Below are 520,854 nucleotides of genomic sequence, written 5' to 3'. Positions count from 1 at the left end.
TTAAAAAAGTAAAGTAGTACTAGAAAATACAACAAAAATCAAGTTACCATTGGCAGGTAACAGGAAGTACCAGATTTGTAAAGTAATTAAAATATAGAAGATCAAGGTCAGAGAATACATCAGAAAAATGTCAAACAAGGTAAGTTAGTGACAACAAGTAATTCAACAAGTTGATGGATCTCTGCACATAAATAGCATGTTTAACAGGCACAAGAGAAACGCTAAGAAAAGTGTGGACTGCTGTCTATAGGACAAGCAGAAAGGGTATGAAGACTACATTTCATAGGAAAAAACAATGCATAGAGTCAGGCTTATTCACAGTGTGACCCATTTAAAACTCTTTGGAAAGTGTCAAGGAATTCATTACCTCTCAAGTTTTTCTGCTAACTGAGAATTTGTTTCTGTAAGTCTGTTCCATATGAGCAGTTGTTATACAGGGTGGTCCATTGATAGTGACTGGGCCAAATAGCTCACGAAATAAGGATCAAACAAAAAAACTACAAAGAACGAAACTCATCTAGCTTGAAGGGGGAAACCCGATGGCGCTATGGTTGGCCCACTAGATGGTGCTGCCATAGGTCAAATGGATATTAACTGCATTTCTGAAACAGGAACCCCCATTTTTTATTACATATTCGTGTAGTACATAAAGAAATATAAATGTTTTACTTGGACCACTTTTTTTGCTTTGTGATAGATGACACTGTAATAGTCACAAACGTATAAGTACATGGTATCACGTAACATTCTGCCAGTGCGGATGGTATTTGCTTTGTGATACATTACCCATGTTAAAATGGACTGTTTACCAATTGCGGACAAGGTCAATATCGTGTTGATGTATGGCTATTGTGATCAAAATGCCCAATGGGCGTGTGCTACGTATGTTGCTCGGTATCCTGGACGACATCATCCAAGTGTCCGGACTGTTCGCCAGATAGTTAGGTTATTTAAAGAAACAGGAAGTGTTCAGCCACATGTGAAACGTCAACCATCACCTGCAACAAATGATGATGCCCAAGTAGGTGTTTTAGCTGCTGTCGCGGCTAATCCGCACATCAGTAGCAGACAAATAGCTCGAGAATCGGGAATCTCAAAAAAGTCGGTGTTGAGAATGCTACATCAACATCGATTGCACCCGTGCCATATTTCTATGTGCCAGGAGTTGCATGGCAATGACTTTGAACGTCGTGTACAGTTCTGCCACTGGGCACAAGAGAAATTGCGGGACGATGACAGGTGGATGACAGGTGGATTGGTCGTCGAAGCACCAACCATGACCAACACGTTCACCGGATCTGACGTCCCCGGATTTCTTTCTGTGGGGAAAGTTGAAGGATATTTACTATCGTGATCCACCGACAATGCCTGACAACATGCGTCAGTGCATTGTCAATGCATGTGCGAACATTACAGAAGGTGAACTACTTGCTGTTGAGAGGAATGTCGTTACACGTATTGCCAAATGCATTGAGGTTGACGGACAGCATTTTGAGCATTTATTGCATTAATGTGGTATTTACAGGTAATCACATTGTAACAGCATGCGTTCTCAGAAATGATAAGTTCACAAAGGTACATGTATCACATTGGAACAACCGAAATAAAATGTTCAAATGTACCTACGTTCTGTATTTTAATCTAAAAAACCTACCTGTTACCAACTGTTCGTCTAAAATTGTGAGCCATATGTTTGTGACTATTACAGCGCCATCTACCACATAATGAAAAAAAAAGTGGTCCATGTAAAACATTCACATTTCTTTACGTACTACACAAATATGTAATAAAAATGGGGTTTCTATTTTAAAAAAAAACGCAGTTGATATCCGTTTGACATATGGCAGCGCCACCTAGCAGGCCAACCATAGCCCATCCGGTTTCTCCCTTCAAGCTAGACAAGTTTCGTTCTTTGTAGTTTTTTCATTTGATGCTTATTTCGTGAGATATTTGGCCCGGTCACGATCAATGGACCGCCCTGTACATGAGCAGCAGACCCAGTGTGTTGACAGTCATAAAGAAAATTCTGACATTGAAGTTGCTGAATAAACTGCTCACCTGGTAGAATGAGGGAAGCAATAAATTCCAACCTTTTCCAGAACTGCCATTACACCGATTTGTTATTTTCTGAGATTGAGCTTTGGATTTATAGATTTCAGTAACAATAGAATAATGGAAGCCATTTTGATGCTTTTTGTCTCAAAATGTCTAGGTATCTGTTTCCTTTACATTCAATCGCAATTTAACTATCCTACTAGTCACAGCTTGAAAAAAGGATTTTTTTGTGCTGCACTGAGTGGCACAAGTTATTACTTATGATGAGGTCAGTTGTGGTAGGTTTGTGCTAGATACAATGTTATGATTTTTATTATCATTAGTGATGTAAAGGTCTACAAAGTTAATTGACATATCTTGCTGATAGTCAACAGCAAATTTATGTTAGGCTGTAGTTTAGTCATGTTTGTAAGTAATGAGTTGATCTAGACTTCAAAGCCTTGATAAAATAGTACAATGTCATCTATGTTCTCTTGTAATAATTATTTTCTGTTCCTCCTGTGAATGTTTGTCAAAGAATTAACTTTCAAGATAATTAAGAAATATATCTGCAATTGAGTTAGCAGGTAGGGAGCTCATTGCTAGTCCTCCTTTTTGTACAAATATCCTAGCGTCGAACACAAAGAAGTTCAGTGTAATGCTTTTGAAGTAATTCAATGAATTCTGCAACTGAAACCTGTGATGAAGTTTTGTGAGTGAGGAAATTGTTTTTTTATTAATTGGCTGGTTTCATCCATTGAGAATTGGTATATAGGTCCCTAATATCAAATGAAGGGTATCTTACATCATGTGGATAATGGTGGGCCTAATTTACACAGTTAGCACATAACCATTTTTCACTAGTAGCTTTCCCAAAAAAAAGTAGTGAGACTGCAATGGCAGATTTAATCTTTCGGAACTTGGATACCCTTGATTATTCATCACATTGATGACTGGTCTGATAGGTACATTTTCTTTGTGCATTTTAAATTGTGTCCTTTGGCTTGGTGCCTGTGGATTTATTATTTCAAAGCATTTCTTCCCATATTTACGGAGCAAGTACTCAAGAGTTTCCAATAGTTTTACTCATTTCTGCTGGAAACTTATATCAGTAGAATTGATGTGATCTTCTCAACATTATTTTTTGGGAATAAAGTGTAGTGTTTTCGAAGTGTATTATTCTTTATATACAATAACAACAGTATTGCCCTTATCTATTTTAGTTATTAACTCTGTCACTGTGGCATCGAGCAAACAGAGACAGAACCTGTGTGCAGCAGTACAAATATAGCATATTAAATTAAAAAATGAACCAGTATAGATATAGCAACTGCCACCCCTATGTACAGAGTGCCCCATTTATCTCAACCACCCTAAATAACTGTTTGTGCAGATGCAAATTACAAAATGTTTCAAGCAAATGTTCTTTAGCTGTCAGGGGGACATAAATCAGCATGATTGCCTTCATTGCAGCTTTGTTTAACTGGCACCCTGTATTTTTTATTCACTAATTCATTTCCTCTCCTATTTAAGACCTATTCAAAAATGTATCACAGCGTACCATTCACTGAAACACATGATTAATTACATAATACAACATTGACATTGATGCTCCTAGCGCTTAGTGCAGGTACTTGGGTAATGGAACACTTCCACATGCTGACATTGACAGAGGACACATGCAAACATATGTAGAATGCACACCTGTCATTCCGTCAACCATCATCAGTCGAAGAGTTGTGTGAGTTGAATGTACACCAATGAAGAGAAAGTAGAAATGTTACTCATCTATGGGGAATGTAACTCAGCAGAACAGTAATTGCAATGCTGTTTTCTTATGTACAGGTACATTTAGTACAGTAGTTTAGTCCTTTTAAATACTGTTGTGTAGAGCAGGCATACAGTAAAGGCTGTCCTTCCTACAAACTGCATCAACGTAACGTTTCTTTTATTGTTGTTGTTGAATTAGGCGAAAAGCTATGCAGGCAGCGGAACTGTACAGAGAGCGATACCCTGACAAGAAACCACCTTCCCAACGGATGTTTTCTCGTCTTGTTGAGATGCTTCAGGAAATGGGAAGTTTCAACCCACGACAATGCAATCATCGTAGCACTCGCACAGACGAAGCTGCCGAAGTTACTGTTTCACTTCCATCACTATGAATTCACATGTCAGCACAAGACAGCTCGAACACAAGATTGGCATTCCTAAAACCAGTGTACATTGTATTCTTACACGTCACCGGTTCCATCCTTACCATGTACACCTACGTCAAGAATTGCATGGGAATGATTTTCAGATTGCATACAGTTCTGTCAGCAGGCACAGCAGCAAATCCTCACCAATGCGAACTTCATCTCCAATGTTCTATTTAGCGATGAATGTTCCTTGTCAAACAAAGGTAGTCTAAATGGCACAGCATATGCCAACTTCTTCAGTCGAATTCTTCCTCCTCTTCTGGATGAAGTGCCACTAAGAACCAGAATACTTATGTGGTATCAACACCATGGATGTCCAGCACATAATGCCTTGCGTGCACATCATGTTCTGAACTGAAGGCATCCTGCCACATGGATTGGTCGAGGAGGAACAGTTACTCGGCCTGCTAGGTCTCCTGATTTAAATCCTCTGGACTTTTTTCTTTGGGGATGCACTAAAGACGTTGTCTATCGCGATACTCCAACAGCTCCAGAGGACATGCAGGAATGTATTGTGCTTGTTTGTAATTCTCTTCAGCAGGCAACACTGGAAGCAGTAAATAATTCTTTCATTCAACAAATGCACCAGTGTATCGGTGTCCAGGGTCACCACTTTGAGCACCTTTAAATTTTCTACTCCTGGGCAATGATACAGGAAAATCAAAGTCAATTTTGTGTTATGTTTTTACTTGGTTTTCATTTGTTTTCTGACAACTACAGCAAGTGGACAAGTTTGTGATACCGGGCTCAAAGTCAATGTTGTTTACGTAATTAATAAGATTGTGTTTCAGTGAATGGCACACCGTGATACATTTTTGAATAGATCTTTAGGAGAGGAAATGAATTACCGAATAAAAAATATAGGGTGCCATTTAAAAAAAGGCATACCACTGTTCATATATCTGTCAAAAACAAAGCTAAAACGAAGGCAATCATGCTGATTGATGTCCCCCTGATGGCTAAAGAACATTTGCTTGAAACATTTTGTAATTTGAATCTGGACAAACAGTTATTTAGGGTGGTCAAGATAAATGGGACACCCTGTACATAAACAGGTGCAGCAATGAAAGGGTTAAGACATTATTGAGAGACAGTTGACACTTAATACTGTTACGTATCATACAGCCATTCTACTCTATCAAAATCATTCTTTACAGTTGTTGATGCCCTGTGTCTTTATGTCAAACATGCTGCACAAGAAAGTGGACCACTTACTTTCTGATGGCTGCGCTGTGCCTGTCTGAATCAGTCTATCGAATTATGTCTTGCCCTTCCCAAGTTTGTTGGGACCAAGGCACTGTGATGGAGCGGAGACAAGAAGGTCTGCTGTAGTTTGTACATGGTGCAGTGTTGAACAGTACAAGGGATCCACTTCAACTGAATTTGTGGTCAATACAAATTCTACTATGAGACGCAAGAGAGGAGGCAATACTGTGACAAAAAACACAATTGGATCACTGTACTGAATCTGCTGGGCAGCTGATCTTATTCAGGTTGTTTAGAACAGGAGGCAACTATGCTACACATCAAGTATGAGGTCGAAGGACTGAAAATCCAGGCCTATAATTGAGTGGGTGACATCAGCAATGATGAAACACAACATGAACGCTCTCTGCAAGCCAAGGCTCAGATTCATGACACCCACCCATAGGTTGCTGCTACGAGATCGAAGTTGTTGCATAGCTTCCCCTGTGACAAAGGTGCCCATGGAAATAAACATGTCTGAGTTTGTGTCAAATAAAAACTGCAGCTTGGTGCTTTGTCTGTCGCCACTAAGTGCACAGCTGTTGGCCAAGTTACTGTTGCTGGTAGGCTCACCCTCTGCCACAGGTGACTGCCACATGCACTTCCCAACCAGAAGCATTGAAATCTCCATCAATGTGCCATCCCCCCTAATCATCTAAGGCAGAAATATTCCTTCACGTCTGTCATGGATGAGGTTTGGGCAATGCTGGATCCATGAGAAGCAGTATGTTACCTTTTCCTGTAGGCTGCTGTAGTTGGACATCCGCATCTCTGGAATGTAAGCTCCTCTAGCCATGATGTTAAGTTTCCTATACTATCCTTATATGACACACGGCATCTGGTAAACCACCCAAAGAGCTGCACCCTCTGAAATTCTGTTCACAGTGTCAGCAAGCCTCTTCAACTCGTGTTCATGTTGCTGATGGTGAACAGCAGAGAGTTTCTGGCAAGCATGGCTTCCATGCAGGTTGCAGGAATTCATTAGGTATTATTGAACCCACCACCAGACAGACACGGCAAAGGTATTGAGACGATCTTCTGTCTCCCAGTTCCTCCTCATACAGCAGCTGCTACAGCCATTGGTTTTGCATGGGTGATAGCTCCCATACATCTTCTATCAACTGCTCTTCGCAGTCTTTTGCTTTTAGTTTCATGATTACATCCCTCACTTTGAAGGAATCAGGCTGTCTAACAGGCACATGATGTGCGTATATTTTGTTTAATCCTGTGTTATGCTAGTGGTATCGAAATAACTGAACCATAAAAGTCAGGCAATCATTTCTGAGGGGTGTGCTCTGAAAGCCACATGATGAAATTCCACATCTGGATGCACAATGCAGCTGCACCTGACTGATTGGCCTTATAACTGCAGGCACAAAGCAGATGAATCTCGCTGTCTACCACTATGGCGACTGGTCTCACACATAGCACACTGCTTTGTTGCTGGCTTACCTATAGCTATATTTGCTGCGGTATAAAAATGTTACCATGATAGTACTCCTCTGATATCTGGAGCAACTCTTAGTACTTCCTGCACAGAGCAGTGACCTCCAGCTGCTGCAGCTGCTCTTGTTCTGGGAGGAATTCTTGCTGCTGGTACAGCTGTTGCTGCTGCTCCTTGTAATATCTCATAAACATTAAGACCCTGGGAGTGAATTCAGAATAGCTATTGTGCAGTCATGATCAGTCAGAGGCACGTGTATCATTACTGCTGCAACTCTTCAATTATCCCACAGATTCTTCTCAAAATGATCAATTTTATAAGGACACTGATTTTGTAGCTGGAGAAGAAAAGCAGCATTGTTAAAAAAAAACTGCCATACTGTATTCACTGATTCAAATATCTTTGTAATAATGATCTTACTAGATATGGCTACTTATTTCACTGTTTCAAGAACAGTTATAAGCTACATGATAGTGGTGCAAACTGGATATCAAAACCATTATTATTTTATACAGAAATCCTAAACATTATAATTATTCATGTTACATGCTGTGGTGAGTAAGCATGGCAAATTAATGGTAAAGTAAGTCAGTGCCACCAATCTTTGGAAAAAAAATATTCATTGCCTACTTACAATACACAAAAATCCATCAGCTTGTCAAGTAAGCTATGCATTACAGCCAGCATGAAACATAACCATCTACAGAGACAAAAACGGTGATAAATCAAGTATATAGTAAAAAACCAAAATATAATAACAGTCTCCATATGTACAAAACTGTACTACCATCTCTGTCATAAAAAAAGAAATTTCTACTGTATATATTGTAGCTGATGATTCTGCAGCTGGCGAACTCACAGTGTCTGTTTATGAAGTTTCCATTCTCACACAAGGAACACATGGCAGCATTCAGTTTTATTGTGTTACTTTATAAACAGAGTAGTACTCACTTAGGCTATCTGGCCCACTCACGAGTTATACATCAGCCTGGACTTCTTACCACATGTAGTCTGTCATCATACTGGACAAATAGTGCCCTGATATTGGATTACGTGTCACCGACACAAACTGGAGTTGAATGTATACACTGAGTACACTTGAGTATTGCTCATCAGTGTGGGATCCGTACCAGATCGGATTGACAGAGGAGATAGAGAAGATCCAAAGAAGAGCGGCGCGTTTCGTCACAGGGTTATTTGGTAACCGTGATAGCGTTACAGAGATGTTTAGCAAACTCAAGTGGCAGACTCCGCAAGAGAGGCGCTCTGCATCGCGGTGTAGCTTGCTCGCCAGGTTTCAAGAGGGTGCGTTTCAAGATGAGGTATCGAATATATTGCTTCCCCCTACTTATACCTCCGGAGGAGATCACGAATGTAAAATTAGAGAGATTCGAGTGCGCACGGAGGCTTTCAGACAGTCGTTCTTCCCGCGAGCCATACGCGACTGGAACAGAAAAGGGAGGTAATGACAGTAGCACGTAAAATGGCCTCCGCCACACACCGTTGGGTGGCTTGCGGAGTATAAATGCAGATAATTTGTGAACAAATCAATGGGTCTTAATTACTGCCAATTAGACTAACACACTGTACTGGCTGAGATGCCACCACAGATAATGTTGCTGCAAACAGACGGAGGTTCAGCTCATTCTGATGCAGATATGCAGCACCATCTGGATGTCAAATACACAAACTGATGAATTGCTAGTGGAGAACCTGTTAGTTTTCTTCATAAATTGTGATATGCTAACCCACCACTATATTCAAAACGTTCTCTAACTGGTGTCCCAGTGACCAAACATGATTTCTCAAACATTGGTTCCTTCTCAAAAATTGAGCAGTTAACCCTCTTGCTTAATACACTACATGCTCTGCAGATGCACTTCATAGGTCCATTTTGCACAGTTGCCTGCTAGGTTACATAACTAACTAGGACAGCAAATACAGTTCAAAGAAAGATTGCTGTCACAGCTCTTGAACTTCAATCACCAACTGTGAATTTCCAGACAGTGGTTAGGGGTTGAAAAATTACCAGTCTGCTGTCTCAAACAATATGCTAAGCTTTTTCCAACATGTTTTATGCACCCAGTGTACAGTGACCCATAGATATATAGAACACAGGGGTATCTGTCAAATTGTTGTTTACTTATAATAATTTTAGTGATTGACAGTTGTGAGAAAAATTGTCACCTCCATTAACACTCTTTGTGGGATTAAATGCTTCTCTGCTCCCTTACCTCTTCTATGAGCCTTAAAAGATGGTGCTGATACTACACTGCAGACAATCTGACTACACTGTTTTTTTCCTTTTCCCAACTCTATCACCAACTTATTTTACCCACTCTTTACTAGTGTGTTTGTAAAAGTAATCTTCCTCAAAAATGTTCAGTCTGCAATGCAAATGTAAAGTTTTGATAGGAATCATCAAAATGCAAGTATCATTACCAGGAGCAAAAGGTACAAGATCGTGGAAATGACCTTCAATGATTTACCTTCAAGACTTGAAAAGATAAGTTTATTTGAACAGTATCAATAAACTTCAATGCTGATGTTAATCTTTTCCAAATTTATACTTCATTTGACAGATGAAGACTCTTAATAACAAAGACATTATCAAAAATATAAATCTATGAACAATACTAGCATCAGAATTAACTAATCGTGTTCTATTAACTACACACGTTTTCACACAGGAGCTCAAACCTGCTACCTTATGACAATGGATATTTCACTAAGATTTTCTGTTTTTTTCCCTAGGGATCTATGCTGCAGCACTGTCTTCTCACCACCATTGTGCTCAACTCTAATTACAATAATGAATATGATAACTTACAACAGATACAGGATACCACATAGGGCTGAAGAGAGTGGGACTCCCCTCCTTTGTTTTGCAAGGCCAAGCACATGAGCTGTCTGACCATGTGTGCAACCAGAGACTGAGCAACAAATTATTTAAAAAATTGTAATATTTAATACGAGGGTGAACTGAATATAAATTGGAAATTTTTTTAAAAGTTTTTTTAAGCTTCAGAGAAATTCTTACGTATGAAGTTACAGCAGAGTCCCGGTAATCCAAATGTTCGGTTAATCCAAACATGAAACATTTTAGTCTAAGTATGGAAAACTGTGCAGTAAACCTGCTGTACATACACACTATTTTAATTTACACAGTACAGTGCATATGTATTAAAAAAATTGGCAAGAAAACATTAGGCTTAAACAATGCATAACAATGAAAGAAAAGCTGTCAAACTTACTATATTACAGCGGACATTCATCCCTACTTTTTAGATGACAAAAACTCGTTGTTTTTTGGTGTAATGAAGACAGCCTGTTATATGATGCATAGTTACGCCATCATCTCATAAACATCAAATCAGCAGGTGTAGCAGTGGACTGTTGCTCCAAATACTGTAGCGTCACTGTATGGCACCAGCTCTCCTTTGCTGCTTTCAGGCTCATTGTCACTTCCGTCACAGCAGTCTACTTCTTCCTGGTCTTGAGTCACAGCAGCAACTAAATCAGCATCAGTAAGGTTCACACATGCCCCATCTGCTGCCATCCTCTCATCTACATCTCCTTCACTGGCTTCTTCACATCCAGGGATTGTCTATATCATTTGTAGTATATTTTCCTCTTCATTTTCAACTGGGTTGTCCTGAAATTCAAGAGATGTCCACAATTTTCTCAGTATATTTTCTGAAATATTCTGCCATGCCTCGGCGGCCCAATAAACAACATCCTTCACATTAGTCTTTTTTATTATGTCCACTAAAGGAATGCTATCATCATGGATCAGTATTCTTAAAAATTGTTTTCTGTAAATCAGTTTTAATGTTTGCAGTATGCCCTGGTCCATCGGCTGTAGAAGTGGTGTAGCATTAGGCAGCAAAAACTTCACCACAATTTCTCCATCACATAATTCCTCAGTACTGGGGTGAGATGGTGTGTTATCAATCAAAAGGATTGCACAGGGAGACAAATGATTTTCCTTAGAAAACCGTTGAACAGAGGGAACAAACTGGACGTGAAACCATTCTTTGAACAGCTTACCATCCATTCATCCTAGCTTTTTACTGGATGCGATAATACATGGGCAGGGACTTCATGTTGCAGTTTTTAAAAGCTCTGGGCCTATCAGATTTGGCAATTGGCATTAAAGGCAGCTTGTGATTACCAGCAGCATTGCTGCACACTAATAAAGTCCACGATCTCTGCACATTTTAAAACCAGGATCATGGGTCTTCTGCTTTTGACACCAGGCTTTTTGTTGGCAATGCCCTAAAATTAAGGCCAATCTCGTCAGCATTATAAATTTGTTGGGGAGAATACTTTCCTCTCTTATCATTTTTTGAAACTCACCCAAGTATTCCTTCACTGCATCACAGTCAGAAGAAAGCTTCTCTCCAGTAATTGTTAGGTGATGGATTCCATCACGTATTTGAATCTGTCCAACCAGCCCGCACTCGCACTAAAAGACTCATCACCATTCATTAACTTGTTCACGTAAATAGCCCTCTCCTGAACCAGTGCCCCAGTCAAAGGAATTCCCCTTTCTCTTTCCTGCTTAAGCAAAGGAAAAGAGCTCCATCCACTTTATCGTACTGGGACTGTTTCAAAGTCTGCCGAATTTTGAGTGGTTTTCCCGAAGACATTGCACAGGACTGTTCAAGCTTCACTCAGTTCTTCTTCCAACCACAAATGGTTGCTTTACCAACACCCAGTTCCGTTGTCACTTTAGATACATTTTCACCATTGTCTATCCACTTCAAAGCATTCAGTTTTTCTTTGAGAGTTAAAGTTGTATGTTCCCGTTTATGACTAAACTACGTACACCACTACACCTGAACGAATACAATACAACTGTTACACGTGCCAGCGATCAATAACTAACATAACCAAGTGCTTTGTGAGCCAACTGGCAGTGCAGTGATCAGACACTACAAAGATCTCCACAATGCACAACAAGGGCAGGGAGTGAGAGTGAGCCATTGTTCCCAGACTTGTTCCCATTTGTTACAATGGTGTACCTACTTATCTGCTTGGTTTACTTCATTCTAGAAACTCATCACCGTAATTCCGTGTAATCTGAACAAATCGGTAATCCGAACAAGGTCCGGTCCCAATTAGTTAGGATTAACGGGACTCTACTGTATTTTTCTATGTAGTCTTTTGAACAGGAAACACATTTACCCAAGTGACAGGCAGTTTCTTAAACCCATTTTGTAAAATGAATGTGGCAGTGACAGCATCTAATTGTGCACGAACACTCCAACAGTGTGCCATCTTTGTCAAATCTGTGTCCTCCAACTGCTTCCGTTAGAGGTCCAAACAAATGAAGATCATATGGCGATAAGTCTAGACTGTACAGAGGAAGTTCCAGTATGATCCAGAACAGTTCTTCAATATTTTGTTGAGTGCGGGCAGCTCTGTAGGGCCAAGTGTTGTCACAAAGCACGACCACATATCAGACCGGAAATGCATGTATTTTCTGACAATATGCACACTTTGTTTGGTCCAAAAGTTGGCAAAAGTATGCAGCCTCACAGTAGGACATTCGTGGAGAATGATGAGAAGAACTCCTTTAAAATCTGAGTAACTGTTACAAGGACCTTTCCCACAGTTAGACCATTTTTGACTCTGATGGGTGCAGATTAACCCTTTTTGTGCCATTCCATGCATTCCATTGCAGGACACAATACGGTGCAAAAACTTTTCTCTGTCAGTTAGTTAGCGTATCAGTAGTCGTTTGCACACCTCGAGACAATGAAATCTGTGCTGTGCAGTGAGAAGACAGGGCACCCATCTTGCAGACATCTCGCAAAATTCAAGGCTGTCAGTACTGGTGGCCTAGGCACTACTATAGCTCATTTCAACCTCTGTAGCAATTTCAGCAACTGTTATTCAGCAACCATCTTCAATAAGCTAGCTAACAATGTGAATACTCTCCTCAGTCTTGCTGGTCCTCCATCAAAGCCTTCTCAGCTGTTTCTCATCCATGTAAAACCCAGTTTGTGCCATGAGTACACTCGAGTTTTCTTCTAGGCACTGTCCCAGAACTGTGACACAAGTCTTTTAAAAATTTTGGATACTTTTATGCCATCTGTTGTGCGAACCTGAATTAAAATGCACTGTACAACAGCCAACAGTACCTCTTGCTCTGTCATTGTGATTCATTTTTAAAAAAACTTGCTACAATAATGTTCTACCTGTGAAGAACAATCGCTGGAAACACAAGAAACAATGAGCGGAGATCGCGCCACTATCCGTTTATAAAAATATGCGTACAACAAAAATTCCATTTTATATTTGACTCATCCTTGTATAATGCAAATTGTAGCTTTAATTATATGTTTGTTTGCATGGCCATCTTCCACAGCTGCTGTTAAAATCAATTATTATTGGTATCTCTATTAATTAATGAGAATTTTGCACCAGATGCATTTTGCTTTTATTTATAAAGCATCTTCTGTGATCATTTTGCAAATTTGAAAACATATTGCCATTTTTTCTGTTTTCCGTCATTCCTTAACTGCTTGAAGATCCTTGGAGGTATGTTCCAGCCATGCAACTAATTGAAGGCAGTTTGTTTATTGCCATACATGTTATGATTCTTTTATTTGTGAAGCACCCTCAGTGTTGATTTGCAGCACTGTTAGCCCAAGTGTTTGATTCTGCAGGTGAGTTTATTAGTCTCCACAGTCTCCATACTTCAATTGACCAATTTCTGGTGTTCTTTCACCCACTTTTGATTCAGCACATCGCACACATCACTTTCACAACACAGTGACAGTTAGCAACACTACACACCGAAAACACAAACATGTTGAACACAAAATGTAAAGTGCAATTGATATATGCGGTGCATTGAATCAAATGTGGGTGAAAGAACACCAGAAATAGACCAACTGGAGCATGGAGACTAATGAAGACACCTGCGGGATCACACAAATGGGCTAACAGTGCTGGAAATCACCACTTAAGATGCTTCACAAATAAAAGAAGCAAAATGTGTATGGCAATAAACAAACTGCCTACAATTAGTTGCATAGACAGAACATACCTCCAAGAATGAAGGCATATGTTTGGATACTTTTTATTTATTTATTTATTTATTTATTTATTTAACCTGGCAAGATTAGGGCCATCAGGCCCTCTCTTACATCTAACCAGGCATTCTACTTATTTTACATTCATATGTTTTAGTAGGCATGTTAAACTACATCTAGTACAAAAAGTGAAATAAACAATTTGAAAGGTACACCTGGAAAAATACATACATATAGAGTTTATATTCTTAGGTCACAAGTACTGTTATAATTAGACATTATTGAAGAGACAGATTTTAGATAGGAGTGCTGGCAGCAGGGAGTATGAGAGAGACTCATGGTGAAGGGAGGAGAAGAATAGACACATGATGAAACATAATTAAGGAAATATAAAGGAAAAGAAGATTGCGTGGCTAATAGAGATAGATGAAGAGGAAGGCATCTCAGGAGCAAGATAGGAGACGCTAGCTTTGCTATTTGACAGATGAGGGGATTGTCCTTGTACATTAATTTTGTGGAGAACTTTGTGAGGATGATAGTAGGAAATGCTTCAACTTCTTCTTAAAAACAGCAGGAGATCGAATTTTGCGCAAGGTAAGGGGCAGTTTGTTCCAGAGGCGGACAACGGCAACTGAGAAGGAGTTTGCAAAAGTTTTTGTTTTGTGAGTGGGCACAGTTAGGATACCAAATAAGAGTGACCTCGTGTTTCAATTATGATGACATGACAGGTTTTTAATCTCTGAAGCAAGGTACTGGGGTGCTTGGGCGACGAGGAGTCGGTGGAGTAGACATAGTGTGTGGTAGTCACGCAATTTGTCCGGCCGCAGCCACCCTAGCTTGGAGTATGAAGCACTAACATGATCATATCGGCGAATGTTGCAGGTGTAACGCACACAGGCATTCATGGTTAGCTCTAGCCGTCTTTTGTTTTCACTACTCATGCCTTGTTGAATCACATCACAATAGTGGAGGTTCGGTAGAACGAGTGCTTGCACGAGCTGGCGTTTCAAGTCCTGTGGAAATATGTTCCGAAACTTTTTGAGAGCATAGAGACAAGCAGACGTCTTTCGGCACACTGCGACTGTATTCTCCGCCCAGTTGAGATGCTCATCCAAAGTTACACCCAAGTTCTTCACTGTTTTCTGATATGGTATTGGAGTACCGTCGAGCAGAATAGGAGGTAGCCGTTCGCGGAAATCTGAACTTATTAATTTCTGATGGGCTATTAAGATTACTTGCGTCTTTTTTGCATTTAGTTTAAGCCCCAGGTTTTTCGCCCATGTCACTACTGAAGACAGATCATCATTCATCTGAGCGATTGCAGTGTTTACATCTTCAGGTCTGACGCTTAGGTAGAGCTGGAGGTCGTCGGCATAGAAATGATATTTACAGGAGGACAGAACCGACGAAATATTGTTGACATATAAAGAAAACAAAAGTGGTCCTAAGACTGATCCTTGTGGCACTCCCGAGGAAACGTGTTTCCAGGAAGATTTTTCATTTACGCAGACAACACATTGCTGTCTGTCTTTTAAGTAGCTTTCAAACCATCTCATTGCACTATCAGAGAAATTAAGCTGTTGCATTTTTCTGAGCAATATGTCAAAGTTAACAGTGTCAAAAGCTTTGCTGAAGTCCAGTAGCGTCAATATTGTTGCCTTTCGATTGTCAATGGCATATTTCAGGTCATCAGTTACTTTAATTAGAGCAGTGTTTGTGCTGTGATGTTTACGGAAACCGGATTGAAATTTGTCATATAGGCTGAATTCATGCAAGTGTTCAGTGATTTGGTCATGAACAATATATTCAAGTGCTTTGGAAACAGCAGGCAGTATGCTAATTGGTCGGTAATCACTAGGCAGTTGCAGGTTTTCGATCTTAGGGATGGGTCGAATTAGGCTTCTTTTCCATGCAGTGGGATATATTCCGTTCACGAGGGAAAAATTAAATATGTCAGTTAAGAAAGGTACTAAGATATCGGCAACATTCTTAATCATGGTTATACCGATACTGTCGTTGCCTATTGCATCAGAAGAGATTCTCATTATTGCTTTTCTTGCCGTATTTGTTGTTACATGTTTTAGATGGAAGGTATCGTTGTTAGTTATCCTGTTTGGGGATTCTTGTGGACGGTAATTATCAGCTGTGCTGGTATTCAGAGGTGCAGAGAAGAATTCATTTAATTCGTAAGCTGACACATGAAAAGTAGTTTCCGGTTTTGCCTTTCCGACACCCAAGCTACGGAGATTCTTCCATAGAGTCGTGGGCGTCAGATCGCTGCATACAAGGGAGCGAGCGTGCCTGATTTTAGCATTGCGAATGCATTGTTTCACTCTGTTCCATAGCTTTCTATATTCTTCGAAACGCTCGGGTTTCAGATCTGCCTTGAAACGCCTATGGGCAGCATCCCTATTAGTCATCATTTGACGTAATTCAGCTGTCAGCCATGGAGCAGGAGATTTTCTTACACGGATTGTGCGCACAGGTGCATGTTTGTCAAAGAGGGCAGTGAGTTTATCACCAAGTTCATTAATTTTCCGGTCGATTGTGGGTTTTCTGATTATTTGATGCCATGAGATTTCTGAGCAATCGGCTGTTAGAGCGTCAAGGTCAACACGTTTCATGTTCCTACAAGTTATGTAACACGATTTGATCCTTGGGGGCTGCACAGAGTAGGTGGTTTTTAATTAAAAACAGTATTTCTTTATCAAGTTGGCATGCAATTTACTTACGGTGTTCCTGCCTCTTATTCACATATTCTGCAAACCACAGCTTCTTCCCACTTTGTTAGCGGAGGTTGATGTCTAAAGAAAATTTGTTACACATATATGAGGTGGAATCCAAAATTTTCGGGACTGGTGCTGCCATCTGGAAAGTAGGAGTAGTAGATCTTTGCACTGCTCGGTGGCGAGAGCTGCATGTCTGATGAGTTAGTGTGCCGAGTGGCACTCAGCTGGGAGGACACGTTGCGTGTCCATAGTGATTTCCGTAATACTCTGTGTCTGATGTGTGGTGATTTTACGATGGATCTGCGAACAGAACAGTGTGTGTGTGTGTATCAAATTCTGAGCGAATCTCGGAAAAAGTGTTACGGAGACCCTAGCAATGATTCGACAAGTGTTTGGGGGTCAGAGCATAAGCCGTATGCGTGTGTTTGAGTGGCATGTCGGTTCAGGGCCGGCCATACAAACATCGAAGATGATGCTCACACTGGAAGGCCCATTAGCCACACAACACCAGACATTGTCGCCAAACTTCAACAATTGGTTTGTGCGGATCGACATCAAACCATTCAAGACCTTGCAAATGAAGTGCGTATTGGTTATGGGACATCTCAACGAATGTTGACCGATGAATTGGGCAGGCATCATGTTGTTGCAAAATTTGTGCAAAGGACCTTGACTGCTGATCAGAAGGCACAGTGTGTTGAATTGTGCATGGACCTTTGTCAGACCGCAACTGATGATCCAACAGTGATAACCCGCGATGAGAGCTGGATTTACGGTTATGACCCAGAGACAAAGCAACAATCATCCTAGGGGAAGAGCCCGGGCTCTCTAAGACACAAAAAAGCGAGACAGGTGAAGAGCATGATCATCGTTTCCTTTGATACCAAGGGAATTGTGCACAAAGAATTCATCCCACCCAACCAAACAGTGAATTCTGCGTACTACGGTGACATTTTGCGATGGCTCCGCGAAAATGTGCGGTGACACTGGCCCAAACTTTGGCGTCATGACAACATGCCGTCACATGTCCTTGCTCACCAGGACCTTTTGGCAAGAAACAACATGGCGCTTGTACCCCACCCACCGTACTCGCCAGATCTGGCACCTTACAACTTCGCGCTATTCCCAAAACTGAAACTCAAGTTGAAAGGCCGACGGTTTGATACTCTAGAGAGGATTCAAGAAGCATCGCTGGCGATGATAAATACGCTCAAAGAAGAGGACTTCCAGAAAACATTTTACCAGTGGCAGAAGCGCTGGGATCGGTGTTTATGTGCGGATGGGAACTACTTCGAGAGTGATGGTGACCACTAGTCAGAAGGTAAGGTTTTCAACAAATAACAGAACCGTCCCAAAAATTTTGGATAGCACCTCATACATTTGGCAAAAAGGCAAAAACAAAGTTTCTTTCGATGTCAACCTCCACTAAAACAGAGGGAAGAAGAAGTGGTTCGCAGAATATATGAACAGGAGGCAGAAACACTGTAAGTAAACTACATGCCAACTTCATAAAGAAATATTGTTTTTAATGCAAAACAAACGAAGATGTAAAAACCTATGTATCCATACATTCAGAAAAGCACAGAACATGTTTTTTAGATAAAAGTGAAATGTGTCTAGAGTAAAATTCCCTTTAATTAATTACAGTAACTTAAGATGGAGAAATCAGTAATAATTGATAGTAGCTTTAGTTGTTCAGATATATATCAAAGTACCAGATCCTGAGTTTTGCAGTAGTTAATATAGTTTCCATAAAAATTGATGTTTTTCACAATTTTTAAAGGCATGGGTTATTAAAAATAGAAATTTAAACTTCTGATAGCAATTATATCATAAAATCAGCACACTGGAGTTATTAGTGCACTTCTTCTATTATTTTTTGAGTTTTTCATGGAAGTGTAAATTTTGGTCCAAAAAAACCAGGAAGTATTATACATTACCTGCACCTAAGAAAGAAGATAGGAAGTAGATATCCAAGCACTGTAGTCTTATTATGAATTAATGAAGTTGTACCAGTTTTCAGGATACTCAGACACATGAAATTATTTACTATTATTTCTGTAATACAGTTTGGGACAGATGTGAGGAACTCACAAGTTCGGAAGAGAAGGTCAATGAATAGCTCCATTAAAAAAATTGTAGAGATCGTTATTTACATAGAGAATCAACATTTTGAAAATATGATCTATAAAAAGTTATCTAATATAGAAAAAATTGTAATCAAACAGAATTCCAACTGGAAAAGATATCCAAGATTTGGTGTTGCACACAGGTGCTTTCTGGGCACACATTTAGGTGTTCCAGCAATAAGGAATCAAATTTTCCTATCGTCATCCACACTGACTGACAAAAACAGCACAGTTACGGGTGGGATCAAACTACTGGAGTTGCTTGGTGTGATCACTTTATAATGCTGCAGGTACATAACCATATTTTTTGTTACAGCCAGTGAGCACAAGCCTTGGATGGCTCTACACAGGGACAGTTTACGTATTCGTAAGACTATGTTAGTATTCCATTTTCATTTCATATAATTGAACTTTTGTGTAAGTTTTATGAAACTCTGAAGAGGTTAAATGTTGTTACTCACTCATTCTTTCAGGTATTCACAAGTTTTTGTGTACCAACTGCATTCAAAATCCCAGTGGCAAACGTAGCATTAGACTTTCCATTTTACAGGCGAGCAAAGCTACCACTCACTGAATCAGCCAATATGCAATTATTATTAAAGGACCTAAAGTAGAATTTTTAATATGAACCTTTCCAGGTGCTGAGGAAAGATTAACAGTTGTGTGAAGCTTTACTGTTACTGTACGTTCATCAAATACAAAGACTTCTTCTTGGAACTGGTTAAATGGCTTTCACTAAAAAATTACATTATTGTCACATGTTGTCATTAGATAAAAGTTTTTCAGCTGGTCAGAGCTGAGATCTCAGCAAGTGGAGTGAAGACTACAGGTAAATCTTTATGACTATTTTCAAGTTACCTATCTGAGTACGATAAAGAGTAGTGTTTACTGTTTGGACAGGCGCTGAAGTGGCATATAGTTATCTACATTTGAGAGTTACAGGACACAAATACCATCTTGATGCATCACATTTTCACTGAAAGTGTACAGTAATTGTAAAACTGGCTTTTTCCACATCACAGATCATAGCAAGAGTCTTAAAATATCTAATCCAAGCTTACCCTTCATTGTTAACTGCATGTGAGTGCTCACCTACTGTTTAGGAGAATCCTAAAATTCCCCATCAAACAGCTCATTTCAAGAAATCTGCAAGTGTGATCACCACAAAAATAACTGAGCCTTTTGTTTTAGTCCCCCACTTAGCTCTAAGTCAGAGGTCTATAAATGATGCTGGGGATTGTGAATTGTGCTTTTATACTGTGAGGATGCTAAGTGTCTGCACCATTTCAGCCAGCTGCGGCTTTCATGATCTGGCTGCCATTTGCCCACAACTTGCAGCCATTTGCTGGCTCCATATCTTGGACAAGACACTCTGGCACGCACTATACATCCTCCCCAACCAAATTGCTATTTCACCACAGGATCCCACTACGTGTCTTAACATTAGAAGTCACAATAATTAGCAATCCTTCCACCTATGTAAGACCACGCATTGCAAGAAGAGAAGGCACTAATTTAGCATGTGAATGGATTAAATGGACTGAAAGTTGTCTGATGGTAGTCTAAGGAGTGGACACACAATAACTATGGCTAAAACTAACTACACTCTTTTGCACTAGCAATACCTGTCATGAAACTCACTATTAAAATACGCAAACAAGTACTAATAAATGTACAACAGAAAAAAAGAAACATTAATGTCAGTTTCTGCACAGCAACTTCTGCTCACTGCTAAAGAGCACAGTACATCACAGATGCTAAACTGTCCTGATACCTGGTGAATGCTATTTTATAGACTTCCACTTCATCTTACTGCTACATATTTTCTTAATTACTTTAAATGATTATGCGGCTTTCTGGAAAAACATTATGCAGACAACAATGGTGGGTGAAGTATAACTCTTCATTCTCCATAACATTTTTTACAATACCCAAATGTGACATTTAAAAAGCACAATGTGTACAATTGAACAAGAGTTTTGTTGAATAGCCACAAGCTTTTCAACAGCTGAATTCAAAGATCCCAATAATTAATCACAGGATTTCTTTTATTTTGTTGATTGTCAAATGAAGATTCTTTCAGAATATAAAGAGGTATAAAATAGAAAAATAATCACCTTCTCTGTATGCTACTTATTTGCAATGAACTGTTAACATTAGTTAAAAGATATTGGTTAATCTCTGTTAGAAATCAGACATAACACATTCCAGTGACAACAATTAAAAATCAAAATACACAGAAAATTATTTTCTTCTCCACACAATACTTTTGTACACTGCACACTTATTCATAAAAACGCATGTATCATTTGCACATTTCATGACTTCATAGAAAAAGTTATAGTATCTGCTTCCAGTTTCCATACATCTGTTTGCTACAATACAGATATATGTCTCTTACTAACTGATATTATCCAAATAACACATTTACCAAAGATCATATATTACACACAGGGATGAGTCTTTTTAATTTTCCTGACAAGAAATACAGCACCATTTCCTTCTTTAACACGAATCTGCACTAGTAGTCACCAACTTTTTCAAGTATGTTGTGTCTGCAGCAAACTCCGAACAAATCTACAAGTAAAGTTTGCAACACATATCATCTCCCTCTTCTTTTCAAAATTCAGTATATATCTGCAACTTGTCAAGATTTTCTCATTACAAATATATGAAATTCATCTCACATCAATCTTACTTTGACTCAGGCACACTTATATATTCATTATCTAGAAAGAATTTCTAAGTTCTTCATCATTTAGTAAAAAATTCGGGTTCTTACCACTAAATGAAGTTGCAAAGTTTTCTCAGCACACAGTAATACATATCAAAAGCAGAGACGTGAACTCAGTCCCTCTCCGTTTACACCAAAAAATCAGATTCTGTATTCACGGAGCGAAACTGAGTATCTGGTCTCTGTAGCTGAAATTTGTGCACAAATCAATTTTGGAACTGGAGCCCGCAATGCACATGACCTGAAGACAAGAGAAAAGGTCAAACATTTACCTAAGTATTTTTTATTTATTAATAGATTACTTAAATATGATTCAAATAAGGAACTCAAGTGATATGCTAAAAAAAGATCATACAGTACATCATCTGCCATTTTAGTTTTTTTATTAATTGCACAGAATCACTGTAACAGCCAAATTATCTTGGAAAAATGAATAATTACACATATTATATGTATATTCATATGTCTGTATAAGGTGTTAGTTTCAAATTATCAACAGAGAATGATGAATGTTATCACCATATCTTGCAGATTTTTTTGGTCCTTTGGGAGTATTGTAGCTATCTCCTGAATTCATATACCTAACAAATAAATTTCAGGATTTATAAAAAACAAGGATGAGAAATTTTTATGTAAAGCAAATAGGAAAATACAGCTACTGTGCTGTGGCATATTACTTCTTGTTCAATAATCACATAACTGTATTCTTCACAACAGATTCAAAACAGCTTTATGTTTCTTGAGGAAGATACCCATGTTTAAAAACATCTGGCTAGTTCCTCCTATAATGTTTGCAAAAATAAGATAAAACAAATTCTCAGTTAATGTCGCTACTAGAAGCCAATTACAAAAAGTAAAGAGCATGATTGGTGCATATAGTAAATATTTTCAAAGTGGTAGAATAAGTGATTCCTACTATTTTTTTATCTTTATACAGCTACAATGCTGACGATTTCACCAATAACAACTGAAAATACACTGACAGAAAAAAAATCACAACACCAAGAAGGAGTTGTACAACATAAATGGAAGTTGGTAGGCATGTTTCCACATCTGGAAGATGACATCTATTCAGATTTGAGCCAGTCACATAAGAATGGCACTAGTAGTGCTACAATGAAGCTGCAAATCAGATTTGCTTTTAATACATGCTGTAATGGTCGTGAGTGTTAGTTACCTATGGGATTGGATGTGATGAGTTGATGTTAGTCAAGAATGCCTTTAAGGCAATGAAGACGACATGAGACAACGTGTAACAGGGTTACGAGAAGCTGGACATTCCTTCTGTGATTCTGCAGAAAGATCTGGCAGAAACATAGCCTCTGTACATGATTGCTGGCAGCGGTGACCACGAGAATGTACATCCCCACAAGAAAACCAGCTCCTGACGGACACTTGGCACTACCGAGAGGATCACCAAGTGTTTGGCATGGGGCTCTAGTTCATCGTAGTGCACCTGCAGCAGCAATTTGACCAGTGGTTGCCATCATAATGACACAACGAACTATTACAAACAGGTTACTTCAAGGACAACTTTGAGCTAGATGCTCTTTAGGGTGCATTCCACTGATCCCAAATGACCACTATTTGCGATTTCAGTTGTGTCAAGCGAGAGCTAATTAAAGGACAGGGTGGATGTTTGTTGCATTTTCTGATGACAGTTGTTTCTGCCTTGGTGCCTGCAACCAACCTGTCTGTGTGCTAGACACACTAGACCTCCACTTAGAGTTATGGTGTAGGGTACAATTTTGTATGACAGCAGCAGCACTCTTGTGGTCATCCCACACACCCTGACTGCAAATCTATAAGTCAACCTAGTGATTCAATCTGTTGTGCTGTCATTCACGAACAGCATTCCAGGAGATGTTTTTACAACTGGATAACGCTCATCCACATACCACTGTTGTAATCCAACATGCTCTGCAGAGTGTCAACATGTTGCCTTGACCTGCTTGATCACCAGATCCGTCTCCAATCAAGCACATATGGGACATCACTGGATGATAACTCCAGTGTCATCCACAACCTGCATTAACGGTCCCTTAATTGACCAATCAAGTGCAACAGGCATGGAACTCCAGCCCACAAACTGACGTCCAGCATTTGCACATCACAATGAATACGTGTTTGCATATTTGCCTTCACCATTCTGGTGGTTAAACTGGTTATTAATACACCAGCATTTGCAAAGGCTTATCTCGTGCTTACGATAATATGTGATTTTGCAATGTTAATCATTTAAATATGTCACCTAGACAAATGTATTCCTGAAATTTCATTACTCTACATTAATTATTTTTTGGTGTTGCGATTTTTTTCTGTCAGTGTATAAGTCCTTGTTTAAAATAATTGCTAATCTAAGAGTCACATACAACCAATGACTCTTGTTAATTACAGTCACAGTCATCATAAGGCATAGTCTTGCTCAGAAAATATTGAAAAACATGGAAGAATGTGGACTTTCATTTTAATCCTTACCTTCAATGGTTCTTCTTGATACACAGCTGAATATACAGTTGTTGAAGATGAAGGTATCTGTGCCAAGATATCACCACTTAAATTCATCTGGTAAAAATAAGGACTTGCACCACCTGCCATCACTCCGTCGTCATAAAACATTGCCACATGGATCCCATAATCTTCTAATTTGAATGTCGTCGTTACTTCCATAGATCTCAAATGCCAAACTCCTAAGCGTGGGCCACCTCCACACAACTAGAAAAATAGTTTGGACAATACTAAACAAAATTTATGTAATCTGATTCCAGTTTTTTTTTTAATATGAAGAAACACTCAAACCAAGATACACACAATACAGGGTGTCCCAAAAAGAATGACCCGATTTTAAGTTGTTATAATATTGAGACAAATGTCGCTAGGTAACTGAAACAGCACTAGATGTAATCAGCATGGTCTAGAGTTTCAGGAAAAATCCGCTAGATGTTGCTACGAGCACTGCCTGTATCCAATCTCGCTCAATATGGCGTCCGCGCAACAGAAGGCGCATTGTGTTATTGAATTTAGTCTTACTCAATCAGTTATCGCATTTCAGCGGCGTTTCATATTCGATTTCATGCTAAATGTTCCTCCCTTACATTGTGACATTGATGAAGTAAAAACCAGAATATCAGCTGCTACAGCTTCAGTGACAGAAGACACCTTACACTCAGTTTGGGATGAATTCGGCTATCGGCTATATGTTGTCCGTGCAGCCAATGGTGGACATATTGAACATTTATGATGGATTTTTATAAACTTCTGTCTTTTCTGAGTAATTTAGTATGCAATTTGTAGGTGTTAAGCCCTTCTTCCGAATAAATAATTCTATTAAAATTGGGTCATTCTTTTTGGGACATCCTGTATTATTTAATAGTTCACTATAAGTACATGTGCTGGAAGAAGCCCAAATAATATTTGGCTACAGGTCATAAAGAGCTATGAACATTTTACAAGTTTCAGAATAGTTACAAACATACAACTTTGATCAAGATGATATCATATAGTGGAACATCAAACAACACACCACAGTATAGCCTACTTTTGGCAAGACTCTGTAAGTTACAATAATAGTTTACTTGTATCTCTTGATTTAATTACTTGCATATCATGAAGGAAAGCAACTACTTCCCCTGTTTTGATGAAAGGCATGTGTTCTGAACACTAAGTGCAATAGATCTGCAGCAGACATCAAGTTGTAAAATTAATGCAATCAACTAATTATCTACTGGAAAATCCACAATGAAATAATGACAATACTATAGTTGCTACTCACCAATAATAGATGACACATACACACACTCTCAAGCAAATGCAACTCACACACATGCACACATGACCACAGTCTCTGGCATTGCATTTGCATGAGTATGTGTGTATATGTTGTCTATTCTGACAAAGGCTTGTTTGGTTGAATGATTTGTTTAACAGACTTTTTGTTGTGCCTTTCTGCAACTCAGCATCTCCACTATATAGTGAGTAGCAAAAATCCTTTTCATAATAATGTCATTAAATTATCTATTGCTATTTTTTCAATTATTTGCATGAAAGTGTTGGTTGATAATTATGTAACTTTGTACAGTTCTGCCCTTATTTGTCCTCAGGGGCAAATTGCAAAAGGAGCAACTACGATTCATGTTACAGCAGTAGCAAGGAAATGGAAATCATTCATAACAAATTTCTGGAATTTGATTGCAACGTTACAGTCACAATCAAATGTATCTTTCAGCAACACCTGAGTGGAATCACAACCTTGGACACTCCTCCATCCTACTCAGATTTGCCAATAAATTCAACTTCTAAGCACTTATTAATTCTGTCTCTTATTAATCCTGAAAATACACAGAGAGATTTCCTCATGTGAATGTGTAAACAGTTATGTAAAGACTAGGAAATTAATAATGATAAAGAGTTCTCTTCATGCCATGCCTCACTTATCTGATGTAACTAGGTACCACATAGTCTGTATGAAGGAACATGGTTGTCTGATAGCTCATAAACCAGGCAAATGGCATCACAGAGACAAATGCAAAAATGTGGTTAAGAAGTTATCAAAAGAAACTCCAAAGAGGTCATCATAGTTGGCACAAATATCAGAAGATCTAAAATAACTACTAAGGACTAAGACCTAGATATTTTTAAGGCCAGAATCAAGAATCCACTCATGTCTGCCACAGATGAGGTCAGAAACAACAATCTATCAGTTTATGTGGTTACTGAGCACTACCATGTTCATGTAGCTGGTTTCCACTGCAGCAAACCTGCATAAAAACAAGTCATTAAATCTTGTCACTGGAAATCATGCACAGTGCTACTGATGATTCGAAACTGAGAGTTGTGACAAGAAAGAGTTGTGTTAAGAACTTTCAGCATATTTCTAGTTTCCACATCTCCTCCACGCCTTGAAGACTCAACAGTCAGTCAGATAATATGGGATGGTGGATTTTGCACTTAAAATAAAAGAAGCAAACCTTTTTTAACTCTCTATTCATTTAATTATTTCCAAAAAGAAAACATTGCTTACTAGATGCTCATCTTTACTTTATAACAACAAATCTCATCTTCAAATAATGAAGGCAACAACTGGAAAGTCCCTCTATCCAATAAATATAGTGCAAGCTTATTAAATAACAAAACAGGCATACACAAAAAAATCCAACTGTCAACCACTTTTATGAATTATTAATTGTAAAATCTTGCCATTTTTGAGGGCTTACGAGTAGAATGTCCAACCATTTCAAATTGCATTTAAAAATTTTTTAAATGTTTGTGTACAACACATAAGAGCCTTCATATAACAAACATATTTCAACCTTTATGAGTCATTTTCTTACAAAAATCTACAAATATGAAAGAATATTAAGATAAACTCTAAGTATCCTTTTTCCCAAATATTACAGGAAAGGGCAATTTGGAAAATGAGAAATTCTGATAGCTCATTGTTACTTTGCCTCTTCCTACAAAAGAAACTCAGATGTGAAAAGTTTTTTGTTATTTGAATAATGCAATTGGAAATACCTGCTGCTGTAGCTACAGATATTTTTCTTAAAGCAGGTACGGATATGTTTCATGAGAACATGTCACAGCCACAGCAGTGCACTAGAATAAGAATAAATAAACCAATCTGATAATGTAATAAAAATATTCTGATGAACTTACTTTTAACCTTTTTCCTGTTTTCAAATTGCCCTTCAGTAACCATATGTTGTTGCTCTCACTCTGAGCACCATGGGACTTAACTTCCGAGGTCGTCAGTCCCCTAGAACTCAGAACTACTTAAACCTAACTAACCTAAGGACATCACACACATCCATGCCCGAGGCAGGATTCGAACCTGCGACCGTAGCGGTCACGCAGTTCCAGACTGTAGCGCTTAGAACCGCTCGGCCACTCCGCCCGGCATATGTTGTTGCTACTGTTGTTTCTGAATGAAGAGAAAAATGAAAATAATAATGCTTATATACTACATATTTAGCAAATCTTACAAGAGTCAGTAGCTTTTCAAGCTTTTTGTAACAGTTCTTTGCTCTAATCATAGAGAAGGTAGATGAATGACAGCTATAGCGGAGTCTCAAATCACTTGTCTTATAGGAACAAAGAATGTGTGTTGTGGAGAGTTCACATGAGAGCAATTCAAAACAGAAAATCAATAGGTTGGATAACTTTTTAAGGGGGCATCTTGAATGTAGATCAGGTTGTTGGAAAGCATTTATTTCAGTCTACAAGACGGGAAACAAGAATTTGGAGTCATAGACCACGAGTATTTAATTGATCCTGACCAAACAATCCTCCCTCCAGACAAAGTCTCCATCACTGTTGTAGTGGACTGCAGAATAACTTCACTACTGCTCTAAAAGATCCAACTACATGCCCTCTGCTGCAGTGGCCCCTTCCTGTTAGTCCTGCGTGACTTCCAGTCCCTCTTCTTAATAATGGACATATTGTGAACAGAAGTATGTGACCTCATAAATATTCATTTAATAATAATAATAATAATAATTTATTATGTCAATATCATCTATTGACTACAAATATTCACATTACCAATTTAAGTATGTTATTCCACCAACAGATGTGATAATCAACCCACAAATAGTTTCACCATGATGTACAAACAATAGTTATATACGTACAGAACATTGTGAATATAGTATAAAACATTATCAATAATACATGCCCCATGGTTGTCAAGCCAGCAGTATTTTATAGTTCACAATGCCTAAGCTGAATAAAAAAGGAGAAATGGTAGAACTAGAGAAGAATAAAAAGAGAAAATTTAACAAAGATCCGCAGACTGCAATAAAGAAACAATGGTACATGCAAGATGAGGAAAACTGAAGATCTGTATAAACTACATAACCAAACTATATGTGACCACAAAATGGGCTGAGGAAATAAGAAGGCACATGGAAGAAGTTGAGATTAGTCAGAATGGCTGTATGTATGAGGCTAATTAATGTTAGATTTAGTTTTATAAAATATGTTCCTTTTACTCTTTTAAGCTTTAAGACACACAAATACTTTTTTAACAAGCAAATCTTGTCTGATTATGGCTTGAGTAAGCCAACACCTATTAGTGGTATTAAAAAAAAGACAATCAGGACTCTCTCCCAATAAAATACACTATTACAATGAATTGCTGTATGTACAGCTTGCAGTATTTCATAGAGTTTAACCACTTCAAACTATGGAAAACCCAGTATGGAATATGACAATATTATGAAAAGAATAGTTGCTCAATCGCAGATAGGCACAACAAAAAGACTGTCGGAAAGTAAGCTTTTGGCCAACAAGACCTTCATCGGAAAACAAAAACACACACACACACACACACACACACACACACACACACACACACACACACACACACACACACGCGCGCACACACACACAAACACAAATGACACGCACATGATCACAGTCTGCTAAGGCCTCAGCAGCCAGAAACTGTGGTCATGTGCGTATGAGTTGTGTGTGCATGAATGTGTGTGTGTCATTTATTTCCACTGAAGAGTTTGATCACTTCCTCTTTTAAACACAGCAAATTAATGCCACTATACAAGGAGTGTTCAGTAAGTAATGCCACACTTTTTTTTCAAAGCAGGTTGGTTTTATTCGAGATTCAAAGACACCATATCATTCCCCACTCTTTAGGCTACAAAATCCTAGTTTTTCAACATAATCTCCATTCAATGCAAAGGCCTTATGCCACCCAACTTGGTGGGGGGGGGGGGGGGCTGTACATTCACATGGTACCGCTCTATTGGTTGACATCAGTGTCAACATCTTGCTGCATCAATAACCTCCCCATCATCCACATACTGTTTGTTGCAGAGTGCATCCTTCATTGGGCCCCACGGATGTAAGTCGGAAGGTGCGAGGTCTCGACTGTAGGGTGGATAAGGAAGAACAGTCCAACAACGTTTTGTGAGCTCTTCTCAGATGCGCAGACTTGTATGAGGCCTTGCACTGTCATAGAGAAGGAGAAGATTGTTTGAATTTTTGTGGCGATGAACACGCTGAAGCAATTTCTTCAGTTCCCTGAGGGTAGCACAATACACTTCAGAGTTTATTGTTGCACCATGAGGGAGGATATCAAACACAATAGCCCCTTCAGAGTTTCAGAAGACTGTCACTATGATTACCAGCTAAGGGAGCAGTTTCGAATCTTTTCTTCAGAGGAGACGTGGTGTGGCGTCACTCCATGCATTGCTGTTTTGTTTCCAGTTCGAAATGATGAATCCATGTTTCATTATCAGTCTCATAACACACAAGCAATTCAGCACAGATGGACAGATGGTCCTACATTGCTCTTTATGGTGCTTTGTTAGGCAGCGAGGAACCCAATGGACATGCAACTCCAACTGGTAGATGAGTGTGTCAGCACTACCAGCAGAGATGTCCAGCTGAGCAGCAAGGTGTCTGATTGTGACCTACCAATCACCTTGAATGAGAGTGTCCACACATTCCAACAATGGAGGAGTCATTGCCGTGTATGGCAAGCCAGCCTGTGGGAGACTGGGCAGATACGCGCGACTTGTGCGATAACAGACACCTCACCAAACAACTCATCTTGCTCTGTTCACTGCCAGATCTCTGCAGACATTCTGCAAGCACCTATGAATATCTTTGATGCTCTGGTTTTCTGCCAAAAGAAACTAAATGCCAGCTCTCTGCTTGGAACACACCTCTATTAGGTTATGTACAGCACCGCCACCTATTGAAACTTCATGAAAATATAGGGCCTGAAGCCAGAATATTTCACTATGTCTCACAAAGAAATTTGACATTTTTTAAATTGAAATTGGCCAGTGAACAAAAGAAAAGAAAAAAGAAGTGTTCATTACTTGTTCAGCAGCCCTTTCCTTTAATGCTAAGAGTTTTTCTGATCCAATATTTTTGGTGTGTGTGTGTGTGTGTGTGTGTGTGTGTGTGTGTGTGTGTGTGTATTCAGTTGGTTGGTTGGTTGGTTTGGGGAAGGAGACCAGACAGCGTGGTCATCGGTCTCATCGGATTAGGGAAGGATGGGGAAGGAAGTCGGCCGTGCCCTTTCAGAGGAACCATCCCGGCATTTGCCTGGAGTGATTTAGGGAAATCACGGAAAACCCAAATCAGGATGGCCGGACGCGGGATTGAACCGTCGTCCTTCCGAATGCGAGTCCAGTGTCTAACCACTGCGCCACCTCGCTCGGTGTGTATTCAGTAGCATTAAAAGATCTCAATACGCTGTAATTTTAATACTTTACAGTATCATGAAAACAGTGATTGTACACTTGATGAATTTGAAGAAGATGGCTTGGCCAGTTTGGGCCAGCAATGGGTTTAATGAACTTCGGATCCTCGAGCAGAGGTGGTCAGTGACGATAGGCCCTTTACCAGGCACGCTACAGCAACCATGCTGATGGAATATTATGCATCACATGAAAAAGAGAGATGTGTACAGAAAATACTGTGTAACACTGTAATCTGTGAAAAGTTTTAGAATTGGAACACCTTTTATGGAACCCACAACCTACTCTCAGACCATAACGCTTTTAAAAGCTAGTGCCTTAAAGTATTCTGATTGTGCTGAAGCTTCGAAACAGGCTGAATTGCAACAAAGATATAACATGCAAGGATGTTATGCACCTTCATAAAGGATGTCACCCAAAAAATACCTAGAAGTTTTAGCAACAGGTTCCATACACCAAACAAGAAAAAAAGTCTAGTAAACATGGGCTCTAAAATGCATACCTTAAAAGCTATGAGCACTCGTTCATCTTTGATACTACGAAACATATCACTTCTACAAAAGGACTTTGTTTTCTATATTTTGGCGTCAGGCATTAGGGATCAAACCCAGAAAAAAAATATCCACTACAAAATGCATACTTTAAGAGCTACGAACACGAGTCTATCTTCAGTCGTGTGAAACACATTTCTTCTACTGAAAAAGTGATCATAGCTCTTAAGGTACACATTTTAGGACCCATGTTTACTAGACTTTTTTTCTTGTTTTAGTCCATACCACCTACTTCCGAAATATGGAAAGTGAAGAGTTTGAAGTAGAAGGAATGTATTTCATAGTATTGAAGATGAACACGTGCTCGTGGCTCTCCAGTTTGAAGTAGAAGGAATGTATTTCATAGTATTGAAGATGAACACGTGCTCGTGGCTCTCCAGATACAAATTTTAGGGCCCATGTTTACTAGACTTTTTTTCCTAAATGGGAAGGGTCAGCTACTTCACCAATGTTAAAAAATATCCTGGAAAAAAGTACATAGCTTGCGAGTTTTGAGTGGTTGCTTGGGTAGACAGCTGTAGATGAGAGGAACACTCTATGGCAACATAGAGAAGGGGGATGCATGGAGCATGGGGAAGGTAAACAGAAGTCTTAGCAGCAGTGACCAAACGAGGATTAATCATCGTAACATAATAAGATATTGATGTGGTGTAGTGTCCATGGCAGAGAAATGAGAGTACAGTTTCAAGATGACTGAGGATTGGTGAGAGAGCAATGGATTGGGAGTAAGGAAGTTGCACTGAGGTGGCTGAAGATGGGAACTATTGGAGGTTGGGGAGAGGGGACTGCAAGAATGGAGGAAGTGCTCAATGTGTATTTCCCATTTCTGTTGTTCAAAGGACCTGCTGTTGCGAGTTCTACAACATAACCAATGCTAAATATCAGCTACATTTCTACAGAGTCAGAAAATAAGAGGGAGAGGGGAAAATTCACTAAAACTATTAAGAAAAGGAAATTATTGACTAATAAGACAACAAAGGGGATAAACATACAAGCCAGTCATCACAAACAGCGGCTGCTCCAATCCATTTCCCCAGGTCTGGCCGAGCTACCTTGTTACTCAGATGTGGCTGAATAACAGCTATTGCTCTCGTCTGTCTTAAATCCCAAATGCGTACAGTTCCATCCTCACTTGCAGATACTATCTGATTATCCCTGAAAATCACATGTATGCATAAGTGACACATAATAGCACTCATAAACGGGTAAGTAACTAGATGCATTACACCAAACATTGCAAGAAACACGTACATTAAGCTTGTACCTTAATTCTTAGTAAATAAAACTCTGTGATGAAGTCATAAAATAGTTGATAAATGAGCTTAATCCCTGAAACAATTTAATCACTGGTCTGAACATTAAATCCAATTCATTAAATTATTGCTCCCATTCTATACTGATATCTTGTCATATATAAGATTCAAAACATTATTGAAATGAGTGATATTATGGTTTTTCACCAATTCAGCATTCTCAGCATGGCATCCTATAAACAAACAGATATGAAAGAGCAGGAATGTGAATAGAATAAACAGTGTGCACTATAAACCTGTTTTGCATTCTTGATTTGTTGCACTCCTCCGGTGCCAACTGAGAGAGAGAGAGAGAGAGAGAGAGAGAGAGAGAGAGAGAGAGAGAGAGAGAGTTGGGGGGGGGGGGGGGGGCGGCATGTGTAGATAAAAAAGGAAGAGTATTAAAATGGAAGACAATTATGACTTTTACTGTCATGCTGTAGTTTGTTCACCCACATTAAATGTATGCTAAATTACTTGAAAAGGGGATGTCAAGAGTTTATTATCATGTCAGGACTAAGGTTGTAAGAACTGTAGCAAGGAACAGATTAAGTGGCTCAGCTGTGATCCATTCAAAGCAACTTACTCAACATCTGCTTGAAGTGACTTAAAGAAAGCACAGAAAATCTAACTCTAAGCTCAATTTCCACCACCTCATCCAGTTAGATGGTCTACTAAAGTCATAGTCTGTATTCTGCAGCTATGAGATAAAATATGAATTCCAGCTGGTAGTATGGTCGATAAAGGACATTTTACACACCATTCTACCTTCACATCTGTAATATTTCTTGGAACCAGTTATTCTTAACTACCTAGGCATAGATCATCATCTACTATGAGCATGGAGAGCAAACACAGCCTCCAAATTTGGTGCAGTTTAGGAAAAAAAATAACTCTTGGAGTTTTCCTTATCCTTCCTCACAGAACATCTGTAGTTGTAAGTGAACAGTATGATAAACAATTTTTTTTAAATAAATTAATCTGTCAAAATGCACTTTGAGTCTATACGATCTTTAAACACAGTACTTCTGCAAAACATAGGAACTCACTGTACATTATTTGTTATTTATTATTCTATATCTACTCTCTGTGATCTACAAACCACTTTTGGGGGTGTGTGATAGAGGGTACTTCTAGTATGTTACCCTTTCCCCTCCTTCCCAGTTCATTTCATGAATAGTGACTGGGGGCGACAAATTTCAATAAATCTCTGTATGAGCTCTAATTTCTCTGATTTTCTCATTTAGGTCACTTCATAAGAGATTTGTGAAAAGAAACAATATGTTTCCTAAATATTCATGGAATATACAGTCCCAAAATTTCAACGGTAAACCTCTATATGATGCACAATGCCCTTCTTGTAGTCTACCACTCTACTTTGTTAAGCATCTAGGCCTATGTGAATCTTTCATGCACACTACACAGCACACCGCTTTTCATTGGATCTTCTCTCTCTCTTCTATTAATCCAGTATTATGAAAAAGATGTAACGCTACTAACCATATAAAGGAGATGTTGAGTTGCAGACACACATATGACACCTGTCTCTGGCTGCTGAAACTGGACTGTGTACAGCAACTGCACCTGAAGGGAGAAGCAGTATGTGGGTGGGTGGGGGTAAGGAGGCAGCTGAGGCGGGTAGTCAGGAATGACAGGGAAAGGGTTGGGGGAAAGTCTAGTGCGGCTTGTGGGAGCATGAAAGGACATGGTGGAGACAGGGTAGCAGTCAGGAGATTTGAGAGGGGAAGGGGCAGTGGAGTGGAAAAGGAGAGAAGTAGACCTTGCCTCTTCCCACCACATACCTGCACGCTCCCACAAGCAGCACTATACCTTTTTCTCCCTAACCCTCCCCTACCCACCCCGTCCCAGCCTCCTCCTTAAACCCACACTCCACAGATTGCTTCACCAACAGGCACAGTTGCCGTATTCAGTTTGGCCTCAGTGGCCCGAGACAGTGGTCGTGTGTTGTGAGTTATGCTTGTGCAAATTGTAACTGCTCTTTAGAGAATGGTTATACAGAAACAAGTATTAAATTAAATTCTGTAATACGAAATGACCTAAGAGCCAAAAAACGGTAGTAGTATTTCGAAGTAATAGTTAGTTGAAATTTTACAAAGAGTAGATATTCGAAATAGAGTAATGCAAAGTAGTACAAAGGGAACCCAAATAAAACATAACAGAGCTGCCTTTTGTTTTGAATATAATATATAAAGCAATGCGCAGCATTGTTAGGTCTCTTGAGTTTTTGTTTTCAGCGGTGGCGAGTGTGTTCGCAGTTCTTCCGGAGAAGTCAGAATTTTGGGATTAGAAGCCTAATTAAATTGCACTCTTAGAACTGGATTAGACATTGGAATGGTGGAGAATACATTATTTTGGGATAAATTCAGAGACAGAGTCAATTAGAGGTGATTGGGTGTACAAACATTGATATTCAAGTGAATGGTGATTGTACATGTCAAACGAACTGCTACGAGCATATACTTACAACTGTAAAGAGATTTATTGACAATACGGAAACTTTCATGTCGAATTGGGATTTTATTCACTATTGGGAACGAAAACAGTTTGGACCTTATCAAACTAGTATTTTCGCCGCTCGTTGTCAAGATGATTCCGATAATAAACGAGAAGTGTAAAATAGTGCCAATTAAATGACTAAACTTGTGCTGAACAGACATTGTAAGGATTCAAACCCATAATTAATATTGTGTCTTGAGAATTGAGAAGCTTAGACATTGTAAGGCCCAGAGGCATATTTATAATTTATCGGACATTAATGGCAAAGGGACATGAAAGGGAAGCAGTGGTTGGGAAGGGAGTAAGACAGGGTTGTAGCCTCTCCCCGATGTTGTTCAATCTGTATATTGAGCAAGCAGTAAAGGAAACAAAAGAAAAATTCGGAGTAGGTATTAAAATTCATGGAGAAGAAATAAAAACTTTGAGGTTCGCCGATGACATTGTAATTCTGTCAGAGACAGCAAAGGACTTGGAAGTGCAGTTGAATGGAATGGACAGTGTCTTGAAAGGAGGATATAAGATGAACATCAACAAAAGCAAAACAAGGATAATGGAACGTAGTCTAATTAAGTCGGGTGATGCTGAGGGAATTAGATTAGGAAATGAGACACTTAAAGTAGTAAAGGAGTTTTGCTATTTGGGGAGCAAAATAACTGATGATGGTCGAAGTAGAGAGGATATAAAATGTAGACTGGCAATGGCAAGGAAAGCGTTTCTGAAGAAGAGAAATTTGTTAACATCGAGTATAGATTTAAGTGTCAGGAAGTCATTTCTGAAAGTATTTGTATGGAGTGTAGCCATGTATGGAAGTGAAACATGGACGATAAATAGTTTGGACAAGAAGAGAATAGAAGCTTTCGAAATGTGGTGCTACAGAAGAATGCTGAAGATTAGATGGGTAGATCACATAACTAATGAGGAAGTATTGAACAGGATTGGGGAGAAGAGAAGTTTGTGGCACAACTTGACCAGAAGACGGGATCGGTTGGTAGGACATGTTCTGAGGCATCAAGGGATCACCAATTTAGTATTGGAGGGCAGCGTGGAGGGTAAAAATCGTAGAGGGAGACCAAGAGATGAATACATTAAGCAGATTCAGAAGGATGTAGGTTGCAGTAGGTACTGGGAGATGAAAAAGCTTGCACAGGATAGAGTAGCATGGAGAGCTGCATCAAACCAGTCTCAGGACTGAAGACCACAACAACAACAACAACGGCAAAGGACAGTTTCGTGGGAAATCATATCTTTGGTGATAGGTACACGAAGGAATGTGGTATTGACTGACTGTTATCAGACCGAAACAATACACACTACAATCAACTCGCCTTTCATTGATCCCCCAGTGCTATCTCTCATTAATTTAAGAACTTAATTGTGTCAATAAAACAGAAATATACGAGACATTCCCAGTGTTTACTAAATTCCTTAATCAGCTAGTACATAGACAATATTATCTGTGAACATTCAAGGGTTATTGAAGGAAGCTGATAAACTTTCTACAGGCATATTTAATAGGATTCAACGAATGCATACAGACTGCTAAAGTAACTAAATCAAATTACTCAGGGAAACAAATTAGTAAAAATAGACTGGAACTCAACTGATATCTTACTCCAAAGTAACAAAAAGCAAAACTGTCTTTGGGTCCATTGTGGTTGAAAGTGTATGAATTGTCTCTGGAAAGATGCGATCAATTTTCAACTGCTAGTTCACATGACTAGGCTCACGACATGATTCAGAGATGTTTTATGCCCGACCCATACAGCAGGGAATGGTTCTTAACTAGCCGGGACAATATATACACAAACTTTTGATATCAGCTCCACTGCCGAGGGGGGAGGGCGTCAAAGCGATATCTGTGCAGTCGCGACAACGGTGGGTGTGCGGGCATAGAATGTGTGTGTTTTTTCTACTTTAGAAGAAAGCCTTTTGGCCAAAAGTTCAAATGTATAACAGACTTCTCAATACTCCTCTATATGGTGAGTAGCAATGTATTCTTTTCATAATATCATCATTATTCCAACCTGGATCTTCTATTAATCCAAAGATCCACGACTGATGAACAATACTCAAGGGCCAGTCAAACAAATTTTTTTTTGCAAGCCACTCCTTTCATCGGTTAGTTATGCTTCCTAAATCTTTCTCAATGGTAGCATTTCAGTGACAGACAAACTGTCACGTCAGTGCGTAGAGTAAAACAACATAAGTTTACAAGACAACGATATATAACACCAAGTACATGGTCAGTCATAGATACTGCAATATCAAAGATCTGTTCACTCCCTAGAAGTTCTGAAAGTATGGTGTCCACTACCACACCATTAAAAAAGTAATGCAAAAGCTAAATTGACAATTCATTTGAAGTATTAATTTTTCCACATACATAAATCAATTATATTGGGTAACAAAAGTCATGGGACACCGCCTAATAGCATGCCGGACCTCCTTTTGGCCAGCTGCCTTTATAGACGTCCACGATTACGAAAGTGTTGCCAGTGCATGATTTTGTGCATGAACTGATGTCTTGATTATGTCCTGTAAATGTTTGATGGGTTTCATGTTAGTCAATGTGGATGGCCAAGTCACTCGCTTGAATTGTCCAGAATGTTCTTCAAACCAGTCACCAACAATTGTGGTCTGATCACATGGTGCATTGTCGTCCAGGACCTAGTCCATTCCATGTAAACACATCCCACACCATTATGGAGCCACCGCCAGCTTGCATAGTGCCTTGTTGACAACATGGGTCCATGGCTTGGCGGAGACTGTGCCACACTTGAAGCCCACCATCAGCTCGTATCAGCTGAAATTGGGACTCATCAGATCAGGTCACTGTTTTCCAGTCGCCTGCGGTGTAACTGACATGGTCACGAGCTCATGAGAGGCACTGCATACAATGTCATACCGTTAGCAAATACACTCAACGTCTGCCGTCTGCTGCTGTAACCAAACAATCCTATCCACACTATCCCAATGGATATGTTTACCATAGGCCCCACACTGGTTCATGTGGTTGTTTCGTGCAGTGCTGCTTGTCTGTTGGCACTGACACTCTACGCAACCACCACTGCCCTCACTCATTAGGTGAAGGCCATCGGCCACTGTGTTGTCCATGATGAGAAGTAGTGCCTGAAATTTGGTACTCTTGGCACACTCTTCATATTGTGGATCTTGGAAAACTGAGTTCCCTAACAATTTCTGAAACAGAATGACCCATGCATCTACCTCCAATTACCACTCCGTGTTCAAAGTCTGTGTGGAGGTTTTATGGAATTGAAGGCTATATACACAGCCGGTTTGAATCATACTTAATTAACAGAAAGCAAAAAGTTGTGCTGAATAGCACAAATAATGTTGGGAGGGTGGTAAATTCTAGTGAATGGGGAGTTATCACAAAGTGAGTCCCACAGGGTTCAATTTTAGGTCCTCTGCTGTTCCTTATTCATGTGAATGACTTCCCACTTAACGTACAGCAAGTGGAAGTAATACTTTTTGCAGATGACACGAGTGCTATAATAAATCCCATTCCGGAAAAAGCAGCTGAAGTACTTTTAAGGATGTCTTTCAAAGAATTAAGTGATTCTCAGAAAATGGACTCTCCCTTAATTTTGAAAAAACTCACTATATCCAGTTCTGTACACCGAATAGAGTCGTACCAACAATTGATGTAGCATATGAACAGGGCTCCGTTAAGAGGGTAGATTTCTCCAAATTTTTGGGTGTTCACATTTATGACAGCTTGAACTGGAAGAAGCATATTACTGAGCTTATCAAACAACTAGGTTCAGCTTCTTTTGCTCTTCGTATAATCGCTAGTCGTGGTAATAAACAGATCCGCCTCCTAATGTACTTTGCATATTTCCAGTCAATAATGTCTTATTGAATAGTTTTCTGGGGTAACTCGCCACTTCGACATAAAGTATTGATTGCACAAAAGAAAGCAGTGAGAATAATTAGTGGTGTTCACCTTTTCAAGGAGTTAGTATTTTAACTGCACCATCAGAGTACATATATTCACTAATGAAATTCGTTACAAATAATCCATCTCAATTCACAAAGAACAGTGATGTTCATACGTACAACACTAGAGGGAAAAATGACCTTTCCTATCCATTATTGAAGCTGTCAGTTGCTCAAAAAGAAGTACATTATTCAGCAACAAAAATCTTTGATCATCTGCCCAACGTCAAGTGTCTGGCAGGTAGCAGATCAAGTTTTAAATCTAGCTTTAAATCATTTCTTTTGGACAACTCCTTCTACTCCATGGACGAGTTTCTGTTTCAGAAATGGTAATAAAAAATTAAAAAATAAAAATTAAAAAAAAATTGTACCTCTGACTGTAGTTGCATGTGTAGAACTAAAAATTTCAATAATATTAACACTATTCATGCACGTATATATATCTTGTAATCTGACTTGTTCCACATCATATCGATAAAATAATCGGGAAAATGATCTACAGAACATGACATAACCAAAACTAAAAACTGATCACAATCATGTCGGAAACCTTTTTACTTGTATTATCTGAGTACAAATAACAGCTCCGCCAATGTGCTGCACTTTTATAGTTGTGCACGCGATACTACAACCATCTGTATATGTGCACGTCACTATCCAATGACTCTTGTCAACTCAGTGCATGTTGATGTAAACATTAATGAGTAAACACTTTCAGTAATGAAACAAATTTTTTTTTCTAATTTATTTAGAAGGAACACTAGCAATTCTTGATTAACCTAAAACTGAGATTTCTACTGGATATTTCATTTAAAGACACAATTATAATCCAGTTCAAACAAAATCACAGTATGTTTTCTGTTTTTTTTTTTGTTTGTTTTTTTTGTTTTAGGGCACAAAAACAACTAGGATCATATGCACCTGTGTAAAAACAAACTGTATAACATGAAGACACAGAAAGGAGTTAAAAACAACTACATGTCAATCCCAATCAGCGTCAAAGAAGACAGATAAAAACCGGGACATGAAGAAAAGTCTATAAAATACACCACAGAGAAACAGAGGGCCAGAACTAAAAATTACGAGGGCAGTTCAATAAGTAATGCAACACATTTTTTTTTCTGAAACAGGGGTTGTTTTATTCAGCATTGAAATACACCAGGTTATTCCCCAATCTTTTAGCTACACAACACTATTTTTCAACGTAATCTCCATTCAATGCTACGGCCTTACGCCACCTTGAAATGAGGGCCTGTATGCCTGCACGGTACCATTCCACTGGTCGATGTCGGAGCCAACGTCGTACTGCATCAATAACTTCTTCATCATCCGCGTAGTGCCTCCCACGGATTGTGTCCTTCATTGGGCCAAACATATGGAAATCCGACAGTGCGAGATCGGGGCTGTAGGGTGCATGAGGAAGAACAGTCCACTGAAGCTTTGTGAGCTCCTCTCGGGTGCGAAGACTTGTGTGAGGTCTTGCGTTGTCATGAAGAAGGAGAAGTTCGTTCAGATTTTTGTGCCTACGAACACGCTGAAGTCGTTTCTTCAATTTCTGAAGAGTAGCACAATACACTTCAGAGTTGATCGTTTGACCATGGGGAAGGACATCGAACAGAATAACCCCTTCAGCGTCCCAGAAGACTGTAACCATGACTTTACCGGCTGAGGGTATGGCTTTAAACTTTTTCTTGGTAGGGGAGTGGGTGTGGCGCCACTCCATTGATTGCCGTTTTGTTTCAGGTTCGAAGTGATGAACCCATGTTTCAGCGCCTGTAACAATCTTTGACAAGAAATTGTCACCCTCAGCCACATGACGAGCAAGCAATTCCGCACAGATGGTTCTCCTTTGCTCTTTATGGTGTTCGGTTAGACAACGAGGGACCCAGCGGGAACAAACCTTTGAATATCCCAACTGGTGAACAATTGTGACAGCACTACCAACAGAGATGTCAAGTTGAGCACTGAGTTGTTTGATGGTGATCCGTCGATCATCTCTAACGAGTGTTCGCACGCTCCGCCATTGCAGGAGTCACAGCTGTGCACGGCCGGCCCGCACGCGGGAGATTAGACAGTCTTGCTTGACCTTGCGGCGATGATGACACACGCTTTGCCCAACGACTCACCGTGCTTTTGTCCACTGCCAGATAACCGTAGACATTCTGCAAGCGCCTATGAATATCTGAGATGCCCTGGTTTTCCGCCAAAAGAAACTCGATCACTGCCCGTTGTTTGCAACGCACATCCGTTACAGACGCCATTTTAACAGTTCCGTACAGCGCTGCCACCTGTCGGAAGTCAATGAAACTATACGAGACGAAGCGGGAATGTTTGAAAATATTCCACAAGAAATTTCCGGTTTTTTCAACCAAAATTGGCCGAGAAAAAAAATGTGTTGCATTACTTATTGAACTGCCCTCGTAAATAGCCTCCAACATATTGCTATGACAGACAAAAAGTAAGCCCAAACGTCGTTCGCTAAAACGGCCGATAACTCAGATGGCAAACTCAAACGAGGACATAAGTGATTAAAAAAGATCAAAAGTTGAGCGTAACGTGCACAAAGTGATGGGGGAGCACCACTTAACAAATGGTGATGGCTAAAAAGATAGTGTCCAACACACAACTTAGTTAAAATTGTCTCCCCGTGGAGAGAGAGCCAAGAGGTGGTCATCCAAGCCACTGGGAGAGGCTCAATAACCCAAAGCTTGTTCCCACGAAAGGAGGAGCAGTGGCGATGCCAAAGTGACACCACCAGCTGACAGACAGCAACACAGAGATCATTGGAGGGAATATAATAACTAACAGGCTGAGGTATGAGGACTGGAGCAGTGACAGCAGCATCAGTGGCCTCATTTGCTGTCGGACCGATGTGACCAGGAACCTACATAAACATCACAGGGGCTCCATCAAGACTGAGCAAGTGACAGCTTTTCTGAACTCGCTGCACTAAGGGATGGACAGTGTACAGCACACAGAGGCTTTAAAGTGCACTGAGAGAATCTGAGCAGACAATGCAATTGAAAAGTCTTTGTCGCTGGATGTACTGTGTGGCCTGATACAGGAGGAAGAGCTCTGCTGTAAATTCTGAGCAGTTTTCCAGAAGCCAATACAGAAAACGTTGGCATCAATGACGAAGGCACACTCAACACCAAGGTCAGTCCAAGAACCATCAGCGTACACAAAGGTACTATCACAAAGTTCCATGTGAAGGTTGTGAAACTGATGGTGATAGAGCAAGGCTGGAGTTGGGAAGTGAATGAAGGTCAAGGTGCATACGGGCCACCACATGAAGCCAAGGTAGTGAAGGGTTCACACCCACTAGAAAAGTTGCAGGTAGCGTGAAGCAAAGCTGCCACAGCACATGAGCCAAAAGCAAACTCCACGAGGCAACAGAGAAGGAGGACATGCCCCATACTGGCAATCAAAGGAGTCATTGAAGAAGGAGGCATAGGATGGGTGGCCACACACGGCACACAAAGGGCATACGTATCTGCTGAGGAGAAAGTCACAGCTGTAGCACAGCGATAGTTCAGCAGCTTCTGCATACAGACTCTCATCTGGGCTAGTGTAAAACGTGGCAGTATCCAAACAGATGCCATGATGGTGGATAATATTGAGACGGTGTAAGAGGGATGGACATGCAGCTGCATACACGAAACACCCATAGTCTGTTTTCAAACGGACTAGGGACTGGTACAAATGGTAGAGGGTGGTTCAATCTGCTCCCCAGGAAGTGCCACTGAGGACACACAGGACACTGAGGGACCGTGTACAGCGAGCTGCCAGGTAAGACACGTGGAAGGATCAAGAAAGTTCCCTATTGAGCATGAGGGGCAGGAATTTTGTAGTTTCACTGAACGGAAGAGCAGCAGCCCCAAGATGTAAAGATGGAGGAAGAAACCAATTGTGCCACCAGAAATTCATACAAACGGTTTTGTCAATGGAAAAACATAAGCCACTGTGATGCTCCATGGGTAAAGGCGATTGAGACATCACTGAAGATCCTGCTCAATGAACAGGTCCATGCAGAACTGCAATAGATGGTAAATTCATCAATGAAAAGGGAGCTGGAGATACCCCGCAGGAGACAGGCCACTATAGGATTTTATTTATTTATCGTATGGCAACAACAACTAACATTGACAAGTACATAAAGGTTAATTTTACACATATATCTAGGTAAGTATTTACATATACTTTAGTTTTACTTTTTGGTACAAACTGTATACACATTTTTAAATTGTGAAAGTTACTTACTTAATATTACTGACTTCGTTGACTGATATAATTGCAAGTTAAAAAAGGCAGATACATTTAATCATAGTTCAATATCTAATGATTGAAGCTAACTAACAGCAGAAGAAGTAGCATTAATAAAGTCACTATATGGTCCAGGATACTATCTCTGAGGAAAGTCTCTAACAATATATTGAACAGTTTATTCTTGGGCCCCACAATCACAGGCTGGAGAATCTCGAAGTCGCCACTTGTGCATCATAGTGTTGCACCTGGCGTGGCCATTTCTTATTCTGTTCAGCCTTGTCCACTCCCTTCTCTGCAGATGAAATTATTTAGTGTGGCACCAAGGTATTTAGGCTGGAAATTACGTCTAACATTTTGTTGGCAGAAGCTGACATTCAACTGCTGGTTTGCAATTCTGTTGTTCAGATGGAATGCGCAGACTTCTGTCTTCTGTATTTGGATGGAGTCTCCATGCTTTGTAGTATGTGTTGAGAGTTTCTAAGTCTCTAGATAATATAGCTTCTCCTTCCTCAAGTGTGCTGGTTTGTACCGTTATGGCAAGGTTGCCGGCATAGCAAAACTTTGTGCTAACAATGTCTGGCATGTCACTGGTGTCCAGATTGAAAAGTAGGGGTGCTAGGACAGACCCTTGAGAGAGCCCATTTTTCAAGGTAAATGACTTGCTCTGTTTTTGTCCAATGCTGACCTTGAAGTAGAGGTTGGTTAACATATTTCCCACAAGTGTCGTCAGTTTCTTACTTGGGACATGCATTTTTAACTTCAGCAGGAGTCAGTCCATTTAGCCACACAGTGTCATATGCTGCTGATAGATCAACAAAGGCCACTGATGTCTTTAGCCGCTATAGGATTAATGGCCATAACAAAGAGGACAATGCTCAGGATGGAACCCTGAGGCACACCGTTTTCCTGGATAAAGGTGTTTGACAAAGCACAACCCAAACGTAACTTGAAAGCCCAGTCTTTTAAAAATTCCTCAAGGAAACTGGGTCGGCAACCACAGATGCCCCACATGTAGAGAGTATGGAGGATATCATTACTCCAGCAGGTGTCGTAGGCCTTTCCCAAATCGAAAAACATGGTCACAGTCTGGGATTTCTGCAGAAAACTACTCATAACGTGGGTGGACAAAGTGACCAAGGGACCAGAACACAGCATGGTAAAGAGGAAGGGCAAGGAATGGAATGTTCTAAAGGTGGTAAGGGTAACATTTGTAAGATATTCCACACGATCATTACAACTGGGAAAATGTTGTTCTTCAAAGATTGTCTGGGAGGAGTAAAGGCTTCAGTCGGTGTTAGTAAGCTCCCATTTGGTTGTGCAAGTACATGGGGTAGGAGTCAGCAAATGGATACCACATGGGAAATGGTCGCTCAAGTATGTGACAGAGAGATTGGTTCAAATGGCACTAACCACTATGGGACTTAAAATCTGCGGTCATCAGTCCCCTAGACTCAGAACTACTTAAACCTAACTAACCTAAGGACATCACACACTTCCATGTCCAATGCAGGATTTGAGCTCGCAATTGTAGCAGCAGCACGGTTCCGGACTGAAGCACCTAGAACTGCTCGGCCACAGCGGCCAGCTGACAGAGAGAACAGACGACTTGAGACGATGAGCAAGCTGGGCAGTGCAGAAGGATAAATCCAAATGAGAATAGGTGTGCATGGAGTCTGAAAGGTACACGAGTGCTCCTGTGTTACAGAAGAAGAGGTTATGAATATAATAGAGGGAAACATTCCATGCGGGAAAAATATATTTAAAAACAAAGATGATGTGACTTACCATACGAAAGCGCTGGCAGGCCGATAGAAACACAAACAAACACATACATACACACACACAAAATTCTTGCTTCATCAGGAAAGAGGGAAGGAGAGGGAAAGACGAAAGGATGTGGGTTTTAAGGGAGAGGGTAAGGAGTCATTCCAATCCCGGGAGCAGAAAGACTTACCTTAGGGGGAAAAAATGGACAGGTATACACTCACACACACACACACACATATCCATCCGCACATACACAGACACAAGCAGACATTTGTAAAGGCAAAGAGTTTGGGCAGAGATGTCAGTCGAGGCGGAAGTACAGAGGCAAAGATGTTGTTGAAAGACAGGTGAGGTATGAGCGTTGGTTGCGAAAGCTAGAATTTTGTGTGTATGTATGTGTTTGTTTGTGTTTCTATCGACCTGCCAGCGCATTCGTATGGTAAGTCACATCATCTTTGTTTTTAGAAGAAGAGGTTATTTTGATTAGAAAGCTCAGATAAAAGGGCGCCTCTCAGACAGGTTCTGGGATGGTGCACTTTAAAGTAGCAAAAGGGGTGAGGTAGCTGCACAATAAGCTGAAGGAAGTCTTCCTTGGTGGCACTGAGTGACGGAGGGATGTAAACAGCTCAAAGAGAAAAGGTCAAGGTCAAAACGAACCGGGAAAAATGCGAGAGCTCAAAGCAGCCGTGATGACGCAATTTCGTTTTCTGAAGGCAGAAAACAAGTGGACACTGCAATTCTAAGAGCAGTCGTAAATCCTCTTTGTTGCATCGAAAGCTGCAAATGTTCCATTGAAGGAGAGTCATGATGAGGATAAAATGAAGGGTTGTCACCTCGGCAGCTGCCAAGTGCCAGCCTTCTTGCCAAGTGCCAGCTTTCTAAAGATTCGCTGGTACAGGGCACAGAGGCAGGAGGATACTGCTCCATGAGGTCTAAGGGTGTCGGCATTCTCCTTCTGTCCACCTGCGGAGGCCAGGGCAGAAAAATTGTTGGTGGTGCGCACTGGTGACATGGCGGTTGGCCAGGCGAGGTTATCATGTGGTGACACTGACGAAGAGAATCTTCGAGTCAATGAAGGAGAAGACCGTTTGCCTTTGACTTCTTTGAGCCTTTCCACTTGGCAGAGGAAGATTCAGATATTGGTTGGCTCGAGGGACATAGAAGTCTTCACGGAAGTACTTCTTCTGTCCTTACCGGTCTGCCGGTTGTGTAGCTGATGACTTCACCCCATGAGGCGAAAGTTTGGTGACGTCTTGCACAGCTGGAGAAGGAGACGGGGACACTACCACGTCGCCATGCAATTTCACAACACAATTGCGATGCTAAATTTGAGGTTCCATGTCTGCATGGTCAAGTCCTCCATGGAGCGAGATGTAGCAAGAACAGTCCATGGAGCGAAATGTAGCAAGAACAGTACTGTAGGTGACAGATGGTAGAATGGAGGGTTTCTGACAGCCAACAACTTGTGAGCAACCAGGTAAAGCACTTTTTCTTTCACCCAGATCCAGTGGGCAGCCCTCTCATCGAGATACATGGGACAATAATGGGATGAGGCAGCATGGTCGCCATAGCAGTTGATGCAGTGGGGATAAGGAGGCAGGCAATCGCCCTCATGAGCATCCCTCCACATGTCACACATTTGGCTGGGTGTTGACAGGACTCTCGAGTGTGGTTGTAATGAGGACTGGTAGCAGCACATCGGGTTCAGAATATACAGTCCGACTGTGATAACTTCATAACCTGCTTTGATCTTTGATGGAAGAACCACTCTATCAAAATTGAGAAATAGAGGGTGTGTGAGTACTAAGGAGCTACCTACTTGTTTCATAACCTGATGGATGGCAATGACACCCTGATCAGAGAGGTACATTTGGATTTCTGCCTCAGTCAGACCATTGAGCAATCCAGTGCAAATAACACCATGGGAACAATTCAGCATTCAATGGACCTCGTATCCAAAACAGCGACATTGCTTCACTTCTTAAAAGTATTTTATGATCCAGCTTACATTTCTCACTACATTCTGTAGTATGTGCAGTCCTACACAATTAGTTGAAGACATACTGTCAAGAACATGTATAATCCAGATTTCATTAACATATGTTATATGTAAGAATTATGTTGGAATCCAAGAACAAAGACCAAAACTTACAGCATAAATGGAATAGCATGGAAATCAGTTGTCTGATGAGTACAAGATAATAGGCAGAAGGGAGAACACTCCAAAGAGATTCTTGGTGGTGACATGAGGCGGGACGAAATACTGTCACATTAAACAGAAGAACTGCAGGCTATTGACGCTACAGAAGTACAAAGAATCTTCTAAAGTTTGAAAAACTGTAAGGTATCTGAAAGTGATAAGACTACAGCAGAGCTCATGAAGAGGAGGAGGAAGTAGTACATTTCATTTCATAAAAGAAGTGTTAAAGTAAAAACTCCCAGAAATATGAACTTGCAGTTATCTAGCCAACATTTAAGAAGCTGATAAGATCTGCTGTTCCAATTACAGAGAGATTACTCTCTGCAGGCAAAATACAAAATTCCATTTGGAGCTTTGAATATTAAGATATTTAAAATACAACATCCCAGTTGGATCTTTAAATAAATAATAGGTTAAGTATCCTATGCAAATGAGATATTGGGAGAGTACCAGCATGGTTTAGGGCTCACAGATCTAAAACAGGTCAGATGTTCAGACTGAGACATATACAAACAAGCATATCAATGCAATATTGACCTCTACAATATCTACATGCAATTTCAGACAAGCCTTTAGTAATATTAAATGGGAATAATATTAAATAACATTGGTGACTGGGCTTACCAGACCAATATTAAGAACTCATTATTAAAGCAACCTCGAACGGTTCCAAGGCAATAGAGTAAATGAGTAAGCCCTCAATTCTCTAAAAAATCGAATTCCATGTATAAAAGCTTAAAACTTCTGATTACACTTTAACATGAGTTAATGTGTTAACCATTCAATGTTAAGCATACAAGCGAGAAAAAGTTTAGAAAAGATTTGAACCTACGAGGGAAGACCCACAAGTAATGGGCTGCGGTGGAGAAGAGGAGTGGGGGAACCCATTGTTCAACCAGATTCCCACTACCGCCACGCCACTTCAGTCGGTGTGTGAAGCTGTGTCGCAGTGGATGCCGGTTCACCCGTGAGAGTTTTTTTTAGTAAAATAACTTTTTCCATTTTGGTAAAAATGTGATGGCAGATCGTTGAGAGCAATGCGCAGCTATGAAATTTTGTTTCCTGTTGGGGAAATCAGCCACAGAAATTACTGCAATGTTTAAGACTGCTTCTGGGGATGCTGCCCTAAGTAAAATCACGCCAAGTCTACGAGTGGTTTCCACATTTTAAATATGGAGAAAAGTCAGCTGAAGACAACCTTGTTCAGGACACCCCTCAATGTCAAGAAGTGACAAAAACGTCAACAAAATCAATGCTCTCGGTCATGAAGACTGTCGCCAAACTGTTGATCAACTCTGTGAGATGTCTGGAATATCACGGAGTTCAATTCAGAGGATTTTATCTTAAGAGTTGCAAATGAGAAGAGTTGCAGCCAAATTTGTCCCTTGCCTTCTCAGAGATGAGGAAAGGGAGTGTCAACATGTTTGGAGTTTCAAAATCAGCTCAAAGACGACCCTGATTTTTTTTCCAAGGTAATTACTGGTGATGAATCGTAGTGCTATGGATATGACACCAAAACAAAGCAGCAATCATGCCAGTGGGAGACAAGTGGCTCTCCTCGTCCCAAAAAAGCTCGCCGAGTGAAGTCAAACATCAAGACAATGCTCATTTGTTTTTTTGATTTCAGAGGTGTTGTGCACGTGGAGTTCATCAGCCAAGCGTTCTAATTGGAGGCTTTGAAAAGACTGAGGGAGAGTATCCGAAAGAAAAGGGCCAATCTCTGGCACATAGGCAACTGGTTCTTCCATCATGACAATGCGCCGGCCCACACCGCCCTCTCCATAAAGCAGTTTTTGACCAAAAACGGCATGACACCAATTGTCCACCACCCCTGCCCCCATCCCCCCACCTCATGGATCTAGCACCCTGTGATTTCTTTTTGTTCCCCAAACTCAAAAGGGACATGAAAGGAAAGCGTTTTGCTACTGTGGAGGAGGTAAAACAAAAATCACTGGAAGGCAAAAGAACATCTAATATGTGAATTTAAAAACTGTTTTCAACAACAGAAGGATTGTTCCAAGAAGTATGTTGTGGTCAATGGAAAGTACTTTGAAGGTGATTAAAATCTGGGGTAAAAATATTGAGAAATAAAGATGTTATGACAATTCCCCCCCCCCCCCAACATTTTTTTGGGGGGGGGGGGCAGTCCCCCCCCCCTCGTATGTGCAAAGTTTGTTGGATCACTAAGTGCCCTCATTATCAAATACTTGATGAATATAGTTTGAGTATTTACACAGTGTGAGGTACACTGCCTCAAAACATATACACAGTTTCTAACTCTAATATTTGTATTACTGTGTCAAACCTTTAACTACTTAAGGAATAGTTTATAACAGCACATTAAAATTTTTAAAATCAGTCCTAATTATATGAAACTAGCAACCAGACCGGCTTCAAATCGGTGTCATTAAGTATCTACACTCAGATGACTGTGGGACAAGGCACAAAGTTATTAAAAAACTTCGGAGAACAACATTAAGTAACTAACTACCATCACTTTCATATAATTTACGTGATCTAAGCAGCGCACAGCAGATAAGTTGTCTGGAGGCATGAATGTTGTGTGTTACATATTGAATTGGCATTAGGAGTGACATCTCATGACAGCAATCAAAGCACATCACAATGTCAGTAATATGTTTATAAACAATGTAAATACTGTATGCGAATCATGGGTGTATGTGCTCGTGATTGATGCAATATGTATAGGATGCTGGCTGAGGTGGAACAAATTTAATAAGTAACACAAATGATGTACATGCTTAGCTTGATTAGTATGCACTGTGATACACTATAGAGACTCATTGCCGCAATTCTTTGTAGTGGACTCTTTATGGCAGACTTCCTTGCCACACCATGAAAAGAATCGAGTTGACATCTAGGTTTAATTCAAGGAAGGCAGAAAACTGAAAGAACATACTCTATGAAAATTAAACAAAATTACTTAAAGCATTAAAATTAAAACACCACATAGTTTGGATTCACATTTTTTCACTGTGTAATTGTTCTCAAATGATTGTAGGGAAACTCTGGGTTAAAACTATTTTATTATTTCTAATAGCAAATCTCTAATCATCACCTGATGATGAGGTTATTGGTTTTCATTACCGGTCATATTTATTATGATACTTCAAAGTTAAGTAGCTCACTGCCTGTTTTTTTGAAGAATTTGTAGTGAATTAAGAGTACAAGTTATGACTGCTAAGATGAGGGAAGACAAAATGGCAGCCTGAAATTGTCGTCATATTTCGAAATGCATATCTCCACATCACTGAGAGGTGAATGCTATGTTAAAAGTCAGAGTTTCCAGATTTGAATCTTGCAATGATATAATGTTTTAATCTGCCAGGAAATTTCAAATCAGCACATACTCAGAGTAACCACACACACACATACTGCCAAATCACTGCCACATGAATCATAATCCTGTGTAATGGCGAGGTGCAAAACCTGCCTGATATATCCAAACAGCACAACCTACTCCAGTTCCATCACAGGTTTATCTTATCCGACAAGATGCATGATCACCTTGCAAATAAATGTGTCACATACCAGCTCTGTCGCAATATCTACAGAAAATTTTATGTAGGCACAACAAACTGTCCACTCAAATGCCTGGAAGCCACCAAACTGTGGCCATGACGAAAACTGAGTACCCAGAGGTGGAATACACTACAGAGCACATGATTTTCCATTTCATTGTCTACTTCAGAAACCTGTGCTAACTGTATCCCAACACCAACTTCTCTTCATTAAGAAGACAGAAATTTTTCTTGCAATGCATCCTTCAATCCCATAATCCTCACAGCCTCGATCTCAATTAATTTCTACTCCATAACCTGAATTACAGATGTCCTAAGCTCCTCCAAGTCAGTGAGCTGCACACAACTCTGCCACCTGCAGCCAGAATGAGCTCACCAGTGACACACTCCTATTCCATGCACTTGCTGTTTCTCCCTCCCAGCCATCAGCCACACTTCCCACCCACTCACTGCCTCTTCTCTGTCCTCATCCACTAAATCCAACATAACCCACATAATGCAGTCAGCCTGGACAATTTAGCTGTGCACGTGCATGTGTGTGCTATAGATCTGAAGGTGGATTCATCCGAAAGCTAATGATGTTCTCAGCCACATTTATGCACATATCGACAACTCAGCATCTAAACTATTCAATGAGTTGTTGCATTTACAATTTATATTATGGATGGATTTTTCCTTTTTACAAAAAACAGAACCACAGGAACAGTGACAAACATATTCCGTCAATGAAGAATCATTTCTTTTACATCCTAAATATTGTCTGTTGCCTTTGATGGCTCTTCACTATCTTAGGAACTGTATCAATAATATTTCTTGCTTGCTTTCCAGACACCTCAAGTTCCTTCTATGGCTATAATTGGCTCAATAAAAATACTAACAACAACATTCAGCCGCTTCACTTTCTTTAACCAGTATGCCTCTTAGGGATGGCAGTTACTGATGAAACAACCAATTTTCAGTTATATCGGTTTTTCCCACGCCAGTTTAACCTGACTGTTGAAACCACTCAAAATAAATGGTTCCTGAAATAACCAATTTTCAGTTTTTTATCCCTATTATTTTCTGTAACAAAAACACAAATCAAAAAGAGATTTAAAAATTGTAACTCCCTCAGTTTCAAGACACCTAGAATCGAAATATTAAATATAAAATAAAACAATATACACTGTTTGCTGCTTTTCTTGAAAAGTGATATGTGGCTGAATATTACAAAAAATCACAAGTATTCTCCTATTGATTCTAATTTTTTGAAACTCTGCTCAAAAATCATGTTTTAATCAGTGGAAACAGAGGTTGAAAACCTTGGTTTTTTTGTAATATAATTGCATATGCCAGTCGACTGGCATAAAAGTTTACTGAGTATATCACATCACATTATAATTCAAAAAAGTATTCTGGAGAAACCAATGTTTCGGCCAAGGTTACAGTAGTCTTCTTCTGGGTCTGCTGAGGATCCAGACCCAGTAGACCCACAAGAAGGCCACTGTAACTGTGGCCGAAACATTGGTTTCTCCAGTATAGTTTTTTTACATTATGATGCGGTACAATGACTTTTATGTCATCTGTTTTTTGTCTTAATTTGTCCTTTTTCAAGGGCTACAAGCACATAATGGCATATTATGTAGGCACAGGCAGCTGATCAGCTACTTTCCATTTTTATTGTACACAATGAATTAATTGTTGTTAAGTTTTTAATTTATTACTGTTACCATAATATCTTTCCTATTTTATTGTTTCATAGAAGTGGCAGACAAATCTTTAATCTCTTAAAGCAAATGAAACATTGTACTTCATTGTCATGTTATATTTTAAAAATATTTTCAGACTAAGGTTGGTGCCATTCTGAATAGATATACAGCAGCAACAGTGAGAAACTACCATACAGATCAGGTGGGAGCAAGTCTTGCACTCTCGACGTACACACGTACCTTAAGCCATGGCTCAATGTAATAGGGACATTATCGTCTTAGCAATGCTGTACCAATTCTTATGTACCATTCTTGTGGCTCATTCCTGTTGCCATTTTTATTGTGGCACTGATCACTTTTTCCATTTTCTATAATAATGCAATATTTCAAAGCAATGTAAAATTTGTGGATAAAAATTTCTCCTTTTTCAAAAAAGGTTTACTTTAGAATAAAAAAATTTAGTGCTGCTGCTATGGCTAATTGATATTTCAGTTTTTTGCTTCATTACTAGTAAAAAATAAAAAAACACCTGTACAACCGAGACCAAACAAATACTGGAAAATATCAGTTATTCAGAAATAAAATAACAGTATCAGTTTTAACTGGTAGGTTTCTCCCAATAAATATTATCAAGCATTAGAATCATCACTGACAGTCATAGAAATTTAATGTTTCAAAGCATCTAACTTATCTGTAATTTCCATTTCTGCTGTAACCTCAGTTTTCAGTTTATCCATAAGGAGACATTGCAAAAACACTGTGTACAACAAGAGAATGAAAAATAACATCAATAAATTCATTTATATTAGATGTACTAAAAAGAAAACCATAGTCTTGGTACTGCTCTCCTTCTTTAATTATCCTTTCCTGAAACCTCAAGACATATAACAACAAATTACACTTCCCAGAACATTTTAAAAGAAGCACAAGTAAAACAATCCAACATTTTTTTCGTACATCCAAATTTTCAAACAGAACTTACGAGCAGCTTTGTACTGAATGAATATAATCTTCATGTCCTTCCAGTGTTCTAACAAGCCTCCCATCTTCTATAGCGAAAATATGAACTTTGTTGTCACCACAACCAGCATATATATATCCAGGCTCCTCTTTAAAATCTAAAGAATTTACATCTGCTTTCTCCAGAATGTCCCTAAAACAGAAGTTATAGCACTAAGTTTAAATCATACGAAAAAAAAAAAAAATGTATCAGTTTAAACATTGACACTTCACATAAAGCACAAGACCATTGGCAGGTCCAATGAAGATGGCTATCAGAGTATCTCTGCTAGTATAAGCAGATAAGCAATTGTTAGTATCCCATTTAAGACAATAAATTGACATCATTTAGTTCCAGTATTATAGAGACAGAAGGATTATGCATAAAATTTAAACAGACTGTAAATGAAGCTCTGGACAAATATGTGCCAACTACGTGGATTAAGGATGAAATTCAGAAAATGCTGAGGAAGCAAAGGCTAATTTCAGCAGGGATTCATGCATATGTAAAAAGATCGACATGTGAAGCACAAGACTATTACCACTGTCACACCTCAGCAAAAACTCTTGCCAAAAAACTTTTAGAAAATTTTGGACCTACATAAAATCACTATGTGGCTCTAAGGCTCCTATTCACTCACAGCATGACAGCAGAAATTTGCATAAGAAAGCCACAGTTTTAAATTTCACTTTTAAGAAATCGTTCACGCAGAAGAATCGTACAAACATACCATCGTCTGACCATCGCACAGACTCCTATACAGGGGACATAGTAACAGGCATCCCTAGCATAGAGAAACAACTTAAAATGTTAAAAACAAGTAACATCCCAGGTCTGGAAGGAAACCGGTTTCAGTTTTATAAAGAGTACTCTGCGGCTTTGGCCCCTTATTTAACTTGCATTTATCTTGAGTATATTGTCCAGTGCAAACTCCTAAGTGACTGGAAAATGCACAGTTGACTCCTGTATATACAATGAAGCGCCAAGGAAACTGGTATAGGCATGCGTACTCAAATACACAGATATGTAAACAGGCAGCAGATGGCACTGCAGTCGGCAACACCTATATAAGGCAACAAGTGTCTGGAGCAGTTCTTAAATTGGTTGCTGTGGCTACAATGGTAGGTTATCAAGATTTAAGTGAGTTTGAATGTGGTGTTATTGTCAGCACACGAGCGATGGGACACAGCATCTCTGAGGTAGCGATGAAGTGGGGATTTTCCTGAACGACCATTCCACAAGCGTACAGTGAATACCAGGAATCCGATAAAACATCAAATTCCCGACATCACTACAGATGGAAAAAGATCCTGCAAGAACAGGACCAACAACGACTTCAAGAGAATCGTTCAACGTGACAGAAGTGCAACCCACCCACAACTGCTGCAGATTTCAATGCTGGGCCATCAACAGGTGTCAGCACGCAAACCATTCAATGAAACATCACCTATACGGGCTTTCAAAGCTAAAGGGCCACTTGTGTACCCTTGATGACTGCACAACACAAAGCTTTATGCCTCAACACCGCCACTGGAAACATGATGCTTGATCAGAAGAGTCTCGTTTCAATTTGTATGGAGTGGATGGATGTGTACAGGTATGGAGACAACCTCATGAATCCATGGACTCTGCATGTCAGCAGGGGACTGTTCAAGCTGTAGAGGCTTTGTAATGGTGTTGGGCGTGTGGAGTCGGAGTGATATGGGAACCCTTGATATGTCTAGAACGACTCTTGACAGGTGACACACATAAACATGCATCCATTCATGTCCATTGTGTATTCCGACAGACTTGGGCAATTCCAGCAGGACAATGTGACACCTCACACGTCCAGAATTGCTACAAAGTGGCTACAGGAACACTTCCGCTGGCCACCGAACTCCCCAGACATGAACATTTTTGAGCATATCTGGGATGCCTTGCAATGTGCTGTTCAGAAGAGATTTCCAGCTCCTTGTATGGACAGCCCTGCAGGATTCATTGTGTCAAGTTTCTCCAGCACTACTTCAGACATCAGTCGAGTCCATGCCTCGTTGTGTTGTGACACTTCTGCATGCTTGCAGGGGCCCTACACGATATTAGGCTTCTTTGCCTCTTCAGTGTATGTTGTTGTTGTCGTGGTCTTCAGTCCTGAGACTGGTTTGATGCAACTCTCCATGCTACTCCATCCTGTGCAAGCTTCTTCATCTCCCAGTACCTACTGCAACCTACATCCTTCTGAATCAGCTTAGTGTATTCATCTCTTGGTCTCCCTCTACAATTTTTACCCTCCACACTGCCCTCCAATACTAAATTGGTGATCCCTTGATGCCTCAGAACATGTCCTACCAACTGATCCCTTCTTCTAGTCAAGTTGTGCCCCAAACTCCTCTTCTCCCCAATTCTATTCAATACCTCCTCATTAGTTATGTGATCTACCCATCAAATCTTCCGCATTCTTCTTTAGCACCACATTTTGAAAGCTTCTATTCTCTTCTTGTCCAAACTATTTATCGTCCATGTTTCACTTCCATACATGGCTACACTCCATACAAATACTTTCAGAAACAACTTCCTGACACTTAAATCTATACTCGATGTTAACAAATTTCTCTTCTTCAGAAACACTTTCCTTGCCACTGCCAGTCTACATTTTATATCCTCTCTACTTTGACCATCATCAGTTATTTTGCTCCCCAAACAGCAAAACTCCTTTACTACTTTAAGTGCTCATTTCCTAATCTAATTCCCTAAGTATCACCCGAATTAATTCGACTACATTCCATTACCCTCATTTTGCTTTTGTTGATGTTCATCTTATATCCTCCTTTCAAGACACTGTCCATTCCGTTCAATTGCTCTTCTAAGTCCTTTGCTGTCTCTGACAGAATAACAATGTCATCGGTGAACCTCAAAGTTTTTATTTCTTCTCCATGGATTTTAATACCTACTCCAAATTTTTATTTTGTTTCCTTTACTGCTTGCTCAAAATACAGATTGAATAACATCGGGGAGAGGCTACAACCCTGTCTCACTCCCTTCCAAACCACTGCTTCCCTTTCATGCCCCTTTACTCTTATAACTGCCATCTGGTTTCTGTACAAATTGTAAATAGCCTTTCGCCCCCGTGTATTTTACCCCTGCCACCTTCAGAATTTGAAAGAGAGTATTCCAGTATTCCAGTTAACATTGTCAAAAGCTTTCTCTAAGTCTACAAAGGCTGGAAACGTAGGTTTGCCTTTCCTTAATTATCTTCTATGATAAATCGTAGGGTCTTCAGTGCATAATTAGTGAAAAAAACGGACCTCAAAATCACGGACCAATTCCTTCACATCGGTTTACTGCAGAATTCTTGAACATATTCTCAGTTCGAATGAGATAAATTTCCTGGAGACGGAAAAGCTTCTGTCCACAAATGTGCAAAGTTTTAAAAAGCGTCACCCATGCAAAACTCAGCTTGCCCTGTCTCACATATTGTGTGAACTATGTACACACATCAAAAAATTTTGCATCACCTCAGTTCCGAGAGTTCCGGAACCTGTACAGAAAATTGGAATAGAGATCAACATTATCATTCTGCCCTTTTTACTGCTCATGAAAACCACACATTGCATGTTGTACCACCATACAGCGAGACCTTTAGAGGTGGTGGTCCAAATTGCTGTACACACCAGTACCTCTAATACCTTGTAGCATGTCCTCTTGCATTGATGCATGCCTCTATTCGTCATGGCATACCATCCACAAGTTCATCAAGGCACTGTTGGTCCAGATCGTCCCACTCCTCAACGGTGATTCGGCGTAGATCCTTCAGAGAGGTTGGTGGGCCATGTCGTCCATAAACGGCCCTTTTCAATCTATCCCAGGCATGTTTGATAGGGTTCTGTCTGGAGAACATGCTGGCCACTCTAATTGAGTGATGTCATTATCCTGAAGGAAATCATTCACAAGATGTGCACGATGAGGGCTGCCAATATGGTTGCACTATCAGTTGGAGGATGGCATTCATGTATCGTACAGACGTTACATTGCCTTCCATGACCACCAGCGGTGTACATTGACCCCCACATAATGCCACCCCAAAACATCAGAGAACCTCAACCTTGCTGCACTTGCTGGACAGTATGTCTAAGGCATTCAGCCTGAACGGGTTGCCTCCAAACACATCTCCAATGATTGTCTGGTTGAAGGCATATGTGACACTCATCGGTGAAGAGAACATGACGCCAATCCTCAACAGTCCATCTGGCATGTTGTTGGGCCCATCTGTACCGCACTGCATGGTGTCGTGGTTGCAAAGTTGGACCTCCCCATGAACGTCGGGCGTGAAGCTGCGCATCATGCAGCCTATTGCGTACAGTTTGAGTCATAACATGGAGTCCTGTAGCTGCACAAAAAGCATTATTCAACATGGTGGTGTTGTTGCCAGGGTTCCTCCGAGCCATAATCCACAGGTAGTGGGCATCCACTGCAGTAGTAGCCCTCAGGCGGCCTGAGCAAGACATGTTATCAACAGTTCCTGTGTCTCTGTATCTCCTCAATGTCTGAACAACATCACTTTGGTTCACTCTGAGACATCTAGACATAATGCGGATGTGGTCGAACTGTGGTATTGACTGTCTGGGCATGGTTGAACTACAGACAACACGAGCCGTGTACCTACTTCCTGGTGGAATGACTGGAACTGATCGGCTGTCGGACCCCCTCTGTCTAATAGGCGCTGCTCATTCATGGTTGTTTCCATCTTTGGGTGGGTTTAGTGACATCTCTGAACAGTCAAAGGGACTGTGTCTGTGATACAATATCCACAGTCAACGTCTATCTTCAGGATTTCTAGGAACAGGGGTGATGCAAAACTTTTTTTGATGTGTGCATGATGGGCAACAGGCAGATTCCATATTCCTTGATTCCTAGAAAATGGTGTCCCACTGCAGACTGTTAATGAAGGTAAAAGCATACGGAGTAGGTTTTCAGATATGCGAGTGGCTTGAAGACTTTAAGTACAAGAACCCAGTATGTAGTCCTCAATGGTGAGAGTTCATCAGAGACAAGGGTATTGTCAGAAGTGCCCCAGGGAAGGGTGATAGAATCACCATTATTTTCTAGTTACATAAATGATCTGATGGACAGGATGAGCAGAAACTTGTAGCTCCTTACTGATGATGCTGTAGTGTACAGGAAGGTGTCATCATTGAGCGAATGCAGGATAATACAAGATGACTTATACAAAATTGCTACTTGGTGTGATGAATGGTACCTAGCTGTAAATGTAGAAAAATGTAAGTTAATGCAGATGAGTAGGAAAAACAAACCTGTAATGTTCAAATACAGCATTAATAGTGTGCTTCTTGACACAGTTAAATACTCATATCAAGGCATAATATTGCAAAATGATATGAAATGGAATGAGCATGTAAGGACTGTAGTAGGGCAGGTGAATGGCCGACTTCAGTTTACTGGGAGAATATTAGGGAAGTGTGGTTCATCTGTAAAGGACACTGCATGTAGAACACTAGTGCGAACCATTCCTGAGTACTGCTCGTATGTTTGGCATCCGCACCAGGTCAGATTAAAGGAATACATCAAAGCAATTCAGAGGTGGACTGCTAGATTTGTTGCCAGGAGGTTTGAAAAATATGGAAGGATTACGAAGGTGCTTTGGGAACTCAAATGGGAATTCAGGAGGTGGGAGGGAGCAGCGTTCTTTTCGAGGAACACAACTGGGGAAATTCAGAGAACAGGCATTTGGAGCTGGCTGCAGAATGATTGTATTGCCACAATGTACATTTTGTGTAAGGACCACAAGAGTAAGTTAAGAGGAATTACAGCTTGCGAGGAGGCATATCGACAGTTGTTTTTTCCCCCCTCACTCCAATTGTGAGCGGAACAGGAAAGGAAATGACTTGTCGTGCTACAGGGTACCACCTGCCACACACTGTACAGTGGCTTGCTAAGTATGTAAAGAAGAATTTTTTTTAAAAAAGATAAATCTAATTTCCTGACTATGCTATTACACGTCTTTGAATTTGTGGCTTCTTTTCTTGTGCATATTTTGCACTTAATAGAAATATCTCAACCCACTAATTCTGGAACACCAAAAGACTCTGACTACAAACATCTGGACCTGGTATCCAGATAATAGGAACATATACAATCAGGATAACTTGTGTTCATCTGAAAATAAACTTTCTTTATCGTGAGATCAGAAATACCTGAAGAAAAAAACTTAATTAAAGTGGCGGAGAAAGTAAATGGCACCTTAAACATTACAGTAAGTGGAAAACTGTGTGCATGCACGAAGTCAAATTCTCTTTAAATGAGAGAAGACATTAAATGTTCTGTCACTCAATAGTAAGTCACCGCAACATATTACAAATGAAAGGATTACTTTTCTCCGAAATTAATGGAATGGACTGGAACACAGTCATTGATGCACTGAGTACTTGCAACCTGAAACTTTCAATACATCTCCCTGTCACTTTAAACCAATGTCACTTGTCAGAAAAATTAAAAGTTATCCTGCAAGCTGGATATACAACACTAACTAGTACAGCAGTGTGCACCAAAGCTGAAATGACAAATTCGCTCACTGAAAAACCTTGGGCTACATCACGCTGCAATATTTAATCTGTGACAAGGGTGTCGCAGGTTGAACCTATTCATTATCTGACGTCGAAGAAGCAATTATTAGCAATGGTACTATCTTGGTTTAAATCTGAAAACATCAAACCAATGGTCTTAGTTTCACCATAAGAAATTATGGTATAACTACTGTCAACGTTTCATACTAAACCAATCTTGGTGTGTGGTTTCCATACAAATAAATGGAAAGCTGGTCATCAACAGTAAGTTCACCAACTGCAACCACTGTGGCTTATTTTTCCATAACTGCAATTGTTCATTTTCCTATTTACAGAAAGTAAAAGTGTCTTGTGGGATGGCATCATGTCTACTACAAGCATCCGTGGCTGCTGTAATACTAAAATGCCTCAACATATTTCTGTGTCCAGTAGTAATACGAAGAAAATGTCATCTGCAGATTTATAGTTTGCTCAGTAATGTAGGACAACTCAGTAAAGAACGGCCACAGTCTCACTTGAGACCATAAGTGTTTGTAACACTCCAAAACAGCCGCAAATGGGTGGTTTCACAGTTACATGCAACTTGAAAATGGATATTTAACATCCAAAACTGGTTGTCAGATGAATTTCACAGTACAAGTGGAACTGTGTACTACTATACGATATTCCAACAGCTTTCTGTTGGTCCATCTCACAATGGGAAAACCTAACTTTTATCATCATTTTCTCTGGTTGAAAAAGTTCTCATGCTAGTTGAGGAAGATTCAGACAACAGGAACGGAAGACGCAGTGTTTGCCATAGTGATATTTTGATGTACATTTGTAGCTTTCATATGTATTTTTGCAATGTCGCAAATTCAACAAGCACATGAAAGCTAAGAGCATCTTCAAAGGAAATTGTTGATCACTGTACAACAATTCCTTTGAACTCTGTAACGTAAATCACAGCCATAATGTCAGTTTTAAAACTGCATTAAACATTTCCAAAAACATATTAATTCTTTGTGGACTAGAGGTATACCAATGATGTCAACTTTGAAGAAGATACGAATAACACACCTCCTGAATGTGAAGCCAAAGTACCACATAACTTGGTTCTTATTTTGTATAAAAATCAAATCATATAATGTGAATAATGTCTGTATTTCACATAAATAGACTTACATAGTTTCTTTTTGTTTTGAGGTCTCTCTTCCACAACTGCAGCTTTACAAGAGATATGGGAGTTAGTCTGTCTTTCATGACCAATAAAGACTTATTTGAATCAGACTTATTTTGCTTTATTTAATACCTCAAGGACTAGGCTACCTGAGACAGTGCCTTCTCATAGTTTTCTAAATGTTATGGAGTAGTTTCTACAGCACAGAAATTATGTCAGTTTATTGCATTTGGAACAAGGATCTATTTTCAATGAAACCATGCAAAGAGACATAGACTTACATCAGTGAACATCCCTTTTGCATTGAAATTAAACTATGTAGTTTTGCAAGAAGGAAAACAACATTGTCCTTTGTTTCCTAAATGCAGTCAGAATTAGATACCTGTTGGCACTAAAATTAAAACTGGTTGAAAATGTAGTTATTTAGCTCCATTTGCATTAGAATTAAAAATTTCAAAGGATTTTAGAAAAAAAAGCCCTACATCGCATTCTTTGCAGTAGTACCTGGTATCTTTCCTTGTCACTTTTCCAGATCTTCCCTTGCTTCATTCTGCACGAACTTCCCATCTCCTTTGAGGCCGCTTTGACATTTCTGTAGCTGGAGTCAATTTAGGAAAAGTCTTCCACCAAGTCTGCTTGCAAGTGAATTATTTTGAGAGGAAGTTGATCCAACCAAGCCATCCTTCTAGGTTTATTAGAGGCACTGCCAATTCAGTAGCGAATTCAACAAGATGTCTGCTAGTAAGCCTCAACTTTTAATGTAAAAACTTGAATATGAGCTTTCTTCTGCCACTTTATTTGCTGCCTCACAAAAGGGTAGTATCAGATAAAGTGGTCCATACCAACCATACTTTTATTATAATCCAAAATGCAGCCAAGTTTCACCTTCTCTGTCATTCCTAATTTTGTTCTGACATAAACATAGGATGCAGCCACCTTGTGTCTGATCCAGTCCCAGGACAAGGGTTCCACGACCGTGGTACTTGATCGTCGGGAGTATGTGGCTGAGGGACTGCGTCAGCTTTCAGACAACACCACATACAAAGTTTGCCAAGGTAATCCCATTCCTGATGTCCAGGCGGAACTTCAAGGAATCCTCAGAACCTTAGGCCCCCTACAAAACCTTTCACCTGACTCCATCAACCTCCTGACCCCACCGACACCCCGCACCCCTACCTTCTTCCTAAAATTCACAAACCCAATCATCCCGGCCGCCCCACTGTAGCTGGTTACCAAGCCCCCATAGAACGTATCTCTGCCTACGTAGATCAACACCTTCAACCCATTACGTGCAGTCTCCCATCCTTCATCAAAGACACCAACCACTTTCTCGAACGCCTGGAATCCTTACCCAATCCGTTACCCCCAGAAACCATCCTTGTAACCATTGATGCCACTTCCTTATACACAAATATCCCGCACGTCCAGGGCCTCGCTGCGATGGAGCACTTCCTTTCACGCCGATCACCTGCCACCCTACCTAAAACCTCTTTCCTCATTACCTTAGCCAGCTTCATCCGGACCCACAACTTCTTCACTTTTGAAGGCCAGACATACCAACAATTAAAGGGAACAGCCATGGGTACCAGGATGGCCCCTTCGTACACCAACCTATTCATGGGTCGCTTAGAGGAAGCCTTCTTGGTTACCCAGGCCTGCCAACCCAAAGTTTGGTACAGATTTATTGTTGACATCTTCATGATCTGGACTCACAGTGAAGAAGAACTCCAGAATTTCCTCTCCAACCTCAACTCCTTTGGTTCCATCAGATTCACCTGGTCGTACTCCAAATCCCATGCCACTTTCCTTGATGTTGACCTCCACCTGTCCAATGGCCAGCTTCACACGTCCATCCACTTCAAACCCACCAACAAGCAACAGTACCTCCATTACGACAGCTGCCACCCATTCCACATCAAACGGTCCCTTTCCTACAGCCTAGGTCTTCGTGGCAAACGAATCTGCTCCAGTCCGGAATCCCTGAAGCATTACACCAACAACCTGACAACAGCTTTCGCATCCCGCAACTACCCTCCCGACTTGGTACAGAAGCAAATAACCAGAGCCACTTCCTCATCCTCTCAAACCCAGAACCTCCCACAGAAGAACCACAAAAGTGCCCCACTTGTGACAGGATACTTTCCGGGACTGGATCAGATTCTGAATGTGGCTCTCCAGCAGGGATACGACTTCCTTAAATCCTGCCTTGAAACGAGATCCATCCTTCATGAAATCCTCCCCACTCCACCAAGAGTGTCTTTCCGCCGTCCACCTAACCTTCGTAACCTCTTAGTTCATCCCTATGAAATCCCCAAACCACCTTCCCTACCTTCTGGCTCCTACCCTTGTAACCGCCCCCGGTGTAAAACCTGTCCCATGCACCCTCTCACCACCACCTACTCCAGTCCTGTAACCCGATCAAAGGCAGAGCCACGTGTGAAAGCACCGACGTGATCTACCAACTGACCTGCCTACACTGTGACGCATTCTATGTGGGAATGACCAGCAACAAACTGTCCATTCGCATGAATGGACACAGGCAAACAGTGTTTGTTGGTAATGAGGATCACCCTGTGGCTAAACATGCCTTGGTGCACGGCCAGCACATCTTGGCACAGTGTTACACCGTCCGGGTTATCTGGATACTTCCCACTAACACCAACCTATCCGAACTCCGGAGATGGGAACTTGCTCTTCAATATATCCTCTCTTCCCATTATCCACCAGGCCTCAATCTCGGCTAATTTCAAGTTGCCGCCACTCATACCTCACCTGTCATTCAACAACATCTTGGCCTCTGCACTTCTGCCTCAACTGACATCTCTGCCCAAGCTCTTTGTCTTTAAATATGTCTGCTTGTGTCTGTATATGTGTGGATGGATGTGTGTGTGTGCGAGTGTATACCCGTCCTTTTTTCCCCCTAAGGTAAGTCTTTCCGCTCCCGGGATTGGAATGACTCCTTACCCTCTCCCTTAAAACCCACTTCCTTTCGTCTTTCCCTCTCCTTCCCTCTTTCCTGATGAGGCAACAGTTTGTTGCGAAAGCTTGAATTTTGTGCGTATGTTTGTGGTTGTTTGTGTGTCTGTTGACCTGCCAGCACTTTCATTTGGTAAGTCAAATCATAATGAGAGAATAAGAAAATCTTTTGCATAGTTTTTGAAGGCCAGATTTAACATTGCGGGCTGCATAAAATGACGTCAGTAAGGGCAGCTGAATCACCCTGAATAGCTGCTGTTTATCTGCTATTAGTAGCTTAATATTTACTTGATTGCAATGGTATATTTCAGAGCAAAAATTTTTACATCATCAATACCAAGTCATATTTATATTATTACATTTGTAGACCTTTATAATAAATGTTTTTACATGCCATCCAGCTAACATACATTTTCAGTCTGTATCTAGGTACTCAGATAATTTGCAGAAACAATGGCCCATGATGCAGGTTTTTTATTTTCTTTTGAACTGATGAGGATTCTCAGCTTCTTGCTTTTACGCCGAACAAGAGTTTGCTGTTTAACTTCCCTCCAGAGTACATAACTTCATTCTGAACCCTGAATAAAGAGGCAAACTCTAATGAAAATTATCTTTGTGGCGTGTATTGTGATTATGTACATCACAGTTCAGTAAAATCCAGTTTATATCATAAGCAACAAAGACTATTGATGAGTGAATGTTTTGGTAAGTCAGTGTAAAAATTCAAAAAATCCATTAATGGGCTTTTGCATGACATACATTTATCTACCTTAAAATATTCTTGCTACTCAACTCTGCTGAACAAGAACTTTGTTTACATTAGGTGCACTGCCCCAGAAGATAATCTATAAGACAACTGGGAGCAAAAATAAGCAAATGAGACAACTCTCTTGCTTTTAGGAGAACACAGTGAGAGAGACTTCTAAGGGCAAAACATGCAGAACTGAGCTTCTAGATTATTTTACCTGTGTGTTGACTCCATCTTATTTTTCCAGCTGGATCCCAATGAATTTTAAACACTTTGCTTTAATCAGTGTATGACCATTACGTTGAGGCTGAAAGGTCATTACCGCTTATCTGGAATTATGTAACATAACTCTTTGTGGGAGTAAGACTTAAACTGTTGGTTGTGAACCACCTGGCTTCTTCGGCTATCATCTGAGCTGTGACAGCTAAGGTTGAGTCTTGCATCTTTTGCTTCTGTTGTGGCACACATTACATTAATAGAATTTTCATGTATCTGCATGTGTCACATCCTAAGTTCTCCATGATATTTCAGCAAACAGGCTTCTTGTCATCTTCAAGTGGTTTCTGATGGCCGCTGCTCTGCTCGTGTCAGCATCCTATATACATGGGCTGTTACCCTCACCATCTCACGGCTTCCATCGCTGTCTGTGAAGCCACCACAGTAAGTGGTGGTGCTGGCGGCGGCGGTGGTGGTGGTGGTGGTGGTGGTGGTGGCGGCAGCGGCAGCAACAGTGACCGGCTGCGTAGTGTGGTCTACAGCGTCTGCACTATTTTCGGCAGCTGTGGACGCAATATACTGGAAGGTTTTGCTTCTTTTTGGTTCACTGCAGGGTTCCACGCCTGACTCAGTTGTAGGGAACTATATTTGTTCAATAGACCATCTCAGAACCTAATTTCAATTGACTCTGTATCTGCATAATCCCAGGAGGAGGAAAACTGCCTTAGAATCTTGGTTTTGCTTTTGCTTCCATGTTTCTCAGATCTACTGCCTGATCTGATCGTCGAAAGTCCTGAACACTGTGCTTTGGTGGACCTTAATATTGGTTCCTATGTCTTGCTCAGTTGGAAGCCAGTGTCCCAGCTGATTAAATATCAGTCCTATGAATTTCAATTGTCAGTTGCTTCTTTGAAAATGCAGTCCCAGAATTTATCATTGTAGCCGGCTCTTTGGTCTATTGGTAATTAATTTTATGTCCATTTTCAACGCAGTGTTTCACTAAGATTTGTTAGGCTGCAGTAAGCGGGTGTGGTGTTCACATTCTATTCATCAGTCTTTAATCGTGCGAATGATTTGTCCATTCACACAGAATTTGGAACACCACTATCTTTGTTGAGATACAGGGCATCTTTCATTGTTTTGAGTGGTGAGTGGAAAATTTGTCTTATGTGGTGTTTTTGCAGTAGTATGCCAAGTTTTGATGATACACAGTCAGCAAATGGCATGAAAGTGGTCTTCTTTTGTTCTTCTTCCACATCGCTTTTGGGGCTCTTGTGTCACAGCGCCATCTAAAGCTGCTGGTTGCTGTATCAATTCTCATGGAAGATGGATTGCAAGTGCCACAGCTCTGCTGTCAGACTTTGTTCATCTGAGATGAAGTATGCGCTGTGTATTACTGTGTTTAGCATGCTCTTCTTCTGCAAGGAATGCTAGCAGCTAGGTACTTGGAGACATAAATCTGCTTTCATTGGCTTACAGCGCCCACTATGGTCAAGTGAGCCATTGGGCTGCTCAATTAGGATGTCAAGAAAAGGAAGTTTGCTAGCTTTTTTTTTTATTTTCATGGTAAAATGGATGCTTTCAAGGATGGAATTCAGATGTTCTATGAAATCCTGTAGCTTTTTGGGCCCATGTGCTCATATGACAAATGTGTTGACAAGATATTGACAGCAAAAAAACAGGTTTCAGTTCATCAGTGCCCAGTGCTCTGTCCTCAAAGCACTTCATGAACAGATTTGTCATCGCCACGAGTCAATTAACAGAAAAAAATTTGTTCACTGGACAAACAGCTTCATCACACGAGCTTTTGTGTGAGGCTACTTTAAGTTTCCCACTTTTTGACAAGGCGTTGGTGGTATTCCTATATTCTGCCACATATTCACCCCCCATTTTTTGAATCCAAGGCCCAAAAGAGGCCATACAGACTGTTGGAAATAATTTTCCAGAAAGGGTTAAAGCATACTATGTTACGAGTGTGTTACTCTGTTCATACTTTAGTTTGCAGTGTAAGTAACATAAAAACTGAAAATAAAAGATGTTTCCACCTGGGGAATCAACCCATGAACCCTGGATTACCATTCTGTGCTCTACCTGCTGTGCCAACCACTGGTTCATGCCTCACCCTGATTCTCCAAATACTTGACCATCTGGTTGATATTGACTATGATTAGTAGGTGCTATCCCCTTGTAAGTGCAACCCCAAAGCAATGTAAATCAAAAATTTATGTTTATTGTTAACTTTCCTAATAGTAAGATCCAGTATTCAATGATCAATGTAAAAATTTTCAAACAAAGTAACATAGATATTATGCACAAAACCACTTTGCCCACTGATTGTTCTAGCTGACTTCTGTCTTTTGCCTTTATAAATTTCAAGCTCTTTCAGCAAAATGGTGAGCTGGCCTTTATGCACCTATGGAGAATAAGTATACTATTCTCAACGCTCCCTATAGTATAGAGCACTGATAATATCTATAAATATAGGTTTTCTGAAAAGCAGTAGTACATGGCTGTAAATGCTGCTTAAACCTTACAGAAACAGCAATCAGTTTGGTCATTATGATACACATTGTTACACTCAATCCAGTATACCCAAGAGCCATCAAATTTATCACATGCGCTTCCCAGCTTATACTTTGCACGATGTTTTAGATTGTTGTTAAATTGGAAACCACATCTAACATTAAATTTTCTAAAACATTTCTCCATTTGCTGGACCATATTGCCATTAAATTCTGTTGGAATGACCCATTCTTTCCTCACTACTTCTGTTTTCCATATAAGTGAGTATTTGCCTAGTTTTTATCTTTTTCTTTAGCATTTTCAGAAAGGCTAAGTATGGACTGTCCGAACAATTTAATTTTGTGTGTCACACTATTCAGCCAGGCTGGTACACAAATTGTAACTCTGCGCACTGTAGAATAATATCTTTATTTAACACAACAAGGAAGCAAAATATCTTATTAGGAAAAGCAGCTCAAGAGAAGCTTATCATGTGAGCAAAACCATCTCTTTAGAACAATAATGTGTAGGTACATACTCTGCTGAAATAAAAGAAAGTTGCACTCAAAAGTCAAAGACTAAACAGACTCTGTCGGTGCTGAAATGCAGCACTTCTAATGCTAGCACATAAACACCTTAACAGCCATGATAAAAATGACACTAAACACAACTACAGCAAACGGCATTGTTGATCGCTACAGCCTATTGCAAGAGCACATAATGAACAAAATGTCATTTGCTGAAAAACCACTGGCTGTTGCAATTTGCTTGAAAATACTAAGTTCTTTATGTTCTTCACTGTTAACCAAAGACAAACAAAAGAGCTGGTGAATCAATGAGACAAGAAATGCTTTTCTATATCACAGTGATTGGCATGAACTGGCACTGATCATAATATCGGTACATGTAGATTTTCTGAAAATCAAAACTTTATGGTTGTTGTAAACTTTCTTGATCATTAGTTCCTTTCTTCTACTTCCAGAGTAAAAGTTATTTTTGGGTGTGTCTTGCCTGTTACTTGGGCAAAAGGGTTAATCTCATAAGTGCCACATTCAATCAGTAATAAAATATTGCTGACATTATGTTTAAGGTAAACAGTTACTTTTTTCTCTTAGTTGCAGAAACTTGGCAAAAAAAATTACATTCTAAATCATTCACAAATATAACCGCAAAAGTACTAGCCAGACTATTATCCATCCCAAAACTATTATTGAATTTGGTGGGTAAATTTTAAGTGTTTCCATTCTGCCAGAGCCATTTTCTGGAGATTCAGTTTCATTTGGATCACTAGTTGTGTTTATTTCTTGTCTACTAATGTTCCAAATCATTTTTGCTTTATTTTTGGAGTGTTTTATGTCTTAAACATAGTACACAAGATTTGCTTTTTTAATGGCGATGTTACAGGTGTTCTTTGAATTACTGGAGCTCTATATTCCCAGTACAAGATAGTTTAATCCCAGGAGTTATTAACCCAGTAGCCTTGCTTTAGCTCAATTTTGCCCTTACCTGTTTTAGGATGAAACAAGATTTAAAATGCTGTAAGAATGTGTTTCAGAAAGAAAGAAATTTTCCACTTGCACTTTAGGTCATTTCTGTTGCCACCATGTTTCCCCAGGTGACAGTATATGTGCAGCCCAACTGTCTGCGTGCTGAGTTACTCATGCAAAAGTGTGAGGGATGTAGGATACTGCATGAAAACCACAACCAGGCACACCGATAATCGTTTTTAACCTGTCAGATGGATTCAATCTGGGTCATGAACACCTCTCCACCCTGGACGTGGCACTTTAAAATGCACAGCTATCCTGGTGGGCAGGTACCTCCCTCTTTTTATTTCTTCAAACTATACAAACAGAGACCTTCCTCTTATTTCTTCAAACAATACAATCAAATTTTGTGAACTTGTCTCATATTTAGGTCACTTCACCATACATGTCTCTGAATACGTACAAATTTCTTGTGGGAACACAATTTGTTAACAAACAACAAATTCAATCAAGCACAGATGTGTGAGGTACAAGTTGTGTAGTGTACCCTCATCCCCAACTGCAATTTTCACTGTATATGTACGACAGTCATATCAAAATACTCATCGGATGCTTGCCCATTATCTAATATGGGATCCGATTTACCAAGTGGTTTTCATTCCCATAGCAACAGGTGTGTTAAATATGGCACCGTGCACAAAGTATGGCTTCAACTTTTATATTCAGGCTGTGTTTCAGATCAGTAAGTTACCACAACCTTTATTTTACATTCACTTTCATTGTCTTTGCCAACTCACCATATTGCCTATCAACTTAATCCAGAATTTGAACTATGCTACTGATCAATCTGTCACTGTAGCCAAGATTTCACAGGAGTCCACTACCACACTCTAGTTGACTACCACACTCTAGTTGGTACGCAAGACATATTAGTATTGACAAAATATGCTGGATACTTACTTGCATGAAGGAAGCTGAAGAGACCATAATGGCTTGGGAGCTTTCCCTGATGTCGAAGTAACAGACTTCCAATCCCAGCCATTTATTTCACCCACGGTACCAGTCAGGAGAAATTTGCTTGTTGTGGCCATGCTACATATTTGTACATCCTTGTTGACCAGAAAGTGATATTCTGGTTTTCTAAATGGAGGAGAAACATCCTCTGAAGGACTTAGTATTTTCTGTAAACTGAAGAAGAAATAATGTCAGTCCATTTACATAACAAATAGACCTATCAGAAAATTCAAACAATTACCCATCTACAATAAATAAATAACTGGAACTACTTGTGGACAGATCCGTGTTCCAGACACTTAAGTAGTGTCCCTGCATCTCAATATATCATGAGCTGAAATATTACAATAATATACTGTATATCCATTTACAAGAAACTATTTTATTCATTTCAAGTCCGCCAAGGAGGCTGAAACTACGGGAAATGTGTACAGGTGGCCTGATGGATTCAGGAAGTTGCTGTGAATCCCATATTGTCTATGATGATACCGTATTTAACACAGACTCAACAGGAATGTCACCGCCAAAAGGCAAAGCTTAAACTTGTTTCGGCAAACGTTCTTTGGTAGCTACACACCCTTCCAAAATTCTTGTAATACTATATTTAACACTTTACAAGTTACACATTGTTGAACACACCCATACAGAACTTCCGTCTCACGAGACCAAATGCAAAATAAATTTTAGAAAACCGTATGACGTTGCTTAGTCATTTCTCTGTATCGCAGGAAAAATGTGTCTGGCAATTCTTAAGACTAAATGTTTCACAGAATTTAAATCCAAATAAATAAATTCGTGTAAGAAAGAAATCAACTTCTAAACAGAAACAAAGGACAACTTACTCGTAAACGGCTACATCACCGTATGTATTGCCAGCACACATGTAATTACCGCATGGCGAGAATGTCTGACACAGCACCGTGTTGTACACCCACTTATCTACCATGATTGTAAATGTAAACAATAAACATAATCACACCGCACGCGGGTAACAGAAGCTAATCACAGATATAACACACTACTTACTCACAGCCGTCTCTATCAGGCGGCTGTGACTTGCTGTACCACACACGCTCGATCGATTTGCCAATTGTAGTACTGATCGGAACGACAACGACTACTCGATTATACCATAAAAAGATTTTTATTGTCCTTTAGGAAAGAACCACAGTCTAACATAATAGTCGCGACAATATGCCTCGATTTTGTTGATACCGCGCCAGCAGAGCCCAAATCGCTCAGTAACTTAAACTGTGAGTTCGGCGCGATCGTGAAAGCGAATAGTGGTTGTTTATTTTGATTTCTACAATGGTTTTTACAAGCGGAAGCGTTTGTAGCGGAATAAATTGCACAACAACAGGAAGAAGACACCACAGCTGTCTATTTTTAGGTTGGTTGGTTGTTTTGGGGAAGCAGACCAGACAGCGAGGTCATCGGATTAGGGAAGGACGGGGAAGGAAGTCGGCCGTGCCCTTCGATAGGAACCCTCCCGGCATTTGCCTGGAGCGATTTAGTGAAATCACGGGAAACCTAAATCAGGATGGCCGGAAGCGGGATAGAACCGTCGTCCTCCCGAATGCGAGTCCAGTGTCTAACCACTGCGCCACCTCGCTAGGTGTATCTATTTTTAGGTTTCCTAAGGATCCTGAAAGGTATATACCATCATGTTACTAAACTGTATCGTCAGGATTCACTTGCAAAATACATGTGTATTAATCATCAATGTTTCGATTTGGGAGCAGAAAATAGCTAGTTAATAGCAGACGAGAAGACCTTATGAAAAAAGACCCAGTTTACCTGTATAATAATATTAGGTTTTGTTCGCTACATTTCGAACAAAACCAGTTCAAGAACGCAGACAATAATAAACTCGTGTGGAATGCAGTACCCACAATGTTTGACATCCCAAATAAGCCACCTCAACTGACGATGAAGAAGAAACTGCCACAAAGATTCGACAATCCATCTAAAGCTGTAAAACAGTCCTATGACACAGAAGCAGCCAGTTCAACTCTCCATGTATCAGTGCCAGATTCGTGTGAATCGTCAACACAGACCTGCTTTGACGATGAAGTGATTAGATTAAGTACAGTTATTCGTGTCTTACAAAAGCGTAATGTTTGGTATGTATTTCATTCATTTCTGTTATTATTCACTTAATTTTCCTCGCTTCCTTCGTGTGGTGACATTATTTTGTTAGCACCTTGTTCATTGACAGATTGTTTGAAAATTATTCAAATATTTGGTTTTGCGTGAAATGTAATCAGCTCATTATAATGAAACTTCCTGGCAGATTAAAACTGTGTGCCGGACTGAAACTCGAACTCGGGACCTTTGCCGTTCGTGGACAAGTGCTCTACTAACTGAGCTACCGAAGCACGACTCACGCCCGGTACTCACAGCTTTACTTCTGCCAGTATCTCGTCTCCTACCTTCCAAACTTTACAGAAGCTCTCCTGCGAAAGTTGCAGAACTAGCACTGCTGAAAGAAAGGATATTGCGAAGACATGGCTTAGCCATCATCAAAGCTGTGAGGACGGGGCGTGAGTCGTGCTTGGGTAGCTCAGTTGGTAGAGCACTTGCCCACGAAAGGCAAAGGTCCCGAGTTCGAGTCTCGGTCCGGCACACAGTTTTAATCTGCCAGGAAGTTTCATATCAGCGTACACTCTGCAGAGTGAAAATCTCATTATGGAGCTCATTATAATGTTTCAACATATTTCTCCCACTATTTGGCAGTTGATTGTCCCACTTAGAATAATATAAAGATGAAGGTCGTACTTCTGGCAACAGGCGACAATGACAAACACAGTAGGCCTACAGAACGATAAATGAGCTGTTGAACGCTTTTCCTTGAAGAGGTACATGTCTGTGCTTCTTACGTGTGAATCCGTGTATTTATATTCTTTTGATATCAACGTGGTAAGCTGCAATTCTATCCAACGTCACAAGTGTTTCTTCACGAATGTGTTGTAGCTTGCCACTCGATTCGTGGTTTTTGTCCATACTTGCACTTAGTTTAGAATCATTCTTAGAAACATATACGCCTTCTGATACTATACAAACCATTGGCGGCAAGAAAATCATTCAAATATTTCGTAAATTACGTAGGAAATGGATGCAAAACAAACATTATGCTTACGACGCGTCTGAATTTCATCTTACTCGCCGCTTGTAGCGTTACTGTCGCCCCCTTTGTCAAATGGTATCCACTTTTACAACAGTGATTGTTGCGACTGTTATATTGAACTGTGAAAGAACATTCTTTAATTTAAATTATTACACAAAATAATGAAATATAAAGCACTAGAATTAATAAATAATTGTAAGTGTACATAGAACAAAGTGTGTGTGTGTGTGTTTTTTTATAACTGTCGACTGCCAAATTCGGAGAACTACCACAATCTAACATAACAGTCGCGATACTCACTGCTGTTAAAGTTGTTACCATTTGACAGCTGGAGCGACACTAGCGTTCCAAGCAGTGAGAGAGGAGAACTTCAGACGCGTCTAAACATAATGTTTGCTTTGTTTCCCTTTCCTACGAGATTTGGGACATATTTGAATTATTTTTTTGGCTCCGAGAGTTTGTGTAAATGTTGTAAGACATAGATGTTTCTAAAATAATTCTAAAATAAGCGCAAGTAGGGATAAAAATAACAAATCCAGTGGCAAGTTACAATACATTCATGAAGAAACACTTGTGACGTTGGACAGAATTGCAGCTTACTGCGTGGATATCAATGTAATATAAACATATAGATTCACACATAAGAAACCGCTCCTGGCCACGACCACATTACTTACCACCATCTCAAACACTGCACTCCCTCCTTCCTTGCAGTCCTTGCCGCCCTCTACAATGTAATCCTTGCCACTGACTTCTACCCCGACCAGTGGAAAACCTCCCATATCTTGATGTTCTCCAAACCCAACAAGCCTCCTTCTGATGCCTCTTCCTGTCACCCTATACGTCTCACCTCAGTGTTCAGCAAGCTCTTGGAATCCAACTTTACCCGGTGCATCCATCACCACCTCCACTAACACCACCTCCTCCCCAAAACCCAATGTTGCTTTCGATCTTCCTTCTCTGCCAATGACCAACTCCTATGTCTTGCTCATCTCCTCTCCCTCCAGCTTAACTCCTGTCGCTCTACCATTTTTGTCTCCCTCGACCTCGAAAAGACCTATGACCGTGTATGGCACCCTGGTCTCCTGTTTAAACTCCAGACCTACACCCTTACTATCAACTATGTCTGTCAGATTGCCTCCTTCCTCTCCCACCACCTCTCCTACATGACCATCCATAGCGCCAATTCCCACATCTTCTACCCCTCCACAGGTGTGCCCCAGGGTTCTGTCTTCTCCCTCTGCTCTACCTTCTGTACATGGCAGATATACCCCAACCCCCCCTCCAGTCCACCTCCTGCAGTATGCCCATGACTTCACCATCCTTGCCTTCGCTCCTACCCTTCAATGGTCCCAATGCCTTCTCCAGAATCACCTTGACCTTTTCGCCACATGGTGTAAGCAGTGGCCCCTTAAAATCAATCCTTCCAAGACCCAGGCAATCATCATAGGTTGTACCACTCACTCCTTCTAGCTCCTTGATTTTTCCCTTACCGTCTGCATCTGTCCTGTCCGTGTCTCCACAACCCTCACCTACCTTGGACACACCATTGAACGTCACCTCACCTGGAAGCCTCATATCTGCTCTATCCAATCCACAGACCACAAGCACCTCCAACTCCTTAAACTCCTCTCTGGCCGGATGTACGGTTTGAACCCCTCTACCATCCTCCATACCTACAAATTCTTAATCCATCCCATCCTCTGTTATGCCAGTGGACCTGGAAATCCGCCACCCCCCAGATTCTATAAGCCCTCCAGATTCTCAAGCGCCATGCACTCTGCCTCACCTTGCGTATATGCCTCCTGTCCCCCATGCGGATCCTCTGTTACCTGATTCCTCCCCCCCCCCCCACCTGCTCCTTTTCCTCAAATGTGTCTGCACCCTCTACACCTCCCACTGACTTGATCCTCCTCATCCCCTGATTGCTTCTCTCCTCTCCATCCCTGTCAGCTGCCGTGCCTTCACCATTGTGTGCCCCCTACCCTCCACCTCTACACCCTTCATCCCCTTTCCCAAGGTGGCTTCCATCAACTCCCCCTCCTGGATGAGGCCCTCTCTCCCTCCATTTATTGCTCCTATCAACTCTGATCCTCACCTCCCCCTCCTTCCCTCTGTCCTTTTCCTGGGTTCCCTCTTCCCCCTTTCCATCCTGTTTTCTTCCTACCTACCCTCTCTCTAAATCCTTTCTCTCCCCCAAGTCCTTTTGCTTTCCCTTCCACTACCTTTCCCACTCCTTCTCACGTCCACCTTGCCCCCCCTTTTTTCTATGTCCTCTCCCTACATCGACTCACCCCGTTTTTTCTTTTCCTCTCCTCCCACCTTTTTCCCTCTCATCAGGCCGGTTCCTCCGCCCACCCCCATCTTCCGCCGTGTCGCCTCTGTAGTGCTGTTTTAAGTAAATGTTCAGTGTTGTGCATCTCCTGTCAGTGTTGCGAACAGCCACCATACTGTCTCGAGTTGTGTTTTTTTTTATCTTGTGGGATCAGAAACCAGACTGTCGCCATGTTTTTTAATTGTTCCTGTCTACTTACTGTGTATCTTCATTCACATTGTTAATGTCATCTTTTTATATTTCAACTTCCACAACTTCCACCATTTTACAGTTTTTTACGTAACCGTTTTATCGCCTTTTTTATTGTTTGTTTACATTCTCATTATGTTTTTCAAACTTTTCTGTAGGTTGTAGAGCGGCCTATTATGCTTGTGCCAACCCCCCAGAGGGGGAGAGGGGGGGGGAGGGGAATCGAAATACAATAAATGAAAAAAATACATAAGAAGCACAGACATGTACCTCTACAAGCAAAAGGGATCGACATCCCATTTGTGGTTCCATAGACCACAGTGTTTCAGTCATTGTCACCTGTTGCCACAAATACAACCTTCATCTTTATATTTTCTAAGTGGGGCTAACAACTGCCAAGCAGTGGGAGAAATATACTGTTAGTGTAAAACTCAAGTCCTCAAAGCCAATAATACCATCAGAAGTGCTGTCACATGTTAAATTTACCATTAGAGACTTTTCGTCCAATGGCATATGCGCTAGTTTATCAGTATCAGAGAAATGCTGTACCTTCTGCATAAAGAGGTAGAACATATTGTCACTCATCCCACATTTAATTTGTATCCCTTCCACATTCCTCTGTAATGTACGCACTGATCGAAACATAAAACAGCAAACAGCTTATTTTTGTCTTTCCATCGTACAGATGGTATGTTAATTTGACTTAACAACAAGTCAAGGGCATCTTTTTTTAAATATCGGGGCCCTATAGTCTTTAAAATTTGTTTGTCCTTCTTCAGTTGATTCTTATGATACAGTTTCTGTTGGTGTCTGTACTTAAGATGAGAGGTAATTTCCTTGTCCTGTAATACATTTGCACGGAGTCTAGTGATCTTCAGATTCTTATACTCCACACCCATTTTCTAGACACAAATAACTACACTTAATTTTACCACTTCATCGTCAAAGCAGGTCTGAGTTGACGATTCAGATGAATCTGGCACTATTTATTTAATTTAATCGTATGACCAGGGCCCCCTGTCAGGCAGACTGTTCGCTGGGTGCCGGTCTTTCAATTTGACTCCATTTCGGCGACCTGCAGTCGATGAGGATGATAGATGATTGTGAGGACAGCACTACATCCAGTCCCTGGGTGAAAAAATTCCCCGACCCAGCCATCAGTTGAACCCGGGCCCAGAGGATTGACAATCCGTCATGCTGACCATTCAGCTACTGGGGGTAGACAATCTGGCCCTGATATATGGAGAGTTGAACTGGCTTCTTCTGTGCCATAGGAGTGTTTTAAAGCTTTAGGCGGATTGTCGTACCTTGAAACAGTTTCCTCTTTATCATCTATTGAGGTGCCCTATTTGGAATGCCAAACAATTTGGTTAACTGCATTCTACATTGTCTGCATTAATGAACTGGTTTTGTTTGACATGTAGCGGACAAGACTTAACATTATTATAAAGGTAAACAGGGTCATTTTTCAAAAGGTGTTCTACTCTGCTATTCATTATCCATTTTCTACTTCTAAAACGAAACAGTAATCATCAATATACATGTAGTTGGCAAGCGAATCCTGACGATACAGTTTAGTAACATGATGGTATATGCCTCTCAGGGTCCTTAGGAAACCTGAAAAAAAGACAGATGTTATCTTCTTCTTGTTGTTGCTGCAATTTATTGCCCTACGCTATGTTCCCATTTGTAAAAACCATTGTACCTGCCAAAATAAACAACTACTATTCGCTCTCGCTTTCACGATCGCGCCGAACACAACAGTTTAACTTACTGGCCGCTTGGCGAGTTACTGGCGCACTAGGCAACAAAACCGATGCGAAGTGCCGCGACTGTTATGTTAGACTGTGGAACTACCGAACCCGACATATAAGCGGATACAGAATAGTCAACTCTACACAAAACAGAGCTTTCAATATAATATCGTGTAGTAGATGGGCGCTTTTCCATAACGATCACCTTAAGAACAAAGATGTTTCACTCCCTAATATCTATATACGCAATTGAACATTAACACAGGCACCAAAGAATGAATTCTTCCCATTTAAATAGCTACAAATTAAATTTTAACAACTAACGAAAATAACAAAACATGAAGACTGAATATTGAGCAGAAGTCTAGCTCATGGCAGGACACATCGCATGCAGATACATAAGCACAATAATTCTATTAACACATGTCGATAGGAACAAATAAGAAATAGTATTTACAGTTACATATCCAAGAATGGAATTTCGACAAATGAAAATTACGGTACACGAAAATTGTGCTACTGTCAAGCATATGGTAGGGCTAATATACACACATACTTAAAGCATCAAAAACATTTTCCATGCTACCAAACATAAAGATGATGATAAATTGCTATTAAGTAATACTTTAATATTCATCAAATGCTTCTTAATGTTATTACACAATCGTTTAATTCAAAGAAATTTCATTGCAGTTTCCTCCATACACATGTACGATACAATGACATGTCTGCTTTGACAAACAATGCACTTTCAGCTGACCTGTTTTGATGAATTCATTCTTGGTGTCTAAATATCCAGATATAATTAGTCAAGCGCGAATGTCATAAACGACAGAATATAGGAAAATTTTGCCATGTGACCACAACATCACTTTCAGTAACTTTTTCTAAGCTTTATGACTGGATAAGGATATGCATGGTGTTGTCTGAAATACATGCATAGATTTTCATTATGCCGTTTCTTAACCAGAAAGACCACCAGTTAAAAACTAAAACCAGATATAAGAGAACAAAGCAAGAGATTACTTGTACAGTATTTATTCAACTTATTTTCAGCTGAAGGGTTTAAGGAAGCAACCATATTATAATCGTCAATGTTTGCAGGGTTACAGTTTTTGGAAAATCTTCTACTGATGACGTACAGAAATACATTAAATCGTTTCTTATAGTAAGCCACTACTTGTCACTTCCTACAATATCTCTACATACGCAAAAAGTCTGTAAAACTTTATATATGGAAGCGACTCTGCATTTATCTTACAAAGATCGCCATTTCGCATAAGTCTACTTTAAGTTTGAACATTTTTAATTTCAGCTTTAGTTAGTGTATCGAAACAATGAGACAGATTGGGGAAAATTCTTTGGAATCGTATCTTCACAGTAACTGTGGGTATGTCTGTTGATTTCCTTTCACGTCTTTCAATATATCAAATGGTATAAAGTCCTCTGCTTGGCAAGTGACCATAGATCTGTTGTTACGTATGCAGCATTTTTCGGAATTGTTCCTATATATCAGCCTCTGTTGGGTGGGAGACCTATGGTATAGCTCTCATCGGCACTATAACAATAACTGCTAGCCCATTCTGGCTCACCAAACACATCTAGCATCCGAAAAATGTTATTTTATTAATAGTAATACACATTTATTATGCTTAACGTAGCACTCTTTACTAACATGCAATTTACCATGTAGATTTAGGCTACCACCTCATCTTTAAACATCATTTCTACAATTACAACAATGTTCTACATCCTGGAGGACCTCCTCACTACAGATCAGTTGTAATGAAAGTAAATCTAATCTAACCCAAGAAAACTCACCTTTAAAGACTAAACAAGTAGTCTTTGAAAGTCTACAGAAACAGTTTTCCATATGTTGCATATCTCACAACGATTTAAGTGAAAATATTCGCAATCTGTATTTCTCTGCACAGAGAATTGCATCAGTAGTAGGCTGTCTTCACGACATCGCCAGTTCTCATAACTACATCTTCTGTAAGGTCCACTGTAATTGTGATGTGACACGATGAGAGGGATACAATTTTAAGGCTTTTGTACTTAGCTATTTGACAGAGGTACCTAATGTAATTTAGGAAATATCATTCCAGCACCTGAATTTCAGGGAACAAAGTAATGCACTGACGGTTTACAAGCAATCTCATCTTAATTATCACCCTATACCTTTAATTTTGAAACATGTTTTGAACACACACACACACACACACACACACACACACACACACACACACACACACACAACGCCGATCCTGTTTTATACTCATGGAAACTGTTTCCAGAATAAAAGTATTCAGACATGTAAGAGCTAAATTTTCTCCAAATTAGTGTCCAGATTAGAGTCTACATTTATTTTACTACATCAACAGCAAGTTGAGTTTTGTCTTCTACAGATAAAATTGGTAGATGGCAAAGCAGTTTTACAACAAACAAAACCTGAAAACTATAGAAGCAAATGATAATTTAGTGTTACATTATTGCTTGGTAGATAAGCAGTATTTATTTATTTAGTGTATAAGACTCTGAAACCTTCATGGTAGCCAGAAAACATGTGGTTCTTGTTGTGGTCTTCCGTCCAAAGACTGCTCTCCTTGCTACTCTATCCTTTGCAAGCCTCTCCATTCTCAAGTAACTACTGCAACCTACATCCCTCTGAATGTGCTTACTGTATTCATCTCTTGGTCTCTCTCTACAATTTTTACCCTCCATGCCTCCCTCCAATACTAAACTGATGATACGTTGATGTTTCAGAATATGTCCTACCAACTGATCCGTTCTTTTAGTCAGGCTGTTCCATAACGTTCCCTTTTCCCCAATACTATTCAGTACATCCTCATTTGTCACGTGATCTATCCATCTAATCTTCAGCATCCTCCTTTAGCACCACATTTTAAAAGCTTCTTTTCTCTTCTTGTCTAAACTGTTTATCGTCCATGTTTCATATCCATACGTGGCAACACTTCAGACAAATACTTTCAGAAAGGACCTCCTCACACTTAGATCTTTACTCGATGTTAATAAATTTCTCTTCTTCAGAAACGCTTTCCTTGCCATTAACAGTCAACATTTAATACCCTGTCTACATCGGCCATCCTCAGTTTTTTGTTTCCCAAGTAGCAAAACTCATCTACTACTTTGTCTCATTTCCTAATATAATTCTTTCAGCATCACCTGATTTAATACGACAACATTCCATTATCATCGTTTTGCTTTTGCTGATGTTCATCTTATATTCTCCTTTCAATACACTGTCCATTCCGTTCAACTGTTCTTCCAAATACTTTGCTGTCAGCAAACCTCAAAGTTTTTATTTCTTCTCCCTGGACTTTAACTCCTGCTCTAAATTTTTCTTTTGTTTCCTTTACTGCTTGTTCAATGTATAGACTCAATAACCTTGGGGATAGGCCAAAACCCTGTTTCACTCCCTTCTAAACCATTGCTTCCCTTTTGTGCCCCTTGGTTTTTGTAACTACCATCTGGTTTTTGTAGAAATTTTATACAGCCTTTTGCTTCCTGTATTTTACTCCTGACTCCTTTAGAATTTGAAAGAGAGTATTCCAGTCAAAACTGTCAAAAACTTTCTCTAAGTCTACAAATGCTATAAATGTAGCTTTGTCTTTCTTTAACATAGCTTCTAAGATAATTCGTGTGTTCATTATTGCCTCGCGTGTTTCTACAGTCCTATGGAATACAAACTGATCTTCACTGAGGTCAGTTTCTACCAGTTTTTCCATTCTTCTGTAAAGGATTCGTGTAAGTATTTTGCAGCCACGACTTATTAAACTGATAGTTCGATAATTTTCACAACTGTCAGCACTTGCTTTCTTTGGAAGTGGAATTATTATATTCTTCTTGAAGTGTGAGAGTATTTCACCTGTCTCATAGATCTTGATTCCCAGATAGAAGAGTTTTGTGACAGCTGGCTCTCCCAAGGCTATCAGTAGTTCTAATAGAATGTTGTTTACTCCAAGGGCCTCGTTTCTACTTATGTGTTTAACTGCTCTGTTAAATTCTTCATGCAGTATCATATCTCTCAACTCATTTATACTTTCTCCTTTCATCGATTACATTCAGTATCTGTTGTGTTGCCCAAGGATTTCTACTAGCCCTCGTCTTTTTACCTACTTGATCCTCTGCTGCCTTCACTATTTCATCTCTCAAAGCTACCCATTCCTCTTCTACCATATTCCTTTCTCCTGTTCTAGTCAATCATTCCCTAAAGCTCCCTCTGAAACCGTCTACAACCTCTGGTTCTTTCAGTTTATCCAGGTCTCAGCTCCTTAAATTCCTGTATTTTTGCAGTTTCTTCAGTTTTAATTGCACTTCATTACCAGTAAATTGTGGTCAGAGTCCACATCAGCTGCCGGAAATATTTTAAAATTTAAAATCTGCTTCCTAACCATTACATAATCAATTTGGAACCTTCAGGTGTCTCCAAGTCTCTTCCACATATACAACCTTTTCTCATGATTCTTAAACCAAGTGTTAGCTATGATTAAATTATACTCTCTGCAAAATTCTGCCAGGCAGCTTCCTCTTTCATTCCTTTCCCACAGTCCATATTCACCTACTACTTTTCCTTCTCTTCCTTTTCCTTATATCGAATTCCAGTAGCCTATCCATGTTCCAATTTTTTACGCATTACTAAACCTATTCCTGCATTTCCCCTACTTGATTTTGTATTTATAACCACGTATACCTTTAATCTATCCATTTCCCTTTTTAAATTTCCTGATCTACTGCCGAATTAAATGATTTGACATTGCATGCTCTGATCCATAGAACACCTTTTTTTTCGTGTTGATGATGTCCTCCTGAGTAGTCCTTGCCCGGAGATCTGAACGGGGGACTATTTCAGCTCCAGAATATGTTACCCAAGATGATGCTATCATCATTTAACTATAGAGTAGATCTACATGCTCTCAGGAAAAATTACGGCTGTAGTTTCGCCTTGCTTTCAGCCATTCGCAGTGCAAGCACAGCAAGGCCGTGTTGTATGATGTTACAAGACATATAGGATATTTATCACATTAAATGTCACCTCTATCATTCTTAACTCTAATAATGTATGGTGTAGATTGCGGTTGTAAGCAGTATAACTCAGTTCTACGCAAAATAAATCAAATTTAAGTAGAAAGAAACTGAGGTTAAATATCGACTGTTGAAAATAAATGTAAAAACCTAAAGTGATGATCTTCTGTTGTATTCTTTGGCCAATTAGGTATCTATGTAAGCCCTTTGCTGTTCAGTTGCCTTTGTATGAACTGCTCTTTAAATGCACCAACTGCCACAATTTTCTCCATATTCTGAATTTATTGACGCTAAAAATACGGAAAGAGATATTGAATGCCTTCAAGGGGTCTGAAATAACAGCAAATCTCAAATAATCAGAGACCGCCAAGAAACAAATTTAATCGCACAGTCATACAGAAACACCTAATTGTATTGGATGTGTTGATTCAAGTTTAAAAGCTATTTTAAAAAATCTGTGGCAAACTATAGGAAACAACTTGAAGTGTCTCTCAGTTTATGTACGAAATCCATAGATTTTTCATAACCGAATAATGTTTGTCCAGTCCCATCTCGTGAACACTGCTGAAAGGAGCGTTTCTTGTCTAACATCAACAACAAAAACGAGGTTTTGAAAAGAGTAGAACAAATTTTGTTAGAATTTCTATCTTGTTGACAAAATTTACTTTCATCTGAGTTCTGAAAAAAGGCAGCAAACTGGACCATCTCTGTGACATAGATGTAGAGGTCGGTTGTAGAACAACATACATAACATTTTGATGCTATAATGACATTATAAATTGTATAGTACGTTTTGTAAAGTTATGTAACTTGCCATCATTCATTCACCTTAATGCTGTGCAGAGGTTTCGTTTTGGATTATATTATGATATCATTTGTAATACAAGGTTTAGGTGTATTTAACATTTTTCCGTGAATTAGTTTCTTTGTAAACAGTATTCAAAGTAACCTATGAATCTGTTCCAGAATTGGCTACACTTTTCTTTAATTATGCATTTGTTCCAGAATTGGCTACAGTTTTATTTAATATTAAGTGTGGTGAGTATGTCTCTCCAATTTGTATTTAACAAATTATTTTTGCATTCTTCAATTCCTTTATCATTTGTTGCCCTAGTAGTTTTGAAATTATTCTTAGTTGCATCATGCACTTGGATATTCAGTGTCAGCAAATGACCATTGTGCTCTCAGACACCATTAATTATACTGGAATTACAATATGACTGTGCAGACTCAATGAATCTCTGAAAATATTAACGATAACAATGTTGCTGGTTGCAACATTATTTTTGCAAACTGTACAAGGGAACGATGTTATATGAAACGAAAGGAACTTTTAGAGTAGCTCCAGCATAGGTACATTCTAAAAAATTAAAATTAAAATGTCCGCTTAACTTTTTGTTGATGAACCAAGATATTTCATAAAATAAAAAATTTCTAGATGGATCTCTATAAATTGTGACTGTTTTTGTTAAATTTCCAAGGAAGGCTAACTGTGCAGCGCAAGCTTCAAAATGGTTATTATTGCAAAATCTATCAATATCAATGTTTTTATTCTTGTGTCTTATATTAATGTAAGCGGCAAAACCTTCTTTTATATTACATTAGATTAGTTTTATTATGTTAGACCCATAGCGACAGGTCTCTAGGCTGTTGAATGAAGTCAAAAATGTCCATTTTATTTTTTAAACCCTCGAGCAGGGTTTTTATAACGTGAGCAGGGATGTGGCATACTTCGTACACATGTAAACAATAGCTGTCTTTATACTAACAAGATAAAAGTGTATGAGAAAAACTACAGTTTAATCTCAGTATAATGAAACAATGATAAACTAGAGTTTCATAATATGAGCTACAAAGGTTGGTAGCTATTTAATTAATCAGTAATAAAATAAACTTTCATTATATCATTCTGTTGCCAGGGATGGGTGTTACCCCGCAGTAATGACTTACTCAATGTATTCAACAGAGCAGCTGCATCAGAGCCCAGGCAATCACTTATTTTATTACTAATAGTTATCTCATAGACAAATGCCTCCTTGGGGGTTATGGTGCTAGCTCAGATGCTGGGTCTTTCCTTACGTGGAATGCAATTTTTTCTCACACAGCTCTCTGTCTATTTCATATTACTCTTCAATAGTTAACACCAATATGTTGTTTTATTAGAGCACTACCTCTAATTATGAAATACCCTAAAGCATTAAATGTTAGAGTGTTTGTGAAGATATTTTCCTATGGTATTGAAGGAGTTGCCCAACAGAAATTTCTTTATTTCAGGCTTAAACTTGATCATATTATCTAGATAACATTTAATGTGGTTGTCAAATACATGTATACTCATGAATCTGTCTCCTGTTTGACTTAACAGTAATGTCTTGACCTAGTTGCTAAGTTGTGCCCATTCATATTTAGCATTCCTATATCAGTAGCCAAATAATATTCAGAAATATGTATTATGTCAACATTATTTGGAGGTTCCAGTTCATTTAAGCATATTAGAAGTAAGTTTACTGTATGTCTTAACTCTCTAATTTTTGATTCAGTACATGTTCTTTGATTTGTTTTTAACTTGATCTAGTTTCAATTATCTAAGTTCTTATAATACTGATCTGGATTTCTCCTAAAAATGTACTACATACATCTCTACCCTTCTAAATCTGTGCAATATCTAGATTGTTTTTGTTGATGTTTTGTGTTTTGTGCCATCTAATGAAGGAAATATATATTTATAACAAACCTCGTCGTTCTTCCTAGAGGACCATCTTTGAAAGGAAGTTCAAAATAGACAATTGGCCACAGCCAGAAAACCAAACTGTAAAATCTACTGATCCATCTAAAGATGAGAGCGTAGGCCTCAAAATTGGTCCTGGAATGAATAAAAGTGACTGAAACAGAAACTGTTTTAATTTATCTTTTATGTCAAAAATAGATGCAGTTTCCTAACTGCAGTCCAACATGGGCGACATAAGTGTATGAAAATGACTTTGCATACACTAAATCACAGAATTGTCGATCAATCAAAATAATGGGATATTTTAATCCAGTCAACTATAAGTAATCCTACAGAGCCTTATCATTCAGAACATAATATCCTTCAGGGCAATTCACATATTATGAGTTACCATTTCTGATACAAACAGTATACAGTTGGAACCGAGGAACTAACAATAATAAAGTTTATTAGTGACCAAAGACAAATTAATAATGTATGTTCTCGATCTGTCCTGTGTGGTAAAATGCTGAGAAGCGAAAAAACATTTCAGAACACCGACATTTATTTGCTGGCGAAAATATATACATTTGAACACATCAAACAATATTTATAATGGTATAAAAAGAGCTTGTTTACCTTATACATTTTATATTTCTTCTTATTTAAGTATAGCTGACTTTTTCACTTAAAACGTTATAGAATGAAAGTTGCTTTATTAACTTATGTTAAAATTTATATATGGTGTAGGGGGCACCTTTGTTCTGTTATTGCAAAACCTAAATGATTTTTTGCTTTCACACCTCACTTGTGGAAGAACACTCAATGGAAAAAAATGTCTGTAGTGTCCAAGATGGTCAGTTACCATTGGCTGCCGTGTTTCACACTCCAGCCACCTGAGGGCTGGATTTTGGTTTGTTTTACGCGTGCAGTGCAATGTTCCATGAATGTTATTTTAGGATGATGATTTCTTGGCAATTATATATAGTCTTGTCAAATTCCTTTCTAGCACTAAAAAGTCCCATGTATTAACAAGTATCTTATTGTGTTTATTAGTTAGTAAATGTTATCAATTCTTGGTACACTGGAGTTCATATTTCGTCATATTGGCTAAGTACCTATAATGTACAACTATAGATGTTTGGATGTCTGACACCTAGTTGCACCACACTGATGACCCCGACATGATCTCAACCTTTATATTCAGTCTGTGTCACCAGAAGAAGCAAGACTAACTTTTAAAAGTGAATGAAAAATTTTCATGAAATGCAAGACACATTGGACGCTGAAGTACCTCAATTTCACAACACACTGTGACATTACCTCATGATTCTATGTTATAGCCCACTCAGTTACATTTCCCGAGAATAATTAAGTATTTGACCAAATTTACCTTAATGGTCAGCTAGCTTGATCATCATAAGCAGCAGAAGTCAAAGATATAGTAACTACACTCCTGAGCGTTGCTCCTATGACAAATACAAGCCCAAATTAATTAACAGGTTTTCTGCCTATCAAGATGAGCGCTTGTGATGAGTCCTAGTGGAAAAAATTTCAGTGACAGGAAGCGTCACAATTTTCAGACATTAACACAGTAAAGTCGACGTGGGCACTGTACCTGATACCTTACTATGTACATTGTGAAGTAGCCCAGGGGAAAGCTATAGTAGCACATCAGACGGAGTGCCATTAGACGCTGTCTTGGATCTGGTCAATAGGATACAAGATGCATTAATGTCAACTTCAAACAATGAAGTGGCAGTGCCATGCAACAGTGCTTTGTCATTAAAGGTGACTTGGACAGATTGTGATTGCCTCGCACATAAGGTCTGACTAAAGATCTCAGTGACCTGTTGTCCCATCACAACTGCAACAATGATGAGGGATGCTAATGCAAGAGACAACATAGCCATTCCTGCATGAAATCCTTGGCCCAAAGTGGCGGAAAGCAGCCACCTTCTGTTTGCTGGTATCACAGGAAGTTCTGAGAGAAGACACACAAGTGCACATTACCTCGTGCTTACCCAAATGCCAGTGGCACCTGCATGTAGGGACATCTGATTGCTAATCACAGTTTCAGCATCTATTTGTCAGTGAAACGAAAATAGTATAAAAATTTCTTTTGGACACTGGTTCAGACTTATGTATTTACCCACTTACCTTACTGCACAACTGACATCCACCAATGTTGTTCTGCCTCTCCGAGGAAAACAATTCATTTATAGTGACTTATGACAATCATCGTATTGAGTTGGACTTGGGTTGGACTTGGCTTCCACTGGAATTTGAACGTCATTGTCACGGAACCCATAGTCAGAGCAAACTTCCTGGTGGATTATCGCCTGCTACCAGATGTGGTGGATGCAAGACTCATCAACAGCATTACAAGCCTTACAAATGCAGGATTCTGGCGTAGTGCAGTGGTGCACAATACCAACCTCTTCCAAAGGCAGATTGTAAATATGCTTAGATACTTGAACTGTTTCCAGCTACAACACAAACTCCAGGCACTCCAAGATAGGTATGTCACAGTACCTTCTATTACTTAAAAACGGCCGACGGCTCACCAGTTTCATGCAAGCACAGGCGATTAACACCTGACCATTTGGTTATCGCAAAGGCAAAATGCGACTCTATGCTCAAAGCAGGTATTATTTGCTCTTCTAGCTGCCTATGGTCATCGCCTCTCCACCTAGTATCCAAGAAGGGTGGTGCTTCTCACATGGGTGGTGATTATGGTGCACTTGCAATGCAAGAACAAGCCAGATAGTCATCCAGTACACCTGTTAAGAGATTACAAACGTGCTCTGCATGGTGCGACCATGTTTAGTGTGCTAGACTTCACAAAGGCCTTTACGCAAATTCCCGTGGCAGAGGAGAATGTTCCGAAAACAGCACTAATTACACCATCTGGAATTATTTGAGTGTATCTTCAAGACATTTGTTTCAAACAATACTGCACAGACTTAGCAAAGGTTTGTTGAGCCTCTGCTGCAAAGACTGTCGTTTTTGTTTTGCCAACCTAGATGGCATCCTTGTCTTTTCAGATACTGAAGAACAGTACCCCAGCAACATTTGGTGGCAATCTTTCAACGTCAGAGCAAGATTGTGTGATATTGAATAGCAGCAGGTGTGTATTCGACGAACCACAGATTATCTTTTTGGGCCATTTGATTTCGTCAGCAGGGTCATACCGCTTCTGAGAAACTATTTCCCATAACGAAGATTTCATAGCCATATACAGCAAGGAACTATATCATTTCCTATGAAGCCAAATTTTTACTATTGTCATCTGTCCTTGTTGGCCGAGTTGCAAGGATCATTGACAGCAGCACTCTCCCGACCTAAAACTAAGGGCATTGCTCACACCTCTAGCTTGGGTGGTAGATGCTAGTCACAGCTAATTTATCGTATCTTCGCCTTTTTTTCATACAAGCACTCTCATTCACAGCATAAGTAGAGTACACACTGTCATGGTCTTCTTGCCATTTGTGAATTAATCATGCACTTACTCCCACACTCCCAGTTTGAAATGCTCACCATGTCAGCATAGTCAATTAGAGTTCATTGCACAATTCAGAACTGACATCTATCAGAATCCAGTTACTGACAATGTCATAGCTGACAGTCTGTCTCAGGTTAGTATCTCAGTAAATGCTATTGATTTTGCACAACTTACAAAGGCACAGGGCTACAACCAGGAATTCCAGAAGGTGCTGAAAGATGTGTTGTTCAGTCTACAGATAAAAGTGATCGACGTACCTGGCACAAACGTGAAGCTACACTGTGATATTTTTAGTGGAAGTCCTCATTCTTTTCTGCCAGCCCCATTCGGCATATGTGCATTTGACTGACTGCACAACCTTTGTCACCCTGGTGTTAGATCATCAACTCGCCTGGTTTCAAAACGTTTCGTATGGTCGTGGATGCTAAAGGATTGTCGCTTGTGTACACGTTTATTGTCAGCATGGCTAGATATCCTTTCATATACACTAGTAACTATTTCAGATATGGTAACACGATTTGTATTTGTACACATGGATACTGTAGTCCGCTATCTCCATCAAATAGTCAGTGCTATTTGTTAAGTGCAATCTATAGTGGCCAGAAGGAATACCAGTTTGGCAGAAACCCTAGACTTCAGTTTTATGTTTGGATTTTGCACTTCGATTGTCTGCTATCTATCACAACAGACTGCAGCTGACAATTTGAACCAGAGCTATCTACTTGATTTACGAAATTCTGTGGCACTATTCGTTGTAGGACAAGAAGCTACCACTCAGTGGTCAACAGTATGTTTGAATGTTGGCACTGCTCGTTGAAAGCTGCCCTCATGTGTCATGACACTAGTGGGACAATAGTCTTTTACATCGTCTTGACTGGTCTTCGCAAAGGATATAAGCTGAACTTGAATTCTTCATTAGCAGGGCTCATGTACAGTGCAGTACTGTGAATCCCTGACGATTCCACGTCCCAAGTTCTGTGTAGCTTCCTGATCACGACCGAACAGACTTCGTTTGTCACTTGAAAGAGACCAATCTATGTGCAGTGTGATTTACAAACATGCACACAAGACATTCTATGCACAGGTGGTATCAAACCAGTGCTACAACTGCCTTACACAGGCTTGCATGGTGTCATTGAAAGAGGAGCATGAAATCTGGACATTCTAGTGAATGGCAAAACTATCACAGTCTTGAATGACAGGGTCAAACCAGCTTATGTGTTCACAAAAGTACCAACAATATATGTAATGCAGAACAAGCTTGAACCTCATCTTGAAGCATAATCGTATCTTCCCAAATCAGACGCGGTACCTGAATGTGGAACACGCTCCAGGCGTCGAGTGCACTTCCATGCAAAATTTTTGGCCGATGCTCCACTTTCCCTGAAAAGGCTGATGTGGTGACAAAGATCGTCAATTATTGTCGGCTGCTGTGATTACATGAACTGTCACGCCAGAGGCACTGCGTTTTGGTTTGTTCTCTTGTGCAGAGCCACGTTTCTTGAATGCTATTTTAGTAACACGGTTAATTGGAAATTATAGGTACCTGTAGTATTGTCAAACTCTTGTCTAGCGCATTTTGGTTTGTTCTCTGTGTGCAGAGTGACATTCCATGAATGTTATTTTAGGATAGTGATTTATTGGCAGTTATAGATAGTCTTGTCAATATTTTGTCTATCACTAACTAGTCTCAAATATTATCGAGTATCTTTTCTGCTTCTATTAGTTAATATATGTAATTTGTTCCTATACAAGGGCTTTCATTTTTCGTGCAATTGGCCTCAGTATCTCAAATGCGCAGCTATAGTTATTTGGATGTCTAACATATATTTGTGCTGATGTATCGAAGACCAAATGTTCTTGGGAAATTTGCAGTTTACCACGAAAACAAAGTGTGATAATAAAATTAAAATTAAGGAGACAAAAAAGCATAAAATCGACCACTATCAATGCGGACTTGAAAATAGATTAATTTCCGATGTTAACAGACGATTATGCTGTCTATACTTTTTTCGCCAGATACCTTGATGTGAAGTGACATGATGGACCATTGACAACTGGTGTAAATGACGTCACCTGAAAAGCATTGTGGAAGGATTTCACATGGTGGTTAGTGTGAAGTGGCCTTTCAGCTTTCATAAACAGCTAAATTTATGAATATGTCTGGGTCAGTGTTACAGCGAATTTCAGTAGTATCCCGTTGTAATGAAGTCTAGACATTTCGCTGCTTACAGGTGTTGATAAATATCAAAGGGACAGTTGAAAAATGTGTGTCCCGATCAGGACTCGCACCTGGGACCTCCTGCTTACATGGGAGATGCTCTGTCCTACTGTATTTTTTCTTTCTCTTTTCTCTTCTTTTTTTTTGTATCTGATTTTGTTCGTTATAGATCGTTGCAATTGTTCGTGGCGGACGCCCGCTGAAGTTCTTTATTTGATCCATTCACTCAGTTATTTTATTACAGAGGGCAGCTGACCCTCTGACTGAACACGCTGAGCTACCTTGCCGGCGCCTGAGCCACCAAGGGCACAGATAATGACTGTCTCTGGCACGCCTGAAGCAGCGAATGGTCTAGATTTCAGTATAACTTGATTCTTCGAGAGCTGCAAGATCACCAATGTTATCTGTACAGATACCAGCTTCACAATAGTATCCAGTGTGCTTGACACTAGAGAAACACAGTAATCACTGAAATATTGTAGCCACATCACTTGGCTGCACTTTGCAGACTGAGATACACTTCACAGGTTGACGTTTAACATGACGAAATATATGCTATCAATAATAATTTGCGGGTATCCTCTGTAATTATGACATCCGTTTCGTTTTCTGAAGGCTAGATCAAATTAAGCTTATCACCCATCTATGTGAACATCCACAAGTTACATTGTATGAAGCTATAACATATACTAGTCGGGCTTAAACTACGTTAAAATTATCTAAATTTGTCACTTTTAACTATTTTCAGTAATTATAAATGTTATAATCAGAAGACAGACATGTAGAAATTTCATACCACCCTCAAAATACTATCTGAGTAACTGTTTTGCATTCATAGAGGTTCAGATTTTCTAGCCATAAGTTACAGACGTGATCGATGTGCATTATATTTGAGAAACAGTAGACATTACTGTAGATCACGCGGAAATAGTTGATTTAGTATGTTCATGTGTTAATCATGTATCTCTGTTTTTCCGTGACTGCGATTGCAACGCTGTTACCGAGAGTGTTGTAAACTACATATTGGTTTTACGTATTAAGATGGCTCTGTGTTGTTGTGGGAAGGTGTAGTTGTTGTTTACGCCGTGTGTGAGAAGTTGTGTGTGTTTGGGATCGTAATATTTTTGAAAGATTCGAACTTGCTAAAAACACAGGTGAGAGCTTACTATGTTGTTTCTTCCAGAAATGCACTCCAAATTGAAATATTAGGTATAAGTAACTGTGTATGTGTGTGTCTGAGAAGTCAGCTGCATTGTACTACGGATGTATCTCTACAGATGTTAGGTACTGTGATTGTGTATTACCGTGTCAAAGCAGAATGAGGAAACAACTGAAGGAAAATATGAACTGAAGACTGGTAAATAACTTACTTGCAGTCTCTATATGTGTAGTTACAACGGCTTCGGCTACAGTGGGTGACGTACGTCAAAACTCGCGGAGTATTTAAAGAAAGCGTAATTTCATCTACATTGAGAGCATTTTTACGCTGGATTCCGAGACAAATGTTTCGATTTTTTCGAGATATCCATTAATACTCAATAATGTACTAGCTATTAATGATACCTTACCACACCAACCGTGTTTGTGACGCCTTTAACAGACCTTCGTTGTGTGTCGATTACTATGAAAACTGAGTGCAGAAGAAAAGTCCAGTGTTTCATATCTGCCGTCCCTGCAGAATTACACCAAATTTTTAAATTAAATAATACTTTTTAGTTACTAGCTTTCACTTTTCTGTGACGAGAATGCGTTGCTCTGTATTCACCTGAATGTGAAAACACTAATCATTGTATTTGTGTGATAGAATTGTGGACTAATAACGTGCTGTACCACATAAAGGATCCTGATGCACATCTACATATGAAAAAACAACAGCTTTGAGTGGATCTTTTATTGAGATTGCCTGCTACAAGCAGAAAGATCATGAATATAATAGCATAATACTACATTTGTACATACTTCAGTTTAGGCCCACATATAAGAAACAAGACTTGTGAACTTACCCACGTAATAGTGTGTATGTTACTGTCTCTGAAAAGCTATTTCGCACTGTTGTTGTTGTTGTGGTCTTCAGTCCTGAGACTGGTTTGATGCAGCTCTCCATGCCACTCTATCCTGTGCAAGCTTTTTCATCTCCCAGTACCTACTGCAACCTACATCCTTCTGAATCTGCTTAGTGTATTCATCTCTTGGTCTCCCTCTACGATTTTTACCCTCCACGCTGCCCTCCAATACTAAATTGGTGATCCCTTGATGCCTCAGAACATGTCCTACCAACCGATCCCTTCTTCTGGTCAAGTTGTGCCACAAACTTCTCTTCTCCCCAATCCTATTCAATACTTCCTCATTAGTTATGTGATCTACCCATCTAATCTTCAGCATTCTTCTGTAGCACCACATTTCGAAAGCTTCTATTCTCTTCTTGTCCAAACTATTTATCGTCCATGTTTCACTTCCATACATGGCTACACTCCATACGAATACTTTCAGAAATGACTGTCTGCTATTATTAGTTTTGTTTGTGAATAGTGTTTTATTTGTCTCGTAACATACAGTTTCTAATCATATGATTAGTGTACAGGAGACATGTCAAAAAATGGATAACACAACTTAGGCCTAATGTGTACAAAGAATTTTAACATTAATATAAACTTTTATTTTTCTTTCCTCCCTTTTCTGAAGGACAGTTATATTTACACACAATACTATATGTAAATTTATCCTGCTCAAATGTTCAGTTCATCCTTCATGAACTCCTCAACAGTATAGTAGCAGTGTTTGACAAGTATATTATATAGCTTTGTTTTCAGTGTCTCTAGGTTCATACTCAGAACATTCTTTCCTTTTAGCTTGTTATGAATTTTCATTGCCATATACTGAGGAGAGTGCACATATAGGTTTAAGCAATGAGTGGGAAGCATAAAATTGTCTTTGTTTCTTGTGTTATATGTGTAATTGAAACAGTTTTTCTCTGATAACTCTAAATTGCTGTGTAGAAAGATGATAATATCATAGATGTATAAGGAGGGAACTGTTAATAACTGTTGTTTTTCAAATAGTGGGCGACATGATGCCCTTGGATGGGCAGTACACATGTTCCTTATTATTCTTTTCTGTAACTTTAGTATGAGCAATCTATTGCTTGAATTTCCCCCAAAAAATAATACCATACCTTACAACTGATTGAAAGTAGCTGTGGTATGCAGTTTTCCTTGTATTCATGTCTATGGCATCAGCTAATATTTGCATAGCAAATGGAAAACTAGATAATTTGTTTAACAGGTAGTCAACATGTTTATTCCAATTTAAATTTTTATCTGGGTTTAACCCTAAAAACTTCACAGAATCCTCTTCTTCTATATCCTGATTTTTATGAGTTATTTTAATTTATTGGGGCTTTGACTGTTTTGTTCTGAATTGAACCATGTGGGTTTTGGGGATGTTCAATCTTAATCCATTCAGTTGGAACCATGTTTCTAGTTTGTTCATTGTGTTTATTATGTAGAGAGGGATGTTTTCTGGCTCCTAGTTTTCAATTAATACAGATGTGTCATCTGCAAATAAAATCGATGGATCATTTATATTGTTCGGTAAATCATTAACATAGAACAAAAACAAAATAGGTCGTAGAATCGATCCTTGAGGGATACCTTACCTACTAGTTAAGGTCCGATAGCACTCAGGGGTAATGGTCTAAGAAAATTAGGGAACCACTGACCTAGGTGGATATAGGAAGCCACCTAAAAGCCACATCCAGGCAGGATGGAACACTAAACCTAGTGCTAATTTGTGCTGCTGTCCAGTTGGGTATGCTTAGAGCTTAGTTTCTGGAAGATGGAAGCCTTTATTAATTTTGGTAAGCTTTGTGAAAACATTTTGTCTTTGGTACTGCAAAAGATCAATCTCAATGTTTCAGCTGGATGATTTAAGTGAAACACACATATGCGAATCTGAAATTTAGGTGAGGAAGTAATTTAACAAATTACAAATTTTTGGCCATTTGAACTCTGGAAAATTAAGGGGAGTAATACAGAAATTCAGCCTTTCTGTAGTTGATTCGGTTGACCTTTTATAGGACTTCATATGGGCAAATATAATTGGTAACGTGTTTGATGGGGGGATCACAATCAGAGCTGCTTTTTCCAGTAAACTCTCTTGCAAAAACTTCTTTGATGTTTTGTAATAAATGTCACTGTTACCTAATGCCAAAGAGAATTATTTATCACCTCCAGTATTCTCTCTCTCTCTCTTTCTCTTTCTTTCCAGTGACTGACTAATCATGTCCCTTTTCAGTCTACATAACCAGAATAGCTGCATTTTCAGCGGCTATGCGTGATTGCATGTCCCCATCCTCATATCTATAATCCACAAAATTTCATTTAGTACATTCTGTGTTTTTTTTTCTTGGTGGTCAATAAATAAGTTCCTTTGTTGGCAGATACTCTAATACACCATGTATAACGGAATTGGTTTACCGACTGCCAGAGGCTCGGGAACTAATGGCTATGTTCAGAGAAACTGGGCATTTGTACGTAAAACGAAGGATAAGGTGACGTACAAGACTGAAGAAGAACTGGAGAAATTAGAATCGACAAGTAACAGGCAACCAAACAGAGAAATATTGGATCATGAAAGGAAGAGGAAAGTCGAGATCAAATGCATGGAACTGGAAGAAATCCTTGAAGATCAAGGGTATGGTTAAAAATAATTTTTTTCTTTTTGAATTAGAGCAGTATACTTTTATAATAAATTGTTTTTCATGTGTAGTTTGTAATAACAAGTAAAATCAATGGATAACAAATGTAGTTGCTTAACTAATTCATAACTAACAGTTACCATTACCCACTGCATGTGAGTTTGCATCCAGTCCCTATCAGTGTGTAAACCAGTTGACTGAAATATAGCATATGTAAGTGCCAGGCACTTAAGTGTGAATTGCAGAGTAACCGTGTAGATGTAGACAATTCATTATGTGTACCATGTTGTTCTTTTCAGTCATATCATGGACACCATTGTCATTCCATCACACATTCATAATCATAATGTGATGTAACAATACATAGGTTTTTGCAGATATTCAAATGAAAACTAAAAATATACAGATATGTGACAGCACATTTCCTCTAATACATGGAGTGAAATCCAGTTAATTCATAATAATGTTTGTATATTCTGAAATGCGTGCTCAGAAGACCAACACTGCCAAGGTTCAAGATGCAACCTTTTATATAATGCTTTCGATTTCAATTCATGTAGGTGTGGAAAAAACCTAACTGATTGCAAAACTGATGAAGTACGTAAATTTTTGCCGTAATTCATATTTTTTTATTTTTTATTTTCCTTACTCCTGTCTTAATAGTTATGGCTGCTGCAAGTGCTGGAACAGCTCTTTATTTTGTGAGAACTATTCAGGGAATGAACTTAAACAAAAATTTGGCCCTATTTCTAACAGATTTGATCAGAAAGCTGTTTATTATTATTATCATTATTTAGTGTATCAGTATATTTTTAGCAGTTGAACTGCAGATTAGGAGAGACAGTAATATAGATATAAATTTTGCAGACAGTGGCTGTCACAAGTATATAGGCCTAATTCTCTTGCTTTCGTGCTATGAATTATAGTGGTTTAAGTTAAATGAGTGACAGAACATCTTGGTAACAGTTACAAGTATATCAGAAGAGAATAAACAGCTGAAATTTGAATCCTATAGTTTTTCGTTACTGTTATGACACTTAAGCTGCCAAGCCACCAAGATCAGTAGGATAGACAGTAGTAACCAAACCATCACAGATAATGCATCATCCTTTTAAGTAACCACAGCTAATTACTGTTTTTTCTGAATGTCTTTTAATCTCAATACAAAATGTAGGTGTAAATATTAGATTTACACGGCCTGACAGAAGAGTGATCACTTAGAAGACATGGTCAAATTCTAGTGTATCTTTGCAAATGTCCATACAGTGTATGTAAATGATTAAAGAGTTGCAAATATATGTGACAGGTAGAATGACTATAAGAGTGCATTAGTGATGTTTCTGTTTTTTGTTGTTGTTGCTAGGTGTGGTAGGGTATATAAGGGGATGTGAACAGGGTCAGATATTGAGTGATCACTGGGAAGAACATGGAGGTGTCACATACTCATCTGAGACAGCATTATCAGGACTTGAAAGACTTCGGAAGGTGGCTCATTATGGGTTTCCATTTGGCTGGCCGGTCAAATGTGCTGTCTCTAGATTTCTGGGGGATTCAGATGTGACTGTGGCCCATTGTTGGACTGTATGGGAATATGAGGGCAGGCGTACTCCTCATCAAGGTTGCTGTTGACCATGTCCGACCACAGCAAGGGGGGAGGATCACCTCATTGTGCACCAAGCACATCATAAACCCCTCACTTCTATGCCTGCTCTCCGTGAACAAGTAATGGGCTCTCTGAAACATTCTATGTCATTCCACATCATTGATTGGAGATTAACAGCAACTGAACCAGGGGATTACTGTACCACGCTCAAGCTTCTATTAACACCACAACACAAGTAGCTGCATGTGGAGTGGTACTTTGACTGTGAAGCATGAACTGCTGATGAATGGTGACACATTTTAGTGAGGAACTATGGTTTTGACACTATCCTTGATGTTTATCACGGCCAAGTTGATGGTGAACTGGGGTGAGGCCCCATTCTTCAAATTTTTTGGCGGGGCACAATAGTGTTGCTTTTGGTGTCACAGTGTGGGGAGCCACTGGTTATGGCTTCAGGTCATGGCTGGTAGTGATTGAGGCAACTCTAATGGGACAGTGGTACATCATGGGCACCTTGCTTTCTCATGTGTTACTTCTCGTGCAACAGTACCGTGGTGCCATTTTCCAGCACTACAATGCTTGGTCTGCAAGATCCATAGATCTGTCTCCAATAGAATGTGTGGGACCAGCTCAGATTTCAACTCGGTCTCAGTGCTAATATCCAGGATACGAAGGACCACTTACAACAATTGTGGGCCAGTTTGTCTCAGGGGAAGGTACTACAGCCTTATGACACTCTTGCCAACTGAATCAGTGTATGCTTCCAGGTCAGAGGGGATGTAGCAAAATATTGCCAAATTCTTTTTAAATTTGACTCTATTTTGTAATCACCAAAATAACATCATGTATCCTCTTTGCCTGAGGAAGTTTCATCTCATTTCCTCCTCCCTTTCTGGATGCTTTATTTTTTTTGGCAGGCAGTGTATTTGCAGTAAATCCATTGCGTTTGCTATGCCACATGTTATTGGCTTTGGACCATAAAGAAGAATTGTGACGTACACTTACACCAGTTTCATTTTATTCCCTGTCCAATGTTGTTATATTTTTCTTCTTCTCTCTGAATGCCGTCAATGAAACCTTGAAGGTGAAGCCTTATGTGTTGTGGTAAGACAATTAACTCACAACAATAATAAAGTAGAGATTGGAAGTGGTTTTCTTGTCTGCTGTTTTTCTGTAGTTTTGTCAATATGTAATAGTGTTCCGTGGAAGGATAAACAATAGACATGTGATTGAGATTTCTGAGAAAGTCCAGTACACCACAATGCCATAGTGCAAACTATGTACTGCAGCAGTAGTTGCAGTGTTTGTCACATAGCAGTCAGAACAGACATAAAAAAAATTAATAATAGATTGGTATAGCCCAGATGAGAGTGACAAACCCTGTTGGGTCAATTACTGAACAGGTATGTGAGGAAGGCTGCTGCCTCCAATTGCATATCTGACATGGAGGCCAAGAAAATAGGATAATAGATATTGTGATTGAATATAGCCAGTCCTTTTTTCTTGCTCCCTCGTGTTAATCGAACAGGGCAGAATGTGGCTGATATTGGTATAAAATACCTAATGTTTTGTGCTTTATGGAGCTTATTTATAGATGGAGAGTAAGATGGAGTAATGGCAGGAATGATTTATATAATGTGTAGCAAGCAGCTTGTTAGATTGGGAAAGGACAACATCTGTAGATTAATTAAAACTGAAGAGAAGAAGAAGGCATACGATAAAAAAAGGGAGAATGACAAAGAGAGAAACATGTCTTTATCAGCACAGAATGAAATGTAGTTATCAGAAGACAACAGGAAAAGTTGTAATCTCAGGAAAAATGATAGCTGGAGAAGAGCAATATGCAGCAGAAAGTGTATTCACAAACAGTTGTATGCCTGTGTGATAAATTAGATATGGAATGTATTCATAACACACCTAATATGTAGGTTCAGTTCAGTTGATGGAAAACAGAGAATATATGTGGAAATGAGTGCACAGTTTTGTGAGATAGTTTTAAAACCATAAATCACACTTCTTGTGTGGTACTTGGCAGTTGAGGGTATGCCACTTTGTTTGTTTCTCATTTTGAATGAGGAAATTAAGATGAGTAGTAGTGTGATCCATATGTTAAGGATTCATATTTGTAGCTCATTTTATCATGTAAGCAAGTGCAGAAGTTTTTACAAGATAACATATCAACTGAAGGGTCCAATTCCACCTGTGTGCTTTACCCTGTGACATAACTGTGTAGTGTTGTGTGATGTCATTGAGGTGAAACATGTTTGAGATGAATTGTTTTTGTAGGAGGTGTGTTGGAGTAAGTGGTGTCACACTCTAGTGTATGATGTTTATGTTTCTAAATCGTTTGTGAGTGATGGTAGTGTGGCATTGGACTTAGTGCTGTACATTAATCAATGTTTTAGGAGTTTGTTTTTGTTGCTTTAGCAGTGAGTTGTTTTAATGTCATTAGCTATTTTTCTCTTGTGTTTGTTTTGGTTTTGAAATTGTTATTTCATTATGTTGTTAATGGTTTGAAAGATTTTTTTTTTGTGTGTTTCATTATGTACTGTGTATGGATCTTGCAATGAAATTTCCTACTCATTTATTGATTGCTGCTATGGGCAACGATATGGCAACTGCAGTTACATTTCTACAGTTATATGACCTCTTGGCAGAATATTTGAAGTGTCAGCAGTGCATGGAATTTATGAAATTCAGCAAAGACCTTGCTTCTCAAGCGAAGGATGAGAGTATGTGGGAGTGTTTCCAGTGGTTTTCAGTAATGGTTGATTTAGCTTTTTGGTCCGGGGGGGGGGGGGGGGGGAGGTAGATTTGTCAGCTAACTTTTGCGGTAAATACATTTTTATATATTATCTTGATTATTACATCTACATCATACTCAGCAAGCACGGTGTGTGGCGGAAGGTACTTCTGGTACCACGAACTGATCCCCCTTCCCTGTTCCGCTCGCTAATGGCTCATGGAAAGAATGATTGTCAGTAAATGTCTGTATTAACTCGAATTTTCTTATCATGGTCATTTTGCAAGTTGCATGTGGGAGGAAGTAAAATGTTGACCGAATATTCCTGAAAATGCCCTTTTGAAGCTTCAGGAGCAAACCTATCCCTGATGCACAGTGCCTGTCTTATAATGTCTGCCACTGGAGTTTTTTGAACACCAATGTATGCTCTTGCACTGGCTAAGCAATCCTGTGACAAAACATATTGCTGTTCGTAGAAACCTCTCTCTCTCTCTCTCTCACACTCTCTCTCTCTCTCTCGTATCAGTCCTACCTGGCAAGGATCTTAAATTGATTAACAGTAATCAGTAAAGGATTGAGCAAGCACCTTCTAAGCCACTTCTTTAGTCGGAGAGCTACATTCCCTTTAGTTTCTTCCTGTGAATCTCAGTCTGGCATATGCTTTTCCTAATATTAGTTTTATGTGGTCATGCCACTTAAGGTCACATTGGATACTTACTCATAGATGTTATATGGTAGATACTGTTTTCAGCAATCTTTCATCATTAGTGTAGTTGCACTGTTGTGGATTTCGTTTTTTCCATGTATGCAGAATATGTTACATTCATTTACGTTCAGCCTGCATTGTTCATCAATCCTCTGTAGGTCATGCTGCTAATCGGTACTGTCTTCTGTCATTGCAATTTCTTCTAGACAACTAACGAGTGAGGTGGTGCAGTGGTTAGCACACTGGACTCTCATTTGGGATGACAACGGTTCAATCCTGTGTCCTGCCATCCCTTCCTCGTCCTTCCCTAATCTGATGAGACCGATGACCTTGCTGTTTGGTCTCTTCCCTCAAACAACCCAACCCAACTCTAGTCAACTGCATCATCTGCAAACCATGTTAAAGTGTTTCTGATGCTTTCTGCTAGTTTATTTATGTACTTTGTAAACAGTAACAGTCTATCGTACTTCCTTGGGGATGCTGCTGAAATTACCTTCTTTAGGAGTGACTCATTGAGTTCTATCTGCAAGCAAGTCTTGAATCCAGTGATAAATCTGGCCCGATACTCAGTAAGCTCATATTTTTTTCGCCAAATAACAGTGCAGGCCAGTGTCAAATGCTTTCCTGGAGTCAAGAAATGTGTAATCAGCCTGAGTGCCATTTTCTACTGTGCCATGAATCTCATGGAGGAACAGAGCAAACTGAGTTTTGAATGATCTCTGTTTGCGGAATCTGTGTTGATTTTTATAGAGGAGATTTTTTCACTCTCTAAAAATGTTATAATTCTTAAGCATAAAATATGTTCCACAATTCTACAACAGACTGATGTGAACAGTATAGGACTATAATTATGTGCATCTGTCCTACGACGCTTCTTGAAGATACACTGGACTCACATTCAGGAGGACGACAGTTCAAACCTACGTCCAGCCATCCAGATTTATGTTTTCTGTGACTTCTCCCAAATCGCACCAGGCAAATGCCGGGCTGGTTCGTTTGAAGGGCTTAGTCAATTTCCTTCCCCATCCTTGACGCAGTCCGAACTTGTGCTCTAAGCCAATGACCCCGATGATGACAGGATGTTAACCCTCATTTCCTTCCTTCCTTTTTGAAAACAGGAATGACCTGCGCTTTTTTACAGTCACTAGGTGCCATTCATTGCTCCAGTGATGTACGATAAAGTGCTGCTAGAAGGGGAACAAGTTCTTTTGCATAATCTTTGTATAGTCTTAGAGATATTTAATCGGGCCAGGATACCTTTCCACTAATAAGTGATTGTAGGTGCTTTTCTATTCCCTGATTGGTTATCACACTATATGCCATTGTAATATTCATATGCTGATTGAAAGGAGGGAGCGTGTCACAATCTTCTGCATTGAAACAATTTTGAAAGACTAAATTCAGCATTTCAACTGTCTCTCAGTAATCTTCCATTTTGATGTCAGTATGGTAACGGAGTAACTACATAGAGGATTTTGAACTGCTTCCTGATTTTATATAAAACCAAAATCTCTTAGGGTTTTGTAGTCAGATCAGTTGACAGTATTGTACTTTCAAAGTCATTGAACACTTCTCACATTGCTCTCCTTATGCTCATTTATTTATTGTAAGAAGTGTAGTGTGTTTCCTTGCATGTAATTTTCTTAGAAATTTGGATATCGAAATTAATCTGGGAGTTGTTTTTTATGATCTTGTGGCTTATGTTGGTAGTTGAAATTTATATTTGGTAGTTCATTGTGGTTGGTATATTGGAGCATGTTGCAGTTACTTTTGACTCACTAGGCTTTGAAAATATACTGGTGTCCAAAATTAAAGCAACAAACTACTATTTCCCCATCCTGTGTCTGATCTATGATGTAGTCATAGTGTCAACCAGATGTCCATACAATTGTGGTCTGCGTGGAAGATAGCATTCCTGTCAACAGATAAACATGCCAACAATGACGTCAGGGCATCTATGAAACTAGATAGTGTTTGCCGGATTGCCACACATCCACAATCACTGTGTACGCAGTCACAGACAGTGCAGGATAGCACAGAGAATATGCCTACCAGACACTCTGCTTTGGAGCACCATAGAAAGAAAGGAAGCAGGACAATCCTAAACTGACTTGGGTTTATGTGAATTGTTCTGTTGTTTTCGGATACAGTTTATAGAGACCAAAACTGACTGGCATGACATTACCGCCCTAGTACTCACTGCAACTGGCATGTGAACTCACAGCACCCACTGAACATGTATCGAGGCTTCATCAGAGTGGTCTTTGTTGTTGGAGACATGCTGCACCTCTACCTCTGTCGCATCTTCCCAGAAGGGCTGAAGATGATAGGGGCCCAAATACTACTGTGGGACATCCTTGAAATATTTTTTCTACTTTTCCCATTTATCTGTACTTATTTTATTTATTTATTATTCATTCATCTGAGGATCATCTTACAATGATACAGGATTTGTCATCAAAACAGAATGAAAACAAGTAGCTCACATATGCAAACACATGGAATGTATGAGTGTATTCTCACGAGGATAGGAAAGATGGTTGGCTGTGGTTTTGGTGAAGAAATATTCCTGGCTTTTGACCGAAATGAGTTAGGAAAACCAGGGAAAACCTAAAACAGTATGGCCAGACAGAGCAAATTCCATCCTCTCAAATTTGGACAATGTGCTTTGATTTATGTAGATTTTTATATTCTGAAACAAAGTTTTGCACTTCATTTCTGTATGCACTAAGGACGCCCAGTGGTGACTCCTGAACAATGAGCTTGCTACTATGCTGCTCCCACTAACTCCAGTCTGTTCGGAGTTGTCTCAGAATCCCAAATGCTTTCCATGCTGTAATATCTCTGTTTGCAAATGCATTCTTAGCATCTTGCTGCAATGCCGAGGTGATTTTATTGACATCATTGATCTTATTTTTCTGTGTACAGGAGGTTGAAGGCAATTACTTTTGAAGTTGCTAGTGCAGGAAATGAACAACAGATTGTTGGAGCTCTGAGTGTATTCAGAGGATATCATTTTGATTTTTCTGTTGTTTTTGGAGCTAGTACCTTGGTGACTGTAGCTAGAGCGAAAGCAGTTATGCACATTTGGGAGGTTTTAAGCATTTTCAGACAGAGAGATTATAGCTTGGAAGACATTTGGGGTAATTGAGACAACAGGCTGTTGTCAGAAGGATCCATATAGAACAGTATTGGCAGATAAACCACTAACTGTAAATTCAAGGAGGAAAAGAAGATTAATGGTGATGAGTACATTGTTGTTTCGTGTAAAGTGTGAAACGATAATTGTAAAATAATTTTGTCAGGCGATGTAATGTTGTATTGTTAGATAACAAGTAAATGTTGGAATTCTACCCTTGTAGTACATCTGTAGCCAATTTCCTGCCCATATATTTGTCTGGGAGCTAAATATCAATAATTTTGTACTCCCATAAAGCTAATGGTAAAGGAAAATGATTCAGGTTTTCTTCTGGAACAGTTCCCTTCACAACTCGTGCTTGGTGTTGATATAAAATGAAAGCATGCTCTCAGATCTCAATACCACCATGGATTTGATTGTTAACCTATATTGCTGCTGCTGTTGTCGAAGTTATAGGCAATTTACTTGTGTTAGGAACATAACAGGTACACACAGACATATTCTAACGGTTGAAAGAGAAATTAAAGTTTATAGATAAGTTGTAAAAAGGCAAAACTGCAATAAAACTTTTTTAGGATTCTGGGATCGGCATATAAACTACGAGACACTTAACGAAAAATTGAAAAAAAAAAACTGTTAAATTTTACAACCAAAGCTGACACTTATGCCCGGCCATCATAATACAAGTGCCTGAAAACTTCAACTTACATGAAACTACATGCAGGAGTGCGCTTGTGGTTCCAGCAGAAGGCCTAGGATAACATGAAGTTAAAAATAATAGCTCGCTCGTGGAGGAAAATTGCAACACCCTTGACTGAATGAGGTTTTGGAGACTGTAGTAGTGAGGAATATGATACTGCTAATTGTCTGACCAGTACTGTGGGGAAAAAATTCTTATTGTGAAGAAGTGGATGATTAAAACCTCCATACCTGGTTAAAAATCAGTCCCTGCAAATTGGGGTCTGAACAACTAAGTGGTGCAGGTATAGTGAACAAAGACTTGTAGATGAAGAGAGTGAATACAAGGCAATTGAGCTATTACCACTGACATTGAGGCACTGACATCCATTGATCTGTTATTAGAGTACACTGTGCAGAATTTGTTTACCTGTACTGATAGTATGATTTTCTGGAAAATGAGAACTGTAATCAGGAAAAAAGTGAATGAAAAACAAAAACACAAAAAAGTGGGTGATAATTTCTTGAAAGTGAACAGGCAGCAGTGTTCTAAGTGTAATTTTGTAAGTAAGCTGCCAATTTCCAGCAAGTAATGTATTGCGCTCTCGAATGTGAAATGTAGAATTTTTTGTAAATATAGTAGATAGCAATTTCTGGTAAAGACATTTGTATTTTGATTTAGCTATGCAGTCTCAGGGTCCACATTAACCCAGTTTTAGGCTTGCAATGACAGTCGCATGCATGTAACTAGATGGCTTCATGTGTAACTAGATGGCTTCATGATGAGTACTGTGAGGAGTAGAGAGCTCTTTGTCATGTCATGAGTTTAGTATTTTTCTGTTCTGCACCACATTATCCTGCTATTCTTATTCTAGTAATTCCTCTGACATGAAACATACTCAGCTTCTGATTTACTCATTGGCCGTCAAGTTTAATTTCTTTATCCAGTAAGTGAATTACTGACAGTGGTTTTTGAGATTTGGGATTTGGCACAGGATAATACTCTACATATTCATAATTTTGAACAAGGGTCATTGGACAAACTGTTTGTGCTCTCTTCCATCCTCCCCCTTAAAACTCGATAACAGTCACTTTGGAGCACTGGAGCCACTGTAGTTGGTGTTTAACTGGTACCAGGTGGTCACTTGGCACTCCCTCTCCCCCCACTCTCACCTACCACCTTCTCTCCTTTCCCTTCCCACTCCTAGAAGTGAAGTGGTGCATATGTGCCAGCTGATTGTATTGTCTCTGTGCAATAAGATGGGTAAGGAGAAGTGACAAAGTAGCTACCATGTTTGGATGTTCCCGTGATCACATCGTGTTTGAAGTTGCCTTAGTTGCTGGTGTATCAGTGTGGACTCTCCAACAAGTCTACAAGAAATGGTGTGCTACTTACAACTATGAAACAACTTAAGTATATTGGTCATAAAAAGATTATAATCAGCATGCACTGGAGAAAAGTGTATGGTTTGTCAATGACAATTAGTTTCATACCCAATAAGAATTAATGTTGTTACTGAATGCAAGTCAATATTTACTATTTTCCCAGCAAAAATTGTGAAGGGGATTGCATGCAGTGAAAATTTGGAATCAGGTATCTTTGCAAGAGGCCATTGTTCACAGCAACACATAAATCTGCATGTCTTCAGTTGCCCTGACAACAAATAAACTGGACAGTACATAACTGGACACATATAGTGTGGTGTGACACAATTTTTCCGCTTTTCAAATCGTGACGTGGGTCAAGTGCACTGATGGCCCAATGAAGCGTTTAACCAGCATTGTGTGAAAGGTCTAGTTCAGGCCGGAGGTAGTTCTGTGATGTTTTGGGGGTGTTTTTTGTACAATGACTTTTTCATCTTGATAATGAATATACTGTACATAATCTCATCCTCCCAAGATGACAACAGATGTCACAGGGTTGAACCTGTGTGTTCCTTGTTGACAAGCACACCGGCATTCACCCTCTCCCTCTCGTAGTACCTCCTCTGACCTGCTAAATCACCCAGTCATCACCCCCATAGAAAGTATCTGGAATTATTTGGAAAATTGGGTGTAGCATAGCTAGCCATCATCATCCCTGCAATTTGGTAGTTCTGTGAGATCTAATAATTAATCAGTGAACGGCTTCAGCTTGGTATGGCGTATGTAAAGAAACTTATTGACTCACCAAATTGAGGCCATAATCAAGATTAGAGGTTATGTTTCATGAAAACTGCATGATGTATCCTGGGAGTGACTAATTTTTTGCCTGGTGTGTCTTATCTGCCACAACTACCTCTTTCTGTGCTGGCCAAAGTGGAATATGCAAACTGACATCTCCAGCATTGTGCATTAATGATTATGTTCATCTTACTTTTATAATGTAGGGTAATATAAATAAAACTGGCCCAGAAAATAATCATTAATTGTACAATAAATAAGCTACCAATTTAATAGACAGGGGAAATACTCTTTGCAGTAGATGTTGGAAATGGCCGTTTTCGATGTCAATGCAGCATTGTGTGCAATATGTCATCAGCTTTAACCAAATCTAAAAATCACAAGCAGAGAGAGCATATGATATTAGAGGCAGGAGATGTTTACGTCCTTGCTGACTGCCTTCTCCCAATCAGGCATTTCAAAAATTTGTGCTACAGTTGCACGTTAGATGAGTGTTGGTACTCCATCTGGGTGAAAACATCTGTACAGTTGTTCATTTAATTATCTCTTAGCACTTTGGATTACATTGTCACAAATACCAAAAACACTTTTTGGGCCACTTTTATTTTCATCATCCTATATGTTGTTACCAATCATAATTATAAACTCCTATTATCTTAAAATTAGTGTGTTCATACTGAAACAAGCGAAGCATTTTGTCGTGCAATTAAAATGCAGTGATGTTAAGATGCATTGTACTGAATATGGGTGGCTGATGATACAGTTGTTACAGTAAAAAATAACTATAGATTTAATGGTCAGTATATTATTACAGATAAAGCTCATTTAGTAGTCTTCAGACTAAAAGAGTGACTAAATCACTTGAACAGATAGGAAGTGAGAGAGACCCCTATGGACCACATAGCTGATTGTTTGCATACAAGAAACAAAAAAATCTCTAAATTGATATGTTAGCAACACTGTATTCTCATTAACTATAGCTTAAAATTCAGCTATAGTGACAAGCACCTCAAGAGTCTGGAGAAATTCAGGAGCAGTATTAGAATTTAAGTACTATCTAGATACGAGTTGTTAGAAATGTATAAGTTCGATCAGACAAGGATAGAGGAAGGAATAGGATTTGACCCTGTGTCTGATAGCTTACATGGATGATTTAGGGGAAATATAAAATAACAAAATCAGGGTGGTGGAATGAAAATTTTAAAGCACCTGACAAAGATCAGCATTTTAACTTTTGCACTATCTCGTTGTCATTTGAGATAGCTGTTTCATGTTTAGGTGAGAGAGAACTTGAAGTGGTGATGAAAGCAGCAAAGGAAAGGTTTTATTGCACTATTTCCATTTGTTGTTCATGTAGTGATATTATTATGTCAAACTTCGTTCTTGTGGTGAATAAAGAAACAGTCTTTACACCTGTTTTACCAGCCTGTACCAATAAATATAAACTTCATACTGGATATGTAAGTGAATAGTGCAATGAATAGTCAGTTATGCCCCTGGAAAATGTGTATGCTACTCTAGATTTCAAAACAGTAAGTTAACTGTAGTAGCAGGGTCCCCCTTTTCTTTGTATGTGTTGCACAGACTGTCAGTTTCCAATTTTTTTATTGTGTATCCAAAAGGCGAATGCCTTATGCTCACTGTAGTGTAAACCACACATATATGTTTGTAATTTGGAACAATTATAGGGGGACACTTTCAGTTTAATGAAGATACCGTTTTTGATTATATTTAGGAAGAGATATTTCACCTAAAATTAATGTGTAATTTTCCCAAGACATATTCCTTTCACTAGGCTGGGTGAAATATATTCATACATACAAACAATGAAAAGTCTGTATTGGAATATCGACAACATTATGAAAGGAATGGATTGCTACTCACCATAAAGAAGACACATTATTTGTGCACCAGAAGTCATTCATCTTCGCATAATGCCTTCATAAATCTGGATAAGGGTTTTCATTTATTCATTGTCTGTATACATCAGTGCTAACCAAATGTGAATTGGAGTGCTAACAGCAGAAAAATAGAATATTTGATTATAAGAATTGACAATGAATAACACATCCTTCCCTTCCTGTTTTGTCATTGGTGGTTACTATTGTTTTTCTTAACGTAGGTCCTTGGCAGCCTAGATCAACAATGGACTAGGTAGTTGACAGTGAATTTGTTACTCCACGATTTAATGCATACTGTTGGAGGACCCACATGGAACATTGTACAGGACAAAAGCACCAATCCTAGAAACAAATTAACTGCATGTCAATCAAACTGGACTTTGTTTGTAATATACCTGTATATTGTACATTGAGAAAACCTCATTAAATTATTACACAGCCATTGTGTTATAATGCTGGCAATTGCACTGTATCTTATTAAATCTGATTTGTACTGTCGCACTGTAATGGGTTTCATTATAGCTTTTGTTTCAGTATGCATTCAGGTCTTTATCTCATGTGGTGTCATTCCAGATTTATTCTATTCATACAGCTAAGAGTTCATTGTTTTATCTGTTCACCACATAACACAGAATGTGTAGGACAGTCTAAGGAAACTACCCATTTCAAGGAGGGGAGGAAACAATTAGATACTGATGAGACCATAGCATACGTATTTTGCCCTGCTATCATAGAGTTCATTAGATCAGTATCAGAAACAGTAAAAGAACCTTCGAAAGTTAATCTCGTGGAGGATGGTCTGTTTCACCAGACCTTGCTATCAGGTTGGTGTTACGTCCGTAGGTAGCCCACATATCACCAATCGAGCTGCATTCTTTTGTCTGTTGATCAGTATGCGGTGGTGAAATGTTTCCAAAAAAGACGAAATCCATGACAGATTTGTCACTTGAATCAGTGAACATAAACACTGCTCAGCTTCTTGGTAGAATTCATAAACGTTATTGACACCATGAAACCTGAAGGGGTGTCCCTAAATCCATAAACATACAAGGGGTGGAGATCTCCTCTGAACAGCACATTGAAGGCAGCCCAGATATGCTCAATAATGTTAATGTCTGGGGAGTTTGGTGGCCAGCAGAAGTGTTTAAACTCAGAAGAGTGTTCCTGAAGCCACTCTGTAGCAATTCTGGACATGGGGGGAGCAGCATTGTCCTGCTGGAATAGCCCACATCCGTCAGAAGGCACAATGGACATGAATGGATGCAAGTGATTAGAGGGTGCTTCTGTACGTGAACCTGTCAGAGTTGTACCTAGATGTATCAGGGGCCCATATCACTACAACTGCACATGTCCCTCGCCATTACAGAGCCTCCACCAGCTTGAACAGCCCCCTGCTGACAGCCAGGATCCATGGATTCATGAGGTTGTCTCCATACCTGTACATATTGATCCGCTTGCTACAATTTGAAATGAGACTCGTCCAACCAGGCAGCATGTTTCCAGTTATCAGCAGTCCAATGTCGGTGTTGACGGGCCCAGTCGAGGTGTAAAGCTTTGTGTTGTCCAGTCATCAAGGGTACACGAGGGGGCCTTCGGCTCTGAAAACCCATATTGATGATGTCTCACTGAATGGTTCACATGCTGCCACTTGTTGATGGCTCAGCATTGAAGTCTGTAGCAATTTGCAGAAGGGCTCCACTGCTGTCACATTGAACGATTCTCGTAAGTCGTGGTTGGTCCCATTCTTGCAGGATCTTTTTCCTGCTGTGATTTGATGTTTTACCAGATTCCTGACATTCACAGTACACTTGTGAATTGGTCGTACAGGAAGATCCCCACTTCATCGCTACCTCGGAGATGCTGTGTCCCATCGCTCGTGTGCCGACTATAACATGTTGAAACTTGATTAAATCTTGATAATTGGCCGTTTTAGCTGCAGTAACTGATCTAATGATTGCACCAGACACTTGTTGTCTTATATATATGTTGCCGACCGCAGTGCTGTCTTCTGCCTGTTTACATAGCTTGTATTTGAATACACATGCCTGTACCAGTTTCTCCGGCACTTAAATGTATAAAATGACATGAAACTAAATTTGGTGCATGGCTACCACCACAGTTATTGCAAAGTGTGAAAATACAAAATTCTTCATATAAAAAAGAATGCTGACAGCAAAAAACTCAGTAAGCATTGGAATCAGATAAGGGAATAGTTGCAGCAGTCAGCTGTATTCAAAGTGATTGCACTGTAGATAATGTAAGGAAGAATTTAATTTAATGAAAGAGTTTATGGAGTTGTGGAATGCTAAGTGTTGCCAATAAAGTTCACATAAATGAAATAAATGTATTTATTTGTACTCTAAATAACCTAACCTAATCTTCATAAATTCCTCACTAAATGATTTATGCCTTGGTTCACATGTTTTTGGAATAATACGTGGACTGGTTCACTGTGGGATTCAAGTACTATTTTCCAAGCTGGAATCACTTTCACCTCTTGCTAAAAATCTTAACCTGACCATGAGGTGATCTTTAGCAGAAATGGCATTCATGATTTAAATAACAATCACAGCAACAGTTATTTATTTATTTTTTTCATTTTTAGCACAATGCCTTTCGTGGATTTATTCTCAATATTATCAACTGCAAATATTTACTTATGTATTGTAACTGGTGCTTCGGAAAGTTGGGCAAAAAAAATCTATCCGATTTTCTGATTGTAGTAAACCATAGACAGCTGCAGGCCATGAGAGGCAAAGCAACACATGTAAATACATCACATAAAATCTACGAGGGTTGGAACTTAAATAGTGTCAACTATTTATTCACAACCGATAAAAAAGAGTTACATGTTTGCACCTGTTACTGTCCTCCAAAGTAGTCACCAGCTTTGTGTAGAACTCGTTACCAGCGATGTGGAAGGCGTAGTATCCCGTTAGCAGAATCTGTTTTGTTGATGGTGCGAATGGAGTGGTCTACTGCCTTTCGAATCTGTGGAACAGTTCTGAAGCGAATGCCATGAAGTAGTTCCTTCATCTTCAGAATCAATGTGGAACAGTTCTGAAGCGAATGCCATGAAGTAGTTCCTTCATCTTCAGAATCAAATCAAAGTCACATGGAGTTAAGTCCGGGGAGTATGGTGGATGGTACAGTACTTCCCAGTCCCGTGAACCGAACAGAGCAGCCACAGCTTGTGCTGTATGTGTCCATGCATTGTTGTGCAAAATGATGAGTGGGCTGCACAGTAAGTGTTACTGCTTCTTTCGCAAAGCTGCTCGCAGGTGATGCTCCAAAAACAAACAGTAATACTGTGCATTGACTATCTGCCGTGGAGGAATGTAATGCTTTAGGATAACACCATCACAGTCGTACACGAGAATCACCGTAACTTTCACCATATTGGGGCTCTGACGCACTTTCGACTTTCGCGGCGACCCATAATGATGCCATTTGTTGGATTGGCATTTCAGTTTTGGCTCGTACGATGTGGCCCATGTCTCATCTAGTGATACGATACAGCGTAAGAAAGCCTCTCCTTCGCACTCGTAGTGCTCCACAGTGGTGTTGCCACTTCTTAAGTTCCAACCTACGTATATGCAAATATTTGCTTTTGGTAATGAGAATAAATTCTCAAAAAATGTCACATTAAGCATGAAAAGATTTGTAAATAGTGCAGCATGTTTCATTACTTAAATTGTGTGACACAGTTACAGACCTTCCGAAAACACTGATTATGATGAATAAAATTAAGGAATGCCACTTCTTAAATGAGTATGTTGGTTGCAGATATGGGGGCTACCTTCAAAAGGACAAATTGAAATTTATGTTGCGCATTCTCAAATAATTCTCACAGTTCTTTTTGTCGTCACACTGTAGCTCAGAAAACAAATTCTGGTGAACACTTTGAGCTTCTCTTCTTGATACCCAGGGTTTCACCCACAGTTGTTTCTATTTCTATTTCTCTTTCTTTTAAGCAGTGCACTCACTACCAACATTACATTAAATGCAGTTGTATAGATAAGTAACTGTTCTGCATCCATTCCCAAGTAACTATGACAAAAAATTTTACACTAGTGTAATAATTCCAGTGAAGAAGTTTGAACAAAGACGTTTGATAAAATGTTTGACAGATATCTTTGTCAAAAATCTTTTATAATGTAATCCAGGGCATGGGGTTGCATCAACTTGGCATACCAGCATCAACCAGTGTGGTGATGCCCATAAACGGCTTTTCTAAGTTTACAACCGTTATCACTGAATTTCAGTATTTGCCTTCTTGAATATATGATTTGTTTTCTCATCATCCTTCACCTTTTGTAAGAACTTGACCAATGAGTCCAGCTGTTTCTCAATATCTTTCAAGTTTTGTAAGAATTTGACCAGCAAGTCCAGCTGTTCCATGAATATTTCTGTATCAGTTTCACCATTAAATAAAGCAGTGGTGATATCTAGTTGTGTGACATGCAAGTCAAATTTGACTGACAGAGCTGTAAGTAGCCTAAACAATTCGATTCTTGCAAGGATAGAAGTTTTGCGCAAAGTCAATTCCAGGCCATTGGTTGAGTCCTCCTGCAACTATTCATGCTATTCACCTCAGCATAGATCCATCACTTCTGTATTTATTCCTCCCGACAGTCATATGGTCAATTTCCCTTTTATTTGTTGGCCCAGCTATCATTTTTCAGCGGTGACCTCATTTCATCATACATAGCCTCAAACCATTCTCAATTATCTCGACCATGCAATGCATCTTTGATGTTGACCTCTGTTGCATTTTCAATAAGTTAATATCATGAACTGAAACATCTGATGAATCTGCACCTGGTGCAGACTGTTGAGCACTGTGACTCATCGAGAATTATTGTCTTCGTCATGTGATAATTCATCATTGGGCTTGAATTCTTTGCCTTTAGTGATTGGAAGCCCATCTTCTTCAAAGCCATATAATGGTTCATTGTCTGACAATGCCTTTGGTTCAGTGGTTGTATCACCATTAAAATCTCCTGCCACATTATTCACGTTGATGATGGTTCATCTCTATATAAGTCCAGATAAATTTGTTTGGGCTTGAAAATGTCATTATCGAGGATGACAACCTCTACAACTTCATTGTGCCCTTTCTTGTTACAAAAGCTGACTTGTATGCTGTTTTATCCCTTTTTTTGCTTTTGTTTTGAATTTTGTTCCAACTCTCAACACTTTTTGACTTGTTCACGAAACATTTGCCTGATTTAACAGTCATCATGGTACTCACACTTTTACTGTCTTTCTGAATCTATGTGTTGTGTTCTTCAAAGATTTTACTTTTAAAGTCTCAACATTTGGTAGATTCTCATGGGATTCGATAGTTCATCTACAATTGCCCTAATTGTTTGGAAGACTATAGAGCAACATTATTGACAATAAACCACCGTTTATGTTGACATCCAATTCTTGTATGTAGTATCAAAGAATTTAGTCAAGTGATGTTTCACATGATCACCTCGTGGCATTTTCCGAAGTGCAAAGCATTTGAGCAGTGTCACTTTGCAAGCTGATTTGTTGGATGTGTAGATTGATCAGAGTTGGAGCCATATCTGATGTGATATAGTGCAGTTCTTTACTTGCTTTGGGTTATTGGGATTGGTGGATAAAATCAAGCCTGCTTTTGCTTTTCTGTCTGCTGCCAGTGGCGAGCATTTCACCTCCACCAGGCACAGCAGGTTGTTGTATGTCTCCAGATACATATACCCATGTGTTGTTTTTGACGAATAGTATGTTGACTTGTATTCTCCATGTGTTATAATTATTGCAAAACAGTGTTTCTAGTGGAACTCTGCCTCCAGCAATCATATGCACCATATCCGTCGTGTTGACAAATTTGTTTATTTATGCACTTTTCTACTTACGAATTTAAGTTTCCTATAGTGCAACCTGGACCCATAACCAGTTTGGATGTGGTTTACAATACATGCCTGACACATAATTACAGCTTTATTCGCAACTCACTGCACAGAGAATAACACAGAACTACCACACTTGAACTATTAAGAAAAGCAGAGAACAGTTGACTTGAAAATTTGTGCATAGTGATGTCCATAGAGACTGAAGATGCTACGAGGCACTACACTTTGGCCCTGGAGGTCCCAGATTCAATCCCAGGCAGCGATGGGGATTTTTCGTCGTTCCAATCTTTCCTGGACAGTGTCAGGTCCACAGAGCTGCTATTGGATGAGTAACTGAGGACTTCCCTGGGTGTAAAAAGCTGCCCAAAAACTGCATCCAAGCTGGTCGGCACACCAACCCTTGTCATTAATATGTCTGGCGGATTGGAATCCGGGATCGGGCATATTCCCCCTCCCGGAAGCGGCACTTTAACTTGCTCGGCTGTTCGGGCAGGTAGGAAGGGTGCGCATCCTCTGTCTTGCTCTGTTGACTGCTTTTGAAGTTGTTTGTATTTCACCCAATTGTAAGCAACACTCAATGCTTCTTGCTTATTATTCAACAAAATACGAACTTCTTCAAAAGCAGTCAACAGGTCAATTAAGTGATGAAAAGCCATCTGACAGTGTAAATGTCAGTCTGAAATACAAACTACGCTACTTAAACTTAATTAGCAGCTTTATTAACATTGGCTGATTGCTGCTTTTACTTCTTTGTAAGATTAAGACTGTAGACGTTTCCTTTATTCGACAACAGCCTTTGTGATTTAGGCGTTATATGTATCTGACCCACAACTATATTTGAGAACTGAAATGACATACACAGTTTCTTATTTCCTGGAATGTTTAACCAAACTACCATGTATTGCTGCTAGAAGTGGAATTAGTTCTTTCGCATAATCTACATAGAATGTGAAATCGATACTCAGTTACCCAAAAGAAGGAACGGCACTAATCATGAAGCCATACCTGTTGTCGTTTCTTTATCTCTATAGATCCATTTTAGAATTTGGAAAATGTCATTTTGTTTCTTTGAGCTGCTGATAAAATACTTTATTTATACAACCAGTTTCAGTTATCTGACCATCATGAGGTTCATAAAAATATTCACAGCATCATTTTAGAATAAATATAAAACCGTTATTGTCTGGTGATACAACTGTGAACAATGCACTGTTATCATATTGTGATGTAAATTACGTCGTCAATCTAAGCAGTGCTCAGCTGTTGAGCCGCCTTTTTGTGGGACGAATGTCTACACAGCATTAATGCCAATTATGGTTTTAACATGAATGCTTACACTCCATAATGTAGTTTTTATAGACTTATAATGTAATTCATGTTGTATGTTTATGATATGATGAAAGTGTATTGTTCATGGTTTTATTACCTGACGATAATGATTTTATATTACAGTCTGCCTAACATAGTGCTGTGAATACTTTTATGAACCTGATAATTGTCAGATGACTGAAACTGCTTGTATAGATTCCAACCACAATTTATTGGTTGTGAACTGTAGATTAAAAGTGAAGAAACTGCAGAGAAGTAGGATTTAAGGAGATGGAGAAAGAACTAGATGTTCTAGAGAGTTTCAGAGGGAGCATTAGGGAACGATTGACAAGAACGGGGGAAAGGAATACAGTAGAAGAAGAATGGGTAACTTTGAGAAATGAAGTAGTGAAGGCAGCAGAGGATCATGTAGGTAAAAAGACGAAGGCTAGTAGAAATCCTTGGGCAACACAACAGATATTGAATTTAATTGATGAAAGGGGAAAGTATAAAAATGCAGTAGATGAAGCATGCGAAAAGGAACACAAACGTTTCAAAAATGAGACAACAGGAAGTGCAAAATGGCTAAGTGGGAATGGCTAGAGGACAAATGTAAGGATGGAGAAGCATCACTAGTGGTAAGATAGATGCCGCCTACAGAAAAATTAAAGAGACCTTTGGAGAAAAGAGAACCACCTGTATGACAACCACCTGTATGACTATCAAGAGCTCAGATTGCAGACCAGTCTTAAGCAGAGAAGTGAAAACTGAAATGTGGAAGGAGTATATAGAGGGTCTGTTCAAGGGCATTGTATATTGGGGCAATATATGCAAATGGAAGAGGACATAGATGAAGATGAGTTGAGAGATATGGTACTGCGTGAAGAATTTAACAGAGCAGTTAAAGACATAAGTAGAAACAAGGCCACGGGGGTAAACAACATTCTGTTAGAACTACTGATAGCCTTGGGAGAGCCAGGCCTGACAAAACTCTTCCATCTGGTGAGCAAGACGTATGAGACAGGTGAAATACCCTCACACTTCAAGAAGAATATAATAATTCCAATTCCAAAGAAAGCAAGTGCTGACAGGTGTGAAAATAATCGAACTATCAGTTTAATAAGTCAGTGCTGCAAAAAATTAACACGAATCCTTTACAAAAGAATAGAAAAACTGGTAGAAGCTGACCTCGGGGCAGATCAGTTTGGATTCCGTAGTAATGCTGGAACACGCGAGGCAGTACTGACCTTACGACTTATCTTAGAAACTTGGTGAAGGGAAGACAAACCTACGTTAATAGCATTTGCAGACTTAGAGAGAAACCTTTTGACAGTGTTGATTGGAGTACTTTCTTTCAAATTCTAAAGGTGTCAGGGGTAAAATACATGGAGCAAAAGGCTATTTACAATTTCTACAAAAACCAGATGGCAGTTATAAGAGCCAAGGGGCATGGAGGGGAAGGAGTGGTTGAGAAGGGACTGAAACAGTGAACAAACAGTAAAGGAAACAAAAGGAAAAAAATGGAGTAGGTATTAAAATCCAGGGAGAAGAAATAAAACTTGATTTGCCAGTGACATTGTAATTCTGTCAGAGACAGCAAAGGATTTGGAAGAATGGACATTGTCTTGAAAGGAGAATATAAGATGAACATCAGCAAGAGCAATGTGATGATAATGGAATGTTGTCGAATTAAATCAGGTGATGCTGACCGAATTAGATGGGGAAATGAGACACTTAATAAAGTAGTAGACAAGTTTTGCTGTTTGGCAGCAAAATAATTGAGGATGGTCGAAGTAGACTGGCAATGGCAAGGAAAGCGTTTCTGAAGAAGAGAGTTTTGTTAACATTGAGTATAGATTTATGTGTCAGGAAGTCATTTCTGAAAGTATTTGTATTATGGCTTGTAGCCATGTATGAATGTGAAACACGGACGATAAACAATTAAGACAAGAAGAGAATAGAAGCTTTTGAAATGTGGTGCTACAGAAGAATGCTCAAGATTAGATGGGTAGATCACGTAACAAATGAGGAGGTATTGAAAAAAATTGGGGAGAAGGAGAATTTGTGGCACAAGTTGACTAGAAGAAGGGATCAGTTGGTAGAACATGTTCAGAGGCATGGAGGGATCGCCAATTTAGTACTGGAGGGAAGCGTGGAGGGTAACAATTGTAGAGGTAGACAAAGAGGTCAGAAGGATGTCAGTTGCAGTAGTTACTCGGAGATGAAGAGGCTTGCAAAGGAAAGAGTAACATGGAGAGCTGCATCAAACCAGTCTTTGGACTGAAGACCACAACAACAACAAATAAATTATTTTACCAGCAGCTCAAGGCGGTAATACGAAACTTTCAAAAAAGAAAAAAAAAGAAAATATGAAACAATGTTGGAAGACGAGTCAATACTTCGTGCTCCTCTGTTATTGCTTTCGCTGTCTGTATGAGCAAAGTTCGAGATGGTAGATGACTTTCATCTGTTGACAGAAATTACGTAACAACAAAACTTTTTAGTTTGTTGGTGGTTTCATCGGGAAGAGACCTATTTAGGAGAAGTAAGGATAAGTTTCTGTAATTTGTTGAAAGAATTTTCGTACTGTTCCCCTTAGAGAACAGCATTCTGAATTCGTAGGAAGTTGGGAGAGTAGGGTCAAAATTGTCCATAAAGAAAATACTGCGGTATTAATGTTCGCAGATCATACGTTCGATAAATGTCTCTGAATGCAAACTCCTTTTGACTGCTATTTAAGCACAATGAATATACCCGCACCGTTGTTTCTTCACTCGTAATCCGCAGCCCCCACCGTGTGTTACAAAACAAGCCGTCATCAAATAGCTCGGTGAGCGTGCGGCAACGCGTCGTGGCTGACCGCCGCCTCGGTACAGGGTTTATTTCTGGCTGAGCCTGCAGCCTATTAGCAGGACCGCCCTCTGGATATATGTGAAGGATCAGCCAGCGCTAATGAGGAGCTCATTTCGGGGACGCTCTGGGGAACTCCTGCAGCGTTAATTATGTCGTGCGTGGCTATGGCGCGGGGGATGGGGTGGACGGGGGGGTGCAGAAGATATGTCCTGCTGTACCTAACCTACTTTACCGCTGATCGTTCTCAAGACACACATGTGGAGTGGATACAGCACCCCCATTTATAAAGACTTTACCGCATTTCAGTTCGCAAGTAGATTGTCGAGGAAAAGAGTATACAGGGTGATTCAAAAAGAATACCACAACTTTAAAAATGTGTATTTAATGAAAGAAACATAATATAACCTTCTGTTATACATCATTACAAAGAGTATTTAAAAAGGTTTTTTTTTTCACTCAAAAACAAGTTCAGAGATGTTCAATATGGCCCCCTCCAGACACACGAGCAATATCAACCCGATACTCCAACTCGTTCCACACTCTCTGTAGCATATCAGGCGTAACAGTTTGGTTAGCTGCTGTTATTTCTCGTTTCAAATCATCAATGGTGGCTGGGAGAGGTGGCCGAAACACCATATCCTTAACACACCCCCATAAGAAAAAATCGCAGGAGGTAAGATCAGGGCTTCTTGGAGGCCAGTGATGAAGTGCTCTGTCACGGGCTGCCTGGCGGCCGATCCATCGCCTCGGGTAGTTGACGTTCAGGTAGTTACGGACAGATAAGTGCCAATGTGGTGGCGCTCCATCCTGCTGAAATATGAATAGTTGTGCTTCTTGTTCGAGCTGAGGGAACAGCCAATTCTCCAACGTCTCCAGATACTGTAGTCCAGTTACAGTAGCACCTTCGAAGAAAAAGGGACCAAAAACTTTATTGGCTGAAATGGCGAACAAATGTACAACTAAATGAAACTTTATAGCTCCCTTAATTCGCCGACAGATAGTGCTTAGCTCTGCCTTTTGTCGTTGCAGAGTTTTAAATTCCTAAAGTTGTGGTATTCTTTTTGAATCACCCTGTATAATTTGGCTCAGCACAATAACAGAACTTTTACGCATGCTGTGTTGAAATTTTGCTACTTATGTAGGAGGTGGGTGCTACGAAGTTTATCGCCACGTCATATGTAGTCGAGTTTGCTGATACAGATGGAAATAGGAAAAAATCTAAATAACAGAATAAGTTAGAAAATTGTGCTGTTGTTCCAGTAACATACATATTTCCTTACAAAGGGAAGCAATATGTAACAACCAGAAAACACACGCTATTTTTTATATTTACACAACGAATTTTCTTAAAAACGATGTTAGTCTTTTTTTTAAGTCAGTGAGGTACTCCTCGATTGCGACAAGCGCTTCGATGACCAGACTAACAGCAAATGAGGTATGCTTTTTTTTCGAAACCCATAACTAGTATAGTGAAGTTTTCGTTGCATTTCTTGTATGAGAAGGTCCATCAGGACCCCAGTTTTTCATTTCAAAATTAGGGGAATGAAAATAAAACGAACTCTTATAATCGGTTTTATTTTTATAGTTATTAATATTTTAAGGTGAACGTACTGAATAATGTGAATTCCAATTACTTTGAAAAATTTTCTTGTTAAATAAATAGTTTAATGTAACAAAAATTCCGTGTGAAAATATTGGTGTGTTTTACCATCGCATAATTGAAAAATGATAGCTCCAAAACTATCTGAAAAAAGGTAACATATTTTTAAGTATTTTACACGACAGTCTTGTTTTGGCTTATTGCAATTATCGAGTGACCTGCGAAAATAACATTGGTGAGATTACCTATACGTAAATAGTGGCTGTTTTATGTTTACAAACACATATACTGCTGGCTTTCCGTACGAATAACGATCTTCTAAAGAAGTTACGTCCAAGCACAACCAAAATCTCAGAATACACCACTTCTGGAATTTACAAAATCACCTGTGAAGATTGTAACAATTTCTATATTGGCCAAAGCGGACGAAATTTTTAACAACAGATTTAAAGACTACACTTTAATCAGTGATAGTAATCCGTCAAACCTTCATTTAAGTCTGAAAAATCAACCACAAAGCCGAAAAAATTGAAACTGCGTTAGAAATGCTACAAAAAATACCGAAGGGACTTGCTATGAACGTTCTCGAAGAACTCTATATTCATACAACATCTACACGGATTTCTAAATGAACACACAGATTTAAAATGTAAATACTATCTCGAAAACTTTACTGACGTAACAGAACACGAAAAGAAATAGTCATATGATAAACAAAACTTAAACAGGCCCTAAATAAAATTTAAAGAAAAATAAAGACGACGAAACGTAGTGTCATCTCTCGTAAGCCGCATATACTTAGTAAACATATAGCGTCGTAGTAAAGAACTGCCACAACTGAACTGACAGACTATCTGACAAAAACGTATTTTTACGTCTCGTAGCAAAAACTTTACTGTCGATGCAATGTGGCCATCAGTTCCAACGAAACGTAAGTAGCAGTATAATTGTAAACATAAAACAGCCACGATTTGCGTGTAGATAATCTAACCCATGTTGTTTTCGCAGGTCACGTGATAATAGCAGTAGCCTAAAAAAATCCCGTTGTGTAAAATACTTAAATATATTACCTTATTGCAGCTGGTTTTTTAGCATTCATTTTCATTATGTCTTTTGCTAAAGCATTCAATGCTGCGGGGCCCAATGGAAGGTAAAAAATCACAAAAGTGTTGACTTTCAGAAATAATTAACGGATTATATCCATAGGAAATTTAGCAGTGAAATAATGTAAACAGTAAACTACTTAACCAGGAAGTGGACAATATCAGGTACAGTATTATACACAGCCATTACAGACACTTTAGCACAGTCACTGCATACTCGTTTTGCGCCGGCTGGTGTGGCCGTGCGGTTCTAGGCGCTTCAGTCAAATCCTGCCTCGGGCATGGATGTGTGTGATGTCGTTAGGTTAGTGAGGTTTAAGTAGTTCTAACTTCTAGGGGACTAATGACTACAGATGTTTTAAGTCCCATAGTGCTCAGGGCCATTTGAACCATTTTGAACTCGTTTTGCTACAACTAACAGAGGAAACTTTCATTTCCTGTCTTTTGATCTAGCTGCTTCTGGTACGTCTTCGTTTTCCACCTCATTTTCCTCTTCCTCGCCTAACTCTGAAACACTATCACGTTTGTTTGCTTCTATAATATTTATCAATATCTGTATTATTGATGCAGCTGAACTCACTCTCTACTTAGTCAAGGATTGGAGGTACCCATTCATCGAGATCAGAGTCACTTCCTTCATTTCATTACAAGAGGATAACCGCATTAAGTTTAGGGTAGTAGAAAATATTCCGTTTTATAAATCTCATACTCGGAATTGAGGATTCAGCTTGACGCCAATTGAAAGAGAAACTGCTGTAGGTTACAAGCATTCTAACTCAACGATAAAAAGTTTCAGGAGTTTGCTTTTCCTCTCCATACCAGTTAGGTAAGACATATATTTGATGTCCTGGGCGTTAAAAAGTCTCCGATCATTTTACAGTAAACAATAAATATTGAAGATAAGTCTCGACGTAGCTAAACAGAAAAGAAACTTACATGTTTATGGTAAGTGCATATGGAAACTGTGGAGAAATATTCGCGTTACGGCAACTTAATAGTACAATTGATAATCCTAACACCTGAACAAAAGAAATGGCTAAATTGTTCGAATGGCCCTGAGCACTATGGGACTTAACTTCTGAGGTCATCAGTCCCCTAGACCTTAGTACTAGTTAAACCTAACTAACCTAAGGACATCACACACATCCATGCCCGAGGCAGGATTCGAACCTGCGACCCTAGGGGTCGCGCGATTCCAGACTGTAGCGCCTAGAACCGCTCGGCCACTGAGGCCGGCACAAAAGAATTTATGGGATAGGTGGAGTTCCTCAATAAACTACTAGAAACTGAAATGAAAGATATTGATGATGAAAAAAATTAAATAAAAATTAAAAAATGGGAAATACAATCTCCGTTCTAGTGGTCTCTGGGGTGTGTGGCATTCCGATATTTGCGGAGTCAAGGATGTTTACATATACGAGGGTTGAATGAAAAGTAATGTCTCCACCTTCGTTAATTCGATTTGGGCGGGAATATTTTAATAAATTAAACGCAGAAATAATCCTTAGAATGTGATCTTTAATTACCAATATTCACTTTTGCACGTAATGACCAGCCAATTGGATACATTTCTGCCAAGGATGAAGATGTTTTCTGAAGGCGTCACGGAAGAAGTCGACACTGCAACCACAATTCACAGTTCTCTCAACATCTTCATCAGAAGCATAATCATGTCCCCGCAAATCGTCTTTCATTGTCGGGGAAAGGTGGAAGTTAGATGGTGCTAAATCTGAACTATATGGAGGATGCTGTACAGTGGTGAGATTCAGTCTCTGAAGTTCTGTTGTGGTGGCACGTGAAGTGTGTGCCCAAGTAAAGCAATAATGTGACCCCTACGTTCTTGTGAAATGCCAATTGTGCTTGCAATTTCTCTCTGAGTGATATGACAATCGTCCTGAATCAATCTGTCAACATTTTGCTTGTGAAACTCGATGGTTGGTGTCACAGGACGTCCAGTTCTTTGTTTGTCACGCAGGTCAGATGTTCCCGTCTGAACATCTTTAAACTTACTCGCCCAACGACGCACGGCACTCACATCAACACAATCGCCATAAACTGCTTTCATTCTCCGATGAATCTCCTTTGGGGTGACACCTTCTGCTGTCAAGTATTCACTGACTGCACGCTGCTTAAATCGCATTGACCGACCGTCTTCGCAGGGTTCCATACTTTACACTGTAACAACACAAAGGTTCAGTGCTAAGGTCTCTCGCCAACTGGAGTTGTAGAGAAGAGGCTACGGAACAAGCCAGTACCTGCCGCATACCCTCGTAATCTATTATAATTGAAGTTGTGTAAACGACATTTTATTTACAAAAAATAGGAATGACGTATTGAAAGTCAGTTCACCTTTAGATAATGAGAAAGAACTTGTCTGCAGTATTTCACCGTTTTTGGAACAATCACTGAAATGCCTCGTTTGGAAATGCGAAATAAATAGCTCAAACTGGTATATGTCGTCGGTTGCCAGCCTTAACGCAGCAGAAAATGTAAAATCTCGTTGTCAACATTCTTCTGAAATTTGCAAACAAAAAGTAGCCGTCCACTTTATATTTCTCCGTTATTTAGATAGTGTTACAGCATTAGTCGCCTTAGTGGTATTTTTTGTAATCTTTGATCATAATAAACGCAACAAAAATTGCCGAGCAAAGAAATGAATGCATAGCGGACTGCTTCAAAATGGGTCAACGTGTGGACATGATAACATGCATGCATATGTGCGTTCTTTCAAGTAATTTTTGTGCATGCGCTTTTGTATCCGTGCATCTGTGATTGTGTACGACGAAAGAGGAATAGCGTGGACATATCATACCTTCAGGGGTGCTTAATTATTAACAACGTACGCTGTTAGGTTCATTTTCATTCATTCATTCATTCATTCATTAACGGTTCAGCCATTTACCTTTATTTGGTGCAGATCAGTATAACATTAAAATTCCGAATCTGAAAACAAAAATGAAATTAATTATTTTAAAATTGTAATATAGTGAAGAATACAGCATTCTATGTACGAGAACACAGCTAAAATTTCTGGGCAAGACAGTGAAATAATGTTTTTAAGTAAAAAACTAATTTTCAACATTATTTCCCATAAGACAAACACACTGCCAGTGGCTTGATTTCACACCTGAAGTGCGATTCTGGAAGATCTGCAAAATCTACAACCCAGGAATTTATTTAACTATGAGATCAGGTGGAAGCCAGAGAATTACACATTTGACGACTCGAATAAATGTTTGTCTATATGTATTTCAACTTCTGGCTTTTTCCATTGTCTCCGCATTTAATGTGGTTATATGCATTTTGTAATTCAGTTTCTCATCATGACTTGTGTAATAGGGAATGTTCACAGGTTTTCGTTTTATCGTTTGCAAGTTAATCAACAGGAAGAGCCACAATGACACCGCTGCAAATGAAATCTGTTAATGAAGGGAAATTCGAGTCTGTCCACTGTTTTAATTGGCGTTTCGTTCCTGGCGAAGACTGGTGGACTCTGGCAACATTCACATCAAGAAATCGACACACAAAATCAATTCATTTGAACAATTTTAATAAACATTTTTGGAACAGTGATCAAATTTTTAAAAAATTTTCCTTTTTAAAATTCAGTCTTGATCACACCACGTATGTTACAAGAACATAGGTGACCGGTTTCGATCATATCGCATGACCATCATCAGACCCATGGCATCCTTCGAAGATGGTAGGTGGAGCACTCTTCTTAGCTGCTGTGATGTCAACTCATCACAGCAGCTGAGAAGAGTGCTCCACCTACCATCTTCGAAGGATGCCATGGGTCTGATGATGGTCATGTGATATGACGAAACCGGTCACCTGTGTTCTTGTAACATACGTGGTGTGATCAAGATTCGACTGATTTGCTTTTAAAATGGCCAAAACATGGCTAAGACATTCGTATTCGCTTTTGCGTTTGGTGGCCATCCTGCACAGCGTTATGAGGGGCAGTTAAATGAAAACCGAACACCCGCCACAACGGGACCATGGCATAGTTCCATTCAAAAGTAATCATACGTGTGAAGACATTTATCCCAAAGGGAAACGAGGCGACTAATTCCAGTTTCATAGAACTCGGTCGACCGCTGACGGATCCACACCCGCACCCGACTCTTGCACTACCTCGTACAACCGAAACCGACGTCCACGCATGTTTTTCTTCAGGTCGCCAAAGATGTGAAAATCATACGGTGAAAGCCCCGGGCTGTACAGAGATTGTTTCTGTGTGTCCCAACCAAATGCTGAAGCGCAACCTTCGTCTCATTAACAGTGGGGGGACGACACTATCGTGTAAGAGGATGATTCCATCTGACAGCTTTCCTAGGCGTTTTGATTTTATGGCACGTCGCAGTTTCTGCAAAGTGTCTTAATAGCCCTGGACATTGATTGTGGTTCCATGCTCGAGAAATTCGACGAGCAGTGTGTCCATGCAGTCGAAGAAGGCAACTATCGCGACCCTACGTTGTGCCGTAGATCACCGTAGTTAAGTATCGTCGAGTGACCATTACTATAGTCCAGTCAGCGAAGAAAAATTAGGGGGAATAAATCGTGCAGTCGCAAAATTTTTGTACAGTGGTCAGGGGTAGTGTAATGATAACATATTAATTATCCTGACCCGTGGTGCGTGAGCGTGAAGTTGGGGGGGGGGGGAGGGGGATCGCAGAGTAGTAAAAGTAGTGTTTCATTGTCAAATGAAGCGGATTATTAACAAATATTAAATGTATGCACCACATCTAAGTCCAGTGGTAAAGGATTAATCGTGTTTTGGCGTGTAACAGTGTTGAAAGCTGGGGACGGGTGGACCTGAGAACCGTGATTTAGGGTAGTCACCGGATTTTGGTTCTGCAAAATGAAGAGTGAGCAAACAATTCCCAATTGTCTATCTTAGTAAGTCACAAAAAGCAACTACAGGCTGTTTCACAAAGGTATACCAACCCTTCTGCAGCTTATCTTATGAACCACTGGCGACCTAATGTGCAGATATGCCCCAGGAATGTTTATTTTCCACAAAATGCAGTAACATTATGTGGAATACAGCTATGAATTGCTAATAATACTAATGCAAGAAGCGCATTTGGACTGAATGTACGTAAATCTCTGCACACTGTTCTGTGTTACTGAAAGGGAAATGCATTGTTAGTCTTCCTGTATGGCAGTTGCAATGTTATTTCTGGAAAAGATTACTTCCCCCATCATGCTGCTAACGTTTCAGAGTTTAGAAAGGCTATACCGCCTCAGCACTTCCTGAGCAATTCTCCCGTGTGATTTGACAAAATAGCTCCACTGTGCTTGTGTTTATATAGTGGAGTAATTTTCAGTTAATTTATTTTCAATTGTTAATTGAGATATTTAGTAAAAAAAATCAACAGATGGAACTGTCAACTGTCTACCACATTGAAGGCTCTTCAATGTTATCAAATGCATCCTCCCTGACTGCTCTCACTTCATGTGAAGAGGTCCAGAGGCTTTAGTTAACTCCCTCTGCAACAGAAGTTACAGATATTTCTACACAATCCAAGCAATGCGTTACACCCATCTTGCAAGTATACTGTGGAGATTTGGTAGGTTGCCCCACTCAGTGCAGCCCACTCTAGAAGAGTCAAAACTTCCTGAATGGAAGACATTTATGCAATCTAGCTGTAACACAATGGTGAGAGAAATGCAGCGACTTTTTGGCAATTCAGTAATTCACCGCTAAGTGAATACAACATTGTTACACTGCATTACAATATGCCAAATTTGCCAATCCAATCCCTTTCCCACCAACATCTCACAGCTCACTGATAACATCACACTTAAGAATTAAGCAGTTGATCAGTCAGTGTTTATAGGAACGTATTTTACATAAAAGCTCACTTAACAAACTGAAAATAACGCCACTATATACACACGAGCTCAGTGAAGTTATTTTACCTTCTTATCTTATGCAAGATAACTGGACAGGAAATGTTCGGAGGTATAGTCTGTCTGTAAACTGAAATGAAAGTAGCAGTCATGATGGAGGAAGCCACCTTTCCCAGAAGAACGCGACAACTGCCTTACAAGATGTTTAAGAACCATTTTCTTCCGTCATAGAATCTGTATTAGTAACCCAGATCTATGTTCAATGTTGGTTACGTATTTTGTGAAAAATAAAATCCCCTCCACTGCGGATGTGTCTGCGCACAGGCTGCTTCCGAAAGATCGGCATAACGTTGTGAGCTACCCTGTAGTTACTTTTTGTGGTGTAGTGCGTTAGATGTAATGGGGGAATTGCCTGCTCACTCTTCATTTTGCAGGCCTGTAAAGGAGGGAAGTGCATGACCATAATCCACCGACTTTGCTTCCCTCAACGGTCCTAACCTCCACACCCATCTTTCCACCCTGCTACACGCCCAGAACATAATTCATCTCTTAATATGACTCTACTGCACTTAGATGTGCTACACACATTTAATATTTGTTAATAACTCACTTCATTTAACAATAAAACGCCATTTTTAATAATCTGCGATTGTTCCATCCTCTGCAGTGCAGAAACTGTTGAGACCTACAGAAAAAAAATGAATGGGAACTTTTTTTGTGGGAAATGTAATGCAGTTTGATGTTATACTACGAAACATTTTCGCTAGAAGCTTCGGTTTTACAGATACTCAAGAAAAATATAAAAAAAATATAACACCCCCCCCCCCCCCCGACACACACACACACACACACACACACACACACACACACACACACACACACACACACACAATCACCACCACCACCACCACCACCTCCACCACCTTGACTCTCGCACCGCACTGGCCAGGATTTTTAGTATGTTGCTCCTGACACTCCCCCTACCGATGCACAAAATTTGCGAGCTCACGAATTTTTTTCCCCCAGGCGATATTTTTTGGTCTTTGTTGACTGGAATATTTGTATGATTGGCCGCCTAGGTGCACCACACGTTGTTGACAATTTTCCCTTTGCCTTTACGGCAGAAGGGACAGGAGGAATGGCTTCGTGAAATTCCTGATCACCAGTCCATGCGCCGATGCGCTGGATTAAACTCCAAACTTCGCCATAGTGTCTCATGAAGTGAGGCTATTCGACATTGTTGTTGGTGATCCATTCGTCAGATGGATACGCTAAGCTTGGGGGCTTCCTTGGTGTTCTTCGAAAGAACACACACACACACACACACACACACACACACACACACACACACACGCTACAGATACCTACCTTTAAAACATGCGCTTACATACATAGCCCTCATACGGGGTGGTTGTAACTAAACTGAAGGTGATCCGAACGCTGCACCGAAAGAGGTAGCGCAGTGGTTAGCACACTGGACTCGCAATAGGGAGGACGACGTATCAAATCCGCGTCAGCCGTACAGATTTAGGTTTCCACGATTTCGCTAAATCGCTTAAGGCAAATGCCGGGATGGTTCTTTTGAAAGGGCACGGTCGATTTCCTTCTCCATACTACCCCAATCCGAGCTTGTGCTCCGTCCTTAATGAGCTCGTTGTCGACGGGACATTAAATACAAAATCTCCACCTCCTGCAGTGCGGGCTGTATACAGTGCAGGACGCTGAAACATCGTACATGTGTTAATTAATCGGTGCGCTTCCTAAATCCATGTGACTACTAATTGCGGGTGATCTGTAAGATCGTGTCCATCAGGGATGTATTCAAACCCTTCCTGGTCTGAAGCGTAGGTTGCAACGACATATCGCTGTCATTACACAGGATACGCTGGAAACAACTGTCGATCATGCCCTGCTACGGATGCAGCACATGCCGAGTCGGCAGATCACATTGGACACATGTTTAAAATTTGTGACCATACGGTAATAAGCGTCCTAGACCATTGTTATCATGTGTTCGATCGTCCCCCTCCCCCTTTTCTGCTACCACGTCACATTCTGACCGGTTATACCGCTATATTTTCACCCGCTGGCAGAACCTGGAATAATTATTCTTTTCAGTATACCCCGTGGGCGCTCAATTTAATGAACATACCTAGGGCGTTTCAGCGTCCTGGTCTGTATACAGAGCGCATTGCAGCACTCGGAACACAGTCAGTTTAATTATAACCACCTGGTGCTTTGCAAAGGACATGTACTTTGCGGACGCAAAGGATAGGGGAAACCTTCCCAATTAGGCGGCTGAACCTGCCCTTCGGGATCTCCCAGTCAATAATTCATACCCTACGACTTCACTTTTATTTTCTTCTGGTGTGCCTATAGCGACAGCTATTTTATACATAATTGCGCAAAGCTGTTTCATATTTATTTCCTCGTACAAAATATACCGTCCTCTTTCTTCCCGTATACCTATAGCGACAGCTATCTACACTGAAGAGCCCAAGAAACTGGTACACCCGCGTAATAACATGTAGGGCCCCCGCGAGCACGCGGAAGTGCCTCAACACGACGTAGCATGAACTCGACTAATGTCTGAAATAGTTCTAGAGGGATTTGGCACCATGAATTCTGCAGGGCTGTCCATAAATCCATAAGAGTACCAGGGGGTGGAGATCTCTTCTGAACAGCACATTCAAGGCAGCCCAGATATGCTCACTTCTGTTTTTTATTCCAGTCTTTGTTCACAATATCAATCTTTTGAGGATGGCCGGTTTCAGCCAGTAATGACCATCCTCAGATCTTTTCTACACCATGTCCTAAAGTGATAAGGCCGTAATGGCATCGTCAAAATCTATAAATATACTTAGCACAGCATTGTCACATACATCTGAAATAAGGTGAAGAATAGGCCACATCGTCCACACAGCGATTTTTGCAGCTGGCTTTTTTTTTGAGTAGCCAGTTGCAAAAATGACTGCGTGGACTATGTGGCCTGTTCTACACCTTATTATAGATCTATGTGACGATGTGAGCTGAGTATATTTAAATGTTTTATGCGCTTCAGTGTATGTTACTGTAACTGCTAATCCCCTTCATGGTTCAGTTGAAGGTTGCGTACATAACGGCTTCCAGAAACAACCAAAAATTTGATCTACAGTATTTTATATAATTATGGACCGAACTTCAAAATTTAAAACGCTGTCATAATCCACGCATTAAGAGGCATAGTCTTATGTTAAACCTGTAACATAGTAAGGCAAGTATTACGGTTACAAACTGGGTATATGATGTGAAACAGTGTAATTCACAGCGAGCAAATTACATATACTTTATTAACCAGTGTTTGAGAGAGAGAGCATTTAGCACTTCCAACAAACTTTACATCTAATTTCAAATCTTGTGAAACTTTTTGTCGTAGAAATCCTTTCCCCCCCCCCCCCCCCCCCCCCCCCCAAAAAAAAGGGAAAAGCTTATCGCTTAGGCCTACTACACTTTCGCTTTTAATGCAGTAAAACAGTGTCAAGACATGACGTTTTAATTCATTACTGCGTTAGCTATTAGCAACAAATTTTGCAGGCAGTATCTACATATGTCACTGAATGTTCCTGCGAAATAATGTTATTGTACCACACACATGTTGAGGAGACATGTAGTTCTTGTAAAACTAGTTTTTGCTTAAAACGAAGCGCGAATTATCGAGACCATAGTCATCAAGTGTTTCATAATGAGAGCACGTAGCAAATTCCAACAAACTTTAAACATAATTTCAAACACATTTCCTCGCTTGCATGCTTAACGTCGAATATTTAACGCATTAAGTCATTTGTAAAGCAAATACACTTGAAGCTGCTTCATACATGGGCATTCGATTGTTTAAAGAATCGCGGGTTTTCTGGTCTATACTTACATTCAAAAGGGGAAACATTAATATAAATCTCGAAAAGTTCTTGACCGATTTACTTTAAATATTCATATGAAACTGTAAAAAAAATTCGGACAAAGGCTTTATGTTTTATTCAACTAAAACGCGCGGTTTCGTTTCCTTTCTCACCTAAACAGTGTGCTGGCTTATTGGCTTATGATTTGAATATTGCTACGTGACATGAATCGTTCAAAACTTCGTAATGCGTCTAAAAGAAAGGATATTATTTTGGAAAAAGTAATTGTAGAATACAGAGTACCAGTCAGTCGATACGGTTGTTCCCACTGAAGATGCAGTTTAATCAGTATCCAAAAGAATTTCTAAGGTCACTGAATCCAAATGGGTTTCCGCCAGACAGTTTGAGACTTACAGTGGCCGTTCCTAAATACTACTACGCAATCTCAATCTTCCGAAACTTTATAATGGTACCCGTTTACAGATTAAAACTATGAGAAGTAATGTATTGAAGCTATATCCTCACAGGTTTAGTAGCTGGAAAGGGCGCTCCCGTGTCCCTTATACCAGTGATCTCAACCGATTTACCCATTTATTTAAGCGACTTATGTTCCGAGTCAAGGTTCTGTTTGCAATAACAATAAACAAAACTCAAGGCCAGTCATTCATATACTTCGGAACTGATTTACGATCAGTGTGTTTTCTTCACGGCCAGTCGTGTGTTGCCTTTTCGCGAAATGGTAGTTCAGAAAACCAGTTCATAGCCGTACCACACAGGACTAAAAAACGAAAAATCTTGTATATTCTGAAGTTTTGTAACCGTGTTGTGTACAAGTAGATTAAAACTGAAGAAACTGCAAAAAGGTGGGAATTTAAGGAGATGGGACCTGGATAAACTGACTAAACCAGAGGTTGTACAGAGTTTCAGGGAGAGTATAAGGGAACAATTGACAAGAATGGGGGAAAGAAATACAGTAGAAGAAGAATGGGTAGCTCTGAGGGATGAAGTAGTGAAGGCGGCAGAGAATCAAGTAGGTAAAAAGACAAGGGCTAGTAGAAATCCTTGGGTAACAGAAGAAATATTGAATTTAATTGATGAAAGGAGAAAATATAAAAACGCAGTAAATGAAGCAGGCAAAAAGGAATAAAAACGTCTCAAAAATGAGATTGATCGGAAGTGCAAAATGGCTAAGCAGGGATGGTTAGAGGACAAATGTAAGCATGTAGAGGCTTATCTCACTAGGGGAAGATAGATACTGCCTACAGGAAAATTAAAAGAGACCTTTGGAGAAAAGAGAGCCACTTTATGAATATCAAGATCAGATGGAAACCCAGTTCTAAGCAAAGATGGGAAAGCAGAAAGGTGGAAGGAGTATATAGAGGGTCTATACAAGGGCTATGTACTTGAGGACAATATTATGGAAGTTGAAGAGGATGTAGATGAAGATGAAATGGGAGAGACGATACTGCGTGAAGAGTTTGACAGAGCACTGAAAGACCTGAGTCGAAACAAGGCCCCGGGAGTAGACAACATTCCATTAGAACTACTGACGGCCTTGGGAGAGCCAGGTGAAATACCCTCAGACTTCAAGAAGAATATAATAATTCCAATCCCAAAGAAAGCTGGTGTTGACAGATGTGAAAATTACCGAACTATCAGTTTAATAAGTCATAGCTGCCAAATACTAAGGCGAATTCTTTACAGACGAATTGAAAAACTGGTAGAAGCCGACCTCGGGGAAGATCAGTTTGGATTCCGTAGAAATGTTGGAACACGTGAGGCAATACTGACCCTACGACTTATCTTAGAAGCTAGATTAAGAAAGGGCAAAACTACGTTTCTAGCATTTGTAGACTTAGAGAAAGCTTTTGACAATGTTGACTGGAATACTCTCTTTCAAATCCTGAAGGTGGCAGGTGTAAAATACAAGGAGCGAAAGGCTATTTACAATTTGTACAGAAACCAGATGGCAGTTACAAGAATCGAGGGGCATGAAAGGGAAGCAGTGGTTGGGAAGGGAGTGAGACAGGGCTGTAGCCTATCCCCGATGTTATTCAATCTGTATATTGAGCAAGCAGTGAAGGAAACAAAAGAAAAATTCGGAGTAGGTATTAAAATCCATGGAGAAGAAATAAAAACTTTGAGGTTCGCCGATGACATTGTAATTCTGTCAGAGACAGCAAAGGACTTGGAAGAGCAGTTGAACGGAATGGATGGTGTCTTGAAAGGAGGATATAAGATGAACATCAACAAAAGCAAAACGAGGATAATGGAATGTAGTCGAATAAATTCGGGTGATGCTGAGGGAATTAGATTAGAAAATGAGACACTTAGTAAAGGAGTTTTGCTATATAGGGAGCAAAATAACTGATGATGGTCGAAGTACAGAGGATATAAAATGTAGACTGGCAATGGCAAGGAAAGCGTTTCAGAAGAAAAGAAATTTGTTAACATCGAGTATAGATTTAAGTGTAAGGAAGTCATTTCTGAAAGTATTTGTATGGAGTGTAGCCGTGTATGGAAGTGAAACATGGATGATAAATAGTTTGGACAAGAAGAGAATAGAAGCTTTTGAAATGTGATGCTACAGAAGAATGCTGAAGATTAGATGGATAGATCACATAACATCTCGTTCTCATTTGCGCCATTCAAAAGCTCTCCACAGATTGCGAGGCGAACGTCTTTCTGAGTTTCACTCAAGAGCTGTGGGACGAACTTCGTGGCAATACGATGCGTTCCAAGATGCTGTGCGAGGATTTCATGACATGATTCAACTGAAATGTTACATTCTTCTGTAATATCTCTGACAGCCAGTCTTCGTAGTCGTTCTTGACATGAGTGTCGTCAGTAGACATCGAAGGGCCATCTTTAAACTTACTTCAGGCCATTTTTAAACCGTGTGAACCATTCGTAACACCGAGTACGGTTCAAGCAGTCATCACCGCAGGTTTCTTGCATAATTTAGTGTCTCTGTAAAGGTTCTGTTGAGTTCCATGCGAAATTTAATGCAGACGCGTTGCTCCTCTAACTCTGCCATCTCGAGATTCGTAAACTGTGCGACACGACGTTCTACTCAATACAGCACTGAACAATATCTAAAGACGTACAACAACGAAACTACCGGCACTTACACATTAAACACAGGCGGGCGCCAACCGCATTTCGTTCGAACGCACCATTGGCGCGAAATTGCGAATGTTCCGGAATTTGTTGAACAGATCTCGTGTGTATCGGAAATGGATATACGAGGGGTGTTCAATAAGTAATTCAACACATTTTCTTATGAAAGCTAGTTAGTAGTATTCAGGATTCCAATACACCATATTAATCCCCACTCTTTTGGCTACGAAACCCTATTTTTCAACATAATCTCCGGTCAATACGACGGCCTTATGAAACCTTACGAGAGGGCCTCTGTATGTCCGCACGGTACCCATGGAGCACAAAACGTTGAGTATCCCAACAGCTGGACGAGCGTGTCAGCTCTACCAACACAGACGTCCAGATGTGCAGCGGCGTGTGTGTTTGTGATCTCTCGATCACCTCGCATGAGAGTGTCCGCACGTTCTAACGTTGCACGAGTCAATACTGCGTGTAGCCGGCCAACACGTGGAAGATCGGACAGGTTTTTGCGACTTTATTGCTATCATGACAGACGCCTAGCCCGACGACTCACCGTGTTTTCGCTCAATGCCAGCTCTCCGTAGACATTCTGCAAGCGTCTGTGAATATCTGCGACGCTCTCGTTTTTCGTCAAATAAAACTCAGTGACAGCTATCTCATTGGAACGCAGCTCCATCACAGACGGCATTTTGAAAACGCCGCAACCTATCGGAACTTCATAAAACTATGGGGGCTGAAGCGGAAATATTCCACGATGTCCCACAACAAATTCCGCAGTTTTTCAACCGGAATTGGCCGAGAAAAAAAATGTTGCATTACTTGAATGCTCCTCAAACGTCCTAATTTGTGTTACTCCTGGGAATTGTACCAGAAAGCAAATTTCGGCTCCTCGTTGCGGCTTCGCCCAGTTTGAAGGTAAATAAACATTATAATAAATCATGCAGACTACGAATAAAAAAAGGATCTTGTTTTCGTTTTCAGTTTTACTGTTTTTAAATTTTTTGTACACAATGTTGTTGTTGTAGTCTTCAGTCCTGAGACTGGTTTGATGCAGCTCTCCATGCTACTCTATCCAGTACAAGCCTCTTCATTTCCCAGTACCTAATGCAACCTACATCCTTCTGAATCTGCTTAGTGTATTCATCTCTTGGTCTCCCTCTACGATTTTTACCCGCCACGCTGCCCTCCAATACTAAATTGGTGATCCCTTGATGCCCCAGAACATGTCCTACCAACCGATCCCTTCTTCTAGTCAAGTTGTGCCACAAACTTCTCCCTAATCCTATAGACGTGGGTCTACGGTTATGATGTTGAGACCAAGGTTCAATCTTCACAATGGCTCGGGACAGGTTCTCCAAGACAAAAAAGCTCGTCAGGTCAGGTCAAATGTCAGAGCCATGCTGATAGTTTTCTTTGACTTTGAAGGATTAGTTCATCACGAATTCGTGCTACAGAGACAAACTGTTAATCGATATTGTTATCAGGACATGTTGCGACGCCTGCGAGAAAATGTGGGAAGGGAACGGCCTAAAATGTGGCTCTTGCGTCACGATAACGCACCCTCACATTAATTCCTGTTGGTGCGTAACTATTGGAAGAAAAAAAAGAAAGAAGGAAAAGAGATCACTGTTCTGCCTCATCCTCCGTACTCTCCAGATCAGGCCCCTGTAGACGTATTTTTCTTTTATTTCCAAAGTTGAAAAACCCCGTTGAAAGGACGAAGATTTGCAACGATAGACGACATACAAGAAAACTTGCAGACGGCATTCACGCGATCCAGCAAGAGGCTTCTGCAAGTGGAAACGGTGATGGAAGCGGTATGTCAGTTGTGGAGGAGAGTATTTTGATGGAGACCATGCACAGTGTGACGCAATGGTTAAGAAGTGGGGCGGACCTAATCCGTTTTTTAACAATCCAGTTTAAGGTTTTCTCGTGATGTTGTTGAGTAGTTGCTTCTAAATCAGATGCCGAGATTATTTCTTTTGAAAACTTCATGGCTGATTTCCTGCCCCAGTCTTGTGTCCCGTCTCTGACGACTCCATTGTCGACAGGACGTTGTAGTCTTTTTATCATTCTTCCCATGTTGCTGCTTTGTTCTTGCACTATATCTCGTTTGAAACTCTACGCGGTGCCAGCCAGTGATTTTTCAATTTGGCGTCAGCGATTTCAGGAAAGGATATGGATGTTATACAGGGCTGACCTTCATATTGAGTAAACAAAGCAAAAACAGAAATTCTAAACTCCGTTTTTCAAATGTTCCTTTTAAAAAGGAAAAATCAGGAGTATTCCCAATTTAATTCTAAACTATTACTACAAAGATGAGTAATGTAGATATTGGTGTTAGTGGTGTTGTCAAACAGCTGAAATGTGTAAAATCGAAGAAAACTCGAGTGCTCGATGGGACACCATTCAGATTCTATATTGAATTTGCGGCTGAGCTAATCCCTATATGAACCACAATTTACCGTAGGTCCATCGAATAGAAAACCATTTCAAGTTGTTGGAAGAAAACACATGTCATACCCATCTGCCAGAAGGCTAGCAGAAATGATCCACAAGCAAAGCTCTAGACAGAACTTTCTTTTGTCTTACAGTATACTGCATCGAATGAATGGAACGGCTTTGTCCAGTAAGAGGAGTCTCTTGTCAGAGATAGTTTAGTACTGTTGCTTACTTTGCTGAAATGTAATAATTGTACATCACTTAAATACCTGAAACGATAGAAATGTGCCTTTGCTATCCTGCAATCGTTTGCCAATCAATAATTGAGATCTTTAACCACAAAGTAATGGCAAACTTTGTGTGTTAAGCTCAAGTTCTGTGGCATCTGAAACGTATGAGAGCAAGTAACGTCAACGAAAATTTAGCCAAAGATGATTAGATGAGTCCTGTTCCCTATTTTCTTCAGTGACTGTAGAGCATACAACATAGAAGGAGAACTGAGCTATCGTTAAAGACTATCATACGACACTTATTACCTAAATTGTTTCACTTTAAAGAAGAGTGATGATGCTAGGGACAGGCAATAGGTATCACATACCACGATCGTGAGTCGTGAGACGCCCATATATCCACATTATCGTGCTTGCAATAGGTTTGTTCTTCTTTTGATTGACATCAGCTACTAGAATCAGAATGCATGTATCCCGATAGAAGATATTCCCCAGGTTAGATCGCCTGTGAACATGGCAGATGTCTGAAAGGCGGATTTCCAAAAACTGTTCAATCCTTTTGTGACAATATTCCAGAACTAGACAGTAGACTACATTGTTGTTTCGAGGACTAGTTTATTATATGATTACTTATTTTCTGTTGCGACGTCCGAGAGGGCAGACATTACTAAGGAACTGTTGAAGCTGCGTAGTGCACGGCGGTTTTTCTACTTTTAACTGTGTCCTGACAGTATGACCACAGAGCAGGAGGCGTGAGACCAACCTGCTCCGCCTGTCACCAACATCTACCCACTATTATCATGTGACTTACGGATATACCAGTTTCTTTACATTTTGAGCTAAGAGTGAAGCTTTAAATTTGTACTTAGTCTTCCTATTTGTACTCATTTATTTATTATGAACAGCAACGGTGAATAATTGTTGCTGCTGCGGTATATGCAAATAGAAATGCACCATTGAGCCCAGACACTATGACCACAACCCATTGTTAGGGCCCCCCTCGTGGGAACGAGCATTTCGGGAACGATGAAGCTGGTCGACGGTTCGCACGCCGCTGTCATCATCATCATCCATGGAAAGTGATTGAAGGACGTGAAACAACGAGTAGGTGGCAAGATGTAGGACCTCCACGCCTCATCACAGAACATCCATCTCGGAGGCATGCCCACTCTGTAAAGCAGGAAACGGTGTGGTCTGTGGCAGTTCTGACGAGAGTGTTGGTTCAGGCACAAGTTTTTTGCAGCACACCTTTCAGCACACACTGTCGAACATACAGTTTTGCAGCTTGCCTCTTCCGATCTTGACCCATGGACATTGTCAGTTACGACTGCCGTGGGCACAGGATCGTCGAGGTTGGACGTAGATCACTAGAAATGTATTGCCTGGTCGAATGAATCCACGTTTCCTGTGTCAAGGTCAGTGGTCGTGTCCAGGTACGCCGTCATCCAGGCGAACAACTGCTCTAAACATACCCCGCACAACTGGCACAGATCGGTGGGGGCAGTATTAGACTATGGAGCACATTCATCTTGACTTACTTGGGACCTGTGGTAGTAATCGAAGCCACCGTGACAGCTGTGGACTAAGTTAACTTTAGTGCGGACCACTTGGGTCCCTTCATGCTCGATGTCTTCCTGGACAGCGATGGCATTGTCCAGCGGGATAACAATCCGTGTTACAACACCAGAATTATGTTGTAGTGGTTTTGAAAACATGGTTGTGATGTGTTGACCACCAAATTCTTCTAATCTGTACCCGATGGAACGGATCTGGGACGCTTTCGGCCGAAAGCAGTGCGCCCAAAAGCCATCGGCCCTTAGTTTACGGGAACTACGTGATCTGATGCGTAGACTGCTGATGTCCTGGAAACCTACCACGGACGTTATGAACCCATGTTATGCTAAATCGCTACTGTATTACATTTCAAAGGTAAACCAACACCGTTTTAAACTCCTGGTCGTGATGTTTTGCCTCATTAGTGTATGACAAAGGAAGAAATGTCTGGTTCAATTTACCGTAAAAGGAAACGCCTCTGAAATACACCGTAACAAAGATGTATTGTTGTAGGACTAATTTACGTGACTGTATAGCCATATAGACTGCCCGAGAAAGAATGTGAAGCATTCAGAAGACGTGGTTGGATGTCACTGTAACCATAACGTGCACACCATCGGGGGCATGTAAATTATTAGAGTTGCAATTTTGCCTGACAGGTAGAATGACCTCAAAAGTACATTAGTATTGTTCGTGTTTAGTATTGACTCTAGGACTAGCAGGGTATACAAGGCGCTTGAATGGCGTCAGATGTTGAGTGATCATTAAAAGACAAGGAGATACCATGTGCGCATGTGATACAGAGTTGTCAGCACACGACAGAGTGAAAGGGGCCTCATTGTGGGTAACAATGTGGCCGACTTGTAGAATTGTGCAATATCCACATTTGTGGTGCGTTCGGGAGTGAAAATGGCCCTCTTCAAGGAGCCGGTCGACCACTTCTGAGCACCACAAGGGAGAATCGCCGTATTGTACACCAAGCGCATCCTAACCTCTTCACATATGCGCGTGCCGTCCAAGAACATGTAATGGACTTCCTGCAACTTCCCTTGCTTTTCCGCACCATTGGTTAGGAATTATCAAAAGCCAGACTAGGGAACTAGCTGCCCTTAACGCCGCGTCACAAATGGCTATATTTTGGAAAGGTGCTGTGACCGGGATGAATGGCGTCACATTGTGTTCAGCGATGAATCGCAGTGCTGCACTACCCCGGATGACTTTCGTTGGCGAATAGGGCGGCGATCTGGGGAGAGGTCCATTCTTCCAATGTTTAGGAGAGGCACAGCCGTGTTACTGCTGGCTTCGTAGTGTGGAGTCGGGTCACCGCTAGTAGTTATTGAGGGAACCCTGATGGCGTAGCATTGTCACGGACATTGTGTGTCATGTGTTATCTGTCATGTCACCGTACATACTACCATTTTCCAATATGATAATGCTCGTCCACACATGGCAAGAGTCTAATGACCTGTCTGTGTGATGGTGAGTTTTCCGGAGGCCAGCAAAACCACCAAATCTGTTCCCAACGTGCGGGACCAGCTCCGACGTGAGCACAGTCCCCGTGCCAGTATCTAGGATGTCTGGCACCAGTTACGACCCTTAGTGACCGAATCAGTGCATTCATCTAGTTTAGAGGGAGAGTAACATTATTCCGGGTGATCAAAAAGTCAGTATAAATTTGAAAACTGAATAAATCACGGAATAATGTAGATAGAGAGGTAAAAATTGACACACATGCTTGGAATGACATGGGGTTTTATTAGAACCAAAACAATACAAACGTTCAAAAAATGTCCGACAGATGGCGCTTCATCTGATCAGAATAGCAATAATTAGCATAACAAAGTAAGACAAAGCAAAGATGATGATATTTACAGGAAATGCTCAATATGTCCACCATCATTCCTCAACAATACCTGTAGTCGAGGAATAATGTTGTGAAAAGCACTGTAAAGCGTATCCGGAGTTATGGTGAGGCATTGGCGTCGGATGTTGTCTTTCAACATCCCTAGAGATGTCGGTCGATCACGATACACTTGCGACTTCAGGTAACCCAAAAGCCAATAATCGCACGGACTGAGGTCTGGGGACTTGGGAGACCAAGCTTGACGAAAATGGCGGCTGAGCGTACGATCATCACCAAACGACCCGCATCTGTCGGACATTTTGTGAACTTTGTTTTATTTTGGTACTAATAAAACCCCATGTCATTCCAAGCATATGTGTCAATTTTTACCTCTCTATCTACATTATTCCATAGTTTATTAAGTTTTTAAATTTATACTGACTTTTTGATCACCCGGTATTGATAAGTGGGCTTATCCTGCCAAGTTCTTTGTAAAGTTGATTGGATTTTGTAGTCATCGAAATAACATCACGTACTCTTTCAACCAGAGAAGTTTAATTTAGTTTCCTCCTCCCCTTCAAAGTACTTCACTTTTCATGTTAACTGAATCTTCCGTCGGTTCTCTGTAGAACAACATTATAATAAATGAAAAGCGCCGGTTTGCTTTTGTTGTACAGCATCTCAACCGTATTACTGTAGAATAAAAGCAAACTAGCGCTTTTCGTTTATTACTTCACTTTCTTCCTCAAGCGGTACAAATGCCTATAAGCACTATGGACTTAACATCTGAGGTCATCAGCCCCCTAGACATAGAACTACTTAAACCTAACTAACGTAAGGACATTACATACATCCATGCCCGAGGCAGGATCCGAACCTGCGACCGGAGCAGCAGCGCGGTTCCGGACTGTAGCGCCTAGAACCGCCAGACCACAGCGGCCGTCTTCTTACTCAGGCAGCGTGTTTATGAGACAAGTGCTAAATAAATTCGGAAGTGTGGCAGTGTGTTCCAGTAAATCCGTTCAAAGTATGCACATTAGAAGCAGTTTTACTCCTACAGGTAAAATGTGTGTAATTATGACAGTGTGAGTAGTTACCTTCAGGTTGAACCGATCTCGAAACAATTATGGTTATTTAAAATGTCACAATAGGAAACTCTTGCACTAGTGGCTGTGTGTTGGAACTATGTACGATTAATAATTTAGTTCCCGATAAATGAACCAGAAAGAAATGTATGGCACCAGAAAGTAAAATCCGGAGGATTTCGTACTTAAAACTAATTGTATGTGGTAAACTGCCAAGCTGATGAACGTCGTAGCTTTATATTCGAATTTTTTCCGAGACACGTCTTCTTAGTCATACTTGGAAGCCATTTCTCAGTGGCAACTTATTAAAACAGATTTGGCAGCACAATGAAGTATAATAGAAAACACAAGAAAAGCTGGGGCAATCCCATCTTTTCCTATAACTAATACCGACGTGTGAGCTGTGATACTTGTCCCCAACAAGCGAAATGCCCTACATTTATTTCTGCAAAGCTTTAGCTTTAAAGCAAGTTCATTCCAGATACCGAATACAAATTGTTAAGATACCTATGAAACATGTTTACAAAATCCACAGTAATTGCGAACGATTCCTGACTGCATTAGCGATCTAATGACAGTAAAATATGCATACTGCTGTTTACGGACAAACCTTACGCCTTATATGTCACGTGACTTTTGGAGGGAATATAATTTGGCGACAAAAATTCTGTTCTGCCCATTTGAAAACTCATTTTATAGATATTCCTATTGTATGTCTTCAAGTTTCACCCTAATCGATCGACTCGGTTGCCGTACACAGCGTACTTTAGACGGCTTCTTGCTGTCCGCAGAAGACAAAAACGGCGGAACTTCTGTGGGGCCTCGCGTTAAACGACTTGGAGAAATGTCTCGAACAGTGAAAGGAACGGATGCTGGCCCAAATGGGCTCTTCTTTGAAGGCCACAACTACTGATTGAACATGTTTCGTAACTACAGTACAGACACTTGCAGTATCCGTTTAGTTTCGTTTGCGCGAGACCTCGTGCATGCTTTTTCTGTTGAAGCGTAACAACGCACACACTCGACTCTTTCTAATTCGCAGCTTAATAAATCTAGTTTCTCAATAAATGAAAGTAATTGCCCTGTCTTTCGAAAAAATGTCGATAAATCGAAGAAACCATGTGTGTTTTGGTGCACTCGATAAATCGTAGTGATTGTCATTACACTCTAGTCAGCAGCGAAAACTTTATAATAGGATATTTGACTGTTTTGTGGAAATCGTCTGAAATGGTTCATTACATCATTTTATGATCAGAACAGGCTTTTCACCTCTTCAATTTTTATAAAAACGGAAATTAAATTCAAATAATTTGAAAGCCCGCTAAAAGCTCCATTCGAGCCATGTGATACCTGTGATGTCACTGGCCAGCTCGCTGCTCCTACTGTCATGAAGGTAGTTCAATGTGATGTCTTTTTTTGGACTTTACCTTTCGGAATACGGATTACAAATGGTTTGCAGTAAGTAGTACCACACTGTACCAATACGTCCATAAAAACTCGGAAAATTGTTTTTGAGTGTTCCGAAGAATGAGAAGTTGCGTAAAAAGCTGTTTCACCGTACCGGCAGAATCTCACCACGTCGACGCACTAGTTCCCTAACTTTGTTAAAAATGTCTTAATAATGATATTCTGCAAGTTCTCTCTGAAGCGCTCTTCAACTACAGATCCTGACCCAGGTGGTCTATGAAAGCATCCGATCACCATTTTTGACCATTCTTTGATACTCAGTTTCACTCAGATTAATTCACTGATCGAGACAGGACGCATTGCTACAGGTTGCTTACGACCTACTCCTGTCAATAAGCTGTACCAAATTATGGGTATAGCACCGCTACGCATTCGAAGGCAAGCTGCAACAGAAGTGGAGAAGAAAAAACAAGAAATCTACCCTAGACATCCTTTGTTCGGACATGACTCTAACAACCAAGACTGATGTCAAGAAAAAGCTTCCTACAGAAAACTATGGCAATTCGTTCATCTCGCAGAACTCGCAGGGAGGAGCTTTGGCGAGACTCCCTAGCTGAAGACAATCACATAACGGTCAAGGAGGAAATAGGCGAAGGTTCGCACCTGTCATACGTGACCTGGAAGACTGAACAAGCTGCGAGTTGGGGTGTTAAGGTGCAAAGCCAACCTCAGGAAGTGGGGCTTCAGTAATGAGGAGGAAACTTGTCAGTGTGGTGACGCACAGGACGAACATCATCTGCTAGTCTGCAGGAACCTACCGGCTGCATGCACTATCTGTGATCCTGCTGCAGCCAGCGAAACTACTGTGATAATCGCCGAATACTGGGCCCGTCAAAAAATATAATCATCTTGCTGCTTGTTTGTATATGTTTTTGAATCTGTGTCATAAATACTACTGTACATATTTAATTTTGCAAATTTGTTATGTGAATCAATACTTATTAGTTTTTGTAATTATTTTATGTCCTGGACTCGAAAAATAAATAGATAAATAAATAAATTAATTCACATGCGGAATCCGTGATAACCTTTTGTCGATTTTCTTACTGCAGTAAACACGCCACCATCATTGGCGATTAACCTAACCTTACGGTCAATATTCCAATCTGAACTTAGGATTTCGTTGTCATTGACTTCCGGTTTCAATCAGCTTTCTGTTCGCAATACTATCTGTGCATTATAACCTTCAGTAAGCGATACTAAATCTGGGACGTTTCCTTGGATGCTCCTGCAGTTTACTAAAATCATATTAATCTTTTCTATCTCTGATCTGCGAGGGCCAAGATTCTCTGATGTTACTGTGGCTGATTTATCAGGCAAATCGCCTGGACCATATCTCATTTAGTTTATATAATACCACTTGTAGTTTATCTTCGCTATCTTGCAAGACAACCTGACCACCTATGAATAACATCGTGTTAATAGGTTTATTCCTCCCAATATTTGTGCCTGTTGGTGTTCCACCTTCTTCCACTCGCTGATAATGTCATCTATATAGATACTGGATAATGTTGGTGACGAGCTGCACCCTTATTTTACCTTGATTTGTTTGTACTTCAGGCTTTATCATTTCATCATGTCAGTTCAAATTCAGGTAAACATATGTAGCCTTTCTGTGACTTGGATTGCTTGTTTAGGGATTCCTCTTTTTTTTCATTATTGCCCATAGCGTATCTCTGTGAATTCTACCAAATTCTTTTTCAGAATCCACAAATGGCAGGTGGGTTTCCCGATTAAATTTTCGTCTCTCTGATATTATACATTTTTATAGTAAATCTCTCTGCGACTACAGTAGTTACGCAGCTTTCGACACTTTTTGTCACAGAGTGAAAGATAAGGCATCATGTTGAAATCCTAAAATGTTAAAAGAAGTTGAACTGATACTGCTAGTCCTGGTAAGGACTTTTGCTGTTAGTATGTACCTGGACGCTGCACATGAAATTAAAGGTTTAAAAAACTGGTTATAACCAGGAGCCTGCGTAACAGTAATAACTATTACTGTTTACAGTAGTAAGCTGAAGCATCCTAGCAAACAAAATTGTAAGAAAAAGCCATATTGTTACAGTGACAACTGAAGGTGCTTTAATTTAAAGCAAAATGCGTTTGGTATTAGTAAGACTTCGATTACAATCGCAAAAACGGTATTTAACCTATGCAACTTGCAAATCTGCGACTGCGGAAAAAAGAGGACAACATAATGCTTGCAAGTAATTTAAAAGTGTTAAGAGGTAGAGAAGGCAATCCTCGTGCTGAGAATTCATAGGGAGGCTCCTAGTTCATTTGTTTATAATTTGTAATAAACTCAATAACGTGCTTAAAAAGATATTCGTTTTTCTTGCAGGTACACAGCGGAGGAGATAGAACTGAGGGTAGCAGAATATCGCACCATGTTGGTCGACAGTGGCGGCAAGGCAACGGCCATACCCAGGGACGAATTCGGACGCTTCGCGTAAGTACTCTTCACATAGCTATCATTTCTTCCTCGGCAGCACGGAAGCGTCAAAGTACTTTCTACAGCCCACACCTGAGCTAGTCTTAGTACTTTGATGCCTCACTGAATAACACCTGCACTAGACTGGTAATTTTCCTCTTTGCAGCTTCCTGAAATTGTTACGGAAATTTCCAGCGGCATTATACTGCTCTGTTTTCGGATTTCATTACCCACGCGACAATAGATAGATAACTGAAAGGATCCACCTGTAGAACGGAATTTTTTTTCACATTTTCGGATTTTTATCTCATTATAAAATTTGCAATTTTCCGAATAAAATTATATATATCATCACTTATAGACTCACATGGGAAGTATTTTATTTTACTTTTTTAAAATATAATATACACCAGTTGAAAACGTTAAAATTTTTACATGCATTACTTCAAGATCTAATAAAATCGGTAATTTTTTATACAGCTGGCTGTGGATTGCTGTGTTATAAAGGTCATGTCCAAATTCCAATGAGTCGTTCAGTAATCTTATATGGACTCACCAAAAAATGTTTTTGTTGGAATGAAGACACTAAAGCGGGGGGGGGGGTGTCAGTGATGCTGTTATTGCTTTTAATGATGGCAGCATTTGTAGGATGAAATTGCTACAGCATATGGGAATTAATCCTGGAGCAAACTGCATCAGAGAACTCCAAAAAGAAGAAAAGAACTTCGAAAAAGATCAAGAGGTGCTTCAGAGTGACTAAAAATAAAAAAAATGAAGCATTTATTGAGTGAGTTACATTCTTTTGCAACTTTAGGGGCCGTTCCTGAAAATTTACATATTCTGTTGCATTTTTGCCTAAATCTCAGAAACCATTTCGAGTAGAGTATTCAAATTTTCAGGGAGTATATCCTGAGTCTACTGAACTAAAAGAAGAACATAATGTTATGCATCATTAAAATTATTTAGGATAACATACTAAAAAGTACACAAAATTTTAACTGTGTAATGAAAAAATTGTATTTCAGAAATCAGTGACTCAAATGCAATTACTGTAATTCAGTAGACACAGAACATACAGTTTAATATCCTGTAAAAGTTTCAATCCAATTGCTACAGTGGTTCCTGAAATGCAGGGAAGCCAAATCACTAAATTTAACATTGTCGGGATAGTGCGTTCCAACTCTCCGTTGTTGTTGTTGTTGTTGTCTTCAGTCCTGAGACTGGTTTGATGCAGCTCTCCATGCTACTCTATCCTGTGCAATCTTCTTCATCTCCCAGTACTTACTGCAACCTACATCCTTCTGAATCTGCTTAGTGTATTCATCTCTTGACCTCCCTCTACGATTTTTACCCTCCACACTGCCCTTCAATGCAAAATTTATGATCCCTTGATGCCTCAGAACATGTCCTACCAACCGGTTCCTTTTTCTTGTCAAATTGTGCCACAAACTCCTCTTCTCCCCAATCCTGTTCAATACTTCCTCATTAGTTATGTGATCTACCCATCTAATCTTCAGCATTCTTCTGTAGCACACCACATTTCGAAAGCTTCTATTCTCTTCTTGTCCAAACTATTTATTGTCCATGTTTCACTTCCATACATGGCTACACTCCATACAAATACTTTCAGAAACGACTTCCTGATACTTAAATCTATACTCGATATTAACCAATTTCTCTTCTTCAGAAACGCTTTCCTTTCCATTGCCAGTCTACATTTTATATTCTCTGTACTTAGACCATCATCAGTTATTTTGCTCCCCAAATAGCAAAACTCCTTTACTACTTTAAGTGTCTCATTTCCTAATCTAATTCCCTCAGCATCACACAACTTAATTCGACTACATTCCATTATCCTCGTTTTGCCTTATTTGATGTTCATCTTATATCGTCCTTTCAAGACACTCCCCTCAATATGGCTATTATTTGTCAGAGGAACATTGCATCGAGCCTTACATATTCTGTCAAATACAGACAATGGCGTAATGTACATCGGATATATACGTGGTAATCAATTGAAAACCAAACACCCGCCACAACGGGACCATGGGATGGTTACTTTAAATGGAATAATCACTACAAGCATTGACATTTATCCCATTGGGAGACGAGACAATTCCTGTTTCGTAGAATGCGGTCGGCCGCTGATGGATGCACAATTGCACCTACTCTTGCACTTCCTCATCCGACTGAAACCGACGTCCACGCGTGTCTTCTTCAGGTCGCCAGAGATATGAAAATCACGCGGTGAAAGCTCCGGAGTGTACGGAGGATGTTGCAGTGCTCCCCAACCAATTGCTGAAGCGCAGCCTCGTCCCATTAACAGTGTGGGGAGGAGGGGCACTATCGTGCAACAGAATGTTTCCATCTGACAGCATTCCTGGGCGTTTTGATTTTATGGCGCATCGCAGTTTCTGTAAAGTGTCTAGCGGTCGACATTGATTGTGGTTCCACACTCGAGGAACTGGACGAGTAGCGGGACCCTGCAAAGGGGGAGGTGATCATGACCTTAGCGAAACTTGCGTGAGCAGCTGTCGATTTCTTGGGCGGCGGAGATGCGTGATGTTGCCGCTATTGGCTTTGCCTTTTGCTCCTGAGCTGTCGGCCGTCATCATCCTGTTGCACGATAACCCAAGGCCACACTGCTAATCGGACGAAGGCTACACTTAGGCGATTTTGTTGGGAAATACTGAAACATCTGTACAGTTTCACCGTGTCACTTCCATAGATTTGGTGACATGCATAGACGTCGGTTTCAGTCGGACCAGGAAGTGTAAGAGTGATTGCGGTTATGCATGAGTCAGCTGCTGACTACATTCTACAAAACAGGAACTGATCATTTCGTCTCCCAGTGGGATAAATGCCTTAATGCGTGTGGTGATCACTTTTCAGAGAAACCATTCCACGGCCCCGTTGTGGTGGGTGTTCGATTTTCATTTGACTTGTCACTCGTACATGGAATCTGAAGACTCAAGACTTTAGTTAGAGTTACGCACTGTCACCTAATCAATACGGAATAGAAGACCAGCCTTATGGGTGGATTGAAGAGTTCCAAGCAACTAGAAGCCAGCATTTTATTCTTAATGGGAATAAATCTTCACACATAAAAGTAAATTCTTCCACACCACAAGTGATTGTTACAGTGCTGACACTGTTCACAGGATATTTAAATCAGTTACTGTAATCATTACTTTCACAGTATATATAAATGGCTTTAATTTTATTCCTGAAACTCGAAATGTCTCTTCTGCCAGGATTTCGTAAAGGGCGATCCTGCATAGAACGGATATGAAACCTAAAAAATAATGAAGTGTAGGAATACCGTGGTGACTTTTGTTGGCTTCAAAGAGGCTTTCTATTCGATGGATAGGCAAACATTGCTGTATACTTCAGAGGAATTAAAAATCTACAGGAAAACAAGGGAAATTATCCAACAGACATTAACCACTACAATCTCGAAAGTTAAACTCGTAGCAGAAACTTCAGAAGCATTTCAAATCCACAGCGGTGTTCGCGATGGAGATGAACTTTACCACTACTATTTAACACAGTTCTCCAAGACATAGGAAAAGGTAATTCAACTTGGCATTGAAAAAGAGCTGAGAATGAACGTGAAGGTGTAGCTTTCACAGACTACCTCGCTATTCTAAGAAACAGTAGACTCACGAAGTCTCACAGAAAACTGGCCTGGAAATCTCCTGAGAGAAAACTATACATGAAAAGGAAGCCTGTGATTAATCTCCCCAAGTTAAAAGTTAAGTACTTTAAGTATGTAGGAGAGGTCATCCAACCACCAGGATTAAACACAAAGTCAGTCAAGCAAGAATTTCAAAACTGAAAAAAAACCTCCTGTGCGGCCAGTACAGTAAAAAACATATTTATGTCATAATGTTTTCATAATGCAGGGCCACAGTCATAATATATTTCTTTAAAGTCAGTACCGCCGTTAGACTTTTTTTTTTTTTTTTTTTACAGTGTTACATTTACATTTACCATCTTGAGTCAAGATTGTTTACTCAGTAATGAAGCAAAGCAGTAGCCCCTGCCAGAAATGTCGACTCTTAGTCAGTGTGTCTAATAGTGTGTTTTAATACGACAGTATGCCATCTTAGGCAATTTATAACACTTAAAACATTTGATAATGACACTCTGAAGCCGAAATCATGATTGTGTAAGTGTAACTGTAACACTGTAAATAAACAAGTCTAATGGCGGTACTGACTTTAGAGAAATATTTCTCTCAGTTGCAAAGCTGAAGCATTACATCACAATAGTTCTACCGGAAGCACTCTGCTCTGTATAAACTGCAGTGATCATGGCCAAACAAAAATAAGATGGAAAAGCAGGAAAGGAAAATCCTTAGGAAATTATTCGGTCCAGTTTTTCGTGAAGGAATTTGGATAAAGGGGGCGCCGAGAGACATCTAAAAACATATACAAACAACAACGAAATCTTTAGAAGCAGAAGAATGAAATTTTATGGACATATCCAGAGGAAAAACAAGAATGGACTCACAAGACAAACCTTCGAGATAGCAGACAGCAGCAAAAAAGAGAAAAAGATCACTGAAATAGAGGAAGATATTAAAGAAGAGGGACTCGCGTAAAATAACATAACTGATTGACATCCGTTCAGAAACATACACGTAAACAACAACGCACGGAAAAGATAACGGGAAGTGAATGTCCGGAACAACGGGACATAGAACACATTGAGCTTATGAAGAGAATTTGGGAACAGCGAAGAAACAAGAAAAAAATCACTACTACTCAAATTCAAAAGATCTCTTAAAAGAGAATATTCGAAAATAATAATCAATGACCTGGTAGATAACGTCGAACTTCCATGAGGCTGTTTGAGGATGATGCTGTCATCAGCCACATATTAATGACTGTTAATTTGGCAAGACCCGCAACCACATTCAGTACTATAAAACCGTCCAATCGTCATTATCATATGCTATTATTTTTACAGTTACGGTGACTATAAAGATTGCCCCGAGAACAAATTGATGCATCAACTAGTAACGGTTATTCCTATGACAGGCTATGAGAAATAGACAATTGCCTGCGTGTCCGAAGAAACATTGTATCGTACTTCTTAATAACACCGGCAGTACCATGTCCTGGACTCCCGATAAACACACTGATGGAAAAAAAGCCGCAACACTAAGGAGGAGTTGTGCGACATAAACGATAGTTGGTAGCCTTTTTTCTATATCTGAAAGAGGTCTATTTCAATTTCGCGCCAGTCTCGTAAGAGGGGCACTGATGTGAGCATTAGTTACCTTTGAGATTGGACATGGCGAGTTGATGCAAGTCAAGAATTCCTGTAAGGTGACGAAGACGCCATTATCAACACCTCACTGAGTTCAAATGAGGTCGTGTAAAGGGGCTGCGAGAAGCTGGATGTTTCTTCTACGATGTTGCAGGAAGACTTGGAGGGAATGTAGCCACTGTAATTGATTACTAACATCAGGGGTCACGAGAATTTACAGGCGCAAGAAGGCCTGTCATCGGATGGCCACGTGGCACTACCGGTAACGAAGACCGTCTTATTCGGCATATGGTTGTGACCCATCGTACTACATCTGCAGCAGCAGTTTGAGCAGCAATTGGCACCACAGTGACACAACGAACTGTTACAAATCGGTTACTTCAAAGACAACTCCTCCGACCGAAACATTGTATCGTACTTCTTAATAACACCTCCGACCGCAAACCACAACCATTTGCGACTTCAGTAGTGTCAAGCGAGAGCTCATTGGAGAGCGAGGTGGAGATCTGTCGTGTTTTCTGATGAAAGCTGCTTTTGCTTCGGTGCCAGTAATGGCCATGTGTTGGTTCGGAGGAGGCAAGTTGAGGGTCTGCAACCAACCAGTTGCGTGCTAGACACATTAGACCTACACTCGGGTTATGGTCGGGAGTGCGATTTGTATGTTGGCAGGAGTACTCTCGCGGTTATCCCACGAACTCTGTCTGCGAATTTGTACGTCAGTATGGTGATTCGACCTGTTGTGTTGCCATTGGACAGCATTCCAGGGAGTGTTTTCCAACAGGATAATGCTTGCCCGTATACCGCTGTTGTAACCCAACACACTCTACAGAGTGTCAGCATGTTGCCCTGGCGTGCTCGATCCCCAGCTCTGTCTCCAGTCGAGCACATGTGGGACATCACTGGACGACAACTCCAGCGTTATTCAAAAACAGCATTAAACGAACCTGTAGTGATTGACCAAGTGCACGAGGTATGGAACTCCATCACACAAACTGACATCCGGCACCTGTACAACACAATGCATGCACGTTTGCATGCTTGCCTGCAACATTCTAGCGGTTACATCAGTTAAAGTACCGGCATTTAACATTTGCAGTGTCTTATATCGCGCGTACATTAACCTGTTATCTTGCATCGTTAATCACTTAAATATGTTATCTAAACAAGTGCATTCCCAAAGTTTCATTACTCTACATTAATTACTTTCTGGTTTTGTGATTTTTGTCCCGTCAGTATATGTCCTTCGTGGACGGGAATATATGCAATGTACGAGCGCAGGTTGTGATACGTGGACGACGACATATGAAAGTTTTGGTCTGGCCGTGATTTGTGCTCGGATTGCAGAATCGCTTAAGACGACTCGAGTAAAGCAGGAAATCAGGTTTCGACTCCCGATTCGGCACGCATTTTCACTGTCGTAATTCAAGTATACGGCCGAAGGTGATACATTTCCTACCAACAGATTAATGGATTGCGCGTTAATAGACGGAAAATCCATTATTGTAAGAGTACACAATTGTCGAATAGTCACTAGATGCAGTCACAACCTTTAAAGTGGAATCACGATGTAAAACTGATCGCAGGAAAGGCAGATGCCAGAACGAGATTAATTGGAAGAATCCTCAGGAAGTGCAGTCCTTCACGAAAGAGGTACTTTAAAAAACCCTTGTTCGACGGATATTTGACTATTTGTCGTAAATCTGGGCCCGTTGCCAAAAATAATTGATAGAAGAGATAGTGAACAGCGCGTTTCTTCACAGGTCAGACGCTGCAAGAGAGACGGTGTTAACCACGGCGTGGTATACCGTAAAACTGAGAACGTCCTCGAATAGTTAACTGATGTTTGCTTCTTCGTAAGTATAACAATTATTCTTCCGCATGTTGACAAGGTTGTTTACACTACGCTGGAGAGGTTTCGCGAGAAGCCCTTACACGTCCTCCATACAGTCCAGAATCTCTCCCTATGCGATTTTCGTACATTTACAGAAAGACGTTCGTGGCCATTGATTTGATTCGGACGAAGGGGGTGCAATTACGTTCTGTTGGCAGCCGCAAACACTTTTCCGCGAAGATCCTGTCGGTCGTGTCTCACCGTAAGATCCATCTGTCCCGTTTTCATTTGACTGCCCCTGATACAAACTACGATATTTGATCCGTCAAAGATTTGCGTCGGTTTATTAAGGAAAATTTGCTATATCATGATTAAACGATAAATGATATTGTTGCGATTCATTACGATTTTTATATTTGTTGCTCACAGAAAATGCATTTCGCTAGGTTTTTCGACTGTTTATCTTTTGGTGCGTGCATCCCAGTATAGTTGTCTTTTGAATGTACAAACTCAGTATTCCGACTTCCTTCACGTTTAAAGAAAATATGCAAACCTTTGATGGAAACGCGCGCCACACTAATAAACCAATGCTACAGCCGTACTAATCGTCCTAACACCGTCCATTATAAGAATAAGGTTAGAGCACGCGTGTTACACTGGACATCTGTACAGGATGGAAGTGACAGGCTCGAAAGCGCTTAACGTCGTCTCTCATATTGTAACGAGGCGATTCTGCTTACAGCTGTTTGAAGTTTAAGAGGGCCCGCTGGATCTAATTATGTATAACATACTGCCGATCATAGGGGACTGGCATTTTATAGCTCCCGTGAGGGTGTCATGACATATGATGAATCCGTCTCCTTTGGGTCGTTTCCATCTTAGTTAGATGCATCTGAGATAATTTGTGGCGTTTCTCGCATTAGAGGGATGAATGCGCACTCAGATTTAGCACCGAGTAAAATTTAAGATATATGCTTGGTTATTTTGCGAGACTTTGAGAAATTATGATGACGTGAATCTTTAGAAGAAATTGTCGTTAAATGTTGTCGACTATAACAAATTTGTGGAACAGTGATGTTACTTGCATTTCTGATACAGTATAGTTACATTTCAGAATCTTCGTGAATTTATTCAGAGAATTCTTTCAGTGAATTAAAGAAATCAAATAATAATCTAGTTCGTACTTCGATGAATTTCGTGATACAGTTAAATGCATCTTAGGCGACTCGTAATGTTTAAATCAAAATTGGAAGAACAACATGTTACCTTGTATTTTTTAAGCTTAAATTTATGGTTCACCTACAATATGACAATCTACATCTATCTTCTACAAGTCACCGTACTTGTGTGGCGGATGGTACTTTCGGTAATACCGCTGTATTCTGCTACCCCCCATCACCCTTTTTTTTTTTTTTTTTTTTCTCTTCCATTCACGAAGGATACGTGGCAAGAACTAACGACTGTCGATATACATCCGTATGAGATCTAATTTCCTTGTCGTGATCATTTGGCGAACGTTGGTGGGAGGCGGTAAAGTATTCACTGAGTCTTCTTGGAACTTACGCTTTCGGAATGGAAAGACGGACACACACGTAACTGCGTGCTTGACGAGCACGCATGCGCAAGCGTGCTTGTCCCAGCATGCATGAGAGATATTTGATAAATTTGCGCAGGCATCAGAATTGTAGAGACCGCTTGTCGCTGGATCCAATTTCGATTGTGCTTGTTCGTGCAAATGTTCAAGCGTGTGCACGATTCAGTGTGTGTACCAAGAATAGGAAGGCTTGCGCAAGCATTCGTCAGTGATTTGATAATTTGTTCAAAGGTTGTATCGTACTGTAGAACAAGTCAAAGAAAACACGTTATCTGGAGAAAGAGAAAAAAACAGCAATGCTGTGAGACAGATTTCGTAGTGTCTCTGCTAAGAATAGTTAATAAGGGAACATTTTTGTTTCTATAACCACTCTTCACTCCACAGATCATTTTCCCTCTGTTGTTTTTTTCGTAACGTAAGGACGATGGCTGCCGAAGCTTGCACATCGTCGTGTGAGATCGAAAATTTCTGCTAAACAAATTGATGAATGTTCAGGCACGCCTGAACCGTGTGGAGGCACTGGAGGCACAATGAATTTGTTTAGACTTAGGCAAACACGCTTGCTCATGCGTGCTTGTCAAGTATGCAGTTACGTGTCTGGCTGCCTTCACGGTAAACCTCTCCGAGACTGTCGCGCCAACTAAAGGATCCTGTGAGGAAACACGTCGCTCTTCGTTGGCTCTTCTCTCTCTCTCTCTCTCTCTCTCTCTCTCTCTCTCTCTCTCTCTCTCTCTCTCTTCTGCTAAACCAAATTGGTAAGGGTCCTAGACTGCTGAACAATCCTCACGAATCAGCCGGGCTAGTGTTTTTTAGCCACTTCTTTCGTGGATGAGTTACAGTTCGGAAGCTTTTCCCAGTGAATGTCCACGTGGTATCTGCTTTTACTGCTATATGTTTTGTGTGGGGATTTCACGTTAGACCGCTCTGGATGATTCCTCGTAGGTATTTTCCACTCGTTACTGTTGCCAGTAGTGGAATCGAACAGTGGTGGATATCTCTGTTTATACGCAGTGCTTTAGCCTACATTGATTTACGTTGAGGGTCAACTGCCAGTCGCCACACCAATCATCGATCCTCCGCAAGTATTCCAGCAATTAGCTACGGTTTCTGATAACTGCTACCTTCTCAAAGACAAATGCGTCGATTCCGAACAATCGCACGGATATTCAAACACTAGATCATTAATACACATTGTAAACAGTAACAGTCCAGTAACACTACCTTGGGATACTCTCGAAATTACTTTTGCGTGTGTCGGTTTTGTTCTGTTAAGTACGGCGCGTTGAGTTCTGTCAGAGAGGAATTTCTGAATCCTGTTACATATATGGGCTGAAATTCGGTAAGCTCGTATTTTGTTCAGTAAAAGACAGTGAGGAATTGTATCGAATATCTTCCGTAAATCAAGGAACTCAGTGCCTTTGTCTGCGTCACTCTTGACCTTATTGACGAACAGAGCGAGCTGAGTTTCGCAAATGTCTGTTTTCGAAATCCATGTTGCTTTTTACCTATTAACGAATTTTCCAATAGCTTTACGCCTATGATAATATGCATCTGTCCGACAACCTGTGTTTGAAAACGGAACGACCTGCTTTCTTTTTTTTCCCAGTCGGTACCCCTCATTGTTCCAGCGATTAGAATTAAGTGCTGCTAGAAGGGGAGCAAGCTCTTTTGCATAATGTCTGAAAAACCACAGAAGTGTCATCTTTTTTAGGTGCTTTACCATTCTTCAGCAATTATACTTGATCAATTATCCGACTATCGTTTGTCTCAGTATCTACCATTTCGGCGTTCGTGTTATGACTGAGAGGAGATACAACCAAGATGTCGTTTACTTGTACGCACTCGAAGCAGATCATTGTCGTTTTAGCAACCCGATGGGTTTGCAATACAGTCCATTCGATTACTAGCAACTGTAAATGTTGCGTATATGGAAGTCAGCAGCAACAGTGAGAGAAGTTAGCAAGTTCACCGAAGCGTTGTAGACGTGTCCATGGACACGGTGGACGGACATGTTAAACATTCAGTTGACGCATCGAAAACTGATTTTTTTGTCCTCTGATCTATACCATTTTGGTGGTAGGGCAAGAAACGGCAATCAGTTTTATAACAAGTATACCTTGAAGTCGTACGTCGTGGCTATTACACGATTTTTTTTATAGTGGTAGGGTACTTCTCGTTTAAAGTGTCACAGTCATTGGACTACTGGTATTGCCTTCTTGCACTCCTTGTTTACTTTGTCTTCTTCCTTCCCACCTGCTCTGTTGATACGCCATTTTCTTATCCAACTGTCCTCCACGTTTTCCTCGTGTGTGTGACCACTTGCGAAGGGATGTTTTCATGACAGCCATCATTGAAAGTAAGGTACCATTAAGGCAGCAAATCTAGTTGTGTCTGTAATTGAATTATATTGGAAAACTGGTACTTTTGTAGTAATAACTTTAATTAGTTTTTTGAAACCGTATGCGAATAAGGACTGAGCAGTAATACCAGGTACCATTTCTGTATCCAACACGTAAATTAGCGGAACACCGATACTTGCACAGCGCTACAACTTGGACTTTGTTATTGTCAGACAGCCTCCACACCAGGGGTGCCCAACACGTCCGCGAGCCGCATGTGTCCTAGTGTGGCCCAAGGAGCGAGCATCTATCACACGATCGGAAAAAATCCATAAGATTCCGTTTGTGTCAAGTTATGAGAAATTGATTATTTTCTGTGTACAGCCCAGAAATACTCGACTTTTTTCTAGTCTGACCCAGATAAGCTAAAAGGTTGGACACCCCCCTGCTCTTTACCATTGTAGGTTTGGTAAATGTCTTCTACACCCCCCCCCCCCCCCCCCTCCGTCTTGCTCGCGTACTCTTGCTAGTGAGCACATGGATCCGATTTTGCACAGGGCTAATACATTGCGAGATTTTAGAAAAGGAATTGTGTTAGAATATTGCGAAACTGGCTGTCGTAATTCAAATGCACATTTCTGTTGCGCCTTGTGACCAACACGTCCTAAAGCAGAACTACGTACGTAAGAATTCTTCGCGAAAGTGTTTCGGCGGTGACACATCACCAAGTTCAACGATCCGCATATCATACGTTCGATTAAACTTCCAGTTGATTCATAGTGACGGCCGTTACGTATATTCTCGTTCGCCTTAAGCGGCTATGTAGCTACTATAGCTTGGTCAAGCGTATGGTGCTGCTTTAGATATCGTCATACGGAGAACGTTAGATTGGATTTATTCAAATGGATGCAGCATCGAATCTGAATTTTTTTTAAATTTAAGCCCTTACAGGACAGTTACAAAACACGATGCAAAAGGCACGATTACCTGACGTGGGATCTGACCATTACACATAACAGTATGTTATTGCGCCATTGCGCCATTCTGTTAGAGAAGTGCAATTGCATGTATTAGGCTTTGAAAGAGCCCCGGAATCGTCATTTTATCCGTCGGGAAGTCAAGTAACAGGTTAAACTCTAAACTACGATAGACGAACTGAGCACTTGGAGGTCATAATAGGGTCACTCGAAAATCACAGTAGTAATGTAATTCAAGCTCTAGATAGGTAAAGGGAAGGGGAGAAATGTATTCGAGGGCAGTTTGTTCGTACCTCGAGCGCTGAAGTATTTCCTGATCAACGGCTTAAACGTTAATTATGTTATTTCCAAAGGCCTCCCTCCCTCCCTCCCCTGCCTCTCACCCTTCATTACTGACTACTGGCTTCCTCCTGCCAATTGCTCTTTTCGGGCAAGTGTAACTCGAATTGCGCAATGAAGAATAGCAGGCCGTCGTCAAGTGGTGCTAGATTTAGTGTTACAGATGTGTGTATCCAGAGCGGCTGGAGTCCAGCCCGTGAGTACACGTAAAAGCAAAACTATTTTTTTTTAAATTACCGCGGCAAAAGAACAAAGTGACCGTTACAAAACATTTTCGTGCAAACATCAGTCCAGCTTCCAAAGTGACATCGCCTCTTACTACTAAGTTTTCTCTTCTTCACAGGATAACCACAGCAAGACTATGTAACATCAGTATAACCTTAATTCTAAAGTTGTTTTTGTAATGCCATTTAGCCTGAAGATGAGGTATTCCCTCGAAAAAATAAATAAGTAGTACAATAAATAGTTGACTAAAGTTTGTGACTGGTAGCTATAATTTAAAAAAAAAAAAACCTTTACATATTACTTGAGACAGTCACGGTCGAAAAATAGTCCAAATGGCTTCAAAAGAAAAACTCGCTGCACTTGAAGAAGACGGCTTGTTCGGTCGTCGAAATATTGTGCGCAAAATGGAAACAACCACTAGGCAGAACACCCGCAAGCATGCCAGACCACGAGAACAACGTTATTTTTGAGCATTATTTAAACTATTTCGGAAACGCAGCCTAAAAACTTGAAAATTGTCTCTGTGAAGGCTATGAGTATGAATGAGCATCATTCATGTCCATTAAATTTGCAGTATCCTCAATTTCCGTGAGTGAGCGTGAAGTGCTTCTGTTCAACGAGTTTACTGCGTACCGCCTGCAATTCTTGATTTCCTGGGTCGTCTGTAATCCTACTTTCTTTAAAGTTGTTTCTCGTTTTATAAAATGTACTATTTACGGAACCAGGTTATTCGAGCTTAGTGGCGGATTTCAAGCTGCACAGTGTTTTCCCGGAAAAAAACCTGTGCAGTGAAAATGGTGTGCGGAAACAGCGTGTTTAGCACGCCACGCTTATGTACCTTCTACTCATAGTATCCTTTCACTCGCCGTAGTAAATAAAAATGTGCTACAACTCTTCATGATCAGAAACTAAAGTTTTGCATGTATAATCTCATCTTTCCAACAAGAGGGAAGCTTATCATGCACGACATATTTGGTTCAGCTCTCTTCCAGGTAGAATTCTGTGTGCCTTCTGTCGTCAGTGGGAGCTGAATAAGGGGTGTGGAATCATCAAGATGTTTCTGAAGATACGGTTCAACGACATGCTTTCTGTGCTCACAACTAAACAGTCCAGTCGTTGCACGGACTTGGTTGCAATCTTATCTGTTGCTGAATTCGGCAAACCAGTATCTTCCCTGCGACGATCCCCTAGAGAAAAATGGTGTGTTGTTGGCCTTTCTGTGCAAGCACTGTCTTAAGATTTGTTTAAACTTAATATTCGTTTGTGTCTGGAGTAAACGGCGCTATCAAATACTGAGGTTAACTGTTTTTGCTGCCGTGTCCTTATCTTTAAAACAAACTCTTGCATGGGTGGACACGAATCGTACAGTATTTAATGAGAAATTCACAAAGCAAGGAACTCGAAGCAGTTGATGAATCCTTACAAATGTCAACAGCATTCACTTAAGACAGGCGCTTCTGATATGCAGCTCCTGATACACTTCTGATCAAAAGTATCCGCACACCTATTAGTGGACATTAATATGAGATGTGTCCACCCTACGCCATCGGTTTGTACTCTGCTGGGGACACTTTCCGTGAGGTATCTGCTGTCTGTGGAGGAATAGTAGCCCATTCTCCCTCGGAAGAGCCGAAACCAGAGAAGATAGTGAAGTTAGACACCGGGTTCTGGAACGAAGTAGACTAATCCCAGAGGTATACTAATGCTCAGGTCGGGACTCTGGGCAGGCCAGTCCATCTCATAAATGTTATCGTACATAAAACATTGCCTCACGGATGCTGATATATGATAGAGTGCGTTTTCGTAGTGATGCAAACAACCGTCGTCTCCGAACTGTTCCTCATACTGTATCCAGTACGCAATGCTGTAAAATGTATTCGTGTCCTTCCACATTTTCCTTTTTCTTAGGCGCAGTAAGAGTACTCCGTCCTAATCAGTAAAGAACCCCATACCGTGACACAACCTTCTCCGTGCTTCACCGTTGGCGCAGTACATGAAGGCAGGTGACGTCCTCCAAGCATTCGTCCAGCGCGAACACTTCCAGCGGATTGCTACGGGGTATAACGCCATTCGTAATTCGAAATAATTTTTTCCCGGTCATCCACTGTCCAGTGGCGTCGCTCTTTACCTCAAGTGTTGCTTAGCATTGGCTAGTCGTCCGAGGAGCCGCTCAGCCATTATATCCTATTGTTTTTTAACCTCCTACGCACAGTCATTGCACTGGCTGAACTGCTGGTATCACTTTGGAACTCACGAGTGATTACTTCTGCTGACTTCACTCGAATTTTTAGAACCATCCTCCTCCTCAGTCAGTACATGAAGTCTCCTCGGTCTTGGTTTAGTTGTGGTTGCTCTATCGCGTTTCCACGTCAGTCACATCACCAAAAGTCGACTTTGGGCAGCTTTAAGAGTGCTGAAATATCCCGGAAGGATTTGTTACTCAGGTTACACCCAACGTCTAGTTCACGTTCCAAAGCCGGCCGGCGTGGCCGAGCGGTTCTAGGCGCTACAGTCTGGAACCGCGCGACCGCTAGGGTCGCAGGTTCGAATCCTGCCTCGGGCATGGGTGTGTGTGATGTCCTTAGGTTAGTTAGGTTTAAGTAGTTCTAAGTTCTAGGGGACTGATGACCGCAGAAGTTAAGTCCCATAGTGCTCAGAGCCTTTTTTCACGTTCCAAGTGACGGAGCTCCCGTGACTGGCCCATTCTGCTATTACTGCTTCTCTACTGGCAACACAGCACTCTTCATCTCCTGTTGTGCTGGCGGGTCCACCCCTCGTGACACGTGGTGGCCAATTCTGCTTACTTAGGATTATCCGGATGCTTTCAGTCTCATAGTGTGTAATAGCTAGTAAATGGCCGTGCGTCTCCATGATCGTTCGCGTAATCGGCCCATGCCTCTATCGTCGTGAAACTTTCCCGGTTGCCTTGACGTCAACCCGACGAGATTTTTCATTTACTCTTGATGCTCATACGGACATTTACTTTGGCTGTCTGCCACGAAAGTAATATACACGTCTTCGTATAGATTTATCCGTGCCCTTTCATCACAGTACCGCAGACTTGAAAGCAGCAGCGTTCAGCTGGTTGAGTCTAATATATTACAGGTGTCGGGCCGTAATATCGCGGATTACGACGGCTGTGAGCACTCGGAGCAAATAAAGCGGAGCAGTGAAGCGGTCGTTATGAATACCTCAACTGCGTTCCCTGCAGTGGGTTACCCGCCCCATCTGCTGGAAACTTTTTCCATCTGCAGCTCGGCAGTGTGGTGACTTTCTGGATATCGGAATATCTTTTTTATTTTACTTTTTTTTTAAGAATGTCATACAGTGTTGCTAGATGAGTAAGCTCTCCATTCTCTAAAAATTACTTTGATTATGTCTGAAATCCAACAGACAATTCTTTTTAATCATCGCAAAATGCTGCACTGACTTAAAGTTCAAGCTGCCCTCTTCAAAAATGCGTTTCTCACGAGTCACATATTCCAATAAGAAATGGAACCAACGGGAATTCCATTTCGCACCAGTTATACATGCAGACTTTGTGCTATACAGGCAAGTACTACTTCCAGGCGAGCCGTGAATGTGGTCTATTGCAGCAGAAAATAACTCTAAGAGACTATCCAACAAACATTAAATATTCCCACGAGTTGCGGCACTTAGTTCACTTCACAGGTAACTGCTGTGGTGACAGGTTACGGTGCTCTAAGCGGAACAACAATAACAGGCGTGCCACAGGAAAACAAGCTCACATGAACTGCAACATTAGCGCTCACTGTCACTGTTCAGTAAACTGTCAGTCAACTATTGTCGGAATTTTTAGCCCCAACTCTTGCGTTAATGGATTTTATGGCGTGGTGACCTCGTTGACGTGGAGACTGTAGTAGTGTAGTGTAAGATTTTGAAAGCGGCTTTCAATCCAATGCCAAGGATACACTGAATCAATGCCAAATGTATTTGTTTAAAATTTAATTATAAACTGTAAATAATTATCGCATGAATAATTCCCTGGGAACACAGTAACGACAGCAACGAGTTATTAATCGTCGCATGTATGGGTTAACATGCTGGAACTTAAGATTGTAGCTCCATAATAATCTGTACATTAATGCAGTTACATACTTGTTGTTTGTACGTATGATGTTTAAGGCCTTGGTAAGGGTGAAAATAGGTGTTTCATTTTAGCGTCAATGTATTGGGATCCTAACGTTCCAGTTAATCGCAAAGTGAAGTGGAAGGCTTCTTATAGAGATTTTACTATTTTTATAATAATTTCTTTGATTGATGCTTGACCTGAAAGTCCGTAAATAATTTTGGTAACGCCTGTCAACGTCCAGTGTGGTGCGTCAAATCCTGTTTTAATGTGACTGCAAGTGTTTGAGATGTTCTTTTCATTTCGTTGACTACAGCTTTGGTAAGATTGGGTTTGGTAAGAGTGGAAATAGATAGGTATTTCATTTGAGTGTCAATATATTGGGATCCTAACGTTTCAGTTAATCGCAGAGTGAAGTGGAAGTCTTCTTATAGAGATTTTATTACCTTTGTAATAATTCCATTGATTGATGCTTGACGTGAAAGGCCGCAAATAATGCCGGTCAACTTCGAGTGTGTTGCGGCAAATCCTGTTTTAATGTGACTGCAATTTTTGAGGTTTTTTTCCGACCCCTTGTATCCGCGCAGCGCTACAGCCTGAATGAGCTGTCTGTATATAAGTAATTTAGCATCTGCTTATGACCCTCCATCTGTCATGAACGGATAAATCACGCACCAAGTAGCGACACTTCAGTTGTTAATAGTAATTGGAAAAGAAAGGCTAAAAGTAAACAATCATCTATCTAGCATAATAGTTACAGAAATGGCAGTCACTGCCTGCCAAGAACTGAGTTTCATACGAGATTTGACATTCAGCGAGTCACCATTTGGAAATGAACATGGCAACACTCATCGGAGTTAATTTTGATTCCTTGAACTTTGCAGCAACTTCTGATAGTGTGTAGTCGTTCATGTACGTAACAACAGAGGTACTCTTGTCCCTATCATCGTAATACAGGAAAATCCCCCAGCCAGTCAACTTTGTATCGTGTGGTGTGTGTACGGAACCTGATGACACCGGTCATAGTACAGGGTGTTTCAAAATGAATATACGGGTTTTAAGGCTTTATAGCACATATTGCGTTCACCTTATAATTATTCAGTGTACACCGATCACACATTGATTAGATAGGCGAGTTGTTCCGAAACCTTGATCAATGTGTCAGGAGTAACTGTTGCAATAACACTTTTTCTAAAGTGGGATAGATCAGCTGGTATCGGAGACACATACACATGACCGCGTCAGTTCATGTGTGAAAGTGGAGGTCATGCATTAAATGCTGTGTCAACCGGCTCCTTACGCCCAATCCACAGGTGGGATACAACGTCGTTTAACCAGTCCCGCGCTGAGTTATGCCAATGAGGCGGCGCACCATCTTGCTCCCAAATGAAGATGTGTTGTTCAGCTTCTTCCCATTGAGGCACAGGCCATAGCTGTAGCACATCAAGATAAGAAATATCAGTTACAGTTCATTCATCGAAAAAGAAAGGCCCAAAAACATTCCGCGGGGGTATTTTTGGGGCTAAGCGTGAAAGACTCGCACTCGTTCAACACGTTTTTCAGTCAGTCTTTGTCATTCTATACTCTTCCCACTGCGCACAGGTATACAAACAAAACTGTTTGAGTTGCTCTTTGATTTGGTGTATTATTTACAATTGTAAGTTGAACGTAATAGGTGCTACAACGCCTTAAAACCGGTATGTTCATTGTGAAACACCCTGTATATTGCGACATGCTTGGTGCATCTCAAACTTCACGGTCTCTGCACCATGTACTGGGGAGTCGTGTGGCGCATGTGATCGCATATGTTCAACTGAAAAATCCTAAACTTCGTAATGCACGCGCTGTGCATGGGCGCAGTCGACGCATCATAACACAAATGCGATTGTAATGGTAACATTCTCGTACTTGCGTTACAAAGTTAACGCGTGCCGTATGATATACAGTGCTGCAGAATAAATTTCTTTTAACACGAAATTTAGGGTAGATCCCCTTCTGTGTCCCTATTACGCCGCTAAAATATGATGTCAAGTGTTGCCCGATATTTTAATCGCTTTTGTCGATGAAAACTATAACGCTAATTGACAATAAAAAAGTGTTTGAGTAGTACTATCCCGAGTGTTGCCATAATACTCTCTCAGATGAAGACCTTCACAGTCCTGCTCTTACAAGGAGACCGCACCTACTCATCCAAATTTATGGTATGTGCAGGGCTTGGCCAGAAATGGAGACAGACGTGGGAGTTCAGATGGCCAACCTTTTAGAAACAATAGCAATTTTGGCAGGGGTCGGGCGAGGGTTAGGTAATTCATGTTAGCGTAGTTGCAAGGCGTGGTGTCGCGAAAGGAATAGAACAGTAATCAAGTGTCATAAGGTCGAGTCCTTATTCGGAATTTTTTTATTTTCAATTTTTGCGTTACGTACATCGCAAATAAAACGAGGTAATGCTCGGTATATCGTATTAATAGTTTCATAAAATACGTGGAAATGAAAGGCAAAGGACAAGTTTAGATTGCAAATATATTTCCAAGGAAGGATTGTGCTTTCAGCATCCACACGGACTCCGTAAATACAGGGCTATTACAAATGATTGAAGCGATTTCATAAATTCACTGTAGCTCCATTCATTGACATATGGTCACGACACACTACAGATACGTAGAAAAACTCAAAGTTTTGTTCGGCTGAAGCCGCACTTCAGGTTTCTGCCGCCAGAGCGCTCGAGAGCGCAGTGAGACAAAATGGCGACAGGAGCCTAGAAAGCGTATGTTGTGCTTGAAATGCACTCACACCAGTCAGTCATAACAGTGCAACGACACTTCACGATGAAGTTCAACAAAGATCCACCAACTGCTAACTCCATTCTGCGATGGCATGCGCAGTTTAAAGCTTCTGGATGCCTCTGTAAGGGGAAATCAACGGGTCGGCCTGCAGTGAGCGAAGAAACGGTTGAACGCGTGCGGGCAAGTTTCACGCGTAGCCCGTGGAAGTCGACGAATAAAGCAAGCAGGAAGCTAAACGTACCACAGCCGACGGTTTGGAAAATCTTACGGAAAAGGCTAAAGCAGAAGCCTGACCGTTTACAATTGCTACAAGCCCTGACACCCGATGACAAAGTCAAACGCTTTGAATTTTCGGCGCGGTTGCAACAGCTCATGGAAAAGGATGCGTTCAGTGCGAAACTTGTTTTCAGTGATGAAGCAACATTTTTTCTTAATGGTGAAGTGAACAGACACAATGTGCGAATCTGGGCGGTAGAGAATCCTCACGCATTCGTGCAGCAAATTCGCAATTCGCCAAAAGTTAACGTGTTTTGTGCAATCTCACGGTTTTAAGTTTACGGCCCCTTTTTCTTCCGCGAAAAAAACGTTACAGGACACGTGTATGTGGACATGTTGGAAAATTGGCTCATGCCACAACTGGAGACCGACAGCGCCGACTTCATCTTTCAACAGGATGGTGCTCCACCGCACTTCCATCATGATGTTCGGCATTTCTTAAACAGGAGATTGGAAAACCGATGGATCGGTCGTGGTGGAGATCATGATCAGCAAATCATGTCATGGCCTCCACGCTCTCCCGTCTTAACCCTATGCGATTTCTTTCTGTGGGGTTATGTGAAAGATTCAGTGTTTAAACCTCCTCTACCAAGAAACGTGCCAGAACTGCGAGCTCGCATCAACGATGCTTTCGAACTCATTGATGGGGACATGCTGCGCCGAGTGTGGGAGGAACTTGATTATCGGCTTGATGTCTGCCGAATCACTAAAGGGGCACATATCGAACTTTTGTGAATGCCTAAAAAAACTTTTTGAGTTTTTGTATGTGTGTGCAAAGCATTGTGAAAATATCTCAGATAATAAAGTTATTGTAGAACTGTGAAATCGCTTCAATCATTTGTAATAACCCTGTAGATTTCCGCGAAGAGATTGTAATTAAAGCGTACAGAACTACTCTTAGCTTCATTTTGGCTTTCGAGCAGCCCTCGGCAGCTGCAAACGAACAACTGATTTCGGGTGCAGGTAGGCCCATAGAGAGAGAAAAAGAAATCACACCCCGAGATAACTGCACCGTAATACATAGCATTGTGCATCGCCAACTATGCTTGCTAGTATATGGCGAAGTGATGCGTTATGCGCTGTTTGCTGCTAAAATGTGCAATGAGCGAGAGCCTTTCATGAATGTAAACCAAGTTTGTTTCCTACAGCACCTTTTAGAGAACTGTGTAATTATAATAATACTGCGTTTATGAAGTGTGCAAGATGCAGAGGCATTTACTGCTCCCCCTGTTTTTACCATGAATGTCACCCTAGCACGTATAAGTCATCAACTGTATGATAATGAAAGTATTTAACTTTTATCCGAAATTCTCGTGTACGGATTACAATCCCTTCCTGGAAATTTATTTGCATTTTAGAATTTTGATGACTGGTGTTGTGTGATGTCCTTAGGTTAGTTAGGTTTAAGTAGTTCTAAGTTCTAGGGGACTGATGACCATAGATGTTAAGTTCCATAGTGCTCAGAGCCATTTTAGAATTTTCTTTGCCTTTCCTTTTCATGCTAATTATGAAATTATTAACGAGTATAATGTATGGAACATTATTACGATTTATTCGCAGTGTAAGTGACGTACAAACTGAAAATATTGTAAAAAAAAAAAAAAAAAAAAAAAAAAAAAAACGTTGCTGCGTTGGGATGACCCCACGACCCTCGGATTGCCATTCTGTACTCTTTCTGCTGCGCCAGCCGCTGCTTGATAACAACGCTAACATAGATGGCTCATGTCTCGCCCTACCGCGTCAGACATACTTTTGACACATTCTTGACCATCTGGGGCTGCCGCTTGTGTCACTTTCATTTTGGCCAAGCCCTGTATATGTCATAAATTTGGACGAAATCGGTGATGACAAGTATGAGCGGTCGCCTTGTTAGTGAAGAATTTCAACCCGTAGTCTCCCCCTTTCTCCCGATACGGAGAATACGTGGTGATTAAAAAAGTTTGTGCTATATTTTCTGAGAAAGTAATGCTCGTTAAACTGCAAAAAAAGCCTTTAAAGATGTGTCTGAAACCAAATGTTTGTGTATGGGCCATTTTACTTGGGTCGAGAATTATCGGAACTCAGCGGCATAGGCTACCTGCAGGTGATTGTTTTGTATCTGTACTTACAAGCACTTACACGGCACTTGGATTTGTGTAATTTTTTATATTTGTGGTGTATGATGTTCAGAACTCAAATATCAGTTTCCCAAAGCAGTTCGACATTACTCTCAAAAATGGTCGACAAAATAGACTTCGAAGATTTCTGAGGAAAATTATCCATACCTATAAAAGATAACACATCTAATCAAAATTTTTGCGAAAAATACACGTCATCTCGTTTCCAATTACGTATCACACACAAAATTTCAGTATTCAATGCGATTATAAATTCCTAACTATCGATATTTATAAAAGATTAACAAATTTTAATGTAATTTTTAATTTAAAACAAGATTTGTTAATGATGCTTTATAAAATGTTGATAGTTAAGAATTTGTTTGATAATTAAGAATTTATATTTGCAAAGAAAACTGGAATTTCGAGTCTAATATGTAATTAACACGTTCGCTGCCACTGTAATTGGCCTTGCGTTGCCACGTAACCAATTATTTTTTTTAATAGAATCTCAAACTGTATTGCTAAAAGTAATATAAAATGTATTTATTATATAAGTAAAAGATAAAATTTACTCTAGCGAATCAAATTTTTTTTGAGGCGCATTAAGGCGTCAGTGGCATATCAGGCCGTATTTTATAGCAGGTGGCCATGGACGCGCTAGTGCGTCTCGTTTATTTTTCCTGAAAATTGTGGCAGTTTAGAGTACTACATTTTTATTTTATATTCATAAATAAAACGAAAAATCCAACTGACAAACGACATATTTATTGAACAAAAATACAGTAGAAACAGCATTCAAAAACAAACACAAGATCTTGAAGAAACTACTAAAATACAATGTATATCAAATCTCAGAGAAGATACAATCAAGAACTTTACCGACTACACTCAAACAAATAAGTATTAGAAGAAAACGATTTCGTGAAATACAATCGGCAATTCCTTTCACGTGAAATAAAGGGTCCTTTTTCCAATAGTCCTGCAACTTCCTCATCCTTACATTTCCAATGTGCAAGAAAACTGGCCGAGCGGTTCCAGGCGCTTCAGTCTGGAACCGCGCGACCGCTACAGTCGCAGGTTCGAATCCTGCCTCGGGCATGGATGTGTGTGATGTACGTAGGTTAGTTAGGTTTAAGTAGTTCTAAGTTCTAGGGGACTGATGACCTCAGATGTTAAGTCCCATAGTGCTCAGAGCCATTTGAGCCTTTTTTTTTATAGGAAAACTCCCAAGAACACTAACAATTCGCCAACCGTCACATCTTTCCAACAATTTATTCGTGATAGTTCTTGGGTTCCCACAGGAAGGAATAATTCAATTGCGTTTCGATTTGTTCCTTCTACAACTTTCAATAGAAATTCGTCCGTCAGCAAAAGACGAAAATAATCTAAGGGAGTGTTTCCCGTTGGTTGAATTAGCAGTCCCTCATTTTTTATAAACGTGCAATTTACCATTCCAACTGGCTCGCATTCCCATGCAACACTTGTATCAGCTGCGTTACCACTTGCTACCACTCCTTCTGCCCTTTCCCTGTCGCTTGGATTCAAGCCATTTCTACAGTCTCATCTAAAGCAAACTCGGCTCCGTCAGACTCTTCATTGGTTCCCCACCGGTCCTCCCCACTGGCCAATTCTGTTTCCGAATCGCTTTCTTCTAATATTCGTAATAATTCCACATCCGTTAGTTTTTGTACGTTTACTGTGTCCCGTATTTTACGTTTCTTAGGTTCTGAAGGGTCCGCCGTGTCACGATTGTTTTCCATTTTCAGTCCCACAACAGAGAAAAACTGAGGGAAAAACGTGAACCGCGCCCGTAAAAATTGAAAACAATACGTTCTTAGAGTGCCTGGGCAATAAGCCACACCGAATGGCTGTGCCGACTAAACCGTGGTGCCTCGAAACAGCTGAGTCTCTCTCCGCGCAGGCGCGTCCACGGCACGTGCACCAGTGTCGGCCGGGCGCGCTGGTGCGCCGATGGCAGCGAACGTGTTAAAAACAGGAAGATGTCTGTTATTCATAAAGAATGATGATGAGATATATTTTAATTAGTATACATTAGATGAACTGCGCGTTTATATGATGCAGGTATTCGATCTGAACGAAAAAATATGAAACAAAAAAACTATGGCGAGATTCAAACCATCGATCCATTGATTACCATCCTCCAACACTATCGTGTCAGCCACACAACCCCGTCGTGAAAATAGCCTAAACTTTAGTGAGTAATAGTTCCTTGAAAATTTCTAAGTCCATTTTCTTTAGAATTATTGAGCGTTGCATTGAACTGCTTTGAAAACTGCGTAAGTTCTTAACCGCATGAAGCATAAACATAAAAAAAATACGAAAATCCAATTGCCTGGTAGTCTCCGTGTTAGACCTCCGACTGTGGTGCTGTTGTTAGACAAGCCCAACTGCCTTTCACAGCGGCCGCTCTGGACGTATAGTTTTATGATTGCGCTGACATCAGAACGAGGTTAATGATTCGGTGAAATGTGGACAACCGAAATAGTATAACTGTAGTCGATTATTGGAAACGGGAAATGGCAGACGTAGTATTCTGCTGTCGTTTAGCTGACAGTAATAATCGACAGCCACGAGTCATGTACTCCGAACGGCATCCTCAGAGCTGCATTCCATATGAAAAGAAACGTAGGGACTCGCCGACACGGGATTGCGGTAGCCCTTGCATAGCTCGCACGTCGGATATGGAGGAGCGAGTGTTGTAACGCATAGGCGATCTTGAAACAAATGCGTGTATAATTGGAGCTGCTGAAAATATAAAACAAGCTCTTACGCGGTCAGTTAGTGTATTCATATCACATACAACGTGTGCAAGCTCTCAGGTCCCAAGAACGCCATGTCAGATTAGACTTCTGCCTGCGGCTACTAAGACGGAGCGCTGATGATCCACAGTTCACATTACAGTTACGTATGAAGAGGGATTCACAAAGGGTGCGATAATAAGCTACCGCAATGATAAGGTTAGGGCAAATGCAAATAATTGAGCGACCATGGAAGCAAAGCATAAGGTTAGGTGTAGTAACAGTGTGAACAATTAATTACGGTAACATACTCATTGGCCGTAACATTACTGGACAAATCGACAGGTTTGTGTGCGTAAAATAACCCATGCTATTGGCGAACGTTACCGTTCCAGAAAGACAGTGGATACGATTTTATGCACGACGGGGCACTACATCATTTGCTGCTTCTTGTACGACAATACCTATCTAACACAGGTGTTCACTGAGCGATGGATTGGTCGAGGAGGTGACCTTCATCCCTTGGTTTCTGCCTATAGCTTCGTTTAAAGACATTGGTGTATTCCAGATCAGTGGGTAACTGGCACACGTTAGAGGACATTATACCCCTTGCAAGTGTCCAACAGCAAGTAGGTGTATCCGCACGAGCTTATAATTCTTTGAGGAGGGCTGAAGGATGTATAAAAATAGTGGTAATGACACTGAGCACCTCATGCCTAAGCAATATATATGTTTTGTTGATTTGATACATTGTATAAATGACATCACGTAACTCCGTAAGCTGCTATTTAATGTATTCTTTATTGTGCGGTTGGTTTCGAGGAGAGACCGTTACCAAACACAGATTTTTGTTTACAATGTTACGTATAGACGTTAGAAATAGTTCCAAAAATACGATGATTGTAAATAACGTTTAGCCATGAAGAGGTAGATGCATGGGGTGTCAATAAGATTTTTTTCACCGAGCGAGGAGGCCACTGGTTAGCAAATTGGACTCGTATTTGGAAGGATTCCCAATTTACGAGGGGCGTTCAATAAGGAATGCAACATATTTTTTTGTAAAAGGTTGATTTTATTCAGGACTCCAACAAACCCTATTATTCCCCCTTAATTTTGATACAAAATTCCATTTTTCAACATAATATCCGTTAATGTGACGGCCTTAAGCCACCTTATTGGGAGGGCCTATATGCCCGCATGGTATCACTCTACCAGTCGACGTCGGAGCCAACATATTGCTGCATCAAGTTTCTTTCATTTGGCCAAACAGATGGAAGTCGGAAGGTGCGACATTCGGGCCGTAGGGTGCATGAGGAAGAACAGTCCAGTGAAGCTTTATGAGTTCCTGCCAGGTGCGCAGACTTGTGTCAGGTCTTGCGTTGTCATGGAGGACGAGGATATCAGCACTACAAACAGAGACGTCCAGTAGAGCTTCGAGATGTTTTATTGTGATCCGCCGATCACCTCGAATGAGTGTGTCCGCACGTTCCGGCCGGCACGTCGGAGATCGGACAGGTTTGCGCGACCTTGTTGGGAAGATGACAGACGTATCGCCCAACGACTCGCCGTGCTTTTGCTCAAAGCCAGGTCTCAGTAGAAATTCCGGTCCGCCCCGGTAGCTGAGTGATCAGCGCGACAGAATGTCCATCCTAATGGCCCGGGTTCGATTCCCGGCTGGGTCGGAGATTTTCTCCGCTCAGGGACTGGGTGTTGTGTTGTCCTAATCGTAATCATTTCATCCCCATCGATGCGCAAGTCGCCGAAGTGGCGTCAAATCGGAAGACTTGCACCAGGCGAACGGTCTACCCGACGGGAGACCTTCGTCACACGACATTATTTTTAGTAGACATTCCGGAAGTGCTTATAATTATCTGCTAAGCTCTGGTTTTTCCGCCAGAACAACTTAGTGCAGCTCTTTGCTCGGAACGCATCTCCGTTACAGACTCAATTTTGAATACTACGTACAAAGCCGTCACATATTGGAACTTCATCAAAGTAAAGGACCTCAAACGGATGACTTACAACAAATTCCGCATTTTTTCAACCGAAACTGGCGGAGAAAAAAAAATTGCATTACTTACTGAACGCTCCTCGTAGGTTTTCCTTCATTATCCTAAATCGCTGCAGGCGAATGGCTGGATGGTTGTTTCGAAAAGGCACGATTTATTTCCCCTCACCATCTTTGAAGCGTTCCGAGCTTGAGTTGCGCCTCTTATAACCCCGATGTCAACGGGAAGTTAAACCCTAATCTTCCTTTCGTTTTTCGAGGTGATCCGTCTGTCACTTGTTCGTGTTCCCTGTTTCGTATTGACACCGGACCATCGGGAAGCGGCCTCTAATCCATTGAGCAGTTGGTGGTGAAGCCCGATTCGCTCGCTTTATTTTGAGCGAAGGCCAGGCGGCACGGGCGCGTACTGCTTCGGCAGGCCGGCGGTGCCGGCTTACAGTAGGACGCGGCCCGTCATTGATTTTCCGCGCGCCACGCGTAGTGCGGCCGAGGACAATATCGGCGGCCTTTAGCCGGGCCAGCTGTGCCTCTGGCTGCCTGCCTGCCTGCTGTGCACTGCCGCAGTCTGCTGCCGGTGCCCTCGCGTTATTGATCGACATAACGGCGCACATATATTGGCAACCACCATGCACAGACCTCTCACATCGTTACGAGCAGGTGCTAGCTGGAGGCGAGCTGGTGTTGTCAGGTATCCCTGGCTATCTCGAGCTGTTCAATCCGCAGTACTTCCCACAGCGTCTGTGCGTGCCGCAAAAGTCACGCGGCAAACACGAAGATCGATGTGGTCCCCACCAGTGCTTTATTGCGCTGAGCGCCCATGAGATTTTGAAGTAGCTACTTTCGCAAGAAGACTGTGCTGCCACCATCGTGTATCCCGCGTAGGGATCGAGCGAACGGCGCAAGAGAGATTAGGGCACGTACAGAGGCGTACAGATAGTCAGTTTTCCCCCGCTCAGTACACGAAAGTAGTGCGGTAGCCTTGGTGGTACAATATATCCTCCGTAATGCAGTGTGTTGTGGCTTGCGGGTTATACGAGCTGTTGTCATGAAGCTCTAGCTTTCACATGAAAAAAGTAAAATTGCGTAAATAAATATTGAGTCGACAACGAGTTTACGGCTGTGGGATGAGGTAGAAATTTATTGAGATTATGTACAGAATAGGTAGATGTGTCATTATAAAAGAGCCAAGATTGAGATTATGTACAGAATAGGTAGATTGAGATTATGTACAGAATAGGTAGATGTGTCATTATAAAAGTGTCAAGATTGATTTTGGTTCGATGTAACTACCATTTGCGATGCGGCAAACATCCCACCGGTAATCAATTTCTTCCCACACTCTTTGCGGCAAATCGGGCATAACTTATGCAACGGCAGCGTAGATTCGATTTTTCAGGTCGGCTAAGTTGTATGGTAGGGGAGGAACATACACGCGGTCTTTAATGAAACCCCAGAGAAAGAAATCCAGTGGTGTCAAGTTTGGGGAGCGAGGTAGCCATGAGATTCCACCGACCTGGGAAGCGATTTCGAACTTCCGCGACCCCCCTCCTGGCGGTAAACCATTCCATCTCGCTCGTGGTCATCGATCTGTGGAATTAAAAAGTTTTCAAGCATATCCAGATAAATGGTACCAGTAACAGTTTTCTTGATGAAGAAGAAATGGCCGTACAATTTCAATTTGCTAAGGGAACAAAACACATTAACTTTCGGGCTGTCACGATCGTGTTATAGAGTTGCATGTGGATTTTCTTTCCTCCTTATTCTTCAGTTGTAGGTGTTCATCATGCCACTGATATGAAATGTTGACTCTTCGCTGAAAATTATTGTTTTCAGGTATGTCCTCTATCGATGCAACATTTCCGCACAGGAATCACCACGAGCAGCTTTATCTGCATCCCCAGTGTGTTGTGCCATTGCGAATCTGTATGGTTTCAAGTGTAAACATCAACGCAGTAGTCGCCAAACACTCTATTATGGAATGCCAGTCTCGCGAACGCACGTCGGTTGAATTTCGTGGACCGCGGACAACCTGTTCGACAGAACCATCAACATGTGGGCGACCTGGTGGTTTATCATGTCACAGTGATTAAGTCGTCTCAACAAAGTTCTTGTGCCAAGGGTAAATTGCAGGCGTGCTTGGACGTCATTATCGTATCCGGTGCGAAATGTACGCCGAACATTTGTTGCAGAGTTCGTTTCCTGAAACCAAACCGCACAGTGAGTATTCTGCGCTCCAGTGAAAGAAGCCGTTTTAACTGTGACCTACGCTTGCACTCCTGGTGGCACTACATGAATCAAATTTGAGGCTGTTCGCTACAAAATGTCACACTTACGGATTCTGTAAGTTACGTCAAATTTCTATATTATTGCAAAGTTGTAAGTCGATTTTGACTCACCCGGTATTTTTTTGTTGGTTTGTAGGTACATGCATGTAATTCTGATACAAATCTAAATATCCGTGCCAGTTTACCGCAGCACACCGCTAGAGGATCCAAAACAAAACGGCGTAGCCCACTGACAAAGTGGCGGTTGGCGGCGCTCTTTTTGGCTGCTCCAGCGCTGTGCTGCGGCACTGTGACGTGTGCCAAGACTGCATACAGGACTCTGCAAACAAACACCATTTTATTTCATAAATCCCTTTTGCTCCTCGTGGCGGTAGTTAGAACTTTACAATTACCTCTCAGGTATAGGGTTATTATAATTAAACTTACTTAAGAGGGCCCTCATGAAAAACGAGTGAACGTAGGACAATGAAACTTTGTGGAATGATTTGTAAGGAGATGCGGAAGAGAAATAAGGAATAAACCATTGAAAAAAAAAAAAACATTTTAATGTCCACCTGGGAGGATTCAAATCTGGTGCTGTTTGTGGTTACGTTTTTGTAATACTCAGCCAGTGATTCAATTTGCTCCTGGGAGAGACCGACGGCCAGTTGCGCCACAAATTGTTGAAGTTGCCTTGGCTGAGAATGTGCGATCTTCAAGAAGTGCACGAGCTGTTTCACGACAGCAGAATATTCCATTGTCCACTGTTCGAAAAATGCTGTGAATAGTTGTGAAATGGTAACCGTACACACCGAGCGAGGTGGCGCAGTGGTTAGCACACTGGACTCGCATTCGGGAGGACGACGGTTCAATCCCGTCTCTAGCCATCCTGATTTAGGTTTTCCGTGATTTCCCTAAATCGTTTCAGGCAAATGCCGGGATGGTTCCTTTCAAAGGGCACGGCCGATTTCCTTCCCCATCCTTCCCTAACCCGAGCTAGCGCTCCGTCTCTAATGACCTCGTTGTCGACGGGACGTTAAACAACACTAACCTAACCTAACCTAACCGTAACCGTACAAAATTACCATTACTCACCAACTTTTGCCACATGACGCAGACATTCGAGTAGACTTTGTTCTTATGTTTCTTGCAGGGGTTGAAGTTGACGACATGCTGCCGTGCAACATTTTGCGGTGTTGTGAAGCACACTTTGCGCTCACTGGACAGTGAGCACTCACAATTGTTACATTTGGGGATCGTCACCGACAGCGAACGTTCACGACATTCCTCTGCAAAGTGAACCCGTCACTGTGTGGTGTGGCTTCACGGACAGTTCACGATTGGTCTGTTTTTCTTGGAGGAAATCGGAGCTTAAGGAACAAGGACATGCAGCGTGAACCGCACACGTTACTGTGGTCTGCTTCGCCGACATGCGACTCCGTCTCAGGGGGAGAGAGGTGCTTTGCCCTCGTCTGTTTTGATGCACCTTGGAGCTCCACCTCACATTGCTTGTGATGTCACTCAGCTACTACGTAACACATATGGAGTAAACCGAATCATTGACCAATTGCTCCAAACTGCGTAACCACCGGATTTGAACCTTCTCAGGGGGAAATTAAAATGTGCTTGTTTCAATGGTTAATTCTTTATGTCCCTTCCGCATGTCCGTACTAAAGTTTCACAAAGTTTCGTCGCTCTACAGCCACTCGTTTATCATGGAGGGCCTCCCGAGTAGCGAAAGTTTAAGTAAAACCGCCCTGCGGCCCTTCACGCCGGAGGTTCGAGTCCTCCCTCGGACGTGTGTGTGTGTGTGTGTGTGTGTGTGTGTGTGTGTGTGTGTGTGTGTGTTGTTCGACCTATGACCTCAGCATTTTGGTCCCTTAGGAATTCACACATTTGAACATTTTAGAACCACCCTGTATATAGTTGCAGAAGGTTCGACCGATGTAGCCGACGTATTGCCATCGAGTGAGACTGCACAGTAATTAACACAGATCTAGTATTCGGAATGTGTGATGATGGACATCTTCTCTCGCCATCATTGTTTAATTTCCTCATGGTTGTACCAAATAATGTTAGTCGAATGCTAGAATCGTTGCTCAACACAGTGTCATTATTCATGATGTACTTTCATTACAGAGGCACTCGAATCGTTGACAGTTGGAGGTTTGATAAATACTTTCGCATTGCCCCACCAGCCAGTGGAAAACCCCGTTAAAAAATCTAATACAAATTGCATCGCTGCACTTTGCTGGCAACACAGTTAAATGTGTACAGGCAACGTCTCAGTCTCCTTACTTCGCCAGTGTACATCGTGTAGCACACGTCATGAGCTGCGCCTCATAGTAGGTCGTGGTCAAATTTTAGGTACGACGTAATGCTGCACTGAACTAAGCGAAAGTGGGATGATAGCCAAGTAAACAAAAAAACAAGACTTGAACAATATGAACATAAATTCAAAAACAGCCTAAAAATCTATCGAATAATTTAATCAGAATTTTGTATCCGAGAGTTAAAAGAAAAAGTATTCTTAGGGCCAGCTGAATGATGGGCTGAAATACAGACAATTTACTAACTACACACGAATTGAATGGGATCTTAGGCACAGTAAGCACCGCACTAGGAGACGGAACCAATTAATTTGTGTCTAAACGATTACAAGAGAAAGTTATACATGTTCCTGTTAGATTTACAAATATTATAAATTAATTATTATTTGTCTTAAGTACGAAACATCTTTCAATATCTTCAGTTTACGTTAAGTAAACCGAGCGAGGTAGCGCAGTGGTTAGCACCATGGACTCGCATTCGGGAGGACGACGGTTCAAACCCGCCCCACGTCCGGCCATCCTGATTTTGGTTTTCCTTGATTTTCCTAAATCGCTTCAGGAAAATTCCGGGATGTTTCCTTTGAAAGGGCACGACCGACTTCCTTCCCCATCCTTACCTATTCCGATGGGATTCATGACCTTACTGTTTGGTCCCCTCCTCCCAAAACAACCAACCTGTCACCGTTAAGAAAATGTGTATAAATATCATTCAGACACACAAATTAAGAGGTCATGAAGACACCATAGCGTCAGATTCAAAAATTGTCACATTTGTTAGCGTTCAACATCCTGTCTTCGGTTAGGCGCCAGTAAACAGTGATATAAGGAATGGGACGAAGCGTAGTTTCAGGAGCTAGCTTGCAACTAGCTTAGAGTACTTTGGTACGGTGATGGAAAGCTCCATAGGCTGACTTCGGAGGTCAGAATTACTGCATTCATTATGGACTGAGCTTTCTGCAGCTATTCCAATTCACTCCAAAACAGAGGAAGGACAGCGTATACTTTCATATGATAGACTTTACTAGGACCCGTTGGGTCTGTGAGGTAGCGTGTCTATAGCATTACGAAGAACGAAAGAAAGAAGCTCAGTCAGTTGGTTAGGCAGTCATAATACTTGAAATGGGCTACAACCTGTTAACTTTAACACACTGTAACCGCTGTGAAAGACTGTTGACTTAATTCATGTTTAACGGCACAAAATTAACGTTTGCAGTTTTTCTGGAATATTGGTACGAGCGTTGTTTATATTATACTTGCGTATTGAAGACAGAAATCATACTAATGACTTCACCGAAAGAAACAGACTGTCGCACGTAACTAAACTGATGATAATTAAGTGACACTGCTCTTTCAGTGAGCAGTTTAGTCGACATAACAATCAGCGAAGTGTTTTTCTCCGTAATTCTTCGTTTTACGATTTCGCGTACGCAGCTGCATATACACAGTATGTATAGCCGGTAGTACAGAATCATTGTATGGGCTGACTGATTTGCAAATTGATTCATGACAAACCGTCTTTGCATAAAGATACGCAACACTGTTGCACAAACTCTTCGGTGTGCTCTGATCGTGGTGATTACTGCCGGAAATACTCAATTTTGCCTGAGCAGCTGTTATTTAACTATCAAAAACGTAAGCATTGTAATCAGTGAATGAGCATTCAAACGAAAATAGGAATAACTTTTTTGCGCCGTCAGTGGGACAATGACATATAATGTAACTAACATAAGATACACGGAAAATTCACTTTTGCTATTAGCATCCCTTATTCATAGACCCAACGACCGTGTAGACTTGAATTTTCAGTGTTTCGTCATCAGCCCGGATACTGGTTTTGCTGCAGCTTTCCACGCTACCCTTTCCTGTGCAAGGCTCATCATCTCTGTGGATCACTGCAGCTTACATCCACACCAGGTTGCTTACCATAGTCAAGGCTCGCTATGTGTCTAAAATATTTAAACTGCTCCACTTCCCTCCATTTGCAAATTTGACGATGACATAATGTCTCGAGATTGGTTCTACCGACCGATTGTTTCTTTTAGTTAAGTTGTAATAGATTTCGTTTCTTTCTAGTTAAAATCGGTACCTTCTCATTCTTCTGTAGCACTACATTCTGTTCTCCTCTTTGAATTTTTTATCTTCCTCATTTCACTGAATTTTAAGCTGTAGTTGATGAGAGTACAGTGTTGTCTCCATATCAATTTAGAGATTTTTCTTCTCATGTGCGAAGAATCAGGTATGTGGCTCCTAGGATGTCCCTCACATTTCATGTCTGTTTAAGTGATTTAGTCACTCCTTGTAGTCTAAAGACTACCGAATGAGATTTGTCTGTAATAATGTACTGACTATTAAATCTGTATTTCTTTTTTACGGCAATAACTGTGTCATGAGCCACCCATGTTCAATAAAATGCATCTTAACATCACTGCATTTTAATTGCATGACAAAAGCTCTGCTTGTTTCAGTTTCGAAACTCTATTTTAGGACAGTGTTTGGAGTTTATAATTATGATTGACAACTACATATAGAGTGATGACAATAAACATGGCGTAAATATAGATTTAACGGTCAGTACATTATTACAGAGTTTCATACAAGGCTACACTTCAGAAAAGACTTCCAAACATTTAAATTACAGGGTTCGATGGAAGATTGTGCTGACCCACAAAGTGTACTTTGAGTTGCTGTTATTTGCATGTTGATTAAATTCAGAGACAAGAACAAAAATATAATAAGACGAAAGAAAATATATAGGAGAATGCTCTTTCAGCGGTACATGTGGAGAAACCTCTTACCAGAATGTGGTTCGTTCGAAAAGACGTATAGCAATGTGATAAGACTATTCCTTATTAAAGTTAGGGTGACCACTTTCTTCCGCTGACCCCTTGAGTTTGTGTCCAGTATTAATACATTTTTATTGCTACTGGCAGTCGGCAATTTATATCCTTTATTCTTTGCCCATTGTCAGTTGTGTTGGTCCCGAATAGCTAAACTCATCTGCTAGTTTTAGTGTTTCATTTCCTAGTTTAATCTCTACAGTGTAACCAGTTTTAGTTTGACTGGATTCCATTATACCTACTTTATTTTTGTTATTCATCTAGTAACTCTCTTCAAGACCTTGTCATCTCTTTCGACTTCTCTTCGAAGTCGTTTGTTATCTCTGACAGAATTACATTATCATTGGCATACCTCTGCGTTTTTATTCATTGTCCCTGAATTGGAATTCGCTTTCCAAAGAACTTCTTTATTTCATCTACTCCACAAACATACATTACTAGACTGGCAATGGGCAGCTGTTACTGAAGCCTGAGGCAGCAATGTTACCTCACCAAATCTAAAAAAGCAACGATTTTTTAAAAGCGGAATGAAATTTTAAGCTTTACGCGTTGCTTTAAACAAGGTGTGCAGTTGAGCTAATATATGCATACTATTTGAATTTAACAAATGCTTTGTAGAATATTGAAATGAGATTTAAAACGTTCTCACAAAAATGTGGTTCACAATGTACTTTCATGTATCAAGATCTGATTGTTCTGGGACATGGTAAGGCATTATTAAATTTCAGCCTAACAGCCGTTTGCTTTGGGAGACAGGTAATGTAAAGTTAAAGCAAATGATCTCAGACCAGCATCATACTTTACATCAGGTTTGCATACATGTGTACCAGCATTCTGTGCTGCTTTTTCGAACAAACAACAAACATCTGAAGGTAACGAAGTTTTTACTTTCAGCACCATTTTCATTAATGATCTTATCTTTGAGAAGAACTTCACTAATTTCCCTGTCCGTCTGTACTCTCTTCTCATTTCTCCTAAAGTGCTGTGACACTTTTTTCGTTGCATTCATTAATTATACGTTTTTTTCCCTCAACTCTTCCATTAGGTGTGTGTGTGTGTGTGTGTGTGAGTTAGTGATGGATATGAAGGGATTAAAGATGAAACAGCTTCTTCCCGAAGTCTTCTTGTCTGACCAGTTAGGCCCACGTCTTCTTCACGAAAGTGCTGGGAACAGGCAGCTGAAGTACTTGGAGGCGCCCAGTTCTCCCTGGGAATTGCTTTTATCCAGGCACCCCTTACATCGTACCTTTTCGGAGATCTTAAAAATAGTAACATACACGAGATAAGAAACAATAATAATGTAACTAACAGCAATGTGACTGTGCCATTGGTTAAAAACACATTAAGCGGTGCGTGTTGGTAGCAGATTTGTTAACACCTTTAAAACATTCGTAAACTGTTTAAACGTTGGTGGTTCTTCAGACAAGACAAACTGTAATGTAATTATTTAAGCTTACATATGGCACAAAAGCAAATACACGCTATGTGACCAAAAGTATCCGGACACCCCAACATACGTTTTTCATATTAGGTGCATTTTGCTGCCACCTACTGCCAGCTTTTCCATGTCAGTGACCTCGGTACTGATTAGACATCGTGAGAGAGCAGAATGGGGCGCTCCGTGGAACTCGCGAACTTCGAACGTGGTCAGGTGATTGGGTGTCAGTTGTGTCATACGTTTATACGCGAGATTTCACACTCCTAAACATCCCTAGGTCCATTGCTTCCGATGTGATAGTGAAGTGGAAACGCGAAGGGACAGCGTACAGGCCGACCTCGTGTGTTGACTGACAGACCGCTGACAGTTGAAGAGGATCATAATATGTAATAGGCAGATATCTATCCAAACCATCACACAGAAATTCCAAACTGCATCAGAATCCACTGCAAGTACTATGTCAGACACTCAGGCGGGAGGTGAGAAAACTTGGATTTCATGGTCGGACGGCTGCTCATAAGCAACACATCACGCCGGTAAATACCAATCGACGACTCGCTTGGTGTAAGGAGCGTAAACAGTGGTCGATTGAACAGTAGAAAAACGTTGCGTGGAGTGACGAATAACGGTACACAATATGGCGACCCGATGGCAGGGTGTGGGTATGGCGAATGCCCGGTGAACGTCATCTGTCAGCGTGTTTAGTGCCAACAGTAAAATGAGGAGGCGTTGGTGTTGCGGTGTGGTCGTGTTTTTCATGGAGGGGGCTTGCACCCCTTGTTGTTTTTCGTGGCACTATCACAGCACAGGTCTACATTGATGTTTTAAGCACCATCTTGCTTCCCACTGTTGGAGAGCAATTCGGGGATGGTGGCTGCATCTTTCAACACAATCGAGCGCCTGTTCATAATGCACGGCCTGTGGCGGAGTGGTTACACGACAGTAACATCCCTGTAATGGACTGGCCTGCACAGAGTCCTGACCTGAATCCTGTAGAACATCTTTGGGATGTTTTGGAACGCAGACTTCGTGCCAGGCCTCACGATCGACATCGACACCTGTCCTCGGTGCAGCATTCCGTGAACAATGGGTTGCCATTGCCCAAGAAACTTTCCAGCACTTGATTGATCGTTTGCATGCGAGAATGGAAGCTGTCAGCAAGGCTAAGGGTGGGCCAAAACCATATTGAATTCCAGCATTACCGATGTAGAGCGCCACGAACTTGTAAGTCATTTTCAGCCAGGTGTCTGGATACTTTTGGTCACATAGTGTACATAAGGTGTTTCTACGTACGCATGTATTGAGACATGTCCCTTTCCTTTTACATTCCGTGTGGTGTACGAAAAATTATATCCAAACACGACGCATGTTTTTACCATTACGTCCTAACAAACCGTAGTTATGAGTTAATTCGTATATTAAACGACTGTTTTATCTGCGCGCAAGTAGGTGTTTACAAGTCCTTCAGTATAGTAATATGGCGGCGGACGCAAAGTTCTGGCTTCGGTGACACCAGAGGTACTGTATTGCCCATCTAGTAATGTATATCTGTGATTTACTCCTTGCACAATGTACAGATTGATTGACATAGGCGACAGACTGCAAGACTGTCTTACTCCTTGTCAGCAACTGCTTCCTCTTCATGCCCTTTGACTCTAGCGTGTACCTGTAGTTATTCCTAAGCCAAACTTACCTTTCCGCACGTCGGCTTATAGCAATCTTTCTATTTTTCTGTAAATAATTCGTTATTATTTTCAGCCATGACTTACTAAACTAATGGCTCGATAGTGCAAGTGTCAGCACAGTAATATTACATTTCCCTTGACGTCTTTCGCTTGTCTCATACAGCCTGTAATAACAGATGTAACAGTTTTGCATCAATGTATCGTAATCATTTTGCAGAAATATCGTCAATTCCACGTATCGTGTTTCGACTTAGCCTTTGTGTTCTGTCATTATTATCGCAATATTGCATCATTAATCCCACTATCATCTACTACTTCTTCCATTTCCATAATATTGTCTTAAATAATTGTTTTTCTTTGTGTAGCATTTTCTATTTATTCCTGTCACTCTTCTCTTTCATTAATATTGGCCTGGGACCAGAGCTCTTGAGGTCCATGTAGCTGGTTCTCTTTAATCCAAAGCTTTCCTTTCTCTAATATTCATACACGCGGCATCTGACTAGGCATGCTTCTAGTGCTTTTCGTTTCTCCTGTAGCCATTCCTATCTTGACACTTTCAACTTCGCGTGTTTTATTATTTAGTCGTTTGTATTGGCTTTTGTCTACGTTATTTGTAGCATTTTTATGTTTTCTTCTTTCGTCAGTAATATTTAATAATGTAGTATTATTCGTGTATATCCTACTTGCTTTTTTTTTAATCCTAATTATGTCGCACTGTAAGCTAGCCATTCGTCTGTTATTGTATTGTGAAGGTCTCGTCGTCGTAGTCGTCTTCCACATTTCTGCACCGAGCGAGGTGGCGCAGTGGCTAGCACACTGGACTCGCATTCGGGAGGACGACGGTTCAATCCCGCGTCCGGCCATCCTGATTTAGGTTTTCCGTGATTTCCCTAAATCACTCCGGGCAAATGCCGGGATGGTTCCTTTCAAAGGGCACGGCCGACTTCCTTCCCCGTCCTTCCCTAATCCGATGAGACCGATGACCTCGCTGTCTGGTCTCCTTCCCCATAACAACCAACCAACCAACCATCCACATTTCTGTCTCTTACTCAGCTTTAGTGTGCAATGCATAACTTATAAATTATGGCCAGAGTCTATAGTCGTTGCTGGAAATGTTTTGCAGTTTAAAACCTAGTTCTTTAATCTCTGTCGTGCTACTATATATTCTATTTGAAATCTTTCGGTGTTCCCAGGTTTCTTCTACTTATAAAACCTTCTGTCACGATTCTTAAACCAAATGTTTTCAGTGGTAAAATTGTGATTCGTGTAACATTATGCGAGGATTGTCCAAAAAAGTAAGTGTCCATATTTTATAAAAAGGCAATACACACAGTGTATCGTGTTGAAATAGTTTCATTGACAGTGTACAAAGCGTCTTTTCTACATAATCGCTTTTGTGGTAATGTGATGCAAGTTTTTCCAAACCAGTGTCTTACCAGGGCGGATTCTGCGCTCGTAACCAGCTGTTCACTGTTGATTATCGGTGATCAAGAGCTTACCTCCAAGATGACCTTTATGTTGAGGTAACAGATGAATCTCACGTGGGGCAAGATCTGGTCAATATGGAGGATGCGGGGACACTTCCCAATTGCATCTTCCGAGCTCCGCCTGGGTCATTCGAGCTTCGTGAGGCCGAGCATTGTCGTGAACAAAGATAATTTCGCGAGACAAAAGTCCAGGACGCTTTTTTGTGAGGGCAGCTCGCAGATTCCTCAAGACATTAAGGTACCTATCTGCATTCATAATGGTGTTGCGAGGCAGGTAGTGAACGAGTAACATCCCCTGGCAGTCCCAAAAGATGGTTGCCATAACTTTCCCTACCGAATGTATGCCCTGTGCCTTTTTTGGGACACTTTCGCCAGGTTTCTTCCACATCATATCTCAGGGTCGAATGGTGGACCCAGGTCTCAACCACTTTAGAATGTTCATACAGCTTTCCCCATTGACAGAAGTTAGGGGTAGCCGCGCGGTCTTGGGCGCATTGACACGGTCCGCACGCCCCCCCCCCCCCCCCCCCCCGCCCCCGTCGGCGGTTCGAGTCCTCTCTCGGGCATGTGTGTGTGTGTGTGTGTGTTTTATCCTTAGCGTACGTTAGTTTAAGGTAGACTAAATAGTGTGTAAGCCTATGGACCCATGACCTCAACAGTTTGGTCCCATAGGAACTTAACCACCGCAGTACTGACTCAACGATTCGTCTTAGAAGACAGACAAAGAAGTCAAACATACGTTTATAGTCTGTCTGGATTTAGAGAACATTTTTGGCCATGGTGACTGGAATATATGCTTTGAAATTATGAAGATAACCGAGATAATATACAAGAAGCGACAGGTTATCTGCAACTTGTACAGAAATCAGGTTACAGCTGCGACAGTCGAAGGGCGTGGAAAAAGAAAGGGAAGCAGTGGTTGAGAAAGGAGTGAGGCAGGGTTGTAGCCTATTCCTCTATGTTATTCAGTCTGTACATCGACCAGGTTGTGAAAGAAAACGAGGAGAAATTTGGAAAGAGAATTAAAGTTCGGATAGACGGAATAAAAACATCGAGGTTTGGTGATGAGATTATAATTCTGGCACAGGCTTCAAAGGAGTAATAAGATCAATAGAACGAAATGGATAGTATCTTGAAAAGAGATTATGAAATTTCAACCAAAGTAAAACATGAGTAATGGAATGTAATCGATAGAGAGGGATTAGATAAGAAATTGAGACACCAGTAGTAGTTGATGAGTTTTGCTATTTTGGCCACAAAATAATAGAAGATGGCTGAAGTAGAGCGGTTACCTACGGAAAAATGCTCTTATTGGATCACAAAAAAGGCGAATGTGCTCCTGTTTAACGTAAAAGGCTCTGACTGAAAACTGGGCCTTCCAGCTGCCTCATTCTACCTACCTCAGCACGTTTAAAAATTTTCCCAACAATTTTGGCATGTGAGCATTTTGCACTCTTTTTAACACGCAACTCACCTCTCACTCCCACAAGCTCCCATCGTTGTTAACTCGCTCACACTAGTCCATTGCTGTAGGTCGCCCATATCCGTCCACTCCCACTTGCCCATTCTCACTCACTCATCTAGTTCAACTCATTGTCATAATCTCTTTATGTCTTTCTTTCACTGTCTCCTGTCTCACAGCCACTGTCTCCCTCGTTCTGTCCTATCACTACTGTCTCCTCTGATTGTCACTGTCTCCCTCTTGGCTTTTTTCTACTCCACTTGTCTCATTCATTCTTTCCTTCCTATACCGCTGCTGTGCCTTTTCACTGTCACTGTCTCTTCCTGGTTGTTATTGTCATAAGTTTTCTCTCTCTCTTTATCACTGGCTCGCACCCAATTCCACTTTCTCCTTCTCTCTATTCCTCTCCCACTGGCACAGTCTCCAACACTCTTTTCGTATCCCTGTTTTATCACTGCCAACTACGTTCCACTGCCACTGCCCCCCCCCCATCTTTCTGTTAAACTGCCATTGTTTCATTCGCTCTTTCTACACCACAATAACCTTCTACTGCCTTCCAGTCTTTAATACTTTTCTGTCTGTCTCCCACTGCCACTGTCTCCTTTTCTCTCAGCGAACATGTTTGGATGCCAAAATCTTTGAGAAAAATTTTAAAGGTGCTGAGGAAGGGAGAATGAAGCAACGGGCACCGCACGGAGTTTTTCTAAATAAACAAGAACGTATTCTCATTTTCTGTGCCCCAATTAGAGCATTTTTCCGTTTGGTCCCCTTCTTTTCGCTGCTACAGCAGGGCATGTTAACAGATGTGAAAAGAATTCATAGATCAGTAGTTTCTGATGATAACGATGACACTGATTGCATATTTGTCCGTGTTATGTCACTGTATAAACTACGTTTGTGCCTCACACCGGATTTTGCGCGCGTGTTTTACGTGTGCAAATAGGATTGCTATGAACCTCTATATGTAGAAACGAGTAGAGATATCAAGAAAATTTTCGAGGTTGTTCGAGATAGGGATCCTGTGCACAGCATTCTTCGAATCTGCTTCTCGGTACCGCAAAACCGTTTTTCGACAGTTTCTCGATAACGGCTAATGAATTTTTAACGGATAGATGGCACTTCTAGAGAAATGCCTATAACGTTAAAATTGAGCAGTTCGCTGCAGTTAGTTATTTAGATATCCGCTGCTGACGGAAAAAAATGGTGAATGAAAAAAGTTTTTCTTGTTTCCTCAGGAATCGGCCATGAACTAAATGGTGCATCCATAAGCCCCTTAAAGCATACCGTAGACCACATCTAATGAAAAAGAAACCAACCAACCAACCGATTTGCTCCATTTGCGTAAGCTGGAGTAAGTGTGCAATGTTCAAATTTTGACCCTGTAGTGTAGGTTAGTCACAGTAAAACAATCCTGTTGGGTAAACAAATGGTCTGTAGCCCAATGGCTATCCAAAATACTTGACCCTACCTTTGTATCACCAATAGAACCCGGGTTATGAGCACCGAGAAAATTTCGTTTTTATGTGTGGCATTTTGGAACGTATTGGCAGCGTACGCTGTCGCTTACGTACCGATAAAAGGCCGATTAGCAATGGCAAGAAAAGCGTTTCAGAAAGAGAACTATGTTAACGTCAAATATAAATGTAAATGCTAGGAAGTCTTTTCCAAAGTATTTGTCAGGAGTTTAGCGTTGTCCGGAAGTGTAACGTGAACGATCAAATTTTGACAAGAGGAGAATATTTACTTTTGAAATGGGTGCTACATAATAATGCTGACGATATGTGGGTGGATCATCGGGTTATTGATAAGGGGCTGTTGAAAAGGCATAAAGGAATCGTCAATTTGCGAATGAAGGAAAGCGTTCAGAAGAAAGGAGGGGGGGGAGGGGGAGGCAAAAGACTGTAGAGGGACGTAAAGGTTTGACGACAGTAAGAGTTTCAGTTTGATGCAAGCTGAGGTAGTCACCTAGAAACCAAGAGCCCTGTACATTATAGACTGGAGACCAGCATCAAACCAGCGTTCTGACTGAAGACAACATTAGCAGCACTTAACGACCATAGTCACCCGTGATATTACCGTATTCGTATAATAGTTCGCGGTTAGCCTTACGCACTTACTAGTTAACGGAGAGTTGCCTCAAGGAGACTATTACTGAAAAGGTTCATGTTTTGTATTACTTCGAGCAACGTATCTGTGAATTAGGTGTGTAACAGAATAAAAATTAACTAATAAACATAGCATCAGAGCCACTCCTTTCGCCGAATATACGGGATGCTAAACTAGGGTTTGCCCTACATGAACGCTCGCAGTACCAAAAAGGGAGGAGGGGGCGGCGAGCGGGTCCCACTTCGTGCCCACCTTTTGAAAATGTTGTAATTTTGTCAATTACCTTACACTTTAAAATTTTTCTAGTGATTTATTCCACCAAATTCCATAAATGTGTTAAAATTTTCAGTCAAACTTAAAAGTTTGTCTCATTAGTAGACCTTACTTTCCACAATGAACGTCATATTCAATATTTTCAGGTTCAGGACTTTACTGACACGTCAGTTATGTCTTTGACAATTATGATATAGATAAAAGTCAACAATAGTTTACGAAATTTGCATGTTTCCAATTTTATATTAGGTTTGGCATAAAGTATCCCCCTTTTAGTGGTATACGTTATTGAAAAGTGTTGATATTGCTAAGAGTGTGCTAAAAGGTATTTTCATGTTCTGGGCCCTACAGATACATCAGTACCTCTTTGAAAAGTATGTTCTTATTATAAGCCAACAACAATTAAACGAATTTACCTTAAAAAAACTTCTTGGGTGGGCGTAAAGTACCCCATCAGTACCTCTTTAAAAAGTATGTTCTTATTATAAGCCAACAACAATTAAACGAATTTACCTTAAAAAAACTTCTTGGATGGGCGTAAAGTACCCCTTTCACCCCCTGGTAATGCGCGTTATCAAAAATTCGTTCGTATTGCTAGAATTAATCAAATGTAGTGTGGAACGCTTACGGCCCATCCCAATAACGGCTTGTTGCCAAAATTTAGAAATTTTATGAGCAGTTAAATAGAGGTAATCTAGTTGCTTGCCAAGAATCTGTATTACCTTTTGAGAGATAACCGGCATAAATTTTGTGCCAAAAGAAGAACTGGTTATTCCATTCTACAACACGATTTAGTTATGAACACGGCCCAGTGATTGTTGGCTTTGAATATTCCAACGTGACAGTAGACTATTTAAGCTTAAATCGCAGGGAGCGTGTTTGTTATAAATCATAGACTGGGCACATTTAGTTTACCTTGCCGTGTAAGAAAGACTTTTGAATAAATTAAGAAAAATTATCTTCGATTTGGTTGGTGTGGATATAACTCGGCAAATAGGACGAAACCGGTCATAACTTTGTTAACATCCTCGAGCAAAATATAGCAGTCCTTAAAAACAATGTTGCGATAAGTAGAAAGAAGAACAATTGACCCGTTGTAGACTTTAAAACAAGGATACGTTTACTAAGGACATACCCAAGTAAAAACTAACCGTCATTGCGTTTATCGTAGAATTTTGATAACTATAAAAAGAGTTTTGCGTTTATCGTAGACCGAAAATAGCCAAACTGAATTTTTTCTGTAGTGTCAGAAGACGATACACAACAAAAACTGGCATTAATGACGAATGGATTTTAAGTATGTGTCTGTTATTAAAAACAATGTTTTCATCAAACTAGTTTTGCCGTATGTTTAAGCTGTTGCATGCACTATAAAGTACGAATCACGTAAATTTCCTATAGTGAGCTGTCTGGTTTTAACTGTTTGCTTATTGATTCGTTCGATGCCAAATGGACTAGGAGTTCGCGCATGACCATAATGCAGTTTGATAAAATTTTGTGTGAAGCTTCGGACATGTTCCCAATGAACATTGGTACAGTTTTTCGAACACCAGTTCAGTACATCTGGAGATATAGCCATTTGTTTGACCCCATAGCGCAGCTATCAACAGTGCACCTCTGAGTTTTCGGTGGATTTGAAGCATAATATCGTGGGTTTCATTACCACAGGTTCCCGTGCCTGATGATACTTTTCTTTAAGTGTCATAGGCCAAAGATAGAAAAGGATCCTAAGCTTATGTTTATTTCAAGGTACTTCGAATTTTTTACACTCTTCTTTAATTTGGTGAAGGGTCTATCCGGTATCAGAAGCCCATAACTAGTGGATGAATGAATGTTGGGCTTTTTACGATTATGTTTAGGATCAAAGTTTTCATTTATCTTTCGCAAATGTTCTATGTATCTTACACCACGCGCACGGCAAACATGCATTCAGATTCGTCCCATAATTTTGCGAGCGTGTCTTGAGTTCTTGCATTCACTGCTGTTGCTGTGCGGCGTCGCAGTCAATCCGAGGGTTTTGGAAGGTGAGTAACCTACACGGAGCCTTTCACTGCCTCCCCCCCCCCCCCCCCCCCCAAAAAAAAAAAAGATTCCGTGAGATCGGGCGACCTCGGAGGCCACTGGTGCAATGAGAGACCCTTACTCCCCTTAAGTCGTCGTCTCACGGGAGGTGAACACGCAAGTGGTCGAGGAACCAGTGACAATCATGGCGTGCAACTCCACTTTCCGCAACACTGCGTAGCGTGAAATAAAGAATCCGGCAAGTCAGATTTTTGTCTCATGGAGAACAACCTGGCCAGTGACATGCGACGTTACAAGCAGAATATAAGAGCCGCCGTTTTGTATGACGTTAAACATCGTTTTTACTGGACTTTCTTTCTTGTAAAGCGTGTGATATGTATGTAAGCGGTTTTTAAGCATCAACAAGTTAAAGATCTCTCGAAAATGCGTCGTCTTATCTACGATTTGTTATAATAAAATGACAGGAAAGTACATAACGGTAGGTAAAGACTTCCTGTAGTTGACGTTTTTAGTGTTATAACTTCCAGAAGCGCCTCTTTTCGATACGTTCTGCATATTAAATATCAATCATGGCCTTTGTAGATACAGTCTTTAGACACTGTATGCCAAATTTGGAGCCGCGATTTGTTTGTCGAAGTGGTAGCTCAGTTGATAGCTTCGTAGGCTCTTGAGTTACGGAGAGGAAGGGTGCAGGTTCGCGTCTGCAGTCTTCCAATATATTTTCAGTCTTTCATTTTCTAAGAGATTCAGTGTCTTTCTTAATCATTTAATAGAAGTATTATCCCAAAAGTCGATGTTGTGTCTTTTAAATAATGTATTAGCTGCAATTCATGTTGCAAATGCCAACGACTAGAATGTTTCCCCAGTGCCCAGAAATGTTATTGTGGTTGTCAGTCTGTCTGAAAGTAAATACAAGTTACACACTGAAAATGTTTATTATTATGAAACTTTTTGTAAAGTATATATACCTGTCTCTGGGTTTATGAACCGGCTTTTGTTTGTGTCTTGCCGGTAAATATATGTTTCAATAACGGTGAGCAGCTTTGAAAAAAATCTACTCTTCCATTCGAACGAAATTTCGAAAATAATCTCGATCTTGAAATCTGTGTGATGAAGAAGTACGTTTCTTCAGTGTGTTGGTAATCAGCGAAACGTCGAGAATGTGAAGATATATACAGTGTGTTTGGGGAGGAAAGGTCAGTATTTTACACAATGATAGTATAAGTAATTCTGAACAAAAAATGTTATATGAACATAGGTCCACAAATGCTTCGTTAGTGAGGTATGGGTATTGAAAGGAACTTTAATTCTGCAAAATTGATGTGCATAACGTGAATGTATATGCAATACAACTGGACCGTAACATGATTTTCTTGCAAACAATGCATGGGTACTTGCCATGTTTACGCTATGCAACCTACCACGTATTATGGTCATGTGACATCCGTAGTTCAGTCACCCATTGTTTGCGCTGTTGTGCAGTGTAAGCCGCATTGTGTAGTGTACCGGCGCCGAATCTGTTAGGTGTGTAGTGTATGGTGTTAACTGTGTTCGTACAACGCTGCTAACAATGCCACACGTCTACAGTAATCAGAAATACGCAGATATTGTGTATGTTTATGGATTCTGGGACGGTAGTGCTACCGCTGCAAGAGAAGAATACCAAAGGCGCTTTCCAAGTAGATTATCTGATCGCAGACCGTTTACCAAAGTGTTTATCACTTTTCATGTAACAGGCTCTCTTCCAAGCAGACATTTTTCGTCGTAGCGTGCACATCAACAAACTTTGCAAGAACAGGAAGACATTATCGCAAGTGTTCAACGAAGTCCTAGTACGAGCTTACGAAGAATGTCCCTGCGTATGAATGTCCCACAGGTACGTCTATGGGAAACATTACATGTGGAAAACCAGTATCCATTTCAAATACAGCGTGTGTCCAAAATCTCCACGTTGGTGACAATGCCCAACGACTTTAATTCTGTCACAGGGTAATTGAGAGCAGTCATTTGCTTACATACCTACTATTCACTGACGACGCCCAGTTATCATGCCGTGGAATAAACAACATACGCAATAATCATCAATGGTCACACGTCAGTGGATAGCAATTTCCAAGTTCGTTTTGTCATAAATGTTTGGTGCGGCATGATCGGTAACCTTTTGATGGGTCTAATCAGCGATTGGCGGAAGAGCGGTTCGTACCTGCATTTTTTGGAAAATTCATTTGTGGAACTATTGGAAGAGGTTCCTTTAGCCAAGCGAACTGGAATGTACTTTCAACATGACGGTGGCCCTCTACATGTTACCTCACTTGTGAGGAGCCACTGGCCTCCAAGATCACCTGCCTTACACCTTTAGATTTCTGTTTATGGGATTGGATGAAATCAGAGGTGCACAAAGTGAAGGTAAATACACGAGATAAACTGTTTCGTCGCATCATGGACGTTGCTGAATTGATTAGGAACCAACCACAGGCAACTGAACAAGCAACACATGTTATCGCTAGAGCACAAAAGTGCATGGACGTTCATGATGGGATATTCGAACCTGTTCTGTGAACTTTACAACATCTGTACGATAAGTGTTACAGCCGTTTGTAAAAGACGTGGTACGTCTTTTTAAACTGAATACAAGTAACATGCATTTTGTAATGTATGATGTACTACATGCAAAGTAAATAAACATTATGTAAAAATGGGTAACATAAATGTACTTCTCTGTAACATTATTGTCAAGAAAATCACGTTAGGGTCCAGTTGTATTGCGTGTACGTTCACGTTGTGCACATCAGTTTTGCAGAATTAAAGTTCCTTTCAATACCCATACCTCCTTAACGAAGCATTTGCAGACGTATGTTCATTTAACACTTTTTGTTCGTATGTTCATTTAACACTTTTTGTTCAGAATTATTTATACTATCACTGTGTAAAATATTGATATATTATATATATATATATATATATATATATATATATATAATGTGTGTGTGTGTGTGTGAGTTCGGGGGGGGGGGGGGGGGGGGAGGGGGGAGGAGGTCAATATTTTACACAGTGATAGTATAAATAATTCTGAACGAAAAGTGTTAAATGAACATACGTCTGCAAATGCTTCGTTAAGGAGGTATGGGTATTGAAAGGAACTTTAATTCTGCAAAACTGATGTGCACAACGTGAACGTACACGCAATACAACTGGGCATATATATATATGCCCTAACTATATTCAATTTAAAACCGAAAATGAGATGAAAATTCAATCGAGTTTGCGAATAACTTCTACTAGTGTGAATCTCAGATCGTTGTACAGCATTATGTAGTGTTCGTCCCACCAGTAATCCCCATATAATGACAGTGTTTGCAGCAAAAACGTGACTGCAACGGGATGGCGTATTTTTTGAAGAAAATAACACAAATTCATGATTATTTGATCGAAATATGTTTACACACATCGCCAAATCCCTTTTTTACTTCACATCTGAAAGCAAAAAGGGAGAAGAAAAAAAATGAAGATCGTGAGAAACGTTGCGTACTGTGTGAAAGTCGATGTCGCTCTATTCATGTAAATGATCCAGTTTTATTAATTTTCATCTCCCTTCGTAACCAGTTGACAATGTTTGCAGATAATAGGGTTCTCAATTACTACGGGGAAATGTTCTACATCACAATAAAATGTTTATTAAGATAAACAAGCTGATAGCAAAAGTGTAAGTTTCCTTTTACAGGTGACATTACTATTGCTAATACTCAAACATATTTTTAAACTTTTGGATATGACATGAAGACTCGAAACTATGGGTGTAAGACGATCGAGGATCATTTTTGTTATCGCAGTTAGAGGCTAATTCCATATTTTCATTGGCAGTTTCCTAGTTCTTGCGTAACAGGATTTACACTCAGGTGCTTTTTTATGCTGTGGCAACTGACTATAATCATTGATTCAACACATTGTCCAGACAGAGACCAGTTCTTATGATACCTATAAAAACAAGGATAGTTACTGAAAAAAAAACAAGTTTTACAGGATTAAGAGTATTTCTACTGGTCCGTTATATATAACCTACAATTAATGACAAGTTGAATGACGACATTAAGATGAAAGCAACACACGCAGCTTCGCAAAAGATGACGGAGAACTCTGAACTTCGGTGCCGGATCTGCCAGATGGGCAGAACACATCGTCATCAAGTATAAGGAAACTAACAATTCAACTGTAGGAAATTCTAAATGTCTGCACCATTAGTAGCGTTGAGAAACAATTGATGAAGCTAAAATTAAACAAGGCTCTAGGGCCCGAAGGAATCTGACAGATTCTATACAGAATTTGCGGCTGAGTTAGCCCCTATTTTAACCTTAATATAACTTAGATTCATTGAACAAAATATTGTACCCTGTGATTGGAGGCCGGTCGAAGTGGCCGTGCGGTTCTAAGCGCTGCAGTCCGGAACCGAGCGACCGCTACGGTCGCAGGTTCGAATCTTGCCTCGGGCATGGATGTGTGTGATGTCCTTAGGTTAGTTAGGTTTAATTAGTTCTAAGTTCTAGGCGACTGATGACCTCAGAAGTTAAGTCGCATAGTGCTCAGAACCATTTTTTTTTTTTTTTTTATTGGAAGAAAGCGCAAGTCACACCCGTCTACCACCCTGAAGGTCCTGGATCTAGGCAGTCAGAAGGATACAGTAATTCTTGGCTTTTGAAAAGCATTTTATTCGGCACCATGCCAACGTTTATTAACAAAAGAAAGATTGTTTGCGGTACCAAACGAGATTTGTGACTCGATTGAGTATATCATGGCAGGGAGGGCGCAATATGGATGGAGAATGATCGACAAAGTAGACGTAACTTCACGTGTCCCCAGGGGAAGTATATGGGAGCCCTTGCTGTTCATTTGTATAGTAATTACTTGGTAGAGAATGTCAATAGTAACCTCAGATTTTTTGCAGATGATACAGTTACCTTCGATGAGGTACTGTCTGATAAAGCTGCAGGAATATCCAGTCAGATCTTGATAAGATTTCAAAGTGGTGTCAAAACTGACAGTTTGTCTTAAATGTTCAGAATATGAACTCGTGCACTTCACAAAACGCGGTAAAGTACGAGGGTCCTTCAATAAGTAATGCCACACCACTTTTTCTCGGCCAGTTTCGGTTGAAAAAAAAATGTACGATTTGTAGTGGGACATCCTGGAATATTAGCGCTTTAGTCCACATAGTTTCATGAAGTTCCGATAGATGACAGCGCTGAACGTAGCCTTCAAAATGGTGTCTGTAACGGAGGTACGTTTCAAGCAGAGAACTGTCACCGAGTTTCTTTTGGCGGAAAATCACAGTATCGCAGATATTCGTAGTACCTTGCAAAAGGTCTACGGAGACATGGCTGTGAACAAAAGCACCGTGAGTCATTGGGCGAGACGTTGTCATCATCGCAACAACGTCGCGTAAACCTTTCCGATCTCCTGCCATACGCACGCAGCTATGACGCCTTGACTCCTGCAACATTGGAACGTGCGGACACTCTCGTTCAAGATCATCGACGGATCACAAACAAACACCTCGATCGTCGACTGGACGTCTCTGTTGGTTCTGCTCACACACTCTTCCACCAGTTGGTGTCCTCTTAAAGTGTGTGCCCGCCGGGTTCCTCGCCACCTAACAGAAGACCATAAAGAGAAACGAAGGATTATTTGTGCAGAATTGCTTGGCGTTGCGAGGCTGATCGTGACAATATTTTGTCGTGCATCGTGACAGGCGATGAAATACGCATAGATAGGATTAAGAGGGAATATTGAAAGGGTTCAAAGAGGGGCGGCACTAGTTGTCACAAATTCGTGTGACACTTGGGTGGGCGCGACGGAAATGATGAAAGAATTGAGGTGTCAACGGTTGATGGTGGAGAGCAACTATCTAGCGAAAATCTTATATAGTACGGTGCTTGAAAAAAAAATTGTCACACGCGTCAGCGGTGTTCTTAAACTTACGTGTAATGTACTTTCGCATCCAATATGTTGTCTCCTGCCTTGCCCCCCTGCGGGTTCGGGGGTAAGAATAGGCCCGCGGTATTCCTGCCTGTCGTAAGAGGCGACTAAAAGGAGTCTCAACTGTTTCGGCCTTTAATGTGATGGTCCCCATTGGGGTTTGACCTCCATTTTTCCAAATTCAACAGAAGTACGAGCCTTTTGGGGAAGGACACCTTACGTGGTGCACCATGAGTCCTCTGTGCCCTACGACCTTGGCACACGTTATCGTCTTGGCGTCGTAACTGCACCCTCCATCCCTCATTTTGGGCATACAAACCTGATGGATTGTGTCAGTTACGCCCTTAGTGCGTCACCATCTGCACCCACGATCACTATGGACTACCAATGGCACCCAAAATCCAGCACGGTAGCCAGCCTGTTGTGGTGGGGTCGTCATGTACCCTCTAGGTTGTTGCCCCCTGACAACACAGGGATCGTACTGCCGATGCCTGCGCTGACACCTCCCCACGTAAGCCAAGGAGTAGATGCCCGTCTGTCTGGGGCATCAGGACTCCCGGCAACGGCCATCCTGCCAGGTGGCCTTTGCTGTGGCTGGGTGGCGCCTGCGGGGAGAGCCCCTGGTCGGAGTGGATGGCGTCGGGGCGGATACCCCGCAATGAAGCGGGTAAAGTCTCAATCCGGTGGTCGCACGACCACCAACGTCTCTAAGCGCGGTAAAGTCGACTTTAACGCTGTGGCATATGACCCCAAATCGTTCCCTTCCCTAGCCACGCCCTGGGAGGGACGCAGGGCTGCGGACAGACAGGAGCCATATTCACCGCGATACCTTGTATGCAGCAGAACTGATAGGGATTCATTTTTGGGGACGAAGCCTCTGTTCTTTGTGACCCATCTTGAAGATAAGTTCGGGGAAGTGGCATCTCTTTCCAAAATGCGGAGCGGGGCCATTTTGATACAAGCAGCTTCCTCTGCACAGTCAAGGGCGTTACTCGCCTGTGAGAAGCTTGGTGACATACCCGTCACCGTCACTCCCCATAAGTCACTAAATTTGGTCCAGGGGATTATCTTTCATAAAGATCTTCTGCTACAGTCTGATGACGAGCTACGGGAGAACTTGGCACGACGAGGTGTACACTTCGTTCGTCTACCGGTGCTTTCATCCTGGCCTTTGAGGGCGACTGCTTGCCTGAGAAGGTCAAGGTCATGATCTACCGGTGCGATGTCAAGCCCTATGTCCCGCCCCCTATGCGATGCTTCCAGTGCTGGAAATTCGGACACATGTCCTCCAGATGCACTGCCAGCCCCACGTGTCGAGATTGTGGACGACCTTCTCATCCCAATGCTCCGTGTGCTCCGCCTCCCACCTGCGTTAACTGTGGGGAGCATCATTCTCCCTGCTCGCCAGACTGTGCAGTCTACCAACGAGAGCGGAAGATACAAGAAATTAAGGTCCTGGACCGTTTAACTTACCAAGAGGCGAGGAAGAAATTAGAACGGCTCAACCCCACACCTATGTTGAGGAGTTATGCTGCTGTAACACTGCCGCCACCAGTTCCTGCAAAGATTCCTCTCACAGTTGGCCCACCGAACAGTCATGTTACGCCTGCCCCACCACAGGTGGGGGCCACTCTCTCTTCCACTGCTCCCAAAACACCCAGTTTGGGAGCAGTGCGCCCTGAACAACTGGGGACGTCAGTCCCCACCTCTCAGCCAGAGAGGCGACCGCCCTCTCAGGCGGCTCAGCCGGAGGGGCGACGGCCCTCTCAGGCTTCTCAGCCGGAGGGGCGACGGCCCTCTCAGGCTTCTCAGCCGGAGGGGCGACGGCCCTCTCAGGCTTCTCAGCCGGAGGGGCGACGGACTTCTCAGGCTTCTCAGCCGGAGGGGCGACGGCCCTCTCAGGCTTCTCAGCCAGGGGCGACAGCCCTCTCCGGCTGCTCAGCCGGGGACGCACGGGCCTCCTCTGGCCTCACTTGTTCGGAAGGGATCCCTTGGGGGAGTCCCTTCCAAGGACTTCCCCAGTGTCTCACAAGACACTAGCCATTGGCTGAAGAAGCCACCAGCTGCTGGTCGAAGGGCTTCACGCTCTTCGTCTGTTCCTGATAATGCGTTAGGAAAGCCCTCCCAGCATGTAAACCCTCCTCCAAAAGACAAGAGAGAGAAGAGGAAGCTCTCTAAGAAGCCTAAGGACCCAGTGGTTCCCGCGCCACCGCTTCCTGTCAGCTCAGCCTCTGAGGATGAGGTCGAGCTCTTTGCGTCCCCTGATGACCTAGATCTCGCCGTCTCCTCAGAAACAATGGACGTAGCGACGTCCGTCTCTCAGTCGATGGCAGCATGTGACCCTGCGAAGTAATTTGATTTTTCAGTGCCTGCATGCCCCTACAGGACACGCTTTGTACAATCCTCCAGAGGAATTATGGCGGTTATTTTAGCCATCTACCTGAGTTACGTCAGCTTCTAAACATGACACCTGCTTTCTGCATTGCCCTCCAGGAAACCTGGTTCCCGGCAATGCGGACCCCTGTCCTTCATGGATACAGGGGTTATTACTGCAACCGTAGCACTTACAATTGTGTGTCAGGTGGAGCCTGCGTGTATGTCCTTACCTCTGTATATAGTGCTCCTGTGCCCATTCAAACATCATTGGAAGCTGTGGCTGTCCGCGTAAGGACTACCCAGGACATAACCGTCTGCAGTGTCTATCTCCCTCCAGGTGGTACAGTCTCCCTGACCGAATTGGCTGCGCTTGTCACCCAACTTCCCACGCCTTTTCTTCTCCTGGGGGATTTTAACGCCCACAATCCCCTGTGGCGTGGAGCGAAGATTACTGGCCGAGGCAGAGATGTCGAGAATCTCGTCTCCCAACTCGACCTCTGCCCCTTAAACACTGGCGCCGCCACACATTTCAGTGTGGCGCATGGCACGTTCTCGGCCATAGATCTGTCGTTTTGCAGCCCAGGGCTTGTACCATCGGTCCACTGGAGAGTCCATGACGACTTGCGTGGTAGTGACCATTTTCCAATCTTCCTTTCACTACCCCAGCGTCGCTCCCATGACCGCTTGCCTAGATGGGCATTTAGCAAGGCAAACTGGGAAACGTTCTCCTCTGCTGCCACTGTTGACTCTCTCCCCCACGGTACCATCGATGTGGCGGTTGAGACACTGACTGCAGCGATTGTTTCCGCTGCGGAACGTACCATTCCTCGTTCCTTAGGGTGCCCCGGCGAAAGTCAGTGCCTTGGTGGTCTCCAGAGGTCGCTGGAGCCATTAAAGAACGTCGGCGGGCTCTTCAGCGACATAAGCGGCATCCGTCTTTGGAGAACCTAATTTTTTTCAAACGTCTCCGTGCTCAGGCACGGCGGCTCATCAAAAGGCGGAAACAGGAGTGCTGGGAGAGGTACGTTTCCACTATTGGCTCCCGTACTTCACCATCCGAGGTGTGGATGAAGATTCGGCGCATCTTTGGATTGCAGCACTCTACAGGTGTCGCAGGGCTTACCCTCAACGGGACGGTATCCACCGACGCCGATGCAATCGCCGAGCATTTCGCACAGCACTATGTTCGGGCCTCTGCGTCGGGGAATTACCCGCCTGCGTTTCGCGCGCTCAAACGCCGGGAGGAAGGCAAACGGCTTTCGTTTGCTTCTCGCCACCCTGAGGCGTATAACGCCCCATTTAGTTTGTGGGAACTTCAGAGCGCCCTGGCACAGTGCCCCGATACAGCCTCTGGGCCAGATGGCATCCACAATCAGATGCTCAAACACCTGTCCCCGGACTGTCAGCGGTGTGTTCTTGCCATCTTCAACCGCATATGGGGCGATGGTGTCTTTCCGTCGCAGTGGCGGGAGAGTACCGTCATTCCGGTGCTGAAGCCTGATGAAGGACCCGCTTAATGTGGATAGCTATCGGCCCATCAGCTTGACAAATACTCTGTGCAAGCTATTGGAACGCATGGTGAGTCGACGGCTGTGTTGGCTGCTCGAGTCTCGGGGTCTTCTGGCTCCGTGCCAGAGCGGCTTCCGTCAGGGCCGTTCCACCGCCGATACTTGAGTCTGCAATCCGAACTGCTTTTTCCAGGCGCCAACACCTCGTCTCCGTCTTTTTCGATCTCTCCAGAGCATATGACACGACATGGCGGCACCATATTCTCGCCACGTTGCACGGGTGGGGTCTCCAGGGCTCTCTCCCCATTTTTATTCAGAATTTTTTTATCTATTCGGACATTCCGCGTTTTAATTGGCACATCCCATAGTTCACTTCATATCCAGGAGAACGGCGTTCCACAGGGCTCTATATTGAGCGTGCCCCTTTTCCTTGTGGCCATTAATGGCCTTGCAGCAGCAGTAGGGTGGTCTGTCTCACCCACGTTATATGCTGACGATTTCTGCATCTTTTTCAGCTCCTCCACCATTAGTGTTGCAGAACGTAGGTTGGAGGGAGCCATATGCAAGGCGCAGGCGTGGGCCCTAGCCCATGGGTTTCAATTTTCTCCTGCGAAGACTTGTGTTATGCACTTTTGTCGGCGTCGTACTGTCCATCCCCAACCTGAGCTCTATCTTCAGGATGCCATGCTCACTGTTGTTGACACTTACCGTTTTCTGGGATTGCTGTTCGATGCCCGGCTTACTTGGCTTCCACATATTCGTCAGCTCAAGCGTCAGTGCTGGCGGCATCTGAATGCCCTCCACTGCCTCAGCAACACAACGTGGGGTGCAGATCGTAATACGCTGCTGCAGCTCTACAATGCCCTCGTGCTGTCCCGACTGGATAATGGGAGTGTGGCGTATGGCTCAGCGTCGCCCTCAGCGTTGCAACTGCTGGACCCCGTTCACCACTGTGGGATTCGACAGGCGACAGGAGCCTTCCGCACCAGCCCTGTTAATAGCCTCCTTGCTGAGGCTGGGGTTCCTCCACTTCGTATTCGGCGTCAACAGCTGTTAGCCAACTATGCTGCCCACGTCCGTTGTTCGCCCCGTCACCCTAACTATTGTCTCCTTTTCGCTAATGTGGCAGTCCATCTCCCACACCGGCGGCCGCGATCAGGCCATACAATTGGGATCCGTGTTTGGTCGCTCCTTAATGAACTCGAGTGTTTGCCTCTTCCATCTGCTTTCCAGGTCCGCCCACATACACCACCTTGGTGTATTCGTCGGCCGCAGCTTCGGCTGGAACTTTCCCGATGGCCAAAAGATTCAGTTCCTCCTGCAGTCTTGCGCCGCCAATGCCTTGCTCTCCTAAGCGCATACCATGCCTCAGAGGTTATCTATACCGATGGCTCGATGGTTGATGGCTGTGTGAGGTACGCTTATGCTCATGCGGACTATGTCGACCAGCGCTCCTTGCCGGAAGGCTGCAGTGTTTACACCGCAGAACTGACAGCCATTTTTCGTGCCCTTGAGCATATTCGTACCAGCACTGTAGAGTCCTTTGTCATTTGCAGTGACTCGCTCAGTAGTCTGCAGGCTCTTGACCAGTGCTACCCACGCCATCCCATTGTTGGTGCCATCCAGGGGTCCATTCACGCTCTTGAACAGCGTGGTCGTTCGGTGGTGTTCGTATGGACCCCGGGACACGTTGGGATCGCGGGAAACGAACTCGCCGACAAGTTAGCCAAAGAGGCTACCCGCAAACTGCCGTTGGAGATCGGCCTCCCGGCAACTGATCTCCGAACGGTTTTGCACCGTCGGGTCTTTGGGTTGTGGGGAGACGAATGGCGCACTCTGTCTGCACCCAACAAGCTGCGGCAGGTAAAGGAGACCACGACTGTGTGGGGTTCCTCCATGCGGGCCTCTCGCAGGGATTCTGTTGTTCTGTGTCGGCTCCGCATTGGCCACTCTTGGCTGACGCATGGTCATCTGCTGCGTCGAGAGGACCCCTCTCATTGTCGCTATGGTGCGAATATGACGGTGGCCCATATATTGTTGGAATGTCCTCTTTTAACCGCCCTCAGGCGAACTTGTAATCTCCATGGTGATTTATCATCTCTTTTAGGTGACAATGTCTCTATGGCAGATCGTGTTTTAAGTTTTATTCGAGCAAGTGGGTTTTATAGGTCCCTCTAGTTTTATTGTGTCACCCTCTTTTGTGCTGTATATTTTACTTAGTTTGGTGTTGTCATCCGACTCCACCCTAAACTTTCAGGCTGGAGGTTTTAACGTGTTGCAGGGTGGCTGGCTCATCCTATCATTTTCATGATCAGCCAGCCTCAGTCCTCTGCTGTACAGTTTTACTTCCTTCTGCCTTTCTTCTCTGTGTTGTTTTTGTTTCTGTGCTCCGTTTTCCATGTTTCTTTATTATTGACCTTGGGGATTTTCTTCCCCTGGAATTTTTATCTTGTGCTTCGAATGACTAATGGATGGTTTCCCTGTGCTCTGTGTGTCTATGACCCAAGGGACCGATAACCTCTGCAGTTTGGTCCCTTTAATCCTCAAACCAACCAACCAACCATCTCCTGCCTTGTTTGTGAAAGATTTTGCAAAAAGAACCTATTTTGTAACTCAGATGGCGTAGAAGCTTTTTTTTGCGCTTTCGTAAATGACTATTATTCACATAATTTTTAAGTGGAAAATTGTCTAGCTCAAAAAGTGGTTCATCATAGAGTTACGATTGTACAAAAATATAGGACTGTTAGGTGTTTACAGCTCTGCGTTGAAAAAATCGGAAAATTTGTTTTACCCCATTTTTTGGGTTATCGCACATGGCTTTAAGTTGGCCACAAATACTCAGATGTTTTACACTTTCTGACAGTTTTGGTACGCCTGCCTTCTATTATTCATGAGTTGTCTAATTTATGTTGGAATGTTTTGATGTGGCTGAGTGAAAATGCGGTGAGAAGTAAAATGGTTAAACCGTTAATTAAGCCAAAGAAAACACGGATAGAGAATGTTATAAGATTAGGAGTCTAAAAAACGTGTCTTCGTGAAGCAGCACAAAGATACAATGATTTCAAGTTTGTAAACATGACAGGTGTGCTACCTAAATATTGGCATTATTGAACGCATCCTGTTGTACGGTAGTTTCTCGCTGTCGTCCCCTGACGTACATTTTATTTGACGACGACAGCAACCCTAGTCGGGAAATATTTTTTTGCGAAGTGATGTAACAATGAAGTACAACGCTTAATTTGCTTTAAAACATTAAAGATGTGTGTGCCATTTCTATGAAGTAATAAGAGTCAGGAAATTATGGTTACAGTAACAAGTTAATAACTCTCTCATAGTGTAGAATACAAATAGAAAATAGCGTATTTTCTGCCTGTGTCTACATAATATGTGTTTATGTGCTTGTATCTCATGAAAACGGAAAAATTAACACGAAAAGTAGAATATTCAACCTTTGTGAAAACAAAGCATTGACTATTCGCAGTACCCAAATAGTGGTGTGATTCCCAATCACTACATGAGTTCTGAGCAGATTTCAAAAAGTCAAAATCAGCAGGAGAGTACTAGTAATTTTTTTGCAGAATTAAACCATTCATCACTTCTCAAAAAAGCAGCAAACGGTGGATGGACTAAGAGTTCCTTTATTTTCCTATTCAATATTTTGATTCTTTGTATCTTGGAAAATGAAAGAGTTAAATTTTTCGATCTTTGTTCGATTCCTACGTTTATTACAGCAGTTAACAGGAATTAAAACCGAAATCGGTTATTTCAGAAAACGGTTATTTTGAGCGGTTTCAGCTAACGGGTTAAATTAGGGACGTCGGTTAAACGCTCAACTAACGGTTTTCGGTTATATCGTTTTTTTTTTCTTCTCCAGCGCCAGCTTAACCTGAGTGTTACCAGCGTTCAAAATAACCGGTTTCCGAAGCAATCTATTTTCGGTTTTTTGTTTCTGTGATTTCCTGTGATAAATTTAGAAATCGAATACAGATCGAAAAACTTTGACTCCATCTGTTTCAAGATATTAAATTAAACAGGCACACATAAGAAAACTTAGTCCGATCAGCATTCGCTGCTTTTCTGGAAAAATTTTAAATGGTTGAGTACTACAAAAAATCGCCAATATTCTTTAATTGTAATGTTTTGAAACGCTGCTCAAAAATCATGTTTTAATCCAGGATCATACCACTGTTACGAATAGTGAGTACTAGAGGGTGAAAATTGAGTTTGGAGAACTCTTTTTTTTCGTGTTAAATTGTCCGTTTTGAAAGCCCTCAAGCAGATAAAGACATACTATGTAGACACAGATAACAGATCAGCTACCTTTTATTTTTATTATAAAGCCCGAATGAAAAATTTTCTCCATATATGATGTCACAAGTTTGTCGTGACTCCTCCTGTTCTTAATATTTTAAAGCTAATGGAGCATTATACTTCATTGATACCGCACTTCGTAAAATACATGCAAACTAGGGACTGTTCCATTCTATAATACAACTAATGCCCGACGACGGTAGGATGAAACAAACATATAGACCAAACGGGGCAAGTCTCGCACACTACATGTACACGTGTACCATCCAGTAGGCCACGCCACATGGTAGCATTGCTGTACCAATTCTAATGTCATGTGTTTGTTGCTTATGCCTATCGGCGCTGTCGTTAAAACAGCACCGATCGCTTTTCTCATTTTGCTGTAATGACTCTATATTTCAAAGCAGTGGAAATTTTACGAATAAAAATTATTCGTTTTTTGAAAAAGGTTTATCCAAATATTTTAACACTGCTGCTATCGCAAATTGATATTTCGGTTCTTTACCCGGTTATTAGTAAAAAAAAAATGCCTGTTATAACCGAGACGAAACAAAGACCGAAAAATACCGGTTATTCTTAACCAAAATGCCAGTATCTGTTTTAACCTGTCGGTTTTAACGTAGTGATGGGAAAACTGGCGTGGAAAATAAGTGATAACCGAAAACCGGTTGCTTCGGCAGTAACTACCATCCCTACGTGACAGTGATATGCAAGAATGGACGTAAATGTAGACGATGCTTTTTCTGCAAAACCACACGAAACACGCGTTGTGTAAATAGATGTCGAGTTTCTCCTTTGCGCTAGTGACAATATGTGAACGTTAAAACAATCGAATAAGGCACTTATTTGAAATTTCAGTGTATTGCGAACGAGTCGGTGACATTTCACCTGAGTTGATGCCGCGAGAAAAGCACGAGGGAGCGAGTCCGGTGGTGGGGATCTGCGTAGCTGGATCGATGGCACGGCGCCGGTCGGATGCTGTGGTGTGAAGGCAGGAAGGCCCCCTACCCGCGGCGCGCGCGCGCTCTACGCCGACGCGCGCAGCCGCCGTGCCGGCCGCCGCCGCGGGCTTCGCCGCCGGCCAGTGGCATGGCGCCGCCGACGGCTGCCATGTAGCTCGCCGGGCTTCCACACCGCCGTGCCTCCACATCCATTTGTCTTCCACGCGGCCACGCACTCGGTCTTCCAACTCCTCATATATTATATGAAACACAGCCAGATATTTTTTTGATAACGTTTTACTTCCCAGTTCCTCGCACTTGATCTAGCACAGTAGTGACGGCCGGAAAAGGACGTTTGCGCCACGAGTGACATTCGCTGCTCGGTTACTCCAGCGCTTGCGATTTATATAATAAACTGCAGTGTTTCCTCTGTCCGAAGGGGCGCACGACACTATTGGATAATTGTGAAGTGAAGTGTACAGTACGAGCAACAGAATGTGATGAAACCTCTGCCGTATCATCGAAGAAGCTTCTCTTTGTGTACAGAGCATTGATGAGCTAACGAGTAATGCACCTCGTGGTTGGTGTTCAGTGACAATCGTTACCGGTTTAATTCCATTCTCGAAGGAACTGGAGCGCAAGAATGGATCAAACTCACTCCTATTGCCTCACTAATGCCTGCACATCGGTCGTTAACAGAATGGTTTCTAACTACTTCCACGTGCGACGATGTGCCTTTGGGACACTAAAAGCCGAGAATGTGCGCCCTGTTCGAGTCTGCTGAGGAGGCAGACGATGCTGAAGACGTTGCCTCGCAACATTCGTACTGTTTCGCCTATATGTGCGACTGATGAAGGTGGTGCGATGATGGACGTTGTTGTCGTTCGGATAGTGCGAGCACCGTGAGCATGGGCTAGACCGGCGTCTCCCCAGGCGCAGAATGCTCTTCTCGCGCGGTGCCAGCTCCAGGCGGCAACAGCAGCAGACGAGGCGGCGGCAGGCGGCCGACGACCGCGGAGTCTTCGAGCGCCTGTGGCGCGGCGCGTGGACGCAGCAGCAACAGCACCAGCTCCGCAGCGGGCGGCGTGCCGGCTTCGTGGCGCGCTGTTGCTGCCACTGCGTCGCCAGGCACCCCCCGCCACCGCCGCTGCCGCCACCCCCGCCGCCCCCGCCGACGCACACGGCGCTTTCCAACCTGCAGATCTGCGTGCTCGCGCCGCCACACTCGCGGCGCACGCTTAGGTCTGTCGTCAGGTGAGCGACCCACTCCTCCCGCTCTGCGCTCTACTGTCTTCAAATAGGAGGAAGGGGAGGGCTGTGTACTTCAGGAAAAGCGGAACATCCTACTTGATACCGCCTCTCGTATGATTCGTCTGTTTCCTCACGAATACACTCCATCTCCACCCTGTGCGTTCATGTGGCCACGGGCCGCGGTGGTCTAGCGGTTCTAGGCGCTCAGTCCGGAACCGCGCGACTGCTACGGTCGCAGGTTCGAATCCTGCCTCGGGCATGGATGTGTGTGATGTCCTTAGGTTAGTTAGGTTTAAGTAGTTCTAAGTTCTAGGGGACTGATGACCACAGATGTTAAGTCCCATAGTGCTCAGAGCCATTTGAACCATGTGGCCACGGTTGAGCTGTCTGCCTTTTCTGCTGTCAAACGCATTGGCTGACTGGAGTTCGGAGTCCAGGCAACAAGTACGCTTAGCAACAGCTTGCATGACCGATAGAAGACGATTGGGTCGGTCTAACCTAGCTTCACCTGTCGGTGATGTGAGGAGTCGCCAGAAAAGACGCGTGTCGCCTTTCCCCGGCTGGATATCTGGGGTGTGTGAGGGACACGCAAGTCGCGGAAGTGGCGTCCAGTTGAAAGAGTTGCACCAGGTCACTGAACCACACAAAATCGCAACATCGTGCAGAAAGAATTTTTGATAGCGTGAAGGAACTGACCGATTGTACTTACCTGGAAATAAAATGCAGCAGTAGATATTGGAAATTTATATTTAACTTTAGTAACTTGTTCTGGTTGAGCAGTAGTCTGAAGATGTCTGTAATGACCGAAACCTGTTTCCGCCATTAAATATACGATCCCGACGGCTACTTTTTATTTCAGTCGTGAAGAAAAATGGAATCAGTAACTAGGCTGAACACCCGATAGTCGGCTGGAATCACGAACAGAAAACCTGATAGACGAAAAGTTATATTGATTGAGGGCAAGACCCTGAGTAGGTTAAAGAATGCACAATATTGGAGCAAGGTCGTTGATATTCGCATTTATAGTCGTCATGAAACTACCTCCAAGAATTTTGTTCTCCACTCCACCTGCCCTTTCGTAGCATGTCTCCCAAGATTGTACGTCCCTGTCATTGAAGGACACTATTAGTCGCTGATTCATCCGTCTAACGATGTCGGATGGCCACGATGTCATTGGACAGGAGAGTTTACTAACGAGGAGATCACATTTAACCTGCGCTCTTTGGTTTTCTTCATATTTAATATTCAGCGCCGAAGGTCAATTTTTGGAAGCATTACGATGCATTCCTCAAAAACATTCGAAAAAAATGTACTCTGAAGATTTCCGAGCGCTCTTACACGTAAATGGTTTCGAACTTTATAGCAGACACGGCCGTATCTGCGTACGTAGTATTATCGGCCCTGTAATTGCGAAGGCGTTGCTTCGTTTCTTGCCAGATTTTTTTAAAACTTTTTGTTGAATTCTACTTGTGTATCAATTTGGAATTTTAATTACCACATTTTGAATCATACTTTTTAACGAAAATAATATTTTGTTTTTAATTAGTAATCGCATTTAAATGCACGTATTCGTACTAAATTTAAATTTGGTACAGAAAAGTGAAGTATACACAGAAAGTAAAGCATTATTTCTAGAGATCAGGAGAACATACAAACGTAATATTAAAAATAGTGCTGTTGATATACATAACTTTTTATTTAACAATAAAACATTTTGCGCTGAATTAAGTTTTATTTTTTATGAATACTCGCATTTACATGTGATTAGCAGTTCAGATGTTATATTTTTGTTAGAAATTATTATTCAGTGTATGTTGGTTAACACACGTGGAATTCAAATAAAAGTAAAAAGAAACATCGCATTTTGCAAAAATCGAACGACCATTCTAGCAGTTATAAGGTTGAAATGGCACATACTCAACTACGAACGGATTTATTAAGACATTTGAGATTTTTTATACTTGACCGGCCTCGAAAATCTTAAAGTCGATTTCTTCGAGTGTTTGTGAATGGTGCATAGTACTGCTTTCGTGCTTTGGGAAATTCATATCCGGACACTGACCTTCAAATTCCACATGGTGTTCCAGGAGGGATGTTGAATATTCAGAGATATGACAGAAACGAACATTCGAAGTAAAAAGGTTTAGTAAACATGGACCTTAAAATGCATACCTAAAAACTATGAGATCTCGTCGTCTCTTCGATACTGTGAAACACATCTCTCCTACTGCAAGCTCTTTGTTTGTCATATTTTGGGAGGAGCTAGTGTGGACCAAAGCAAGAAAAAATTATCCAGTAAACATGAGCCATAAAATGCACACCTTAAGTGCCATGAGCACTTAATCAGTAAAAGAGATGTGTTTCACAGTAGCGAAGATGAACATGTGCTCGTAGCTCTTAAGGTATGCATTTCATAGCCCCTGTTTAGCAGACTTTTTTTGCTTCGAATTATCGTTCCTGTCGTATCCATGAATACTGACCGGGTCGATGTACCTGATTTACTTTCGGCGTTATCATTTAAAGAACCTTACATTCAATTGTTAAATAGTTAGTAATCCTTAAATAGGTGACCCACTGTGGAATCATTCGTGCGTCATGGTATTCCGTCAACGAGACAGTTCGTTTACCCGCCGTAGTACGTCGACTTTGGGATATACACTCATATCGCAAGAACTAGAACAGCCGACATTAGTACACACGTCAGAGGCCTCACTTATTTTCTTCATTTCTCTTGTAATCTTCCATGTTCGGAAACATTGCACGTAAGGCTTAATTAAGCCATAGTGACATTTCTTCGTTGACCACTCTATCTCGTTTGACTTTTTGCAACGAGCCTCTGTCTTCAGGAGTTGCGTGCCTTAAGACCAACGGCAGAATGTTGTGTTGACCAGTACATTTTGCGAGTTTTACGCTCCGAATAAAAGACACTACCTTGCTCGAATTGTTCTTATTTTCTTGTTTACAGGTGGCGTGTTAATCCTTTCCATAAGTCTTTGGTTAAGATTTCAGGTTTCTGCTAACTCTTTTGGCGCAAAACTTAAAGTTATAAAAAGTAATGCAGTAGTTACCTACCCGTAACACACACTCCCCCCCCCTCCCTACCCGCCTCCCCCCCCCCCCCCCCCACACACACACACACACATAGACAGAGAAAGAGAGTGTGTGTGTAATTGATTAACTTCTATCGTGCTGCTGTGTGTTTCGATCTACGCTACCGGCAGCATTTAAGTGTTTCCGCATTATTGATTCACCTCTCACATGGACCGAGAGCTATTTATGGCAGCTGAGCTCGGTATTCGCCACGGGAAGTCGCGCCAAGCTTTCCAGTCAGCAGCCGGCAGCTGGACGACCCGGGCGTCCCGGTCTGTGAAGCTGGTAAACAAGTGCGCAGGTCAGGTCGCTAGCCGTTCGTGAGCGTTGCGTGTACGGCCGCAGTCCTATCGGCAACTCGGCGTGCGTGGTTGAAGCCAGCGGAGAATTAGCCCGGCATCATGGCTGGCTGCAACTGCGTGGGAGGCTGCATCGTCGTGGGCGACGCATCTGTCGGCCGCATACGGTAGTCCAGGGCGTGTTTCCTGCAGCACCCGCTGGCCTGTGTGTGTGTGTGTGTGTGTGTGTGTGTGTGTGTGTGTGTGTGTGTTTTAGAGAGAGACTGTTTTCCAATTTGTTAGCATTTATGGCGAGTAGACCTCAAGTTCTTGGCGTCAGCCCATATTTTTGTGTTGTTAAGGAACTAAAGTAGAACCATTCATTTCGACGTCTGTTGCTGAATCCAAAGGTCATAAGCGGAAAGCTTGAAAATTTCTAGCTCTGCGAGTATAACATTGTGTTTCTTTTGGTAAAAATGCACTCCTTTGTCGACATCGATTTTTGCGGCCATAGAACTTTGTCCAACGTTAGTTGATTCCATTCTGAACCGCAAATTATCCATGCGCAGCTACTGCAACCTGCAGATTTATTTTAAAATTTGGTGCGGATATTCCAGCAATTCGTACTCTCAAGCTACCGATTTTCCACTTACTAAAGTAGGATTTTCATGTTACCAAACATCTTTGTGACAAGGTTCATAGTGCTGCAGAAAGACGATACTGTTTGGTTCTCCTGTACGGGTCTTTCTATTGTTTTTCATACTTTTGACTCACAAGACTTGCGTAGCGTTCGCTATCAGTTTTATCGTTTTCTTTCTTGCTTTTGGGAAAACACAGCTCATTACCTTTCCGGCAGATTATATCTGCTTCGTAGTTTTAGATGCAGGGTCACTGGCTTGCTCTGATTCTTGTTTCGTTTCTGGCGTATGACTTCTACAGTTTGACACGTCGATGATTACTGGTCGATATACGATCATGTTTCGTGTCTTCGCAAATATTATTCTCTCAATGGATATTTGACTAACAGAATCCAGTACGGTATACTGGACGGCGAACATTCCTCAGAAACGAAATAATAGCTCGTCCCCAGGGGAACATAAAAGGATCCCTAATGTTCATGATATTTGTCAGATAGGATGAGCAGTACTATATGTGTGTTCGCTGATAATGCTATTATCTACATGAAAGATACGCGTCCAACATTCAACGTCGATATGGAGAAAGATTTGGATAAAATTTCCAGTCGGTGTAATGAATGACAGCTTTCGCAAAATGTAAGATAATGGTTGTAACAAAGAGGAAAAATCCGATATCATCTGATTAGTGGCGAACATCTTGAGCAAATCGAGTCGTATAAAAAAGCAGTATGAAATGGAACGATTACGTAAAATCGGCATTAGGCAAGACTAACGGCACACTTGATTATGGGAAAGCGCAGTACATCTGAAAACGAAATCACATGCAGGAAGCTAGAGCGATCTCTAGGCTAGAGTATTGATCCATTGTTTGGAGTCACATGAGGTAGGTGTGACAACAGACTTCCAACAAACTAGGTTCGTAAAATGTCGGTTTAGTCCCTACGTAAGTCTAATAAATATGTTCGCGGAATGCGAATGGGAATCCTTTGAAGAAAGTCGACTGTCAAAATTTGGACAATAAGTTGTCAAAGTATTCGTAACAATTACCCCGAATTTACCGCGCTCCAGGAAAATTGGCGCGCTCAAATTACTCTCAAGGCTACGATTCGGCTGAAACCGTACAGTATTTAGCGAGTAATGAAAGGTATATCGGAAAGACAGGTTAGATGCCATACGAGGCGGAGTGTTTATTGCAGTTGACAAAAATATTGTGTCCGTTGAGGTCAAATTTGAGTGTAACTGTGAAGCCGTGTAGACGCGTATAACAGGTGTAGGTGAACTCAGTCTTCACCGGTCAGAAGCTCGGAAATACCCAGATCATGCAATGTTAGTTGGAGGCAACTTGTAACTTACCGAATAGAATGGGACGTATCTAGATTCATTGGAAGTGTGGCGTGAGTAGTAGGCAGTCCTGTAAAGTAGTTCTGAGCACTTTTCAGAAAACTGTCTTTAACTGATAATTAGACAACCCACACGCAATGGGAATATTTTAGAACTTGTAGCTACAGATAGGCCTGACCTTATAAACATTATCAATATTGAGATAGGTCATGATGTCACCATAGCAAAGCGACGGTAGTTACAAAAATTAACAAATCCATCAAGAAGGCTAGTAGAGTATTTCCGCTAGAAAGAACAGATAAGCAGTTGTTAGCATCCTACTGAGACCGTGAATGGACATCAAAATGGTTCAAATGGCTCTGATCACTATGGGACTTAACATCTGTGGTCATCAGTCCCGTAGAACTTAGAACTACTGAAACCTAACTAACCTAAGGACATCACACACATCCATGCCCGAGGCAGGATTCGAACCTGCGACCGTAGCAGTCGCGCGGGGACATCATTTAGTTATGATACGAAGGACGTAGAGGAATTATGGGCAAAGTTTAAACGGACTGTAAATAGCTCTCTGCAGATATATGTGACAAGTGGTTTAAGGATGGAAAAGACCCACCGTGGTTTAATAACAAAATTCGGAAAATCCTGAGGAAGCAGAGGCTGTTGCGCTCTCTGTTCAAAAAAAAGAACACGCAAATGACGTCAAGCAAAAGTTAGTAGAAATTCTTGCGTCTGCAAAAAGATAGATGCGCGAAACATAGAGCTACCACCGTCGTAGCTGATCAAAAGATCTTGGCAAGAACCCGAGCAGATTCTGGTCCTACCTAAAATCGCTGAAGGCACCGAGAACAGCTATTCATTCATTCGTTGGCTTGCCTGTAGTGGTAGTAGAAGACAGCAAAGGCAAGTCGAAGTTTTAAATCTCACGTTTAAGAAACTATTCACGCAGGAAGGCCGTACAAACATACCGTCCTTTGACCGTCGTACGGACTTCCTCCCCGTGGAGGATGTGGAAATATAAATCCGTGGTGTAGAGAAACAAATGAAAATGTTGAAAATAAATAAATCGCCAGATCCGCATGAAATTACAATTCGGTTTTGCAAAGAGTGTCCTACTGTTTTGGCCCCTTATTTCTCGGGCTGCAATTATTGAACTACACTCATGCTCATAAATTAAGGATAATTGCAGAATGTGGTGCCACACAACGTGGCTCTACACAAAACTGGCGCTAATAGCATAGGCACATAGGGAACACACAAGACACAGATCTGTAAGTCCACGGTATTGGTGAAAGTTGAGGAAACCGTCCCGAAACACATGGGCTACATAACGCCACTGTTTCCTGCGCATGTACCCCGATATGAATATGGGATATGATCACCATGCACACGTTCACAGGCCGCACAACGGGTTGGCATACTCTGGATCAGGTGGTCGAGCAGCTGCTGGGGTATAGCCTCTCATTCTTGCACCAGTGCCTGTCGGAGCCCCTGAAGTGGCCTAGGGGTTTGAAGACGTGCAGCGATACGTCGACCGAGAGCGTCCCAGACGTGCTCGATGGGGTTTAGGTCTGGAGAACAGGCAGGCCACCCCATTCGCCTGAAATCTGTTTCATGTTACTCCTTCACGATGGCAGCTCGGTGTGGCCGTGCGTTATCCATCAGGAGGAAGGTTGGACCCACTGCGCCCCTGAAAAGACGGACATAATAGTGCAAAATGGCGTCCCGATACACCTGACCTGTTACAGTTCCTCTGTCAAAGACCTGTAGGGGTGTACGTGTACCAATCATAATCCTACCCCACAGCATCAAACACGACCTCCATACAGGTCCCTTTCAAGGACATTAAGGGGTTGGTATCTGGTTCCTGGTTCATGCCAGATGAAAACCCGACGAGAATCACTGTTCAGACTGTACCTGGACTCGTCCGTGAACATAACCTGGGACCACTGTTCCAATGACCATGTACTGTGTTCTTGACACCAGGCTTTACGGGCTCTCCTGTGACCAGAGGTCAGTGGAATGCACCTTGCCGGTCTCCGGGCGAATAAACCATGTCTGTTCAGTCGTCTGTAGACTGTGTGTCCGGAGACTAACTGTTCCACAGTAGCTGCGGTAAGGTCCCGAGTAAGGCTACCTGCAGTTCTCCATGGCCGTCTGCGGGCACGGATGGTGAGATATCGATCTTCTTGTGGTGTTGTACACTGTGGAAGACCCGTACTGTAGCGCCTGGACACGTTTCCTGCCTGCTGGATTCGTTGCCATAATCTTGAGATCACACTTTGTGGCAGATGGAGGGCCCGTGCTACGACCTGCTGTGTTTGACCAGCCTCCAGTCGTCCTCATAACGTCATCAATATGTGTTCTTTGAGCCATTTTCAACACACAGCCACCATCATCACGTCTGAAAACGTTTGGCACTTAAACGCTGTACCGTATTCTGATATGCACCAACACACCTCTGCGCATGTGGACTGCTGCCAGCGCCACCGAGCGACGACCGCAGGTCAAATGCACCGCATTGTCATACCCCGAGGTGATTTAAACCCGCAAACCACCCACCAGAGTATTGTTTCACAATGTATCAGCATTATCCTTAATTTATGAGCATGAGTGTGTATGAAATAAAATCGTCATAACTTGTGAATGGTTTGCGTTACGGCGTTCAAACTGCACGGTTGGCCGCGGGACACGAAGGGAATTACTATGCACAGCTTGGTTTGGTTTAGCGACGAAGCCCACTTTTATTTGGATGGGTTCGTCAACAAGCAAAATTGACACATTTGGGGGACTGAGAACCCACATTTTGCTCAGTTTAGTAATTGTCATCCTCTCACCCAGTGCAAAGTCTCAAGCGACTGGAAAAAGTACAGGTGGGTTGCTGGTAATTGGGAGTTCCAACGTTGGGCGCGTAATGGAGTCCCTTAGGAACATGGCTGACAAGGAGTGGAAGGTAGCCAGTGTGCACTCCGTGTGCATACCGGGGGGGAGTCATTCCGGATGTGGAAAGGGTGCTTCCGGATGCCATGAAGAGTACAGGGTGCAGCCAACTGTTGATGGTGGCCTTTGTCGGTAACAAAGACGTGTGTCGCTTTGGATCGGAGGAGATTCTCTCTGGATCGGGCAGCTAGCGGAAATGGTAAAGACTGCCAGTCTTGCTTCCGAGATTAAGGCGGAGCTCACCATCTGCGGCATCGTCGATAGGACTGACTGTGGTCCTTTGGTGCAGAGCCGAGTGGAGGGACTGAATCAGAGCCTCAGGCGGTTCTGTGACCATGTAGGCTGCAGATTCCTTGACTTGCGCCATCGGGTGGTGGGTTTCCGGGTTCCGCTTAATAGATCAGGAGTCCACTACACACAGTAAGCGGCTACACGGGTAGCGGGGGCTGTGTGGAAGGGACTGGGCGGTTTTTTTTAGGTTAGAAGGTCTCAAGGAACCACAGAAAGGGCGTCCGTCTAAAAGGGGGCAGGTAAAACACAGTAAGTTAGTTGTAGAAACTATCAGTATTGTAGTTGTAAATTGCCGTATCTATGTTGGGAAAGAACCAGAGCTACAAGCTCTAATAGAAAGCACTGAAGCTCTAATAGTTATAGGTACAGAAAGCTGGCTAAAGCCAGAAATAAGTTCAGTCGAACTTTTTTAAACGATCTAACAGTGTTCAGAAAGGATAGATTAAATACAGTTGGTGGTGGCGTATTTATTGCTGTCAAAAGTATTTTGCCTTGTAGTGAAATTTAAGTAGATAGTTCCTGCGAAATAGTATGGATAGAGGGTATACTTGACAATCGGACTAAACTATGAATTGGATCGTTTTACCGACCCCCGACTCAGAAGATATAGTTGCTGAACAGTTCAAAGAAAACTTGAGTTTGATTACAAATACGTACACCACTCATACAATTATAGTCTGTGGCGACTTCAATCTACCCTCGATATGCTGGAAAAATTATACGTGTAAAGCCGGCGGCAGGCATTAAACGTCATCTGCAATTGTACTGAATGCTTTCTCAGAAAATTGTTTTGAATAATTAATTCATGAGTCCACTCGAAGCGTAAATGGTTGCGAAAGCATACTTGACCTCTTACCAACAAATAATCCTGGACAAATAGTGAGTATGGTGACGTATACAGGGATTAGAGACCACAAGGAGTTGCTGCTAGGCTAAATGCCGTAAAACCTACAACCATCAGAAGAAACGCAAAGTATATTTATTTAAAAAAGCTGATAAAAATGCTCTTAATGCCGTTTTAAGAGACAGTCTTCACTCCTTCCGATCTGATCACGTAAGCGTAGAAAAGTTGTGGAATGATGTCAAAGAGAGTGTTGACAGCAATTGAGAGATAATATACCACATAAATTAGTAAGTGATAGTACTGATCCCCCATGGTACACAAAACGGGTAAAATCGCTGTTGCAGAAGTAGCGAAAAAAGCATGCCAAATTTAAAAGAACGCAAAATCCCCACGACTGCCAAAATTTTATAGAAGTTCGAAATATAGCGCGTACTTCAATGCGAGATGCTTTTCATAATTTCCGTAACGCAACTCTGTCTCGAAATCTGGAAGAAAAAACCCAAAGAGATTCAGGTCATACATAAAGCACACCAGTGGCAAGACGCAGTCAATACCTTCACTGCACGATAACAACGGTGAAGTCACTGATGACAGTGACACTAAAGCAGATTTATTAAACACGGTTTCCGAAACTCCTACACCGAAGAAGACGAAGTAAATATTCCTGAATTCCAATCAAGAAAAACAGCCAAGATGAGAAATATAGAAGTAGATATCCTCGGTGTAAAGCAGCTTAAATCACTTAAGGCAAGGCTTCCGGTCCAGATTGTATACCAGTCAGGTTTCTCTCAGCGTATACTGGTACAATAGCTCCATAGTTTGCTTATTATACACAACCGCTCGCTCACAGAAAGATCCGTACCTAAAGACTGGAAAATTGCTCAAGTCACACCAATACCCAAAATGGGAAGTAGGAGTAATCCGTTGAATTACAGGCCCATATCTCTAACGTCGATTTGCAGTAGAGTTTTGGAACATGTACTGTATTAGAACATTACGAAGTACCGCAAAGAAAACGATTTACTGACACATTGTCAGCACTGATTCAGAAAATATCGTTCTTGCGAAACACAACTAGCTCTTTATACTCTTGAAGTAATAGTGCTGTCGACAGGGGATGTCAAATTGATTCCATATTTCTAGGTTTCCAGGAGGCTTTCCACACCGTTCCTGACAAGCGGCTCCTAACCAAACTACGTGCCTATGGAATATCGCCTCAGTTGTGCGACTGGATTCGTGATTTCCTGTCAGAAAGTTAATAGTTCGTAGTAATAGACGGAAAGTGATTTCTGGCATTTCCCCAAGGTAGTGTTATGGGCCCATTGCTGTTCCTTATCTATGTAAACGATTTTGGAGACAATCTGAGCAGCCGTCTTAGATTGTTTGCAGATGATGCTGTCATTTACCGTCTTGTAAAGTCGTCAGATGACCAGAACGAATTGCAAAATGATTTAGATATCTGTATGGTGCGGAAAGTGCCAATTGACCTTGAATAAAGAAAAGTGTGAAGTTGTTCATATGAGTACTAAAAGAAATCCACTAAATTTCGATTACGCGATAAGTTACCCAAGTCTGAAGGATGTAAATTCAAGTAAATCCTTAGGAATTACAATTACGCGTAAACTTAATTGGAACGATCACATAGATAATGTTGTGGGTAGAGCAAACCAAAGACTGCGATTCATGGGCAGAACACTTAGAAAGTGCAACAGGTCTACCAAAGAGACTGCTTACACCACGTTTGTCCGCCCTGTTTTGGAGTAAAGCTGTGCGGGATGGGATCCGCATCAGGTGGGAGTGACGGACGACATCGAAAAATTACAAAGAAGGGCGGCTCGTTTTGCAATATCGCGAAATAGGGGAGATAGTGCTACGGACATGATACGTGGAGTGACAATCATTAAAACAAAGGCGTTTTTCGTTGCGACGGGATCTTCTCATGAAATTTCAATCACCAGTTTTCTCCTCCGACTCCAAAAACATTGTTGTACCCACCTACATAGGGAGAAATGATCATCACGATAAAATAAGAGAAATCAGGGCTCGCACAGAAAAATTTAAGTGCTCGTTTTTCCCGCGCGCCGCTCGAGAGTGGAACGGTAGAGAGACAGCTTGTAGGTGGTTCATTGAACCCTCTGCCAGGCACTTTATTGTGAATAGCAGAGTAAACACGTAGATGTAGACAGGTGACTCCAGGATATAAGAAATGTCAAAGAACGGATCCGCAAAATTACAGGCCAGTAACATTAACGTCCGTTTGCTGCGGAATTCTTGAACATTCAGTTCGGATGTGATAAATTTCCTTGAGATGGAAGATCTTCTGTCCACAAACCAGCAAAGATTTATTAAACCTTGCTTGTGCGGACATCAGCTTTCCCCTTTCTCACGTGATATCCTGTGAACCATGGCTGAAGGGCTACAAGCAATTCCATATTCCGAGATTTCCGGAAAGCGTTTGACATGGTGCCCATTGCAGATTGTTTGAAGGTACGGCCCTACGGAATAGGTTCCCAGATATGTGAGTCAAAGACTTCTTAAATAATGCAATCCAGTACGTTGTCCTCGACGGCAAGTGTTCATCGGAGACAAGGGAGTCGCCATTTGTGCCCCAGTGAAGTGTGATGGGAGAGCTTTTATTGTCTCTATATAGAAATCATTTGACGGACGGGCTGAGCAACAGTCTGCAGCAGTTTGCTGATGATGCTGTGGTGTACGAGAAGGCGTCGTTGTGAATTATTAGGATGATACAAGATGACTTGAACAAAATTTCTAGTTGGCGTGATGAATAGCAGCTAACTCTAAACGTATAAAAATGTAGGTCAGTGCAGATGAGCAGGGAAAACAATAGTGTAATATTCGAATACAGCCTTAATACTGTACTGCTTGACACAGTCGCGTCGACAAAATATCTAGGCGTAACTGCATAGCGATATGAAACGTAACGACCACGGTAGTAGAGAAGACGAATCGTCGACGTCGGTTCATTTGAAGAAAGTTAGGAAAGTGTGATTAATCTGTAAAGGAGACCGCATATAGAAGACTAGTGCGACCCGATCTTGAGTACTGCATGAGTGTTTGGGATCCTCACCAGGAAGGTATCGAAGCAATTCAGAGGCGGGTTGCTAGATTTGTTACCATTTAGTACGATTAGCCCGCAACTATTACGGAGATACTTCGTGTATTAAAATGGGAATCGGGCAGGGGATGGGGGAGAGGGGGGGGGGGGAAGACGACGTTCTTTTCGCAGAACACCATTGAGACATTTTGAGCACCGGTAATCTGACTCTGAGCGATTCTGTTGTTGCTATCGTTGATTTCGCGTGAAGACTACGAAGATAAGAGAATGGAGGCATATAAACACTACGGTAAGCGCGTAGCCTGTATTCGAAGAAGACTGTGCAACTAGTATTCTGCCACCATGGTATGCGTGGCGTAGAGGTAACAGGAATGAAATAAGAGAGAAATTGGCCGCATACAGAGACATACCGGTATAGGCATTCATTTTTCCTTACCTCAATGCATTAGTGGAAATATTACAGAAAATCGATAATATTGATATGAATTACTCTCCGCCATGCACTGTACAATGGCTTGCAGATAATATATGCAGACGTAAAATATACGGTACCCTTTCTTCTATAGTCGTAGATCATCTAATTCTAATTGTGCACTTTTGACGTGTTAATGTGTTGTTACCGTTTTGGGAGGCCTTCACATTAATCATTTACGATATATATACGATGTCGTTTGATTGCAGACGTTCGTTCCGCAACTGTTGTAAATAACGGAGCTGGCTCTTCCTAAACCTTCATTAACTTTTAACGAATTTCCATTACTGATAAACCAACCAAACCTAATAATTTCACTGCAGACCTGTATTCCAGTAAAACGAAGCTATTCCACAGGTAAATCTGTCACGTGAATGACATAATAGCGCAACATTTACAAACAAAGTAGATAAAAAAATCGTTGGTCAATTCTGTTACTTTCGATACGAAAACTAGTGAGCTTTTAATTTTGTCCGTCGTAATGAGTGTGCGTGGGGAAGTTTATAACATTTTCCTGTTGGTTGTGAGGTCAGACGATGTCTAAATAATTCTGTTTCTGTGGCATGTTTGTTACTTGATTATTCACTTCTTAGTATGCAAGAGTTTTTAATATTGTGCGTGTGCATCACGAATTTGAATCCTGATAGTTGTGCACTTCTTTCCAGGCGTGTCGCATGTCAGATATCTCTGTTCATTATATTAAAGGTTTTTATTTTACTGCCGGCCGAAGTGGCCGTGCGGTTAAAGGCGCTGCAGTCTGGAACCGCAAGACCGCTACGGTCGCAGGTTCGAATCCTGCCTCGGGCATGGATGTTGGTGATGTCCTTAGGTTAGTTAGGTTTAACTAGTTCTAAGTTCTAGGGGACTAATGACCTCAGCAGTTGAGTCCCATAGTGCTCAGAGCCATTTGAACCATTTTTTTTTTATTTTACTATTGATGCAGGCTTTACCAGGAAATGCGAAAAATTTTCAGCAGGATCTGGAGAGGTAGTTTACCAGGTAGGAGATACTTCTAACTTCTTCGCGAGCTGAGAGAAGCGGTGGGGCGGGTAGTTCGAGAGAGTGAGACAGACGGAGGGTAATTAATTTCGTGTAATTACGGGCACTGGGCCGGCCGAAATGGCCGAGCGGTTTTAGGCGCTACAGTCTGGAACCGCGCGACCGCTACGGTCGCAGGTTCGAATTCTGCCTCGGGCATGGATGTGTGTGATGTCCTTAAGTTAGTTAGGTTTAAGTAATTCTAAGTTCTAGGGGACTGATGACCTCAGAAGTTGAGTCCCATAGTGCTCAGAGCCATTTGAACCATTACAGACACTGGATAATATGTGAAGTAGAGAATTGAAAGTAGACTTTATTTTTTGTAGCAAACTCTTCATCCATTTCTGTCATAATCAAGAATCCAAGCTATGACGGTATGTCCATTAAGATATATCTAGCCTTTGGATAACTTAATATATACTTTATAGATAAAGCTAGTGTAAAATCTTGAAGGCACAACATTATGAACCTCTTAACAATGCTAAGAAAGAATAAGTGAATGATCTTCTTTCTTCTTATTTTTTCCATAGCCCTCTTGTCTATATTTTCCATATATTCCTTTCCTCGACAATTCTGCAGAGAATCTCTTCAGTCCTTACCTTACCAGTCCACCTACTTTTCAACATTCTACTGTAGCACCACATCTCGAATGCTTCGACTCTCTTCTGCTCCAGTTTCTCCACGGTTCATGTTTCACTGCCGTACGATGCTGTTCTCCAAACTCACACTCTAAGAAATTTCTTCCTCAAATGGAGATCTATGTTTGATACTAGTAGACGTCTCTCGGTGAGGAGTGTCCCTTTTGCCAGTGCTAGTCTGCTTTTTTATATCCGCCTCTCCCCGTCCATCGTGGGTTATTTTGCTGCTTACTTAGCAGAATTCCTTTAACTTCATTGTATGCGTGATTCCCAATTCTCATGTTGAGTTTCTCGCTGTTCTTGTTTCTTCTATTTGTCACCACTTTCATCTTTCTTCGATTTATTCTCAATCCATATTCTGCACTCATTAGGGTGCTCATTCCATTCAACAGCTCCTTTAATTCCTCTACATTTTCACTGGGGATACCAATGTCATCAGCGAATCTTATCATTGATATCCTTACACCCTGAATTTTAATGCCACTGTTGAACCTTTATTTTATTTCCGTTATTTTTTCTTCGATGTATAGACTGAACAGTTGTGGCGAAAGATGACATCGCTGTCTTACAACACTTTTAATCCGAACATTTCGTTCTTGGTCTCCCAGTCTTGTTATTCCTTCTTTGTTCCTGTACATATTGTATATCACCTGTCTTTCCCTACAGTTTACCCCTATTTTTCTCAGAATTTGCAACACCTTGCACCATTTGACACTGTCGAACGCTTTCCACAGGTCGACAAGTACCATGAAAGTGTCTGGATTTTCCTTCACTTCTGCTTCCATTATCAACTGCAACGTCAGAACTGCCTCTCTGGTGCCTTTATCTTTCCGAAAGCCAAATTGATCGTCATCTAACAGATCCTGAATTTTCTTTCCATGCTTCTGAATATTATTCTTGTTAGCAACTTGGATGCATGAGTTGTTAAGCTGATTGTGCGATAATCCTCGCACTTTTCGGCTCTTGAAGCCTTCGGAATTATGTGGATGATGTTTTTCTCGAAAGTCTGATGGTATATCGCCAGTGTCATACATTCTAAACACCAACGTCAATAAGTCGGCCGGAGTGGACGAGCGGTTCTAGGCGCTACAGTTTGGAACCGCGCGACCTCTACAGTCGCTGGTTCGAATCCTGCCTCGGGCATGGATGTGTGTGATGTCCTTAGGTTAGTTAGATTTAAGTAGTTCTAAGTTTTAGGGGACTGATGACCTCAGAAGTTAAGTCCCTTAGTGCTCAGAGCCATTTTTGAACCAACATCAATAGTTGGGTTGGGTTGTTTAGGGAAGGAGACCAGACAGCGAGGTCATCGGTCTCATCGGATTAGGGAAGGAAGTCGGCCGTGTCCTTTCAAAGGAACCATCCCGGCATTTGCCTGGAGCGATTTAGGGAAATCACGGAAAACCTAAATCAGGATGGCCGGACGCGGGATTGAACCGTCGTCCTCCCGAATGCGAGTACAGGATTAATATCAACAGCAGGAGAAAGTAGTATACCGGGAGTAGGATTCGTTATGAATAAGAAGGTGGGGCAGAGATTGAGTTACGGTGAACGGTTCAGTGATAGGGTTGTTCTTATCAGAACCGACATAAAACCAATACTGAAAGCAATAGTTCAGGTATACATGCCGACGTCGCAAGCAGAAGATGAAGAGACAGAGGACGTATATGAGAATATTGAACGGGTAATACAGTAAGTAAACGGACAGGAAAATCTAGTAGTCATGGAGGACTGGAAGGCGGTTCTACTGGAGGGAATAGAAGAAAAGGATTAGAGAGAACTCACCTGATCAGAAATCCTTGTCTGTTTTCCATTTCATTTCACTTGCCTCCACTATATCTAGATTGAACCTTAATATTTCCCTTTTCAGATTTTCTAGCTTTCTAACACGTTCAAATTTCCGACATTCCACGCTACTCAAATGGTTCAAATGGCTCTGAGCACTATGGGACTTAACATCTGTGGTCATCAGTCCCCTAGAACTTAGAACTACTTAAACCTAACTAACCTAAGGACATCACACACATCCATGCCCGAGGCAGGATTCGAACCTGCGACCGTAGCAGTCCCGCGGTTCCGGACTGAGCGCCTGAACCGCTAGACCACCGCGGCCGGCCCACGCTACTCGTAGAACGTTATCCTTTCATTCGTTATTCAATCTTTTTCTCATGGGCACCTGCCCATTGGCAGTCCTCTCCCGGAGATCCGAATCGGGGACTAGTCTGGAATCTTTTGTCAATGGAGAGATCATCATGACACTTTTTTCAAATACGGACCACATGTACTGCGGATATCCCATTATGTGTCTTTAATGTAGCGGTTTCCATAGCATTCTGCATCGTCATCCGTTGATCATTTCTGATTTTTCCGCCTTTTGGGGGCAGTTTCCTACCCCAGTGACAGAAGAGTGCTCTGAACCTCAGTCCGCTCGTCCACCCTCTTTGACAACGCCGCTGGCAGAATGAGGGTGACTTCTTAGGCCGGACGTCTTCAGCCGCCATTGCTGATGATTTTTATTAAAAATTCAAGCAGTGGTGATTTCTAATAAAGACTCTATCCCTATATGTAATGTGAGATTTTAACTTGGTCAAAGAGGCTTGCTCTTTTAGTGGTTCAGCTCAGAAAATTATGTATCCAAATAATTAAAATTTCTCTGGATACCAGAGCTCTTTCGTCACTAAGATCCAGATCTTGCCACATGCATTAGCAAGTTCAGAGACCGAAAATAATCCGAAAAGTGTTTACAAGTGCGTTATCTGTCAAGTGATACTCAGAATAAATTTATTTTTTGTGCCTATGATGTCAGGGGTGCTATCGTGGATCCGAGAGAAAATGAGAAGTATTATTCAGTTACTGTTTATGCATCTCCTGTTTCAAGATTCAAACCATGTTGAACGAACAACATTCATCCAGTACTATATTTACTTCAAGAAAGACATTCATAAATATGAAGTAAATGAAAAGGGTTCGGAATTCGTAGATTGTAATCAGAAAACGAGAGTTCCTACTGCACATTTAATTCGATCAACACTTGTGAAACACTCACTTCGTATCATTGAACGCCGAGGACAAGTTTATAGTAACGTCTTCATTAGGTGTTCCCTGCGATTTAGGGAAAGCTGGATAGAGGGATTGCTGAGGAGCAGTTCGGATTTAGAAGAGGAAAAGGAACAAGAGATGCTATTGGCCTGTTAAGAACTATAGGGGAAAGATATATGGAAAAAGGTAGAGAAATCTTTGGTGTTTTTATAGATTTAGAAAAGGCTTTTGACAGAGTTCAGTGGAACAAGATGATGGATAATTTGAAGAGGAAAGGAGCAGATTGGAAAGAGAGACGACTGATACAGAATCTATGTTTACACCACGAAGTAAGTATAAATGATTGGAAATGAAATGTCAGAGGGAAGCAGCATTGGACGAGGTTTTAGACAAGTTTGTTGTCTTTCCCCACTGTTGGGTAACGCATACCTTGAAGAGATTATTGCGAAAGGCTTACATGGGAAAAGGGGAATATGTATTGGTGGATAGAGAATAGCCGGCCGAAGTGGCCGTGCGGTTAAAGGCGCTGCAGTCTGGAACCGCGAGACCGCTACGGTCGCGGGTTCGAATCCTGCCTCGGGCATGGATGTTTGTGATGTCCTTAGGTTAGTTAGGTTTAACTAGTTCTAAGTTCTAGGGGACTAATGACCTCAGCAGTTGAGTCCCATAGTGCTCAGAGCCATTTTTGATAGAGAATAGAATGTATAAGATTTGCTGATGACAACGTATTAGTGGCAGAAGGTGAGCGGACAGTCAATAACATTCTGAAAGATCTCAGTGAAGCTTGTGTGGAATATTGGATGCAAATAAACACAGCAAAAACAGAGTATGGTCATCAGTACAAGACGCAGACTGTCCAGTATTAAAGTAGGACAGTCTACCATTAGCCAAGTAAGTGCATTTAAATATCCTGGAAGCACGATAACTGAAGACTTGAGATGTCACCAGAAGATGAAAACTCGAATTGCCGTAGCGAAGGAGGCATTCAACAGTAAGAGGAGACTATTATGTGGCAAGCTACATAAAGGTCTAAGGAAAAGGCTTGGCAAATGTTTTATCTGGAGTTTGCACTATATGGGGCAGAAACATGGACGCTGAGACGAGAGGATGAAAAAAGGTTAGGAGCATTTCAGATGTGGATGTGGAGGAGAATGGAGAGAATAAACTGGATGGAAACGGTTGCTGAGAGAAGATGTCTGCTGAAGGTTGTAAGAGAAAGGAAAAAGAACTGTGAGTTACGACATTCGAAATATCCTGTTGAGAAGACATGGACCAGCGGCAGGACACCAGATCCCAAAGAGATTGTAACGATTGGCGGGATGATGTAACAGATTATATTACTGGTTTTCTGAAATAATAGAGAGCATGAAATTAAACATTTTTCTTAATGAAATGTAGAGTAATGCGCCGTTTTGAACTTGCAGTCGGATGAAGGACTTTGTTTATTGTAATAAGTGCTGGAAGGACTGAACTGCAAAATGAGTGTGAAATGTAGAGCATGATATTAGCAAGGGCACATCCCGCAGGTGTGATACTGGTTTTTTTTCTACGAAATTATTAAAATTAAATACAATGGATATATATATATATATATATATATATATATATATATATATATATATATATATATATAGGTTAAATTTGTAGCTGCCTCAATCCACTCTTAATTTTTCGGGGGCATCCGCTTTCTAAATACAGCCTAATGACATCTCACAGTCTTTAAAAATTCCTCGAATGTTCACATATTCTGTATTACAGGATAACATTGCAGCCAACATGCAACCGAAGTTAATACCGTTAGTATTGGCTCCATGATACACGTATGTATACTACCGCGTGCCCTGCTCTGATTCAACCTATCGCTCCATGAACAATTGTTAATTCGCTCGAATTCCCCAGGCAATATCTCGTGCAACGTATAGATCGTAGTATAAGCCAGTAGAAAAATATTCCTGTCGGATTACTAAAAGGCGAATATGTTCCTCTTGAAAAGGTTCTGACAGTAAAGTGGGGAACCAGATGCCTCAGTCCTCATTCCCTTCACCAACAATTTCGGCATGCGAATGAGTTTGCTCTCTTTTAATACGGAACGCTTTAAATCCTTTTATCCAATCTCTCTTTGTAGTGAAGCCTTCAGACTGGGTGATCCAACCTACATTTTCCCCTATAATCATGTGCTTAAAATTTCGGTCCAAAATGCTCACTCTCCTACATCTAAGTGTTAAAAGTTCTCCCTCCCGAGCCTATGTATAGTATCCACTGAACTTTTTCACTTCCTCTGTCTCCTCTCTCTTTACTTCTCACTGCTCTTACTACTGCCACTGTCACTGATCATCAATGTCTCCTCGCTCTTTGGCCTGCAGTTGCTATCTTTATTCATCTCTCTTCTCTTTCACCGCCACTGTCTCCGCTCTCTTTCTCTCTCATTGACTCTCTTTCTCTCTCATTGACTCTCTCTCTCTCTCTCTCTCTCTCTCTCTCTCTCTTTCTCTCTCTCACCCCCACTGTGCCTCTGCTACTGTCTTTCAGCACAAAAAGCGCGAATATGTTCGCATGCCAAAATTTTTGGTGAGGAAGGCAGAATGAGGATTCAGGGAACTAGTCCCACTTTTCTGTCAGAGTCTTACGAAGAGGAGCTTATTCACTCTTCTGTGCTCTAGTAGGAGCATTTTTCCGTTGGTTGCCCTCATTTCCCTGCTACAGCAACGTATGCAGTTTATATGAAACGGAATCTATAGATAAGTAAACTTTTGATGGTTTATTTATATATTTCGACACATGTATATACTTTGACATATATGAACAACAAATAACGGCGTAATATAACATACAATCATTTGCTTTGCGTTTTTCTCATTACTTTGCTCATAACAGTAGGACATTATGCAGATAATTGGAAAACAGTATGCTGGTTGATATTTTATTTTAGTACATAAGCTTGTTTCGCCTTTATTGCCTGAATCAGTACATCTGCCAACGATCGCATTTATTTATAATTTACATTATATATAATTTATAAAGATTTTTTTTTTACATTTGAAGTTGTACTCGCGTCCTGATGATGTAGATGGACGTATGTCAGCTTTGAGTTTGTTGTTGATTGTTATATTGTTTTCAGCAATGTTTTAAAGTTGTTCGATAATTTACTGTTGCACGTATATTATAATACGTTTTTTTAACTATTTGGCAGTTGTAGAATTTCAAGTTTGACAAGTAGTTATTTACTGAAAGATATTTGTGTTGTTGTAGGTAGTGTATCAATGGAACTGTTGTTTATTTGTTTATCATCTCTGGTGTTTTGGCCATCCATTATCCCTATACAAAATTCGAATAATTTTTTTTTTAAACTTTACACGCCTCAAAAATGGAAAACACGGAGATGACCACATTGAAGACGCACTCCAAACCCTACACAGAATCGCAGAAAGTCAAGTAATGAGTATTTTTGAGGAATTTGAGATACACAGACACGCCAAGGATTATCCCTACGTTATACTAAATGAACAAACCAATTTCAGGCGCACAAAATTTTTTATTTTATTTTGTGTAGGGATAACGGATATCCAAAACACCAGAGATTACAAACACATCAGAAACAGTTCCTTAGATACACGACCCACAACAACACGAATATCTTTGAGCACACAACTAGCTGTCAGACGTGCAGCAAATTATCGAAAAACTTTAAAACTTTGATGAAAAGAATGTTGCAACCAACGACAACGGACAGCCATAATTGTTTACTCGAAGTTGACGTGAAGACATTATCAGTTAACCTACACGTTCGCCTGATTTGACACTGCTGTACTTTTTTTCTCTGGGGTAAAGATGAAGTGTATGTAAAAGACGTTTAAAACGTATTGTTGCAACATATGCAATGATATCTGTCAAGAAATCCTTGCACCATCGGCTGCAACCGTGTGTTACAGTAGGCGGTAGGCAATTCGAACACTTGATGACATAAATGGAATTTTAAGGAAGTGTTTATGTGCACATTCTTTTGTCGAATGAAACTATATGGTTCCAGAGACCATTTCAAGTCTCAAACATCAATGGTGTATTTATCCAGACTGAAGAGACGAATGAAAATTTGTACGAAGGCCAGGATTCGAACCCGGGTCTCCTCACCAGGCAGATGTGCTTACCACTGCGCCACCCTGGCACAGTGGCTTTGTACAACATGTCTCCCTTCGCAGTTCAAATTCCCATTCCCGTCTCAGCCAACTTGGTATTCCTCTAAACTCGAGCAGCAGTTTTGTTTGATTAAAGCGCCTACACCTTGATTTGAGACAGGATCCCCCATTTCAGTCAATGCTGATGACACCAAGTGGGCTGAGGCGTGAGTGGGAATTTCGATAGAGGAATGGGACGTGCTAGGGTAGTGCGTGCAGTTTTCCATGGTAGCTTGGTGGCTAGCGCATTTGCCTGGTGAGCAGGAGACCCACGTTCGAATCCCGGCCTCGCCTCAAATTTTCATTCCTCGCCTCAGTCTGCATAAATACACATTTTCTTTTTTGTTTTCCTTTGTGTTGGGTGTTGCTGATGTAATTTTGCAATAAAATTTTGTATCTTGACCTTAAACTCGTGACGCGAAGTTAATGTTTAACAATTTTTATATTGCAATTCTCCGTTTTACGGATCTATTAACTGATGAATCATCCTTAGATGCCGCGTCCCATGTCTTCCGGTTTGTTTGTGTGTGTGTGTGTGGTGTGTGTGTGTGTGTGTGTGTGTCCCCGACCACATGAGTCATGCGTGAGTAGTATCAGTTTTAAATTATACCTCTCTTCACTATTTCACTTTTGTAGGTAGATTGTCTCAGCTGCGTCAAGCTGTAGCGCTCCATCATCCTGGCGCAACAGTTCCATCTAACAATGCGAACTAGCATAAGCAATCCTCTGACAAATACTAAGTTATTAATATTGTAATTTCTCCGAACTACTAATCGGATTTTTGAGTGTAAAACGCCGTTGAAGGTCTCGTTTTGAAGTGCGACAGCAGCAGCAAAAATTACTGTAGTTCCATTTGAAAAAGTGATGTTTATACTGATATGTGTGTAATCAATATAGCATTGAAAAAAGCTTAAACGTCATTCAGTGAGGACTTTCACCCAATTCATTTGGGTGAAAACAGAATTACGAGTCTTAAAGAGTTCAGGTAATATCTGAGATGAACAGCTTAGCTGAAACACGGTATATAGCTCCAGCGGTATAAGAGTTTTCGATGTGGTATGTTACCGAAATTTACTGAAATATCCCCTACAGCGAAAGATTTGTCTGCAACTAGGTGGCGCAAAACTCGCGTAGTCTCATTTTTTATTTTTTCAATGCGGCATGTCCATCATGACATTGCATTTTCGAACAGAATGGGATTAATAACGATGTCCAGTATCAGACGAAAAGCGCCTGTCTGGTTGCGGATAGCAAAAGGTAACTGTCGAAACACGTATTTTTCGAAGATTGATTTTCTACGTAACATTTACAAGAAGTCCGTAATGGTATTTTAGTAGCATTTCCAACGCAGTATATAAGGATTTACCCACTGAAATTTGCCAAGTTTCGTCGTACGTCTGTGTATTCTCCACCACCTGTTTTTCTACATTTCTGTTGAATGAGATGGCGCATTGGTTAAGGCGCTGTACACTCGCATTCGGAAGGAGCGGACCGTTCCCACTCTCCAGGTTTACACTTACCGACGATTCCCTACACCCATTAAGGCGAATGCCGGGATGGTTCCTTTATAAAGGGCACGGCAGATTTCCTTCCCTATCGTCAAATCATCGAACTTGCGTGTCTACATCAACATTGACGCAACTTCCTTCTGCTTCCGGTTTTTTTGTCCTCCATTTTTCTCCTGCGGTGTAACGTAGTGATATTTTCAGCCTCCGAACGAGATTAAACTTCCCTGCTTTACTGGTTTTAATCCACATTTCACAATTCCCGTCGTTCAGCGAACTGCTCGAGGCCACGAGAGAGAGTCATCGATCCGTTCTCAAATTCCGCGCAGCCTGCGGCGGATGTTGGCCATTGCGGCTATATTGCGTCCCCTTCGCATTTATTAAAGAGCGCACGCATCGTGTTTTCATACTGCGGCGTTCCAGACTGAACTGGCATAGAATCCAGACAAGTAATGGCAAATAATCAACGATAGAAATAGTTGTTTTGACCTTGTTAACGAATTGTTCCCTCGGATCACCGTGTGTAAATGAATAGGTCTTCCATTAACACTTTAAATTTGTCGTATCGGTGACAGCGACATTATTGAATGCGAAGTGTGAACTCATCCGGTAGAAGGTGAAGTAAGAATAAACTCACCGGACAAAAACAATAAAAAAAAATTAGTCACCCCAGCGCACACGCACAGATGAGTCAAATAAGCCTTTACAGATGGCGCAGCGATCGAATCACGCTGCCTATGCATGAGTACAAGGCAGTATCGACCAGTCTGGCATTAGTACACTGTAAGGCGCGAACGCCTTGTCCTCCTGAAATACGCGGCATAACTAGCCTGTGTCTATGCCGCTGCACGTGCGGCTGCTCGACGACTGACGCCGTCGTACCAGAAACGTCACCTATATAGCTGCAAGGTATCAGACCGCAACACCGTCCTTATCAGCTTCCGGTCGGGGAGCAATAGCGCGCACGACGCTATGTAAAACTATTTAGTAGCATCGCGCTAGAACGCCCAGTGGGCAACGCAAAGTACCCAGAACGCCGCATATAGTACACTAGCATATCAAAGTTACACAGGGTGGTCCATTGATCGTGACCAGGCCAAATATCTCACGAAATAAGCGTCAAACGAAACCATGGCGCCATCTGGTTTCCCCCTTCAAGCTAACCAAGTTTCGTTCTTTGTAGTTTTTTCGTTTGACGCTTATTTTGTGAGATATTTGGCCCGGTCACTATCAATGGACCACCCTGTATATCGTAGCAACTGGCAGCGTATATAAATGAAAGATAGGAGCACAGCTCCCCCCATTGCCATTGTTCCCCCCTCTGAGATGTCAGTTTCTGTTGGTGAATCAGTCTGTGGATGACTTGGGATGGGTCATGTACCGTGACTCAATAGGTTTCTTTTTTGCTGTCGTGTAATATTTATTATTTTTTTATTTTCTCAAGGAAAGGACTGATACTTTATTCAGTTTCTATAGTAATGTGTCACATCACCAACAACTTTAATCTTAGCACATTTCAGTGCACCTTTAACCCATACGGACACAGTCTCTGATTCATTTACTTTACGACGATTCCTTGCCCTAAGAACCAATGGAAGTGTAGACATATATTGAGATGAACCACCAAAGCTGTTGGTGATGTGACACATTAATATATAAACCGAAATAAAGTACCTGTCCTTTCCTTGAGAGGACGTGACAGAATGGCAGAAAGGGGCAGCCGTGTGTGGTCGTGCCAATGCCCATAGGGTGTGTGAAGTTGCTGGACTTGTTGGTTTTTGTGGCGCACTGTTCAGCGCGTCTATAAGCAGTAGTGTAACACACGTGACCACGAAACACGACGTCAGGATTGTGGTCGGGAAAGTATCATGACTGAGATGGACCAGAGACACATTTCAAGGCTCGTGAATCAAAATCGCTTACAAACCCGACAGGAATTCTGCAGGCGTTGGCTAAAGGTCCATCCCCACCTGTTAACGAGAAAATATTGCGACGGTAACTGTATACAGTGAACATTTGGACTCAGTCACTCCGCAAGAGGCCATTACTCACACAGGCACATAGATACGACAGCAGCAAAGTTTGGAAGAATAGTGACTGGTTTTCTGAACACTTCTTCACCCTTTCGCATCTCGTCTGGCCTACAAATTCACCTGATTTGAATCCCATAGAAAATCTATGGCACATGTTGAGACAGCAGAGATTAGCACCCCGCAGTTCACTAGAATTGCGCTATCAAGTCATCAGCGAGTGGCTTAACTGGGATGCGACGTAACTGCACAACCTTGTGAACTTACTTCCTAATCGAACCCAGTCGGACATCAGCTGCGGGGGAAGAGGGAGGGGATTACACGGTATTAAATGATGACTATAATGATTTTTCTGGAGTGACTAATTCTCTGTACTCCGATGTTATCACTCGTTGTATTGTTGCGGAAAGAATCCTCGCTTTTCATCGATGGAGTCTCAGAAAACTCGATATTTTGGGAATGCAGTTGGTTGTAGTTTACTGTTACTCAGGATATTTCGTCTGGACACCTGTCCATCTTTAGGCCAAAGGTCCTAAGACTGGCATCGGCCACCCACATCGCACAGTTTATTGGCGTACAGTGCATGTTCCGCGCATGCATCCTGATCGTTAGTGCTAGACCGGCCACACCGCCATCATGCGGCCCCCTGGAAGGCGGAAATGCGGGACGCTGCTGCCCGGGTTGCCGCCTTCCTTGGCTCTCGGTTAACTCGGTCGTCTTCGCTGAGAGAAAATCGTATAAATATGACATTCCAAGCGTTACCAAACTGACGTCCGCTGTCCAGGCCTCTTTAATAACGGAATCGCAAAAAATATAGCATAAGCCATATTGTTGTTTTATTGTATTCCGTTGTTTGCCCGATTTCAGTAAGCCAGTCAAAATAAATGTAGATCCGAATTGGAATTCGGACGTTTGTCTCTAGAACACGAAGCCATTGTTGTACGACTACATCGTTTCGTTCAGTATCATTGCTTCTGACTGATTATATTTAGAGTGCGGTTTATCTGTTAATCGGGTGAGGACAGGCCACGAACTTTGTTAGCTTAAAACTTGTGTATACAAAGGAATACTGAGTGAACGACTCTGTAGACGACAGGCAGATATGATTCATGGCTTGCAAACTGGTCTGTAAACAGCAGACTTTTCTAAGACAATGGGTATCTCTTGGCCAGTTTACAATCCACATTCTGCCTAGCCAATCACACTTGTTCGTTCCTTACCTAATACGAGTTTAACTCACCTGTGACGTGCCGCTGCCGGAATGAACAGGCTACTAGAAATGACTTCTTATGCTGCTGGCTGCGATTGCAGGCGTGAAACTGTTTTTAGTAGTCCGCCATTACAGTACTGGATATAAGCCGTATATTTTCGGTACGGAAGTTTAATGTGCACCCGCAGTGTCGATGAGACATGTCAGAAATAATAAGGTAAAAATGCAGCGCTGGTTTGTTGGAAGGCTAGTCTAGTGGGCAGTGAAAGGTCACGTTGTTTTAAGTTAACAGAAGGTCGTCAAAAGAAAATGAGAACAGTTACGCTGGTAACAAGCATGATTTCAGTAACTCTGAATGCTAACTGACGGTCAGTAGCGGACTGAGTAGTCCTGCAGCGGAGGTCATTGCATGGTCATATGAGGCGGCATTCATATCCGATGTACTACGCACTTGCCTGACACAGTTATAAATTGGTAAGTGCCTGGATAGCTCAGCCGATAAGAGAATTGCGCGAAAGACAAATTTTGTTGGCGTAATCCTGTGTAGAACAAAGTGTCATAGTCTTAGACAACAAGATCACGGGTTTAATAAATACAGAATTAGATGAATAAATATGAACTGAATAAATAATCCTGAAATACGGAGTTATGCTCTCCCTTGTTCTGTTAGTCATTTAAAACAGAGCATTTTTAGAACTATCTCCAACAATGAACAGTGAACTAACTCTTCATCTTACCATTATCCTGCGTCAGCTACAGAAGACATATTCGTATGCAGCAGTTACCGAAGTTACTTCGGATAATCAGATGACATAGTCGTTTTAGAATTTAGGAATGCGGCAGCAGAGACGGTGCCCGTAGGTTATGGGAAGACAGGCGACCTTTTTCATTGGTACCATAAATCATTACGGGCATACAACAAGATTTTTGTAAACACCATCAAGGCTCAGGTGCCATGCCCCATCCAGTTGATACTAAGAGGTCTCTTTAAAGAATTTAGGTGGGCGTTCTAATTCCTAAACATTACATCTTGAGTGTCGCGGTATTCTAAAAAGTCTACTGGATTAGCGATATTCTGAAAAGTCTACTTGATTATGAACTTTGCTCACTGTACATTGCAGTCTGAGCAAACAAATATTGAAGCTCCAGTTAAATGTCATTAGGAACTTGATTTAATGCTAGTGGTTAGTCAGAGGAAAGTATAAGTATTAAGAGACACTAAATGAAAATCTGTTATACTGGATGCAGAACTGATGCTGCCTGTTAGACAGTGATAGCCCGCAGCTCTGTCAAGAAATGTCGTTTGTGCGCTTGCATATAAAAGAAATACTGACTGCCGCATTGTCCAGCTTTCTGTTTCTGCATGTTAATCGGAATTTATCCTGACCCCGGTCGTAGAGTTGACGAAACATAAGCCTGTTGGTAAATTATTGTATCAAGAGAAATAATGGATCAGCAAAGATTAACAAAAAAACAAGACGTTTATAGATTTGAACAAACGAAAGGAAGAATGAAGGAGTGCACAGTTCAGAGGCGCGAAAAATAGCTTAGTGAAAAATTACCTTTTAGTAACTGACGAAAAGCGAAAGTACGTACAAGCGGCCTGTTACAGAAGGAGATAGCACTGATGCCTGTTGGAGATAACATGTGTGTGATTTTCGTACTGTTATCACTTCGAGTGTGTTTATACTAATCGTGAATTAATGTGGCTGTCCAACAGGCAGAAACTTCTAGCGTTTCATTTACTCACTTCCAGCATGCAGGATGGCAGTAGGCAGCAAGTTCTACGATTCAGTGAAATTATAAAACCGTCAAGGCTGCACAGAAGTTTGTTTTTATTTAAATGGCGGCCAGTTTGGGACTTGCGTCCATTATCAAGCCATCCAAATAAGTCCTACTATTAACACTATAACTTGTGTACGCTGGCCACATCTATGTGTGGCTAAGCGCAAAATACTATTTGCGTGCGGCAGTCCCGTGCTGCACCCAGCAAAAACATCGTCTAAAGTCCACTGGTCGCCGTTTAAATAAGAACAAACTTGTGCGCAATTTTGACGGTTTTGTAATTTCACTGAATATCATCATTCCCGCCACGCCGAACATTCCCTGCGAAACTCCATAACACTTGTAACGAACGTGTTCCCACCTTGCCGTAAGAGAGTAGCTAATGCACGCGGGAACATTGTCGAACATGTTCGTTTTAGTGGTCCATGTGTTTGGTGTGAGGAGGCTTGTTATTGCAAGGAAGTACAGACCTCCAAATCTTTGAATACGGTACCCTCACCAGTCAACGTTATTGTGTCGCTGTACGTCTTCCCTATTTGTGTCGCTCAGTGGCGCGTCCGGCCCTGCCTTCATTTTTATGGATGGCAGTACGCGACCACATCGAACTGCGCAGGTGGAGAAGCTCTTGGAACGAGATGATATTCGGCGAATGGATTCGCTTGCCCATTATCCCCAACTTAAATCCTACCAAGCACATGTGGGACGAGTTGGAGAGACGTATTGCGGCACGTCCACGTGCACCAACGTCCATCCAGATGTTGCCAATCACGTTGATGGAAGAATGGAATCCCCTGCCACAAGAATTCCTTACCAGTCTTGTGGCAAGCATGGCACGTTGCGTAGCATGCGTTGCCGTCCGTGGTGATCACACCCCCTATTAAGTACCATGTCCCGCCTTTTGTAACGTCCCTGGGAGGGGGGCACATAAATTGTGGCTTCAGTGAAACTACTGACTTTGAATAAATATGTCAGTTCTATTCGTTTCATGCCTTACCTCTTTCAGTTACCTTCTGTATTACATTGTGGCAGTTATTTCTTTGTATGGTTCAAGTTTCATCGTGCTATGTTACTTAGCAGTGACGCATCATGCGAAAGTTATTATCCTCCTTAAGTTTTACACGACAGTGTACTTTTCTATCAACTAGGAATACATGGCAAACTGCTCGCTTGCGGACCCATGATTACTGCAACGTTTCTGCTTCTATTATCGTATACGTTCATCCGTGTCTCTTTTTGCTATTTTGATAAACCCTGTAGAATCCAACGGGTACCCTACTGGTCCATTGGATTTCCTCTGAGGAGCGACTTGAGGTGATTTTTAATTCAGCAGTCACTTAATTCTGTATGTTATTTTCGCTTCCGTTCGTTGATCGGGATTAGGAACTACATTGCTATCTTGTTTTGTGAAGGAGTTTCGGAAGACAGAATTTATTTGTTCAGTCTCAGCTTTCTCATAGTTCGTTCTAGTGCGATCATAGGCAACGAGATCTGGACTGACGGCTTTGTTTCACATACAGACGTTATCCATGTTTCTCCCGTCGGCCATTAATCCTCGAATGAGGACAAACTAACTGGTCAAATGTATCGGATGGTGCAGTGGCGTCAGTGTTCCCACGCGACGCCAATGGCGTGAGAGGTGCCACAGCCATCGCACCTACAGCTCACCGAGAAGATGTGCGAATAAGGCGAAGACATCTTAAGAATGTGTTCACGCGGAGAGTCTGATGATTTGCCTAACCGAGTTTGGAACACCGAAGAAACTCGCCAATCTATTTAGTTTGTTCCAAAGTGAAACTCGCGAGCCAAGTCACTGGGAGCTTCAATATAATCACAGGGCTGAGACAAGAAGGTGAACTGTTCAACCTGTAAAAGAAATTTCGCGGTCGAAACTGAGAAAATTACATATCTCGCATTTGCCGACGATGTGGCCCTGTTGTCCAGATCTAAAGATCTAATGCGGATGATCGACAGCCTGAAGGCGGCATCGAGCAAGGTCTCCTGATGAATTAATCGAAGACCGAATATCTTATAAGGAGCAGGACTCGTGCCTATTCAAGAGACCCGCTCCACCATTGATAGTCGGAAGCCGATCCTACAAAATAGTTCATAATTTTAAATATCTTGGTCTGATATTTACAGAAGACGCATCGTGTGAGGCAGAGATCAAAGCGAGGATCCTACCACCAAACCGATCGTATCTCACTCTTTTAGTTTTTTAAATCGCCCATTCTGTCAAGGAATTTCAAACTCCATCTGTAATAACCATTGATACAACCCGTAGGCTCATTATTTGTAGTGGTCTTCAGTCAGAAGACTGGTTTTGTGCAGTTATCCACGCTAGGCTATCCTGTGCAAGGCTCTTTACTCTTCATAATCACTGTAACCTGAATCCATTAGAACCCCTTTACTTTAGTCAGGCTTTGGTTTCCCCCTACAATTTTACCCCTTCCCCTCCTCCCACATATACATCCATTACCAGAGCAACGATTCCTCGATGCCAGCGGATATGTGCTATAATCCCCCCCCCCCCCTCCCCCTTCAAGTCAAGTTGTCTCATGAATTTGTTGTTTCTTCAGTTCGATTCTGTACGTCATCAATTAGTTACCCGATCTATCCACCTAATCTTTAGCATTTTTCTGTAGCATCACATTTAGAAATCGTCTGTTCTCTACTTTGGACTATTTATTATTCACGTTTCACTTCCATACAAGGCTACACGCCAGAACTTGTGATATTTGAGGTTTTTCCGGCGCAACTCAGTAATGGTGAGCTTGCGGGTATTCAGCCGAGTAATTGTTTCCATTTTACGTATGATATTTCGACGACCGACCCAGTTGTCTTTTCAGTTGCTGCGAGTTCTGGGATGTTGGCTATACTTTATGAATAAAACGGAAGCAAGACCTCGGCTGAACACTCAGAACTTCTGTTCTCAATTTTTGTTCTTTGGGGCCCGCAGTGCAAAATATGTCTTTTCATGACATGATTATTTATGAATAATAGCCAGTTACATTGCTATGTAAGTTGTTTATTTTTATCTCATTCACAATGAGTCCACTTCGGCAAATTGCCATCGTCAAGTGCTCTGTAAATACATAGGTAAGCGATGGTCTTAATGTAATGGTTTTGTAACTATGATCTAAAAATTTGTAATATATCATTACATGTTTTACCTTACATGTAACATCGTTGCTGTCATGTCCTGTCTGTTTTGGAATTATTACTTTCTCCCAGGTGTAGAGCGGATATGTATATCGGATGTTACTTGTTTTCCATATATGCTACTTTTCTGACAGATGGATGACTGTGGGTCAGCGATGTTACATGTTTGCATAGTTACAATTATAAAGAAGCGATGTGTGGCATACAGTTGTTTATTATTATTTTTTCATATAGGTTTGTTTTTAATTATGTTTGTGCCTAAAGTTAGTTTTCGTTTTATTTTACGTTTTTAATTTTTCGTAATAATTGTCGTTGTCTATGATTTATGTTGGTATTCTGTCTCTGTTTTAACTACTCATGTTGTCGCTATTACTATGGATATCATAGAACAAAAGCTACTCAAGTACAGAAAAATCTCAATACAAGACACTACAGAAATTTTGCAACTAACAAAACTTGTCTTACACCAAAATTACTTTGAGTTTGGTAATATATATATATAAACACAGCTAATCAAAAAATCATATACTGTTGCAGATATGTAGACGACACTTTGTTTATAGAAGGTAATTTAAATGACATAGACGAAATACGTAAAGCACTGAATCAATTACACCGCAAAATGAAATTCACCATAGAACACGAAACTAACAAAACAGTTAACTTCCGGGACTAGTGCAGCAGGGGATACAACCCGTCGGCTTTGAACAACGACGTCACAAGTCGCCAGAGAGCATGTATTACAGAGATGAAAGAGCTGAGGAGAATGTTGAGAAACAAAGGAATGCGAGAGAGATAAACATTGATCTTGTCAAAAGCATAAGTGTTTTTTGACTTAAAAAAAAAATCTCACGAGATAGAATAAACTGATCCTACTTTATTAAGCAGCTCCCTTCAGTACCTAATAAGTGTTTTTTGGCTTTAAAAAAAAATCTCACGAGATAGAATAAACTGATTCTACTTTATTAAGCAATAGAATAAACTGATCCTACTTTATTAAGCAATATCTTGTCAAAAGCCGAGAAGCGATTCTTCTTAGTGTTCTAGCTCCTTTCAGTACGTAATAAGAGTTTTTTGGCTTTTAAAAAAAAAAAAATCTCACGAGATAGAATAAACTGGTCCTACTTTATTAAGCAATATCTTGTCAAAAGCCGAGAAGCGATTCTTCTTAGTGTTCTAGCTCCCTTCAGTACGTAATAAGAGTTTTTTGGCTTTTTTAAAAAAAAAAAATCTCACGAGATAGAATAAACTGATCCTACTTCATTAAGCAATCAGTAAAGAAACGAAACTGAAACATAACAGCAAAAGCTGAAAAAAGTGCCGGCCGAATAAAAAACAAATAATTAAGTTAATTAAGTCACACGTTTAATGATCCACCCAATATCAAGCGATCGCTTTTAGATTTACATTCAATTATTTTAATGATAGTGCTTATTAGAACACAGAACTGCTTTATTATCTATGCCTCGAAGTGAAGACATTACGATCTATGACTAAGGAATGACGTCATTGTTCAAAGCCGACGGGTTGTATCCCCTGCTGCACTAGACCTAACTGATAAGAACACTAACAACAAACATTGCTTCCAAATTTAGAGAAAGCCTACCACAACAGACTGTATTATCAGTGCACACTAATGTCATCCAAAAGCCCACACACCCCCATTCTTCCACGCAATGCTGAACAGATTAATAAACTCAGCACTCGAAGACAAAGCAATCCAGAGGGAAATAAAAATCTTAGAATACATAGCTCAGCAAAACGATTATGACCCCAAAATTGTAACACAATTATACCACGACAAAATACAACCTGAAAGGCACAATATACATAATGAAATAACACTAAGCATAAACACAACGAAAAAGAAGAAAACAAAATACGTAACCACGAAGTATCTAGGAAACATCTCGAACAAAAGTGACAAGTTATTCAACAAAACCGACATCGCATTTGCATTTCAAAACACACTCAGCCACAAACACAAAACTCACAAAAGGAACTCGAAAATTCCCATAGACAACAATCCCGGCGTTTACAAAATTTCGTGTAACACATGTCAAAAATTCTACATAGGGCAAAATGGTAGAAACTTCAAAATTAGATTTAAAGAGCACAGCAGAAAAGTGAAAACAACCCATTTACATTTTTTCAACATTTACAAGCAGAGAAACACTATGTAAAACCCATAAACGAAGCACTAGAAATCCTCCATACTACGCAAGAGGAAACATTGTTGAACATCCTTGAGGAAATAGAGATATATTCACATGCACACAGCAACCCAACAAATTTACTGAACGAACAAACCGACCAAAAGCACAAAAATTATATAGAAAACTTTATTCACATTATAAATCGTGAAAACGGGTAAAATAATAATATCAGTGACTCTAAGCAACACATATCCATAGTAGCAGCGATAACATGAGTAATGTAAAACAGAGACAGAACACCAACATAAATCATAGACAACAACAATAATTACGAAAAATTAAAAAGGTAAAATAAAACGAAAACTAACTTAAGGAAAAAACATAGAGACAAACCTATATGAAAAATGATAATAAACAACTGAATTTCACACATCACTTATTTATAATTGTAACTATGTAAACATGTAACATCGCGGACCCACTGTCATCCGACTGTCAGAAAAGTAGCATATATGAAAAACAAGTAACATCCGATATACATCTCCACTCTACACCTGGGAGAAAGTCATAATTCCAAAACAGACTAGACATGACAGCAACGATGTTACGTGTAAGGTAAAACACGTAATGATATATTATAAATTTTAAGATCATAGAAAGCAGGTGTTGACAGATGTGAAAATTACCGAACAATCAGTTTAATAAGCCACAGCTGCAAAGTACTAACACGAATTCTTTACAGACGAATGGAAAAACTAGTAGAAGCCGACCTCGGGGAAGATCAGTTTGGATTCCGAAGAAATACTGGAACACGTATTTGGAGATGATGAAGCTTGCACAGGATAGAGTAGCATGGAGAGCTGCATCAAACCAGTCTCAGGACTGAAGACCACAACAACAACAACAACAACGACAACAAGATCATAGTTACAAAACTATTATATTAAGACCATCGCTTATCTATATATTTGCAGAGCATCTGGCTACGGCAATTTGCAGAAATGGGCTCATTGTGAATGAGGTAAAAAATAAACAACTTACATTGCAGTGTTGCTGGCTATTATTCATAAATAACTCAGAACTTCCTCACAGTTTTGTATCAGATATTAACTTTTTTTTCAGAAACAGTTGTATTGCTATTGCCAGTCTGTATTTTATATCGAATTTGCTTCGGCCATCGTCAGTTATTTTAGTATCCAAATAGAAAAACTCGTCTGCCGCTCTGAAGTGTCTCATTTTCTTTTATAATTTTCTCAACGACATCTCATTTAATTCGGCTACATACCATTATCCGCCGGCCGTTGTGGCCGAGCCGTTCTAGGCGCTTCAGTCCGGAACCGCGCGACCGCTACGGTTGCAGGTTTGAATCCTGCCTCGGGCATGGATGTGTGTGATGTCCTTAGGTTAGTTAGGTTTAAGTAGTTCTAAGTTCTAGGGGAGTGATGACCTCAGATGTTAAGTCCCATAGTGCTCAGAGCCATACCATTATCCTAGTTTTATTTTTGTTCATGTTCATCTTATACAGGGTGTTTATAAATGAATATCGGGGTTTTAACGTTTTATAATATTTATTATATTAAACTTACAGTTACAAATGATATGTCAAATGAAAGAGCAACTCAAACAGTTTTACCAAGAACCTTATAAATGTTCAGTGTGAGCACCATTTGTCACATGGCGCACATCAAGTCTATAGCCGAGTTCTTCCCAAATGTTAAGTGTTTTTTCAGTGATTGTAGCAACAGCTGTTTCAATCTGGTTTCTTAATTCTTGGAGGACTGCTGCTAGCGGAGACACGTACACACTATCCTTGATGAAGCCCCGAAGGAAAAAATCGCGTGGCGTTAGGTCGGGTGAACGTGGTGGCCATGCAAAGCAAGCCCTGTCATTGGGCCCCTTGCGGCCTATCCAGCTATTGGGTACAGTGAAGTTCAACCAATCGCGTACTTCGCTATGCCACTGCAGGAGAACTGATGTGGTGCCAAGTTAAACGATTTATCGCGAGAAATGACAAGACATTCAACCTGGCACGTAACACTGGCGAAATGCAGAAGGGCGCGCCGTAAAAGACGAGGGCACTTCAATGGCTTCATGGAATCTCGCCATGTTATCAACGTCGCAACATACAGTTCCAATGCTGAAATGTATTCCTCGCATTTGGATACGGAAGAAGTTTAGAGATTACCTGCTGCTAGTGCAATGTTTACATTTTTATGATGGACGCAGTACAGTTGATCAAAACGGCATTTTTCCCTGTTCGTATTCTTGTTTTCTCTGTACTGTCCGGGATGTATGAGGATGTATAGACTGAACCCTACTCAGTGTCTGCAGAAGCGTCTGCTAATGTGCGTCCACTTTGAGCGTGCGTGTTAGTAGAGGATGTGATCTGCTCCGCTAAATTCGGAGCGTTTTCTATTTTTAAATGTCGCAGCTGGATACAGCTCTCCAGGGACCTGGTCACAGGTGCCTCGCAGGCAGAGAAGCGTGCCGCTGCGAAAGGATCGGGCGGCTTGTGGCCCGGGGAATGCGATCAGCGGCTTACGGTTGCGAGCCGTGGCGTGGGGCGCCCGGAGGCGGCTTTGGCGTGCGACTCGACAGCTGCGCCGGCCATTTGCAGCCCGGGTGGGCCGAGGGGCGCGGCGCGGGGCGCCGACAGCGCTTCGCTAGTGCCGCGGAAGCAGGAGTAACAACGTCAGAGACGACATTTTGCAACACTGCATAACTGTCTTATTTATCGTTTTATATCTTTTGCTTTAAAGTTTCCGTCGTAGACCATAGAGTGTAATATCTCTGGAGTAAGCAGAATTGATTTTGTGTTATCATATGAATCGGTCTTTTGATAACAGCATAAGTCACTACTTTGGGCTACGTCGCGTTTTATAGTGGTACATACACGCGATCGAGACTACGGTATCATTTCAAAGAGGCTTAGATCGAATTACGGAATATTTGCCCTTCATCAAATAACACAACACCTTCTACAAAGTAGTACAAAACCTGTAAAAGTATAGTTACACAAGTTGACACCTCTGACATTCTGGACTTTAAAGGCTGATATTATTAGAAGACGACGCTATCTGAAGAAACAAGGAACAAACCAAGATGTGACAGATGTAACTTTGCAATCAGCAGTTTCTTTCACTTTGTGTATTTGAGCGACAGAGTTGGATTCATCAAAGGTTGGGTCACACATTCTTCATAGCACATCAGCGAGAACCTGTCCTTCTATTAATAAACCCCGCCTACCAGATTTAAGAGTTAGGATTTCCGTGATTTCTCTGAATCGCTCTAGGCAAATGCCGGGATGGTTCCCTTGAAAGGGCACGGCTGATTGAGTAGACTTTATTTCCTGGTATTTTTCTTCTGAAACAGTTTTTTCTTAATTTCGCGTTAAATTGGTTTTCTTGACTTACGTCATTTAAAAGACCGATTCATATATCTGTGGCTTGGTTCTAAAAGGTCCATTGTCAATATTTGTCAAAACTGGTTTTATTGGTGTATGCCCGAATTCATGGTACAAACTTTAATGGTAGGTACAGGACATTGTAACAAGGATTTATTGTATAGGAATGTATAGTCGCAGGTGACGCGGTGAGGCGTAAACAGGGGAAAGAGAAATGGAGTGATCGGTTGGTGTCACTGCCGGTAGAGGGCAGTAGATGAACATGATGTATCGCAGTAGGGACAAGCGCCATTCACAATTGTGCTGCCGTAGACGATGGGTGACTTTACGTATGCAGAAAAAGCAGACATGCATTACATGTACGGCCGTGCAAATGGTAACGCCAGAGCTGCGTTACGAATGTATCGCGCGGAGTATCCTAATCGACGAATGCCGGATCATAGAATTTTTCAACGGTTACATCGTCAACTTTGTGAAACAGGTACGTTCGACGTCAACAGACATGACGCTGGTCGATTAAGAGCTGTACGCACTCCAAGACTGGAAGAACGCATCTTGAACATAGTGGCTGATAGACCCGAGTCAAGCACAAGAACTGTTGCGCGTGACGTACGTGTGAGTCATCAGACTGTATGCAGAGTGTTAAATGAAAATCGCTTACACCCCTTCCATTTTCAAAAAGTACAAGCATTGAATCCGGCAGATTATCCTCTTCGCGTGAACTTCTGCCAGTGGTTGTTGCAGCAATGTGCGTTGCAGCCGGATTTCGTAGGTCATGTGCTATTTACAGATGAAGCGACATTTTCACGCGAGGGTGTCTTTAATGCGCACAATTCCCATGTGTGGGCAACAGATAATCCACATGCAACGCGTCCACATGCGTATCAACAACGTTTCGGTATTAATGTGTGGGCTGGTATTGTGAACGACTTTTTGATTGGGCCATACTTACTACCCACGCGACTCTGTGGCGAAAGCTATCTTATTTTTCTGCAAGAAGTGTTACCAGAACTGCTGCAAGATGTTCCGCTCGCCATTCGTAACCGCATGTGGTTTCAGCACGATGGAGCGCCAGCACACTTCAGCACTGCTGTACGGAATTACCTGAATGCCACGTTTGGTGCTAGATGGATTGGGCGTGGTGGACCAGTCCCTTGGCCACCCCGATCTCCTGATTTCTCTTGCCTCGATTACTTTTTATGGGGACATCTTAAGAGTCTTGTTTATGAGACTCCAGTTGACTCAGATGAGGATCTCGTTGCTCGCATATCTGTAGCTGCTGCAGGTGTGCGTGAAATACCAGGCATCTTTGAACGTGTACGCCAATCGCTGCACCGACGCTGTCAAGCATGTATCGCTCATGGTGGACGCAATTTTGAACACTTACTGTAAACATGACACTTGTCAACAACGATTTCAATAAAATCTTTCGTTTTCCTTTCGGCCGTTATTTCCCCTGTTTACGCCTCACCGCGTCACCTGGGACTATACATTCCTATACAATATATCCTTGTTACAATGTCCTGCACCTACCATTAAAGTTTGTACCATGAATTCGGGACCACCCTGTAGTTCCGCGAGCTCTTCATAATGTTAAAACGGCCAATGCCTAAGGATGAGAGGTACTGGGATTCTAAGACGTAAGCCCCAAAGTGTTTTATCAAGCTTCCAATCAAGATAAAAGGGCCAGTCTTGACATTGGCCCACCCTCTTATTTTACATTTGTTGTAAGAAGGGCCAATGTCGACATTGGCTTTTTTTGCTGGTTTCAACAATTGAAACAGTGCTGTGACATTGGACTTAAATCTGTCGGGAATACACAATAATAAGAGTCGTTCCTTTAACAATTCTCCTAACCATTTGGCACATTGTTAGTGTGAAGTCTATACAGTTTGGTGGGCACAAACATCGTGTTTCACAGAGGCGATAGGAAGAGCTTGAGGAACAAACTGCACCTGAAATATCAATACTGAAGTCGTCACTTTGCCTTGAAGGTATGGTGGTGGTATAATAATAATAATAATAATAATAATAATTATTTTTTTTTATTTTATATTTTGTTTTTGGAATTTAATTACCACCATCATGATTCATATTTTTTTGGCTAGGCTTCTCCACCGTGGTCATATACCTCACGCCTTAAACGTTCTTGTGTTTTTGCTGACCAGTACTAATTGAGAAAAGCTTTCCCGAATTCCTCTAAGTATGACAGTATTCTATTACTTCACTCGCCCATAAAGCTCCATCACCTTGAATATGGGTAGTGACAAACTGTATTTTCTGTTTATCGTTCCATGACTTTGGTAGTACACCAAGGAAGCTTTTGATAAAAAAAGACAGGGTGTGGTATTTTGCGATCCAGTGTAAAACTTTGGAATTGTCTGTATTTTAGTAAACTCTCTTCCACAAGTATGTTAGAAAGAGAACTGGCCACCCCCCTGTTCACAAGCTAAGTGAACGGGCTGCGGGCTGGGCACTGTTGCCGAACAGCTGATAGGTGTTGCTGCTCGAGATGTCACAGACTGCGCCTCTGGCAACTTATTGACACGTAAATCAGCCTCGCCTACTGCGTTTATTATCGCTGCCAGCTCCCTTTTTAACGTGTCTGCTTCTTGTGTAAGTGTCTGTTTCCATTCAGAAACCTGTTTTCACCCAACATGTTTTCTGCACACAAAGCTTCGTTTGTCGCTTTCTTTACGGTTACCGGAAGTTCATTCCGTAAACATTCTTGAAATTGGTCGTCTTTTATGTTCAAACAGTTAACAAAGTCACGAGTGAACTGATTGCATTTCTCTACAAACTTCGCTTCTACAGATTTCTCCTGTTCGGTAGCGAGTGCCTGTACCGTGTAGCTATTTGCTGCACAGAATTTTCCAATGTACTTTGTGCTGCATTAACTTGAGCGACCTGCTTGGTTACATCATTGACAGCTTCGGCCAAGTGCTTGTATGTTTTTCTCATTTCGTCAGTTCATCACTAATATTTTTTAAGTTCGTTTCAATTTTACTAAATCTTCTATCAAGGTCGTCACGAATTTGTTTGGCGACATTTTCTTGTATGTGATGTGGCGTTTGAATTTCGGTGGTCGCAGTTTGAAGTTTTCTATTTAAACTGTCGGTCACATTTTGAAGTTTTGCGTCTAATCGGTCAGTTACGTTTTGCAGTTTTGTATCTAAATTGTCAGTCACATTTTGCAGTTTTGCGTCTAAACTACCACTCATACTGGTTTTTATTTCAATGGCTGCAGTTTGCAGTTTTGCATCCAAATTGTCAGTCACATTTTGTAATTTTGCATATAACCTGTCTGTTACATTTTTTCTGAACTTCTATAAAGTATGCATTTTGTTCATGAACAGCACGATGTAAACTTTGCATCTGTTCTCTGAAAAATGTGAACAGTTCCACGAAATTAGTAGGTACCGATTCACTCTGGGTGAGTTCTTCAGTATGTTCAGCCGTAGGTGCATTTTCACCCACCGGTAATTCATTATTTTGAGTTTCGTGACTCGCCATATTTTGCTCGTCACTGTCTACTTCTGATTCTACTCCGGGCGGTGTAGTCATTTTAATGTTTCTACCGAATTTGCCCATGAATTAAAAAAAATACACCTCACTGAATTTAATAAAATTGACCGTTAATTCTCCTCAAGTTACACACGGCGTATGTTATTTAGTAAGAATTTCTGTTAAGGTACAGCGTTTTAGAATCATCTAGCTACGATTCTCAGTCGTCGTAGAAAGCGTCCATTTTGCCAGCATTACGTTTTGCAAAATTCACCAAAAATTTGCAAGCTATTGTGAGCAACGTTTTTTAGAATTTAACACTCCCTAACTGACTTTAGCACATAAGGGCAAAGGAAAACAGTAATGACCTTACCTCCTTTCTTACTGCGCTTCAACCACGTCTCGAGTCTTGTTTTTTTCTTTTAAGGATCGTGCTCCACGTCTCGTATTACCCAGCTTGTTGAAATTGTCTCGTATCTCGATACAGTGGTTTTTCATGTAACAGAAATATAATTTTTTTTTTTTTTTTTTTTTTTTTTGTGTAGATACCAGATTTACCCCCCCCCCCATGAACCATGGACCTTGCCGTTGGTGGGGAGGCTTGCGTGCCTCAGCGATACAGATGGCCGTACCGTAGGTGCAATCACAACGGAGGGGTATCTGTTGAGAGGCCAGACAAACATGTGGTTCCTGAAGAGGGGCAGCAGCCTTTTCAGTAGTTGCAGGGGCAACAGTCTGGATGATTGACTGATCTGGCCTTGTAACATTAACCAAAACGGCCTTGCTGTGCTGGTACTGCGAACGGCTGAAAGCAAGGGGAAACTACAGCCGTAATTTTTCCCGAGGACATGCAGCTTTACTGTATGATTAAATGATGATGGCGTCCTCTTGGGTAAAATATTCCGGATCTCCGGGCGGGGACTACTCAAGAGGACGTCGTCACCAGGAGAAAGAAAACTGGCATTCTACGGATCGGAGCGTGGAATGTCAGATCCCTTAATCGGGCAGGTAGGTTAGAAAATTTAAAAAGGGAAATGGATAGGTTAAAGTTAGATATAGTGGGAATTAGTGAAGTTCGGTGGCAGGAGGAGCAAGACTTTTGGTCAGGTGATTACAGGGTTATAAATACAAAATCAAATAGGGGTAATGCAGGAGTAGGTTTAATAATGAATAAAAGAATAGGAGTGCGGGTTAGCTACTACAAACAGCATAGTGAACGCATTATGGTGGCCAAGATAGACACAAAGCCCATGCCTACTACAGTAGTACAAGTTTATATGCCAACTAGCTCTGCAGATGATGAAGAAATTGATGAAATGTATGACGAAATAAAAGAAATGATTCAGCTAGTGAAGGGAGACGAAAATTTAATAGTCATGGGTGACTGGAATTCGTCTGTAGGAAAAGGGAGAGAAGGAAACATAGTAGGTGAATATGGATTGGGGCTAAGAAATGAAAGAGGAAGCCGCCTTGTAGAATTTTGCACAGAGCATAACTTAATCATAGCTAACACTTGGTTCAAGAATCATGAAAGAAGGTTGTATACCTGGAAGAATCCTGGAGATAGTAAAAGGTATCAGATAGATTATATAATGGTAAGACAGAGATTTAGGAACCAGGTTTTAAATTGTAAGACATTTCCAGGGGCAGATGTGGATTCTGACCACAATCTATTGGTTATGAACTGCAGATTGAAACTGAAGAAACTGCAAAAAGGTGGGAATTTAAGGAGATTGGACCTGGATAAACTGAAAGAACCAGAGGTTGTAGAGAGTTTCAGGGAGAGCATAAGGGAACAATTGACAGGAATGGGGGAAAGAAATGCAGTAGAAGAAGAATGGGTAGCTCTGAGGGATGAAGTAGTGAAGGCAGCAGAGGATCAAGTAGGTAAAAAGACGAGGGCTAATAGAAACCCTTGGGTAACAGAAGAAATACTGAATTTAATTGATGAAAGGAGAAAATATAAAAATGCAGTAAATGAAGCAGGCAAAAAGGAATTCAAACGTCTCAAAAATGAGATCGACAGGAAGTGCAAAATGGCTAAGCAGGGATGGCTAGAGGAAAAATGTAAGGATGTAGAGGCTTGTCTCACTAGGGGTAAGATAGATACTGCCTACAAGAAAATTAAAGAGACCTTTGGAGAAAAGAAAACCACTTGTATGAATATCAAGAGCTCAGATGGAAACCCAGTCCTAACCACAGAAGGGAAAGCAGAAAGGTGGAAGGAGTATATAGAGGGTCTATACAAGGGCGATGTACTTGAGGACAATATTATAGAAATGGAAGAGAATGTAGATGAGGATGAAATGGGAGATACGATACTGCGTGAAGAGTTTGACAGAGCACTGAAAGACCTGAGTCGAAACAAGGCCCCGGGAGTAGACAACATTCCATTAGAACTACTGATGGCCTTGGAAGAGCCAGTCATGACAAAACTCTACCATCTGGTGAGCAAGATGTATGAGACAGGCGAAATACCCACAGACTTCAAGAAGAATATAATAATTCCAATCCCAAAGAAAGCAGGTGTTGACAGATGTGAAAATTACCGAACTATCAGTTTAATAAGTCACAGCTGCAAAATACTAACGCGAATTCTTTACAGACGAATGGATAAACTGGTAGAAGCGGACCTCGGGGAAGATCAGTTTGGATTCCGCAGAAATGTTGGAACACGTGAGGCAATACTAACCTTACGACTTATCTTAGAAGAAAGATTAAGAAAAGGCAAACCTACGTTTCTAGCATTTGTAGACTTAGAGAAAGCTTTTGACAACGTTAACTGGAATACTCTCTTTCAAATTCTGAAGGTGGCAGGGGTGAAATACAGGGAGCGAAAGGCTATTTACAATTTGTACAGAAACCAGATGGCAGTTATAAGAGTCGAGGGGCATGAAAGGGAAGCAGTGGTTGGGAAGGGAGTGAGACAGGGTTGTAGCCTCTCCCCGATGTTATTCAATCTGTATATTGAGCAAGCAGTAAAGGAAACAAAAGAAAAGTTCGAAGTAGGTATTAAAGTCCATGGAGAAGAAATAAAAACTTTGAGGTTTGCTGATGACATTGTATTTCTGTCAGAGACAGCAAAGGACTTGGAAGAGCAATTGAACGGAATGGACAGTGTCTTGAAAGGAGGATATAAGATGAACATCAACAAAAGCAAAACGAGGATAATGGAATGTAGTCAAATTAAATCGGGTGATGCTGAGGGGATTAGATTAGGAAATGAGACACTTAAAGTAGTAAAGGAGTTTTGCTATTTAGGGAGTAAAATAACTGATGATGGTCGAAGTAGAGAGGATATAAAATGTAGACTGGCAATGGCAAGGAAATCGTTTCTGAAGAAAAGGAATTTGTTAACATCGAGTATAGATTTAAGTGTCAGGAAGTCGTTTCTGAAAGTATTTGTATGGAGTGTAGCCATGTATGGAAGTGAAATATGGACGATAACCAGTTTGGACAAGAAGAGAATAGAAGCTTTCGAAATGTGGTGCTACAGAAGAATGCTGAAGATAAGGTGGGTAGATCACGTAACTAATGAGGAGGTATTGAATAGGATTGGGGAGAAGAGAAGTTTGTGGCACAACTTGACTAGAAGAAGGGATCGGTTGGTAGGACATGTTTTGAGGCATCAAGGGATCACAAATTTAGCATTGGAGGGCAGCGTGGAGGGTAAAAATCGTAGAGGGAGACCAAGAGATGAATACACTAAGCAGATTCAGAAGGATGTAGGTTGCAGTAGGTACTGGGAGATGAAGAAGCTTGCACAGAATAGAGTAGCATGGAGAGCTGCATCAAACCAGTCTCAGGACTGAAGACCACAACAACAACCAGATTTACAATAATACATATACATACATACATATATACGTACAGCTACGGTCGCAGGTTCGAATCCTGCCTCGGGCATGGATGTGTGTGATGTCCTTAGGTTAGTTAGGTTTAAGTAGTTCTAAGTTCTAGGGGACTGATGACCACAGATGTTAAGTCCCATAGTGCTCAGAGCCATATATACGTACATAAATAAGTCCTGTAATAAGGGAGCCATTTATGGTAGGGGTTTTATTATTATTATCGGACTTAGTTTTGCAAAAAGTGAAATTTTAGATGCAGGTTATTAGATGCAGGTTCTATTTTGAAAGCAAACCAAAGTATTACACTGATTGGTGCGGTTAATATGCGGTCATTCACCAACAGACATCCATACACAAATTAAGCCACACTTACGTATCAAATTCACGAAAAAAGCTCAGGAAAAAAATGTATGTTTAGTCGTAATGGTAAACACAATGAAATTAAATAGTTATTATTACGCAAAATGAGCACAAAAAACAATATCTACGTAACACAGATTATTGCGACCGTACCGGACAATGGCCGAACAAAAAGAGAGAGAACAAAAGGTTGCCGGTCCGGTTCATTCAAAATTACATAGATAGTATAATTACAGAAAGGTTCTATTGTAATCACACTGTCTATTAAGCAGCGGTAAAATCGTCTCAGAGCTACTGCACCAAAACACACAGTCACGAAATCCGCTTACACTTGGGGAACATTACAAAGGTAAGTTTACTAAAATAAACTGGTATCAGGAGCATTTATCCCTAATTTTTCCAAGACAAGACCATAAATTGACTGGTATCTCTGCTTAAAGCCAATCTAAAATGTTATCAACCGCCTATTAAATTGATGACATTTTTATTTTCTGTAAGGTCATACCAGTATAAAAGGAAATGCATGTTCGTCATTATTGGCGGATGTGATTTCAAGTTCTGATGAAGATGTGTTTGAAGATTCTGATGAATGTGTTCCAAGTTGTGGCGAAAGCAGTGATGAAAGCAATGATGGAGGGAATATAGCTGTATGGAAGACAGTTAAAAGATCTTCAAGGGTTGAAGAAATTGATCTAATTCAACAGCAGCCTGGCAGTGAAACAACAAAGTTCAGTGGAAGGGGGAGGAAGAAATGTGATCCACAGCATTCATTCAGAAAAAGAAAGCTAACGAAAAGTTATGGGAGAAAAATCGGAGGAAAGAATTGAAAACTGCAGGAAAGGAATACGTGACGCCGAAAGGAAAAGTTATACCTGCTAAAGTTGTGAAATCATCGTGCAAGTTCAGGAAAAATTGCGGAGGAAAATTAAATGACGATGAGAGAGAGAAAATGTTAATAGAATATTACAAATTGTACCCAGAAGCTCAAAAAACAGATCATAGCTAATCATGTGTCTGAGGAAAAGAAACATGTGGAGCGTTTAAGGAACAAACCTGACGGAACTGCAAGCAGACGAAATTATTTCCAGGAAGTACTTTTTTTTCATTCCTTCTTTGCAGACTAAAATAGAAGTACGTCAGATATATGTTCCTTGGAACATTTCCTTTAACACAAAAGAAGGTAAGAATAATTGCGAAGAAAAGACGAGGCTCTGAAGAAGGAGTGTGATGGAAGTGGTAAACATTGTAATCATCCGATAGTTCCATCTTACGACATTGATTTAATAAAGGAACACATTAACATGTTTCCTTCCTACAAAGCAATTATTCTCGATCTCATTCTTCTAAAAAATATTAATCTCCTGACTTGAGTTTTTCAGCAATGTACCGGCTCTATCATGAATTTTGCCAAACCAAAGGTATGAAGCCAAGAAGTGAGATGCGTTATCTTAGCTTCCACAAACTGAAGACTGACACTTGTGCAAAATGGGACAAATACGTCATGTTACCCATGAATTGTACTCATGATGCTGGGCGTTGTAAGGTCTACCCACTCCTTTTCTATGCTGTTGTGTTGCATTAAAAAAAAAAAAAAAAAACTTTGGACCTTCAACTTGACCATCTATGTAAAGAGACGTAAATAATGTTCTCCAGTATGTTACATTTGTAATGAAACAGTGGCAGGAATAGGGGGCCAAGAAATAGCTTCTTGTCTATATTATTATTTGATGAAACTGGCCGACGAAATTGTTGAGGTACACCTATACAGTGATTCGTGTACCGGATAAAACAGAAATATTTTTATTGCCATCATGTTTCTTCGAGTAGTAGAAGAACTCATGATTCAGGAAAGACGTTTGGAAATCAGCCACAAGTTTCTTGAAGTTGTACATACTCACTTGGAAGCTGACTCAGTTCACGCAGCCAACTGTTGGAGTAGAACTGCCAAGAGACTGGGCCAAATTAATACGCATATTTCCCCAAAAGCCACCTACAACAGCAATAGAGCTGGAAGAAAAGGACTTATACAACTTTGAAGACTTGATGAGAAGTTATTATCTGCACAAGAAAATTAACACAGAAGGGAATCCTATTGTTTGGAACAAGATAAAATGGATGAAGTATCGCTCAGGTAAGCCAGTAATTGTCTCCTACAAACACAGTTACTCCTCAAGATGATAGATCTGAACAGAAAGAAAACTCTACGCTTGTCTGATGCCATCATACCCATTTCAGGAAAGAAATTAATGGACTTACGGGATCTCTTTCCATACATCAGTGTAAGCAGTCGTCCATTCTACATGCGTTTCATCAGTCACCTGAGAGCCAATAAACAGATGAAAGAGAGAAACAGATGTCTTACGAAGCGGAGGATGAGGATGGTGGTGATGAAGGAAAAGAGTGATATATTTTTTCTCTCCCCGTTTACAATATCAACCATAATGTATGCCAACTATTTGTCTGATGTTAAGAAATGTGAGTAAACGGTTTCCGCCCCTGATTACGAGACCAAACTGTGTTTTCATGATTTACGTTGGTAAAATGTGATTTTTGGAACATGTAATAGTTGCTATCAGTTATTAAATTCTTGAGGAATGAATAAAGTGATTTAATTAATGAGTACAAGGAAATATTTATCTTAAGATTACCTGTTTCTGGTTATTCAGTGTACCTGACCCTGATGTCCAAAGGGCCAATGTTAAATAATTTAAGATGTTAAAAAGTGCCAATGTCCTCTTAAATCCTTTAATTTTGAAGTTGAAAATTCTAGGAATTTATTATTTAAAATAAACTTTAGTTAGGTTGATTTGCTATAATGATAGTAACAAAGAGCTCCAAATATATTGTTAATAGTTGTCAGAAAATGACAGAAAATATTCAGAAGCTTATAACTTTAAACTAAAATTCTTGACATTGGCGCTTTTAGAACCAAGCCACAGATATTTTCACTGTGGTCACGTGATTTCGGGACGCCGTCGGTTTGTTCGTAATGCATCCTATAAATTATGAATGTCATTATATCGCTAGTACGGACAGAACCCCTTCGTAGGGTCTGTGGATTCGTTGTAGGCGTTTTGTAGACGCCATAAAAATTCGCATCTGATACCTGGACTGGAGTGGGTTGTTCAACTTTGAAGAGCAAAATGAACTGGCATCACGTCACGGCATTGTCATGTCAGCGTCTGTTTACACTGTCCGTCAAGTCACGTAAATTCTTTTAGCCCAGTACAAAACGGCGAAAGTGAGGTTATGACTCACCGTCCGTGTTACAAAAAGTCGCGGTATGTTATATGAACTGAGAATCTAAATAACGACAAAGTTTATTAATAGTGAAAGCAAACTTCATAGCGTATGCTCCTACCAGTTTTGTTTGGTGGAGTGCTGGAAAATGAAACATCATTTTAAAACATGTATATTTATTTACTAGTGGAAATATATACATACAAACACATGAAAACAATAAAGAAATAAATGGCGCGTATTTACCTTATCTATTCTCTTGCCTTATCTGTCATAGACAACTGTATTTTGCTCCTTCCTTAAAGCTGACCTTTTCACTTTAAACGTTATCTAATGGATATTGCTTCGTCAACGGTATTTTTTGGCTTTCCGATGTCTGAACTTGCTTGTGTAAAAACACTCAATGGAAAAATTTTCCAGGTCTTCACGGAACATTTGCGATTTGCCATAAAATAAAGCATAAGAAAACTGAGTTCAAAGGTACACATACGTGAACTTACGATGTTAGCAGACGAATATACGGTCAAAACTTTCTTAACGAGAAAACTTGACGTGACGTACGTTCACGATGTGTTTGGGTGCCGCCATTTGAAATGCATTGTGGAGTGTTTTGACGTGACGTGACGACCAGTGTGAATTTGCCTTGAACAAACAGCGTCGTCCAGAGACCACGTGACAATTCTAACTTAATGTTAACAGCACGCGCAGAACGCAATGCTCGCTCGAGAGATACTTGTGTTTCGCTGGAGGTTATTAATATGAGATGTGTGCTCCATTCGCCTTCATGGCGGCTTGAACTCTGCTGGGGACACTTAAAAAAAAAATGATTCTGAGCACTATGGGACTTAACTTCTGAGGTCATCAGTCCCCTAGAACTTAGAACTACTTAAACCTAACTAACTTAAGGACATCACACACAGCTATGCCCGAGGCAGGATTCGAACCTGAGACCGTAGCGGTCGCGCGGTTCCAGACTGTAGCGCCTAGAACCGCTCGGCCACCAGGATATTTTCAGTGAAGTGTCTGAGTATCTGGAGGAGCGGCAGTCTTCCTCAAGAGCCGAAAACAGAGAAGGTAGTGATGTTGGGCACTGAGGTCTGGAGCGAAGACGACATTGTAACCCATCCCAAAGGTATTGCATTGTGTTCAGGTCGGAGCACTGGATAGGTAGTCCTTTTCAGAAATGTTACTATCCGCAGACCACTGTCATACTGATACAATCAATCATTGCTCGTCTTACTGTGCGCAGTACGCAATGTGTAAAATGTGTTCATATCCTTCCGTACTTAGCGTTTTTTCAGGCGCGATAAGGGCACCAGACCCAAACCACGAAAGGAAACCCATACCGTAACACCACCTTCTCCTTCACTGTTGTCACAATGGGAGGAGGCAGGTGACGTGCCGCAGGCATTCGCCAAATCCAAACCCTTCCATGGGAATGCCACAGGGTATAGCTCGGGTCATCCATTGTCCAGTGACGTCGCGCTTTACATCACCTCAAGCGTCGCCTACAGTAATGTGTGCTCAACCACTCTACCCTATTCTTTTTAACCTCATATGCACAGTTATTGTGTTGGTTGAATTGCTGGTACCATTTTCGAACTAACGAGTGATTCCTTCCGCAAATTTCATACAATTTTTTACAACCACCATCCGCAGTGCCCGACGATTCTTGTCCGTCAGTTAATGAGATCTGCTTGGCCTTGGTTTAGCTGCTGCTTTTCCTTCGCGTTTCCATTTCACAATCACATCGCCGACAGCCTTAGAAGGGTCCCTGATGGATTTATTTATCACGTGACATCCAGTGACTAGTTCTCGTTCGAAGTTGCTGAGCAGTCCGTACCAACCTATTCTCCTTCTAGTGCGTTTCTACTGTCAACACAGTACTCCCCGCTACTTTCGTACTGGCGCGTCATCTCGCGTATCATCTTTTGGTCAGTTCCGCATACTTTCCATCAGATAGTGTAAAGACGGTCGTGGCCCCTACATCTGCTGTGATGAGCGTAGAAACCAAGGTCTAAATCCTTTTTCCACATGCAACTAAAGTGAGGCCATAGCAAGTGGCATTACGGCTGATACCCCATTGACACCGCCTGCTAAAGTTTCCACATGCCCCTGCCTAACTTCTAGTCGCACCATTCTCTGTATGGCGTAAAATGATATTTTTCGGATGGATATTGGCGTTTCCATTCAGGTTAAGGCATTAAATAGAACCAAGAATGTAATGAGAAGAAAAGAATGCATATATGTTGGATATGGAGATAGATTTTGCGCAGAAATAGCACGGAAAATCAAATACATTTACAAAGGATGTAGAACTCATACACGAAGAGCCATTTGCGAACCACTTTCGAAAAACAAAAGCAAATTTTGAATACTTGTTCAGCTGCGTGCCGAGCACTATTAAAAAACTTGATACTGTTACTACAAATGCATTGCTAGCTCGATGGAAACTACAAGTAACACTTTGATATCTCACATCTGGAGAGTTCCTGTCATCTCCAGTACGTAAACAACGTCCCCAAAACATACAGTTTCAGACAAAGGTACAAATACTGTGCTGCGGGGCGATCGGTATGGTTGAAAATGAACACGCTTCATACATCGTGATCTCACTGTCGACACTCTTATTGCTCCAAGATGACCAGTTTCTAAAGTTTTATGTTGCCATTATATGATCTAATGCGGAAACAAAAAAAAAAGTTCAAATGTGTGTGAAATCTTATGGGACTTAACTGCTAAGGTCATCAGTCCCTAAGCTTACACACTACTTAACCTAAATTATCCTAAGGACAAACACACACAGCCATACCCGAGAGAGGACTCGAACCTTCGCCGGGACCAGCCGCACAGTAATGGGGAAACAAATAGGGGGAGGGGTGAAGGGAGACTACAGATCATATGTTGGATATGTAAAATATACAATATTCCATGTACCTTCTGGAACTTGCTATAAAATTGACATGTTACATTACATAAAGTTAAAAGTATAACTGGCCCTCCCCACGCATACATGTCTTGACGTAAATCCAGTCGATAAAAAGCACACAGTTGGTAAAATGCACAGAAGTGATAAAAAGCACACATTTAAAATCCTTGTATACCTCATGCGGGCTGGTGGCGAACAAGATTCTCACGTGCTTGCCGCTCAGCACCACGCTACCGCCGGAGTGTTGACATAGAGGTGGCACATCCACTGCATGGCGTGCATTGTACATACTAAATGATCACATACGGTGGTTACAAACAATGAATAGCGGTGCACCAGAAACAAAGCTGGATTTTTAAAAGTGGCCGATATAACAATTAGGAATGCCACCTGGGCATACATACACACATCAAAAAAAGTTTTGCGTCACCACGTAACCTGTACAGAAAATTGGAATAGAGATCAATATAAACATTGTTTCTGCCCTTTTTATTGCTCATGAAAACCATGTTGTACAACCATACAGCGAGGCATTTAGAGGTGGTGGTCCAGATTGCTGTACACACCAGTACCTCTAATACCCAGTACTACGTCCTCTTGCATTGATACATGCCTGTATTCGTCCTGGCATACTATCCACAAGTTCATCAAGGCACTGTTGGTCCAGATTGTCCCACTCCTCAACGGCGATTCGGCGTAGGTACCTCAGAGTGGTTGGTGGATCTCGTCGTTCATAAACAGCCCTTATCAATCTATCCCAGGCATGTTCGATGGGGTTCATGTCTGGAGAACATGCTAGCCACTCTAGTCGAGCGATGTCGTTCTCCTGAAGGAAGTCATTCACAAGATGTGCACGATGGGGGCGCGAATTGTCGTCCATGAAGACGATTGCCTCGCCGATATGGTTGCACTATCGGTCGGAGGATGGCCTTCACGTATCGTACAGCCGTTACAGCGCTTTCCATGACCACCAGCGGCGTACGTCGGCCCGACATAATGCCACCCCAAAACATCAGGGAACTTACACCTTGCTGCACTCGCTGGACTGTCTAAGGCGTTCAGCCTGACCGGGTCGCCTCCAAACACGTCTCCGAGGATTGTCTGGTTGAAGGCATATGCGACACTCATCGGTGAAGAGAACGTGATGCCAATCCTGAGCGGTCCAGTCGGCATGTTGTTGGGCCCATCTGTACCGCGCTACATGGTGTCGTGGTTGCAAAGATGGACCTCGCCGTAGACCTTGGGAGTAAAGTTGCGCATCATGCAGCCTATTGCGCACAGTTTGAGTCGTAACACGACGTCCTGTGACTGCGCGAAAACCATTATTCAACATGGTGGCGTTGCTGTCAGGGTTCCTCCGAGCCATAATCCATAGGTAGCGGTCATCCACTGCAGCGGCCGGAGCGAGGCATGTCACCGACAGTTCCTGTCTCTGTGTATCTCCTCCATGTCCGAACAACATCGATTTTTTTCACTGCGAGACGCCTGGACACTTCCCTTGGTGAGAGCCCTTCCTGGTGCGATCGAACCGCGATATTGACCATCTAGGCATGGTTGAACTACAGACAACACGAGCCGTGCACCTCCTTCCTTGTGGAGTGACTGGAACTGATCGGTGGTCGGACCCCCTCCGTCTAATAGGCTCTGTTCATGCATGGTTATTTACATCTTTGGGCAGGTTCAATGACATCTGTGAAGAGTCAAAGTGACTGTGTCCGTGATACAATATCCACAGTCAACGTCTATCTTCAGGAGTACTGGGAACCGGGGTTATGTGAAACTTTTTCTGATATGTGTATAAAATTACAATGGGCCTATGCCCGTATAAAATTGTACTGATTACATACTGTGTGCTTAATGACGGTGCGAAAACAACAGTAATAATCAAAAACTTTAAAAAATCAGTGTTTTTTATTTACAAAGCAATATGACGTAAAATGAAGAAGACCGCACTGTGCAAGCGCGCATGCTAAACCGTACGGATCTGGATGAGTCCCCCGAAGTATCTCCATTTTCTTCGTGTATACCTGGAGAGTGCCTTTTATGCTTTGACTTATTGTAATGTAACATGGCAGTTTTATAGCAAGTTCCAGAAGGTATGTAGAATATTGTACATTTTATATATCCATCATACAAATTGTAGTTTCTCCCACCCCCTTATTATTTTTGCTTTCCCCTTAGATCAGATGATAGTAGCATAAGACTGTTGAAAAAGGTCATCTTGTAGCAATAAAAGTGTTTACACTGTGATCGCGGTATATGAAGTGTTCAGAATAGCTGTGTGATGCATTGCATTCGATTTAAGATGACTTCAAGACTCTGTTGAAAGCTTAAGTTTTTCACTCTTGCCCTCTCCCCCAATAATTAGTTAAAGGACATATCATAGATGCTGTAAATATTAAAGTTATTCTATGCCGAATTTTATGGTTATGCTATGTGTAAGTGCACTACGAGGTACATTTAAGTTCTAAGGCCTCCGATTTTTTTTCTAATTAACTACTCACCCGAAATCGATGAAACTGGCGTTGCTTCTCGACGTAATCGCCCTGCAGACGTACACATTTTTCACAACGCTGACGCCATGGTTCCATGGCAGCGGCAAAGGCTTCTTTAGGAGTCTGTTTTGACCACTGGAAAATCGCTGAGGCAATAGCAGCACGGCTGGTGAATGTGCGGCCACGGAGAATGTCTTTCATTGTTGGAAAAAGTCAAAAGTCCCTAGGAGCCAGGTCAGGTGAGTAGGGAGCATGAGGAATCACTTCAAAGTTGTTATCACGAAGAAACTGTTGCGTAACGTTAGCTCGATGTGCGGGTGCGTTGTCTTGGTGAAACAGCACACGTGCAGCCCTTCCCGGACGTTTTTGTTGCAGTGCAGGAAGGAATTTGTTCTTCAAAACATTTTCGTAGGATGCACCTGTTACCGTAGTGCCCTTTGGAACGCAATGGGTAAGGATTACGCCCTCGCTCGCTGTCCCAGAACATGGACACCATCATTTTTTCAGCACTGGCGGTTACCCGAAATTTTTTTGGTGGCGGTGAATCTGTGTGCTTCCATTGAGCTGACTGGTGCTTTGTTTCTGGATTGAAAAATGGCATCCACGTCTCATCCATTGTCGCAACCGACGAAAAGAAAGTCCCATTCATGCTGTCTTTGCGCGTCAACATTGCTTGGCAACATGCCACACGGGCAGCCATGTGGTTGTCCGTCAGCATTCGTGGCACCAACCTGGATGACACTTTTTGCATTTTCAGGTCGTCATGCAGGATTGTGTGCACAGAACCCACAGAAATGCCAACTCTGGAGGCGATCTGTTCAACAGTCATTCAGCGATCCCCCAAAACAATTCTCTCCACTTTCTCGATCATGTCGTCAGACCGGCTTGGGCGAGCCCGAGGTTGTTTCGGTTTGTTGTCACAAGATTTATTTATTTATTTAATCGTGTCCAAGCCATAGACAACCCACATATTACATATACACACAAATACAAATACAATACACATATGTATAAGTAAAACAAACCCAAAATGGGGAGTCACATTACAATATAAAGAGAAACATAGTATATATATCATATCACGTCCCGCCAAAATTCAGCGCATTTAACTGCCACTGCCGTAGCGTTTGCCAGATCTTCTTTCCTGCACACTTCCCCCATGTTGCTGCATTCCAGGAGGTGGTCCATTGTTTGGGTCTGTCCGCACTGGCACGTGTCCGTCCCGTCTCGGTATCCCCATTTACACATGTTTACGTTGCATCTGCCCACCCCAGTTCGCAGGCGGTTGAGGGTTCTCCATAATGGCCATTTTAGTTCATTTCCAGAGGCCTATTGTTCGTTGGGTGAGATTAGAGGTGCCTGGTCTCCCGTAGGCAGTGTTGCTTTCCATTTTGACAATCTGGCCTTTTTTTTGAGGTTTCGATCGGTTGAACTGAGGTGAGGAAACTCCGTGTTGATTTTAGACGTGTGTGTGGAGGGTTTTGTTCGAAGAGAGGATGGCGCTGGTCGCGCAGCTGCTTGAGGCGCTCTGCTTCGCTTGCTATAGCTCGTCTGATGTTGGGTGGAGCTATGCCACTAAGCAAATAAAGTTGGCTAACCGGGGTGGGTCTTAGGCATCCCGTGATTACGCGACAGGCATCGTTCAGCAGAGGATCCACTCGTTTCGCATGCGCTGATCTTTCCCAAACTGGGGCAGCGTATTCAGCAACCGAGTAGCAGAGTGCAAGTGCCGACGTACGTAAAGTATGCGGGTCGGCACCCCATTTTGTGGAGATGAGCTTACTCAGAAGGTTGTTTCTTGTTGATAGTTTGCCCCTGACCTTGTCTACATGATGTTTGTAAGTAAGTGTGCGATCAAGGGTGACGCCTAAATAACAAGGAGTGCTGCTGAACGCAATCCGTTGGTTGTTCCACGTGATGTTTAGGGTATGTTTGGCGTCTCGGTTTCGAAGATGGAATAGGCAGGATAATGTTTTTGCTGCGTTCGGGCGTAGGCAGTTGGCTTCGTAGTATGGCGTTAGACCGTTGAGGGCATTCGTAAGGCTAATTTCTATGTCGTTAAAGTTCCGACCCTGCACGGCTATTGCAAGATCATCCGCGTAAACAAAGCTCCTAGTCCCTGGTGCAACTGGTTGATCATTCACATATATGTTGAAAAGAGTGGGTGCGAGGACACTGCCTTGGGGTAGTCAATTTTTCTGGATACGCCATCGGCTTCGCTTCCCTCCTAGGTTTACGATGAACCGTCTGTTGCTGAGAAGAGTTGATATAATTTGTATCAGCCCGAAATCATTAGTCATAGCGTATATTTTAGTGAGCAGCAGTTTGTGATTTACAGTGTCGAATGCGGATGAGAGGTCGACAAGTACGGCTCCAGTAATTAGACGGTTCTCGTACCCATGCTCTATAAACTGGGTAAGATTCAAGACCTGTCCAGTGCAAGTTTTCCCAGGGCGAAACCCCGCCTGTTCCGGAATTATCTGATGATCAATATTAGGCACAAGTCGATTCAGCAGCATGCGCTCGAACACCTTGTACAAGCAGCAAAGTAATGTTACCGGTCTGAAATTTTTTGGCTCGTCCAATGGTTTGCCGGGTTTTGGAATGGCTATGACCTTGCCCTTTCTCCAGATTTTCGGAATGTTGTTTAGCCGGATACAGGTATTGAAAAGTAGGAGCAGCCAGTTTTTCGTGTACTCGACAAATTTAAGGATCTGTTCATTCCTAAGATCATCTAGCCCTGCTGCTTTGCCAGGTTTCAGAGATTTAAGTGCGGACTCTAGCTCTTCGATGGTAAATGGACGGCTGTAGTAGTTCGTGTCACTTTCGCCACTTCTTATTGGGATGGTTTTTGCTGGAGCCTTCGTTTTCCCATTAAGAACGAGTTGGTGCGCTATTTGGTTGGCTGTTACTCTTGGTGCTTCCGTTTGCTGCTTAGGGTCATTATTTAGCTTCTTAATTGTCTTCCAGGTACTCCGGCTAGAATGTTTCATGTCTACACTTTCCATTAGATGTTGCCATTCTTCTCGGCGCTTCTCGATTAGCTGGTCGGTAAGTGCATTTGCAAGTTCAAGAGTTTCTTCAGAGAATGGGTTTCTCCTCATACTTTTCCTTATATGCTTCGTATAGTTGCCGGCTGTCTTTCGTTAGGCCCAGTACAAACTCCGTTCTGCAGCCCCTAGGGATAGACTTTCTTGATACATTCTGGACGATTTCTATGAATTTATCGTAGTTGCTGGGTGTTGGTTCTAGAGTTTGCAGCTTTTCGTCGATTCCAATTGCGAAACCTTCCCAGTTTGCCCTCTTGAAATTAAATCTTCGTCGAAATGGAATCCGCACTGGCACCACTGCTGAAGTAACTGTGAGTTTGATGGGTCTATGTTGGGAGTGTGGAATAGGACCCAGGACGTCTTTCACGCACTCAGTTACCAAGTTCTGGCTGATGAAGACGAGGTCAGGGTTGTATCCCCTTTGCCACCTGCCGCTGTTAAAAGATGGCGGGAGTTTGGCGTCGTATATGAGACAGAGTGATTCAGCATCTGCCCATGTCTCCACCTTGAGTCCGTCTTCATTAGATTCATTGTATCCCCAGCGTGTATGGTGACTATTGAAGTCACCCATTACAATACTGCCCGTGGGAAGGGGAACATTGCGCGGCAGGTCATATTCGAATGGCGTATTTGGAGGCTTATATATTGATGTTATTGTCATATGATTAGTCTCAGCTCTGAGAAGTTCAATGTTGTTTTTGTCTGAAAGTTGAAACCCGTCGTAGGCTACTCCCCCACGTATGAAAATTGCACTTCCGAATTGATCGTCAGGCCGTTCGATTGCCAGTTTCATGCTCGCAATTTTAGGTCTATTGCTGTTTGGGCCTCGGTGCGTTTCCTGTAGGCATAGGACGTGACATTCGTTCGATCTGCACAAATCAGCCAGTATATCCTGTTTGGCAATTGATAATCCCTCCACATTTATGGAGATGATAGTCAAACGTGGTCTTAAGAAGGACCGGTGATGAAAGTAGTCATGCATTTTGTTCTTCTTTGTAATGGCTTGGTGGTAGCAGAATCAGCAGGACTACATGTAGTCCTCCCAGGGCCGCGACGTGGACGCTTCTGCTGTGGCTCCACGATGTTCTGCCGTCATTAAACTGTCGCACCCACGAACGCACTTTCGACACATCCATAACTCCATCACCACATGTCTCCTTCAACTGTCGATGCATTTCAATTGGTTTCACACCACACAAATTCAGAAAACGAATGATTGCACGCTGTTCAAGTAAGGAAAACGTCGCCATTTTAAGTATTTAAAACAGTTCTCATTCTCGCCACTGGCGGTAAAATTCCGTCAGCCGTACGGTGCTGCCATCTGTGGGACGTATTGACAATGAACGCGGCCTCATTTTAAAACAATGCGCATGTTTCTATCTCTTTCCAGCCGGAGAAAAAAATCGGAGGCCTTAGAACTTGATTGTACCTCGTATAAGATACTGTAATAGAGCTGACGACTGAATATTCATTTTCCTCTATTATGCTGAAATTATGCTGCCACTAAAAACTTAGTTATTCCATTGTCAGATTCACTGGACAGGCGTTTAACACGAAAACCTGAACACAGCGATGCAGCTTCGAAATTCAGCGAAGGGGAGGCAGTCGCTATGAATGATGAAAGTGGCGGAGTAAGGAAATCGATGTACGAAGTTAAAGCGACTTCATCTAAGAGTGGCATTGCCAAAAGTGGCGTCAGTGACGCCTAGGGATGGCGATTACCGCGGAAATAACCGGTTTTCGGTTATATTGTTTTTCAACGCCAATTTTAACCTGGCTGATAAAACCGGTCAAAATAACTGTTTTCTGAAGTAACGGATTTTTGATTTTTTATTCCTTTTGTTTCCTGTAATAAATGCACAAATTTAACAAAAAATGAAAAATTTGGACTCCCTCACATTTAAAATACATAGTCAAAATATTGAATTAAATATACAAATAAAAGAAAGTCCGCACTCTGTTGCTGCTTTTCTCGAAAAGTGGTATATGATGAATACTAAAAAAAATTATTGCGTATTCTGCTATTGATCCTAATGTTTTGAAACTCTGGTCAAAAACCATGTTGTAATCGAGGATCATACCACTATTTGTGCATTATGAACAGTAAGTGCTAAAGGATGAAAACTGGGGTTGAAGAACTCTCATTTTTAGTGTTAATTAGTCCGTTTCCAAGGTGTACAAGCAGATATTATGTAGAGACAGGCAGCAATCAGTTACTTTCTATTTTTATTGTAAACTGTGAATGAAGTGCTCAAGTTTTCCACTAATATGATGCCGCAATTTTGTTGTGGCTCCTCCTTTTTTTAATCTCTTCAAGCAAATGGAGCATTGTACTTCACTGATACCTGTTTTCTGTTGCTTGTGCCTTTATCCCGCGGTTTCGCAAGGTCGGCATTGTTAGGATCACATTTGGGAAGGTTAATGTTAAGGGGTGGCTGGATGCCCGTCCTGCCGCCACCCCGTACCCCCCGGGGTGGAATTAGTGTACCCCAGCTGTCTGGGTCTAGTGTAATCGATGGAATAGCGTGAACGTGTTCATATGTCAGCGAGTCGTGTAACTGAGGCGGAACGTGGGGACCATCACGATATTCACCTAGCGGGATGTGGAAAACCGCCTAAAAACCACAACTAGGCTGGCTAGCACTCCGGCCCTCGTCGTTAATCCGCCGGGTGGATTCGAACCGGGGCCGGCGCGCCTACCCGTCCAGGAAGCAGCGCATTAGCGCTCTCTGCTTACCTGAAGGGTTGTACTTCACTGATACCGCACATTGCAAAGTACGTGCGTAGTAGGGGTGGTGCCATTCTGCAATAAAGCTCGGGTCCGGCGACGACAGTGGGAAACTACAGTATAGACCAGTGGGGTAAGTCTTGCACACTGCATGTACCCCGTGTACAACCCAATAGGAGACGCCACACGATAATAGGTACATTATTGTCACAACAACGCCGTATCAACTCTTATGCTTTGTGTTCGGTGCTCGTTACTGTCGTTATTGTTGGTAAAATAGCACTAATCGCTTTTCCAATTTTCTGTTACAACGCAGTATTTCAAAGCAACGGAAGGTTGATGCATGAAAAATTACTTGTGACTCTTCAAGCTTTCCTGGCACGTATGTTGTAAATAGTCTTCACAGGTTTGCCGCCAGATCACGTTGTGCAGGGAATTTGCACAACGTGATCCGGTGGCAAACCTGTGAAGACTATTTGCAAAAAATGACTTGCTTTTTAATATAAAAAAAGAGGTTTGTTTAAAAACCAAAAATTTTAGCCCTGCTGCTATGGCTAATTGCTCTTTCGGTTTCTTTAGCCGGTTATTAGCAAAAAAATAAGAAACACCTGTTATAGAAAAAGAGCAAATAAATGCCGAAAAATACCGGTTACTCAGGACTAAAATATCGGAATCGGTTTTAACCGATAGATTTTTTCCCATCCCATGTTTACACCTGCAACTTCGGTGATGCCACTCGAGGGGCGACCGAGCGGCACCACTTAAGCTGAATGTGGAAATTTGGCCAAAATTGACTACTCGTTATGGATTCGTGTCACATGCCTGCATGTAAATCAGCTGCCAACTACTTCACTAGTGGCCCAGTACGTCAGTGGTCAAGCATGTATATCAAGTGCAGAGTTCTAAAATCCTGAAAAGTGAGTATGCTGCAGACTGCGCACGTGCAGAAACGGTAGTATGGCGTCGTCTGCTAACATCGGAAGTTAACCTTTTCACCCAGTGCTGAATCCTATGAACATAATGGTTTTCGTGCTTTTGTATCTTCTTAACATTTATTTTGTTGTTTGCTTTGTTTTCGTGACACATTTCGAAAGTTACAGGAGTACTTGGTAATTTTTCCTGAGAGTGTTCTTGTACAAGAAAGCGACCAAATAAATGAAAGAAAAATATTTTCTTATTTTACAGTGTCTGAACGAAAAAAATTGTGTAAATAAGGACGTAAACAGATGGAAAAAAAGTTAATTAATAGATTTTATCAACAGCTAAAAAGTCGGATCTGTTGAATGATAATAACAATTTATGATGTTACGTGGCGCGTAGAAACAAAACTAGGTACAAAGGATAAAGAAGTTTTTACTACCCTCTCAATGTTGTCTGTTTATATATATTTTCTCAAAAGAGAAAATAATTGTTGATATTTTGAAACGTTTGGCTGCCGTGTCCTAGCATAGGGTAGAGGGAAAAAGTGGGTTACAGGTCACAGTCTGATTCCCGAGCAGCTAGGAGCGAATGCAAAGACAAGGTTCCAGTGATGACAGATTGATTACTAGGATCAGTACCAAACACAGTCACGGGGCACCGACGAGAGGCGTGGATTTTGGGATTCTTGTAGGGTACTCGCAAGAGGCTTAGGTGAGTCAAAGGTGTTAATAAACTTATTTATTCTCTTCAGACTAACTACTGCATTGCAGTCTAATTCGGAGCACAAGAAAAGCAAAGGATTCGACTGGTTGCACAGCAGAAGTCAGTGTCTTCAGTCCCTGGGGTGATAGCTAACACAAGTGGCAATCCCCAGCAGCATCGTAAAGTACAGACATTGACAGCAGCAGCCAAGTGAGAAAACAGACTAGTCAGCCAAGTGAGAAAACAGACTAGTCGCCGTTCATTCGAGCCTGGCGACGAGCGACACAGAGTGGCAGTCCCAACTATCTATCTGAGAGCTCTGAATACAAACAACCTAGGTTTTTAAAGGATTGTGGCGGCGCACTATTTGTCCCTATCTATAGTCGGCCCAACAATCCGCCGACACTTCACAAACATCGGCCAGTCTGACATGGGGCTCTGCATCTCCCTGGTGCCTCTGGCCAACCACATTCAGACCCTCCTCCTCCTCTGTAAGTAGAGGTGTCCCTGGCCTTTCCGTTAACAGACATCAAGTTTGGCAGCAACAGCATCCAACTGAAAGCTAAATTTCACTGCTCGTCGTGTTACGGCTAGCAACAACAGTGTTTAAAGTCAATTGGTCCCGCCCTGGGACCTCTCGTGATGGGGACCGCTGTTCCAACAGTTTTACTCATTTCCCATCACACTCTTAACACGTTTGAATCCACTGTCTTGGCTATTCTCAGGAGCAAGTATCAAGCTTGCTTCTTGTGATAAAACGTCCCTGTTTGCGACCATTTCTAGTGTGACATATTGCATCAGTGTCTAGATGGTGCACGAAGTTACTAGTTAAATCTCGGAAGTGAAACTTTTACCCTGGGAGAGCTGGCCAGTGCGTCTACGAGTTCGCAGGCCCCTACTGTTACTTTTTATCGCTGGAAAGCTGGAGGCTAACACTCTCTCGATTGTATCTCTGATTACCTATCCTGGAATGCCCTCCTCCTTTCCAATAGCCTGAAGCTATACGACGTACATGACAGAACGGCACTTTTGCTATTCCTCCAGTTCTCGGCAGTGGGGATACTTTACCATTGGCCTTTGTGGAGCACATCCACAATGAACTTCGATTTGGTTATTAACAAGCTCAATTATCATTGGTAGCTCCTTAATGTTTGTTGCATAAAGGATTTTTGTATAATAAAGGTGCTCCCTTATTATTCTTTTCGACGTTCGGATTCTAAACTGCACAGCATACAACCCTCATTGACGTGCTTTTTTGGCTTCAGTGTGTGTGTGTGTGTGTGTGTGTGTGTGTGTGTGTAAAAAAAAAGGCCACTCATGACAAGCAAGACTCAGCGCTGTAATAAAACACCAAGGGGCATTTGTCACAAATAGTTGATTGAGATAAGAAAATCCCTCACGTAAAAGATAGCTTTATGTTAGAGCTTGGATAAATAGCGGTGTTCATATTGGAACATCGCTGTGAGCCATGCTTAATAAATGAGCAATGAAAAGGCGATAAGCCCGTCGATAATATTTGCTTTGTTTTTCTTCGCTTGTATGTGTGTAGGCATTTTTATTGATGAAATACCTTCCGGGCCTGCATTGCCAGATCAGAAAGACACGACTGTCACATATTACTAAGCGATATTGTTTAATTTTTCTGCCACTATTCCGCGATTATTTTTATTTACAAGGAGGAGAGATTTGAGTGTTTCTCGTTGGGAAGGTGTTCTCTAGTTCCTGTTCGTCGGCTGCAAGCGATCAGTGAGTCTTTTCACGAGGTTCGAGCATCCCTGGGGAGCTGAACAGTACAGCGGTCCGCTACAAGGTTTGGTTGGCTATAGTGGCCACACGAAAATTGGGCTTCAAGGTCATCTCGCCGTCTTACAACATTGCCAGTTTTTTTTATAGTGATAATTTCAAATATTCGTGAAGTTTAAAAAAGAATATTGGGCAACTCTATTTTTAGCCTAGAATATGATAGAGGACTTTGCAAAACAAAATTCTCACTATCCGCTAGGAAAAAAAAGAAAACCAACGTTACAAGAAATTTTGGAGGAAAATAATATTTTACTTCAGCCTGTGGTAGTAACAGAATCACTAATATAATTGGTTATTTCGGAAATACAAAAGTATTCTGAGATAAAAGGTAAAATATTATAAGACGTGTGAAACTGTGCCGACTGCATAGCGAAAAATGTATTCGCTGATGAATTTTCGTTCTGTAGAGCTGCGAAGAAACTTCCTGCGAGAAAGTTGTTAAGAAAACTACAAAAAAATTTTTGATAACATTTCAGTTTTCATTATTCTATCGTATCACACACAGAGGTAAATTACTTACGCGATATTCCGTGCGCAGCAGCGCCCAAGTCGTTGTAGGCCGTCGCCAAGAGTTTTGTTCGTCGCCAAGAGTTTTGTTCGGACGGCTTCCTTTAATATGACCGAGAATATTCCCTACTTTCCGAAAATATTTTACTGGCTGCTAATACATATCCTTCGTCAATGCATCCGTCACTCAAAACACCAATATCCGCTACACAAACGTAATTGTAGTTACTTTGAAGCCAATATTTTCACTGAAGTCGAGCAAAATACTTGTTCGAAAGGTTTTGTGAAACCCATGTTTTATCTAAATTTGCTGTAAGCATATCATTCTCAGCACGCAATACATGCTTGGTACACAAAAACCTTGTTCTTACTACTGCAGTGTCCCTGCCTTGTGTTACAAATTAGTCCATCATTACAGTTTCTCAATTAAAAACCAAATGGGCGGATAAGACAGTGCATTGAAGAGGCTGGCCAGAATAATCAGTTTTATCACGGACATTACGCTAAATTTCTCTAGCCATCGGATACTATCTTCTGTCATACTAAAGTAATACAATTCTATGTTCTAGCTTTTTGTAAAAGTCGTCAAATATTATAGATTTCTATGCTCTTCTCAAGTGCTGGGACTGTTCCGATGTTACTGCACTGTTTATATATACAGTCGATACAGAAGCACCACAACGTTTTGTCATTTTATGAACTGCATTACCCTTACTACGCAATAGCCAGTAAATCCTTCTATGAAAAAAAGGAGTTAAATTTCGAATGTACAAATAAACCGAATGCAGTAAGATTATATCCGAATGTAAAGACATTCGATAGACCGTTTTAGGAGAAACTGTTGTCAATTAATGCAGAATTGACAATCTTATTTTAATTGACAGTTACTGTCAAGTGAGCTGATCGCCACCAGTTGGGATAAATTTATCAGACGTCTACTGCAAGGGAAAAACATTCGCAGTTTGTCGTCTATAACTGAAATGAATAGAAAAACATTTAAATCAAGTCAGCTTTTTACATAGATGGCACTTACGTAAACTGAAGGATCTTCTGGCTCCGAGTCTTCAGATTCACTGTCGCTTGTTCCAGCCAGGTGTATCATCACAGATTCCACTACGGTGTCTCCTAAACCCTGGGTGAAGAAATCAGTTTCTTGCAATGATTCTGCAGGTTTTATGCACCTCTCCCAGTGCTGGTGAGTAACATTATCAAGAGCTTCGTGTGTTAGCTTCTCGACTTCAGCAAGTTTGAAAGTAGTATTTCTTTTCGCTGTTTCTCGCTTTATTTGGGCCCATATCAATTCAATGTGATTATTCTGGCAGTGATACGGTGGTAGACGTACCACTTGGAGTCCCGTTTTGTTTGCCAGTTGATCTAATTCGTAAGTCTTTTTGGCACCTACGATTTCTTCCTTAGACAGTAGCCTTCGTTTGATCGATTGAAAATGAAACATTCTTTCTCTTTAACCATTCCATAATATCTGCCTTGCGCCAGTTTGAACGATGCAGCTTTTCTATCTGAATGGAGTGGTAGCTGGCTTTACGCACCACGATAATTGACCCTTCTTCCAGCACAAACAACAGTCCAATAAACTAATTTTTAAAAACTTCTCCATTCATTTCTGAATGGTAATCGGATTGGCAAGAACTTTTCCCACCACGAAAAATAAGTTTGGTCTCTGGCATGAAGCCTGTGGTTAATGAACCAGCGTGGGCGATGATTAATCGGCCACCCTTACCAGTAGGCACTTTCAAACCGCCGTTTCCTTTGGAGTCGTGTCATATATACTTACTGGTGTGGTTCTGTGAAACCCAAGTTTCATCCAAGTACACTACAGGCCTGGTGTCTTCAGCACACAAGAAGTGCATTGTACGCAAAAACTTTGTTCTTGCTGCTGCAATGTCTTTGCGTTCCTTTAAGAATTTCCGTCTGTCATTACAGAGGTCAGCCTGTATTTTTTTGACCATTGGGTACTCTCTTGTGTCATAATATCCAAGTACAGTTCTGCGCATGAGCTCTTGGTTAAAATCGTCAAAGGCGGTTGATTTTCGTTCACGTTCATATCCCTTGCTTGGAGAATCGAAACGCTCATTCATGTCTGGAGATGGCCTACAGTTGACTAGGTGACACCACACGCTTTATTAGTATGTTTATGAATTTGCGCAAAATTTAAGTTATTCCTCGCCTTTTCATTGTCGGCCAGATCAGTAAAAAACTTGTACATTCGATATGATAATTTTCGATTGCTGATGAATGTCGTTCCGCCCTTTACGCACACGAACCGGAGTAGTACTTTAAGTAGGCCTTGTTCATGCATTGTTGCTCACCACCGAATACACGTCAAAGCACCTTTCTAAATACAAGGCGGGCGAATCGCATCCCGCGGCCCCTGCTGGAGGCAGGTAGCGGCCGTGACCTTGAGGAATCTACTTTCGTGCCGGCCACCAGTGCCCGCGCCTGCCCTCCCCGAGGGCAGCGAATTCTGTGTCTTTTCGAAAGTTGGAAATTGTGGGTGAAGCAGAAAGTTTCTGGGTATTCGTCTACCGGCTGCTGTCTGGTGGTGGTTGGCACACCATAGCTGTTCTGAAAATGTAAGTTTCGCGATTATGTAGCGTGAACCACATTCTGAGCAGCTTACAACTTGTTTGATCTGCCAAGGAATTTGTGTTGCCTATTTGATTATAATTTTTAGTCTCTTTTTGTGTCATTAACTGTGAATTTAAGAGCTGCCCAGGTGGCGATATAGTATTGGGTATTCTCTGTATAGTCTTCTAATTTCTTACCCCCTCCACAAACACGCGCGCGCGCGCGCACACACACACACACACACACACACACACACACACTCACACACACTCTGTTAGCCCTTTTCTGTGTCATTTCTGTTGGTACTTTAGGAAATTTTTTTGTGCATTGTTAAGAAGAAATAAAAATCCTTTAAGTCTTGCCCTACATTTAAGATCCTTTAATTGTCCAGCAACTTTTCTTCGGTTAGGCGACTCACAAATAAGGAAAATAACCTGTTGTATACCAAAGTAGTTGTTCTCACTATAGCAGTGTTCTCTTTGTGTACTATGGCCAAACACAGCCTGTTGTTGCCAGAAGATAGAGACCCACCACAGAGTTTCACCATAATAATTAAGTTCGTTTTGGGCAAATTATGAAATGAAGTGCCAGTTATACTTCAAGACCACACATATGTGAAACAGTTTATCTTCGCCATAATAAGTAATAGTGGATCTCGGCAAAAATAAATTTTGGAAAGAGCAAATGCTTGTGGCCATTTGATTCGGTCTTCTGGCGGAAAATTACCTGACACAATTAAAGGCCGTGAATTTTTTTCACTGTTAAATAATATTCAATAACTTACATGTGAGTTAATTGATTAAGCAGAAAGTACCCATATTTAACAGTATTGTCGGCCATTTCTACAGACGTCTGCATTTTTCTGGCTAATATTCTCCATTTAGAATACAATGTTCCAAATTCGCACTCAACAGTCCTCTAAGCTGCTGACAACCTAATGTTGAAGTATTTTTTGTTAACACTTAACTAATATCTTCCTTGGGTTTTAACAAACCAGTACAAGTGTGTAAACTTTGTAGCCGAGATGACAAAAGATGTAGTCATATCACGGTTTGGCAAAGCACTGACATCAGAATTCTGATCGCCCATCTGACAAATGCAGAAGCAAAGCTTAAGCCCTAAATGATCCACATCTGTACTCTGCAGGCAAACTTACGGCCAGTGGTGGAGTATTCCTCTGGTACTTTCGTTTTCCTCTTTCCCTGTCCCATTTGCAAGTGGTGCTAGAGAAGGACGCCTGTCGATTAACTTCCGCATTAGCTCTAATTTCGCTCATTTTTTCGTCGTGGTTATTTTGCAAAGACATATGTGGGAAGAAGTAGTGTTTTGCCTAACTCTTGTTGTGGTTGTAACTCACGGTCTTGGAATTTCAGCAGTAATCTTCTCCGTGATACACAAAGCCTCTCTTGTAGCGACTGTCGCTTGAGTTTATTGAGCTTTTGCGCAACACTTCTACACTTTCTAAGCGACTCCGTGAGGAAAGGTGCCATTCTTCGTTGGATCTTCACTGTCTCTCCTGTTAATCAAACTGGTAAGGATCTTAGCGTGGTTAACGATACTAAAGAGTCGGTCGAACGAGTGTTTTATAAGCCGCTTTTTTTGTGGGTGCAATACAGTATCTTCAGACTCTTCCGCTGAATCTCTGTCTTTTCGTACTATTTGTTTAATGTGGTCCTATCACATTAATTCTTTCCGAATGGTTACTCCTTGGTATTTTGTGGTAGTTACTTCGTCAGTTACAGGCCACATGTCCTGCGAATACACATTACGCAGTTTTAATGCAGTGGTTTTCATTGCCTTCTGCATCCTCGTGCCGTTGTTCATTCCGCCTATAGGGGCAGTTTCGTACCTCAAGGACAAAGGATTTCCTTGGACCTCTGTCTGCTCGTCCACCTTATTTGATAAGGCTGTTGGTAAAATGAGGGTGACTTATTATGCTGGAAGTCTTTAGCTGTCAGTGCTAATTATTACTCAAAATTTAAGTGGTGGTGAGTTCCAAACCTGGAACTGAGGACATTTTGATTGGTAATCAATGATGCTACCCCATCACTATGGTTGCATTGTAGGGTGTGTATTAGATAGCATTGGTAGAGGAAATAGAGGAGATCCAAAGAAGAGCAGTGTGTTTCATTACAGGTTCATTTAGTAAGCACGAAAGCACTGCAAATGTGCTCGGCCAATTCCAGTGGTACACACTGCGAGAGAGGTGTTCTGCATATACCTGTGTGCTTCCTCTAATGTATGTCTCGAGAAAGACCTTGAAGGTGAAATCAGAGAGATCCGAGCTCAGGTGGAGTAGTAACCAGCAATTGTACTTCTTGCAGTCCATTCACAACTACAGCAGGAAAATGGAAGTGACAATGGTACACAGGGTAACCTCTGCCACATGCTGTAAGGTGGCTTGCAGAGTAAAGATGCAGATGTAATGATCCGATATCGGTCAATTGGGCAACTACAGAAATCACCTCTGTCTGTCGATTTTACCTCTATAAGAACAACACATCGAGTCCTACCTCTAAGAAAGTTCTGATTCCAGTCACAAATTTGGTCCAGTACTTCATAAGCTTGCATTTTGTTCATACACTGACACTAAGACCTGTATTGAATTGTGAACACGGTGCCAACATGGGCTACTTGTATTAGTACATAACACTACAGCAAATGTAATTTCTGAAAAATTACCAATATTAACATGTTGGTGTCATTTTAGCGTTCAGCTGGCAAAGGCGTACAAAAACGAAATAAATTGTAACATTTATTCACAATTCCTTAAGCGATTGAAACTACTGCATAACATATTTTCTTTACAGCCTAACTGTAAAAGAACAAATAAACTGTATCTTCCACTTTATAATGACAAAGAGGACACTTCTTGCATTTTTCTCTGAATTTGTCATTTCCTCTTTTTTTGCTTTTGGTGGCAAATGCTAAGAAAAATGAAACATTAATGGCACGGCATCTGGCTTGAGGTTTCTTCTGATACTCAAGTCCTCAGTGTTAAAACATTCATGTAACAAATTTTTGCTGCCTATTTTTGTGTGATTGTTCATCCTGTATGAGACAAGTGTCCAAATATTCTTTGATGCGCCATCACTGGGAAATACTGATGTGACATAAAAAGATTTTACGAAACATACACATAATAAGTGTTATCATTGAATTCGCAATGTTTGTACATAAATGAATGCTCTCAAATAGAAGACCTTTCACATCTGCTCATTTATAATGTCAGTCCTTAGTTTCAACTTATAATTTATTGTCTTGCTCTCAAAAAAGTGCTCAAAAACCTTTTGTGTTTTTAAAATAATTTTACCTATAGAACACAATATTTCTTCCTGTCATATATTTTTGCAGACTATAAAATGCTGCACAAGGCTTAACTACCGTAATAAGAAATTCTTTATTGAAAACACTACAGTAAATAAAAATTAATGTTTATTCCGAAACATTAGCAGAGGAACCTACCAGTTGGCTGATAGTGGTATTGGTCACTGTGATGTTGGTTTCAATGTGATTTTCAAATGTGATTTATATTGTCTGTGGTCCAGTGTTCTCGTCTACAGTGTCACTTACTATGTTCAGCACCTCTACTAGTCTTTTTGTACCTATCAGAGACAGACAGTGTTAACATGATTACCATCTTGCTTGAAGATGGCATTTTGCTTTCTTGTCCTTGTTTGGAATGTGGTCAACCCAGGAGCCTAAAATCATAAAGATTTATACATTATCTCTTCTTCTATTCTTTCTTTCCAGATTTTTTAACTGCTTCTCCCTTTTGTCTGCTTCGTTCTTCAATGCGGATTTTTGTGTTTTTACTTTATTCTTTTTCTTGGACATCATGGCAGTGTGTAACTATTATTTCAAACATTTCTCGTTTGAACATATTAACTAAATAATGTAAACTCTTCTAAGAGTGTTTAATTGGAATATTATTTTTGGTATTGGAATACTGGAAACATTGTTCTCTTATTCTTTCCACTTCTGCAAAAATACAACACATTTCTTCTATGATTGAGACTGAGAGTTCTGGGATGTTTTTATAGAGATCTTGATTGCTTCTTATTGTGTAGCTGCCATTTTAGTCAGTTTTGGTCACTATAATTTTTAAAGATTTTTTTATGTCCTCTTTCTCTGTTTGTAGAATATACATTATTTGGAATGTAGCAGTACACTCAACTGACTGAACCCTTGAGGTTTTATGACCACACTATAGCAGTTACTTTTCTCATTTTTTCATTGCAGGTGCCATTGTAGAGCTGGTATGTCATCTCAAATTTTGTAGCTCTGGCATCTTTTGCACAGATACATTTCTAGTTTTGGTATCATTTACATTGTTAATTAAGCCATTTGTTTGAATTATGGCCCTATGGCATTTAAATTTCTGAACTTTACTGGTTTTCGAAAACCATAGGACCTCCGTAATAGTGCCATACGGTCAATGAACGTGTTATTATTTTAAGGGAATACTAACTAAATGCGATGAATGGTCATAATAATACTAAGAAGAAGAAGAACACCTACAACAACAATGATGGCAATGTTAATGATGATGATTAATAATAATAATAATAAACTCCACCAACCTGGGTCTTAAAAGTTCCGAGGATGCCTGTCATAAGCAGTTAAAACTGATGGACACACATTTTCGCAAACTGCTAGGAATAGCCAAAACTTGGATATTACCAAATCCAAAACTAGGATAATTTCAACTGGATCTCACGGCCATATCTAAAAGGTATCTCGTGGAAATTATGAATGTTAAGGTAATCAGAAATGGGGATTTTGATTCAGATCATTATATCTCTAAAATTAAAGTATGATTTCTCCCATCTAAAACAAAAAATGCAACCAAGAAAGTAATTGGATACAATTCCACTACAGGTAATATTACAGTAGGAAATATAAAAAAAATTTAGAGCAGAACAAAACAAGATGATTGGCATGAACTCCTGGTACAAATTACTAAATCAGCAGAGAAAACTTAAGGACTGGCCGAGATTAAAAAGGAGACATGGTGGAGTGGAGAGTGTGAAGAAGCACTAGAACAAAGAGCTCAAAGTGGACAAAATAGATATGTTAAAGAAAACAACATTTAGAAGAATTCAGAAAAAAACAGAAACCTCAAAACTAATACGAAAAATCAAAAGAAACTCTGCTTGTGGAAATAGAAGAAAATTTTACCAAAAAGAGTACTATAACTTTTTTACCAGACTTTTAAACATGTACTTAAAAGGTATCAAGTATCTGTTTCAAAGACGAAAATGGCAAAATAGGATTAAATAGCAAAGAAAACACCAAATAGTAGCCAAATTTTTTGACATGCTCTTAAAATCTCCAGTTCCAACAGTTAACTTGGAATTTCCAGCAATACGACAAAATCTGTAGGAAGTTCACCCCCCCCCCCCCCCCCAACAAAGCAAGAAATTTATGAAGCCATTGAATCACTCAAAAACAGCAATGCATGTGGTGAAGACTACATTACAGCAGAATTATTGGAATGGTCTGAACCAAAGATTATTAATGATGTACAGCTGCTTTATGTAAATCAGCAAACCTATAATGGTATGCAGAATGAGATTTTCACTCTGCAGCGGAGTGTGCGCTGATATGAAACTTCCTGGCAGATTAAAACTGTGTGCCCGACCGAGACTCGAACTCGGGACCTTTGCCTTTCGCAGGCAAGTGCTCTACCAACTGAGCTACCGAAGCACGACTCACGCCCGGTACTCACAGCTTTACTTCTGCCAGTAGCTCGTCTCCTACCTTCCAAACTTTACAGAAGCTCTCCTGCGAACCTTGCAGAACTAGCACTCCTGAAGGAAAGGATATTGCGGAGACATGGCTTAGCCACAGCCTGGGGGATGTTTTCAGAATGGAAACATCCTCCAGGCTGTGGCTAAGCCATGTCTCCGCAATATCCTTTCTTTCAGGAGTGCTAGTTCTGCAAGGTTCGCAGGAGAGCTTCTGTAAAGTTTGGAAGGTAGGAGACGAGGTACTGGCAGAAGTAAAGCTGTGAGTACCGGACGTGAGTCGTGCTTCGGTAGCTCAGTTGGTAGAGCACTTGCCCGCAAAAGGCAAGGGTCCCAAGTTCGAGTCTCGGTCGGGCACACAGTTTTAATCTGCCAGGAAGTTTCTATAATGGTAAGATTTATTGATTTCAAGAAAAGCATTTGGTTTGGTAGACAGAGAGACAATAGATAAAATCGTTAGAGAATTTGGTGTGAAAGCAAAACTAGCAAACATATTCATGAAACTCTTAACAAAGACTATATCTAAAGTTAAATGTACGAAACAACTATCTCTGCCGTTTGAATTAAAAACTAGTGGTAGACAAGAGGCAGTTTATAACCTTTACTGTTTAACTGCATTCTGAAAAGAAAAATTAGGATCTGAAATTTTGAGCTAAAGAATCACAAAATTGAACCAGTAATTCTAGGTAGAAGAAAAATGAAATTAAGGTAAACTGCCGGGGTTCTGCAGTACTTTCAGAAATTCTGACAGACACAATTATTCAAATAAATCTTCTGGAATAAATAGCAAATAGAACTGGTCTCAAAGTTTCAACTGAAAAAAGCAAAATTCACGACAAACATAAAAAATACACCAAAATTCATAAAACACAAATTGGTAAAATAGAACAAATTGGTAAAATAGAGTGAGTGAGTAAGTTAATTCAAATATGTTGGAGAAGTGATACAGCAGAATGGACTAGAGAAATCTGCAGTAGATATAAGAGTTAAAAATAGAGCGAGGGCATTTGTTTTGACCAAAAATGTTTACAACAAGAAATGTATATCTACAAAAATCAAACTAAAACAATATACCACAGTGGTATGACCAGAATATTTATACACATGTGAATGTGTAAGAATGAACTATGAGCTGGTCAGAATAGGGGTACTTGAAAGATGTATAGTTAGAAAAATAATGAATGTAACACAAATTACAAGTGGCTCTAAAATTAGAAGTAATGAGGAGATCTACAAAAATATAGATAAAATATCATAAGTAATGGCTACAAGAAGATTAATCTTTTTTGGACTTCTCTACTGAATGGCTGAGAACAGGCTGAAGGAAAAAAAATTCCTATATTTCTGGAAGAAGAAATCAGTGATGATGCGGATTACAGAAATAAGGAAAGATCTAGAAAGAAACAACATTAAAGAATTGGAAATAACGGACAAAAATCTTGACAAGAATAAAATATTAAATTTAGAAAGCTTTCAATGTAGAGGAAAAAGAAATCGAGAACAAGATGGACAGAAGATAAGAATAGACAACATGAAGAGAAGATGGATTACTGCAAAAATAGAAAACAATAAGGAAAGAATAGGAGTTGAAGTTGTTATGTGATCCTTGTTAAGGAAATTGCAGAAAAACACCCTACCCTGGATACAAGCTGCCAATTTGCTGCTGCTTTCCAATCACCAATGAGAGTTTACCTACCAATCACTTACCACAGTAACACAGGCAAAAGAAACCCAATGCACTAGCCACCTACTAGAGTTGCCTTTAGATCAGCCACCAGGGTAGCACAGGCAATAGTGCACCATACAGCCACCCTTCCACAACGCCTCTTCAAATTGTCCTGTGACGTCTCTGATATGTGGTGTCGGTAGCCACCAGATCCCAAAATGACAGTTCATAAAGCAGTGAACCACCCTGGAAAGGACCACAGCAAGTCAGTCAAAACATTGGAAATTTGGCTGTTTTAATAGTTGCAGTTACTTGGCCCAATGTCCAAACTTATTTTATCCAAAATGACACCGGCCATAGATGCCTGTGAACTTATACACATGGGGATCTGCATCTGATATGAGGTACCAGCACACATTAAAATTGTTTGTTATTGTATGCCTTACTATCTGGGATGTCAGCAACCTGCGGCTCATTTTTGAAAATTATTTTCTATACCCTGTTAAACTAATTGTGCAATCAAAACTTATTCTTCGTCATATGCACTTCTAAAATATAGCAAAAGCATAGTGTTGATTGTTATAAGTTGGAAGGCATAGCTATACAGAAGGTATGTCAATGCTAGATGTGAGCCATTTCTGAAGTAAGAAGGAAGAAACTTCAATCGGTGTGGAGCCTATTTTATACACCAAGTGTAAAGGTGCAGAATTCAAGTAGTTGACTGATGATTTCTATCTTATTATTTTACCATAAAACTTAAGTGATGACCAAGGCCCTTCAAAACATAGATGTACTTTTTTTCTGGTGAGATAAGTAGGTTCGTGATGATACTGGTGTTCATCACAGATCATGATACAGCATTTCATAGCAAAGTACTATAAAAAATTACAGCTGCTTTTGGCCCACCAGTAACATTTGGAGTAGAATGCCCAGTTACAACTTGGTCCCTGACAAAATTTATCACATATACTTGGAGATTTTAATATAGTATTTAATAAAAGTAAACAGCATATACTCCCAAAGAAGGTAGAGTGTAAGGGTCATGAATTCTATAAAAATTTTCAGGAACACGCAGTCACAATCAATGAAATTATTATTACAACTTGTCAGTTTAAGAAGTTTTTTGAAATAAAGAACTGGATGAGAATATTTTTCTTAACAAAATTTTCACCATTTCTTTTTATATCTGTTTCACACTAATGCACTTTCAGCTTCACAGTCATGTATCAGGCGCAAAGATGAAATAACACATCATTCTGACATGTCACACATTTTGTGGTATCATTAAATTATCCGCTCGTATAAACCATTTGCTGCATTTCAGGATATGAGTTGAGAACGGAAATACATAATACAGCTGCCATTGTGCACGTAATTTGATATATGGACGTCATGCGTGCATGTCACGGTATTGTATTAGTCTTCATATTTGCAAAACAGTGTGTTAAAACTATTTTTGCTGGTCACTGTATTTTTCATCTCTACTCATCTCCTGTAATGTGACGACTGGTTTCTAAGACCAAATATACATTTTAATAGTTTGACAAAGACATGTCATTCAGGCATGTCCAATAGTGTGCAATAAATTAATATTAAAATATTCAGTCAAATGGTGGACGTTCTACCTGACAGGGGCAGAAAGTAATAATATAAATTTTTTTAGTCCCATATTATACCAGTTGTTTATTGTATGCAGTGACGAGACACTCGGTGTTAGCTGGGATAAATGTGTAGCAAGAACTGTAAGAAAGAGCGTAACATCATTTAAAAAAGTAGCAACACAGTATGGGGCCGACAAAGAATTAATTTAGGCTAAGCTAGTGGAGTTTGCTGTCTGCTATATTCTTCAAAAGAAGATGATGGTGCGACAAGGGTGGTTTTGCTATGGCATCTTCTGCTGAAGTCTCTTGTAATGTATGTACTGTAGTTGTTGAAGGTTTCTGTAATGTAATATCCACTTTGTGTAGGTAAGAAGTGTAGTTTCATATGATAATTGAATTTTGTATAGTGTATCCTTCTCTTTCCTGAGGAACAGCACATTGAATTTAAAAGTATGAAAGAAATATATAACAATAATTTTCGCAAAGTATGGTATGCATCTTATGTACGGACTTATATTACTAATTAAAAATAAATACTTAAGTTAGTGGACTGGACTACCAGCTCCATTTGTAATTGTATGATGACCTTTCTACCACATTGAAAATTTATTATTTCTTGTAACAACCCCCCCCCCCTCTACCTTTTTTTTGCGGATTCATGGATTGCCAAACTTCTTTAACATCCCACAACATCATTCCTTACATTCCAGACTCAACAGAGGCTCTCCTCTCCTCACTCTTAAGGAATGATTTCTCCCATGTAGAAAATATTGTGAAAAGACTGACCCTTCCAGTCTTCTTACACTGTTCACACACTTTCATTTTTCAGAATTTGTAAGTGCCTTGGAAGGCTCTCATGTGCTCCTATCAAATGGTAGCATATTATGTACTGATTTAAGTCGATTCCTTTTCACTGGCATACTGTGAATGTTATGTGGCATACTGTGAACTCTTTACTCACCCTCTTTTTTTTTAATGATTTCACTGATCAAGTCTTCAAAACAATTAAAGAATATAGATTTCTGACATACAACTTATCACTAAATAAGATCTAGCTGTTTTCATAATAACTGATAATCTCTTGGGCAATTCCTACATTTTATGAGTAAACTAATCTTGTTTTTTGGTGTTACTGCGTAAATGCAAATTTCATTTCCATTATGTTTAAAATAGTATAACAATTTTTTTGTGATTTTCAAATATGTGAGTATGACTTTTAAAAATTAGTAACTTTTGCTTTTACCTGCACTAGTTAGTATCTTTTGCTATGTGATAATGCTCACACCACAGTCTAGTCTCAATATTAGCTTATTTGAAGTGATAATTTGTCACTAATATTTTTAAAAGAAATATATATTTAAAAAAATAGATTATTTAGGCAGGAAGTGTTTGTTTCAGTGTTCGAGAAACTCATCAGATTGCCGAAGCTCAACAAGAGAAAAATGCCAAGTTACGTGAAGCTTTTGGTATCTCTGAATACTTTGTCGAAGGCAGTAGTCTGGATCCACAGCGTCATGTGAAAGAGGCACAAGCTAAAGCAGCTGCAGAACAGAACAAGAAATATACTTTGGTCCGTACTCCCAGTCCAGAGCAGTTACCATCACATACTGGAGAGAAGGCCAAGAAAAGAAAGAGAAAATCCAGAGACAGGTACAGTTACCTGAGGGTACCATATCTTTATCCACTTAATTTAATAAATAGGAAAAAATAATACTAAATTGATACAAAACACAGTAAGTTGAATGCTAGTCTTATCTGGCTGTTACAGTCACTTGGTTACTCAAAATAACCATTACCAGCATCTAGACATTTCTTACAGTTGCCTGTATTAGTCAAAGTGCCTGCATACCGTCCTGTCCAAGTAGCTTTACCTGCAATTGCATTTTGTGTTCTTGGCTTAAGTTTTTCCATCAGTTTTGCTTTTCTGCAACAATAGTTCGCCAGAAGCCCATACTTGTTGCAATCATACTGGGACATTTTTTGAATGAAACAGCAGTCTACTTTTCATGTTGACTCATAAAGCAGCACTACCAGTCAGTGGTTTAGTAAAGGTGTAATTTTTTTTATTTTGTGCAACCTTCAGGCTGCTGACAGCTTTACTTTTTCTGTATCTGTGTAATAGAGCTGTATGAAGTGCTCTGGATTTTTTAATCACACCATTTTTCATTTTTACTGTCACCTGATTATTTCCATTTTTATTTTTTCCTTCCTTCTTTCAGAAATTGTGTCATCTTTGCAAGATTTTCATTGGAAATACCATTTTTGCCATGTAATATAGACTTGTTTCTTTGTGTTTTAGTTCCACCAGTCCTGAGACGAAAAAAGAAAAAAAGAAGAAAGCCAAGAAACACAAGAAAGAAAGGTATATATCAGTATTCAAGTTAAACCTCACAGTAGGGAGATGTGGAAAGTAAATTAACTATAAAAAATTCTATTTAATTAGATTGTAGTAAATTGTTTATTAATTATTATTTTTATTCTACTCCCACATACATTCTCTATTAAAAAGAACAGTTGGAAGGAATTATGAGTGCCCAAGTAGGTAAGTTACAAACTAAATTGAATTAAAAAGATATTCATGTGTCAGGAAAAGGTTAATATTTGGGTTTTGTCACTTAGTGGCATAGAATTATTGACATAGTATGAGACAAAATAATTTCCTATGTAAAAGGAAATATATAATGTATCCTTATTCCAGAATTCTGTTCACACAGAAAAATTTAATGAGACTATGCATTTTTAATTGTCATTAGAAAATACCTCTCAGAAATGTAGCTTCTTAATTACATGAGCTGTTTTAAGTGTTTCCACATAGTGCTTTAATACAGAAAGCTAAGCTTAACATTGTTCCATAATTACAGTTCATTTTGTAACTAAAATTGTTTTGGAATGAGTACAGATATTCACTTTTTTCCAACCAAATCATTTTCCATTACTTCTAAAGTAATATTAAAGTTTTCAGCACTTGGCTTATTGTTAATTCTCTGTTCATGAAACTGCATTTTTCCTCATGAAGTGACACCTATTAAGTAGTAACAAATAATTAATGGTCTTGATGCAAGGACTGTGTAAGACAAAACAGTAAATCCCATGCTCCATGATCAATATACACCTCACCTGAAAGCTAACCTGTTTGGAGTGTGCCAGTGTAACTGCTTTTTGTAATTTTTTTGATTTGTCAGTATGAAAATGCTGTTTTTGCTGACAGCATGCATGTAATTTGGGGAAAGGGGGATTTAGCTAATTATGAGATTACCCATTTATGTAGCATTGTGGCAGTAGTGACATTTGTTTTACTTCAGTGTAGATTTTTTCTGCTGTTGAAGTATTGTGGAAAAAGAAGAGTTGTTTGATTTGTTGAGTACAGCCTCCCGTGAAATATAACACTGCTGATTCTGAAGAGAGATTGGTTTAAGCCATCTACTCAGTGTATAAAATCAATCTTCAGTTTTAACGTGAGATTAAAATGTGAAACTACTGGAAGTTTCAGTGAATGACAGGAACATTTAATAGCTTGCAATAAGAGCTGTTGATTGTTTATGGGTTGAGTTCTGCAATAGTTTAAGGCTGCTTATTCCATCATTCACAAGGTCCATTTATAAATTTGCAAAATAATTTACATATGATTGGATTGTGCCTTTTATCATTCTTGGAGTTAACATCACTTAGTTCCTTTTTAAGAATAATTACTATTGATTGAGGTTACAGGTTTCTTGGAGAGTCTATATTTTCAGTTTTTGTTATCGGTTTAGAAGGAATAATAATTGTGCATATTCTGCAGTAGAAAAGCTGTTGGTAAGGGGGGAAAAAAAGAAAAAAAGGGTGTCTGCAGCAGTCACACTGGCAGCGTGAGTAGTTTCTGCACTATACATGTTTTTCAGAGCATTGCTATACTCAAGCTAATGACTCCATCTCCACAATGATTTCATCTGTATTAACTTGTTTTAGTTATATTGATTCAGTATTGTGACACATTATTGCAATAGCAGGTGTGGAGTGTTTATTGATCTAGCATGCTACACTGCTTTGCTATATTTCAATCTTTTGTCAAGTATTTCTTTAGTCATTATATATATTTATATGAACTATTATATATCATTTCAAAAAATGTGAACTGTGTTTATTTTTTCACTCTTCTGTTTCCTACATGTTTTGTCCTTAAAGTTGATTTTCATAATTATCTGCATAATTTCTAAACGTATAAAAGAAAATATTGTTAATACCATCTCTCTATTTTTCTGACAAGTCAGTCCTTGTTGATGGGTTGATAAGGTAAATAGTTTGCCCATAATATTTCGTTTGAGTAAATTTCAAAAAGTTCAAAATCTTGAGAGGCACATCTCTTTTCACACCATCATAAGAAGAAATCTGTTTTAAGCAAGAATGAGCTATGTAGCGCACATTTGAAGTGTTTTGAGTTGTAGAAAGCTTTTCCTTTTATTTTTATTGTAAAATCTATTCTCTTTCCCGGTCAGTTGCAATGTAAGATACTTAATTATTGTGTAAAATTTGAGGTTTACTAATCATGAGCCACAGAAATACACAATTTTGAATAATTTTGTGAATATACATTATTATTTTTGTTGTTATTCTTTTTTTATTTAGTTTACTGCCTCTGTGTGGGTCACACTTCAATAAAATTGTGTTCTGTCATGTATGTACCATGCATTTTCGGAACAAAGTGTTTCTGATGGGTTACATTCTCCAAAATTCAATGTATTTTGTGGGTATATAACTGTCATTTTCAAAATTTCCTGAAGCATACTCACCCTAAATGTAAAATGACTGTGTGAAAATTGAGATGATATCTTAGATTGCTTCCCAGCTGATTTTCTTAGCTGTGTAGACCTTAAGGTAATTCCTGTGAGTGTTAGATGAACTTATATTATGTTATTCAGCAGTGGCACCGTTTTACCACTCTATGTGATAGTATTAAAGACAGGCAGTGTGTATATACGAAAGGCAGCATAATGACGTGAAGAATGTGATTCCTGTGGATGGATAGTACTGGAAGAGGTTGTCCATAATTATGTACAGTGATGCATTTGTTTATTTCCTGTCTGGATAATGTGAAATGAACATTTCATTGTTCCATTAAATTGTAGAAAATTCTACCGCAGTCCCTATTATTGTTGAAGCTTTTGGAGGCAATTGCTTGTTATCAGCTACAGTTACCTAAAAATGATTTTTAGCTTCATAAATATTTGATTTTTAGTCTGCAAACCTTTTGATGCTTCTGTTTTCACACAATTACTTCTCTTTCAACAACAAATGTAAGAGATAAATTGATGGTCTGGTCGTTGATTCCACTTTAGTAGACATGGCCCCCAACTCCTTCATAAATAATGTTGAAGCAACTCTCAACAGGTAACTGATCTACATAAAAAATATAGACATACAAAAACAACAGCAGCAACAACAATAACAGCAGCAACAACAACCACCTCTTGGCAATTGTCAAAAGAAGAGTGCACTTGGATATGACTTGGAAGATAACTTGAGTCAGAGCACCTGACCCAAGACAAGGTAAAACTCAGGAAAGGACAGATAAATTTCATAGCAACACACAACACATATTCCATCATACAACCAGGGAAACTCGAAATTTTGGCAAATGAAAGATCGCAAAGAGATTCTAATAAATTGGCCAAGGGTCATCGAACTTTTTTGTTATATAATGTTTGATGAACTTGCTTCTGTCTGGTCCTGTTTAGTATCACACAACACACAATAAGCAATTGTAATAACAAATAAAATATTAATCCTGCACTGTAAGAAATGAAAACAAACAAAATATCAGCATGCAACAGATAGCCCCACAGGACAGCTGGCCACCTGGAACTGCGGTGGAGTGCAAGGGGGAAGTGTATATCCTCAGGTGTTCACTGCAGCTGCAGGTCTCATGGTTTTGGTTGAATGCATGCTGTACCTATCTCATGAACCTCACCCCACTACTTTCATCGCGGCTTCATTTTTAACAGACTGTGTCTTAAAAGTAAAAATGGCCCTCTTGATAACTTTATTTAAAAGAGAGAATGAACGGTAGATTGAATTTCTGCAGGATTTAACATTTCACTGTCTGAACACTAGCTCACAATTAATAAACAATCTTATAAAATTGTGACATTTCCCGTTAACTGCAAATAGGCTTTAACACCAGATTGGCAGAATGGGGTCAAAATACTTTTCTCTTCAATGTCGTATCCAATTCTTTTACTTTGTTCATGAAATAATAAGACTTTTCTTCATTATTCTCCTCTTTATGATGATTATAGGATTTATGAAGTATTTATATTTTCTTGGATATTTTATTCAGTTTACCTAAAATGACAGAAGGTGTCATTTGACACTGCTTTAGTTTCTCTTCTGAATGTATGTAGATAATCCAACAGTGAAATGGCAACAATCAACAGCCAAGCAGAGTTTTTGCTGCATGTTGTTTTGTCTTGGCGTGTGCACATGCCAATATGTCACAGTTTATATTGTTTCATTAAGATAATATTCTTTGCCCATGAAAAAAAAAAATTTAAATTTAGATGAAGAGGAAGACATTGTGAATGGGGAGGTACTAGCGGAGGAGCATTCATATGCTAGTTTGTGTCGATACAGTTGAATGCCTCCACCTTTGTGGTCGCTAAGAAATGTGTGAGACGTTGCCAATTCTTCATCTGGTTGGATTCCATTAGGAACTGTTCTGCTCAGTGAGTGTGAAAATGTTGTAATCAGGGATGAACACTGTAATCAGTCTCATATAAATCTATATTTTAGCTAGATTTCATTTACAGTATAGCCATCATCAGTGCACTTAGTAGCGATTCATGTAGACTCAGAAAGCTTGAATGTGTACATGATGTTAAAATGACTTTAGCTTGCCCATAACTCAATTCACACTCATATGCAGACAGGTTAAAGTTGTTTTAACAACATTTGCACATTAAAGCTTTCTGAGTCTGTATGATTTGCTGCTACACACTCTAATGATGGTTATAGTGGAGCTGAAATCTAGCTAAATCTGAAGTAAAATATAGATTTATGTGTGACTGATTGCTAAGTTCATCCCTTATTACAGTTCTTCATCTTCTGAAAGAATGTTGTTACCTAAGGGAGGGAAGAGGTCCCACTACTTACACTTGTCAAGTACACAACACATTGATCAAGAGTTTTCAGGCTTATTTTTGAGAAAGCAGTACTGCCTCTTGTGAAGAATCAGATGCTCACATGGCATTAAGAAACAACAATTGGATTGTGTCACTTTAGAAACTGGAAAAATAGCTGTCATATATGCTTGGGATATCATTTGACGAAGGGTAAGTCTGTTAATAATCTTTGGTAACATTCTTGGGGCCTACTTTCATCAAGCACATTATGACAAGGGACAGATTTGATTCTCAGATTTCTCCATTTCAATTAAAAATCAATCCAAGCTGAGCACCTACCAGCGAACAGATCGGCTTTTGTATTTGAAATTGAGGAAAAGTTCAAGAAAAACCATATTTGATTTTAATGCTCTGGAGAAAATATAACGATAGGCGAGCAACCATTACCAAACAAAACAAGATTCAGATTCACCCAGTTCATGGTCCACAACCCAGACAAACATGATCTGGGTTGCTGCCAGTGTAATTCATTCCCATACAAAAAAAAAAAAAAAAAAAAAAAAAAACACACACACACACACACACACGCGCACAACAGGGCATGCATAGAGATGAGCAACCATTTGGAGAGTGGGCCATTCTGCATGTCATGGAGTCATTTCTAAATCAAGGAAGTAACATGATGACACACAACTTCTTCACGTCTCGTCAACTAAGAATCTCAAAGACAAAAAAACTTCACTAGTTTCTACAGTGAATAAGACCAATTATGAAATCACTGACAAGGTAAAGAAGCCAAATGCTGAAAGGTGTCCATCACCATCCTGGACCAGGATGGTAACACAGACAGTATGCCAAAGAAAGAAAAATAGAAATATCATTATTCTGAGTACATTGCATGCTGAAGTAGCAATAAGCAAGGAAGGCAAGCAGAAAGGTGAAACCCTGACATTCTACAGTGCTACAAAGTGTGAGGTGGATGTAGTAGATCAAATGACTGTAAATATATTACAAAAGTTGCATATAGGAGATGGCCGATGTATGTCTTCCACAACACCTTGGACATGGCAGTAATAAATGCATTAAAGAACAAGAACATGGAAAAACAGTGGTTTGTACTTCAGTTGGTGAATGAACTTAAGGAAACAAAGGAGCAGGAAGAAGATCAGATAAAAGAAGTTTGTATGGGACCAAAATCATTTAGAAAGTGGAACAAGTGCCAAATCAGTCTCTGCAAAGGTAGTAAGACACAGCCACAACTGTGTAAAGTGCCATAAAGCCATGTTTGGAAAATGTGTGCATAAAACTGAAATCACTTTTGCTAAGTGCATCTAGCAGATTCCAGTCACACAAATAAAAAGTACAACAAAGCCCATGTGGGACACAAGTGAGTGTGTGGTATAAACCATATATACCAAATGTGGTTATAAGATTCTAAAAATAGATAATATATATAAGTCTACAGTTTATAAAACTTATTAGCGTGAGCAACAGAAAATCAATAAGAGATTTGTTTGTAGAAATAATTAAATAACATTACTTATCACGCTAAGAAATCATTATTATTGATTCCCAAAAAGGTGGAAATTAACATATACTAAAATAAAGTAATTGTTTTACGTCAAATGTTAAAATATTTTAAGTGAGTTCACAAGACGTCCTTTTCACCATTTTAGAACTGTCAGGAACTCCACCATTCTAGTGTTAAAAACACTGACAGCAGATTTATTACATCTGCCCTTTGCGAGAGGACATGGAAAATGACTTGTTCCCCCCTTGAACTGGCATCATCTCCTGTCCTTTTTAGTACCCCACCTGGAAGGCGGCATATGGGTCTACTCCTGAAAACTGAAAGGTTGGCCGAATGAAGGAAGCAAGTAGGAGCAAGTGAGGTAAAGCACGTCGGTACTGCGAGTGAGTAAAAGTAGTTTACTGGTGCATGAATATTTACAGAGGCATACAAAACTTAGTACGTAGGTGCGAAGCTGAAGCGAAGTGTCCCGGCCGTCTGCTCTTGATGAAATGGGGAAAATCTGCAGTGGAGCTTGTAGATCTGGACAGCACCTGCTAGAGGGCGCTGTCGTTGGTGTCGGTCGTAGTGCCAACCTACACCGTGGCATCGTAGCTATCAATACCACATCCCTCCCCCCTGAAACGAGGCACCGTCATTGAGTATGGCTTCCAACGGTGGGTGGAAGGACCCAGGGGTGGCGCAGCTGACGGGGTGGACAGTGGAAATGCCAGGGCAGGCTGTCCACCCGCGACCCCGAATTGCTCGCGAGGAAGTGAGAAAAACTCCCTGTTGAAAACCTGCCCGGGCCGTGCACCGCTACTGGGTATGCTCGGATGAGGAGGCGGAGCAACGACCTCCATGAGTGACGGCGGCGGCGGCGTGATGGCAGCCTCAGCGTCCATTGGTTCTGGCACCACAGAGGAACTCAGCGGTGGTGGAGGCGACCGGAGGTACAGCTGTGGCGGCGGCGAGAGGCGCCCTTCCAATGCAGGTGACCGGACCGTCAGGTAGGCGCGCCCGCAGCGGAAGCGCAAGCGGAGGAGGCGCCATTGGTGTTGTCGTGGGCTGAGGTGGCGGAAGCTGGCATAGCCTCCAATTCTGCCGGCAAAGAACCTGCGGAAGAAAACCGAGGACGGCACAAACGGATCTGGTTCCGGTGTCACTTGACAGTGCCGGAGGGACCAGAAATGGCAAATAGGCACGGCCAAGTTGGCGAAGAATGTGCCCCTGGTACCAGCGCTGCCTCCCAGAGAAAACATGATAGAACATCAAATCGTGCGGCGCAAGCCAGAATGATGCGAAGCAGCGGGAGCACGCGACAGTGGGTGCAATAGCTGCAGGAGCGATCGATGGGCGCGGCCATGTAGCAATTCTCCTGGGGAACGGAGGCCGTGCGGCTGAGAGTGATAGGAAGCAAGGAAAGTCCAGAATGCGTGCTTGTGAGAGTGCGTGGCGTGCAACTTGCTCATCTGCGACTTAAATGTACGCACAAAGCGTTCAGCCTCGCCGTTCGACTGGAGGTGGAATGGGGCTGAAGTCGGATGGTGAATGCCATTAGCAGCACAGAACGCTGCAAACTCTGGGGACACGAATTGGGGGCCATTGTCAGAGACAATAACTTCAGGAAGGCCCTCAATGCAAAATATAGACGTCAAAGCCCGAATAGTACTGGCAGATGTAGTGGAAGACATAGGTACAACAAAAGGGAAGTTGTTGTGCGCATCAATAACTATCAACCAGCAGGTGTCCCAGAATGGACCTGCAAAATCAATATGAACGTGCTGCCAAGGCGCAGTAGGAGTCAGCCACGCAAAGAAGCATTGGCGCAGAGCAGATTGATGCTCCGCACAAGAGCAACACTTAGCAAGCAAATTCTCAATTTGTTGATCAATGCCGACCCAAGTGCAGTGACGACGCGCTAATTGCTTCGTCCGCACTATACCCCAATGACCAGCGTGCAGTAAACAAAGGATTTCCGATTGCATCGAACGAGGTACAACCACACGAGAGTGATCATTGTCAGATCGTAACAAGATAACACCGTGGTGTACAGACAAGTTGTGATTTTGTGGAAAGTAATGTCGAACAAGTGGATCACAAATCTGCTTAGTAGATGGAGGCCATTGAGTACGAATATACTGCAAAAGAATCTGCAAAGAAGCATCGGCAGCTGTTGTGGAAGCAATGCGACGAAATTTACCAGAAAACCATCAGCTAAGTCCTTATCTTGCAAGTCAATAAACGTGCAGGACAGTTCGGAAGAATCAAACACTTTATCAGGACCGATAGGTAGACAAGACAAAGCATCAGCATTGCCATGCTGGGCCGTAGGCTGAAAACAAGATTTTGTAATTGTAGTTAGACAAAAACAAAGATTGATGTTGCAACTTTTGTGCCGTATGGTCCGGAACTGACTTTGACGGGTGAAACAACGAAGTCAAATGCTTATGGTCGGTGACCAAATAGAACTTGTGACCGTACAAAAAATCATGAAACTTTGTCACTCCATATACAATAGTTAAAGCTTCTTTCTTGATTTGAGAATAGTTTTGCTGGGCATAGTTGAGCAACGGCGCAAAAGTGATCGGGCGATCGACAGAACTAATGCGGTTTGAGAGAACCGCTCCGATGCCATGAGAAGATGCATCGACAGCCAAAACAACAGGTTTGGGGTGATTGAAAGGAATCAAGCAGCTGTCACTCAACAAAGCAGATCAGAGTTTGTGGAAAGCAGCGTCACATTATGAAGACCAAACAAAAGGAACGTTCTTACGCAGAAGGTGATGCAAAGGCACTGCAATCTGTGCTGCATTTGGTATAAACTGAATATAATATGTAATTTTGCCCAACACAGACTGAAGTTCTTTCAAGTTCCTGGGTGCTGGCAAGTCTCTAATCGCACTGCGATGCGACAGCGAGGGGTGGATGCCCTGTCCGTTAATCATATGTCCTAAATACTGAATCTTAGTTTGAAAAAATTTGCACTTGTCCCTGTTACACTTTATTTTCTGCCTGCAAAAGTACAGTAAATAAGGCGCACACATTCTGCAAATGTTCGTCAGGGGTGCGACCCGATACGAAAATATCGCAAGATAATTTGAGCAACCAGGGACAGTGGCACACAACTGCTGCAAGTAAGACTGAAAAATAGCAGGAGCCGAAGCACAACTGAATGGAAGGCGGCGAAACTTGAACAACCCAAGGTGGGTGTTGATCACAAAATAGCGCTACGACTGTTCGTCGAGCAGAGTCTGAAAGTATCCGTCCCGCAAGTCAATCGTGGAAAAGAATTTTCCCGCACCAAGCTTATCAAAAATGTCTTCAGGACACGGCAAGGGAAACGTAGGGGATTGACAGTATACTTAAAGTCAGCACAAATACATAGACGAACATTTGGTTTTTTCACACACACTATAGGTGAAGCAGAAACAGGTTCACTGACACCAATGCCTTGCAAATGCTTAAGTTCAGAAGCTACGGCGTCGCGCAGTGTGTGTGGTACTGGGCATGCGCGCCGTAAAACAGGCATGGCATTGTCTTTAACTAGAACATGCGCTGCAAAGTCTGTGGCGCAACCAAAGTCATCAGAAAAGAGTTCAGCAGAATCATTGCATAGTGCAGCAACACCGTCTGCATGGTCACTAGCATTGATGCAAAGTACATTGTCCTGAATTGTGAGGCCAAAAAGTTTAAATGCGTCTATGCCAAAAATGTTCGTAGCATCACTAGAGCGGGGCACATGGAAAGAAACTGTACGGGTCATCGCACCATACGTGGCTTGTAAACTACACATGCCGAGCACTGTCCAGTAAAAGCAGTCAGTGTGGAATGTGAATGACGAAGCGGGGGTGAACCAAGCAAGTCATATGTCGATCTGTTGAGTAAAGAAACAGACGCACCAGTGTCCACAAATGTTCAAAGTAACAAAAAGTGTCCTCGCATCGCACTGAATGCGAGAGAAAGTGTCTGGCAAAACTTGATTCACATGACGAGCTGTCAAAGCACATCAAGCAGAAGGCTTTGAATAAATGGCATTAAAGTCCTTAGGCTGATGTGAATCATGACCAGGGCGGTTGCTGTTGCAATGACGCCCGCGCGAGTCACACGAACAGGAGACAAGTTGTGAATTAGACTTGCTCTTACTACACACAGCTTGCACGTGTCGTTTCATATTACAAAAATAGCACTGTGCTTGATGGGAGGGGCAACTGTCACATGGGTGGGCACGAAAGCAATTTGGACATGATTTTAGTGTCTTAGTCAGAGCTTGGTTTGAAATGTGTTTACTTGCACGCAAGCGGCGCGCTGTGGCTGGCCGTGCGGGGACCGGGTGGCGTGGCGTGCTAACATTACACACACCCAGGGTCACGTCGAACGCGGAAGCAGCCATGTCTAATGTATCTTGTCTGTCTAGCAAGTCCACTACTTCCTGCAAAGACGGGTTATTAAATCTGAGGATTTGTTCGCAGATGTGATCCGCCACATTCTGCACAATAGCGTCTCTAATCATTATATCCACATATGAGTGTCCACATGAGCATTTAAAGTCACAATCAGATGTTAGTCCCTGAAGGTCCGCTAACTAAGATTTATTAGACTGAGTAGGGCCATGCCGGAGATGAAAGAATTTGCCTAGTGTGCAGCTACCACATTTACACTATCACGGAAGTGGGCGTTCAAAGCATCACTCACTTCGTCGTAAGTTTTAGTTTCTGGGTGGGTGGAGGGAAATAACTTGACGAGCACAGGGTATAACTCAACACACGCGTTGGCAATGAAAAAGGCAAGCCGCTCTGTACCTTGTATGCTGCGAAGTGTGCCTCGAGCTGGGCGATGTATTCTGGCCAGCACTCATCATCAGGATTGGAGGCACGAAATGGCGGTGCCGTCGGTGACGGCGTCGGTACAGGCAGTGGCGTCGGAGGCGCCGAAGTAACCACAGTTTGTAGTGTGACCAGTCCATTTATGGCAGCAAGCAGCTGCGTCATTTGCTGAGCCTGAAAACATAGATCGGACAGTGAAGCTTGTTCCTGTGGCAAAACCATGGTTTACACAATTGAAAGTCTTATACTGAGGCTAGCATGAACAGAAAGCAGTACCGAGCAAAAAAGGAAATGATAGGAAAGGGAAAATAAAAATGTTAACTCCTGATCGTCGCCAGCTTTTGTATTCCGCCTGGAAGGCGGCACATGGGTCTGCTCCTGAAAACTGAAAGGTCGGCCGAATGAAGGAAGCGAGTAGGAGCAGGTCAGGTAAAACACGTCGGTACTGCGAGTGAGTAAAAGTGGTTTACTGGGGCGTGAATATTTACAGAGGCATACATAACTTAGTACGTAGGTGTGAAGCTGAAGCGAAGTGTCCCGGCCATCTACTCTTGATGAAATGGGGAAAATCTGGAGTGGAGCTCATAGATCTGGACAGCACCTGCTAGAGGGCACTGTCATCGGTGTCAGTTGTAGTGCCAACCTACACCGTGGCATCGTAGCTGTCGATACCACATCCCCGAAATCTCAAAAAGGACTCACTTCAATAAATGCTTCATAGAGTTCTTGCTGTGTCAGATATGCCAATCTCAAGCTTTCGTTGACTTCCTCAGTTGGCAGTCATCAGGCAATACGTTAGGTACTGTAGTTGGCTTAATTATGTCGTGGAGACATCAAAGAGTTATAGAACTTCCGTTTGTCATCAGAGATTATGTGGATATCTATGAATCAAGAATGTTGGTAGCTGTGCTGATTTTGTTAGATGATTCAGTTGATTCCTCTGATGCCTTTCAGCATCAGGTGCCCAGTCCCCTGAAGTACTCGTGGTGTAGCCACTGTCTTGGTTAAAGTTGTTATACGTTCTGATTTCCATGGCTTCTTTGATCTCAGACTCCCCATAGGCAGAGGCATAGGATATTATTTCTGTTTCATCAAACCAAGGCAATGGCTGCATCTGGAGTGGTGCATGGAAATGGACACTTGATGCTGAAAGGCAACATGAGCTGAGTCATCCACCATCTAATGAAATCAGCACCGCTACCAGTGGTCTTCAGTCACTGACATCGACATAGTATTTGCGATTGTATGCATATTCCATGACTGTGTGACGTAATTCAGCCAAATAAAGTAATTTAAGGCCCACGAAAATATCTCCTGACCATGAGAATGGAGGAAATTGTTAAAAACTGACAAATTTGGCATGGCAAGAACTCCATGAAGCATTTATTCAAGAATTGTTGTTGTTGTGGTCTTCAGACCTGAGACTGGTTTGATGCAGCTCTCCACGCTACCCTATCCTGTGCAAGTTTCTTCATCTCCCAGTACTTACTGCAACCTACATCCTTCTGAGTCTGCTTAGTGTATTCATCTCTTAGTCTCCTTCTACGATTTTTACCCTCCACGCTGCCCTCCAATACTAAATTGGTGATCCCTTGATGCCTCAGAACATGTCCTACCAACCGGTCCCTTCTTCTTGTCAAGTTGTGCCACAAACTCCTCTTCTCCCCAATTCTATTCAATACCTCCTCATTAGTTATGTGATCTATCAATCTAATCTTCAGCATTCTTCTGTAGCACCACATTTCGAAAGCTTCTATTCTCTTCTTGTCCAAACTATTTATTGTCCATGTTTCACTTCCATACATGGCTACACTCCATACAAATACTTTCAGAAACGACTTCCTGACACTTAAATCAATACTCGATGTTAACAAATTTCTCTTCTTTAGAAACACTTTACTTGCCATTGCCAGTCTACATTTTATATCGTCTCTACTTTGACCATCATCAGTTATTTTTCTCCCCAAATAGCAAAACTCCTTTACTACTTTAAGTGTCTCATTTCCTAAACTAATTCCCTCAGCATCACCCGACTTAATTCAACTACATTCCATGATCCTCGTTTTGCTTTTGTTGATGTTCATCTTATATCCTCCTTTCAAGACACTGTCCATTCCGTTCAACTACTCTTCCAAGTCCTTTGCTGTCTCTGACAGAATTACAATGTCATTGGCGAAACTCAAAGTTTTTATTTCTTCTCCGTGGATTCTAATACCTACTCCAAATTTTTCTTTTGTTTCCTTTACTGCTTGCTCAATGTAAATATTGAATAACATCGGAGAGAGAATATTGCTGCAAAAAACTACTTTATTATAGGATTTGTCTTTGTTAACCCATAATTACTCTAAAAAGTGTGATATGTTAAACAAATAACAATCCATCACTTAGGCGGCTTTTTGTTGCCTTTAACCATTATTTGAGTTGCATGCTAAACCTTGTTTTCTTTCTGAGTGGTGCACACGACCTAAGTATGAACAGAGAATTAGTTTATATAAACATTAACATATGTGAATATTCGAAATTGAACTAGGATACATATAACTGCCCTTAATATGTAGACTTCATGCTGCATGCTTTTTGGTAGTGCTCTAAAATGCCCCATTTAACATTTGTCCACTGTGCCATCCAGCAGCACTGGTTGCAAGGCAGTGGCTGTCACAGTAATGTGGTCTATGTTTGTGACTATTACTGTTGAGCAGGATTGACCATCACTAGCCTGAGAGTGCAATATTCTGCCACTTAGTACATCAATGTTTTCTGAACCTGCACGTCCACACGAGTGTGGAAATGCATGCCAAATTCTTACAGGTGTGACTGCCTGTAGTCTTCGCTTTGTACTTGGATCTGTTCACTCTGCAAGAGAATGAGGATAACTGTTTACAATTGAAGGAACTATTTCTGTGGTATACTCACATTTAAAGCAATATTAGAGCTTTCTATCTTATTTTATGCCTACAGTTATTACTGCGTTTCAGATCAGGGTTACTATTTTTTATCTCTTGTTGCACAGCAGTCAAACAACATACAATGGTCACTACTATTTGAGCAAACTAAATTGACACTTGGTGAGGTGTCTGACGGGAGTATCCATAAAGCCATTTCCCATTTACAGTTGCTCCTGTCATTCAACACACAGAGTGTCAACTTATTTTTGTGAATTGTAAACATAATATTCTTATTTAACTTGACATACATACTTTTGTTTTTTGCTATAGTTTGATCAATCAGTCATTGATGAGAAGTTTTTGGCCAATTAGGTGATATTTGACTGGCCTGGAATTTTCTGTATTTCTGAGGTCTTTTATGAAAGTTTGGCTGCAGAGATTATTATAAGTTTGACACAGTTTTTCATACAGATGGATGAAATGCATTTGTATTTGCTGTTAATCTGTCAGTCCTCTTTTGAACTGAGTGTTCAGTATTTCACTGTCTCTGGAGGTTGCTATTAAATCAGCAGAAGATTTTGCTATCCTTTATCATCTTACTTGGTATGAATTTGACTAGAATTTGATTTGGACCCCCAATTCCTTGCTTTCCCTATATTAAAATAACGATCATTTGTTTAAGTCTTTGACATCCATTGTTAATATATAATGATCACAAATGTGGGTCACTTTGCTATGGCAAGCACATTAGGTCTACTTCTTGCCATAATACATAACATATTTTTGTAAGTTGCCAGTTGTGTTCTTTTGGACTCATTTCAGACATTACATTTGGTAACGTTTTACAAGACTGTTTGTTCTTACTAGTGATAGAGAGAAAATGGTGTGGTGTAAGGATGACCTAGTCTTTCACCTCTCCCTTCCCCTGAATTTATTTGCTTGTTGTGGTGAAAATTACACTTCCAGCAGACCCTAATTTACCCTTCCACTATATGCTCTACATATAAAGAAATCGTCTCCAGCCATCCTGATTTAGGTTTTCCGTGATTTCCCTAAATCGTTTCAGGCAAATGCCGGGATGGTTCCTTTGAAAGGGCACGGCCGATTTCCTTCCCCATCCTTCCCTAACCCGAGCTTGCGCTCCGTCTCTAATGACCTCGTTGTCGACGGGACGTTAAACGACACTACCCTACCCCCATATAAATAAATATTTTACATAAGTTATGTGCATATTTGACATAAGTTACACTCGGATCTCTCTTTATGAGGTTTATGGATTTTGAGAGTTTGCTGCAAACATCTTGTCAGTTAGCAGTAGTAATATCTTATCTATATTCTCACTTGCACTTAATTGTATCTAACAAAATCATGTTGGTTGATTATATGGATGATGCCTTTGAAGAAAAGAAAAACTGAAGTTCTCAAATGTGTGCTGTACTCCTTCATATATATTCTTGTCTCTGTGCGCGAAGATGAATGTTTGTAGGCAAGAGTATATTTTTCAAACATTAAATCCATTGGCTTCATTGTGATCTATATATGATTAATCTGTTTTGTATGGAACATTACATAGTCTGTTAGGAATGTTTTATAATATCAGACAAATTTAATTCACAAAATAATTTACATTGTAATAAGTGCCTCTCTTCGTTCTTGTAAATGATTTATCAAACGAGTGTTCCATTCGGTTTTCCGACAGCTAGTTAAATTTATTGCCCACATCCACAGTAGAGCTATATTCTTAAATAGTACTGGTATTAGTATAAATAGTACCCATTGTCTCATTCAAAGGGCCAATGCTAGATGTCCGTCACGAACTGCTAATTCTTATGACCTGTTTGATTAGAGAGAATTATTTTTTCTTGCATGACTTCCCAGTGCATTTTAGTAAAATGTTTATGCAATATGTTTCAACATTCCCATTGTAATGAATACAACAGAAATCATATCCTTCAGACATATCAAGATTTGAGACTGTAGCTGGCATGCTTTCATGCTTAAGCATCAACTACATCTTTTACAACTTAGTCCTACTTTGAGAGAGGTTGATGGTAACTGCTTGACAACAATCTTGGTAGAAGAAACTAATTCTTGACTACACGCTGTTAGTGGACAGGTCAAAGAATATTCAGAAACAAGTTATAACATATCTATCTGGAGCCTCTCATTGAAAACTTCCCTTATAGTTTTAGTTCACTTACTCTTTTGTGTATTGTGTAAAGGTAAATGCATTATAAAGCTGACTTTGTTGGTTTTATCTGTCTTTCAGTTTCTGCAGGCAAGGGCATTCATGGAAATGTTTGCCATCACATTTTGTACAGCAATAAGCTCACAGAAAAAAGACAGCTATTGGCCTGGTAACCTGTAACCGTTTGAATAATCTTGGTCTGTCAGCTTTTTTATTGTTAACTTTTGGTACCCTGTGCCTGCTCTGTAGGGAAACCAATGAAATACAGGGTGTTTATAAATGAATATTGGGGTTTAACGCTTTATAATATTTATTACATTAAACTTGCAGTTAAAATGATACGTCAAATGAAAGAGCCACTCAAACAGTTTTACCAAGAACCTTATAAATGTTCAGTGTGAGCATCATTTGTCATTTGGCGCACATCAAGTCTATAGCCGAGTTCTTCCCAAATGTTGATAAGTGTTTCTTCAGTGATTGTAGCAACAGCTGTTTCAATCTGGTTTCTTAATTCAGGGAGGTCTCCTGGTAGTGGAGGCACCTACACGATCCTTGATGAAGCCCCAAAGGAAAAAGTCGCATGGCGTTAGGTCGTGTGAACGTGGAGGCCATGCAAAGCAAGCCCTGTCATTGGGCCCCCTTGCTATAGACTTGATGTGTGCCATGTGACAAATGGTGCTCACATTGAACACTTATAAGGTTCTTGGTAAAACTGTTGGAGTTGCTCTTTCATTTGACATATCATTTATAACTGTAAGTTTAATATGATAAATGTTATAAAGCATTAAAACCCCGATATTCATTTATAAACACCCTGTTGTTTATATTAAGTTAGAGATTTTATATGTGGCACAACTGCAAATTATGTAGACAGAGTTTGTGAGAGTTAAAGGAGAAAATAAACAACTGGCTTGTTATAGAGAGGTTCTGTGATGTCGGAAGCCCAAATTGGTAATAGAAAAACTTCTGGTTCTCCAGTTAGAGTGACTATAACTTAAGGAAATAACCAGTTACTGGAGCTTGAGTATATTCACAGCAAAAAGAAGAATTTCAACAAAACTCAAAATGCGTGTTTTCATAAATCCAATTTTGAAATGTTTGCATCAACTTTGTTAAATGGCTAGTTTGTCTTTGTGAACTGTCTAGTTCTCAGTTGCCAGAGGTTTTAAAATTCTAACGGAGTGCTGTATCTGCATAAGCAGTTATCAGTGTTTGACGGACAATATTTTAGCTCATTAACAACAACTCTGTCATTCTAGAATGTCTATTCAAATTCAAACAATGCTCAGAGTCTCCTTCCCATTGGTATCACTGCAGAAACCAAACAGAGCTTAACCCCTTTGTATTACATCACTCTGGGAAATTCTAGTACTTTCTAGAGATTTTTTCTCACACTCTGCAACAATTCTGATCCCCCTTCCACTGAAAGTAGCAAAGAAAGCAGTGCGAATCGTGTGTTTGTAAATTTTGGTGGCTAATAGTTGGATGGGGCTATGGACTGAGGCAAAGGAAAGGGATCAAATTCCAAATGTAGAAGAAAGGTTTCAAGCTATGCTTGAATAACCACAGAATACTATTTTCTTTGCATTACAAAGCCTTTTTTTTTCCCGCCAATGTCATATTGGAATATAAAGGACTAGCAGGACTAAAGCAGGAGCAGCAAAGTGCAGCACAAGTTACAGCATTGTACGTGTTTGTTCTCACATTGTCACATTTAGTTAACTAGTGTAATATCCCTAGAACTGTCACCTGTAATTGTAATTACTTTTTGTTCATTCTTTCATTTAATGTGTCAACATGAATGATATATTGAAGCTTGAGGTGATTTACTTAAAATTGTATTTATTATTTGTTGCTGCTTTGTGATTTGCATTGTGCAGTACACTTAACTAGCTCTTGTTAATTCTTGTAAATATAATTCAGACTTCTTTTATCTTTCAAAGCTTCCTCATGTCATAAAAAAGGTGTGATGGTTTTCGTTATCCCTTTATTTCATAGGTGGGTGGTGCTTAGTGTCTTCCACAATTTGATTTTGCCAGCCCATTTATGATTTCAGTTTTTCAAACCATTAATTGGTCACAGAATCATTATTATTTCTCTCTTAATGAAAAATCTGGAAGATGAAATCCTTTGGGTTCAGTTGAAGGCTTTGCCTCATGACTGGCTCGTATTGACTGAAAGTTGAAAAATGTTAATATTATGGCCAAGAGATTAAGTTTTTGATATTAAACGACCTTGATCATTTGTTGAGAAATCATATATGTATTTTCAGTTGAATTTGTGCAGGTGTATTTGCACCTAGTTTTTAAATTTATTTGTAGGAGATACTGCCTCATGTGCTCCATTCAGATGAATTATGGGTAAAAATATATGATGTATTTTAGAACAGTTTCTTTGGATTTGTTATATCAATATCCTTTTCTAGTGCTTACCTAAATGGGAGTATGTATACCCTCCAAGATGGATGTGGGGCCCAATTGCTATTTGAACTGTTAGATCTAAAGACCATTGCCCTAAATTATTTGTATTGTAGGATGTTTTCTTAACTATTGCAGCCATGAGGGATAGTTCAGCAAACTGGATTTAAAATAATTCATAATATTTTCAATTATTAATACTATCACAATGTTATAGTATCTTTGTGCACATTGTGTTAAGTATTTGTGCTAGTGTTGGTTGAATTTTTAATTTTGGACATTACAGTCACTCAGCATGCTTTTTGTAATGCTGTCACAATTGTGATAAACTGAAACTTTTAAATGTTTAGTGTACCTTCGTGGCAAATATAAAACAGTTTAATATTGCGTAAATGTCCTATGCTCTACTGTCTACACTATGCTGTTTGTTTGCAATTTTAGGTCATAATTATTTCATTGCAGCTCTACTTACCAAGTTCAGTTAAGTGCCTCATATATATTATAGTCATAGTGGATACTGTAAGATAATGTGCAACTGCTGTCATAAGTACTGCAAGCATAGTGTATGTGTACCATTCAGCTCAGGTCTTTGTAATATGCTTAATTAATAAAAAGAATTAAATAAATTTGGTCCTGTAATGGAGATCTGTAAAAATTCACAATTTGCTTAAAGTTTGAGTGTGTCAGACGAGAATCAACATTGAATTTTCAAGTATAATTTCCAGCAATCTGGAAATTTAGATACTGAATTGCATCTCCTAAGGTTGTGTAGATCTGTTTGATTAATGTCTTCACAATTATTTGTCGTCATGTCATCTATTCATAGAAGAGTTTTTACTCGCCATTTCATAATGGTTAAACTAGTCTGTTAATAGTCGATAGAGCTTTCTCACACATAAACTTCTTTAACATTCTTTAAATAGGACATATGAATCAGTTTCACCAGCACTTACAATGAGCAAAATATAGAAGCCTAATTTCATGAGTTAAAATATTTAGTATTGCTGATAATACATATAAAAGCACTTTTATATCAGCAGTGCAAACTATTTCACCTCTTGAGTGTAAGTAATGGCCAGCAATTCTTTCTAACAGTTGTATAGTTTTCTCAAGCGAAATCCTTTTTGATACAGTATTGAAACTGTCATTCAACAGTGCGATCTATTTAATGTATTTAGTCTTCAGTGGCAGGCAAAGTGGCATGTTTTTCATTGAGGTATGGTTATTAGTAGGCCCAGTGGTGACCAGATCTACAGTTAACACCTAATTATTTGTGTAATTTGGACTTAAATAAGACGATTTTGTGAATATTTAGTGCAGCTCAATGGCAATACTTTTCGACTTAGAACATTACAGTAATGGAAATTCCAAGATGTAAACAACAAACAGAAATAAGAATCTTATTTATGGGCAGGGTATCGACACATTTAACACACGAGAAATTTTCTTGATCTCATATATGGATCTGCGCATCAACCATCAATCATCTATAGGTGAAAGATATCTTTCTCTTATTTTCATTAAAGAAAACAATGTTGACTATTCAGTAGTTGCAGTGTGATCTACATGGAGGACAGTTTGTTATTGATACTCTTTTTTATGTTACTGGGAAAGAGAATACATCGAGTATTCATCTTGGTATACAAATGTATTCTTAAGATGAAATCAGCAGCTTCTGTACACTTAAAACTTATGAGTGAAGTACTTTTAATCGTATGTATTGGTGTATTGTTTTGTCTATAGAAAGACAACTGAAATCTTAATTTTTCTGTAGTGTCTGCAGTTTTTCAAATACGTTCTTTACATTATGGAGACTGAAACAGAATATAACTTAAAACATTACTTCCTGTTAAACATTGACAAATAGCTTCTTCTTCTTCTTCTTCTTCAAGATTACGGATCAAACCATTCATTGCATCATTCATAAGAAACCAAGCTTGCACTGCGTTGTATTTTTGGTGGACCCATGTAGTCGTGATATTTACTTTGTTTGTAATTTGTGTGTTGAATAGATCAGAATCACCGAAGCATTCAAAGAAGAAGCAAACTGGGAAGGACAAAAAGAAGGAGAAAAATCGCCACAAGAAACGAAGATCATCGTCATCCTCATCAGATTCATCGTCATCAAGTGATGAAGACTCCAGCAGGTAAGAAGGTGATTTTTATAATCAGCCATGCCATCTGAAGATCAGTGTCATCATAAAATCTCTTGTCTTACTGACATTTTGTATCTTAAGCTGGTTGTGTGTCAACATTGCAGCACTTCAGGAGCAGCAACGGCAGGTTGACATTTGCCTTCAGTTTAAAAAACAGATCTGACGAGGTGCATACTAAAATTGTATAGTTAATTGTTTGCCTATCTGCTATATGCCTAGATTAGATTTTATAAGGCATGTGCAAGAGAGCCCATGCATACAGGCGCGCGCGCGCGCGCACACACACACACACACACACACACACACACACACAAAATCAAGTATTAAGGTTTATGAACAGTTTAATCAGCCTTCTGTTATAAATTGGTGTGTGCATATAATTTAAAATATTGTAGATGGTCTTCAGGACTTCTTCAGAGTTGCAGTTACAGTGGAAATTCTGTGTATTACTGCCACTGAAAAGACTACTAACATGCTATCATAGTACGTGTTTCCTCATTGCACCTGAGGGTCTGAGACATAATATGCTAGTTTTTGCTGTTGGTTGTTCACTTTTATCAGTATGCTTGTTTTTGCTGTTGTTCACTTTTATTGTAACCCAAAATCCTTTTTGGTAATATGCTTAGAATTTATCACTTTTTTTTTTCAGTGGTTCAGCTTTGAGCGATAAAAAGCAGCAGCAGCAACAACAGAAGAAGAAAGATAAGGCACGTGAACAGCAATCTAAACCCACTGATAAATCTGAAATTCAAGTCAAAGAGAAACATCTTGCATTAGAGGTAATAAAACTTTTGTTTGTATGATTGAATGTACGTTTTATATATAAATATATATGTATGTATGTGATGTGGTTGCACCTCACAGGCACACAATTTGGAGACCACGTGTAAAACTTACCCAGTTCAGAAAATGGTCTACCATATTTGAGGTTACTAACTTTTGGTAGTATGTTCCCCTCTATTTGACATTTTGATGTTTCATATGTAGTTTTATTCCAGCAGACTTCCTTCCACCTAATTCCAAAGAATTAAGACCTCATTATCTTGTCAGAGATTATTTTGGGGCACAGTGCCAACTCTTGTTTGGGATGTGTTTATCTTTATACATGAACTAATATTATGATAAATCTAATGTCTAACTACTTTTACACTTTCATGTTCAATATCCTTCTTGTTATCTTAATTTAATCACAAAATTTAAACCAAGTTGGAATATTTATTTGCTTAAAAGCGCTTTTTTTTTTAACTGCAGCTCATTTATAGTTTAAAGTGCAAGGCTTTTTATACTGGAGGATGCCTTGCAGGTTCAAGAATTTGAAGGAGAAGTAAGACAGCAGCCTTTTTTGCGTGCGCTAAAATTACAATTCAGGTGATAGAAACATAGAAATTTGGTCCTGAATAAGTTTCTGTAGCTCATGTCATCTTCATTTTAATTGAATGAAAATGAAAAATAACTGAAAGATAATTCATTAAAGCGATCATATAAATATGTAAGTTGGAACTTAAATAGTGGCAACACTGCTGTGGAGACACTATGCAATGGAATCTACTATTGTCGCTAATAGCACATGTTGTTGACATACGTACCTTACCTCCGAACAAATGAACTTGCTCGTCCCACGTCACCGGTGTGCGCACAATCGAGGGAAACGCAGTCACTTGTGAGTGAGTGGTCTAATGTGATAGTGTCACTATGTTGTGTGACTGTAATGGTGTTATCCTAATGCATTAAGTTCTTCCACGGCAGACCATCAGTGCAAGGTATTACTGTTCATTTTTGAAGCGTCACTTGTGACTAGCTTTGCGAAAGAAGCAGCGACACTTTCTGCATAACCCACCCATCATTTTCCATGACCATGCGTGGGCGCATACAGCGCAAGCTGTGGCTACGTTGTTCAATTGATGGGACTGGAAACTACTGTACCGTCCACCATACTCTCTGGACTTAAGACCTTGGGACTTTGATTTGATTCCGACGATGAAGGAACCACTTTGTGGCATTTGCTTCAGAACTGTTCCAGAGATTCGACAGGCAGTAGACCGCTCCATAAGCACCATCAGCAGAACAGGGTCTGCTAACGGTATACTGTGTCTTCCACATCACTGGCAACAGGTTCTACACAATGCTGGTGACTACTTTGAAGGACAGTAACATGCGCAAACATGTAACTCTTTTGTATTGGTCATGAATAAATAGTTGCCACTATTTAAGTTCCAACCCTCATACATGTTGCTTGGGATCAAATCTCATTATTACACAGTATATGTTGGCCAATAAGGAATTGGATACACTAACAGTTGTTCTGATAGCTTAAATTTTGCAACATTACCTTCCTTTTAATGTTGCTATGGATCCATTCGAGCCAAGTTCATAATCCAGTTCGATGGATTGCTGCTAACAGTTGATACAGTATGTGGAAGACACACTCTCAAGTATAATGTCCACTTCTTATCACATGGCACACTCTAATAGGCAATCCACTTCTGCTTAATCCTGACTCAGCATATCAGGAGTGATGGTAAGAATAGCTGCTGTGATATGGGGTTGCAAGTCTTTGAGATTCTGTGGTAGAAGTAGAAGATAAAAGCAATCGTTGATGTAAACTTCCCCATGAAACATGGACTTCGCCGTTGGTGGGGAGGCTTATGTGCCCCAGCGATACAGATGGCCGTACCGTAGGTGCAACCACAATGGAGGGGTATCTGTTGAGAGGCCAGACAAACATGTGGTTCCTGAAGAGGGGCAGCAGCCTTTTCAGTGGTTGCAGGGGCAACAGTCTGGATGATTGACTGATCTGGCCTTGCAACACTAACCAAAACGGCCTTGCTGTGCTGGTACTGCGAACGGCTGAAAGCAATGGGAAACTACAGCCGTAATTTTTCCCGAGGGCATGCAGCTTTACTGTATGGATAAATGATGATGGCGTCCTCTTGGGTAAAATATTCCGGATGTAAAATAGTCCCCCATTCGGATCTCCGGGCGGGGACTACTCAGGAGGACACGTTATCAGGAGAAAGAAAACTGGGGTTCTACGGATCGGAGCGTGGAATGTCAGATCCCTTAATCGGGCAGGTAGGTTAGAAAATTTAAAAAGGGAAATGGATAGGTTGAAGTTGGATATATTAGGAATTAGTGAAGTTCGGTGGCAGGAGGAACAAGACTTCTGGTCAGGTGAATACGGGGTTATAAATACAAAATCAAATAGGGGTAATGCAGGAGTAGGTTTAATAATGAGTAAAAAAATAGGAGTGCCGGTAAGCTACTACAAGCTATTGTGGCCAAGATAGACACGAAGCCCATGCCTACTACAGTAGTACAAGTTTATATGCCAACTAGCTCTGCAGATGATGAAGAAATTGATGAAATGTATGATGAGATAAAAGAAATTATTCAGGTAGTGAAGGGAGGCGAAAATTTAATAGTCATGGGTGACTGGAATTCGAGAGTAGGAAAAGGGAGAGAAGGAAACGTAGTAGGTGACTATGAATTGGGGGAGAGAAATGAAAGAGGAAGCCGTCTGGTAGAATTTTGCACAGAGCATAACTTAATCATAGCTAACACTTAGTTCAAGAATCATGAAAGAAGGTTGTATACATGGAAGAATCCTGGAGATACTAGAAGGTATCAGATAGATTATATAATGGCAAGACAGAGATTTAGGAACCAGGTTTTAAATTGTAAGACCTAGAGGGACTCTACAAGGGCGATGCACTTAAGGACAATATTATGGAAATTGAAGAGGATGTAGATGAAGATGAAATGGGAGACAAGATACTGCGTGAAGAGTTTGACAGAGCACTGAAAGACCTGAGTCGAAACAAGGCCCTGGGAGTAGACAACATTCCATTGGAACTACTGACGGCCTTGGGAGAGCCAGTCCTGACAAAACTCTACCATCTGGTGAGCAAGATGTATGAGACAGGCAAAATACCCTCAGACTTCAAGAAGAATATAATAATTCCAATCCCAAAGAAAGCAGGTGTTGACAGATGTGAAAATTACCGAACTATCAGTTTAATAAGTCACAACTGCAAAATACTAACGCGAATTCCTTTCAGATGAATGGAAAAACTGGTAGAAGCCGACCTCGGCGAAGATAAGTTTGGACTCTACAGAAATGTTGGAACACGTGAGGCAATACTGACCCTATGACTTATCTTAGAAAATAGATTAAGGAAAGGCAAACCTACATTTCTAGCATTTGTAGACTTAGAGAAAGCTTTTGACAATGTTGACTGGAATACTCTCTTTCAAATTCTAAAGGTGGCAGGAGTAAAATACAGGGAGCGAAAGGCTATTTACAATTTGTACAGAAACCAGACAGCAGTTATGAGTCGAGGGGCATGAAAGGGAAGCAGTGGTTGGGAAGGGAGTGAGACAGGGTTGTAGCCTGTCCCCGATGTTATTCAATCTGTATATTGAGCAAGCAGTAAAGGAAACAAAAGAAAAATTCGGAGTGGGTATTAAAATCCATGGAGAAGAAATAAAAACTTTGAGGTTCACCGATGACATTGTAATTCTGTCAGAGACAGCAAAGGACTTGGAAGAGCAGTTGAATGGAATGGACAGTGTCTTGAAAGGAGGATATAAGATGAACATCAACAAAAGCAAAATGAGGATAATAGAATGTAGTCGAATTAAGTCGGGTGAAGCTGAGGGAATTAGATTAGGAAATGAGACATTTAAAGTAGTAAAGTAGTTTTGCTATTTGGGGAGCAAAATAACTGATGATAGTCGAAGTAGAGAGGATATAAAATGTAGACAGGCAATGGCAAGGAAAGCGTTTCAGAATAAGAGAAATTTGTTAACATCGAGTATAGATTTAAGTGTCAGGAAGTCGTTTCTGAAAGTATTTGTATGGAGTGTAGCCATGTATGGAAGTGAAACATGGACAATAAATAGTTTGGACAAGAAGAGAATAGAAGCTTTCGCAATGTGGTGCTACAGAAGAGTGTTGAAGATTAGGTGGGTAGATCATGTAACTAATGAGGAGGTATTGAATAGGATTGGGGAGAAGAGACGTTTGTGGCACAACTTGACAAGAAGAAGGGACCGGTTGGTAGGACATGTTCTGAGGCATCAAGGGATCACAAATTTAGCATTGGATGGCAGCGTGGAGGGTAAAAATCGTAGAGGGAGACCAAGGGATGAATACACTAGGCAGATTCAGAAGGATGTAGGTTGCAGTAAGTACTGGGAGATGAAGAAACTTGCACAGGATAGAGTAGCATGGAGAGCTGCATCAAACCAGTCTCAGGACTGAAGACAACAACAACAACGATGTAAACCCACAAGAAAAAAATCCATAAGGTATCAAATCCGGTGACCATGTCTACTGGTGTAGCAGCAGGTCAGCAGCCACAGGATGGCCTATCCAGCAATGTGGCAATGCATCATTCAGGTAATCTTGTACACAATTGTGGAAATGTGGAGGTGTGCCATGTTGTTGAAAGATGAGGCCTCTGCTGTGAGTTTCACGTTGTGGCTTTAGCCATAACTGCAGCATATCGAGGTAGCTGATACCATTCACAGTTCTCTCAATGAAGAAGCCATAGACTGTGTTGTTGGACATGGTACAGAACACGTTAACTTTTGTGGAATACTAGATGTGAGTGACTGTTGCATGTGGATTATCTGTCCCCCATATGCTTGTGTTGCCTCAGCTCGGTTTGCTGCCATTTTCAACCACTATGGTTGCTGTCACCCGTCTCGGCAGTTTTCCAAGCTAACTTGCCGGCAAAAAGTCCAAAAACCTTTGAGAAATTATCTTTTATGTACTGTATCAATTTTTACGTTGTGTGCAGCCATTTAGCTATACTGATTTTTTAAAAATGTTTCATGGACTTCACAATTATCCTGTAGTTCGACTGAAAAGAAACAGAAATTTGTGATCAAACTTTTAACACTCAATCCTTTTATGGATTTTTCTTTCACGTGAAATTTGAGACATACTCTTCTCAGGGTAAAGTGACAGCAAGAATTATTTTCTGTTTGGCAAAGTCAGAAACAAAATTACACAACTGAAAGTCCTTAAAAGCGTCAGAAGAATCTAGCAAAAATTATTTTTTTTAAATACACACGTTTTTCTGTCAGATATTATCAAAAAAATTCCATGCTTGCTTTTAGAATATAGTCCTCTGTGTCGGTTAGAATAATACCATACTGTGTACAATTATTCATGATTTAATTGGATAGATAAAAAATGTACTCATTAATTGGCTGCAGGAGAAAACACATATAATGGTATTAAAATTTGCAAGATTTTGAAGCAAGTGGCTCCTTCTTCTAGCAGAAGGGTTAAAGGGGAAAGAAGAGGGGTGAAGGAAAAGGGCTAGTGAGGTTTAGGAAATGAAGAAGAGTTGGAACAGTTGCCCAGAACCGTGGATCAGAGGGAAACTTATTGGATGGGATGATTGTTGGGAATTGCACCGGACAAGATTTGAAAACCTGAGACCTTAAAGGTGGTAAGGTAGGGTAATACATTGCTGCCAAATGATCATACAAGGCATAATAAGAGCAAAAAGTTAAGTGAATTGTATATGATAGAGGTGGAGGGGGGTAAATAGACAGATCAGAAAATAAAATGTTTAGAGAACTAATACAGAGTGAAGATAGGAACAGTAACTGTGAATAGATCCTGAGACCAAAGAAATTAATGTAAATTAAACCTTTTGCTGCTGTGAGTAAGTACACAAGTCCTGCTAACTGTTCCCCAGGTATTGTGGACATGTGTGCATGCACAGATGGGTTTTCCTACACTTCTACGGACGTCTGAATGCATACTGAGCTGCTGACCTGTCACTGCTGCAGACTATTTACTACCATTTCTCGGTGAATAAAAAACATTTTAGAGTATTTATCCTATAATGTGTGTCTCATTGTGTGATGTCATTTACAAGAAACCACATTTTGATATCTTGAATCATTTATGTGATGTGACAATTGTTATGTCCACATGATTTTCGATGCACAAGGATACAAGTGGGCATGTCATGCATGACCGTCCTTTGGATAAACTTCTCAAGAACTAAATGAGATACCCTTCTGCTTTCAAATTTAAATAAAATTTCATTATTGTATCTAAATTTCACTCACTGCAATGTATGGGCTAAAATCTACCATACATGGAAGTTTTTGCAGTGTGTTTTTACCTCCGCGAACTGTTTATAATTTTTTACGATGTTTTACTTAAATATGTTGCAACGCAATAAGTATGATGAACAATGAAAAGACATTCAGTTCTTTATTGAGTGAAGATATCAGACTGTAAGATGTGCAAAAATCTAATTCAACTAATAGTTTTGGAAAAAACAGAAGATAAGTATTTCATATCGGTCAGAGCGCCACCTCTCGGCACAGGCACCAGCATTTGGCAGGCAGTACTGTCATAACAGAAGACACCTCGGCACAAAATGCAAAGAGCTTGTCTGTAGCCGTGAAGCGGTTAAGGTCAGCTGAGTGGTGATAACCAAGCACATTTTGTAATGACAGTTCTGAGAAACTGGTGTCTGGGGGAGGAATCAAGATAGCACAGAGGTGAAACAGGCATCGTGGTCATGGCTGTCATGTAGAGCATACTCAGCAACAGGATATTGCATACTGCCAGTATAAAACCTGTTCCTATGCCTGTTCATCCTAATAGATAACTTGGTGTTAATTATGCTGCTGTGAAAGGCCAGACAGCACTTATATACAACATGTGTTGTTTACAGGTGTCTCTTTCTTTGATACTATATGTTTTGCAGTTACAGGGCTGGCGTAGGTGGTGGTAGGAGAGTGCATAGGCCAAGTCTTACACAAGGGTAGGAGCCATAGGGTAAGGAAACGGATGCAGAAGGAGCTTAGGATCTGACAAGGATATTGTGGAGTTTTGGAGGGCAAAGAAAAACTATTCTGGGTGTGGTGGGCAAAATGTCGGACAGAATGGATCTCATTTCAGAACTGATATAAAGGAAGTCATAGCCTTGTCGAAACAGCTGATTAGTATATTCAAGACTAAGATGATACCATGTGATGAGAGATGTACTCCTAAGTTGTTTTTTGAAGGGGTCAGAAGTACCAGGACTGGACGTAATGGCCTGAAAATCTATTTTTGAACTAGAGCTGGTGGGTTAATTACATCCAGTGAAGGCTGAGTCGAGACTGCTGCTATATTGTTGTAAAGAGTCTGCATCTGAACAAATACGTTTGTCTTGGATGCCAAGGCTGTGTGGAATGGAACATTTGACACAGAAAGGATGACAACTGACAAAATGGAAGTACTGATGCTTGTTTATAGGTTTATGAGAACAGAAGTGTGTAGCTGACCTTCTGTGAGGATGAGGTCTACGTCAAGGAAAGTGGCATGAGATTCAGTATAGGACCATGACAAATTCATTTGGGAGAATGTGTTTAGAAAGTCCAAGAATTTTAGCAGGTCAGCCTCACCATGAGTCCATAAGGCAAAGATGTCATCAGTATATCTAAACCAAACTGTGGGCTGAATGCTTATAGACCTGAGGAAGGCCCCTACAAGCGACCCATAAAAAGAATGATATAAGAAGGAGCCATTCTGTTTCCAATAGCCAACCCCCTGATCTGCTTGTATGTCTGTCCGTCAAAGGTAAAATAGTTGTTGGTAAGTATAAAGGTGATTAAGCTGAGCAGGAAGGATGTCATAGGTTTGGAATCACATGGGCACTGACTGAGGAAATTTTCAGCAGCAGACAGCCCATGTACATGGGGGCTGTTGGTATAGAGGGTGGTGGCATCAATGGTGAGAAGCAAGGTGCATGGTGAAAGTGGGATTGGCACATATTTCCGATGATCTAAGAACTGGTTGGTGTGTTTAACATAGGATGGGAAGTCTTTGTACTGTATGTTACAGGTGTTGATCAACTAAGGTAGATATATGTTTGGTGGGTTTTGAGGCCAAAAATTATGGGTTGGCAAGATGATTAGGTGTGCGGATCGTAGAAAGGAGATGAAATGTTGCCGGGAGGGGGCGGGGGGGGGGGGGGGGGGGTAAAGAAGTTCTGTGAATTGAGGTGTTAGCCCTTGTGAGGTGCCTGTGGGTTTAAGGAGGGAGTGCAGATCAGTTTGACTCACAGGGATGGGATCTTGATGGCAGAGTGCTCAGACAGTTGGCATAGTCCTTTGTTTACATACTCCCATCGGTCAAGTATGCCATTGGTAGATCCTTTGCCCTCTGGGAGGTTAATAATGGAGTCATCAGTTTTTAGAGAACGAAGGCCTGGTGTTCTTTTGGGAACAGGTTAGGCTCGTGCAGGGTGCTAAGGAAGGGCTGTGAAGCAATGCTGGATGTGAGGAATTTGTGGAAGCAATATTCTTTCCCACCCTCCACTTATCTTGCTTATAGCAATTCTTGCGTGATTTTGTTTGTTAGTTTCTTTGGCAAACCACTCTGATCGACTTTTACTGCCATGTCCTGCATTACTTTATTTGTCTGACAGAGTAGGTTACATTTCCTTCAATGACTTCCTCTTACTACTGATTGCCCTGTTTTTAAAATTTTATCTGTTTTCACATCTTTTCCATCAAAATTTCTTCTTTTTTTAATCTCCCAATCATAATCTTTTTGTATCACATAAGGCCTCTTTTCTGATGAGAAACTCTCAACCCTCATTCTCTTGTTAATCCTTGTCTGTTCTCATGATTTTCATACAAATTTTTCATATCTTTTCTATCTTTTTTTCTTTTCTTTTTATTTTTTTCCACTTCTTCTTCTTCTCCTCTTTTGTCACTCCCACCACTTCAAACACTCCTAACCCTCCTCTTTCACATCACATACAGTGGAACCTTGCATACTGAGCATTGTTCATTCCAGAATCTTACTTGTAGTGCAAAACACTCGTTAACCAAAACAATTTATCCCATATAAATTAATGTAAAATACGATAATGCATTCCATGCAGAAAAAGTACTGAAGGTTTTATCTTATTCGTGCACTCGATACAAAGAAAATTATACCTATAGTATTATGTAGTTTATTACTCACAATGCATAAGTAATTCTTTTTTGCTGGGAAGCTATCTATAGTCATTTGTTTCTGCTGATGCTTCAGCACTTGACAAAAATGCAACAAACCATTATCATAAAATAAATTTGTAGTGACTGTAGCCACTGCTTTATTGGGGTAATTATTTTCAATATACAAGCAACCAGTTCCCATGCTTTCAGCAGTTCTCTTATTGTGCCAGAAGACTGCTGCTTTGCTGTTACTGTCTCCTCCTCCTCCCCTGGCTCCTCCTCCTCCTCTTCCTCCTCACAATTTCCTTTTGTGAAACACACTGCAGCTCCATAAGCTCTTCGGTGGTCATTCCTTGACTGTGGTTTCCCACAAGTTCATCAATATCATTGTTATCCACTTCGAGTCAAATGCTCTTCGCCAAAGACACAATCTGGCAACAGACTCCACAGGCACTGACTCAGATGCCATAAAGTCACATTCAGCAACGCACTCTGGCCAAAGCTTTTTCCAAGCAGAAGTAAGTGTTTTCTTGGGAACTGCTTCCCATACCGTTTTGAACATCTTGACGCGGGGAGCAATGTTGAAGGGATATTTCCAAAACTTTCTGAAAGTTTATTGGTAGCTTCAATCAACTCGAAAGCAATTCTCAAAGAGTGCTTTAGTGTAGAGCTTCTTACTGTTAGAAATAATTTGCTGTTCTGTAGGCTGGAGTAATGGAGTGGCATTGGGAGACAGAAATTGGATCTTGATGAATTGAAATTCTTCAGGAGATGGTCTTGTAGGCCTGGAGAATGGCCAGGAGCATTGTCCATAACAAGCAAGAAGTGGAGTGACAGATTCATCACAAGCAAATATTTTTTCACCAAAAGACCAAACGCTTCATTGATCCAACGACAAAAAAAGATCAAGTGTCATCCAAGCCACATTGTTGGACCTCCACATCACATTTAACTTGCTCTTCTGGACTTAACACTTCTTGAAGGCTTGTGGAATTTTTGAATGGTAAACAAGCAGCGGTTCAATTTCCTAATTGCCACTTGCATTGACACAGAATGGCAGTCTGAGATGGCTTTCATTGGCTTCTGACATGGCAATACCTTCTCCTCTGCTGTTGTAAAGGTATGCTTCAGCATGTTTTTCCAGAAAAGACCTTTCTCATCACAATTAAAAATCTTTTGTGGCAGATAACCCTGAGAATCTATGAGCTAATGAAGTTGCAAAACAAACTTTAAAAATGATGCCCTTAATGACTGATGTTTCACAAAATGAGTGGTGATGCAGTGTGGCATCACCAGCCGTTCGTGGGTGGCAGGGGAAGCATTACACAGTATGAAGTTGCAGATGAAGTTCTCTGCTGCCTTTGTGTTGGAGCTGGCTGCCTTCACTATGCCTCACAATATTGCGAATGCCAGTTTTTCTCTTAAACTTCTCGAACCACCCACAGCTTCCTTTAAACACTTCTTGGGCTGCTGCTGATCATGGCGTCTTCTTAACGAGGTTGGCAAAAATAATTCTTGCCTTCTCACAAATGATGATCTCATTAATTGTGTCATCTTGGAATTGCTTTTCATTTATCCATATGAGGAGCAACCTTTTGATATTATCCAGAATATGAAACCATTGTTTAGGTATGCTTTTCACTCCCTTTGAAGTGCTATCTCCTTAATCTTGTCCTTGTTCATGAGGATAGTGATGTAGACAGAGTGTATGTGCTTGTTAAATCAGCATGCTCACACCACATTCATGTTTTTCAGTGATTTTACATTTCATTTCTAAGGTCATTTTCTTTCTATTATGGTTGTCTTCTTGTGGCTTTATCGTTGGGGACATTTCTACGAAGGTTATTCATATTTGCACACAAAAAAACACTGTGTGGACACAAGTTTAGAAAAATGTGTGATCAATAGCTGCACTAACATGGTAGCAGAAAGAACGCTGAACCGAGACTGCAGTGCGTACTAAACACATTGCTCATATGGTACTGCCGACAATGAAAGGTGTTCGTATTCCCCTTCTGCACGTGAACGGCTGGCGACGTCACGCTACATCACCACTCATTTTGTGAAACATCGTTGTTAAGCGCATCATTTTTACAGTTTGTTTTACTTGTTATACAAATTGCTTGTTATGGGAGTTGTTCATTAAGTGAGCCTTAATTAACTTTATACTTACCAGCAGTTATTTTACTTTCGAGGGACAGACATACAAACAGATCAGGGACACAGTTATAGTACCTAGAATGGCTCCTTCTTATACCAAACTGAGCGAGGTGGCGCAGTGGTTAGAACACTGGACTTGCATTCAGGAGGACGACAGTTCAATTCCTTGCCTGGCCACCCTGATTCAGGTTTTCCATGATTTCTCTAAATCACTCCAGGCAAATGCTGGGATGGTTCCTTTGAAAGGGCACGGCTGACTTCCTTCCCCATCCTTTCCTAATGCGGTGAGACCGATGACCTCGCTGTTTGGTCTGTTCCTCCAAAACAACCTTTTCATTGGTTGCTTGGAGGGGACTTTCCTGGGATCCATGAGTCTTCAGCCCCTGGTTTGGTTTAGGTATATTAATGACATCTTTGCCTTATGGACTCAGGGTGAGGCTGACCTGTTAAAATTCTTGGAATCTCTAAATACATTCTCCCAATTGAATTTTTCATGGTCCTCTACTGAACCCCTTGCCACTTTGTTATATTCTTCATCCTCACAGAAGGTCAGCAACACACTTCTGAACAAATTAAACCTACTAACAAACAACACTACTTTTATTTTGACAGTTGCCATCCTTTCCATATCAAACATTCCCTCCAATACAGCCTTGGCATCGGAGGCAAACGTATTTGTTCGGATGCATACTCTATATGGCAATACACCTGCATTCTCACCTCAGCCTTCACTGGATATAATTACCCTACTAGCTTAGTTCAAAAGCTAATTTCCCAGGCCATTACATCCAATCCTGGTACTGCAGATCCCTCCAAAAAACAACTTTGGCGCATGCCACTGGTCACTCAGTATATTATCCTGGTCTGGAATGCATTAATAAGCTACTTTGACAAGGCCATGACTTCCCAAAATCATGCCCTGAAAAGAGATCCATTCTGTCTTGACATTTTGCCCATCACACCCAGAATAGTTTTTCATTGCCCTCCCAATCTCTGCAATATCCTTGTCAGACTATATGCTGCTTCTGAATCCATCTCCCTACCCTAAGGCTCCTATCTTGCCTGTGGTAATACTTGCCCTGTGCTCCCTCTTACCATCATCTGTACCAACCCTGTATCTGGCAAAACATACACTTATCAAAGGGAGAGCCACCTGTAAAATGACATGTCATATACCCAATGGTATGTAAACACTGTTCAGTCTTTTACATCAGCATGACTACCATCCACTTAGGATGAATGGGCTTAGGCGGAGGATGTATAATGGCAACAGACAATATCCTGTTGTAGAGCATGCTCTGTGATGTGACAATCATGACCTCAGTGCCTGCTTCACCACATGTGTCATCTGAATTCTTTCTGCAGGTACCAGTTTTCTCACAATTCCACAGATGGAAACTGGCTTTACAGCATGCCCTTGGTTCTCACCATCCACCTGCCCTTAATTTACATTAATTTCTCTGATCTCAGCACTTCTTATCAGTAACTATTCCTTTTTTCATTCCTTCTTAAATTCCTACATCTTTCATTTTCTGACCTATCCTCATTTTTTGCTATGCCCCCTCTCACCTCTGTCACATGCAGTGCATTTAGCTTATCACTTTTATTAACTGGCGCACAATGTTTTGGCAATAATCTCTGTCTTGCGTATTACTCTACTTTCCACTTTTAAGCTCTCAGGTTTTCAAATGTCATCCAGTACAGTCCCCAACAATGTCTTGCCTTCTTACCCCATCTGGTAAGTCACCCCTGACCAACGTCCTTGGTGACTTTTACAAGCTCCTTCCATTTCCTAAAACTTGTTTCCTTCAACCTTTCTTCCAGAAGAATTAGCCACTGCCTCTGAAAGCTTACAAATTTTAATACCTGTATGTGTTTGTTCTCCTGCCTCTGCTTGGCTGACTAGATTTTTTAATCAATCAACTTACATTGTGTTTTCAAAAATTGATAATTTTTGTTGATAAATTATTCATGACTGTATTATTTAGTGTGCATTTTGAGACATGTAGAAATTGTTAAATTTATGTGTGTGGATTCCAAGAAATCTGCGTGTTTAACTTGTTACAGTTACTCAGTACTTCCATCCTTTCTCCACATGCTCTCTGTAATTGCCTCTTGTATTGCTTTGTTTCTAATTTTGTTATCCTATTTATTGTTTATCATTAACATGCAGCTTAATTTGTGATTTTTCACTCACCCAACAAATTCATTCAGGCCAGGAACGGGTTATTTCCAATCAAGTTTTGTTACTCACAAAAAACTTATTGCAGCTTCAGCTGCTTCCTAATAATATGCTGAAAATGTCTGATACGGGAGTTGAATGCATAATTTAAGATCTTAATTAAACGTGAGGGTTATTTCATATTGATGATTGAGGCTTTGTTGTTTCCAGTGTTAATGTTGAGAGCAAATCCATGCACATGCACAACATGCACACGCGCGCGCGCACGCGCGCGCACACACACACACACACACACACACACACACACACACACACACACACAATTGAAGTTGGCTGTAGTTTCATTACATGCTGTTTCATCGTGGCTCAGTTCCCCAGATTTCCTTACAAACAGTAAAAACTATTGTGAGACCTTAACTTTTCCCTGCGAATTGAATGTTCAAATAACTTAAGGGTTTGCTGCCAGGTGACATCGTCGACCACTGCCGACATTTTGACAGGAGCACACCCTGTCATTCTCAATGGACAACGGCGAGAAGGAAGCAGTGTGCAAGGGAATTTAATACCTTGGTTCACAGAGGAGAAACGAGGAAGATACCACACACAGAACAAGTAACTGCAGAGTCAACACACAACCAAAGATAACCAACATCAGAAATATCGATAGAGACTATTAATCAACAGGTGAGGTAGCACTAATTGTGTCCCTCTGTTTTTTGATGAGAGACAGAGCCAGATTCCAAGCAGCATTTAAACAAAATCCACCATCTCTGTTTATAAGAATGCTTAATAGTTTGATTTCAACCGCCTCAATAACAGTATCCCAATAGCTGGACGTGCAAGCCAGAATCTCCGTGTTGTTGTATTCCATAGGATGACCGGTGTCAATGCAATGCTCCGCAATAGTGGACTTACTCGGCCGTTGTAAGCTTGTGTGTCGCTTATTTACTATACACCGGTCTTCCACAGTCCTGATTGTCTGACCAATATATGATATGCCACAACTGCAAGGAATACGATAGACACCAGCCTTACGCAAACCAAGATCATCTTTTACGGACACCAACAGAACCTTAATCTTAGAAGGTGGTTGAAAAACACATTTCACGTCATATTTCCGCAAAATTTGGCCAATCCTGTTGTAAATGTTTCCTGCGTAAGGCAAAAAGGCCATAGACTTAGGTGCCACTTCATTGCTATCGCCACTCACCTGTTGCACAGAAGACTGATAGCGCAACACACATTTGATCTGCCTCTCACTATGACCATTCTGACGAAAGGTGTCTTCAAGATGTGATAGCTCAGCTGCCAAACTTTCAGTGTCTGAGATAACGTGGGCCCTGTGAACCAAGGTACGAAGTACTCCTTCATGCTCAGCTGGATGGTGACAACTATCAGCTCACAGATACAAGTCAGTGTGAGTAGGCTTCCTATAAACAGAATGTCCCAACAAACCATCAGTCTTCCTTCTGACCAACACATCAAGGAACGGAAGGCATCCATTCTTTTCCACCTCCATAGTGAACTGAATATTTGGGTGGATTGAATTCAGGTGTTCCAAAAACTGGCTTAAATTCTCACTGCCATTAGGCCAAACAACGAAAGTATCATCTACATATCTGAAAAAACACGCAGGTTTCAAGGTCGCTGACTCCAATGCACGTTCCTCAAAATCCTCCATAAACAAATTGGCCACAATAGGAGACAACGGGCTTCCCATTGCAAATCCATCAGTCTGTTCGTGGTACTGACCATTGAATAAAAAGTAAGTGGAAGTCGGCACATGTCAAAACAAATTTGTTAACTCAACACCAAACTTAAACCTCAATTAGCTGCAACGAATCAGAGAGAGGAACACAGGTAAAAAGAGAAACCACATGAAGACTGAATAAAATATCAGAGTCATTCAAACGCAATCCCTGCAGTCAGTGTAAGAAATCTGCAGACTTCTTAATGTGGTGTTCACACCTACCTACTAGTGGGTTCAACAAACTAGCAAGATGTTTAGCTACACGATATGTCGGAGCACGAATATTAGAAACAATAGGCCTCAACGGGACAGCCTCTTTATGGACCGTAGGAGGCCATATAATCTAGGTGGTACAGCTCAGTAAGAATTAAGACTCTTGATAATCTCCTGTGACAAAGAACTTTTCTTCAGGAGGGTATTAGTCTTTCTCTCAGCAGTCTTAGTAGGGTCAGCACCGATTTGATTGCAGTCTGACTGGGAATTTCAGTCTGTAACTGCTTGTCATTTGGCGAAGTTTGAACATTTCCTTCACACAGTGCCTAATTCTAATTTTAATTCTCAACGTTCTGTGATCAATCTCACGTAGAAAATGTTTGACGACGCATCTTTGTCTGTGCTGGGGAAAGGTTGGAATTTCACACTGACGCCTAAGATTTTGCCATTCATTGATTTTATTAGTTCTATTGACCAGGCTGTTTATAAATTACCTTCCGAGGCTGCGGAAGAGGTTAGGAGGGAAGCTTGTCATGTGTTGACCGGGGTCCGTCCACGCAAGTGCAACATTACAGCAGCTGAGGCAGCTGCTTTACATTCACTCAGAATGGATCCTGATATTGTTATTTTACCTACGAACAAGGGAAATGCCACAGTTTTGTTGACAAGCACGATTACATTCAAAAGACCCAGTGTCTACTTTCTGATTCGGCGAATCGCAAAATCAGTGCTGACCCCGTTAAGAGTGTTGAGAGAAAGACTAATACCTTCCTGAAGAAAAGTTCTTTGTCACAGGAGACTATCAAGAGTTTTAATTTTTACTGAGCTCTACCACCTAGATTATATGGCCTCCCTAAGGTCCATAAAGAGGCTGTCCCATTGAGGCCTATCGTATCTAATATTGGTTCTTTGACATATCATTTAACTAAACATCTTGCAACAGGTGAGTGATGATAGCAACGAAGTGGCACCTAAGTCTATGGCCTTTTTGCCTTACGCAGGAAGTATTCCCAACAGGATTGGCCGTATTTTGCAGAAATATGATGTGAAATGTGTTTTTCGACCACCTTCTAAGATTAAGGCTCTGTTGGCATCCATAAAAGATGATCTTGGTTTGCATAAGGCTGGTGTCTATCGTATTCCTTGCAGTTGTGGCATGTCATATATTGGTCAGACAATCAGGACTGTGAAAGACCAGTGTATTGAACATAAGCGTCACACACGCTTACAACAACTGAGCAAGTCCTCTATTGCGGAGCACTGCAGTGACACCGGTCATCCTATAATACAACAACACGGAGTTCTGGCTTGCACGTCCAGCTATTGGGATACTGTTATTGAGGCGGTTGAAATCAAACTATTAAGCATCCTTATAAACAGAGATGGTGGATTTTGTTTAAATGCTGCTTGGAATCTGGCTCTGTCTCTCATAAAAAAAACAGAGGGACACAATTAGTGCTACCTCACCTGTTGATTAATAGTCTCTATCGATATTTCTGATGTTGGTTATCTTTGGTTGTGTATTGACTCTGCGGTTACTTCTTCTGTGTGTGGTATCTTCCTTGTTTCTCCTCTGTGAACCGAGGTATTAAATTCCCTCTGCACATTGCTTCCTCCTTGCAGTTGTGCCTTGAGAATGGCATTGTGTCCTCCTGTCGTAATATCGGTGGTGGTCGACTATGTCACCCGGCAGCAAACTTGTAAGTTATTTGAACAGTAAAAACTATTACTTATAACATTATTAAGTGCCAAAATATCTCATTTTCTTTAGTTAATTGAACTAATTACTTTTATAAAACATTAATGCCTTTGGTGATTAACTTCAGTGTTCTTAACTGTGCAGCCATTGTCAGAATGGTTATGGAATTGTACAGAAAATAGGGTTAAAAGAACAGAATAAAATTGTGATTGAGAATGTACAAGGGTAAGTCAACTATTATCTGCAGAGTAGTAATAAAATTTTGTTGTAATCAAATAAGAAACTTACAAGAACATCATTTTGTGACATAGTCTCCTTGCATTTCAACACACTTGGTCCATCATTGTACAAGCTTCCTGATGTCCTCATAAAAGAAGGTTCTCAGTTGAGCTGCAAGCCAGGAATACAGTGCTTCTTTCACTGCTTCGTCCGAGGCAAATCGATGGCCCCTTAATGCCTGTTTGAGTGGGCCAAACAAGTGATAGTCAGAAGGGGCAATATCAAGACTATATATTGGATGACCTAGTACTTCAAATTTGAGTTTCTGGAGCGTTCTAGCAGTGTGGGGACCAGTATGCAGACAGGCATTGTCATTCAACAACACAACACCTTTTTACAGCAATCCTTGGCGTTTGCTTCAAATTGCAGGCTTTAGCCTGGCAGTAAGAATCTCACTTTATCATACATTGTTTATTATTGTGCCCCTTTCCCCATAATGTTCCAGTACTGGATGTAGTGAATCCCAAAAAACCGTAAGCATCAGTTTTCCTGCAGACTGTTGGGTCTTGAACTTTTTCTTGCACGGCGAATTTGGATGTTTCCATTCCATACTCTGCCATTTACTCTCCAGTTCATAATGATGGATCCATGTTTCGTCACCAGTAATGATCTTGTCTACGAAGTTGTCCCCTTCGTTACCATAGCGATCCAAATGTTTTTTGCATATGTCCAAGCATGTTTGTGAGTTGTTTTGGGACACATCTTGCACAAACTTTATGAAAGCCAAGTCTGTGTTGTGGATGATCTTGTAGGGAGAACCGTGACTAATTTGCAGATGACGTGCAACTTTGTCAATAGTTAATCATCTGTCCAAGAGAATCATTTCACGTGATTGCTCAATGGTTTCTTCATTTGTGGTGGTAAACAGTTGTCCGGCTCCTTCATCGTGCGTAACATTTGTGTGATCATTTAGAATTTTTCAATCCATTCGTAGACACTCGTGGAAAAACACTGTTCCCGTACTGTACCGAAAGTCTTTGATGAATTTCGGCCCCTGATGGCGCCTTCTGACCACAAAAAACGGATCACTGAATGTTGCTCTTCTTTGGTACAATTAGACAGCGGAGCAGCCATGATTAACAGCACGGCAGCGATAAGGAAACTAACCTAGCAACTTGAAAATTGCAAAGATATAACAACAAATAACAAAACATGTGTCATCAACATAAAACGACAGTACTACCAAAATAAACAAAAATATAACTAAATCACAGATAATAATTGACTTACCCTCGTATATTAGTAGGACATGGAATGGGATTGTGTAATTTAGAATACACATCAATATGTTCTTCATTTCATAAGCTATTAATACACTCCTGGAAATGGAAAAAAGAACACATTGACACCGGTGTGTCAGACCCACCATACTTGCTCCGGACACTGCGAGAGGGCTGTACAAGCAATGATCACACGCACGGCACAGCGGACACATCAGGAACCGCGGTGTTGGCCGTCGAATGGCGCTAGCTGCGCAGCATTTGTGCACCGCCGCCGTCAGTGTCAGCCAGTTTGCCGTGGCATACGGAGCTCTATCGCAGTCTTTAACACTGGTAGCAAGCCGCGATAGCGTGGACGTGAACCGTATGTGCAGTTGACGGACTTTGGGCGAGGGCGTATAGTGGGCATGCGGGAGGCCGGGTGGACGTACCGCCGAATTGCTCAACACGTGGGGCGTGAGGTCTCCACAGTACATCGATGTTGTTGCCAGTGGTCGGCGGAAGGTGCACGTGCCCGTCGCCCTGGGACCGGACCGCAGCGACGCACGGATGCACGCCAAGACCGTAGGATCCTACGCAGTGCCGTAGGGGACCGCACCGCCACTTCCCAGCAAATTAGGGACACTGTTGCTCCTGGGGTATCGGCGAGGACCATTCGCAACCGTCTCCATGAAGCTGGGCTACGGTCCCGCACACCGTTAGGCCGTCTTCCGCTCACGCCCCAACATCGTGCAGCCCGCCTCCAGTGGTGTCGCGACAGGCGTGAATGGAGGGACGAATGGAGACGTGTCGTCTTCAGCGATGAGAGTCGCTTCTGCCTTGGTGCCAATGATGGTCGTATGCGTGTTTGGCGCCGTGCAGGTGAGCACCACAATCAGGACTGCATACGACCGAGGCACACAGGGCCAACACCCGGCATCATGGTGTGGGGAGCGATCTCCTACACTGGCCGTACACCACTGGTGATCGTCGAGGGGACACTGAATAGTGCACGGTACATCCAAACCGTCATCGAACCCATCGTTCTACCATTCCTAGACCGGCAAGGGAACTTGCTGTTCCAACAGGACAATGCACGTCCACATGTATCCCGTGCCACCCAACGTGCTCTAGAAGGTGTAAGTCAACTACCCTGGCCAGCAAGATCTCCGGATCTGTCCCCCATTGAGCATGTTTGGGACTGGATGAAGCGTCGTCTCACGCAGTCTGCACGTCCAGCACGAACGCTGGTCCAACTGAGGCGCCAGGTGGAAATGGCATGGCAAGCCGTTCCACAGGACTACATCCAGCATCTCTACGATCGTCTCCATGGGAGAATAGCAGCCTGCATTGCTGCGAAAGGTAGATATACACTGTACTAGTGCCGACATTGTGCATGCTCTGTTGCCTGTGTCTATGTGCCTGTGGTTCTGTCAGTGTGATCATGTGATGTATCTGACCCCAGGAATGTGTCAATAAAGTTTCCCCTTCCTGGGACAATGAATTCATGGTGTTCTTATTTCAATTTCCAGGAGTGTATAATATTTCTTCCCCATAGTTTCTTGTTTCCTCTGGCTGTTTTGCTTTTCAGTCATAGAAGTAATAACAGAAGTCTAAAAATTACTCATGTTTGAATGGAAACACAAGAGTTACAAGCCACTTTATAATCATACATTATACATATTTAAAACATACATGCAACTTGGGAGAACAAAAATCAAAGATAAGTACCATTTAGGAGGACATGAATGAACACTTACTTAAAAGCTCAGAAACATTAGGAATTTTTTTTCTTGAATTACAAATCACATTATATATTATGTAGAGTCATAATTACATTAACAGAGTGTATACGACCCGGGACAACCGGGAGATCTGGGAAAAACCTGAGAATTTTTTCAACCAGGAGAAAACCAGAAAAAACCTGGGAGTATTTTAGAATTCCAGGAATTTTTCATTGTTTTAGTTTTCAGTTAAATTTTTGTAACTTTTATTGGTAAGAACACCAGTACTCTTAACAGGGGATATTACTGTATCTCACTTCTGCAGAATAATACTGCAGCAATAAAACATGAACAAGAGAAAGAAAACGAAAATGAGACTTACGTTGCAAAGGAAATGCGCCATGTACATCATCAAAACACAGCGCTCGTACAAGCGTCTGCCATCAGCAAATTGTGTCAAAGGTTTTAGCAAGACTGTGCAGTGCCTCATGACAGCAAATTGCCTCCAATGAGCATGACATCACAACTGTTTACATTAGATTTATTGGAGCAGTTGCGAGAGAGCTCATGCGCATGCGCAGTTGAGTCGTGTACCAGTAGTACCTTTTCCCGCTTCTGGCTACAGAAGTGTGGCAGTTGGCTGTATTCTATCCAGAAAAATTTTCCTGACACGCCTAAGCTGGCAGATTCACGCATGTGTAACAGGCCTAGATGTAGGGGGCGGGTAGCAAACTGGAGTATTTATCGCAAGCGGCAATTGGGGGGAGGAGGGGGGGGGGGGGGGGAATTCTTAAGGTAAAAGACCTTGTTTCAAAAGCGCATAGTATCCAGCGCACGTAGGTCTATCGATTGTTCATATGATTTTGAAACGCATCCCTGTAGGATTTTTAACATTTTTGAACAAATTCTAAGTTGATTTCTGAATGAATCACAAGTTGATTTTTGAATGCGTGCATGGTGTACATGATGTCTCTGCCAGGGGAATCCCTGTTGCATTTAGAAATAAACTTTCCTGCAGACAGAAGGAGACAGGGCTATACGAGCTGAGCAGAATAAAGCTGAACGAGTGAATGCCAGTCGCTGTTTATGTGGTTGACTGGGTTTGTGAATGATCAACGTTGTTATAATTACTAGCGAAATCCATAGATTGAGACTACCAGAGTCGAAATAAACAAGTAACGAGAATAAGAGGTAAGAGAGATTACGTATTATTGTCTCGGTGTATCCAAGAAAATGAAATTCTGAGAGAAAAGTTTTGGCCAGACCATTACACTAGTAAGGGCCAGTTGTACGGTCCCCGGGTAACAGCCACTAAAGTTGTATTCTGTGAATAGTGCAGAAAACGCGTTGTATGTACACTTAATAACACCTAACCGGAGAATAAACGTGAAATAGCTAAACTGGTGATTATGGCAGGGTTAGTAAAGTTAACCGGAGAATAAGTTTTGACACTGGCAGGAGTAGTTACGGAATTAGTGATGCCAAGGTTGTTTGTTAGAATGAGGAAGGAGAAGAGCCAGGGACATCACACAAATTATGGAAAAATATAACAATTCCAAATTTATATAAAAATTTCGTATTACTACTTTTTGATCTCAAGCTTGAGAAGCTGGAGCGTGTGAATGAAAAGTGAAACTATTTCCTACCATAAAAATTATTTGGCATCTATTACAATTGCTGCAATATTAGGCAGGCCTATTTCGCTTTATCGAGCAGCAGACAGTGACAAAGTAGACATAATCAGATCGAGACACCACATCAGTCTTGGTTACTATTTGTATTTACAGCTTTTTCAGTATTAGACAGTGACATTTCGTTTTTTCATGTAGCAAAATGTTTGATGAACTTTGATGAGGTAATAGATTCTTTCCCAGAATGGAAAGCACACCATCCATTTTGGCACACTTACAACCAAATAAAATGTCTCACATTTCCTCGAACACGTATATTTTATGTCTCAGACTCTTCAGAAAGATGTGCACTACAAAATGAATATATTTTTTGAAAAGGCGACATTTTTTTTTTTCTTAATTGTTGGCGTCCTAGCTCGCTTGAGGGCGGCGGGGCCACTATCTTGTATTGCCCTGGTTTGGATATCCAGTCAAATGAAAACAAAATGGATTTCTGTGACCAGGAGCTATTGAGTGAAGTAAAATAAATTCATATAATTACGGAAGGCTAAAATTTGTTATTAGTTTCAGACTACTTTATTTCCACCTTTCTGACAGTCGAGCAATAATTGCTTTGCAGAACAATGAAGCTATTTCTGTCGGTTTGCTAAAGAAAATTGGCTTTTATTAATCTTTTCCACTTAGGCAGTCAATTTATCTGAAACAAAGTGTTTAATTCCACCTTATTGGCTAGTTTTAACTGTTCGCTGAAATTCAAGTGCACATTTTCATCTTCTAGCATGTTTGGCATTACACAATAATAAAGAACCAAACATGAGATAATATGGTACTGGTACTCCAAGAGAATTTACATCTGAATCTGGACATGCAAATGTGCGCTTTAAGCCGAATTATGAATTTTAGTTTGGTTCACGAAATTCCGATGCTCTTGGAGTATCCTCTAATGTCTTGTTTCTTTTATGACATAATATAAGATCTTTTAATGTTTTACACATACGAACATTTGGGCTTCCTGTGTCATCGTAGCTGCGCAAGCACGGTGATGCCTGTTATCTGTCGCTCTCTGGCAACTGCTAAAACGAACCTATTTCTAACAAGTCGCGGGAAAATATTGTAAATGATTGTTTGAAAAGCGTTACTTCCAAAATAAAATTCCTTTTACACAAGATGATCCGTGTGCAAGAATGTACGATGAATTTCTTAAATCACAGAGCATTTGACTCTCATTTAAAAACCAACTCTTTGAGGATGACCATTTAGAATAATTTCGAGCCCAGAAGATCAGACATTCATGTCATTGTTAAAAATTTTACCGGCACCTTTGTGTAATATATCTTAAAGTGTAACACGCACAAAAAAGATCAACATTATATGTGAAAGCTTAGCTTCTCTTGCAGCTTATTAATCTTAGAGACTAGTATGTGAAGGCTTTTCTTTTCTTGTAGCAACACTATGTATAGTAATTTAAACCATTAACATTTCCTATTTGTGTGTTTGCGATACTTAACAGCGATTTTCCTATTGGCAGACTACGTGACGTGTCCTGTGCTCTGAATATCCGCTGTCATCAGCTGGCGAGGTCATGTGACATGAGCTATGACTGGATGACAAAAGCACATCACAATCAAAATTTCAATGCTTCGGAAAGTAACATGCAGTGTTTGGTGGAATTCGAATTTATACTTCCGTAACACGAAAATATACAGTGTATGTGTAGTTGCACATCAGATATATTTCTGAAACGTGTTTTTTTTCCTTGAATTTTGTTTCCTAAAGTCCTGGGAAATTCTGCACCGGTGTATAAAACTGTAACCATTCAAAGGATTGATAAGTTTTACAGTTTCGAATAATAGTATACTGTCACTTAACACAGAAAAAGCGTATTTTCACTGAGGAGAAGAAAGTTTATTTTTTACTGAGAAATCCAGGAATTTTTTTCCTTGTCCACGTATACATCCTGGTTAAGGAGAAAACATGTATAACTACTCAAACTAACACATTGTAAACTCTTCCCTTTTTTTTTTTAGTATGTCAATTTGCAAAAAAGGGTCACACGCACTTTGGTAACATATGTACATGTTTATTCATGTTGAAGGAATTACTTTCATATGTGTTGTATTTATAATTCACAAACCATAGCAATTTTTTTAGCTAATCATGATCAAACTGTAGGTGAAAGTGTTCTTTTAGTGCTTCTGAATGAAATGCTATATCAGTATAGCTGCAGTACTGTCTCTTTCAACCTGACTTTTGATTGAAACAAATGAGATAGTAAATTATTGCAAACAGCACTTTTAAAGGCACCAATTGTGAAAATGAAAGCATAAAACAAAACCAAAAAACTCACTTGTCATTCCTCATGACTATTCTGATAGTTTTGCAGATACATAAAAACAAAATTTTAATGCATCCCTGTGGGCGGAAGAGGGGGGGGGGGGGGGGGCAGAAAAGATCCAACATCTTAAATTTCATGACACATTTTATACATTATTACAAAATTTGTTAAATACCTTTGCATGTCTAATTTTGAAATATCGTCATGACATTTCTGAGTAAAAATGGTTGAGCTAGTATGTAGTAAAGTCACATTATGAGATATAAGAAACACTATAGCCATCCACAATTGCGAAAGTGTTGCCAGTGCAGGATTTTGTGCACGAACTGGCATCTTGATTATGTCCCATAAATATTTTATGGAATTCATGTCGAACAATCTCGGTGGCCAACTCATTCACTCGAATTTTCCAGAATATTTTTCAAACCACTCGCGAACAGTTGTGGTCCAGTGACATGGTGCAGTGTCACCCATAAAAATTCCATCGCTTTTTTGGGAACATGAGGTCCAGAAATGGTCTCCAAGTAACCGAATATAACCATTTCCAGTCAGTGATCAGTTCACCAGTTCATTCCCTGTAAACATAGCCCATATCATTACGGAGCCACACCAGCTTGCACAGTGCCTTGCTGGCAACATGGGTCCATGGCTTCTTTTAGTCTTCTTTTAGTCTACTCTACACTCAAACTCTTCCATCAGCTCTTACCATCTGAAATCAGGACTCATATCATTAGGCCACAGTTTTTCAGTCATCGTGGGTCCAACCACTATGGTCATGAGTCCAGGAGATGCGCTGCATGCAATGTCCTGCTGTTAGCAAAGACGCTGCATTGGTCATCTCTTGCCATAGCCCTTTAATGTCATATTTTACCCGCACTGTCCAAACAAATATATTTGTCATACATCCCATGTTGATTTGCACAGTTATTTCATGCAGTGCTGTTTGTCTGTTAACACTGACAACTCTACACAAATGCCATTGCTCTCAGTCATTAAGTGAAGGCCATCAGCCATTGTGTTGTCCATGGTGAAAGGTAATGCCTGAAATATGGTATTCTCAGCAAACTCTTGACGCTATGGATCTCAGAATATTGAATTCTGTAACGATTTTCAATACGGAATGTGTCGTGCATCTAGCTCCAACTAGCATTCCACGTTCAAATTCTGTTTATCCTCAATGTGTGGCTATAATCACATCGGTTATCTTTTCACATGCATCACTCGAGTACAGATGACAGCTCCACCAATGCACTGCCCTTTTATAGCTCGTGTGCATGTTACTACTACCATCTGTATATGTGCATATCACTATCCTATAACTCTTGTCACCTCAGTGTACATCTTAGTTTTAAATCTTTTGAGAGTCTTAGGAGACATAAACAAATTGTTCCAAATTACCTTTTTTCTTTAGAAAATTTACACAAATACAGAAACAACCTTTTAAGCTGTACTTAGTTATGTATTCATATTTTGTTAATATAATTTAAGAAAATCAGAAGGAAATGTTTATTAGTATCATTTCCTTAATAAGAATAAAGAGTAGGTGGAACCGTTGGAAAGAACTTCGGTTATTCACATTACACATACAGTTATTATCATAACAAGAATCTGAACAGTGTAACCCAGCCCAAAAACTTCTCCTTGTATTGTATAACACTGGAAATTAAAGGCAAAAGAGGAACCTGGCCAACTTAAATGAATGAAATATTGATTTAACATTATGCCTAGGTTGGTTAATTTTGCAGACTTTCCTTTTTAAGATCTAAGTATGAAATATAATTACTGATACATTGACTGATCACAGCATGCAGCTTCTCCATTGTTTTTATCTGCATTGATTGTCGAGAGGGAAAAAAACTGAATCGGCATCAACATGCAGCATTTCCTGTCAGCATTACATGGAAAATCTACATGGTTGTAGCCATGAAAAATCTTGGTGAGCTCTCCTCTTAAAGTGTAATTGAAATAAAGCTCTCATCTCACCCAGCCCTTATGCTCTCCGTTTTTCCATTTTGGCCTCCTCACTATTTTCGAGTCTCCTGTACTGCTCTTGCTACCCCCTAATTTGACTATATCTATTCACTCCTCTTCTATCCTCTTATTCATTTCATACTTTTCCCATTTTTTTCTTTCTCCTTCATTCATCCCTTTATGTCCTTTTTTTATCTTGTCAACCTCTCTTCCTACAATATTATTTTTTTCTTTCCTGAATTATATTAATGTCAGTCATCATCAGTCATAAGATATTTTGATTATCAGGATGTTAAATACTAATCTTCCTTCCTTTCTTCCATTCTTCTCTTTTCTCTCTGTACTTCATTTGAGTATATAATAAACACTTCAGCATCACATACGGTTCAAATTTTTACCTTCCTGACATTTAAGAAACCAGGTATTCACTGACAGTCTCATATAAATTTGTATTTTTTAGTCATTTTTACTACTGCCACTCTGTGGCAAGATGTAAATGATTCCCTAATTGAAAGGTGAATATTAGTGAAGTAACAGGCTATGTTTCTAATGACCAGGCGTCTTATCATCATTATGAACTTCCTTGTCTCAGTTAGTAATGAGGTTAGTTTGAGGAGATTGTGGATATATTTGTTACCCTTACCAGGCTACCATAAATGGTGAGAAAAATTGTACAGTGCAAGGCAGGTAATATTAGCTTTTACCTTCAGCAAGGGAAGGAAGTTGACACATTTGCCTCATTATCATCTTGAGAGTAAGAGGTTCATCATGGTCCTGCATGGCCATGACAGAGTATTTCTGAATATGTTCGTGGAAAATTCTGGCTGGAATATAAATATTGAAAGGAGTAAACTCATTGTTTCTGTACAATGGGTTTCAAGCAGAGCAAATTGATATAGAAAAATCACACACACACACACACACACACACACACACACACTGAGACAGACAGTGGCATGTGGTATATCAAAGGGAGGAGTGGATTAGGAGGGGGAATGGAGCAGGCAATAAAAGGAGAGTAAAAGGATAGAATGAGTGAAGAGGGGGTAGGGTAGGGATGGGGGTGAGCACGTAACAGGGGTTTTGCATAATGCAGAATATCTGGGCTATTATCCAGCTACTACAGGTTGCAAAGCTGCCATTGAAGTGTGTTGTGCTCAGTAACATGATGCTTTATGGAGGTGAACAGCTGGTTGGTGATAGACTGACATGAAACCCTGCGCAGAAGCTATAGCAGATGTTGGAGATGAATAGTAGGAGGCTGGAAATCAGTGGGATGTATTTCTCTGCATCTGACAAGAGCTGGCAGTTGCTCTGTAGGAAGAGAGTGCAGATTAGGCATTAAGATTTGACATTCAACAAAGGAGTTATTTGAAGATGGTTGGTTTGGTGGTGGGGACCAAACAGCGAGGTCTTCGATCCCATTATTTGAAGAACCTTCAGAATTTTCTACCAGGTGTTTCACATGGCGCTGCTTTGTTTCTAGGAGTTTCAATAAAATATCTCTGTGTGTTCAGAAAACTGAACATATTCTTTTTCTTTTGTATGCAGGTGCCCTGTCACAAAACTGATGCCTTCTTCTGCAATCAGTTTGGTGGAGTAGAAATGTTTATGTTTATTGGCTGTTTACATTCACTTACTCATGAACTTTACATTCTATATGTCTCAGCATGAATGAAAACTGTCAGGGATGTGGGACAACCAAAGATCAATAGGGCAAATCAGCTATCATAAATTTCTTCTATTTAGTGTTCCTATATGAGTGACACAAACTTTGCTTTTACAATTATGAATCTATGGACTGTTTCCTGTTTTTGTAGTAAAGATTTACAGTAACCTAAACAAAAGTGTTTAAAATATATACAGAGAACTATCTATTTCCCAATATGTTCTGAAGCTATATTTGAAACCTGTGAATATATGTTAAGAGAACTGCGGTTAAGGAGATTGTGATTAATTTTTGTATTTGTCTCTTAGTTTAGTTTTTCAGTTTTTCACACATCAAATTCATGATAATTCAGGGTGTTTCAAAAATGACCGGTATATTTGAAACGGCAATAAAAACTAAATGAGTAGCGATAGAAATACACCGTTTGTTGCAATATGCTTGGGACAACAGTACATTTTCAGGCAGACAAACTTTCGAAATTACAGTAGTTACAATTTTCAACAACAGATGGCGCTGCGGTCTGGGAAACTCTATAGTACGATATTTTCCACATATCCACCATGCGTAGCAATAATATGGCGTAGTCTCTGAATGAAATTACCCGAAACCTTTGACAACGTGTCTGGCGGAATGGCTTCACATGCAGATGAGATGTACTGCTTCAGCTGTTCAATTGTTTCTGGATTCTGGCGGTACACCGGGTCTTTCAAGTGTCCCCACAGAAAGAAGTCACAGGGGTTCATGTCTGGCGAATAGGGAGGCCAATCCACGCCGCCTCCTGTATGTTTCGGATAGCCCAAAGCAATCACACGATCATCTAAATATTCATTCAGAAAATTAAAGACGTTGGCCGTGCGATGTGGCCGGGCACCATCTTGCATAAACCACGAGGTGTTCGCAGTGTCGTCTAAGGCAGTTTGTACCGCCACAAATTCACGAAGAATGTCCAGATAGCGTGATGCAGTAATCGTTTCGGATCTGAAAAATGGGCCAATGATTCCTTTGGAAGAAATGGCGGCCCAGACCAGTACTTTTTGAGGATGCAGGGACGATGGGACTGCAACATGGGGCTTTTCGGTTCCCCATATGCGCCAGTTCTGTTTATTGACGAAGCCATCCAGGTAAAAATAAGCTTCGTCAGTAAACCAAATGCTGCCCACATGCATATCGCCGTCATCAATCCTGTGCACTATATCGTTAGCGAATGTCTCTCTTGCAGCAATGGTAGCGGCGCTGAGGGGTTGCCGCGTTTGAATTTTGTATGGATAGAGGTGTAAACTCTGGCGCATGAGACGATATGTGGACGTTGGCGTCATTTGGACCGCAGCTGTAACACGGCGAACGGAAACCCGAGGCCGCTGTTGGATCACCTGCTGCACTAGCTGCGCATTGCCCTCTGTGGTTGCCGTACGCGGTCACCCTACCTTTCCAGCACGTTCATCCGTCACGTTCCCAGTCCGTTGAAATTTTTCAAACAGATCCTTTATTGTATCGCTTTTCGGTCCTTTGGTTACATTAAACCTCCGTTGAAAACTTCGTCTTGTTGCAACAACACTGTGTTCTAGGCGGTGGAATTCCAACACCAGAAAAATCCTCTGTTCTAAGGAATAAACCATGTTGTCTACAGCACACTTGCACGTTGTGAACAGCACACGCTTACAGCAGAAAGACGACGTACAGAATGGCGCACCCACAGACTGCGTTGTCTTCTATATCTTTCACATCACTTGCAGCGCCATCTGTTGTTGAAAATTGTAACTACTGTAATTTCGAAAGTTTGTCCGCCTGAAAATGTACTGTTGTACCAAGCATATTGCAACAAACGGTGTATTTCTATCGCTGCTCATTTAGTTTTTATTGCCGTTTCAAATATACCGGTCATTTTTGAAACACCCTGTACATTGTGGTGTGGAACAAGTCAAGAGTTACAATACTAATATATACAGTTACAAAATCAATATGAGGGCTACATCATTTGAGTACTGCTTTTTTCTACTTGCAGTTGTAACTAGTAATCAATACAATAAAGAATTCACATAGAAATTATCATTTAACATTAACTTCTTCACAAGTGACAGTTAGTGAAAATACATATATCATTGTTTCAATATCTTGTCTTTGCATGAACAGAACTAGAGCTTATTCATTCTAGCATTGCATGTATAAATTAATTTTGCACTTTCCATTTAGCAATGAATTATATCATTCCCACAATGATCAGTTGTATTAATCCCAACTTGAAGTGTGCAGAATGACAGCTATTTTCCAGAGTTGGTTTTTATACGATTTACGTTATGATAATCAAGCAGTGTTCAAAAAAAGACTTTGTAATTGTTCCATATCTTCCCTCCATATATATGGTGCATCTTAATTTCTACATGATTTTGAGTTAGACGTGTTTATGCTATCACATATTATTAGGTATGGTACTGGATATTATGTTGATGAATATGACAGGGTAATGAGGTTTTAATACATTTTTATCTGTGTGGTTTTCAGTTGGCATGGTAAGTGCATAGCAGGTATCAGAAGAGTTCTACAAATTCTCATTATTATTATTATTTTTGCTTATATTTTTCAATTTATCACTAAATTGAACAAAAGAATTTTGCTGATGACAGATAAAGGAAAGAAAGTAGAGAAGTTTGCTGTTTTTTGATTTCCATTATCTTATAGTATTCTGTCACCTGTTACGATCCTCACTCAAAATCTGCCACTGAAACATTAAAGTCATTAGGTTCCGTTATATTTCTATTGAAACTTTAATCCTGTTTGTGTTTTCCTTTGCATCCTCTTTCTTTTCCTGTTAATTTTTCACCCTTAATTATGTTTCATGGAATTTTGCAAACCTATTAAAGGACGTTTCCAAGGATAACTAAATAGTAAGTACAGATCTAATTGCCACATACTTACATCTGTATAGTGCAAGTAAAACAGATTTTAATTTATTCATGTGACAAAATTTCTCATACCACTTAGCTAAGTACAAACAGCATCAAGACTGTAAGTTATTGCACCTTCAGAAAACAAAACAAAATAAAGAAATTCTTACAGTTTTAACCGTGAGAGACAAAACTTAATACGGATTTCAGTTGGAGGACTCAAGTTTACTCATTTGTGTGTAGGTGTTGATGATGTAAGAACTTACCACTTGCTCATCATCATAACTCTATAAAGTTCAGTGCTTGTGTAAAACTTTGAGAAATATGTGTTATATGAGTAATGGGTGTGGTAACACCGATTCCATAAGTTTGTCAATTAAGAAAAGGTTTATAGATATTTACATCATCAGACGTCATTCTGCAAGAGCATAGTTGCTCAGAATTTTATTTTTAAATGCCACAGGATTGTGCTTTTACACCATATGTTCTCTGCTAATGTTAGGAAAGTTTTGTGCAAATCATAACTTTTGTTTGTCCTTAAAAGACTTTTCATTGGTTTTGTACAAACGAAAATATATTTTGTTGGTTCTATAAAACTTTCGCATCTTGACACATGAGTAATGTTTGTGACTTTGTTGAGCATTTTGTGAACCATACACACCCTGTGTTGTTGAGTGTTTTGTTGTATTTCAGGTTGATAAGGGAGTAGAAAGTTAAGAAAAACAAAAATGTTTTTCTTAATCTTTCAAAACTGTGAATACATACTAAGAACAATACTAAACGTGTAAAATTGCATTCAAAGATAAATGGATTGCTCACAGTATACCCTTCAAACTATTGAATAAATAATAGTTAACTGTTCAGTTTTTTTCTGCTGAACTAAAATGTAAGTAATTATCCTTTATCATTTCACTGATTGTTGTTCTCTGATAAATTCTTACACATCCACCATTAACTGATTAATATTGTTAATTGTTGTGAGTTTCTTGTGTGATTCAACTTGACTTAAGGAAGGGATCATGTGGGAGGACTTGGCCTGAGAGGTCTAGAGAAATAGTCAGTTTGGTATCGGAGGAGGACTGGGTGGAACTTGACTCTAGTAAATACGTTCAAGTGGATGTAGGTTGCAGTAGTTAAGCAGAGAAGAAGAGAGGCTTGCAAATGATAAACTAGCATGGAGGGTTACATCAGACAAGTCTTCAGGCAGAAAATCACATAAAAAACATCACCACACATAAAATACAGTCTGCAGAAGACTTTTCCACTCAAAAGCTTTGTTTTAATTTAGATTGTCTCTTTTGTTTGTGAAAATATACCATTATTATAAGTTTTATAGTTTCTTCATTAAAATGGAGAAAAGGTCTGCTGTAATCAACCCTTCTCCCCTGCAGGTTTCTTACACTCCTCGTTTCTGATACATTAACGTATCTATACCAATGGCATGCTTCGTCATAAATAAATGTGAGATTGGAATTACTAAATGATCCTTTCCCCTTTCCTCTAGAATAACCTCCCATCTTTTACACAATATCCGCATCGCCATTGGAGAAACAGCATAACTGATTTTTCCATTTTTCTGGATTTCGATTAATTAGCATACTTCACTAAGCACTCCTGATACTAGCTCCTGAATAATAAATTGTCAGTTGTTTACAATGAAACTGAAGCTGAAAGAATATCAAGTAAGTCATACAGGGTAAACAAAAAGTTGTAAAGTTCACATAACTGTAAAAAAATGAAATATTGTGAAACTGGAGTGTCAGGATTTCTTGACGCTGTTCACAGAGGATTGACAATTTGTGAAATTACTGGCAGCTTTCAGTCATTCCAAAAAACAAATCTCCACTTTCATAAACTTCTTTCTAGTGAGCAATGATTGAGTACTTTTTTTGTGAAAAGATTGTCTTATGAAATACGTCCCATTTCCATTAACAGAAACCTTGGCTCTAGGTAGTAATAGTAACAATGTGCTGTGGCTGTGCACACTTTTTCATATATGCAGCAAAATGACAAAGTCGGTTATGCAGTATTGTTTCTTCAGTGATGATATATTTATTGCACCCAGACTTACTCTACTCTTAGCCATATCTCTGTAGTTAATGGCTCTTACCTATGTGGGATACGCCTTTTGAAAATCTTCCCTCGTTGCCTACCAGTTCCATGCACAGACTTCAGCTCATTGGCTACATGTTAAACATCATGGGGTATATCACATTCATGATCACTTACTAACTGTCCAGTCTCAAGGAGTAGCTGAACTTAAACTGTACGTAATTTTCCATCTGTTGGAGAATATGGTGTAATATGACATCAGGGATCCGTTGTTGTTATCCTGCTCTGTAGCCTCCCAAACACTAGAGATTGAAACCTGCTCTCCAACATGAAGTTTGGCTCTCATGTTTCATCTAGTCTTTAAAGACTACTGATCATTCAGGTTTTTCTCATTCTCTTCCACAACATTAATTTTTGACTTTTTTACTTACATTTTGATTTATCAGTATCTCTTCTCTCTCTCTCCCTGTCCCTCCCCCCACCCCACCCCACACCCTCCCTCCCACACACACATACGCGCACCCTTCCATTTTTCCCTTGTCTACTTCCACACACCTCCATCTTTGATATTCACTCTCCAAATTGAGAAAACTATAACATCCTATAGACATCGTAAGTAAAGAACATAATTTAATCTGCATATGAATGCAATCCTGTGAACATATGATTAATTTTGACAGGAATTATACCAGTTGATTTGGACAGGAATTATAACAGTCATTACTACTTATAACTTCAAGATTATCATCAAATTGTATGAGGGTTGACTGAAAAGTAATGCCTCCACCTTCGTAACTCTTGAACAGTTGGCAGCATTGGTATGCGACAGGTACAGCCCTGTTCCATAGCCTCTTCTCTACAGCTCCAGTTGGCAGGAAGTGTTAGCATTGAACGGTTGTGCTTTTACAGTGTAAAGTAAGGAACCCTGTGCAGACGATTGGTCAATGTGATTTAAGCACTGTGCAGTCATTGAATTATTGACAGCAGAATGTGTCACCCCAAAGGAGATTCGTCAGAGAATGAAAGCAGTTTATGGTGATCTGCGTCTTCATTCTCACAATGCGAGAGGAGTTCCTGGCAAATTTCAAGTCTGTGTGCTTTCATTTCAAGAGTCAGCACCCGGGGTACCCATCGTGCACAGATCTTCCGATAGCCAAGCAAAGCAGAATGTGACCCACACGTTCTTGTGAAATGCCTATTGTGCTTGCAATTTCTCTCAGAGTGATACGACAATCATCCTGAATCAATATGTCAACATTTTGCTTGTGAAACTCGGTGGTTGCTGTCACAGGACGTCCAACTCTTTGTTTGTCATGCAGGTCAGATGTTCCCGCCTGAACATCTTTAAACTTACTCACTCAACAACGTACAGTACTCACATCAACACAATCACCATAAACTTTCATTCTTTGTTGGCTCTTCTTTAGGGTGACACCTTCTGCTGCCAAGAATTCAATGACTGCACATTGCTTAAATTGCATTGACCGACCGTCTGCGCAGGGTTCCATGCTTTACACTGTAACAACACAACCGTTCAATGCTAAGGCTTCCCGCCAACTGGAGCTGTAGAGAAGAGGCTAAGGAACAAGCCAGTACTTGCCACATACCAATGCTGCAAACTGCTGAAGAGTTACAACGGTGGAAGCATTACTTTTCAGTCAACCCTCGTATGTGTAATATGCTTGTATTCATTCCCCATGTGTTTATGTGTTCTTAAATATATAACAGTCGCAGTTTAATATCTGAAGCCATTGATAATGGCTTTAAAACTTTTGATTTGTTATTCACCCTTTTAGCCTGGTGTCAAAGTTATACAGATGTGCAATAAATTCAGGTCTGTTTATGGTTCTCTTGATGAAACGTGACTGAAAATTAATATGTTCAGATTGAAGAATAATATCAAATTACTACAAGTTGTTATTGAGTTAAGTTAAAGCATCTTGTTTACTGTATTCATGTAGCAAACAAGCACAGTTTCTATGTACATTTTGTTAGTTTACTTGACACCGTATCTGAAAGTAGTTGTAAAAGTGTACAAAAAAAGTGATAAGGCTATCATTATCCTGCTAAGAAATGCAAATATTGAACATTGATGGCAAGTGTGTGAATATATCCAGAAAGGAAAGCACACCTGTTGGTCCTGCAGCCATATTATGCATGCTGGCCAAGTCAGACAGACAACTTTGCCACCTTCCATGCTTGAATATCAATCACTTTGCTATTTTGTTTGAGGTGTAGTTATTAGGAGGTAATGATGATTGCACAGTTTGCCACATTCACTCCAAAATATGTAGCAATGCCAACATTGACTTGCATCTACTAACATCTGAGCCCTTTCATTTTATTTTTCTAAGTTCTGGACATTCATTACTTTACCCCAACCATTACAGAAATTTCTGCATTGTTCCTGTATTGACATTTGATTATGACTTTCTTTAGATGTACCAACTTAAGACCTCGGTGATGTTCTGACAGTGTTTCCAAGTATTTGGTGATATTTTCCACCTTTTATGTAACCATGAGGAATTAGTGGAAAACCATAAATATGTAGTAATGAGGGCAAATGTAGTACCAGCAGCTTATTTTAAATAAAGTGCTTGGGATCCAGTAGGTAGCAGCATCAAGCAGATGCACATCATGTCGTGGCTCCATCTTGTTTCTGAGATGAAATGCTTATTGAACAGTGAAACTTTTAAGCCATTAAAGCAATGATCACTTGTTTACATTTGTCCAAAAATTACACAAGCAGTAGCACAGATCGTAACTATCACCATGTTATATACATGGGGACTATTAGTTGCTAACTGCTATGATGTGCTTCCTTTTATGTGACCATGGGACTGTTGCATGATGGAAGTTATAATTCTTCTGTATATATGTTTAATTAGATGATAGTTATCAATATGATTTCACTTTGTTTGCAAGTATAGATAGTAACTAGATAGTTTTTGCATTTGGATGATGTAAGATAAGAGTCTCAGAATATTATTTATTTCTGTTGCTTTAATATCAACTAGAGATAATCAACACAGTTACTCTGTCTCTAGGATTACTTTCTATGTTCAGACTGATAATTCTGAAGTACATCAAGTTGTTGCAATAGAAACTGTTTTCACACTGAGCAATTTCACAATTAATAGGTACTACATACTTTCTAGATCAGATCACGAGTAATGTCTCTCTGTTGATAAATATTAATAAATTCTGCCATAACCTTGTAGAAGCATAGAAAGATCAGAGGTATTATCATCTTTTTCTTTCTCATAGTAGTTAATACTTCAGTGGCCTCTATTCTCAAAATATACAGCTTTGGATTCAAATATTAATGGTAGTATAACTTGAAATAAAAGGTTCAGAATGCTATTTATTTTCAGAAAATTCAAACACTGTAAATACTTTTCATCACATAGCAACAGCTTGATAGTTCATATCATCACAGAATAAGATCTACATCTACATTTATACTCCACAAGCCACCCAACGGTGTGTGGCGGAAGGCACTTTTTGTGCCACTGTCATTACCTCAGCATACTTGTACAGTTTTCTCTACAAAGTAACTTAAAACTCATACATTTACAGGCAAATGTAGTCATTCTGTCCCCCACCCCCCCCAAACTAAAATAATAATTGGTGCAGAGAATAAAAGAGTACTATTTTTCTCATAGTCACTGAAAAACTTGTTTAACAACATTTTCAAAGAAATAAATACCCTTATATCACTCAGGCAACAGTGTACTTGAAGATTCTGTCAAATTACACAGTGTGTGATCATCTAGTTCCTGTACACATTATGCTGCTAGTTGCAGTCTGCAGTAATGTGTATGTTTTGATAAACTGGGTAGTATAGCTGTTGGACCTTACTGGTGCTGTTGTTTGACAAGCAACATGTGCTCCCTCCAGCCATTCAATTTAGGTTTTTGTGATTTCCGTAAATCACTTTACACCCGGATGGATCCTTCAAGAAAGATGAGGCCAATTTCCTTTCTTGTCCCTTCCTAATCTGAGCATAGGCATGTGCTCTTCCTCTAATGAGTGTGATGTAGACAAACATTAAATCCTGATATTCCTTTTTCAAGTGGCAGACAGGCTCTTAGACAAGAGCTGGATCTTGTAGCTTAGTTTTAGACAAGTCCATTTTTAGGATAACTGAGCAAGATGAGGGCAGTGGTTCTAGCACTGGAATCACATATCGCAGAACAGTGATTCAAATTCCCATGCAGCCATATAAGTTTAGGCGTACCACAGTTTCCCAAAATTATAGGACACTATCCACAAACTAACTGCAAGTTTTATTTGTATTGCACAGTGCCTCAACTATATGTCAGTGGTTATCTTTACAGTAAGAATAAAAAAATTGTTGTTCAATGTCATTCTCCGTGTGTTTCTAAAGTAGTGACTGCTGATAATGTGGGAAGAAAAGGAATCTGGCTTTGAATATCATGTATGAATGAAGCTGCATTTCCTTCAAACAGCAAGGAAAGTTTGGGATGGTGGCTCAGAGGTCTGGAACTCAATGCACAACTAGGTCTAGGATTTTTTATGGTGCTTCATTGGTGTTTTATCTTTGTCAATGCTTTATAAATGATTGCATATGGTTTGGACTGTGTGTATGACATTTTCACTTGTTGGAGGAAGAAAACAACATAAAATCTGTAATAGTCCTATGCCAGTAAAGCCCTGAGATTAACAAATTACTTTTAATTTGTTATCTGCTTTAATTTACATAGTTCAAGGAAATGGTAATGTTGAACAAATGGAACAAAAACTGTAATAGTTGGTGAAAAATTTCACCACACATTATACCATGGTGTCTGAAGAGTTCATATGTTACATTTGTCGCTGTAATATATAAATATTAAATACACAAAGCCTGTGTAATGAGAAATAACTGTCTTGTCTCCTTCATTACTTTTATGTGTCAAGATGTGAAATTCAATTTGTACAAGATGGGTACCTGAGAATGAAATTATAGTTTGCTGTAAATCGAGCTGCAATTAGAGAAATAAAAGTTTTCTTGTTTATAACAACATGCACCATTGCTTAGGATTCTGTGTCATTGAGTAAGTATGATCAAATAAAAGAATTTATTGCAGTTGTGATGGTGGTGGTTTCTTTATTAAAATAATGTATATCATTCACGTCACTGAGACTGCACCTCACTTTTTCCATTTTTTCATATGAAAAATGCTGATATATGTGTACCCTATGTTCAGTATTTAATCACACGTTTAGCACATGTTAACTGGATTAACATTTAATTCAGCATAATATAACTTCAAGAGGTTTAGGTCAGTAATTTATTATTTTTATTTTCTTACATTGCAGTTTCATTTTTGTACAGGTTCTTGTAGTAAAATACAAATTTCAGCACACTATAATTTTTTACCAAAATAATGGTTGCAATCATTCTGAAACAAATACATGTGAAGAAAAATATTAATTTGGATTTTTTTTTTTTTTTTTTTTTTTTTTTTTTTTTTTTTTTTTTTTTTTTTTTTTTGGGAGGGGGGGGGGATAATAAACTCTTATGATAGCATTTTTGGAAGTTACTAGTGAAAAAAAAAATTAGTAACAACCTTTACATGATAATACACTCTCTTGTGTTTAATGGGTTGGAAATAAATCTCAAATCAGCATTTTTCATGCATCAATCATTGCATGTATTTCATTCACTCATAGACTTACAGACTTAGTATCCTTGAAAGATCTTAGAACAGCTTTTTAGTTGTGTGTGCCCTTTTTTATTGTTTCTTCCTTTGTAATGCCTTTTATGTTTTATGCCTCGTATATATGTGTGTGTGTGTGACCTTGTTCTTTCTGTTGATTTTATTATTTCAGATGCAATTATTAGAAGCAGCTGTAATAATGGAAAATTTTAAACACTTATGTAAGAGATACAGTTGAAGTAAAATGTACTGAATATATAGTTACCATGATGTATTATGCTTTCTGAACAGATGCAGTAAACAGTACTTCAGTCCACATAATTTTCAGCTGAGATGACTGCTGATTGGCTTACATATCTTATATTATTACTTCAGACGAAATAATTGCATTTATATTGTAATTTCATATGTTTAAAAAGAACATTTGTGTTAGCTTTCCTTCATATATGTCATGTTTGGTGATAACATCAGAAACAGTGGATAAGGAAACAAGCCTAAAACAATGATTTATTAAATGATGTACATAGTCATAGAAATTTAGGTAGAGAGTGAACTGCCTTGTGCCAGATACTGAAAGTAAGTGGTGAGAGATGCTGCTATTGATATCCTTTTTGTCTCCTATATAGCTGCCTTATAAAAAGATGCATGTAGTGTTAGTGATTTACAGTTGTCTCTGCAGTATTTTGTGGTACACTAACTGGATCTTAGAACAGCCAACAAATTTTTCACTCATGTCTGTTGAGAATTTAATGATACAGCGGTTGTTACTTAAAGAGTTAAGAAAAACTAAGTATATTGGTTGCAGGTTTATTTTCATAATGGGAAATTGCCACACCCTTTTTAAGGGTGAGTGCATGGTAAATTTGACTATTACTGAAAAACAGTTTCATCACTGCAAAGTTTCCAACCCTGTTTCTAATGTAACAATTGTTTCATTTTGAAATGAATGGATTCATTGCTATTATTTTTAGTTCATCACTCAGTCATGACACAACTATTACTTTGTACTAGCTTTGGATTGCCTTTCACATTTAAGAAAGAAGTAGCATACAATAGGTGTCAAAATTACACAATCCAAGAAAGTTTACATTACTAAACTCTGTAAAGTTACCTTCTAAGTTCGACATAGCCACTTGCTTTCACAGCAACAATTTCTGAAAATATTTCTCATTTGAAAAATGACCAAAACTTTTTCTTTGAATTAATGATGCTCTCTTTATAAATACAAGACACCATCTGTGCTTGTTTACCACAGTCTTGAAATTAATCGAACCACATTCACTATTCTGCACCGACAAATGTGCATTTATGTCTCGTCATTGCATTTATTGGTCTATATAGGGCATCTAGATGCAAAATAATATTCAGTGTTAATCTATAATAACAATTGTATGCTTGTGTTTACCAGTTTTTTAGTGTTGGATACATCTACCAAATCTGGCCAGTTTAACAGTAGGGTGTTTTAATATGATTCTTTGAATCATAAAGAAATCTATGCAAATTTGGTTTTCTCAGCAAGACTTGGGTGGATTATGGAAATCTTAATAGAAGTGTTGTTACTAACCTTTTTTTCTGGTGCCTATTCATGACTTGCATTGTAATGCTTGTCACACTAATCCACACCCACTCAAAGGTCAATATCATTCTGATTTGGTGTTTCCATTTTTGATTTTTGGGTGGATTGATAAATTACATTTCCATGTTTTGATGGTGTTATATTTGTCAGGTGTGCCGTAACATTCATTTTGTGTTCCTATAATCATCTAGATTTATCAACAAGCAAGAATGTGCTGTAATTTTTCATTATGTCCTAGGTTACGCTGAAGTGAATTTCTTGCATGAAAAATGTCGACAACAATTTCGCCTTTGTTCCACACATACTCAGATTCCCTTTCAAATCTGTGACTTTACCACCGGTTCCCTCAGCTGTTTCCTGTCTGTAGAACATAAACATTAATTATCTCTATTCTTTATTTGTCCACTTCATTGAATAGGTATGCTTCTAAATCTGAAATCACTTGATAAAAATATATGACTATATGAATATCAAAGTCTCCTAGTATTATCTTGCTAATAGCTTTTTCTTGGAAATCTTCATTTGGCTGGTTTGGCTTGTTTATCACCTTTGCCAATTCTTGCTTGGTTTGTTTTCAGGATAATGTCTTAATGAAGAAATGTATTTTTGTACAAAATCAGACACTTACATCATAAACATGACAGAAAAATTAATATTTCCTCAAATTTGGCTTGCCTGTTTGAATTTGTTGCTTTCTAGAAAAAATGGAGAATCAATCTAGTTTCAAATGTAACATTTTGGCATCATTACCTTGGTCACTCACTATAACTCTAACATCAGAGGTAGTTTGTACAGAAAGCTAATTGTGACTAAATTTGAACACAAACAATTGGTTATTAGTCATACAACCTTGTAGTATCTATTATTTCTGCCAAAGCATTGATTATGTTCATACATAGACAAGACAAATACAAAACAGCATAGATAAATATAGCATGCTGGTTTGTATGAGAGGATGCACATATGAAACTAATGTGCCATGTTGCTGAACTGTTTAATTTACACATTGGATTATACAGCTATTTATTTTATATATCAGTCTAATGTAGCTGCTAAATAATTATTTATTTTTTCAGTTTTGAACAAATACTTGAATACATCAGTTGCATATAATGAAAATCTCTAGCTTTTTATGGCGAAAATGAAAGTAGTAGTGTAGGAATATCCTTTTATCAAATGAATGTGCCCATATTTACCGATGCAGTAGAGCTCTAGAACTAAGTACCTGCTTCTCAACAGACCACAGAGAAGAAGACAACAGTAAAGTGGCCAAGTAAATGAGTTGATAACAGAACTAAGAAAACTTAAATTCTTCTTCATACCTACTAAGTTACTGCCAAACCAAGAGCAGGCATTGCCTGCAGGGGCAATCAGTATTTTTTATTGACCCGTTTCACTCAGTTTAACAAGAACATCATCAGAAAGTGTGGAATTTATGTTTTGAAGTAGTTGGCTCTCACACAGCTTATTGTCTTAAGGTTTGAGAGAGGTCGTGATTGAACTTCCGTGTGGAAGTGACCTTGTTCCTGAAAGCTGTGTATGTCCTATAACAACACTCAATTTTTTCCTGCCAAGTTAAACATCTTTTTGTGTATTTGTTAGTAATTCACCACTTGCCTGTTTAGGTTTCAAATTTTCTTATATTAATCTCGCCATTTGTTGTGTGGCAACTGGTACATGTTAGCAGCGTGTCTGTATTCATTTCATATTGTGATATTAATGCCCTTTTGTAATATGATGTTAATACACTGTTAACTTGTGTTGGTCCAGAAATCTCCAGCAATGAAACAATTATTACATCCCATTCTTTTTCCAGCATTATACTCATGCATAGTGTTGGCCACTTAAAAAATTTATGGCCCATTTCATTAATTTTTATTTACCTGTGCCTCATCCTTGTACATAAGTGTGCATGTTAAGATCTTTCTTCCATTGCCTTCTTTTTGTAAACATTACTTTAAGCAAATTTAACTATGTATTTTTTCATTCTCTTCTTCCTCCTGTTTATGCAGAAACGACGAACGATGACCTTCTCAAAGAAGAAAGGGTCAATACATGACAGTTCATCTGAAAGGTATCAATTTATATTTTCTGTGATTTATGCATCAATCTACTACATTTGTGCTTGGATTTTCTCTGTGATGTACACTTAGCAAAAAATTATGATTAATTACATGTAATGTTTTTTTTTTTTTTTTTTTTTTTTTTTTTTTCAATTTTTAGTGCTTCTGAAGTTGAAGAAAAGTTGACAAAGAAGAATACATCTGAAAAAGGGGAACGCCATCGTAGCAGAAACCATGGACTATCTCCATATAGTAATCACAGAAATCCTGGTGAATCAAGTTCACGTTCAGTGGATAAATCTTCATCAAAAAGTAATTCTCATGATATCACTAGCAAGTCTGATAGTAAAAGGGACAGAACAGATCCCAAAAACAAGAAAACAATTGACACAGGACAGGAGAAGAAACAGAAAGAAAGAGAAAATAAGAAGAGGAGAAATAGTATAGAAGTTTCACCTGATGCTCAATCACGACAATCATTATCTCCTTTTCCAAAGAAAAGTTCGAGCAGCAAAAAATTCCAGGCACCACCATCACCAAAATCAAAGCATGCCCAGCAGAAATCTAAATCTCCATCCACAAAGCAGCATAAATCTGCTTCCATTAGGAGAAGCAAATCAAGATCACCAGTAACAAAAAGTGTGCGATCTAAAGAAATAAAATCTTCACAAAAAATTGTATCACCAAAGGCCAGGCATCAAAAGTCAAGAAGTCATTCAAAATCAATCTCACCTCGACGCACTATATCTGACATTAAGAGATCATCACGTAAGTCTCCTTCTCCGAGACACAAGCGGAAAGATGGACCCAGATCAAGAAGCAGGAGCAGATCACGTTCAGTACCAAGAAGTTACAGTAGAAACCACAAACGATCAAGGAAGAGCTCCTCTGATTCACCTTTTTCTCCAAAACGTAGACATTCCTCAAGGCATCGATGTAACAGTGACACACGGTCACCATCCCTCAGAACTAGCAGATCGCGAACCCGCCGAGACCGAAGAAGTTCTCCAAAAATGTCGTCAGTTTCACCCAAACATAAACGTACTAAGTATTCTACGTCTCCCACACTCAAAAAGTCGATACATTTGAGGAGTAAATCAAAATCCCTCGAACGGAGCCAGCTGGCTGCAAAAGTATCCAAGTCATCTTTGTCACCTAAGTCTTCAGCACCCTTGAGGTCAAGGAGCAGCAGTAGATCCCATAATCGAAGCAGGAAGTCACCAGATAATTTAATAAAACAAAAGGGGTCAAGATCACCTTTTAACACAAAGAGTAAAGAACAAAGACATCGAAGTAGGAGTAAATCACCAATAAAGAATCAGCACAGCAACAGATCTCCCAGCAGAACTAAATTAAAGAAGACATTGTCTCCTGAAAAGCCTGATGTCAGCAAATTGAAAAAAAATTCACCACCTGTTCAGAGTAAGAAGCAAACAGATACTTTGAAATCAAAAAGAACTAACAGTATGAGCAGTGATAGCAGTTCCGCTCAGACAAGCCTCAGCTATTCACCTATAGAGAAGTACCCAGAACGTTACCAAGATGTATTGGATTCAAAGGCAGCAAGTAAAAAGAACAACATTGCTTCCAAATCTCTGAACAAACTGTCAAAAAGGAAGAATTCAAGACACAAGTCGAAGTCTAAATCTCGCTCTCCATCTCGAAATCGGAGGGTTGCAGCAGCAATTATACCTAGGGTTCGACTTCGATCTTCTAGTGGAGAAGAAGATGATGACGATGAAGAGAAAGATAACAAAGAGAAGGAAGAGGATAGTCAGGAAATGGAAACACTGAAACTTTTGAAATCTGGTCTTGCTGAGAAAGCAAAGGAATCATTAGGAAAAAAACTAACAAAACCATCACCTGAACATCAGAAACCTGACGAATCAGTTAACAAAGATACTGAAACTGAAAGTGAAGAAAAAATAGATGATAAGGATATTATTCCAGTTTCGAGTGTGGAAGACTCCATTTGTGACATTGCTCTACCTCAGAAAAGTCAGACTTCCGATGATAATGACACTGCATCGGATAACGAAAAACCCGATGTAAGTCAGAAGTCCCCTGTAGATGTTCCTTGTCCTTCTGAGGAACCTGACATTGCTGTCATGCCAGATTCAATTCCAAAACCACCAGGTTCACCTCCAGCAAAAAAACCTTCTGAAACTGTTGTCAAATCAGAACCTACTGATGACTCGACTACTGCTTCTAATATTGAAGTTTTCCTGGAAACTTTGAAGTCTCAACTTAGGGACTCTGTCTCTCCCCCACGGAGGCTCAACCGAAATGCAAATTCCAGCAGCAGATCACGTTCTGGGTCAGAGTCAGCAGAGCGTAGTGTGAAGACCTCTCATAAATCCAGGAGTTCATCACGTTCATCATCAAGTCACAGGTAGGCACAGTTGTGATTTGTGTTTAATGCACACATTGTGATTGCTCCATGTTTAGGATGTACTGTAAAAGTCTCTCTCGTAACATAGGCATAACAGTGTGATTCCAGAAATAACTGAATTTGCAAATTGTATACTATCTTTTTTGTTAATGAATAAGATTTTTTAATGCAACCAATAGAGAGAGTAACGTTTAAACATTACTGTGTAAAACATCAGGTACGTAGGAATTTCTGAGAATGAAGAAAACTGCTTGCATTTAAGTCTTTTGCATGTATCTTACATTTGAAAAAGTTAATAAACTGTCCATAGGTTATCAGAAAAACACTGTAAAAACATAGTCGTATAAGAAGTTACCTTGGATCGAGGATGACACAGTGGAACATAAGTGGAAAACTGAAAATGCAAATTTGACAACTGAGAGATTCAGAGACCCAGAGAGAGACAGAAATTAACAGTAAAGAAGAAACAATTGGTAGAGAAGATGCAACTAAGAAAGGAAGGACAAAAGAGTCACAAAATGTTAGAGAAATTTTGTAAATAAGTATTGTTTGCATTTGTGTATGGGGGGGAGGTTGGCAGATCCTTGTTTGTGTAAATTATGTAACTGTGGCAGCAAGAGTTTTGACCTGATCCCACGAACCACATGTTCAAAAACGATTACCAAGATGGTGAAGCAGAAATTGTGCCTCAGTGGGTGCTCTGTATCACCATATTATGGAGACATACTTTTTGCAACCTTCACATTTCACCCAGAGATTAGTAGTAGCCAAGCTGAACTATTGGTTCGGGCCAGCTGTTGTATGATGTAAGTCATCTCAAAGGTAGTTCTGCCATTAATGATGTAGGTCTCACCAGAGTTGGAGCTGGAGTAGGTAGTGGTTGCGATATGCATGTATGAGTTACTATCAGCATCATGTCTGCTTATGATACATAATGGTATATCCACTTTCATGACTCGCAGGAACTAAACTGTTTAATTATTTTCCCAGTCAAGATTTACCAGTTCTATTCTGCCACTGACGATAGTTTTCTCAGTATTGACATCCATTTAATTTCTGCAGTCTCTGTTCTTCCATATATATCAAATCCACTTTTACATTCAACATCCCTTCTCAGTAGAAGTGGCAGTAAATATTTGCCACATCATGCCATTCTAATAAGTGACATGTCTCTCTGGGCCACACCAAAAAGAGCAGCTCAAGAATCATGTTTCTTAGACCCAGGATTCCGGGTTGGTGAGTGGTAAGCACCAATAGTCCTCTATAATTGTAAGCCTTGCATATGCTTGTCACCATCTTGCCATGTGATGATGAAAAATTGTATCTCACAGGTTGAACTGTCCAGATCATGAGGGTGCTATAAATCTCTATTAAAAACGAAAAAGTAGGTAAATAAAAAAATGTAATCCCTAAGGTTGCTATGTGACGAGATAGATGACTGGTAAAGCTAAATAGCTGTTAGCAAGCAACTTTTGGGATAACTGCCATACCTCATTTGTTTTAGGCTTATACAGATAAAGTGGGGATGAACCTTTGTTTCCATAATTACTCATATGACATCTGTGGAGTGCTCTAATCCTAAAAAAATCATTCTCATCAGGCAGGGTCATCTGTTGGTTGGTGTTCATGCCTTCCCAACTAAGTGATTTGGAAGATAGGCCTCCAAAAAAAAAAGTCTTACAAAACATTAATATTAACAGAGAATCGACCACTTCACAGGATTGCCCCCCCCCCCCCCCCCCCCCCTTATATGAAAAAAGGTGTCATAGTTATGGATGCATAAAACTTTGTAGTGTGTCACTGGAACACTTAAACCCATGAAACAGCTTATGAAAGGTACTTTCCTAAAACTAAACAGATTCAAAATGCTCGATGTCTACCCATTGTAATGGAGTTTCACAGTGGACACAGTTCAGTAACGACAGTTTTTCCTTGAAAAGATGGACATTCAAAAACCATTGAAATTGAAAACAGCTGCTTTTATACTTACTTTCAATTCACAAGTGTTACTAGAACACACTAACACTTATTTCCTTTGGCCGAAACTATATACCCAACCCAAAACAAGGTCCAAGCAACTTGTAGTAAATGTGACCAAGTCACTTGTGAACCTGAAGCATGATTTCTGTTGCCACTATTCTAAACTACTTTGGAAGTTGTGCAATTTGGGTTTATTAACATTACAACATTGGTTGTTTAGAAAAATATTCATGAAATAAATTAAATAAAGGTTGTAAATCCTCTTTTGCTGAAACTGAAAGTGTTTATCAGTGTTCTGCATCATTATTCATATTAATGACCAAAAAATTTGTGACACAAACCTCCCTTCCTAGTATTATTCGTGAACTATAAGTGGGCATCTTGCTATTAGGGAATTGGGAGACAGTGGTTAGGGCTTACTGTGGGAAGTGGTGGTGGTGGTGGTGGTGGTTGTGGTGGTGGTTGTGGTTGTGGTTGTGGAGGGGGTAACATGCTCTGTCACCATGTACTGTAAGTGATGTGTCAGCACAGCTTGGAATTCAACTTTTCCACAACGACACAAGCTCAGTACAATAGACTGTGGGGTGGTAGGACTGGACCAAGTGACACATCAGGCAATCACCATCGACAGTTGCACTGAACATTTATTTGGGACATTTAAACAAGACATATAACAAATAAAACCATCAACACATTTTTAAAATTATCATTTAGGTAAGAGCAAGTTACTTCAAAATTTAAACATTCATAAACCAAGGCACTTATGGCCTATTACATATTTAGTGAAATGAGTTAAAATTATTTACTCAAGAACTATGATCAACCTGAAAACAATTTACTAAAATTTAACGAGGAAATGTATTCTTTTATTACTGCAGTGATTGGAAGTACCAAAGTAATTCAGGGTACAGGCAACAACAAATCAGATACCAAGACACACAACCATGTTACTTAAATGGCAGGCACCCTACAATGTAGGATATAAAATATAAGATTTCATGTGACCAAGCAACCTCGTGGGATTCAACAAACTTCATCCAGAAGCGGACGCCCGCCCACTCAGCTGTTTCCAATACAAGCCCGACATGGACCACCAAAATGGAGCAGCAACGGTCACGAATAAGCACGAAAAATCCCAGAACTTGAGGGTATCTACAACAGACTGACACCTGCCTTAAGTAACTAGAAACACAATAATTCATTACAGCACGTCATCTGTAGAATTAATCAACCTTTTAATGAACATCAGATAAGCAGTACAAATTTATTATCTTATGTGCATAATGCCAATTATGCACTAAGACGCAAACGAACTAGATACACGGCCAGCTGGCATGCACGGGCTAAAGGGCGTCAAATACACAACCGCACAAGTAGGACCTAATCCAGGACCCCACACCCGCTACCAAGACAAACAGAAGAAGTCCCGATAAAACGAAATCAGTTGCAAGTAACTAGTGTGCAGGCTAACGATGTATCAAGATTGAGCCCCCCCCCCCCCCCCCCCCCACACACACACACACACAAAATACAAAGTGACTTACAACAAATAGTCACACTTAAATTTGTGATTAAACAAAAATTAATTACAACATCCACATATTGTCATTGAAGGAATTCTTGTACTTTCATTAATAGAATCAGTTTCAAACAATTTAAACACACAATAACAACTGGCCTCTCAGTAACTCATAAGAATTTATGAAACTACTCATTTAGAATTAGACACGTATCTCTCAGGCACACTGTTACTTCAGATAGAAATGCAACAGTAATGTTATTGCAATTCATGTCAAAATATATCCAGTGAAAATTTTATCCATGTATATCTGTAGTAATTGTCCAGCTTAACTCTGTCGTGTGATACAAATACAACAACCAGACGGCACTTAGACAAGGACCAGCCAAACTGTTTTCAATGACGGTTAAACACTGGCAGTAACAATTTACAAACAGAATGTATCAGCACTCCAGGACCTAATAAATGTTAATCATCACATCACATATGAGGTGCGACAATAAAGTAATGAGACCGACTTGGGGGGGAGGGAAAGGTTACTTACCATTTTAGTCAAGTTTAATGTTGTCTCCTTCAAAGTACAGTGAAACCTCTATATAACGTTTTTCAAGGGGCCACAAATTCTGAACACTGTATAGAGGAAAACACTATAAAGAGGAAGGCTTCCGAATAATAATTATAGGGCATTACTGAAGATCAGGATACCACTAATCATCTTTGACAAATGGTGCCATAGATGACATTTTAAATTTTCACAACATATGATATTCATTGCAAATGATCAGTGTATCAACTGATTAGTTTTTTTAATTAAAACATGGGGCTCGGTAGGTGGATGGGTGAAAGTAAATGGATCAGTTTGTACAGTAAAAAGTTACAACAGATTCTTAAGATTGACATCATTCTCCAAAGCTGACAGGTGGTATCCCATTCTTCAGTTGACCCAATTATAGAATATGAGCCAAATTTTGTTTATGATGTACTGAACATATTACATAAAAACACAGTAAATGGCACAGATTAATAAAGAATTAGTTACAAAAAAATTACTTCAATAATTAAATTATCAAATGGAACTTAAATTTGCACAAAACTCTAGGAACCTAAGCAATCTGAAAATAACATAGGGTGAAGTGGGGTAAGTGTAACCACGTTTTGGCATAGTTCAACTTTGACACCAAATTGCCAACTTGTTATTGAAGATATGATTTTCAAATTTCTCATACTTAAAGTTTGACTTGTTGACTTTTAAACAATATACATTTTGTTTTTGAAAGAAAAAATTATATGGTCAAATAATTGTTTTCAAAATTTTGTGTTGTGAGGTTACACTTGCCCCATAGTTCGGGGCAAGTGTAACCCCGTATTGTTGTACCCATACAGAGCATTGTAAAAGAGACTTGGGGTAAGTGACCTGATTACCCAATTTTTACTGAATTTGAGGATTTTTAAAAGTATTAAAATATCTTAAATTTTACTCAAGATATGAACTTTTTTGCACACGCCTCTTTGTATATTATGAAATACACAGAAAATGTTAGCTAAACTAAAAAATAAGTGTTAGCCTAAACCATAAAACACTGAAACAGAACACATCATAGATGATTTATTTTTGTTTTAGGCCAGTAATTTATTAGTTTAAATTCTACAAAAGTGGGCAATTTAACAAAAATAATAAAATATCTAGTCTCAAGAGAAAAGAAAAAATCACTTTATATAAGTTCACTTTCTATTATTTTTCATGGTAATTGAACTAAAGTTGTTGGCAATTTGTGTTTAATGCTAAACTGTCTTAATTCAACTTCTTATATTTACACTTAGGCCCTAACTATTATTTCGTCACTGAATGTTGTATGAATCACATGTAACACCAAATGTCAGGTCTCCCTTGTGACCCAAAGTAGGCTCAGGCAGCACTGGAGTGACATCAGACGAGGGAACTTGCATCTCATCTCTCCTATCAGGCCAATAGAATGTGGTGCCATGCTTTGTCTTATTTTTGCATCTGAAGAAAATCACTTCTGGATCTCCTAAATCGATAATTTCGCTAACTTGGCCAATAAAATGAGCTTTCTTACATTTTGTTGCAAAAGCTACCAGAACATAGTTTCCAACTGTAATTTTATCTTTGGCTTCAAAAAATTGTGCCTCTTTTTCTTCTTCTTCTTCTTCTTCACAGCTTATAATTTCTTTCCTGAAATCATCCAGTGTTATCATCTTCATCACTACTTATTAAAGATAGTTCACTTTCTTCACTTGTTGATTCAACTCCCAGTCTTTTTTTCTTGTTACCCACATGAGCAATCAGGGATTTTTTTCCCACAACATTCTGAGATGCCATTTCGGATAAAGCAACAGCACTTTGTTTGGAAGATTTACTTCTAATTACCAAGCCCTTTTTTTATGCCAATAATGCTTTTTTGTTTTGCTTTCTCCTTATTATTCTTGTTTTCTTTAAAATCTTTTTCTTTATAGATGGAATCTTGAAAAGTGATAACTTCAGCTCCCCGTGCAATCCTTTTCTTCTTTGTTTTACCAGTGGGACTACACTGCTGGACTGTTTCCAATAATAACCTTTCAAATGACAAATCAGAAGTTCCAGAACATAGTGAAACATTGGTTAGCTTGGGAATGCTTGAGAAAGAACTCTGATACTGGGAGAACTACAGGGCTCAGTAGATGTAGGCCTATAAAATTCTGGAGGTTGTTCAGCTGGAAGCTTCCCAAAAAAGCTGAGTACTTTCTGTTAGAGACGTAGCTTCCACACAGTCTATGGCTGCATTATCGTAAGCTGGCAATGGATTTTTATATGCCTCCGGATCATATTTAGTTTTATCAATCACTTCTCTACTGTAAGGGAATATTCCTGCTTTTTGAAAACCACTTTTCAACAATTCAGGTGGTGTTTCATTCCATACAGCAGTGAGGAGATTGGAAAAGTCACATTTGCTAATTTTTACCCCTTGATGATGTCTGTGGTGATGAGTTAACTTTTGGTCCCATGTAGATATCACACACAGGAATGCCAGCTTAGTTGATCTAGTGTGATGGCAAAAACAGGGTTACAACTTAAATAAATAAATATGTTCGGTAAGTTTGTGTTGGGGCAAGTGTAATCCACCCTGGTTACACTTGCCCCAGCCAATTGGTTACACTTGCCCCATATGGGAAAAAGTTGGGGTAAGTGTAACCATGCGTGGCATATCAAGAGCTTTATCAGTAGAGTAAAACGAATCTCATATTTGAAATTATCATGCAAAAGTCAGTTTGTAACCCAAAAATTGTGCAGTTATCTTTAAAACTGCAAAAATGACAGACCACCAAATTCTGAGCATGTCACTCTCTCGCAGAGTGAAAATGTAGACGTCAATTCAAGTCCAAAAATTAATTACCAATTTATGTCAGACTTGACAACTTATGGTTAAATATAACAAAGAAAGGAGTAAATTAACATGTGTGATAGGTCAAGAGGTAAGAATACAGCTTCTTAAAGGCACCATAAGCCGTGGTTACACTAACCCCATGGTTACACTTACCCCACTTCACCCTACCTATGATTTTTTTAAAATATTAAAGCAGGCTTGCTTGTTTTCTATTTCTCCTAGACTCTATGGCAATCATTTCTTGCTCCAAATGAGCAAGTTGAACTACTGTTCTGTCCTCAAGTCTATGGGCCATCATGTATCTCCTGAATGTTTCAAAGGCTTCAGCTGCCTTAGTATATGAGGGCACAGGGTCATCTTCCTTGTCACTGTCGCTTTCACTACCACTATTACTCTCCAAGCTTCTCTCTGCAGTCAGCTCCTCAATCCTTTGTACTCCTGTGGTTGCCACATTGTCATCCACAGCCACAGAGTCCTCAAAAGTGACAGAATCACTGCCTATTAATTGGTGAAACTCTTGCAAATCACTTGCAACTTCTTCCACAGGAGCTGCCATCTCATTCTCACAGAATCCCGCTTTTGTGAAACAGTTTTTAATAGTTTCAGCACTTACTTCCCTCCACGAGTACATAATTAAATTTATTGCCTGTAAAATATTCAGTTTCAGTTGTGAGCTTTCCTGGCTTCCCGGTTTTCTTTGGTCCATCAAATTCAAGGCCTTTTTTTACAAGGGCTGTCCTATATTTAACATTAATGGCGTGTATTATGCCCAAGTCCAAAGGTTGCAGACGGCTGGTGCAGTTGGGTGGCAGGAAAATTACTTTTAACATTTCTCAGAAAGGGTACGTCTGGTGGATGTGCCGCACATCTATCCACAAACAGCAGCACTCTCCATTTTGGCGTCAAATTCTCTGAGAAAACGTAAAAATATTTCACTCGTCATCCATGCCTTGGCATTGTTTGTATATTTGCACCGAAACTTGGAAATGTTTTTGAAGCACCTTGGATTTTTTGGCATCCCGATAACCAAAGGTTTCAGTTTTTCACTGCCATCAGCATTTGTACACAACAAAACGGTAAGACGTTCCTTGCTCTTCTTACTGCCATGGCAATTTTCCCCACGAAAAGTAAATGTCTTATCCGGCATTAAATTGAAAAACATGCCGGTTTCGTCAGCGTTATAAATGTCACGCAGTTTGTAGCCCTGTATCAGATTAGGGAGAGTCTGCATCCACTGAGCTACAGTTGGTTCGTCCACACTTTTACTTTCTCCACATTCCGATTTGTACACAACACCATGACGCTGTCGAAATTTATCAATCCATCCATTGGATGCCTTAAAATTGGCCATTCCTAACGGCAGTGATATTTGAAGCGCCTTCTCCTTCAAAATAGTTCCGTTTATTGGAATGTTTGCAGCACGTGCTTGCTGAAACCAAGTTAATAAAACTTTCTCCATTTCGTCGTAAGTCGATTGTTTCAAACGCATACGTTTCGAATTTCCACAATTCTCAAACCCTTCCATTATCGACGATCTGTTTTTCATAATAGTGTTGAGTGTTGAAGGGGCCAGTCCCAATTGCTTCGCTAGATCCACGCGACTCACGCCAGGAGATGCCTCCACTTTTTTAATAATAGAAACCTTGTCTTCCAGAGAAATATTCTTCCGCTTTTCACTCATGTCCACCGATGAAAGCTTTAAAAAAACGTTATATCGAAGACACACACTTACTAGGCACACGAACTGTTTCCTGCTCAGCTCACACAACACGCTACTAAGTACTAATACAAAGCATCGACTGAAATGGCGCCAAAAAGATCGCAAGCAGAATAAGCCGGTGCAAACTGTGAAACCACAGAACGGAAAACGATGCGTCTACATCCAGTCACTTAAACGTTATAAAGAGGTAAATAATTGACCAGGGTTCCAAAAATATGAGCGTTACATGGAGGAAACTGTAATATAGAGGAAACACAGTAAAGAGGAAAATTTACCATTGTTTATATGGGCTTTTAGTCGGGACCAAAAAAAACGGACCTAACCTAGAGGAAAACATTATATGGAGGAAAGTTACAAAGAGGTTTCACTGTAGTTCCCTTCTGGTTGCACACACTTTTTCCAGCGCTTCTGCCATTGGTGGTAACATTTCTGGAACTCATCTTCTGTAATATCCTCTAAGACCCTCGTCACAGCTTTTTGGACATCTTGTGTTGTTTGAAAATGGTGTCCCTTGATGGCTGTTTTGACTCTTGGAAATAGAAAAAAGTCGCACAGAGCGATATCTGGTGAATAAGGTGGCTGTGGTACTACTGAAATTTGTTTTGAGATTAAAAATTGCTGTACTGACAGAGCAGTATGGGATTGCGCATTTTCGTGATGCAGAACCCAATTATCGGCAATGTTGGCACGGACACGAAGAACTCTTTTACAAAGTCTTTCTAAAATTTCTTTGTTGTAATATTGGTGAACTGTTTGTCCAGGAGGCACCCACTCTTTATGAACAATTCCCTTGGAATCAAAGAAACACACAAGCATGCAGCTCACTTTTGACTTTGACATGTGAGTTTTTTTTAGTCTGGGTGATCCCTTTGAGCACCATTGCGAACTTTGGCGTTTAGTCTCTGTATCGTACTGAAAACACCAACTTTCATCACCAGTGATAACATGGCTCAACAATTCTGGATTGATTTCCGGTAGCTCTAACAGATGAGCTGCCACATTTTCCCATGTTTCTTGCTGTTGTGGTGTGAGACTTTTGGGGACAATTTTTGCACAAATCTTTCTCATACCAAGATCTTCAGTTATTATTAGACGAACCGTTTCTCCATTGATATTCAGTTCTTCTGCAATCATTTTCATGGATAATCTTCGATCAGATCGTAAGAGTTCACGCACCCTGGACAAGCTGGCATCCGTCCGTGAGCTTGATGGTCGTCCATTGCGATCTTCATCTTCAACATTCATTCTGCCTTCACTAAACATTTTATGCTAAGCCTTCTGAAGTTTACCATAAGTTGTCATCGAATTTTCAGCCAATTTAACACAAAAGGAAATAGCTAGCCATTGCACAGTATTATGCAGTTGCATTACCGTGACGAGAGACACAAACACGTGTTAACTTATTAAAGCATAACTCACGACTGAGCAGTTGCATCAATATGCCGCTTGGACTAGAAGCAGCTTATAGACCAAGGTCAAAGATATTGTGCCTACGCAAGCCTGCAGGGTTGCCACATATTGCAAAGAAAATCAGTCTCATTACTTTATTGTTGCACCTCATACAGCTCGCACTAGAACATTGAGTACTAAGCAAGTTGAAATTAAAAACATTCGAGGATAGACACAGTAGGAGTAGCAACAGCCAGCCAGTAGTCGATTCCGGCCACAATTTACAGCACAAGCAAGGCCCTACCCTGTTGCTTGTTTGATGAAGCCAGCCGCTGCAGATCCCGGTGCCAGGAGACATGTAGCGAGCAAAATACATGAACAGCTTCCCAGTTATGTGACTGATTCCAAGCCAGTGATATTTCCTATGGCACCATCATCCAGATAAACAGCCCCTTTTAGATGTGCTCTTCCTGCTGCCTCGCACGGCACCTGTATACTGTCTGCCAGACTTGGCAAATGATGTTACTGCCAGGTGCCCTCTTCCCCCCCCCCCCCCCCCCTTCCCAAAAAAGAAAAAAAAATCACACTACTTGCCTACTTACTAGACTAGCTAGAGCTTACCCTTCACTCCCTGATCGGCCCGGTAGGTGGTGCCACTGCGCACTCTGCACACACTACCAGAAACGTGACCCATACCGGCAGCGGGAATATTGTTGATCAAGACACGTGGCTCATCCTCCCCCTCAGAAAACCAGAAACCATGCCTCATTTGTCCAAGACAAGAGACGAGAGCTAGCGCCCTCCCTTGACCTGAGATATGTGGACCTGTGAGGTTTTCCCAGTCCGACTATTCGAAACCAGCAAACTCACTGGGCTGAAGACCCGTAACACCTGGCAGGGTCCCACGAAATGTGGTGATAACTTGGACGAGATTTTGTCTTTCCCTTGCCCCCCTGCCACAAAATTACGAATGAAAACTGTCGCCCCTGGCTGGACCTTAAATGGACGACATCTGTCATTGTAGTGCTGCGCTAGTTTCCGGTGTGTGAGCTCAATATTTTCCCTGGCACATTTCCAATTCTGCTGAATGAGCTTGCTGGTTACCTCCTCGGGCAGTAAATCATTGATGGGCCACAAATTGGCGATTGGAGAATTCACAGGATAACTGAGCATCATAGAGAGAGGGGTAGCCTTACTCTACTCGTGACAGGCGGAGTTGAAGGCCAAGTTCAACCGAGGGATCATCTCATCCCACCTTCACTGCGACTTCTGGTGGAAGGCTATGAGAGCAGCCCTAAGATTGCGATTCACTCTCTCCGCAAGTGAAGGTTGCAGGTAGTAGGGAATAGCAGTGACATGATGTATAGCACTTCTGAAGCAAAATCTCTTAAACTGCCGCGACACAAAAGCAGAGGCGTTATCACTAACAAGTGACCTTGGGGACCAAAGATCGAAAAAATGTTAGTCATATGGCGAATGGTTACACCCTCTGTTATTCCACTACCAGGGATGAGCCATAAAAAGTGTGTGATCGCATCCACCAGTACCAATATCTATCTATTGGCATTCTGAATTCTGGATAATGGTCCGATATAATCAATGAACACCTTGTCCATTGGTGCATTCTTCCTGGCAGATTGCAGCAACCCTCTCTGCGCATTAGAGTTGGGCTCGGACTCCTTACAAACGTGGCATTGCTCTACTAATCTACGGATGTCCTTATACAATGTTGCCCAGGTTAGATGCTCCTGAAACTTAGCAATAGTCTTGGCTACTCCCAAGTGACCTCCTACCACAGAATTATGGAAATAATGGAAAAAATCGCTGTTTTATGGGACTCAGGGTAGCTGCCAAACAACTCCGCAACTTGTTAGAACACCCATAACCAAACTTACATTCCCTATGCCAGTAGTATCCTGGTCTCCTTCCTCTCTCTCCTCAAACATCCTACTCAGCGGTCTGCTATAGCATTTACCGTTCCCCTTGTATGCTTAATGCTGAATCTGAAGGCTGATATGTGGACTGCCCACCAGGCGATACATCCAGTTCTCCTGGGGCAGGCCAGTACCCAGCTTAATGCCTGGTTGTCAGTCTCTAATTTGAAATGTCTATGTTCTGGGTAGAAACGAAACCTTTCTAAAGTGAAGAATACTGCCAATGCTTCCCATTCGTACACAGAATATTTTAACTCGGCAGGCAAGAGTGTCCTGGATGCGTATGCTATCAGATGACATTCACCTTCATCGTCCTGGAGCAGCACAGCTGCCATCCCAGAATTAGATGCATCCATCTGAACAATAAAACGCTTACCAAAATCTGGTACAGCCAACACAGGTGGATTGGCCAAGGTCTCCTTAATAGCAGATAGCTGGGATCTGCCCCACTGAAAATCCACGTTCTTCTTCCGAAGTTGGTTTAGTGGAGGCGCTACTTGTGCAAAATGGGGCACAAATTTACGGAAGAAATCAGCCATCCCTATAAATTGGGCAACTCTCTTCTTATTGGTAATCTTAGGAGGCGGAAACTTATGTAGATCCCTCATTCTCCCCTGGTCAATCCTCACTCCCCCTGCCGAGACCAAATGACACAAAAACGAAATCTCCTTGCATGCCAAACTTATCTTAGAAGGCTTGACCATGAGCCCAGCTTCCCACAAGCGGAGTAAGACTTGCTGAAGGTGCTCCTCAAACGTAGGACTATATACGACCACATTGTCAAGATAATTATAAACAAACTTGTACTTGAAATCCCCCAAGATGTTATCTAGCAGCCGATACAGGACTGCCATGCCCGTAGACAACCCGAATGGAACACGATTAAACTCATAAAGGTTCCAGTCCGTGCTAAATGCAGTGACTGGTTTAGACTCTTCAGATAACGGAATGTGGTAGTAAGCCTGGTTGAGGTCCAGGGTGGTAAAGACCTTTGCTCCCGCAAACCAGGTAAAACAATGGCGCAAGTCAGGCAACGGCACCAACTCCAAAACAACCTTCTGGTTTAATCGTCTATAGTCCACTACCGGGTGATACCCAGCCTCTGCCTTAGGCACCAAAAACATTGGAGAAGCATACGGATAGGTCGACTTCCTGATCACTCCTTCCTCCAACATCTTATCAATTACTGGCACAATGCCTCCATCTTTGGCGGTGACTATCTGTTCGGTGATTGTCGAACTAGCACATCATCAATCAAGCAGATATGGTAACAAATTTTATCCATCACACCCGAGGTTATTAGCCAGCACATCAGGAAAACGACCCAGAAGCACCAAGAATTCCTCTGCCTGACTACCTGGCAAATGACTGAGCCCAAATTCAGAATCCTGAACAGATATATTGTTTACCTCGGTCTGACCCTGGTATGAACACAAACTAAACTTCTTTGGAGGTGCGATCTGAATATGAAACATCCTACTGGCGTAATCTAACACCAAACCCATCCGTTGTATCGAATCACAGCCCAATAACAAATTAACGGACAGGTTTTCCACCACTAACAAATGAATCGGCCACAAAAACCCCTTTATCGATACCCTTCCCCAGCAACAGCCCATGAGGGGGCAACCTTTGCCCACTAATCGCACGACACCCCTCTGAGGTCGGTTGCTAGGGAGGTAGCTTACATACTGCTTGATACTTCTGATACCGTTGATGGTCTAACAAGGATGCACTACTGCCAGAACCTACTAACACCCAGACTGGTTCATGGTTCAAGGTGCCGCACACGAACGGCAGCAACTGGCTACCAACTGATCTTATGCGATTACATTGCTTCATTGGATGCTTCTGACTAAAGGTGTCCCTGTTCCTTAACCGTCAGCTACTCAGGTGCGGTTTCCGTCTCTCCGGACAAACGCACCAAATGCTCAAAACTCCCACAACGAAAACAGCTCCTATTCCCGACATCATTTATCTTTCCTTCAATACGATCAGGTTGCACCCAGGTAGCTAAAGGATCTGCCTCTCACACACTGGCTCTCTTACTATCAGCAAAACGGAGCCCCTCAATCTGATAAACCAAAGTCTCAAATTCACTGAAGATAGTTGGCTCAGGGGTAAACATAACCCATGACATGCCCTCTGATCTGATGCACTGCAATAAACTCTCTACAGCATCCCTTTCACTTATATTTAACTCCACCACAGTAATGGTGACACGAATTTCATCAATATACTGTTCAAGGGTCTCAGTTTGACACTTGGCAGTCTCAGTTTGACACTTGGCATGATAAAAATATTGGCCTGCCAAATCAAGCTTAATGCGTGGAGTGAATTTACGTTCAGTGATCTTCCACCGCAAATTGGAAAGGCTACCCTTAACTCTCAACAATACTTCACTAATAATAATACTCAATAACCCCTTCACCAAAGGATAAATCAGTTGAAGAATAACTCGGTGGTCAAAACCTAGTGCATCCACATGCATTTCCAAACTTACCCATAAGCAAAGAACCTTGACGGCACACGGCAACTCATCCAACACCTGAACGCTCAATCCCTGAATTAAAAAAAGTATAGGATTGGGTAACTTAACAAATGGCTTGAACAATGGCTGCCCAACGTTCGTTAATTTCCCTGTCAGCACTGATTCATTCACCGGTTCTTGTACCAGTGTACATCCTCTTACACTCTCTTCCCCCTGCAACCCTTACTGCATTAAGATCGAACTGCAATGCCATAGCCCTCTGACGCAACTTGCCAATATTGGCCTTCTGTTTAGGAGTAACCTTCAACTGTTCTAAATCTCCCAATCTATTAACCCAATGAATGAGCTGAGATTGAACCCAGCTAATCTGCATAATGGAAGGGTTACTATCTCTCATAAACTCGAGATTCTCTCGCACACTGGAAAGTGACGCAGCACACATGGGCAACACCGAACCTACCTCACTAATGCCTTCCCCAGGCGAGGCATACCAGACAGTCCAAAACTCCCCACAAACACGCGCTCAAATCTGTCACCGCCCCATAAGTTGGCGCCCCACGTACCTAAAGCTCATAAACTAGCTGCTCTCTCCTCAACTGGCTCAAACTGGCTTAGTCCCAGACACCCCCAGGGCTGCGGGTGACTCACTTCGATGTCCTGTAACATAATACAGCCAACAGAGATTGCTCACACAAAAAATACAAGTTAAGATAAATAACCTAATTTATCACCAGATACAACAATGGATGGTGAAGCCTTACCCAGGGACCCCGAAACACAACCACTCTCTGCTACCAATGATGTGTCAGCACAGCATGAAATTCAACTTTTACACAATGACAAGAACTATGATCAACCTGAAAACAATTTACTAAAATTTAATGAGAAAATGTATTCTTTCCTTACTGCAGTGATTGGTAGTACCAAAGTAATTCAGAGTACAGGCAACAACAAATCACATACCATGGTACACAACCATATTACTTAAATGGCAGGCACCCTACAATGTAGGATATAAAATTTCATGTGACCAAGCAACCTCGTGGGATTCAACAAACTTCGTCCAGAAGTGGACGCCCACCCACTCAGCTGTTTCCAGTACAGGCTCGGCATGGACCCCCAAATGGGAGTAGCTATGGTCACGAATAGGCACGAAAAATCCCAGAACTTGAGGGTATCTACATCAGACTGACACCTACCTTAAGTAAGTAGAAACACAATAATTCATTACAGCACATCATCTGTAGAATTAATCAACCTGTTAATGAACATTAGATAAGCAGTATAAATCTATTATCTTATGTGCATAAGAACAATTATACATTAAGCCGCAAGCTAACTAGATACACGGCCAGCCGGCATGCACAGGCAAAAGGGACGGAAAATACACAACCGCACAAGTAGGACCTAACCCAGGACCCCACGCCTGCTACCAAGACAAACAGAAGAAGTCCCAATAAAACGAAATCAAATGCAAGTAACTAGCATGCAGGCTAACTGTATATCAAGATGCACCCCCCTTATCGAGGGTGCAGAAGTCTGGAAGTTATTGCTCATGGTGGCACCAATGACATCTGTCGCTTGGGTTCTGAGGGCATCATCCTCAGTTCTTATGGTCAGTTGGCAGAAGTGGTTAAGACTGCCAGACTTGCTCATGGGGTGCAAACACAGCTCATAGTTTGCAGAATTGTACCCATGGAAAAGGCCAGGTGATATGGGAAGATTTCGATTAGATTACATAATGGTCAGACAGAGATTCTGAAATCAGATACTGGACTGTAAGGCATACCCAGGAGCAGATATAAACTCAGATCACAATGTCGTAGTGATGAAGAGTAGGCTGAAGTTTAAGAGATTAGTCAGGAAGAATTTAAAGTATGTAAAGGAGTGGGATACAGAAGTACTAAGGAATGATGAGATATGCTTGAAGTTCTCTAAGGCTGTAGATACAGCAATATGGAATAACTCAGTAGACAGTACAGTTGAAGAGGAATGGTCATCTCTAAAAATTGCAATCACAGAAGTTGGAAAGAAAAACGTAGGTACAAAGAAGGTAATTGCAATGAAACCATGGGTAATAGAAGAAATGCTTCAGTTGATTGATGAAAGAAGGAAGTACAAAACTGTTCGGGGAAATTCAGGAATGCATAAATTTAAGTTGTTGAGGAATAAGATAAATAGGAAGTGCAGGGAAGTTAAGACGAAATGGCTGCATGAAAAATGTGAAGAAATCAAAAAAGAAATGATTATCAGGAGGACTGACTCAGCATATAGGAAAGTCAAAATAGCCTTCAGTAAATTTAAAAGCAAGGGTAGTAACATTAAAAGTGCAACAGGAATTCCACTGTTAAAAGCAGGGGAGAAAATGGATAGGTGGAAAGAGTGCATTGAAGGCCTCTGTGAGGGGGAAGATTTGTCTGATGTGAGAGAAGAAGCAACAGGAGTCAATTTAGAAGAGATTGGGGGGGGGGGGGGGGGGCGGGTCTGTTATTAGAATCAGAATTTAAGAGAGCTTTCAAGGATTTAACATCAAATAAAGCAGAAGGGATAGATAATATTCTGTCAGCTTCTCTAAAATCATTGGGGGAATTGGCAACAAAACAACTATCTGTGTTGGTGTCTAGAATGTACGGGTCTGGCGACATACCATCTGACTTTCAGTAAAATATCATCCACACAATTCTGAAGACTGCAAGAACTGACAAGTGCAAGAATTATTGCACAATCAGCATAACAGCTTATTCATTTAAGTTGCTGACAAGGTGAATATACATGTACAGAAGAATGGAAAAGAAAATTGAGAATGTGTTAGATGACAATCAATTTGACTTTAGGAAAGGTAAAGGCACCATAGAGGCAATTCTGACTTTGAGGTTGATAATAGTAACAGGACTGAAGAAAAATCAAGACACGTTCGTAGGATTTGTCGACCTAGAAAATGGTGCAAGATGTTCGAAATTCTGGGAAAAATAGGGCTAAGCTATAGGGAAAGACGGCTAATATACAACATGTACAAGACTTAAGAAGGAATAATAAGAGTGGATGGTGAAGAATGGAAGTTCTCAGATTAAAAATGGTGTAAGACAAGGATGTAGTCTTTCACCCCTACTGTTCATTCTGTACATCTAAGAACCAATGTGATGGAAATAAAAGAAAGGTTCAATAGTGGAATTAAAATTCGAGGTGAAAGGATGTTATTGTATGATTCACTGGTGACATTCCTATCCTAAGTGAAAGTGAAGAAGAATTATACTGAATGTGCTGAATGGAGTGTACTGTCTAATGAGTACAGAATATGGATTTAGAGTAGTTCAAAGAAAGGCGAAATTAACAAGAAGTAACAGAAATGAGAACATTGAGTAACTTTACATTAGGATTGATGGTAATGAAGCAGATGAAGTTAGGGTATTCTTCTACCTAACCCAGGCAGCAAAATAATCAATGGCAGATGGAGCAAGGAGGACATCAAAACCAGACTAGCACTGGAGAAAAGGGCATTCTTGACCAAGAGAAGTCTACTAGTAACATTGACCTTACTTTGAGGAAGAAATTTCTGAGAATGTACGTTTGGTGCCCGGCATTGTATGGTAATGAAACATGGACTATGGGAAAACCAGGACAGAAGAGAACCAATGCTTTTGAGATGTCCTACAGATAAATGTTAAAAATTAGGTGGACTGGTAAGGTGAGAAATGTGGAGGTTCCCCACAGAATCAGAGAGGAAAGAAATGTGCGGAAAACACTGACAAGGAGAAGGGACAGGATGATAGGACATCTGCTAAGACATAATGGTATGACTTCCATGGTACTAGAGGGAGCTGTAGAGGGTAAAAACTGTAGAGGAAGACACAGATTGGAATACATCCAGCAAATAATTGAGGACATAGGTTGCAAGTGCTACTCTGAGATGAAGAGGTTGGCACAGGAGAGGAATTTGTGGCGGGCCACATTAAACCAATCAGAAGACTGATGACTCAAAAAAAGAAAGAGAGGGGGGCGGGGGTAACAGGCTCGATCGGATCATTTGGTTTGGAACTGGGTGCAGGCTCCATTGATTCTGTGTTGGTCATATCTGCTGATTTCTGGGCCTGTGTTATATGGTGCAGAGTTGTAGGACTCTGCTTGATAGGTCAGGGGTGCACTACACAAAAGAAGCAGCTGCACGGATAGCAAGTACTGGAGGAGAGCACATGAGGGTTTCTAGGCTAGGTCTTCTAATGAATGCTCACCACTCGATACAGAGAGTAAAATCTGATCGCCTACAAAGTAGACACATTTAGACTGTCAAAATTTTAACAGTGAAGTATAAGTATTTAACAGTAAATTATGTGTAACAAAGTTCCCAAATTGTTGCCCTCCAGGAAATTTCTTGTGCTTTAATTATTCTCAGGATCGACAGTTGGCTGACGCCCGATGTAGGAAGCTTCGAAATACTTATCAAGTCTAGGAACTTTCACTGAAAAGACAGATTAGTGCCATAGGAGTGGGAGAGATCATTGCAGTTGATAAACTTATTGTGTCTGTTGAGGTCAAATTTGAGTGTGACAGTGAAGTTATAGCGACACTTGTAACAGGTCTAGATGAAATCAAGCTAATTGTTGGATGTGTTTCCGGCCATTCAATTCTGCTGCGGCAGTTTTAGAGTCATCCAAGAAAAGTCTGTGGGAGTTGAGAAGAAATACCCAGATAATACAATATTAGTGGGGTGTGACTTTAACCTACTGAGTATAGAATGGTACATCTATGTATTCAGTGAGTGTGGTACAGTCAGTTTTATGAAGTACTTCTGAACACATTTTCCAAAAACAGCCTTGAACAACTAGCTAGAGAACCACAAGCAATGCGTATATTTTAGACCCTGTAGCCGACCTTTCATCAGTGTCAGTAAAGATATGGGGATTTTGGTGATCATGATGTCATTATAGTGATGACGGTTACTAAAGTTAATAAATCCCTCAAGAAGGCCAGGAGAGTGTTTATGCTAGAAAGAGCAGATAAGCAGTTGTTAGCATGTAACTTAGACAACGAATGGCCATCATTTAGCTTCATTATGGGCGATATAGAGGAATTATGGCCAATGTTTAAACTGTCCATTATGTATGGTGTATTTACCATTGAGTCGGCCATAGTGTCGCTTCAATATTACAGCAGAGGGCAATTTTTGTACTTAGGCTTATCGCCTGTGTCTGCCACACTTACGGTAAGGATGGTTTGGAAATGGACACACGTGTCCAAAACTAATCTCCATCAAGAAATAAAAAAAGATACTTCTCAATGCAACTTATGACGGAACTCCAACCACTTATTTCAGAGTTTAAATTGATTGCAAGTTTCGCTCTGGAGGTGTATGTCGGAAGTAAGTGGATAAAGGGTGAAAAAGACACTCTATGGTTTAGTAATCAAATTTGGAAAATGCTGAAGAAACAGAAATTTTTGTATTCTCAATTCAAAAAAAGAGCACAAAAAAGCTGACAGAAAAAAGTTAGTAAGAAATCCGTGCTCCGTCTGTAAGACGGAACTTAAGAACTTAAGAAAATTGTGGTTGTACATGAAATCACTAAGCGAGGTGTAGGCTTCTGTCCAGTCACTCACCAACCAGTCTGGGGCAGGAGAAGATATCTAAAGGAAAACTGAATTTCTAAATTTCATATCAAAGAAGTTATTCACGCGCGAGGATTCTACAAACATAACTTTGTTTGGCTTTTGTATAGACTCACGCATGGAGGACATAGACACTGGCATCTTTGGCACAGAGAAGCAATTGAAAGAATTGAAAACAAGTAAGTTGCCAGTCCAGATGGAATCCCAATTAGGTTGTGTAGAGAGTACTCTGTGGCATCTTCATTGCCCTGCATTTATTGCGAGTGTCTCTCCCAGTGAAAAGTCCCAGGCAGGTGGAAAAAAGTGCAGGTGACTACTGTATATAAGAAAGGCAAAACAAGTGACTCGCATAGTTACAGACGGATATCCAGTTTGCTGCAGAATTCTGGAACACATTCTGTGTTCGATGTGGCACAGACAAATAGCAAAATTCTGCATGACCTGCTGAAGTGTCGGAGCATTGACGCTGTCGATGACCTCGTGAATGGCTGTTTTCAGCTCAGCAATGGTTTTGGGGTTTTTCTGTACACCTTGTCTTTAATATGACCCCACAAAAAGGAGTTGCGTATGTTCAGATCTGGAGAATATGGCAGCCAAACGAGGCCCATGTCAGTGGCCTCTGGGTACCCCAGAGCCAGAATGCGGACCGCAAAGTGCTCCTCCAGGACATCAAAAACTCTATTGCTTCAATGGGGTCGAGCTCTGTCATGCATGAAGCACATATTGTTGAAATCAGGGTCACTTTGGATAATGGGGATGAAATCATCTTACAAAACCTTCACATACTGCTCGGTAGTCACCGTGCCATCAAGGAATATTGCACCGATTATTCCATTACTGGACATTTGCACACCACATGGTCATCCATTTTGACGGTAAAAAGACTTCTCAATTGCAAAATGGAATTCTCAGGCCCCCAAATACACCAATTTTGCTTACTGACAACACACCCAAATGAAAATGGGCTTCATTTGTAAACCAAACCAAACAGCGCACACTAATTCCCACAATACCCCGCAGCCAACTGTGCAGTTTGAATGTCCTAAAGCAAACCATTCAGAAGTTGTGACAATTTTATTTTATTTAGTTCCGATAATTGTCACCCTTTAAATTTCCTTGAGACAGAAAAGCTTCTGTCCACAAATCAGCACAATGTAGAAAACATCACTCGTACAAAACTCAGCTTGCCCTTTTCTCGCACGATATCTTACAAATCATGGAACCATTTTACGTAGAGTACGTGAAGGAACTTGCCCCCCCTTCTTGCAGCGGTGTACCGTAGGTATCTAGAAGAGTGTAGCGTTCCAAAAGATTGATAAAGGGCACAGGTCATCCCCATTTTCAAGAAGGGACGTCGAACAGATGTGCATAACTATAGACCTATATCTCTAACATTGATCAGTTGTAGAATTTTGGAACACGTATTATGTTCGAGATAATGACTTTTCTGGAGTCTAGAAATCTACTCTGTAGTAATCAGCATGGGTTTCGAAAAAGACGATCATGTGAAACCCAGCTCGCGCTATTCGTCCACGAGACTCGGAGGGCCATAGACATGGATTCCCAGGTAGATGCTGTGTTTCTTGACTTCTGCAAGGCATTTGATACAGTTCCCTACAGCACAGTTGTTTAATGAACAAAGTAAGAGCACATGGACTATTAACCAATTGTGTGATTGTATTGAAGAGTTCCTAGATAACAGACTGCAGCATGTCATTCTCAACGGAGAGAGGTCTTCCTAAGTAAGAGTGAGTTCAGGTGTGCCGCAGGGGAGTGTCGTAGGACCATTGCTATTCACAATATATATAAATGACCTTGTGGATAACATCGGAAGCTCACTGAGGCTTTTTTGCGGATGATGCTGTAGTATATCAAGAGGTTGTAACAATGGAAAATTGTACTGAAATGCAGGAGGATCTGCAACGAATTGATGCATGGTGCAGGGAATGGCAATTGAATCTCAATGTAGACAAGTTTAATGTGCTGCGAATACATAGAAAGAAAGATCCTTTATCATTTAGCTACAATACAGCAGATCAGCAACTGGAAGCAGTTAATTCCATAAATTATCTGGGAGTAGGCATTAGGCGTGATTTAAAATGGTATGACCATATAAAATTAATCGTCGGTAAAGTAGATGCCAGACTGAGATTCATTGGAAGAATCCTAAGGAAATGCAGTCCGAAAACAAAGGAAGTAGGCTACAGTACACTTGTTCGCCCACTGCTTGAATACTGCACACCGGTGTGGGATCCGTATCAGATAGGGTTGATAGAAGAGATAGAGAAGATCCAATGGAGAGCAGCGCGCTTTGTTACTGGATCATTTAGTAATCGCAAAAGCGTTAGATAAACTCCAGTGGAAAACTCTGCAAGAGAGACGCTCAGTGGCTTTGTACAGGCTTTTGTTGAAGTTTCGAGAACATACCTTCACCGAGGAGTCAAGCAGTGTATTGCTCCCTCCTACGTATATCTCGCGAAGACACCATGAGGATAAAATCAGAGAGATTAGAGCACACTCAGAGGCATACCGAGAATCTTTCTTTCCATGAACAATACGAGACTGGAATAGAAGGGAGAACCGATAGAGGTACTCAAGGTACGCTCCGCCACACACCGTCAGGTGGCTTGTGGAATATGGATGTAGATGTAGATGTAGGGAAACAAACGTATTCCATATTCCTATATTTCCAGAATTCATTTGACACAGTGCCCCATCGGAGACTACTGACGAAGGCCCGAACATGCAGTTTACGTTCCCAGATATGTGAGTTGCTTGAAGGCTTTTTAAGTAATAGAATCCAGTGCATTGTCCTCAATGGTGAGTGCTCATCAGAGGCAGGGGTTTTGTCAGGAGTGCCCTAGGGAAGTGTGAGAGGACTATTTTTATTCTCTATGTACGTAGATGACCTGACAGACAGGGTGAGCAGCAGTTTACAACTGAGAAGAGGGCTGTCTGGTGGACCACAGAGGGACTAGTTGGTGGCATGACAAGACTACCTCCAGGCGTGGACTCGGGAAGCTGTGGGGCAGGGAGAGTGGAGGGAACAGTGAGCGGGAAAGGAGAGGAGCAGGGAAGGGGAAAAACAGTTGTGTGCATTGGCAGAGGATGGCACAGAAAGAGGGTGAGGGGATGTGAACAGGGAGGATGTCATAGAACGGAGGGACCGGAAACTGTTGGGTGGGGGGGGTGTGCAGGTTACCTGAGGTTGAGGCCGGGATAATTTTGGGAGCAGAGAATGTGTTGTAAGGATAACTCCCATCTGCACAGTTCAGAAAAACTGGCAATGGATGCGAGGATCCAGATTGTGGCTCAAGTTGTGAAGGAGCCATTGAAATCAAGCATGTCATGTTCAGCTGCATGTTGTGCCACAGCATGGCCTACTTTGCTCTTGGTCAAAGTTTGGCGGTTACCATTCATCATGGTGGACAGCTGGTTGGTAGTCATACCAATATAAGAAGCTGTGCATTGATTGCAGCAGAGCAGGTATATGATATGGGTGCTTTCACACCTGGCCTGGCCTCTGATGGGGTAGGATAAGCCTGTGACAGGCCTGGAATAGAAAATGCTGGGTGAATGGACTGGGCATGGATATCTTTCCTGTGGCAAGGGGTTGGAATTGGGAGTGGATTAGAGATGGACTAGGATGTTGTGGAGGTTGGGTGGGCGACGGAACACCACTTTAGCAGGAATGGGAAGGATCTTGGTTAAAATGTCCCTCATTTTGAGGCATGCTGATAGGTAATCAAAGCCACAATAAAGTATTTGGTTCAGTGTTCCAGTCTGGGGTGGTATTGGGTGATGAAGGGATTACTCCTTTGTAATTTGTTCTTGGTGGTGGTGGTGGTGGGAGGATTCCGGGTGTGTGTCGAAAATGGCATGGGAGATCTGTTTGCATGCTAGGTCTGTGGGATAGCGCCTTTCTCTGAAGGTGCAGGTGAGACCCTCAGCATTCTGGGCAAAGGAGTTCTTGTCACTGCAGATACACCTTCCCTTGGTGAACAGTCTGTATGGGAGGGATTTTTTTTGGTTTGGAAGGGATGACAGCTGTTGAAATGAAGGCACTGTTGGTGGTTGGTGGGTTTAATGTGGACAGAAATGTGGATGGGGTCATAAGACAAGAGGTTTGACTTTTGAGAGGCTAGGAAGATCTCCTCTAGGTGCCATTGGCTGTACCACCGAATTGTTTGTATACTTCCCCTTCAGAGGAGAAGTAGTTGTGAGTTAGGATAAAGTTAGTAGAGTGTATGAGGAATGAGGTAGTGGATTTTGAGTATGAAGGACATTGGGAAAGGTAGTGTTCAATGGTGGCAAGATCATGGGCATGAGGGATGTTGGTGTATTGGGAATTGGTGTCAGCAGTGAGAAATAGGGGTCCAGGTGGTGAAGGAGTATGGATGGTGGAGAGTCTGTGAAGGAATGGTTGGTATCTTTGACGTGGGAGTCAAGATTACGGTTGGTTGGTTGGAGATGTCAGTCAATGACAGCGAAAATTCTTTCAGTGGAGGCACAATAACCAGCTACGATAGGGAATCCAGGATTTGTGTGATTTGGGGTAGCATTTGAAAGGTGCGTATGGAGGGCTGTTTTGCTCCTCATCCCCCCCACCCCACCCCTGCCTTGTGATACTGCACCTGGTGGCTGTCTTGCCATGCCTTCTTCTAGTCTATAGCTCTGCCAGCGAACACTCCTTTCTCCTGCCATCCATATCCTGCTATCCTTTCCTCTTCCCAGACCCCTCCACATAGTTGCTTCTGTTCAACGTGACAGTTGCATTCTGGTCGAAGCTGCCGGAAATGGCAGTCGTGTGTGAGGTGTGCTTGGCATGAGTGAATGAATGTGTGTATGTGCTCTTCCTTTTCTTAAGAAAGATAACTGTGTGACAGTCTTTTCATTGTGCTTGTCTGCATCTCAGCATGTCATCTCTTCGGCGAATAGCAATCCATCTTCTTGCTTACATTGTTGATTTTCCGACTTGGGGTTTCCATTGTTTAATTATCATTTGTCATTTAGAAATAGGGTGGATGAAGAGTTAAGGCAAATGCCACAGTGGTGTCTTTCAAAAGAGCTATAATTGATTTCTTTCCATATCCCTCCCTAATCTGAGCTTGTGATCCATCTCTAATGGCCTTGTTGTCAACAGGAAGTTAAAAATTAATCTTCCTTCCTTTATTTATCTCAATACTACACGAAGCTTCACCAAAAAGATAAAAATCTGAAGGGGGCAAGGTCAGGGCCATGAGGAGGATGAGATAAGAACTCTCAACCCACTTTACCAATAGTTTCCAGCGACAGTCGGGATGCATGAGATCGAGCATTGTCTTCCAAAACTAATGCACCATTCCTCTGTCATCCCAGACATTTCCATTTCAGTGCAAACTTGACTTTGTTCTCAGTCGTGCCTGATACTGCAATTGCTTCTCCGAAAAATTACAGGAAGTTGGACCATGGGTAGTCCAGAAAGACGATTACATAATCTTAACAGCCAACAGTTGCATTTTAAATTTGTTACAGATAGGCAGTTCAGGGTGCGTCTGCTACAAGCTTTGACTCTTGTACCATGGTTCAAAATTACATATTTGTGTTTCATCACAGGCAGAAATCTTGTCCAAAATGCATCTCTTTTGCTATTGAAAGAATTTTTGAGAATGGTGCAGATGTGAAATATATGTTCCTTGTGATCAACAGTAAAACATCTGGCAGCTCAACTTGCACAAGTCTTACAGTAAGCAGTTCAGTTCAGAGAGCTGTACCAAAAGTAAGGTTATCGTATTTTTTACAAACAGAAGACATTGTTTATTGTTATTAATTTATACGTCATTGAAAAGCTTACATCTTTGTCTTTTTTCAATGTATTTTCCATTTTTTCGACAAACTTTTGAAGACGGTGCTCCAGCTTTTGTATTCCTAAGCCAAAGAAGTCTCCTGCAAACCTGTTGAGGAAGTGTATGACGTCGGCTCAGACTTAATCATCGCTCTTGAAGCGTTTGCCACCTAAGTGTTCCTTTAGGTTGGGGAAGAGGTGATAATCGCTGGGGGCTAAGTACGGGCTATACGGAGGATGGGGCATAACAGTCCACCCAAATTTCTTCAAAAGCTCCTGTGTTTGACGAGTGACGTGGGGTCGAGCATTGTCATGAAGAAGCAATAGTCCTTCCTTCAGCTGTCGTCTCTGGCGATTCTGGATTGCTCGTCAGAGTTTGGTCAATGTTTCACAATATCTGTCTGAGTTTATTGTCATTCCAGGTTCCATGAAACTGATGAGGAGTGCCCCCTTCTGATCCCAAAACACAGAGGCCACAACCTTTTCTGCCGACTGCATTTGTTTGAATTTCTTTGGTGGCGGAGCCGGTGTGATGCCACTGACAAGATTGTCGTTTTGTTTTGGGGGTGTAATGAAACACCCACGTTTCATCTCCCATGATGATAGAAGTCCAGCAACTTCTCCTTCTTGCCTCCCCTCTCACATTGTTGAAGAAACTTGCGAGCACAGTCAAGGCGATGCTCCATGTGTCCATCAATCAGCATCCAGGGAACCCAGCGAGCACACACCTCGTGATAACCCAATGTTTCTGTTAAAATTCTTCAGTTGTGCTGTGAGAAGCTTCAGAAATGCATTCAACAAGTTCATGGACAGTGACCCTCCGATCTTTGAGCAGCTCGCTGTTGATCTTCTGGACAATCGCGTCCGAAACTGGCAGTCTTCCACTCCATTGTTCATCATGAACTTCCGTGTGACCCTCGGCAAAAGCCCTGCACCATTTGCGGACATGCTGAATGGACATGCACTCCTGAACATAAAACTCAGTTGCAGATGAGTCTCCACGGGTGGTAACTTCCTTCCGTGGAGAAACCGGATTACTGCTCGAACCTCGCACTTGGCGGGAGCGGCGATCAACACTTCCATCTGTGACAGCTGCCAAGCCAACACTGAGCAACGTAGTGAATCGTGGACAGGCGGGCTCGAGAGTGGGGGAACCACTGCGCACAGCACTGTTGTTATTTAGCCTAGCACCTTCCCTCGAGGCTGTAGCTCATTGGGAATTTTACTTTTGGTACAGTTCTCGTAGTTTTGAACGATGGAATGGATTTGCCCATTTACTTGATAAGTTTCAGCATTTGTTGAGCTGTAAGTCATCAATCCTCTTGGATAAGTAAATCTCTACAAGCTTGCAATGTTGAGGTCGATACTGCTACTGGACACCTGGAGCAGTGCTCCTCTGTTACACTTTTGCAGCCACATTTAAACTTTTCCAAACGCACATTAAAACTTGTACAGTTCTTGCAACTACCAACATATTGTTTGTTCATCCAAAAGAATATTTCTGATAGTTGTACACTTTCTGAAAGTAAAAATCGTATCACAGAACTGTTTTTCAAAAGTTTTTCTTCGAGTGGACACACCATCCTAATGAAGACCTTAGTTGTTATGTTTACGTAAATATTAATGAAACAAATTACTCACTCTTCACAAGGTTACCAGCCGTACTTACTAAAGTTTCAGTTCCCTGCATAAGAATTTGCCTTCACTGAATATATGTGTGTGTGTTTAATTACTGAATTACCTTTGTTTCAGCTTAGATGTTAAGCATAATTCTTTGTAGGTGTCCAGGATAACTTAAGACTAGATGCCTCATGATAAAATACAACTATATGTGTATGCCTAAATGAGAGGCATGATTCTGTCAGCGACTAGCAGTGTACCTTTGCTGCCATCCATTGATTTTTTTCTGATTTTCTAATACAGTATAAATTCACATGTGTTTTTAACACATTCATTGCCATTACTTCTCATTGATGCTTGTGTCTTTCTCAGTGGTTGTATATTACAGTAAAGTACTGTAAAATGAAATGCCATCACAGATGTATGTATTTATTTTGCACAGATCATCCCAGCGGAGTGTTAAAGGTTACGTGTACAGCAGCAGTGACTCCCGCAGTAGCATCTCACGCAGTGCCTCTCGCAGCAGGTCACGATCTAGCCACTCGGATTCAAGTCGTTCGGGGTCTAGATCTCGGAGTTGCTCCAGCAGCTCCTCATTCACTAGCAGTTCTACTACCCGCTCTCGATCACCTTCTATTCCACGCCGCCGTGGCTCGCCAAGTTTCCTTGATCGTCGTCGTATCACCAGGTTAGTAAATTAAATATGGGATTTTTAGTTACATTAGTGGCCATCTTGAATGATGGTTTCATGTTTATTTATCTAGTGAGAATTCAGTTGTCCAGGTATGTGGAAGTAGTTCTTTGTCTGAATGTAAATATGTTTTAAGAAGTATGACACTATTTATCAGTAGATACCCTTCACATTACAACTTAACACGAAATGTTGTACTACAGTAAAATTAAAGGAATCCGTAAATTATGCGAGTAAAAACAGAAGAAAAATGTTTTGGGGTTTTAAAAGTTCATTTTGAGCATTTCTTTTTATTCTTTTATCATCTGCACTATAAATATGAAACTGTTTGATACTTCACATAGGTTCACTGCTGCCTCCTAAGTAATTAAAGTATGACATAGTAATCTTACCTTCATCAACCATTGTAGCCAAACAATATAGTTAGTTTCTTCAGAAGCATCTCCAGAGAGCCCCCATTTGAAATATAGTATCCATGCAAATACATTTTGTACTTAATAACACATTTCTTGCAGAGCAGAGTGAAGACATCATGTCTTCAAAAGAACTAAGTGTGTTAATAAGACTTATTGGGGGCTCTGTTGCACTTTTGGCAGAGTTCCTGTTATTCATAATTAGTGATGAGCAGTGGGAGATTAGGTTTCATTATGCTGTATGTGTGTATTGCACTTAAAAGCTTCTTGCACTGCATATATTTCTGATTGTAGCTACAATCTATTTTGTGAAAAAAGAAAGAAGAAAAATAGTTATATAGTGCATGCTTGTAGCTACAATCCATTTTGTGAAAAAAGAAAGAAGAAAAATAGTTATATAGTGCATGCTAGGCTTTTAAAAATATAATTCCTTCATTTGAAACTTGAGATTTTTCTTCAGTTGTCTTTTATGAATCCAGCTGTGCAACCTATTCAACATTTTGAGCTGTTATTTATTAAACAAAGAGTCATCAGCATTATTTTAATGTTAAGCATTATCCCTTCTGTTGATGTAGTGTTTTCTTAAAGGGGATTTTTGACTGAGAGAGTGCATTATCTTAGAATCATTTGATGTACCTCTTTGAAATCTTATTTTATGTGGCTCCACCCACTAGTTACTTCCTCATCATTTTCTTTAAATAAAAATAATAATAATAATTATAATAAAAGACAGCATTTACCGTGGTTCTGCACCATCCCCAGTTGAATCTTGACCTCAATCCTGTCACTGCACATAGTCTTTTATTTTAACAACTGAAGTAATAACGTGATACAATCTGACAACATTTGATCTATAAAGTTCATTTATGCTGTTTGGGAATACATTGCTATGCATGGACACATCCGTTTTTCAGTAGGCATTGTTTGTCAGTAGATTCTGTCTAAAATGTTTTAAGTTATTTAAGGCACCAATGACTTTAGCTATACAGTAGTTGTTGAAACCTTCTGCAGCATAATATTTACACATGTTTCTGACTTATTACATTTGTAATGTGTAGTTTGCATTTTGTGACAGGGATGCTGGAAAATCCAAATCAAGGTCGAGTTCCAGATCATCTCTAAGCCTTGATTAGCCTGCATCATGGCAGTATAGGATGCTTGTGACATGAACACATAGTGACATGATCTATTGCTGCTAGTGTAAATTACTTTTCATTCACAGCTTGTAAAAACAAGGACTACAATCTCATTGTCAAATAGAGACCGCGAGTGTGTTACTAATTTGTCAGCACAGTCATTCAGAGTGTATATGTACATATGTACCCATGTACACAATTTATGTGTAAATTATTAAAATTTCTTTTATTTTTGTGTTGTTTTATTTTATTTTATCCCTTTTTCTTTTATTTTCGTAGTGAAGATCACATTAACTTTATTTTCTATCCTTTTCATGTATCTGTCCACCAAGAAGATACTAGGTACATGACACACACACACACACACACACACACACACACACACAAAACCTGAATGGGATGGTATGATATTCGTGTTATGGAATAGAATTTACATTACACCTAGTAGCTGCAGAGTATCTCAGCTTGTTAGTTAATAAGCACTCAGCAGACGTACATTATATATAATTTCTGTATGAAATTAGACAGCTTTTGAAATTGTATACTGTGAACATAGTTTGTGTAGTAAAGAGAAAAGACAGAGTTGGAGACTTTGTTTCTTTTATCTTCAAGCCAACAGAATCTTCTTCCTCCTGCATGTGCAAAAAACAGTAGAAAGGATATACTTTTGTATTGTATACAACACTCACTTGTACCAGGTAAGTATACATATTTGCAGCTTTTTGTAATATTTTTCTTTTATTTAGTAGTACTTCCTCTATAAATTTGTTCTCTATTCCATGAGCACAACAGTGAGGAGTATCAACCGTAATGTAATAATCCTGCAGAGTAAGTGGTGCCTTTCAGGTTTTATATTATTTATGCATAATTAATTTTTGTATTTTGCAAGCTCTATTGCTGTCATCTGTTCTGGCAAAAGAATGATGTTGAAAAGATCACCAAGAAGAATCTATACTTCTGAAATATCACATTAATTTCTAAATGCAGCAGTGATACAGGAATGACAGGCAAAAAAATAAACTTTATACAATTGATAGTATTAGAAGAAACTTGGGTAACAAACTTCAAACCACCTACAGTCCAGCATTATTCATGACTTGGTCTTCAGGGTGAGTGCTGTTGTGCATGCTAAAGAATTGCTTACTATCACTGCAATGCATAACCAGATTTTCAGCAAAATTCGTGTTCTTATTGCTGATCACTTTCCTGTATTTAGTGAATTCACTTTATAGTCTGCATTCAAAAAATTATATTTTAAGCTAGTGTGTGCACTTATTACAGCAATATTTATTATCAAATTCAGCTTACAGTTAAAATTTGATATTTCCCTATTTTGCCAGTCTTAACCTATCTCAGATATTAAAAGTATTGAATTATTAAAATTACCTAATATATGAAAAATTACTATTGTGAAAAGGCAGTATATCTTTTCCAGAAAACACAAGCCATAATGTGGCAGCTATGCATCATTATATAACAGTAACACAAATCATATCAATAACACTTGCCTTGGATATACCAAATGGGTTGTTGATGGATGTTGTAGTGACTAGTTCTCATATGCCCAACAGGCAGTCATGTAATGCTAGGTTTAATTTGGTTGAAAGCCACAGAAACAGCCAAGTACTTGCTTCTTTAGGTATGGCTCTTATAGATGGCACTTTTAGGCATTTTCTTTGGGGTAAATGTTGCGTGAATTGTAATAATAGTCAAAATTAAACAGTTTTAATTAAAAAGGCACACATCTGTATTTAGCATAATGCATTTCTGTCTTAACAAAACTGAAATAATAGAGCAGCAGTGGACCAAACTTGTTGTGTTACTACAGATGGACTTTCTCTGCTGACATGATATAAACTTTAAAACATATCTTTGGTGCTGTTGTCTGTTTTCATTTGTGCACAGACAGCATGACTTGCTGTTAACCACTAAAGGCATAGTGTGTCACCAGCCTCCAGCAGTAAGCTATCTTACACTACTTCTCTCTACCAGAGGACACCAGTTGTTGAAGTCCAAGAGACTGCGTAAAAACTTTAGTTACGCAGGGCGTAGGCACGGGTGAGAATGGTGCAAGAGAAGGGCACAGCCAGCTTAGATTTGAATGTAATGCATTTGTTATATTTCTTTTGAAATGTTTGCATATACATTAATCAATGTACAACTTACTGCACTTAAGCTGTGCCATAAGTTCTTAAAATGTATAGCTAAGTTATTTCTCATTTTGTCAATATGCTACCTGCTGCAACAACTGAACAAAACTTTGGTAATAACTGAATTGGAATGTTGTGAGATTATGTCATAAATTGTATGAATTAGTTTGAAATGTAGTTTTCATTTTTACTCTTGGAGAATCTCTCATGGGTTCCTTTTCATCATGTTAACTTCCATAATGTTTATTCTTAGTAACCCATTTCCTATTTTTGTATGAATTTTCAAAATCTGCTGCTTTGTATTTCTTTAACACAATGGTGGACAGACACAGCATGTTACCACATTCCAAATAACTGCCATTGCATAAAGAATAGATTGCTACTTACCATAAGGATTGACGCTTTGAGTTGCAGACCGGCATAACAGTAAGACTGTTGCACATAGAGCTTTCGGCCAAAGCCTTCTTCAGAAAAGAGAGGAAAACACACACATTCACATAAGCAAGCACACCTCATGTACACATGACCACTATACGCAGCATTCTGTGTTGAACGAAAGCAGCAGTCTGGAGTGGGGCAGGGTCCGGATAGGTCAAGAGAAGAGTGCTGTCTGACAGAGCTTGCAGGGACTAGAAGACAGCAGCAGGATAAAACTGTCAGGCACAGTGTCTGGATACTTGGCGGCGGGGGGGGGGGGGGGGGGTGTCAATTAGCAGAAAAAGAGAGGAGCAGAGAGGGGCGAAGACTGGTGGATTCGTTGATAGAGAGCAGCCCACAATGAGGGTGAGGGGATGCGAATTGAAAGGAGATGATAGGGCAGAGGCTGTTTGGGGACCATACATTATAGGAGGTTGTGGAACAGAGAATGTGTTGTAAGGATAACTCCGAATTGCACAGTTCAGAAAAGCTGGTGGTAAAGGGTAGATCCAGGTGGCACAGGTTGTGAAGCAGTCACTGAAGTCAAACGTTATGTTCAACTGCATGTTGTGCCACAGGGTGGTCTGCTTTGCTCTTGGACACAGTTTGACTGTGGTTGTTCATCCTGGTGGACAGGTGGTTGTTATTCATACCAATATAAAAAGCTGTGCCATGATTGCAGCAGAGCTGTTATATGACATACCTGCTTTCACAGGTGCCGAGCAGGAGGTCCTGGGTTCAATTCCCAGTTGGGTTGGGTGTTTTTTCCACGTGGGGGCTGGGTGTTTGTGTTGCCCTCATCATTTCATCATCATTCATTAAAGTGGTGAGATTGGACTGAGTAAAGATTGGGAATTTGTACAGGCACTGATAACCACACAGTTGAGCACCTCATAAAGCAAACATCATCAAACAAGTGGCCTGGACTCTGATGGGGTAGGATAAGCATGTGACAGGACTTGAACATGAAGTGCTGGGCAGATGGATTGAGCAGGTCATGCACATGGGTTTTCCACAGGGATGCTATCCCTGTGGCAAGTGGTTGGGATTAGTAGTGGCACAGAGGAGGACTAAGATGTTGTGGAGGTTGGGCAGATGACGAAACAGCACTTTAGGGAGAGACTGGAATAATCTTGGGTACGGTGTCACACATTTCAGGGCATGATGACAGATAATCTTTTTGCTGTGCCTGTCTGCAACTCAATGTGTCATTCTTAAGATGAGAAGCTCTCTATCATTTTTAGAATTGTTGATATTCCAACCTGGACTTTCCATTGTTTCTTTAAAAATAACTATATATTTTGTTCCTTGTTGGCAGTTGAATCATCCCCTTTACAAGGTTGTCATTATTCTTGATTTGTTGTTCCAGGAAGCTAAATGTGTTAACAGAAGAGTGTTTTCTAATTTTTCCTGATCATCGTGGGTCCTTAATTCATGACATTATTCACATTGGTGGATCTGTTTGCAATGACATTGATATTTTTTTCTCCCGTACACTGCAATATCATCTTCCCAGTCTTTTTTGTTTATTATAGTTATCTCAAAGACTTCTTATATCTTATTCATAGCCATTCTCTTTATATTATCGTGTGGTAATCATAATCTTAACATCACTGGCAAATGCCAAGGTGCGTATTGTATTGACCATCCTGAATGTTGCTCTCGTCATTTTGTGTATTACAGTGATCAGTATTACAAGGGAAAAACATAAAACATGACATTGAGAACAGGAAGCAGGAGTTTATAAAATACAATGTTCATCTTGTAATGAGAAGTACTACAATTATACAGGGAGAACCTTCTTGATGAGATGTAAACAACACGGAAATAACTTTAGACTAGGTGTTACAGAAAACCAGTAGTGGTTAAGCATGTGTATCAGACAGGCTACCCACTAAAAGAAACTGAAGAGGCTTTAGAGGCATTTTACTTTCAGACGAAGGGAAAGAAACTTGAAACAGCAAGCCACCAAGACATATTTAATAATTTGCTTGGTGTCAAATGAGAGATAGTCAGAATGGAATCTTTGGTATTTTCATGGACGTTTCACGATATCAGTATAGACACAGTATGTGTGTTAATCTTTCACATATAACTAATGTTAACATACACTTTGTCAAAGCCTATTTTTTATCTTTGTAAGGGAAAGTAACAGTTGACAAGGTTATTGTACTAGAAATCAACGTGTGTGGCAATAAGCGATTGTGATTGGAGACATTGCAGAAGAAGAAGTAGTATGGTGAATGAGCGATAGTGTGATGGGGCAGGACAGAGAAATGCCAGCTAGTAGTTTTATAGTAAAATGAGATGGATAAAATTAAAAAGTAACATATCTGGTCATTAGTCATATGTGTTTGATCCATGGTTGATAATGCCACTCATGTAAGTGATATTCCTGGTATGTTCTCTTTCAGTTAGAACGAGTGTGAGTTTCATGTTGAGTGAAACTACCACTGCAGCTGTATGGTTGCTTTATTTAAGAAGCATGACAGATTTATCAACGTTATTTACCTCAGGTGAAGTCAGTTACAACATGATACTGGAGTACAATTAATATTAAACTTTTCTCCAATTCCTGGATTGTACTCCATTCTAAACCTCTTGTCGCAGCCCATGGTAGACTAATATGGAAGGGAGCCCGGTAGCCTGAATCATATACTAGTGGATCAGACAAGTAAAGTACAGGGCAATGGTCAGCCACCTGCACTGCCCAGTACTCCACTCATCTGGTGAATAGACTGAAATTCCAGGTATTGCAGAAAAGTTTGGTATCAATTGTTCTTCGGTATCATGTTGTAACTGACTTCACCTAATATTGTGACTAATGTTACAAAACCAGTAGTGCTTTTTAAATAAAGTAACTGTACGACTGCAGAGGTGTTCTTTAGTCTACATGAAGTTTTTTACCCATGTATGTCGCTGAATAAACTTTTGCATTCAACCGAAAGTTTGTTTCAAGAATTTGCTCATTGAAAGTTGCATGGTTATAATAATTGAAAATAAGATAAACTTGCATATTTTGCACTATGTTGATGAGATGATATAATTCAAGAAAGTTATGATAAACTGGTAATGATATGTTAGTAGCTGCTTTAGACTATAATTTAAAAACATCTACTAAAACTAAAGCATTAATATTCTTAGAAACAAATAATTTCAATTGAAGGTCATCTTCAGTGGGATGTGATAATCGCTGTCATTTCAGATATACCACTGCCACATTTTTAGTAACTTGAGGCAAAAATGTTGTTAAATAGATTGAAGTTACCAGTTGATGTGCACTGCAGTTATGAAGTTTTCTAATGTTATGTCACTTACTACAATACTGTGAGCATCAGTATGCTGCTTCTCAAAGAAATCCTAAAGTGAATACAGTTATTATGAAATGAAGTTCCTAAGCTTGGAAAATCAGAAAATCTTTATTTAAGGAGAGAACCAGTAATATTAGGAAAAAATAAAGATTAAAATAAAAATGAAAAAAAACAAGTTCCTTGAATTCTGGAGGATTGAATGCCACATCAGAACCATCCAAGAAGAAGGTGTGTGGGAAGGCCAATAATAAGAGTTCACTTGAAGCATGGCAAGTTAAAAGAAGAGATTGTGTAAATTACAATACTTGTAAACACAAAGTTTCATATTGTAACATATATTGTATGGAAAAACACTGGAAGATTATGCTTTTCACATACAATGTGGAAGTAGTTGACTCTGCCAGAAAGGTACAATCCACACCACAAAAAAGCTAAGAAAATATTATTACTTTGTAATCAGTTAATCTGAATATGCAGTTGTTCCAAAACCTTGACTGTGTCATTACACTGAAAGCATCACATTAAACCAACATATTACAAATAGTAGCCTACCCACTTTCTATGTTTTTGGGAAAGCAGACCTGTGTAATCCTTACTATTAAAAATATAATAGGGGGAAACATTCCATGTGGGAAAAATATATCTAAAAACAAAGATGATGTATCTTACCAAACGAAAGCATTGGTATGTTGATAGAGACACTAACAAACACAAACACGCACACAAAATTCAAGCTTTCACAACCCACGGTTGCTTCATCAGTAAAGAGGAAAGGAGAGGGAAAGACGAAAGGATGTGGGTTTTAAGGGAGAGGGTAAGGAGTCATTCCAATCCCGGGAGCGCGCGCACCCACACACACACACACACACACACACACACACACACACACACACACACACACCTATACAGACACAAGCAGACATATGTAAAGGCAAAGAGTTTGGGCAGAGATGTCAGTCGAGACGGAAGTACAGAGGCAAAGATGTTGTTGAATGACAGGTGAGGTATGAGCAGCGGCAACTTGAAATTAGCAGAGGTTGAGGCCTGGTGGGTAACAGGAAGAGAGAATATACTGAATCTTCAATATATTCTCTCTTCCCGTTACCCACCAGGCCTCGACCTCCGCTAATTTCAAGTTGCCGCCGCTCTGTTGCATATCATCGCATTCCATCAGTTCTCATCACCTTGTTACACCAATATGATTCTTTATGCATTCTTTAAGTGTGGGTACCTAGCTACATGTCCTGCATAGTTTGTAACTCGCAAATGTTCGCCTTCAATCTTGGTAGTGCGAACCATTGTGATCACTATGGCGCACCATTTTTCATTTGGTGTTCATGGTGCAAGTTAATGGTTTGTTTTGAACATTTCTTGAATCTTAACATTGTTCATTTCGTGAAGTGTAATATATAAATCTCATAGAAGGCTGATCTGTGCACCTCCCAGACACTCATTTTCTGCTGCCCTCCTGATGCGCATGGTAATTCATTAGCAGCTTATGTTTTTTCCAATCATTACTGTTAACACAACACTTTCAAATGAGCCTTACTAAAGATTGAACTTATGACCTTGCACTCAAGGGGTTCCATGTGAGTCACAGACAGACACAACAAAAAGACTGCTATAGATTTGGGTTTTCAGCCAAAAGGCGTTTTTTTTTTTAAAGTAGAAAACAAACATACGTGACCTCATCTCTGGCCACAACATCCTGCCTACAGTCAGATGTGGTGGTCATGTGTCAGTGGCTTGTGCTTGTGTGAATATGTATGTTTTTTCTACTTTAGAAGAAGGCTTTTTGGCTGAAAGTTCAAATTTAGAGCAGTCTTACTGTTGTGCTTCTCAGCATCTCCTCTTTATGGTGAGTAGCAATCTATCATTTTCATAATATTGTCATTGTTCCATCCCATATTTCCACTGTTTGACATTAAGTATCAACTTAATCTAAAAATAAAAATGTCTGGCAATATCTTCCACTTTTTGACCATACCTAACCAATACCAACCTCATGAAATTGCTTTGAATTTTCATTATTGTATTTTGCATTTTTTATTCTCCTCTATGTAATTTTTTATCTGCTGCACGTTAAGTGTTTGCTAACCTGTAATCCGTGACCCACAATACAGAGATACTATTCTGTTCGTACTCACCCACTTTCCTTCACGTACCTTGTGGGTACCTTTCATCTTCGGTTTTGACTGTTGTACTACTTCCACATTATTTTATCTCCATTATAACCAGTCCCCACATCTTGTTCTGCTTTTACCATAAAGAAAGTACATGTGCTTCCAAGCCTGTAATATTCTCTGAGTGTTACTTTGTATATTTTTACATACGTTATGGGTAACAGCATCACCTAAAGACAGCTACATTTTCTGGGTTTATCTGAAGTTTCTATCATTACTTTTCCACTCACTTTATGTATTACTTTAGAAATAAAATATCAGTTAGTGCCGAAATAAAAATGGTTGCCAAATATCTATACTTCGAGTGAAATGTAGTTTTAACACATCCAAAAAAGAGAGAAACAGCATACATGTATCAGTGATGTGTTTCCCACTAAAGTTCACAGTAAGAAAGATACTGTTATCTTTATTTATGGCCCATTTAGAACTTTTGTACTCATCTTTTCTTAAAATACGTGTGATGTTGACATGCATCAGATAACTTTTTACTCAGTGCGTGCCCTTGTGGATTAGTTACTGCTTGAAGATCGTTTGTTGTACTTATCCTCTTTAAGAAGAATTGTTACTTTTGTGTAACAATTCTACTAAGTAAAATTACAGTGGTGCATTAATGTTTCAATGTCGTAGTATGTATTTTAATGAAAGGTGCATACTAAGTCTGCTGTTATGTCCTTTTGATTGTGTTTTAGAATGCAATGTTGATGCATGAAGTTCATAGAATTTTCTTGAATATGGAGCATCGTGACATACCACAGTCTGTGCAATACATGTACATAATTTACTTCAGCAGCTTAAAATGTGTAAGGTCAGGACAAGATTTATAATATCCTCTTTTCCTGAAAAGTTATTTGTTTCAGTACGTTCTTTATACAAATTAACTTATTTTGATGTTTAGGAAAGTTCCAGTAGAAAGAAAATAACTTTGGGGTAAAGGAGACTACTCAGAAGAATTTATCCAAACATAACCACACCAAATGACCAGTTTTGGATTTTATTTCTCTTGTTTGAGATAATAATTGCACATATCATCATATAATCTCATAAAGAAAACTTGACAATACTTCAATTACAAGACAGTTCCAAAAATCTCTTTCCTCAAGCTGTCTTGAGATTATATACATAAAATTGTATTTGATATGATCCAAGATGAAAGTTGGGGAAACACTTTCTTTTGTATGGTAATTTGTGGTTATTAGTTTACTTCTTGATGCACTATACCAGTTTTTGTGCAAGGCATGTGGAAAATGTCTATATTGGTTCAGACATACACACTGTTAATATTCTTGTGTTTTATATGGGCAGCCACCTGAAAAAGAATTACATTTAGTGCAAACTGATGGCTTACTTAATTGAATAACATAGATTCATTATAATTTTGCTGCGTAGTTACCACTCAAATTCATAAAAAAAAAAAAACCAGAAGGATGATGATCATCAAAAAATATATACTGATAATGATTTGAAACACTAGAATTGGAGGGGGGCAGAGGATGCATGTGTCCACTGGAAGTCATTCTGATGAGCTTATCACCACATGTGGTTATGCTTTTATGTGACCAGAAGATACACACTACATTAAGTCTGACCAGCCATGAATTGATGGCACTTGAGGTGAATGTGTTACTGGTACTCGTGCATCCACCACAGAAGCAGTATAAATGGGGTAATGCACTAGACAGATGTAGGCAGCCAATACTAGAACCTGGAGGGACTGTGTTGTAGGTCTTGAAGAAATTTGTTTCAGTACTTCTGTTGATTCATGCAACATGTAAATTACATAGATGTGACCCTTACATTATGTTGGAAGCGGTGGGTATGGGAAGCCACAAACTGTTGCCAATGAGGGTCTCAGAAACCAGACATATCTTTTTCATAGAGATGGAGACCTGTCCAACACACTATATATGACCCATTCGTGATCAATTAGTATTCCTTTATTACAGTAAGAAATACAACAGCCAGCCACTTTTATATGTATTTTTATTTATGCCAATGTGTGTTTCAGGCTTGCACTCATCTGCAATTGGCATATTTCATATCTCAATCATCAGTTAGCACATACTAAAAAGAAGAGTGGAAAACTAGCTGCAGTATTCAAATTGCAGTCAATGTTTTTAAAGATATACTAACTGAAGGTTGAGGCACATAATATGCCAATGGAAGATGGGCGAGAGCCCAAAACACATATACATAAAAAGTAGCTGGTTGCTGTATTTCTTAAAGCAATTAGTAATGGTTTTTCTGTCTTAAGTCTTGGTTTCACATATCTAGAAGGCAGTGAGAACACACTGTCCCATGTCCTGGAAACATCTATCATTATATGATTTTATTTCCATCTTGAACTATGGTTCTCCACAGCCCCCCCCCCCCCCCCCCCCCCCCCCCAAGACGCCAGTAAAATTTGGAATGCTCATGTCACGAAGAACAAGCACATGTAGGTTGTCAATTAGCATAGTATTCTGTGTTGAATCTCATTCCACGTAAGTACAGATCACATCTGTGTGAATGCAACCTTGTTCATCTGGCTCATTTACTGCCAAGACCTTTAATATAGTACAGTGAGTATTCTTTCTGGTGTTTATATTTCATCCATTGTTTTCTAGTATTGTATTAATGTAAAAGATGTGTCTGCAATGTGGGTTCTGTGTAAAACTGCTTTTTTTCTAAGAAGCCTGTGGATCATAGAAATAGTAAGTATATTAAACATACTATCAAAGATACGGAAGAAAAACATACAGAATATAGAATTCATTTTAATGAAAGTTACCTGCATGATTTTATATAACATTGTCGGAGAACAGCGATCTTACTGTAGTATAATTATTTAAAAGCAGTCTTGATTGCAGCCGATGTTAACTTCTGACTGGTTTCAGCCTGTTAGTTCGGGCCATCACCAGAGTGCACCATCTGGATGTCATCCAGATGGTGCAAACGCGCATCCAGATGGTGCAAACGCTGATGGTGGCCTGTAATGAAAAGGCTGAAACCAGTCAGAAGTTAACATCGGCTGCGATCAAGACTGCTTTTAAATAAATTTCAAGTTACCTGCTCATATAAATGATCTAATGATTTAAAGATTTTTCAAAAACTACAGTATTTGTTGATAACCCAACCATACTAATCTGGGGTGCAAACTCAGCTGTGCGGGGGTATAACCTAGATTGTCCAGAATAGGCCTATAACTTGTTTAGGGCAAACTGTTTCTCTCTGAAAGCAATTTGAATGTCCACAAGGATGGTACCCACTTAATTAAAACATATGCAATTAGTGCAAGGTGGTGTTAGTTGATATTGATGGCAAAATTTTCAACTTACTCCCACATAATGTAAATGCTTAAGAAACGGGGAATTTTGAAACAAAATTATGGTTATTTCTGTTCAAATGCTATTTCTGTTTTGTTGATGAGCTTGCAAATGGAAGCTTACAAAATGAGTGATTGTCACACAGTTCTGCCTTTCTGTTTCAAGTGCATGCACAGCAGATCATTATAATGTAGTCATTGTGTATCTTGTATATGCATTACTGAATTGATAGAGGATTTTTTTGACTGGAAGTGTACCAACAATATGTTTGTAATATTGTCCAGACAAGGGTTGGTTTGTATGTGGAGATTGGAGGCTTGCCTGCTCCGTCAAGCAATATATCAATGCATATATAACAACAGAGTACATGCTGTTACAGACACAAGTGTTTTGGAGTATACTGTTCAGACACATTGGTGAACATACACATCTGCAGCAGACAGCACACATTGTTGAATATGTGGCTCCACAATAGACAACCCGTATGTGTTCTTAATGTTGAACAAACAATATTGTCCTTAACGTATGCAGTGGGCATGGGATCATAGAAATTGGCTTGTGGACTATTTTGTACCACCTGCAGCCTTTCATGCTTGATACGTAGATTGGAACTTAAATAGTGGCAACACTGCTGTCGAGACACTATGCAATGGGATCTACTATTTTCGCTGGTAGCACACATTGTTGACATAGCTACCTTACCTCCGAACAAATGAACTCGGCCGTCCCATATCACCAGCGTGCGCACAATCGAAGGAAACGCAGTCACTTGTGAGCGAGCGGTCTAATGTAACAGTGTCACTATGTTTTTGAAACAGGAACAATGGAGATGGATCAAGATTGAATGTGCTAGAGGTCCTACAGCATGACAGTGTCATTAAGGTTTTCAAGAGGCGTGCAGGGAATCAACATTGCCTTACAGAACAGTGGCACGTTGGGTGAAAGCCTTCAGCGAAGTTGGCAAACAGTGGCAGACATGCATCGGGCAGGTCATCCTAGCATCTCTGAAGAAGAAGTGCATGCTGTTGCCACATTAGTGGACAGCGATCGATGTCATATGATTTGTGAGCTCGCTCATGAAGCTGATTATTGCTGAAGACTGTGCTTTGTATCCTGAAGGAATGCCTGGGCATGCGAAAAATTGGATCGTGATGGGTTCCACATGAATTGACGGAAATGCAGAAATGGATGTGTTACGACACTGCTCAGATGCACTTGGAGTGCTACAAGCGCAAAGGAGAGGCTTTCTTAGGCCGTATTGTAACACTGAATGAGACATGGGCCACACCATACGAGCCAAAATTGAAATGCCAATTCAGCGAATGGCGTCATTATGGGTCGCCGTGAAAGCTGAAAGAGTGTCAGAGCTCCAGTATGCTGAAAGTTATGGTGATTCTCGTGTATGACTGTGATGGTGTTATCCTAACGCTTTATGTTCCTCCATGGCAAACCCTCAATGCACAGTATTACTGTTCGTTTTTGGAGCATCACCTGCAACCAGCTTTGTGAAAGAAGCAGCGTCAATGCACGGGTGCATACAGTGCAAGCTGTGGCTGCTCTGTTCGGTTGATGGGTGTGGGAAGTACTGTACCATCCACGATACTCCCCGGACTTAAGTCCTTGTGACTTTGATTTGATTCCGAAGATGAAGGAACCACCTCATGAAATTCGCTTCAGAACTGTTCCAGAGATTCGACAGGCCGTAGACCACTCCATTCGCACCATCAACAGACCAGGCTCAGCTGACAGTACACTACGTCTTCCACATTGCTGGAAACGAGTCCTACACAATGATGGTGATTACTTTGAAGGACAGTAACAGGTGCAAACATGTAACTCTTTTGTATCGGTTGTGAATAAATAGTTGCCACTATTTAAGTTCCAACCGTCGTATCTTCCCCTATGGTGAAGGAATCTTCCAGCATGGTAACTGCCCTTGTGACAATCCAGAATTGTGCTACAGTTGTTTGTGGATCATTATAGTGAACTCATGTTGATGTATGGGCCCAAATTCACCTCATTGAACGTAATGGAACAATTGTGTGACACCATAGGGTGCCTGCTCCATGCACACAAACCACTGGCCTGCAATTTCCGGGAACTACGCAACCTGTGCGTAGACTTCTGGTGCCGTGTACCACTGGAAACCCACAAAAGACTTTCTGTATCCATGCTACACAGAATTCCTGCTATATTGTTTTACAAAAGTGAACCAACACACTATTAAGCAAGTGCTCACAGCATTTCAGCTCATCAGTGAGTCAACATCTGTACTCCCCAAGCCACCGTCTGATGTGTGATGGAGGCTGCACATCATTCTTTATTCATTTCTCCCCTCATGACTCCATGGTTTGTAGCTGAAGAAAGAGTGTTGGTACCCCTCTGTATAAACATGAATTACTATAATTTTTCTGTTGTAGTAATTATGTGAGATTTATGTTAGAAGAAATAATTTTATTGGTTTTGGGATGCTGACTCTGATTTTGCGAATAAGGTTCTTCACAATGACCTAGATCTTCTTCTACCATCTTCCACTCCAATTTATTGATCATTGCTGTGGAACTCTTTATCACCCTCTCCTCCTCCCCCCCCCCTTTCTCTCTCTCTCTCTCTCTCTCTCTCTCTCTCTCTCTGCGCGTGTGTGCGTGCTTTCCTTTTTCCATTAATTCGGCTTCATAAGGGTCGCAGACTATTGACCACTACTCAAGATTTATATGCAAATAAAGATTTTTGTGGTGTGTCAATGCAATAAAATCTTCTAGGTTTCTTGCCATATCAGTTTGCAGTAAGTCCTCAACATTTTGAATGGCACTTCACTAGAAGATGGGAAGAGAGCATATGTCTTCTGAAATATTGTGAACTTGCTGCAAATAGACACAGCAAGAAACTTGACAAAATTTTGCTGAACAAGGATTTTGTAAGTTGCATCTTCCATTAGTGAATTACACTTCCTTAGGAGTCTTCCAACGAATCTCAATTTGGTGTCTTCCTTCCCCACAGCTAGATTTATGTGCTGCAACAATAATGGTAGTGCTACTACCAGTGTTACTTCCTTATAATAAGCTTTTTCTGTGGTAACATTATTTTTAACTTTTTTGATATTGTAGTCTCAGTAGTTTCCAGTCCCAAAACACTTTATTTCCATTCTGTCAGGATGTACGATTGCACTAACTTCATGAAATGTTCTGGAAGCTTGATGTTTCTGACCTTTACTTTTATTTGTCTTATATTTCTTCTATATTCCCAAGGAAAAAGTTTTCATTACAAAGCTACTAATTTGATCATTTCATTCTGAGAAATCATATTTGTATCATTGGCTAACACATTTGTTCATTTGAACTTAAACACCATATGACACAGACAGATGAAATGACTATACTTAATTAAAATGCATGTTTGAGTAATGTAGATATCTTTCATGAAGTCTACATTGAAGAAATGAAGCAAGAAAAAATGAACCCACGTTATATTTGCTTCTGTGTGATATTTGGTTCAAATTCGAAAATATTTCCATTTGCATAGGAATGAAGGTCTAATCTAGAGAGCTTTGGAGCTGTACATCCATTACTTGGTTTATTCTTTATTTGAGTTGTTGTTGATGATGTTGATTGTGTTTAATTTCATCACCACACCCATTGATTGGGCACTCTTGTTTTTTCTGGTCGGTCATGTCACCCTTCCCATATCACAATACAGTTCTTGCCTTGCCACTTTGGTAAACAGTGGCCTTCTATTATGATCCATTGTGATCTATAGTCTTCTTTTTTATCATCCTCTGCAAAGATCTTCTTACCATTTCTTGTGCTGAATAATTTCATGAATTCCTTAACTCTAATTTCCATTTCAATTATCTGAATGTTTGCTTTTGTTCTTTATTGTCTCTCATCAGTGTTTCTCTACCACAGTAAAAAAGTTTGGGTGGCCCCATACCTTTACACAGTTTAATAATAATAATAATAATTATTATTATAATTATAACAATTCCATGTGGCTCAGCATTTTTCCTATGTAACATGATCAGCACTTTCCCTAAACGTTACCTATTTGTTGTCAATTGTTCCTTGTGGTAAATGCATCATATCACAGGTAATAAAAAATTGTTATTTGTTCTGCAGCACACTCATAGCTTTCAACTTTTCCAGAGAACACCTAACATTTTCATTGTTTCATAATTGTAGCTCTAAATGAGTTAATGAATAGGTCAACAGCACCTTATACACTCATGATTTGAATATGAGATAGTTACTGCATTGGAAGAATGACTGGGATGTTATGAGATCTTATGTTGACTTGAATGTATGATGGGTGAAATGTGCAATGCCAGTGCATTTGCTCACTGTAGTATTGTGGGTGCCAAATGCATTTGACATTCTATCTTCAAGGTAATGTGTCTCCCATGTGAAGGATGTACTGAGAATATTTTAATCTCAATGAAACTGCTGGCATCTTATTCAACAGTCATGACCAACAAAGAATTGGTCCCAGAAATGATCCTCAGTTATCATATCATATGACAACAGATTGGCACAATTGGTTCATGCCAATGGAAGGGCATGAGTATGTAAAAAAAAAACCTCACTTGCAACAGGTTAGTGTAGAAGCAGCTGATAGGCATACAGGTATGTGAGGGATGTTTACATGTGATTGAAATGTGTCACATGATACATCTGCCATCATCTCTCACCAGGAAATGATACAGGAAAGTGCCATATAATTGCATGTTTGTTCATCTTATAGGTGACCTGTATCTACAGCAAGAAATGCATCAATCTGTTACTGTTTTTATTTAGGCCACAATTATATGTGCATCATTCCATGCTTCTGCGGTCCCCCACAGGTTACTTGAATTCAATCCTGTTGAATACACATGGGACACTTATCAAGTGAAATTTGCACACCTCAAATCCAGCTCCAATCAATCTGAGTTGTGGGTAGATGTTGAGCCTCACGTATCAGGATGGCTTACCAATGCGTCCATGCCAAAATGCATCATTACCATCTTAAGGGCATTAGATGGTACAACAAGGTATTGAGTATGGCTCTCATAATTAAGTTGCTTATGTGCATGGAACATTCAAAGGAAGTTAGTAGGGCTCAGGCATTAACAAAGAGAAGGATATTGAGTGTTACGTGTAGATGTAGCTCTACACCTTCTTTGTTCTGTTTTTGATTCTATGTCTGTATAGTTTTTATGCATTCCTGTTCTTCAGTTATGTTTTCTGTGGGGATGTCTTCTGAAATTTGCACAGTTACTCATTGTTGATACAGACACCCTGTTCCTTCATCTTTCAGCAAAAGAATTTGTTGCATATTTGTGCTCTGAATTTTGTTTTTATTGTTTAACTTCCCCTGAAGATAAATAATCTTTGTTTTTAGGAATCTTTCAAATAAGTTATGTGTTACAAAGTTTGTTGCCATCTATATTGACAACTATTTAACTTGATGAACAGTACAGCTCTAAACTCGTTTTTTCCTAAGTTTAATTGAAATACATTACAATCACCAACTAATGAATATTCACAGAATTACTAGTTTGTTGCAGACTGTTGTTAAATGTTGTTTTTCATCATCAGGAGCCTATTATTGAATTGCAGTGATTTTCTCCTCTTGCTCTTCACATTTTTTGTAATTATTCTTTCATGAGGTTGCTGTAGCTGATAATTTATTTTTGTGCTCTGTATCCAAATCGTACCTCTGCTTGTTTTGTTTCTTCAAGTGTTTTGGACACCATCTCATATTTGTTGATTATATTTAGTGCTCTCTCTCTCTCTCTCTCTCTCTCTCTCTCTCTCTCTCTCTCTGTGTGTGTGTGTGTGTGTGTGTGTGTGTGTGTGTGTTATTAAATTCATTATCGCACCTTGCTTTGTTGATGATATGATTGGTTATAGTCAAGGCATCCTTAATCTGTCTTTGTTTGCATTTTCTGTATTTCATTGTATGCTGCCAAAGCTTCTTATGTATATTTCTAGTAACAGCCAGTTGTAATTCAGTTTAATTTTTCATGTGATGTTCTATAATGTGTGCTGTTGATCTATGTTGATACCGATATCAGATGCTTTTCTCAAATAGTTAATGTCCAGACCTATCAATTTGTCTGGGTAAACCAGTTGAAAGCAGCTTATGAGATTAAGTAAAATGTGTAACAGAGGTTACTTGCAGGAATTGTCATTTTTAAATTTACGTAACTGGTTAGAGTAAGGAAATAATCCATAATGATGATGTATTTTCTGTTTACTTAAATCCAGTTTACCTATGTTGTTGGCCTGCGAGGCCTAACAAGTGGAGAAACTGCCAGCCAGATAATACTTCACTTTGATGGAATCTAGTGTTGTTTCTCACAAACAAATTTTAGGCAACAGTGCCTGGGTCATTATGTTGAGATATAGTACCAAACAAATTGGAATCTGACATTCATGGATTTGTTATGTTCTTATGGTAATATAATTTAAAATTGTGAGGGATCCATGCATTAAAAGTGCAGAGCATTGTCCGATGATTATTTCGTATTTGTGTTTTCTTTCTATTTTTGTTTCTTCCCCTTGATTTTGGCATTTTTTGTTGTTTTTGTTCCTTGATTTTATCCCTTCTTTCTTTGAAATTGTTGATTAATGTCAGTGTCTCAAATTTTCGTGGCTGTTCTAGTACTGCCTCTAAATGCTATCAGTGCGTTTTCAAACTGCTTATTTTAAAAAGAAATTGATTAAATAACATAATTGATCTAAAAAACCAATGCCCTAAGAATGACAATACAATAATCAGTCATAATTTTTACACGTGGATCTTAAATATGGAAGGTCAATCAAAAAGTTTCCAGTCAAAAGCCATACACTCTAAAATTGGTATCCCAATAAGGCAAAGTTGGTGTGAGCATTGAGACAATCATACCACTGATGCACCAGGTTGAAGATACCTGTCTAGTAAAACACAGTGACCTACTGCATGAAGAAACCCGTAACTGCCTGCTGCATATCTTTGTCTGACAGGAACTGTTGACTCTTTAAGGGACCAAAGGCATGATAACCACATTGAAAAAGATCAGAATTATAGAAGGGCAGCTGCTCAAATGTCTACCACCAGATCGACCGGCATCCTGTGCCACATCACAACCAGAAAGGAACTTGACACACCATTCGATAGTGGTGGTTTTTGACAGATTTTCTGCCCCATATGCATTCTTCATTCTCCAATTGATGTCTGTCTGCATTTGTCCTTTGGCAGCCAAGAAAAGAATAACACCACAGTAGTCGTGTTTGGATGCATATAGTAACAACTTTGCTGTAGTTCAGGTTTCCACATTTACCACAAGCACCTCGGAATTACATGAATGCCACACTAATCCCATGCTTAAATGTCGGTGTTTCTATACCCACTTTGGAGCCGTACTACACTGCATATAAGCTGCTGCGGTGCCCTCAAATGGAAACTTTTTGATTACCCCATATAATTTAGAATATCTTCTCACTGAAGAGTAGAAGCATTGAGTCACTGACATGCACACAAAAAAGAATGAACTGTGGCAGCTTTCAGACAAAGCGTTTAACCACCTATAGTACACGTGTGTGTGTGTGTGTGTGTGTGTGTGTGTGTGTGTGTGTGTGTGTGTGTGTGTGTGCGCGCGCTCTGTGAGCGCTTGACCTTTGACCCCGCCGATAAGGCGGTTGAAGTCCATCTTGGCAGCGCGCCAGCAGCCGAAGACTGACAAACAGCGGACGCGAGCGCCTAGTGCTACTAGTGCTCGCGTCCGGGATAACGCTCTGCTGGCACTGTGAAATATTCTAAGTCCCTTATCTCTCACCGCGCAACTGCGCGGCTACAAAAGCGAGCGCTGCCCGCGGAGCGGATCATTCGCGCTGCTGCTGCTGCACAGGCAACTGCATTGAACGCTGCCAAGATGCCTTACAGAAGATACAGTCGCTGTCGCCGTGCAAGACAGACAATATATAAAACAATTGAAGACGTCGAAATGACCACATCTGCCGCCGACAAGAAAAAGAATACCATCAAATCTGTCGCTGCACACTCTCTATTGGACGGACCAGCAGTGTTTTGTGGTTGCAGACTGAACTTCAGCATCGACATCAATGATTCGTTTACCCACGGTAACGGATGGTTAACAGTCGCTGTTGTACGTGGTGAAACAGGCGTACCAAATGTATCCGGACTGGAAAGCTTCGTTGATCGTGACATCACACACACACACATCTGTGCAACTACATTGTGTTGGCTGAACAATGTTGGGATGGCAGTTGGACAGGTAGGCTTTGGTGTGGGGTGGGTAGAGGGATAAAATAGGTGGGAAGCAGGAGGGAGGGTTGAGGATAGGTGGCTGATGGTGAGGAAGGAGGCAGCAAATGTGCAGGATATCAATGTGGGAAGGAGAGGCAGCAAGTGCAAGGGATAGGAACGTCACATGGGCACTGGAGTCAATGAGTTTGTGCAGCAGAGGATGATTATGACGTGAAGTAGTGAACTGAGAGGAGAGACTATTAGGTAGAGGATATGGGTATGGGTTAGCATAGACTGAGCCCAGGAGAAATATGGGTATGAAGAATGTGTTGTAAAGATAACTCCCGTCTATGTAGTTTAGGGAAGCTGGTGCTGGGGGAAGGATCCAGATGGCACAGCATGTTGTGTTCAGCAGCATGGCCATTCGTTGTGGTAGACAGCTGGTTGTTGATTACGTGCATATAAGATGTTTTGCAGAAATTTCAGCAGAGCTGGTATACGACATGGCCGTTTTCACATTGGCCCTCCCTTTGATGGAATAGAATAAGCCTGGGACATGACTAGAGTGCGATGAACTGAGTGTGTGATCAGGCAAGTCTTGCACCTGAGTCTTCCACAGCGATACAACCTCTGTGGCAAGAGTTTGGAAGTAGGGATAGATGAGCATATTGTGTAGTTTCAGCAGGTGGCGGAGTAGGAGGGAAGGAGAGCATTGTGGGTAGGATGTTTTTCGTGTCAAGGTAATATGACAGATAGTCACAGTCCTGGTGAAGGACATGGTTCAGTTGCTCCAGTCTGGGAAGATACTGAGTGATGATAGGTGGCACTCCTTTGCAGTTGGTTCTTGGTGGCAGTTGGAGGATTGGGTGTGTGTGTTGTGAGGATATGACATGGGAAATTTGTTTGCAGACAAAGTTTTGGGGATAGTACACGCCTGCGGAGGCTTTTGTGAGACTCAGCATACTGAGGAGGGGAATTCTAGTCACTGCAGATATGCCAACCATAGATAGCCAGGCTGTACGGGAACAATTTTTTGGTGTGGAAGGGTTGGCAGCTGTTAAAATGCAGGTACTGTTGATAGTCGGCTTCATATGAACAGAGGTAAGGATGGAGCTATCAGAGAGATGATATCTTTCGCTATGTTTCCTTCACACTTTCTTTGTATACGTACATCACTGGCCCCAACCAGAATGGTTGCGTGACACTTTTCAGCATCCTATTGCACCGTTCATGGCTGCTTGGACTGTAGGCTGTGCTATCCTCCAAGTCACCCATCAGCCAAGTCACAGTTAAATATTATCTAAGCAACAAATTACTACATTTCATGTCCAAATCAGTCACCCCTCCTCACATACTGATCCCGTCATCATCTTACATATGTCCCCTTTTTTCCCCAGTCCAACAATAATGTGTGAACGAAATATCCACAGGTGACAGGACTATTCTGCATCTCCAGCACAATTTCTTCTGGTTTTCATTTCTCAGACCTGTGCCTTGTTATCTGTAGTTCCCTTTATAACCATCTAACACATTCATTCGTCCATTTTCCACATCTGTTACACATTTCCATTAGGCTTTTCTTTCCCACTGCCAACATCCCATCCCAAAAGGACCACTATTTTATTCACCTGCCCCAGTTCTGAAAAGTATCTCTATCCTTAGCTAAAATCCAGTCCCATATCCTGTTCTTCACTTTCTGCCTAAACTATGAACTCCCCACCAGCCCCTCAATGGCCAACCATAAAAATCGCTGTCTCTGGATTCCACCCTTCCTTTCATGATGAACTTCAAATTTTCAGATATCATCAGTCCCTACCCTTCAAAAACATGATACTACCTAAACAGATATCGATGTTGTAGGCATTTCAGAACCAACTGTGTCCCTTCTAAAATATACTGTCAACATTGCAGTTCCAACTACCTACGTCTTATCTGCCAAATTGAAATCCTTGCCTAAACACCTGGAAGAGCACTGCAGACACCACCTCTAAAAATTATCCAATGTCTTCACCCTCTTCTCCAGTTTCAGGGCGCCACAACCCACCATCAACATCAATCCTACTCATAGTGAACCCCTCACCAACTCCTCATAGCACCCAGGCCCTGCCTTGCTGGCCTTTCTAATCTGCCACTTTCTCCAAAATGCCTACCAACATTTTACGAAAACCAAGAGCCTAAACAAGCCCAAAGCACTACTGTCAACCTGTACACCAAGAATCTCAATACTACAGAAGTTTCAGTCCTTTCCAAAGGCTTCACCTTCAGCTCTACACCTTAGTTCAGCCATACTGGACTCTTTAAAGATTTACTGTTCTTCTCCTGATCCCTACAGTGGAAATATTTCATTGGTACTAATCCCTACAATCAAAACCAACTGAACTTCCAATACTGAACATTGCCTCTTCCAGTTCATACCACCATCCAGCTGTGACACACACCCCTCTCCCACCCAACCACCCCTTGGTTACCTTCCAGGAAATCCTTACCTCCAATTTAGCCTTATATTCTCTGCAGGTCCCTTCCCAAGAACAATTCTCAACAGAAGAAAGACCAGCCATCTGCAGCCTCAGGACAGACACTGACTCAATCATCTTCCTTGCTGGCAAAGACTGCACCACTGTCATGATGAATTGCAGTGAATACCTGACAGATGACATCCTTCAACTGTTGTGATCTTCCACCTACAAACTCTACCGTAGTGATCCCATCCCAGACTTCCCTACTCAAATGCTTAAGCCCATCCCAAAATCTTTCCCCTGAATCCATTTACCTCCTTATACCAGTGACCCCTGCACTCCCATCTTTTACATGCTTCCCAAAATCCATGAACCTAATGCCTTAGATGTTCCATTCTATCTGGTTACTGTGCTCCCACTGAGAGAATGTCCACCTTCATTGACCAACACCTCCAACCAATTGTTCATAGTGTAGCCTCTCATATTAAACGTACAAACCACTTCCTTCACTGACTGTCAACCACCTCCAACCTATTACTGCGTGGATAACTACTACTCACTGTTGATACCACCCCCGTGTACATCAATATACTAATTTCCCATGCCTCTTCCAGCATCCTTCCATCTCCAAACCCACTACCTCAATACTTGTACATCTAACCAGTTAAATCCTCTCACATAACAATTTCTCCTTTGAGGTATCATGTGGGTGCTCATGACCATGTCACAGATCTTTTTATATATCTATATAAAAAGATCTGTGACATGGTCATTAGCACCCACATGATACCCACCTAAGCCAATCTGTTTATGAGTCATCTAGATGAAACATTCCTAGCCTCCCAAAACCACAAACTCCATGTCTAGTTCAGGTTCACTGATTATATCTTCATGGTCTGGACCCAGAGCCAAAACACCGGCTCGTTCCTCCTCAGCCTCAACACACACTATCCCATTCGCTTCAAATGTTCCTCCTCAGCTCATCGTGCCACCTTCCTCGATGTTGACCTCCACGTCATCGATGACTCCATCCATACCTCTGCCCATATGAAGCCCACGAACCAGCAAGAGTAACAGTATTTTGACAACTGCCATTTCTTCCACACCAAACTAACACTCCCATTTAGCATACCTACCCATGGCTAGCATATCTGTAATGATGAAAATTTCCATGCCCAGAATGCTGAATGTTTTACAAAGAACCTCGCAGAAAGGCAATATCCCCCAAACCTCATCCACAAACAGATTTCCTGTGCCATATCCTCACACACCCCTAATCCTCCCATTGCCTCCTAAGAACAGACTGCAAAAGAACACCCGCAATTACATCCAATATCATGCCAGATGGGCAGTTCAACCATGAGTTCAACCATGCCCTTTGCCAGGGTGTTGACTATCATCTTACGGTGCAATGAGACACATGCTACCCACAGTCCTTTCCAGCCCTCTTAAAATCATATTCTGCTCCCCAGCCAAATTATACAATATGCTAGTCCATCCCTGTGTCATTACCAATCCTCGCCCCTTCCTGGTGGTCATAACCTTGCCGAAGACCCACCCAAGTACAAGACATGCACAGTCACCTACCCAGCCCATCCCACTCTAGTCCTGTCACAGGCTTATGCTATCCAATCAAAAGCAGGGCCACCTATGAAAGCAGTCAGGGCCACCTATGAAAGCAGTCAGGTCATGTACCAGCTCCACTGCAATTTTTGCTCAGCATTTTATATGAACATAACCACCAACCAGCTAACAACCACCAAACAGTGGCCAAAGTTGACCACTCTGTGACAGAACCTGCTGCTGAACACAAGTTTGAGCTCAATGGCTGCTTCACAGCACATGCTATCTGGATCCTTTTGCCCCAACACCAGCTCCTCTGAACTATGTAGATGGGAGTTATTCTTGCAGCTTGCCCTTCATTCTTGTGAACCTCCTGGCCTCAGTCTCTGCTAACCCATTATCTGTACTTCTGCCCAACAGTGTGTCTTTCGTCTGTCCTGTACCTCTTCCCAGTCCACTACTCCACATCACAGTAATCATGCACCTTACTTACCTATCCCACACACCTGCTGGCTCTCTCTGAGCCATTATGTACCCTTCTTCAACCCTCCCTTCTGCTGCTTGCCCCCTGTTTTATCCCTCTACGTGTCCCATACACCACAGCCCCTCACCCTAGTCTAGCTGGCGAACTACAGTCCCAGCGTTATGTGTTCAGTCTGCATAGTTTTTCTACACAGGTGTGTGTGTGTGTGTGTGTGTGTGTGTGTGTGTGTGTGTGTGTGTTCGAGCTCATTAAAGGACTCATCTGAAAGCTAGTGAAGCTTTCAATCTTTCCTGTGTGCCTGTCAATGACTCAATGCTTATACTACTTGGTAAGTTGTCTCCTTTCCTCCTAAATAACTTACATTCTGCCAAAACTTCCCATATTTAGAAAACTTTTTTCGATTTTGATAGTTTGCAGTTTTCAGTGTTTTCATTCTCTGCCTTTGTTTTCTTGTGGCTATGGAAGTGAAACACACACATGCAATAACTTATATGTGAATCAATAAAAACGTAATGAATGTACACAAACAGTTGAAATCAACATCTGATGTAATGCTTAGGTATACTTATTAACTTAATTTTTATATTTTAGTTATCTGTGTATGTAACATTACTTTTCAGTTAAAATGTAAATGTATGCATATTTTTGGTGATCAATACAGCTCTGAACCAAATTACATGATCTGACCCAAATTTCTTCATTTCATTACTTGAGCTGTTCGCCATTTGAAAATACCCTTAATATGATAAAGAAGAATAAATAAGGACTAATACAATAATATTACGTTCACTAAGCTTATGATAGCATTCATAATCTAATGTTGACATGAAAAGTGTCCTCATTTTCAAATTCTCACCTTGTTGGTTAATTCTTTATGTTATGTTCTGGATTGTGCAGTTGTTTTTAGTTGTGGGTTGTTGCAACATGTGCTTCTTGTATTGCTTGTGAGCATTTTTGAGAGTGCTATAAGCTTTTTTGAATCTGAAAATACCGTTGTTTTCTTTATTAATTTCCATGTGTTTATTTCAACATGCTTTTCTGTAATAAAAAGTATTTCAGTGTTAGTATGTTATGTCAATGAGCTTAAGTTAAGCAGCACATCTAAATATATATTCATGTTGAAGATTTAGTTAGTCTCTTGTGCCCTCAGCTGCCAGATAGGTAGGTTTATTTTTAATAGTTGGTTTACAAATGTAGGCTGTACAGAAATCAGTTTGCCGTTTCATATGATGTTTATTGTTTTAGAATTGTTAAAAGTTTTATTTGATATTGCTATTATTTAAATTTTTCAGTAGTTTGCACTCAGATAAGAGGTTGTACTGTTGTATTGTTTCAAATGACATCAAGATTCACAGGAAGTAATCATCCACAGAAGCTGTAGTAGTCATGATTCTCCTGCAGAATATTTTTATCATCTCTCTAAAGGTGAGTTCAGTCATCTGATAGTTTGAGTTGTTTGCTTGAATAAATAAATTTGTTGTGAATGGATGCTTTTGATGTTGCTGAATAATATAGTAAAGAAGCATGTTTTCTTACACTGCTGGTTTTGTATGCCTGCATGGGTTTGTATGTGGCTTTGAGCATGTACATTTTGATTTCAACAGTTGTACATCATTTCTTCCTCTTCCTTTTTTTATTGTGTTAGATGTCAATTTGTAAACAAACTAAGAATGTTTTGCTTTTACATTAAAATGTTTGTTGAGTTGTGGAGGTGGGTTGGAGCGATATTAACATCGAAATGTGTAGAACCTATGTAAACAGGTCATATATTCAGTTTACACTGTGTCGTTTCAGGTCCACAGTTTTTTTTTTTTTTATTCAGTGTTACTTTGTTAATGCTAGAATGTATTTTATGGATAGCAAATGCCTATACTCTCATATGCACATTTAAGAAAATGCTTTTCCACACTATTCTATTGGCATCATATGCGTGATTGTGATACTACATTTGCAGATGTCACTTTTTAGTGGTACTAGTCATTTGCACTGGAATGAACAATGTCGATCTGGGAGTACCCATGTAGATAATTATTTGCTGTCATAAGTGTTCCATTATAGTGGAGATTTCGTTTTATTTTGCCACTTTCTTTCCTGAATTCAGTTCAGCTATTCAGATGGATTTTCTTGGTTAATAATGACAGCTGCTCTGCTTCTGAACCTACTGGACAGATTAACACTGCAGTAAATAGTCTTCGTGAGTTTGCTGCTGGATAAGATTGTGAAAATTTCACAATATTTCCTTGGAGCAACTGTCTGAGATCTTCAGGTGGTTGAACCTCGCTCGTGGCTGTCAACTGACAGTATTTGCACATCGATGCCCCTGTATATAGAACATACGCAAAGAATGCAGGTGTGGAAATCACCCAAGTGCAATGATTTGCAGATAGATGGCGCTATAATCAAATACTCTCTGCCGAAAATCGCTGAGCGGCCCTCCTGCACATGCGCTGTACACTGCATTTACTAACAATGTGGTCAGATGTTACTCACTAAAAAACCATACTAGACCAATGTTACGATGGGTCTGTTATAAAAAAATCTTGATTTTTCTCTTTGTGATGTAATAGCAGCCAATGCAGGTTTCCAGTCTGTGCTCCGTTGAAATCCCTCAATGCTGTTGATGAGATTTTCAGCTGTATGGTATTTATTGCTTCCTTAATGATGCAAACCCAGATAGACGATGCCAGAGATAAAACGTCTATCTCTTCAGAAATCATGTGATGTCCTGTATTCAGACAGTGTTCAGCAATTGCTGACTTCTCCAGTTGGCATAGGTGTGTATGACTCTGACATTCGTCGCAACATTCTTGTACTGTGCAACAAGTCTGGCCTATGTGTGCTGCCTCACACTGACAAGAAATCTTATGCCCACACACGTCAGACCAAGATTGTCCTTAACCAAACCCAACAGTTTCCTCAGTTTTGCAGATGGTCGAGAAACACGCTTATATAATCCCTTCTGAAGACTCTTCTGATTCATGATGAAATGGCACCAAAATATAGCAAGAAGGCCAAAGTGGTGGGTGTCTTCATTTCTTCATACTTCTCCATGGATTAAACTCACTTGGGCCTGAATGCAGGATGTACCTGTCTCTCAGAATAACCATTTTGTCAGAACATTGTCTTCAAATGTTGTATCTCACTTGACAAACTTTCAGGATAAGATACCACACACATTGGGAAGAACTCGATTACAGCACAAGTCACTAAGAGTTTGCGTCAACAGTCTGCAATTCCTCCTAGACTCTATGGCCTACCCAAGATCCATAAGAACGGGGTGCCTCTCTGTGCTATTGTAAGTAACATAGGAGTACCTACTTATTTTGTTGCTAAATATCTGACATCACTATTGGGACCTCTTGTAGGCAAGTGTGACCACCATATTTGAAATTCCGAGGATTTCATAGGCCACCTGAAAAGTTTTAGATTGTAATTGTCAGATCTCTTAGTAAGTTTTGATGTTGTGTCTTTATGTACAAAGGTGCCCTAGCAGGACTCTTTAGAGGTCATTAGCAACAAGTTTGAGAAGGACGTGGTGGCATTATGTGAACATATGAGCTCACTTCAACGTACTTCTTATTTCATGACCAATATTTTAAACAAGTGGATGGTGTTGCCATGGGAAGCCGTCTGTCTCCTGTAGTGGCCAATTCTGAAGAAAAAGCACTACAGTCAGCCACACTGACTGTGGTATGTGGATGATAAGTCTGTGGTGTGGCCACATGGGTTTGATACTCTACCTACGTTTCTTCAGCATTTAAATTAGCTCCATCCAAATACACTCCTGGAAATGGAAAAAAGAACACATTGACACCGGTGTGTCAGACCCACCATACTTGCTCCGGACACTGCGAGAGGGCTGTACAAGCAATGATCACACGCACGGCACAGCGGACACACCAGGAACCGCGGTGTTGCCCGTCGAATGGCGCTAGCTGCGCAGCATTTGTGCACCGCCGCCGTCAGTGTCAGCCAGTTTGCCGTGGCATACGGAGCTCCATCGCAGTCTTTAACACTGGTAGCATGCCGCGACAGCGTGGACGTGAACCGTATGTGCAGTTGACGGACTTTGAGCGAGGGCGTATAGTGGGCATGCGGGAGGCCGGGTGGACGTACCGCCGAATTGCTCAACACGTGGGGCGTGAGGTCTCCACAGTACATCGATGTTGTCGCCAGTGGTCGGCGGAAGGTGCACGTGCCCGTCGACCTGGGACCGGACCGCAGCGACGCACGGATGCACGCCAAGACCGTAGGATCCTACGCAGTGCCGTAGGGGACCGCACCGCCACTTCCCAGCAAATTAGGGACACTGTTGCTCCTGGGGTATCGGCGAGGACCATTCGCAACCGTCTCCATGAAGCTGGGCTACGGTCCCGCACACCGTTAGACCGTCTTCCGCTCACGCCCCAACATCGTGCAGCCCGCCTCCAGTGGTGTCGCGACAGGCGTGAATGGAGGGATGAATGGAGACGTGTCGTCTTCAGCGATGAGAGTCGCTTCTGCCTTGGTGCCAATGATGGTCGTATGCGTGTTTGGCACCGTGCAGGTGAGCGCCACAATCAGGACTGCATACGACCGAGGCACACAGGGCCAACACCCGGCATCATGGTGTGGGGAGCGATCTCCTACACTGGCCGTACACCACTGGTGATCGTCGAGGGGACACTGAATAGTGCACGGTACATCCAAACCGTCATCGAACCCATCGTTCTACCATTCCTAGACCGGCAAGGGAACTTGCTGTTCCAACAAGACAATGCATGTCCGCATGTATCCCGTGCCACCCAACGTGCTCTAGAAGGTGTAAGTCAACTACCCTGGCCAGCAAGATCTCCGGATCTGTCCCCCATTGAGCATGTTTGGGACTGGATGAAGCGTCGTCTCACGCGGTCTGCACGTCCAGCACGAACGCTGGTCCAACTGAGGCGCCAGGTGGAAATGGCATGGCAAGCCGTTCCACAGGACTACATCCAGCATCTCTACGATCGTCTCCATGGGAGAATAGCAGCCTGCATTGCTGCGAAAGGTGGATATACACTGTACTAGTGCCGACATTGTGCATGCTCTGTTGCCTGTGTCTATGTGCCTGTGGTTCTGTCAGTGTGATCATGTGATGTATCTGACCCCAGGAATGTGTCAATAAAGTTTCCCCTTCCTGGGACAATGAATTCACGGTGTTCTTATTTCAATTTCCAGGAGTGTATAAACCACACAGTGGAAGTGGAAAAAGATAGTACTTTTCCATTTCCTGATGTTTTGATACGAAGGAAAGCAGATGTAACCTTGGGATACAGTGTCTACTGCAGGTCGACACATACAGATCTATATTTGCAGGCCACAAGCTGCCATCGCACTGCACAATGCATTAATGCATTATGTACATTAGTTCACAGAGCATGTGTGGTGTCTTATCCTGAAAGCCTGTCGAGTGAGATACAACATTTGAAGACAGTGTTGCGACAAAACAGTTATTCTGAGAGAAAGATACCTAATGGCCCCCTGCGGGTCCGGGGCCTAGAATAGGCCCGGCGTATTCCTGCCTGGCGTAAGAGGCGACTAATAGGAGTTTCACACGTTTCGGCTTTTATGTGATGGTCCCCTGTAGGATTTGACCTCCATTCTTCAAAATTTTCCCGAAGAGCGAGCCAATTGGGGAAGGGTGCACCTTGTAAAGGTGCATCGTGTCCATCATGCATTGAGATTTTAGCCCACTTTCTCATCGTCGCATTGCAGTCCTGCCCATTCTCCATCTCTTGGGTGAGGACACCTTCCTGGGTGCGTTTTCCACCATGCACTATGTAGTGTTGATTTCTGCGTTGCTGATAACCATGGACTTCTTTGCCCTTGATATCCAGCATGGTAGCCAGTCCGTCGTGGTGGGACCGCCATGTACCCTGTTGGTTGTAGCCCCCTGACCACACAGGGATCACTTTGCTGATGCCTGCTCTGTTAACTCCCCACGTATGCCATGGGATAGATGCCCATCCCCCTGGGGCATCGGGATTCCTGGCAATGACCATCCTGCCAGGTGGCCTTTGCTGTGGCTGGGTGGCGCCTATGGGGAGGGCCTCTTGTCGGAGTGGGTGGCATCAGGGCGGATGACATGCGATGAAGCGTAGTCCATCATCTCTTGCTGGTGATGAAACACCAGTAGTCTCTAAGCGATCACGAGCTCAATTCAATGCACAGAAGTACTACCCCAAATCGTTCCCCTTCCTGGCCACACCATGGGAGGAACTTCAGGCTAAGGATGGCAATATATCTTATTCAACTGGTACCTTGTATGTTCGAGAGCTGATGGGGAATCTTTCATGACAATGAAGCCTCAGTTTTTTGGTGACAATTTAGAGGACAAGTTTGGGGAGGTGAAGGGCTTGTCCAAAACGAGATCTGGGTCAGTCTTGATCAAAACAGCATCATCTGCCCTGTCACAGGAGTTACTCGCTTGTGACAAGCTGGAGGATGTTTCTGTAACCATCACACCCCGTAAGAGCTTAAATATGGTCCAGAGTATCATATTTCACAGAGACCTTCTTTTGCAGTCCGACGAAGAGCTGCGCACCAATTTAGAGCGGCGAGGTGTACATTTCGTCCGGCGTGTCCACTGGGGTCCGAAGGATAATCAGGTTGCCACCAATGCCTTCATCTTGGCCTTTGAGAGTGATACATTGCCCGAGGAGGTCAAGGTGATGGTCTACCGGTGTGATGTAAAGCCCTGTATCCCTCCCCCGATGCGGTGCTTTAAGTGCTGGAAGTTTGGCCATATGTATTCCCGCTGTACTTCCAGCGTCACATGCCTAGATTGCGGACGCCCATCACGTCGCAATACTCCATGTGCCCCGCCTCCCGTATGTGTCAGCTGTGGAGAGCACCATTCGCCTTGCTTGCCTGACTGCAGGATTCTCCAGAAAGAAAGGAAAATCATGGAGAACAAGACCCTGGACAGACTGACCTACACTGAGGCTAAGAGAAAATTTGATCGCCTGCATCCTGTGCGTATGACATTGTTTATGCCGCCACTACAACAGTTCTGGCACCATCGGCTCCAGCAACCCAGGTCACCTCTCAGAGCTGGAAGACTCCACCTATCCCCTTGATGATGGGGGACATTTCCCTCCCTGTTGCTCCTGCACCACCTACTTCTGGAGCAACAGCCCCCAACCATCGGGGACATCCGTCCCCACTTCTAAGCTGGAGAAGCGAAAGTCTTCTTCGGCTTCTCTCGCTAGGAAGGGGTCCCTTGGGTCACTCCCTTCCCAGGTTTCTTCTAGTGGGAAAGGCGACATCCATCAATGGCTGAAAAGCCCAAAAGCAGCTGGTCGTACGGCTTCACGCTCATCCTCAGTCCCATAGACTGAGCCAGTGAAGTCCTCCCAGCCAGGAAAACCCGAGGAGCAGCGAGAGAAATCCAAAAAGAAAACCCCTAAGACCAAGGAAATTGCGGTGGCACCCAAACCACCGCTACCTACAAGCTAGTGATCCTCCAGTGGAATTGCAGCGGATTTTTCCACCACCTGGCTGAGCTACAGCAACTGTTAAGCTTTACACCTGCTATCTGCATTGCCCTCCAGGAAACCTGGTTCCCAGCAATGCAGACCCTTGCTCTTTGCAGCTATAAGGGATATTATGGGAACCATAGCGACTATAACCGAGTGTCAGGTGGAGTTTGTGTTTATGTCCTAAACTCAGTCTGATGTGAACTGTGCCCCTTCAAACCCCTCTTGAAGCTGTGGCTGTCAGAATAATGGCGACGCAGGAAATAACTGTCTGCAATGTATATCTTCCTCCAGATGGTGCAGTACCCCTGAATGTATTAGCTGCACTGATTGGTCAACTCCCTAAACCTTTCCTACTTCTGGGAGATTTTAATTCCCATAACCCCTTGTGGGGTGGTACCATGCTTACTGGCCAAGGCAGAGATATTGAAACTTTACTGTCACAATTCGACCTCTGCCTCTTAAAAACTGGGGCCGCCACACATTTCAGAGTGGCCCATGGTAGTTACTCGGCCATTGATTTATAGATTTGCAGTCCATTTATCCACTGGAGAGTACATGACGATTGTGTGTTAGTGACCACTTCCCCATCTTCCCGTCACTGCCCCAGCATCAGACACACGGATGCCTCCCTAGATGGGCTTTGAACAAGGTGGACTGGGGAACTTTCACCTCTGCTGTGACCGCTGAATCTCCGCCACACGGTAACATCGATGTGATGGTTGAGCAGGAGACTAGCGCAACTGTTTCTGCGGCAGAAAATGCGATCCCTAGCTCTTTAGCATGCCCGAGGCTTAAGGCAGTCCCTTGGTGGTCGCCGAAGTCGCTGAAGCAATTAAGGAGCGTCAGCGAACTCTACATTGGCATAAACCCTTCCCTGGAGCACCTCACAGCCTTTAAACGGCACTGTGCCCGTGTTCGCTACCTTATCAAACAATGGAAGGAGGAGTGTTGGGAGAGATACGTCTCCACTATTGGGTGCCACACATCATCTTCCCAAGTCTGGGCAAAGATCAAACGTCTTTTCGGGTACCAGGCCTCGACAGGTGTCCCCGGTGTTACCATAAATGACGAGTTATGTACTGACCCAAATGCAATTGCCGAGAACTTTGCTCAGGCCTCTGCATTAGAGAATTACCCCCCAGCCTTTCGCACACTCAAATGGTGGCTGGAAGGGAATGTCCTGTCATTCACTACATGCTGCAGTGAATCCTATAACGCCCCATTTACAGAGTGGGAGCTCCTCAGTTCCCTTGCACATTGCCCCGACACTGCTCCTGGGCCTGGTTGCATCCACAGCCAGATGATTAAACATCTCTCATCTGACTACAAACGACATCTTCTCATCATCTTCAACCAGATCTGGTGTGATGGCATCTTTCTATCACAATGGCTGGAGAGCACCATCATTCCAGTTCTCAAACCCAGTAAAAACCCGCTTGATATGGATAGCTATCAGCCCATCAGCCTCACCAACGTTCTTTGTAAGCTGCTGGTAAGTCGGCAGTTGGGTTGGGTCCTGGAGTCACGTGGCTTGCTGGCTCTGTGTCAGGGCGGCTTCTGCCAGGGTCGCTCTACCACTGATAATCGTGTCTCCATCGAGTCTGCCATCAGAACAGCCTTTTCCAGACAGCAACACGTGATTGCTGTCTTTTTTGACTTATGTAAAGTGTACGACATGACTTGGCGATGTCATATCCGTACCTCATTGTATGAGTGGGGTCTCTGGGGACCACACCCGATTTTTATCCAAAACTTCCTGTCGCTCCGTACTTCCCGTGTCCAAGTTGGTGACTCCCATAGTTCGATCTATATCCAGGAGAATGGAGTCCCGCAGGGCTCTGTATTGAGAGTCTCTCAGTTTTTGTATGGCCATTAACAGTCTAGCAGCAGCTGTCAGGCCCTCCGTCTCACCTTCTCTGTATGCAAACGACTTCTGCATTTCATACTGCTGCTCCAGTTCTGTTAATGCTGAGCGGCACCTCCAAGGAGCCATCCACAAGGTGCAGTCATGAGCTCTAGCCCACAGCTTCCAGTTTTCAGCCGCAAAGTTGTGTGTCATGCACTTCTGTCGGCATCGTACCGTTCATCTGGAACCCACACTTTATCTTAATGATGATCCACTCACTCTAGTGGAGACATATCAGTTCCTAGGACTGGTTTTCGATGCTCGATTGACGTGGCTCCCTCATCTTCGTCAGCTTAAGCAGAAGTGCTGGCAGCACCTCAGTGCCCTCCGTTGCTTGTTCAACACCAATTGGGGTGCAGATCGCTGTTCGCTGCTGCAGCTCTACAGAGCCCTTGTCCAATTCCGAATTGGCTATGGGAGTGTGGTTTATGGTTTGGCAGTGCCTTCAGCATTGCATTTACTCAACTCTGTGCACCACTGTGGGGTTCGATTAGTGACAGGAGCTTTTAGGATGAGTCCGGTGACCAGCGTACAGGTGGAGGCTGGTGTCCATCCACTGCAGATCAGACATGCGCAACTGCTCACCAGTTACACAGCACACATTCATAGTTCCCCTGAGCATCTGAATTACCATCTCCTTTTCCCACCCATGGCAGTTCATCTCCCACATCGGCAGCCCAGATCAGGGCTAATGATTGCAGTTCGTGTGCAGTCCCTTCTCTCCGAACTGGAGCCCTTCCCTTTACTGCCTCTACTTGTGGTCCGTTCAGGTACGCCTCCATGGTGTACGCCTTGGCCGCAGCTTTGTCTGGACCTTTTGCATGGCCCTAAGGACTCCATTAACCCCACTGCTCTCTGCTGTCACTTCCTCTCGATTCTTGACGTGTTCCAGGGCCCTGAAGTGGTTTACACCGAAAGCTCAATGGCTGATGGTCATGTAGGCTTCGCATATGTTCATGGAGGACATATTTAGCAGCACTGCTTGCCAGTTGGCTGCAGTGTTTTCACTGCAGAGTTGGTGACCATATCTCGTGCTCTTGAGTACATCCGCTCATTCCCTGGCAAGTCATTTCTCCTGTGTACTGACTCATTGAGCAGCCTACAAGCTATCGACCAGTGCTACCCTCACCACACTCTGGTAGCATCCATTCAGGAGTCCATCTATGCTCTGGAACAGTCCTGCCGTTTCGTGGTGTTTGTGTGGGCCCCAGGACAGGTCGGAATCCCTGGCAATGAACTTGCCGACAGGTTGGCCAAACAGATGTGTGGAAGTCTTCCATGCAGACCTCTCGCAGTGAATCAATTGTCCTCTGCCGGCTCCACATTGGCTATACGCGGCTAACGCATGGTTACCTACTCCGTTGCGAGGCGGCCCCTCAGTGTCGCTGTGGCTCCCAAATGACAGTTGTTCACCTCTTGCTGGACTGCCCACTTTTAGCCACTCTGCAGCAGACTTCTAACTTTCCCAGCACCCTGCCTTCAGTGTTTGGCGACAATGCCTCCACAGTAGCTTTAGTTTCATGTTTTATCCGTGAGAGTGGGTTTTATACTTCTATGTAGGTTTTAGCGCATGTCCTTTGTCCCTCTGTGTCCTCCACCCTATTGCTTTTGGGGTGGGGGTTTCAATGTGCTGCAGAGTGACTGACTTTCCCTTTTTATTCTCGTGGTTGGCCAGCCACTGTAATCTGCTTTCATGTTTTACTCCCTTCTGTTTCTAGCATCTCTCTGTTGTTTTCTTGTCCTCTTTTGTTCCTTTTAGTATTTGTTGCCTTCCCTTCGTTCTTGTGGCTTTTCCTTTCTTTCCGTTTTATGTTATATGTTTCGTCCGTTTTATTCTCACCACTGTGACATTGTTTTATTGGGAACAAGGGACCGATGACCTCATAGTTTGGTCCCTTCTCCCGCCTTTAGACCACTAGCAAGGTTAAACTACCTGAAGATGACGGACAGTTGCTCCGAGGGAATGTTGTGGAATTTGCATGTTGTCCAGCCACAAACCCGTGAAGACTATTTACAACGTATCCCCTGGGGAAGCTTGAAGAGTCATAGATTAATACTGTGTAACAGCCCAAGGGTTATATACAAGTGTCTCTGTTTTGATCTGACAGGGAGACTCATGTCATCGCATTCTGTACTGTGCACTGATAGCTTTGCTCTGTTCTTTCTCACAAAGTTTATCCTATTCCCCATTTTCTTACATGAAACTGGTTTGATAAGAATTGCCTAAATTCCAGTTAAGTGAGTCATAATGTACTGGTCTCCTTTTTTATAATGTGTGCATAACTTTATTTTTTTAACACAACATTAATCTGTTTGTTGTTCTGTTGATCTTTTGGAATGTAGTGACAGAGAAAGAACTCACAGTGACTGATCCATTGTAACAGCTTCTTAGAATGCAACTTTCACTGAAGCTCACTGCTGCTTACTTCACCCCTGGAGAAATATCTGGTGATGCTAACACACATAATAACTATGAATCATACTCTTCTCTTTCTGGAAGGTCTTTGTGCATGCTCCAAATTGTCATCAGTGAAGAGAGAGTGAGAGTGTGTGTGTGTGTGTGTGTGTGTGTGTGTGTGTGTGGGCGCACGCAGGGCTCGTGTGCGTGTGTTTTATATGCACTGATAAGCCGAAACATAACCACTGCTCACCGCGACATTGGATGCCATTTGATGGTGTTGCAGCACTTGATGTGATAGCAAAAGTATACAAGCAGAGCAGACACAGACGGGGATCACCCCCACCAAAGACATGGGCTACAAATGGAGAAATCCATTGAAATAAGTGACGTTGGCAAGTGGCAGATTATATTACGGAGAGCCTGTGAATGAGAACCTTCAAAATGGTGAAGCTGGTCAAGTGTTCACATGTTACTCTCGTGAGCATCTATGGAAAGAGACAGGAGGACAGTGAAACTACCACTAGCAGCTAAATAGATGGACATCCACGACTCTTTACAGAACACAGGGTTCGGAGGCTTGTCTGCTACGTAAAGTAGGATAGATGGCGATCTGTGGCATCCCTGCCAAAAGAACACAATGCTGGTGCACACACAAGTGTTTTGGAGCAAATCGTTTATTGTACATTGCTGAATATGGAGCTCTGCAGCAGTTCCTTACCTGTTCACATTTTGACCCAACGACATCATCAGTTACAATTGCAGTGGGCAGGAGAACATCGTGATTTGACTGTTGATCGATGGAAATGTATCGATTCTTCAGATGAATCACATTTTTGCTACACAAGGTTGATGGTCATCTCCACAAACACCACCACCAAGGCAAACAGCAGCTCAAAACATGCAGCATGCCATGGGTGCAGGCTGGTATGAGCAGTATTTGCTATGGGAGACATTTTCGTGTGCTTGGATGGGACCTATGTTAATATTTAAAGACATGCAGACAGCTGTGAACCACCTGCATCCCTTCATGCTTGATGTCTTCCCCAATAGCAATGTCATCTTTCAGCAGTATAATGGTCAATATCTTGGAGCCAGAACAGTGCAACAGTGGTTTGAGGAGCATTACAGTGAACTCAAATTGCCACTTCAGTCACCAAATTCACCTGATGTAAATCCTATTGAACTTATCTGGGCCACAATTGGGTGTCATCACCACATACGCAGATCAGCGCTCCATTATTTGCGCAGATTAAATGACCTGTGCATAGACGTCTAATGCCACATATTTTCCACAAATCAAAGATGGACAGCTATTAAGCAGGTGGTCATAATGTTTTGGCTCTTCAGTGTGTGTGTGTGTGTGTGTGTGTGTGTGTGTGGCGGGGGGGGGTGCATACGCACATGTGTTTTATATACACTGATAAGCCAAAGCATTATGAGGGAGGGAGAGAGAGAGAGAGAGAGAGAATAGAAATGGGTAAATAATATATTAAACATGTGACAATATTGTGAAAGGAAAGTTGCCACTCACCATATAGTGGAGAAGCTGAGTCGCACATAGGCACAACAAAAAGACTGCCACAAATATAGCTCTCTGCCAGTAAGACCTTCGTCAAAATTAGACGACAAACACACACATACACATTTGTGTAAACGCAACTCACACGCACGTGACTGCAGTTGTGTGTGTGTGTGTGTGTGTGTGTGTGTGTGTGTGTGTGTGTGTGTGTAGTCTAATTTTGACAAAGGGCTTACTCGCTAAAAGCTACATTTATGAGTCTTTTCGTTGTGCCTATTGCGACTCGGCATCTCCGCTATATGATGAATGGCAATTTTCCTTTTCACAATATTGTTACAGTCCATCCTGGATTTTTCATTGTTTGACATGTTAAACATGATGTTTCAAGAGTGATTAACTTGCTGGTGTGGATAGAACATAGTGTGGCTGTAAAATATTTATCTTAGTCAGGTAGTATAGATTTTAGTTAACATAGATAATAATTTGTTGTATTAATAATGATCAACATTTGGTTTCTTATTAATCATCTAACTGAAATGTGACATATTTTTAACAGACAACTACTTACTCCAGCGAATAACAAAGGAGTTTTTGTTGTTGTTGTTGTTGTTTTTTTTAGTATTATGTGTCATATCGCTGTGTGTTAAAATTATCTGGATAACTCTAGTAGGTGAGGGTATAAACATATATGGAGTTTTAAGAACCAAAATGTCTTTTGTGGAAGTTTCTAACAAATGAAGGCAAAGCACCGTAGCATCAGCCAAAGACAGATATAGGGGATTAAATAATTTCGTATTTGTGTCTTTTGTACATTATACACTCCTGGAAATTGAAATACGAACACCGTGAATTCATTATCCCAGGAAGGGGAAACTTTATTGACACATTCCTGGGGTCAGATACATCACATGATCACACTGACAGAACCACAGGCACATAGACACAGGCAACAGAGCATGCACAATGTCGGCACTAGTACAGTGTATATCCACCTTTCGCAGCAATGCAGGCTGCTATTCTCCCATGGAGACGATCGTAGAGATGCTGGATGTAGTCCTGTGGAACGGCTTGCCATGCCATTTCCACCTGGCGCCTCAGTTGGACCAGCGTTCGTGCTGGACGTGCAGACCGCGTGAGACGACGCTTCATCCAGTCCCAAACATGCTCAATGGGGGACAGATCCGGAGATCTTGCTGGCCAGGGTAGTTGACTTACACCTTCTAGAGCACGTTGGGTGGCACGGGATACATGCGGACGTGCATTGTCCTGTTGGAACAGCAAGTTCCCTTGCCGGTCTAGGAATGGTAGAACGATGGGTTCGATGACGGTTTGGATGTACCGTGCACTATTCAGTGTCCCCTCGATGATCACCAGGGTGTACGGCCAGTGTAGGAGATCGCTCCCCACACCATGATGCCGGGTGTTGGCCCTGTGTGCCTCGGTCGTATGCAGTCCTGATTGTGGCGCTCACCTGCACGGCGCCAAACACGCATACGACCATCATTGGCACCAAAGCAGAAGCGACTCTCATCGCTGAAGACGACACGTCTCCATTCGTCCCTCCATTCACGCCTGTCGCGACACCACTGGAGGCGGGCTGCACGATGTTGGGGCGTGAGCGGAAGACGGCCTAACGGTGTGCGGGACCGTAGCTCAGCTTCATGGAGACGGTTGCGAATGGTCCTCGCCGATACCCCAGGAGCAACAGTGTCCCTAATTTGCTGGGAAGTGGCGGTGCAGTCCCCTACGGCACTGCGTAGGATCCTACGGTCCTGGCGTGCACCCGTGCGTCGCTGCGGTCCGGTCCCAGGTCGACGGGCACGTGCACCTTCCGCCGACCACTGGCGACAACATCGATGTACTGTGGAGACCTCACGCCCCACGTGTTGAGCAATTCGGCGGTACGTCCACCCGGCCTCCCGCATGCCCACTATACGCCCTCGCTCAAAGTCCGTCAACTGCACATACGGTTCACGTCCACGCTGTCGCGGCATGCTACCAGTGTTAAAGACTGCGATGGAGCTCCGTATGCCACGGCAAACTGGCTGACACTGACGGCGGCGGTGCACAAATGCTGCGCAGCTAGCGCCATTCGACGGCCAACACCGCGGTTCCTGGAGTGTCCGCTGTGCCGTGCGTGTGATCATTGATTGTACAGCCCTCTCGCAGTGTCCAGAGCAAGTATGGTGGGTCTGACACACTGGTGTCAATGTGTTCTTTTTTCCATTTCCAGGAGTGTATTTCATGTTTAAAAGGGCTCCAATTAAGTTACTCTCTCTCTTAATGGTCTTCTTGTTTCTTTATTGTTTTCTTTCTCCATATCTCCTACTGAGAGGTCTTTGATGCAAAATATCAGGTTTATGTACATTTCAAAGTCTGTGACACCTACTATTCTGAGATGCATCAGCGATATAGCATTACACACCAAACACTCTAATCATCCACATGGGTTAGAATGAAAATTTACTATTGCACAAAGAATGCCTCACGAAGCTGTGCATACAAAAACCAAAATGGTATCATTGGAAATTGTTTAATAGATACAAGAAAAAAAAGGGGCATACGGTCATGTCTGGATCAGCATAGAAAATCAATGGAAATACATAAATAACTGCAACTAGAGTAGAGTCAGTGTAAGGATATCCCTCACAGCTAGAAGTGCTGTTGCCAGCTTTCAACTACAAAATGCAGTTGGCTGTAGGTGAAAACAATAGCCGTCTCTTTATGTGTTTGGCATGAGTCCACTGCAAATGTCAGGAATTTTGTTATGCCAACTCAACTATAGTCACTTTTATTTGTCTCTCTGCTAACCTTTTTCCAGGATTTCACCTTAATCATTTCATTAATTTATTGGAAGTTAATGTAGCATTGATGTTTTGTGTGCACAGTTTTCGTGGCAACCGTGACACTTTCATTTGCCACAGACTGGTTTGCCAAATCGTATTTACATTACACACGTTATTTTCCTGAACAAATCTTTATCAGTGATTGCATAATTTCCTTTTTTTAGTTCATGAAAAGTGAAGTGCCTAACATAAATATGATTTGGACCTGTGACCTCTGAACAACAGTTGCCATGGTTCTGGATAGGAGCTTAATACAGATTCTCATATGGACCACTGCACTGGACAAGCTGCCATTGCTGTTCACATGCCAAACTCTGCACAGATCACAAGCAGTGTTGTATCCAAAGGTAATCTAAGACAAATGAGAACTGTTGACTGGAATCTGGACTATGATTGAGGGTGCCACTCACAAATCCTCCTCATATCAGTTCAGCTCACCTCCAGTGGTGCAGTGGAAATAAATGGTTATGAATGAAAAGCACACTGTTGTGTATGTTTACAGCATTAATTTACCTTGTTAACTTGTTTTTGGCTCACAAGGACAACAATGTAAAAAGTGTTGCACATTGAGATTGAGGTACGAACACAGAGTAAAAATGAACCAGTATCCTTGTTTATTCATAAAGAATTATGATTAAAGGAGGCATTCAGTCACAGATAGGCAGAATGAAAAGAATACTAAAATACATAAACTTTTGGACAAAGTCCTTCCTCAGAAGCAGAACTCTCACAAATTCACAATTCACAATTTATGCAACTTACAAAATACCTTCCTTTCATGTCTCTTTTAATTCTAGGCAACAAAAATAAATCACTCATGACCAGGTCACTAGAGTATGGGGGTCGGAGAACAGGTGACATACCATTTTTGGTCAAGAATTGTTGTACAGACAAGGCTGTGTAAGCAGGGGGATTGTCATGATGTAAAAACCAGTCACCTAACTGACACAAATCAGTCCCCTTCCTCCACATGCTGTCGCATAATCTTTCCAAAACTTCCAAGCAGAAAGCATGTTTAACTGTCTGACCCTGTGAAACAACTATGAATGGACAACTCCTCTCACAAGGGTGAGAAGAACTTGAAATCATCCACTGGTTTGACTGTTGCTTTGATTCAGGATTATAAGCGTAGCACCAAGTTTTGTAACCTGTGGTGATTTTTGGAAGAAGTTTGGATCATTTTTGGGACTCTTCTTTCAAAGCACAGCATGCTTCCACACAATCTTGTTTTTGTTCAGCAGTCAGGAGTCACGGCACGAATCTGGAAAGCCAATATTTCCATTCCAAAATCTTCTATCACAATTTTCTGCACTGAATTTGGAGTCACTCCCGACAGCTCCACAAGTTTTTCAGTCACCCAGTGCCAATCTCAGTCGGTGATTGCACAAATGTTTCCAACATTTTCACATGAAATGGGAAAACCACTCTAACACTCATGTTTTCCCCATATCATCTGTGTACACTGTTTTTAACATTTCGAGAGTTTGTGCTCCACTTTTCCTGATCAAACAGCAGAATTTCACCCTATATGCTGTTCACAGAAAGCAGCCATTGCAAATATGACAATCACACAAAATAGTTGTCACTATAATCCCTACTGAAACTAGTGCTGACCTCCTGCAGTGACAGCACTCAGCTTACTGCCTCTGGAATATATGCTCTATGCGCTCCTAGTGGCAAAGCTCGGTAATTCAAAAGCTCTTCCCACTAAACAATTAATTCAGTTCCTTTTGGGTATCCCCTCATACACTGATGGGCAACACCAAAAAATAATTAATGTAGAGTAATGAAATTTCAGGAATACATTGGTCTAAGTAACATATTCAAGTGATTAACATTTCAAGATCACAGGCTGATGTAAGTGCAAGGTAATCCATTGCAAATGTGAAATGCTGGTACATTAATAAATAGTGTACCTGCCAGAATGCTGAATGCAAGCATGCAAATGTGCATGCATTGTGCTGTACAGGTGCTGGATGTCAGTTTGTGCAATGGAGTCCCATGCCTGTTGCACTTAGTCAGCCAATACAGGGATGGTTAATGCTGTTTCTAGATGACACTGGAGTTGTTGTCCGATGACATCCCATAGCATGTGGGCTTACAACAGCAGTATACGAGTGAGCATTATCCCCAAGAAATCCTGTTCATGAATGGCAGCACAACAGTTCAAATCACCAGACTGACATACAAATTTTCAGTCAGGGTGATGATCAAGAGAGTGACCCTGCTATCATACGAAATTGCACCCCAGGCCATAACTCCAGCTGTAGGTCCAGTGTGTATCGCATACAGACAGGTTGGTTTCATGCCATCAACTGGTCTCCTCCTAACCAAACACATGGTCATCACTGGCACAGAAGCAGAGCCAGCTTTCGTTGGAAAACACTGCCCTCCAATGAGTCTCACTTGACACCACTGAAGTTGCAAATGGCAGTGGTCTGGGGGCAGTGGAATGCACGCTACATGACGTCTGGCTCGAAGCTATCCTTCAGGTAACTGATTTGCAATAGTTCATTGTGTCACTGTGGTGCCTACTGCTGCTCAAATTGCTGCTGCAGATGCAGTACGGTGCACCAGAGCCATACACTGAACACAATGGACTTCGCTCTTGGTAGTGCCATGTGGCCATCTGAAGCCCAGTTGTCTTGTAACCATACATTTTTGTAACCATCACTGCCAGCAATCATGTACAGTGGCCACATTCCTGCCAAGTCTTTCTACAATATTGCAGAACATCCAGCTTCTGTTGGCTCTGTTACACGACCTTGTTTAAAATCAGTGAGGTGTTGATAATGGCTTCTTTGTCACCTTAAAGGCATTCTTGACTAACATCAACTCACCACATCGAGTCTCAAAGGTAACTAATGGCCATTACCATTACAGTACATATTTAAAGCAGACCAGATTTGCATCATCATAGTGGCAGTACAGGCACCACTCTTAAGCTACTGGCTAAATTGGAATAGACATCATCTTTTAGATGTAGAAACATGCCTACCAACTTTTGTTCATGTCGCACAACTCCTTTTTGATGTTGCAATTTTTTTCCTGTGAACATATTTCTAGTATTCTTTCCATTGTGCTTGTGTCACACAACTCCTCCTTGGTGTTGCAAATTTTTCCTCGTCAACATATTTTTAGTATTCTTTCCATTGTGCCTGTCTGCTACTCAATGCCTCCACTATCTGAGTAGCAATCAATCTTTTCCATTGTTTGAATATGAATAAAATTTTTTGTTATGTTGACATAAGAAACAATAGATGAGTACAACCAATAGTATTTCAGGATTTTCTTTCGAGTTTTATTACTGCCATTTCGCTAATAGTTTCCTCTCAACATTTCCTGTAATCTTATTGGTACATGACTTGTGAAGCAGCAGTTTAAGCTGGCCCATAATAAGGAATTAAGTGGTTTATAGGAAATGAGGAATACTACCTTTTTACTGTGTTATCTGCTACCATCCAAAAGCTTGTCTTCTATTCCTTGTTCTTCTGTTTCTTACTTTCCTTTAAGCATCATTGTTTCTTCATTTACTTTTCTTCCTTTTTCTCTTTGTAAAATCCACATAACTGCAGAACATTCATCTTTCTCAAATGTTTTTATTGAAATTGCCATGATCACAAAAATTAATAACAAGGTTATTCATTTCTGTGATCAAAACTATTTCAATAAAAATACTTCTAAAAACAAAGATGATCTTTGTTTTTAGATATATTTTTCCCACGTGGAATGTTTCCCTCTATTATATTCAATAAAAATACTTGTAGATATTAGGCAGCGTGGTTCATAGACAAAGTTTAGTTTCATGAAATTCATCTTTCTTCTACAAGGACTACAGCAGAAGCAGTTGGTGTTAGTTGTTTATTCTTGTATTCAATGTGGCTACCTTATTAATCCTACTGACAATGGGAAACTGTTGAAACATACACATCAGTCTGTAATGATCTCGCTGTCAATGGGATGTGAAGTAAGTCATCATCTTTCAAAGTATTCATAATCTGATGATATGATGGGGTTGGATAATAGAAAGTTACATTTGGTGGTAGCTGAATAGCTTGAAATTATTACAATTTCAACAAAGTTACTGTCTTTTTTTTTTTTTTTTAATTACTGTCCAGTGTCAATAATTTTTGTAGAGCATATGCAAAATACATCTCATTTTAGTACGGTGCTCATTTACAGATGCTGGTGTATTTGTTTCAGTGCTCGAAAGCGCCCAATACCTTATCACCGCCCCACCCCTCCCACCCCATCGTCAGTGAGCAGCCGTCGTAGCTGGAGCAGCTGCAGTGTCTCTCCTTGCAGTAGCTGGTCGAGAGGCAGCAGATCTCCTGCCAACTCACCCAGTCGAAGCCCATCACCCTATAGTCGATAGGCTGATGACACCTGGATGGTGAGCAACTCTGTGACCAATTCTGCCTATTTAATTTGATCACAGTGATCCCTTTCTTGTATACACCATTCACAAAACCACCAATAAAACATACATAGTCTGTGCCTAGTCATTCACTTTGTAGGAAAAGGGCTGTGTTACATGTTCTATTAACTGAATGATCCAAATACTTCCTTGTATGTAAATACTGAAATTAGCAAAATGAAAGAAGAAGTTAACTGAAGACACAGATTATTATGAGATCCATGTCGATAATAATGAAAAGACATCTATTGTAAATAATTCTGAAGCTGTTCATTGCACATTTCAGATGATAACTATTAAAGGTTTTGTAGAAAGATAGAAGTTGCTTCATCTTACATGATGCAGAATTGTCTAGATTAGATTGGTAATTTGCCTCTTTGGCTCTTCAGTTCCGAGATAGGAAACACAAAGTGTTGTAATTAGAATTTTGCTTCAAACGACTTTCACATTTACAGGTGATGGCATTATTATGGAAAACAATGAGCCAAGGAAATTGTCTGACGATAACTCTTGTTTACCTAGGATCACAGAAGCTGCACATCTTATGAACCACAGTAGTCTGGTGTTTTCTACTTCTCAGCTGGTCTGTATCGACTGTAACAATGGCTATAACACTCTAATCATTTTGTAAAAACAAAAAAAGAGAAACCCTTTGTTTGCTCATATTTACAGCCAGAGCTTACAACTTTACTGAATTATTATAAAAATATTAAACATTTCTTTAATGAATAGTGTTAGCTTTTATATATATTTTATCATGTATGACAGCACTAAATACAATGTGCAGTACACGGCAGCTGATATGGAATTAAAATGCAAAATGATGTTCAGACAGCAGTTTCATTATGTGTAATTTGCCAGTTGCATTCCTTTGTTCATTTTCTTTTGTACAACTGTGTCGAAAACTGAAGTGCATTTCAGCAAGCCATGCTTTTTACTTCACATTTATCTGTTCATTTCCATATTTAAGCTTAACGGTATGCCTGCTATGTGGAATAAATATGGAAACATTGTTTGAGACAGCTCCGCAAGTAACTCTGCCACCACATAATGTGGTCAACTTTTAAGTAACATTTTTTAATTAATGCAATTATAATTATTGTCCCCAAAAGTCCTAAAATCTTTTAGCTCAGCTGACATTAGCTGTATATTAACAAAACACGTCACCAAGCCACCAGATATAAACAAATATTAACAGAGCTGCAGTGTTATAAGGACAGCTCATTTTAATGTTTGTACTTCCCAAGCCACCTATGACGTTTTGTATATTCATTGTACTGGCTGATTACATATGAGTGCGGATTACTGTGTAGAATGTTTGCATTGACTGAATTATAACGTAGCTCTATTTGCATTAGATTCATCCTCCTCATTTCTTTTTTCTGAGTTGTTTAGAGTCATCGCTAAATTTTTGATGTTTTTTGTCGATTTTTCCTGCATGATTCTTGATAAAAGCACATGATTCTTGATAAAGGCAAATGAGAATAAGTTACATTTTATTGTATGTCCTAATGATGTGCTACTAAAAGAATTTTTATTGATACAGTTTATCTTCAGCAAAAAGGAATCTCTTACTATTCTGAGTGGAGCCATCTGTGCACATTAACATCATTGAACTTATCTTCCTTTAACTTGCCATTTTCTAATTTTTTATCTAGATTTTTTTTCTTATTATTTGAGAAATTTGATAGTAAAATTGATTTTTTTTTTTTTAAATCTTACACACGTAAGACCAAGACTGTGCAATATATAAATATTACATATGTAATCTGTAAATATTTAATTTAAATTATTTACTTATTTATTTTTTAGCATTTAAAATACATTGTAATCACTTATCTGCAACCACAGTTCTCATAATAAGTGTAATCCTGATATTGATTTAGAGAAACAAGCTCTGCATTGCTCTAAAGTGATAGTTATCATGGAGATTAGAAAATACTCATTCATTCCTCTCATTATAGCACAGCATGACTCAAATCACACTGAACATACATAAATGAACCTCAGAAATGAAGTAGAACAGCAATGTAAAATATTTATCACACCAATGTCATTTAAAATAAAGTTCCTGTTTATGTTAAAATGTATTTTGAAATAATTTGTAATATTTGGGCAACAGTGGTAATTTAATGACAGCAACTGTGCACAGTACATGGTCTTTCAAGTATTGTATTAAACCAATTTCAAAGATACATGTGATGTAGAGTAAAAGTTACTAACACTTTGAATGTATAACTTCACTTTTGGAGTTGAAGTACACATTATTATTGAAGAATATTTAAAAATGACATTTTCTATGATACATGTTCTTAAGTGATGGCGTAACTTCCTTGCTATGACATGGAAAGTGTGGTTCTAGTCAAGAAAAAACATTCCAAATGTTGAAACAGGCATTAGAAGTGCATTAAAATTGCTCACACTGTACCCTTTTATATTTTGTTTCCTGTTTCCTTATTTTCAGAGTAAAGTGTTGTGATTGTGCAATTGTAAGTAAAGTCTTAATTGATGTGTGTTCATAGCCGTAAAGTTTCCTGCATATGCACCATTCCAAAGATACGCTACAAGTAATTTTTAATGTAATTATTGTGTGTTAAAAACTCTAGTCATTTATTTTAATTGAGTAGATAGCCATCAATAGATAACTAGTCAAAAATTTTATTGACCTTTGAAATATTTGAGCTTATATGGTCCAAGGGTTAAATAATCAGTAAAAATATGAAGTTTTATGTTCCACTGTGATCATCAAAGTTACAGATTAAACTGAATAAAAAGTGTTTTGTTGCCATTGCTTATATATTACCAGACTTAATCATTCCTCACATGATGGCAAAGGAATGTTCATTTCAAAATGTCAATAAATGCTATGAATTCCACAGGAAATCAGCAATTTAAATGTTTGTTTGCATGTGTTTCTTTCATATAGCATACTTTTTATTATTTTGGTGATAAGTGGTGTAGTTCCTCAATACTGAAAATTTCTATAGATGTTACATTCTAGCCTGGGAGAGTCGATTGTGTGTAGCTCTATAGTGTGAAAAAACTATTCACTGATGATCTCTATAGTATTATTTAACTACTGAAAGTACCATTTGTGATAAAAATAATCAATAACTGTGCCCAAGTATTTTGTAACATTTCCTGCTCTATAATTATTAATATGAGAGATTATTGTGCTGTGAATTTCCTATTTGATAAAAAGATGTCTGCAACAAAGTTGCCAGTTAATATAATAGACAGAAGCCAAAAAAAATTTTATTTTCTTTCCACTAAAATTTGTAATGCTCGCAGTCATAATGCTAGTTGCTTAACACACACATTTTTGTGTGAAACTTCATGCCAACTATAAGCAGTGTGGTTATCATTATCCACATTAAATCTTTGAATGCCATTAAATGGGACAGCATTCTGTTTATTTCATTTGAAGAGCTAGGACGTTTTGTAACAGCCACAACTCTCTGCAAATCAAGGTTGTAATATTCATTCTGTTCACTTATTCGTATTTATGATACCCTCTGAAGTAAAGTGTATTTGGCCAAGGCCTTCTGCAGCTTTTAAACTGAACAGTTCCATATCAGAAGATGAGATAGTAACCTCTATTATTTCTTAAGCTAATTGCTAGTTATGAATTTTTCACAATTTGCAGCTCCATGTTTATGCAATTGATGACAGTCCTTCAACAATTGTATTTTTCTGTCGCAATGGAACAAAATAATCTTCAAGGAATCCTCTTTTTTTTAATGAATACATGGAAAACTAATCCTCAAAATGTGATAAATCCTGTTAAAATTTTTTTACACTTCCAACCAATAGCACAATGTACACATTTTTCGAGATTCAAAGTTCCATATTGTATACATTCATTTGTTCAGTAGAGCAAACAGGCTATGGGCACATTTTCTTGGAACTTTCATTCAATATGTATATCAGGTTATGCACAGTTCATGAAATGAAATCTTTTAATGCTTGGAATAATCACTCTCTCTCTCTCTCTCTCTCTCTCTCTCTCTCTCTCTCTCTCTCCTTCTTCTTTTTTTTTTATAGCAGAGTTCCTTTCTTACATTAACCAAGTTCACAACCTTTTGGCTCAGTAAAATTTTCTAGATGTATATTACTTACAAAAAGTATAGCTTAGTGTTCTGCTGCCCACTGTTACAACAGAAAACTGTTATTTTTGCACCAAATTGTGATAAAAGCTGTAAGAATCCTGTCACCATGAAGTTAGTTATATATTATTCATGCAGTCCAAACTGAGACTGGGAGTGGTGGTCGATGGGAGCGACTGTAAATGAGAAATGCCTTTGCAGTCACCATCAGCCACTGGCCTGAGTGTCAGCTTGGATTACACAAATAGTATTTAATGTAAATTTATCTTTGTCAACAGCAGCATTTACGTTATATAATATCATAACTAAAAATAGTATGTTCAGTGTTTATAATATTAAAAGGACACTCACAAATTAAATATGAAACAGTGATCAAGGTACCTAAAGTTGATTAATGTCATGAAGTTGTAGAACATACAACGGTCAGGGGTAAGTCAAAAAGTAATGCCTCCTCCCTCTCCCTCTCTCTCTCTCTCTCTCTCTCTCTCTCTATCTATCTAGCTAGCTAGCTATCTTTTCCTTTTTTTCTCAAGAATTTCAAGAGTAACTACTTACGTTGAAAACCCCAACATTGATGATTAATTTATGTCTTTTTAATATAATCTCTGTCCATTTCCACAGTTTTTGGCTCATCTTTTAACAAGGGCATGTATTACAGTGAGGTAAAAGCACAGTCCTACTTCCCAAGCCACTAATGCACGGATGTTTTCATGGCTGCCTAATCTTCTAAGTGAATCCTACAATGAGCTGCTTTTAGTGGCCCGAACAGATGAAAATCTGACAGTGCCAGGTGAAGGCTGTATGGGGCAAGACTTCCCATCTAGTTTTCACAGTCTCTTCCGTGGTGTGACAACTAGTGTTTGGTCTTGCACTGTCATGTAAATGAACAATATCCACCATTGCTTTTGTTGAGTGAACTCACATAAGATGTGTTGTAAGTTGTTTGAGGGTTGTGACTTAGTGGACAGAATTTACTGTGTGTCCCTGAGTACTGCATCATAACTTTCCCTGCCAATCACACAGTTTTGAACTTCTTATTTGGTGAGTTTCCAAGAGGCTATTCCATTAACTGCTTCTCCCATTCTGGTGCAAAAAATGAAGCTGTGTTTTATATCCAGTCACAATTTTTTCCAGCAGCTCCTCTCCCTCCAAATGGAAACACTGCATGACTTTGGAGGTAAGTGTTCTTCTTGTTACCCATGTTGCACAAACTTTTGGGTATCCCTGTTGTTGAATAATCCTCACCACACTGCCTTTACTGAAGGATAATAACACATCTAGAGTCACCCGGTGGTCTTTAATTTACATGTGACAGGATCCTTATTGACCATACACCTGCTCCACAAGCCTCTTCCATTTTTTTCTGTTGTGTGCACTAGTGCACTCATGTTCATCCTAGATGTGTTCTCTATTGTGTTACCTCGCCACCAAAGTCTGGGTCTTCAGCTTCCTCTCATTCGCTCCTTTGTTCTGCAGAATGCTATTCTAGGTATTCTAGTCTCTCTTATTCTAGCTGTATGGCCTTCCAGTTCACGGTTCAATGATGTTACAATGTTTGTACAGCTCTCTCAATTCTTCAATTTTTCTTGTCCTCTATTCCTTCTCATTTTCATCATATACAGGACCAAAAACTTCCCCACAGTATTTTTGTTTTGAATATTTAGTTTTTCTTCAAATTTCTTTCTAAAATTAATGCTTCACATCTGTAAAATGTTATGGGTATGATAGTTAATTGATACAAGTGCATTCTGAAGTTTGTACTAAGTGATCTTTTCTTTAAGATTGTAATAAGAGGATGATTAAAAATTTGGAATAAGTATTTTAAAGGTAACTGACAACGTAGTTCCGGCTTATTGCATTTTCATTTGGGTAACAGTGCAAATTTTCCTACTTTCCATGATTTCCTATTGTTTCATAGTTACTGAAGAATGATTATTTGATTCTGAGGGTCTAGGTTGTAAAATTTTCCGGTTGTCAGCACCATAATTAAAACTTTCTACATTGGTAAATAAAATATCTTGACCTATATGTAACAAAATGCTTTTAAATGTAAATAACAGAGCAAGCAAAAATATAACAATCTGCACTTAACTTAAAGTATTCTGTAGTAGGTTTCATTTACTTGCAGTCTCTCATAATTTCAAATATATGCTACCTTTGCCAGTTTATGATCTCATAGCTAATGAACTGCAATCAGCAAAACTGCAAACTAAAAGAAAATATTATAAATCAAATGTATTCAGACTCTGCAATTCACATTGTTGCTCTTGAAATGAAGGCAGAATAATCCAAAGTAATCTCCTGGCATTTTAGCTGAATAATTTACTCATGCTTTTTTTTTTCTACTCTGTCCTACACTTATTTTCTTGCCTTATTAAATAATGTGACTGGTTTGGATATGTCATTATAAGTACCTGGAGTTCTTGGACAGAAAAGTACTTTTTGCAACTATGACAGAGCTTTCTGGCTGTTTATTATTTAAATCTGTCCTTTGTAACTTATCACTGCTCTTCAATGGAAAGACGAAATGCTGTTTTAATAGTTTCAGTACATAATATAAAGATTGGCATTCTAGTGTTATGTTGGAATTATTTGTAAGGAACCACCACACTGTTGCTAGTCAGTGCACAGGGATTTTGATTAGCCCACAGGCACACCGGTCAACTTTTCTTAACTTCACATCACTTGCGTGTTTCTGTAGCATTTAGGTAAATGGATCTTTCTTGTTGATGTACTTTGTATTTGTGTTGTTTTCAAGAAATTGTTAATCAGCTACAATGACTTTTCTGTTGTGTTTATTGTTTGAGAACTTGTGAAAAATTACTGTCACAATGTAGAATTTTATGTGTGCTATTTATTAGCTGGAAATAATACTCATGTGTTATGTTGGTTAATAAAATAGTATGATTAAAATAAACTGGCTTATATTTTTCTGATCACATATGTACAACCGCAGTCAATTCACAAGTGTGCAGTCCTTTCAGTTTCAGATAAATTGTTCACGCAAAAATATGCTGAACAAAATTAAAATATAAGACTTCATGTCAAAAGCCATTTCCACTAAAGGAAATATGACACTTCTGAGGACCAATTTTAAATAAATGATTGATGATAAAGACACAAACTGGCAGAATTCTGTACCTCTGTTCAATCCTTTTTGAAACAGTGCCCAATGGTCCACTGTCATCATAGTACGAGGGTCACTCCAAAAGAAATGCACACTATTTTTGGAAAAATACAGTTTTCATTCTGCATGTGTGAAAGTTTTACAGTGTGTAGATACGTCCTTCCTGCTTGTTTTCAAACTTAGTTCAACCTGTTCCCAGGAGTGGCACTCATGTCTTCAAGATGGCTGCTACACTTGACATTCATCAGAAGCAACGTGCTGTCATAGAATTCCTGTGCTGTGAAAACGAGACAGTGGGAAACATCCACAAGAGGTTGAAAAAGGTGTACGGAGATGCTGCTGTCGATCGCAGTACAGTTAGTCGGTTGGCAAGCAGGTTACGTGATGAAAGCGGGCACGGCAATATTGAGGATTGTCCTCGCAGCGGCAGACCTCGTACTGCACACACTCCAGACAATGTGCAGAGTGTTAACAAATTGGTGACTGCTGACAGACGCATCACAGTTAGCGAATTGTCACGCTACGGTGGGATAGGGGAAGGAAGTGTTTGCAGAATACTGAAAGAGTTGGCGTTAAAAAAGGTTTGTGCCAGGTGGGTTCCCAGGATGTTGACAGTGGCTCACAAAGAAACAAGAAAAATGGTATGCAGCAAACTTTTGGAACAGTATGAGAATGCTGGAGATGAATTTCTTGGAAGAATTGTGACAGGTGATGAAACATGGCTACATCATTTTTCACCAGAGACGAAGAGGCAATCAATGGAGTGGCATACAAATTCACCCAAGAAAAAAAAAATTCAAAACCACACCTTCTGTTGGAAAAGTTATGGCCACGGCGTTTTTCGATTCTGAAGAACTATTGCTTGTGGACATCATGCCAAGTGGAAACACCATAAATTCTGATGCATATGTGACGACACTGAAGAAACTTCAAGCTCAACTGAGTCATGTTCGACCACATCGGCAAAAGCAGGATGTTTTGCTGTTGCACGACAATGCACGGCCACATGTCAGTCAAAAAACCATGGAAGCGATCACAAAACTCAGAGGGACAATACGGAAACACCTGCCTTACAGTCCTGATCTGGCTACATGTGACTGACTATCATCTCTTTGGGAAACTGAAAGACTCTCTTCGTGGAACAAGGTCTTTAAATATGTCTGCTTGTGTCTGTATATGTGTGGATGGATATGTGTGTGTGTGTGTGTGTGCGCAAGTGTATACCCGTCCTTTTTTCCCCCATAAGGTAAGTCTTTCCGCTCCCGGGATTGGAATGACTCCTTACCCTCTCCCTTAAAACCCACATCCTTTCGTCCTTCCCTCTCCTTCCCTCTTTCCTGATGAGGCAACAGTTTGTTGCGAAAGCTTGAATTTTGTTTGTATGTTTGTGTTTGTTTGTGTGTCTGTCGACCTGCCAGCACTTTCATTTGGTAAGTCACATCATCTTTGTTTTTAGATATATTTTTCCTACGTGGAATGTTTCCCTCTATTATAACTATATATATATATATATATATATATATATATATATATATATATATATATATATATATATATATATATTCACACACACACACACACACACACACACACACACACACTATAAAGCAATGTTAGAGATTAGGATATAATTATCATTAAGCTTATCCAAACAAGAATGAACAAGAAAACTGACCATGACCCTCTTGGAGGAGCCACTCTGATTTGGATAAGCCAGAGGACTCCTGTTTCAAAATGAGCAGATGAGGATTTGAGTCCTACTGCTGCAAACCACAAGTCCTGTGTCTTAACCATGTATTTTTGCTCTTTTGTTACAATTTCCCGTCCTGCCAGTGAGGAGTTCACTGTACATATTCTGCTATCTTGGGCTTAATAAAGACATGAGAAACGAATTGATTGTGGCCTTGTTAAAAGAATCAACCCGTTGTTATTGTGATGTTATTTACAAATAATGAAAATATGAATCACTGCAACTATTTCAGAGTATGGAGCAGCTCTCGCCAACTATGCATTACACATTACATTATGTCAAAATAAGGTGACTGGATAAATAAAAAAATCTACTCACCAAGTGGTGGCAAAACACACATGCACAAAAGATTATAATTTGGCAAGCTTTAGGAGCCAGTGGCTCCTTCTTCAGTCAGAAGTGTTGAAGGGGAAGGAAGATGGGGGAAGGAAGAGGGTGAAGGAACAGGACTGGAGAGGTCTAGGAAAAGAGATTTTGGGAAAGTCAGCCAGAACCGCGCTTCGCGGAGACTTAGTGGATGGGATGAGAAGGAAAGACGGATTGTTGGGGACTGCACCAAAAGAGATTTGAAAACCTGAGAGCTTAAAGGTGGAAGACAGGGTAATATGCAAGACAGAGATTGCTGTTTAAACATTGTGCACAAACTGATAAGAGTGAAAACCTAAGTGCATTGTATGTAACAGAGGGGGGTGGGGGGCAGTGAAAAATAAGACAGGTGAGAAAATGAAAGATGTAGAAAACTAGAACAGAGTGAAGGAAGCAGTAGTTTATGTGAAGAAATGCTGAGGCAGAAGAAATTACATATAAATTATGGCAAGGTGGGTGGTGAGAACCAAAGACATGTTGTAACACTAGTTCCCACCTGCGGAGTTCTGAGAAACTGGTGTATGTGGGAAAAATTCAGATGGCGCATGTGGTGAAACAGGCACTGAGGTCATGCTTGTCATATCGTAGCATATGTAACAGCATATTCCGTGTTGGGAGTATACACCCTCTGCCTATGCCCATTCATCCTAACTGATAATTTGGTGGTAGTTATGCCAATGTAAAAGGCCAAACAGTGTTAACATAGCAGTTGGTATATGACGTGTGTGATTTCACAAGTGGTTCTCCCTTTGATAGTGTAGACGACTGGTATAGGTGGTGGTAGGAGGGTGGACACAGCAAGTCTTGCAGCGGGGATGGTCACAGGGGTAGGAGCCATAGGGAAGGTAGATAGGTGCGGAAGGAGCATAGGGATAGCCAAATGGTAAGGTGACCGCTCGTGATACGCAGGAAATCCATGTTCGAGTCCCGGTCCGACATAAATTTTCACTGTCTTCATTCCATTCTACAGCTGATGGTGGTCATTATTCACAACTGTGAATTCATCTGACTTACAAAGGTAACAGTTAAAATGCAACAGTGGATTGCATCCCTAACATGTTAGAACATCAGTTGGTCATATTACTTTACTGTTAACAGTAAAATACTCAGTCTATGGTTGGCAGCATAGAATGATGTGTGATCTGTAAAAGCCCTATTGAGAGCCACCCTTGGCACACATAAGATTAAACTCCTCTGTGGTCTTTCCTTTGTGCCTCTGCTCCCTAGTTATCAATCAGTACAATGCTGCCTAGCGAACATATGATGATGCAACATATCACAAGTACAAAATTACTTTGCTAATGACTTGTGGAAAGAACGCGGTGTGTATCATTATCATACTGTTGGCTGGAGTACATGTGTGAGCATGGAAATTCATTACTGGCAACGCTGATAAGCTCACAGTGTGAGCTAAAAAAAGCTTTTAAAAGTTTTTTCTTTATCTTTCTTCCCTAGTATTTCACTTACATTACCTATTCAAGTCACCACAAATCACTGTCTTTAGTTTCAAGATATGTCGGGGAATAACTTCAGTAGCATCTTACTAAAAGCACCATTTTGGCATTCGTCCTAATTCATTCAGGCAAACAGCACAGCTGGACTGGATCTAAAAATGGTCCCTCTCAAGTTACAAACCAAGTGACTGCTGAGGCAATTTATGAACTTTTTGCCCTCTTCATCGGTGCATTTATTCTGTTGTATTTACCATCCTGCCATAGTACAGTGAATAAATAAATAAATAAATCACTTGCTACACTTACAACTGAAGTTGAAAGTAATGTACACTCATGAGAAATAAATGGATACTAATTCATCGTATGTTTGCAGTAGAAGTAGATGCTTGGAATACTTCCTTACTGTGAATCCCATTGAACACAACTAAATTTTGCTGTGAACTTATTAATGCCTACTTTATTTTTTGTTCCGGAGTGGTAATTCTACAGTGTATAATTATTTGTTGAATACTAAAGGTCTATTATGCCCAACAGAAAAAGAGTAATAATTGTATAATTGGACAAAATTAGATACAGCAAACAAAATTTTATTTTTACCCTCCAAGTTAAGCAGTTATAAAAATAAGATATAACATATTTGTCTTAAAAAAATACTGTGAAAACATAACAAAATAACAATTTCAGGACTCCCTGTACAAGGAATGTGAGGAAATTCACAATTCACTAAACACGAATGTAACAGGTTTTAATGTTACAACAGTACTTCTTTATCGTTACTTTCACTTTCTCCGTGCAATAGTTTGCTGCACTGAAGATGGTCCTCTCATTGCTTATTTCCTTTCCTTTCTCTTGCTTGCCTCCTCTTTGCCAGATATATGATCCAGAAAAATCCTATCAAATTTGCGAAAAGCACTCTCAACTGCAAAGAAAAGAATCTCAATCAGCTTCAATTGACAATTTCCATCAGTGAAAGGTACTAAGCACAACATTAAATACCAGATATATACTGCTGTTTAGTTTATCATCTTTTTAAACAGTAATTATTTATAAAGGGTGGTTGTTACTGCAAAACTGTGTATTTTTGAGGGAAAAATGCAACTTCCTAGCAGAAGTAATTTGGAAAAAAAGTGGAAATGCCAGGGGATTCATACTTATGACAGAATTGTGGAGGTTACATGTTTTATGATACCAAGTCCTTCCTTTAATGGTTCCAAATGGATGTATTTAAATTGGGTAAGGCTATTATCTACTGCTAGATAAAGTTAACTATGCTGATTTTGCATGAGGGTGAAAATGCTTTGCCACTTTTTTATTCATTTATATTGTTTAAAAGAATAAGTATATAATAAATGAAACTACTGTCCACCAGCACATTTGGAAGCAGATGAAGGCACTCATAAACATTGTGACTGTCGCAATAAATGGTTCATGAATAGGTTACATATGTCATGTTAAGGCAAATTAATTTGGTACATAATCTGCTCTCAAAGCCAATGACATTGTAAAAGAAAATTGGCATGTCAACAGGCTCAAAGTGGGCATAACTGTACACAATAACCTTAAGACTTTCATAAATAATCATGTATGGCTACAATTCTACAATCAAATCTTGTTTAAATGGTTGCTGAGCCATGGTTCCTGAATTTGAGTATCAGTGCTCTGGTGCCGAGATTGCAAGTGCTATGGTGGCAACAACAATGAAAAAATTATGTTTAAGCCATTTACCCCTGCATCCATCTCTAAGAACTACTATCAATCTAAAGAATCCACACAGTGTCACTAGAAACCATTTATACTTTCCACTGCCATATCTGCAAAATATTGTCCAGCAACATGTTATTCCAATTACTCAGCTATTCATATGGATTCGTGTATAAAATATGATAAGTTCGTAGGCATGTTGTAAACGAGCACAAAAATGCTACTACTGGAGCAGAAAAAAGACAAATATGCTTCTGTTTAGTTAGTTAGTTACGTGTTCCATTGATTAGTAGCATGGAAAAACCGTTATGATGTGGAACGTATCAAATTCACAAGAACTGCACACAGGAAACAAGTTTTTTTTTTCTCCTTATACCTAAATATTTCTATTATCTATCCCATTCCCTTAAATGGCACAAAATGCATATATTATATCTCCAGATTCATTTACTCATATTCAAGAATTCATCTATGGTATAGGAGTTGTCAAGGAGGTAGGATTTCAATTTGTTTTTGAAACTATTACTGCTGTCTTCAGACATTTTATTTCATCCGATAATTTATCAAAAAGTTTTATAGCAGCATATTTTACCCCCAGGTTGAGTAAAGGATAGTGTAGGTCTTTCTTTTTTCTGGTATTGTAATCGTGAATGTCGCTGTTGATTTTAAACTGGTCCACGTTGTTGAGAAAAAATTTCATTACTGAGTAAATGTACTGTGAAGCAGTTGTAAGAATTCCTAACCTTTTAAACAGATGCCTACAAGATGTGCGAGTATGGACCCCACACATTACTCAAACTTTTGCAGTGAATACCTTTTGCCTAGGTGTTGAGTTGCCCCAGAATATTATTCCATATGACATCAGAGAGTGGAAGTATGCAAAGTATGTTAGCTTACTACTTTCTACATCCTCAAAATTGGCAATTATTCTGATTCCAAAAGTTGCTGAACCTAGTCGCTTTAGGAGATCTAAAATATGGCTTTTCCAATTAAGATTCTCATCTATACGTACACCCAAAAACTTAGTATGCTCTACCCTGGCTACTGACTTCTTTGATGTGTTACGTTTATTGAAGGAATTATACTTTTTGCAGCAGAAAATTGGATGTACTGGTGTTTTTTCAAAGTTTAGAACAACCCCATTCGCAGAAAACCAATTAATAACTTTTCCAAAGACCCTATTTGTATCATTTTCTATCGGACTTTCTTTTACGGGATTAATAATTATGCTTGTATCATCAGCAAACAGTGTCAGTTCAGCATCTTGTTTCACATAAGAAGGGAGGTCATTCACATATATCAAGAACAGGAGGGGACCCATGATCGAACCTTGTGGAACACATAATGTAATTTCACCCCAGTAAGATGAAGTGGGAAACTCCTCTGAATCACTTGAAGCATATAAAGAGACTTTTTGCTTCCTGTTCTGTGGATATGACTTAAACCACTCATATGCTGTTCCATTTATACCATAGAATTGTAATTTCTCTAACATAATGTCATGGTTCACACAATCAAATGCTTTGGATAAGTCACAGAATATTCCTACTGGTGACACTTTACTATTTAAAGACTCTATTATGTGGACAGTGAAATTGTATATTGCTGTATCAGTGGAACAGCATTTCTGCGAACTGTGATTTACTCAGTATCCCATTACTGTTGAAATGGCTAACCACTCTTGAGTACATTACTTTCTCAAAATTTTTTGAAGATGCTCATTATACACATCTTCCCAGTTTACATTTCCTAAACTTTCCCTGAAGTGATATATAGATACCAGGTTGAGTGCCTTCAGACTTTTATTTAATGGTTTCTGAAGAGTATGCCCTGTTAGGTTTTGTAAGTTAAGCAGTTGTGCATCATGGTCAGATAATACATTTACCACAGGGAAAGCACGTGTTTGTTCTACATCCTCTTGCTGTACAAATACATTATCTATTAGAGTACTACTGTCCTGAGCTATAAGTGTAGGGAAATTGATCACTGATTCCAAGTTATATGTTGTTAACAACACTTCTAGTTCACTTTTCTTATCAGAATTGCTTAGAAAGTTAACAATGAAATCACCACACTTCTTCTTTTTGACTGATTTAAAAGTGGTGTACAGCTGCCTTATTCTATATTCCTAACTCACTGTCATTATTCTTTGTGTCTGTCAGTCATTGTCTTCTCTGCCAAAGCCACAGTCCCCTTGGTCCTGACCTACTATTACAGTCTCTTCTTGCTGTCACTGTCTCCATCTTGCTATCTCTTACTGCTAATATCTCACACCTTCCCTCCTTGCTGTCTCTTCCCACTGTCTCTGTCTCTCTCTTCCTCATTGTTGAGAATTCACTTTCTCTTTATTCCTCCCCCTTGGCAGTCTCCTTCACTCTTTGCCTAACACAGTTCTGTCACTAAGTCTGTCTCCTCTTCCTCTCACACTGCCTTTGTCTCCTTTGCTCTACATTGTCTACTATCTTCCAGTATTTATAACTTTTCCATCTCTTTGCCACAGCCACTGTCTTCTTCTCTCTCAGTGTAAAAAAAGGATGAATATCTTCACATGACCAATTTTTGGGAAGGCAGAATGAGGCAACTGGTACCCCACTTTTCAGTTGGAATCTTTTAAACAAACAGGAACATATTCACATTTTTGCGCTCCAACAGGAACATTTTTTCACTGGTTCTCTTCCTTTCCCTGCTGCAGTAGAGCATTTAACTCCTATGAAAAGAAATCTATTCGCCAGTAAAATTTAGATTGTGTACTTATGTGCAAACGAAAAAAACACAAAACTAATTTTGTGCCTCAAACCACATTTTATGTGCAAAAAAAAAAATAAATAAATAAATAAATAAATAAATAAATATATATATATAATGGAAGGAAACATTCCACGTGGGAAAAATTATATATAAAAACAAAGATGAGGTGACTTACCGAACAAAAACGCTGGCAGGTCGATAGACACACAAACAAACACAAACATACACACAAAATTCAAGCTTTCGCAACAAATTGTTGCCTCATCAGGAAAGAGGGAAGGAGAGGGGAAGACGAAAGGAAGTGGGTTTTAAAGGAGAGGGTAAGGAGTCATTCCAATCCCGGGAGCGGAAAGACTTACCTTAGGGGGAAAAAAGGACAGGTATACACTCGCACACACGCACATATCCATCCACACATACAGACACAAGCAGACATATTTAAAGACAAAGAGTTTGGGCAGAGATGTCAGTCGAGGCAGAAGTGTAGAGGCAAAGAAGTTGTTGAAAGACAGGTGAGGTATGAGTGGCGGCAACTTGAAATTAGCGGAGATTGAGGCCTGGCGGATGACGAGAAGAGAGGATGTACTGAAGGGCAAGTTCCCATCTCCGGAGTTCGGATAGGTTGGTGTTGGTGGGAAGTATCCAGATAACCCGGACGGTGTAACACTGTGCCAAGATGTGCTGGCCGTGCACCAAGGCATGTTTAGCCACAGGGTGATCCTCATTACCAACAAACACTGTCTGCCTGTGTCCATTCATGCGAATGGACAGTTTGTTGCTGGTCATTCCCACATAGAATGCGTCACAGTGTAGGCAGGTCAGTTGGTAAATCACGTGGGTGCTTTCACACGTGGCTCTGCCTTTGATCGTGTACACCTTCCGGGTTACAGGACTGGAGTAGGTGGTGGTGGGAGGGTGCATGGGACAGGTTTTGCATCGGGGGCGGTTACAAGGATAGGAGCCAGAGGGTAGGGAAGGTGGTTTGGGGATTTCATAGGGATGAACTAACAGGTTACGAAGGTTAGGTGGACGGCGGAATGACACTCTTGGCGGAGTGGGGAGGATTTCATGAAGGATGGATCTCATTTCAGGGCAGGATTTGAGGAAGTCGTATCCCTGCTGGAGAGCCACATTCAGAGTCTGGTCCAGTCCCGGAAAGTATCCTGTCACAAGTGGGGCACTTTTGTGGTTCTTCTGTGGGGGATTCTGGGTTTGAGGGGACGAGGAAGTGGCTCTGGTTATTTGCTTCTGTACCAGGTCGGGAGGGTAGTTGCGGGATGCGAAAGCTGTTTTCAGGTTGTTGGTGTAATGATTCAGGGATTCCGGACTGGAGCAGATTCGTTTGCCACGAAGACCTAGGCTGTAGGGAAGGGACCGTTTGATGTGGAATGGGTGGCAGCTGTCATAATGGAGGTACTGTTGCTTGTTGGTGGGTTTGATGTGGACGGACGTGTGAAGTTGGCCATTGGACAGGTGGAGGTCAACGTCAAGGAAAGTGGCATGGGATTTGGAGTAGGACCAGGTGAAACTGATGGAACCAAAGGAGTTGAGGTTGGAGAGGAAATTCTGGAGTTCTTCTTCACTGTGAGTCCAGATCATGAAGATGTCATCAATAAATCTGTACCAAACTTTGGGTTGGCAGACTTGGGTAACCAAGAAGGCTTCCTCTAAGCGACCCATGAATAGGTTGGCGTACGAGGGGGCCATCCTGGTACCCATGGCTGTTCCCTTTAATTGTTGGTATGTCTGGCCTTCAAAAGTGAAGAAGTTGTGGGTCAGGATGAAGCTGGCTAAGGTGATGAGGAAAGAGGTTTTAGGTAGGGTGGCAGGTGATCGGCGTGAAAGGAAATGCTCCATCGCAGCGAGGCCCTGGACATGCGGAATATTTGTGTATAAGGACGTGGCATCAATGGTTACAAGGATGGTTTCCGGGGGTAACAGATTGGGTAAGGATTCCAGGCGTTCAAGGAAGTGGTTGGTGTCCTTGATGAAGGATGGGAGACTGCATGTAATGGGTTGAAGGTGTTGATCTACGTAGGCAGAGATACGTTCTGTGGGGGCTTGGTAACCAGCTACAATGGGGCGGCCGGGATGATTGGGTTTGTGGATTTTAGGAAGAAGGTAGAAGGTAGGGGTGCGGGGTGTCGGTGGGGTCAGGAGGTTGATGGAGTCAGGTGAAAGGTTTTGCAGGGGGCCTAAGGTTCTGAGGATTCCTTGAAGCTCCGCCTGGACATCGGGAATGGGGTTACCTTGGCAAACTTTGTATGTGGTGTTGTCTGAAAGCTGACGCAGTCCCTCAGCCACATACTCCCGACGATCAAGTACCACGGTCGTGGAACCCTTGTCCGCCGGAAGAATGACGATGGATCGGTCAGCCTTCAGATCACGGATAGCCTGGGCTTCAGCAGTGGTGATGTTGGGTGTAGGATTAAGGTTTTTTAAGAAGGATTGAGATGCAAGGCTGGAAGTCAGAAATTCCTGGAAGGTTTGGAGAGGGTGATTTTGAGGAAGAGGAGGTGGGTCCCGCTGTGACGGAGGACGGAACTGTTCCAGGCAGGGTTCAATTTGGATGGTGTCTTGAGGAGTCGGATCATCAGGAGTAGGATTAGGATCATTTTTCTTCGTGGCAAAGTGATACTTCCAGCAGAGAGTACGAGTGTAGGACAGTAAATCTTTGACGAGGGCTGTTTGGTTGAATCTGGGACTGGGGCTGAAGGTGAGGCCTTTGGATAGGACAGAGGTTTCGGATTGGGAGAGAGGTTTGGAGGAAAGGTTAACTACTGAATTAGGGTGTTGTAGTTCCAGATTGTGTTGATCGGAATTTTGAGGTTTTGGAGGGAGTGGAGCTGGAAGTGGGAGATTGAGTAGATGGGAGAGACTGGGTTTGTGTGCAATGAGAGGAGGTTGAGGTTTGCTGGAAAGGTTGTGAAGGGTGAGTGAGTTGCCTTTCCGGAGGTGGGAAACCAGGAGATTGGATAGTTTTTTGAGGTGGAGGGTGGCATGCTGTTCTAATTTACGGTTGGCCTGTAGGAGGATGCTCTGGACAGCCGGTGTGGATGTGGGAGAGGAAAGATTAAGGACTTTTATTAAGGATAGGAGTTGACGGGTGTGTTCATTGGCTGAGTTGATGTGTAGGTGAAGGATTAGGTGGGTGAGGGCAATGGATTGTTCAGTTTGGAACTGGTATAGGGACTGATGGAAGGAAGGGTTGCAGCCAGAGATGGGAACTTTAAGTGTGAGGCCTTTGGGGGTGATGCCAAATGTCAGACAAGCCTGAGAAAATAGAATATGGGAGTGTAATCTGGCTAGGGCGAAGGCATGTTTGCGGAGGGAATGTAAATAAAACTTAATGGGGTCATTGTGGGGGTGTTGTGAGGGTGACATGGTATTAGAAGGTGGAAAGTATTAACATGAGGTGAAATGAAAATGAAAATAAAAATATATGGGGAGAGATAAAGGTGAAACGGAAAGAAACAGGAGATCTGGAATGAAAAAAGGCGAAAAGGTGTTGGTTACAGCTGGGCTATGTTGGACTTGGGTTGGTAGACAACGATGTGTATAAAGGTTAGGTGGTTGTGTTGCCGCCAAAACACGTTAAAGGACGCAGAAATTCGGGAAAATTTCGAAAAAACTGCGTGTGGTATATTAAAAGGAGTGGTATTGTGGTGGCAGATTATGAAAATGAGACTAACAATTGTCTGACGAAGAAATAATCGCGTTAAAACCTGTGGGAAGCGGCTAAAAATGATCAGTGGTGTGGGAAAAACGGAAATGGAAATAAAGCGAAAGTTATTAGAACTGGCCGAAATGGTTGTTTAAAAGGTGAAAGGAGCTGTTTGTGAACTAGAAACGGTGGATATTATAGCGGCGGTAGTGCTGAAAGCGGCAAAAAATTTTTTTGGTTATGGTTTGGAAGTGGGTTACGCATTATTGAGTATATATATAGGCGGGATAAAATAGTATAGCAGATTACGGTAAAAAGGAGAAGGTGAATACAAAGTGAAACTACTGGCAAAAACAGAAAGAGGAAAATAAGACGACAGAAAAGATTTCGAAATGCAACAGTGACAATAACAAACGTAATTGTTGGATTCAAATTAATGATATCAATATAATGGAAGGAAACATTCCACGTGGGAAAAATTATATATAAAAACAAAGATGAGGTGACTTACCGAACAAAAACGCTGGCAGGTCGATAGACACACAAACAAACACAAACATACACACAAAATTCAAGCTTTCGCAACAAATTGTTGCCTCATCAGGAAAGAGGGAAGGAGAGGGGAAGACGAAAGGAAGTGGGTTTTAAAGGAGAGGGTAAGGAGTCATTCCAATCCCGGGAGCGGAAAGACTTACCTTAGGGGGAATCATTACACCAACAACCTGAAAACAGCTTTCGCATCCCGCAACTACCCTCCCGACCTGGTACAGAAGCAAATAACCAGAGCCACTTCCTCGTCCCCTCAAACCCAGAATCCCCCACAGAAGAACCACAAAAGTGCCCCACTTGTGACAGGATACTTTCCGGGACTGGACCAGACTCTGAATGTGGCTCTCCAGCAGGGATACGACTTCCTCAAATCCTGCCCTGAAATGAGATCCATCCTTCATGAAATCCTCCCCACTCCGCCAAGAGTGTCATTCCGCCGTCCACCTAACCTTCGTAACCTGTTAGTTCATCCCTATGAAATCCCCAAACCACCTTCCCTACCCTCTGGCTCCTATCCTTGTAACCGCCCCCGATGCAAAACCTGTCCCATGCACCCTCCCACCACCACCTACTCCAGTCCTGTAACCCGGAAGGTGTACACGATCAAAGGCAGAGCCACGTGTGAAAGCACCCACGTGATTTACCAACTGACCTGCCTACACTGTGACGCATTCTATGTGGGAATGACCAGCAACAAACTGTCCATTCGCATGAATGGACACAGGCAGACAGTGTTTGTTGGTAATGAGGATCACCCTGTGGCTAAACATGCCTTGGTGCACGGCCAGCACATCTTGGCACAGTGTTACACCGTCCGGGTTATCTGGATACTTCCCACCAACACCAACCTATCCGAACTCCGGAGATGGGAACTTGCCCTTCAGTACATCCTCTCTTCTCGTCATCCGCCAGGCCTCAATCTCCGCTAATTTCAAGTTGCCGCCACTCATACCTCACCTGTCTTTCAACAACTTCTTTGCCTCTACACTTCTGCCTCGACTGACATCTCTGCCCAAACTCTTTGTCTTTAAATATGTCTGCTTGTGTCTGTATGTGTGGATGGATATGTGCGTGTGTGCGAGTGTATACCTGTCCTTTTTTCCCCCTAAGGTAAGTCTTTGCGCTCCCGGGATTGGAATGACTCCTTACCCTCTCCTTTAAAACCCACTTCCTTTCGTCTTCCCCTCTCCTTCCCTCTTTCCTGATGAGGCAACAATTTGTTGCGAAAGCTTGAATTTTGTGTGTATGTTTGTGTTTGTTTGTGTGTCTATCGACCTGCCAGCGTTTTTGTTCGGTAAGTCACCTCATCTTTGTTTTTATATATAATTTTTCCCACGTGGAATGTTTCCTTCCATTATATTGATATCATTAATTTGAATCCAACAATTACGTTTGTTATTGTCACTGTTGCATTTCGAAATCTTTTCTGTCGTCTTATTTTCCTCTTTCTGTTTTTGCCAGTAGTTTCACTTTGTATTCACCTTCTCCTTTTTACCGTAATCTGCTATACTATTTTATCCCGCCTATATATATACTCAATAATGCGTAACCCACTTCCAAACCATAACCAAAAAAATTTTTTGCCGCTTTCAGCACTACCGCCGCTATAATATCCACCGTTTCTAGTTCACAAACAGCTCCTTTCACCTTTTAAACAACCATTTCGGCCAGTTCTAATAACTTTCGCTTTATTTCCATTTCCGTTTTTCCCACACCACTGATCATTTTTAGCCGCTTCCCACAGGTTTTAACGCGATTATTTCTTCGTCAGACAATTGTTAGTCTCATTTTCATAATCTGCCACCACAATACCACTCCTTTTAATATACCACACGCAGTTTTTTCGAAATTTTCCCGAATTTCTGCGTCCTTTAACGTGTTTTGGCGGCAACACAACCACCTAACCTTTATACACATCGTTGTCTACCAACCCAAGTCCAACATAGCCCAGCTGTAACCAACACCTTTTCGCCTTTTTTCATTCCAGATCTCCTGTTTCTTTCCGTTTCACCTTTATCTCTCCCCATATATTTTTATTTTCATTTTCATTTCACCTCATGTTAATACTTTCCACCTTCTAATACCATGTCACCCTCACAACACCCCCACAATGACCCCATTAAGTTTTATTTACATTCCCTCCGCAAACATGCCTTCGCCCTAGCCAGATTACACTCCCATATTCTATTTTCTCAGGCTTGTCTGACATTTGGCATCACCCCCAAAGGCCTCACACTTAAAGTTCCCATCTCTGGCTGCAACCCTTCCTTCCATCAGTCCCTATACCAGTTCCAAACTGAACAATCCATTGCCCTCACCCACCTAATCCTTCACCTACACATCAACTCAGCCAATGAACACACCCGTCAACTCCTATCCTTAATAAAAGTCCTTAATCTTTCCTCTCCCACATCCACACCGGCTGTCCAGAGCATCCTCCTACAGGCCAACCGTAAATTAGAACAGCATGCCACCCTCCACCTCAAAAAACTATCCAATCTCCTGGTTTCCCACCTCCGGAAAGGCAACTCACTCACCCTTCACAACCTTTCCAGCAAACCTCAACCTCCTCTCATTGCACACAAACCCAGTCTCTCCCATCTACTCAATCTCCCACTTCCAGCTCCACTCCCTCCAAAACCTCAAAATTCCGATCAACACAATCTGGAACTACAACACCCTAATTCAGTAGTTAACCTTTCCTCCAAACCTCTCTCCCAATCCGAAACCTCTGTCCTATCCAAAGGCCTCACCTTCAGCCCCAGTCCCAGATTCAACCAAACAGCCCTCGTCAAAGATTTACTGTCCTACACTCATACTCTCTGCTGGAAGTATCACTTTGCCACGAAGAAAAATAATCCTAATCCTACTCCTGATGATCCGACTCCTCAAGACACCATCCAAATTGAACCCTGCCTGGAACAGTTCCGTCCTCCGTCACAGCGGGACCCACCTCCTCTTCCTCAAAATCACCCTCTCCAAACCTTCCAGGAATTTCTGACTTCCAGCCTTGCATCTCAATCCTTCTTAAAAAACCTTAATCCTACACCCAACATCACCACTGCTGAAGCCCAGGCTATCCGTGATCTGAAGGCTGACCGATCCATCGTCATTCTTCCGGCGGACAAGGGTTCCACGACCGTGGTACTTGATCGTCGGGAGTATGTGGCTGAGGGACTGCGTCAGCTTTCAGACACCACCACATACAAAGTTTGCCAAGGTAACCCCATTCCCGATGTCCAGGCGGAGCTTCAAGGAATCCTCAGAACCTTAGGCCCCCTGCAAAACCTTTCACCTGACTCCATCAACCTCCTGACCCCACCGACACCCCGCACCCCTACCTTCTACCTTCTTCCTAAAATCCACAAACCCAATCATCCCGGCCGCCCCATTGTAGCTGGTTACCAAGCCCCCACAGAACGTATCTCTGCCTACGTAGATCAACACCTTCAACCCATTACATGCAGTCTCCCATCCTTCATCAAGGACACCAACCACTTCCTTGAACGCCTGGAATCCTTACCCAATCTGTTACCCCCGGAAACCATCCTTGTAACCATTGATGCCACGTCCTTATACACAAATATTCCGCATGTCCAGGGCCTCGCTGCGATGGAGCATTTCCTTTCACGCCGATCACCTGCCACCCTACCTAAAACCTCTTTCCTCATCACCTTAGCCAGCTTCATCCTGACCCACAACTTCTTCACTTTTGAAGGCCAGACATACCAACAATTAAAGGGAACAGCCATGGGTACCAGGATGGCCCCCTCGTACGCCAACCTATTCATGGGTCGCTTAGAGGAAGCCTTCTTGGTTACCCAAGTCTGCCAACCCAAAGTTTGGTACAGATTTATTGATGACATCTTCATGATCTGGACTCACAGTGAAGAAGAACTCCAGAATTTCCTCTCCAACCTCAACTCCTTTGGTTCCATCAGTTTCACCTGGTCCTACTCCAAATCCCATGCCACTTTCCTTGACGTTGACCTCCACCTGTCCAATGGCCAACTTCACACGTCCGTCCACATCAAACCCACCAACAAGCAACAGTACCTCCATTATGACAGCTGCCACCCATTCCACATCAAACGGTCCCTTCCCTACAGCCTAGGTCTTCGTGGCAAACGAATCTGCTCCAGTCCGGAATCCCTGAATCATTACACCAACAACCTGAAAACAGCTTTCGCATCCCGCAACTACCCTCCCGACCTGGTACAGAAGCAAATAACCAGAGCCACTTCCTCGTCCCCTCAAACCCAGAATCCCCCACAGAAGAACCACAAAAGTGCCCCACTTGTGACAGGATACTTTCCGGGACTGGACCAGACTCTGAATGTGGCTCTCCAGCAGGGATACGACTTCCTCAAATCCTGCCCTGAAATGAGATCCATCCTTCATGAAATCCTCCCCACTCCGCCAAGAGTGTCATTCCGCCGTCCACCTAACCTTCGTAACCTGTTAGTTCATCCCTATGAAATCCCCAAACCACCTTCCCTACCCTCTGGCTCCTATCCTTGTAACCGCCCCCGATGCAAAACCTGTCCCATGCACCCTCCCACCACCACCTACTCCAGTCCTGTAACCCGGAAGGTGTACACGATCAAAGGCAGAGCCACGTGTGAAAGCACCCACGTGATTTACCAACTGACCTGCCTACACTGTGACGCATTCTATGTGGGAATGACCAGCAACAAACTGTCCATTCGCATGAATGGACACAGGCAGACAGTGTTTGTTGGTAATGAGGATCACCCTGTGGCTAAACATGCCTTGGTGCACGGCCAGCACATCTTGGCACAGTGTTACACCGTCCGGGTTATCTGGATACTTCCCACCAACACCAACCTATCCGAACTCCGGAGATGGGAACTTGCCCTTCAGTACATCCTCTCTTCTCGTCATCCGCCAGGCCTCAATCTCCGCTAATTTCAAGTTGCCGCCACTCATACCTCACCTGTCTTTCAACAACTTCTTTGCCTCTACACTTCTGCCTCGACTGACATCTCTGCCCAAACTCTTTGTCTTTAAATATGTCTGCTTGTGTCTGTATGTGTGGATGGATATGTGCGTGTGTGCGAGTGTATACCTGTCCTTTTTTCCCCCTAAGGTAAGTCTTTCCGCTCCCGGGATTGGAATGACTCCTTACCCTCTCCTTTAAAACCCACTTCCTTTCGTCTTCCCCTCTCCTTCCCTCTTTCCTGATGAGGCAACAATTTGTTGCGAAAGCTTGAATTTTGTGTGTATGTTTGTGTTTGTTTGTGTGTCTATCGACCTGCCAGCGTTTTTGTTCGGTAAGTCACCTCATCTTTGTTTTTATATATAAATAAATATATATATGCATGTGCTTCTGTATTACAAAATGGGGTTCCCAGATGATAATGGAGACACTTTACAGCATATTTCTCTGTGCTATGTCACTTTATAAACTATGTTTTCGGCTCACATCAGATTTTACGTATACAAGTAGGGTAACTTTCAGCCTCCATATCTCGAAAGTAGACAAAGCTATGAAGAAAATTTTAACGGTTGTTTGAGATCAAGATCTTAGGAATACAAATACAGCCATTTACTGTGCATAGCAGTCTCGGAATATGTGGCTTGGTTTTGGTACCCAAAAAACAAGTTTTTGGGGTATTTCTCACTAATGAATAAAGATTTTTGAAAACAGGGACATGTCTCTTCCAGATAAATACCTAGAGAACATAGAGTTAAAATTTGAGCAATTTGCTTTGCTTGTTTATTATCTAGATTTTGCCTTGTACCAGATTTTATGAGTAGAAGTAGAGTACTTTAAACCCCTGTAGCTTGGAAACAGATAAAGATATCAAGAAAATTTTCAAGTCATTCAGGATCGGACCTTAGGAATATATCATGAAAATTTCAGCCATTTGCTGTATATAGCCATCTTGGAATCCTCAGCTGGGTTTTGGTGACAGTGAAAGCATAGTAAAAAAGACCCTTTTTGTGGGTTTTCTGAGGAACTGCCCATGAACTAATGGTGCTTCCATAAGTCCCACCATGCCCACTACAGACCACATAAAAAGAAAAGTGTGTAATATTCATATTTTGACTCTGCACTGTAGGATAATGATATTAAAACAACCCTTCTGTTGGGTATATAAATAGTCCCAAGCCCAAGGGCTAGCCAAAAAATTTGACCCTACCTTTTTATCACCTGAACTATGAGCACTGGAAAATCTAGTTTTTATTTGCGACGTTTTGGAACATATGCATGCTGTCGCATCAATCACCTCTACTCATAAATTATATCACACTGAACTTACAAATGTTAGTGTAATTCAGTATTAACCTATCCAGTTACATCATCACCTATTACTAATTATCTCCATGGGTAACCAACTACTAACAAGGGAAACCATAACTCTCATTTAAATCAACCAACCATCACATATTCACAGACATTCAAATCAGTATTGCCAGAATAATTTTTCGACACCTGAGCCATTATACACAAATCAAAAAAAGTTTTGCATCACCTCAGTTCTGACAGTTCCGGAACCTGTACAGAAAATTGAAATAAAAATCAACATAAACTTCATTTCTGCCCTTTTTATTGCTCATGAAAACCACACACTGCATGTTGTACCACCATACAGTGAGACCTTCAGAGGTGGTGGTCCAGATTGCTATATACACCAGTGCCTCTAATACCCAGTAGCACATCCTCTTGCACTGATGCATGCCTGTATTCATCGTGGCATACTATCCACAAGTTCATCAAGGCACTGTTGGTCCAGATTCTCCCACTCCCCAATGGCGATTTGGCGCAGATCCCTCAGAGTGGTTGGTGGGTCACATCGTCCATAAACAGCCCTTTTCAATCTACCCCAGGCATGTTCAATAGGGTTCATGTCTGGGGAACATGGTGGCCACTCTAGTCGAGCGATGTCGTTACCCTGAAGGAAGTCATTCACAAGATGTGTGCAATGGGGGCGCGAATTGTTGTCCGTAAAGACAAATGCCTTGCCAATATGGTTGCACTATCGGTTGGAGGATGGGAGTCGTGTATTGTACAGCCATTATGGCGCCTTCCATGACCATCAGCAGTGTAGGTTGGCCCAACATAATGCCATCCCCAAACAGCAGTGAACCTCCACCTTGTTGCACTCACTGGACAGTGTGTCTAAGGTGTTCAGCCTGACCAGGTTGCCTCCAAACACGTCTCTGACGATTGGCTGGTTGAAGGCATATGCAACACTCACTGGTCCATTCGGCATATTGTTGGGTCCATCTGTACTGCGATGCATGGTGTCATGGTTGCAAAGATGGACCTCATCATGGACATCGGGAGTGAAGTTGCACGTCATGCAGCCTATTGCGCATAGTTTGAGTCATAACACGACGTCCTATGGCTGCACAAAAAGCATTATTCAAGATGGTGGTGTTGCTGCCAGGATTCCTCCGAACCATAATCCTAGGTAGCGGTCATCCACTACAGTAGCAGCCCTTGGATGGCGTGAGTGAGGCATGTCATTGACAGTTCCTGTCTCTCTGTATCTCCTCCATGTCCAAACATCACTTTGGTTCACTCCGAGACGCCTGGACACTTTGCTTGTTGAGAGCCCTTCCTGGCACAAAGTAACAATGCAGTCACAATCAAACTGTGGTATTGACCATCTAGGCATGGTTGAACTACAGACAACATGAGCCGTGTACCTAATTCCTAGTGAAATGACTGGAACTGATTGGCTGTTGGACCCCCTCCATCTAATAGGCGCTGCTCTTGTATGGTTGTTTATATCTCTGGGTGGGTTTAGTGACATCTCTGAACAGTCAAAGGGACTGTGTCTGTGATACAATATCTACAGTCAACGTCAATCTTCAGGAGTTGTGGGAACTGGGGTGATGCACAAATTTTTTTTGGTGTGTGTACATATATTATTATAATGTCTATTCCATTCTCCCGATATTTCCTCTGCAAGTGAAGGGTAATAATGTACTGGAATCATCATTTCCTCCTCCACCCCACCCCACATCCACTACTCCTATCCCATTTGCAGATGGTTTATGGGAGTAAAAGATTTCATTTTACTGTCATGATTTTTAAGTAAAATAAAAGTTAGCTAAAGTAATACTTCTTAATTTGTGTTGGAATGTGGCCTTTCAGAATTTTTAATGTCTGTATGATGCACAGGGAATTTTCCATGTAGTCTTCCACTGGAGTTTGTGAACTTGGATAGATAAAAATCTACTCACCAAGTGGTGCCAAAACAGGCACATAAAACAAGGTTATAATTATGCAAATTATAATCAGGCACAATTATAATCTCCTTTTATGTGCGTGTTCTGCCACCACTTGGCGAGTAGATTCTTTTATCTATCCAATTACATTATATGTCAAAAACTGATTTGTTTTCATTGTAGTTTGTGAGATTTCAGTGATACTATGTGTGGACTAAACAACCCATGATGAAATGGCAGGTACTCTTTGAATCATATCTACAACTCCTATTAGTGAAACTTGGTAATACGTAAGAATTCATTGAACAAGGTATTCTAAGTGACCTTGTTTATGAGTAAATTAAATTTCTTCAGAATTCTTCCATTAAGTCTCCGACTAGCATCCATTTTTCACATGGCTATATGTATGTGGCCATTTCATTTTAAACTGGGTGGACATTTCGGGGTACTTGATCATTGTGACTGGTCATCAATTTTGTAATTAAATGATCTTCCACCTTCACAGATTTGGAGAGTGGCAATTCACTGAAAATTCTGACCACTGGCATAGGTAAAATGTCTGAACATCACTGAGTGAAGAATATGGGACACACAACAATGGCCAATACAGCATTAAATCATCATCAAAGACTAATAAGAATCATTTATAACAGTTTTTTCATGCCATACACCTCTTCATGTACTCTGGCAAGGAACAAGAACAGACCACAAATGATCTTAACACAATGAATCTTTCACTGTAGCATAAATTTTAAGACATGATATTCAGTATTCACATGCACTTAAAACATTGTAAACATCTCAGGGCACATACCATAGTGCAAGTCTCATTTTTATGCCACTTTGATACCCTGTATGTCAATGTAGGTAGCTGCCTATTTAGTCAAATATCTCTGCAGATGACCTACTTATAGACCTACAAATGCTGATCAACCATTACAGATCATTTCAAAACAGAAAAATTTAGGCCATTTATACGAAAAATATTTATTTCCATATGTTGTGGAGCACAATACTTCAAATAAAAAACTTTGTGATTGATATTGAAGTGTGTAGAGTGGTAGAGGCTGTATGTCAGCCATCCACAATTCCTTATGAGGAACCTTGTGTCCACTGTGTTGCCTGTTTTACAGGTACATGTGGAGATCTGTACAGACCTGGTTAGACAGGATGGATGGGAGAACCAAACACAGAGTGATTTAGATCGACTGCATGAGCATGCTGCATGCTGTGTTCTAGCTGGCAACACCGCTCCCATCACAAAGGTTAACCAATAACAAAATTACTTCATTCGAACTGTAGAAATGTTGCTCAGTTTCAGGTAATGATATGTGGGAATTTGTAACATTTGAAAGAGCTTCAATCTGCGGGGAACTATAGTTATTCGGGAGAAGTATTATTCCAACATGTGATCACATTATTGTATTTACCTGTAATTGATTTTGTCACTTAGTTGTATAAAGAGATAAGTTTTGATGAATTACCATTGGTGGTACTAATCTTAGATTCAGATACTGCACTACTGTTAACCAAATCCAATTGGCTCTGACGGTGGGTCCATAGATGCGTAGTAGCTGCCCCATGGCTTCATTGTGTGATTTTCCCTAGGAAATAGAAATGAAATACAAAGTAAAAACACATAATAATACATTACTAGTGAAGAATAGGTATTATCTTTGGGAGAAAAGAACTATAGGAAGCTGCATGCTAAATCTTAAGTTCTGAAAATTCAAAATTTAGTCTCTGATAGTTGCAAAAAAGAGGAGGAGGAGGTGTGGAATGGCAGCTCCTGCAATGTTAAACCAAATCCTATTTGAAATCAAGAAGTAACAACATTAAATGGAAGAAGAATCAATTAGTTCAGTTAGTGGTGGAAACTAAGATCACATAGAATGTTTCTTCCTTCGTATGATATATATACAAAATTCAAGCTTTCGCAACCAACGGTTGCTTTCATCAGGAAAAAGGGAAAGACGAAAGGATGTGGGTTTTAGGTAGAGGGTAAGGAGTCATTCCAATCCCGGGAGCGGAAAGACTTACCTTAGGGGCAAAAAAAGGACAGGTATACACTCGCATACACACACATATCCATCTGCACATACACAGACACAAGCAGACACTTGTAAAGGCAAAGGTAAGTCTTTCCACTCCCGGGAATGGAATAACTCCTTACCCTATCCCTAAAACCCACATCCCATCGTCTTTCCCTCTTTCCTGATGAAGCAACCGTTGGTTGCGAAAGCTTGAATTTTGTGTGTATGTTTGTGTTTGTGTGTCTATCAACCTGCCAGCACTTTCGTTTGGTAAGTCACATCATCTTTGTTTTTAGATATGGAACAGTTCTGTCCTCCGTCACAGCGGGACCCACCTCCTCTTCCAGGAATTTCTGACTTCCAGCCTTGCCTCTCAATCCTTCTTAAAAAACCTTAGTCCTACTCCCAACATCACCACTGCTGAAGCCCAAGCTATCCGTGATCTGAAGGCTGACCGTTCCATCCTCATTCTTCCGGCGGACAAGGGTTCCACGACAGTGGTACTTGATCATCGGGAGTATGTGGCTGAGGGACTGCATCAGCTTTCAGACAACACCACATACAAAGTTTGCCAAGGTAATCCCATTCCTGATGTCCAGGCAGAGCTTCAAGGAATCCTCAGAACCTTAGGCCCCCTACAAAACCTTTCACCTGACTCCATCAACCTCCTGACCCCACCGACACCCCACACCCCTTCCTTCTACCTTCTTCCTAAAATTCACAAACCCAATCATCCCGGCCACCCCATTGTAGTTGGTTACCAAGCCCCCACAGAACGTATCTCTGCCTACATAGATCAACACCTTCAACCCATCACATGCAGCCTCCCATCCTTCATCAAAGACACCAACCACTTTCTTGAACGCCTACAATCCTTACCCAGTCTGTTACCCCCGGAAACCATCCTTGTAACCAATGACGCCACTTCCTTATACACAAATATTCCGCACGTCCACGGCCTCACTGCAATGGAGCACTTCCTTTCATGCCAATCAGCTGCCACCCTACCTAAAACATCTTTCCTCATCACCTTAGCCAGCTTCATCCTGACCCACAACTTCTTCACTTTTGAAGGCCAGACATACCAACAATTAAAGGGAACAGCCATGGGTAACAGGATGGCCCCCTCGTACGCCAACCTATTCATGGGTCGCTTAGAGGAAGCCTTCTTTGTTTCCCAGGCCTGCAAACCGAAAGTTTGGTACAGATTTATTGATGACATCTTCATGAACTGGACTCACAGTGAAGAAGAACTCCAGAATTTCCTCTCCAACCTCAACTCCTTTGGTTCCATCAGATTCACCTGGTCGTACTCTAAATCCCATGCCACTTTCCTTGACGTTGACCTCCAACTGTCCAATGGCCAGCTTCACACGTCCGTCCACATCAAACCCACCAACAAGCAACAGTACCTCCATTATGACAGCTGCCACCCATTCCACATCAAACGGTTCCTTCCCTACAGCCTAGGTCTTCGTGGCAAACGAATCTGCTCCAGTCCGGAATCCCTGAACCATTTCACCAACAACCTGAAAACAGCTTTCGCATCCCGCAACTACCCTCCCGACCTGGTACAGAAGCAAATAACCAGAGCCACTTCCTCATCCCTTCAAACCCAGAACCTCCCACAGAAGAACCCCAAAAGTGCCCCATTTGTGACAGGATACTTTCCGGGACTGGATCAGACTCTGAATGTGGCTCTCCACCAGGGATACGACTTCCTCAAATCCTGCCCTGAAATGAGATCCATCCTTCATGAAATCCTCCCCACTCCACCAAGAGTGTCTTTCCGTCGTCCACCTAACCTTTGTAACCTCTTAGTTCATCCCTATGAAATCCCCAAACCACCTTCCCTACCCTCTGGCTCCTACCCTTGTAACCGCCCCCGGTGTAAAACCTGTCCCATGCACCCTCCAACCACCACCTACTCCAGTCCTGCAACCTGCAAGGTGTACACGATCAAAGGCAGAGCCATGTGTGAAAGCACCCACGTGATTTACCAATTGACCTGCCTACACTGTGAAGCTCTCTATGTGGGAATGACCAGCAACAGACTGTCCATTCGTATGAATGGACACAGGCAGACAGTGTTTGTTGACAATGAGGATCACCCTGTGGCTAAACAAGCCTTGGTGCATGGCCAGCACATCTTGGCACAGTGTTACACCGTCCGGGTTATCTGGATACTTCCCACTAACACCAACCTGTCAGAACTCCGGAGATGGGAACTTGCCCTTCAGTATATCCTCTCTTCTCGTTATCCGCCAGGCCTCAACCTCCGCTAATTTCAAGTTGCCGCCGCTCATACCTCACCTGTGTTTCAACAACATCTTTGCCTCTTTACTTCCGCCTTGACTGACATCTCTGCCCAAAGTCTTTGCCTTTACAAATGTCTGCTTGTGTCTGTGTATGTGCGGATTGTGTCTGTGTATGTGCGGATGGATATGTGTGTGTGTGTGTGTGTGTGTGTGTGTGTGTGTGTGTGTGTGTGTGTGTGTGTGGGCGCGCGCGCACGAATTTATACCTGTCCTTTTTTCCCCCTAAGGTAAGTCTTTCCGCTCCCGGGATTGGAATGACTCCTTACCCTCTCCCTTAAAACCCACAGCCTCTCGTCTTTCCCTCTCCTTCCCTCTTTCCTGATGAATCAACCGTTTGTTGCGAAAGCTTGAATTTTGTGTGTATGTTTGTGTTTGTTTGTGTGTCTATCGACCTGCCAGCACTTTTGTTTGGTAAGTCTCATCATATTTGTTTTTAGATATAGTTTTCCCACGTGGAATGTTTCCCTCTATTATATTCATATCATTAATTTGAACCCAACAATTACGTTTGTTATTGTCACTGTTGCATTTCGAAATCTTTTCTGTCATCTTATTTTCTCTTTCTGTTTTTTGCCAGTAGTTTCACTTTGTATTCATCTTCTCCTTTTTACCGTAATCTACTATACAATTTTATCCCGCCAATATATACTCAATAATACGTAATAATACGTAACCCACTTCCAAACCATAACAAAAAAAAAAAAAAAAAAAAAAAAAAAAAAAAAAAAAAAAACAAATTTCCGCTATCAACACTACCGCTGCTATAAAATCCACCGTTTCTAGTTCACAAACAGTTCCTTTCACCTATTAAACAACCAATTCGGCTAGTTCTAATAACTTTTGCTTTATTTCCATTCCCGTTTTTCTCACATCACTGATCATTTTTAGCCACTTCCCACAGGTTTTAACGTCATTATTTCTTCGTCAGACAATTGTTAGCCTCATTTTCATAATCTGCCACCACAAAACCACTCCCTTTAATACATTTACACATAGTTTTTTCGAAATTTTCCAGAATTTCTCCACCCTTTAACGTGTTTTGGCGGCAACACAACCAATTAACCTTTATGCACATCGTTGTCTACCAACCCAAGTTCACCACAGAATCAACATAGCCCAGCTCTAACCAACACGTTTTCGCCTTTTTTCACATCAGATCTCCAGTTGCTTTCTAGTTCACCTTTCTCTCTCCCCATATATTTTTATTTTTATTTTCATTTTCATTTCAGCCTCATGGTACACTTTCCACCTTCTAATACAATGTCACCCTCACAACATCCCAACAACGACCCCATTAAGTTTTATTTACATTTCCTCCGCAGAAATGCCTTCGCCCTATCCAAATTACACTCCCATATTTTATTTTCTCAGGCTTGTCTGACATTTGGCATTACCCCCAAAGGCCTCACACTTAAAGTTCCCATCCCTGGCTGCAACCCTTCTTTCCATCAGTCCCTATACCAGTTCCAAACTGAACAATCCATTGCCCTCACCCACCTAACCCTTCACCTACACATCAACTCAGCCAATGAACACACCCGTCAACTCCTATCCTTAATAAAAGTCCTCAATCTTTCCTCTCCCACATCCACACTGTCTGTTCAGAGCATCCTCCTACAGGCCAACCGCAAATTAGAACAGCATGCCACCCTCCACCTTAAAAAACTATCCAATTTCCTGGTTTCCCACCTTCGGAAAGGCAACTCACTCACCCTTCACAACCTTTCCAGCAAACCTCAACCTCCTCTCATTGCACACAAACCCAGTCTCTCCCATCTGCTCAATCTCCCACTTCCAGCTCCACTCCCTCCAAAACCTCAAAATTCCAATCAACACAATCTGGAACCACAAGACCCTAATTCAGTAGTTAACCTTTCCTCCAAACCTCTCTCCCAATCCAAAACCTCTGTCCTATCCAAAGGCTTCACCTTCAGCCCCACTCCCAGTTTCAACCAAACAGCCCTCGTCAAAGATTTACTGTCCTACACTCGAACTCTCTGCTGGAAATATCACTTTGCCACGAAGAAAAATGATCCTAATCCTACTCCTAATGATCCAACTCCCCAAGACACTATCCAAATTGAACCCTGCCTGGAACAGTTCCGTCCTCCGTCACAGCGGGACCCACCTCCTCTTCCTCAAAATCACCCCCTCCAAACCTTCCAGGAATTTCTGACTTCCAGCCTTGCCTCTCAATCCTTCTTAAAAAAACCTTAATCCTACTCCCAACATCACCACTGCTGAAGCCCAAGCTATCCGTGATCTGAAGGCTGACCGTTCCATCGTCATTCTTCTGGCGGACAAGGGTTCCACGACAGTGGTACTTGATCGTCGGGAGTATGTGGCTGAGGGACTGCGTCAACTTTCAGACAACACCACATACAAAGTTTGCCAAAGTAATCCCATTCCTGATGTCCAGGCAGAGCTTCAAGGAATCCTCAGAACCTTAGGCCCCCTACAAAACCTTTCACCTGACTCCATCAACCTCCTGACCCCACCGACACCCCGCACCCCTACCTTCTACCTTCTTCCTAAAATTCACAAACCCAATCATCCCGGCCACCCCATTGTAGCTGGTTACCAAGCCCCCACAGAACGTATCTCTGCCTACGTAGATCAACACCTTCAACCCATTACATGCAGTCTCCCATCCTTCATCATAGACACCAACCACTTTCTTGAACGCCTGGAATCCTTACCCAATTTGTGACCCCCGGAAACCATCCTTGTAACCATTGACGCCACTTCCTTATACACAAATATTCTGCACGTCCAGGGCCTCGCTGCGATGGAGCACTTCCTTTCACGCCGATCACCTGCCACCCTACCTAAAACCTCTTTCCTCATTACTTTAGCCAGCTTCATCCTGACCCACAACTTCTCCACTTTCGAAGGCCAGACATACCAACAATTAAAGGGAACAGCCATGGGTACCAGGATGGCCCCCTCGTACGCCAACCTATTCATGGGTCACTTAGACGAAGCCTTATTGGTTTCCCAGGCCTGCCAACCCAAAGTTTGGTACAGATTTATTGATGACATCTTCATGATCTGGACTCACAGTGAAGAAGAACTCCAGAATTTCCTCTCCAACCTCAACTCCTTTGGTTCCATCAGATTCACCTGGTCCTACTCTAAATCCCATGCCACTTTCCTCGACGTTGACCTCCATCTGTCCAATGGCCAGCTTCACACGTCCGTCCACATCAAACCCACCAACAAGCAACAGTACCTCCATTATGAGAGCTGCCACCCATTCCACATCAAACGGTCCCTTTCCTACAGCCTAGGTCTTCATGGCAAACGAATCTGCTCCAGTCCGGAATCCCTGAACCATTTCACCAACAACCTGAAAACAGCTTTCGCATCCCGCAACTACCCTCCCAACCTGGTACAGAAGCAAATAACCAGAGCCACTTCCTCATCCCTTCATACCCAGAACCTCCCACAGAAGAACCCCAAAAGTGCCCCATTTGTGACAGGATACTTTCCGGGACTGGATCAGACTCTGAATGTGGCTCTCCAGCAGGGATCCTGCCCTGAAATGAGATCCATCCTTCATGAAATCCTCCCCACTCCACCAAGAGTATCTTTCCGCCGTCCACCTAACCTTCGTAACCTCTTAGTTCATCCCTATGAAATCCCCAAACCACCTTCCCTACCCATGTAACCGCCCCCGGTGTAAAACCTGTCCCATGCACCCTCCCACCACCACCTACTTCAGTCCTGTAACCCAGAAGGTGTACACAATCAAAGGCAGAGCCACGTGAGAAAGCACCCACGTGATTTACCAATTGACCTGCCTACACTGTGAAGCTTTCTATGTGGGAATGACCAGCAACAAACTGTCCATTCGCATGAATGGACACAGGCAGACAGTGTTTGTTGGTAATGAGGATCACCCTGTGGCTAAACAAGCCTTGGTGCATGGCCAGCACATCTTGGCACAGTGCTACACTGTCTGGGTTATCTGGATACTTCTCACTAACACCAACCTGTCAGAACTCCGGAGATGGGAACTTGCCCTTAAGTATATCCTCTCTTCTCGTTATCCGCCAGGCCTCAACCTCCGCTAATTTCAAGTTGCCGCCGCTCATACCTCATCTGTGTTTAAACAACATCTTTGCCTCTTTACTTCCGCCTCGACTGACATCTCTGCCCAAACTCTTTGCCTTTACAAATGTCTGCTTGTGTCTGTGTATGTGAGGATGTATATGTGGGTGTGTGCGAGTGTATACCTGTCCTTTTTTCCCCCTAAGGTAAGTCTTTCTGTTCCCGGGATTGTAATGGCTCCTTACCCTCTCCCTTAAAACCCACATCCTTTCGTCTTTCCCTCTCCTTTCCTCTTTCCTGATGAAGCAACCGTTTGTTGCGATAGCTTGAATTTTGTGTGTATGTTTGTGTGTCTATCGACCTGACAGCGCTTTTGTTTGGTAAGTCTCATCATCTTTGTTTTTAGATATATTTTTCCCACGTGGAATGTTTCCCTCTATTATATATATATATATATATATATATATATATATATATATATATATATATATATATATATATATAAAAACAAAGATGATGTGACTTACCGAACGAAAGCGCTGGCAGGTCAATAGACACACAAACTACAAGCTTTCGCAACCAACGGTTGCTTCGTCAGGAAAGAGGGAAGGAGAGGAAAAGACGAAAGGATGTGGGTTTTAAGGGAGAGGGTAAGGAGTCATTCCAATCCCGGGAGCGGAAAGATTTACCTTAGGGGAAAAAAAGGACAGGTATACACTCGCATACACACACACATCCATCCGCACATACACAGACACAAGCAGACATTTGTAAAGGCAAAGAGTTTGGGCAGAGATGTCAGTCGAGGCGGAAGTACAAAGGCAAAGATGTTGAATGACAGGTGAGGTATGAGTGGCGGCAACTTGAAATTAGCAGAGGTTGAGGCCTGGCGGGTAACGAGAAGAGAGGATATACTGAAAGGCAAGTTCCCATCTCCGGAGTTCTGACAGGTTGGTGTTAATGGGGAGTGTCCAGATAACCCGGACAGTGTAACACTGTGCCTAGATGTGCTGGCCGTGCACCGAGGCATGTTTAGCCACAGTTTGATCCTCATTACCAACAAACACTGTCTGCCTGTGTCCATTCATGTGAATGAAGTTTGTTGCTGGTCATTCCCACATAGAAAGCTTCACAGTGTAGGCAGGTCAACTGGTAAATCACGTGGGTGCTTTCATAAGTGGCTCTGCCTTTGATAGTGTACACCTTCCAGGTTCCAGGACTGCAGTAGGTGGTGGTGGGAGGGTGCATGGGACAGGTTTTACACCGGGGGCGGTTACAAGGGTAGGAGCCAGAGGGTAGGGAAGGTGGTTTGGGGATTTCATAGGGATGAACTAAGAGGTTTCGAAGGTTAGGTGGATGGCGGAAAGACACTCTTGGTGGAGTGGGGAGGATTTCATGAAGGATGGATCTCATTTCAGGGCAGGATTTGAGGAAGTCGTATCCCTGCTGGAGAGCCACATTCAGAGTCTGATCCAGTCCCGGAAAGTATCCTGTCACAAGTGGGGCACTTTTGGGATTCTTCTGTGGGAGGTTCTGGGTTTGAGGGAATGAGGAAGTGTCACTGGTTATTTGCTTCTGTACCGGATCGGGAAGGTAGTTGCAGGATGCGAAAGCTGTTTTCAGGTTGTTGGAGTAATGGTTCAGGGATTCCGGACTGAAGCAGATTCATTTGCCACAAAGACCTAGGCTATAGGGAATGGACCGTTTGATGTGGAATGGGTGGCAGCTGTCATAATGGAGGTACCGTTGTTTGTTGGTGGGTTTGATGTGGACGGACGTGTGAAGCTGGCCATTGGACAGATGGAGGTCAACGTCAAGGAAAGTGGCATGGGATTTGGAGTAGGACCAGGTGAATCTGATGGAACCAAAGGAGTTGAGGTTGGAGAGGAAATTCTGGAGTTGTTCTGCACTGTGAGTCCAGATCATGAAGATGTCATCAATAAATCTGTACCAAACTTTGGGTTGGCAGGCCTGGGTAACCAAGAAGGTTTCCTCTAAGCGACCCATAAATAGGTTGGCGTACGAGGGGGCCATCCTGGTACCCATGGCTGTTCCCTTTAATTGTTGGTATGTCTGGCCTTCAAAAGTGAAGAAGTTGTGGGTCAGGATGAAGCTGGCTAAGGTAATGAGGAAAGAGGTTTTAGGTAGGGTGGCAGGTGATCGGCGTGAAAGGAAGTGCTCCATCGCAGCGAGGCCCTGGACGTGCAGAATATTTGTGTATAAGGAAGTGGCGTCAATGGTTACAAGGATGGTTTCCGGGGGTCACAAATTGGGTAAGGATTCCAGGCGTTCGAGAAAGAGGTTGGTGTCTATGATGAAGGATGGGAGACTGCATGTAATGGGTCGAAGGTGTTGATCTATGTAGGCAGAGATATGTTCTGTGGGGGCTTGGTAACCAGCTACAATGGGGTGGCCGGGATGATTGGGTTTGTGAATTTTAGGAAGAAGGTAGAAGGTAGGGGTGCGGGGTGTCGGTGGGATCAGGAGGTTGATGGAGTCAGGTGAAAGGTTTTGTAGGGGGCCTAAGGTTCTGAGGATTTCTTGAAGCTCCGCCTGGACATCAGGAATGGGATTACCTTGGCAAACTTTGTATGTGGTGTTGTCTGAAAGCTGACGCAGTCCCTCGGCCACATACTCCCGACGATCAGGTACCACGGTCGTGGAACACTTGTCCGCCGGAAGAATGACGATGGATCGGTCCAGCCTTCAGATCACGGATAGCCTGGGCTTCAGCAGTGGTGATGTTGGGAGTAGGATTAAGGTTTTTTAAGAAGGATTGAGAGGCAACACTGGAAGTCAGAAAGTTTGCCAAGGTAATCCCATTCCTGATGTCCAGGCAGAGCTTCAAGGAATCCTCAGAACCTTAGGCCCCCTACAAAACATTTCACCTGACTCCATCAACCTCCTGACCCCACCGACACCCCGCACCCCTACCTTCTACCTTATCCTAAAATTCACAAACCCAATCATCCCGGCCACCCCATTGTAGCTGGTTACCAAGCCCCCACAGAACGTATCTCTGCCTACATAGATCAACACCTTCAACCCATTACATGCAGTCTCCCATCCTTCATTAAAGACACCAACCACTTTTTCGAACGCCTGGAATCCTTAACCAATTTGTGAGCCCCGGAAACCATCCTTGTAACCATTGAGGCCACTTCCTTATACACAAATATTCTGCACGTCCAGGGCCTCGCTGCGATGGAGCACTTCCTTTCACGCCGATCACCTGCCACCCTACCTAAAACCTCTTTCCTCATTACTTTAGCCAGCTTCATCCTGACCCACAACTTATTCACTTTTGAAGGCCAGACATACCAACAATTAAAGGGAACAGCCATGGGTACCAGGATGGCCCCCTCGTACGCCAACCTATTCATGGGTCGCTTAGAGGAAGCCTTCTTGGTTACCCAGGCCTGCCAACCCAAAGTTTGGTACAGAGTTATTGATGACATCTTCATGATCTGGACTCACAGTGAAAAACGAACTCCAGAATTTCCTCTCCAACCTCAACTCCTTTGGTTCCATCAGATTCACCTGGTCCTACTCCAAATCCCATGCCACTTTCCTTGATGTTGACCTCCATCTGTCCAATGGCCAGCTTCACACGTCCGTCCACATCAAACCCACCAACAAACAACAGTACCTCCATATGACACCTGCCACCCATTCCACATCAAACGGTTCCTTCCCTACAACCTAGGTCTTCGTGGCAAACGAATCTGCTCCAGTATGGAATACCTGAACCATTACACCAACAACGTGAAAACAGCCTTCGCTTCCCGCAACTACCTTCCCGACCTGGTACAGAAGCAAATAACCAGAGCCACTTCCTCATCCGCTCAATCCCAGAACCTCCCACAGAAGAACCCCAAAAGTGCCCCACTTGTGACAGGATACTTTCTGGGACTGGATCAGACTCTGAATGTCGCCTCCAGCAGGGATACGACTTCCTCAAATCCTGCCCTGAAATGAGATCCATCCTTCATGAAATCCTCCCCACTCCACCATGAGTGTCTTTCCGCCGTCCACCTAACCTTCGTAACCTCTTAGTTCATCCCTATGAAATCCCCAAACCACCTTCCCTACCCTCTGGCTCCTACCCTTGTAACTGCTCCTGGTGTAAAACCTGTCCCATGCACCCTCCCACCACAACCTACTCCAGTCCTGTAACCCACAAGGTGTACACGATCAAAGGCAGAGCCACGTGTGAAAGCACCCACGTGATCTACCAACTGACCTGCCTACACCGTGATACATTCTATGTGGGAATGACCAGCAACAAACTGTCCATTCGCATGAATGGACACAGGCAGACAGTGTTTGTTGGTAATGAGGATCACCTTGTGGCTAAACATGCCTTGGTGCACGGCCAGCACATCTTGGCGCAGTGTTACACCGTCCGGGTTATCTGGATACTTCCCACTAACACCAACCAATCCGAACTCCGGAGATGGGAACTTGCTCTTCAATATATCCTCTCTTCCCGTTATCCACCAGGCCTCAACCTCCGCTAATTTCAAGTTGCCGCCACTCATACCTCACCTGTCATTCAACAACATCTTTGCCTCTGCACTTCTGCCTCGACTGACATCTCTGCCCAAACTCTTTGTCTTTAAATATGTCTGCCTGTGTCTGTATATGTGTGGATGGATGTGTGTGTGTGTGCGCGCGCAAGCGTATACCCGCCCTTTTTTCCCCCTAAGGTAAGTCTTTCCGCTCCCAGGATTGGAATGACTCCTTACCCTCTCCCTTAAAACCCACATCCTTTCGTCTTTCCCTCTCCTTCCCTCTTTCCTGATGAGGCAACAGTTTGTTGCGAAAGCTTGAATTTTGCGTGTATGTTTGTGTGTCTGTCGACCTGCCAGCACTTTCATTTGGTAAGTGACATCATCTTTGTTTTTAGATATATTTTTCCTACGTGGAATGTTTCCCTCTATTATAACTATATTTATATATATATATATATTCGTCAGGAAAGAGGGAAGGAGAGGGAAAGACGAAAGGATGTGGGTTTTAAGGGAGAGGGTAAGGAATCATTCCAATCCCGGGAGCGGAAAGACTTACCTTACCTTAGGGAGAAAAAAAGACAGGTATACATTCGCGCACACACACACACATATCCATCCGCACATACACAGACACAAGCAGACATTTGTAAAGGCAAAGAGTTTATATATATACATATAAATGAAGGTTATGCTGAGAGACTGATCAGTAGCATAGCTCAAGATCTAGGTTGGGCTGAAACGTGCCAGTCTGGTTGTGAGTTAAGTGGGTTCTGTAGCTATATTTATGTTCTCACTGAAAATCCTTATTTTCCCACTGTGGTCTGATATTTTCAAGTTTTTGAAGGTGTTAATAAAAAGACCATTCATGCTGAAAGCCTCTGTCTTCCCATGCCATTCAGGTACTTCAGAATGTAAAATATAAACAACAGTATGATACAGTTCCCACATCGGGAGTCTGCGGACATTTTTCCAGAAGGAAGAAAGACTCTAAAAATTGCCATTTAAATAAAGAAGGAGTTGGTCAGTTTTGAGGCATGTCAAGTCATAATTTTATAGGTGATACAAAAAACTTATTACATTGCAGAGAATTGATGGTTAACCACTCATTATAGGGCAGATGAGGGGCAGGTGCAAAAGGACAGGGCAGTTGGCTTATGGATGCCGATACTGGTTGACAGCATCGGGGGTCAAAGCTGCTGGTAGGCTGTATCACTTTATTCAATACTTCCAAAGAAATACAACAGACTTAGAGCTACCAGATAAGGCTGCAGACAGACTGTACCATAGAAATTATAGGTATAAAAATTGATTAAAATGAAAACAAAAATATACGTAAACAAACTTCAACCTTTTATGATAAAGCAAAAATGAAGTGAATAAATAATTAAAAATGTAACAAATGGAATAAACAAATACATGACTAAATACAATATAAATTGCAAAAGACAAACATTAATGGTGGTATAATAATAGAACACCATATTTACACAGGCCTAAATGTACTATGGCAATGTGCTATAGGATGTCCAGACAGTTACCTGCAGGAAACAGGAAACAGAAGTCAAGATGGCAAGCCACAAACTGAGTTCAGTTATCCTGCCTACGAATTCAGCATTCTGCAGCTGTTTTATTTTGCTCAAAGTAAGACATAGGACAACAATGATCCAAACTAAAGGATAATTGGAATGAAGAATCAATCAGTATTCAAGATTATTAGGAAGTATGTTGTTGGTGGTTGTGGTCTTCAGTCCAGAGGCTGGTTTGGTGCAGCTCTCCATGCTACTCTTTCCTGTACAAGCCTCATCATCTCCAAATAATGACTGCAACCTACATCCTTCTGAATCTGCTTAGTGTATTCATCTCTTGGTCTCCCTCTACAATTTGTACCCTCCACGCTTCCCTCCAATACTAAATTGGTGATCCTTCATGCCTCAGAATGTGTCCTACCAACCAATCCCTTCTTCTAGTCAAGCTGTGCCACAAATTCCTCTTCTCCCCAATTTCATTCAGTACCTCCTTATTAGTTACATGATCAACCGATCAGATCTTCAGAATTCTTCTGTAGCACCACATTTCACAAGCTTCTATTCTCTTCTAGTCACTGTTTATTGTCCATGTTCCACTTCCATACAGATACTTTCAAAAAAGGCTTCTTGTCACTTAAATCTATACCTGATGTTAACAAATTTCTCTTCCTCAGAAACGCTTTCATTGCCATAGCCAGTCTATATTTTATATCCTCTCTACTTTCATTGTCATCATTTACTTTGCTCCCCAAACAGCAGAGCTCATCTACTACTTTAAGTGTCTCATTTCCTAATCTAATTCCCACAGCACCAACTGATTTAATTCGATTACATTCCATTATCATCATTTTGCTTTTGTTGATGTTTATCTTATACCCTCCTTCCAAGACACTGTCCACTCCATTCAGCTGCTCTTCCAGGTCCTTTGCTGTCTCTGATAGAATCACAATGTCATCGGCAAACCTCAAAGTTTTTATTTCTTCTCCATGAATTTTAATTCCTACTCCAAATTTTTCTTTTGTTTGCTTTACTGCTTGCTCAATATAAAGACCGAATAACATTGGGGATAGGCTACAATGGTATCTCACTCCTTTCTCAAACAATGCTTCCCCTTTGTGCCCCTCGACTCTTGTAACTGTAATCTGGTTTCTGTACAAGTTGTAAATAGCCTTTTGCTCCCTGTATTTTACACCTGCCACCTTCAGAATTTGAAAGAGAGTATTCCAGTCAACATTGTAGGTTTGCCTTTTCTTAACCTATCTTCTAAGATAAGTTGTAGGGTCAATATTGCCTCGCGTGCTCCGACATTTCTACGGAATCCAAACTGATCTTCCCCGAGGATGGCTTCTACCAGTTTTTCCATTTGTTTGTAAAGAATTTGTGTTAGTATTTTGCAACCATGACTTATTAAACTGATAGTGTAGTAATTTTCACACCTGTCAGCACTTGCTTTCTTTGGAACTGGAATCATTATATTTTTCTTGAAGTCTGAATTAAGAAGCATAGTGGGCATCAAATGAAAATGAGACAGATTGGAAAAAAATTAAGTGTTTACCATAACTTTTAATACATATATCACCTATGAGATTAGATGGTCAGTGCCTTCATGGAAAAAATTTGTGGTTGCCTACAGAACCATGACTGTACCTAGGGATGCCACCTTTCAAGAAACCCTGAGCTGGACAACATCTCAATCACACAGAATGAAGCATATACTAACAGTTTACAACAAATATCATGAGTAATATATCCAATTTGTTGTACCTGTAATTTTTAAACATATGAAAATTTATTTTTAAAATTGTGTTAACACAAAAATTAAAAAAAAAAGTATTCCTCCTTTTCATTCTTGTTTGCGATATATAGATTTGCCATTTAAGCATGAAATGAATTTTCAAAAGAACATTCACATGCAATATAATACGTTCAATTCAAAGTTCAGATGAAAAAGACAGAGGAAACAATCTTGAGAAATGACCAGCAGTAACACGATCACTGTTTTTTATTTTTGAATGCATATTTTTCATTGTTCTTTACTTCTTTCAGCAGTTCTTCACCATCCCCCAACCCCCTCCCTTTCAGAAAGTTCAAGAATTCATGACAACTTTCAGAGAAGGTCACTTTTAAATTAGAGAGTAGTTCACTTTTATTTGAAGTTCTCTTTCCACTGTGGCCATGGATATCTGATTTTCTTTCTTCTGACCACTGGTTTTTCATCGTACTCAAGATTCTTTCAGCAAATGAGTGACTGGCAGGAACTGAAAATATGTATGATATAAGCCTAAGCAATTGTTAAAAGGAAATGTCAACTGTTGTCTGCTGCTTGAAGAAATCTACCAAACTCTGGTCTTCTACTTTACATTTGTCACGTCCAGCATACGCATTGCAGAAATTGCAGAAAGCATTGTATAACTGATCTTCACCCAGTCTGAGATTCAGTTTGTTGGTTGTCTTCAAAATATACTATCACTGCAGATGAAAATCTTGATTTTTAAGGGAAAAATTTGAGAGACAGAGCACACTGTTCTCAGAAAAATCATAGTTCTGGGACAAATAATCAATGCAATGAGACAATAAAGATTGTGCATCATTTTCAAAACTTGGCTGATGTGATTCTGGTATTTCCTCTAGGATTTCATAAACTTTCTTTCCTAAGAATGTATCTTTTCCCCTGCTTTTTAGCTTACTTTTATGGTCCCTTAGTATTCTGTCCAACACAACTGAAGTAACTGAGCTGTTTTCCAGTTTTCTAAGAGCAGTTTAAAACTGGCAAAATATGTTGTATAAAATGTAGATAGCATTCATGAGGTGAATGTTCAGTTTCTTCAGCATCATGTCTTCAACAGCCAATTCAATTTTTCTCACCCTTTGAAATAAAATATGACTTGATGGCAGGCCCGCAGTAAACAATTCCTCAATTGTGGGAAGTATTGAGAGTCGCCTTGTATGGACGTGTCTCAATATTTCCTTAAACTTTCTTCACAAACTCTGGAAATTCTCTCAGTAAGTGAAAGAAAATAAATTCATGGTAGGTTTTGAGAACTAATGCCTCTACATCATAATGAAATGTTTAAAGACCATGCTTTACAGTATTATTTATGACATGGCCGTTGCAATTGTCACTCAAACTGGATGGCGTTTAGTTTTTCAGCAAGACAAAATCCACATTTTTTTGCAATAATTCACTGGGGCATTGTCAGCACTGTGTGTACTTCCTTGATTTGGATTAAAGCTATTAGAGTCTGTAAAGTTCTTTACTGCATAGGGAATGTCTCCGTGGGTTTCTTTGGAGTACTCATAAAAATCTAGCAGTCTCTGATGTATACCATGATTAACATCAAAGTACTGGACTGCACAAGGAAAAATTTTTATATTTCCTCAGTGTTAAGCATCTGAGGAGACAGAAAAACAAAAAAATTTATGAAAATCTCTTGTGGCAACATCTTGACTGATATAGTCACTGTCTTGGTTTTTCCACATGAAATTTTAGATGCAATATTAGTGTCTGGAAATAAGGAATGAAACAATTTCTTTTGGCAATCCAATGACTTGTATCTAGGCCAAGTTTTACACTATGATGAACAAATGCAACTACAGCATATACACGGTGCCTTCTTCAAACATATGTTTCTTCACAAAGAATGTTGTAATTGTTTTAGTTTTACAACACTGCTGTTGCACCGGAATGTGTATTTTGTCTTCTGATGGTCCACTACAGCTTTTCTTCCTTCAAATTTTATTGAAAACAAGGCGGGGCAAACCACACACTTTGCTGTGACATCATTTTCTTTTGCCAACCATGTGGAAAAATGCTTTTTCCCCCTAACCAGTCTCTGTTGAAAGCCATATACTTTATAACTTCCTTCTTAGGAACAGACAAACTTGGAACTGTGTTCATTATTACAGGAAGGACAAAACATCTTTTCCAAACACCAAACCTTTCTGATTCTAAAACACTCAAATTGGATGTGAAATGCACTGGCAACTTAACTACCCAATAATCCCTCATTTAAAAGGCAAATGTATGTACTGAATCACATACAGATAGTGGCGGAGAAAATTGACACACCATTCTCTCTCGTCCTTTGCAATTTGGCACAAGATGGGATAAAAGTGTGTCCTAAGTCCCCTTAACTGGGATCCTGGACAGTACTTTAAATTCCAGGACAATCTCACTGAAAATCGGACGAGTCACAACCCTAATTTTGCCCAGGTAAGCACCTCTTCATCCATAGCAAACTGTAAACCACAAATGTCTTTCTTCAAGTTTCCAAAAATATGGAAATTGCTTGGGTAAAGATCAGAACTATATGGAGGATGTGTAAGGGCTTTCCAGTGAAACTTCTGCAGTGTAGTCAAAACAACCTTGGCAATATGTGGGCTCGCTCACATTTCGACTATGCTGCAGAAGTTTCACTGGGAAGCCCTTACATACCCTCCATATAGTTCTGATGTCTCCCCATGTGATTTCCATATTTTAGAGCCCTGAAGAAAGACACTCTCGGCCATTGATTTGCTCTGAATGAAGAGGACATGCTTTGGTATGATCATGGTTCCACAGGTAACCACAAGCATTTTCCCATGAAGGCATTAACTATCCTGCCTCACAGTGGGATTAATTTATTACCAATTATGGTGATTACTTTTGAAATAATAAATAGTTTACTTATTTTTTCCATTGTCTTGTTTTCATTTGACTGCCCCATATATATAAAAAATTGATGAAATAAGAGATACTTCAACAAAAACATTAGTAGGAGAGATGAACTTAAACAAAAATAGTAGCAAAAATGACTGTATATGAATGATGTTTATGGTATCTGAATAATACATGAGTAATAGTTTAACCAATGCTGTCCTAAAATATTAAAAAGACATCAGGGGAAACCAAGCAAAAGTAATCATAGAAGTTTACACCAATGGTTCACACCTCAGATCAAAAAATTAAGAACACAGGTCATCAATCTCAATAACAGATCAAAGAACACTGAAGAAGATAGACTTCAGTATCTTGAACCCAAGAAGAGGTTGAGATCAGAAATTATAAAACAGAAAAATGATAAATACATTCAGCAATCACAAAACAAATGCAAGGCTGCTTGGAGAGGTATCTTGTGACAATACTAATATTGATAATATCAATATCACATCCAATGAAATGAGTAACTTCTTCATTAAATCTGGTTACAAAGAACACCCAGCTCAACAAATGGCAACTATAAATCAGGTATTAACAAACATCTAGGGGGAAAAAAGTTATTTCTATCACACAACACACCCTCATTCAAATGGGCACAAATTGCTGTCACTGACCTTGCAGTAGCTATAGCAAAACTGAGCAACACAAAATTAGAAGACTTTTATAACATGCCAAATTTTGTTATTAAAAGGATGGTGGACATTATACTACAGCCATATTGTGTGCTAATAAACTGGATTTCCATGAGTTGTTCTTTTGCATCTTTCTTAAAGGTTGGTTGGTTGGTTTGAGGATTAAAGGGACCAAACTGCATAGGTCATCGGTCCCTTGTTTCATAAACACACAGAGCACAGTGAAACCATCCATTAGTCATTCGAAGCACAAGATAAAAATTCCAGGGGAAGAAAATCCCCAAGGTCAATAATAAAGCAACATGGAAAACGGAGCACAGCAACAAAGAGAAGAAAGGCAGAAAGAATTAAAACTGTACAGCAGAGGATCGTGGCTGGCTGATCATGAAAATAATAGGATGAGCCAGCCACTCTGCAACACATTAAAACCTCCTGGAGTCGAATTACAACACAAAACTAATTAAAAGATACAGCTCAAAAGAGGGTGATGTAATAAAATTAAATGGACCTATAAAATCCGCTTGCGCGAATAAAACTTAAAACCCGATCTGCCATAGAGACAGTGTCACCTAAAAGAGAGGATAAATCACCCTGGATATTAAAAGCACGCCTGAGAGCGGTTAAAAGAGGACATTCCAACAACAGATGGGCCACCGACATGGTTGCACCACAGCGACAATGAGGGGGGTCCTCTCGACGCAGCAGATGACCATGCGTCAGCCAAGAGTGACCAATGCGGAGCCTACAGAGAATAACAGAATCCCTGCGAGAGGCCCGCGCCATTCATCTGCCCACATCGCAAAGACCCGACGGCGTAACACTGATCGGAGATCAGTTGCCGGGAGGCCGATCTTCAATGGCAGTTTGCGGGTGGCGTCTTTAGCTAACTTGTCGGCGAGTTCATTTCCCGCTATCCCAACGTGTCCCGGGGTCCATACGAAAACCACCGAACGTTCCCGCTGTTCAAGAGCATGAACGGACTCCTGGATGGCAACAACAATGGGATGGCGTGGGTAGCACTGGTCAAGAGCCTGTAGACTACTGAGAGAGTCACTGTAAATGACAAAAGACTCTCCAGTGCTGGTACGAATACGCTCAAGGGCACAAAAAATGGCTGTTAGCTCTGCGGTGTAAACGCTGCAGCCTTCCGGCAAGGAGTGCTGGTCTACATAGTCCGCATGAGCGTAAGCGTACCCCACACGGCCATCAACCATCGAGCCATCTGTATAGATAGCCTCCGAGTCTCGGGATGCATCGAGGAGAGCAAGAAATTGGCGGCGCAAGACTGCAGGAGGAACTGAATCTTTTTGCCATCGTGAGAGGTCCAGCCGAAGTTGCGGCCGACGAATACACCAAGGTGGTGTATGTGGGTGAACCTGAAAAGCAGATGGAAGAGGCAAAGACTCGAGTTCACTAAGGAGTGACCTAACACGGATCCCAATTGTATGGCCTGACCATGGCCGCCGGTGTGGGATATGGACTGCTGCATTAGTGAAAAGGGGACGGTAGTTAGGGTGACGGGGCGAACAAAGGACGTGAGCAGTATAGAGGGCTAACAGTTGTTGACGCCGAACATGAAGCGGAGGAACGCCAGCCTCAGCAAGAAGGCTATTAATAGGACTGGTGCAGAATGCTCCTGTCGCCTGTCGAACCCCATAGTGGTGAACGGGGTCCAGCAGTTGCAACGCTGAGGGCGACGCTGAGCCATACGCCACACTCCCATAATCCAGTCGGGACAGCACAAGGGCTTTGTAGAGTTGCAGCAGCGTGTTACGATCTGCATCTTTCTTAAAGGTAAAATAAGTTGTCCCTCTGGATAAGAAAGGAGACCAAGTCATGTGTTGATAACTATCATCCTGTTTCTCTTGTACCAATACTTTCAAATGTACATAGTAGAACATTGCATGTACCAACAAATTTACAAACATTTCACCTGCAAACCCTCAGTATGGCTTCAAGGAAAATTATTTATACTGAAAGCTGTTGAAAATGTTTTTTCAATAATATTCAGTGCCTTTGAACCATAATCATCTGCTGACGCCTTACTGATTGACCTGAGCAAGGCATCTGACTCTGTGAGTCATCCAATTCTAATAAATAAGGTGCTATGGTATTCAAGATACAGGATACTGGGATCCTTATTGTTTTTAATCTATTTTAATGACCTATCGAGTCCCATGTGATGAAATTCTGTTCTATATGCTAATGATACCACTTTCATTGCGACTGGAAATGACATACAGGACCTAAAGAAAAAAATTTTAGCCAACCTAAGAACTCCTAGTATCTGGTTTAAAGACAGTGAACTAACTGTAAACCAGAAGAAAACTGAAAACATAATTTTTAGTTTATGCAACACCAACAATAATGTATCTATGTTAACCTTTGGGATACTTGGATTCCAAATTACCTTTGAACCTCTTCACAGATTCTATGTGCAGTAAATTATCTAGAGTTGTATAGCTGTTACATAAATTTAGAGCTTGTGCAAGTGAAAACATTATGCTCAGCCCTGTTATGATTTTTTTCATAGCCACATAACATACTGCATACTGCTTTGTGGCAGCTCCACTGGGGTGAAAATAGTTTTTACATGGCAGAAAAAGGCTATCATATGTGTAGTAGGTATTTTCAAAAGCAATATATTTTGCAGGCCGTTTATCAAGAAACTGGGCATCATGACATTTGCCTAGTCTACACGAAAGAAAATCAAAAGAGCTACAAATTAAGGCAAACATTTCATTGTCACAATACACAACTCAAAGAAAAGCTAGACCAAGCATATGCAAGATTAAGTAAGACTCACAATATCTATACATACCTCGGAGTAAAACTGTTCAACGCACTGCCACCAGAAGCAAAAAGAACTTTACTTTGTTACCGATTTTCAGTGTCTCATGTATCTGGATGCCATAACTAAATACAACCTCTGACAATAAAGTTATGTAGATGAACTATGAACTACAGTTACCTTACTATCCTTCGAGATAGTCACCTCCCATAACTACGTGCCGCTGAGCTCTGTGATACCTGTCCTGGAAACTTTGCACAAAGTCTTCCTTTGGGATGGTGTTCAAAAGCTCCAACATGTTTTGTTTTATGTCGGGAATTTCGTCAAATCTCTTTCCTTTCAAAGCGAGTTTGAGTCGAGGGAATAGGAAGAAGACTGGAGGATTGAGATGCAGCAAGTATGATGGATGTTTAAGTTCCACCACCCCCTTTTTTGCCAGGAACTGTTTGATGACATTGGCTGTGTGTGGGCGAGCGTTGTCGTGAACAAAAAACCAGGAACCTTGTTGTGCATACTGGGGTCGTACCCTCAACGTCATTCCCTCAGGTTGAAATTCCTCGTGGATAATGCCTTGACTATCAAAAAAGGTGACGTGCATCGTTTTGATGTGTGATTTTTTAGCTTTGACCTTTTTCCGATGAGGTGATGTCGGAGAAGCTCCATGCTTTGCCATTTCATTTCAGGGTCGTATCAGAGACACCAGGTTTCATCCTCAGTGACAATACGGTTCAAGAAACTGGGTGTTGCAGCCACCGTTTCGTCAAAATACTGTGAAGCCTCTAAACGTGCCTGCTTCAGATCGTCAGTCAACTGATGTGGCACAAGATGACAATACATTTTCCTCTTCCCTCACTCCTGGGTAAGGATTTGTCACACGGATTCACGGTTCATCTGCAGTTCATCTGCTATCATGCGCACAGTTAATTGACAGTCACTCAAGATTAATGTCCTCACTTTCTCAATGCTTTTGTCACCTGACGGTGGTCACCGGTCGCCCGCTACAGGGATTGTCAGAAACACTTTCCCGGCCTCCTCGAAAACCGGTGAACCACTGTACCCTTCATGGACAGTACTTGATCCCAATAAACATGTACCAGCATTGCACGAATTTCTTTTGGTATCTTGCCAAGCTTAGGACAGAACTTGAAAGTGATTCTTTGCTCATTCATTGTCCTGTCCTCAGTTCCCCTCCCCCCCCCCCCCCCCCCTACAGAAAGAACTGGCTCGTAAACCCCACAAGACAAAATATTCAATCTTTTGCCTTGACATCCCAGCTAATGGCTTTTACTTATTAATTACCCTCAATACTAACCTAGAGCAAGTCACTACAGACAGTTTATTGCTCGAACACTTATACAATAGATAAAAAAAGTTATGGCACTGAAAAATAAAATTCTTTCCATTTAAATTTACAAAATGAGAGAAATGATATACCTCTAGCCTTGCAAGCATGTACAAGGAAAAGGCTTGGTACAGAGGCATAAATATGAAACGCTCCACTGCAAGCTGCTTAAGTGAACGATGCGATGTTCCATATGGTATAAATCCATCCAGTCCTTTATAGAAAAAATGGGGTATTGTTCCACCAAACAGCAAACTAAAAAGAATTACGTATTTTATTAATTTAGAAAACTGAATAAATTTCAGCAGCACTTACATAGCATATTTTTATACGCATTTTTAATTTTAATAAATTATTTAAAAAACTACAAATCTTGAGAAAAATTAAATTTATTTCTTGAAATAACATAAAAATGTATTTCGTTACAATGATCCAACAATATTAAGTAACTAAGGCATATAAAATAATAAAAGACATTAAAATTAATAAATAAATAAAGACAGTAAATAAATGTTCAACACTTACAGCTACATGGAAATCAAAACGAATATTTCACCGAAAGGTCTTCATACAAAGTTTGCTGTGTATTCACTGAGTTACTGTTTTTATTTTGCATAGCTTAGTAAGGGGAATAGGTAAAAAATGCCGTTATAGGTCAGATAGAGAAAAGTGGAATCTAGTATCACTCAACCACCAGAATGGATGTTGTAAGATTTCAGACTTATTAACAGTGGTACTAGCCTTGCAGCAGGTTATTGAGAATTATTTATTTCTGATTTACACATTTGAATCATTAACTAGATACTAAAACAGACTGTATGTTGCACATAAAATTGTATATATTTTTCCAGACCTGGAAGTGGAAGCTGTTTAAAAAACACGTACTAGTAAAAACTTCAGTTCTAAATGGAACGCACATTGAAAGAGAGACACTAGGGCCAATGGATAAAGTGTGTGTATGTACTCCTGTCATGAAACTCTGCCAGATCAACTCAGAATGTACATTAACAACAGGGAGTGCAACTATGAAAGGTAATGGACAAATTGTTACTGTTGTTTTTAATGAGGACACATGCCAACTATCAAAGTATTAGAATTCCTCAAAGAAAATTTGGACAAGAATACCATGTCCGATTCTGCTCAGTAGTCCCTCTCCTTCCGTAACATAATGAAAACAAGTCCAAAGCTGAGTTTTGTGGTTCTCAGAAAGAAGTTTTGGAGACAAACAAGCACCAAATGTGTGGTACCCTAATTGTTTACAGAATCTCGTGCGCAAAACTCCAAGAAATATGTGGAAAGTTATCTGACAACTGCCATAACAAGAAATGCATTTTTTGCAATTTTTTCATTAATTATCTGTACTAGTTCATTGAAGAGCCATTTCTGTCATAATACTGAATATCTGTCAATTCACTTTTAAACATTTTGTGGGCTCTGTAGGTCAAAAAGAAGCAGTGCCACTTTCTCATTATCCCAGCTGTCCCTCTTTCCATTCTATATGAATATGGTTACCCCCTGGATAACCCTTGAAGTAAAAATGATGCACTAAAGTTATTTCAAACAGTTAGAGAAATTAATTAACATGGTAATATCCCTACATTTTTAACAATAAACAAACTTAACCTCTAAACCAACTAGTGTAAAAGAAGAAATAAGTAATCACATGGCAATTATAGCTTCAATGATTACACAAGTTGAATTAAATATAATGAAAGGGAAAAAGTATTTTTGTTCAGCAAATGTATAAAGAAATGTACTGCTAATTACTTGCCTAGCTAGCAGGAAAAATTCAGGTAAAGAGGTGCAAATGTTGGTTGGTTGTTGTTTGAAGAATTAAGGGACAAAACGATGATGTCAACAATGCCTCAATCGCAGAACAAAACCACAGGGGACAGTTTTGCTAACTATATATAAAAGCTGACAAAGTGAATTACTATGGGATATGGAAGATGATAGGCTGGAACACTAACAGCAGCACTCATAGTTAAAAGCAATTACAGGAAATATAAAAAGGGTTGCTAGATTGTGCCAGTGTGTATGTCAGAGGCAGATGGGGGGGCCCTCAGGCTAATCTGCTGCGAAAAGTTGAGCCTCCTCTCCATCGGAGCCTTAGCTGATGTATGTAAAATAGTGATGCAATAAAAAATACCTTCTAAGTAGATGAAGGGGAGGTCAAAGTGAGTATAAGTGGGTAAGAGTTAAGAACATAGCAAATATCAGAACAGGATGTGAAAGCTAACAAACAGTAAGTAAAAGGTGAACAACCAGGTTAATAAGCTGGGTGCAAGTACGGTTGAAACATTAAAGCTGGGGAGAAAACCACTCTCTTGGAAAAAACATAAAATCTGTCCTTTCACTGTCAGCCTATGAGGATGAGGGGTGCATAAGACCCTGCGATCATCAAAGGCGTTTGAGGAGGGCATGCAGTGAGACTGAAGTACTACAGTTACATTGGAGAGGGAATATTGGAGTGGGATAAAAATGGGGAGTCAGGTGGGTAAGGCCAGTGTGAAGCAAGCAAAAGACAAATAGAAAAAGAAACACCACATAGCAGTGGTCTCCTTCATGACACACAGTTTGTTGGGAGGAAGCAGCAACCTACCATTTTCCTTCATCAGCCACGGATTGTAAGTTCCATCAGCACCTGCAAACCAATGCCTGGTATCCTCATACCCAATGTTGACTGTGAGATCACTTCCCTGCTTAATTAATCAGTTAGCTCTTTACCTGATATTAAAATATAATTCAAGATCCAGAGGAAAATGACTGGGCATGCAGAGTGGTTGAGATTATAAAAAAGATCATGGGTAGCATACAGTGCTGGTTTGTGAGGCCAGCATCAATCAATAACCTTCAGACTGCTCATAATGACTGCACACGAAAAATCAATTACAAGTTTTCTTCTTGATGAAACACAGCGGTTTAGCCACAGCCACCAGTTCTGTGGTCGAGACACTACAGGATTCTGTTAAAGAATATTTTTCCTGGTCTTCTGCATGTGTGAAAGTATATCCTGTCTTTTGTGCATTTTTGGAGCCATCAGTAAAATTATTTCAGCATCTTGGTATTCCTGGAGGGCTGACAGTCATGGAAAATAACAAGTGCAATAGACACTTAAGGCCCTTGGAACAGGTCTATCTGGATCTGTGGCCTGGATACAGATAAGGGGGAAGCATATGGGGTCACCCATGCAAGGAGGGGACTGGATGTCCCTTTGCAAATGCATTCAAATTTGAAAGCTGCCTGGGTTGGCTGCCAGGGTTGACACTCTGAACTACAAAAAAGACATAGTTTGGATGGCTAGGAACTTGGTGGCTGGTAGTTTTGTAACTGTTTAGCAGTTTTTGATGTAGAGCAAAGGTACGGTCCTGGCTTCCATCGGAAGACTGTCAACAGGACTCATACGATAGGTGCTGATGGCTAGCTTTATCCCACAATGATGAACTGAAGCTAACAGTTGCAAAGCTGATGGTGCTGCTGAACCACATGTCTGGCAACCACATATCTGGCATCTGTAGTCTAGTTGTGACAAGACCAGTGCCCTGCTGAAGTGCAGTTCGTAGATGAAAACTGCAAGCCGTGGCGAAAGGCCCAGGCATGGCTGCCAGAAGTTGAAGTGCAGGTAAGGCTACAGGCTGAGAGCTGCACCAAATGCAAAAGTTGTCAACATAAAGAGCGGAAATAAGCACAAGCCATGGAGCCCATCAATGACTTTAATGAAAAGGATAACAACACTGAAACATGAGACATGCTGTTACCCTAGACCTGCAGAGAGCCGAGACACATACTGACGCTAATTCGAACAATTGTGGTGACAAAAAGCTCCTGGGAAAAATTCAGGACAGGGAAGAACAACAACAACAAGAAGATGTTAAAAATGACAAATGTAAAAGAACAAGAACAACAAATAGGTGGGAAAGGCATGAGACAGGTTGGACCCTTGAGCAAGGGCAGCTGCGGGTCCTCTGGGTCAGAGCAGTCCCTCAAGCTGTCAGTGAGGCCAAGATATCCTACCTCACAGAAAGGAGTAGAAACCACCTTCACAAGTAAAACATAAAACCAGATCAGCCACTTTGACATTGTCTGATAGCATCAGAGGCATCATGCCAGTAAGTTTAAGATTTCACCGTAATGTGGCCAAGTTGGAGCAGTCCAGCAGAATGTTGGCCACCATCAGAAGACACCTTACTGACAATGGTGTGGATTTTCATACTACAGAATGTGGCCATTTGTCAGCCAATTGTGGTCAATGCGAAGCTAACAGAATGGTGGATTCCCTGTGAGAAGCACGAAGGGAAGATTGCGACATGGTTGTGGCTCACTTTACTGCCCACAGTTTGTTCAGAGAAACCAGGATACACTATTCTGTGATTCAAGCTTCCAACAATTGACAGCGGCTACAGGTCTGGTTCTGGTACCCTCATCTCCAAAGATGTAAGATGCAAATGATCATATTTCTTCTTGGCCTCTTGATATGTCAGTTGGTCAAGGGTCTTGTATTTTCTTTTCCTGTTGGACGATGGTGCAGTCCAGTGAACAGGGGGAATGTTGCTTTCCACTGAACAGGGGGAATGTGCTCTCCAGAACTGACACAGACGAGGGAGGGCACATGAAACGTTTGTATGCAACTGATATCTGCAATCTCTACAGAAAGGACAGGCATTACAATGAAAAGATGTGCCTGAATCTCATGCATATGAAGCACCACGTGGGTTGGGGTACTTGCAGTTTCACACTACATTGATAACCATCACCTTGACCTTTTCAGGCCTTCAAAGGTCAAGATGAAGGCCCCATTAGCAACACTAATGACCTTTGGTCCCCGTTGCACACAACAGACATAATGTGTGCCCCATTACTTCAAACTGGCATGTAACTTGTCCTCGGTCTGTAAAAGAAGGTTGCAGTGAAAGATCGCCCTGTACCACATTAAGATAGTTATAGGGGGTGATAATTACAGAAATGCCACCCAGCTTGTTACAGACAAGCAGCACTCATGACTGGGCAAGGGATGCCATTTTAATCAGGACTGAGCCACTCTTCATTTCTGTTATCGCTGCTACTTCCCCAAACCTTTCTTTAAGGTGTTCAACAAAGAATAATGTTTTTATGGTCAAAACGGTATCCCCATCAGTCTTAGAGCAAACTAAGTATTTGGGGGAAGTATTTCTCCCCTTATCTCTCAGACTTGCATTCCTCCCAAGGGGTAGTCAAAGAAGGTAGCATTTTGGGGTCCTATCTCCCAGCATTTAAAGAATCTTTTCTTTCAGAAGAGACTGCTGGAGCCGTGCGGCCACCAGTGGAAGAACGCTTAATCTGCTTCATACACAAGTCATCCACCAACTCTGACAGGCCCTCTACCCATTCCACAGCAATGGTTGCCTAGCCAGTAATCCGTTGCCTGGAGACCATGTACCCCAGCCATAATGGGCACATGCTCCTTTTTGGATTCTGTGCAGTGGTTCCAGCTCAGACACCAATAGCACACACTGTGCATGGTCATGGGGTTATCAGCATGCAGGTACTTGATGGTCCCCCACCCTACCCATGTTCAGTTTTGGGCATGCTACCGCTGCCAGATATGAAGCATGCAAAGACAGAAATGCACAAAGGTGAAATATACACCACATTGGGCAACCTTCCTTGCATGATCCCACTTCTGTAAAATTTGGAAGAGGTGTGATGTGTCAAAACCAACAGTAGGGACCATGTAGTTTAGGATGAAAAGGTATATACAGGGCTGGAAGAGATAAATGTGGTGCGGGGAGGAGCGAAAAATGAATATCCAAAATCAGAAACCAAATCCAAGTGTGGTTGGCATCAAGAAGACCGTCAAATGGAAAGGCAAAGGCAGAAAAGAACAGTAGAAGGATGGGCTTGCAGCACAGAAAGGGAAGCAGTGCTGCAAGGGCTGAGGGCCTGTGTTGGCCTAGCACATACTTACAAAAGTGTTGTGAGTCCCCTGGAAGGGATGTCTGAGGACAAGGTAGTAACTGCCAGAGAACTGTGTTTCTTGCAGGGCTGAAAAGACTACTAAGTAGGATGACACTGTCAAAATGCAAAATCCCATGGTGTAGAATTCCCCTTAATCTTCCAAAACTAATTGTGGGTAGGCCACCCCCTTAAGAACTAATCTCTAAATTTTTATGCACAAAGTTAAATAAATAACATGAAAATTAAGGCCCTACACATAGTTCTTAAAGTGGGGAATTTGCACAAAATTTTACTTTGACTAACGCTATCTGACCGGAGAAGTAAGTTGGTTATGGTTTTCAAATGACTGCTAATATCTTCCTGGATATAGATTAAAAGCTACAACTTAAAAGTAACTGAAGAGATCGAACAGAAACAATGATTAAATTCAGTACTCACATTTATTCACAAACACATTTATGGAATCAACATACAACGTGAATATTCAAAAACCTTTGACAATCATATATATTCAAATTTGCATGAAGATTAAATGAAAAGCAGTGTCTCTCCCGTATCAGTTAAGTTACTTCTTGGCCTCTTCAGAATTTACTCCCTCCCAAAGTTCAGCGATAACTGTTTAATCCTGTAATTCTTGATCAGAACAGTAACTGAAACTCAGAAGTCCACACACTTACAAGCAGTGGAAAAGGAGATGAGACAGGCAATCGTGTTGGATTCCTTAAGTGTTGACTACTCTGCCGTGCAGTGATTTATGTATGCTTACCGTTAAGTGTGACTGTGCTGTGCCGAGCTTGCGCTGCAGCCGTGATGGCCCCATCGCAAAGTTGGAGTCATCAGCATCTTAGCAGTACTCCAAGGTGCAGCAGCCTCTACTGTGCTGCTATGCCAAGTCAATCAGGACACCAAGACATCCCAACATGAATTTGATGTGAATACACGCAGCCTATCCTGATTTGCCTCCCTCATGGCACTCACTCACACACTCTGCCCATTCCTTGCCACCAAAAGCTGCCATCACAAAATTATGAACCACGGCAGTCCAATCGCAAAGGTTTCCTCCAAGGGAGAACCCTGCCAAAAATAGTGTGTCTTTTTCAGCTTCCGATGACAACATGAAACTCTCTCAACTACCAAAAAGCATTGATTTTAACACTTTGATCTGACATCACATATCTTTACACCAACCACACATTCTCCCGCCAATGTCCACAGCCTTGCAACGGGGTTCACAAAATTTAGAGAAGACCACTGGAAGGCTGGACAGTGTTTCCTGTGGCTGTCCTTTCTACAAGTAGCAGATGCTACCTTCAAAAGAAGTCATAAAACATGGAAAGGCACCCCTAAATCCCGCACAAGTGGTGTACTGCCCTCTGGTTGGATGTAAGCCACAAGCAGTAGTGTTGTGGCTGCCACCTCCTCTGGGTTCCGGGCCGACCTTCTGGGAATCTTATGCCACTCATAACTCCACCCCATCCACCAGTCACTGACCTGCATGCCTGAGGCATTTCCTGTTACTCTGTCTCAAGTTCAACAAGCTGCACATCTGCACGTGCTCCAGAAACGTTCATAATCCTTTAAACTGTCACTGAGTTAATAGAGTTATACAAAATACACAGGGTATCCTACTGCCAGTCACCGCGCTTTTAATATCAATAACTTTTTCATATTGATTTTGCCTGCTGTCAGACTCAGAGGGATAAATATATTCTAATTTTTGATGAAACTGGCATGCAAAATGCTTGTCACATTTTAAAAGTTCAGAGAGATGCTGTAATACATTGGCGTGCAAAACTTAAGTAATAAAGCTCAATGAAACTTGGACCATACATAGAAAGAATTGCAACAGTAAAGCACACAAGGCAACTGAATGAAACAGGCCATGAGATAAACAGAAATGACAATTTTATTCAAAGATAATAACTAGACTAAAGTCACCACAAATGATTGTTGCCCAGGCATTACAAAAGGTGGGACATTGTCCTTAATAGGGTGTGTGATCACCACTGTCGGCAATGCATGCTCTGCAAAGTGCTCCCATGCTGACCACACTGTTGGTAATGATTTCTCGTGGTAGGGCGTTCCATTTCTCCACCAGCAGTTGACAGTAGGTTGATGGTCGTTGGTGCATGGTTGTACAGCAATGTTTCCAAATGCACTCCACGCCTGCCCGATGGGTTTAAATCGAGGGAATGGGTTGGCCAGTCCATTTGCCAAATATCCTCCACATTTGAAGAGCTCCTCCACCTGAGCAGTTCAATGCGGTCACAAAGTGTCACCCATAAAAGTGAAGTCTCACCAAAAAGGGCGCCTAGAAAGACACATATGGAGAAAGAGTACAGAGCCATAATGTCAAGCAGTGAGTATACCGCATTCACAGATTTGGAAGTCAGTACACACATTTCCTCACTTGCTCCAACCATCAATTTTTCAATGACTGCCGGTCTGTGCTCATAATTTATGATTAAATTTATCAGTGGGGTACATAACTAGAAGCAAAAGGATTAGGTATCATTATGCTTCCACAAACCATAACATCTGTACCACTAAAACAATCATGTGTGTTCTTGAGTGCACTACATGTTTCCAGATCTTACCATATGGCAGTACATAATGCACTCAGAAACATTGTTGAACACTATCATTTTTTGTGGTCTAGATGTTATGGTGTGGGGAAGCATTAAGTTACATGGGCGTACCAAAATCCAAATTCTTGAACATGGTACATTCACCAGTCAACATTATTGTGACATTATACTCCATTCCCATGTGCTTATTTTCAGGGGTCCATTCAACCCTGACTTTATTTGTACGGATGACAATATGTGACTGCATTAAACAGTGTAGGTGGAGCAGCTCTTGCAACAAGAGAATACTTCGCAAATGGGCTGGCCTGCCTGTTCTTAGGTTCCAATCCCATTGAGCACATGTGGGATGCTTTGAAGAGAGAGAATGCGGCATGTCCACATGCATCAACAACTATCCAGCAGTTGTCAACCATTCTGGTGGAGGAATGTACTGCTCTACCACAACAACTCTTTACTAACACTGTGGCCATCATTGGAGCACTCTGCAGACCATACACTGCCAACCAAGGTGATCACACATGTTATTAAGAACAATGTCCCACCTTCTGTAACATCCAGGAAACCCTCATAAATCATGGTCACTTCAGTATCACTATTGTCTCTGAACAAAAGTGTAATTTCTGTTCGTCTCATTGCATATTTCTTTCACTCACTGACCTTTTGTATTATACTGTAGCAGTTCTTTCTATGTATGGCCCAAGTTTCATTGAGCTATGTTACTTGGCAGTGACACACCAGGCGAAAGTTACTTCCGTCCTTAAGTTTTGCACACCACTGTGTCAGTTACAGTTCCACTGAATGGTCACTCTCTGAGTGTTATGTGGAGGAAGAGAGGATGTGAAGGGACCAGTGGCAGAAAGTCATGCCTACAATCATGATTAACCACCATTTAGGAGGGTATGATATCCATGAAGAGGAGTTTAGAATGGTTGGGGTAGGGGGGGGGGGGGGGGTAGGGGGCAAGATTGCTTCTTCTTTTCCTTCGCGTCTTTTGAAGGTTTCAACTTTTGTGGGTGTTTATTTGTTTCAAGATCATGTACTGATTAAGAACTGACAGCAATGCAACCTGCAACCTGTGGCTCCTTCAGCCACTGGCATGTGTCGAGTTGTGAACCTGCACGATTCTGGGAGGACGGCTCCCAAGAGGGGAGCAGTTGATATTATCTGTGCAGGCAAAGATTATTCAACAGTTGTTACAAAACTACTCAAAATGTTGACAGGACAAAGGCATTCATATTTCTTACTTGCACTGAAGTGTGATAATCAATCAAGAGTATATATTCCACTTCCTTTTGTAAGCAGGGCACATTGGTGAGCATCTGGGGTGTTGATTCTGGCAGTTAAAGTTTGGAAGGTGTTTAGAAGTGTCCCAACATGCTGTCGGTGGCACAGTTACCACATGTGAGCCTGCAAGCACATGGGGATGTGGTCTGGCCAAAATCAAGGCACTTAAAATGCTGCATGGGTGGTGGCACAACAGGTTCAAAATCACAATGGTAGTCGATAGTCATTACTTTTTTCCCCGAAGAGAAGTCATTTGAAATGCTACGATGTATGCTGCTGTGTCTACTTGGTTGTCTTTTGGACCTGGTAAACAAACTGTACCTCCTATTGTTCCAGACTGGTACAGCTTTTGACGTAAAACTTGGCTGCCAGCTGGCAACTACAGAGATTAATTCTGAGTCATTCATTTAATATACCAATAAAACTAACTCAATTCGAAGTCTGGCCATCTGCACAATCTGGCAACACTATAGGATGTGAATGTTTCGAAAGAAAGTTTTTGTCCTCTGATAGACATGTTGTAGACCTGTATCTACTCGTTTTCATGTAGTAAGTTGCACACTGTAAACCAAAGTCATAAATTCCTGTTCACTCCTTCCTTTGATTTTTTTTAAACCTCATTTAGTTTGTCTCTTAACAGTTGCATACCAATGCTGTATGTTGCACTGGCCAATGCCAATGGGAGGGGTCAGCGACTGACCCCACAACCATCACACATTCTCTATCTAGGATAAATCACATTACTTATGTATTTCCATAATTTTGGCAGATTAGAAGATTAAAATGTTGTTTATTATTACTGGGAAAGGGTTTCTGGGACATTTTTAGTAAAAAATAAATAGTTTTTTTACATTTATTTGTATTAATTTCACAATTCAAGGATTACTCAGATTCACATTCAGAACACTTTACAATACGAACTACTTCTTCTTTCTTGGTGTGTGCAGGGCAGATATACTTCCTGCAAGAAGTGCAAGTCTTCATGTACTTACGGTCTTTGCTTCTGGCGCATAAGTAACAGCACACTTTCTTTGGCAGATTATGCACAGCTGCACATGTTACTTTCCATCGCGGCTCCGTAACATTGTTTCCTCTGCACACAGCACCTTGATTTTGATTACACTCATACCCAAAAGTTGATAACACTGTAGTGTATTTTGAGTGTAGGCCTACAGCATTTTGAGTGCGTCTTTTCATGTTGAGGTCACAAAGTTCACGAGCAAGATCTTTCAGGTACTTCTTTCTTCCAGAACTCTTTGTCGGGTAATTCTTTGTCCATTCCTTGTGTGTATCTTGAAATACAACATATGAATTGTATGCTGCAATGTCAATCAAGTTGAAAAACAGCGCCATTGGCCATCGACGTGTTGCTCGACGGTAGCTGTACGTTCTTACACACTTATTGTATCTATCCATTTCTGACTTTGTACAATTGTAGAATAGGATGATGTCTGGCTTCTCTTCCGTCACATTCATATCATGATGTTGGGTTGACAATACTGTAACAACCTTTCCTTTCTTAGGCACGTAACTGACTAAAGTGGCATCATCACTAAAGGCAAATCTGATTGTTCCTGGTGTAGCTTTTTTTAGACAAACAGGACGGAGTTCTGTAGGAACATTGCGTTTGTCACTTCGAATAGTACCAACTGTAGTCATTTTCTCTTTCAAAAGATCAGATGCGAGTGGAACGGTAGTGAACTTTCTGTCCACGGTAACATTTCTTCCAGATTGTTTCAAGTTAGACATTTCAATCAATCTTCTAACTATTTCAGGGCCACTGTTATGGTTCTTCTCATTAGCGTGCTTTCCATCGTAAGGATCCGCAGCGAAGCAGTATTTCGTATCTGAATCACATAACAGGTTCACCTCTATTCCATATTTTCCTGGTTTTGTTGGAATATGTAGCCTGAATGGGAATCGCCCATGGAAGGTCACAAGTTCTTCATCCATTGTGGCTGACTCACTAGGATTATGAAACTCAGGAAATTTCCTATCATGTTCCATATATCCCTGATAGGAGCAAACTTGTTGGTCTGTTTTCTAGCTGCTCGAGTTAGAGTGTCATCAAAACACAAGCACTTCAGTAAGAGCCTCAGTCTATGCTCCGAACATGAAGCTCAGTACATCGGAAAGTTTCCTTTACTAAATATATCACGTAAACTGTATTTGTTCTGTCTATGGACTCCACAGTTCAATAGAATTCCAATTACTGACACAATTTCTTCCCTTTGAAATGCTTTCGAATTTTTTATGAAAATATCTTCAGATGATTCCCTAAGATTTCCAAGCTTTTGATTGGTACACATCAAAATGTTATCCAGGATGTTATCATCGAAGTACCTGAGAAAAGCTTTACCTGGTGTATCAGATTTTATCCCTGGATTAGTTTCTTTCAGGGTTCTCATTACATCAGCAACAGACCTCCTCCTTTGATTTACATAAGGGCTTCTCTTCCATATCATACTTGATGGAGCCACCATGTCTTTTTCAAGTTGATCAATTTGTGCTTTCGGCCTGGGTCATCTTCTTGTTGGTTGAATATCTATAAAAATATGAAAACAGAACCGAACACTAGCAAACTAAGCACTCTACCAAGACACACTTCCTAATATACTCCAAAATATCTGCAAAAAGTAATAAAAATCAATGCTTACCCTGTTCACTTTCATCCAACTTGCTGCTGTCAGAAACTACTTGATCTGGAATTACCATGACTACATCTTCAGTTTCACTGCTTGAGCTTTCGGATAGTTCACCACTAAATTCATTGTCAGAACTCTGAAGCAAATTCCTAATTTCATCACCTGTCAATTTCATCTTCTTGTACATTCTGTCAAATGCCACAAAGATATTACCTTCCACTCACCACACTGTTTACCGGTTGACTGCGAATGGTGATTGTTGACCTGCTACACCTTCAGTTATAATAATCACTGTAACTCAACAATGAGTGTAAACCAAAAGCTGTTCTTATTGTCAATTGTAGCAATTATAATTACTATAAATGTCATGTATTTATTAAATAAACTACTGAACAGGACAGGAGTTTTAGCCTAAAAACTTCGTTGGGGTCAGTTACTGACCCCCCCCCCCCCCCAATTGGTATGCAACTGTTAAAAGTATACATTCAACAGAAACTCAAAGATCATTTGTTTCACTTTCTAATCCAACAGTAATGGTGAAAACTTCCGGAAACATTTCCACAAAAGAGCCCTTGGTTGTGTCAAGACCAGAACAACCTATCCTTGATAGTTTTCTTGCCCTGCAGTAGCCATTTGGCATTGGCAACAAGGCACCTCACACCAGCTGGCATCCACTCAGGTGGTCGCAATGCCGTGTGCCCTTAGACATATTTCTGCTCTCATACAAGCAAACACAAAATTGTATATTACTGTAGTTAGATTTTTCATGTGAAATAACCTTGGCAAATGGCAAGAACACTATGTAGTAACACAATGGTATAACTACTGCTCACACAGCACGTGACATGAGGAATGCTGAAGCACGTAAACTACCATCACAGTGAAAAGTTACCTAAAACAAAATTAGGTTGATGGATAAGATCGAAACATTTATGCCTGCCGTGTTGGTAAGTCGGTTACAATGAGCGTATTTATCAGTTGTCATTTTTTACTTGAAGTTCTAATATTTGTCTCGCAGTTACATATTGAATTTTGCGAATTTGAATCTTACAAACAACAATTACGAAACAATGGAAAGTCCAGGATAGAATACCAATATTACGAAAAGGATATATTGCTACTTACCATACAAAGGACACACAGAGTTGCAGACAGGCACAACAAGAAGACTGTTATACAATGAAGCTTTTGGCAAGAAGGCCTTCTTCTGAAGTAAAAAACACACACATATTTACACAACCACAACTCTCACACACACATCACCAAAGTCTCTGGGCACTGTGGCTGGACTATGGGCTGCAAAGGTGCCTGATGGGAGAAGCAATCTGGTGTGTGTGTGTGTGTGTGTGTGTGTGTGTGTGTTTTGTTTTAGGGTGCAAAAATAGCTAGGATCATACACGCTCATGTCAAAACTACAGAACACAAAGACAGAGTGGAGTTAAAAAAGACTACACGTCTACCCCAATTGACGCAAGAGAAGACAGCTAATAACAGGGACATGGATAAGGTCTATAAAATACACCATAGAGAAATGGAGATCCAGAACTAAAATATAAATGGCCTTCGTCATATTGCTATGATGGATAAAATGTAAAATGCGGTCGACAGCCTGCGCATCGTTTGCTAAAATGGCCGATAAATCAGATGGCAAATCCAAGTGGGAACGTAAGTGTTTAAAAAATGGGCATTCCGTCAAAACATGATGGACCGTTAAAACTTGGGCGTAATGTGCATGTGCACAAAGTGGTGGGGGAGCATCACGTAACAAATGGCAATGGCTAAAAAGGCAGTGCCCAATAAGCAACCTAGTTAAAATTATCTCCTCGCAGCGGAAGGGCCGAGAGGTCATCCAAGCCACTGGGAGAGGTTTAATAACCTGGAACTTAGTCCCATGGAGGGAGGACCAGTGGCAATGCCAAAGTGACATCACCTCTGGACAGACAGCAACACAGAGATCATCGGAAGGAATATAAGCACTAATGGGCTGAGGTACAAGGACTGCAGCCTTGGCAGCAGTGTCAGCAGCCTTGTTTCCTGGTAGACTGACATGACCAGGAACCCACAGAAACATCACAGTGGCTCCATCAACAGTGAGCTAATGACAGTTTTCCTGGACCCAATGCACTAAGGACGAGCAGTGTACAGCACAAAGAGGCGAGAGTCTGAGCAGAGGGCACAATTGAAAAGCTTTGTCACCGGATGTACTCCGTGGCCTGATACAGGGCAAAGAGCTATACAGTAAATACTGAGTAGTGTGCCGGAAGCCGACACCAAAAAAGAAGCCGATACCAAAAAATGGTGGCACCAATGACGAAGGCACACCCAACGCCACGGTCAGTCCTAGAGCCATCAGCGTACACAAAGGGACCATCACGAAGTTCCACGTGGAGGTTGTGAAAATGAAGGTGATAGAGTGAGACGAAGCCAAGATGGTGAAGGGTTCACACCCACTGGGAAAGTTACAGGTAGCGTGAAGTTAAGCTGCCAGAGCAAGAGCCGAACGCGAACTCCAGGAGGTAATGGTGGAGGTAAGGTTGAGGCATATGGTGGGGGTAAGGAGGCGGCATGGGGCGGACAGGGGAGGGACAGCAGGGTAGGTATGGTAAAAGGTGTAGTGCTGCTTCTGGTATGTGCAAGGTCATGGTGGGTCAGGATGGGGCTCCTAAGTGCACGTGGGAAGTTTGAGGGGAATGGAGGGTGAAAGGGGAGCAGAAAAGGATAGAAGAAGAGAAGGGGAAAAAAGAATTGTGGGTTTGCTGGTGAAATAAATGGCTACGTAGTGCTGGAATGGGGGCAAGGATGGTAATTTAGCTCCTCAGAGACCTACGTGAGATGCTTGGTATATTTGGAGAGGGAATGCTCTTCACTGCAGATATGGTGACCAAGGATGGCTAGGTGTGTGGAATGGACTTTTTGGTATGGAATGGGTGGCAGCTGGACAGTGAAGGACATGGTCTAGCAAAGGTTGAGGCCAGGGGAGGGGGGAAAGGTGAATGGGAACATAGGATATTTTGTTTTACAGGGCGAGTTCCCACCTGCGCAATTCAGATATGCTGGTATCGGTAGGATCAGATTGTGTAGCATGTGAACCAATCACTGAAGTAAGTCACACTGTGTTAGGTACCAAGTTCAGCAACTGAGTGGTCCAGCTGTCTCTTGGCCACATTTTGTCAGTGACAAACAGCTTGTTAGCTGCAATGCCCATACAGAAAGCAGCATGGTGTCGCAGCTTGGTTTGTAGATCACGTGACTGCTTCCACAGGTAATTCTGCCTTTGATGGGATAGGAGATGCCTGTGACCCGAGTGGTGTAGATGGTGGTGGGAGGATGTATGGGATACGTTTTGCATGTATACCTATTGCAGGGATATGAGCCATGAGGGACAGAGTTGAGTAAGGAGAGACAAGGATATTGTGTGGGTTTGGTGGGTGGCAGTATACCATTGTGGGAGGGATGCGATGGATAATGGGTAGGACATACCCATTTCAGGGCACGATGAGATGTTGTTCAAACCTGGCAGACAATGTGTTTCAGTTGCTCCAGTCCTCCTTGCCTCATGTGTCCCTCGCTTCTCCCTCTCCTGAAAGACCTACCACTCACTATCCCATTAACCTCTTCTTGCTTCATGTGTCCCTATCCACCTCCTGCCCAGGCAAATGCAATCAATACTCGATAATCAATAATTAGTCTTGTCACAACTGCAGAAGAGTGTGTTTGGGTGGTTATGTGTATGAATGAGTGTACTTTTGCTAGAAAAAGAGTAAGAGCTAACAAGTTAGTGTGAATACTGTTTCAATTACACATGTGCCACACATGAATCTTATAAAAGAAACATTTGTGGTGTATGTGGAACAAATGCCATCAGACAAATCACATCAGAAAATGTCTTCCTTGATTCAACAACGATCGTGCCTGCATGGATAATTTTCCACATTCAGGAAGCCCCAATAATTGGTAAATGCGATGAGCAGCTACCATTTAACCTTCGTTTGACATTTTCATTCAATGTGGTAGGTTCAAAGCACACGTGCAGGTGTACTGTACACTCTAATTCAAAGCAACAAAAATCAAATTGATGACTAAATTTGCATTTTTCTGTAACTACCTCACTTCACTCACTGAGATTGCTATGCAATATTATTTCTAACGACACATTATAATCTCAGTACTTCAACTTCTTAAGAAGAAATTAACAGCTGAGGCCTAACAGAAGACATCTCATCGAGCAAATGGCAGTGTCAACAGATAATATTTTGAATCTGGTGGCACAAAAAGCTTCTCGGGTACTAAGAACTGTTCCTCAAGGGCATGTCCATAGCAACTGGCATTTGTTGCCAATAAGTGAACCACCTTTCAGCCACAGTGTAAGTAAAACAGCCACGATAACTGCACCGAGTGTTGCTACTGTACAATGACACCTCCTTGCACTCTTCTGATTTAACAAAAGAAGCTATCAAGGCAATGTCTTTCCAGATGAAAATACACTTTGAACCCGGCTTGACAACATTATTAACTCTTAACCAGTAGATTTCCAAAAACGTCAAATCTCCAAACTACCTGAGCACTGACAGGCTGTTTTACATAATTTGAGATAGTATATTTTGCATGATTTAATTTTTCTGTTTTGCTTGCCATTAACATTCAATAAACTAATGGAACACTGCAATAAAAACAAGTACTGCAATAATACAAATGAATTACAATTTGACATGATAACCTTAGAGCAAAATTCTGTTTTCAAGCATGTCTAAACATCAGAAATTTTTAAGATGTGACGTTATGCAATTCAGACTTCGAAATAGTCTATACCTGCGTACTGTCCTGTGTCATACTCAAGTAGTACTGTAGGGAAATGCGGTAGTTGGAGTAGAACCATAAAGTCTGGAACTTTCCACTTTGTGTCTACTGTGGGCAACATTTACTGTTAGACCATGAGACGATATAGCACTGCAACTGTAGTGGAAAACAATACTTCTTCCAGATACTTAAACACCCTATGATGTTGCCAGACCATGCAGATGGGCCATACTAAGAATTCTAAGTTTTCTTGTCACTTCAAGTAAACAATTTGGAATTACTCTTTGTGGCGGCTATATTTCCTGTCAAAGGCTGTACATAATTCCCTGTTGAATGTAGAATCAAGTCATGGTAAGTATTATACCCAAAGTCATGTTAAACCTTTTGTGTATGTGTGGAGGGGGGAGTAACTGGAATAAAACCAAGAGAGGAACTGGAAAGAAAGGTTCGCAACACCTGTTGCCTTAATCACAAGAGAGTGCCACTCTACATATTTTCCAGTGCTGCCACCTCTCCAAACATGTTCTCAATGTGTTCTATAACGAATTTGGTTTTAATTGTTAATAAGATATTGCTATCCATTCTTGTACAAACCAGATATTGCAGGGAATATCCTACATCTAAATCTACATGGATACTCTGCAAATCACATTTAAGTGCCTGGCAGAGGGTTCATCGAACCACCTTCCCAATTGTCTATTACTCCAATCTCGTGTAGCACATGGAAAGAACGAACACCTATATCTTTCCGTACGAGGTATGATTTCCCTTATTTTATCGTGGTGATCATTTCTCCCTATGAACGTCAGTGTCAACAAAATATTTTCGCATTTGGAGGAACAAGTTGGTGATTGGAATTTCATGAGAAGATTCTGTCGCAACGAAAAATGCCTTTCTTGTAATGATAACCAGCCCAAATCCTGTATCATTTCAGTGACACTCTCTCCCATATTTTGCAATAATACAGAACATGCTGCCCTTGTTTGAACTTTTTCGATGTTCTCTGTCAATCCTATCTGGTAAAGATCCCACACTGTGCAGCAGTATTCTAAAAGTGGATGGACAAGCATAGTGTAGGCGGATCAGTTACATTTTCCATGTGTCCTACCAATAAAATGCAGTCTTTGATTAGCCTTCCGCACAACATTTTCTGTGTGTTCCTCCCAATTTAAGTTGTTCATAATTGTAATTCCTAGGTATTTAGTTGAATTAACGGCCCATTAGATTTGACTGATTTATCATGTACCCGAAGTTTAACGAATTCCTTTTAGCACTTATGTGGATGACCTCACACTTTTCATTATTTAGGGTCAACTGCCAATTTTCGCACCATTCAGATATCTTTTCTAAATCTTTTTCAATTTGTTTTGATCTTCTGATGACTTTGTTAGTTGATAAACAACAGCGTCATCTGCAAACAACCTAAGACGGCTCCTTAGATTGTCTCCCAAATCATTTATATAGATAAGGAACAGCAAAGGGCCTATAACACTACCTTGTGGAATGACAGAAATCAATTCTGTTTTACTCGATGACTTTCCATCAATTACTATGAACTGTGACCTTTCTGACAGGAAGTCACAAATCCAGTCACATATCTGAGACGATATTCCATAAGCATGTAATTTCACTACAAGCCACTTCTGTGGTACAGTGTCAAAAGCCTTCCGGGAAAGACAGAATCGATCTGAAATCCCTTTTCAATAGCACTCAACACTTCCTGCAGTCCTGGTGCAAAAACCAGGTAGGCGCACACACACTATGGCTTACCTGATGAAATCTCAGATCAGACACTCTACTTTAATAATGCACAGATGCAAAAGTGGCATATAAACTGTGAAAGTCACATTCAATTTAAGTAATTTGAAAATAGTGAGCCATTAAGGCTTATAGTTTATCAACTACATTCTGCTTTCACTATGTAACAGGTCTAGTCCCTCTTATAGAGTGTTACGAACATAAAGCTGGTAATGTGATAACGCCCAGTAGCAAAAGTCAGTGGACTATATGACATTTCAAAAAATAGCATCATTTGCTGAACTATCAATAGTGTATATCTCAGGTTGCATACTGAAAAATTTGAGTACACTTTCATGTTGTACATATGATGTCTGCTACTTTGCTAATGACGTGTTTAATGTGGATGCCTCGAAGACAACACGATAAATATTCCATTAACAAGCAAGACTGATCTTTTTCTGGATATAAATTTTTTTAGGAGAGAATTAGAAGCAGAAACTGTTACCCATGATGAACATATTTCACCACTGCCAAATGTTAGGTAAGAAAATAAGATGGAGCACGTAGTGGAACAGAGAAAAAAAAGAGAACATTGGCACCACTGCAAACTATTCTGGGTCTCTCTCTCTCTAATTTATTGATTGACAGTTGCAAGAGCATGAGAGTGATCAGGTGACTAAGAAATGTCACAGGGCAGATTACTTAGCTCTACTGAACTACAGAATTCACAACGAATTGTCGTAGAGTTCTTAAACAGATACAATATTGTAATGGAAAGTCCTACTGGAAAGTAAATAGTTCCAGGATTAAAAAGTAACAACTTATCAAATAGTAATGGCATTGAACTGTCCCATGGAACAGAAAAAAAGACTGAAAACTTTGCTAGCTTTTGGACAAATATTTTTGAGCAATACAGCTTCACTGTAGCACGCTGACTACTAAAACCGCAACGTAGTGAGGGGTTTTTTTTTTTGTGTGTTTGTGTGTGTGTGTGTTACTAAAACCGCAACGTAGTGAGGGTTTTTGTGTGTGTGTGTGTGTGTGTGTGTGTGTGTGTGTGTGTGTGTGTGTGTGTGTGTGAATGAACATGGGCACGTCCTACTTTACAGGATTTGTCCAAAAGCTACCCAAATTTTCAATCTTGTCGGTGGGCTTTTCAATGATTCAATGCCTCTTCTATTTGGTGCATTGTTACATTTACTACTTATACAATTTAAACACATTTTGCCATACACAACATCTTTTCTTGAAATTGAACAACTCTGTGGAAACATACATCAGTTAATCAATAGAAGGAAGGAATGAATGACAGATTAGGATTTAACCATGTCAATATCAGGGTTATGTGACATTAAGACTCAATAAATAAAAATAAGGAAATGCATCCTCTAGTTGATAGATGTATAACGTGTTAATAGTGCCGATTTAACTGATTTTTGAGCTATTGCTCATTTTCTAGAGCAAGTATACTGCCTAACACACACAATCACACTAATACCCAAATGAACCCCCCAATGTCAACAATGATTGTTTATGAATAGTTCCTCAGTTGTTGAAAGGAGTACAACCTTCTTCCCTCCTGCCCTCCACAAGAAAAAAAAAAGAGTGCTTGCTGAAAAGTTAGTTAAATTTCTGAATAGGTACATGTGTCTATGTGCCACATTTCAATAATTTATAAGTCTGTCATTACTTTTCCTCAATTATATTTATTGTCTCATTCCGGAATTTCCAAACGTTGCCACTTTTATTTATTTTTTACATCCAGTCAGCAAATGATACAGCTGTAGATCTCTCTATTTTCTATTTTCTGCTATTCATTTTAACACCACTGTGCTCAATGTCAAGCTAAGGATTTAATACTTCTCAGTTTCCCTGCACATCAGAATGAAGAAGCTTCACACACACACACACACACACACACACACACACACACACACGTAACTAGCTCTTTGCATTCTATGTTTAACAGTCTCTCCCTGTGAGGTTGATTAAAGACTGATTTATCTCGAGGACACTTCACGAAAGAGGATGCCCTTACATAATTACAGCTGCCAGATTACATACTTGTAGATTTGATAAAAAACTTTTACTTCATTGAAGTATTCTCAAAGATGTAGATTACTGCTTCTGTACTGCAGGTAACTCTCTCCTGATACAGGAAGCTGTCTTTCACAAACACACTCTTATCAGCTTTCACTACAATATCATTCAGTCTATAGAAGAACTGATTATATACTTCAGTTGGGTACCATATTTCATGGTAAAAGCAGGCTGAACTGTGTTAGTATGAGATGGATTGGGTCAACTGGTTCTTCAAGGTACATCTAAAACATTAACACTCATTTTACAGGAACTATTTACCTACATCTATTCAGAAACAAGATGGCAAATTTCTCTTACATGCTTAATGTTACACAAACCCTATAAAAATATGAAATACCAATCATTTTAAATAAGGCTAATACACTGAAATTAAATTATGAGGTACCACAACAACACCCATCCTGTGCGTAGAGCAGTACATTCTATTAGAGCATCCTCTGCTAAATAACTACAGACTGTACACAAAGTTCATTATGAATTCACATTTTTATTCTAGAATGTTTATGAATATCACAGCTATTTCAAACACAATAAGTTACATAGCAAGTAAAATAATATTCTTACCCATATAATCCATATGCAATTAAACTATCTTGGTTTACGACTTTATTTCCGGAGAGGTACTGGAATGCCAGATTTCCTAGCACTGCAATTACACAGCTGAAAAAAGAATGATGTCTGTTATTTACGTGAAGCAAACAGTTTTCTTATTATATAAGTGATACATATAATACTAAATGAAAAATTATGTTATTCTTTGAGTTGCGGAATGATTGTCATCTATCTGAAGTGTATTTCAACAATAGTACAAAAAGGATAGATCTTACTCATTGTAAAGATGACATGTTGAGTTGCAAACAGGCGCAATGAAAAGACATTGAGCTTTTAGCCAAAGCCTCTGTAGAGATCTCAGTGTTGGAAATCAGAACAGAACATTTATGTTTCATGAACTTAGAAAGACATGAGGGAGGGAGGGAGAGAGAGAGAGAGAGAGAGAGAGAGAGAGAGCAGGTAGCATCATGTGATTAGGGATGTAGATTGGAAACTGTTAATAAGCATTGCTAAGCAACATGTTTGAGTTCCAGTAAATGAAACACATTACAGCAGTTATAGCTCGTGATCCCAACATGATGATAAGAAAACATGGTGACATGCAGAAGCATGCTCATGGATCAACAGGAAGCAAAGAAGGTTAGCATCAAAATTCTGCCTTCTGGAGTGACGAGTACAAAATATCAAGAAGAGACAATTCGGCATTTACAAAACTGTTATAGAAGAGACTAAATTTAACTATCTACTGCCAAAATTAAAGCCAAAATACTGTGAGAATATTTGAGACAGTATTTGTTGCCTACGGAACGTCTACACAGTCTATTCAAAGAAAGCAAAAATAAGCATATTAAGAAACTAGTCAGTGGAGTTGATCTGGGAGACGGAAAGTTATTACACAGGATGCAAGCCTCAGCAGGAGTAGATATGCCGGAAAAGATGCTTAATACACTATAGCTAGAAAAACTTCCAGTTTCTATAAGGAACATTTTCATTGTCAGTGAAAAGGGACCCAAAAAAGTGGCTATGATGGCTGACAGAATAATAGGAATGAATCCCGGATTGTTTGTCATGAAAAGTGATGCTTGTAATCAACAGGATGTCCTGGTAAAGATAAGTGACATAATGAGAAGAGTTTCAGGGCTAGAGCAACAAACAACTGCACTGTCAACTGGTTATAAGGGCAGGTCTCGTCACAGAAACTTTGACTGTAATAACAGCCACAATAAATCTCGACAACCCCATAGGCAAGTACCATTATTACCACTTTTGCTTTGGACAGCACTGCAAACCTGGAAAATGCACACCTCCACATAACTTGCCCCAAGAGGGAAATGTGGCCCAGCAGTCAAATTAGTGACAAGTTCTGCTGCCCAAGGCTATTGCCACGAAACCCTCTATTTGTAACCAAAAAAAAGGTGGGCGGATTGTGTGTGTGTGTGTGTGTGGGGGGGGGGGGTCGGGGGGGAGGGGAGGGAACTGCAACTTTTATTTGAAAGTGGGGCTGACATATCCATAATTCCAACAAAATAAAGGTTAATTTGAATCATCATACAAATTGTATGCTGATAATGGTACCAAAATTCCTAAATTCTGGATTGAACTACGTAATATCGATTTGGGACTGCGACGTCAATTTCAACTACTGTTTATCATTGTTAAAATCAATCAAACTGTATTGAGGGCTGATTTTTTTAAATAACTTCCAATAATTAGTAGACATCCATAATAAGAGATTAATAGATGATGAAGGCAAGCTCTCTTCTGAGGACAAAGTTATGTCTATCTCAGAGGAAAATGCTGCGAGTACCATGAGTCAAAATACAAAATTTACAGACCTATTGTTGCAGTATCCAGATTTAGCTAAACCTGACTTGGTACTCACCGAAATTAAACATGGTGTCAAACACAACATTACCACTGAAGGACCACCTATTTTTCCTAGGGCAAAGCAGTCAGACCCATAATGCGTGGGAGTGGCAAAACAAGAATTTAAATTCATGTCGGACAATGGCATCATTAGGTCATCTAACTCTACATGGGCTAGTCCTCTCCACACGGTCTCGCGGCCGCGTTCTCGCTTCCCGAGCACGGGGTCCCGGGTTCGATTCCCGGCGGGGTCAGGGATTTTCACCTGCCTTGAGATGACTGGGTGTTTGTGTTGTCCTCATAATTTCATCATCATTCCTAAAAGTGGCGAGCTTGGACTGAGCAAAGGTTGGGAATTTGTATGGGTGCTGATAACCGAGCAGTTGAGCACCCCACAAACCAAACGTCATCATCATCTTCACATGGTACCAAAGAAGGATGGCTCGATACATCTGTGTCGGGATTATACATGATTAAATGAAAGAACAGATCCCGACCATTATCCTGCACCTCCGATAGAGGATTCCCCTTGTATTCTGCAAGCCAAAAACATATTTTCTAAAACTGAATTGTTTACGGCTTATTATCAAATACCCATTTCTGAAGAAGATAAGCACAAGACAACTACAATCATGCCAGCCTGAGTTGTATGAATTTAATGCAATGAATTTCAGTCTGCAAAATGCAACTTCAACATTATAGGAATTCATTAATGAAGTTATTTTTGGATTGGATTTTGTTTCCTTGTCTCAACAACATTTTAATGGCCTCATCCAGTATTGAAGAACACCAAGCACATGTCAAACTAGTCCTAGAGTGATATTCTAAATACAGACTTCGAATCAACATCTCAAAATCAATCTTGGGAGTAAATGAAACAACATCCTTCGAGTACTGGGTGGCACCAGAGGGATCCTGTCTGCTACCTGAGAAAGTGCATGTAATTTTTGGAGTACAAGTTACCTGACAAACTCCATGAGCCCCATACATTTCTTGGCACTGTCAACTACTATCATCACTATCTTGAAGAAATGGCACGAACTCATGCTGTATTACGTGCCCATCTTAAGGGAGCAAAAAGGAATGATGACAGACAGAAAGTGAAGAAAATGTTTGAGACATGTAAACATGATACTGCAAATGTTGCATTATTGGCTTTTCCTAACTCAGAGTTACCCCTAGCTCTATCCACAGACACACCAGATGTTGCTGTTGGTTCCATACACCAAAAACTGGAAAACAGAAACTGGAAACCAGTTGTATTCTTTTCACAGAATCTGAGTCAATCCTGGAAGGTTTACAGTGTCTATGATCAAGAGTTACTGGGAATCTACCTTTATGTAAATCTTCACTGACCATAAACCACTCACATTTGTTTTTAAACAAAGCAATGATACGGCATCTCCTCAGCAGATGAGACAGCTGCAGTATACTTCACAATTTTCGACTGATATTTGTCATGTCAGTGACGTCTATGTCTACGTGATTACTCTGCTATTCACAATAAAGCGCATGGCAGAGGGTTCAACAAACCACCTTCAAGCTGTCTCTCTACCATCCCACTCTCGAGCGGCTCATGGGAAAAATGAGCACTTAAATTTTTCTGTGCGAGCTCTGATTTCTCTTTTTTTATCATGATGATCGTTTCTACCTATGTAGGTGGGTGCCAACAGAATGTTTTCGCAATCAGAGGAGAAAACTGGTGATAGAAATTTCATGAGAAGATCCCATCGCAACGAAAAACACCTTTGTTTTGATGATTGCCTCTCCCATTTATGTATCGTGTCTTTGGCACTACCTTCCCTATGTCACGATAATACGAAATGAGCTGCCCTTATTTGAACTTTTTCGACATCATCCGTCAGTCTCACCTGATGCGGATCCCACACAACACAGCAGTACTCCAGAATAGAGTGGACAAGTGTGGTGTAAGCAGTCCCTTTAGTAGACCTATTGCACCTTTTAAGTGTTCTGCCAAAGAATCAGTCTTTGGTTTGTTCTATTCGCAACATTATCTATGCGACTGTTCCAATTTAGGTTTTTTGTAATTGTAATCCCTGAGTATTTAGTTGAATTTACAGCCTTCAGGTTTGTGTGACTTATCAAATAATCAAAATTTAGAGGATTTCTTTTAGTATCCATGTGAATAACTTCACACTTTTCTTTTTTCAGGGTCAACTGCCACTTTTTGCACCCCTACAGATATCTTATCTAAATCATTTTGCAATTCGTTTTGGTCATCTGATGACTTTACAAGATGATAAATGACAGCATCATCAGCAACAGTCTAAGAGGGCAACTCAGATTGTCTACTATGTCGTTAATATAGATCACGACAATGATGACAATATTGTTGCAAGTGCCCTATCTATAGTTGAAGTAAAAATGATGGACTGTGATGAAATCACCAAGAGCCAAATGCAAGGTCAATAACTGCAGCAACTTCGAATAGGGAACAACTCCTTAAACTTCAAGTCATATCTACTTCCATCAGGAAAAACACTGTGGTGTGACACGTCAACTACAAATAGCAGAACTTACATTCCTCAGACTTTTTTATCAAGTACCTCTCCATATTCATGGTTTAGCTCATTCTGGCATAAACACTACAGTGAAACTGCTAACTAGTAGAATTATTTAGCCAAACATAAAAAGTGATATGCAACAACGGATGAAATCCTGTGTTAATTCACAATATAAAATCGCAATTCAAAAAATTTGTAGAAACTGATGAACTTTTCAGTGTTGACCACATTGACCTGACTGGATGTTTGGCTCCTTCTAATGGCATTACTTTCTGCTCGATTTGTATTGATAATTTCACATCCTATATGGAAGTCATACCATTTGAACACAGCTGAATAAGTAGCAAAGGCCTTCTACCAGCAACAAATTGTAAGATTCGGCATTCCATCATAGGCTATCACTGACCAAGGAACACAGCTTCGATCACATTTGTTAATAATTTGGGAATAGCATGTGGAATGAAACTTCAACACACAACAATGTGTCATCCTCAATGCAATGGCAAGGCTGAATGACTACATAGGACCTTGAAGTCTGCAATCAACACCCATAACACTTCTACCTGTAAAGAAACTGTATACCTACCGTTCTACTGGGGGTTGCAAACTGCAGTACACGAGAAACAAACAATTCTATTGCCCAGATGTTATATGGAAAGACTATAAGACTAGTCAACCTACATATTACATCAAAAATCAGTATCTATACCAAGAGACATACAGACATGTTCCCTGTCTTCCTGAGGTACAATAGGGTTAGAAAACACTAGAGCCTACATATGATGTTCCTTTCCCTGTCACAGCAAGGCACAAATAATGGTTCATCGTTGAAAGGCAATTCAAACACATAAATGTGTCTGTGAATAGATTTAAACCTATCTCTTGCAGAAAAAAAGGGAATCAGAAAAGGATCTTCCAAACTTTCCCGAGGACATCCAACCGTAACATTTTCCAAAGGAACCACTCCAAATATCAGGATATCTAAGTCAGAAAGGACTACAGGGTTTTCTTCACCTTGATTCTTGAATCTATGTGTGGAAAATAAACGAATTATCACATCAGACACTGCAAACTTGTAATAATGTTATATCTATATCCCATTCGTAGCATTTGAACCTTGTTTTTTTCCCAATGTGCTTTATGGGGTGTTCAAAAATTCAGTGTCCAAAGTAACAGGAATGATACAGCAGATAAAAACAAATATATTTCATAAAACAACCATATATCAGGAACACACATTGTTAGAGTACTGAGGGTGCAAGAGGTTATTGTGTGTGACTGAGAAAAAAAATTGTGTTAAATGTTTTCCATTGCTTTATTGTTCTGATCACTATTACATTACAATAAATATTAAAAATGTGCACAGTTAACTTTAGCACAGAGCCAATATCAACATAGGGGGCAATCCAGTGTTCACTGGCAAATGCGTTGTGTGTTCTGTATTTGTGTGACCGCTGCAAGAATTCTTGCAACCAATTCCAACTCCGAGAAACAGGGGTAGAATACACATAGGCTTTCATGTGGCCCAAGAGAAAGAAGTCTAATGGGTTGAAGTCTGGGGATCTTGCAGGCCAATGTTCTCCCCATGTACATCACTCCATATAGACACAGCACCTGTCATCCACGCACAAGTGCCACCCGCTGTTTATTGACTCAGTGTCCAAGAGCATGACATCACAACATAGAATGTATCTCACACGAACATTTGGTGTAACAACATTAGACACAAATATATTTATTTTTGTCTCCTTTATCATCCCTTTTTGTTGGACACTGAATTTTTGAACAAGACGTATTTGTTTTGTTTTAATGTTGTGTTGACTATTTGTAAGAAACTGTCTCCACCACCAAGCATTAATTTGTAACTTCATTACTAGTGGGCAAGTAGTGTAGACATCACAGTGATGGAACAGAACATTTAAATTTTATGAAGTTGAAGAAAAAAACATCTTCATGGTGAGCAGCAATATATCCTTTTCTTAATATTGTTGATATTCCAACCTGAAGTATATTTCTACAGTATAACAGAGAACGTGAAAATTCCTGTCACAGGTGTCGTAAATAAGGAAACACTGTTTCCGACAACTGGTAACATCCACTAATTTTCTGTACAGTCTCGCCCCTTTTGGAATTAGGCTTTAATTTTTCATCTAAATAAGTAAATTACCTAACAGCTCTTATGTCTTATTTCACTTCAATTTCTGCGTGTACATATGAGAAAAATCCTTGCTACTTCCCTTTAATAAATATTTCCTGTCAGAAAAGTTCTTTTCTATATTCTTTCATGGTGATTTGTAGCATTTATCATCTGAAATTTTGTCTGCCCTTCCCTTAATGTGTTTCTATTTTATAGCATTCATAGAAATTCACCTTCTTCCAGGTGCTGTTATTTATTGTACTGCAGCCCCCCCCCCCCCCCCCCCCGGTCTCTCTGCCTTCCTGTTTAATTGGCAACTCATGTTCATAAGTGTACTACAAACATCAGCCCTTCCATACAGATGAAAGTAATACAACAAGTTGACTAGGTTTATGTGCCGGAAGACACCTAAAATTATCAGCACTACTTTTCATTCATGAAAATGGAAAGAAAAACTTACAGAAGGATCATAAATATGAGGAAGACGTACATTACAAAAGAAAGCAGTCAAAAAGACTAGACAGAGATAATGTGTTAAACAGAGCTGACCTTTGGAAGTCAATCTTCACAATAGCTAAATTTTCAGGTGCATAGTTGAAGATACAGTAGTGGACAGAGCTTGAGGTTTAGGTCGTTTAAGGCCCATGTACTGTTTCGCTGCCTTAGACAGGCAAAATTGTATATTCATTTCTAACAAGTGTTGTTTACGTGATCCAGAAGAGGGCTATGGAGGTGGAATGAGCTATGATGACAATGCTATGATCCAAGTTTAAGAAATACAGTTCCTTTGCTGCAATGTCTACTGAAGCATCTGCTCAAATAATCTCTTTGGTCAGGACAGAACTGTGAAATACAGTTTGGAAAGCCCGGAATGTTGCAGCACCTCCAATTTAAGAGATTGATAGACATCAATTACGAGATCTTGGAGGTGATCAAAACTTGTGAGTTTCTTATCACAGAAGCAGGGCATATATAGGCTACATCCACTCTCGTATGTTATTCTGTTGGGGAATACTTTAAATTCCATAGCGGTTGAAAAATTAATAAAGAATAAGGGCTCAAGACTCAAACTTGCCTGCAAATATCATGCCCATTCTGTTCACAGAGACTGTCAGTCCAGTCAAGCTCAGAGAGAACTGACGCTGAATGGTATGTTTGCATTATTTGCAGTATTTGTTCCTAGTCTGTTGAGTGTCACCTGTTGTTTGTGTTATCAACATCAATGATCATACTGTGGGTTCATGTATGTTTCAATATAGAACTAATAATGATTCAATCCCATAATAGGAGGAACATTTATCATAGTCATTACCAAAAATATTATATTTGAATTAAAAAACACAAGAAAAGTAAAGTTTTCTGAATTCATGGAAAAAATAAAATGATGTGGGGACTGCAAAGGACAGACAGTAAAATGTACTCCAAAGACCTACATTTTGATACAGAAACTTTACTAATGTATACAACTTCCTGAAGAAAAACAAATTAGGCTTATTTGTTAGCAGCACACTGGTCCAGATTTGAACAAGATATGGACTCTTCACCATTCTCATTGCTGACAGAGAGTAAATTACCTTTTCAACACCATGCGCTTATACAAGAGCAAAGAGAGAACTCATACTAGCAGCAAACCATTTTTTTTAAAAAATAATGTATTTCTTTTCTGATATAATCTCCTTTCAGGGCATATGTAAATTGTTGAATGGCTACTCAGTAAGGAGATTCCACACGTGACATGCAGTTCTGAAAGGTCTGTGAAACAACCACGTATGGCTGCCATAATCTTATCTTGTCACTGGACTCTCAATATTTTGTAGTTATATAATTTATGGTCTTATTATCCAATTTTGAGCAATCTAATAATTGAAAATCTGGGATGGAGTAACAACAACAATATGAATTAGGACAGACAGCTACTCATCACATAAAGGGGCATTCAGCCCCATCGGCTACCTCCAAGCACTGAGACCCAACTGTTAATAACCTTGTGAAACATTTTATGTAGGCTGTGTCATTATAAATTCTGTCTCTGTTATGTTTAATGGAAATATTTCTGTGGTGCTCTCATTTGTTAATAAATTAGATTATCTTACTTGTACAGCCGTACCATCATTCAGTCTCAGTCTGTTGCAAGCTTGCCACAACACACATTTTTTCTATTTTAGAGAGAGTCACTCACTGTCTTTATTGCTTGCGGCAACTTTCATATACAATTCAGTCTCTAGGTCACTGTATTACTTCAAATATTCTACCAATCTGCAGAACTTCTCGCATCTCTACTGTATTCCAACTTTCTTTACTTGTTATTTATGCACTCACTCTTATGCCCTGATGTTCCACAGCCCTGTACGTGTTTCAATTATTAACTCTCTTTTCTAATGATATTGTATGGCTAAACTTTCTGCTAAGAGGTACTTTCAAACATAACTAGGGTTCTGTCAAAGAGGGTGTTTTTGTGTTGTGATCTCTCACAGAAAAGAAGCTTGAAGATGAGCTACAACAATCACTATTCTCACGTTCCCAACCTCTGCTGTGTTCCCTCTACACCATTACACTAATTTATTTTCCAATACGTGCTACGGAGTCCGAGCAGTTGTTGGCACTTTTGTGGTCATTATAATTGAAACACAAATTCCAATTTGTGGAAGGATGGGAAAGGCAAAAGTGCGGTCTTTCTTCTAAAATACCCTGAAATTCGCCTCTTAATTTAAGGAATCCACCAAATCTAAATCTAAGTGGTCAAGATTTGACCACCACTTCTCCTGAACATAAGTCCAATCTCTTTACGACTTTCACTTATCACCCTGTAAGACAGGAGTCGGGGTGGTGGTGGTGGTGGTTAGGGACGAATGGCCAAGTGCGAGTAGGACTCCCACTTAATTATGTATATAGATATTTCTGGGAATTGAAAATCGCAATGAGTTTTGCCCATTATTGATATTGGCAAGATAAAACTATTTAAATATATGTATCACAATCTTTACTGTAGCTCCTGTAACTAAACCGGGCGTAGGAAAATAAGAGAGCAGGGGACTTCAGTGTGTATATGTACAGCGAGATGATTTAATAAAGTCTTCTTGGTTTTCATGCATCAATTCCAACTGCTATAAGTTGTCCAACTCATCTTCTGTGCACATGTCGTTTCGGCCCCCTGTGATGGGTGACAGTAGGTGTAATCATAGGCATATAAGCGGGAAATAGTGCCTGCCCCAGCAGTCAGTAGTTCTTCTCCTGCTGATGATGGCAGAGCTAGCAGTCGAGAGCTCAGGAATTTTATTGGAATTGACGCAGCTTGAAAAACGAGAAGATTTTATTCCGTCATGCCGCTGTGAAAGACTCCAAGAACACACTTTTTTTTTATTTACTTGCTAACACATGACTATTACTTACACCTTATGTTTACATGCACTAATATTTATCTATTATGCCTCTGATGGACGATGGATGCAATGTGTGTTCTAATGGCAAAAAGATATTTTTTATGTGATATAATTACAACGTAATAATTTTCATATTTTTGCACTGTAAAAGCTTTATTCTTGAAAAATTTCATGATTCTAGCTCAATGGGAATTACCCTCTAGGGTATAATGAGTGAGTTTGTGCATATCAAAATAGGTGAGACAAATAGCCATATCTTTTGACTGCGCTGACTTTGAACCTTAAATTTTTTTACATCACCAAGGGACTATAGAACTCAGTGTTTCACACAAATTTCAACTTGTTATTTCATCCCATTCCTGAGAAAAAGGGAACTTAATCATCATTTGGATGGACAGACGGACGGACAACCAAGTGATACTATAATGGTCCATTTTTACCAACTGAAGTACAGAATACTGAAAACTAAACTCAAATCAAAGAATCATATTGGCAATCAAATAAATCCTACAAGATGATGATTAACATATGACAGATACAACTGAGAATATGGACTGGGGTTTGGTATATATGCTGGTTTAATATGTAACTTTATTTCTGTCTAAGTCAATTCAAAATTTTGTTACATTTTAGGCTAACAATTAGATACTATTAATAAAACGCAGTACAATGTCCTGTTATTTATTCAAAGGATATGATTCTTGGGTTTAGTGACATAATATCCTACACAAATAGCATCTGGGATGTTTTTGTTTGTAACTTGCAGTGGTAGATGTCTGTCGTATGTTTTGCTAATAGTAACTTGTTAGTGTTTTGTTGACTGTGGGTTAGATCATGTTTTTTATCGGACCTATATATATCTAGAGGAGATAGTGACAGGGAAGTTGTTTTGGAGTGTGTTGTATACTAGGGCTAAAATGTTTTTTATTTATGAAATTGCGAAGGTAGCCCAAGCTCTTAGTTAGTTTTGAAGATGATAGTTTGGTTGACAGTTGGCAAAGCCAATGAATGTGTCACAACAATCTCATTTTTTACACACATTGTGAATACTACAGTTATATGATCAAAACATCGACCTTACCACTATGGTCTGATATTTTGAAGTTTTTAACATGTTTGAAGGTGGTGATAACGGGAACAGTCCTGGCTCAAAACACCCTATCCTCTTAGATGTGACTTGTCAAATTTTATTTCACTAATGTTTTTGAGCTGTTAGTATATCAACACCTGGCAGTTTCTTGAGGTTCGTATCTTCAATATGTTAATGACATCAGTCTACTGACATGGTATCATACTGTTAAATACTACATCAATTTGTGTAGTACTCATCTTATCACTGATATGAAGCAAACAGAACACCTTTCATTAATTACCACAAATCAGCATGGAATATCACTCACAACATGTAAACAACACTGTTGTGGTTATGGTGACTTGTTCTGAATGTGGTAGTTTACTTATCGCCACACAAAAGCTTATTTGGACACTTTCTTGTTCCTTACCTGAAGTAATTTGAGCACTGTCAGCTCTGAAAGTTGGATCCTACTGAGATAGAACACAATGAGCTAAAACTGCAAGAACACTGACACGGTGAAAAATATTTGTATTTTCAATTATTTCGAAAGATGACCACCTGACACACACACACACACACACACACACACACACACACAAGTTTGCGCATGCACATCACTTTTTGAAATTAGTGGAAATACAAAAACATTTTCACTGTGTCGCAGTTCTAGCTCAAAGTTTTTTACTTGGTGTGTGTGTGTGTGTGTGTGTGTGTGTGTGTGTGTGTGTGTGCACCCAGGCGGTTCAAAACCTTCCAGATTTTTATTGTGTTTGCATTATGACTGTCAATGGCTCCAGCCTTCCACTATTCAATGAGTGGTCTCAGTCATTCCTAAATTATTTACATTCTGCTGGAACTTCTCAAAGTGTGATTTCTTTTTTTTAATCTGAACATGAATGTCAGTTCAAAACCAGTAGCAGCGATATTTGTGTGAGTATTATCAACAGTGGCTGATTACTGTTGTTTTGTTCTTTGCAAGAATCAACTTGTATTTTGTTCAGAGCCATGGTTTGTCAGTTTCCAACAAAACAGCAAGCACCAAAATAATATTATGTAACACAGCACTTTGGAATTAATATCACAGTTTAGTTGTTGTAAGAAAAAGTGCATTACATATAGACTGAAAACGGCCATTGGGCTATGTTATGGAACAAAAATTCATTTTCGTTAATTAAAAAGAAACTAGGCACCTTCCAAAACAAGCTACATCATAGGTTCAGCTACACCTCAAGTCAGTCGTTATGACAATGATTTCAGGGAGGCTGTTACAGCAACCAACCCGAGCGCATCATCTAACACAGTTTCATATTTATCCAGTGCTCTTTAATTCACCATAGGCCTTACAATTATGAAGCTTTAAGTTTTGAGTGTCTTTGGGTGAACTGAACCGTACACAATTTTAGGTGTAATTTCGTACATTGCCTAACCATGAATGTATGCACTTAATATTTATGGGACAACAAAAGGAAATAATTGGTCAAACTAAAACCTCATTAAGAAATGGGAACTTTTTCTATGACACAAAGGATTTATAACTAAAGAACAGTCTTCTTACTGTCTTCACTTTGTACAAAACCGAATTATACTCTTAGAATCAACGTCCACTGGTAACGGCCTTTGAATACCTGTTGATAGATTTTGTCCTTATGGGATGCGTGTAGAGTTGTTCAAAGTATTTCTCCATCAGACTATATATTGGTTTCGACAGAGCCATTTCCCCTGCAAAGATAAAAATGAATATAAATAACCATGAACACAGGTTGTGGATGCTATCAACTTGTGAATATAGAGCTCAGTTGTAACTGTCATTAACAGTGACTACAATACGTATTAGCATTTCGTAATCTCTGCAATCGTCTTAATACTGGCATATTAATCGTAAAACACAGTCTGCGCTAGAAACATGACTAAGCAGGTATAAAAAAGTAATTACTGAATATGTGTTCTATACCGTGAAATATGCAAACCCGTTAACTCATAAAACGCCACGCTAAAATTTGTACAGCGGTGTTATAAGCTGCAAAAACTGTAACTTCTGCGCAATGATTCAAGATATTAACACTTATAACCTTTCACCCCAAACGTCACCCGCAGCCACTGTTTTGATAGCATTATTTACCTCATGAAAACAATGTAATCTTTGAAAGAAAGCAATCAAGAACCGAAAGATACATGCCCGTTCCAGCAGGAATATCTGCTATGCTCGTCACTTTTGAAGAAGCTACACGTACACTATGCGTACCATTACTTTGCAGGGGCTTCTCTCATCTTATACGTGCAGTAAATGTTAATAAACCAACGTGTTTGCAGTTCATGCGAAAGCGCTTGTCTCGCCAAGGGTCTTCGTAGCTTGTTTAGGAATTCAACCCCTTTCTCTTTCCTAACAGACTTGACTCGGAAATACGGAGTTTCTAAAGAAGTACTTCGTTGGTTTAACTACACTTGCTTCCTAAATAATCAATTTCCCTTCGAACCCCTGTTTCCTCATACAACAAAGGGAAATGGCCGCAAGGGACAGGAAAGGACACAAGGTGCACTCAGTGTGTATGCATGGGGGCCTCATCCGACATGGTGAATAGGCTATACCAACAGCCATTGAGGGGACAGGGTGCAACAAACTGCAGATTGTGGCATACGTCGGAATAAATGATGCCTGTCGTCTGGGCTCCAAGGTCACTCTTGGGTCATTCCAGCGACTGACGGAGAAGGGTGAGAAGACCAGCATTGTGTGTGGGGTTTCAATGAAACACACAATTTTGCAACATTGTCCCCAGAACTGATCGTGGCCCTTCAGTTCTGAATTGAATGGAAGGACTAACCAGAGATTCGAAGGTTCTGTGACAAGCTAGGCTGTAACTTCCTCGACTTGCGCCACAAGGTTGAGAAGTGTAGAATCCCCCCAACTAGGTCAGGTGTTCACTATACATCAGAGGCTGCTACTCAGGTAGCTGACTATGTGTAGAGTGCACACAAGGGTCTTTTAGAATAGGTAACTCTCCATCCAATCCAGATGACGATGATTGTAGGAAACCAAGAAGTATTAGTGAAAGATAGAAAGAAATGCCTCCCACGGGCGAGAGCATTAAAACCCTAAAGGCCTGTCCACACGCAACGATCTGTCTGCGCAAATGTCTGCGCACATTACATCTGCGCAGACAGATTGTTGCGTGTGGACAGAAGATTTGCACCAACATGAGGTTTGTGCAAACCTGGAAGTTGGAGTTGGAGGTTTGAGCGAAACCTCTCAAATCTGTGGGTTCAAACCACATCTGCGCAGACAAGTTGGAGCGTGTGGACAGGAGATCGCCGCAAATCTGGCGCGAAACAGCTGTTTGCTCAGTCTAGTGTTTGTATTTGTGCGCACAGGGCATTAACATGGCCGCTACGCGTCAGTGTTCTCGAGAGTTTGTAAGTGAATTCATTGAAATATATAGAAACCACCCATGTTTGTGGAAGATTAAAAGTAAAGAATATAATGACGGAGACAAAAAGACAGCAGCATACAATGCTCTAATTGAAAAATTGCGGGTATTATTTCACTCAAATCTTGTTTCGATATTGCAGTTGAAAATTCCAAATCGCTGTAGCTCCTTCCTGTTGCTAGGAATCTTAATGTTACCGCCAGCCGTTCATGAGGAGAAATTGCCCTTCTCTATACAAGTATTTTTTCTCATAATATGAGGGGTTACAAGCTTTAAGAGATAATTATAAGTTTCGGCATCCATCCGCAAATAATTTCGCCAGTCGTTAGGTTCGCCCTGCAACTCTCGCAGTAAATTTACGTGAGAAAACTACTTTCGCTTTAGCAGCCACTGTCTACACCATTTTGACCGTTTTCTCTGTTTCCTGCGGTTGATCTGAATGTTTTTTTCAACACAAGTTGCGAACACAGACCACAACGGAACTTCTTCCATTTCTATATTTCAAAATAACTTAATTAAATTTTTCAAGTTTACGGGGAGTGTAGTCGCTTGCCACTGATATTTCTTTTCTACACCGGCAGATGGCGGGCGAGTAGTAGATTGGGGTTTGTGTCGTGTGAACACACCACATTTGCAGCGATCTTTTGCATGTACAGACATCTGCGCCGATGTCTGTACAGACAGATCGTTGCGTGTGGACTGGGCTTAATGGTAAACTGCCAAACGATTAGCAACAAAGTTCCAGAGTTTGAAGTGCTCACGAAAAGAGGTGAAGCTCAGATAATAATAGATACAGAGAGCTAGTTGAATCCTGAAACTGATAGCAAGGAGCTTTTGCGGGAAAATTTAGGTGTATATTGATAGGATAGGCAAATCGGAAGGGAGGTGCATATTTATCACAGTAGACAAGCAACTTAAGTCCACCGAGACAGAAACTGAAGCTGCATGTCGGGCAAGACTTTGTATCAAAGACAGGCATAAAATAATAATTGATCCTCCTATTGCCCACCAGACTCATCTTCTGATGTAACAGGAAACTTTAAAGAAAATCTCAGTTCACTTGTACGTAAGTTCTCCAATCATACCGTAACACTCGGTGGAGAGTTTAATCGCCCAACAATTAATTGTTAGTGGTGAGCATGATAAGACATCTTGTGAAACTTTACTAAATGCCTGCTGTGAAAACTACCCACAAATGATAGTTAGGAACTCACTCATAATGGGAATGTATTGGATCTAATGGCAAGAAATAGACCTGACCTCTTTGAAGATGACTACATCGAAAGTAGTATCAGTGACCATGATGCGGTTGTTCCAACAATGATTACCAAAGTACAAAGGACAACTAAAACAAGAAAAAAGATACATATGTTCAGTAAACTAGATAAAAAATCAGTAGTGTCATATCATGACGAGGAGCTTGAAATTTTCGGCACAGGGGAGGAGTATGTAGAGGAACTATGGCTCAGATAGTGACTGTGCACTCGATAGATATGTAACTAGTAGAACAGTTCATAATGAAGGGAACCTCTGTGATATATAGTTACTGTAAAGAAACAGATTTTACTGCACAATACGTGTTCAACAAAGCATAGGGCTATAGGTTGAGAGATGTTGAATAAAACGCGTTTGGCTGTCAAGAGAGCAATGTGTGGTGCCTTAAATGACTATCATAACAGAATATTGTCAAGTGAACTTTCACAGAACCCAAAGAAATTCCGGTCCTATGAAAAGGCTGTTAGTGGCACCAAAGTTAGAGTCAAGGCCCTAGCAAATGAGGAAGGAACTAAAACTGAGAGTAGCAAAGGAAAACCAGAAATGCGTAACTCCATTTTCCAATGTTCCTTTACAAAGGAAAACCCAGGTAAACTACCCCAATTTAATCTTCATAACACTGAAAGAATGAATGAAGTAATTATTAACGTCAGTGGTGTTGAGAAACAGCTGAAGTAGTTAGAATGGAACAAAGTTCGGACTATAATCTATTGCAGATCCCTCGAACACAAAATTGTCTGTACAGAGTTCTTGGAAAAAGGCACAGGTCACATCTATCTACAAGAAGGGTAGTAGAAGTGATCGACAAAACTGCTGTCCAACAACCTTGAAATCGATTTGATGTAGAATCTTAGAACATATTCTGAGCTCAAAGATAATGAGGTATCTTGAACAGAATGATCTCTTCAATGCCAGCCGGCATGGATTTCGAAAACACGGATCATGTGAAAACCAACTCGCACTTTTCTCGTGTGCTTTACCGAAAGCTTTGGATCAAGACAACCAGGTAGATGCAGTATTTCTTGATTTCCGAAAAGCATTCGATTCAGTACTGCACCTACACTTATTGTCAGAACTATGATCACATGGGGTATCAAGAGAAATTTGTGACTGAATTGAGAACTTTTTGGTATGGAGGACACAGCATGTTATCTTGGATAGAGAGTTATCATCAGATGTATTAGTAACTTTGGGTGTGCCCAGGGAAATGTGTTTGGACCCTTGCTTTTCATAAAACTGAAACTAAACTCTACCCAGACAGACCATGAAGGCCCAACCATACCAAATGTCCATTGTGTCATCCTCAGCCCACAAGTGTCATTGGATGCCGATGTGGAGTGGCATTTGGTCAGCATGCCACTCTCCCAGCTGTATGTCAGTTTATGAGACTGCCCTTGCTTTTTATGTTGTATATTAATGACCTTGCAGACAATATTAATAATAAAACCAGGATTTTGGCAGTTGATGAAGTTATCTTTAATGAAGTACTATTTGAAGGAAGCTGCATAAATATTCAGGCAGATCTTCGTGAGATTTTGATGTGATGCAGAGATTGGCAACTTGCTCTAAATGTTCAGAAATGTAAAATTATGCCCTTCACGAAACTAAAAAACGTAGTATCCTATGATTATAATATCAATGTGTCATTACTGGAATTGGCCAACTCATACAGACCCCTGGATGAAATACTTTATAGGGATATGAAATGAAATGATCACATAGATTTAGTCATAGATAAAGCAGGTGGTAGACTTTAGTTTATTGATACGATACTGGGGAAGTGCAATCATTCTACAAAGGAGACTGCTTACAAATCACTATTGAACAGATATAGAGAAGGGCAGCATGAATGGACACACATTTGTTCAATCCATGGGAGAGCGTCACAGAGATTCTGGATGAACTGAACAGGAAGACTCTTGGCGATAATTCTAAACTATCCCAGGAAGTTTCAAGAACTGGCTTTAATATTTGCTCTTGGAACATACTACAGCCCCCTATGTATTACTCATATAGGGACTGTGAGGATAAGATAAGAATAATTACTGCACATACAGAGGCATTCAAACAATCATTCTTCCTGCACTCCATATGGAATGGGATAGGAAGAAATTCTAATATCTGGTACAATAGGTTGTACCCTCTGCCATGCACCTCACAGTGGCTTGAAGAGTATATATGTAGATGTAGATTTAGATGTAGATTTGCTGACATCAGTGTCTACATTCCTGGAATTGTTGACATCAGTATCAACTTTTCCTGGAATTGCTAACTTTGGCAACCTCTGCTGAGGCAGTGATATTATTCCCAGAATCTGCCTCTTTCCCTACCCATTGTAGCCAACGGCATCGCTTGTTTTGTGAATAGGTGGAGTGACAACAATGTGTAACCTCAGCCCCCCACACTTCAAGCAATTTTAATTTTTGTAGTTCAATTGGACAAGCATCATCATTTACCATTTGCACATCTATACAGCATAAAGTGCTGTCAACAGATAGCAATCAACTGGCAAGAACAAACCTATCAGTAAGTATTTGTCATGTCTTTTTGCTATAACAATTTGGCTATTTTGCATATGCACATTACAGCATTCCAACATTATACTGCTTCCATGCATGTATATTTTACAGACTCACCGAGATAAAGTAACAACGTTTAATTAAGGTTTTTTGTTGTTATTGTTGCAGATGAGGAGACACAGAGGTTCCTGCCTGAGCCACAGCAGCAGCTGCTGCAGCAGTTACTGTCCACAGGATGTCTTCATCACAACCTTTGGAACTCAGTCTCGTTTGGTTATATAGCAACACAACCACAACAGTTGCCACAACAACTAAGTGCTGTTATTTACTAATATGTACAATTTGACTGCAAGTGGACTTAAGGATGCAAGCGCTAGTGCCTCACAGTCACTTTGATGTGGTGACTGAGATAGAGAACATTCAACTTCTTGGTTCTAGAGTTCAGTATTTGTGATGTGGATAGGACTATCTGTATAGTATGACTGAGTTCATAGAGAGAAACATGATGGAATACAGCCCATCATGTTCTCCTATTGACAGTAGCGTGCTGAAGTGTGAGGCATCAATTACCGACATGTATGGAGACACAATGCTTGAATAGAAATCTGAAAGTGCAGTCCTACACATTAAACATTCAAGTGTGGTGAATTTAAACAACGTGTACAACACTTTACTGATTGTGGAAGACAGACTGAGTTATAGACATCCCTATATTAGAGCTGCATTTTGCGACTTTATTGACAATTAATGTCTACACAATGTAAATGTAAATCAGTTAGAATGCTGTATAAATGACTATATGCATTCAACACCAAGATATAGATTGGGAAGCCCTATAAGCAGGAAATCTGTGACGACTGAATTTACTGAAGGAATGCGTATGTATGTAATTACATATATAGATCTGAATACAATTGAGGCTGAATTCAAGGCATATACACACATGGAAAAAAGTTTTGCATCGGCCCAGTTCCCAGAACTCCTGAAGATAGACGTTGACTGTGGATGTTGCATCACAGACATAGTCCCTTTGATTGTTCAGAGACCTCACTAAATCCAGTCAAAGATATAAACCATCAGGCACACAGGCGCCGACTCCATAGGGCCTGAGGGGGCCAGAGCCCCCTCAAAATGTCGTTTGGGGGGGCGGAGCCCCCCCCCCCCAATATTTTAAAAAAATTTTAGTTATATTATGGTTTGTAAAATCATAAAATTATGTTGGAATTTTTTATTTTGCTTGTTTGACGATAGTTACCTTTTAAAATACATTCAGTAATGAGTTAAAACAAATAATTATTATGGTAGTAAGCAGGTTAACTGAAAACGAGTGGTGTGAATCATGATAGTGTTATGCTGCTGCGGGCATACTTAGAATTTGTCCTGGTGCGCCAACCTTCGGGTAAAGTCTGGCGCTGGCAGGCCAGTGATGCAGCTGTGGCGACATCAAAAGGACTGGAACAGAAGTGCCTGGAACCCTCTGCCTCACGTCGCCTTGACGCTTCAAGATATCACGACGCCACGACTATATAAAGACCACCCTGCTCTCGCAGTCATTCAGTGTGGGTAGTTTCGTTCAGTGCACACTGCAGACGTGTTTAGCGTTCCGACTTTAGCGTCTATTGGACTATTTTATGTGACTATATTTTATTTGCTTACCTTAGTCTGTTAGTGTATTGTGAATTAAGCTTGCAATGGATAAATTTGTTACCAAAAAGGCGCGCTTGGAAGGTGATGATATTGCAAGTCAATCTCCAACAATTATTGTGTCGTCAATTGCTTCATCGTCTTCAGGCGAGAACCATTCACAGCCAAAACCTGGACAATCTGGCAAAGGAAGATCATTTCAGAAGTCTTGGTTGATCAAATGTACATGGCTAGAATATGATGCATCTACCGAAAAAGTTTTTTGTAAAACCTGCAAAGAGGCAGATGCTAAAAATCTATTATAATTTTCTTCAAAAAAAAAAGAAGATGCATTTACTTCTGTAGAGTTTTCTAACTGGAAAAAGGCTTTGGAAAAATTCTGTCTTTATGAAAATACATTTACGCATAAAGAAGGTGTTCTGAATCTAAATTCTATCAGTAACCAAAGTGTGGCCTCCCAATTGAATGAACAGTTAGATAGTGATATCAAGAAAGGCCATTTAGCTCTTGAGACAATTTTTAATACTGTAGAATTTCTATACTGACAAGGACTAGCAACTGGAGAATATGAAGATGTAAACTCAAATTTTTTCAATTGTTGGAACTCAGAAAGAATGATATACCTGAGTTTAAAGATTCGTTAGCGCGTTGTGATATAAGTAGACATCCCACGATATTCAAAACGAGATCATTGATCTACTAGGAAAGTCTGTGTTGAGAAAGGTATTGGTTTCAATCAAGAAGAAAGAACATTTTTCTATTATGGTTGACGAAACAAATGATTCTTCAATTCACGGACGAGTGTCATTTTGTATTCATACTGTCGATGATTCCTCAATCATCAACGAAGACTTTATTGGTTTATACAAGACCCAAAAACTGAATCACAAACTCTTTTTAGTATTTTAAAAGACGTTTTTGCTCGACTTGATATGTCAATGTATAACTTAAGAGGACAGTGCTATGATGGTGCCTCGAATATGAGAGGTAAGTTTAAAGGACTAAGAAAGTTAGTTTTGGATATACAACCAAAAGCACATTATGTGCACTGCACTGCTCACAGTTTAGACTTGGCAATTGTAGGCAGTCTCCGCCATCTTACATCTATGAGGGATACTGTGGCTTTAGCCAAGGACTTAATAAACACTGTAAGGGTATCCAACAAAAGGATGGGATTTTTCAGAAGCATACACTGTGAGAGTGCCGACAACCAAGATGGTCTGTGACCCCTTTGCCTGACTTGATGGACTACATGAGAATATTGAAAAACTTTGAGGAACTTCTAGAGTTTTTGAAACATTTTCTCCAGAGGACGAAACAGAGACAGGTTACAAATGTGCAGGCTACCTTGAGTCAATGTTACAGTTCAAGACATATTTCTTTTTACGTCTTTATTGCCATGCAATGAACCCAGTAGAGGACGTCAATGAAAAATTTCAGTGCCTTCATCTAAGTGTTGCTGATCTGGAAAAAATATATGAGGGTCATTTAGCGTCCTTAGATGCCTCAAGGCAAATCTCTGATCAATAATGGGACAGAAGCGATTGAACAACTTGGCTGTTCTTCATGCCCACCAAGATGTTTTGGATGAATTGGATATCTGACCAGTCATCAATGACTTCATATTCCGTAATCCAGTCAGACAGTCAACATTTGCACCTTTCTAAAGACACTCTATCCCTAATAATGGCATTTAGAGCAATATTAAAAACCTATGTAAAATAGAGAATTAAATACATACACTATGTTCAATTTTCAGTTTCGAAATATTAGTACTATTTACTACTGTGTATTACTATGGTACTGTATTAGTTATCTTCAAATGCTTAAATATTTTTAGGGTGTAAGACCCAATTAAAACCCGCTATTTAAAAGCTTTTTTGACTGAAAGTATTAGGTATACTGTATTAACTTTATTAACTGTATTAAAGCATTAACACTGAGATACTGTTTTTATTTAATGAACCCTGAGCCTTACTCAAAGTAAGCTTAAATGAGCTATTTGACTAATTAATCAAAGTGCTATTACTGTGTGACAGCAATATTTTATATTTTATTCATTTAATGAAAGTTTAGGATTTATTTAAATATAATTTCAGTCTTTTTGCAGTTATATATTCACTGCTATGTAATAGTCTATAAGTACGATTATTACTGTAAATTAAATAAGCTCTTTAAGAAAATACCATACGTGTTTATGCTTTGTTTCTTTTTTCAAAGCCAAAAACTGTGTCAGGCTGGTCGAGTTTCCCGGAGTGTCGAGTTATCGAGAGTCCAGTTTTCGGGGTTCTAATGTTGATTAAATGACCCTAAAATGCTCAAAAAACTTTAAAACTCACTATTTTTCATCTAAAATTTAGAAAATTTCCTGGGGAAAGACCTCCAGTATGGGCTCCTCCAATATTTTTTTTTTTAAGTCGGTGCCCCTGACGACGTATGAGCGGCGCCTATTAGACGGAGGGGGTCCAACAGCCGATCAGTTCCAGTCATTCCATCAGGAAGGACGTACACGGCTCATGTTGTAGTTCAACCATGCCTAGACGGTCAATCCCACAGTTCGATTGCGTCCACATTGTTACTTTGTGCCAGGAAGGGCTCTCAACAAGGGAAGTGCCCAGGTGTCTCAGAGTGCACCAAAGCGATGTTGTTCGGATATGGAGATATACAGAGACATGGAGATATACAGAGACAGGAACTGTCGATGACATGTCTCGCTCAAGCCGCCCAAGGGCTAGTACTGCAGTGCATGACCGCTACCTACAGATTATGATTCGGAGGAACCTTGACAGCAACGCCACCATGTTGAATAATGCTTTTTGCACAGCCACAGGACGTCGTGCTATGACTCAAACTGTGGGCAATAGGCTGCACGATGCGCAACTTCACTCCTGACGTCCATGACGCGGTCCATCTTTGCAACCACGACACAATGCTGCGTGGTACAGATGGACCCAACAACATTCCAAATGGACCACTCGGGACTGGCATCATGGTGTCTTCGCTGATGAGTGTCGCATATGCTTTCAACCAGACAATCGTTGGAGACGTGTTTAGAGGCAACCTGGTCAGGCTGAACGCTTTAGACACACTGTCCAGGGAGTGCAGCAAGGAGGGGGTTCCCTGATGTTTTGGGCTGGCATATTCTCCAGACATGAACCCTGGGATATATTGAAAAGGGATGTTTATGGGCTATGTAACTCACCAACCAATCTGAGGGATCTACACGAAATCGCCATTGAGGAGTGGGACAATCTGGACCAACAGTGCCTTGATGAACTTGTGGATAATATGCCATGATGAATACAGGCATGCGTCGATGCGACAGGACATGCTACTGGGTGTTAGAGGTACCGGTGTGTACAGCAATCTGGACCACCACCTCTGAAGGTCTCGCTGTATGGTGGTGCAACATGCAATATTAATGTAAGATAATTTGACCTTAAAGTGTGTGTGAATTCTACAAGGAATGTTAGTCCTCTAGGCGCATTGTATGTTTGGATAAACCTAAAAAATGGTATCCCATATTGGCATAATTAACGCCTTTTGTATCTAGCAGCAAAGTATTGGAGATTTTTGTTAGCAATTAACAAATGATACACTATAACGCATTTAGATTAAATAGTTGGGTGCTGTGAATATTTGTTCGACACTTATGTTGATCAGGTAGTCGCATTTTTTACTGTCTCAGTAGATAAGCATTTCTATTCAAGCCTCAGCTTGTCAGGACAAACATTCCATCTACTGGTGATTGTGAACCAACCCATTGCGCTCCTAGCCTCAGTTAAATGAGTCCAGATCCCTGCACATATAATTTCAATGCTAGTCTGCCCACTGCTCTCGGTGAAGTTTGTGTGACTGTTGAA

At 40.8% G+C, this 520,854-nt stretch overlaps 3 protein-coding genes across 11 annotated transcripts; 1 reads left to right on the top strand and 2 right to left on the bottom strand.

Moving 5' to 3' along the window:
- Nucleotides 1–20,707: 20,707 nt before the first annotated feature.
- Nucleotides 20,708–71,247, bottom strand: LOC124787701 (THO complex subunit 6). Of its 4 annotated transcripts, none has more exons than XR_007015994.1 (7): nt 71,074–71,247; nt 70,178–70,405; nt 53,552–53,722; nt 32,330–32,492; nt 24,038–24,274; nt 21,608–21,800; nt 20,708–21,468 (listed from the first exon to the last, which is right to left on the bottom strand). XR_007015994.1 is itself a non-coding variant. In XM_047254538.1 (6 exons), exons 1-6 carry the CDS (start codon nt 71,175–71,177, stop codon nt 21,714–21,716), a joined length of 990 nt encoding a protein of 329 aa, XP_047110494.1. In that variant the 5' UTR covers nt 71,178–71,247; the 3' UTR covers nt 20,708–21,713. The 4 variants fall into 4 exon arrangements, 1 of the variants encoding a protein (XP_047110494.1); XR_007015995.1 differs by having other exon boundaries at nt 20,708–21,462; XR_007015996.1 differs by having other exon boundaries at nt 20,708–21,402.
- A 20,777-nt stretch (nt 71,248–92,024) lies between these two features.
- On the top strand, nt 92,025–379,480 carry LOC124796279 (serine/arginine repetitive matrix protein 2). The gene is made up of 11 exons (XM_047260400.1): nt 92,025–92,269; nt 95,554–95,807; nt 145,313–145,420; nt 282,454–282,705; nt 283,355–283,417; nt 303,991–304,125; nt 304,784–304,913; nt 347,104–347,165; nt 347,315–349,546; nt 377,450–377,695; nt 379,187–379,480. The coding sequence occupies exons 2-11, from the start codon at nt 95,569–95,571 to the stop codon at nt 379,242–379,244; spliced, it is 3,525 nt and encodes a 1,174-aa protein (XP_047116356.1). The 5' UTR covers nt 92,025–92,269; nt 95,554–95,568; the 3' UTR covers nt 379,245–379,480.
- Nucleotides 379,481–435,296: 55,816 nt separating this feature from the next.
- Nucleotides 435,297–510,563, bottom strand: LOC124796249 (peroxisomal membrane protein 2). 6 transcript variants are annotated; one of them, XM_047260373.1, is made up of 6 exons: nt 510,374–510,563; nt 509,757–509,850; nt 497,161–497,256; nt 475,598–475,760; nt 453,082–453,201; nt 435,297–435,649 (listed from the first exon to the last, which is right to left on the bottom strand). In XM_047260373.1, the coding sequence occupies exons 2-6, from the start codon at nt 509,843–509,845 to the stop codon at nt 435,554–435,556; spliced, it is 564 nt and encodes a 187-aa protein (XP_047116329.1). In that variant the 5' UTR covers nt 509,846–509,850; nt 510,374–510,563; the 3' UTR covers nt 435,297–435,553. The 6 variants fall into 6 exon arrangements, with proteins under 6 accessions (XP_047116329.1, XP_047116321.1, XP_047116344.1 ...); XM_047260365.1 differs by having other exon boundaries at nt 510,308–510,562; XM_047260388.1 differs by lacking the exon at nt 510,374–510,563 and adding an exon at nt 510,251–510,363.
- Nucleotides 510,564–520,854: the final 10,291 nt, after the last annotated feature.

Source organism: Schistocerca piceifrons, chromosome 1 (genome assembly GCF_021461385.2).
Source record: "Schistocerca piceifrons isolate TAMUIC-IGC-003096 chromosome 1, iqSchPice1.1, whole genome shotgun sequence".
In the NCBI taxonomy this organism is placed as follows: domain Eukaryota; kingdom Metazoa; phylum Arthropoda; class Insecta; order Orthoptera; family Acrididae; genus Schistocerca; species Schistocerca piceifrons.
Note: the sequence above shows the minus strand (reverse complement) of the source record. Positions and strands in the feature narration are given on the sequence as shown.

Excerpts from the sequence above, each read along its gene's own strand:
- LOC124787701 (XM_047254538.1), bottom strand. The coding sequence starts at position 71,177 with ATGGTAGATAAGTGGGTGTACAACACGGTGCTGTGTCAGACATTCTCG. Across the intron at positions 70,406-71,073 it reads GGTGATGTAGCCGTTTACGA|TTTACAGAAAATACTAAGTC; the intron begins GTAAGTTGTCCT and ends TTTCTTCTTCAG. Across the intron at positions 24,275-32,329 it reads CTGTTTGTGATGACTGGCTT|TTGTGTGGAGGTGGCCCACG; the intron begins GTATGTTTATCC and ends CTATTTTTCTAG.
- LOC124796279 (XM_047260400.1), top strand. The coding sequence starts at position 95,569 with ATGTATAACGGAATTGGTTTACCGACTGCCAGAGGCTCGGGAACTAAT. Across the intron at positions 283,418-303,990 it reads AAGAAACACAAGAAAGAAAG|ATCAGAATCACCGAAGCATT; the intron begins GTATATATCAGT and ends TGTGTTGAATAG. Across the intron at positions 349,547-377,449 it reads CGTTCATCATCAAGTCACAG|ATCATCCCAGCGGAGTGTTA; the intron begins GTAGGCACAGTT and ends TATTTTGCACAG.
- LOC124796249 (XM_047260350.1), bottom strand. The coding sequence starts at position 510,243 with ATGCTATCAAAACAGTGGCTGCGGGTGACGTTTGGGGTGAAAG. Across the intron at positions 497,257-509,756 it reads AGGACAAAATCTATCAACAG|CTGTGTAATTGCAGTGCTAG; the intron begins GTATTCAAAGGC and ends TTCTTTTTTCAG. Across the intron at positions 475,761-497,160 it reads ATTGCATATGGATTATATGG|TTTGCTGTTTGGTGGAACAA; the intron begins GTAAGAATATTA and ends AATTCTTTTTAG.